We start from the raw sequence: 576,716 nt of genomic DNA, 5'->3' as shown, positions 1-576,716 counted from the left end.
AGAAGTTGCGACAATACTTAGTCACATCTTTACACTGTGGTTCGTTGATAGAATACTAGGGGAATCCAGTAATTCTACAAAGGAGACTGTATACAAAACACTCATTCGATCCACCCTAAAATAGCGCTCAAGTATGTGGCACCCATATCACAAAGGACTAAGAGGGGATGTTGAACGGATACAAAGTAGAGTAGCATGAATGGTCACAGGCTTCTTGATCAATGCCAGAGTGTCACGAAAATGTTGAAACAACTGAACCAACAGACACGTAGATATAGACGCAAACTGTATGATCAAACAATTTCTGGATTGCAGGACGTTTTCGTTCAGTGCATTCTACGATATTTCAACTGAGCACCAGCCGGTCATCCTCAGGCGCGGCATCGAAGCATGACGCAGGCGTCCTCCGTCCCGAACTGCTAGTATTCCACGCATGCGTCAAAATCAAGATGACAGACGTACTCACTATCCGGCGGCGGCGCCCTCGCTGGTGCAACCGCGGATTACTGCTCACTGCTTCGATCGCAGCAAATCGTGAAGATGATGAGCCCTCCCGCACTGTCCAACTGGTATCCGCTTTCTCGGCACATCAGATTTTCTGCCAGGCGTATTTCCGAGGATTCTTCAATAATGGAGTCCGAAAAAGGTGTTCCTGTGGTCAGAATCATCGTTTTATCATAATTCATTAAATGTCCAGTGGAAATACTGTGTTTGGCAGTAATGGACTTGCTTAATTGCACGAGGCGAGTACAGTGTTGATCTTCTCTCGCTCTCTCTCTCTCTCTCTCTCTCTCTCCTACTGAGTCTATCTGGTAAGGGTCTCACACTGATGAGCAATACACAAGAATCGCCCTTACAAGTGTTTCATAAACTATTGTGTTGATGGATTAAATTTAATTTCTTAGGGATTCCCCAAAGAAACTCGGCCTAACATCTGGTTTTCCTGAGTTAGATTTGTGTTATCGTTCCACTGTGTGTCGCTCCAGACGGCTATTCCTCCGTATTTTATGGTTGTTAATGTTTCCAGTGTTTTATTGCCATCAAACAGTAATGGTTCTCTTCGGCCTCGTTATGAGTAATGAGTTACATTTGTTTTCTTTTTAGGGTCAACTGTTAGTCACTGGACCAATCATCGATCCTTTCCAGGTCTTCTCACATTTCGTGTTGTAGCTTTCATATAGACAACAGCGTCGCCTGCGAACTGTGTCACTGAGCTCTCGACGTATCCACCAGATGGATGTGTATAGCCGGCCGCTGTGACCGAGCTGTTCTAGGTTCTTCAGTCCGGAATCGCGCCGCTGCTACGGTCGCAGGTTCGAATCCTGCCTCGGGCATGGATGTGTGTGATGTCCTTAGGTTACTTAGTTTAAATAGTTCTAAGTCTAGGGTACCGCTGACCTCAGATGTTAAGTCCCATAGTGCTCAGAGCCATTTGAACCATTTTTGATAACACCTCATATTGCACGAGTACGGAACTAGATGTCCATATCAGTGTTGTACAGACTAGAGTGGAATTTACTGCCAAAAGTACTTGCTTGAAATTCAAACGACGCTTGTACTATGTAAACAATAACGGAGTCGTAATACTCTCTTTAAAAACTCCTGAAGCTACTTTGCATCTGTCGATTTTTTCCCCTTGAAAATTACGAGTTGAGCTCTACTTGCTAGGATGTCAAGAATCCAGTCACAAATCTAGAACTATATTTGCTGCAAACATATTGTATTGACCCAGCGACAGCCCCAAACTGTATCGAAGGCCTTCCTCAAGTCAATGAACTCTGATCAACATGGACGTCGTTGTCTACGCCGGTCTGGATATCAGGACGAAGAGAGCGAGCTTAGTTTCTCCCCCACAGATCAATTTTTATGAAGAAGTTTCTCGCTTTCCAGAAACGAAATAATTGTATAGCAGGAAACGTAACTGTACAAGATATTTCTATCAGTGATACAGGTCTGTAATTAAGTGCATGTGTCTAGCGAATCTTCTTGAAAACGCGAATGACCAATGCTGTTTTCGTATCGCTTGTACCTTTCGTTGCTATAAACTACTGCTGTTGTTCTCTCCGTTACCGTGTGGTGCAACGAACAGTAATTGAAATATACACGTTGCATTAACAACTGTTTGTTTATTAATCATGAACTAAACTCAATACAGTTTCTGAGTACCATCATCTACAAAGCTTGATCACAGCTGAAATGTCAATCCTCCACGATATCTACAAGATCATCACTACAGCGAAGACCATGAACATCGTTGTGGCAGGGAGGTGTCGAAGAAGAGTAACGACACGGCCTCACGCCGCCATGGCTCGTGGGTAGTCCAGACGCAGGTCCAGCGAAGGGGAGCCTTCGGGAACGGCTGATGGACGTCCAGCGGCTCGTGCTCAAAGCAAGGGCGCAGTTCCACTGTCCGACGGGTAGCAGCAGCGCCGGGCGTTGTGTCCGAATCGGAGACTCCCGGGCGGCCGACGCTCGATAAGCAGCCCGGAGCGTAACTGGAGTCGAGTGGCGGAGGGATATTAATGCAGCATCACGTGGATACGCATTGCGTTTAGTTGGTACCTATGATTACAGCGCTGTTTCCACACACCGGCGCGTCTCGAATTCCCTGTCGCTGTTTCAGCTGCGGGACGTTTTAAGGAAAACAGCCCGGCGATTTCTGTATTTACAAGTGATCTACCGAAGTCAAGGAGGAGCCGTACCTGGCCCGTGAAACACGTGCGTAAATTTTGGCGGACGGATATGCAGAGCCGTAATCCTGCATACACCACAAGCACACTACACAACAAAATTAAAAAATCACATTTTCGAAACCCTGTAACTGTCTTCCATTCCGATGCGTAAATTTTAAATTTGACTCACAGATGCCTGGAACCACCCTCTGTAATGGTGCTAAGGCTTGGCAACCTGCGGGCCCACCCTGGGGCTCAGAAACGCTTCAAATAACAAGGTGTAAACAAATGCGAAAAAATGCCACAGCCTTAAGGTGGGTTAACGATGTCACATTGGCACCAAATTTGACCACAATTCTTCCCAACTCGGGCGTGTCGCACGATGGGAAGGTAGTAGGTAAAATCAACGTAATGCTTGTCGAAGAGGTTGCATAATCCTCAGGCGTCAGAGCAAACGTGAGACTAAATAGAGTAGGTCTCGAAGTTTCCGACCGGTACATTTTTAAATTGCATAATGAAGGTGCTTGGGTGCCCCGAGTGTGTTGCCGAATTGGGGTGTCTTAGAGGGACCATTTGCCGTTTTAATCACGTACATCATAATATAGCACCCCTGTGGTCACGCCACAGGAGGGCACGAAACAGAACCTCCAAAAAGCGTAAAACGTTTCTTCAACTTCGGACCACGTTCAAATTTCGTCAAATGATTTTGAAAGGAGAGCAATAATTGCCGTAGCAATACATTCCAAAGGGAGCAAAACACTTTCAGTAGGGTTGCAGCCCGACGAAGTCTTTAGCGTAAGGTTGAAACGCCCAGAGGGAGGTAGCAGTATCGAATTTTGTCAACAATGTCATGCTGTTGCACTCTGCACTACAAACCGTCGTTTCCGACTGCGTAGTGTCTGGGAATCAGCACCCCAAGTGAAAGTGTGGTTTCAATTGTCACCCATTATGCCAGCCCTGTGATACATTTTCATATCGCGGCTGTCCGTGTATAAAGTTTCCTTTGGTCGTCAGTAAGTTAACGGCATGATTTCAACTCTTGGTGTCGCAGTTCTGACTTTCAAATCACAGGCGGAAAAAGGGTGAAATGCGGACACACCTACGGCAGCGTTGAACAGAACTGGTGCCAACGTGACATCATTAATGTACCTCACAGCTCACACATGACTTTCTGAGCTGCGGCCTTTGTTTTATATGTGTCAACACCTTGCTGTTTGTAGTGTCGCATAGCCTCAGGATGATGTTGCAGGGGCACCATACTTTAACCTTCCATTACAGTGGAAGGTTATAGTCGTCTCTGAGCCAAATTTCAAACTTACATCGGAATGGTAAACATTTACGAGATTCCCAATAATTTATCCTTTAATTTGTTGCGAAGGGTAATAACTTATTTTCCATAAACTCTACCGAGTCTCACTGGTACTTCATTCAGTCCATATGACGTTCCAGTGTTGAGCGATTTTCGTTTATATTCTATACCTCGATCACTTAGTATCTGCAGTTTCGGCGTTCGCGTGATGGCTGAAAGGAGGAATGAATTACGATCTTCAGTAGTGAAACAATATCGAGGGATCGAACCAGTGTTTCGGGGTTCTGTCTGTCATCTCCCGATTGGATACCGGTACGGTCACAGAACGACTGAGAAGATGATTTAGATTCAGATTTTTATGAAGACCAAACGTAACGTAGGGATTTTGACTGAGTCACCCGGCAGATTTTTCTAGAATTCTCTGGCGCCCATCCGGGTCACGCCCTAAATTTGTTTCCATCTGTAGTTTGTTTTTGATGATTGCTACGCTGATCGGCTCGCCCCCCCCCCCCTCCCCCGCTACCACAACCCATAACTGTACACCTGTCGCTGCCAGTGCAAGCCGCCACGCTAGCAATGATGGAAACGGCAACGCATAGCTGCGAACTACGGTCTAGTTCTTCTCTCTGTCGCTGTCTGGTGCGAACCTTACAGCATGGGAACTCCTTGGTTTTTCTTGTGTTAATGTAAGGCTCCGCACCTGACTCAGTTTAGGTCACTATCTTTGCCAATTAGGCCACTAACGGCCTAGTCATTCTCAAAATCCCAGGTGGAGGAAAACTGCCCAGGTTACTTAATTTGTTGCAATCGATGGTACCGCTCATTTTTATAATGTGGTCGGCCACGGCTGATTTGGTGATCTAGCATAATTCAGTGCCGTGTGTGTGTTCACGACAACGCTTTTTCTACCGTGTGTACAGCTTGCTCAACGTATGCCTTGCCGCATTGGAGGGGTATTGGGTAGAAAACTGGCTTTAGACGGCCTTGATCATCCTTTACAGAACCTAGCAGTGTCAAGGTTTCAGGAAGTGGGTGAAATTAATATTTGACAATGTGACTCTCCAAGATTCTGCCGATACTTCTGGAGTTATTGCCGAATAACAGGATGCAAGTTAGTGATTTGTGCTCCTCAGCTTCTGCCTGCTGTTACCTGGGTATGGCATGTCCAAACGCACGTTTTATCTGCCTGTTGCTTCTAATTTCTTTTGAACATTGACTTCAGCACCATTTCTAATGATCGCCCGTAAACGAGACGTTAAACTCTAATCAACCTTCCTTGCCTTCAGGTGTTTCAATTTTGATAGATGTCTTGGTCGCAGATGGACCGTGTTCTCTCAACAAATGTGCATGGAACGTCTTCACGCTGGGGGTTTTGGTGACTACTAGAGGCGTGTAGATACAGATCAGCGTATGTACGTTTTCTGTGTACGCCGTATACGAACTTGTCATCCGGTTTGTGTTTCGCCAAGACGTCAGGAAACGACAGAACGCCACACTATTCCACAGCCATGATAATCATATGCTGGAATTTAGCGAGTTCAGGTGATATGGTTTTACTTGGGCTTGCTTCAGGTCCATCTCCTCGAAATCTTCCATGAAGAAATTCGCCACAACCAACGATAGTGAAAAGACGTCTGTTCATAATAATCTCCATCGAACAGGAAGTCAGTTGACCTGAGCAGCAACTCAAAGATTCTCGTCAGGTTGGCCTCAAGTTTCTTGCTTATCAATTCCATGGATACAATTGGTGATGCCTTGGTGAAGAGGGACACTACGTAAAAACTCACCAACAGCTCTCTGTCGCTGAGATGAAATTCTTGTAGATGTTGTACAAAACGAATGGAATAGGTGTGTGATGCTGTCATTTCCAAACAGATGCCAGAATTTTATCTAACGTTTCTCCATTGCACTCCTTTCACCAATTTTGGCTTTGTACATCTTTTGTTTATGAACCAGGCTTTGAAAGTCTTTGACGTAGCTCTCTTTGCTTTGATAGCAACTTACTACCACAACAGGCCCTTCGTCCCTCTCGCAACTTTGATTGATCTAAGGAGTGATGTACACGATTTTTTGAAGTTATCGGTTTGTACTCTACGTCTATATCCTCAATGCTAAATGTACGAGTCGGGTCATACAGTTTCAATTAGCATCGATCCCACAATGTGACACATTTTTCTGAATGGTGAGTGACTCGGTGGAGAATTTCACTGCAGAAGTCAGCATTTTGGCTGTTCAAGAAAAGTTCATTTTGAATATCATCATCATTCTGAAAATGCCTGTCACGAAATTTTTCCTTCATCCGATGAGAGAGGAAAAAGTCACTGGGTGCCAGGCCATAAACACACAGGAGCTGAGATAAAATTTGATACCCCACAGGAGCAGCAAGTATGACTGCAACCTGTTCACAATAAGCTGGACTGTTGCCATCAAAAATACCCGTTTTGATTGCTCCCCGCAGAGTTTCTTCTTGGCAGCTATCTGTAACCTCATCAGGAGAATTCAGAAGTGTGTTCCTGTGAAGCGTTGACCCCTTACGAGCATAATTCATTACCACCACACAATGACAGCCTGAGCAAGCATTTTGCATAATCTTGCCCGATGGTCGTTGGGCGTTCGCCTTTTCTGTTGAAGGTGAATATACAGGTTTACACTTGTTATTTTGATGTTTGACATTTTTCTAGCAATCTTATAGACACACCAGCAATCGACCATGCTGATTAGGCGGCTAGAGAAGTTATAAGGATTGGGTGGCACAGATGACTCGGTTCACTGGGATTTCTGAATATGTGTGATTAGTCGCGAAGCCCAGCGAGCGGTGACTTGTGCTACGCTCTAATTGTTATGTAAAATATGTAAAATGTTGACAAGTAAACTATGAGAGTTTTCCACTTTTTCCACTATAGCCAAAGATTGTGATAGGTGATATGTAATCAGCGTGTTCAGCATTTCTCTCGAAATTCACGGTTATAGAGGGATGGCCTGTTACTTCGTTCTTCAGTCTTCCAAGATTTTTGACTGCAGTGGAAGAGTCAGCGCTATCACACTACGTCATTTGATCGTGTACTGTTTACGTACCAACTCAGCATGGGTTGTTGCACTGTTCCTTCCTTTCCAATTCCGAAAAGCTATTATTGCACGGTACTCCGTAATATCAATGCACTCTGCAACTTTATTTTGGTTCCTCTAGCGGCGTGCTACAGTACTGTGGCGCAGGTATTTCAATGAGTAGTATGACTTCATTCATATAGGGCCTACCTGCAAACACGTAAAAAATTAATTACTTGCCTTTATATCTCGAGGTGATAATCGTAACTTTAAGATTATCCTTCTTACATGTTGAGCACTTATATATTGCACCGTTTGTTTGTATTCACTTTTCTTTGCAATACCGGAGATGATTCGCACAATAACGGCCTTATGATCGCTATTAACTTTTTCGATGAGTTCGTAATCACTAGGAGCTCAACACGCTGACCTAACGAGACAGTACTCTACATGTTAGATGCAATTTTCATACTATAGTTGGAACAATGTTTAGCGAGTTTTAAGCGTATGGCTCCCATTTTACACCTGGCTGATTGAAGTCTACTACTAGATTTATTGCTTAGTAAAACGTCCACGGTCCTGAGTTGAAACCCCGTCACCACTTAAATTTTGAATAAAAATCAACATTGGAATAATAATCTGCATTGTCGGCAGAAGACATCCGGCATAGGAAGTCGTCCTCATTCTGCTAACTGCCCTGTTAAAGCGCGGGAAGGTGCGGACAGAGGTTCAGGGTAGTCTCTTGCCCGTGGGGTGGGAAACAGCCCATAAAGACGGAAGAATCAGCAGTGACCAACGGCATGAGGATGCAGGAGGCAATGGAAACTCCAGCATTAAAGACACCTAATGTGTATCAACAGGGTGTGTTACCGATAGTTAAAAAGTGTCATGATGATCCCTCTATTGGCAAAATATTCCGAAATAGTCCCGCATTCGGATCTCTGGGAGGGGACTCCCAAGCTAGAGGAGACCATGAGAAAACGACTGAATAACCAACGAATGCATAACGTTCTACGAATCGGGCTGTGGAAGCTAGTAAATACAAAGGGAAACGCAAAGGCTCAATCTAGACATAACAGGGGGCAGTGAAGTGAAATGGAAAGAAGACAAGGATTTCTGGTCTGGTGACAATAGGATAAAATCAAGAGAAGCAGAAAATGGTACAAGGGGAGTAGGACTCGTTATGAACACGAAGTAAGGGTACAGACTGAGTTACCGTGAACAGTTCAGTGATGGGGTTGTTCTCATCAGAACTGACCGCAATCCAACACCGACAACGATATTTCGGGTATACATGCTGAATGGACAGAAAAATTATATGACGATACTTAACGGATAATTGAGTACGTAGAGGAAGAGGAAAACGTAATAGTCATAGTCATGGAGGAGTGGAATGTAGATGTAGGGGAAGGAGTAGAAGAAATGGTTACGGGAGAATAAAGACTAATTGAATTCTGTAACATATTTCAGCTACTAATTGTGAATACTCTGTTCAATAATCACAAGAGGAGGAAGTTTACTTGGAAAAGGCTAGATGATACGGAAAGATTTCAGTTAGATTATATCATGTTCAAACAGAAATTCGGAAATCAGATACTGGATTGTAAGGCGTACCCAGGAGCAGATGTAGATCACAATGTAGTAGTGATGAAGAGTAGGCTGAAGTTTAAGAGAATAGTCCGGAAGAATCAGTGCACAAAGAAGTGGGATACGGAAGTACTAAGGAATGACAAGACACGCTTGAAGTTCTCTAAGGCTATAGATACAGCAATAAGGAACAGCTCAGTAGACATTACAGCTGAAGAGGAATGGACATCCCTAAAGAGGGTCATCACAAAATATGGGAAGGAAAACATAGATACAAAGAAGGTAACTGCAAAGAAACCATGGGCAACAGAAAAAATTCTTCAGTTGATCGTTGAAAGAAGGATGGACAGAAACGTTCAGGGAAATTCAGGAATACGGAAATTAAGCCGCAGAGGAATGAAAGAAACAAGAAGTGCAGGGAAGCTAAGACGAAATGACTACATGAAAAATGTGAAGAAATCCAAAAAGAAACGATCGCCGGACGATCTGACACAGTATACAGTAAAGTCAAAAAAGCCTTCGGTAAAATTGAAAGCAAGTGTGGTAACATTGTGAGTGTAATGGAGGCTCCACTGTTAAATGCAGAGGAGAGAGCAGATAGGTAGGAAGAGTACATTGAAGGCCTTTATGAGGGGGAAGATTCGTCGGATGTGATAGAAGGAGAGACAGGAGTAGATTTAGAAGAGAATGGGGATCAAGTATTAGAATCAGAATTTAAAATAACTTTGTAAAACTTAAGATCAAATGAGATAGAAGGGATAGATAACATTCCATCAGAGTTTCTAATATAGTTGGGGAAGCGGCAACAAAACGGCTACTCACGCTAGTGTGTAGCATGTATGAGTCTGGTGACATAAAATCTCACTTTCGGAAAAATATCATCCAAACAATACCGAATACTGTAAGATCTGACAAATGCGAGAATTATCGCACAATCAGCTTAATAGCTTATGCATCCAAGTTTCTGAGAAGAATAACGTAGAGAAGAATGGAAAATAAAACGAAAACTGAGGATTTGTTAGATGACGATGAATTTGGTATTAGAATATGCAAAGAGGCACCGGAGAGGCGATTCTGACGTTGGGTTGGTAATGGAAGCAAGACTAAAGAAAAATCGGACACGATCATAGGATCTATCGACACTGAAAAAGAGTGAGACAGTGTCAAATGATGCAATATATCCGAAATTCTGAGGAAAATCGGCTTAAGATCTTGTGAGAGACGAGTAACATAAATTATGTACAAGAAGCAAGACGGAACAATAAGAGTGGAAGACCTAAATCTATGTGCTCGGTTTAAGAAGGATGTAAGATAGGAATGTGATCTGTCGAACCTATAGTCCAATCTCTATAACGAAGAAGTAATGATGCAAATAAAAAACGGTTGAGGAGTGGGGTTAGATGTCAAGGTGAAAAGATATTAGTGATACTATTCGCTGATGACATTGCGATGCTCAGTGAAAGTGAATAAGAGTTACAGGATCTGTGAATGAAAAGTCTAATGTGTACAGATATGAACTGATAGTAAATAGAAGAAAGACGGAAATAACGAGAAGTAGGGGGAATAACAACAGCAATAAATATAACATCGGGATTGGTGATCACAAAGTAGATGAAGTTACGAAATTCTACTACCTAGACAGAAAAATAACCATGGACAGACGGAGAACGGAGCACATCAAAATCAGAGTAACACTGGCAAGTCGAGGAAGAAATTTCTGAGAATGTACTGTTGGAGCACAGAATTGTATGGCAGTGAGACACGTACTGAGGAGGAGAATGGAAGCATTTGGGATGTGGTGCTACAGATGAATGTTAAAAATCAGCGGGACTGATAAGGTAAGGAACGAGGAGGTTCTGCGGAGAATCGGAAAGGAATGTATGAGCAACATTGACAAGAAAAGAGACAGGATGATCAGGCATCTGTTAAGGAACCAGAGAACAACTTTCTTGGTACGAAAGAGAGTTGTAGAGGCTAAAAATTGTAGAGGAAGACAGAGATTGGAATATATCCGTAAATTATAGATGAAGTTGGTTGCAAGTGCTACTCTGAGATGAAGAGGTTGATACAGGAGAGAAATTCGTGACGGGCCCCATCAAACCAATCGAAGACGAAGACAAAAAAATAAAAAAAAAAAAAAAAATATTCCTTTCCACATCGGTACTGCGAACGACTCCCTAACTGCTTATCATTCCATTCAGTTTTCACCATTCTTCTATAACATTACATTCAAAATATTTCGAGTCTATTTTATGTCTTTTCCTCACAGCCCATGATGCCCTTCCATGCAGTTCTGTGGTCCACACGTTAATTCTCAGAAAATTCTTCCGCAAACCCGGTGTTTCAGCATTTTAATTTGTAATTTGTCAATATGCTGGTCTTATTTTAGCTGTCGTACTTACCAGATGCATCCAGATATGGTTCACCGATCCATTTTGCCTACCATTGTAGATATATTTGGACACGGAAGTCTTTATTCATAGATGGTGATCGATATCCCTATTGTTTATATGTCAGGGTGCCTTTAGTGGCGTACGGAAACGATAGGTAAAATAAGAAAATGTCTACATATTGATTGAATTATTAGTGAGGATGACCCTAAAGTCGATGTTTACTGACTAAGCCATATACCGTTTCCAAGTCATAATACTGAATACATTTACACCCATTGTTTGAGCCGCTGTTCAGTGACATTTACATGGTTTAATTGCTGAGGACAATGAATTCCAAGATCTACAACGACCCAATTATGATAAATTAATTTTATACTGTTATGAAGATGGTGATTAAAGAAATCAGTCGCCCCTGCTGCTTTTGACATAGTATTTCTCACGTGTTGGCAACAGAGAAACCTCATGTGCATCAGTCTTTGGTATTCAGTACTGAAAGTACGTAATACGTCATCATTTCCGTATGTACAGTTACATTGTCTACTGCCTATATTCAGGCGTAAAAGGGTAAGCCAAATAGATAGATTTAGATAATAGATTAGAAGAACGTTTTTTAGGTGAAACATATACTACGTGGAATATGTGAATGGTTGAAACTGAGCATATTTAATTTAGTTAGAAACATGGATGTTTTGTTGCACGATACTTAATTAAGTATTTTCTACGAGACAGGATAGTCTGGCGGTGTGATGACCTCCAGGACAATAGTTTTACTTCGCAGATATAATGCAGATGTTAAGGTAGATGTAAACAGTAGCACAGCGCTGACAGAGTAGAACCTGGTCTGTCACAACAGTATCCAATAGTTAAAACTTTGTGTCTTTACCAAAAGGTTACTGCGTCCCTCGAAACAAGTCTGTGGCATCGGAGAACTCTTACTGAACGAAGTGGCGCAGTCAGTCGAACGCTGGACTCGCTATAGGGAGCACGATTGTTCAAAACTGTGTCCGGCCATTTATATCTAGGGTCTCCGTGATATCCCTAAGTTGCTCCAGGCAAATGCTGGGGTGATTCGTTTGAATAGGAATGGTCAATTTCCTTCTCCATCCTTGAAATAATCCGAGCTTGAGCTCCGTCTCTAACGATCTCCATATCGACGGGGCGTTAAGACGTAATCTCCTTTCCTTCGGAGAGCTTTTGAAAGAAGGGGCCCCTGAAACACTTAGAGTCCTTCGGGGTGAGGAGTAACTGTGACTTGAGGCACTGAAGTTTATCACGAAAATAATGAGGATTTACTATGGAAGATGACGTGTGTTTATTGATGTATTGTGAGGGTGAAGTCTGTACTATCACGATGATTCATTGACTCATAGATTTTTTTCGCGGCCAGTTCTACTAAGAATGCTACAATAGCAATGTTACTGACGGCTTTCTTTTGTAAATACTTTTTTCTCATTTTTTAGATAAGGCAACAGGGTAGTCTGCATGTATATTAGCTAAGTGAGTTTGTAGAGGTCAAGAAGTGTCTGCTTTTTGATTTCGATTGCATAATATTGTTTGTGTAAGTTCCCGCAGAGCTAAACATTACGTATGAGAATTATATCGAGTTTTCATGATTACTTTTTAGAGGTATGTGACGTATAAAATATGAGAAAGTGTGAAATGTAAATTTTAGTAAACATTATTAAGTGGGAAGTCTAAAGAGATTACGGCGATAGGACACCCTCCTGATTCTCATTCCCTTCACGCAATGCAGAACGACGCAACTGCCAGTGAAAGTTGACTTGAGAATATCACGAAACAAGGACCTAGAAATGTATGTTTATGAGGTAGTGTACATGGTATAATACACAAAAGAGAAGAAGGGCTCACAAAAGTGAAACGGTATAAAGCTATGCAAGAAATGTTTGAATTCATGCAGGATAATATAAAATATAGGATAAGTGGTACGTGTACTAGTGTCCCTATTGAAGCTAGACTCTCAAATAGCAATCCAGTGGTCCGGATTTACCTACGGAGTAAAGAAACTCCTGAGCTCCCAGTTGGTGCACATCGACAGCGCAGAAAGATACGTATATAGCTTCTTTTCTGTGTTTACTTCGTAGATTCCTACTTAAATTGCGTGTTAGTTTCGTATAGGAGGTGTAATTTCGAGTTTTAGTTACTGTAATCGTAAATTCAGGCAGATTGTAGCGCAGTCGTTAGGCATTTGTACAGGTTAGTTCATACATTCTTTGCGTGTTTCCCTTGCGTTATCTAGGCAGGACTCGCGTTTCAGTAACTGTTGTTTAACATCGATTAGAATGGACCGGGACTGTGATTGCTGTGTTCGGATGAGGGCTGAGTTGGCATCCCTTCGCTCACAGCTGCAGGCGGCGCTGATTTCGGTGCGCAGCTTGAGGCTGTTGCCAAATGGTTCAAATGGCTCTGAGTGCACACTGGATTTCTTCCCCTCCTTAGCCGCCATATCCCTAAGGGGCTCCATTACGCGCCTAACATTGGAGCTCCCAACTCCCCTAGAACTTAGAACTACTTAAACGTAACTAACCTAAGGACATCACACAACACCCAGTCATCACGAGGTAGAGAAAATCCCTGACCCCGCCTGGAATCGAACCCGGGAACCCGGACGTGGGAGAGGCTGTTGCCAATAGGCACCACTGTGGGGAGCCGGACTTGGGTATCACAGGGATGTCAACCTCGTCCCGTCTGTTCCCAGATCGGTCTGCCGCTGTGGTTACCCCGGTTGCTGCCCGCAGTGGGGCTGAGCCCTCACCTGTGGTTGATTGGGAGGTCGTTCCAAGGCGTGGAAGGCAGTGAAAGACGTCCCCGGAGGCTGATCAGAAAGCCTCCGCGGTGCGTCCGATAAACAGGTTTCAGGTACTGTCTCTGGCTGAGCCAGATGCAGCTGCCTGTCCTGTTTCAGAGGATGATTCTCAGCCTTCAAGGTTCGGGCAATCGCAGAGGATGGGCTTATTGGTAGTTGGGAGCTCCAATGTTAGGCGCGTAATGGAGCCCCTTAGGGATATGGCGGATAAGGAGGGGAAGAAATCCAGTGTGCACTCAGTATGCATTCCGGGCGGAGTCATTCCTGACGTGGAAGGCGTCCTTCCCGATGCCATGAAGAGCACAGGGTGCAGCCAGCTGCAGGAGGTGGCACATGTCTGCACTAATGACGTGTGTTTCTTTGGATCTGAGGAAACTCTCTCTGGATTCCAGCGGCTATCTGGTTTGGTGAAGGCTGCCGGTCTTGCTTACGAGATGAAGGCAGAGCTCACCATCTGCAGCATCGTTGACAGAACCGACTGCGGACCTTTGGTGCAGAGCCGGGTGGAGGGTCGGAATCAGAGGCTCAGACGGCTTTGCGACCATGTTGGCTGCAGATTCCTTGACTTGCCCCATAGGGTGGTGGGGTTTCGGGCTCCGCTGAATAGGTCAGGAGTTCACTACACTCAGTTGGCGGCTACACGGGTAGCGGAGGCTGTGTGGCGTGGACTGGGCTGTTTTTTAGGTTAGAAGGCCTCGGGAAAGTACGGGGTGGGCTGCAATCTCAAAGGGTGCATGGCAAATACAGGACATGCTTGGATCAAGGAACAGTCGGAATTTTAATTGTAAATTGTTGTAGTTGTGCTGGAAAGTCCCTGAGCTTCAAGCGCTAATAGAAAGCACAGAAGCTGAAATCGTTATAGGTACAGAAAGCTGGATGAAGCCTGAAATAAGTTCTGCAGAAATTTTTACGAAGTCTCAGACGGTGTTCAGGAAAGATAGATTAGGCAGAATTGGTGGTGGAGTGTTTGTGCCTGTCAGTAGTGGTTTATCTTGTAGTGAAGTCGAAGTAGATACTCCGTGCAAATTGGTATGGGTGGAGGTTATACTTAACAGTCATACTAAGTTAATAATTGGCTCCTTCTACCGACCCCCAGACTCCGATGATATAGTTGCTGAACAGTTCAGAGAAAATTTGAGTCTCGTAACAAATAAATACCCCACTCATACGGTTATAGTTGGTGGGGACTTCAACCTTCCCTCGATATGTTGGCAAAAATACTTGTTCAAAACCGGTGATAGGCAGAAAACATCTCCCGAGACTGTCCTAAATGCTTGCTCCGAAAATTATTTCTAGCAGTTAGTCCACGAACCCACGCGAATTGTAAATGGTTGCGAAAACACACCTCTTAGCCACAAAAAATCCAGAGCTAATAAAGAGCATCATGACTGATACAGGGATTAGTGATCACAAGGTCGTTGTAGCTAGGCTCAATACCGTCTCTTCCAAATCCATCAGAAACAAACGCAAAATAATTTTATTTAAAAGAGCGGATAAAGCGTCACTAGAAGCCTTCCTAAGAGACAATCTCCATTCCTTCCGAACTGACTATGCAAATGTAGACGAGATGTGGCTCAAATTCAAAGATATAGTAGCAACAGCAATTGAGAGATTCATACCTCATAAATTGGTAAGAGATGGAACTGATCCCCCATGGTACACAAAACAGGTCCGAACGCTGTTGCAGACGCAACGGAAAAAGCATGCAAAGTTCAGTAGAACGCGAAATCCCGAAGAGTGGCTAAAATTTACAGACGCGCGAAATTTGGCACGGACTTCAATGCGAGATGTCTTTAATAGGTTCCACAACGAAACATTGTCTCGAAATTTGGTAGAAAATCCGAAGAAATTCTGGTCCTATGTAAAGTACACAAGCGGCAAGACGCAGTCAATACCTTCGCTGCGCAGTGCCGATGGTACTGTTACCGACGACTGTGCCGCTAAAGCGGAGTTATTGAACGCAGTTTTCCGAAATTCCTTCACCAGGGAAGACGAATGGAATATTCCAGACTTTGAAACACGAACAGCTGCTAGCATGAGTTTCTTAGAAGTAGATACTTTAGGGGTTGCGAAGCAACTCAAATCGCTTGATATGGGCAAGTCTTCAGGTCCAGATTGTATACCGATTAGGTTCCTTTCAGATTACGCTGATACAATAGCTCCCTACTTAGCAATCATATACAACCGCTCGCTCACCGATGGATCTGTTGCTACAGATTGGAAAATTGTGAATGTCGCACCAGTGTTTTAGAAGGGTAGTAGGAGTAATCCATCGAACTACAGACCGATATAATTGACGTCGGTTTGCAGTAGGGTTTTGGAGCATATATTGTATTCAAACATTGTGAATCACCTCGATGGAAACGATCTATTGATACGTAATCAGCATGGTTTCAGAAAACATCGTTCTTGTGCAACGCAGCTAGCTCTTTATTCGCACGAAGTAATGGCCGCTATCGGCAAGGGATCTCAAGTTGATTTCGTATTTCTAGATTTCCAGAAAGCTTTTGACACCGTTCCTGACAAGCGACTTCTCATCAAGCTTCGGGCCTATGGGGTATCGTCTCAGTTGTGTGACAGGATTCTTGATTTCCCGTCAGGAAGGTCGCAGTTCATAGTAATAGACGGCAAATCATCGAGTAAAATTGAAGTGATATCAGGTGTTCCCCAGGGAAGCGCCCTGGAACCTCTGCTGTTCCTGATCTATATAAATGACCTGGGTGACAATCTGAGCAGTTCTCTTAGGTTGTTCGCAGACAATGCTGTAATTTTCCGTCTGGTAAGGTCATCCGAAGACCAGTATCAGTTGCATAGCGATTTAGAAAAGTTTGCTGTATGATGTGGCAGGTGGCAGTTGACGCTAAATAACGAAAAGTGTGAGGTGATCCACATGAGTTTCAAAAGAAATCCATTGGAATTCGATTACTCGATAAATAGTACAATTTTCAAGGCTGTCAATTCAACTAAGTACCTGGGTGTTAAAATTACGAACAACTTTAGTTTGAAGGACCACATAGATAATTTTGTGGGGAAGGCGAGCCGAAGGTTGCGTTTCATTGGCAGAACACTTAGAAGATGCAACAAGTCCACTAAAGAGGCAGCTTACACTACACTCGTTCGTCCTCTGTTAGAATATTGCTGCGCGGTGTGGGGTCCTTACCAGGTAGGATTGACGGAGGACATCGAAAGGGTGCAAAAAAGGGCAGCTCGTTTTGTGTTATCACGTAATAGGGGAGAAAGTGTGACCGATATGTTACGCAAGTTGGAAGTCATTAAAGCAAAGACGTTTTTCGTCGCGGCGAGATCTATTTACGAAATTTCAGTCACCAACTTTCTCTTATGAATGCGAAAATATTTTGTTGAGCTAAATCAGAGCTCGAACAGAAAGGTTTGATGTTCGTTTCTCCCGCGCGCTGTTCGGGAATGGAATGGTAGAGAGATAGTATGATTGTGGTTCGATGAACCCTCTGCCAAGCAATGAAATGTGAATTGCGGAGTAATCATGTAGATGTAGATGTAGATGTAGAAACTTAACGACATAAGATCCGCCACAGTCCAGAGGCGTAACCAGGCACCAGCCACCGACAGCAGCCACGGACGACGCCCCGTCCACACAGAAAACCTTTGCTGTTGAGCCACTTTCACGTCTATCTCCTTCCACGGGACAGTACCTGATCCTAGAAGACTGGCCCCGTTTGAACAGAAACACGCCAGACATCTAATTGTAACTGACGGAGCCAGCCTTTCATCATCGGCACAGCTGTGTCGTGACAGCCAGTCTGAGTCGAACGAAACCTTGCAGTCTCTTCCGTAACTATGACAGTTTCCACCGCTGTCATCAGGGCACGAACCATCGATCACTGCCTGACCGTTCAGCCCCCTTGGTAGCCATCTCCACCGCCCCGCTCGCTGACGTACCTGCCGCCACCTTTTATCTGAAGCATGAACGGACGACCACCAAGCTCCGACACATTCTGACGCAGTGTCGCAGCCTGCAGACCAGGATTCATCTACTTGGACAGCACTGCGTGTTGTCACGTCACTAGGTCACCGCCGGCTACAGTGTAAGAAGCTTCTGCTGCCCTGCCACCGGCTGCCTACTTCGGCGTGAGGTCCGTAATCGTCACTGCCGACTCAGCACCCAGAATGTCAACACGGTTCCTCTAGGACAGCATGTGTATGCTGTAGGCTGTTAAATTAGTCTACCCTGCTTGCTGTGCAGAGAAAAAACATTACGCGGCAACGCTAAAACCACGCCTGAGACGAGGGTGCACACACGTAAGTGTCCAAAAGAGATGGAATAGTAAATATTGGAATACACTGTCCCACTTTGGCAGATGACTTTGTTATGTTTACTGAAAGTATGACATCTGCTGTAGCACAAATTAATCTTTCAGATAAAATAGACAGGAAACCAGCTTAAGAATTTCTGCAGAAAAAAATCATACCTTTTACAAACTTCAAAAATGTACAGAATACGTCGGGTAAATAATCCAAGAAAATGATTTGCAAAAAGGTGCTACAGGGGAACGGAAACGTAAATTGGTAAGTACACTTTATTACAAAAGACTTTTGCAACGAATAATGTCGGTCTAAAATTGCAAAGCTAACGAATTACAATACTGTAATGAAGTAAGAATACCTATTTGCAAGCGACTGTCTATCTCTAAGCCGTAACTTAGATAAATTAGAAAGAAATGCTAGAAAGGTGAATCATTAGGAAAACATTAGGCCCACGAAAGGTATGGAAGGTTGGAAATTACGTAGAAATGATGGCATATCAGAAACAAAGAGACAAAGAAGAGTGGTATCATTTGGACATTTATCTCGAATATATGACAGTAGATTAACCTAAAAGATGTTCAGGTATTTGTTGGGTAAGAATTCGACGACAAGTTGGGTTAATAAAGTAAGAAAAGATTTAGAAACAAATTTATAAAAGCTGGAGAAACAACTGACAGAGAAGTGTTTCGGGAAAAAGTATCCATTATATTGAATATCGAAGCGTTTCAAGATTGGAGAGTGAAAAACCATTGGTCTGAAGTGGTCAGAAGCCATGAAGAAAAAGCTTGGGAAGAGATGAAAGAGTACTGTAAGAAAAGAACAGAACAAAGGGTAAGGAACTGAATGTGGCACTTTGTCATTAGTTGACCCATCAAAGAAGAACACAAAAAGAATTGGTTCGTTCAACGTTTGTTTATCTGCAGCCTGCTGCTGTCTCCCTCGCCATCATCCGAAACCAGGACGTCTCCAAGTGCGAGTCGAGCACATTCTGACATACAACATGGCGGCTGTCATCTCCAAGTGGTGGTGACTGCACAACCTGCCCTTTAGAATGGTGATAACCACTCACCAAAGGTCATCATTATTGGGATTTTCAGTGATACGCGACCACATTTAATGAGCTGAAAACAGAGACCATGTTTGACAAATATTTTAAGAATATGCATTTTCCTTTATCTGTATATCCAATAGATCCGTTCCATGGAAGGTGTGTTGTGGTACCAGATCATCTGATAACGTTGGATGCCAAACTATTCTGCACTCATCGCTGTTCTACTTGATCGAGGACGTCATCATAATGATTCATGTGGCAAATGACTTTCCTTTGGCGCGAACTGCCTTCGAATAATGTATTTTCCTGAAACTTCCTGGCAGATTAAAACTGTGTGCCGGACCGAGACTCGAACTCGGGATCTTTGCCTTTAGCGGGCAAGTGCTCTACCATCTGAGCTACCCAAGCACGACTCACACCCCGTCCTCACTGCTTTACCTCTGCCAGTACCTCGTCTCCTACCTTCCAAACTTTACAGAAGCTCTCCTGTGAAGGAGAGCTTCTGTAAAGGGGAGGTACTGGCAGAAGTAAAGCTGTCAGGACGGGGCGTGAGTCGTGCTTGGGTAGCTCAGTTGGTAGAGGACTTGCCGACGAAAGGTAAAGGTAACGAGTTCGAGTCTCGGTCGGCACACAGTTTTACTCTGCCAGGAAGTTTCATATCAGTGCACACTGGAATGTATTTTCCTTTTTCTTGTGCCTTTGTTCCTCATTGGAGCAGGGTCAGCATGCCTATTAACGGATTTATCACGATTAATTTTAAGGGGTGATACCCTTCCTGTCGCCATCCCATTACCCCTCGGGACGGAATATCGCTGCGTGGTGTGTTGTTCGTGCAAAGGTGCGTCCATACTACTCGTGTGGCTCGTGTACTTGTGAGACTTGCGAGCTTTACAGGTAATGTGGACGGAGGTAGGCTCTGAGGGCTCGCCCGAGCATACGGCTTGTCTGGCTCCGGCCGTTGTCGCTACATCAGAGGGATGCGCGGCGAGCAGCGCGAGTGGTGAGGACGGCAACAAGCATACACCAGTTAGCTCGCTGCACTCGTACAGTTTGGTCTTGGTATTATTCTTTTTCTGTGTCGTGGACATCGGATTTTCTTTTCAAATGAAGTGGACCGACAATTTTGCTATTAAATTCATAAATAATTATGAACTGTGTCATGTGCTGTGGGATACAACAAACTCATAATATAAAATAATATTAAAAGTGAAGCGTGAGATTCCATCGCGACAGAACTCCGCGTGGATGTGGCCAAATTAAAAAAAAAGTAATGACCAGCTTATTAGCCACTTACAGGAAAGTCCGACAGAAGAAAAATGTGCACAGGAAGTCTGGCGCTGGCGTTGAGGAAGTGAAAGCATCAAAATGGTTCGCTTTCAAACCGTTTGAATTTATGCACTGCAAAAATCAGCCGCGAAAGACAATCAACATAGATGTAAGTAAAAAATATTTGTTTTTGCAAATGTATAGAAACCCACTAACCGATTTAATGGGGTTCGATGCCTTTTTGGTTCTGTCTCCACATATACTTAAGTTATTGTCTTTCACAGCTTACAGTTCGGTCCCTGCTCATTCGTTATTTTTAAATTTTTTGATGTTATTCCCTTATATACTATTAATCATGTATTTTATCTTAAGATATTTTTTTCATATTTATTTAGCTTACTACCATTTCTATTATTAATATACCTAGCAATTGCTTATAGTTTTCAAATTTAAAAATTTAAAAAAAGTTCTAACTGTGATAAAATTATACTGTTTATGGTAAAATGAGCTTTGATTGTCACAGAGGGGAATGGCGGAAATGGACCAACAGGATTGGAACACATACAGGGGCATCGCTGGGTTCTCAGCTGGTAATAAATAAATAATAATAAATCATATTTATTTTTCTAACAGAATATATTTAAACACATTTACATTTATATGTATTTTATGTTATCTGAGGAAATGTGTGCAGTCAGGCAGTCACTAGTACGAACGCAGCTAGTAACTGAAAAATATTCTTTAATAAGTTACTGGTAATCATCTTGCCATGACAATCTTCCCTCTTCGGAAATGAAATAAGCAGCGAATTCATCTCTAATGTCTTGGGCACTTTGCATTGAACGTCGTGGAATGTTCGCTAATCGTGTAAACGTTGTAGCAGGAGTGATCTCATTTCTCCAAGTTCCTGGCCTTAATTGCAAGTTCTCCTCATGATCCACTGCTCCTACAGGGGTATACATTTGTCTGGAAGCAGAACTTTTTCGCAAGAAATTATGTATATACAAGTGATTATAACACTTTGTGCTTTCTCATGCTTCAGTAATATACGCTTTCTTAGTATCCGGAATACGGAAGAAAGTAATCCGAACGCATTTTCCACAATCCGCCGTGTTCTTGAAAGTCTGTAGTTAAAAAATTCCCTTGAAACGTCCCCTTTGAACAATTATACAAGACTGTGCTTAAACTGACACACAATATTTTTAGCGCAACGCAATCTGACGTTCAATAATCCCTACAAATGAATGGCCCTGACTAACATTAACCTATACCTTTCACAAATCACTTACCTCACAAAAATCTTCGTTACTCGAACTACTGCAACACAGCGAGCGCCACTACTGCCAGCTAAATAAAATATTCTAACTACTGAAGGCACTAACTACTGATAGGCATAGTTTGCAAATGAAAGATTTTGATAGAGAACAAACAATGTATTTACCTTAATAGTCATAATATATATAGCACTTCATGATATCCAGTATTACAAATTTCAAAACTCCGTCATCTCTCTCCCCACATCCACCACTGCTGGCGGCTCACCTCCAACTGCGCAACGCTACGCGCTGTTCACATCCAGCTGCCCAACACTACAATGGCAGACAACAATGCAAACTAGCCACGGACTGCACACAGCACAGCCAGTGATTTTCATACAGAGCGCTACGTAACGTTGCCAATAAGAAAACATAAACAGTCTTCTTACACCTTTCGTTGACCTCCGAGGTTGTTGTCCACTATATGCCTTCATGATATGATTGTTGAGGGGAAACGACTCATCTGCTACAATAACAAAGGGTACTTTTTTCAGGTTACCTGGAAGGATACGATCGTCCAGAAAGACGATAGTACCATTACTCAAATTCTTAAAAAAGATATATTTCGAATAACACCACCGTCTGAAATTCGACCTTGGCAGCCGACATCAGCATACAAAAAACAATAGTCGGCATCCACTAGACCAAAAAGAGCAATACTGAAAAACGTCTTATAATTGAGAAAATCGCTTCCAGAATTAACTGGGCTTTGGACAGCGCAATGGTTGCCATCCATTGCACCGAGGCAATGAGGAAAGTTCCATTTTCTCTCACATGCCTCTGCTACAAGCAACCACTCTTGTTGTGTCCGTGGCATCTACAAAGAACTAAATAGAAACTAATAACTCCTAATAATGTACATAATTATTAATAGCATTGATAATAATGGACATTCTAAAAATTATGAACATTAATAATAATTAAAACCAACAAAATGGCGTAATAATATGTAGGTAATCATTATAAGGAATATTCTGCATTACACTTATCAACTTGACATTGTTCCCAGTGTTTTACGATTATTATCGTATATCCCCCTCTTTCTACATCCAAATTACACCTGCACCGTATGCCTTCAGTGTAGAATGTGAGAAGTGATTTATTCGACGCCCTTCCAGGAGGTTCCCTTCCGTACTGGACGCGTGTGCGGCGTATCACAAAAATCATAATATCCGGAGGCTGTTAAATGTATCCAATAACTTTAGATTTAGAAAACAAGTCCTCAAAAACTTCGCAATGGCCGTTAGACTGAAGAGAAATATCAAGTGATTTTGTTAATAATTCTGAATTGATTAATTTAAGTAAGGCATTGCATTTAATGGGGACTGATAACAATTAAACTACTGAATTAACGTACTACATTTGGAATATAGTCGTCTGATATCATTAGTGAATCATCGTAATGAATGTAGGAGATGTAGGGACAAAACTACTAGATCCAGTAATATTGGGTGCAGAGTTCCATTTGCATTTGAACAAGCCCGACGTTACGCTAATGAATCCACCACAGCTTAACAATTGTATGTGCTTCAGCAGTTGCAAACATCGTACATTCAATTAAATATCGGTTGAGGACACAAATATGAACTGATGTACAGCTTACATAGCAAGTCACCTGTTATCCTGCTGTGACTAACCCGAACTGGCCACTATTTGGGACTCATTTTCAAAGTTCCAGCTGAAGGTCTTCTATTACGTCCTCTGTCAGTTCTCTGTAATAGTGTCCAAAACTAAAGCTAAATCAAAACTAGAGGGAGATTTCTGCTGTGTACCGTCCAGGCATCGCAGTGAGGCTGATGGTTCTTTTTATGTTGAGGCTGAAGCGCTTTTGAGGACACAAACCCTTTTCTCTCATTTATATAAGCGCAGCTAGATTAATGAGCCTAAAAGAAAAAAACATTTCGTTTTGCATTTCTAGAACGATGCTGTTAATGGGTTTTAATGCCTGTGCAAGGTGGGTCTTGCGATTATTTTATGTTTACTCTTAAAATTTAAATTATCAGATTTTTTAAAATCAAGCGATACACATGAGACAAGATGACGATGCTAGGATTCCTGAATGTATTCACCCATCATTACATCGTTTTTCCTCCGAACGATGGATAACTTGACAGATACGTTGGTTGTGAAACTCTGCATTTTGGTTTGACTGGAAACGTTCCTAACTAATAATAACATCGTCTTCTGGAAACGTTTGTCAGTATTTCTCCAGTGGATATGGAAGACGGTCACGGAATGCCACGTCAGGGTCATGAGAATACAGTGGATGAGGCTAAAATTAATAGCCAAAGAAGCGGAATCTGTAACTGTGTCATGTACAGAATGACCTCGGACGTTGTTGTGGATCAAATACACTGAAGAGCCAAAGAAACTGGTACAAATGCCTAATATGCTGTACGGCCTCCGCGAGCACGTAGAAGTGCCGCAACACGGCATGGACTCGACTAATTTCTGAAGTAGTGCTGGACGGAAGTGATACTATGAATCCTGGAGGGCTGTCCATAAATCCGTAAGAGTATGAACAGGACACTGCAAGGCATCCCACATATGCTCAATAATGTTCACTTCTGGGGAGTTTGTTCGCCAGCGGAGGTTTTTAAACACACAAGAGTGATCCTAGAGCCACTCTATAGCAATTCTGGACGTGTGGGGCGTCGCATTGTCCTGCTGGAATTCCCCAAGTCAGTTGGAATGCACAATGGACATGAATGGATACAAGTGATCAGACAGGATGCTTACGTACGCGCCACGTCTCCGAGTCGTATCTAGACGTACTTGACGTATAAGGGTCCCGTAATGCTCCAGCTTCACATGTTCCACATCATTACAGAGTCTCCACCAGCTTATGCAGTCCCTGGTGACATGCAGGGTCCATGGATTCATGAGATTGTCTCCATACCCATACACGTCCATCCGCTCGATAAAATTTGAAACGAGACTTGTCCGACAAGGCCGACCAAGCAACATGTTTCCCGTCATCAACAGTCCAATGACAATGCTGACGGGCCCAGGCGAAGCGTAAAGCTTTGTGCCGTGCAGTCATCAAGGGTACACGAGTGGGTCTTCGGCTCCGGAAGCCCATATAGATGATGTTTCGTTGAATGGTTCGCAGTAATTTCCGGAAGTGTTGCACCTGTGTCACGTTGAACGATTCTCTTCAGTCGTCGTTAGTCCTGTTCTTGAAGGATCTTTTTCGGGTCGCTGCGATGTCGGAGATTTGATGTTTTACTGGATTCGTGATATTCACGGTACACTCGTGAAACGGTCGTACGGAAAAATCCCCACCTCACCGCTATCTCAGAGATGCTGTGTCCCATCGCTAATGCGCCGATAAAAACATCATGTGCAAACTCACTTAAATCTTGGTAACCTTCCATTGTAGAAGCAGTAACTGATCTAACAGCTGGGCCGGACACTTGTCTTATACTGACTTTATCGACCCCAGCGCCGTAGTCTGCCTGCTACATATCTCTGTATTTGAACAGCATGCCTATGCCAGTTTCTTTGGCGGTTCAGTGTACAACTCGCTAGACACTTTGCCACTATGTGTCCTTTTGACAGCCTCCCTTAACATCGTCAGGATATTTCTGTAGTATGCTCGCGTGACGATTACTCCTTACGAGCATAAACTATTAACACTACTTCAGTTCCAAGACACTCCCAGCATCGGCTTGTCCAGCAACGGTTGGATGCCCATCATTTTCAGTAGTGGTGAATCCACATGTGCCAGTGCTTGCTCTGCTCCTTTGTCTCGGAGGTCATAACACAACACTCATCCACGGTGATTAAATCTCTAAAGAAGTAATCTAAATTTCCCCTACACAGCTCCAACATTTTCACCGCTGCCCTGATTCAGCTGACGTTTTGAATGGGAATGAGCAGTCGCGAAACCCAGTGGACGGCAGCTTCAGCCATTTGCAGACGGCCGTGCAATATGTTGAAAACTGATCCATGAACGATTTTCATTTTCTTCCATTATCGCCTATACTGTAATATGCTGGTCTTCGACCACCAAGACCTCCACTTCTCTTGCGATTTGCACTTATTAACAGAGAGATGGACTGCCGCTTTGTTCTATTTTGTTTTGGCTCCTCTACGTGCTACGGTTCTGTAGTGCGGGGATTTCGGCGTACATCAGAATGTACTATGTCGGAAATACAGGGCAGCACACTAAATCCCTAGTCCTGAGCGGTAGCAGCCTGGAGACTTCGTGCCTTAGTGATCGACATATGTTCGTTGCCAACTGTGCAGCATACCATTAGCCGGTGTTGAATACATTGTCACCTGCTACGCTGCTGAGCTATGCCGTTCGCTGACTGTGTTTTGTTGCACTACTTTCATTGCGACTTTTTCGAAAAAAGTGCTGATGCCGTTGCTGACCCACCGCGTGTTGCCTTCTACACAAATTCGGAAAAGGAAGTCGTTTACTAGAAGCCCAAGGAAGCCCGAAACGTACGTTTCTGTTGTCTGTACTGCGTATTTATAGTACATGGAGGTGGAGATCGTTCCTCGCCCCTCCCATGTCTCACGCATCATACCTATATGTTTTCCCAGCTCCCTGAAGCCCTGATCGCCAGATACCAAGTTATTCAGGAGTAGTATCTGCAAACAAATAAAATTGAATTGATTTTTTCGAGGTAATAATTATAGTATTATAGCTACTTCTCATCTCAAGGGGTGTTAAATGTTATTATGGAGCACATACATCCTGCTTCACGTCCCTTCAATCTTATGGCGAATAAAGTAATTATTTGTTGTCATAATTTGAATGATTATTGTCATTTGGCTGGACATTAAAGAAATACATATGTATATAAAATTTCTCCTGAAGTGGACCTCTCTGAAGCAGTGGATCCCAGACTTGAAACATATTTGTGTGTAGGTCTGGTGACAGACACGGCGAGCTCTTTTGTGGTGTGTTTGCGCTTGGTTGGTCTTCTATCAGCATACGACTTTGTCTCGGAATTGCAACGAACCCCTTGAGATAACACCCGGTAACACTGAGATTACGTTGTTTACCTGACCAGCTTGAAGTTTTATGATGAGCCTGCCTGAAATGTAGTGTCCAAAAGGCGTCTGTGTCGGTTTTGTATTATAAATTGTGCTACTTACGTGTATTTTGCTTCAAACAAAAGGAGACATATGACTTAGGCCGTATGGACAAAATGCATTGAGTATCGTAATCTTTGGGTTACGTGTCTATTCGAAGAGAGTATTCCTTTTCAATGCAGATGATACTATACCAATCGCTTGAAATCGGACTGGATTGGATTGATGGGGTTAAAGGGACCAGGTCATCAGCCCTTCCGTCCTATTCGTGTCAAGCCAAGTAGAGTCCTCAGGGAGGAAGGACACAGAAGACAAATCCTGATTGTAATCGAGAATCAATAAAGGAGAGACAGTATCCGGTAGATGTGAAAGAGAGATAAGGAGGTGAAGATGGGGGAACAGCTCCGCCCAGTAACAGGACATTTTATGCAATGGGAGATGCACCCTCTGCATCTGACTGAAGTTTCCTCACTTTCCATAACCATAAGAAAATTAGCAACATATACAGGTTAACAGAAACTCAGAAAAGAAAACCATGTTGGCGAGCCAGTAAATCAATGAGAGATTCAATTTAAGAAGAAGAGTCAAAAAGTGTGAAGTACAGAAGCCAGGCCAGACTGCTGAGCAAGCAGCCATGGGCCTCATGGGTCAAAGGAGGCGACAGAGCACCTCTCCAATCCTTCAGGTGGTCAAAAAAACCAATGTGCACACGCTCACAGGGAGGAGCAAAAACAACCTTCTCGAGTAAAATGTAGAACCAGATCAGCCTCTTTGGTGTCACCTGCTGGCACCAGATGCTGCAGCGTGTCGGCAAGTTTAAGATTTCGATGGCCAAATTAGGGCAGCCCAGAAGCATGTGGGCCACCGTCAGTTGGGTACCACACTGACTGAGGGGCGAATCTTCACGTCTAGTGTGAGGTCATGGGTCAACCAAATTTGGCCAATGCGAAGCCATCAGTGAATGGTAGATTGCTTGTGTGAAACACATGGTCATGGTCCTCTTTATTGCTCACAGTTTGATTACAGAATCAAGCTCACACGAATGTGTGTTTTAAACATCAAACAATAGATGGCAGAGACTCGAACAAAGGTCTGGTTCTGGTATCCCCATTCCAAAGTCGGCATCCTGGTAGCCAACACGGGCAGTTGGTCAGCATGTTCACTCTGTGGGTTCCTAACGTGACCTGAGGTCCAGACAAAGAAAAATAACTGTCCAGCTTGATGAAGGTCAGAAAGGAGTCTTGGATAATCATGACCAATGTTTATTGAGGACAGCACTGGTCGTTAGCCTGCATACTACTTGGGGAGTCACAGCCAGTTGAGAACATCTCGGTAGAGTAAGAACGAATGTGACTGAGGGCTCTAGCGATGGCCACCTATCCTGGAGTGAATGTACTGCATCCATTCAGCAGCGAGCGTAGTTTATCGCACCTTGGACGTGTGTAGGCAAAACTAGTTGGTCTGCCGATTGGAGAGCCATCAGTTTTGACCACTTCCCAATGCTGAAATGTATGAAGGACGGCGAGGAACAAGCATCAAAAAACCATGGGACAACAGAGTCTTTCGGTCCAAAGGATAGGTCGAGACATATCTGAGGACTGGGTACACACCTGTGGGATGTACATGATGGTCCCTGACAAGATGCGACAGTGGAGATAGTTGCAGTTCAGAACAGAGACACCGTAAGTGAACTGCAATCGTGAGTCCAGTCTTGGATCGCTATTGTGGGAGGTAGATCGCCCTACCAGGAAAAAGGGCATGATATTTGAGATGCTCAGGGTAGCAGCGAATGTGAATCACTTAACTGAGCAGAGAGTTGTTGGTGATTTATCTGTGTTGGAGGCGAGTAAGCTATTCACATGGCTCGATCCAAAGGCACCTGTTGCAAGTTGGACTCCACAATGGCATACCAAGTCCAGCATCTACAATGCTTAAGGTGATGCTGAGCCGTATGTCAGACTCCCATAATCAAGACAGGATGGGATCAGAGCTTTGGGAAGAGTATTAAAGTGTGACCAGCACACTGTTTAAGCTGGCGAAGACAAGGAACCTAGATGATAATTCTCAGGCATAATGCAGGGGAAAATGTTCAGCAACAGCATCTCGTCAGTGTAGACAATACCGTTCAAACAGACATAAAGCACTTCTGTTGAGTAATGGCATCTTTAGATGAGTCAATCCACTGCCAAAATGTGTGAAGGAGGGGTTCATGGTCCAATCATAGTAACATACCATTCCCAGCATTCTTATTCCTATCATTTTACTAGGTGGTGGACTTGGAACCACTTAAATGCAATGAGATGCCCAATTCATGGATGTCATATGGAGCAGTGAAGAGACCATCTGCCGTCTTAATGGCTTTGTCAGTTTTTGAAGTTCGCCAAGGTACTTTCCTGAGAAATAGGGGATCACTAAGTCTATTGCCATTGGAACGGCTGTGGTAGTGCTCCTCTAGAAGGGTAGTGACATAGGCAAAGGGATTCCAATCACCATTGTTGAGAACTCATCTGGATGGAGGCCTAGGGTAGTGATGTCGAGGGAGGGACAGGTCACCTGGCGTCACAACAAAAGATACATGCCCAACTAACTTGCATTTTAAGCATCACGTGGGAGGGGGACATACAGTTTCACATTGCAGTGATACCCTATCACGTTGACTCTTCCAGGCAACAAGTCGCCTTTAGAGGCCAAGATGAAGGTGCCCGTTTCGACCCTATTGTCCTTTGATCCCGATTGGCAGAAAGGACAAAGTGCACACCCCATCTTCCTAAATTGGCGCATTGAGCCTTGGCGTCTCAGTTTGCTGGCCTAACTACCTCCTGTGACTTATCTTTGGTTTTTATGGTTGAGTCGTGGAGGCTCGTCGCGGAGGTGGTGAGCTGTGAACGGCACATGACACAAGGAGGGGGGCTGGAGCAGCAGCGATGTTTGATTGGGTGGATTTGGGTTTGAGAACGCATGTACGCAGCCGGCTCGGCGAGCGACTTGTCGAATGTTGGGCAGCTTCTAAAGAAGGTAACGAAGGTCGTGCTCTGGAGCTCTGGCGACGGGAGCCTCCTTCTGTTATTTTAAAAGGAGTTAAAAGGATAATTGACGGTGGGGAGAGTGCACCGTAACATTCTGTCTATTGACGTTCTGGCCCTGTGGTTTTATTGTTTAAAGGAAAACTGGCGCAACATTATTGTGTCTTGTTCAGTGAATGATATGTATTTGTTTGTTCTGCAGTGTGCCTTGGCTTGAAAGCGGTCAATAATTGTTAGTGCGTCTTCCTTGAAGTCACTTTATTCTGTTAATTTGTAAGCCGCTTGGGGTGCGATCTTATGAATTGAAGTGGTAACACCGGTGAGTGGCACTGTACCCGGTGGCAAAGTCATGGTACTTTATCAGGTACTGGGTATGAATTTGAAGTCTAATTGTGATTTAGTAAAGTGAATTTATTCTAACCTACGTTGTTGTGTCTTAGTCATAATTGAATTACGTGGGGTTACTACTGAGTGAAATTTTCTGCTTTTTTTTAAGCTCACTTTAACTATTGTTTCTTGAGACTAGTAAGCAATACTTATTCATGCCTCAGGGGATTTAACTGCAACTGCTCTGTTTGTACCTGCACCTTGTCAGTTACTTGTACTCGCTTATCTTTTTACCTAGACAGTGACGTATGTATTTCTTATGTACGACAAAATCCATTCTAATTATCTTTGTCAATATTAAGTTTTGTTTTATCTGAGGTTAAGATTTGTATTTATCTTGCTAAAGCGAGTCCGATAATTTGTTAGTGTGTATTCTGTTATTGTTTGAGGGTACTGCCTCGCGTGTGATTTATGTTCACAGTTGATTGCTAAACAAGCGAGTCTACTTGGTGTTTGCAGCCGTGGCTTCTGGGCCGCTATCTTGGCGGCATGCTACCCAACACCAGAGGTTTAAGTTATTGCCGCGAGAACGCTTTGCCGCATTGTCTGTCATACCTAGCAAAAGTTGAGTAGTTGTCTTGTTCCTTGGAGCTGTACCTGGTCCGAGCGACTGCCGCCAGGGTTGTAGGCTGCAGATTTTAGCGGAATTAACTCATGAACGTTTGTGATATGTGTTTATTGAATGTTGTTTCCTTTTGCTGATATTGGTAAATTTCAGTAGTTTGTCACTTTATATATCACTGTTACTCTGGTTTTCATGTTGTTATTAATCTGGAATTCAATCGATCAGTATGTTTTTTTTAATAAATGTTAATTTGGTGAAAACGACAAACTATCTGATGGGTCTCCCTTCCACTTGTTGATGTTTGATCCTTTCCTATCCTGAAGCTGCAAACCTGGGTTTCACACATAACTCGTCGATGGTCTGTGAAAGAAAGTCTCAGTGGGACGTGATATCCTCTACCATATTAAGACTTTTATGGGATTGAGAGTTACAGGTACATCTCACAGGTGACTAGCACCCATGACTAAACAGGGGATGCCATTTTAATCAGAAGTGAAACACTTTTTATTTTCTACATCTTTGCTACTTCTCCAGATCTGTACTTTAACAAAGAATAAGAGCTTTGTGGTCATAAAGGAATCAGAACAAACGAAGTGTTGTGGTGAGTATGTCTCTCCTTGTCTCTTAATCTTACGTTTCTCCCACGGCTTAGCCAGGGAAGGAATCGTTGTGGTGTTTGATCCGCTTCATAAGTGAGTCACCTGCCATAGTTTCACCCGCTCTGAAACAGTGCTCTGCCCATGGGCGCTACCCAGCCACAGGAATGGCAGCCTGGTTGATTAGCCGTTGTAGAGACTCGCTGTACCGCAGTGGTGATGGGCATATACTCCTTGGCATACACAGGGACCTTCCATTTCAGACACCGACAGTGCGAGCACAGATTGGTCAGAGAGCTACCACCATGCAGGTACTTGACTACACCCGTGCCACCCACAACAGAATACCTACCGCGCTGGGTCTGTGTGTGTATTATTGTTGCCAGAAAGGAGGGGTGCTAAAATAGTAAAGTACAAAGGTGGAATGTACACTACATTAAGCGACGTTTCCCACACGTTACACACGTTTATAAAAATTTGAAGAGGAAGAGTATGTCCAACCCTAGGATGGAGTCCATATAGCTAAGAATGAAGAATTGAAGAAAGGTGTCAGAAGAATGAGAAAAGAGTGTCAAAAATTTAGTCACTGAATGGTATCAGTGATAGCGTTTTATTGTAGCAGATACGCTTTCGTTGTTCAGCTTAATATCAGTGAAAGCGATTGCCAGATCAGTTAACTATAAAGGTTAAACTCTGATTGAAGCAACATTTTTTTTACTGAAATAAAATTCCAGAGGAACCACGCAGAACGCATTTAACACTGCGATGATGCGTAAATTAGTGTATTTATGTATTATAATCACTTTAATTTGACAAATTGACAGTAATTTACCATACTACTTGAATAATTGTCATATACAGTTATAGTGTAGTAAGATGTTGTAAATTTCAACTGACACAAGAATTTATTCGTCAAGCCTTCTATAGCATCTGTGGAAACATGGATGTAGTGGACCCCTTTATGTATGTTGTACACATTGATATCAGAGATCCACTTACAGTAATTTCACTTGAAGAAACTTCAAGTGATTGGGAGGAGAAAATCTCCATTGGGTCCCACATCGCGACAATGCGCTTCTATGTCGATAAGTGAAGAATATCTTGTATACACTCCAACAGAAAAAAGATGACTTACATACAGTGTATGTTTACAAAAAACGACGTGACCATCGGCTGTAATATCTTCATAATTCGTACGAGCGATGTCAATCTAACAGGAAGCCACTCAGTGTTTGAAGATATAAATAGAATCCTGCACGTTACCATACATACATGACTACTGCAGGGCGCGTTACCCTGTGCTGTACTCAGTGTATTGTTCATAAAAGTCGGTATCAAATTTTGTCTCTGTATTTATTCTGTTCTTATGTGCCCAAACTATAAAATTTGCGCTTATCCTCTCCGATGCTCAGTAGTCCTGCTCACAAGCTTACGGTAATGTCTACCACATTTGAAACAGAGTTTATGCGCTCCTTGTTCTCTGTTTTAGACCGAGGCCTCACACGTCACTATGTAATCTTTTTCCTTCTCTGCTACAACGACAAGCACTGTGTTAGTTGAAATACCTCTCACGATGGCTTTTACTTAACGACCGCGAGCAGCGGCTTTTGCATAGACTGCTCAGTGCTAGTAGACAAGCAGCACTGCTTGAAATAACCACAGAAATAAATGTTGGATGTACGACGAATGTATGTGTTAGGACAGTGTGCCGAAATGTGTTGTTAAAGGGATATGGCAGCAGACCACCGACACAAGTGCCTTTACTATCAGCACTATATCGCCTGCAGCGCCTCTCTTGGGTTCGTGACCGAATCCGTTGGACTCTAGACGTCTGGAAAACCGTGGCAAGGTTAAATGAGCTCCGATTTTAGGTGGCAAGAACTGATGCTAAGGTTCTAGCGTGGTGTAGAGCCCACGAAGCCATATACCTAAATTAAAAAAGGCTCTGTGCAAGCTAGTCGTGGCTCCACAACTGTGTGAGGTATGTTTACATGGAATGAACTGGGTTCTCTCTTCCATCTGTACAGACCAATGACTGTAAATGGTTACGATCGGCTACTTGGAGACCATTTTCAGCCATTCATGGACGTTATGTTCGCGATGAACGACGAAATTACACTACTGGCCATTAAAATTGCTTCACCACGAAGTTGACGTGCTACAGATGCGAAATTTAACCGACAGCAAGAAAATGCTGTGATATGCAGATGATAGCTTTTCAGAGCATTCACGCAGGGTTGGCGCCGGTGGCGACACCTACAACGTGCTGACATGAGGAACGTTTACAACCGATTTCTCATACACAAACAGCGATTGAAAGGCGTTGCCTGGTGAAACGTTGTTGTCATGCCTCGTGTAAGTAAGAGAAATGCATACCATCACGTTCCCGACTTTGATAAAGGTCGGATTGTAGCCTACCGCGATTGCGTTTTATCGTATCGCGACATTGCTGCTCGCGTTGGTCGAGATCCAATGACTGTTAGCAGAATATGGAATCGGTGGGTTCAGGAGGGTAATACGGAACGCCTTGCTGGATCCCAACGGCCTCGTATCACTAGCAGTCGAGATGACAGGCATCTTATTCGCATGGCTGTAACGGATCGTGCAGCCACGTCTCGATCCCTGAGTCAACAGATGGGGACGTTTGCAAGACAACAACCATCTGCACGAACAGTTCGACGACGTTTGCAGCAGCATGGACTATCAGCTCTGAGACCATGGCGCTGCATCACTGACAGGAGCGCCTGCTATGGTGTACTCAATGACGAACCTAGGTGCACGAATGGCAAAACGTCATTTTTTCGGATTAATCCAGGTTCTGTTTGCAGCATCATGATGGTCGCATCCGTGTTTGGTGACATCGCGGTGAACGCACATTGGAAGCATTTATTCGTCATCACCATACTGGCGTATCACCCGGCTTGATGGTACGGGGGGGCCATTGGTTACACGTATCGGTCACCTCTTGTTCGTATTGACGGCACTTTGAACAGTGGGCGTTACATTTCAGATGTGTTACGACCCGTGGCTCTACCCTTCATTCGACCTCTGCGAAACTCTACATTTCAGCAGCATAATGCACGAGCGCATGTTGCAGGTCCTGCACGGGTCTTTCTGGATAAAGAAAACGTTCGAATGCTGCTCTGGCCATCACATTCTCCAGATCTCTCACCAACTGAAAACGTCTGGTCAATGGTGGCCGAGCAACTGGCTCGTCACAATACGCCAGTCACTACTATTGATGAACTGTGGTATCGTGTTGACGCTGCATGGGCAGCTGTACCTGTACACGCCATCCAAACTCTGTTTGACTCAATGCCCAGGCGTATCAAGGCCGTTATTACGGCCAGAGGTGGTTGTTATGGGTACTGATTTCTCAAGATCTGTGCACCCAAACTGCGTGAAAATGTAATCACATGTCAGTTATAGTATAATATATTTGTCCAATGAATACCCGTTTATTATCTGAATTTCTTCTTGGTGTTGCAATGCTAATGGTCAGTCGTGTAGAAGAGACAAACGCTTGGAGAGAGAACTATCGACATTAACAACAAATTATCTACAGACCATTTGTTTCTTAAAAAACAAAAAAAACAAAAAAAAAATGTGCCATTCAACACACACGTGGGAATCGGCTAATATCACAGTATCATCGAAGCATAAAACGTGTTTACCAATGAGGCAACGTTCTCTAAAGAGGTAATATTAGAACTGCAGTATGCAGTCTGTGCACATAGATAATTCTGAATGATTTGTTCCATAACTGAAAATGCAGACGATGCTTGAACCTACAATGATGTTCAATCGTTCTCAGTCTGCAGCCCCTGTGCTGTACACTGAAACGGAAACCAGACGGGATAAGGGCAACGCAATAAATAACTGCGTTACGACCCTCAGAAGAGCCGGCTTAAAGTGAGGTTAAAAAAGTCTACGGCGTCGTCAATTGCAGACAGTCTTCGCTAGATGTGATCCTCCGTCCTAATGGCCACCATCTTTAAAACGACCGTATTGTTACACTCCCCTACTATCGACCGGAACGAGTTCAATAAAATGGAATTGTTTCCCGTTACAGAAATGTATTTGAGTACCCTTATGGACAATATATATGTTTCTTCTTTGTCTGGTGTATTCGGACTGATCGTAAGAGCAGAAAAAACACACGTAAAGATAATGTTTAAAAACCTGAATCAACTTCCTCGGTCTCAGTTTTGCTAGGCTGTTCTTCAGACCAAAATGAGTGATATACTAATTCTCGTCCTGTAAATTGTGAGGTGCAGCTTAGGTTCGTAGTTAACAGTTTCAAAATAATATTGCTATAATTCATTTTACTAATAAAATGCCCCATTAGGACCTCATTCACCTCATAAGTTGCAACTTCGACGTTAGCTTAATGCAAAACTTCTAATCGTAGTGAGGTGAAACTCAGCCATCAAGATGTGATTATCCGGTAAGCGCAGGTGGCAATGGAAAACACTGCAAGTAGTTATTGGAGGCAAGGCAAGATGAACGAAAAATTATCATCTGCTTGAAGTAATTTGCGTGTTCGTGTATACAGAATATTTTAGTCACGATACAAGTTTAATGCAGCGTGTCCTACGGAAAATGACCTTTACGTGTTCTCAAGAGACTTCAGGAGGATGGCTACAAACTGAACTCGTCGCCGGGGTCCTGGTAGGGATAATGAACAAAGAGATGACGTCATTCGACTTAACTGTTTCTTTCGTAAAATTCATAAGGAGATAGCACTCTACGATTATCAGTCTGTAGTCACTTTTTGCTGTAAATGATGCATGTTGTATATTGGTGCGCAATATACAAATAATTGTACTAGATATTTGGTGAAGGGAATCATTTACAGTTGCGTTCTATGGACTTCCAAAGTTTATACTCTGAACGCATCACTTTACTCTATCGGAATTTTCTACGTTGCTGACGCCTAACAAAAATAATTGTTTTGTGGTGATTAATTTCAGTATTACAATTTGAAACCACTTTTGTGTCAAGAATATTATTGCATGCTGTGTATTCCAGTACAACGGGAAGAGCAGACTAATCTTGCTTCCTTGCAGTAAATCTACACTCCTGGAAATGGAAAAAAGAACACATTGACACCGTTATGTCAGACCCACCATACTTGCTCCGGACACTGCGAGAGGGCTGTACAAGCAATGATCACATGCACGGCACAGCGGACACACCAGGAACCGCGGTGTTGGCCGTCGAATGGCGCTAGCTGCGCAGCATTTGTGCACCGCCGCCGTCAGTGTCAGCCAGTTTGCCGTGGCATACGGAGCTCCATCGCAGTCTTTAACACTGGTAGCATGCCGCGACAGCGTGGACGTGAACCGTATGTGCAGTTGACGGACTTTGAGCGAGGGCGTATAGTGGGCATGCGGGAGGCCGGGTGGACGTACCGCCGAATTGCTCAACACGTGGGGCGTGAGGTCTCCACAGTACATCGATGTTGTCGCCAGTGGTCGGCGGAAGGTGCACGTGCCCGTCGACCTGGGACCGGACCGCAGCGACGCACGGATGCACGCCAAGACCGTAGGATCCTACGCAGTGCCGTAGGGGACCGCACCGCCACTTCCCAGCAAATTGGGGACACTGTTGCTCCTGGGGTATCGGCGAGGACCATTCGCAACCGTCTCCATGAAGCTGGGCTACGGTCCCGCACACCGTTAGGCCGTCTTCCGCTCACGCCCCAACATCGTGCAGCCCGCCTCCAGTGGTGTCGCGACAGGCGTGAATGGAGGGACGAATGGAGACGTGTCGTCTTCAGCGATGAGAGTCGCTTCTGCCTTGGTGCCAATGATGGTCGTATGCGTGTTTGGCGCCGTGCAGGTGAGCGCCACAATCAGGACTGCATACGACCGAGGCACACAGGGCCAACACCCGGCATCATGGTGTGGGGAGCGATCTCCTACACTGGCCGTACACCACTGGTGATCGTCGAGGGGACACTGAATAGTGCACGGTACATCCAAACCGTCATCGAACCCATCGTTCTACCATTCCTAGACCGGCAAGGGAACTTGCTGTTCCAACAGGACAATGCACGTCCGCATGTATCCCGTGCCACCCAACGTGCTCTAGAAAGTGTAAGTCAACTACCCTGGCCAGCAAGATCTCCGGATCTGTCCCCCATTGAGCATGTTTGGGACTGGATGGAGCGTCGTCTCACGCGGTCTGCACGTCCAGCACGAATGCCGGTCCAACTGAGGCGCCAGGTGGAAATGGCATGGCAAGCCGTTCCACAGGACTACATCCAGCATCTCTACGATCGTATCCATGGGAGAATAGCAGCCTGCATTGCTGCGAAAGGTGGATATACACTGCACTAGTGCCGACATTGTGCATGCTCTGTTGCCTGTGTCTATGTGCCTGTGGTTCTGTCAGTGTGATCATGTGATGTATCTGACCCCAGGAATGTGTCAATAAAGTTTCCCCTTCCAGGGACAATGAATTCACGGTGTTCTTATTTCAATTTCCAGGAGTGTATTATGCTCGTCTCAGACGGAGTAAGATTCTCTGCACGTTTGCTAGATAGCACGTATGGTTACCGGCTCGCAGGCGGGGGTGACGGATAACTCGCATGCTGAACCTCTTACACGGTATGTGATTCGGCGCGGGAGCTAACTGCTTGACTCCGTGAACGGTAGGGCGCGCAGCCGAGCGAGCTGCATTCAGTCTTAAATGATTGTAAAGAAAGTATTCGGTAAGAAAAAATTTATTCGCGTGCAACTTATAGCTTCATTCGTCAGCTCCATGGTCAACTTGCTATTTTGTTAATGGTCATAGTTTCTGTGGTGCCTTAGGATTAACTAAACTACTGCAAGAATTTTGGGAAGTTCGCGGTGGAAAATAGAGATCGCTATGAATTTGGCTTTGGTGAGTGTTAATTCATATGTTGCTGCATATGAAATGTAGCTAAATATTGAATTTTTCGTTAAACGTTGAAGGCTATCGCTATCTATCACCAATCTTGAGAAAATGGACTGAACGTAAAGCACTTCATCCCGAGCTGGAGCGCCAGCTAAAAAACCAGACTGAAATGTCCACAAGATTCCCCGTACCTAGTAAAAGGTTTCAGATATTGCAAAAAGATTTTGGCAAATGACAGTGTGCAAAGAGAAGATTATTTCAGCATATGATTAATAGGTGAAAATTCCATATCTATCACGATATTCAAGTGACTACAGATTTTTTCAGCGAAATGTTTGTAATATTTGATCCCCATTGATAGTTGGTGAAACCAACGGCCGGCCGGTGTGCCTGCCAGTTCTAGGCGCTTCAGTCTGGAACCGCGAGACCGCTACGGTCGCAGGTTCGAATGCTGCCTCGGGCATGGATGTGTGTGGTGTCTTTAGGTTAGTTAGGTTTTAAGCAGTTCTACGTTCTAGGGGACTGATGACCACAGATGTTAAGTCCCGTAGTGCTCAGAGCCATTTGAACCATATGAAACCAACGGCCTTGCCATAGTGGTAACACCGAAGTTAAGCGCTGTCGGGCTTGCCTATCCGTTAGATGGGTCACCATCCGTGTCTACCGAGTGCTGTGACAAGTGAGATGCACTGAGCCCTTGTGAGGCCAGTTTAGGAGCTACTTGATTGAGAGGCAGCGACACAATTCATGAAAACTGACAACAGCCGAGAGAGCATTGTGGTGACCACATGGCTCTCTGTATTCACGTCCGGTGGCGCCTAAGGGCTGAGGATGATGACACAGTGGCCGCTTGGTATCGTCGCGTCTTCAAGATTATTTCGTTTTTTTTTTTTTTTTTTTTTTTTTTTTTTTTTTTTTTTTCCGAAACGAGATTAGAGAATACAGTCTATTTTTCATACCGAGAATGGGTATTTTCACGAACTATTGACATGTCTTGGCATTGTTTGTTGTTTTATGATTCTGCCGCAATTTCAACGACCTTAGAATGTTAGTGAGATGAATGTTTATAAAGTCAGCTGAATTTTGGCGAAAGAAACCGATTAATATGCCAACAGGGAGTCTTACATGTTACTCAAACCTAGTGACTTATAACGTTTCTCTGAAGAAATAGAAGTTGGTAAATCAGAGGAAAGTAAATCACTACTTCTGTTGAAATATCTACAAAATCCTATATCCCAGAGCATTTTTAATAACGAATAATATAGACTGAAACTGGGAAACGCATTTTATTTCTGTATCTCAATAATTTAAAAAATATGAATACAGTTAAAAGCACGTAGCATGGGTCACCATTAGTGTGCAGAATGAGGGATTGTATTTTTCACCATAAATATCTTTTAATTTGTCAAAGTAATTGGTAATCTGTTCAAGCTTGATAGTTAGTTGACTGGACTTTGCCAGTTTAAATATATTCATATTTCTCAGATCATGAGATATAGAAATGAAATTCTTTGGCCAGTGTCAATACACATCATTTATTATGAAACACAAACTGGGTATAGTATTTCATTAAAATTTCAACAGAATTATCGATTTATTTTCAAAAAGGGGTTCAAATGGCTCTGAGCACTATGGGACTTAACATCTGAGGTCATCGGTCCCCTAGAACGTAGAACTACTTAAACCTAACTAACCTAGGGACATCACACACATCCATGCCCGAGGCAGGATTCGATCCTGCGACCGTAGCGGTCTCGCGATTCCAGACTGTAGCTCCTAGAACCGCTCGGCCACAACGGCCTGTGATTTGTTTTCGCCAAACTTCTTATTTCCATCAATTTTCTTCATAGGGACGGTGGGTTTTGAGAAATACGTGAAGTTGTCTTGTTGCCACGACCATATCTGCTTCTTTCGCCAAAACACAGCGTTCTAATGCAATTGCAATTGCGACAAAATCATAGAACAGCAAATGATGTAAAGACCTGTCAACAGTTTATGAAAACGCCCACTCTCCGTATGAAAATAAACTGTAACTTCGTCACATATATTGTTCCAGACCCACAATAATTCTCGTTTCACCAACTATCGATGACGTCGAATTACATCATTTCACTGAAAAACTCTGTAGTCGCTTGAATGTCGCGGTAGATATGGAAATGTCACATATTGATCATATGGTGAAATACTCTCGTCTTTGCACACTGTCATTTGCCAAAATTTTGTTCCGATGTCTGAAACCATTTGCGAAATATAAGGAACTTGGTGGATGTTTCATTCTGGTATCACAGAAAATATGACCAAGAAGTTGACGGCTTGTGCTATAAGATGTGCGAGGGTCCAATTTTCTTTGCGGAATAGTTTCTTTACAACTGTTTCAGACAATGACAGGTTGGTCGACGGGCACGTTACTTTCTATTTGGTCTCGAGGCTTAGTTAGCACTGTCTCAGAGTTCCCGCCCTGTAGGCCCTAACCCCTGTTGCCAAACATAATTCCGATTGGCCAGTGCAGTTAACATGCAGGGAACCCGACTAGGCTTCACAAGAAAAATAGCACCGCACCTATCATGCGAAACATACAGTCTCCCTGCAGATATCTGGTCAGCAGACGACAGCTCTCAAAGGAGCCGCCGTATTAGCCGGTAAGTAAGATTGCAACGAACCTTACTCCGTGTTAAGGTGGACTCAATGGTTACTTTGCGATGGAGTAAGAGAGTATGCGCCGCTAGTTATTAGTCATCCAATGGAGTACTTTCAGAGGCACTTCATTAAATTGTTCTAAATAACAGCCCCAGCCTGACAACATGAGATATACCTGGGCACACGCTGGTAGCATTCGATACGTAAACGTTCATTAGTACAGACAAGTATTATCGAAAAATAACTTAAATAAGTATCAAATTACAAGATAAAGTGCATCAATTAGGGTAAGGTAGCGGGAACGGTTATAACAGCAATACGTTAACATGACACTTATTTAGCTTTCATTTCGAGTTCACAGTGTTCTAAACATACCTAGAATTAGGAAAAATAGAATAGATGTGGAGCTACGTGTGAACTAAAGACGATCTAATGACTTGGGAAATGTTGGAGCACTTGAAATATTTTTCTTCTTTTTCTTGAGTTTAATAGTGGCGAAAAAGCAGGGAGGAAGCATTGATGCGTTTGTACTTCTTACGAGAAGAATGCCACTGCAACAAAAATGGCAGGATTTGGTTTTGTTATTTTACAAAGACTTTCTCCGATGTGGACTATTCGTCATGTTCAGGCATTTGATAAAATCTGAACACTCCAGTCCAGGACGAGCAATGCCGTCAGAGCAGCGATTTGGCAAAGAGGAAGAACTGTGTCAAGCGGAAAATTTTATGTATACCTTTCACTTCACAAAGAAGAGGGCTATAGTTATTTATATTAGTTAGTTACATGTTCCCTAGATCAGTTCAACGACGTTTTATCGAAATGATGTGGAACGAATCAGTTTACAAGGCATGAACACATGCTAAGTGTCAACATTATAAACGTACAATGTTTTTTAAACCTGCGTAGCCAACTACACTTTAAAGCTTGTTTTCTCTTTTTTATTTCATTTTATTTTTATTTTTTTAGAATTGATTTTAGGTTAGATTTAAAACTTGCTTTGCTGCTTGGCAGACGTTATATGCTGGGCAGATAACTAAAAATTTTTGTTGCTGCGTACTGAACAGCTTTAATAATGGGCAATAAAGGTCAATTTTTTCTCTCGCTGTAGATGTGGACATTATTATTCTTCTCCAATTGCAATCTATAATTTGCGACGAATTTCATTAGCGAGTATATGTAATGATTGTGTAGTTAAAATGCTTAACTCTCTGAAGAGGTACCTATATGACGACCATAGATGATCACCGTATACTAAGTCGGAAATTTGTACAAGGCTGCAAGATTGAGTGAAGGGAGTTTGATAAAACAGGTACTGTATTCCGGATATTCCCTATGTCCTGTTTCAAAGCAGCTGTGATTAGGTATGTTTATAATTACAACTGTTTCATTCTAAATTCAAGTTACAAATCCTAAAATAAATTTTCACCCTGCAGCAGACAGTAGAACTTGCTGTGAACAGTACAGCCATCTCCAATATGAGTGAAGATCACTACATGTTCATTGCTTAATGGAAAGTGTACATCTAATACACCCAGTACACTCACTCATCCACTCACACACACACACACACACACACACACACAGGCTCACACACGCAAAAAAACATAAAAATAGTAGTGATATTCTACAACATAAAACATTGGCATTAATTATGTTAAGCACCAGCACTACAGACACTTATATATCTGACATTTAATTGTCCAACCACATTATTTGTAGCCTTCTTATGCGACTGTATTATATCTTATACTGATTATATTTAAATTTATTGTTTACCTACTGTAAAACAATTCTGTGAAAGCTGTGTTTTGAAAAATCTGTGGAAGATGATGTATCCTGGTGGAAAATAAGCTTCGTATTTCGAACGTTGCCTTCACGAGACTGGGGAAGTACTAATGGTTTCGGCGGGTCAAGACATAGGGCGCAGCAAGAGAAAATAGTCATTGTCCAGTTATCGTCGAAGTCAGTCAGCTTCAATTGGTTATAGTGGAACAATGAAGTTGAAAAGCGTACACTGGATTTAATACGATGCGAATATTCGAAAAACACCGAACAGTCATGTTAAGCTGGGGCTTTGGATTATCAAAGTGTGCCACATCTACTAACTGGAGGTGCATATCATTCTTCAACTATAATGCGTCAAAATCATTCATCATTAACTTTCTCTCCTTTTTGCTTCTCATGTTGAAAAAGGACAATACACGCGTTTCTTACAATCTTACATGTGTGTCTGAAATAACTGAGAATTGAATTTTCCATGTGATCAATCTCTCTTCCGTTCTAGCTATGTTCTGTTTAACAATAACGTACTTCGTGAGGAAGTATTGCAATGATTCGTCTAATGTGTTAGTGGAACTGTAATGCTTGAACGTGACTAATTCTAAAGTCTCAAAAATCAGCTTTATTGCTTTCTTTATTGTTACGTTTATATTACGAGTGCCACGTGAATGACGGAACGTTAAACGCTAATCTTCCTTCCTTATTTTGGTAATCAACAATTTGTGTAGAAAATCTTGTACTGGATCATTCTACTAATACACGCAAGTTTAACTAAATTTTCTATTGAAAAAAGCCATTTGGTGCTGAGATGAAAAAAAGTAAGTTACTTCTTGTCTCGCCATCTTTGTCTTCAGAAGATCAGAAAAAATGGCTCTGAGCACTATGGGACTTAACATCTGAGGTCATAAGTCCCCTAGAACTTAGAACTACTTAAACATAACCAACCTAAGGACATCACACACATCCATGCCCGAGGCAGGATTCGAACCTGCGACCGTAGCAGTCGCGCGGTTCCGGACTGAAGCGCCTAGAACCGCTCAGCCACACCGGCCGGCGAAGATCAGTAAAGTTTCTCGACATAAAATATAGTTACTATGTTGGTTAAAGCGTAAAATTTATAAATGCCATATTGAGACTGGCGACTGATTTTAAGCACAACAGACCCACGCGTGAAAATTCTAAATGGTTGGTCGAACTAGTCCCAGTATTAGATTCAAATACAAATATTACATTTCTGAGAATAACCATTGCACAGATAAGCAGAGCAAGTATCACAGATGATGTACTTTAGAAAAGGCTGTGCAACTCTGAATTAGTTCGTTTGGAATTTGGTAGCCTAAGTAGTGCCAAATTTGCTTTTCCATACTACTGTTAATCTAAGTTTGTTTACTTAGCCAACATCATTTTGAATTTGCTATACAGTGTGTCATATTGGGTGACAAAGTGTTTCTCTAAAGAGGTTATCCACTTAGCATCGTAACTTAAGTGCTTGTTCAACTGAACGGTGCGTGAGTTCGAACTATATTTAACTCTGGCAGCAGGTAATTCGTAACCGTTAGGTTAGAAATCCAGATTGAAGCTTAACCAGAAGACACGATATAACAAGAAGCAGTAAAACGACATAAAAAATAAGCAATAAAACTAAAAATAAAATCCAAGGACCTTTTAAGCTCAACACATTTCTTTTGGGACACAATTCTTCCACGTAACAAAATGAAAGATTGAGAGAGTACTGCAATTATGTGCTCATGAAAACCGCATTCCTGTACGTCGAATAATCTATGAAGCTTGTAATCATTTGCAAAAATTGTATCCTGGTATAACGTTTTTACTTCTTTATTATTTTCCAAATGCTGTGTGGAACTGGTACAGAGCTCTGTTGGCTTTCCTGTTATTTCCACGCATCTGGCAGAGCTAGAATCAGACGCTTACACTGGAATGTTTCTGCCTCACTGAAAATATTATTCCTGGAACGTCTCTTAACTGTATTCGCAGAAGAGGCGGGGGGAAACGGCTGCACCTCAGCGCTTGTAACGTAAGTTAATTAGGGAAGTTAACGCCGGTCCCCTGGTGTGATGGGCGTCCGTGTAACAACGTTAGTCGTAAGCGGCGCCAGAGCGACGAAGATAAAGCGCGACCAGGCGCTACAGACGAGACGCCGTGCGCCCCGTGGCTCTTGTCTGCTGTCCGGAATACCAGCCTGCCGCTGCCCACTTATTCACTTTCGTACAGCCAACAGCCGTGCCTGCAGAGTTTTAACTCCACCTTCATGTTCCTAAACTTGATTCACGCCTCTCTTTCCACTGATTTAACACTGTTTCGTCTCTTGCGAGGGCCAATTAGAAAATAATTCTCTATGTGCACTCCTGGTCACTTAAGTAACACCACGAAAGCCGTAAAGTGATGTTAGCTGTTTCTCAGACCGTGTTAAACTACGTGAAAGAGTGAGTGCCGAAATTTGACACTGATACCCTCATGACCAATTAAGACTGTGCTTAAAGCTCTGCGATATCACTGCAAGCGCTGATAGATAACCCACGACTGACATTGGAACATGGACTCGGTACGATCAGGAGGGCCATACTCAACGTCATGCAGGATCTCAACGGTCCCAAGCGACTAGCGCTCGAGAGGGCAGTCATATTGTTCACTCAAATATTCAAGACGGCACAGCCTCGATTCGGGAAACGGGCTTGTTTGCAACACGTCGTAAGTCCCCAAAGACAGTGTAACGACGTCAAGGACACGAAGTGTCAGCACGGCTGCCATTGTTGGGACTTTCCTTGGCGTCAAGGGAGTCAAGGAGACAATGGTGCGCAAATGACAGCACTGGACGGAGCAGTAGCACAACGTCGTCCTTTCGGACAAGCCTGAGCTCCGCCGGCATAACAATGGATGTAAACATGTGTGGAGGCTCGAAGGAGAATGAATATTACAGACCACTGATATACACGAGCACAGCAACTGGCATTATGGTACGCGATGTCACTGGGTACACAACACCACTCCTCCCGGTTCAGATATCCGGGAAATTTGACAGCACGGCAGCATGTTGGTGTGGGGAATCCACTGATTGCTTTTAACTTGTCCGGGCCTGGCGTAATGCCTTCTGGCGTTATGACATTTCATAAAAATTTGATTTGTCGCCACCCAAACTCAGATTTGCTCAAATAAAAGGTAACTCCAGCTTCATCGAATCTATCTGATGTGTCTCCTATAATTTCGATGTCGTCTTCCCACACGCCACCGCCAGGTCATCGACGTAGACAACAATCAACCTAGCAAATCTTCGCCTATTGCTCGATCAAGCTTCCATACAAATGCAGCAGTGGATACCTTTAGTCTGAAAGACTACACTCGTTACGGGTAACATCTTCTGCTGTAAAAAATAAAAAAAAACAGTTTAGAATAGCACATGTGATGCGTCTTTGTTTCATAATAAAAAGGTCGTCGGTCCCGCGTTTGAAACACGACGCCGCATAAATTTTCATTAATAATCAGCATTGGCGGCCGAAGACTTCAGCAGAAGATGTCACTCATTCTGCCAACGGCCTTGGCAAGATTGAATGTGATACGGAAGCTAGGAACCTGTGAAATGGAGAGAAAACAAGAATTTATTATCAGTTGAGTATAGAGTAATATCAACAGCAGCAGAAAATGGTATAAAAGCAGTAGGATTCGTTATGAATAGGAATGTAGGACAGAGATTGCGTTACCGTGAACTGTTCAGTGCTAGGGTAATTCTTATCAGAATCTACAGCAAACCAACACCGAAGATGATAGTTCAGGTATACATGCCGACGTCGCAAGATGAAGAGACAGAGAAAGTATATGAGGACACTGAAAGGGTAATACAATACACAAAGCGAGCTGAAAATCTAAGGGTCATGGGGGACTGGAATGCACTTGTAGGAGAACGAGTAGAAGATTATAGGAGAATGTGGGATTGGGATAAGGAATCAGAGAAGAGAAAGACTAAGTGTCCAGTAGACAGTACCGTTGAAGAGAACTGGACATCTCTAAAACGGACAATCACAGAAGCTGGAAAGAAAACATAGGTACAAAGAAGTTAACAGCTAAGAAACCATGGGTAACAGAAGAAATACTTCAACTGATCGATGAAGGAAGGAAGTACAAAAATGTTCAGAGAAATACAGGAATACGGAAATACAAGTCGCTCAGGAACGAAATAAATAGGAAGTGCAGGGAAGGTAAGACGAAACAGCTGCATGAGAAATGTGAAGAAACTGGAAAAAAAACGATAGTCGGAAGGACTGAGTCAGCACATGGGTAAGTCGAAACAACCTTCGGTGGAATTTAAAGCAAGGGTGGAGCAAACGGAATTCCATTGTTAAATGCATAGGAGGGAGTGGTTAGGTGGAAAGAGTAGGTTTAAGGTCTCTGTGAGGGGAGAGATTTGTCTGATGTGATAGAGGAAGAAAAAGTGGTCTATTTAGAGGAGATAGGGTATCCAGTATTAGAATCAGAATGTAAGAGAGAATTGAAGGACTTAAGATGAAATAAGGCAGAAGGGAGCGATCACGTTCCATCAGAATTTTTAAAATCATTAGGGGAAGTGGCAATAAAACTATTCACGTTGGTGTGTAGAATGTATGATTGTGTCAATATACCATCTGACTTTTGCAAAAAGACCGCAAGAGCCGACAAGTGCGAGAATTATCGCACAGTCAGCTTCACAGCTCATGCATCCAAGTTGCTTACAAGAATAATATACAGAAGAATGGAAAAGAAAATTGACGATCAGTTTGGCTTTAGGAAAGGTAAAGGCACCACAGAGGCTATTCTGATGTTGCAATTAATACTGGAAGCAAGACTAAGGAAAACTCAAGACACATTCATAGGATCTGTCGAGCCAGAAAAAGCGTTCGACAATTTAAATGGTGCAGGATGTTCTAAATTCTGAGAAGAAGGGGAGTAAGTTATAGGGACAGACGGATAATATACAATATGTGCAAGAACCATGAGGGAATAATAAGAATCGATGACCAAGAAATGCTCGGATTAAAAGGGGTGTAAGACGGGAATGTACCCTTTCGCCCCTTCTGTTCGATCTGTACATCGAAGAAGCAATGGTGGAAATAAAAGAATGGTTCAGGAGTGGAATTAAAATTCAAGGTGAAGAGGTATCACTAACACGATTCGCTGATGAAGTGGTTATCCTGACTGAAAATGAAGAAGAATTGCATGATATGCTGAATGGAATGGACAGTCTAATGAGTACAGAATATGAATTGCGAGTAAATCGAAGTAAAACAAAAGTGATGAGATGTAGCAGAAATGAGAACTGTGAGGAACTTAACGTCAGGACTGATGGTCACTAAGCAGATGAAGGAATTCAACTACGTACGCAGCAAAATAACCAATGGCGGATGGAGCAAGGAGGACATCAAAAGCAAATTAGCAACGGCAAAAAGGGAATTTCCGGCCAAGAGCAGTCTACTAGTCTCAAACGTAGGCCTTAATTTGAGGAAGAAATTTCTGAGAATATACGTTTGGAGCACAGCATTGTATGGTACTGAAACATGGACTGTGGGAAAGCGGAACAGAAGTGTTGAGTGGTACTTAAGATAGGTAAATAAATTAGTGAAATCAATGTGAAGTAGAAATTAGAAAATAAATGAAAAACTTAGTTTAGTTTAGAAGAATTACACACTGGCAAACAGCAGGCAGAACAGCAGTGGCAACCGCCGGCACTTGCAAGTCAGCACGTCCAGGAGAAGCCATCGCCCTCCCCACATAAGCGGAAGCTGTCGATTCAGCCGTCAGGGCATCACCCAACCGGCTCACGTGTTTCTCAATTGTCACATGTGATCAAAGGCCCTCGCTTACATTCCAAGAGCCAATGACCGACGTTAAGAAGATTCTTCGAGAAGCTCTTCAACGTAACAGAAGTCGTTCACCTCCAGTGAACTGAAGTAAATAAATACGTGAGACGCAGTGGGCCTGACAGAGTTGTTTTTCAGTTCATTTTCGGTGCTGCAGACCGTCATGCAGGAAGAGACTACATCGTACACAGAAGCACCAAGTCCGCCGCTGTAATGGAATAGCAAGCAGCAGCCTCGCCGCCAGAAGACAGAAGTTAGAAGGTATTTGAAGACTGATTTTTACGTACCCGGGTGACTCGTGAGGACGGGAAGGAGACGGCCTCACATCAGCAGTTACCTGTGAACTGGTGATGAAGATCTGACAGCCGAAGACTGGCAAGCTGCAGTCCGTTGTTGGAGTCCAGGACACTGGCCTTCCCCCGCCGCACCGCTCCGCTGGCCGACGCACAACATTGACAAACGCTGCCGTATAGGGAAGAGAAACACAGTAACCCCACATCCAAGGTATCACCATCCGATTCACGACTTCGTTATCAATAATTAAACGGGCCACTTCGCGAGGCGCGTCTCCAGTCAACTGGGTGAAACAGTGACACGAGATATACACCGCCAGGCGTAATCAGACGCCGCCGCTCTTGCAACAAGGCTTCGCAAACGACACAGCATCCGCTCTCCCAGCCAGAACAATCCAGTAAGGAAACCATCCTACAAATCTTCAATGAAAGTTATCTTATGTTAAATGCTGTTTCATTCTACCTCACACCCGAGTGTTTTTCACTCTGACATAATGCTTTAGAATCAAATGCCCTTTGCAGTAATGCTCATCCTGACAATTGACTAGCATCAAAAGAGAGAACCCAGTTACAGAAGAGAATCGAAGCATCAGATATGTGGTGCTACAAAGGAATATTGAAAATTAGGTGGACTGATAAGGTAAGGAATGAAAGAAGAGAGGAATGAGAGAAGAAAGGAATATGTGGAAAACACTGACAAGGAGAAGGGGCACCATGATACATCTGTTAAGACATCAGTGTTGAGCCGGCCGCGGTGGCCGTGCGGTTCTGGCGCTGCAGTCCGGAACCGCGGGACTGCTACGGTCGCAGGTTCGAATCCTGCCTCGGGCATGGGTGTGTGTGATGTCCTTAGGTTAGTTAGGTTTAAGTAGTTCTAAGTTCTAGGGGACTTATGACCTAAGATGTTGAGTCCCATAGTGCTCAGAGCCATTTGAACCATTTTTGAACATCAGTGTTGACATCCATGGTACTAGAGGGAGCTGTAGAGGGAAAAAACTGAACAATAAGACAGAGATTGGAATACACCCAGCAGATAATTGAGGACACAGGTTGCGAGTGTTACTCTGAGATGAAGAGGTTGGAACCGGAGAGAAATTCGTGGAGGGTCGCATCAAACCAGTCAGAAGACTGATCACTGAGATTTAGGGAAGTAACGGAAAAGCGAAATCAGGATGGCAAGAAGCCGGATTGAACCGTCGTCCTTCAAAATGCGAGTCCAGTTAATGGTTATCACCATCGGACTGGCTTTTCGCATAAGACGTACATCTCCGTTTTTCTTAAATACTACCAATAAAAACACGTTTCTAGTCACAGGACATCAGCATCTATTACTCATCGTCAAGAATAAAATTCTCCACAGTTGTAAGAAATTATTTATTTCTAAAAAGGAAAGCACTACCCCGTTTCAGGAATTATTTCCCGTCTTCAGGTGCATCAGAAAATTTTTTAAAAGAAAAATAATACCTACCCACCATGCTAAGATAACCAAAGTTTTACAGAACAAACAGAAATTCTCAGAAAAAGAGAAAAAAGCGCTATACGTACATTAAAATGCGAGTTCATTAAGGATGAATAACTAATGTTAGAATAAGATAAAGTAAGTTGAAACATTGCATCCCCATACGCAAGTGAGTATCCTCTTCAATCCAATGTCCGTCAGAAAATCTCTCGCAGAGGGGGACCAACATAAAAAATAAATGTCGGCATTTCAGCTTTGGGCTGTGTATTGTACTGGCATGAAGAGAGTCTGTGAAGCACTGGTTAGTCGCAAACTGTACTCAGGGGGTTACATTGTTTTCCTCACATACCTGTAGGTGTGCAGTCTGTATAACCCCTTTTTTGGACGATTCAGTATTCGAAATCTGTTGATTACGCGGATGCATGTGCGACGAGCCCCAAAGCCTGGACGGTTGTAAGTTTTGTAAATGGAGATTTTGGATGTCAAGAAGTTCGTTCTTTATATATTTTATTCCACTTAACGGTGACTTCCACTCTTCTAACTGGGGACCTTTGTCGTTTTACGTAGGCCTCCTCCGTGAGGAGCTTTCTGACAGACATAAGGTAGAAGAGGAAATACTCTTACGTGAATCATATACCAGGGATTCACTATTTTAATACATTTTAACCTATCTTATACTTAGTTATACAGCCTTGGTGGACTTGCATTTTAATGTAGGTACAAGATAGTCTGCTTCTAAGAATTTCTGTTGGATCTGTTCAGCTTTAATTATCTTAACCATGTGGACAGGTACTATAACTCTTTTAAAAATTTACTAATGCACCTGAAGATAGGACAAACATTATGTGATCAAAAGTATCCGGACACTTGGCTGGAAATGACTTACTAGTTGTTGGCGCCCTCCATCAGCAATGCTGGTATTCAGTATGGTGTTGGCCCACCCTTAGGAATGATGATAGCTCCCATTCTCGCAGGCATACGTTCAGTGATGTGCTGGAAGGTTTCTTGGGGAATGGCAGCCCATTTTTCACGGGGTGCTGCACTGAGGAGAGGTATTGACGTCGGTTGGTGAGGTCTGGCATGAAGTCGGCGTTCCAAAACATCACAAAGGTGTTCTATAGGTTTTAGGTAAGCAATCTGTGAAGGCTAGTTGATTACAGGGATGATATTTTTGTGTAATCACTCTGCCACAGGAAGTGCATTACGAACGGGTGCTCGACGGTGTTGAAAGATGCAATCGACATCCCCGAATTGCTCTTCAACAGTGGGAAGCAGGAAGGTGCTTGAAATGTCAATGTAGGCCTGTGCTGTGATAGTGCCGCGCAAAACAACAAAGGGTGCAAGCCCCCTCCATGAAAAAGAAGACCACACCATAACACCACCACCTCCGAATTTTACTGTTGGCGCTACACACGTTGGCAGATGACGTTCACCCGGCATTCTCCATACCCACACCCTGTCACCGGATCGCCACATTCTGTAGCGTGATTCGTCACTCCACACAACTTTTTTCCACTGTTCAATAGTCCAATGTTTACGCTCCTTACACCAAGCGAGGCGTCGCTTGGCATTTACCGGCGTGATGTGTGGTTTATGAGCAGCCGCTCGACCATGAAATCCAAGTTTTCTCACCTCCCGCGTATCTGTCATAGTACATGCAGTGGATCCTGATGTAGTTTGGAATTCCTGTGTGTTGGTCTGGATAGATGTTTGCTTATTACAAATTACGACCCTCTTCAACTGTCGGTGATTTCTGTCAGTTAACAGACGAGGTCGGCCTGTACCCTTTTGTGCTGTACGTGTCCCTTCACGTTTCAACTTCACTATCACATCGAAAAGAGTGGACCTAGGGACGTTTAGGAGTGTGGAAATCTCGCGTACAGACGTATGACACAAGTGACACCCAATCCCCTCACCACGTTCGAAATCCGTGAGTTCCGTGGAGCGCCCATTCTGCTCTCTCACGATGTCTAATGAATACTGAGATCGCTGATATGGAGTACCTGGCAGCAGATGGCAGCACAATGCACCTAATATGAAAAACGTTTGTTTCTGGGGGTGCCAGGATACTTTTGATCGTGTAGTGTATATCCTGAAAACAGGTAGCGCTTTTAGCAATAAATAATTTTGCAGCTGTTTCGGATTTTTCATTGACAGCAAATGAATAGTATTTTAATGGCTTTGTGCTCATATGATTATGTTCGCATCCACACTTATTTTCATTTCTCTTTCGATTGCTGGTCGTTTTGCTCGGCGTAGACGACGCTGTTTAACAAAGAACGCTTTGTGAAGTTGCCTCATTTTTTTGGAATTTGGTCCTTGATAGCTCTTGGTTTCTTAGAGAAAATATTTTCATATCTCCTAAATACCTTCTTCAATCGATGATGTAGTGTTTGATCCCGATCTGTTTTTCTTATTTTCCTATCAGTTTCTTCTTGGCAATTTTCTTCCTTTTCCCTCTCAACACCACGTTAACGGTCTTGTTCTTCACCATGTATCAATTGCTCTTCCGCTGTCGACAGCCTACTGATCCTTGCGTTCACCCTTTCACAGCCTCCCATTGATCTTTCTTTGCATTATATTATGAGGTGAAAAATGAAATGATAGTATGGCATCGTTGGTTGGGAGGCCCCATCCAGGGAAGTTCGGCCGCCAAGTGCAAGTCTTCTTTCAGTCGATGCCACATGGGCGACTTGATGAGTATGAAATGACGATGAGGACAACACAACAGCCAGTCCACGAGTGGAGAAAATCTCCTACCCGTCCGGGAATCGAACCCGGGTCCGCTTGAATGGGAGGCGAGCACGTTACCACCCAGTTAATCAGGCAGACATTATAAGGTGTTCTCCTCCTTTCAGAATTCGTACTCCTCCTTTTGCGAAATCTAATTCCATTTTCTGCTCTACCATCCAGTCTGGGAAGATCATAAATTCTTCCATTAAACTGGATACCACTAATGCTACTACTACATACTTCTTTTCATTGATTAAGGTGTCCAGTCACACCTGGCACACACAGCTTTGCTACTCCCACCAACCACTCCACTGACCTTAAATCTGCTTGTTGACAAACTAGGTATGTTGGACCCTTTTCTCAGTAGGTTGTCATACAATTTCTTGGCGATCACGCAGGCCACACTTTGCGAATCCTATAAAACCCTATGTTTATGTCCGCTGTTCTTACATCCATAATGGGTGACATCTGCTCTCTTCCTAGTCACTTTCTTTCCTATATGAATTTCTATTACTCGTCTCCCAATCCTACAGTTATGATGATGGCTCTCTTCATATTTGTTTTGGAAAGTGCCATTGTTGAGACGGCATCTACAGATCTGTTTTCCACTGGTGGCACCCTCCCGTCTTCCGTAAGCACACCTGTCATTTTTTCGAAAAATGTTGCAAGATCGTTAATGGTACAGCATTAGAAGCACTTATCTTTGATGTGCGTGGATCAGCTTGTTCTTCTGAATCCCGTCTTCCGTATTTACACCTGCCACTATTTCGAATAATGTTGCAAGATATCTCAATGACACAACATTAGAAGCCCTTATCTTTGATGTGCATGGATCAGCTTCTTCTCCTGAATCAGTCATAATGTTTTCGTTAACTATAATAACTTCCTCAGCTGATCGGAGTCTATTACCACCAACAGCGTTTTCATGTACTTCAACCACAGTATTGTCAGTTTGTTGCTTATATTCATCAAATGGCTCTTTGCCATTACCCCTACTACCGACTAATTCTTGAGCTTTCTTTTTCTGATCGTCTTTCATTTCTACATTTTGTCTTCCGTCCTTTATAACAGTGAATGGCACGTTTTGACCCTAAGTGCGAGTATTGGTTCCAGGACGGGGCCAAACAGAAACTAATTTATCATATGAATGTGTACTGTCTGTTCTTTTGGACATGTCCCAAGGAACAGGCACCACACAGAATCCGCAGCTGTGGTACATATTACGTAAATTGAAGGTGAAAGGGGTGGGGGGGGGGGGGGGGGGAGGAGGAAAGGAAGAAAAGGGAGGGAACTATTGATGTCAGCTGCATGAGGAGTTAACGCGGAATGACCTTCGACAGGTGAAAATGTGTGCGGGATTGGGATTCGAACTAGCGATCTTCTACTTACTGAACGGTTGCATTAACCACTGCGCCATCCAGACACAATGTTTACTGCAATTGCGTGGGCTACGTCGGCCCGTCTCTCCGACCCACGTCCCTACCTAGCGCCACCTATCCACAACCCCTGTCAATGTCCTCCATACTCGCTACATTGAGATTCCTGCAGGAGGTCGAACGTATTGTGCATATGCTCTGTTGATCTAAATCCCGGGTTCGAATCCCAGTACGGCACACATTTTTCACTCGTCGCCTCTGATTTTACAGGTCCCGATGCAGATGATATCAATATTTTCTCCACATTCCTGCAAACTAATTTATGTTTCCTTAGTTCCCCTAACGCGAATTCTTTACAGACGAATGGAAAAAACTGGTAGAAGCCGACCTCGGGGAAGATCAGTTTGGATTCCGTAGAAACGTTGGAACACGTGAGGCAATACTGACCTTACGACTTATCTTAGAAGAAAGATTAAGGAAAGGCAAACCTAAGTTTCTACCATTTGTAGACTTAGAGAAAGCTTTTGATAATGTTGACTGGAATACTCTCTTTCAAATTCTAAAGGTGACAGGGGTAAAATACAGGGAGCGAAAGGCTATTTACAATTTGTACAGAAACCAGATGGCAGTTATAAGAGTCGAGGGGCACGAAAGGGAAGCAGTGGTTGGGAAGGGAGTGAGACAGGGTTGTAGCCTGTCCCCGATGTTATTCAATCTGTATATTGAGCAAGCAGTGAAGGAAGCAAAAGAAAAATTTGGAGTAGGTATTAAAATCCAAGGAGAAGAAATGAAAACTTTGAGGTTCGCCGATGACATTGTAATTCTGTCAGAGACAGCAAAGGACTTGGAAGAGCAGTTGAACGGAATGGACAGTGTCTTCAAAGGAGGATATAAGATGAACATCAACCAAAGCAAAACAAGGATAATGGAATGTACTCGAATTAAATCGGGTGATGCTGAGGGAATTAGATCAGGAAATGAGACACTTAAAGTAGCAAAGGAGTTTTGCTATTTGGGGAGCAAAATAACTGATGATGGTCGAAGTAGAGAGGATATAAAATGTAGACTGGCAATGGTAAGGAAAGCGTTTCTGAAGAAGAGAAATTTGCTAACATCGAGTATAGATTTAAGTGTAAGGAAGTCGTTTCTGAAAGTATTTGTATGGAGTGTAGCCTTGTATGGAAGTGAAACAGGGACGATAAATAGTTTGGACAAGAAGAGAAGAGAATCTTTCGAGATGTGGTGCCACAGAAGAATGTTGAATATTAGGTGAGTAGATCACGTAACTAGTGAGGAGGTATTGAATAGGATTGGGGAGAAGAGGAGTTTGTGGCACAACTTGACTAGAAGAACGGATCGATTGGTAGGACATGTTCTGAGGCATCAAGGAATCAAAATTTAGCATTGGAGGGCAGCGTGGAGGGCAAAAATCGTAGAGGGAGACCAAGAGATGAATACACTAAGCAGATTCAGAAGGAAGTAGGCTGCAGTAGGTACTGGGAGATGAAGGAGCTTGCACAGGATTGAGTATCATGGAGAGCTGCATCAAACCAGTCTCAGGACTGAAGACCACAACAACAACAATAGTTCCCATTCATCTCTCTGCAGTTTTTATGCCACTGCTCATTGTGTGTAAAACGTCCCCACTGCCAACCCCCCCCCCCCCCCCCCCAGTACTCACTACTCACGGCATTCTTCGTAACTTGTTTCATCTGTCTGCTACTTGGGCGGGCGAAACCCTGCTCCAGAGTTGCTGTATCCTTCGAAACCCTCCCTCGCGTAGCCGCCTCTGCCTTCCCGCCGTCTGTCACTGCACCCTTCTCGCGGGCTGTTAGTCTCGTGTCTCTGGGGCGTTGCCTGTTCGCCTCTGTGTCCGCGACTTCAAAACTTTGGGCCTCCATTACCTTATTACTATCACGGCCTTCACGCTGTGCTCTTTATTCTACGCGTTGTAAACTCAGTTTTGCTTGCACTTCTTTCTCGATCATAGCACCGTAAAATGTATCTCCGTATCGCGCCTGCACAGTGTTCATTACCTATCATATTATGTTTTTTCTATCACTGGTATGCCGAGATATCTGTTTTATTCCAGTAACTTTTCCTACTGTCTGTCTAAAAAAAATGGCTCTGAGGACTATGGGACTCAACATCTTAGGTCATAAGTCCCCTAGAACTTAGAACTACTTAAACCTAACTAACCTAAGGACATCACACACACCCATGAGCGAGGCAGGATTCGAACCTGCGACCGCAGCAGTCCCGCGGTTCCGGACTGCAGCGCCAGAACCGCACGGCCACCGCGGCCGGCACTGTCTGTCTAATTTGTGTTCGTAATGTTAGTTCACCCTTGACCTTTTCTTGCATTTTATCTGACCAATATTTCCCTAGCAAACCTTTTTCAAACTCTTCGTACGTCCGTAGGTCTGAATTATGCAACTTGCCCTTCTTTTACTCAGTTCACTGCCAAATCAATGTTTTTACTGCCCATTTCTCGGATATAGCTCTTTCACGCAACGCAAAAATGCCATTGTGTAGAGTCTGCCCCCCGACCCGCCAGGATAGCCGAGAGCGCTAATGTGCTGCTTCCTGGACTGTGGTAGACGCGCCGGCCGTGGATCGAATCCGCCTGCCAGTTTAACGACGAGGGCCGATGCGCCGGCCAACCTGGATGTGGTTTTTAGACGGTTTTCCAAATCCCTATAGGTGAACTCTGGGCTGGTCCCCACGTCCCGCCTCAGTTACACGACTCACAGACATTTGAAACACATCCGCACTTGTCCGTGATTTACATTAGATAGGTGGGGTACTCTGATTCTGTCTCGGGGGGTATGGGGTAGCAGCAGGAAAGGCATCCATTCACCCTTCACTTTAACATGCCAAATCCGATTTAACCACGCCAACCCCGCGCACAATGCGGGACAAAGGCGCAAGCGATAGAATGATATAGTCTTCCTCTCAGTAGAAATCTTTTGCAAACTTTATCGAAAGTGTTGTGTATAGGAATCCTGCAACAAGACAAGTACAAATACTTCGAACTGAGAATTCTTGTAGTCTTTTGTACATGATCATCCACAAGCAAAGGACGATATACAAAATAATCAGTCTTCTTCAGAATAGACGAACAAGTAACAGTTCTGGTCCTAGCGACCGCTTCTAACAAAAGTCTGTCATCTGAACTGCAGTGACTGCTGATCTCTAACTGTGCTACATAGAGATTGCTAATGAAGAGGCTGCGATGTGTCGATAAAGAACTGGCTAACGTTGAAGCTTCTATTGATGTGGGCCGCCACCAGTCTAGCGCAGCGCTTATGTCGTCTTCACCTAGGGGCCACTGCTGTCGCGTTGTTGTCCTGGAGGGAGGGCGTTCAGCGTGCGATTAGCTAACCTCTTGTCACAGCCTTTTCTTCTTTGTCGTTCCCGACTGGCGTGCCGGCGCTGACTTTGAACCATAACAGAAAGCTTGTACTTCTTCCAAACTAGTTAATACTACGCTATTTGCTGCTTTATCGAGGTTTCAAATGTCCTTCCATGAAACATCTATTACGATGTTACGCAAATCATTACCGTCAGTTGTAATGTTAGTAACCGTTGTTAAGTTACTCTTGTCCTTGGCGATTTCTGCTTCATCTCTTTCACTAATCTCGAAATCTCGGTTACCCCGTTTTACTACATCTTTTGCTTCGCCTTGTGAAGAGATTAGCTGTGTGCTCAGCTGTCTATTATTCTCAGAGAAACCCTTCGCAACTGCTTCAACCTGCAGGATTTTTAATTCAGCACCCGACTAAAAAAAAAAAAATTAAAAAAAAATGTTCAAATGTGTGTGAAATCTTATGGGACTTAACTGTTAAGGTCATCAGTCCCTAAGCTTACGCACTACTTAACCTAAATTATCCTAAGGACAAACACACACACCCATGCCCGAGGAAGGACTCGAACCTCCGCCGGGAACAGCCGCACAGTCCATGGCTGCAGCGCCAGAGACCGCTCGGCTAATCCCGCGCGGCCGTATCCGACTCAATTCCTCGCATTGTCCGATCCGCTCATTCCACTCAGTCACGAATTCTGTTTGCTGGGCTTTTACCTGTCTCATTTAAGCCGCATTTTCTTCTCTTTATCAAGATGTCTAGTATTTCAGCTACCTTTTTCTCCATTTTGGTTGCGTTTTCATCTATTTTATTCATTAATGTTGCCAGGAGCGTCTGCATCTCTAAACTCCCATGGGCTCCAATTCTTGTCTGTTTAGGTTTTTGTTTCTTCACATTTCTTTTATTTTGCGAATCTGCTTGTCGCAGACGCGAAATTGGTCTACAAAGTACTACTGTCTTTCACTTACCCTGTATCATCCATTCATACGATTCTGTTGCACTAGTTTCTGACATTCCTGCGAATTCTGTGTCTATATCTACCTTTCTCTGAGTCACGACTATTTTGGTTCCCTGTATATGTAACTTAAAAATACTTTTGCTACCCGCCTCGGTATTCTCCCCTATGACTTCTTCCACTTCAGGTTTCTTTAAAATGGTCCTCACTTTTTGACATAGCGAATTATTTTATTTACAGCATACCAAAAATGCACTTTTTGACATACTGAATTATTTTATTTACAGCATACCAAAAATGCACTTCTACACAAAATGCCTACGGCAGCAATGCCACATACACCTTTGTACATTAGTAAAAAATTTTTGCTGAACTTACACGTTTTATTGCTTGAGAACGTAGCCTGCTGCATTGCTGTCATTGAGGTGTTGTAATTTGACGTCTGGTACCACTGTAATGCGTCTTCTTTCCTTCTTGATGATGATGTTAAATGTTTCACAGTTACAATACTTCTCCTGCACTTGTTAATAATCACCGCTGTCACGTGTGCGGTATGTATGCTATTACTGCCTTACATAGTTCAGTACATTTCCTTTCCGTGCTTATTAAATCTGAAAATTGTGTCTTGCCACTCTTAACACTTATAAGCTGTCCGACAGTAGTTTTATACACTGAAGCGACAAAGAAACTGGTATAGTCATGCAAACAGGCAGAATATGGTGCTGTGGTCGGCAACGCCTATATAAGAAGGGAAGTGTCTGGCGCGGTTGTTAGATCAGTTACTGCTGCTACAATGGCAGGTTATCAAGATTTAAGTGAGTTTGAATGTGGTGCTACAGTTGGTGCATGAGCGATGGGACACAGCATCTCCGAGGTAGCGCTGAAGCAGTGATTTTCCCGTACGACCATTTCAGGAGTGTACCGTGAATACCAGGTATCCGGTAAAACATCAAATCTCCGACATCGAGAAAGAGCCTACAAGAACGGGGCCAACGAGAACTGAAGACAATCGTTCAACGTGACACAGGCGCAACCCTTCCGGACTGCTGCGAACCATTCAACGAAACATCATCCATATGGGCTTTCGAAGCCGTAGGCCCACTCGTGTACCCTTGATGACTGCGGGACACAATGCTTTACACCTCGCCTGGACCAGTCAGCACTGTCATTGGACTGCTGATTATTGGAAACATGTTGCCTGGTCGGAGCAGTCTAGTTCCAAATTGTATCGAGTGGATGGAGCCGTAAGGGTATAGAGACAACCTCATGAATCCATGAAACCTTCATGTCAGCAGGGGACTGTTCAAGCTGGTGGAGGCTCTGTAATGGTGTGGGGCGTGTGCAGTTGTACTGTATGGGATCCTGGATACGTCTACATACGGCTCTGACAGATGACACTTAAGTAAGCATAATGTCTGATCACCTGCATCCATTCCTGTCCATTGTGCATTCCGACGGACATGGGAAGTTCCAGCAGGATAATGCGACACCCCACACGTCCAGAATTGCTACAGAGTGGCTCTAGGAACAGTATTCCGAGTTTAAACACTTTCGCTGGCCACGAAACTCCCCAGACATGAACATTATTGATCTGCCATGCTTTGCAACGTGCTGTTCAGAAGAGATCTCCCACTTCCCCCCCCCCCCCCCCCTTCGTTCTCTTACGTGTTTATGGACAATCTTGCAGGATTCATGGTGTCGACTCTCTCCAGAACTATTTCAGACATTAGTCGAGTCCATGCCACGTCCTGTAGCTGCAATTCTGCGTGCTCGCGAAGGCCCTACACAGGCAGGTGTACCAGTTTCTTGAGCTGTTGAGTGTATATACGACCGTGACCCTAATTACGATATTGCAGTGCCTGTGTTATCAAGAATTACGATGCAATGTTCTTTCGCATATCCATGCTTGCGGCTATAAGCGTCATGAAATACATGAAGTGTATTCGCAGTTGCGAGTACGGGCAACCGTCAGCTGCATAATGGAATGAAGACAAGGAAAATTTGTGCCGGAACGAGCGTTCGTCTTAACCAGACTGGCTGTCCGCATAGGACTCACGACCAGACCAAAACTTCCATACGTCATCGTTTGTGCATCACAACCTCCACTATCACACATTATGTAATTTCCGTCCAGGGGGAGGACATTTTAACTGAAAGTCACTGTCAGATAATGGCGGATAAATACGATATTGCAGTCCCTGTCTTGTTAAGAGGTATGATGCATGTTACCGTCTGACATGCATGCATGTAGGTAAGTACAATGCCTCATACTTCTTATCATCACAGGCACCAGCTAGCTAAGCGTGCAGAGCTAGGCTTGGCAGAGGCAGGGCGGCCCCATTGAGGCATGGATAGGTGTATTTACAGTGGCTGAGAGATCTTGAGAGCGTGCAAACCTGGGCAACAGTCAAACACCCTCTTCATTGAGGGAAGTCAGGACAGCACAGGCAATAGGCGACTTTGCATTACCTTGCTGAAAATTAACATTCGAGAAACTTCGATAATAGATCAAAGCCAGTGACCTTCCCACGTTTGAAAAGCTCTTTGTATCGTCGGTTCGTAGACGAGCAAACTCTAAACTATGAGGCATTAAATGGAATACTGAAGAAAAAATATTTCAAGGTTTAATTAAAGAAACTATCACCAGCTAGTATTTTTCGTTATCTTTCGAAGGTGTTTCATTGTGTAGATCACGTTACACTTCTACAAAAATTCAAGTTTAATGGAAATGTTGACTTTAAGCACTCTAGTTTTATAGTACTTAGTAAATAGAATGCAAAAAATGTGCTGAATAAATGAAACAGTGTTTGAACGGTAGAAAATTTGAGTGACTGGGGAGAAGTCACAAAGTGAGTCCCACAGTATCCAATTTTGAGTCTGCTACTATTGCTTACATATATGAATGACGTTCCACTTAGAACAGTAGAATAGGTACATACTGCGAATGATAGTATTTTTTTAAATTTTTCTTTTAGTTGTCAGTCTTCTGACTGGTTTTATGCGGCCCGCCACGGACTCCGCAGCTTTTCATTTCAGAGTTGCGCTTGCAACCCACGTCATCGATTATTTGCTGGATGTATCCCTATCTCTGTCAATCTCTACAGTTTTTACCCACTACGGGTCCATATAGTATCGTGGAAGTTATTCCCCGATGTCTTAACGGATGTCGTATCATCCAGTCCCTTCTTATTGTCAGTGTTTTCCATGTATTCCTTTGCTCGCTGATTCTACGGAGAACCTCCTCACTCCTTACCTTATCAGTCCACCTGCAACGGTATTTTCGCGTTCTCGTCAATAAAGTACCAGAAAATTTACGTTCTACCACTGTAAAGACGGAAGATCCACGATTCGGAATGTCAGAACTGTGCAGTAAGTAGCGGCAGGAACACCACCACAAAATCACGCAGCACTCACTCCAAACCATCGACTCTAGGAGAGAGATTTTAACTGTGTTCAACCCAATGGTAATGTATCGAACTATTTTTCTCCGAATCGTACAGTTTGGGGAAAAGCAGCGAGAAACCTTTTATCAGACAAAGCCTGTTATAACAATAAACTGTTTGGCTTAATAAAACGGCCGCCAGCCCAAATCGGGCTCAGTGTCTACACAAAAAGATGAAGTCAATTTTCAACACTGAATAAATAACTACTTTCACTTACTACTGTCACTTGGCAGTAAGTACTATTGATCCCACTTTCTGTTGCTTATGGAGTTTATCACTATACTTCAGTAATTATTTAAAGAAGGCACACATATGTTTCAACAAGGATACAAAAAAATATTAAACTTATAGCTATCATTCATATGACTAAAATATTATTTAACACGACTAAATTTCATTTCTTTAGGACTGTTATTTGTTAACGTTTTACTAACACCAATTTTTGTCTGGCATTCTTTGACATGGATAAGCAACACGAACAATTACTGTTAAGATTGTTGCAGTTAAACAATTATGTTACTTTACTTTCAGAAATGCTATTGAAAACTTATTTTCATGGTCACGCAAAGCGGTGGCCCTTAAACTGATACATGCAAACTGTATTATTTAATAATGATTTTCAGAATTTACTACCAAAACAGTACTCTCGCCAGTAATTTACTACTGTTCAAGCTTCGATAAACATCAGGATACTCGGAATAAATTGGTAAATGACATAGGAAAATCACGGTTAAACACAAAGGTACATTTAACACTCATATTCCACTGATTGAAGATGGATGGTTCATACTGGGATATACTTCTAAATAAAGTAATTTGCCTGTTACTGATGTGAAGGTGGCGTGAGGCGGTGCTGCGTAGTAACATTGCGCAGGTACGGCTCTTGATGTACATAGATCTGTCTTCCTCTTGGTGGCGATGTTAAAATTGCAAATTTCTGAGCTATTAATTTATTGCCGTAGTGCGCCAATCATGTAGAACACGTCCGAGGCCAAAACCTCCGTCTTGCAGTTAAATTCGGGGCCTCTAGTGCTTGACCAACGTAATGCGTGTTCACCACCTGCAGTGCAGCTACCGACTGTATCAGCCACTTGCGCGAAGAAATCTCACTCGCGCGCCCCACAACCTTTTCTATTCCACCACAGGACGGAGTTCTGTTCTACCTATGATCCCTACACCTTTTCAACTTACACTTCTGTTTACAAAAACCCTAAGTATGAACCATCGAAAATTGCATGACAGCATATCCATACAAAATTGAACTAATTAATTACAGTTGTACTTGAAATATTACATAGTTATTTACAAAATATGTTTTAATACATTTATTCCACCTACGTGAAAGAGGTTATTTTAAGCAGATAAACTACACTTAACAAAAGCTTACTCTCGTTATAGCTTTTTCTTAATTTTTCAAAATTATTATGGGACAAAAATAAATTTTTAAATATACAGATTAATGGCAATATTATATTTACAATAGCATTACACACCTAACTTTCAACATTCTTCTGTAGCATCGAAACTCAGACGCTTCTATTCTCTTCTGTTCCTGCTTTTTCACAGTTATTGCCTCCTTGACATACAAAGCTGTGCTCCAAACGTACATTCGTCGAAGTTCCTTACTCAGCTTAAGAAGTATGTTTAATTCTCTTGGCCAGGAATGCCATTTTTTCAGATGCTAATCTGCTTTCCATGTCCTTGCTCCGTCCATCATAATACATCCCGTTAGAGAGAAAACAATAGAAGAGATTTTAATGTTTTTCAAAGAATTATTAAATCTTTATCTGAAAATGGCCTATGGTTGAACTCTGTGGAACAAGTAGAGTGATAACAGCAATTGATGCAGCATGGGAACAAGAATCATTAAACAGAGTAGACTCCTTCAACCTTTTGGGTGTACACACTGATGAAAACCTGAACTGGAAGAAACATATTAGCGAGATTCTAAAAGGTAAGTTGAGCTACTTTTGCTGTTCATGTACTTGCTAGTCATGGAAACAAACGAGTTATCCTCCTGACATATTTTGCATATTTACATTCCACATGGAATCAGTAAATTGGATGAAATGCTCTAAATTTTTGGTGAACGGGTTCAAATGGTTCAAATGGCTCTGAGCACTATGGGACTTAACATCTATGGTCATCAGTCCCCTAGAACTTAGAACTACTTAAACCTAACTAACCTAAGGACATCACGAGGCAGAGAAAATCCCTGACCCCGCCGGGAATCGAACCCGGGAACCCGGGCGCGGGAAGCGAGAACGCTACCGCACGACCACGAACTGCGGACACGTGAACGGGAAGAAACATATTACTGACCTCTAGCTTCTAGGGAACTGATGAAATCAGATGTTAAGTCCCATAGTGCTCAGAGCCATTTGAGCCATTTGAACTGCTACAGGTTATTATTTGCAGCTAATTCGCTGTGGGACACGAAAGCTCGATCCTATGACTACATCTAGCTATTCTTTTTAAACAGAGCCGTGCATAGCCCAAGTACCTAAGGTACGAGCGATATCAAACAAAGTCGCAACTGATTTGCTCGCATGGGATGCTGTCTGGAAGAGCAACTCAGCAACAGTAACCTTTAGGTACCACAGCACAGGTCAGGCAGGCACGTTTCGGTACATCTTCTAGGAGCTAGGCATTTTAACTGCACCTTCACAGTACATATATTCCCTAATGAAATTCGTTGTAAAGAATCCGTCACAATTTGAGAGGAACCGAAATTTTCATACCTACGACACTACGGAAATAGACCTTTAGTGTTGACGTTTATTATCCATTAGCAAAGAAGTCAGTGGTGAGATTGATATTCGGGGCACGAGCGGTAAGACACAGCATCTCCCAGGTAGCGATGGAGGGGGATTTTCCCGTACGACCATTCACAAGTGTACCTGAATATCAGGAATAAGGTAAAACATCATATCTTCGATGTCGCTGCGGCCGGGAAAAGATCCTGTAAGAACGGGAGCAACGACGACTGAAGCGAATCATTCAACGTGACAGAAGTGATACCCTTCCGCATATTGCTGCAGATTTCGGTGCTGGGCCATCAACAAGTGTCAGCGTGCGAACCATTCAACGATACATCATCGATATGGGCTCTCGGAGCTGGAGACCCACTCGTGTAACCTTGATGACTGCACGACACAAAGCTTTACGCCTCGCCTGAGCCCGTTAACACCGACATTGGACTACTGACGACTGGAAACACGTTGCCTGGTCGGACGAGTCTCGTTTCCAATTGTATCGCGTGGATAGACATTTATGGAACTGGAAACAACGTCATGAATCCATGAACCCTGCATGTCAGCAGGGGACTGTTCAAGCTGATGGAGGCTCTGTGATGGTGTGCGGCGTGTGCAATTCTACAATTGTGGGATATGTGGGACCCTGGGTATGTCTAAATACTGCTCTGACAGATGACATGTACGTAAGCACCCAGTCTGATCACCTGCATCCATTTATGTCTTTTGTACATTGCGATGGACTTAGGAATTTTCAGCAGGACAATGCGACACGCCACAACGCCCAGAATTGCTACAGAATGGCTCGAGAAACACTCTTCTGAGTTTAAACACTTCCGCTGGCTATCAAACAACCCAGACATGCTAAATATTATTGAGCATATCTGGAATGCCTTGCAACTTGCTGTTCAGAAGAGATCTACACCCTCTCTCACTCTTACGGATTTATGGACAGCCCCGCAGAATTCATCGGGTCAGTTCCCTCCAGCATTACTTCAGATATTAGTCGAGTCCATGCCGCGTCGTGCGTGTTACGCGGGGCCCTACACGATATTAGGTAGGCGTACCTGTTTCTTTGGCTCGTCAGTGTAAGAATCATTTAAAACATGTATAGAACATGTAACTAACTATCCCACATGATTTGTTACAATTTCGAGTCCCATACCTTAAGAGAGGGCAAAAGTCCGAGCTATGAGCGGAAACGTGGATACTGACACAGTTCAAAGGGATATCTCAGATTAGGAAGGATATTCAGTTCTCATAGATGTTTAACAGTTGTGGAGCACTACTGGATTCTCTAGTCTGCGCTAACATTACAACTTTATAAATGAATTCAACTGGAAACATATACCTAAAAGTGAAGGTTTGTTACGGTATGATCAGTGCTTCCTAGTAACAATCTAATATGTTCGTTACGTCTCTCGGCGTAAACGGTATTGCTGCGCTCGCGTCTCGCATGTCACACAACACTGAGGCCAGGGGAATCGATGCGTAGCGGAAACCGGACACTGCCGCAGCTTGGGCTGGAAGCCGAGAGTGCTTGGGACGTAAGAGGTCCCAGCGGATCGGTTACGGCGTCGCGTCAGTCGGTGGGCTGCCACGCTGCGGCTCGTGCTCTGCGCAAGTGATTTAGTGTCGGCCGATTACAGCGTAGCGCACCTGACACCGCCCAGCGAGTCCCCTGCGCTCCCCGTGTGTGAGAACATCTTGCGGCCCACTACACTTCGAACTGATATAACACCTGACGAAAAGCTAGACCTGAAGCGTGATTTTTTAATCATTTTCGTACCATCAAGGTTTACAAATCACAAACAGCAGCACGGAGGTTTGTCATATACTAGTAATTTGACTTTCTCCCTCCTTTGTCTTTCTCTGTATCATTTCGTTGAGATGATAATACGGTGTCTAGTGAAGCGTTGCCTGAAAGATTCAAGAGTTTTCCGTTAACATTTCTGTAATTTATAACTCGTTTTTCTTTCGAATGACGCGGTGATGATTTCATTATTGGAAGTAAACTACTTGTTTGCTTTCAATTTGTTTGCAACATTTGTAAGTGCTGTGGATGCGACTAATGGTTTTGGGAACTGTCCACCACCGAACTTTCGCTTGTGGGTTCTGATTTCAGCAGCTTAATTCCGTATGGGAGAATCATTTTCCTGATACTTGTTAGTGAAACCAAGTTGATAGGTACTCAGAGAGCGCACAGAATAAGGTTATGATTGTGGATGGGGCCTAAAGTGAGTTGCACAATCAAACACACAACTTAATTTTCCTAAGAACCACTCAATACACATTGCTTTAAAGATCACAACTAAGAGGTACTCAAGGTACGCTCCGCCACACACCGTCAGGTGGCTTGCAGAGTATGGCTGTAGATAGAACAATAACACTGAAGGCCTAGTTAAAGAACTTGAGTTGCTTTGTGGACTGAATGCCAGGCTTAGAAATAAAGAAGAAATTAAAAATAGAAGGTAAATTTTTTTCCTTAAAAAAACAAGAAAAAGTACGAGCAGCCCTTAGCGGCTCGCCATCTCACAAGTGTTCACGACGTCGCCTTTCCGGCTTAGATCTTTTTTAATATGTGACTTGTAAGTACTGCATCTTTTCGAGTCAGTACAAACTTTAATTTTATTAATGTACTATATACCTAATGTTTTAGTACAGTTGGGACCGATGACCGTAGCAGTCTGGTCCCTTTAATCTCACAAACCAACCAACCTTTTAGTACAGTTAGTCTAATTCTGAAGACGACGCTCATAGTAGCGTCGAAACCAGGTCAATTTTGACTTAATATTTGTGCCCGAGAGCTTATTTGTTACAATACAAGAAGTTTCTTTTTAAATTTACAACAGAACGGCCGAAAGCCTAATTCAAGAAATATTAATTTATTGAACGGCTGAAGGCCACAAACAAATTTGAAACAACAGCTGAAGGCCTGTAACCAAGTCAGACAAACAATTTAAAATAAACACCTTCCTTCTTATAAAAAATTTCCCTTTAAAGAATACACATGGCTGAAGGCCTTATTTAAAGAGGTTCATATAAATTCTCGGCTGAAGGCCACACTCAACACATCGAATAACTAACGGCTTAGGGCCTGGATTACAAAGAATTGCCGGCCGTGGTGGTCTCGCGGTTCTAGGCGCGCAGTCCGGAACCGTGCGACTGCTACGGTCGCAGGTTCGAATCCTGCCTCGGGCATGGATGTGTGTGATGTCCTTAGGTTAGTTAGGTTTAAGTAGTTTTAAGTTCTAGGGGACTGATGACCACAGCAGTTGAGTCCCATAGTACTCAGAGCCATCTTTTTTTTGAACAAACAATTTCAGACAGAACTAATTTTAAGGAAAAAATTGATTTCTTTTTTAAAATAAAATCAAACTTCAAAATTTTAATTTAACACAGCTGAAGGCCTTTATGCAAAATTTAAAAGAACTGACTTAATACACAGCCGAAGGCCTCGCACAACACTTCAAACTAAAATGAAAATCACAGTCTAAAAGAAGAAGAACAAGTGGTGCTCCGAAATATTCCAAGGGTCAGCCTGAGAAGGAAGCTCAAACATAAGGTGAGGTGAGACAGGCAGCCAAGAGTTGAAGTTAAATAATCGGATGGCAAGCCAAACCAGGGACGGCCCAAGGACTGACCAACGATTTAACCAATTCCCTTCCGTCCAACCTACGGCATAACGATGGCAAATATCGGCCGAGGACGAGGATACGAACAGCAGTATGTCTTCAGAAATTGGCGTTTAAAAACAGCCAAGGGAACAATAACCACTCTAAGCAAATATGAACCAAACAACTTAAAGGGCTGTCGAACTACACGCCGTGCTGGACAGCATCAACACAACGAGAACAGGCACACTGCCAGAACACTACACTAACGACCAGGGAAGGTAACTGGGGTGTTAACGGCCACAGGGCAGAAAATACTGCTGGTGCACTTCACTGGTAAGTAACAGTAAATTTAATAATTAATCACAATATAGGAAGACGGCTGCAAGATTTCGCTGACTCCAACACATCATACGTTGCTGCTAGCCGGAACGGCCCAGGGAGCAACAACCTGCAAATGAACGAAGAGATGTCACAATAATTGAGGTTTCGTAACAAGTTAACTGATTACTCAACTTCAGCATCCAGGTTCGGTGGGAAACGAACTTCGTCGCTCTCGCAGCTAGCGCCTCACGATCCGACAGCGCGTGCACGCCGCCAGCAGTCCCGGCCTGGCCTTGCGCCGCGGAGACTTCCTCGCTGCTCCGTCCCAACCGACTGACTACCACACACACCACCACCACCCGGAAATACACTCCTGGAAATTGAAATAAGAACACCGTGAATTCATTGTCCCAGGAAGGGGAAACTTTATTGACACATTCCTGGGGTCAGATACATCACATGATCACACTGACAGAACCACAGGCACATAGACACAGGCAACAGAGCATGCACAATGTCGGCACTAGTACAGTGTATATCCACCTTTCGCAGCAATGCAGGCTGCTATTCTCCCATGGAGACGATCGTAGAGATGCTGGATGTAGTCCTGTGGAACGGCTTGCCATGCCATTTCCACCTGGCGCCTCAGTTGGACCAGCGTTCGTGCTGGACGTGCAGACCGCGTGAGACGACGCTTCATCCAGTCCCAAACATGCTCAATGGGGGACAGATCTGGAGATTTTGCTGGCCAGGGTAGTTGACTTACACCTTCTAGAGCACGTTGGGTGGCACGGGATACATGCGGACGTGCATTGTCCTGTTGGAACAGCAAGTTCCCTTGCCGGTCTAGGAATGGTAGAACGATGGGTTCGATGACGGTTTGGATGTACCGTGCACTATTCAGTGTCCCCTCGACGATCACCAGTGGTGTACGGCCAGTGTAGGAGATCGCTCCCCACACCATGATGCCGGGTGTTGGCCCTGTGTGCCTCGGTCGTATGCAGTCCTGATTGTGGCGCTCACCTGCACGGCGCCAAACACGCATACGACCATCATTGGCACCAAGGCAGAAGCGACTCTCATCGCTGAAGACGACACGTCTCCATTCGTCCCTCCATTCACGCCTGTCGCGACACCACTGGAGGCGGGCTGCACGATGTTGGGGCGTGAGCGGAAGACGGCCTAACGGTGTGCGGGACCGTAGCCCAGCTTCATGGAGACGGTTGCGAATGGTCCTCGCCGATACCCCAGGAGCAACAGTGTCCCTAATTTGCTGGGAAGTGGCGGTGCGGTCCCCTACGGCACTGCGTAGGATCCTACGGTCTTGGCGTGCATCCGTGCGTCGCTGCGGTCCGGTCCCAGGTCGACGGGCACGTGCATCTTCCGCCGACCACTGGCGACAACATCGATGTACTGTGGAAACCTCACGCCCCACGTGTTGAGCAATTCGGCGGTACGTCCACCCGGCCTCCCGCATGCCCATTATACGCCCTCGCTCAAAGTCCGTCAACTGCACATACGGTTCACGTCCACGCTGTCGCGGCATGCTACCAGTGTTAAAGACTGCGATGGAGCTCCGTATGCCACGGCAAACTGGCTGACACTGACGGCGGTGGTGCACAAATGCTGCGCAGCTAGCGCCATTCGACGGCCAACACCGCGGTTCCTGGTGTGTCCGCTGTGCCGTGCGTGTGATCATTGCTTGTACAGCCCTCTCGCAGTGTCCAGAGCAAGTATGGTGGGTCTGACACGTCTGTGTCAATGTGTTCTTTTTTCCATTTCCAGGAGTGTACAAGCGGTCACAGCAAAGATAGTACCACAGTACTAGTATCGATAAGCGCTGCTGCTTCCACTCAAGGAGGCAAGCCGGCAAGTAAGAAAGAAACAAGACCCCACTCAATGTGACAAACTGTCAAAGAACAAACAGCATGAACGCGAACCGCACATGACTCAGTTAGTTATTCTCCCCGTCTTTCCAATTTTATGGATTTTATTTGTCACAATCACCGAGCGAGGTGGCGCAGTGGCTAGCACACTGGACTCGCATTCGGGAGGACGACGGTTCAATCCCGTCTCCAGCCATCCTGGTTTAGGTTTTCCGCGCTTTCCCTAAATCGTTTGTCGGCCGAAGTGGCCGTACGGTTCTAGGCGCTGCAGTCTGGAACCGCGGGACCGCTACGGTCGCAGGTTCGAATCCTGCCTCGGGCATGGATGTGTGTGATGTCCTTAGGTTAGTTAGGTTTAACTAGTTCTAAGTTCTAGGAGACCAATGACCTCAGAAGTCGAATCCCATAGTGCTCAGAGCCATTTGAACCATTTGAACCTAAATCGTTTCAGGCAAATGCCGTGATGGTTCCTTTGAAAGGGCACGGCCGATTTCCTTCCCCATCCTTCCCTAACCTGAGCTTGTGCTCCGTCTCTAATGACGTCGTTGTCGACGGGACTTTAAAAACACTAACCTAACCTAACCTTTGTCACAATCTAAATTGGAGTCTCAACAGGAAAAGGAGCAATTGCTTAAACTATTCACACAGAATACTGGTGATGTACGTGTGATTCAGTCTTCATACGTTGGTTGGCAGGAAAAGTTTCCCCCACAGGTGTAATCTTGAGGTTTCTCCTGACACAGCGACAGAGCTTTCTTCTCTCTTACTAATGGCATACGCTACTTTCGCCACTCGAAAGTGTTGCATCGTAACGACACATATGGTCTCCGTAGTTGTACGAACATTGCAGAACAAAAATATCACTTTGCACTGTAGTCAAGTGTGTCTGTGTTTGCATCTAAAATCCGAATGATGCACGTACAAATTTTGCCATTAACTGACTATTAACTTCAGACCAATTAAAATCTCTTGCAAGAGAAAGGAATCGAATCGCAAATTTGTCTGGGCGACAGTTCCACTTCAAACCTTGTTTAATTAAACTGTACAGTAAGACAGATGTTCGAAAGGCTATACAAATGACCACTGGTCGGGGATAGACCGAAAACATTTTACCTCATGTTTGTCATTCGAACAGGAACTGCGCACTAAGGCACGAACGCCCCTCCCCCCTCCCCCCCCCCCCACTCCCCTACCCAGCCGTGCTTGCGGCCCGCGATCTTTTCATACATGTTTGTTGCAGCGCTTCCACGCTGTAACGAGTAAACTGAGCGCGAAAAAACTGAAAGATGAGGAAGGGATTTCGGATTTAGAAAATTAAAGGGTGACCTTGGTGTGAAGAAGAGTGACTGTGATGGAGCGGGAGACGTTATGTTTCAGAGAGTGGAAGACACTGCCTCTGGTTTCGACAGAATGCAACTCACGATACGCGGTGGCTGTCACGTGAATTGGCACGTTGCAAATGCAGTGTGATATGCTGGGTTAGCCGCCCTGGCGTGACGCTGTGTGCCTGACAGCTGCCCCATCCCTTGCTCCCCTCTTCCCCTAGCGCCGGCGCTGCAGTGCACGTTCCGGACGATTTCTCAGCAGCGCCTGGCCTCTCGCCGTCCCATCCCTCCGGCAATCAGCGCCCGCTGCCTGCTGACAAATCCCAGCGCTCCGTCACCGCCAGCCGCCCAGCTACCGCCGCTGCCTCCCTGCGGTTCAGCGGCTGACGCCTCGGTACCTGCTGACAGTTTATCGTTTCAATGAAAGAGCAGGTGTTTGCTCGCAGGAATTTTATTTGCGTGCTACGATCAACGCATTACAGATATTACTGCTGCTATCTAGGTATGGTGGACAGTCACTTATACAACATACTGCTCTTCGGCGAAAAGTTTTTAAAAATGTCAACAGAGACGAAACAAATTAGCGTTTATTGGTTATGTCTCACAGCCTTGAATAATATTAGAAATGGCATTTTGTAACACTCGAAGCTGCTACATAAGTTAGTTTTAATTGTGCGACTGATTTCGGTCATTTTACAGTACAATTGTTGTTAATATGAAACAAATGTCAAAAGATAATATTGATAAATACTGGCTCTGAACAGCAGCTGAACGGAATGACCAGTGTTTTGAAAGGACGATCGCCAAGGGTCCATAGGCCTTAATATGTGACATAAATTTCAACCTGAGAACGAGTAGCCGTTCTTGAGAAAAGGGGTTCTGACAAGTCGGACAGACAGAAGGATAACAAAGTTATCCTATAAGAGTTCCGTTTTTACCGACTGAGATACAGAATACTAAAAAGGTAAATGTCCATACTTGAGCGGTTCAGTCGTTTTAATACTGCAGAATGTATTCAGAAGAACTTGGTTAATTTTGCAGCCTTACCAACTGAAACGTTCCTCTGTCATTGGATTTGTATTTTATAGGTGGGCATTAATAACGTGTTGATTAGTCGTTCATGCATGCATCAGGAAATTCCATAGGAAACATTAAATATCGTCGTTGTATTATACAGAAGAATGGACAGTTCACCTTTCTTCTTTCTCTGGGGCACGTAGCATAACAGCAACCAATTCGGAAGCGCGTGTCGAAAGTGTTAGGCTGCGAAACGGTATTGCGGCACTAGCAACTGTGTATCCTTGAAGGTGTGGTGATGAAGGGTATGGGCGGGTGCGGATGACTTATATTCATAGTTCCAATGTATAAGTGTTCCGCTTTCTTTTCATTTCCACTGTCGCTGATTAATATATGGTTCAAATGGCTCTGAGCACTATGAGACTTAACATCTGAGGTCATCAGTCCTCTAGAACTTAGAACTTGTAACCTCCCCACAAAAATTGTAATTCACAGTGTAACCTCAAAATAGAATTCTTTCACATTTAACCTCCCCACAAAATAAAATTAATAATATGAATAATATTCCCCATCAAAATTCGTTCCAATTTGTCACTCACTTATAACTTTTCAATAATTGACTGTGAATTTAACCTGGTAAATTTTGGACGTCAGCAGTGCTGCGTCATGGCCCTGAAAGATCATTCTGAATAAAAAAAAAAAAAGAAAATTCTTACCTCAATGAAGTCGCCGGATAACGCACATATATCTACTCTTAAAATAATGTTTTCTGATACAGCCCTGTGCAATGCTGGCCGATAGATTTGTCATTTATGAAAGGAAGCAACTGATTTTTCTTTTACAACAATCGGGATGATCATGGATTGGAGAAATTAGTAAGTTCTTTAAATTGAAATGAATGGTTGTTAAAAGTTACTTTTTATGAGAAAGATTATTATTACGAGATTTTTAAAACACTTACATGGGACTTGAGATGACATTACTACATATGCGCGAGGCTGCTTTTTACCTTATACAATAATACTCAGGCTCCGACATCGCTGCACCGCGACCGGCCACCTAACACGATACACCAGACCAGACCAGACCAGAGCAGACTGCAGACTAGCAACAACTTACTGCTACAGCTACACAGTTACTACTGCAGTCAACACTGCTCTCTGGTCAGAGATTCTCTTATACCTTGCATATCGCAGGCAGCGCATGAGCAATACATCGAAATTACATATGCTCGGACCTCTTACATAAAATTACATCTGCTCGAACCTCTTACATAACCCTCCACTGGTGGGGCAAATATTTGGCAGCGATGGTGAGTCAATTGGACTTGCCATGAGCAACAAATTTTTCTGTAATCTACTTAATTAACTAAGTCTACAGTCACAGAGTATATACACATATATAAGCGCAGAACATGAAATGAAATAGAGTGCACATGCACTAAGTACAGAACATATCAAGAAATCACAAAATGTATACGCAATGAGTACAAAACATATTAAGAAATGACATAAAGTGCACATGCACTGTATATATTTCTACCATTTTAAAAGAACTAGGAAAAGAATGGGAAGTATTGCATCATGGTTGTAGCACAGTAGGTTGCACGTAGCTGCACTGAAAGTCCATATCTTTCTACAGAAGCACAACACCAAGTGAGACAATCTGAAGTTCTCTTCCCTGAAGTATTAATCAGTGTAGCCAAGACACTGAAATGTCGTTTTAATATTCTATGTTATCATTTTGGTAGTACATTAGGTACACCAAACAGTAGGACCATAATAACATCTCCATCGTTCAAGGTGGTGGACAGCATTTCTATACGGTGCATTGCGATAAGAGTTGAAATGGTGTGTTTTCTGTACGTACTGATTTCCTTGTTGCTGTGCGTTACTATTTGGCAGAGCCGACGCTATACGTGTAGGCGGCGAAACATTAAAGCTTGGTTGACCTTGCACATTACATTGTTGGTGGCCGAGCGGTTTAGGCGCTTCAGTTTGGAACCGCGTGACCGCTACGGTCGCAGGTTCGAATCCTGCCTCGGGCATGGATGTGTGTGATGTCCTTAGGTTAGTTAGGTTTAAGTAGTTCTAAGTTCTAGGGGACTGATGACCTCAGATGTTAAGTCCCATAGTGCTCAGAGCCATTTTTTTTTTTTTTTTTTTGTTAACCGGCTGGTTTTGATGCTGTTGCGGAGAAAAACCTGTATTGTTACCAAAATGTGTTTGCGACTGCTGAAAATTTTGTACATACTAATGATTAAAATTTTGTTTGGTATTAAAATTACGCTTGTAGTTCTTGCCATTTCGGTAGTGTCTAATGAAAAACTGTCCCTTTCGGTAAAACTTGTAGTATCGGGTTTTCTTTACTCATTCTTAATCTTAGATAGATTGATAGTTGAAGAGTTGTTTTGATAGATATAAAGGATAGTAAAAGAGAAGGCAGCAGTGCAGAAAACTAAAGATGAAATAGCACTACTACGGCTTGGGGCCCTGTGCACGCTACGGCACATATTCATCGAAGCGTAATGAATCTCCTGAGGTCTATTACGCGCTGCAAATAAATTTCGGTTTCTGTGTTACAGGTAATGCCGGTGAAAATTCAAAAGCATGTTGTTGTATCCAGTCCAATTCTAGTTTCTGCATTACAGGCCAAGCTGGTAAAAATACCAAAGCAAACTGTCGTATCCAGTCCAAACGATGTATTTGTGTGCTGTCATTTATAAATACCTTAGATGTTTTTAAGGATAAAAATTGCTTATAATCAACGTTATCGTCTCTGAATGTGTGAACAGGTTCAGGATTGAATGAGAATCTATTTGTCTGTGTCTGTTCGGATTCTAAGTCACGTAGTCTCTGTAAATTACCTAAGTTACACTGGCTGTGTGAGTGTTACAAATGTTTGGAACGTGGCGTATGCTGTGACGTGTTAGTGACTGAAATATTTTTCATTTCTGTCACTTTAAAACGTTCGTCAATTTGGCTGATCTGTTGTTCAAATTTCTTATCGACTTCCGTATCCAGAGTGCGTGAAACATCTGCTGACATTGATTTAAACTCGTCGCGTATATGTGTTGCGTTTTCTGAACATTGATCAGTGACTGCACTACTTTCATCTCTAAGTAATTTCGTTGTGGCTACACGTGTATCACGTAACTCTTCGCTACTATTCCTAGCACAAGCCTTAATTTCCTCACGTAATTGTTCTTTAGTATCATGTCGATGTACGGCAACGGCTGCAATCTCTTCACTAAGTTGTTTGTCCTGTTCATTGAGGTTGTCGTGTTTTTCATTCGACTGTTTGAAATTTTCATTAAGCCGTTCGTTCGATTCATTAAATTGTTTATAATTGTTGTCTTGATTTTCATTAAGTTGTTTGAAATTGTTGTTTGGTTTTTCATTCCACGGTTTGAGATTTTCATTACGTTGTTTGTACGATTCATTAATTCGTTTGAGATTTTCATTAAGTTGTTTGTGCTCATTCTCTAGTTTTTCATTGATTTGTAGTAATAATGCCATAACTTCATCCCAGTCAAAATTAGCGGCTCTATTTTATGTGCTGTTTGATGGTGTATCTGCATTTGTCACGTTTTGTGTAATCATTTGGTCATTCTCTGATTCTTGAAAAGGTTTGCCAATTGGATGTACACTATTCAAATGGTTCAAATGGCTCTGAGCACTACGGGACTTAACATCTATGGTCATCAGTCCCCTAGAACTTAGAACTACTTAAACCTAACTAACCTAAGGACACCACACAACACCCAGTCATCACGAGGCAGAGTGTACACTATTAGTTACTACATCGGAATTAAACAAATTGATGTATTCTGACTACATTGTTCATCTTCGTGGGAAAAATTCATCTGTTCACTACGTAAATTTTGCAAATCGGGTGTGTCAAGCGGGGCAGCGTTCATTGTAACGGAACGTGCCGCGTCATCATTTGCCGTTAAATTAGGTGTGGACATAAATGAATTTGTTTCCTCATCATCTGGAATAAAATCATTACTAGTGATCGGCACGCACTGATTATCTGTAATTAGGCGACTATCATCATTACACTGAGTGTCGCAAGTATTATCGGTCAAATTATTCGAGTCGGCTATTTCACTCATTGCACATCGCGATGTACTGTTAACAGTTTTTCGCGGCATTTTTTACAAATCAAAATTAAGCACAAAAATGAAACAAAGACGAAGCAAAAATGGAACAAACACAATTACAACAAAGAGCAATAAATTGCCGATGATCTGTGAAAGAAAGAGCGACAAATTAATAAATGCGTTGCGCCAGATGCAAACTACATTTAAGTAAATAAGAGCAGATATATGACTACTTCTCAGAAATACACAAAGAAAATACGATCCAGGCCGGTTGTCGCCAAGTGTATCCTCCCCAAAAAATAAAATAAATAATATGAATATGATTCTAATTTAGTGTAACCTCAAAACAGATAATTCATTGACATGTAACCTCCCCACAAAATTCTTTCTGATTTAACCTACCCACAAAATTCTTTTCACATTAACCTCCACACAAAATTCATTCACATTTAGTGTAACCTCAAAACAGAAAAATTCCTAAACCTCTCAACAGTAAAAATTATAATTATGTCGTTCAAATTCAGTGTAACGTCCCAACAAAATAATTTCTGTGACCTGGTAATAATACAATGTAACTAAACTCTCAATTAAATTGTCGCTCACTTATGACTTTTCAATAATTGACTGTGAATTTAACCTGGTAAATTTTGGACGTCAGCAGTGCTGCGTCAAGGCCCTGAAAGATCATTCTGAATAAAAAAAAAAGGAAATTCTTACCTCAATGAAGTCGCCGGATAACGCAAATATATCTGCTCTTAAAATAATGTTTTCTGATACAGCCCTGTGCAATGCTGGCCGATAGTTTTGTCATTAATGAAACGAAGCAACTGATTTTTCTTTTGCAACAATCGGGATGATCATGGATTGGATAAATTAGTAAATTCTTTAAATTGAAATGAATGGTTGTTAAATGTTACTTTTTATGAGAAAGATTATTATTACGAGATTTTTAAAACACTTACATGGGACTTGAGTGACGTTACTATATATGAGCGAGGCTGCTTTTTCTCTTATGCAATAATACTCAGGCTCCGACATCGCTGCACCACGACCGGTCACCCAACACGATACACCAGACCAGACCAGACCAGAGCAGACTGCAGACTAGCAACAACTTACTGCTACAGCTACACAGTTACTACTGCAGTCAACACTGCTCTCTGGTCAGAGATTCTCTTATACCTTGCATATCGCAGGCAGCGCATGAGCAATACATCGAAATTACATCTGCTCGGACCTCTTACATAAAATTACATCTGCTCGGACCTCTTACAAACTACTTAAACCTAACTAACCTAAGGACATCACAGACATCCATGCCCGAGGCAGAATTCGAGCCTGCGACCCTAGCAATCGCGCGGTTCCAGACTGTAGCGCCTAGAACCGCTCGGCCATCTCGGCCGGCTCTGATTAATATACATTGTGTTTAATGTGCGTTGTTCGGAAACAGCGTTCTGAATACTCTCTAAGAGTTTGATACTGTGTAAATTAGTTTGACAGTATTTAGGGGAAGATTTGTTTTGTATTTTGATAGCGCCATTGTTGCAAGCGCTGTGTCCGATGGTACTATCACTAATCTCGTCTATACAACTCCAGTTGCCATTACATTAACACACTGGGGCCGACCATTATGTTGGAATTACGATTTATACCCCGTCTATGCACTGCCATTACCTCAATATAGACACGGTGTGCGACAAAAGCGGTTCACGTTAGGGCGAATATGCTAGTATGGGTGTACAGACAACCGCGTTCGTAATAATAATTAGATGAGCGATCTGCTGTGTCACTTTATATTTACGGCTCACGGTGGCAAATTGATTTAAACTCACTTACAAAGAATAATTTAGTTAAATAGCTGCTTCCTTTTATTAACTATACCAACAGATGGTATGTCACTCAATGATGATGAAACTTCATGGGAAATTAAAATTGTGTGACGCACCGAGTTACGAACGTTGCCTATGGTGAGCAATTGTCGTATCAGCCGAGCTATTCGGGCAAGACTTACCTTCACAGCTTCACTTCTGTCGGTAGCTGTGTCCTGTCTTACAAAGGCGTAGTTCCGGGTCCGAGTCCTGATTCGGCACCCAGTTTTAATCTGCAAGCAGTTTTGAAACACTGCACGCTTCACTGTACGTGAAAGACCCATTCTGGATTCATTGATGCTGCTGTTATTATTCTATAACCATCTGATCAAACGTCCCTGTAGCAACCAATTATAACTTCTCTGATTAAAAATTAGAGCAAGTTGAATGCCCGAAGATTAGTCATTTTTGGTAAGTCTTTGCATTAACAGCGCAATTAGCGAGCAGAGATGACGTGTTGAAGGATCCCAACACTATTCGTTAGGAACAGCGTTTAGTTCAGTACATTTACAGTGAATAATCTACTGATCAAAGAAGAACTAAATTACCTACAAACGGAACGTGTGTAGTGGATACCGCCAATAAAAACCATCATTGCGCTTGAAAACAACGGCTCGATCACGATTTTATATTACACAGCACGTACTGATCTGTTACTATGCATACGGTTTCAAAAGTTATGTCGCTGTTCAAAATGCTTCAAATGGCTCTGAGCGCTATGGGACTTAACATCTATGGTCATCAGTCCTTTAGAACTTAGAACTACTTAAACCTAACTAACCTAAGGACATCACACAACACCCAGTCATCACGAGGCAGAGAAAATCCCTGATATGTCGCTGTCCTCTATTGCAATTTACTTCTTCTGCAAATTACCGTGCCGTATTTGAACTGGGGAATAGGAAGGGAGGGATTAGACGTACAGGTGAAACCGAATGTAGAACAACGTATTAGTTAGTATTGTACGTGTTTGTCCAGCACAAGCCCCAAAGACACAGGGAAGAATGTGTCATGGCGACAGTTCTTGACCGATTTACTTCAGATTCATACACTATAATAAACACACACACACACACACACACACACACACACACACACACACGCAGGATGTCCCAGCTATCTTGTCCACCCAAAATATCTCTGGAACAATAACAGCTATTGGAAAAAGACTTTTACCGGTATCAATGTAGGGCTGGGGCCCATGAATGTACATGTTTGAAAAGATTCTGAAACGAAAGCATATGTGTTTTTTAACACAGACTTATGTTTTTTTATATGGACCTCCTATATTTTTTCTTCAGCAATCCATAGCATGACAAAGCACATACACAATGGCGTTGATTGCATCGCAATATTCCCATTACATCCCGAGATATTGAGACGCGAAGTTGACGCTTGAAACACCCGACATGCGCTGCTAGCGCACGTCCTGGGGCTCAGGCGTGAACCCCATGCTGCCTGTAATCGCGATGTGATTGACATTCGTTTCGGACCTCTTCATAAGTATGGAGGTGTGATTACACATGCCAATCACATCGCGATTTAAAAAAAAAAAAAGTTTGTGTTAAAAAACACATATGCTTTCGTTTTAGAATGTTTCCAAATATGTACATTCATGGGCCCCAGTCCTACATTGATACCGGTGAAAGTCGTTTTCCAATAGCTGTTATTGTTCCAGAGATATTTTGGGTGGACAAGATAGCTGGGACACCCTGTATATATATATATATATATATATATATATATATATATATATATATATATATAACGTCGTTACCAAAAACCTAGAAAAGCTTGTGACCTATTTAGATCAAATTTTTACTGATACTCAAATAAACTGTCGGACATATGATATGAAATTGTAGCTTAACGTCGTTACCAAAAACTCGAAAAGTTCGTGACCTATTTACCTCAAACTTTTTACAGTATACTCCAACAAACGTTCGGACGGACACAGGCTACACATTTGTTTAATGTGCACGATACATTAATATATGTGTACTATATAAATGGGAAACGTTTTCACTAAAAATTTCGAGGAGTTCTTGACCTGTTTACCTCATATTTTTCACGGTACTCAAATAAATGTTCAGACAGAAAGACATAGGTTACATATTTTTTAAATGTATGTAATACATAAAAGGGATACTTCGTTAGCTAGGATCTCCAAACTTCATGAACATTTTACTTCAAAACCTTACACGATACTCTACTAATATTCTGACGGATTTTTTAAACAACATTGACCAGATTTTCTGTCAAAAGCGACTGTGAGGTAAAAAATGATCTGCTTTGAAAATGTGCCGTTTATTTTCCCTTCTCGCAGTGAGTTTAACTTAGATATCTGAGCACTAAACCATTAGTGTAGTTGTTTCTTTCACATACATTCTTTCTCCTTATAAACAGGTCGTCAGAAACAATCTGAAAAGTTTGTAGGCGTGTTGCTGAGTAGGGTATGCTTAGAGATAACCGATAAGAGATTGGTTCGATACGTTTCCCAGTTTCAGAGTTAACTAGCATTCAAATTAGACAATCAGGCAACTGTGCGCGCAAATTCAAGCAGCCCACCAGAGACGGTGTCGCAAAACGTGTTCATCGTTTGGCTTCCTAAACCCGGACAGGAGAGCGATATAAAAATTGGACATGATACGGTTGCAAGGATCTAATCCGAGCCAAAGGCTGAATAGTCTCGCGTGATGTATATGCTACGAGAACAATTGACAATAATTATTTCTGTCGGGCAGCTTGAATTTGTGGGCACAATAGCATGATTGACTAATTTAAACGCTAATTAACTCTGAAACGACGTGGCGTATCGATTTCTTTTAACAATGATTTCGAAGCACCCTGCAATACCCTTAATAGCTTTTCAGGTGGCTTCTGACGACGTTGTATAATTATTAAACGGAAATTGAGTACATATCAGGGTGTTGTTTTGTTTTCCTCTTTGCAGAAAATTTTAAGAGGAAAATTGTATTTACTGCTCATCGATTTATGATTACAATAATACTGTGGAATCTATGCAGTCCTAAAGCATCGATTGCACACAAATCAGCGCCGCACCACGAAACGGCATCAAGAAGGCGATGACCCGTGCACCAGCAGAAAGAGTCGGCAACGCCACACCTTCAGGAAGACACAGTTCAGCGCCCCCTGTCAACGCTGATTTAACCAGCCGCTCATTGATGGATGGCACAAATTCGTTCACAGTCTTCGAGAGCATCAGTACTAAGAAATAGGAAGACATTACTTTGCCTTTGATCTGCGAGTGGTAGTAGATTCTCAACTACTTACATGTAAGAGATACAACAAGTTATGTTCCTTTTAGAAATAAAGTGCCCCAATTAGAAAGTGTTTTGTAGAGATCAGTTTGGATTTCTGCTATCGACCATCGCAACTTCTCTTTTTACTTGTTTGTGTCGGTGCTGACTCTCACAGTAACACACACAACAGAATCTGAATCCTCGAAGACTTTGCAATCCTGCCTCTCCTCAATTTAAAATTATGAGAAATTTTCTCATTTGAAGCTGCTATTGTTACAGATTCAGCAACTAGTGAGATCTCTCTCGTACCCCTCACATTAATGATCGCGCTAGATTTATCCATTCATTTTAAGTGACTTCACTTTCCTATCAAGGTTTCGCTTGCAAGCACCAATGATCTAGGGTTAGCGTCTTTGGTACATAATCATAACATCCTCGATCCCGAGTTTGAAACCCGCCACCGCTTAAAATTTAGTTAATAATCAACACTGGCGGTCGAATACATCGGCATAAGAAACCACCCTCATACTGCCAACGGCATTGTCAAAAGAGGGTGGAGGAGTTGACAGAGGTTCAGGGCACTCTCTTGTCCTTGGGGTGGGAAACTGCCCCTAACGGCGGAAGAATCTGTAATGACCAACTGCCTGAGGAGGCAGAAGGCAATGGAATCCACTGCACTAAAGACACCTAACGAGTACCCACAAGACATGTGATTGTAATTGAAAAAGTGTCATGATGATCTCTCCAATGGCAAAAGATCCTGGAGTAGTCCCCTAGTCGGATCTCCGGGAGGGGACTACAAAGGGGGAGGTGACAATAAGAAAAAAGGTTAAATAATTAACGAAAGGATAACGTTCTTCGAGTCGGAGTTTTTAAAGTCAGAAGCTTGAATGTGTTAGGGAAGGTAGAAAATATGAAAAGTGAAATACAATAGCTCACTCACGATACAGTACGCTTCAATGAAGTGAAAGGGAAAGAAGACTCATCTGACCAGATGAGTAAAGAGTAATATCAAAATCAGCAGAAAATGGTATAACGGGAGTAGGATTCGTTATGATTAGGAATCTAGGGCAGAGAATGTGTTACTGTGAACACTTCAGTGATAGAGTTGTTCTTATCAGAATAGACAGCAAACCAACACCGACAACGTTATTTCAGGTATAAATTGCCGACGTCGCAAGCTGAAGATGAAGAGATAGAGACAGTATATGAGGCTATTTAAAGGGTAATACAAAATAATACACGAAGGGAGATGAAAATGTAATAGTCATGGGGGACTGTAGGGAAGGAGTAGAGGAAAAGGTTACAGGAGAAAATGTGTTGGGCAACGAATGAGAGACGAAAAAGACTAATTGAGTCCTGTAATAAAATTAGACTAGAATCACAAAAGGAGGAGGTATGCTTGGAAAAGGCCGGGCGACACGGGAAGATTTCAGTTAGATTACACCACGGTCAGGCAGAGATTCCGAAATCAGTTTCGGGATTGTAAGGCGTACCCAGGAGCAGATATAAACTGAGATCACAATGTAATAGTTATGAAGAGTAGGGTGAAGTCTAAGTGATTAGTCAGGAAGAATCAAGAGGTGCAAGGGAACTAAGAGGAAATGGCTACATGAAAAATGTGAAGACATCGAAAAAAAAAAAAATTACTTCTGAATATATTATGGGAGTGACAGTGATCAATGTGTTAAAAATATTTACTATAAAAAATATTCGAAAAAGAAATGATAGTCGGAAGAACTGACTCCGCATATAGGAAAGTAAAAAAAGACAACCTTCGGTGAAATTAAAAGCAAAGGTTGTAACATTAAGAGTGCAACCGAAATACTATCGTTAAATGCAGAGGAGAGAGCGGATAGGTGGAAAGAGTACACTGAAGGCCTCTATGTGAGGGAAGATTTATCTGATGTGGTAGAAGACGAATCAGCAGTCGATTTAGAAGAGATAGGGGATCCAGTATTAGATTCAGAATATAAAAGAACTTTGGAGTATTTAAGATCAAATAAGGCAGAAGGGATCGATAACATTCCACCAGAATTTCTAAAATCATTAGGGGAAGTGGCAACAAAACGACTATTGACGTGGTGTGTAGAATGTATGAGTCTGGCGATATATCATCTGACTTTCGCAAAAATATCATCCACACAATTCCCAAGTCTGCAAGAACTGACACGTGCGAGAATTACCGCACGATAAGCTTAACAGCTTATGTATCCAAGTTGCTGAGAAGAATAATATACAGATAACTGGAAAAGAAAATTGAGGATGCGTTAGGTAACGATCAGTTTGGCTTTAGGAAAGGTAATGGCACCAGAGGGAATTCTGACGTTGAGGTTGATAATGAAAGCAGGACTAAAGGAAAATCAAGACACGTTCATAGAACTTGTCGCCCTAGAAAAAGCGTTTGACAGTATAAAATTGTGCACGATGTTCGAAATGAATAATTCACATTCAGAAAAGCAATTATAAACCACCGTTACCCTAAATAATTTCCTCCAGCTAACGCATTTCATTATTTAATAATATTCATTACAAAATTTTTACTCAGGTGAATTATTATTAGAATCATTCTGATTGCAGTTTGCTTGAGTTAACTTCATTACATATAAGTAATGAATGTAATTAACTGAAATTAATTCCCCAAGCTGTATATAATTTCAAATCTAGCAACGCGTAAATAGCTTTCCAAGAGAAGCGCTAACAAAGGACACTACTTTAAACAGCCAATGACTCAAAGCCTAGTAGTGTCCATTCTGTCCTGCGAACGCACTCAACTATGCCTCACTGTGTTTGGGTTTATTTTCATGTTGTAATAGACTTTAACATTTAGCTATCAGTCACTGACTGATTTGTGGTCAGCTCTTGTAAATATGACTTCCTCTTTCAGCTCTTCCATATGAACGAAATTGTGATAATAGCTTGAGTTTCAAGTAGTAAACACATAAAAGCTAAACTACAGATCGTTTGTAAAAGATTCACCTCATCTCATTAGACAGTATCTTCTGCGCGAATGAGGATGCGATCTTGGGATGGATTTTTAATTACATCTGTGACTGAAAAGCTGTTACTTTATGAAGACTCATCCGGTTAAAAGTTTATAGCTATTAAAAACTTGAATTCACAGTAACAATATTCCACAATAATATTTATTTATATACTTCATGACGAACTGGCTTCTGGCTTACTACGCCATCTTCAGATAATATTAAACAGATAGTTTACACAACTTTTGTGAGAGTTCATAGATGTATAAAGATTGTTGTACGAAGATATGTGACATTTACGACTATTTCGATACAAAACACTAGCGTAATGTGATGCTCAAAGAGACTCTGATCAAATAGGTGCTATGTTACAGATTTTTATAGATGAAAAATGTGTAATGTATAAGCCAAATATGCTGTACAAGTGTATAACGATTCAGGCTACTATGTTATATAGGCAAACTGGTGAACGTGATGAACTGGCCGAAGAAAGGGGGGTTAGGGGGAGGGGCTGATGGGAGAAAGGAGTCAATGTAATGTGGGTGTGCAACAATTGTAACTAGCATATTAACAAATAATGAGGGAAATATTAACAAGCTGCTGCTACTTTAGGTGAGTAAAGGAACTATGCTTGGTCATTAAGGATTAGACGAGGATTGTATGTTTTTGTTTATCAGTGGTCAGAATTCCGAGTAATGTTAGTTTTCTACCTTTAGTTCCTCTATAGTGGACATCACATTTAATACCACATAAATGACATTCATTCACGGCATGTTCAACAAAGGTGGAAACTTTCCTTTTCAGTCTTCAGTTCTTGGTCAGTCGCTCTAGTAGTTGGAGCCCTACCTAACTGACATACATATAATGTGGCATACAGATTTCAGGAGATTCTGTAAATTCTGCATTGTTTTAAAGGCGAAAACTTATCTTTACTGTTGAAAAGTACTCCTAGTATAAAAAGATGGAGTATGCTTTCTTGATTTTAGTTTCCTGACAAGAACCTGTGAAGTCCTGCCTACATATAGCATGGGAGCCCATTTGTTATCATCGTGGTTCTGTGCTTTCTGAAGCGGATAAAGGATTTCTGTTATACTCTGTCTCTTCATTTTGCTGAGTACATTGTGAATTAGGCTAGTACTGTACATGTTGCTGTATGATATTTCTTTAATTAGTATGACTCATTTTCAAAATATGTTTGTGGTATGGAATATAATTATTAATCTAAGAAATGACGGAGTATTTCATAAATGTTTTATGAAAATGCACATACTACCTTGGAGATATGTCTCAGAGTTACTTTTAGGATTAAAAAACATTTACATCCCCGAAATGTTAAATGTGCCCTGCAACAGAAGCGAGACAAACATTCAGACGACAGACTCGTTCCATATTTCTGCGATCATGCCTGGAACTAATGCATCCACTCGTGTTGCTATGCGGCATCGCAGTTCGCATGATGTTGATGCAAGGGGAGACACATAAGAATCGCATACCACGGGATAAAGCGACCTTAGAGGGCAGCGTGGCACAGCAAGATCCGTACTGCTGGCCGGAGTGGCCGAGCGGTTCTAGGCGCTACAGTCTGGAATCGCGCTACCGCTACGGTGTCAGGTTCAAATGTGCGTGATGTCCTTAGGTTAGTTAGGTTTAAGTAGTTCTAAGTTCCAGGGGACTGATGACCTCAGAAGTTAAGTCCCACAGTGCTCAGAACCATTTGAGCCAAGATCCGTACTCCCATTGCGGTTTAGGATGTACTGCACCTTTCTTTCGACGAAAATCACGTAACACACTAGTGACCGAATTTCAGTACCGAACGGAGAACACAATCGCCTTTTGTTTCTGCGTTATTGCCATCGCGGCTCGTCGCACATTGAGTAATGAGTGAATGAGCTGATCGCAGCAGCATCCTCTTGAACTGGAAATTTAAAAACTTGAGGAATGTAAACTCTTATAATCGTTGCAGACGGGCATTATCTTGCTGAAATGTAAGCTCAGGATGGCTTGCCATGATGGGCAACAAAACAGGGCATGGAATATTGTCGACATATCACTGTGTTGTAAGGGTTCCACAGATGAAACCAACGGTGTCCTGCTATGAAAAGAAATTGTTCCAAAGACTGTCACTACTGGTTTTCAGACTGTACAGCACGATATCTCTCTGGAGGGCATCCGACAGCTCTCAATCAATGCCAATCCGAATAATTCCTTGCATAAGAGCCACAGTTGGACCAAAGTGTTATTGACTTGCTCAATTCGTGAAGCTCTTTCTCTTGAATGAATCATCCACTTTTCTGAATTTGTAATCATTTTTTTTTTGTTCTTGTACAGCACGTCTTACGATTTCCGTCACATTCGGATTATTCCTTCATGGTGTGTCTTTTCTTTGTCTTAGCTGTATATTCATCTTAAGAATCCATATCTGACCTGATACCCATTGAGAATGAGTGTGCCCGAGTGTGTATCGATAGATCTACAACGTCTTTGGTACACCATTCATGCAAGAGGCCCCCCTGCAGTTCTGGGGGTTAGAATAGGATCGAGGTATTCCTGCCTGTCGTAAGAGTCGACTAAAAGGAGTCTCCCTCTTTTCGGCCCCTTTCAGGGTTTTACCTACACATGTTTCAAAACTATCCGACGTGTGGGCCATTTGGGTATAGACGCTTTACGTGATGCGCCATATATATAGTGTGCATTAGACCTTCTTCACCTCATATTGTTCTGGATCTACCAATCCACTTCCAGTCCAGTTATCTGGGCAACGATGTCTTTTGGGTACATAATCTACTTCCATAGTCCGCTGTCCTCTTTCGCCCTAAGACAGTATTGGATTTCTCGGCACCCAACATCCAGCACGACAGTCAGACCGTTGTGTTGGTGGTAGCCTACTGACAACACAGGGATTGCACTGCTGATGCCAGAGCTGCAAACTCCCCACGTATGCCAAGGAGTAGATGCCTTTCTTCTTGGGGCATCAGGACTCCTGGCAACAGCCATCATGCCAAGTGGCTTTTGAAATGGCTGGGTGGGCCTATGGGGAGAGTCCTTGATTGAGTGGGTGGCATCAAGGCGGGTGACCTGCAATGAAGCAAGTACTTTTTTGCTGGCCGAACGGCCCCAGCAGTCTCTAAGAAAGGCAATGTTGATTGCAATGCTGACAGGTATGACCCTAAATCGTTCCCCTCCCTAGCAACACCATGGTAGGAACGCAGAACGTGGAGATCCATATTCTCCTCATTACTTAGCATGCAGCAGAACCGATGGGAACTCCTTTCTGGATACAAAGCCTCTGTTTTTTGTTGTGTACCTGGAGAATAAGTCTGGGGAAGAGACAGCACTGTCCGAAATGCACGATAGGTCTGTTTTGATACAGACGGGATCCCCAACCCAGCCCCGGGCGTTACTCGCCTGTGCCATGTTGGGTGATATTTCTGTTTCAGCTGAGTTAAGTCAGCTTTAAAACATTACATTTGCTTTTTCGTTGTCCTTCAGGAAACCTGGTTTCCCAGAATGCAGACCCCCGCTCTCTGTGGCTATCGGGCGGTAATACAAAAGTTGTACGCCTGTGACAGACTGTCAGGTGGAGTTTGTATCTACATATGCCCTTACCTCTGTCTGTAGCGAACGCCTTTAGAAGCTGTGGCTATCAGGGTGAGGACAACGCAAGAAAGCTGTAACATCTACATCCCTCCAGATGATGAAGCACTGCCCCATGTATTGGCTGCACTAATTTCCCTACACCTCCAACATGTTCTACTTCTGTGTGATTTTAGAGCCCATAACCCATTCTGGGAGGGAACTAAAGTTACTGGCCATGGTAAAGATGTTGAGGACCAACTAACTCAACTCGACCTTTGCCTCCTAAATGCAGGTGTGGCATATGGCACTTACCTGGCCATTGATCTATCAGTTTGCAGTTCTGACCTTCTCCCATCCATCCACTGGAGAGGTCATGACGACTTGTGTGGTACTTACCATTTTTCACTCTTCCTGTCCATACCCCAGCGTCCTTCATCTGGATATTTGCACAGATGAGTTCTTCCCAAGGCTGACGGGGACGCTTTCATCTTTACTACCACTGTTGATTCTCCATTTCATGCCACCATCGATGAGGTGATCCACACAAGCACTACTACCATTATTGCCTCAGCTGAATCAGCAGTCCCTTGTTATTCCAGTTGGCCCCAGTGGAAGTCGTTGCCTTGGTGGTCGCCAGAAATCGCTGCATTTATTAGAGATCATAGGTAGGCCCTCCAATGTCATAAGTGCCACCTATCCCTGGAGAACCTCGTTGCCTTCAAACGGCTCTGTGCCCAGATCTGCCTACTCATCAAACGATGGGGAACGCTATGTATCCACCATTGGAACATTACCCTCCCCTTCCCAGGTTTGGACCTAGTTCCAACGACTTTACAGCTATCAGATCCTGCAGGTGTACCCTGATGGATATGATAGCTGTAAGGTTGTTGGAACTGGAAGTGTATCTGACGATCCTCAAATAATCGTAGTGTGTGTTGCTGAGCATTATGCTCACACCCCTGTGTTTGAGAATTACCACCCTGCCTTTCATCTCTTCAAACAAAGAGTGGAACGACAACACCTCTCTTTTGCTCCATACCACCGTGACACATATAACGCTCCCTTCAGTGTGTGGGAATATCTCAGAGTTGTTGCCGACTGTTCTGACTCATCCCTTGGCCCAGACTGCATCCATTCCCAAATGCCTGAACATCTGTCAAAAGAGTGCCAAAGCCACATCTATGCCATCTTCAACTGCATCTGGAGCGATGGCGAATTCCCATCGCAATGGCAGGACAGTATCATCATCACAGTGCTAAAGCCTGGGAGGAGCCCACTAAATGTAGATAGCTACTGTCCCAGCAGCCTCAATGTTCTGTGCAAGCTGCTCGAACATATGGTGAGCCAGCAGCTGTGTTGCCTCTTTGAGTCTTGGGGCCATCTGGCTCTGTCCCAGGGCGGTTTTCAGCAACGGCGCTCCACCATTGACAACTTGGTCCACCTGGAGTCTGCCATTCGATTGGCCTTTTCTGCACAAAAACACCTTATTGTCGTTTTTTTCGACCTGATGAAGGCCTATGATACCACTTGGCGACACCGCATCCTCGCTCCTCTGCATGATTGGGGTATCTGGGATTTGCTCCCAATTTTTATACAGAACTTTTTGTCACTCTGCACTTTCAGAGTTCACGTCAGTGCGTCCCTCTATGCATCCCACATACAAGAGAATGGGGTCCCACAGGACTCTGTCCTGAGTGTCCCCTCTTTTTAATTGCTGTCAATGGCCTCACATTAGCAGTAGGGTCCTCAGCTTCTCCCCTCCTTTATGCTGACGATTTTCGTATTTCCCTCTGCTCCTTTTCTATTGGTATGGCTGAACGCCAGCTGCAGGAAGCTATGCAGAAGTTGCAGTCATGGGCCCTCACTCATGGCTTTCAGTTTTCGGCCGCCAAGACTTGTGTCAAGCACTTCTGTCGTTATCGTACTGTCCACCCCAATCCAGAACTTTATCTCGATAACCGACTACTTGATGTAGTGGAGACTTACCGCATTTTGGTAGTGGTCTTCGATGCCCAGTTAACTTGGCTTCCCCATCTTCGGCAGCTTAAGGGTAAGTGGTGGGGGCATCTTAATACACTCCTGGAAATGGAAAAAAGAACACATTGACACCGGTGCGTCAGGCCCACCATACTTGCTCCGGACGCTGTGAGAGGGCTGTACAAGCAATGATCACACGGACGGCACAGCGGACACACCAGGAACCGCGGTGTTGGCCGTCGAATGGCGCTAGCTGCGCAGCATTTGTGCACCGCCGCCGTCAGTGTCAGCCAGTTTGCCGTGGCATACGGAGCTCCATCGAAGTCTTTAACACTGGTAGCATGCCGCGACAGCGTGGACGTGAACCGTATGTGCAGTTGACGGACTTTGAGCGAGGGCGTATAGTGGGCATGCGGGAGGCCGGGTGGACGTACCGCCGAATTGCTCAACACGTGGGGCGTGAGGTCTCCACAGTACATCGATGTTGTCGCCAGTGGTCGGCGGAAGGTGCACGTGCCCGTCGACCTGGGACCGGACCGCAGCGACGCACGGATGCACGCCAAGACCGTAGGATCCTACGCAGTGCCGTAGGGGACCGCACCGCCACTTCCCAGCAAATTAGGGACACTGTTGCTCCTGGGGTATCGGCGAGGACCATTCGCAACCGTCTCCATGAAGCTGGGCTACGGTCCCGCACACCGTTAGGCCGTCTTCCGCTCACGCCCCAACATCGTGCAGCCCGCCTCCAGTGGTGTCGCGACAGGCGTGAATGGAGGGACGAATGGAGACGTGTCGTCTTCAGCGATGAGAGTCGCTTCTGCCTTAGTGCCAATGATGGTCGTATGCGTGTTTGGCGCCGTGCAGGTGAGCGCCACAATCAGGACTGCATACGACCGAGGCACACAGGGCCAACACCCGGCATCATGGTGTGGGGAGCGATCTCCTACACTGGCCGTACACCACTAGTGATCGTCGAGGGGACACTGAATAGTGCACGGTACATCCAAACCGTCATCGAACCCATCGTTCTACCATTCCTAGACCGGCAAGGGAACTTGCTGTTCCAACAGGACAATGCACGTCCGCATGTATCCCGTGCCACCCAACGTGCTCTAGAAGGTGTAAGTCAACTACCCTGTTGAGTGCTGAAAATTAGCCATACCCGCCACGTAATAATACAGAAAAAACTAAAAATAATAAACAAAACCGAAAAACAATAAAAAGTGAGAGATAGGCAAATGAAAGAAGTATGGGGATGAGAACGAAAGAGCCCAACAAATAAGTTTTGACCTTTCACAAATCGTGATTAATAAGATCTGACGACGATCATTAAGTGACCTAAAACTTGTTTGCGACACTCTTCAACTAAAACTGTTAAAATTACAACTTTTTGAAAGATGGGAATTTACAAGTACTAGAAATTTGTACAGTAATCTTAAATAACACCAGTGGCTAGGATATTTTACTTCCAGTTCCCTTTTCGTGTAGATTTTAGGAGTCACGAAGACATGAAACCTGGTATACTGGCTTCCCCATTTCTTTACCCATATGATCAGGTGAAGTACTGAAGATACGGTCTTTGCAAACTTCACTTCAGATCCGGAGATAGCTCAAGTTTGGAAACGCAGGCAAGCTGACGGCCTACTAAATCTTTTCCACTTCATTTTCATCCTGAAATCGAGTCATTACCCTTCCATTAGGCACATCACATTCCTCTGCCTTTGGCGTCAAATAGTTGGTTAGCATTTTCTATTTTGGCTGTCTGGGAGAAGGCTGAAGACTTTTCATTCAAGATGCGAAATTTCTGCTTTGCTCAGTAGGTGGGAATGCCCTGTAACCATAGCCTCCATTCTACCAACAGGACTCATAAATTGGACATTCCAATAGAATGTGGTCACATGTACCTGTGACTCGACAACCACAACAAGGTTCCTCTTCCTTCTATAATTTATTTTGGAGTCGCCAGTTTTCTGGCTGATGTGATGCGGCCGCCCAGAATTTCCTCTCCTGTGGCAACCCCTGCGTCTCAGAGTAGCACTAGCAACCTACGTCACCAATAATTTGCTGTATGTATTCCAGTATGTCTTCCTCCAGTTTTTGCCCTGTACTTCTTCCTCTACTTCCATGGAAGTCATTCCCTGATATCTTAATGGATGTCCTGTAATCCTGTCCCTTCTCCTCGTCAGTGTTTCCCACGTATTCTTTTCCACTACGATTATGTGCTTAGCCTCTTATTCCTTACCTTATCAGTTAACCTAATTTTCAACATTCGTCTGTAGCACCACATCTCAAATGCTTCGATTCTCTTCTGTTCCGGTTTTATCACAGTCTATGTTTCACTACCGTACAATGCTGTACTCAAGACATACCGTCAAAGAAATTTCTTCCTCAAATTACGGCCAATATTTGATAGTAGTAGCCTTCTCTTGGTCAGGAATGCCTCTTTGTCATAGATAGTCTTCTTTTGATGTCTTCCTTGTTCTGTCAGTCACTGACTATTTTACTGCCTAGGTAACAGCATTCCTTAACTTCATCTACTTCCTGATCATCAATCGTGATGTTAAGTTTGTCACTGTTATCACGTTTGCTACATCTCATTACTATCGCCTTTGTTCTATTTACTCTCAGTCCATATTCTGTACTCACTGTACTGTTGATTCCATTCAGCAATTCATATAATTCGTCTTCACTTTCACTCAGAGTAGCAATGTCATCAGCGAATCGATCGTTGGTAGCCTTACACCTTGAATTTTTATTCCACTCCTGAACCTTTATTTTATTTTCTTCTTTGCTTCTTCAATGTCCAGATCATATGAAACATTAGAATCTACATCTACGTATATACTCCGCTAGCCACCAAGCGGTGTGTGGCGAGGGGCAAAATCCGCGCCGAAGTCATATTCCCTCCCCCCCTCTGTTCCGCTCGCGGATCGCGAGAGGGAAAAACGACTGTCTGAACGCCTCAGTACGAGATCTTATTTCCTTTATCTTTGAATTATGATCATTACGTGATTTGGAAGTTGGTGGTAATAATATATGCTCTATATCCTCGGTGAAGATTGGATTTCGGAATTTAGTGAGCAGCCTCTTCTGTTTAGCTCGTCGTCTGTCTGCAAGTGTGTCCCACTTCAAACTTTATATGAGATTTGTAACGCTCTCGCGATGGCTAAATGTACTACTCACAGATCTTGCCGCTCTTCTTTGGACCTTCTCAATCTCTTGAATCAGACCCAACTGGTAAGGGTCCCATACAGATGAACAATACTCTAAGACTGGACGAATTAACGTATTGTAAGCTAGTACCTTTGTTGAAGGACTACATCGTTTCAGGATTCTACCAATAAACCGCAATCTACAGTTCTCCTTGCCCGTTACTTGTGTAATCTAATCATACCATTTGAGATAATTTCGAATAGTCACACCCAGATACTTGACTGATGTTACCGCTTCCAAAGACTGGTCATTTATTTTGTACTCATAGATTAATGGGGATTTTCGCCTTGTTATATGCAGTAGGTTACACTTACTAATATTGAGAGATAACTGCCAGTCATTACACTACGCATTTATTTTCTGTAAATCCTCATTGATTTGTTCACAATTTTCGTGTGATACTACTTTCCTGTGGACTACAGCATCATCGGCAAACAGTCTAATGCCGCTGTCAATACCATCAACCAGATCGTTTACGTAAATCGTGAAAAGCGGAGGACCTATTACGCTGCCCTGCGGCTCATCTGAAGTTACTCTTGTTTCTGTTGAAGTTACCCCGTTCAGGACGACATACTGCTCCCTGTTTGTTAGAAAACTTTCTATCCAACCGGATATGTCATTGGATAGACCGTAAGCGCGCACTTTTTGTGGCAAGCAACAGTGCGGAACTGAGTCGAACGTTTTTCGAAAGTCGAGAAATATGGTATCTACCTGGGAGCCGGTATCTAGTGCCTGTTGAATATCATGCACAAAAAGGGTCAGCTGTCTCTCGCATGACCGCTGTTTCCTAAAACCATTCTGGTTTCTGCAGATGAGCTTCTCTGAGTCTAGAAAGGTCATTATGTCTGAACACAAAATATGTTCCATGATTCTGCAACAAATCGACGTCAGTGAAATTGGCCGGTAATTGTGTGCATCCGATTTTCTACCCTTTTTATAGATTGCTATGACCTGGGCCTTCTTCCAGTCTCGTGGAACTTTACGACATTCCAATAATCTCTGATAGATGATGGATAAGAATGGTGCGATATTTGTAGCATAGTCAACATAAAATCTTACGTGGATACCGTCTGGGCCAGATGCCTTCCTGGTGTCTAAGGATCTTAACTGTTTTACGATCCCAGATACGTTAAACACTATGTCAGCCATCCTTTCGTTTGTTCGATAACTGAAAGGGGGAATGGTGCTGCAGTCCTCTATCGTAAACGAGTTTTTGAAAGCTAGGTTCAGAATTTCGGCCTTCTGTTTATCATCATTAGTTACATTACTCGTACTGTCAGCAAGAGACGGTACTGAATTATTTGTAGCGTCCAACTCTATTAATAACTGTGGTAAAAATTGAGATAATTAACTATAAAAATTGAGGTTTTTCTAAACATGAAGTTTAAAATGTAACAGCTCATTCAGATTTTCATAAATTAAATAATTTCTAGAGTTTCATATACCTCTGAGTATGGTTTGTATGCTGTGCAGAATTCGTCGAAGAGTCTCTCTTACTTACGAAGGAAAGTGTACCTATATCAACAAATGCAGCCAATCGTAAGTGAAAAAATGATGAATTTTCTTATGTTAAAGAAATTATTTTGTTATGTTTTTGAACGTCCATTGCTACGAGTGTGAATCCTGAATCCTCCCTGGCCATGCTGACAAAGTTTTGTGAATTTATATGTGAAAGCACATACAGAGGAAATTAAAATATCTTGTGGTGCCACTCCTGCTCCAAGTCGGCCCGTTTGACGTCCTACCCCTCTTAAGCTGATTGTGGGATACTTCTCGCACTTGTCAGCTCTTGCAGTATTCGGAACTATGTGGATGATATTTTTCCGAAAGTCAGATGGTATGTCGCCAGACTGAAACATTCTACACACCAACGTGAATAGTTTTGTTACCACTTCCCTCAATGATTTGTTATCTATACCTTCTGCCTTGCTGGATCTTAAGTCCTCCAAAGATTTCTAAATCGACTACTGCTTCTTCTTCTATCACATCTGACAAATCTTTCACCTCATAGAGGCCTTCAGTATACTCTTTCGTCCTATCCGCTCTCTCCTCTTCATTTTCAATGAAATTCTCCTTGCATTTTAATGTTACCACCCATACTTTTAATTTCACATACGGTTATTTTGACTTTCCTATAAGCTGTGTCAGTCCTTCCAACAATCACTTCTTTTTCGATTTCTTCAAATTTTTCATGCGTCTATTTCATCTTAATTTCCCTACACATCCTATTTATTTCACTTCTCAGCGACTTGTATTTCTGTATTCCTCAATTTATCTGAACATTTTTGTACTTCTTTCTTTCATCGATCAACTGAAGTAGTTCATCTGTTATCCATGGTTTCTTCGCAGTTACCTTCTTTGTACCTATCTTTTCCTTCCAACATCTGTGACTGCCCGTTTTAGAGATTCCCATTCTTCTTCAGCTGTACTGCCCACTGAGCTATTCCTTACTGCTGTTACCTATAGCTTTAGAGAACTTATTCCTTAGTATTGTCGTAACCCTCTTCTTTGCGTATTGACTCTTCCTGACTCATCTATGAAGATTCAGCCTACTATTCATCATTACTACATTGTGATCTGAAGCTATATCTGCTCCTCGGTACACCTTTCTATCCAATATCTGATTTCGGAATCTCTGACTGACCATGAAGTAATCTATCTGAAATCTTGCCGTATCAGGCGGCCTTTTCCATGTATATCTCCTTCTCTTGTGTTTCTTGTACAGAGTATTCGTTATTTCTTGCTGAAATTTATTACAGAACTCAATTTTACTCCTCTCTCATTCCTTGTCCCAAGCCCATATACTTCTGTAACCTTCTCTTTTATTTCTTCCCCTCCAACAGCATTCAAGTCCCTCATAAATATTAGATTTTCATCTCCCTTTATGTATTGTATTACCCTTTCAATGTCCCCATACACTTTTTCTATCTCTTCACCTTTAGCTTGCGACGTCGCCATGTATACCTGAAATATTATGTTGATGTTGGTTGCCGTCGATTCTGATAAGAACAACTGTGTGACTGAAATGTTCACAGTAACACACTCCCTGCCCTACCTTCCTATTCATTACGAATCCTACCCCCGTTATACCATTTTCTGCTGCTTTTGATATAACTCTACAGTCATTTGACCAGAAATCCTTGTCTTCTTTTTATTTCAATTCACTGACCTCTACTATATCTCGATTGAGCCTTTACATTTCCCTTTTTAGTTTTTCTAGCTTCCCTAACACGTTCAAGCTTCTGACATTCCACGCCCCGACTTGCAGAAAGTTATCCTGTCGTTAATTATTCAATAATTAATCAATCTTTTTCTCATGGTCACTTCCCCCTTGGCAGTCCCCTACCGGAGATCCGAATAGGGGACTATTCCATCTTTGGCCAATGGAAAGATCATCATGGCACTTTTTCGGTTACAGGCCACATGTCCTTTGGATGCACCTTAGTGTCTTTAAGGCAGTGGTTTCCATCGCCTTCTGTATCCTCATGCCGTTGATCATTGCTGAGCCTTCCTCCTTTAGGGGCAGTTTCCGACCCCAAGGGCAAGAGAGTGCCCTGACCTCTGTCAGCTCCTCTGCCCTCTTTTGACAAGGCCTTTGGCAGAATGAGTGTGGCTTCTTATGCTGGTAGTCTTCGGCAGACAATGCTGATTATTATTCGGAGTTGATGCGGTTTCGAACGTGGGAGCGAGGACCTTTCGATTACTAATCAAACACACTACCCCTAGACCTGGAATTTATGTAGAGACTATGAGTGAGGACCACGTCCTGTCAGACAGTGTAAACGACCAGAGGTTGGTCGAACGCGTCTCATTTGGAATCTTTGGAAGATGTGGTATGTCCGCTTCCATGTGTCAGAAGAATCCAATCTCAAATGTCAGAAACTCGTAATACACTCTCTGAGATACGGTTGCCTTCATGAGCCATAGTATTTCATTTACTTCAAGTGACTTGTTTCCCTTCATCCAGCACCTGGCAGCTCTTTCGCCAATATGTAGATTTACAGACAGGAATCCCAACGTTACTTGCAATGCATAACTTGATGCTGAGCCAAATATACACTATGAAGAAGCAGTATTGCACGCTGCATCTGCACCACAGCCAGTTTGTCAGTCACCAACCTCAGTCTATGCGCTGTACAACCGAGGCCACTAATATCGCAGTACCGCTAATATTTTTTTCAATTTCAGCATTGCTAACTGTAGTAGAGACTTTTTGAAATCCATCTATAAAATTTAGCATCATATGGAAGCTAGTCATATTTTCCATACTTCCGTAGAAATTTTTTCATCTGAATGAGTTGGAACAAGTCAGTTTACAGGATATCTACATATGATTACTTTTTATGTTTAAGAACATATTATTCACTCCTACTAATGCACCTACACAAAATGCACCTAAAACTTTGTGTTATTACTTTTTTAATGGCTACCAGCTTTCAAATAAAAGTTTGCCTACGACATATATCGAGTCGTTCGGAAGAAAGATTTTAGGTTTGATTTAAAACTACCTGTCAGATATTTTATGTTATGGGGCAAATGATGAAAAAGATTCGTTGACGCTAATTCAACTCCACTGGGAGTCTAGAAATGGATAATACAGTTAACCTTTTATGACAAATTTCAGCAGCGGAGGTGCAGTTAAAAACTTTTAAGACGTACCTACAAATTGAGTGCAGGTGAACACAACATATTTATCTTACCGTTCGTTTTTTTGCAGTCAATATTTTATTTCTAGGTGGTGACTTACGCCATAAAATTATTCCATAAGACGTTAATGAACAGAAATGTGCAAAACATTTCAGGAGGGTAACTCGTTTGGTCCATAACTAGCAATTACACGAAGAGCGAAAGTAGTAGAACTTGTTTGAGGAGCACAGTAATCTGCTTCATTCAGTTAACGTTTAAATTTTCACAATACGTACACCAAAAAATTCTGACCATTGTACCATGTTTTCTGACTCCTGTTCAGGTCGTACATCAGTATTTGGTATGTATTTTGTTGTACTGAACTGAATATAGTGTGTATTTTCAAAATTTAGGGATTATCAGTTTTCAGAAAACCACTTACAAACTGTTTGAAAAATATAATTAACAATTTCTTCTATTGCTGTCTCTCCAATTGCATTTATTGCAACACTAGTATCGTTTCTGAAAGTGGAATGTTAAGTGGAAGGTCATTCAAAAACAGAAGGAATACGACTAAACACAAAATTACAATCTTTGGCACTTGATCATTGTGATTTCTCCACACTCACTAAAATTTTCTCTTCTTCCAAAATTGTTTAAATTATTCAGCACCACTTTTTTTATCCTATTGGGTAAATGTGATTCCAACCAGCTGGTCTTAAGGCCAGCAATTCCATAAAGCCTAAGTTTCTGTGTGAGAATAACGCAATCAACACAAACGCCTTGACATTTTCATAAAACAACACCAAATGGTGTTATTTTATTATTCAAGTCTTGTAATACAGGGTGTCCCATATAAAACCGGTACGCCTAACGTGCCGGTTGGTCGTCTCTAGTCGAATTGCATGTAAAGTGGCAGCACTGTCTCGAAAGTTGGCCACACTGCATTTTATCGGAATGTTGAGTGCAGCTGTGTGTTTGTCGGTCAGTTGTTGTGACAAGCTCGTATTGTTGAGCTGTTAAGGAACCGGGGTAGTTTGAATCAGAAAAGGGAACTGATATTGTAGAGTATTACATAAACACAGGCTCCATCAAGGAATGTAAAGAAATATTTCAAGCGTAGTGTCGTGGTAGGAAACTCCCCACGACCAGCTCTATTCAAGATCGGTACAAGAAATTGCGGGCTGCAGGACCCGTGCAGAATGTGCAGAGGAAGAGGCGGTCGACAGTGAGGACCCCTAAAAACTATACAGGGTGGTCCACTGATCGTGACCGGGCCAAATATCTCACGAAATAGGCGTCAAACGAAAAAACTACAAAGACGAAACTTGTCTATCTTGAAGGGGGAAACCAGATGGCGCTATGGTTGGCCCACTAGATGGCGCTGCCATAGGTCAAACGGATATCAACTGCGTTTTTTAAATAGGAACCCCCATTTTTATTACATATTCCTGTAGTACGTAAAGAAATATGAATGTTTTACTTGGACCACTTTTTTCGCTTGTGATAGATGGTGCTGTAATAGTCACGAACATATGGCTCACAGTTTTAGACGAACAGTTGGTAACAGGTAGGTTTTTTAAATTAAAATTCAGAACGTAGGTATGTTTCAACATTTTATTACGGTTGTTCCAATGTGACACATGCACCTTTGTGAACTTATCATTTCCGAGAACGCATGCTGTTACAGCGTGATTTCCTGTAAATACTACATTAATGCAATAAATGCTCAAAATGATGTTCGTCAACCTCAATGCATTTGGCAATACGTGTAACGACATTCCTCTGAACAGCGAGTAGTTCGCCTTCAGTAATGTTCTCACATGCATTGAGAATGCGCTGACGCATGTTGTCAGGCGTTGTCGGTGGATCACGATAGCAAATATCCTTCAACTTTCCCCACAGAAAGAAATCCTGGTACGTGAGCTCCGGTGAACGTGCGGGCCATGGTATGGCGCTTCGACGATCAATCCACCTGTGATGAAGTATGCTATTCAACATCGCTTCAACTGCACGCGAGCTATATGCCGGACATCCATCACGTTGGAAGTACATCGCCATTCTGTCATGCAGTGAAACGTCTTGTAGTAACATCGGTAGAACATTACGTAGGAAATCAGCATACATTACACCATTTAGATTGCCATCGATAAAATGAGGGCCAAATATCCTTCTTCCCATAACGCCGCACCATACATTATCCCACCAAGATCACTGATGTTCCATTTGTCGCAGCCATCGCGGATTTTCCGTTGCCCAGTAGTGCATATTATGTCGATTTACGTTACCGATGTTGTTCAATGACGCTTCGCCGCTAAATAGAGAGCGTGCAAAGAATCTGTCATCGCCCCGTAATTTCTCTTGTGCCCAGTGGCAGAACTGTACACGTCGCTCAAAGTCGTCGCCATGCAATTCCTGGTGCATAGAAATATGGTACAGGTGCAATCGATGTTGATGTAGCATTCTCAACCCCGACATTTTTGAGATACCCGATTATCGCGCAATTTGTCTGCTACTGATGTGCGGATTAGCCGCGACAGCAGCTCAAACACCTACTTGGGCATCATCATTTGTTGCAGGTCGTGGTTGACGTTTCACATGTGGCTGAACACTTCCTGTTTCCTTAAAGAACGTAACTATCCGGAGAACGGTCCGGACACTTGGATGATGTCATCCAGGATACCGAGCAGCACACATAGCACACGCCTACTGGGCATTTTGATCACAATAGCCATACATCAACACGATATCGGCCTGTTCCGCAGTTGGTAAACGGTCCATTTTAACACGGGTAATGTATCACGAAGCAAATATCGTCCGGACTAGCGAAATGTTACGTGATACCGCGTACTTATACGTTTGTGACTATTACGGCGCCATCTATCACAAAGCGAAAAACGTGGTCCAACTAAAACGTTCACATTTCTTTACCTACTACACGAATATGTAATAAAAATGGGGGTTCCTATTTTAAAAAACGCAGTTGATATCCGTTTGACCTATGGCAGCGCCATCTAAAAAAATGGTTCAAATGGCTCTGAGCACTATGGGACTTAACATATTAGGTCATCAGTCCGCTAGAACTTAGAACTACTTAAACCTAACCAACCTAAGGACATCACACACATCCATGCCCGAGGCCGGATTCGAACCTGCGACCGTAGCAGTCCCGCGGTTCCGGACTGCAGCGCCATCTAGCGGGCCAACCATAGCGCCATCTGGTTGCCCCCTTCAAGGTAGACGAGTTTCGTTCTTTTTATGTTTTTCGTTTGATGCTTATTTCGTGAAATATTTGGCCCTGTCACTATCAATGGACCACCCTGTAGACAGAATTCGTTTGGACATTACGAGAAGTTATCGCAAAAGATTGGTGTACATCGTACATTGTGTCATCGTGTACGAAAAGATATGAAATGAAAAGCCTATCGTGTGAGTGTGGTGCAAGAGCTGAAATCTGAAGTTCAGGAGAAAAAGAGTTCATTATTGTAACTGTCTGTCAGCATCAACTGCTAACTGTTACTGGGATGCCTTGCTTTACTTCATGTCATGTGAGACCTGGTTTCATTTGTAAAGTAACGTAAGCTCCCAGAATGGCAGCTTCTGCTTGCAGGAAAACCCACATATTCTGTATGAAGAAACTCTCCGCTCAGAGAAGATATACGTTTGGTGAGCGTTGTCCGGCATGCGTATTATTGGCACCAAAGTTTTCACTTTCACCTCAAACAGTGACAGATATTTAGTAAACCTTCGCACTCTCTACGCACAATTAACAGATGCGGAGAAGTTGTACGCAGTATTCCAGCAAGGTGGAGCAACCGCTCATACATCCACCCAAAGTATGATCCATATGAGCAACGTGTTCTCTAAAGACAAACTTGTCATAAGAGACATCTGACCCCCAAAATCTCCGGCCTTAAGGTCGTGTGAGTTTTATTTATGGACACGTAAAAGTCAAAATGTGTGCTGACAATTCTCCCACAACAGACGATCATATACGGAACATTACCAGAGAACTTAACATCATGCCTGAGGAATTTATAGCATATTTCTGGTAACCTCGCCACACGAGATCAGCGATACCTGGATGCCCATGGCCACCTCTCCCAGCATCTCTTATAGACAGGTAGGTACATGTTTTTTTCATCTTGTAGTTAGTTCATTGATGCTTGAATCTCGGGCGTGAGGCGTACCAGTTTTATGTGTATCACACTGTATTATGTGAATGAATGTATAAACAGTATTTTAAATTGAGCAACTCTTCTGCATTTCAAAACTTGATGTGGTAAGCACATTGTTTCTATTTACACTACTGGCCATTAAAATGGCTACACCACGAAGATGATGTGCTACAGACGGGAAATTTAACCGACAGGAAGAAGACGCTGTGATATGCAAATGATTAGCTTTCCAGAACTTTCACACAAGGCTGACGCCGGTGGCGACACCTACAACGTGCTGAAATGAGGAAAGTTTCCAACCGGTCTCTCAAACACAAACAGCAATTGACCGGCGTTACCTGGTGAAACGTTGTTGTGATGCCTCGTGGAAGGAGAAGAAATGCGTACCATCACGTTTCCTACTTTGATAGAGGTCGGATTGTAGCCTCTCGCGATTGCGGTTTATCGCATCGCGACACTGCTGCTCGCTTTGGTCGAGATCCAATGACTGTTAGCAGAATAGGGAATCGGTGGGTTCAGGAGAGTAATGTGGAACGCCGTGCTGGATCCCAACGGCCTCAAGTCACTAGCAGTCGAGATGACAGGCATCTTATCCTCATGGCTGTAACGGATCGTGCAGCCACGTCTCAATCCCTGAGTCAACAAATGGGGGCGTTTGCAAGACAACAATCATCTGCACGAACAGTTCGACGACGTTTGCAGCAGCATGGACCATCAGCTCGGAGACCATGGCAGCGGTTACCCATGACACTGCATCACAGACAGTAGCGCTTGCGATGGTGTACTCAACGACGCACCTGGGTGGACGAATGGCAAAATGTCATTTTCTCGGAAGAATCGAGGTTCTGTTTACAGCATCATCGTGGTCTCGTCCGTGTTTGTCGACAGTGCGGTGAACGCACATTGGAAGCGTGTATTCGTCATCGCCATACTGGCGCATCACCTGGCGTGATAGTATGGGCTGCCATTGGTTACACGTCTCGGTCACCTTTTGTTCGCATTGACGGCACTTTGAACAGTGGACGTTACATTTCAGATGTGTTACGACCCGTGGCTCTACCCTTCATTCGATCCCTGCGAAACCCTACATTTCAGCAGGATAATGGACGACCGCATGTTGCAGGTCCTGTACGGGCGTTTCTGGATACAGAAAATGTTCGACTGCTGCCCTGGCCAGCACATTCTCCAGATCTCTCACCAATTGAAAACGTCTGGTCATGGTGGCCGAGCAACTGGCTCGTCACAATACGCCAGTCACTACTGTTGATAAACTATGGTATCGTGTTGAAGCTGCATGGACAGCTGTACCTGCACACCCCATCCAAGCTCTGTTTCATTCAATGCCCAGGTATATCAAGGCCGTTATTACGGCCAGCGGTGTTTGTTCTGGGCACTGATTTCTCAGGATCTATGCACGCAAATTGCGTGAAAATATAATCACATGTCAATTCTAGTATAATATATTTGTCTAATGAATACCTGATTATCATCTGCATTTCTTCTTGGTGTAGCAATTTTAATGACCAGTAGTGTAATTGTGATACTAATTTGGAGTAGATTTTTGGTAAAAGATGTCAGCCTATATTAAAGTAGCCGCTATAACTCCGGAAGAGATGAAAGAGGAAGACGGTTCCCTTCGGCAGCAGTTCGTGACTGAAGCCCACCCAGATACTGCGAGGCAGCCACCGCAGCAGCGGCGCCCCAACACCTCCGGCAGAGCCGCACAGGAGGGCGAGAATTAACGCTCGGTGTTCCAGACAGCAGCGCCGGCCGCCCCCAGGACACTCTATGAGGCCTCTTCATGAATAAAGATGTCGGCCAACTAGCGACGCCGGCACACGAATCAGACATGGAAATTTTCCAGCTGAATGCATAATGCAACATTCTTCTTCAGTTTCGAAACAAGGTAGCGGCAGAAGTGAAGTTATTTGTTTTCTCGCCGCTCATCTCTCCGACACACAAGGTCTCTCAATTAAGGCCTGACGGGCGCAAAAGGAACCACCAACAACTAATGAACATCCGTGTACGTCACAGCTATGTATTTACTAAGATAAAAACTTCCGTTTTAATGCCTGGAATCTAAGATTAAGCAGTACAGGAAATAGTGATTGAAAAGCAGTGAGAGAATAACAACTTACCTATTCACGTCTAACAATTGTTACCAGTTGTAGATACGTCCGCCTCCTTAAACTGCTTTTTTAGCACGAATCCGTACATATAAACTGATATACACTACTCGCCATTAAAGTTGTTACACCAAGAAGAAATGTAGATGATAAACGGTTATACATTGGACATATTATACTAGAACTGACATGTCATTATATTTTCACGCAATTTGGGTGCATAGATCCTGAGAAATCAGTGCCCAGAACAAACACCTCTGGCCGTAATAACGGCCTTGATATACCTGGGCATTGAGCCAAACAGAGCTTGGATGGCGTGTACAGGTACAGCTGCCCATGCAGCTTCAACACGATACCACAGTCCATCAACAGTAGTGACTGGCGTATTGTGACGAGGCAGTTGCTCGGCCACCATGACCAGACGTTTTCAATTGGTGAGAGATCTGGAGAATGTGCTGGTTGGGGCAGCAGTCGAACATTTTCTGTATCCAGAAAGGCCCGTACAGAACCTGCAACATGCGGTCGTGCATTATCCTGCTGAAATGTGGGGTTTCGCAGGGATCGAATGAAGGGTAGAGCCACGGGTCGTAACACATCTGAAATGTAATGACCACTGTTCAAAGTGCCGTCAATGCGAACAAGAGGTGACCGAGACGTGTAACCAATGGCACCCCATACTATCACGCCGGGTGATACGCCAGTATGGCGATGACGAATACACGCTTCCAACGTGCGTTCACCGCGGTGTCACCAAACACGGATGCGACCATCATGATGCTGTAAATAGAACCTGGATTCATCCGAAAAAATGTCATTTTGCTATTCGTGGACCCAGGTTCGTCGCTGGGTACACCATCGCAGGTGCTCCTGTCTCTGATGCAGCGTCATGGGTAACCGCAGCCATGGTCTCCGAGCTGATGGTCCATGCTGCTGCAAACGTCGTCGAACTGTCCGTGCAGATGGTTGTTGTCCTGTAAACGTCCCCATCTGTTGACTCAAGGATAGAGACGTGGCTGCACGATCCGTTACAGCCATCCGGATAAGAAGGCTGTCATCTCGACTGCTAGTGATACGAGGCCGTTGGGATCCAGCACGGCGTTCCGTATTACCCTCCTGAACCCACCGATTCCATATTCTGCTAACAGTCATTGAATCTCGACTAACGTGAGCAGCAGTGTCGCGATATGATAAACCGCAATCGTTATAGGCTACAATCCGACCTTTATCAAAGTCGGAAACGTGATGGTACGCATTTCTCCTCCTTACGCGAGGCATCACAACGACCTTTCACCAGGCAACGCCGGTCAACTGCTGTTTGTGTATGAGAAATCGGTTGGAAACTTTCCTCATTTCAGCACGTTGTAGGTGTCGCCACCGGCGCCAACCTTGTATGAATGCTCTGAAAAGCTAATCATTTGCATATCGCAGCATCTTCTTCCTGTCGGTTAAATTTGGCGTCTGTAGCACGTCATCTTCGTGGTGTAGCGACATTTAATGGCCAGTAGTGTACATATACGTATATATGTGTGTTCCATATATCCTCACAAACCACCGCAACGATATCATCCAAAATTGGTGCACGTAACACCTACTGTTTGGAAAGAATTGCTGTGGGGGTAAGAACCTCCTACCTATCAAAGGGGTGGGAGTGGAGAAGCAGGGTAGCCCATGACACGCGAATAGCCATACTTCAGTCATCCACTGTTTGAGAACAGCGTCATATAGTGACTTGCAACAAACTTTATACATAATTTAAAACCTTTACAAAACGTTACGTCGCTGACAACCAATACAAAATGAAGAAAGCAAAAAGGTTAATCCCTTCCTACACATTTAATGTCCGTGCAGTAAAACTGTCACGCGAAGCATGTCGTTTTAATTTATTACTTCTGTAATCCTGCTATAAATGTATTTGAGGCGCATTCATGAATGTACCAGAAAAATTATAGGTCAGGAAATGTGACGTCATAAAAACTGAGATGTGTGAAAAACTGCCGCATCATACATGACGTTTCAGTTTGTTACTTCTTTACTACTGATACTGTTCGCAGCACACTTTGCAGACAATATCAAGAAATGTCGCTGAATCTACGTACAGAAATATATCGTTTTACCACACACAGTTCAGGAGATATGAAATACTATAATCTGTGAAAAACTGTGGAATCATGTACGACGTTTTAATTTATTGCTACTTTATTACTAACAGTACTCACAATTCCTTTTTCCGACAGTATCCACATACGCCACTGAATGTACAGTCATGCTCAAAAGTATCCGAACGACCTGAATTGCATTTCGCCTGATTCGCATGCAACCCACATAACGCAGCTGTCTAGCAGGTCCTCTTATCGCTCCTTCGTACAGTCGTTTGACTATTGAAAATGGTTCCAACAAGTCACCACTAGAAAACACTGTTCTGTATCACAATAACACAAGATGTAAAGTAATACCACGATACTACATATATCACGGAACACCTTATCACAGATAAGACTGTACTTAAGGCTTTTAAGCTCACATTTATTACAATAAATGACATATCTGAAATGTTACCACTCTCATTATTACGTCAGATAAATAATGCACGTAGTTAGTTCGTCGTATTCATGATTTCCTCTTCAAAGTAACATACCGTACTTATTATTTAACACAAAATGAGATTATAAATTTAAGTTATTCACGAGCAGATAGTTGAGAATATGTATGAACATCAAATGACACGACGAACCGTCTCGTTCTGCATATGGATTCAAACCCAGGTCATGCAGACTAAGCAAAGATTTCGTGACTGACGGAAACTAGCAGTAATTCCTGATTAGGCATACAGAGAGTGATATACTCTGATTTTAGACAGTATCGGTTAGCAAATACCAACTTTAAATTACTTAACGCAAGCATTTATAACGCGAATTCCTACCCAGCACCTATTGTCCCTGTTAACGTACTACGAGAGATGTTAAATTTGCCTCTTAACAAGTAACTTACTTGAATTGCCGTGAGGTAAAGTTTGTGTTGGACAGGGATTCGAACCCGGAGCGTAATCGGATAGATATCGACGCACAATCAACTGTGACATTTCGGATTTTTTCGGGAGTAGCTAGATGTCTTAACTGAAATGACGAGTCGAAACATTAATTGTTTTCCTTCCCAGGACTCCAACCCGGCACCTATCGCTGTTATAAACGAACGTTAAATATGGGTTTGTTGCACCAGCAGCGACATGTGAGCATGTTTGTACTAGAAATAATATGACGAAGACTTCAGTGCCGACTGGGAATAGAGCTCCACACATATCGTTTTTGACTACACACAAAGAGACGTCAGCTACCGAAGTTTTCTCCAGCTCGGACTAACATCTTGAACTTACAGTGACCTCGCAAATAGTTCTGTGTCTCACTGGGAGTCAAAAACGTCACATATCGTTAGTGTTGATAACGAATGAAAATACATTAAAAATCAAAAATATTATCCACCAGCTGATAGGTGTTCTCATGCTAGAGCTTGATAATACATAATGAAATCGATAGTGCCGGGCCAGGATTCGAACCCATTCACGCGCAGTATGTGGAGATGTTGAGGAATCTGCAGTTTTGAACAAACAACAAATTGTAGCCGAGCTGCATTGTCACGAAGGGATCAAATTCAGCGTTAAGGACGGTCTGAGTTGTATTCCCAGTTCAGAACCAGTTTTATCGACATACAGAAGCTCAGAGAAAAGATGGACTAAATGTCCTGTGAGCCTACATAGCGTTTGTTTCGTCACTAGAAATTAATAACTAGTATAAGAAAGGTTACTGGTGATAGAGTTTCTACATGTCGCCACTCCAGACTTTATTGTGGTTCAACCTACCGTCTAGTTGGTAGAGAAGGAATATCATTTTTAATGTTAATTTTAGACCACAATGCCATTATATCTTCTTCACTTGTTGTAGACAGCAGAGAATGGAATCTGTCTCTCACTATCTAAAGTCATTGACAGAAGTTGGAATCGAACCCAGACCATAGATATACAAACATATCATGGGTCCAACACACCACCAAACACTCTTCTCTGTGGCTCATTTTTCTATCGTAACGCCGTTGCACCACACTGGTTGAGAATTCTGACACACAGGCTCCCTGTAGTAATTTGCAGCATGTTCAGTAAATTCATTTACTTGGTTGACCGAATCACCATGAAGTAGCTGCCTCGGCTACCCAGTGCATACATTCGACTTTATTTTGTAATCACCGAAATAAAATCACATAACTGCCACCTACACAGAACTGCCAACTGTGTATGATGCAGAAATTTAAATAGGAAGTGTTTCTTTCCACTTGAGCTACTCTATTGCGCTATTCTTTGTTGAAAACGTCGTGCAGTGCAAATGTGGCATTTCATAAATAAAGTTTTGTATTCCTAGAAACCCAAAATTTGCTTGTCATCGGCAGGAAGAGGAGATACCTGTTGCGCAGAATTCTAAGTTTTTCATCATTGCACTATGAGCCGAAAGTATTTTCTTGCGATTTCCTTATCTATGTTTGATCTGACTGCTTGTAGCTCTTTCACAGAAGGATAAAAACAGTAGAGTCAGTGAGACTGGAACAGCGAACCATAACAGACGCTTTTTCACGAGGTCAGCAAACTACCACAGAGCTAGCGAAGAAGTACGTGTCTTAGCTTCCTCTTACGAGATCAATAGTGTCTAGAACTCGTAAACCGCTATATAAAGGACGAGATTAGTTGCGATTTCCACGTGCAACAACTTTCCCGGGCTGGAAACCGTAAATTTACAATCTTTTGTTACACCTCAAGCGATAATAACTCAGATTTTTCAATGGAAATGGCGGGTAAAATCAAGTGAACTTTGAGGCTTAATTCCGTGCACACCAAGAAGTAACTCGTCGATCACAGAGTTGCCAAACATACGTTGCCTTGTTGCCAAATCTCAGTTACAGTACCAGCAGGAAGAAGACGAACCGATGTGATTGTACAGCGGCATGGGAAGTGGCCATAGCTGGTGTCTCCAAGTCTCGGCTGCTACGGCCTGGAATACGTAATGCGTCTGATTCGCATTTCTGTAACTAGGTTTAGGGACTGGAGCGTAGTTACTAATAATACTCAGAACTGACTGCAAACTAAGCATCATAAATCGGTAACTCTCATAGTTGTTTTTATATTTATTTTCCCGGGTTCGATTCCCGGCGGGGTCAGGGATTTTCTCTGCCTCGTGATGGCTGGGTGTTGTGTGCTGTCCTTAGGTTAGGTAGGTTTAAGTAGTTCTAAGTTCTAGGGGACTGATGACCATAGATGTTAAGTCCCATAGTGCTCAGAGCCATTTGAACCATTTATATTTCTTTCGTAAGTGTACTCAAAACTAAGAAACTCATTCACAGACGTTTTCGTGCCTCGCCGACGGTCGAGCACAACAAACAAATAAAAAAAAAGGCTATGTGTATGTGTGTGTGTGTGTGTGTTTGTGTGTGTGTGTGTGTGTGTGTGTGTGTGTCATAGAGAGAGAGAAAGAGAGAGAGAAAGAGAGAGAGAGAGAAATCAAAAAGAATGAGAGAGAGAGAGAGAGAGAGAGTAAAAAATTGTTGTAAAGAAATTGAATCATGGTATGTAAAGAAGTAATGTAATCTAATCATATCATATTGATGACTAGCCATGAAGAGTCATGAATTACCGAAATTTTTGCCAATGCCAGTAATCAAATCTAAACTTGAAAATAAAAGACGACAATTTTTGTAATAAACCGGGACTTCTATCAAGACCCTTTCGTCCCTGTTAACTAACCACGAAAGATGTCTGATATACCTCTATTCTGAAGTAACAAAGTGTGCATGCATTTAAAGATGAAGTGGATGATGTGAAGTTCTGTGACGGAGATACGAACCCAACACGTTATCGTATTGTTAACTAAGTAAAATCAAATGTTACGTATCGGTTTTTCTTACCAGCTGCTAGGTGATTGAATCCAAAGTAAAGATGCAAACTTTTGTGCCTAAGCGACAATCGAACTGCATACCTACCGTGCATCCACGAATATAGCTTAAATATCAGTTGCTTACTCACCAACGGTAAGATGTGTGCGTCTTTGACCAGAAATAACGACACCTATTGCGATTGTTGGCAACACATGAACAGACACTAAAAATGCACGTTAATTTTCACTAGCGGGACGGTGTGCACGTGATGGGGCTTGAATTGAAATTACGAATATTTTCGTATTGGATCAGGATTCGGACCCACGTACTTACCTTTGGAGGAGACCTAGAGAAGATTGCAGTCTTGGGAAAAGTACAATTAAAATAAGAGCCCTGTTCCTGTAAATGGCTATCGTTTCAGCAAATAAAATAAAATTTTCTAATGTAAGTAAGTTTACTGGCGACTGTATTTCTGTTTACCATGACTTCTGCTATGTCATTTCCCAACGTAAACCGGTTCTGCCCAGTTGGTAATGAAGGAACGTGATGTTTAATGCGGATTCTGGATTTCAATGTCTTTCTCTTGAAGTTACCAGAGGTAAAGTAAATCAGTTTGTGCCTCTTAAAAGTAAATGCCTGAACCCACGCATTGCATCCGTGATAGTTCGTTCCACCAGACCATTGTGACCACATTTCCCAGCCCCAGGAGTGTGCTGTAACGGATGATGTGCTTATCTTACAAAAGTAGTCACGGTGGAAAAAACACGAGTCTATTAAATGGTTAAGTAGAAGCAAGCTTCTGACGCGGAGATTATGCTATTCTCATGTCAGCAGAATGTAAAGACTCATCTAGGCATCATGGGCTCGATGTGAAGCCATTTTGAAATTCTCACAAATTCAGCAAATTTCTTAGTTCGAGAAGATCCACTGGGAAGTGTGATGTTACCGGATAATTCGATTATTACCGTAATTATTACTATCATTTTCTTCATATCGCTGCTGGAACACTGTACTTGAAGATCAGTTGATGCCTTTTGGTCACTATGGAAGTAGTTTCCTAAGAACGGGTTCTTTCCTTGTCTACGAAATTCTTTTCATGTTAATATCAAACATCAGCAATTACTCATAGAGTACATTAAAACTAAAGTAATTGATGAAGACGTTACTTGATAACAAAAACGCGCTCCCTTTCTTCTTTTACTTGCGCCTAGAAATGGCTATCGAGTAATGCCAAACCAAAAGGCAAGAGATCTTACTGCCTGCCGCTATACGTCGCTGTCAGTTCTTCCATATGGTTTGGTCGACGTGACCTGTTTCAAGTTGTGTATGACAGAGAATGTTTTAGAAAATCAATTGTTTTCCTTTGCATTAAACAGAAAGATTTTCATTCAAAGCTATCCAAGTTCAAAATTTTCGCAACATTAGTTCAAATTTAATATTCGCTTCTATAATGTAGGAAAGTATTTCGCAGTTGCAAAACTCGCATCCGATTCACTGACCTTACACTTAGTCGTTGACCATAAATTCTAGCTCAGAGTGACACCAGATTAAGTAACCTAATGTAGCGAAGACTGTTTGCCAGTGCTCTTTCTCACCGGAAAATACGAAGTTCACTCATTTGGCTCAATAAGTACACTGTAACAGTAATTTCTGTGTGTATGCAATGCATACGGATTGTAGAATTTAGTGGTGCTCTCTCTTCCGCTTCTGTATACAATATTACTGACCTAAACGGGCCCTTTATCGTTACAGGCCCTGGGCAGTGCTACATCATTCTGACAACAGTAATGTTCTTATACTGACAACCTGACTGTTCGTTTTACCTGATTTTGTAATCATTTAAATAAAACAACATGACCTTCCAGTGGGAGACATTTCGTCTCCCTCTTCCTTCTCTGAAATTTGTCCGTAAGCTATTTGCCTTCCAACCAGCGAAATGCGGCAGAATACGGCCGGTAAACGATTCACAACCCACGATTTAGTGCCGTTAAGACGATTTCTTTAAACATCACAAGACTGCACATAGTTGCAATCGATTTCTAGGTGCAAAGTGTTTGTTATCTTACTTTGGTTACAGGTGGGCATAAGTGATTTCCAAAAACTTTTTATTGTACTGAAATAATCTTTTTTCAGAAAGTAACAAGGTAAGTGTTTTTTTCGTATATATTTTGTAGGAGACTGTAATCGAGATGGAAGGTTATACACCCTAATGTTTGACACAACTGGTAGGAGAAAACGCTGCATATTAACCAGACCCCGCGCGTCCTCTCCATATCCTCCTATGACACGAGCACGGGATTCTCCTCTCATACCGCTACAGAGCTGTTCCTTGCACACCTGAGATTTGGCAACATCGTCACAAACATTAGGCAACACTGTGACAGTGCAATCACTCCCGCCTATGGTACTGATTTGACTCGCTAAATTCACTTGATATTCCCTTTCCATTTGAATGACTCATGCTATATAATCCTCATGTAAACTAAGACACTGAGGTAGAAAATTCAAATTTTTGGCTAAAGAAATGCTGTTCTTCACATAAGTGACAACTTTTATTATCTTTCACGATGCGTTATGAGGCTGAGCGACCAATACCGTGATGAGAGTGGTGTACAGGTAGCAGTGTGTCTGTAACCCGGTGGTACCGCCTGTGTCTCGTGTCAGAACGGCTCAATCAGTCGTCAGTCCCAACTGTGGTAGGGGCCATCGTGTGCGAGCTTTTTTTTTATGGAACTGCGAATTTCCAGAAAAAATTCTGTATCGAAATCGGAAGAAAACCTTTACACATCAAATCCTCTTGGTAGCTCGACTCAGTAAGTTGTGTAAATAGTCATAGATATTGGCTTTCTGACTGCCAAGCTGCTTCGCAATACCAGCGTCTCTGAAGCAATTCGAATCGACCATCAGCGATACGAATTTCAATATTGTTCTTCACTTAAGACTCACATGCCAGGGTGATTGAGTGTGAAGGAAATGAACCTCTTGATTACTTTAGGGCCTCTATGCTAAATTTCCACAGTAGCATTAGGAAGTCCCTGCAGACATTTGCTAACAGCGGCTCTAGAAACTTACTTTTTATCTGGGTAGGTAGCTTCAAATATGGGCAGTTTTGTCGCCTTAAATCCAATTGAATGTTTTAAATATCACTTGTGAACAGCGTTCACTTCTCCATTAATTAATGTATGGACCTGAAAACAAGAAATTTGCCTGAGTAGCTATAGAGCAGGTTCTGATAGGTATTGACACAATCTTTTGCATCCATTTACCATAGAAAATCAAAGAAAGAAACCAAACACATTACATTGCATTTACTCTCTGTGCCTTGAGTAACACATATGAATCCATGACAATAATAAATTATTTGAAGAATCTCCTGTACAGGGAAAAAGAACAGAATGTGACGCTTTAATTATAGTGCACTGGATCAGAAACAATGAAATTAATTCTGTCACACATTGATGTATTGCATTCTAACGTAATAAAATAATCATCAAATAAAAACGGTTTTGTGCCTCCTTTGCTATCAAGAGTGAAACAGAAATTGTAGACAGATTTTATGTGTAACTACTCAACAACATTAAAGCATTTTACATGGTCGAGAGTGTGGAGTGGAGCAGATGTTGTCGGCAGAAGGCGAGACAACGCAGTGCCTCAGCCCCCCCCCTCGCCCCCTCGGTAGGCAGTAAACGGGTCCCAGAGAACTCAGACGCATGCGGTGTTCAGAGTAGAGATGGGGGATCTGCTCCTGAACTGATTCATAGAGTTGAATCTTTCAAAGGAGTGAACAATCAGTGATTCAGAAAAAAGAATGGTAGCTCCAAACGTTTCCCACAGCAGAGAGAGAGAGAGAGAGAGAGAGACGGAGCATATCAGCAGCGCCTCTGCTGGTCAGAGCACACTGCACGCCACACAACACAGCCAGCGCCGGCCTCTGCACTGCTTCTACCTTGGCTGCCTGCATTGTGCAGTGCCCCATTGGATTTTCTGTTTCACATATGCCGTGCCGTCTCTGTGCCTCCTCTGCCGCGTGCAGTATCTGGCGCAGCTTAACTTAGCATCGCACTCCGTCGGCTATCGTTTCAGTCGCACGTCCTGCCCTCTGGGCAGTTGATGCGAGCAACAGGACAGAGAGCCTCCTAGCGGAGAACATAAGAATTGCTTGCAACAACCTGCTCGCAAGAGAACGGACGATTTGTCTCGGAGCGGGTGACTGGACTGGTGGCCGTTCACCGCTCCCCCCACCCTCGGAACTCGCCCGCTCAACGCTCATCCCACCGTTCTCGACTCTAGCCAGAGCGTTGAGCAAAGCAACTCAGGTGTCACTCTGGTCTCTGCGGTCTTAGCTCACGCAGTAATACAGCTCGCGGCTCGACCTGCTTGACTCAGCGCCTCTGCAACGGAGTTCGTCTCTACTGGATATTGTTCTTCGTAGTAATACCGCTACGTATATTACATTATTATGTTATGTATACATCATTTGTTTTTGTTTTATTTTTATTTATTTAAACTGATCAGATTAGATTCCTGAGACTCCTCTTACTAGAGGATTTTTAATATGGACACTACAATTTATGCTTTCATTACGAGCAAACCGATAAACGTATCGCAAAATGTGATACACCAATATTTTCCTTGTTTTATTCTGCGTAAGGCTATATGCAGCACTTTAGTCTTACAGTCAAATTTATATATTTTTTTCTTATTCTGGTACGGATTTTGCGATTTTAGGTGTCTTCGGAAGGAAACGTTCACTTTAAAAATATATGGCTTGCGATGTATTTGTACGAGGTTAATGAAATTTTAATACATTATAGCCAAATATATTGTTAATGTAAATCTCAAGTTACAACGTTTTCCGATCACCCAGAAAACCACGATGGTGCAAAATAAATCAATAATCAAAAACTTTGTCATATCGTGGAAATTTCAATAAACAATACAAAATTCTTACTCATTATCTGTTTTACTTCAAAATAGGATCAAATAAGATCAAAATACAGGTATAGTACTGGAATAAACCAAGTTTTAAGGGCAATGTGCCTTCCATTTATTTTCTATTGTGAATGAGTGGTGAGTCATGGAAAAGAGCTAGCTCATTTCGGGGAGTGAACGGTTCTGATCCGATCTCTGAAAAGAACAGTTTTGCCCATTTCTAGTTCAGAGGCAGATGATCGGCAAAGAAATCTTTCGCTAAAACATTGTTGAACCAAACTATTATTACCAGTGCGACAGAAAGCGAAATATATTGTAGATTCGCTTGAATTACACTCATAGCTTCAGCACCGAGAGGAAAGGGGCGATAAAAATTTTGCCGATGTGTGCTTTCGGTCGCCAGACGTCATATTACCTAGTCACTCGTTTTACCTCAAGACTACGGTCTTCTTCAAGAATAATGTACTAAGATTGACCCCAAGACTTCCTCTGGGAAATACCACAGTCTACAATGTTGCTATATCGAGTATATTGCTGGACATAGGATTCTGACAGGAGCACGACTGTATTGTCCACCTTATGTGAACGATTCGGCGGTCAATTTTTTGCTCTAAGGCTGTACCTACAACACATATTGCACGCTGAAGACCCATAAGAATGAAAAAAACAAAAGTAGTTTATGAGAGCAACGTTAACTATAGCGTCAGAAGTATTCATAATATTGCATTTGCGTGTGCAAACGCCTTCCAATGCCCACTCAAGGAGGACAAGGTTACAAAGTCTAGCTTCAATAGTATAAATTCGTCACAGTCTGCGGATGAACTCAGACTTAGGTTGATAATCAGTTTGAATAATTAGCAATACTGTACCCATTGGTGTTAAACTCGTTATCAACCAATGATTCCCACAGCTTCAGGAACATTACTTGTGATACCTCTTAGGCAAAATAATTACGCAGTGCTATCAGACGAAAATATCAACCTGACACAAACTGTGGGAAGTTTATTTTACAAACGTCGTACCTGGATACTGAGATTTTTCGTGTTTGGGATGTCTGTGAACGTTGAAGCTTGAGACGATTTAAGACGAAACTAAATTCCTTCAGCAACGACGATGTTTAAAGAAAGCGTCTTAACGGCACTAAATCGTGGTTTGTGAATCGTTTACTGGCCGTATTCTGCCGCATTTCGCTGGTTGGAAGGCAAATAGCTTACGGACAAATTTCAGAGAAGGAAGAGGGAGACGAAATGTCTCCCACTGGAAGGTCATGTTGTTTTATTTAAATGATTACAAAATCAGGTAAAACGAACAGTCAGGTTGTCAGTATAAGAACATTACTGTTGTCAGAATGATGTAGCACTGCCCAGGGCCTGTAACGATAAAGGGCCCGTTTAGGTCAGTAATATTGTATACAGAAGCGGAAGAGAGAGCACCACTAAATTCTACAATCCATATGCATTGCATACACACAGAAATTATTGTTACAGTGTACTTATGGAGCCAAATGAGTGAACTGCGTATTTTCCGGTGAGAAAGAGCACTGGCAGACAGTCTTCGGTACATTAGGTTACTTAATCTGGTGTCACTCTGAGCCAGAATTTATGGTGAGCGATTAAGTGTAAGGTCAGTGAGTCGGATGCGAGTTTTGCAACTGCAAAATACTTTCCTACATTATAGAAGCGAATATTAAATTTGAACTAATGTTGCGAAAATTTTGAACTTGGATAGCTTTGAATGAAAATCTTTCTGTTTATTGCAAAGGAAAACAATTGATTTGCTAAAACATTCTCTGTCATACACAACTTGAAACAGGTCACGTCGACCAAATAATATGGAAGAACTGACAGCGACGTATAGCGGCAGGCAGTAAGATCTCTTGCCTTTTGGTTTGGCATTACTCGATAGCCATTTCTAGGCGCAAGTAAAAGAAGAAAGGGAGCGCGTTTTTGTTATCAAGTAACGTCTTCATCAATTACTTTAGTTTTAATGTAATCTATGAGTAATTGCTGATGTTTGATATTAACATGAAAAGAATTCCGTAGACAGGGAAAGAACCTGTTCTTGGGAAACTACTTCCATAGTGACCAAAAGGCATCAACTGATCTTCAAGTACAGTGTTCCAGCAGCGGTATGAAGAAAATGATAGTAATAATGACGGTAATAATCGAATTATCCGGTAACTTCACACTTCCCAGTGGATCTTCTCGAACTAAGAAATTTGCTGAATTTGTGAAAATTTCAAAATGGCTTCACATCGAGCCCATGATGCCTACATGAGATTTTACATTCTGGTGACGTGGGAATAGCATAATCTCCGCGTCAGACGCTTGCTTCTACTTAACCATTTAATAGACTCGTGTTTTTTCCACCGTGACTACTTTTGTAAGATAAGCACATCATCCGTTACAGCACACTCCTGGGGCTGGGAAATGTGGCCAGTATGGTCTGGTGGAACGAACTATCACAGGTGCAATGCGTGGGTTCAGGTACTTACTTTTAAGAGGCACAAACAGATTTACTTTACCTCTGGTAACCTCAAGAGAAAGATGTTATAATCCAGAATCTGCATTAAACATCACGTTCCTTCATTACCAACTAGGCAGAACCGGTTTACGTTGGGAAATGACATAGCGGAAGTCATGGTAAACAGAAATACAGTCGCCAGTAAACTTACTTACATTAGAAAATTTTATTTGATGAAACGATAGCCATTTAAAGGAACAGGGCTCTTATTTTAATTGTACTTTTCCCAAGACTGCAATCTTCTCTAGGTCTCCTCCAAAGGTAAGTACGTGGGTCCGAATCCTGATCCAATACGAAAATATTCGTAGTTTCATTTCAAGACCTATCACGTGCACACCGTCCCGCTAGTGAAAATTAACGTCCATTTTTAGTGTCTGTTCATGTGTTACCAACAATCGCAATAGGTGTCGTTATTTCTGGTCAAAGACGCACACATCTTACCGTTGGTGAGTAAGCAACTGATATTTAAGCTATATTCGTGGATGCACGGTAGGTGTGCAGTTCGATTGTCGCTTAGGCACAAAAGTTTGCATCTTTACTTTGGATTCAATCACCTAGCAGCTGGTAAGAAAAACCGATACGTAACATTTGATTTTACTCAGTTAACAATACGATAACGTGTTGGGTTCGTATCTCCGTCACAGAACTTCACATCATGCACTTCATCTTTAAATGCATGCACACTTTGTTACTTCAGAATAGAGGTATATCAGACATCTTTCGTGGTTAGTTAACAGGGACGAAAGGGTCTTGATAGAAGTCCCGGTTTATTACAAAAATTGTCGTCTTTTATTTTCAAGTTTAGATTTGATTACTGGCATTGGCAAAAATTTCGGTAATTCATGACTCTTCATGGCTAGTCATCAATATGATATGATTAGATTACATTACTTCTTTACATACCATGATTCAATTTCTTTACAACAATTTTTTACTCTCTCTCTCTCTCTCTCTCTCTCATTCTTTTTGATTTCTCTCTCTCTCACTCTCTCTTTCTCTTATTAGTAACTACGCTCCAGTCCCTAAACCTAGTTACAAAAATGCGAATCAGACGCATTACGTATTCCAGGCCGTAGCAGCCGAGACTTGGAGGCACCAGCTATGGCCACTTCCCATGCCGCTGTACAATCACATCGGTTCGTCTTCTTCCTGCTGGTACTGTAACTGAGATTTGGCAACAAGGCAACGTATGTTTGGCAACTCTGTGATCGACGAGTTACTTCTTGGTGTGCACGGAATTAAGCCTCAAAGTTCACTTGATTTTACCCGCCATTTCCATTGAAAAATCTGAGTTATTATCGCTTGAGGTGTAACAAAAGATTGTAAATTTACGGTTTCCAGCCCGGGAAAGTTGTTGCACGTGGAAATCGCAACTAATCTCGTCCTTTATATAGCGGTTTACGAGTTCTAGACACTATTGATCTCGTAAGAGGAAGCTAAGACACGTACTTCTTCGCTAGCTCTGTGGTAGTGTGCTGACCTGTTAAAAAGCGTCTGTTATGGTTCGCTGTTCCAGTCTCACTGACTCTACTGTTTTTATCCTTCTGTGAAAGAGCTACAAGCAGTCAGATCAAACATAGATAAGGAAATCGCAAGAAAATACTTTCGGCTCATAGTGCAATGATGAAAAACTTAGAATTCTGCGCAACAGGTATCTCCTCTTCCTGCCGATGACAAGCAAATTTTGGGTTTCTAGGAATACAAAACTTTATTTATGAAATGCCACATTTGCACTGCACGACGTTTTCAACAAAGAATAGCGCAATAGAGTAGCTCAAGTGGAAAGAAACACTTCCTATTTAAATTTCTGCATCATACACAGTTGGCAGTTCTGTGTAGGTGGCAGTTATGTGATTTTATTTCGGTGATTACAAAATAAAGTCGAATGTATGCACTGGGTAGCCGAGGCAGCTACTTCATGGTGATTCGGTCAACCAAGTAAATGAATTTACTGAACATGCTGCAAATTACTACAGGGAGCCTGTGTGTCAGAATTCTCAACCAGTGTGGTGCAACGGCGTTACGATAGAAAAATGAGCCACAGAGAAGAGTGTTTGGTGGTGTGTTGGACCCATGATATGTTTGTATATCTATGGTCTGGGTTCGATTCCAACTTCTGTCAATGACTTTAGATAGTGAGAGACAGATTCCATTCTCTGCTGTCTACACCAAGTGAAGAAGATACAATGGCATTGTGGTCTAAAATTAACATTAAAAATGATATTCCTTCTCTACCAACTAGACTGTTATCAAGCTCTAGCATGAGAACACCTATCAGCTGGTGGATCATATTTTTGATTTTTAATGTATTTTCATTCGTTATCAACACTAACGATATGTGACGTTTTTGACTCCCAGTGAGACACAGAATTATTTGCGAGATCACTGTAAGTTCAAGATGTTAGTTCGAGTTGTTGTTGTTGTTGTTGTTGTGGTCTTCAGTCCTGAGACTGGTTTGATGCAGCTCTCCATGCTACTCTATCCTGTGCAAGCTTCTTCATCTCCCAGTACCTACTGCAACCTACATCCTTCTGAATCTGCTTAGTGTATTCATCTCTTGGTCTCCCCCTACGATTTTTACCTTCCACGCTGCCCTCCAATACTAAATTGGTGATCCCTTGATGCCTCGGAAACATGTCCTACCAACCGATCCCTTCGTCTGGTCAAGTTGTGTTACAAACTCCTCTTCTCCCCAATCCTATTCAGTACCTCCTCATTAGTTATGTGATCTACCCATCTAATCTTCAGCATTCTTCTGTAGCACCACATTTCGAAAGCTTCTATTCTCTTCTTGTCCAAACTATTTACCGTCCATGTTTCACTTCCATACATGGCTACACTCCATACAAATACTTTCAGAAACGACTTCCTGACATTTAAATCAATACTCGATGTTAACAAATTTCTCTTCTTCAGAAACGCTTTCCTTGCCATTGCCAGTCTACATTTTATATCCTCTCTACTTCGACCATCATCAGTTATTTTGCTCCCCAAATAGCAAAACTCCTTTACGACTTGAAGTGTCTCATTTCCTAATCTAATACTCTCAACATCACCCGACTTAATTCGACTACATTCCATTATCCTCGTTTTGCTTTTGTTGATGTTCATCTTATATTCTCCCTTCAAGACACCATCCATTCCGTTCAACTGCTCTTCCAAGTCCTTTGCTGTCTCTGACAGAATTACAATGTCATCGGCGAACCTCAAAGTTTTTATTTCTTCTCCATGGATTTTAATACCTACTCCAAATTTTTCTTTTGTTTCCTTCACTGCTTGCTCAATGTACAGATTGAATAACATCGGGGATAGGCTACAACCCTGTCTCACTCCCTTCCCAATCACTGCTTCCCTTTCATGTCCCTCGACTCTTATAACTGCCATCTGGTTTCTGTACAAATTGTAAATAGCCCTTCGCTCCCTATATTTTACCCCTGCCACCTTTAGAATTTGAAAGAGAGTGTTCCAGTCAACATTGTCAAAAGCTTTCTCTAAGTCTACAAATGCTAGAAACGTAGGTTTGCCTTTCCTTAATCTTTGTTCTAAGATAAGTCGTAAGGTCAGTATTGCCTCCCGTGTTCCAGTACTTCTACGGAATCCAAACTGATCTTCCCCGAGGTCGGCTTCTACTAGTTTTTCCATTCGTCTGTAGAGAATTCGTGTTAGAATTTTGCAGCTGTGGCTTATTAAACTGATTGTTCGATAATTCTCACATCTGTCAACACCTGCTTTCTTTGGGATTGGAATTATTATATTCTTCTTGAAGTCTGAGGGTATTTCGCCTGTTTCATGCATCTTGCTCACCAGATGGTAGAGTTTTGTCATGACTGGCTCTCCCAAGGCCGTCAGTAGTTCCAATGAAATGTTGTCTACTCCGGGAACCTTATTTCGACTCAGGTCTTTCAGTGCTCTGTCAAACTCTTCACGCAGTATCGTATCTCCCATTTCATCTTCATCTTCATCTACATCCTCTTCCATTTCCATAATATTGTCCTCAAGTACATCGCCCTTGTATAGACCCTCTATATACTCCTTCCACGTTTCTGCTTTCCCTTCTTTGCTTAGAACTGGGTTTCCATCTGAGCTCTTGATGTTCATACAAGTGGTTCTCTTATCTCCAAAGATCTCTTTAATTTTCCTGTAGGCAGTATCTATCTTACCCTTAGTGAGATAAGCCTGTACATCCTTACATTTGTCCTCTAGCCATCTCTGCTTAGCCATTTTGCACTTCCTGTCGATCTCATTTTTGAGACGTTTGTATTCCTTTTTGCCTGCTTCATTTACTGCATTTTTATATTTTCTCCTTTCATCTATTAAATTCAATATTTCTTCTGTTACCCAAGGATTTCTACTAGCCCTCGTCTTTTTACCTACTTGATCCTCTGCTGCCTTCACTACTTCATCCCTCAAAGCTACCCATTCTTCTTCTACTGTATTTCTTTCCACCATTCCTGTCAATTGTTCCCTTATGCTCTCCCTGAAACTCTGTACAACCTCTGGTTCTTTCAGTTTATCCAGGTCCCATCTCCTTAAATTCCCACCTTTTTGCAGTTTCTTCAGTTTTAATCTACAGGTCATAACCAATAGATTGTGGTCAGAGTCCGCATCTGCCCCTGGAAATGTCTTACAATTTAAAACCTGGTTCCTAAATCTCTGTCTTACCATTATATAATCTATCTGATACCTTTTAGTATCTCCAGGGTTCTTCCATGTATACAACCTTCTATCATGATTCTTAAACCAAGTGTTACCTGTGATTAAGTTGTGCTCTGTGCAAAATTCTACCAGGCGGCTTCCTCTTTCATTTCTTAGTCCGAGCTGGAGAAAAATTCGGTAGCTGACGTCTCTTTGTGTGTAGTCAGAAACGATATGTGTGGAGCTTTATTCCCAGTCAGCACTGAAGTCTTCGTCATATTATTTCTAGTTCAAACATGCTCACATGTCGCTGCTGGTGCAACAAACCCATATTTAACGTTCGTTTATAACAGCGATAGGTGCCGGGTTGGAGTTCTGGGAAGGAAAAAAATTAATGTTTCGTCTCGTCATTTCAGTTAAGACATCTAGCTACTCCCGAGAAAATCCGAAATGTCACAGTTGATTGTGCGTCGATATCTATCCGATTAGGCTCTGGCTTCGAATCCCTGTCCAACACAAAGCTTTACCTCACGGCAATTCAAGTAAGTTACTTGTTAAGAAGCAAATTTAACATCTCTCGTAGTACGTTAACAGGGACAATAGGTGCTGGGTAGGAATTCGCGTTATAAATGCTTGCGTTATGTAATTTAAAGTTGGTATTTGCTAACTGATACTGTGTAAAATCAGGGGATATCACTCTCTGTATGCCTAATCAGGAATTGCTGTTAGTTTCCGTCAGTCACGAAATCTTTGCTTAGTCTGCATGACCTGGGTTTGAATCCATATGCAGAACGAGACGGTTCGTCGTGTCATTTGATGTTCATACATATTCTCAACTATCTGCTCGTGAATAACTTAAATTTATAATCTCATTTTGTGTTAAATAATAAGTACGGTATGTTACTTTGAAGAGGAAATCATGAATACGACGAACTTACTACGTGCATTACCTATCTGACGTAATAATGAGAGTGGTAACATTTCATATATGTCATTTATTGTAATAAATGTGAGCTTAAAAGCCTTAAGGACAGTCTTATCTGTGATAAGGTGTTCCCTGGTATATGTAGTATTGTAGTATTACTTTACATCTTGAGTTATTGCGATATAGAACAGTGTTTTCTAGTGGTGACTTGTTGGAACCATTTTCAATAGTCAAAAGACTGTACCAAGGAGCGATAAGAGGACCTGCTAGACAGCTGCGTTATGTGGGTTGCATGCGAATCAGGTGAAATGCAATTCACGTCGTTCGGATACTTTTGAGCATGACTATACCTAGAAGAATATATCGTTGTAAGAAATATAATTGAGAAGATGTGCCGGCCGCTGTGGCCGAGTGGTTCTAGACACTTCAGTCCGGAACCGCGCCGCTGCTACTGTCGCAGGTTCGAATCCTGCCTCAGACATGGATGTGTGTATGTCCTTAGGTTAGTTTGGTTTGAGTAGTTCTAAGTCTAGGGGACTGATGACCTCAGATGTTAAGTCCCATAGTGCTTAGAGCCATTTGAACCATTTGAATCAGAAGATGTGACTAATAAACAGTGAAATTCATGAAAAACTGCCTCAACTAGCCACCTTCTAACCGACACACGGCCGTCATTGGTGCTGATGCAGAAGCAGCTTTCATCAGGAAACACAACATACTTCCACCCTGCCCTCCAGAGGACGTCTTACTTGACACCACGGAAACTGCAACTGACGATGGTTTGGGGGCAATGGAAAGCACGCTCCAGGGCGTCTGGCTCGGAGCGGTCCTTGAAGTAACCGATTTGGAAGAGTTCGTTGTGTCATATCGCTGCTGCAGATGCAGTACGATGTGCCGGAGTTATGTGTCGAAAGCAATGGATATTAGCGCCACTTTGCCGTCCGGATTTTGATCTTCTTGCGGCCGTACTGTCATGTGACCACCACGGCTATCAATCATGTTCAGTGGCTACATTCCTGCCAAGCATTTCTGCAATATTGCAGGAGGAACATTCAGCTTCTTATAGTCTTATCACACTACCTCGTTCAAACTCAGTGAGTTGTTGATAATTACGTATTTGTCGCCTTAATGGAATTCTTTGCTAAGATCGGTTCATCAGGTCCAATCTCAAAGGTAACTAACGCTCACGGCCGTAACAGTGTATATTTAAAGAGAACCTGATTTGCATTCTCGTAGTGAAGCTAGAAAAGTCGCTCTTATGTGAATGGCGCGATTTTTAAATAGATATCTTCATTCTGACGTACAAAAACTCTTACGAATTTCATGCCTCCCAATAGCTTCTTGGAGTTGCGATGTTTTTCAGTCAGTGCATATGTTCTGTTTATACCAGTCTTTGCCTTCTCTACAAGGAAGTCATGACACATATTCAACAATCCTACGCTATCTTCCAGTCTGTGCTTTCCATAAAGTAATTCCCTCCACGATTAGGTGGAGTTCACTAAATTCTAATCATCCTTCTATGACACCACATCCGAACACTGTAACTCTGTTCTGTTCTGGTTTTTCTCACTGTCCATAGTTCGCATCTATACATATATGTGCTCCACAAGTACAATTTCTGAAATTTCGTTCATGTTTGTCACTAGTAAAGTAAAGTGTTCCAGAGGTACACTGCCAGAATTGTTGTTGCCAAATTAAGGCGAATGTTTGATGCAGACTTCTTTTGGTGAGGAGAGCTCTCTTTTCTTGTGCTAGTGTAATTTTTTGCCCTTGATTAATGCAAACAACTACAATATCACGTTCGAAAGCTATTAGAATTCCTTCATCCACTACGAGAGTCCAAATTTTGTCGCTAAAATACTTTTTGGTGCTTTTCTATGGTTTTTTTTTCTTTGCTGTGATAATAGATACCCGTGACTGTGACATGCTCAGAATTGGTTCATTGCAGTCAACATTATTAGAGAAGAGCATTGTATCAAGCAGTCTTGTCAATGATTCCCTTTCACCACACATTTCCTTAATTGATTCTCGGATATACTGGTTGGAGAATGGGGGCATTAAGCTATCTATGTTATTGCTGGTGTTGTTGTTGTGCTACTGCTGCTGGTGGTGTTAATCCTCATGACTAATTTGATGCAGCTCGCCATGGTAATCTATCGTGTGTGAACCTCTGTATCTCCGAATATGTACTGCAACCTATATCGATTTTAACCTTCACACTGTGTTCGTACCTTGGTGTCCCTCTAAAATTTTTACATCGCACATTTCCCTCCATTACCGCAATGACAATTTTTTGAACCCTCTGGATGTGGCCTATGAGTCTATCCCTTCTTTGAATCAAATTGTGCCATAAATTGCTTTTCTCCCCAGTTGGATTCAGTATCTTTTCATTAGCTACTCGCTCTACCCATCTCATCTTCAGCATTCTTCCGTACCATCACATTTCAAAAGCTTCCAGACAAATACCTTCAGAATATGTAGCAGCGATCCTTATTTACAAGGACCACCGTACGCATGTTTCTGCGTCTTACTGTTTTGCCAAAGTAAGGATTCTCTCTGGAAATCTGGAATTTCTCTGACTCACAGATAGGATGCGGACATCATGTGCCGATACTGAGAATGAAGATCTCCGTAAGTCCTATGACGTGACGTCAAATGCATTTCTGATAGTTTGCCGTCAACATTAGGTGTCTTTGGTGGAAAGACACTCCGGTTTGAGTGGTAAGAATAAGTGGCCGCAGCCAGCATCGAGTGGAGTTAGAAGCACTTACACACATCAAAAAAAGGTTTGCATCACCCCGGTTCCCAGGTTCCTGAAGCTGGACGTTGACTGTGAATATTGTATCACAGGCACAAATCCCTTTGACTGTTGAAAGATGTCACTAAACCCGCTCAAAGATGTAAACAAACATGCATCAGCAGCGCCTATTAGACGGAGGAGACCGACAGCCGATCACTTCCACTCATTCCAGCAGGAAGGAGGTACACAGATCCGGTCGTCTGTAGTTCACCCATGCCTAGAAGATCAATACCGCGGTTCGATCGCGGCCGCATAGTTACTTTGTGGCAGAAAGGGCTCTCAACATGGGAAGTGTCCAGGAGTCTCGGGGTGAACCAAAGCGATGTTGTGCGGGGACGGAGAAGATACAGAGAGGAATGAAATGTCGATGACATGCCTTGCTCAGGCCGCCCAAGGACTACTACTGCAGTGGATGACCGCTACCTACGGATTATGTCTCGGAGGAACCCTGACAGAAAACGCAACCATGTTGAATAATGCTTTTCGTGGGGCCACAGGACGTCGTGTTACGACTCAAACTGTGAGGAATAGGCTGCCTGTTGTGCAACTTCACTCCCGACGCCCATGGCGAGGTCCATCTTTGCAAACACGAAACCATGCAGCACGGTACAGATGGGCCCAACAACATGCCGAATGGACCGGTCTGGATTGGCATCACGTTCTCTTCACCGATGAGTGTCGCATATGTCTTCAACCAGACAATCGTCGGAGACGTGTTTGGAGGCAACCCGTTCAGGCTGAACGCCTTAGACACAATGTCCAGCAAGTGCAGCAAGGTGGAAGTTCCCTGCTGTTCTGGGGTGGCATTATGTGGGGCCGACGTACGCCGCTGGTGGTCATGGAGGGTGCCGTAAGGGCTGGACGATACGTGAATGCCATCCTCCGACCGATAGTGCAACCATACTGGCATACTGGCGAAGCATTCACCGTCACGGACGACAATTCGCGCCCCATCGTGCACATCTTGTGAATGACTTCCTTTGGGACAACGACATCGCTCGACTAGAGTGGCCAGCATGTTCTCCAGACAAGAACCCTATCGCAAATGCCGGATGGATTGGAAAGGGCTGTTTATGGACGACGTGGCCCACCCACCACTCTGAGGGATCTACGCTGCAACGCCGTTGAGGAGTGGGACAATCTGGACCAACGGTGCCTTGATGAACTTGTGGATACTATGCCAAGACGAGTACAGGTATGCATCAATGCAAGAGGACGTGTTACTGGGTATTAGGGGTACTTGTGTGTACAGCAATCTGGACCACCACCTCTGAATGTCTCGCTGTATGGTGGTACAAAATGCAATGTGTGAATGTGAATGTGCAATGTGTTTCTCATTCTGGAAACATCCCCCAGGATGAGGCTAAGCCCTGTCCCCGCAATATCCTTTCTGCCAGGAGTGCTAGTTCTACAAGGTTAGCAGATGATCTTCTGTGGAGTTTGGTAGGTAGGAGACGAGGTACTGGCGGAATTAAAGTTGTGAGGACGGGTCGTAAGTCGTGCTTGAGCAGCTCTAGTTGCGCTTGGAACGCGACAGCGACTGGACGTGCCGGTACTTCCGCGTAGTCGTAGCAAAAATGGCTCTGGGCACTACGGGACTTAACATCTATGGTCATCATTCCCCTAGAACTTAGAACTACTTAAACCTAACTAGCCTAAGGACATCACACAACACCCAGTCATCACGAGGCAGAGAAAATCCCTGACCCCGCCGGGAATCGATCCCGGGAACCCGGACGCGGGAAGGGGAACGATACCGCGCGACCACGAGCTGCGGACGTAGTCGTATCGCCCCAAGCCGTATTTATAGAAATTCTTGTATTGTGACCGGTGATATTCTCCGTGCCTCTTCATTAGCGTCGTGCACACGCTTATTAATTAACTCACAGCGGTCTCGGCCGCTCATATAGAGCAGTTATGGCTTCCAATATACCTCGTAAGAATACCCTGTGTTTTGCATTTGAGAAATCTTTCAGGAATGTGCATCCGAGTTCTCCAGAAATCCATGACTGGATAGTAGATATTACTGGCATCACGTCCGACCAGGTCCACACAGCATATTATGACATGGCGGAATACTGTTTCTTTGTAAAGTTTTTAAATCAGATACAACTGGAGAAAATTTCGGTGAATGCTGGTGGGAAAGAAGAATTCCGACATCGTGAAAAGTCGGTGAGTGCAGTTTCAATTACTAACGCTGACATCGAATATAAACAAGTGCGAGTGTTCAATTTGCCACCTTAGATTGAGAATTATTTTCATAGAGATGTCCTTGCCAAATACGGTGACATCTGACAGATTAGAAACGAAAAATGGTCGAGCCGTCACAAACTCCAATGTTTTAGTGGGGTTCGCTCAGGTTGACATGGCCATTAAAGTCAATGTCCCATCCTATATAATGGTTTGCGGCTATAAAGCTTACGTCATTTACGATGAACATGTAGGCACTTGTTTTATCTGTAACACGAGTGGCCATTTACGAGGTGATTGCCCACATCGCGTTTTAGTACTTCGAAACAATCTGCAACAACAACAGAGATGAACATTGGCTGATGTCCTAACTCAATATCAGACGCTTTCTGTGATTGACTCCCAACCAAGTGAGTCTTTGTCAGAGGACAACGATCTCGCTAAAGGCATCAATCCACCCTTACCTCAGAAAACCGTTGTCAGTCACCCCTCAGCCCTCGGTGTTGCATTATCTGCTGTCGGTAACAAACGACGCTGTACTAGTGTCGGTAGTGGCTCCGGTGACCAGGTTGTAAAAAATCAGACCGATGACGCGGAGACACGGGCCTCCATACATGACACGCATATGTCGGACGGTTCAGTCACGACCCGCCAAATTCACATTGAAACTCCCATCGCAAAAACTGTCAATACTAGTGCAGTTGAGTGTTTACAGAAATCCGTTGCGATGTCGCTTTTCGACTCGCCACAGACGGTCAACATACAAGAGGTGGAAGTCAGTCAACTGATAAACACAGAGGATGTTGCACGCGGTGTAGAGCATGACATAAACACCCGCCAACTCGGAACTGCTTCATAACAACGCGAGGAACCGGAAAGCTGTATACAAACAGCCAGTGCGGCTCCAAACAAAGACACTGAGCCTAATGAAGACGCGTCTTCGGACTTGCCGTCACCCGTTCCGATGTGAGGACTTTCGCATACTGCTTACAGCCATGACTCGCCAACTCCCCCGTCTTCTATGACACTTAGGACTTCTGTACGACGGCAGAATAAAGTAAACCAAATGACTCCGTGGCTAGAAGTAAGTCAAAATGTAAAGTCAGCGCAAAAACTGGCACAAAACCTGCAGATGTAGGTTCGAAATCCGACAGTGAGATGGCCAGGGCTTCCAACGCTTCCCAACACCTACACGTCTCTGACGATCATGAGTCAAGCTTGTAAGTTTTCTTCCCTGAACATTAATAGAGTTAGGACAGATTTAAAAGCCGGCCGTGGTGGCCGTGCGGTTCTGGCGCTGCAGTCTGGAACCGCGGGACTGCTACGGTCGCAGGTTCGAATCCTGCCTCGGGCATGGATGTGTGTGATGTTATTAGGTTAGTTAGGTTTAAGTAGTTCTAAGTTCTAGGGGACTGATGACCTATGATGTTAAGTCCCATAGTGCTCAGAGCCATTTGAACCCTTTGAACAGATTTAAAATTAGCAATGCTACGGCAGTTTATCTAGAGATTCCGAAGCTGATATAGCTCTGTTACAGAAAGTGTCTATCTTAAGTTTTCATGTTTCAGGATTTGCAACAATCGTAAACATCGCGGCGGACGAGGATACAGATATGGCCATTCTGTCACGAGACGGAATCCCAGTGAGCAATATCGAAATTTTGGACTCCGGTAGAGGCATAGCTTGCCAAACATTTGACGTCACCGTCGTCAATATATATGCTCCATCTGGAACGACTCTAATATCAGAAAGAGATAACTTCTTTAAACAAGACATCATCTACTTTTCACGCCGCAACCCAACCCAGTTGATAATTAGTGGTGATTTTAACTGTTTGATCCACAGGAAAGATCAATCACCAAACTGAAATTACTGTAGGGAATTACATGATCTGGTGTGTCATATGTAGCTGAAGGATGCGTGGGAGCTAAAATTTCCTACCCTAGTCAAGTGCACGTACCTGACCTCCACCGCATTTAGCCGTCTAGACCGTTTGTACCTCTCTGAGAACATTTGGCAACATTTTCTGGACGCCGATGTCGTTTTTTCTAGTTTCTCCGACCACTGCGCCCTCTGTATCACAATAAATCTGGCCAAACAGCTTACTAAATCGCATAGGATTCCGTGGAGCCTAAATGTTTCTATTCTCGCCGATGCCGCACTACGAGATGTCATCTCCACTACATGGGCGGATTGTCTCAAACAATGCTGCAGATATCCGATCAAGATAGCCTAGTGGAATGTTGTGGTCAAAAGGAATATGCGATTATCATTAAAAACCTAAAGTTGCAACGGGCGCAAGATTTCAAACGCACTATTGATTTTTACCAGACAGTTCTGCGAGAGTTGTATGCCACTATATCACCAACCAACACGTAGCTGGCGACCATCGAACAAATAAGGCGAAGCTTATAGGCATAAAAAGAACTCAGCTTGGACTGAAGATCAGATCTAAAGCAAAATCGCTTCAAGTGGACGAAACTGCATAGCTGTATCACCTCATAAAACATAGGGCCAATTTCAAGCGATTTTTTATCGGGGAGATGGATGAGACGCCCGCTAAACCCGCTCGGCAGAACACGTGATCAGGACTGTGGAAGGTGCTAAATAAGGTTGGTATCAGTTTCACTTTAAAATTATAGTTTATTATAATTTAATAACACCTTTAAACCAAAACGGCACATAGCCGAACCTTTAGAACAACGAGTTTCAAAAAGGCAATTATTTCACGGCTGAGGGCCAATAAACAAGAAATCATAGAAGTAAACAAATAAAAATGCAGTTAAAATAGCAAATAAAAAAATTAAAATATATATGGTATACCAGCCAGGCTGGAAAACCTCAAGACCAAAGTAGATAGAACAAACATATGCAAGGTGCAATACAAGCGGCTGAGGGCCACTATTAAATTTTAAAATTTGAAAATATATTACCATAATCTTTTAAGGCCGAAGGCCGCAATGTTTTTGCTTAAAGGGTAATTTCAAGAATAAGGTTTTAAGCGGCTTAAAAATACATAATGTCCAGCAAAAACAAGAATCTTTAAATTATTGGCTATGATAGATCATAAACAGACAATTAAACACCGGTGAGAAGAAGAATGAAAAATAAAACGGCTCTCAGAAGCCTCCAGGAAGGTCGGTCTGCCCTCGTTCACTTAGATGAGACAGGTGGTGAGCCCAACTACACTTGATCCTTCAGAACCGAACCAGGGGACAGCCACAGACCGACCGACACAACGACTTGCTTTCACCGATCAGTACATGAGAACTCAAACACAAAAGGTTACAAACGTGATTATCCACAATGAAATATGTATTAGCTGTCAAAACTACACACCATATTGGACAGCAACAACAGATGAGGAAAGGACGCTGCCCGAAATGACGGGCCGGCCGGTGTGGCCGTGCGGTTCTAGGCGCTTCAGTTTGGAACCGCGTGACCGCTAGGGTCGCAGGTTCGAATCCTGCCTCGGGCATGGATGTGTGTGATGTCCTTAGGTTAGTTAGGTTTAAGTAGTTCTAAGTTCTAGGGGACTGATGACCACAGATGTTAAGTCCCATAGTGCTCAGAGCCATTTTTTTTTTTTTTTAATTACGTTGCCGCGCGGGATTAGCCGAGCGGTCTCAGGCGCTGCAGTCATGGACTGTGCGGCTGGTCCCGGCGGAGGTTCGAGTCCTCCCTCGGGCATGGGTGTGTGTGTTTGTTCTTAGGGTAAGTTAGGTTAAGTAGTATGTAAGCTTAGGGACTGATGACTTTAGCAGTTAAGTCCCATAAAATTTCACACACATTTGATTTTTTTTTAAATTACGTTAGTGGCCATGACAGGTAACCGGAACACTAACGGCCACAAGGCAGAAAATTCCGCTGGTACACTTGAATTTGAAATACGGTAATATAGTTGACTACACCCGAAAGGAACACTGCCTAAATCTACATCAGTAGCCAGGGCAGGTAACCAGAACAGTAGCGGCCACAAGGCAGAAAATTTCGCAGGTGCACTCGAATTGTAGTCAACCAATATAATTAATTGCATCGCATGGTAGCTAAATTTCAGCAGTAGAAACACTCGGTGTTGCTCACAGGAATACCTCCCCAACAGCGAACCACTGAAACGAACCACACAACATGAATGGACGTGGCTTGGATAGTTGAAACTCCTGCTCAACTTTGACGTCCCGGGGCGGTGAACCACGAAGCTCGTAGGGATTGGACAGCTTCACACCTGCTCCGACACTGCGCAGGGACCGCCAGCGGATCCAGCAGACACTTGCACGAAGACGGAACGATACCCAACAATAAGCACGCACGAAGACAAATCGGGAGTCGATGCAAACACACACACACACACACACACACACAGCTAACTCATGAACGATCGGCGAGCCAAAATGCGTTGTCCGGCAGAACAACCGACCGACGATCCACCAAGACCGTGGCCCAGCTCAAGTGATGCGTGGCGGCAGTGGTCGGGCGAGCCATGTCGACGCAGACCTCACTGCTGCTACAACCCGACTGCACTAGTGCAGCATTACAACTCCCCGACTGGTAGGTCCGGACTGTGCTCCAGACGCGTTCCAACTGACTGGCAGGCCCGAACTCGCGAGCGGGACTCGCGACGCGAACTCCCTATGACAGACAACGACGGGGAAGTAACAGCAGTGGAGCAAAGATACTACGAGAGGGGATATATCGATACGCGCTGCTAACGACGCTCACGGTCAGGCAAAGCAACAATTCAGTGACAGTAGTAATTTAAATTAATGTAGTGAGGTAGAAGTACGTTGAAAACAGGGTGTAAAATACATGTTGGCGGGAAAACGAGCAACTCACGGTTCACCGGACCCAGACGATAGGCTCCGTTTGACATGACAGAGTGATATTTTTACTGCAGTTTACCCCTACTTCACGGATCTGTACTCGTAATGCGATACACATGGTGATGACGGCGGCGAGACCGTGCGCGCTCTGTCCCCGTAATCGCGCCTGCGGAGAAGTCGGCTGTCGTACATGATTTTGCTCCGGACGAAGTCCTTGAACTGATTTCTGGCTCACCATCGAATAAATCCCGTGGCCCTGATGGATTGCCACGGGAATTTTATATGCGTTTCTGGCCCATAATCGGACGCTCATTTACAAATGTTCTCAATGAAGTGATACGGGGGAGTGACGTGCCGGTCGAAACGAAGGAAGGTCGAATTCTATTGATACCAAAAAGCAAACACCGAAAAACCTTACATAACTTCCGACCGATTACAATACCCAATTTTGATTACAAAACGTTTACCAGAGCACTCCACAGCAGATTGTCTCCATTAATGAAGCAAGTGATTAACAACCATCAATCATGCTTTCCTGGTAGCACTATTAGGACGCGCCTTTCGGAATATAGAGCTGTAATAGCCTTAGTGTCAGTCACTGACGTGATCCTCGCTTTGCAAGGCATTTGATCGCGTCCGCCACGAATACCTCCTACAGCTACTGCAGTGGTGTGGTTTTGATCAACGGTTTATTAACGGGCTGTCGATCGCAGGGACGTCCTTCGTGGTTCATTCTTGCGCCGACGACGTCGGAGTGTTACTGCGCAACGACGGAGACGTATCAACCTTCAAGACCGCGTTAGACGAGTACTGTCGTGTTTCTGGTACTAAAATCAACGCCGATAAATGCACCTTTGTCAACATTCGGGGATTCGACGCAGTTATTGTACCTTGGGTGAAGCGTGTCGAAGCCCACAACACTCTGGGGATGATTATCGATAAATGCCAGCTAAAAATGAATGCAAAAAATTAGAAGCACGTCACCAATAAAATGCAAGTAGCCAAATATGAAAACAATTGGCGGTCAGTTGATATTCTCCAACGCATACAACAGCAGTTATATATTCAGTAAAGCGTACTATACGGCCCAAATATCTCCAGTCCCCTAGATGCAGGACCAACACGTGATGAAAATCTCTAATAGATTTATCTGGCAATGGCATCTGTTTAAAGTGAAATACACCACGCTGACGTCTTCCACACAGGCCGGCGGACTCAAAATGCCTGACATTAACCGGAAGTGTACAGCGTTATATATTAAACGAATCACCTACTTGATGGACAAGGAACCTCTCAGAGTAACCAGTTGGCTCTTCCGAACCTTACAACCCACCGATATGCACCCACCCATTGATGTAGGTAAAATGCATTACAAACTACGACATGTCAAGCAGTTTTTTCTTGAGTAAGCTATATAGATGGAAACTATCTCACGCAGGATTAACCGATGACGCACCTGTTACTAAAAAGATGGACATCTCCAATAGTCCAGAATCCCATTGAGCTTGAATACCCGAGTGTTCATTGGAAAGCAGTTTGACAGTGCATACTGCTGAGGTGGCATACACATAGTATGAAGTGGTAAACTAGGTTATACCCACTAATGAAAGGTTGCAGGACGCTGTTTGGTAACATGTTAGACATAATTTTTGAAAAACAAAGCGTAGGGTAATTCTCGATGCCGGTATGGGCACAAATCACATGCACGGCGATGTAGCGGACAAAATCCACAACAAATAAGGGGTTACGCTTGTTCCCAGGCCTGCTCCTAACTTCTGAACGGTGTTTATTAACTTCAGTATGACGATTTTCTTAATTTATTTTGCCTGTGCGTGTCTTTGTTATTAGTTTGTATGCTTCAAATGACTTTCTGTGCAGAATTTGGACGGTTGTGAATCAATTGACGGAAATGCAATTCTAGTTAAGGCAGTCAATTATATTTTTTGGTAATTCTCTTTAATTTGGTTGCGTTTTAGTTCTATGTCTCTGTCTGGAATGAAGATGCTATTGTCAGTTTGAAATTTTTGTTATAAGCTTAGAAATGACACTAAGTATATTGAAATGCATTCTTCAGTCTATTGTAGGAGATAATTTGTGTTGAAACAGTTCCAGTACTCCATTGTTTTGTTTTTGTGCATATGTTCTTCATATGATTGTTAAATAAAAGGAAAAGTAGCTCAGTTGGTAGAGCACTTGCCCGCGAAAGGCAAAGGTCCCGATTGCGAGCCTCAGTTCGGCTTACAGTTTTTTTTCTACTAGGAAGATGCAATGTGTGGTTTTTATGAGCAATAAAAAGGGCGGAAATGATGTTTATGTTGATCTCTATTTCAATTTCCTGTACAGCTTCCGAAGCTCACTGAACCGAGTTATGCAAAACTTCTTTTGATGTGTGTAGTTGGAGCTTTGATAATTTTTTTCCATTAGTTTTTCTCTTTTGACTGTCAGCCTTGTGGCTGGATGGTTGCGGTCCGTCTCGACTTCTTCTCCATTGTCAGCTTCTTCATCTAACAGTGGCGCTTTCATTCAACATCCTCAGTTATATATTGGGTTTATTCCTATTTCTGTCTTCCCCACAGTTTTTATTTTCTACAGCTCCCCTAGTTATCACAAAAGTTATTCCTTGTGGCCATAACAGTAATCCTGTCATTTCGCCACATTTTCGTACCAACGTTTTACATATTCTCCTCTCCTAGTCGATTCTGCAGAGAATCTCATTTGTTATTAGTCCATTTAGTTTTCAACATCTATCTGTAGCACCACGTCTGAAACGCTTCGATTTTCTTCCGTTCTGGTTTTGTGACAGTCTATGAGTCACTTCAACAATAAGCATTATCAGAAAATAATACTTCAAATTAAGTTCAAAGCTTGTTACTCAAATTTCTCTTCGCAAGGAGTGGAATTCCTTCAGTTTGATTTTAATTTTATCGTTAATCTCGTTTCTACTACCTCTCATCACTTTCGTATTTCTTCAATTTACTCTCTTTTGCATTCAGCAAACGTACTTGGCGTCAAATATATAAACGCGGCAGGTGGAGAATCCCCTACCACAGAAATAGTCGCTGGTATGAGGAGACCTGCATGCACCAATTTTGCAGTTTCGTCACGGAACCGAATAGGCTTAGGCAACAGCTATGGAAAAAATAGATGGCAAAACAGCTTTTACTGACAAAAATTTGCAACATACACTAGTTGAGACACTGTCCTGATACTGTATTACGACTGTCTTCAGGTACTACTCGCTGAGTGGTGCCGTTGTCTGGTTATATTCTCGTTTGTGGATGGATGTCTCCATGGGAACTATTTGTGTGACGTAACTCGGTGGCGTAATATAGTCCGTGTGCAGACTCTCTGGAGTCCAACCTTAACTATGTTGCGCCTCAATTGTAGGTAGCTCGGTGCTATTCTGTGTAGGCTGTGCCTCCCACCTTCTACATCTACATCTACATCCATACTCCGCAAGCCACCTGACGGTGTGTGGCGGAGGGTACCTTGAGTACCTCTATCGGTTCTCCCTTCTATTCCATTCTCGTATTGTTCGTGGAAAGAAGGATTGTCGGTATGCCTTTGTGTGGGCTCTAATCTCTCTGATTTTATCCTCATGGTCTCTTCGCGAGATATACGTAGGAGGGAGCAATATACTGCTTGACTCTTCGGTGAAGGTATGTTCTCGAAACTTTGACAAAAGCCCGTACCGAGCTACTGAGCGTCTCTCCTGCAGAGTCTTCCACTGGAGTTTATCTATCATCTCCGTAACGCTTTTGCGATTACTAAATGATCCTGTAACGAAGCGCGCTGCTCTCCGTTGGATCTTCTCTATATCTTCTATCAACCCTATCTGGTACGGATCCCACACTGCTGAGCAGTATTCAAGCAGTGGGCGAACAAACGTCCTGTAACCTACTTCCTTTGTTTTCGGATTGCATTTCCTTAGGATTCTTCCAATGAATCTCAGTCTGGCATCTGCTTTACCGACGATCAACATTATATGATCATTACATTTTAAATCACTCCTAATGCGTACTCCCAGATAATTTATGGTATTAACTGCTTCCAGTTGCTGACCTGCTATTTTGTAGCTAAATGATAAAGGATCTATCTTTCTGTGTATTCACAGCACATTACACTTGTCTACATTGAGATTCAATTGCCATGCTGGAGAACACAGCACTATCAGTCCAAAGAGCATGCTCATAAAACTCCTCATTCCATTTAGGAGATCCTGCATTTCTTTCTCAATTTTAATTGGGGATAACAATACAATAAGCGAATCTTATCACTGATGTTCTCTCATCCTGTATTTTAATTCCACCCAAAACTTGTCTGTTATTTCTATCATTGGAACTTCAACATACTCTAGGGGCAGAGGACTATATCCTATCCTATGGCTTTTATAATCTGAACACTATGTTCTTGGTTCTTCCATAACAACACTTCCTTTTGGTTCTTGTAGATTTTGCATATTATGTTTTTTTTATCTATAATTTACATCTATTTTCTGAGGATTTTGAGTCTCTCACACTACTTTACATGACCGAAAATTGTTTCTAGATAAACACATTCTACGAACGTGTGTTAATTATTCCTATGTCTTGCTTCCGTTTTCAACGGTAACATTAGAAATGCCTATCTGGTGCAATTCTCTTCTCTGAAGTGAAACTGACCGGTGTCTAACAGTCGTGACTCTTCTTTTCTGTTCTTCTGTGTATTATTCTCGTGACCAACATGAATGCATGAATGATTATTTAAATAACACAAAACTGGCCCAGTTATGTTTCTTCACGCACAGCACAAAACGTTTCAGGATTTTATTCCCATTTTCAAGTGCATGTATTTATTGCTACAGTATGTGATGTCTGCGTAAATGATGTTCTGATTTTCTTTCCAATGCAGTCGTATTTTTATGATTCTATTGCAATTGAAAAATCGATGAATACAGATCTTGGAATTTCGTTGATAGTAATGTTAGAAAATAATATTTTTCGTGTTTCTACTTACACATATTAGGCCTCCCTTACTACAACGTGAGTTCAAGTTCTGACTATTGGTATGTTTCCATTTCATTGGTAATCCAGTCTTTTCTCATGCTGACCCTCCTCTCGGCCAGGAAGTTAGACAGTCCGGAACATTTTGCCAATGTAGGGAAAAAACTAGACACTGTTTCAATTACAGGCCACATGTACTGCTGATAAACATTACGTGTCTTCAATGCAGCCGTTTCCATTTCCTCCTACATCCTTATTCCGTTGTTCATTGGCGATTCTTTCATCTGTTAGTGGCTGTTTCCTACCCCAAAGGTAAGACGATCCCTCGAATATTCTGTCCGTTTCCCTGCCACCTTTGACAAGGTTTTTGGCAGAACGAGGGTAGCTCCTTACACTGGAAGTCTGCGACGACCATTGCTGATGGTTCCTATTCGGCACCTAAACAGCAGAAAAATATTTTGTAAAAGTTACTCAAATTAATATTTTTAACTATTTAATCATTTTTGATGCTAAGATGTCAGAAGTCGATAGCCACTAGGGGGAAAATTGCGAGTATAGATTAAAGCAAATAATTTTTTCTGATTGTGTTGGTCATTGTTCCAACCGACAGTATGCCTGTAATAAGTAACTTTTTCTGTGATATGACACTCATGACATAGAGTGCGGCCTTAAAATATAGGTAGTCCCTTACCGCCGACTTTACAAAGAAGTGACTGATATGAAAAGGAAGGGATGACTTTAAACCTATAAATAAGTTCAACCGTCGCCAAGCGGAGCGTCTTTGACTAGTAATTAAAACTTCGTTGATCCCGGGTTTGGTATTAGCCAATGCTTCAATTCTGAATAAAAATCTTCTAACATGCCTTCCGAAGACTTCCAGTACAAGGAGTCACTGTCATTCTGGCACCAGCCTTGCCAAAAAAGAAAGGGGAGCGGACACAGTTTCAAGGAATTCTGTTATCCTTGGAATGGAAAATGTCCCTAAAAGGTGGAAGAATCGTCAATAATCAACGGCATGGAGACGAAGAAGGCAATGGAAATAACTGCACTGAAGACATTGTGTATGCACGGGATATGTGGCTTGTAATAGAAAATATGTCACGACGATCCCTCTATAGGAAAAATATTTCGGCTTAGTTTCCTATTCGAATCTTCGGAATGGGCTGCCAGCAAGGAGGTAACCACGAGGAAACGATACAGTAACGAAAGGGTAACGTTCTACGAGTCGACAAGTGGAATGGAGAAAATCTGTGGTAGAGAAGCTAGAAAATCTGAAAATGGAACTGCAAAGGCTCAGTATACAACAGCGGGCGTCAGTGAAGTTAAATGGAAAGAACACAAGGATTTCTGGTGAGATGAATACAGAGTAATATCATAACAGCAGCAGAAAATGGTGCAATGGGAGTAGGATACGTTATGAACAGGAGCGAGAGATTTACTGTGTTCAGTTCAGTGAACGGGTTGGTGTCATTAGAGTCAAAGGCAAACCAACGCCAAAAACAATATGTCGACGTCAAAAGTAGAAGATGACGAGACAGAGAAAGAATATTCAGTTTATGAAAGGAGACGATAAACTAATAATCACGGCAGATTGGATCGCTCTTATAGAGGAATTAACGAAAGTCTGAGTTCCGGGAGAATATGGACTTGGGAGTAGAAATGAGAGAGCAGGTGACGAATAGAGGTCTGCATTAAATTTCGGCTTGTAGTAGTGGATAAACTGTTCAAAATTCACAAGAGGAGGTGGTTTATCTGGAAATGACGTGGGGCTTGGGAAGGTTCATGATCAGGCAGAGGTTCAGAAATCTATTTCTCTATTTTAAGGGATACCCAGGAGCAGATATATAGACTCAGATCGCAATTTAATGATGATGAAGAGCAGAAGGTAGTTTGAGATAATCATCTGAAAGAAACACTATGGAAAACGTGGCATATTTATAATTATTGAGAAATGATGATAAGCGTGTGAAATTCTTTGTGACTGCGATAGTGGATACCACAGTTCGCAGTTCAGCTGAAAAGTAAATGACTTCTCTAAAAAGTAACCTCACATAAGTTGGAGGGACAAAGATAAGACTAAGGAAGCGTACGAGTAAGAAATTTTCGCTAACGAACCAAGTAATTCAACTGATCGACGAAAGAAGGATGTAGAAGAATGTTCAAGGAAAGGCAGGTATCCAGCAGTATAAGTCTGGAATGAAATAAATGGGAATTACTGGGAAGCGAAGGTGGGGTGGCAGCAGGAAAAATGTGAAGAAATCGAAAAGGAATTAGTTGTGGATAGGAATGATTCAGCTTATAGGAAAGTCAAATCACCTCCCATTGAAGGGCGGCAATGTTAAGAGTGAGACAGGAATACCACTGTTCAACGCAGATGAGAGAGCTGATAGGTTGAATGCCTCTATGAGTGCGAGGAACCGTTTGTTATAAACCATTCACATGATAACTTTGCCGGCACTGTGATCTGGTTTTATCTCCTGATTCTATTCTTATGGCTTTCTTACGTTAGGACACGTTTTAAACAGATCTGATGACGGTCACCACTGACCGAAATCAGTAGTCTAAGAACTAAATTTTTGTGGTCGTACAATGGAATGAAAGAAACATTCTGTTTGGAGTTACTACATGACAAGTCTAAAATTTGTGACAATAACATGAATTGAACTGAACTGAATTTTCCTTCAACCACCTTCCGTAGATCCTCATGACAGTAATATGCGAGCAGCCAACAAGCTTCACCATTTACGGGGTAGTCGTTCCCAGGCGCCTAGGCATAGGGGTCTGCTCATTGTCAAAGTCTCTTACGTCAGTGCACTATCCCATTTGCAGTCCGTATCGTCGCTGGATGATTACCATTCGTCCAAGCCCCACTTGTGTTTTATTGCAGCGTCACGTGCTCGAAACCCCACCAGGTGGCAGCGGATGTCCCGGAGGGCAGTGGTTATAATATGTGGCTCGTCATTGTACAATCATCATAAAAAGGTTTTTTCGGTCTTTTAGTTTCCAATAAACTTTGTCACTTTTCCAATTTTTTATTTCTTATCACTTCTTGTGAAGTTGCACTACCTTCCTCATCCCATCTGGGCAGATATAGATTAATCCTCTGAACTAGCTGACAGTTGAGTTTTTGATCCACTTCAAACAGTTGTCCACCAAGACGTTCTTTAAGTGCAAGAAGAGGTAATAGGCTATCGGAAAAGGCTGGGACTGTAGAATGGGTGACGAAAAGGTTTTCAACGGAAATACTAAGCAATATCTTTGATGCGGTAAGTGGTGTGCGGACTCTAGTGCTTATGAAGAAGGACTACCCTGGAGGACATTTACCTGTCTGTCGATTATGGATGGCAAGTCTCTTTTTGAAGAACATTTCACAAATCACGTCAGATCGACCAAGGTGGGACAGTGGTCAGCAAACTGCACTTTCAGTCGGTAGGACGACGGTTTAAATCCTCATCCGGTCATCCAGATTTAGGTTTGTGGTGATTTCTCTAAGTCGTTCCAGGCAAATGCTGGCACTGATCCTTTCCCATCCTTCTATAAATCGGCCTGGGCTCCGTCTCTAATGACCGCTCTGGCGGAGGAATGATAAACTCTGATTTTCCTTTTCAGGGCACTGTAACTCAGTCGACATCAACGGAACCCTCATAGAATCACATAGGTTTCCGACAATCTGCTGTACGTCTGTCTGACTATTAAGACTTCTTTTTCCCAGGATAGGGTCGACTCCTGGGGAGGTGGTTGTGTTTATTTTCTTATCTATTAACTAGTACTACACATTGATCTTGCCAAAAGCCGAGAAGCAATTCTTCTTGGTGTTTTAGGTCTCTGGGGCACTCTGGGATGCTCTCTGGTGCACTCTGGGATGCTCTCTGGGGCACTCTGGGATGCTCTCTTTATCTTATTTATATGCTTTCTGTTGATTGTGCTTATGGAGAAGGACTATCCTGGAGGACATTTACCCGTCTGTCGATTATGGATGGCAAGTCTCTTTTTGAAGAACATTTCACAAAACACGTCAGATCGACCAAGGTGGGACAGTGGTCAGCAAACTGCACTTTCAGTCGGTAGGACGACGGTTTAAATCCTCATCCGGCCATCCAGATTTAGGTTTGTGGCAATTCCTCTAAGTCGTTCCAGGAAAATGCTGGCACTGATACTTTCTCATCCTTCTATAAATCGGCCTGGGCTCCGTCTCTAATGACCGCTCTGGCGGAGGAATGATAAACTCTGATTTTCCTTTTCAGGGCACTGTATCTCAGTCGACATCAACGGAACCCTCATAGAATCACATAGGTTTCCGACAATCTGCTGTACGTCTGTCTGACTATTAAGACTTCTTTTTCCCAGGATAGGGTCGACGTATCACGTTGCAATGTACACTAAAATGACAAAAGTCATGGCATACCCATTTGCACAATACAGATGACGGTAGTATCGCGTACATGAGTTATAAAAGGGCAGTGTACTGGCGTATCTGTCTTTTGTACTCTGGGGATTCATGTGCAAAGAAAGGTTTCCGAGTGAATAGAATTAAAGAAAGTTAATGCGGAATGGTTGTTGGAGGTAGGCCCATGGGACGTTCCATTTCAGAAATACAAGGGGAATCCAATATTGCGAGATTCACAGTTTTGTGTGTGTGCCGAGAATACAAAATTTCAGGCGTTACCTCACACCACGACAAAGCAGTGGCCGAAGGCTTTCACTAAACGAACGGTGGCAGTGTTTCCATAGAGTTGTTGGCGCTAACAGACAAGCAACACTTCTAGAAATAACCGCAGATGTCAACGTAACACGTACAGTGAACGTATCCGTTAGAAAAGTGCCCCGTAATTTGGCATTAGTGGGCTGTGTCAACAGACGACCGAAGTGACTGACTTTGCTAACAGCACGACATCGCCTGCAGTACCTCTCGTGGGCTTCTAACCACATCGGCTGGACCCTAGACGACTGGAGAAACGTTGTTTGGTCAGATAAGTGCCGATTTCACTTGGTAAGAGCTCATGATAGGATTCCAGTGTGGCGCATAACCCTCGAAGAAATGGACCCAAGTTGTCATCAAGGCACATGAAACTCTTGGTGGCTTCACAATGGGGTGATCTGTGTTTTACATCTAACACAGTGGGTCCTGTAGTCCAACTGAACCGATCATTGACTGGAAATGGCTATATTCGGCTACCTTGAGACCAGTTGCAGCCATTAGTGGACTTCATGTCAACAAACAACGATGGGATTTGTATGGATGAGAATGTTGCATGTCACCGGGCAACAATTAGTTCGAGATTAATTTGAAGAACATTCTGGACAGTTCGACCGACTTATTTGGCCACCAATTGAACACTTTTGGCACATAATCGGAAGGTCAGGTCGTGCGTAAAATTCTGTACCAGCAACACTTTCGCAATTATGGACGGCTACAGGGGCAGCATGGCTCAGTATGTCTGCAAGTGACTCCCAGGGGAGTTGTTGAGTCCATACCGCGTCGAACTGCAGTACTACTCCTGCCAAAAGGTGATTCGACACGGTATTTGACACCTCACTGTATCATGTAAAGGTCTCCGGTAACTTGGCGGTGTCTCCAATGTAAGATTCCACGTCAATGCAGTAAACAGACACGGTCATTTTGTGATACTCGCGAACTTACTCAACACAACCTATGCAGTACTGCCCGTTGCCCTCGACTCGTGGAATTTGGTAAGAAGCAGGGTTTCGCTGGACAAGTACAGGAATCATCTGAATACTTTTAATTTGGGCGTCTATCACGTGACAAAGATATTGTTTGTCATTACAGACGTACACGGCATTTGTAACAATAATCTCAGAAGTTGCTGTAGGGATTTTGATCCAGTTTTCAATGGTAGGATGACTAACCCCAGGAAGCTTTGTGTATACAACGGATAGATGTTTCGTGCTAACTGGCTGAGTTGCGATGAAGTGATGTGATCGGCCGCAGTGCAAACGATGCGTTTGGATTCTGGTGATGAAAGGCGTCCGACTTGCACGTCACGCGGGCTCATTCTAATTACAAACATGTTTTCCCTGACAGTTCACGTCTACTTCACGTACTGCATCTGTGTTGTTTCAGAGCAGATTAATGCCCATGTTTGGTCTACGACTGCACATACATTGTTTGGAATACTGTTTCCGAAACGTCATGAACTATAAATGGCAGTTGTCACAAGCTATGTGCGCTGTGAAAACGACCTCTTGCCCATCAGGCGCTCCGTGGGTATATAGGTTAAACTGGTGCTGAATCTATGATAGATTATCCACATGGATCTAATGGGTTATTTGAAGAAAAAAAAGTCAACTGCCGCGCACGTCGGAAAACGTTATTTGATAAGTTCCAGGACTCGTTATGGACGTCACCTACTGCTTTTCGTTCGAGGACCTGGGCATTTCGGTAGAATAATTTACTTCAGTGGTTGATTTTGATCTGGTAAAATAATATTTATTCAAACAGTGTGTAAAAGTCACTCAGGACACATAAATGTCGAGGTCATAACACAGTTTTAGAATGAATTTACGCAATTAAAATAGAACATTGATGTGGAAATGGTTTGTTGTGAGTCGGCTCCAGCATGATACTGGACAATTAGGACTGAGATGGTACCGAGACCCATAAAGGACACAAATTATTTTTTCAACCGTGACTGCAAAATTATGTAATTACACAGAGAAGGTATGAATTCTAACAGAAACACACAACAGATCAACGAATAAAGCAAGAATCAGAAAGAAACGGCACTAGGCGGGTGAGCTCCAATGAGTTAACTCGATTACGAAATGAAACATGAGTATAAGGAAATAATTTCCTTTGAAGCAAGAATCAGATCGCAGCAAAACTTACAGATCGGTGTGTGAAACGCGTAGATCAAGTTAGGAATACTAACAGGAATGAAATGCTCTTCCCTCAATATATCGCGATTTCCGAAGGAGGGGTGTGCATTGCAATGACGATGTAACCCTTCTGCCATTGAGATGGTTGTAGAAAAGTAGGGGCGCGTCAAACTGCGTCCGCTGCTAACTATTGCAAGGCTGAGTGAGAATGATGAGACTACGAATCGCAGCTCTCATCATCTTCCTGATTAATCACCGTAAGTGGGCTTAAGTTCAAAGTGAAACTTCGAAGACTTGGCAGAGAGCCTAAATCGAGAAAAAACAATGTGAGCGTGGATTGCAGTGTAGCAACACCAAGTAGAAGTTCGAATCAGAGGACCCGTATCAATCCGAATAGGAATACGAACCCCTCTCCCAACTTTTGGTAGCCTTCCTTCAGATTTCGGAAAGACACCCAGCACAATCTTATCCAGCCATTTCCAGAAAGTGCCTAAGTGCCCCTCCAATCATAGATCTGGAATCCGTTGTCTAGTTTCCTCCACAAAGCTATAGACGTATCCGCGAACGAGGTACGTGCCTAAGGAAATGGAAAACGGGTGTCGCCCCATTCCCACGCACAGAATTATTTCTTGGTAATTCTAGAGACCCGCTCGGGTTTCGCACAGAGTTTCCAAGGGTTGAGAAAAATTTGGAAACTAGCAGAAGCGCGAGTGGCTATTTATTTTGCTTGAAGAAATATGTCTAGAGACCATACACAGCAGGGTAACGTCAGGTGGAAACTAATGTAGGAAGTTGTGTGCAAATCGACACCGAATGTGGTAACCGATCACTGTACAGTCAAATAATATCAACTGGACTATCATTTTTGGTCGCCTATCGACAGGGGTTGTAGCCTTACCCAATGTCATTCAATCTGTACACTGAGCAAACGTTAAAGGAAACCAAAGAAAAATTTGGTTAAGAAATTGAGGTTGAGGGAGAGGAAATAAAAACTTTTATGTTTGCACCGAGGACATTGAAATTTTGTCTCAGACAGTAAAGGATTTGGAAGAGCAGTTGAACAGAATAGACAGTATCTTGAAAAGTTGGTATAAGATCAACATCATCAAAAGCAAAATAACGGAATGTAGTCGAATTAAATCAGGTGATGCTGAAGGAATTAGATTAGAGAACTGTACACTAAAGATATTACATCAGTTTTGCTATTTGGGCCGTAAAGTAACTGATGATGGCAGAAATACAATATGTTCAAATGTGTGTGAATTTCTAAGGGACACAAAAATCGAATTACAACACGCACTTCGCACCTGGCAGGTGTTATTGTTGTTTCCCTACAGCCATAGTGAAACTACTACCGAATTAAAGCAACGATTTCTGTTGCTTCATAAACAATAGATAATACTGCAAGCCTGTAACTTAGTTCAGTGCTGTAACCGACAGGAAGGAGATGCTGTGATATGCAAATGATTAGCTTTTCAGGGCATTCACACAAGGTTGGCGCCGGTGGCGACACCTACAACGGGCTGACATGAGGAAAGTTTCCAACCGATTTGTCATACACAAACAGCAGTTGACCGGCTTTGCCTGGTGAAACGTTGTTGTGATGCCTCGTGTAAGGAGGAGAAACGCGTATCATCACGTTTCCGACTTTGATAGAGGTCGGATTGTAGCCTATCGCGATTGCGGTTTATCGTATCGCGACACTGCTGCTCGCGTTGGTCGAGATCAAATGACTGTTAGCAGAATATGGAATCCGTGGGTTCAGGAGGCTGGATCCCAACGGCCTCGTATCAGTAGCAGTCGAGATGACAGGCATCTTATCCGCATGGCTGTAACGGATCATGGAGCCACGTCTCGATCCCTGAGTCAACAGATGGGGACGTTTGCAAGACAACAACCATCTGGACGAACAGTTCGACGACATTTGCAGCAGCATGGACTATAAGCTCGGAGACCACGGCTGCGGTTACCCTTGACGCTGCATCACAGACAGTAGCGCCTGCGAAGGTGTACTCAACGACGAACCTGGATGCACGAATGGCGAAACGTTATTTTTCGGATTAATCCAGGTTCTGTTTACAGCATCATGATGGTCGCATCCTTGTTTGGCGACATCGCGGTGAACGCACATTGGAAGGGTGTATTCGTCATCGCCATAGTGGCGTATCGCCCGGCGTGATGGTATGGGGTGCCATTGGTTACACGTCTCGGTCACCTCTTGTTCGCACTGACGGCACTTAAAAAAGTGGACGTTACATTTCAGATGTGTGTACGACCCGTGACTGTACCCTTCATTCGATCCCTGCGAAACCCTACATTTCAGTAGGTCCTGTACGGGTCTTTCTGGACACAGAAAATGTTCGACTGCTGTCCTGGCCAGCACATTCTCCAGATCTATCACCAATTGAAAACGTCTGGTCAATGGTGGCCGAGCAACTGGCTCGTCACAATACGCCAGTCACTACTCTCGATGAACTGTGGTGTCGTGTTGAAGCTGCTTGGGCAGCTGTACCTGTACACGCCATCCAAGCTCTGTTTGACCCAATACCCAGGCGTATCAAGGCCGTTATTACGGCCAGAGGTTGTTCTGGGTATTGATTTCTCAGGATATATTCACCCAAATTGCGTGGAAATGTAATCACATGCCAGTTCTAGTATAATACATTTGTCCGATGGATACCCGTTTATCATCTGCATTTATTCTTGGTGTAGCAATTTTAATGGCGAGTAGTGTATAATCAAACGTCCCCAACTTTTTGGGTATGCAGAGCACTTCACAAGCATATTTCGTCTTCCTGTCTTATAAAAACCGCAGTAATTACATTTTTTACATGGGTTTTGCGGTTTTTTAGTAAATTATGTTTAGTAAATGCAGTGTTTAAATGTACTGTTATGGCCAGCCGTCGTTCCTTCGAGACTCTGCGGCACTAATGGAGTCGGCAATTACCTGAGGTGGATGTTGCACCGCGGACCGGCTCGCCGGCTTCAGGCCTGGACGGCTGTGCGCGGCGACCTGACCCGGAGGGAGCGCGGTCAGGCTACCTGCCCTGCCCTGCCCTTCCCTGGCCGCCCTTCGCGGCCCTTCCAGTCCCTTCTCCCCGGCGGCCCTTCTCTTCCCACGCGCGACCTGGCGGCCCAGATTACCCAGCGGAATTACTGCCCGCCCCACAATTAGCCGGCCACGCTTGTGCCCCGTAAACACACGCCAGACAAGTGAGAATCCTCCTCAGCTGGACTGGCGCTCGCTCCCGCCCAGTCCGGCGGCTGAGTCCCTACTTATCGCTGAGTAACAGGTGTAAAACTCGGCTGCACTTTGTACGATTGTATTCTACACGAACACAGAGTCTGAAGATATGAGTCTGTAGATATGTTTGGTATCTTTTATTACTACTTCTTGTTAATCAAATAGCATTGAAAGTAGAGTTATTTATAGACACTCAGGAACACACCTATTTAATAACTTTCCAGCGGTCATGAAAGTTTAAGTTACCACAAAGTTCAGTTTAAGAAGAGCCTAACGGATTTATTAGCACCCAGCGCTTTCTATATTATTAGCAAATTTCTTAGTAGGAGCTCTGATTTGTATACAACATTAATAATATGAAATAATGTGGACGTTACGTAAAATCTGACCTGGACATCTTCACTGCAGTAATGTAATCAATGTAAATGAGTATTATCAACTGGTTATCCCTTTCATGATGCATAGCTGCAACTGCCTAAAGATACAACCTCAGCGTACTTTTCATTTACGCGCTTTCTGACAAGTGAAAATATATTAGAACGAAATTATTAAGCAGCCTGACAACATCAACAGAGAAGATGGCTACAAACTCCCGGCGTCCTGGCTGAAGGCCATCCCAGTCCAATCGTTGACGACATTGGTATCCACGTATAGCCTCTTTCCTTCCATCTTCCCTTAGTCATGACTTGCCAATCATATTAGAGGTCCAATTAAAGTTTTACAACACTGACGTAAGACATCGATAGTCTGTAATAAATAGAAGCACCTACCCCCATGCAAAACCAGTCGTGCCCTGAGGAAGGCCGTTGCAATTCAGACGAAACATCGGTTTTAGTTTATTATTGTTGTTAGTTTTTAACAATGACGCGGCATAATACCCAGAAGAATTTTAATCACTAAGTGAAAATATGTTTGAGATTTTTTGACTTATTTCACATCAGTAAGACGATTTGGAGCTGTGGAAGATACAGGATGATAACTATTGAACTGTATAAAGAAAAACAACGTAAATTAGTTAGAAATTACGGCATGCACCCACTCTGTTCAATATATAAATGCCACTATAGATATTCGTATTTAAGTTATGACACGTTCGATATGCCTGCCATCATTGGCGATGATGTGGCACAGATGAATAGCAAAATTGTGCGTTACCCTTGAAGTGTCGGGACATCGATGCTGTCGATGACCTCCTGAATGGCTGTTTTCTGCTCAGCGATAGTTCAGGGGCTACTGCTGTACACCTTGTCCTTACTATAGCTCCACAAAAAGGAGTCGTATGTGTTCAGATTCGCAGAATTTGGCGGCCAATCGAGGCCAATGCCAACGGCCTCTGCATACAGCAGAGCCAGAACGCGGTCCCCAAAGTGCTCCTCCAGGACATCACTCTTCTGCTTCGATGGGGTCTAGCTTCGTCTTGCATGAACCACATCTTGTCTAAATCAGGGTCACTTTGGATAATGGGGATGAAATAATCTTCCAAAACCTTCACGTACCATTCGGTAGTCACCGTTCCATCAAGGAATATCGCACCGATTATTCTGTGACTGGACATTGCACACCTCATAGTCACCCGTTAAGGTTGAAGAGACTTCTCGATTGCGAAATGCGAATTCTCAGTCCCCCAAAATGCCCTAATTTTACTTATATTGACAAATACATCCAAATGAAAGTGGGCTTCGTCGCTAAATTCCCGTTATCCCCCGCGGCCAACCGTGCAGTTTGAACGTCCTTACGCATACCGTTCAGAAGTTATGACGATTTTATTTCATGTAGTTCAATAATTATCGCTCTGTACATTGACGTGTCCCTTTTCTCTTCGTAAGTATATGTGGCGTAGTTTCTTTGTATGACATGTTCTAAATCCTCGAGTATCTACTCACAATGGATCTAAGGGAAGAAAAATTACATCTAAGCTAATCTAATCAAATAAATGCAGATTCACTCATCAATTAGTATTTGCAATACGTGTGGTGCAGTGCATAGCAAGCTTCAGAGGGGAAAGCGATGTGGGAAAATTCTACAAAATGTTCAAATAACTCCTTTAAGATGAATATTTCTGCATCATGAATGCACAGACACTGCCAGTTATCCGATTCATTTCAATCACAGTTGTAACGTTTCGATACTGAGACAGCTAAAAGCCAATGAGTAGTAACTTAACTAAATATCGTTGCTCCTTCGCTACGTATGCACGAATAATGTATTCTAAGATAGTAAAAGAAATAAAAAAAAGTTAAAAATAAATTAAAGAATAAAAAATACAACCTACGACGAAGGAATTATCCTAATGGGATGCGTACGTACAGACAAAGAAATGACTACAATTTCAGAAAAAATGGATGATTTCTTCAAGAGAAATAGCTTCAGAAATTGAGCAAGTCAGTAATGCGTTGGTCCACCTCTGGCCTTTATGCAAGCAGTTATTCGACTTGGCATTGATTCAAATGGTTCAAATGGCTCTGAGCACTATGGGACTTAACATCTGTGGTCATCAGTCCCCTAGAACTTAGAACTACTTAAACCTAACTAACCTAAGGATATCACACACATCCATGCCCGAGGCAGGATTCGAACCTGCGACCGTAGCAGTCGTGCGGTTCCGGACTGAGCGCCTGAACCGCTAGACCACTGGCATTGATTGGTAAGAGTTGGATGTCCTCCTGAGGGATATCATTATAAATTCGAGTCGTTCATCATTCTAGTCCAGTCAATGAGATTTCAGGCCGAAGACATCTCTAGACTCGCCCTAGTCTCTGACTGTCGCTCACCACACCGCCAGACGACCAGGAATGGTGGTATGTGGTGCATCCTCTTTTCAACCACAGGTTGTCAACCTCGTCACTCTTATACCACAGCGGTACAATGACGATATTCTGCGCCCCGTTTTGCTGCCCTTCGTAGCAAGACAATCTCAGCTTATATTTCTTCAAGATAAAGGCCGGCCGCACGCGGAGAAAGTTTCTACTGCCCGACTTAGTGCGTGCAAAACCTAATCTTTGCCAGCAAGATTGCCGGATCTATCTCCAGTTTAGAACGTTTGGAGCATGATGGGCACGGCCCTTCAACCAGCTCGGTATTCTGACGACTGAATGAGCCAAATGCACAGAATTGCACACGCTATCCTGCATGAGGACATCCAACAAATATATCAGTCAGTGCCAATCCGTTTAACTGCTTGCATAAGAACCAGCGGTGGACCAAGGCGTGACTGAGTTGCTCCATTTATGAAGCTCTTTCTCTTGAATAAATCGTACAATTTTTCTGAAAATTGCAATCGTTTGTTTGTCTGTATATTTTCACTATATCTACCAATTTCCGACCTACTGGGGTAATTCCTCCGTGCTGTATCATTTTTTTCCTTACACTGTATTTAATTTTTTTCTTATACTGTGTACTTTCTTGTATTCGATTCCTTATACTGCATTCGTATGATTGTATAAATTGCATAAAATCAACGATCTTCTGCACTGAATAAGTAAACTTCGGTTTTTAAGCTCATTTTACAGTGCACAACAGATTCCAAATATGGAACCCAGGTAAAGATGAACAACCTATCACTTATCAACTTTAACCATGAGAATTTTATCTGATAATAAATTTAATTTTGAAACAATTTCACTTACACTGAACATCCTCACCAACTTCATGAGTATTACATTATATCTAGCACTAGGCATTCACTCGAGCAGGACTATGTGCCCACGAATCACAGTGTTGCTTATTTAAATGAGTATTGGTGTAAATACCTGTTTTTGAGTGATGACCCCAAGTTTCTAAAACTGTTATCAGCTTCCTCTTATGCAGAAATAACATTATGTAAAAGGGGACGAATAGTTGCGCTGAGTCTGCCCAGTCAGTAATATATGTGGTGATCAACACATCTGTTCGTTAACTTCTAATATTGATAAGATAGTCTACTTTTCACACTTTACCGTTTATGTGTAGTACTTCTCTTACGTGTTTTTGCTTGTGATCCAAGAAATGTCCAGCAAAGGCTGAATCTGCCTTCTTGATACGCCAGATACTGTAGCATTCTTTGAACCTGATACAGTCGCAGTATGTCCTTTATAGCAAAACTGACAATCTTAGCATATGATGTTATAAGTCACAGTTTTCGTGATGACAGAGTGTTTATTCTTTGAATTAAAAGAACATCTACTGAATGTTTGTGGGACACATAAAAACATGGAGAAATTCTTTACCTTTAAAATGTTATTTTTCTTCTACAAATTTTATGTATAGAAGGCAAGCTGCACCATTTCCTTTATGGTGTATCTGTGTTGTCCACTGTGTAAGTTATGCTTCCGACTTTCTTCTACAATTTTTTTTCTTTTACTGAGAATGTTATCAACGGTGTTGTATTTTAATTAACTATTTGTAGCTACATTTTTATTGCGTTAACTTTCTGTTAATAGTTTTCTTGTGGGATGAGGATGAGAAGGAGATAAAGGATCATGCTGTGGGATGCTGCATTTTTGTCATCTGTCAGACATAGAAAGTAAGCTGGGATGAATGTGTGAATAAAGGAATCTTTACAGTAAACTTTAGATTTTTGGTTATATTTGTGTCTGTAAGCTGGTATCAACATGATTAATGGTGTAGTACCTTCATTCCATACTTACCCGTATGTTGGTGTGTCAGTGGTTCATATCCTCCAAGATCTTCTGGAGTTACCTTGTGAAACCTTTAAACATACAAAGCGTATCACCAACATATCTATAGCAATATCCAAATGTTATATAAGTGGTTTACTCTTAGGCAGTTCGGTCTCCCACTGGCAGATGAGATTTCTGGTAGTGATGGGGATAATGGTGAGCCTATTTCTATACCATCTGATTGCCTGCAACAGTTCTTTTGAAAGCATAAATCATTACATTTTAGGTATCTCTCTACTGTAATGACTAAGCTCAGTTGTTCTTCTGAATTAATGCTGCTTGTATACAATGAGTGAGGCAAAATATCATCTATTCATCATTTCACAGACATATTTGAAAACAGGCTGTGTATATCAAAAGAAACTAATTTGGTATTTTTTGGAATCTCAAGATCTGTTAACTCGTTTTTGCTAAACTGCTGTTGATGCTGATCAGTATTTTTCCTCATGATAGTAGTATTGATTATCCTGATAGTACTGTGTGCTGGTGCCAGTATTGCAAATACAGTACAGTCGCATTAATCCGAACTAATTGGGACCGGACCTTGTTCGGATTACCGATTTGTTCGGACTAGCCGGAATTGCGGTGACGAGTTTCTAGATTGAAGTATGCCAAGCAGATAAGTAGGTACATCATGGTAACAAATAGCAACAAGTGAGGGAACAATAACTCACTCTGACTCCCTGCCCTCGTTGTTGTGCATTATTGAGACCTTTGTAGTGTCTGAAGTCAGTGCACTGCCAGTTGGCTCGCAAAGCGCTTGATTATGTTACACATCGATCGCTGGCACGCATAACAGTTGTATTGTATTCGTTCGTGTGTAGTGGTATATGAAATATCGTCATGAGCAAACGGAAACATTCAACGTTGACTCTCAAAGAAAAACTGAATACTTTGAATGGTGAGAATGTCTCTAAACTAGCAAAGGAGCTGGGTATTGGTAAAGGGGAAAAACACTCGAAATTCGGCAGACTTTGAAACAATCCCAGTACGATAAAGGGGATGAAGGTCTTTTGTTTTCGTTTATGAAACAAAGAGAAAGGGGAAATGGTTCAGGGGAAAGCTGTTTACCTGAAAAAGTTAATGAAAGGTGACGAGTCTTTTAGTGCTTGTACGGGTTGGTTGGACAGATTCAAAGAGTCATGGAATCCATCAGCTAACAATTACTGGAGAGAATCTTTCTTCTGACCGTGATGCAGCGAAGGAGTACTTGACTGAGTTTGAAAAAATTATAAGAGAGGGTAAGTATTCTCCCCAACAAATTTATAACGCTGAAGAGACTGACCTTAATTTTAGAGCATTGCCAACAAGAAGCCTGGCATCAAAAGCAGAAGATCATGCTCCTGGTTTTAAAATGTGCAAAGAACGCGTGACTTTATTAGCGTGCAGCAACGCTGCTGGTAATCATAAGCTGCGTTGAATGCTGATCGGCAAATCTGCTGGACCCAGAGCTTTTAAAAACTGCAACATGAAGTCCCTGCCCGTATATTATCGCAACCAGAAAAAAGCATGGATGGATGGGAAGCTGTTCAAAGAATGCTTTCACGGCCAGTTTGTTCCCTCTGTTCGACGGTTTTCTAAGGAAAATCATTTGTCTCTCCGTGCAATCCTTCTGATTCATAACGTGCCATCTCACCCCAGCACTGAGGAATTGTGCGATGGAGAAATTGTGGCGAAGTTTTTGCCGCCGAATGGTACACCACTTGTACAGCAGATGGACCAGGGCGCACTGCAAACGTCAAAACTGGTATACTGAAAACAATTTTTAAGAATGCTGATCCAAGATGACAGCATTCCTTTAGTGGACAAAATAAAAAAGACCAATGTAAGGGATGTTGATTATTGGGCCGCTGAGGCATGGCAGAATATTTCAGAAAATATTCTGAGAAAATCGTGGAGAAAACTGTGGATATCTCCTGAATTTTTTTGACAACCTATTTGAAAATGAAGAGGAAAATCTGCTAGAAATGATACAGACAATCCCTGGATGTGAAGAGGTTAGTGAAGGAGACGTAAATGAGTGGATGGCAGGGGATGGGCCATGTGTGGAGAACCTTACTGACGCTGATTTGGTTGTTGCTGTGACTCAAGACCAGGAAGAAGTGGACTGTTGTGACGGAAGTCACAATGAGCCCGAAAGCGACAAAGGAGAACTGGTGCCACAGTGACGCAGCAGAAGCCCTTGACCTCGCGCTACGTTATTTGGAGCAACAACCCACAGCTACACCTGCTGATTTGATGTTTATGAGACGATGGCGCAACTACGCGTCATATAACAAACTGTCTTCATTACGCCAAAAAACAATGACTGAGTTTTTGTCATTTAAGAAATAGGGATAAGATGTCCGCTGTATTTTAGTAAGTTATACAGCTTTTCTTTCATTGTTATGCGTTTTTAAACCTAATGCTTTCTTGACAATTTTTTAATACATTTTTACTGTACTGTGTAAATTAATATAGTGAGCATGTACAGCAGTTTACTGCAGTTTTCCATACTTAGACTAACATTTTTCATGTTCGGATTAACCGAACGTTCGGATTACAGGGGTTCGGATTAGCTGCACTCTGCCGTATGACTAATCACATCGGAATTTCTGATTCGTGGAGTTTGTGCAAGACATATCTATCGCAGGAGAAAATTTAGAGATAGTTAAAATTTACCTAATAACGCAGGAGATACTGACGAGAAATAAATGAAAATAGGTATGGATATAGCTTGTTATATGATAATCATTTGTATAAAACAACGAGATCAGATGATTTAGCCAGCTAAACCATATAATGAATATTCCAGCCACGAAAAGTCACACATGCATATCCAGGACCTCCCGCCTTTACCTCTGGGCATTCACAGAACTAGTGCCAAACTCATCTAGCGGTACGTTGGAATCGTGTATGTACCCTGTCCAAAATAGCACACCTCCACCACCATACATGTCCCTTTCCCTGATGTTGCAGCAATGGTATCGCGTCCCATATTCCCTCCGTATAAAGACTCGCCAAGAGTAAAGTTTTAGAATGAATGAGGACTCCTCTGTGAAGAGAATGAAACGCCCTGCTTAAGTCCGCAGGACAGAACAGGTAGTTGGAATCGTGGAAAGGGGTCAAAAGAAGGCTGTCAGTTACACTCAACCTCATTTTACTTTACTTAATTGTCCAAACAATACAGGAAAAATTTTTGAACTCAGTTATCGGCTCAATATCACACACTATCTTACGCCTTAAGGGCACAACCACTTAAATTTAAAAAAGGCTGAAAGCCATTAACTTAAAATTCAGACTCAAAACAGAATATTAAGAAGGCTAAAGGCCCCACGTAAGTAAGTTCTGTAACTTGGATGGGGGCCCAACAAATCTAACACTTGTAAAGCAAACAAGTTTAATTTAAAGACAGCTCAAGGCCCATGATTTAAGACTACAGGTATAATTAATTTAAAAAAAAAACACAAGGCACAAGGCCTTATCTTCGATTAGGCTGAGGGCCCCACACAATCTAATACTTGAAAGACAAGAACTTTAATTTAAAAACGGCTGAAGGCCGATTACTTAAAACAACTAAAATAATTTTTGTAGGCAGAAGGCCCAAAGCTTTACCTTTAAACAGTATTTTACACAGGCTGAAGGCCCAAAAAATCCAAGATTTAACAAGTAAGGAATTTAAATTTTAAAGCTGCTGAAGACCCATTATTGGAAAACGCAACTACAATAAATACTCAAAAGGTAGAAGGCCCAAAGCTATATATATATATATATATATATATATATATATATATATATATATATATTGAAAGGGTACAGTACCGCCCGACATTGAAAATAGGTACAACATACTTCATTATTTTTGTCAGAACAACACATTTTCTTCTAATAATAACTCAATTTCAATTCATACAGCGAAGCCGGATACCAGTGTGGGAAAGAATGACAATTTATTTCTTTAATTGATCGCATGTGCACTCCCACAAAATAAATCCCTACATCCAGTTTGGTGAGATCTGTGAAATGAATGAATGTATGGTCGTCTGCTAACCGCAGATAGCGAATGTGAATATATGATCATCTTTGAGACGATCCTTTGGCCACCTTTGGTGGGACCAAAGAGATGAAATTTACCTGAGCTTTGAGCGCCTGAAATGTGGCTGACCAATACGGTAGCAAGGTGCTCCCTCACTTCGACAGAGGTGCGAGAGAACCTGAAGAACGGCCATGTTTCAGCACTCTGCCGCTGGATCTTGTGCTGTTAAGACCTGTCTAGGTTGTGCTCCTCAAAGACAAAAGAGTGGAGACATGGTATGCATGTGGAATATTTAAGAGTAGTTTGAAATAATAATTTCTCTATTTCAGGAACTTTTGTGGGGAGAATTAAATGTCAGGCAGGTAATATTAATGGAATCGTAGTAATCTTCGGGAGTGACCAATGGTCACAATGAAAGCACGTCTAGCAATAAGTTGAAATACTTCTGTGTGCTTAAGTTAAGCTGAATTACTAGCGTGTGTACTATAAGTTGAAATATTTAAGAAATAGCGTGTGCAGGACTTGAAATTAGAGGCGAGTACTTCCACGTGGTGAGTACTCTGTGAGTCTCAATCTGTGTATGAGACAAAGGATAAAGAGAAGTACTCGTCCATGGTATCAGTTGAGGACTCGTGTGTGTGATGAATATGTTCTTAATATTACTTTGCGAGATATGTTTCCGTGTGACGCTTGATTCAAACTATAATACTCTGAGAAAGAAGCAAGGTGAGTCAGCCGTCTATCCAGCAACGCCAGTTGGCTTGCATTGCACAGGAAGATGTGCGTATATCTCCAGAGTTCATAGTAGGAAAGTAGAATTACAAAGTGGGGCAGTGTCGTGTGAAACTGGGATAAATACTAATTGAAGTGGGAAAGCTGAAAGTGATAGTGTTGTGACTATTTATTGTATTGTATTCCATGTTGTAGTGTGGTGAATGTCATGTAATTTGGGTATGTGTGGTTTGCATGGGAGAAGAGCAAGGTAGTTTCAAAAGATTAGTGGGTTATGCTTGTTCCTTCTGTACCGCTCGATCTGGAGGAAAGTTTCGTGATGATAGTCGTGGGAGTCGAAGTGTGAGATATACCAAAAAGATCCACTATCCTATCCAGAAAGTGCACTGTAGCGTTAAATAATTACGAGACCATAAGGTAGAGAATCACCAATGTAAAGCCATGCCCACTGGGCGGAATTTCTCATGTGTTATTGTTGTAGGTTATATAGAATTTGTGTGTTTAGGTTATAGAATTTATCGGAATAAATAAGATAGTGAAAAGAAAAAGATTGGTGGCCTTATCCTTCGAATTGTATGTTGTCATGATATCCAGAATTTATAATGTGTGCGCCATTCATATTCAGTGCGATGGCCACGTGTTGATAAAAGCCGTTAAATAAAAAAAAATGTGGTATTGCCAGTGCGTAGTGAACAGTCAGAGTTCTGTAAATTAATGACAGTCAGATGTGCGTTTCCGTTGCGTATTATTCATATAGGAGGATAATTTGTAACTTAGTTGTGAGTACGAGAGTCCATGTTACTCGATAAATAAGAATGAATCCACTCGCATAGCAGACCACTCATCTTGCAGGCCTATATATATATATATATATATCAATTTTAAAGCTGCTGAAGGCCCATTATTTAAAACCCAAGTGAAAGCATACAAATTCAAACCATCGTCTATAAGTCATTAAAATACACAATCTACACCAATAAGAAAAGGTAGTACAGCCAGCGGCGCTCAGAAGTTTTGCGGGGGTCGGTCTGCACTTGAAATATTAACGTTCGCTTAGGGGAGACAGGTAATCGGACCAACTATATCCGATCCGCCGTCAACGCAACTAAGAGGCAGTTAACGGACCCACCGACAAGACGACTTGCTTTCCATCCGACCAGTGCACAAGGAGCTCCAAAGCCAAAACGTAAAAGGCGTAGCCACCCATAACCAAGTATGCATAAGCTGTCAAAACTACACACATGTTGGACAGCGACAACACGGTGAGGAAAGGAAACTACCTGAATTTTACGTCAGCGGCCAGGGTAGGTAACAGGAAAGCTATCGGCTACAAGGCAGAAAATCCCGCTGGTACACTTGGACTTCAAATAACCAAAATACACTCGAACAGTCCACGGGTATACTGCCGGTTCATAGTGTACAGCGGGCACAACTGTTTCGGCGATCAGACATGTCGCTATCGTCAGGTGCGCTAACTAACTGAACTCCTGAGGGCGGGCGGCCGATTTAAATCCCCTCCCCTTCGGACCGCTCTCTTCGCCGTCCGCGCTCCCTCGCCGGTGGTCGCGAAGACGTGGGCGTCGGAATCTGTCGTAGCGTCGATGTGCTTGCTACGTCCGCCCTGGTCGCCAGTTCGTTCTTCTTGCTGAGAGTCTTCTTAATTACACTCAATGCCGGGTCCCAAGCTTTGCTGAGAATGTAACCGCGATCTCGGTTGACAAGATCTTCCCTGGTGCGAATTTCGATAGCCTCCCTTATAACGCTGTCCCAATATTTAGAGGTCTGAGCCAGGCTCTTGGTACGCTCATAATCCATCTCGTGTTTCTCGGATAAACAGTGCTCTGCTACCGACGACTTATGTGGATATTTGAGTCGAGTGTGCCTTTGATGTTCTCGGTAACGATCTTCGATGGTGCGTACTGTTTGTCCGATATAAGTCTTCCCACACTCACAGGGAATTTGGTATATGCCGACCTTCCTCAAACCGAAGTCATCTCTCACAATTCCCAGTAATGCCCGCGTTTTATTGGGCGGGCAAAAGACGGTTTTAACTCTGTGTTTCTTTAATATACGGCCGATTTTCCCCGGTAGTGCGTCGTTTTACGGAATAAAGGCAGTGGCTACCTCTTCTTCCGTGACTTCATCCGTCTCCACAGGTTGTGCTGTGCTGGTGGGACGGAGAGCGCGTCTAATCTGCCTTCCGAGAACCCGTTCTTCCGGAAGACGGTCTTGAGGTGTTCCAGTTTATGGGGCAAATTCTCTACGTCTGAGATGCTGCGCGCTCTGTGTACTAGCGTTTTTAGTACTCCATTCCTCTGAGAAGGGTGGTGGCCGCTGTCTGCATGCAGGTATAGGTCAGTGTGCGTTTACTTCCCGTACACACCGTGGCTCAGGGTACCATCAGCTCTTCTCTTGACCATGACGTCCAGGAATGGTAATGTTCCTTCTGCTTCAGTCTCCATAGTGAATTTTATGTTTGGATGTATGGAGTTTAGATGTGTAAGGAAATCCAGGAGCCTGTCCCTACCATGGGGCCATATGACGAATGTGTCATCGACATAACGGAAGAGACAAGTAGGTTTCCAATTGGATGACGCCAAGGCTTCCTCCTCGAAGTACTCCATGTACAAATTCGCGACCACTGGCGAGAGTGGGCTGTCCATTGCGACTCTATCCGTTTGTTCATAGTATTCCCCATTAAACAGAAAATACGTTGAGGTCAAGACATGCCTAAAGAGTTCGGTGGTCTTCTCGTCAAATTTCTGCCCAATAAGCTCGACTGACTCTCGTAGAGGCACCCTGGTGAATAGTGAAACCACGTCGAAGCTCACTAGGATATCAGTGTCTGTCAGTCTCAAGTTGTCGTGAAGTTTCACGAAATCCACGGAATTACGGATATGGTGAGGGCATTTACCTACATAGGGGCTAAGTAATTCAGCCAGATATTTTGCCAGCAAGTAAGTAGGTGCCCTAATGTTGCTGACAATCGGGCGCATCTTTGTGGACCTTAGGGAGTCCATAAAGTCTTGGTGGTACAGGTCCTTGAGGTGACAATTTCTTGGCGCCCCCCTCTGGTAGATTCGCGTCCTTGAGTAGAGCCCTGGTCTTGTTCTCCACCTTCTTCGTGGGGTCAGCGTTGACCTTCCTATAGGAGTCGTCATCTAGCAGGCGCTGCATCTTCTCAATGTAGTCCTTACGGGAAAGAACAACAGTGGCATTGCTTTTGTCAGCAGGTAAGATAACAATCTCGGAGCACTCTCTTAGGTCTCGAATGGCCGCCCTCTCTCTACTGGTAATGTTAGTCTTCGTAGGTTTAGTTCTGGTCAGAGCCCGGCAGGTTTCCCAACGTACTTCTTCTGCTGCTTCAGGTGGTAATCGCGCTGCAACCTGTTCCACTGCACTGACGATGTCCGAAACCGGCGTGCACCTAGCGGTGGGAGCAACCTAGGGGTGGGAGCAAAGATGAGTCTCTTCACCAGAACCGAAACCACCGCATGAGACAGCTCCGTGTCAGTGACATTGATGATCGTCTTGCATGGTGCTTCCAGCGATGGTTTATCCGAGAGACGTGAGAATTTTGAAATCTGACGTCCAGTGGACTTTTTATGTGCAGAATCGGCTGTCGTCCAGGTAACACCAACCACCCAGTCCCAGGTCCACGAATTAAACTGATTTGCCAGTTTAAGATGAAGTTTAAATTGTATTGTTGTATCCAAGACTGCGCGAGTAAAGTGCACCTTTTCACGTACCAAGGCAAGGCTGGCCCGTCTCTTAATTCTCTCGGCTGTTTCAGAATCAATGTGATGCGTGACCTTAGCAAAGTTCGGCACAATCTGCTCGGTACGACATCTCTTCAGCAATGCAAGAGCACTCAGCAAACGGCATCTTCGGTGGCGCAGCTTGTCGAGTTTCTTCATGCTGCGATACATCTCCTCCCCGTAAAGGTATATGACGTGATTCTTCGGTTTTTCCCGGCGTATTTGTTGCCCGAACAGTCCACGGGAATACTGCCGGTTCATAGTGTCCAACGGGCACAATATTTCGGCGATCAGACATGTCGACATCGTCAGGTGCGCTGACGAACTGAGCTCCTGAGCCGCTGCAGAATATATTGGGGCATCTAGGATTGCCCAGTCTGAAAATAGAAGTTAAAGCCATCCGGCTACGCCTTCAATAATAAAAATTGACATTAAAACAATAGCTTTTTGGTTGTGTATGATAATTTGTTAATTTTTTATTATTTTTATTCTTTATTTTCTTTTTTATATGTTTTTTATTTTACTTTTTTTAATCATTTTTTAATTTTTTTCTTTTTTCTTTTTCTTTTTTCATTTTTTTCTCCCATTCGCTCACACATTCACACGATATATACATTGTACACACTCATACGTATTACAGTTGACACATTCTCACACTCATTCATACACCTTTTTTTAAATATATATATAAAATAATAATAATAAATAATAAATACAATAAAATAAGATTTAAAATATAATTAAAATAAAATAAAATTGAAACTAAGATAAAATTAAAATTATATAAAAATATATACACAAGATGTGTTGTCTTGTTATTCGCGTAGATCATCGGGCCATCTGGTGGAGGCCAGGTAGTGCACCCTGTGTCCATGTCGTCGTACAAGTTCGTTATCTGACTGTTGTGTGTTTTCATAAAAGGTTTTGGCAGTGGTTCTGAATCGGTCTTTCAAATAGGGTACCTCTGCGAGTTGGTGAAGATCATTCGTTGGGAACCGGTATGGCAGATGGAGTACCCTTTTCAGAGCACGATTCTGAATTCTTTGTAGCCGTTGTATGTGGGTTGGAGCAGCATTGCCCCACACAACAGTGGCGTAGTCTAAGATAGTTCGCACCGGTGTAAGGTACAATATCACCCCCAGTCTTGATGGTAGTGTTGATGCTGGATTTAATAATGGGTAGAGCTGTACCATTCTTCTCCTGGCTTTCTCACGAATATTTCCTATATGAGGTTGCCATGTCAATCGCCTATCAAGGGTCACACCCAAGTATTTTGCTGTTTTTGACCACGGGACTGGGATGCCTCTTATCTCAATGGGCTGGATGTTAGGCGGAAGTGGTCTTGTACAAATTGCTATTTACTGCGTCTTTGTGGTGTTGAAAGACAGTCGCCATTTCGTCGCCCATTCACTCAGATTATTACATGCTTGTTGCAGTCTTGCCTGGAGGTGTGCAGCATTCATACTTAGTGAGTAGATGGCTGTATCATCGGCATATAAAGATAGGTGTGTTCTGGCCGTCAATGGTAGGTCGGATGTATACAAGATGTATAACAGTGGTCCCAGTGGTCCCAGTACACTGCCCTGAGGTACTCCTGCTTTGATTGGTCTGGTGGACGATGTACCATCTTGAGTGCGGACATGAAATGTCCGGTTTTCTAGATAGCTCTTCAGGAGTGTAGCGTGTGACACGGGGACCCCTATATCCGCGAGTTTATATAGGAATCCCTCGTGTCACATGCAATCAAAGGCACGAGGGACATCCAGGAATACAGCCCCGAAGAATTCTTTCCTTTCCATGGCGCCGAATACTTCCTCAACTAGGCGTAGTAGCTGCTGGGTGGTGAAAGGCCTCGGCGAAAGCCGAACTGGACGTCTGGTATCAGGTGCTCTGCTTCCACATACTGTTGAAGTCTCTTTATATATAACCGTTCAAAAAGTTTCGATATGGCAGGTGAAAGATTGATTGGTTTGTAGCTAGCAGGTGATCGAGAGTACTTTCCTGCCTTCGGTATGGCGACGATCTCGGCATGTTTCCATGTGAGGGAGAAGTCGCCAGTTGCCAGGATCTCGTTGAAGGCGGCCGCTATTAATGGTACTGCGGTCGGTGGTAGTTGCTTCAACAGCTCATTGGTTAGAAGCCATTTTTCCATTTAGTTCTTCGAGCTGTTCTGTAACTTCCGCTGTCGTGATCTGTTGAATGTGGTCATCTACGGCTCGATGGGCGAGGAATATACACCACGAAGATTACGTGCTACAGATGCGAAATTTAACCGACAGGAAGAAGATGCTATGAAATGCAAATGGTTAGCTTTTCAGAGCATTCACACAAGGCTGGAGCCGGTGGCGACACCTGCAACGTGCTGACATGAGGAAAGTTTCCAACTGATTTCTCATACACAAACAGCAGTTGACCGGCGTTGCCTGGTGAATGTCTCGTGTAAGGAAGAGAAATGCGTACCATCACGACTTTGATAAAGCTCGGATTGTAGCCTATCGCAATTGCAATTTATCGTATCGCGACATTGCCGCTCGTGTTAGTCGAAATGGTTCAAATGGCTCTGAGCACTATGTGACTTAACATCTCAGTCTCCTAGAACTTAGAACTACTTATACCTAACCAACCTAAGGAAATCACATACATCCATGCCCGAGGCAGGATTCGAACCTGCGATCGTAGCGGTCGGGCGGTTCCGGACTGAAGCGCCTAGAACCGCTCGACCACCACCGGTCGGCGTGTTGGTCGAGATCCAATGACTGTTAGCACAATATGGAACCGGTGGGTTCAACAGGGTAATACGGAACGCCGTGCTGGATCCCAACGGCCTCGTATCACTAGCAGTCGAGATGACAGGCATATTATCCGCATGACTGTAACGGATCGTGCAGCCACGTCTAGATCCCTGAATCAACAGATAGGGACGTTTGCAAGACAACAACCATCTGCACGAACAGTTCGACGACGTTTGCAGCAGCATGGACTATCAGCTCGGAGACCATAGCTGCGGTTCCCCTCGACGCTGCATCACAGACAGGAGGGCCTTCGATGGTGTACTCAACGGCGAACCTGGGTGCACGAATGGCAAAACGTCATTTTTGCGGATAAATCCAGGTTCTGTTTACAGCATGATGATGGTCGCATCCGCGTTTAGCGACATCGTGGTGAACGCACATTGGAAGCGTGTATTCGTCATCGTCATACTGGCGTATCACCAAGCGTGATGGTATGGGGTGCCATTGGTTACACGTCTCAGTCAGCTCTTGTTCGCATTGACGGCACTTTGAACAGTGGAAGTTACATTTCAGATGTGTAACGACCCGTGGCTCTACTCTTCATTCGATCCCTGCGAAACCCTACATTTCAGCAGGATAATGCACGACCGCATGTTGCAGGTCCTGTACGGGCGTTTCTGGATACAGAAAATGTTCGACTGCTGCCCTGGCCAGCACATTCTCCAGATCTCTCACCAATTGAAAACGTCTGGTCAATGGTGGCCGAGCAACTGGCTCGTCACAATACGCCAGTCACTACTCTTGATGAACTGTGGTATCATGTTGAAGCTGCATGGACAGCTGCACCTGTACATGCCATCCAAGCCCTGTTTGACTCAATGCCCAGGCGTATCAAGGCCGCTATTACGGCCAGAGGTGGTTGTTCTGGGTACTGATTTCTCAGGATCTATGGACCGAAATTGCGTGAAAATGTAATCACATGTCAGTTCTAGTGTAATATATTTGTCATCTACATTTCTTCTTGTCATCTACTTTTCTTCTTGGTGTAGCAATTTCAATGGCCAGTAGTGTATTACCGAATTTATAAATTGACTGTAGTGTAAACCTTAAGAATACTTAGAGGGAAAATAGCCTATGCCATAGTCCTGTGCAGGATTTCACAGCAAGTAACGATACTTTAGCGATGTGAAAACGTGTGTATTGTCCGATTACTTCAGCCTTCGAAAATAGCTCGTATAAACGGGATTAATCTTCGTTTTGCGTGAGAAATTCTAGGTGTTTGGTCAACATCATCCCTGCCTCGGATTGGGTAAAGTAGGCTTTTTAAACTGGATGGTCTACGTCGGCGTGCAATTTTTTAGAATTACTGAATACGTCCGAGGTGCTGCTGCCTGTTCCGCAGTGCACCGCGGCTGTCTGCAGCGGCGGTCAAGAGGTGCCGACAACCGGATTAGCTCAGCCTGTGAGGGCTCCAGAGAATATTCCGACCTGTCTGATATTTCCCACAGCAGCGATGGCTGGCGAAGTGACCAGTGTGCTGCTTTTCTTTCAAAGCAATAAAATGGGTAGCTTTAAAATATAATGATCATTTCGAAATAATAAAGTTACATAATTTACTTTTTCTTGTTGGTAGTTTCCTGCATGCAGTTCACAGTACCGTGTTACGCCTCTAGACGGATTATAACAAACCGGTGCAGCCCATTGATCATATGATGTAGCGTGTGATAATTCGTTTTCTGTATCTGAAGGGAACATCGCAGCAGTAATCTGTAATAAGGTGTTAGAATTCTACAGCAACAATACATCATCAAATGACACAGTGGCTAGGTGGGTCAGGCGCTTCCAATTGTGTTCAGACGAGTCTGTATGACGAAGGATTTGAAATCACAAGATAGATGGAGGCACTGTTGCTAGAACCCTGTCATATCACAACGTAAGCAATAGCGAAATTAGTAAAATTCGATATTGGATTATTTTCATCATCTTGCACCATATTTTAAATATGGATGGTCGCCACCCGCTGGGTTCCATGACTACTCACACCAATTCAAAAAGCTCGCCGAATCGAAGCAGCGGCGGTAAAGTTGCAGCTACGTCAGGCTAACAAATAACTCCGGAACATTCGTAATTTCGCACCAATGGCATGTTGGAGCGAAATGTGGTTAGCATTCCTACGCATGCCTGTGTTTATTGTATAACTGCTGAAAGTTTCATCGATGTACGCCTGTCAATGCCGTAGTGAGCAGTACGTTGTATCGCACATACGTTCGCGAATTTCGAGATGGCAGAGTTAGAGGAGCAACGCTTCTGAATTAAATTTTGCGTGAAACACGGGAAAACCTTTACCGAGACACACCAAATGATGCAGGAAGCCTACGATGATGAGTTCTTAAGTCGTAATCTGTGTTACGAATGGTTCAGACGGCTTAAAGATGGCCGACGCTCATGTCAGGAACGTAAATGAAATTGGGCGTCCCAATCGAAGACTGACTGTCCGAGAGACTGCAGAAGAATGTAACTTTTCAGTTGGTTCATGACAAATTCTGACAGCATCTTGGAATGCGTCGTGTTGCCGCCAAGTACACCCCCTGCTAATGAGTCAAGACCAAAAAGACGTGCGCCACGCGAACTTTGAAGATCTTTTGGATCGCGCAAATGAGAACGAGATGCTTCTTAAGAGAATCATAACTAGTGACGGGACGCGGGTCTACAGTTATGATGTTAAGACCAAGGTTTAACTTACACAAGCCCAAAAAAAGCTCATCAGGTCAGATGTCAGAGCCATGCAGACAGTTTTCTTTGGCTCTGAAGGATTAGTTCATCATGAATTCGTGGTACAGGGACATGCAGTTAATCGATGGTACTATCGGGACGTGTTGCGACGCTTGTGAGAAAATCTGCGAAGGACACGGCCTGAAATGTGGTGTGACAATTCATGGCTCTAGCTAGCATCCCAGTAACGCACCCGCACATTCATCGCTGTTGATGCGTGACTATTACACGTGGAACAAAATCACTCTCCAGACATGCCCCGTGAGGTCATTTTTTATTTTCCGAAGTTGAAAAAGTTGAAAAGCTGAAGATTTGCAACGATAAACGAGAACGAGAAAAAAGAAAATTCTCAGACGGTGTTTCGCAAGATCCAGAGAGAGATGTACCAGGTCTACTTCCGGAAGTGGAAACTGCTTTGGGGGCGCGATTGTGGATGAGAGACCATGAACAATAAGTAACAGGCAAACGTATGAAAATTTTGTGGACAATTTTCCGGAATTTTTTGTACTAATGTATTTGAGAGATCTAATGATCGTCGACGTGTTTTGAGTCTGTTATTGCGACTCCTAGAAAAGAAGCAAACCAAGAAATGGAAATGTGAGTTCACGACCACCGAGAAACGGAGAGGACTCTATCCTCATGTGGAATCATGTTGCTGTTTCTTGTGTCTGCTACGGTGTGGTGACAACAGATTATGGTGCTGAGGTGCAATGCATCACACGAGCATGCTATCGACAACTTCTTATGAGCTTAGGTGAGTATGTTAAGACGATTCATCGTGGGAACCTGAGCGATGGGTTATTTTTGCTTCACGCCAACGTACCAGCTCATTCTGCACATATATTGCAAGTTATGTATCTCTGACGAAGCTGCGAGCTATTGCTCCAACTGGTAAACAATATCGCTGCACTCGTCTGAAAACAAACGAACGGTGGTTCAGACGTCAGCTGATGACATGATTTAGATGAAACTATTCTTAACAGTCTTGCAGTCGCTAGCAGAACCTTGTGAGTAATAGAAAAATGTTTAAGATAATGGATGAATTTATAGGTGACAGGTAGTCATATTAGATTTGTATCTTTTAAGTGTATACGTGTGTATACTGTATTTTTTAAATATCTGCGTCCTTATTGTATTTACAACTATTTTATTTAGATGTTGCAAGTGGTAAAAATTATGTAGTTGAAGCTAATGTAATGTATCTGCTGTATACAATGATGAGCCAGCCGTTCCGGGAGCGTCTCTGCCTATCGATGTCAGAGAAGTCTTGCTGCAAGTGCTGTTTAGCTGAGGTTATCTGCGGCCAAGGAGGAAGAGAAGCAGCATCGGCTAGTTCGCCTAGAAACGGGGAAGTGAACAGAGTGCCTGCTGGGGTAGGATGACGAGCAGCAAGTTCGTGTGGATGCAGTCGTCGATGTGCGACCGCTGAGCGACGATCATAGTAACGACCTACAGGCAACGAGTGCAGGCTGTCTGTCTGTCTGGCTTTCTCGCCGCCGTGTACACGGTATGGCCCCTGGTAGATGCTTTGCTTGTCATGTACCGATAAGGATGGAAGTGGAAATCTGACGGGATTATATTTGGGTGGTACTCAGCGAAGTCTGCAAATGGATGAATAGCCACAACACCAGAGACCGCCAGCAGTTGGTTATCATCCATTTGCAGTGCTTCGGTACGTGTTCTGTTTCAGTAGAGGCTATAAGAAATCTGTTTTCCTCTTTACTGCTGACGGATGGTACAACTATGTGATGGGTATTTGAGCGACGTTGTTTGGCAGATATTATCGTTGATAGGAAGTCTCTTGGCAGATGTTGTGGTTGATCAATGTGTGAGCGACTTTGTTTTGCAGCTACTGTAGTTCGTAACGACGTTGTCCTTCAATTTGTGTCTCTTCCTTCATGTTCGTGTCGTTCATTGGGTTGAGTTAATGTTGCCTCCTCGCGTGACCTTCTGTTCTTGTTGAACTGTGTATGTTAGTGCACTGGTCTCTGAAATCAGTGAGGGGCTTTTTTTGAATGTCAAGATTCTTTTTCATTTGTTCCCAGCTTAAAATTACTATTAAGTTTGTTTTGTGTCTTGCTCGCGCATGTCTGTAACGGTGTGTCTTTTAAATGATGCAATGGACTGCGGTATTTTATGGAGATATTAATTAATTCCTGACGCTCGCGACCATTTGATTGCTTTCAAGTACTTACTGTACTCGCAGCGCCGAGAAAGTAACAGGTGGTTCTACATATTTTGTAGACCAAGCTTCCATCAAGAGTTCAAAGTATGTCATGCTAAGTGATCTTTATTTGTTTTGTATATTTTTGGAAAGTTTTGTGTAAAAGACATTTTTAGTATATAAATTGCTAACTACCTGTAAATGCCTTTTGCGGTTCTTAAAAGAGGAAGTACCATTGGTTTCGAAGTTGTTATTACTATAACTTCAAATACTTGTCGTAACGTTCTTACTTTTGAAACGGGTTATCGGCATTTTGTATTGTTATTAGTTTTCTACATCTACATGGATACTCTGCACATCACATTAAGTGCCTGGCAGAGGGTTCATCGAACCACCTTCACAATTCTCTATTATTCCAGTCTCGTATAGCGCGTGGAAAGAATGAACACCTATATCTTTCCGTACGAGCTGTGATTTCCCTTATTTTATCGTGGTATCGTTCCGTCCTATGTAGATCGGTGTCAACAAAATATTTTCGCATTCGGAGGAGAACGATGATGATTGGAATTTCGTGAGAAGATTGCGTCGCAACGAAAAACGCCCTTCTTTTAATGATTTCCAGCCCATATCCTGTATCATTTCTGTGACACTCTCTCCCCTATTTCGCGATAATACAAAACGTGCTGCCTTTCTTTGAACTTTTTCGATGTACTCCGTCAGTACTCCCTGGTAAGGATTCTACACCGCGCGGCAGTATTCTACAAGAGGACGGAAGTTTTAGTGAACGATTGTGCCTTAAGAGTAGGTGTAAGGCTGAAAGTTGTGTGTTTTTTTTTCAATGTACCTGAAACATTACAGCAAATTACACTCTAAGCAACAATATTTAAAAAAAAGCAAAGAAAATACCATGAAAATACACTCCTGGAAATTGAAATAAGAACACCGTGAATTCATTGTCCCAGGAAGGGGAAACTTTATTGACACATTCCTGGGGTCAGATACATCACATGATCACACTGACAGAACCACAGGCACATAGACACAGGCAACAGAGCATGCACAATGTCGGCACTAGTACAGTGTATATCCACCTTTCGCAGCAATGCAGGCTGCTATTCTCCCATGGAGACGATCGTAGAGATGCTGGATGTAGTCCTGTGGAACGGCTTGCCATGCCATTTCCACCTGGCGCCTCAGTTGGACCAGCGTTCGTGCTGGACGTGCAGACCGCGTGAGACGACGCCTCATCCTGTCCCAAACATGCTCAATGGGGGACAGATCCGGAGATCTTGCTGGCCAGGGTAGTTGACGTACACCTTCTAGAGCACGTTGGGTGGCACGGGATACATGCGGACGTGCATTGTCCTGTTGGAACAGCAAGTTCCCTTGCCGGTCTAGGAATGGTAGAACGATGGGTTCGATGACGGTTTGGATGTACCGTGCACTATTCAGTGTCCCCTCGACGATCACCAGTGGTGTACGGCCAGTGTAGGAGATCGCTCCCCACACCATGATGCCGGGTGTTGGCCCTGTGTGCCTCGGTCGTATGCAGTCCTGATTGTGGCGCTCACCTGCACGGCGCCAAACACGCATACGGCCATCATTGGCACCAAGGAGAAGCGACTCTCATCGCTGAAGACGACACGTCTCCATTCGTCCCTCCATTCACGCCTGTCGCGACACCACCGGAGGCGGGCTGCACGATGTTGGGGCGTGAGCGGAAGACGGCCTAACGGTGAGCGGGACCGTATCCCAGCTTCATGGAGACGGTTGCGAATGGTCCTCGCCGATACCCCAGGAGCAACAGTGTCCCTAATTTGCTGGGAAGTGGCGGTGCGGTCCCCTACGGCACTGCGTAGGATCCTACGGTCTTGGCGTGCATCCGTGCGTCGCTGCGGTCCGGTCCCAGATCGACGGGCACGTGCACCTTTCGCCGACCACTGGCGACAACATCGATGTACTGTGGAGACCTCACGCCCCACGTGTTGAGCAATTCGGCGGTACGTCCACCCGGCCTCCCGCATGCCCACTATACGCCCTCGCTCAAAGTCCGTCAACTGCACATACGGTTCACGTCCACGCTGTCGCGGCATGCTACCAGTGTTAAAGACTGCGATGGAGCTCCGTATGCCACGGCAAACTGGCTGACACTGACGGCGGCGGTGCACAAATGCTGCGCAGCTAGCGCCATTCGACGGCCAACACCGCGGTTCCTGGTGTGTCCGCTGTGCCGTGCGTGTGATCATTGATTGTACAGCCCTCTCGCAGTGTCCGGAGCAAGTATGGTGGGTCTGACACACCGGTGTCAATGTGTTCTTTTTTCCATTTCCAGGAGTGTATTATGCACATATTATGCACATATTGGTCACAAATTGACATTTCTACAAGTACCTACAGAAAACGCAAACTTATAAACTTTGGCGGACTATGGATGAATATGTGAGCTATTTCACTACGCTGGTGGTACGGATACTAATGGTACTGGGCATAAAATCTTAGCGAATTTCATTCAGTTTACTCAGCTGATCAGTAACTATGACTCTCAGCCAAGCACGAGAACAATATGCAGTGCGAATAAAAATTCGCGCATTCGGACTTCACATACTACCAGTACAAAAGTGTCACTCACAAAATTTCGTCCCGTGCATATTTCCGGCAGTAAATGGACGTTAAAGATTGGCAATCTGGCAACACTGTAATCGCATGTACGGTAACTACCTCTGTCATCGTATAGGAGTAGTGCTAGGTCGTCGGTACTGTGGACAGTGTTTTGGGTTAGCATTGCAGGAGGCCGAGGGTTGGATTCTGAGTCGAGGTGAATGTGTTTTTATTTGATTAATATAGTGTGCTTGGTATGGTATGACTGGTTCAAATGGCTCTGAGCACTATGGGACTTAACATCTGTGGTCATCAGTCCCCTATAACTTAGAACTACTTAAACCTAACTAACCTAAGGACATCACACACATCCACGCCCGAGGCCGGATTCGAACCTGCGACCGTAGTGGTCACGCGGTTCCAGACTGAAGCGCCTAGAACCGCACGGCCACACCGGCCGGCTGGTATGGTATATGGTGTCTTAATCGTCATACAGCGATCTTCTACAAAACATTTGCGCTTACATGCTACGAACACAGAAATGGATGTACAATTGTTTTCACTGGTCAGCTTTTAATGAAGCCTTTGCACGTCGTTGACGCGAATTGTTTCACACCTCTGGATTTACTAGATTCAATCGTCCTATCGATTAGTACCACCTATTATTCGTGCCACGTTCGGGTCCATTACATTCTTTGCAACGTTACTTCACAAGTAAGGCCAGCAACGTGCTTTGCAAATAATTCTGTGCCGCTGGTCCCGACGGAGGTTCGAGTCCTCCCTCGGGCATGGGTGTGTGTGTTTGACCTTAGGATAATTTAGTTTAAGTAGTGAGTAAGCTTAGGGACTGATGACCTTAGCAGTTAAGTCCCATAAGATTTTACACACATTTTAACATTTTTTTTTGCAAATAATTTCCAAACATGTACTGTGTAAATGTTGGAAAAATGTGTGTTAAGAATCGGTGTATACGGCAATACCAAATAGCAGAATGAAACTGTCAAATAAAAACACATGCGCCTCATTCCAGAATCTTACCCTCCACCTCCTGCATGCTTACGTAAAACTCTATCCACTGCACCAACTGCACAGCAGTTCTGCTGTAAGCTCACAGAGTTAGTTACCATTTTTTTTTTGTCATCAGTCTACTGCCTGGTTTGATGCGGCCCGTCACGAATTCCTTTCCTGTGCTAACCTCTTCATCTCAGAGTACCACTTGCAACCTACGTCCTCAATTATTTTCTTGACGTATTCCAATCTCTGCCTTCCTCTACAGTTTTTGCCCTCTACAGCTCCCTCTAGTACCATGGAAGTCATTCCCTCATGTCTTAGCAGATGTCCTATCATCCTGTCCCTTCTCCTTATCAGTGTTTTCCACATATTCCTTTCCTCTCCGATTCTGCGTAGAACCTCCTCGTTCCTTACCTTATCAGTCCACCTAATTTTCAACATTCGTCTATAGCACCACATCTCAAATGCTTCGATTCTCTTCTGTTCCGGTTTTCCCACAGTCCATGTTTCACTACCATACAATGCTGTACTCCAGACGTACATCCTCAGAAATTTCTTCCTCAAATTAAGCCCGGTATTTGATATTAGTTACCATAGATATGATTATTGTGTTGCCAGACTGACAATCTTTAACGTACATTTACCGCCGAAAATATGCACAGGACGAAATTTTGTGGGAGACATTTTTGTATTGCTAGCATTTGAGGAACCGCGCTGCGAAGCCTGAGTGCTCGAATTTTTCTTCACCCTGTTTACAGATGTCGGCATTTGAGAGAGGACGCGTAGTGAGCTGAAAGAAGCTGGTTGGAGCAATGGCAAATCACTTAACATTAGAACAGGAGCGTTGTCACTATTCGACGATGTTGGGAGGAATAGGTGAACCATGGCCGAGCACAGCATCAGGAAGGAAACATTAGACCTAGAGGCGACACAACCAGAGGATCGAGCATCAGCGAGGTACTCACAGCCCCGCATTCAGCATTATCATCGATCCAACGTTCAACTAGTGCTTCAGTGATCACAAAGACAAATAGTAGGTGGCTGAGAAAAAAGGGGCGCCAACTACTATTTACCTCTATACACCAGTTAGAGTGGTGTCGGGCAATTCGGCTTGGAATCTCATTAACTGAAATAGATTTGTGGTATCACATACCGATACCACCCCATAGACCAGTGCACCGATGACCACGAGGACCATCGATATGTGGCTCAGAAGAAAGGGGCGCCGGCTACAATTTACCTCTGTACACGAACAAGCTCATTTAGAGTGGTGTCGTGAACATTCGGATTGGAATTTCATTAACTGAAGTATATTTATGGTCTCACACATCGGTACCACCCCACAGGTGTTAGCAGGGGAATCGGAAGTTTCCTTGAGACACAGAAAGCAGTGGTATGGGATCCAGTGGACCCTATGGAGCATGTCCGCTCAGCCACACATCTGCCAGCTTGATACCTCAAGCACCCTCTGCCATCGTAATATACGAGGATCGGCGGGGGCGACTCAACTCACTTGAGCTCTGAACCACGTCGCTACACAAAAGTACATAGATGACACCTAGTTGTGGTTCCGTTGTAACAGCTGGACTTCGTTGCTGTATTACTTATAATGAGTCTTTGTACGTTTGGAGAAATGAAAGTTAAGCAAAGCTTGTGTGCATTGTGTTAACTCGTTCGTTAATTATTCTGCTCCTATCTAGCTTTTCACTTTATAGTCCACCTCTCCTCACCATTTGTATGAAATAGTACGCAACGGAATTGTCTTCAGTGGCGAGTCTCGCTTCGAACTGAGGCTCGCTAACCAGCGAAGATGTGTCAGGAGACGATCCAGAATGCGGTTGGATACCGAATTGACTGTAACTCGTTGTATGGCCCGACAACAAGGAGTGATGGTCAGGGGGGGCTATTTCAATTTCTAGCAGGAACCCTTTAGTTGTCCTCCAAGGCACCTTTTCTTTTTATTTTCATTTTTGTGTCATCTATCTTCTGACTGGTTTGATTCGGCCCGCCACGAATTCCTCTCCTGTGCCAACCTCTTCATCTCAAAGTAGCACTTGCAACCTACGTCCTCAATTAATTGTTGGATGCATTCCAAACTCTTGTAAGTAGGCTGTTTAGGTTTTTATATTGGTAACGACATGTAGCGCTCTAAATGAAAATCACTGGCTATGCTGTGTGCAGTCTGTGGCTGGTTTTCATTGTTGTTAGCTATTGTAGTGTTGGCCAGCTGGATGTTAACAGCGCGTAGCGTTGCACAGTTGGAGGTGAGCCGCCAGCAGTGGTGGATGTGGGGAGAGAAATGGCTGAGTTTTGAGAGCGGATGATCTGGACGTGTGTCCATCAGAGACAGTAAATTTGTAAGACTGGATGTCATATACTGCTATATATATTATGACTTTTGAACACTATTAAGGTAAATACATTGTTTGTTCTCTATCAAAATCTTTCATTTGCTAACTATGCCTATCAGTAGTTAGTGCCTTCAGTAGTTTGAATCTTTTATTTGGCTGGCAGCAGTGGCGCTCGCTGTATTGCAGTAGTTAGAGTAACGAAGATTTTTGTGAGGTAAGTGATTCATGAAAGGTATAGTTAGCTTAGAGCGATCACAAATCGCTCTAAGCTTGTTGACACCAGTGCCTACCAATTTAAATTGTATATTAAAGCACTGACGATGGTCTCTAAGTGACCGAAAATCGATTTTGCGGTTAATAAAACAACAAAATACGACCAATTCTGTCTCTCCTTCCAAGTACATATTTCGTAAATAATGATTATAACAGCTTTTGGTGGTTTCATGATGTCGTTATTTAAACACATTGAAGCTGTACCTTACTGTTTACAGATTATATTTTTAATATGGTAATCAGTTGTGAATTATTGTAAGATATATAGCATGCAACGTCCCCAGTTCTCCCATTCCCTATCTCTTCGGTCTCAAAGGACGAACACGTTACCAAGTTTGAACAGACTATCCGCCAGATTAAAAAAAGTGTATGGGAACGGGACTCCAAGCCGGGACCTTTGCCTTTCGTGGGAAAGATCTTTGCCGACTGAGCTAGCGATGTAGCACTAAAGACCTGCCTACACAACGAGGAGGGGAAGGATTAGCGGAAATGAACTCGCGTATGGATGCGCAGTCGGTGGAACACTTGCTTGGGAAAGACATAGGTCCAAGGTTAGTGTCCCTGCCCGGCACACAGTTTTACGGCTGTAATCATCGTGTGCTGTTGCGGTTCTTCTTATTTCCGTGGTTATTAAGAAAATTGGATGAGGAATTAGGCGTTATGCAAGACACCTTTAGAGTTTTGTTTTACCCAGACGTGTTTCAGTACTTCTTGTGCTACGAGGGTAATCCCAAAAGTAAGGTCTCCTATTTTTTTATAAGTACAGAACTCTGTTTGTGTGGCAGTTGGTCACACTGTTACGAAGAGTGCTTCACGCGCTGTGTATAAACATGCGCACGCCGCGCTGAGGCGCTCAGTCTTGGCTTGGCAGCCGTTGAGATTGGAGCTCCCATTGGATGTTACCACCAAGTGCGAATTGCGCGCAGTTATTCGGTTTTTGAACGCAAAGAGGCACTGCGCCGATTCAAATCCATCGCCGGTTGACGGAAGTGTATGGTGAGTCGTGCATGGATGTCAAAAATGTTCGTAAGTGGTGTAGAGAGTTTGCAGCTGGTCGGACCGAAATTCACGACGAACAAAGGAGCGGGAGACCGTCAATTTCTGAGGAGACAGTGTTGAAGGTTGAGCAAAGCATGCGTGAAGATCTGCAGCTCACCCTGGATGATCTTTGCACGTTGTTTCTGAGGTTTACCGAAGCACCGCTCACAGAATTTAATCCTTTCACTGCTCCAGACGTAACTACACGCTATTCGTTTCAGTGCTCCATACGTATATATACTATTTGCTGTAAAAAATACTTGTAGCGTTTCCCTGCTACAGTCGTATAGTTACGTATAACGCCGACAATCGGCCAGCGAGTCGGAGGTAATTGTTGCGCAAGTATGCAGTTTAATTGTTGGAATACTAGGAAATACCTGAACGACTATTGAATGCTGAATTCTCTTTCTGCTGAGTTCATTCGTATCGCTATATTACCTAGTTTGTGTGCGGCCGTTTCCGCGTTACCGAATAAAATGACGCGACGTTAGCGTCCGTTTACAGACGATGAGCTGCTGAGTATTCTAAACCAAAGTGACGACGAGGACATCATCATGCCCAATCCAGCTGATTATGGGTGGACAGATAATGACGACGACGAGCTGGCAGATAAATCTGTCACCACAAATATAAAAAAATATTTGTGAACCAACAAACGTTGAACCAGTAAATGCAGATCCAGATTTTGATGTTACTGTCGATTCTTTCTCCGATTCCGAAGAAGAGCCTGAGCGTATGCCTGAAAAATCTCCTAAGAGACAGAAAACAGTTGATTTTAGATGGAAAGACTCTGATTTGGACCCTAAAGAGTATAATTGTGAGCTACATAGCTGAGCAACGTAATTTATATTATGAACACCTTTGCAATGATGTCGTTGGAAAAACACAAACAGTGACGAAGTTTACTGTTTCCTTGCTGTAAATTTTCTGATGGCTCAAGTGAGAAAAAATGAAATAAACAGTTATTGGATCAGTTACTGTCTACTCCAGTGTTTGCGGAAATCATGTTACATTTTGCTGATAACAGTAAGGATCCTGGAGATGACAAAATCTGAAAATTACGTCGAATTGTGAATCACTTAAGAAAATTATTTCCAAGTGCTTTCTATCCTTTTAAAAGTTTGTTCCTCGACGAAAGTTTAGTTCTCTTCAGATGTCGTGTCTTCTTCAAGCAGTACAATTCCATCCAAACGCCACAGATCTGGTGTAAAATTTTTTGTGTTATGTGATTGTGAAACAGGCTATATTCTTGACTTTATTATTTATGTGGGTGCAGCAACAGACGTCAAAAAAGAAACTGACTTTGGTATAAATGTTGGAATACCTGGAAGCATTGTTCTCACTTTACTTGAACGTTACCTTGGTAAATGTCACATACTATATGTTGACAATTAGTACACTAGCCCAACGATATTTTCTTATTTGCATGACAGAGTGACTAAAGCCTGTGGAACTGTGAGAACAAACCGAAAAGGCATGCCTGCTTTATGAAAAAACTTAGAAAAGGCGAGATCGAGGTTATGTCAACAGATAAACTTCTTGCTCTGAAGTGGCAGGACAAACGGGAAGTGAGGATGCTTTCAACTCTTCATACAAGCGAAATTGCAGTAACTGGCAAAATTGACAGAACCTCAAATGAACCAAAAACAAAACCAGCTTGCATCGTAAGCTACACTGAAAATATGGGGGCCGTCGACAGGAGTGACATGATGCTAAGTTCAGTAGAATGTGTACGAAAAACTGTAAAATGGTATAAAAAAGTATTTCTTTCATTTGGTGGATGTGTCTCTGCTCAATGCGCGTGCATTATATAAAACTCAAACGGGACGAAATATTTCAGCATCTGATTTTCAACAGAAACTTATCTAGGAGATCCAAGAGATTCACCACCAACCGCAAACAGAGGGAAGTCGTGGAAGGAGATCGGCTGATGGAGACAATCCCTTACGCCTAACCGAGCACCACTTTATCTCGTTAATCACAGGCCTTCCAGAGAAGGTGTATTGTATGTCCAAAACAGCATAAACGAAGTGACACAAGTTACAGTTTTGTAAAAGATAATGTTCCTTTATGTTTGAATTTTTGTTTCGAGAGATATCACACTTTGAAGTATTACTAATGTAATAAATATGTTTTGTATTTTTTCTCCTAGTAAAGAACCTTTCTTGAACAAAATAAGACTTTCTGATCAAATATGTAAAAAAGGAAACGATTTACACCGACAATACTGGATTTTGCGTCTCATTTTTATCTCAATAATAACGGTACACTGCTACAGTCGTATATATGCGCACCGGGTGAAAATAACGCGCACAGGGCGGGAGCCGCTGAGAGTAAATGCGCAGTGAAAGGGTTAACGGAAACATTGAACCACCGGAAGGTGTGCGCAAGATGGGTGCCACGCAGCCTGACTGAGGACCACATGCGGCAACGAATTGATGCTTCCCGCGCATTTCTTCACTGCCTTGCAGCCGAAAAGGACAACTTTCTGGATTCAATTGTCACGGGTGATGAAACCTGGGCATACCACTGTACACCTGAGACCAAGCAACAATTACCCCAGTGGCGCCATCCGTCTTCGCCAAGGCCGTGGAAATTCAAACAAACACAGTCTGCCGGTAAAGTCATGACAACCGTTTTCGGGATCGGAAAGGGGTATTGTTGGTCGATTTTATGCCCACTGGGACCACAATTAACGCTGACAGGTACTGTGAGACTCTGAAAAAACTCTAACTGGCAATTCAGACCCGGAGAAGAGGAATGTAGAGCAAGGGCATACACATTCTCCATGAAAACGCTCGCCCACGTATCGCTCGGCAAACCGTTGCTCTCCTGCAACATTTTCAGTGGAACGTATCACCAACCCACCCTATAGTCCTGACTTGGCGCCAAGTGACTATCACCTGTTCCCTAAGTTAAAAGAACATTTGGTCGGAAAGCGATTCAGCTCCGACGACGAGGTGAAAGAAGAGGTTCATAAGTTTCTGAACAGCATGGCGGCGAGCTGGTATGACATGGTCATACAAAAACTGCCACAGCGTCTAAAAAATGCAACGATAGAAATGGTGATTATGTCGAAAAATAGCTAAATGTTCAAGCTGTAAACTGATGTAAAAATAAACAGGTCTACGTTCAAACGGCTCTGAGCACTATGCGACTTAACTTCTGAAGTCATCAGTCGCCTAGAACTTAGAACTAATTAAACCTAACCTAAGGACATCACACACATCCATGCCCGAGGCAGGATTCGAACCTGCGACCGTAGCGGTCGTCCGGTTCCAGAGTGTAGCGCCTAGAACCGCAGGGCCACTCCGGCCGGCAACAGGTCTACGTCCTTATAAAAAAATAGGAGACCTTACTTTTGGGATTACCCCCGCATCTTCAGTGGGTTACTTTATTTCCTTTCTGTGAAATTGTTATTGCTTTTTGACGTTTAGAGAAAGAATTTGGTACAAAAAATTTACATTTGTGAATGAATGATTGTTGTCAAATACTACACATGGTTTGTTTACAGTTGACAGTTGGGACTCGTAATACTGGGCTGATGCATTGTATGTTGTTTATCACAATATGTCTAAAGTTCTGGTTTTATAGCTTATTTGGAAAAAAAGGTGGATGTATGCATTAGTTTACGTCCCTTACATGAAGCTGCTGGATGCTACAGAATCTACAACTTGTTATCTGCAAACAGCAAAGCGTATTTTTTCTTTTTGTTTACTATGCATTTCCGAATGAAAATTAGTATGTATCGCTTTATTTTACATGTTACTTAGGGCTTTGGTGTTGTGGTGCCTGTCTTGTTTGTGCAACAAAACTCCAAAGGACTCTCGCAAAAGGCGGAATCTCCCACCCAGTTTTAAGTTGCAAAAGGGTTTCAAATTACCGCATATTCCGCAGCAATATGAAAGTTTATTTCTTAACAGAGTTCTTGGACAACAGTTCTTTTCCTTCGCGAGTTGACAGTTAGAATTTGATGATTGGCCCCCGTATTTCTGCGCCAGCCTTTAAGCGCTGAACTCTGTTATAGCGAGATGGGGGTGGGAGTACTCTGCGTGACGGGACAGAAGTCGCGCGCCTCGGCAGGGAAGTTGGCACAGTGCGACTGCGGCGCCGCTGGCGGCCAGGTGTCCTCATTACGTGGGCGGCGGCGCTCATCACCGCTCAGAGCAGGTGATCTGCGATGCTCAGCGGTTTGCTGCCTCTAATTGCCGCTCCACTGGCGGTCGCCTAACCGCGCCACGCCGCGCCGCGCCGCGAGCAGACCGACAACGACCGCAGCTGCAGCTGGAAGCGGAGCCTCCACTATATTACGGCAATTAGAACGCCTCGCGGAACCAGCAGAATATGCACTGCTAATTGGATCTACGTCACCAGTCAAAGGCCCATCATCGTGCGAGGTATGTGAAGCCGCTGCAGGAATCACGACATGACGCTCCTGTGGCCAGAAAATCTGGCTGCTTTGCTTGCTCCTCTGTAAATCGGTGATTAGCATGTTGATGGAAGACTCCAGAGGTCAGCGGAGACTGCCATTGTTGGTTCATCACGTGGTGGAGCTGATCTAACCCAGAATATTACAGGGCGCCCGAGACAAAACGCACTAATTTAAAAGCCTTGAAACGCCCCTTAGAAAAATTATTGAATTTTTCTAAGGGGACGTTTCATTTTATTTAGCTGGCAGTAGTGGCGCTCGTCGTATTGCAGTAGTTCGAGTAACTAAGATTTTTGTGAGGTAAGTGATTTGTGAAACGTATAGGTTAATTTAGTCAGGGCCATTCTCTTGTAGGGATTATTGAAAGTCAGATTGCGTTGCGCTAAAAATATTGTGTGTCAGTTTAGTGTTGATCAGAAAAGGTAACGAGCGAAATGTCTGAGTACGTTCAGTTCTGCTCAGCTGTTTGAAAATCAAATAACGTAAGGGATTTATCAGCACAGTAATTCAATAATTTTTCTAAGGGGACATTTCATATGGGGACGTTTCAGCCTTATACGAACATAACAAACAATCTGGACAGTTTTGTTAGGTGTTATAAGTCTAGCTGTGGAACTTTTAATTTATAATGTTATATCAAGTTCATTTTTATTTTAATTTCTTTTTTTTTTCAGGATTCCGAACCCCAGTCGTAAACACGAAAATCCTGTCCGTCTGTTAAGCTTCTAAGTTAATACAGTCGAATGATACCACCATTACGGGGAGGTTTACTATCTTTTGGTTAAAAAATATATTTTTGTAAATTACATTTTTGGATCCAAAAAAGTGTTTAGAATCCACCCCTGAAACGATTTTCCCGAACACAGAACGGAAATGTTTGTTATTCGCAGTTGAAATCGCCCTTTTTCACGCACCAGTTTTTTTTTCGATATATTGTACCGGTGCTTCTACATCTACATCTACATCTACATTGATACTCCGCAAGCCACCCAACGGTGTGTGGCGGAGGGCACTTTACGTGCCACTGTCATTACCTCCCTTTCCTGTTCCAGTCGCTTATGGGTCGCGGGAAGAACGACTGTCTGAAAGCCTCCGTGCGCGCTCTAATCTCTCTAATTTTACATTCGTGATCTCCTCGGGAGGTATAAGTAGGGGGAAGCAATATATTCGATACCTCATCCAGAAATGCACCCTCTCGAAACCTGGCGAGCAAGCTACACCGCGATGCAGAGCGCCTCTCTTGCAGAGTCTGCCACTTGAGTTTATTAAACATCTCCGAAACGCTATCACGGTTACCAAATAACCCTGTGACGAAACGCGCCGCTCTTCTTTGGATCTTCTCTATCTCCTCCGTCAGACCGGTCTGGTACGGATCCCACACTGATGAGCAATACTCAAGGGAGGAAACACACAAAATTCAAATGAAAGTTTGAAAGGTTGTGCTTGGAAGTTGGCCCCCAAGCATTTTTATTCTGGTGCGGAGATTGCGACTTTCCTGGCAGTGAGCAGCTTCAATTATGAAGACCATGACAACGATGGACTCCATTCGTCGCAGTTCGCCAAGCATTCGGACGACAACCGGATTCAAGCGGCAGAAAACCGCTTGTCACCGGTCGTACGAGCGGCTCTGGAGCAGCGCAGGATAGCCCAGATCGAGCAGAATGGCCTCTCTGAGGAAGAGGAAGGACTAGTTTATGCACCTGGAATAGCATATTGAACGTAAGTTGCATAATATTGCATATACATGTAGTCAAAACTTCAAACGCATTTTTCTCGAAATTACTTTTTTTTTATCGCGCGGTATGGTAACTTCAAAGCTACTGAACTGATTGGCATGATTCTTTCTTTCCGACGAAGCTAACAAAATTTTATAGGTGTTGACTACTTTTATACCGATCCATCAACTATAAATATTCTTACTTGGCCGACGAAGTCGAAAAATCAATGAAAAAAAACGCTATTTTTTTCAAATGGCAGCCATTTTGCTTCCTATGGCCAAATAACTTAAGCAAGGTACAACTCCTAATCAATCTTATATGCTTCGCTAACGTCAACTCAATTTTGATTTCAGACGAGTAGGCCGACCTGTAACATACCGCGCGTGGAGGTCTACATCGAAATTTTTTTCCGTTCCGATGACACTTCCGACTTTGCTCTTCGACATTTCCGGTCGAAAAAAATCCCAGTTTGTAGAGGAAATATAAGTAAACATTTTGACCAAGTTTGACATTGATATCTATAACACAACCGGAGAAAAAGTTCTCATTCTCGGGGCAAAATTAGTAAACCTCCCCTTAATGCCACATATTTTCATACTCCCAAACGCACTCATAAAACCCTGCAGGGTACTTCATGAAATTTGGCAGGTAGCAAGGTTTCCCAGTAAAATTAAAGGAAAAATCTGGAAATTGTTAATTTATAATTATATCACACATAAATATATTTTACGTCATTTCTTGTGTGTCTGTCCGCCCGTTAAGACCCCTTTTTCTCAGGGACGGGTGAGGGTATCAGATTAAAACTCATGTCGAGTACTGAGGTTGAGGGTCCCTCGGACACGTAAAATTTTAAGCCTCTAGGTCAATACAATCATCAAAAGATACGGCCATTTATGTCACATATTTTGATACTCGCAAAATCACTCATTAAAATCTATAAATGAACTATATGTATATATAAACGGAACCCTCAGAGCACGAAGGCTTACGGTTTTACGAGAAACAATCGATGAAATTGAAACATTTTCACAAAAGAAAGAACAAGAATTTATTATTGGAGTTCAACGGCGCCCTTTGTAGAGTACCACAGAAACTCTCACGATGCCAAGGAAAACAAGGTTAGGAAAGCAACGTTACTAGAGACAGGATTTGTTTCTAAGAGGAATGTTGGTGGACCATCAAGTATATCAGACGAGACTGTCATCACATTTCAGATACGTTTGCAAGAAGTCCTAAGAAATACGTTCGAATGGCTTGACGTGACATTGGTGTTCGAAGATCAATTGTCCACGATGCGCTACACAAGTGCGTGAAGCTTTATGAATCAAACCAAAATTGTGACTTCAGGTGAATTCCGACGATAATCCAAACACTCAACGTTTTCCGGAGACATTATTCAGCGTATCGACACAGAGGACAACTGCTCTCCCGATGAAGCAACATTCCACCTCAGTGGAAAGGCCAACATGCACACAGTTCGAATTTGTGGTAGTGCATCTCCTCGTGAGACCGTAAGGTGTCAGGCCAAATGTCAACGTTTCGTATTGCGTAATGGAGAATGAAATTATTTGCCTATTTTTGTTTTCAGAGAAAGCTATCACTGGTCACTCGTACCTTGACAAGCAAGTTAATTTTGTGTTTCGTCCGATAAAACATACACACCCAAACATCCATCAGGATGGAGAACCTCCACACTGGCATGTAGAAGTTGGTAATGCACTGAGTGGCGAAATCTTACAACGATGGATTGGGAGAGGTGGTCAAGTACCATGGCCACCCCAATCGCCTGACATTACTTCCCTACAAAAGTGGCAAACCTGGTACAGCTTCGAGTGACGATTAGAGTTACGAGTGTGACAGTTACGTCACAGATACTAAAGGATACGTGGGGGAGAAATCAAGTATCGATAGACATCCTCCCTACCACTTGTGGGACACATGTAGAAACGTGTGACAGAAAAAACTAAGCTTGAAAACGTTGTATATTTATTGTTGTAAGAATCTTCTTTATTCATCGAAGACATGATGTATAACAGACATCAAACAAACGAAGCTTGAGAACATTGTGTTCTTCATGTATCGAATACGTTGCATTACAGACGTTTTAAATTAGTACGTTTCGTCTAGGACATCCGTATCGAAAGACAGCATGTAGGGCCAGACTAAATCGTCATCTATGACGACGTCATTAGTACGCGTAGTTATTTCTCGCACAACTAGGACGTACAGGCTGAATACGGGGAATACTGCAAGAGGTGATTCTTGACAGTAAGAAAGGTTGAACACGTGTCCAGACAGTGAGTCTGCAATAAGGTAATTACTACTACTTCGAATAGGTCTTCCAGGGATCACTACCAGTCACAAGTTCTTGTTAATTTACTAAACGTTTTTAATAAACAACATGATTGGAGGTATAAACCTCATCATCTCCAGGCTACAGTGCCAATAAAAGAGCAGTTAACAAAAGTTCTTTTTTTTTTTTTTTGGTCATCAGTCTACTGACTGGTTTGATGCGGCCCGCCACGAATTCCTTTCCTGTGCTAACCTCTTCATCTCAGAGTAGCACTTGCAACCTACGTCCTCAATTATTTGCTTGACGTATTCCAATCTCTGTCTTCCTCTACAGTTTTTTCCCTCTACAGCTCCCTCTAGTACCATGGAAGTCATTCCCTCATGTCTTAGCAGATGTCCTATCATTCTGCCCCTTCTCCTTATCAGTGTTTTCCACATATTCCTTTCCTCTCCGATTCTGCGTAGAACCTCCTCATTCCTTACCTTACCAGAGCACCTAATTTTCAACATTCGTCTATAGCACAACATCTCAAATGCTTCGATTCTCTTCTGTTCCGGTTTTCCCACAGTCCATGTTTCACTACCATACAATGCTGTATTCCAGACGTACATCCTCAGAAATTTCTTCCTCATATTAAGGCCGGTATTTGATATTAGTAGACTTCTCTTGGCCAGAAATGCCTTTTTTGCCATAGCGAGTCTGCTTTTGATGTCCTCCTTGCTCCGTCCGTCATTGGTTATTTTACTGCCTAGGTAGCAGAATTCCTTAACTTCATTGACTTCGTGACCATCAATCCTGATGTTAAGATTCTCGCTGTTCTCATTTCTACTACTTCTCATTACCTTCGTCTTTCTCCGATTTACTCTCAAACCATACTGTGTACTCATTAGACTGTTCATTCCGTTCAGCAGATCATTTAATTCTTCTTCACTTTCACTCAGGATAGCAATGTCATCAGCGAATCGTATCATTGATATTCTTTCACCTTGTATTTTAATTCCACTCCTGAACCTTTCTTTTATTTCCATCATTGCTTCCTCGATGTACAGATTGAAGAGTAGGGGCGAAAGGCTACAGCCTTGTCTTACACCCTTCTTAATGCGAGCACTTCGTTCTTGATCGTCCACTCTTATTATTCCTTCTTGGTTGTTGTACATATTGTAGATGACCCGTCTCTCCCTATAGCTTACCGCTACTTTTTTCAGAATCTCGAACAGCTTGCACCATTTTATATTGTTGAACGCTTTTTCCAGGTCGAAAAATCTTATGAAAGTATCTTGATTTTTCTTTGGCCTTGCTTCCATTATTAGCCGTAACGTCAGAATTGCCTCTCTCGTCCCTTTACTTTTCCTAAAGCCAAACTGATCGTCACCTAGCGCATTCTCAATTTTCTTTTCCATTCTTCTGTATATTATTCTTGTAAGCAGCTTCGATGCATGAGCTGTTAAGCTGATTGTGCGATAATTCTCGCACTTGTCAGCTCTTGCCGTCTTCGGAATTGTGTGGATGATGCTTTTCCGAAAGTCAGATGGTATATCGCCAGACTCATATATTCTACACACCAAGGTGAATAGTCGTTTTGTTGCCACTTCCCCCAATGATTTTAGAAATTCTGATGGAATATTATCTATCCCGTCTGCCTTATTTGACCGTAAGTCCTCCAAAGCTTTTTTAAATTCCGATTCTAATACTGGATCCCCTATCTCTTCTAAATCGACTCCTGTTTCTTCTTGTATCACATCAGACAAATCTTCACCCACATAGAGGCTTTCAATGTATTCTTTACATCTATCTGCTCTCTCCTCTGCATTTAAAAGTGGAATTCCCGTTGCACTCTTAATGTTACCACCGTTGCTTTTAATGTCACCAAAGGTTGTTTTGATTTTCCTGTATGCTGAGTCTGTCCTACCGACAATCATATCTTTTTCGATGTCTTCACATTTTTCCTGCAGCCATTTCGTCTTAGCTTCCCTGCACTTCCTATTTATTTCATTCCTCAGCGACTTGTATTTCTGTATTTCTGTATTCCTGATTTTCCCGGAACATGTTTGTACTTCCTCCTTTCATCAATCAACTGAAGTATTTCTTCTGTTAGCCATGGTTTCTTCGCAGCTACCTTCTTTGTACCTATGTTTTCCTTCCCAACTTCTGTGATGGCCCTTTTTAGAGATGTCCATTCCTCTTCAACTGTACTGCCTACTGCGCTATTCCTTTTTGCTGTATCTATAGCGTTAGAGAACTTCAGATGTATCTCGTCATTCCTTAGTACTTCCGTATCCCACTTCTTTGCGTATTGATTCATCCTGACTAATGTCTTGAACATCAGCCTACTCTTCATCACTACTGTATTGTGATCTGAGTCTATATCTGCTCCTGGGTACGCCTTACAATCCAGTATCTGATTTCGGAATCTCTGTCTGAGCGTGATGTAATCTAATTGAAATCTTCCCGTATCTCCCGGCCTTTTCCAAGTATACCTCCTCCTCTTGTGATTCTTGAACAGGGTATTCGCTATTACTAGCTGAAACTTGTTACAGAACTCAATTAGTCTTTCTCCTCTTTCATTCCTTGTCCCAAGGCCATATTCTCCTGTAACCTTTTCCTCTACTCCTTCCCCTACAACTGCATTCCAGTCGCCCATGACTATTAGATTTTCGTCCCCCTTTACATACTGCATTACCCTTTCAATATCATCATACACTTTCTCTATCTGTTCATCTTCAGCTTGCGACGTCGGCATGTATACCTGAACTATCGTTGTCGGTGTTGGTCTGCTGTCGATTCTGATTAGAACAACCCGGTCACTGAACTGTTAACAGTAACACACCCTTTGCCCTACCTTCCTATTCATAACGAATCCTACACCTGTTATACCATTTTCTGCTGCTGTTGATATTACCCGATACTCATCTGACCAGAAATCCTTGTCTTCCTTCCACTTCACTTCACTGACCCCTACTATATCTAGATTGAGCCTTTGCATTTCCCTTTTCAGATTTTCTAGGTTCCCTACCACATTCAAGCTTCTGACATACCACGCCCCGACTCGTAGAACGTTATCCTTTCGTTGATTATTCAATCTTTTTCTCACGGTAACCTCCCCCTTGGCAGTCCCCTCCCAGAGATCCGAATGGGGGACTATTCTGGAATCTTTTGCCAATGGAGAGATCATCATGACACGTCTTCAATTACAGGCCACATGTCCTGTGGATACACGTTACGTGTCTTTAATGCAGTGGTTTCCATTGCCTTCTGCATCCTCATGTCGTTGATCATTGCTGATTCTTCCGCCTTTAGGGGCAATTTCCCACCCCTAGGACAAGAGAGTGCCCTGAACCTCTATCCGCTCCTCCGCCCTCTTTGACAAAGCCGTTGGCAGAATGAGGCTGACTTCTTACGCCTGAAGTCTTCGGCCGCCAATGCTGATTATTTATCAAAATTTAGGCAGTGTCGGGGATCGAACCCGGGACAGAAGACGTTTTGATTATGAATCAAAGACGCTACCCCTAGACCACGGGTACTTACAACAAACAAAAGTTCACAAGTGTATTAAATTTGTTTTGTTATAAACAGAAGTTCACATGTGTATTAAATTTGTTTTGTTATATATGCACCATTGGATCACATAAATTTTACTAACTAGGTACTTAACTTCGATCTACTGAATATAATACACAAAGGTAGCCAGATGTATTCTGTTTTGAAATCACATAAAATATAGATTCAGAAACCATTATTATGGAACATGACAGCGATCCCATACCTGAGTGAATTCAGTATATTACGTAATTCGTGCAACTGAGATCGTAGATGGTACAGTCGCTTTAATCAGCCATACAAGCTTCGTCGTAAAATCTAAAACTTCTTCTGAGTACCATGGATAATGTACGCCAGACACATTGATATGAAAGACGAAAGATTCCCAAGCAGAGACGAGTGACGCTTTTGCACTCTGGCATGTTAGATGACGCTGTTGCACGTCACTTTATCTGACCTCAAAGAAATGTTATTTTAATTAATTGTTCAAAAACTTTTCGACAGAATTTAGTGTAAATAAATCTCAAAACACAGATTACTGTGCTCATCCGTTATTTTATAAAATGTAATAAGGAAAGAGGCTTGTTTAAAAAAACTAGCTGCCTTACAAAATTACGTAGCAATATTATACAATGCAATCGATCATAGAACAAAATACCCCCGACCCCCCAATTCTATAAGTCCCTCCAGATCCTTGAGCGCCATGCACTCCACCTTGTCTTCCATATACGCCTCCCATCCCCCACACGGATCCTCTATGACCTGATTCCCTTCACCCATCTGCTCCTTTTCCTCGAAGATATGTACATTCTCTACACCTCCTGCCACCTTGATCCCCATCATCCCGTGGTTGCCCCCTGCTGTGCCTTCACCACTGGTTCCCCCCTATTCCCCACCTTTACACCTTTCATCTCCTTTCCCACGGTGGCTTCCGTCGACTCCCCCTCCTGGATGATGGCCTCTCTCCCTCCATTTATCCCTCCTGTCAACTCTGATCCTCATCTCCACCTCCCTTCCTCTGTCCATTCCCCAGGCTCCCTCTGCCCCCCTTCCATCCTGTTTCTTTCCTACCTACCCTCTCTCTGCCTCCCTTCTCTCCCCGAAGTCCTTTTTGCTCTCCCTTCCACTGGCTTCCCACTCATTCTCATGTCCACCCAGCCCCCTCCCTCCATCGGCTCCCCCCTTTGTTCTTTCCATCTGCTACTCCCATTTTCCCTCCCATCAGTCCAGGTCCTCCCCCCCCCCCCACCTCCCATCCGCTGCTGTGTCGCTTGTATAGTGTTGTTTTAAGTGGGTGTTCAGTGTTGTGCAGCCGCTGTCAGTGTTGCGAACAGCCACCATACTGTCAATAGTTGTGTTTTTGTATCTCGTGCAAACAGAAACCAGACTGTCTTTGTGTTTTTTAATTATTCCTGTCTATTTCCTATGTGTTTTAATCAGCAACGCCGACCGTTTCGTTTGTATCTTTTCTTCATATCTTTTTATGCATGTTTCAGTTTTTTTAACAGCCACTGTTTCATCGCCTGCTTTGTTTGTTTTTCATATCTCCTGATTCTGTTTTTTAACTTTTCTGTAGGCTGCAGAGCGGCGTATTGTGTTGTTGCCAGCCCAGACCCTCTGCGGGACGACTCGAAATGCAATAAAGAAAAAAAAAATTGAACAAAATCTGCAGCTTGCTAATGAAAACAGATGATAATAACCCTTCCTCCAAGCGCACACTTCGCAGCCACGCAATTCATCAACTAAACGTTATACTGAAGACCAGATCTGAAACCAACAAAATGTCATTCTGTGCTTGTTGCCCCCAGCATTTCCTCATGAGCTGCAGTTGAAGCAAACTGTAAATGATTTATAGGAATACTATACTATGTTATAAGATATATGTAGATCCATTGCACCTTGCATATGAATCATTAAAATAGGTGTGCAAGTCACCAATTACGCAGAATATAAGGTTTTTTTATTGGACAGACTGTGTCTACACAGTCCACCACCACTGGGGAACACATAATCCAGTTCAGTTATATACAAGGAAAGAAATATGATTTTGGACATAATAAACGTATTTGCTACACTTAATGTTTACTTCACATGAATTAATGATGAATTAATAAATTACGCTGAGGGAGGAGACTTTACTAAAATACAATACTAGCTGCGTTATGTAATGAACAGTGCTGTTGTACAATACAATACGTAATGAAACCACAAGCTCAATAGGTTATTAGTGAAGTCATTGGAGTAGCTGGTGTGTAAGGGAGAGGGGGCAGCGCCATGACACTAGGCAGCATAGATGGGGGGCGGGAGGGAGTGCGGTAGGTAGCGGCCAAGCTGGATAATCCTGCCTAAATGGTCATTAGATCAGATAGCTGTATTGTCATAGTGCATACAAGGTAATTGGACTAAAGGAAGAGGTTCAAATACGAGAAGAATTTACTGAAACAAATCTACCGTAGACAATGATTATTTGTTTCCCAAAGAATATCTTCTTTAGCGGCAGCAGTAACTGATGAGAGCGTTAGTAGTATGTTTTTCCGATTGATAGCAGCAGTGGCTGTAGTATAGATAGACGAAGCTTAGGTATCCGAGAAATGAGGGAATTAGTGCTGCGGCCACTACTGTTTCTTATTTATATAAATGATATGCCTTCTAGTATTACAGGTGATTCAAAAATATTTCTGTTTGCTGATGACACCAGCTTGGTAGTGAAGGATCTTGTGTGTAATATTGAAACAGTATCAAAAATGTAGTTCATGAAATAAGTTCTGGCTTGTGGAAAATAATTTGATGCTAAATCACAGTAAGACTCAGTTTTTACAGTTTCTAACTCACAATTCAACAAGAACCGATATTTTGATCAGACAGAATGGGCATATCATAATATCATAAGCGAGACGGAACAATTCGAGTTCCTAGGCGTTCGGATAGATAGTAAGCTGTTGTGGAAAGCCCATGTTCACGATCTTGTTCAGAAACTAAATTCTGCTTTATTTGCCATTAGAACAGTATCTGAAATAAGTGACAGTTCAACACGAAAAGTAGTCTACTTTACATATTTTCATACGCTTATGTCGTATGGTATTATTTTTTGGATAGATTCGTCTGATTGAAGAAGGGTACTTCTGGCTCAAAAACGGGCTGTTCGAGCTATATATGGCGTAAGTTCGAGAACCTCTTGTGGACCCCCATTCAATAGTCTGGGAATTCTGACATTGCCCTCACAGTATATACACTCCTGGAAATTGAAATAAGAACACCGTGAATTCATTGTCCCAGGAAGGGGAAACTTTATTGACACATTCCTGGGGTCAGATACATCACATGATCACACTGACAGAACCACAGGCAGATAGACACAGGCAACAGAGCATGCACAATGTCGGCACTAGTACAGTGTATATCCACCTTTCGCAGCAATGCAGGCTGCTATTCTCCCATGGAGACGATCGTAGAGATGCTGGATGTAGTCCTGTGGAACGGCTTGCCATGCTATTTCCACCTGGCGCCTCAGTTGGACCAGCGTTCGTGCTGGACGTGCAGACCGCGTGAGACGACGCTTCATCCAGTCCCAAACATGCTCAATGGGGGACAGATCCGGAGATCTTGCTGGCCAGGGTAGTTGACTTACACCTTCTAGAGCACGTTGGGTGGGACGGGATACATGCGGACGTGCATTGTCCTGTTGGAACAGCAAGTTCCCTTGCCGGTCTAGGAATGGTAGAACGATGGGTTCGATGACGGTTCGGATGTACCGTGCACTATTCAGTGTCCCCTCGACGATCACCAGTGGTGTACGGCCAGTGTAGGAGATCGCTCCCCACACCATGATGCCGGGTGTTGGCCCTGTGTGCCCCGGTCGTACGCAGTCCTGATTGTGGCGCTCACCTGCACGGCGCCAAACACGCATACGACCATCATTGGCACCAAGGCAGAAGCGACTCTCATCGCTGAAGACGACACGTCTCCATTCGTCCCTCCATTCACGCCTGTCGCGACACCACTGGAGGCGGGCTGCACGATGTTGGGGCGTGAGCGGAAGACGGCCTAACGGTGTGCGGGACCATAGCCCAGCTTCATGGAGACGGTTGCGAATGGTCCTCGCCGATACCCCAGGAGCAACAGTGTCCCTAATTTGCTGGGAAGTGGCGGTGCGGTCCCCTTCGGCACTGCGTAGGATCCTACGGTCTTGGCGTGCATCCGTGCGTCGCTGCGGTCCGGTCCCAGGTCGACGGGCACGTGCACCTTCCGCCGATCACTGGCGACAACATCGATGTACTGTGGAGACCTCACGCCCCACGTGTTGAGCAATTCGGCGGTACGTCCACCCGGCCTCCCGCATGCCCACTATACGCCCTTGCTCAAAGTCCGTCAACTGCACATACGGTTCACGTCCACGCTGTCACGGCATGCTACCAGTGTTAAAGACTGCGATGGAGCTCCGTATGCCACGGCAAACTGGCTGACACTGACGGCGGCGGTGCACAAATGCTGCGCAGCTAGCGCCATTCGACGGCCAACACCGCGGTTCCTGGTGTGTCCGCTGTGCCGTGCGTGTGATCATTGCTTGTACAGCCCTCTCGCAGTGTCCGGAGCAAGTATGGTGGGTCTGACACACCGGTGTCAATGTGTTCTTTTTTCCATTTCCAGGAGTGTATTTTCTTTTTTCATCAAAATATACAAGGTATTAGAGATAGTTAGTGAACTGTTTATACGAGGGCAGGTCAATAAGTAATGCAACACTTTTTTTTTCTGAAACAGGGGTTGTTTTATTCAGCATTGAAATACACCAGGTTATTCCCCAATCTTTTAGCTACACAACACTATTTTTCAACGTAATCCCCATTCAATGCTACGGCCTTACGCCACCTTGAAATGAAGGCTTGTATGCCTGCACGGTACCATTCCACTGGTCGATGTCGGAGCCAACGTCGTACTGCATCAATAACTTCTTCATCATCCGCGTTGTGCCTCCCACGGATTGCGTCCTTCATTGGGCCAAACATATGGAAATCCGACGGTGCGAGATCGGGGCTGTAGGGTGCATGAGGAAGAAGAGTCCACTGAAGTTTTGTGAGCTCCTCTCGGGTGCGAAGACTTGTGTGAGGTCTTGCGTTGTCATGAAGAAGGAGAAGTTCGTTCAGATTTTTGTGCCTACGAACACGCTGAAGTCGTTTCTTCAATTTCTGAAGAGTAGCACAATACACTTCAGAGTTGATCGTTTGACCATGGGGAAGGACATCGAACAGAATAACCCCTTCAGTGTCCCAGAAGACTGTAACCATGACTTTACCGGCTGAGGGTATGGCTTTAAACTTTTTCTTGGTAGGGGAGTGGGTGTGGCGCCACTCCATTGATTGCCGTTTTGTTTCAGGTTCGAAGTGATGAACCCATGTTTCATCGCCTGTAACAATCTTTGACAAGAAATTGTCACCCTCAGCCACATGACGAGCAAGCAATTCCGCACAGATGGTTCTCCTTTGCTCTTTATGGTGTTCAGTTAGACGACGAGGGACCCAGCGGGAACAAACCTTTGAATATCTCAACTGGTGAACAATTGTGACAGCACTACCAACAGAGATGTCAAGTTCAGTACTGAATTGTTTGATGGTGATCCGTCCATCATCTCGAACGAGTGTGTTCGCACGCTCCGCCATTGCAGGAGTCACAGCTGTGCACGGCCGGCCCGCACGCGGGAGATCAGACAGTCTTGCTTGACCTTGCGGCGATGATGACACACGCTTTGCCCAACGACTCACCGTGCTTTTGTCCACTGCCAGATCACCGTAGACATTCTGCAAGCGCCTATGAATATCTGAGATGCCCTGATTTTCCGGCAAAAGAAACTCGATCACTGCCCGTTGTTTGCAACGCACATCCGTTACAGACGCCATTTTAACAGCTCCGTACAGCGCTGCAACCTGTCGGAAGTCAATGAAACTATACGAGACGTAGCGGGAATGTTTGAAAATATTCCACAAGAAATTTCCGGTTTTTTCAACCAAAAGTGGCCGAGAAAAAAAATGTGTTGCATTACTTATTGAACTGCCCTCGTAGATGTTGACTCTCAAATTATTGGTATATCTGAACACTTCTTAAATAAGGAGATAATTCAGAGGCTTCCTTTACCAGGAAACAGGTTGGCTGGCAGCTTTTCTAGGAGCTCTTTGCGGTGTGGGGGAGTATCCATATATGTGAAGAACGGCATCCCATTTGAGTCAATTGATGTTTCAAAATACTGCACTGAAAAGGTGTTTGAATGTTGTGTAGGTGTGGTTAAATTTAGTGGAGCTAATCTTCTAACTGTTGTTATTTATAGATCCCCAGACTCCAATTTCACAACACTTTTGCTAAAACTAGAGGAGGTTCTTGGTTCACTTTATAGGAAATACAAAAACTTAGTTATATGTGGTGACTTCAATATCAATTGTATAAGTGATTGTGCAAGGAAAAGGATTCTGGTGACCTCCTTAATTCATATAATCTTATGCAAACCGAATTCTTTCTGACGAGAATCCAAGGGAACAGTAGAAGAACCATAGACAACATTTTTGTTCATTCCTCATTACTAGAAGCGCATTCTGTTAGCAAAAATGTAAATGGCCTTTCAGATCATGATGCAATAATTTTAACTCTAAAAGATTTTTGTGCTGCAACACATGTTAAATATAGCTATCAACCTTTCAGGAAAGCTGATCCAGTTTTGTAGAGACCTTTGTAAACCTTATCAAGGAACAAGAGTGGCAAGATGTTTATAGTGCTGATACAGTAGACAATAAACATAATCCTTTCCTCAAGACTTTTCTCGTGCTCTTTGAAAGTTGCTTCCGTTAGAACGATCAAAACAGGGTACTAGCACAAACAGGCAGCCTTGGTGGCTGACTAGAGGGATAAGAATATCTTGTAGAACAAAGTGGCAATTATATCAAAACAGTTAAAAACAGTCAAAATTTAAAAGCAGCAGCCCATTACAAACAGTATTTTAAGGTGCTTAAAAATGTTATTAGGAAGGCAAAAAGTATGTGGTATACAGATAGAATAGCTAAGTCTCATGATAAAATTAAAACCATATGGTCAGTTGTAAAGGAAGTGGCTGGTCTGCAGAGACTGGTCGAGGATATAGAATCAGTGCGTAGTGGGAATGTCCGTGTTACTGATAAGGCGCATATATGGACATTATTTAATAATCACTTTCTGAATATAACAGGTGAGCTAAATAGAAACCGAGTCCCAACAGGGAATCATATAACACTCTTAGAAAAAAGTGTTCTGAGACTGTTACCTGAAATGCTCCTCCATGATTTTGACAAGAGGGATATTGAGTTAATAATTAAATCATTATAGACCAAGAACTCTCATGGGTATGACGGGGTATCTAGCAGAATACTGAAGTATTGTTCTATGTCTGTTAGCCCAGTACTTAGCTGTATCTATAACTTTTCCTTTAGCAGTGGTCGGTTTTCTGACCGATTAAAGTACTCAGTAGTGAAGCCACTTTACAAAAATGGAGACAGGGATAATGTTGACAATTTTAGACCTATTTCTATAACATTGGTGTTTGCTAAAGTTATCGAGAAGGTTGTATATGCAAGGTTACTGGAGCCTTTTAATTCACATAATTTGTTGTCAAATGTACAGTTTGGTTTTAGAAATGGTTTAACAACTGAAAATGCTATATTCTCTTTTCTCTGTGAGGTTTTGGACGGATTAAATAAAAGGTTGCGAACGTTAGGTGTTTTCTTTCATTTAACGAAGGCTTTTGACTGTGTTGACCACAAAATATTACTGCAGAAGTTGGACCACTATGGAGTAAGGGAAGTAGCTTACAATTGGTGCGCCTCTTACTTTAAGAACAGAAAGCAGAGGGTAATTCTCCGCAATATTGAGAGTGGTAGTGATGTTCCGTCCCAGTGGGGCACTGTTAAGTGGGGTGTTCCCCAATGGTCAGTGCTGGGGCCACTGCTGTTTCTTATTTATATAAATGATATGCCTTCTAGTATTACAGATGATGACACCAGCTTGGTAGTGAAGGATCTTGTGTGTAATATTGAAACAGTATCAAAAATGTAGTTCATGAAATAAGTTCTGGCTTGTGGAAAATAATTTGATGCTAAATCACAGTAAGACTCAGTTTTTACAGTTTCTAACTCACAATTCAACAAGAACCGATATTTTGATCAGACAGAATGGGCATATCATAATATCATAAGCGAGACGGAACAATTCGAGTTCCTAGGCGTTCGGATAGATAGTAAGCTGTTGTGGAAAGCCCATGTTCACGATCTTGTTCAGAAACTAAATTCTGCTTTATTTGCCATTAGAACAGTATCTGAAATAAGTGACAGTTCAACACGAAAAGTAGTCTACTTTATATATTTTCATACGCTTATGTCGTATGGTATTATTTTTTGGATAGATTCGTCTGATTGAAGAAGGGTACTTTTGGCTCAAAAACGGGCTGTTCAAGCTATATATGGTGTATGTTCGAGAACCTCTTGTGGACCCCTATTCAATAGTCTGGAAATTCTGACATTGCCCTCACAGTATATATTTTCTTTAATGTCCTTTCTTGTTAGCAATATTAGCTTATTCCCAAGAGTTAGCAGCTTTCACTCAGTTAATACTAGGCAGAAATCAAATCTGCATGTGGAATGCACTTCCTTGACTCTTGTGCAGAAAGGAGTGCAGTAGTCCGCTGCCTCCATTTTCAATAAGCTACCACAAGAACTCAAAAACCTTAGCAGTAGCCCAAAGACTTTTAAGTCTAAACTGAAGAGTTCCCTCATGGCTCACTCCTTATATTCTGTCGAGGAGCTCCTGGAAGAGCTGAAAAATTAAGCAAATTCCAGTGTTACATTGTTGATTTTCTTTATTTAAAGTTACGACTTGTCGCCTGAATATGTTTCTTATATTTAATTTCATCTGTTTCTACTATCGTGTTATAATTTCATGTATTGACTCAGTCTATTACCATGAAGACTTCTCCAAAATTTGGTCCGACAGAATAATAAATAAATAAATAAATAAAAATAAATATTTGTTAGTTCGTATATTGTACACCAGAGGCTCTGTTCTAGTCCGTTTGTTACAGTGAAAAATTGTTTGGTTTACTCCTTAGTTTTCATCTAGACAGGTAGTGGCGGCGCCAGGGGTGGGCCAGGATGGGCTGGGGTCCACCCAAAATTTTCTTGGCCAATCCCTGGCCACTAAAATAAGGCGATTTCAGCTCAAAGCCGAAAATAAAACTTTATTTTACAGAATTAAAATAACAAGTAAACAGTTATAGACATATGGGAAACCAGTCTGTTAATTTGTTAACCATTTTTGTGTTGTCCCATATTAAAGTCGCAAAATAAATGAAATAGATTGTAAGTGGATTTTATGATGATAAAGTTAACGTCGAACTATCCGTTGATCCATATCTGTTGAAAACTAGTGAACCAAGTAGTCGAGCGAGTTATTAAACGAAGGTTCTTCCCAATGGCTGTCTTGTGCCTGTCCGTATGTTCTATATCTTGCATTAGCGGTGAACAATAGAAGCATCTTTGGTTTCATTGTGGTCTCTTTTTTGTTTTTGGTCGCTAATTGTACGTGTAAAGTGAACGTAGTAACATGTAAAATCAGCTTACCATAACAGTCGCCAAGAAAAAGTAATTAAACCAAATGATGACATTACAACATCTCCCTCTGTAATTGCGGAGGCTTGTTTCCACGATGCAGGAAGTGGCGTAGGAGAAATTGTGTTTGATGGTGATGAAGAAATGGAACTAGGAAAAGAATTAAAAGTGTTGGAAAATGAAAACCGTAGGTAAAATAAAGGTAAGGATTTAGTTTCTATTCCAGCAGTAGCACCACCAGCATTAATCGTCTGCGACAATTTGTGATATGTCTGTGAATCCTTCTAACGAACCAAAATATCCTGTTTTAAGGCATTACCCTTTTCGCATGTTTGGAGACAGAAAAAGAAATTTGGAGCGAGATTGGTACAAAATTCATCCATGGCAAGGATATATAATTGGACACGATGCTCCGTACTGTTTTGTCTTTTGATTTTAACGTCCCCAAACCCGATGCTCCGTACTGTTTTGTCTTTTGAATTTTAACGTCCCCAAACCCAAGGCACAAAGAGAGAATTGCTTCGTTTTGTAAGTGACGGTTCCACTAATTGGAAAAGAACATCAGAGTCTAATTCTGGCTTTAAAAAGCTTGAGAATAGAGTCACCCACAACGAACTAAACCATTCAAAAACCTGCTCTGACATAAAACGTTTGCTCTAGAAGTTCAAGAAAACAGAGGATTCGTAGAAACTATTGCCCACGTACTTCTATGCACAGCCCTTCGAGGAATAGGTCAAAGATGTCATAATGAATCGAAAGATGGTGTAAATAAGAGGAAATCTCCTCTGGTTATGGAACTTAAAGAGAAGAAAGATCAGAGTGTTGCGAAAAAACTTGAATCTAAAACGGAAAAGACACACATCGTGATATACAAAAAGAATTCTTAGCATCATGAGCAATATACTGCTAGAACATATCGCAGATGAAGTGAAAAATACCCAGTATTTTGCTGTAGTGATTGATGAGTCAAAACATCGTTCACAAACTGAGCAACTAGCTGTTGTCTAGTTAGATGGTAGCATATACGAAAGTTTTCTAGGCTTTGAACCTGCATAAAATTAGCTACTTCTTTGTTAGACTGCATTAAAAAAAAAAACAGCAATCTGTAAAATTAATTTAAAATACTGTATCACTCACATATATCTTGAGGCTTCAATTATGAGTGGTTTTTGTGCAGATGTAGAAGAGCTTTTAAATAGGGAAGTCCCACAAGCCATCTACACACACTGTATGAAACAGAAGTTGCATTTCGTCGTAGTAGCAACACGGATCAAGTCGGCTACAGATTCTTTCATGACATTGTAGTGACTCATATTTTTATGAGTGAGCCGATGTTGCATCAAATGTTTATTGATGAACAAATAAAAATGAAGATGGAAGAAGTGGCGTTAAGAAAGTAAGTGACACATGTGGATATGCTTATGTCTAGCTGTGTAGAAGACAAGTGAAGCAATTGTTGCAGCCAAAGTAAAAATTCAAGCAGAAAATTCAGAACGAACAGCAGAAACTACAGGATTCAATGCAAGTTGTTTTTTCTTTTATTTTCGTTTATGACTGTTCATATGACTGCTACGAAAGTGCAAATCACTATCCGATTTTCGTCAGGGCAAAGACTATGATATTGATGGTGCAATTACCTTAGTGGAAGCTATAGTGAATTGGTTCAATAAAATGGGTGAATCAGACTCAGATTTCATTTATGTATGGAAGAAAAGCGTAGATGTGGCTTTCCCACAGACTCGTCTTTTCTTTGTAGAATTCGAAACTTGCCAGAAAATCTTGGAAAATATGTTTGCAATTTGCCAAATAGAGATAGTGTCTATATAAACAACTGATTCCAAGTCTTCAATAAAAAGCACCGTGACAAAGACCAGTGAGTTGCGAAGAGTGGTTGATGATTTCACCGTCAATCACAACAACAGAAGGATTAATCTGTTTTAAAAGTACGTACACACCCTATTTTGGATTTCACAATTTTTGCCTTTTTTCTCAGTAGCATCAACTTTTCTGTTTTCCAACTGAATATAGAATGAATGTTTTCTCGAAAACGCTTGTTTTTAGGCATAATTTGTTTTTGTTGTGTGTTTTGTCGAGAAAGGTGTGTCACTCGTATCGGAGAATGTTGTATATGGACACCACATCGTGGTAGTTTTAGGCAGAGGGTGTTTTTGTCTATGGCTCCAAAAGATACCGCCAGAGGTCGGCCCTGAACTCCGCTTTTACTATACGGCCAAGATGAGCAAAAAATTGGTCTGTAGTTGTTGGCGAATGTTTTGTGTACTCCGCTTTGCTCCGTGTTGTGTGTTGATTGTTATTATTTGGGAATTATGTTTTACTCGAGACAACGTAACTGATGTCGTGCAAAAGGGCCGGACATTATTCAGCCAGTATTTGAGAATGACAGCACGCAGGGACTGTCGACAAACTTTATACGTAACTTCAAACTTTTTTGAAACTTTTTCTAGCTGACACAAAATGATTTAAGGAAAAAGTTTATCGCTTATTACATTTCTACTGTCAATGAAGTAAAACGGCTGCATCAGCTATGACGTTTTTAATTTATTACTTCTTTGCTACCAATACTGTTAGCAACACACTTTTCAGGCAGTATCTACACTGATGTCCAAAATTAAAGCAACGAATCACTATTTCTCTGTCTTGTGTCTAATTCACCATATAATCATAAAAACTATCAATAAGTGTCCGTACATTCGTCTTCTGCCCCGGAAATGGCATTCCGGACAAAAGACAACCACATCACCGATGACGTCAGGGCACCTATCATACGGGGTAGTGTATGACGGATAGGCACATATCCACAATCGCTGTGTATACAGTCACCGACGCTGCTGTATATCACAAAGAAGACGCCTACCAGTCTCTCTCCGATGGAGGGCCATAAGAAGACTGGAAGTAGGTAAGTCGCGAATTGTTGAGGCCCGATGACTTAATGTGAATCATTCTGTTGTTTCTCGGATGTGGCAATAAATTATAGTGACCGAAACAGTACCCCAAAGACCAGGGCTGGGACGACCACCTATGATATCAGAAAGAGAGGACCTTTATTTCGATGTATGGGCAGAATGGTACAGGCTTAGAACTGCACGGCAATTGGCATCTGACCTCGCAGCATCCACTGGAAGTGTTACATCGAGACAAACGTTGTACAGAAGGCTTCGGCAGAGTGGCATTTATTGTTGGAGATCTGCTGTATGTGTGCCTCTGATGCGTCTCGACAGAAAGGAAAGTCTTATGTTTAGTAGTCAACTAGCCACCTGGGTGGTCGAACAGTTGGCCAACGTTCTTTTCACAGATGAGTCCCGATTTGGTCTGCAGAGTGATTGCCGGCCCTTGTGGCCGAGAGGTTCTAGGCGCTCCAGTCTGGAACCGTTCGCCCGCTACGGTCGCAGGTTTGAATCCTGCCTCGGGCGTGGCTGACTGTGATGTCCTTAGGATAGTTAGGTAGTTCTAAATTCTAGGGGACTGATGACCTCAGATGTTAAGTCCCATAGTGCTCAGAGCCATTTTCAGAGTGATTCTCGACGCATTCACACCTGCAGAGAACGTGAAACACGATTTCGGGACCTAAACATTATCGAAAGAGATTATTATTGAGGAAGATCCCTAACGTTATGGGGAGGTATTACGTTGATCACAGGAACACCTCTTCATGAAACTGTATGGATGAATCGGCAAGGTTTAGCTCCTGTCAGGTATCGTGACGAGGTCTTGCGACCTCATGTGCGGTTGTTGAGAGGTGATGCGGGTCCAGACTTCGTATTGATGGATGATAATGATCGAACTTACAGAGCAAGAGCGGATGAGTTTTCTTAGAAGTGGAACGTATTGCGCGCATGGCATGACCTGCACGCTCTTCCATAGAGCATGTCTGTGGTGCACTATGGAGGCGGATTGCAACATCCACCAACCACTCTCCAGGAATTTCAAGCAGCCCTTCAGGAAGAATGGTTTTTTTGCTTGAACACGAGATAGATGGTATCATCCACAGCATGCCCAGTCGTTGTTAGGAACGTATTGATGGCAAAGGCGGTCACACCCCATACTGAGCACATAAACCAGTTGTCGTAATGTGCGTGTAAATCCGTTAAGTTGGAAAAAAATGAAGACACTTTTGTCTACCGTTATGCATATTGCAGGTGCTTCCGTTGAGTATTCTTTACCTTGATTCTACTTTACTATCACCTGTTTATACTGCTTTGTGGCAAAATAAACACAACCTTGCAAAATTTCCGTTTGTTGCTTCAATTTTGGACACCAGTGTACATGTATCACTATATCTGCAAACTTATATGATTATACGACACACGTTCAGGAGACATGACGTCATATACATTTAGAAATTTGAAGAACTACCATTTCATTAAAATATCATCATGCATGAGCAGAAAACTGGTCTGTAGTTGTTGGCGAATGTTTTGTGTACTCTGCTTTGCTCTGTGTTGTGTGTTGATCGTTATTATTTGGAAATTATTCTATTCGCAACACACTTTGCAGAAGGTATCCACATAAACCACGGAATGTACCTGCAAATTATATCATGGTACGACACATACAGTTCAGGAGATATGACGTGAACAATGAGATGAGTGAAAGCCCGCTTTTGCTTCAAACGTGGTGCAGACTACCCAGATTGTATACATCCAAAATTTAATAATGAGAGTACTTGACGACTTCCAGCAAATTGTAGACATATTTTGAAACCGTTCCTAAACTTCTTCTATTCTACCTGATCGATGTCAAATATTTAACAAATCAACTGAGTTGTTCAGTAAACAGACGTTTGAAGCTGTTTTATACATGGGAGTTTGATTCTTTCACTCGTTTTTACGAGAACTTTAGTTGTTACGGCCACTGTACACAGAACTCAATATTGCTTGCTGTTTCTTAAGGAAAAATAACACTAGCATGAGATATAAGTTAGTGAAAGGCAACGAGATAGAATTTTCGAGGAGGCGTGATAAACTAGATGATGGCCTTCACTACAGAATAAATGGGAAACAGAAGTTCAGTACGGTGCAGGTACTTACAGCCACTCAATGAAATTTTATCTCGTTGATGCAGATACATAAATTCACACATTAACTGCAAGTATACAGTGAGTATAAATACACACTATACACATATAAATTTAATCTTTACTACAACCGAATAATGCAATTTATGATCATTGTTATGATGAATTTACTGGCGAATTATGTAGGATCAATAAATTAATGTTTTAAATAACATTTAGTCCCTCATATTTATTCATTGAATCCAAGGCTAGCCCCCTCCCCCCATTTTATAATCTGGAGCACCCTTGGTCCACCCATGTGACCCATGCTGTAGCCGCCACTGGATACATGTAACATCAAAGGATACAGCTTGTTAATAAGCGATTTGTTTTCAAATTTCACACTTTTTCAAACGTTCTCCATAGTCAGTTTAACGTTTTATAAGGTATACCATACACACAAGTCGATTTAAAAATTTTTTCGACATAACTTGCAAAAGCGGGCTACTTGTGCTCACTTTTTGTCATGTGACTTGGGTTCAAGTGACGCTGAAACACTTTTCTAACCTTCAAATGCGATATTATTATTGGCTCAAGTTGTCCATAAAATATATTCGTTTGCAAAACAAGTTAGCTCTTTCTAAAATGTTGAACCCCAAAATCGCCAGCCGTGAATCAAGAGAAAGTCTTCAAAAGGACAGAGTATCGGTAAAAAAAGCATGAAGCAGTGGCTAAAGAAACCAAAAAAATTGGGTTGAATGCCAATCAGAATGTTTCATATAATTATATTTCGGGCCACTGGGAAGATGACATCAGCACAAGCAGATAAAATTTTTCGAACTGTTGCATCTACTGACGATGTACGATCCCGTTCTTCGAACACTTTTTTACTTACTTATATGTACTCAGATTATCAAAACGAATTTATTGACACTTTAGGGAATCTAGCTTGCACAATAAATTGTAGGAGAGGTTTAAACGGCCGCGTATTATTCCATGATTATCGACAGTACCCGGATATTTCCCACAAAGATCAGACAAGCCAAGTTTTATGATACGTGATGATTGAGAGTCGGGAAATATGAGTAGTGGAAGCCTTTGTAGATTTCACTGAAGCAAAAAACAAAAGAGCCTAACGTATTTGTGAGATGATACTACGTAAGCTCGACGCTGATGGGCCCGACGCTATGAGTTATAGGGAGGTGCTACAAATGTTGGAAGACAGAAAGGTTTGCTGCACCGAATGTCGATGTTAATGCAGAATTTGAGTCCTGCTCAAAACATTTATTACTAGTTTGCTTGTTACTTGCTTGCGGCGTCGATGGAGGGAACTTCAGTGACGCATTTCGACACACTGGGACGTTGTTTTGTTTTCTTTTCAATGTTCACCCACTGATTGGAGATTCTGACTGCTGCTGCAGATATAAGTTTGAAGAGGATTCATGACACACGCTGAAGTGCAAGAGGCAGTGCAATAAAAACGATACAAAGAAATTACAAAGACAATCAGAGAACGCTAGAGAAGCTTGAACACACGAACGGACACAGGAAGTTTGTCAGTCGCGGTGCAGTCATTTTTGTTTCTGTGTTTCTTGGGTCTCGGGCAACCGGCGGTGCTTGAAGTGAATAGTGCCAAAACTCATTTGCAAACGGAGCGACGTAACATATATCAGTGTATACAGAAAATGAGCGCCTGAGAAGCGAGAGGAATCTGCAGACGAGCCTTTAAGTTACGTTAAAAGGTAGTGTCAGGAGCTTGACATTTCTAATCAACCTCCAAGACGAATTAGAAAGAGGCACTTTCCTGGTGATGAAAGTAGAGATGCCGATCTACACCACGAAGACAACTTAAAACGAGAAATGTTTTCTTCGTTAGACTAACTGCTAAAATTCGAGAAACCTTCGATCATAACCAGCATTTGGCCGAAAAATACGTCATCTTAAGGCTTGAAATAATACTGGGCGTCGATAATGAGAAAAGCAACCACGACCAAGCTCCTCAAGACATTGACAGATTAGAGTTTAATCTTTAACGCGTGCGTCTACGAGCTTCTGCAGCTACAAAACACTGTGAGAAATACCTTATTGATTCTGGACTGTAAGAAACAGCTTATTGATTCCGGCCCACTGAGTTTATTAAGATTTATTTTTGAGGCGAAACTGGTAGAAGGGCTACATAATATATTGATGATGCTGAGAATATTCCTCACAAGTGCCATAAGTAAAGCCAGGTGGAGAGAAGCTTTTCAAAAGTGAAACATCAAAATTATTTAAGATCAACAGCATCTCCACGTTAAGATTAAGGAATGTAGCTATTTTTGGTAATCGAACAAGAGGTACCAACGAATGTATTAACCAGTTTGCGTTGCAAAAAGCACACAGAATAAAATTTTAATCTAAAATGACGTTTTATTTGGAATCAGTTTTTAAATCCTGAATCTTTAGGAGTAATTACTGTATTTCAGTTTCATTTGTGAATACTTTCTGGGGTTTAAAAAGTGAGGTATTACATTATACTTTCTAGGGTTTACAAAGCGTGGTATTACATTAGCATGTCAAGCATCTTTTCTTTACGGGGAAACAAAAAACCACTTATAGATTTGCCAGGAATTTAAGAGGTGCGATTATAAAGCTTCATTCAGTTAAAAATGTGTTCAAGCTCCCCTTAATTTTATTGTTGTTCTTTGTGTAAAAAATTCCTACTTCTGGATAAATAAATCAAATCGAAATCAGATCGCGTAGTATTCACTCCTGAGTCAAAAGTTTATGTAGAAAGGGGAATATTTTTAGGTCATTTTCGCTGAGGCCGTATCAGTTATGTACTTGGTTTATTTCAAAAAGGAGCAGGTGGCATTCAGGCTTTAAAACGTATTTGCGAAATACAGACTGGGAAGATTTATATAATATACCTGGTGACAATGAAAAATGTAATGTATCTGTAAGACAGCCTACGGCTCCCTATAAAAGCGTTCCAAAATTTCATTCCATTTAAAAATCTTGAACATGGATGTCAACGGCAACTGTAAAGCGATATACAATTTTTATTTTGGCTGGAGCCACATTCATAGTAAATTTTTTTGAATGATGCTGCCACCATTTGAGTGTAATACTTTTTTATTTTATTATTATACAATCCAGATTTCAGTCTTGGGCCATTTACAAGTACAAAAACTCATTTATATGTCAAAAGAAATCAAACTGGTTAGCAGTTTCATGAAAAGGTACGTTAGAAAAGCTGTTTGGCCCTTGTCAAATAAAAGTTCACCCCAAAAGCAATAAAGTAACAACTCATGGTCATCAGGTTAAACAAAATCAACTTTACTGATAAAAGTTGCCAACTGACTAACATAAGAAGCTTGTAAGCTAAGGTAGGCACATGGGCGGTACACATGAAATCGTGTGTAATGCGCAAGCAATGTGTAAACCAGCATGATATGCGGCTTACATAAAATAAACCGACAAAAACTGCTCGTGGTTGGGCGTGAATAATCTTGCTGAACAACGTTTATCTAATAACAGAGAAAAATAGTGCATTCATAGCCTACTTAAAGCCTATATTTATCATGTACTGTAGTACGTGAAATATTTTACATATTATATGATGATTATAAAATTATTTAATAAGCCCTGTTGTAAAATTTACAATAATAGAAAATTATATGAAAAGCATGGCTTCGTTAGAATAATTACAGGCACAATGAATAAGTCTTCCTTCTCCAGGAACAAAGACTGTTGCTTCAAGTAGACGAAGTTTAATAGATAAAAAATATTTATATTTTAAATAAAAACTCTGACGATTTTAAATAAAACATGACTTCTTAAAATAGCCATGTGTATTGGATTTCTTTCACTGCGGTATGACAGCTGAACCGTACTCTAAAAATTTAGTGCTGCATGAATGACACGGAAGTATATTTGAGGAAAATGACACAGCACGCGCTGCCAGTAAATAGCCGTTTATCTGCCGCGACGGAGAACTTAAAACCGTCGAGGAAATTCTAAGGAAATACTAAGCTGCAGTCTCCGAAAGATAAAGACCTGCATGTGTTAACATTAATCACTGACCCCGAGAAACAGAGCTGCAAAGAAAATTGAACCATCTGTTCTCCGTACCCTGTAGGCTGTCTACGAGTGCTCTACAGTCCGCATGGGTTTCTTTTCTTGTTAGGTGATCTAAATCTCTAGTCTGGAGTACATTTATTGCAGATCAAACATTTCAGCCATCAAGTGCTGTAGTAACAGATTGACTGGCTTCCACCCCAAAACAGGCATTCCCATTGGCTCATTATACTCTTCCGTTAATAGTACTCTTCTCCCCGCTGTTAACACTTTCCTCCTCGGTGTCGCTTCCTAGCATAAATGCTCGTTACTGTTATGTTAATCCTAATGTTAGCGAAAAGATTATAAGTAAATCTTGTAAGCTCCTATGAGTGGTGGAATTTTTCTGAACCCAAGAAAGTCTGGTTTAACTGAATTATGACAGAGAAGTGCTGTCTGGAAGAGTGTGCAGGGACTAGAATGCCAACAGGTGCAGCATTGGTAGGTTGTGGTTCAGGGAAGTGGGGAAAAAGGGAGCATAGAGGAGAGGAGTGGATAAAGATGGGTGGGTGTGGTGACAGTGGGCGGCAAACAAAGAAGTTGGGAGGCGAGAATGGGAAGGGGGGGGTGAGATGATAGGACAGAGGGGGTGGAAACTGTTGCATGGAGGGTGTGGGGACACTATGTTACTGAAGGTTGAGATCGGGATAGTTACAGGTTAAGGTGTCGTAAGGATAACTCCCATCTGTGCTGCTGCTGACTAATGGTAGGATCCAGATAGGTCAAGTTGTGAAGCAGCCACTGAAACCCCGTCCCCTACCCCCACCATCCCGCTCCATGGATTACTGCTTCTATCCCAAGTGATAGCTATATACTAGTCCGAGCTCCTGGAGTTGGTGTTCAGGTGTGTGTGAGATATGCTTGCTTGTGTGCCTCAATGGTCTACATTTCTCCTTTGCTGATGAAGGCTGTCTGAAGGCTTTGAGTAAGTGGCTTTTAATTGTGCCTGTCTGCAACTTAATGTGTCTGCTTTACGGAAAGCAGAAATCTGTCTTTTCGCACATTGTTAGTATTGCTACCTGGATTTTCCATTGCTTGGTATTTTGTGTATCATTAAGCTTGTCTTTTGTAGGTTTATTTAAGGGAATAGTTAGTGTATTTTGTGTTGCCATCTACGATGGCCCCCCATGAACCATGGACCTTGCCGTTGGTGGGGAGGCTTGCGTGCCTCAACAATACAGATAGCCGTACCGTAGGTGCAACCACAACGGAGGGGTATCTGTTGAGAGGCCAGACAAACGTGTGGTTCCTGAAGAGGGGCAGCAGCCTTTTCAGTAGTTGCAGGGGCAACAGTCTGGATGATTGACTGATCTGGCCTTGTAACACTAACCAAAACGGCCTTGCTGTTGTGGTGCTGCGAACGGCTGAAATCAAGGGGAAACTACAGCCATAGTTTTTCCCGAGGGCATGCAGCTTTACTGTAGAGAGCTGCATCAAACCAGTCTCAGGACTGAGGACCACAACAACAATAACATCCACGATGCCAAAATTTATTACTTAAATAATAAATTAATATCGTGTAAGATGTAATGTAATGTATCCACACTAATTTCTTCTTTTTACATCCGTACTTTCCAGTATTGGTCTCGCAACACGCGACCATGTGGGACTGGATGCGGCTTATAACATTCCAATGCCTGCTCCGACGCAAGAGCCTCCGTTCGGATATTGAGGTGAGCGCCGTTTACCACACAATGCGGACTGGTGCCTGTTGATGGACCTCATATGTGTCGCAAAGTGACGCTCTTTCATAATAAATCTAGGGCGTACGAGTATAAATGCTAATCATCCAAACCCAGCAGCATCTGTTATCGACTATGCCAACACCGAGAAGTACTCCATGCTAGCCATGTGGATCATCCAATCACAAGTGCGACGCTGCCTACATCAGCCGCTGGTCTGACGGCCACACCTAGTACTGTTGCTCCTGGGACCTGAGATTAAGCGCCTTCCAAATGGGGGCCTAGGGTCGGCTGCCATCAAGCGACTCGGGTTTTTCTTGTAGTGTTTCACAGCGAGCTGCTGGCTGATCGCTGCATTTTCACCTAACTTGTACTGGAGTTTACTGCAATCACCGTTCCTGGCGTCTACCAGCATGATGCAGCTCCATGTCAACAGAGGTACATACTTCACTTCTTAGAGTGTGCCTACCTGTCTCGCACACGTTCTTGCACTAGCGCCTGTCTTCACTGATCCTTGCTCAGCTAAACAAGCATCGCCACGCTGGGTCATCCCATGTCGCTCGGACGCATACTTCTGCTGTCTAAATTCTTCTGAATAAATCTTGTTGTCATGACTTCTGCCTATGTGACTCACGGTGGCCGGGAAACTAGTTTTTAGTATCTTGCATCCAGACTACAGTCCTGCAACATCATGTAGACTGATTACGAAGTCATTTCTGCTCAGACCTTTCTCACCTGCAGTACTTTCTTTCAGACTTATTATCCACGTCTGGACGTATGTTGATCCGAAATCTTTTGTTCCTTTCCCAATAATATTTTAAGTGGGTATCTTTATGTGCAAACCGCAAATTCCAGATTTCCATGTTTTCGCGATAGTCCTGAAGTGCAAAGACTGCTTGTAAAACAGCCTGTTTGAAAGTGAAATACACGTAATATATTACTGATTAGTTCCACTGCAGCAGGTTCATGTTGCGGTTAGCATCGTTTTCCTAAAATAAACATTTATCTGAAGGTAATCATGATATATGAGTGTAAGTTATTTCTTTTAAGATGGCGCAAAAGTGTATAGAATTTTCTTCGCGAACAGGTTGCACAAAATAGATTAAAGTAAGAGATTCCTTATCAGCAACATATTCTATTTCATTGTCCCCAGCAGTCAGACAATAGTAAATTGGCATTTCCACTACACAGCTGTACAAGTCTATAGATTTGTAGTTAATGAGTTCGAAGAGCTTTTTCGTTCGGAAAGGAATTTTCTTGAACGTTCCCCCACAGGGAGAGCAAAACTTAAATCTTTGAGGCTGTGATATCAGGAAAATTAATTTAGTAAGGAACTGTAGCTCACCCAAGCTTATGGAGAGTTTCGTTTGTCAACTTAAGAGATTTCAAGAAAGTGTTATCTGTCAGCAGCAGGAGTTTAGGCAGTCTTCTCGTTTTTCTGAGTTTCGTGCTCAAGAAGGCGATAATGTTAACCGTGATTGGAAAGCAGTTCATAGTGCGTAATAATCTCTCTGTGGTGCTAGGTGGCAGGTATCAACTTTGTGTGGGAGCATACCAGCTTTTGAATGGGAGAACTCTGTTCCGATGCTCAGCCATTTATTTCTTTTTCTTAAACTAACACAAAGGCACTATGTCTCATCCTGTCTCACCTGTATCGGTTGTAGAACCTTCATTTTACTTAAGAAGCACTGTACAATGTTCAAGCCAAAATGCAGGTAAGGAGCCTCATTGACGTTTGTTGGCAGTCGCACGAATTTTCGTAGTGGCAGTTCATCTCTTTCAAACATTAATAGCTGCATTTAGGTGAAATACCATGGGTTAAACTATTTAAAAGAGCTTCATCATAACCCATCATTACTGAACATGTAACACGTCAGCCGTAGTTGTAAATAGAAACAAAACTTTACCCAGGTTTCAGCCAAAATAATTTGGCTTTCTTCAGAAGCTTCCGAAGAAGGCCAAATTATTTTGGCTGACACCTGGACAATGTTTGGTTTCTATTTGCAACAAAGGCTGACGTGTTACATGTTCAGTTATCACAGTTGCTGACAGGGCTGCACGATGTTAAAAATTCCCACCGTTACTCCTGAAACCAGAAAATCGTTCACTGTGAATTTTACCTCCAACGCTCTTCTCGTGCACGACACAATTGTTTCAAACTGCTTTCGCTGCCTTTATTCTTCTAGTAAAGCCAAGAAGTGCAGCTTGTCGAAAATTTCGACATCGTCTCCTTACGTCTCCATCATTTAACGTTCATAACCTTCAAGAATGAGATTTTCACTCTGCAGCGGAGTGTGCGCTGATATGAAACTTCGTGGCAGATTAAAACTGTGTGCCCGACCGAGGCTCGAACTCGGGACCTTTGCCTTTGCGGGCAAGTGCTCTACCAACTTTTTTTTTTTTTTTTTTTTTTTAAATCTCATTTTGTTCATTGCATCTGCTCGGGGCGGACGTCGTAAGACATCCGTTTAAGTTCGTTGTTGATCGATTAACTCAGTTTTTTTATTACAGAGGGCAGTTAACTCTCTGACCGAACACGCTGAGCTACCGTGCCGGCTGACTGAGCTACCGAAGCACGACTCACGCTGGGTACTCACAGCTTTACTTCTGCCAGTACCTCGTCTCCTACCTTCCAAGCTTTACAGAAGCTCTCCTGCGAACCTTGCAGAACTAGCACTCCTGAGAGAAAGGATATTGGTTCGCAGCGGCTTCGGTAGCTCAGATGGTAGAGCACTTGCCCGCGAAAGGCAAAGGTCCCGAGTTCGAGTCTCGGTCGGGCACACAGTTTTAATCTGCCAGGAAGTTTCATATCAGCGCACACTCCGCTGCAGAGTGAAAATCTCATTCTGGAAACATCCCCCAGGCTGTGGCTAAGCCATGTCTCCGCTGTATCCATTCTTTCAGGAGTGCTAGTTCTGCAAGGTTCGCAGGAGAACTTCTGTAAAGTTTGGAAGGTAAGAGACGAGATACTGGCAGAAGTAAAGCTGTGAGTACCGGGCGTGAGTCGTGCTTCGGAAGCTCAGATGGTAGAGCACTTGCCCGCGAAAGGCAAAGGTCCCGAGTTCGAGTCTCGGTCGGGCACACAGTTTTAATCTGCCACGAAGTTTCATATCAGCGCACACTCCGCTGCAGAGTGAAAATCTCATTCTGGCAAGTTCCGGTTGTGTTAGACCGACTCAGCAGCCATCGTGTACTCACACCATTATTCTTCGGCGTAAATGGCTTTTTTCTATAGTGATAGTAAGTTCACAGAAGGATGAAATTTAATCAACATATCCCACAACTATGGGAAAACCGGAATATCACTGCAGTAACATTCGGGATGGGTTTTCATGCCATACTATTTTCCATTTCTGTTAGCGTAGGTTGTGTAATCGACTGATAGTCCTTATCAGACTGTCCTGGCGAGGGGTTAAACATAGTGTTTACAGCTCTGACAATACTCCACTATGAAAGGAACTGGAGAGAAATATTCCAGTGGTTTCCAGTGGACGCTATTGGTCGTACACTGCTTGAAAAAATGCAACACCATCAATAAATGTGTTCCATGGTACGAGGGTATAAAATGTGCATACTGAAGGGCTGCAATACTTGAGCTTCATTTGTCATGGTATTCGACTATCAAATGGCGTTTAGGGGGCCTGTCAGTGCGCACTGTGTTTTGACTGCAGACAGCAAGTGTGCTGAGTTTAGACGTCAACAGTGTGTGCAACACTCATTCTTGGGTATAGCCATACCCTACTGACGAATACGTACTCTACGACGGACTGCTGCACGTGTTGAGCGTATCGGTGGTGTGCCGCCGCTTTCAGATGCAGTCTGTGGAACGTTACCACACACGCTGACCGATTCTGGAGGTCTGCGTAGCACAGACACACGTCAAGATCGACGCATTTTGCGAACAGCATTGGCCGATTGGACACCATCCAGGGACGAAATTCGGACACTCGTTGCACCTCTTGTGTCACCAGCGACCATTGGGAACTGACGGCTTGCAGCAGGATTAAGATCACGTGTGCCTCTGGCCTGCTCACCACTGACAACACGACAGCGACAGGCACGTCCATCCTGGTGTCGTGAAAATGTTGACCGGAGAGTGGAATGGTGCCCTGTTGTCGACGGTAATGAGACTAGGTTCTGTCTGTATGCGTCGTAGACCTCTTGAGCTGCCTTTGCTATACTGCATTCGCCCACGAAACGCGGATCCCATCCGCGTTTTCATGGATCCGAGGCTTCATGGTGTGGAGGACCATCATCAAAAAAATGGTTCAAATGGCTCTGAGCACTATGGGACTTAACTTCTGAGGTCATCAGTCCCCTAGAACTTAGAACTACTTAAACCTAACTAACCTAAGGACATGAAACACATCCATGCCCGAGGCAGGATTCGAACCTGCGACCGTAGCGGTCGCGCGGCTCCAGACTGTAGCGCCTAGAACCGTTCGGCCACTACGGCCGGCCAACTCGCTTTCACATTGTGTGTTTCTGCATGGTAAAGTACCCCTACATTGCAGAGGATGATATCCCGTGATACTGCCCCTCTTCTACGGGAAGGTGATATTCTGTTTCAGCAGGACAATGCACGTCCATATTCGGCTGCTGCGACACAACGAGGTCTTCGTCGTGCCCTGGCCAGCAAGGTCACCATATCTCTCACGAACTGAACACATATGGGACATGACGAAGTGGGAACTCACTCGTTCTCCAAGACCTCCAAGAACTATTACCAAATTGCAACGATAGGCACAAGATGTTTAGGATAATCTATTGTAAGATTCCATTCGACATCTCTATGGTCGTTGCAATGCGAGTAAACTCGCCAGGGTAGACGGCAAGGGCGTTTCCACTGTGTGTTGATGCGGCTGTTTGGGTAACCTTTACTGCGAGAAGTGTGTTTCATTTAGTCTGAATTTGTTACTACAGATGCCTACAGTGCTGTATTACCTGCCACCTCACTGTCAATAAAATGGCCTTGTCCTTGAAGACTCTGTAAAGACGCTACAGGGCGTCACAGGGCGTCAAAGTTACAGGCGCTGGCGCCTGTAAATACATGTAAACAGGGTGATTACGTGATGGTGTTACAAACTTTCTAGGACGATAGATAAATGTACCACATTGAGGTAATGGTCCCTGTACCGGAAACGAACGAACATTCTAGGATGAATGATAAATGTACCACTTTGAGGTAACGGTCTCTGTACCGGAAACGAACGAACTTTCTAGGATGAAAGATAAATGTACCACTTTGAGGTAACGGTCCCTCTACCGGAAACGAACGAGTCGAATGTTACAGGCGACAACCGTTTTTATATCTCAGACAGTGGAATTCATGTACTGGTACTGTTATTGTTGAGATTGTAGGGTAAGCAACTTTCAGAGATGGTAGTGTGGAACTAAACAAGAAAAAAGTGTTTGTTAAACTAGGACTCTAAAATACGTATCTCAAGAGGTACGGGTACTTGTTCAATAGAGATCTGTTCCCACAGTAGCGAAGATGAACAAGTGCTCATAGCTCCGCAGGTAAGCATTTTAAAACCCATGTTTACTGGTCATTTTTTCCTTGTTTTGATCCATACTAACACCTCTGAAAGTTACCCACCCTACAATATTAGCAACAACAGTACCAATATTACACTGTCAGAAGAATCAGAACGGTTTTCGCTCATAACTTTCAATTCATTCGTTTCCTGCGCAGGGACATTTACCTCATCTTGATACATTTCTCCTTCTCCAAAATCCTAGAGAGTTTGTAGCATCATCAAGGAATTACTATTCATATAAATACATTTAAAGGTGTTACACTGTCAGAAGAATCAGAACGGTTTTCGCTCATACCTTTCAACTCATTCTTTTCCTGTGCAGAGACATTTACCTCATCTTGATATATTTCTCCTTCTCCAGAATCCTAGAAAGTTTGTAACATCATCAACGAATCACTATTCATGTAAATACATTTAAAGGTGTCAGTGTCAGTAACTCTGACGCTCTCTAGCATCGTTTGATGCAGTTTCTGAACTTAGAACTTAATCTACTAAGTGCTCTCTACAACGTCTAGAAGTGTATAACATGAATTGCGAAACAACCTGTATACTTCCGGGACAGGTCGCTGCGATACAGAGTTATGTGAAGAATAAAGAGATGCGTGGCTCGAAGGATGCTACAGAAACGGTAATGGTTGAAATGTAGGGACCTGCGTTCGAGAACCTCCTCACATACATCGCAAAAGGGCGCATCTAGAAAAATCTCTGCATAATACTGTTACAGTTCGCCTTAAAATACTGCCCTAGTTCACTGTCCTGTTATCTATTCCCTAAGATAAATGTCGTATCTAAGCATGAAACAATTTTGCAGTTTATCATCTACTTTGAGCTCAGTTGTACCCGAAGAAATCAAGAAGATCTTCAGTTTTTACAAGACACCGTACGAATCTCCGCATACGAAAAGAACAAAAAGAGATGGCGGGCACTTTATCAAGGAGATAGATTACTCTCTCCAGGCATATTTTAAATCTGAATTATTTAGCATATATTGCAAAGGGATAAGCGTTTTCCAATACTCTCTTCTTTTCAGACGAGTGGCAACAGAATTCCGTGTTATTCACATTCACTGTGTCAAGACGTATTCACGTGTATGTTTTGTCCCATGTTCTATGTGTCTCGTGAAATAAGGTCACAAAAACACACACTCACTCACACACACACACACACACACACACACAGAGAGAGAGAGAGAGAGAGAGAGAGAGAGAAATGCACTATATCTTGTGCTTTATTTTAAGAGTTTTGACTACTTTATTACGCTTAACACTGAACACTGTCTGTAACTACTTATAAGAATCTGCGTTTTGTTCCTCTTTCATTCTGGCTGTCAGCACTACGAGAGACTTTCATATCAAACTGTAAACTGAGTCGGTGTGATCATTTCAGTTCACATCCCTACAAGTTGTCGAAACTAGATATGTTTTGTAGTGTATGCAATTTTACATTTTACATGTTTAAAGTAGGTCTTATCCCAGTTTCATCTATTTTCCTATGTTTACTACGTTCCCTATTATATTTTTAGTTTTACCAAGAGGAGACGACATTCCTTCAGTCATCCTAGGAAGAACCAACCATGACGAAACTGATATCCCTAATATGCAAGATAAATGAGAGGTGAAATATCGCCAGATCTCAAGAAGAATGTAGTAACAAAAATTTCAAAGATAGTGGTTCTGACCTATGTCAATGTTACCCAGCGTAAAAATATCCTATCTAGCATTAAATTTATGGCTTATCTGAGAAGAGGTACTGGAACAAGGCGACGTTCGTTTAATGCATTTGTAGATTTAGAGAAATGTTTAGACAGCATCGTCTGGAACATGTTCCTTGAAATTCTGAACGTAGTAGGGATAAAATAAATGAAGCGAGAGGTTACACACAAGAGCGCAGAAACCAGATAGTAGTTGTAAGAGTGTAAGGACATGAAACAAAAGTGGAGGTTAAGAAAGGACTGAGACTGGATTACAATCCATTCTCGATGTTATTAAGTAAAGGAAACCGAAGAAAAATTTGGAAAAGGATTTAAGTTTCAGAGACAAGAAATAAAAGCTTTGAGACTTCCCAATGATACTATAATTTTGTCATAGACGGAAAAATACTCGGAAGAGCAACTGAACAGAAAAGATAACGTTTTGAAAAAGGGTCATGAGACGAATGTAAATAAAAATAAAACAAGGATGAAAGGATACATAAAAATTAAAATTAGAAACTGAGACACTAAAAGCAGCAGATAAGTTCTGATTTCTGGGGAGGATAATACTAACGATGGCGGAAGTAGAGAGGTTGTACGATACAGACTCTATCTAACGAGAAAAGGACTTACGAAAAAGAGTAAATCTATAACATAAATTTAAGTATTAGCAAGTCTTTTGTAAAGATACGGTACACTATGTGATCAAAAGTGTCTGTACACTTGGCTGAAAATGACTTCCACTCTCGCTGGCATACTTTCAATCAGGTTGTAAGAGTTCCATGACGAAGGAATTTATTGCTAGCGCACTTGAGCAGATGTAACTTCGATGGATTGCTCACGCGCTGCCTGCGATACGTAACCTACAATACAGTCACAGACCAGAGAGCAGTGTTGGCAGCAGTAGTGGTAGTAGCTCGCATTCGTGCGGTTTGGTCAGGTCGCTCTTAGAGAGCAGTTGTCTAGTTGTATAGATCACAGAGAACACTTGTGTACTGTACTTTCACATCCCGTGAAAGTGAACGCGGTACGCAGGTCTTGGAGTCACTCACGTCCATCTGGAAAGTATTTACTGAGGCTAACGAAGGCTATGTTGGCCTGACGTACTCGACGATGCCCCTTAGCTACACTGTTTAATGGATAGTCCTAAGAAATACCAAATTAAGATCAGCGGCCTGAATAAGGTGAAGCGTGTAGTTGATAAATGAAAAAAACTAAAATTGCAACCGAGACTGTTTACAACTAATATTGACTGTGGGTATTGTATCACAGATACAGTCCCTTTGACTGTTCAGAGATGTCACTAAACCCGCCCAAAGATGTAAACAACCATGCATCAGCAGCGCATATTAGACGGATGGGTCCGAAAGCCGATCAGTTCCAGTCATTCCACCAGGAAGGAGGTACACAGCTCGTGTTATCTGTAGTTCAACCAAACCTAGACGGTTAATTCCAAGGTTCGATCGCGTCTTCATTGTTACATTGTGTCAGGAAGGGCTCTCAACAAGTGTCCAGGCGTCTCGCATTGAACCAAAGCGATGTTGTTCGGACATGGAGGAGATACAGAGAGACAGGAAATGTCGATGATATGCCTGGCTCAGGCCGCCCAAGGCCTACTACTGCACTGGATGACCCCTACCTACGGATTATGGCTCGGAGGAAACCCTGACAACAAGGCCACCATGTTGAATAATGCTTTTCTTGCAGCCACAGGACGTCGTGTTACGACTCAAACTGTGCGTCATAGGCTGCATGTCACGCAGCTTCACTCCCGAAGTCCATGGCGAGGTCCATCTTTGCAACCACGACACCATGCAGCGCGGTACAGATGGGCCCAATAACATGCCGAATGGACTGCTGAGGATTGGCATCACGTTCTCTTCACCGATGAGTATCGCATATGCCTCCAACGAGACATTCGACGGATATGTGTGGAGGCAACCCGGTCAGGCTGAACGCCTTAGAATCACTGTACAGCGAGTGCACCAAGGTGAAGGTTTACTGCTGTTTTGGGGTGACATTATCTGAGGCCGACGTACGCCGCTGGTGAACATGGAAGGCACCGTAACGGCCGTACGATGCGTGAATGCTATCCTCCGACCGATAGTGCAACCATAGCGACAGCATGCAGGAGAGGCATTCGTCTTCACTGACGACAATTCACGCCCCCATCGTGCACAGCTTGTGAATGACTTCCTTCAGGATAACGACATCACTCGATTAGAGTGGCCAGCATGTTCTTCAGACATAAACCCTATCGGACATGCCTAGGATAGATTGAAGAGGGATGTTTATGGACGACGTGACCCACCAACCACTCCGAGGGATCTACACCGAATCGCCGTTAAGGAGTGGGACAATCTGGACCAACAGTGCCTTGATGAACTTGTGGATATGTCACGACAAATACTGGCATGCATCAAGTCAAGAGAACGTGCTACTGGGTATTAGGGGTACCGGTGTGTACATCAATTTGGACCACCACCTCTGATGGTGTCGCTGTATGGTGGTACAACATGTCATGTGAGGCTTCCATGAGTAATTAAAAGGGCGGAAATTATGTTTATGTTGATCTCTATTACAATTTTTTTACTGGTTCCGGAACTGTCGGAACGAAGGTGATGCAAAACTTGTTTTGATGTGTGTAATAGTAATAAATCATTCATAACAGGAAATATTAGAATATTGTTCTCTGCCTTTTACGAGAGCCTGAAAACTATTTTTGTGGTCAGCCAGAAAGCGACGGAGAACATACTGACCATAGTTTCCAGTCTGCAAGTCCACATTCTTGTCCAGCCTATGGAAAGAACTGTTTCTATTCTCTGTTTACTCAGGAGGATCAGGAACTATGATTATTAATGAATATTTTGAATTCTAATTGATAGATATACAGGGTGTTTCAAAAATGACCGGTATATTTGAAACGGAAATAAAAACTAAACGAGCAGCGATAGAAATACACCGTTTGTTGCAATATGCTTGGGACAACAGTTCATTTTCAGGCGGACAAACTTTCGAAATTACAGTAGTTACAATTTTCAACAACAGATGGCGCTGCAAGTGATGTGAAAGATATAGAAGACAACGCAGTCTGTGGGTGCGCCATTCTGTACGTCGTCTTTCTGCTGTAAGCGTGTGCTGTTCACAACGTGCAAGTGTGCTGTAGACAACATGGTTTATTCCTTAGAACAGAGGATTTTCTGGTGTTGGAATTCCACCGCCTAGAACACAGTGTTGTTGCAACAAGACGAAGTTTTCAACGGAGGTTTAATGTAACCAAAGGACCGAAAAGCGATACAATAAAGGATCTGTTTGAAAAATTTCAACGGACTGGGAACGTGACGGATGAACGTGCTGGAAAGGTAGGGCTACCGCATACGGCAACCACAGAGGGCAACGCGCAGCTAGTGCAGCAGGTGATCCAACAGCGGCCTCGGGTTTCCGTTCGCCGTGTTGCAGCTGCGGTCCAAATGACGCCAACGTCCACGTATCGTCTCATGCGCCAGAGTTTACACCTCTATCCATACAAAATTCAAACGCGGCAACCCCTCAGCGCCGCTACCATTGCTGCACGAGAGACATTCGCTAACGATATAGTGCACAGGATTGATGACGGCGATATGCATGTGGGCAGCATTTGGTTTACTGACGAAGCTTATTTTTACCTGGACGGCTTCGTCAATAAACAGAACTGGCGCATATGGGGAACCGAAAAGCCCCATGTTGCAGTCCCATCGTCCCTGCATCCTCAAAAAGTACTGGTCTGGGCCGCCATTTCTTCCAAAGGAATCATTGGCCCATTTTTCAGATCCGAAACGATTACTGCATCACGCTATCTGGACATTCTTCGTGAATTTGTGGCGGTACAAACTGCCTTAGACGACACTGCGAACACCTCGTGGTTTATGCAAGATGGTGCCCGGCCACATCGCACGGCCGACGTCTTTAATTTCCTGAATGAATATTTCGATGATCGTGTGATTGCTTTGGGCTATCCGAAACATACAGGAGGCGGCGTGGATTGGCCTCCCTATTCGCCAGACATGAACCCCTGTGACTTCTTTCTGTGGGGACACTTGAAAGACCAGGTGTACCGCCAGACTCCTGAAACAATTGAACAGCTGAAGCAGTACATCTCATCTGTATGTGAAGCCATTCCGCCAGACACGTTGTCAAAGGTTTCGGGTAATTTCATTCAGAGACTACGCCATATTATTGCTACGCATACTATAGAGTATCCCAGACCGCAGCGCCATCTGTTGTTGAAAATTGTAACTACTGTAATTTCGAAAGTTTGTCTGCCTGAAAATGTACTGTTGTCCCAAGCATATTGCAACAAACGGTGTATTTCTATCGCTGCTCGTTTAGTTTTTATTGCCGTTTCAAATATACCGGTCATTTTTGAAACACCCTGTATTTGATAAATTTTCACACGCACAACCTCGTAATATTCATGATGTTAACACTAATAATAAATCTCTCGAAGCTAAACAGTACTATGAGCAGTTCAGAGGCGACCTCTACGGCAAGTTCCCATTTGCTTTGACTTCAGATAATCAAAATAATTGCTAGCCACAAAAGTGGAAAATAATTTCATCAATTGCCACGCGGATTTGATAACATTGCGAGCGGGGCACTAACAGTTGCTTTCGCTAAATCTAAGTGATCGAGGACGGTGTATGGTCCTCGCTAGTTCACTTCCGATTTGTACCGAAAACGGGAGTTAAGTTGCAGTCTGGCTGTGACGTCACCCGAGGCAGCGCGTACTCTGTTGTTTGACTGACGCGAATAGTACGACGGCTGGGTGCAAAGTGAAGTCTTTTCCAGAAATCTAAACGATCCAGGACGGTGTACAGTCCTCGCGAGTTCACTATTATTACTGAAAATATGCGTTCAGTAACAGCGTGTCTGTGATGTCATCAGAGGCAGCGCGTACTCCAGCGTTTGACTGACGTGGATCGTATGGTAGCTTGGTGCCAAGTGAAGTGATGTCTTGCCTCTCGGGCCTTATTTATATACGAGCGCTGTTATCCGTTCTATGCCTCCGGTAGTAGCCTCTAAATGGCCGCTTTATCGGACACACAATATTTTATAACACTTTTGTGTATTAATTTAGAATCTTGGTAATTTCTGTATGAATATAGGTAGGTTGGATAAAATCAGAGAAAAAGTTTTAGCTCGCCTGCAATTAAATTTTGCCCTCTAGAATTTTTAGAACGAAACTGGCAGTAGAACATAACCTCTGAACTTCAACTTAGAGACCTTGTGTTTGTTATTATTTACATCCAGGCCTTGAAACTTGTTACAGGTGTATTATTTAATAGGTTTCATCACGTGGTGCAATCAGAACTTTCTATCATTAATATAACAGATACTTGATCTCCTACAATAAGGACTCTTTGTTCTAAATTTAGTTTTTAGTAAATTACACGAAAACTATTAGAGGCAGCTCAGTGGCGTCAGGTAGTTACTACTTTTATGATGAAGTGAAGTTTCATACAATTTTTCATATTTCTAAGTCTAATATTTAGCGCCTTCAATTTTTCTTAAAAACGTGAATTCTGACCTAAGTATTGCTTTAATCACGTTGAGACCTGCACCAGTTAATTTTACAAACATCTGCACTTTATGACCAATTTTTGGCTTCCTAATTTTATTATTTAGCGCCACTTATTTTTTCTTAAAACCATGTATTTAGGGAAAGATGTTGATCTCATCAGTCTGAGACAGTTTAAACATTAATATACTAAACTACATGCTGACAAAATTATGAGAAGCAACTTGAACTTTTAATCTCATCCTTCAATTATGGTGCAATACTTGTGCGCTATGCGCACGCGTTGTGGTGACGTGGCGCTACTAGCAGTCAACTGGTGTAAGCCACGGCACACTCGCTCGCCTCTGCATCTCTCAAATGATACAGCGCTTGTTTCGTCACAACCTGGTTTCTGTATGTGATGGCTCAGGTCAGAATCTAAAGATTTTGCCTTGAAATCCAGCTCCAAAATGATAGCGCTAATTCGAATTGTAAATTAGTTTGATAGTACACTAAGTTACTATTATATGCGCAACAGAATGTACGCAAAGATCTTTTGTAAGACGTAAGTATATGGAAAATGTTTCCTATTTGCACACGTAACTATCTAAATGAATGTTCTCCGTGCAACAGAACTAAAGTATCAGTTTTCTAGAAAACCGGGTAACTGTTTCTAGATGCGAAGCATACGTTTGAGATGTGGTCCAAAGGTGTCCGCAAACTTCCTCTGTAATGGTGTAAAAGCGTTGCACCTGCGACGTTAGCATCAGGCCCGACGGTGCTTCAAATATCAATGTCCCCATCAAACTAATTTAGAGTCCTTTAATTCAATTCCGTAATATATATTAAAGTCCCTAAGACTGGTCGGAAACAAAATCCAGAAAGATGCCTCGTAGTGACTCAAATTAACAAATGAGAAGGTGCGTGGGTGTGGCCTTGGCGCACAAACGTTCATTAAACCCGGCTCGCAGTCAATGACTCCGCCGGCGACTGTGAACTGCTTCTGAGAACTAACCTTATCAGATGAAAAGTAGTTATTTAAAAAGGAAATGCTTGCCTTTACCAGTACCTTACATATGATGGATCGGTCCGTTGTTCTGATGAGAACGTGGTGATCAGCATTTTAGAAGTGAAGCCTCGTCTTGAACACAAAAAGTTGATACTGTTTTGCTCATGGCTGTTACATTAAATGAATTGCAAGATAGAGGTTGCTATCACGAAAGGAGTTCCGGCCAGAATTAACTTCGTATGTACAATAACTGTACATATGTTTTCCTCCAACAACTGAAAGATCACATTGATTTCAGATAACTATTTGACATTGCACAACATAAGAAATTTGGGAAATGAGAATCTAAGCCTCCCAGATTTAACCTTTAAACAGCAAGTGGGATCTGTTAATAACCTGAGACATATTTACTCTATTCACGGTAAATGATAACAGACAAACAGTTGCAGGATAAAGATTTATTAAACTCTTTGACCACGGTTTCGGTACATCTAAATAAACCCTCATCAGAAGTAAAATACACTAAAATCACATCCTGCAGTGGAGATACATAAAACAATCGTGCCAAAGGCGTCGTCAGTGTTTGGCTGTTATCATTTACCGTGAAGAATTTTAACAGTTGCTGTTTCAGCCATGTTTAAAATCTTGATTTATTCAATTATTTTACCTACCATTTAATCTAGATCACGAAATTCTGCCTTGAAAAAAGCCGAAATTCACTCTCCTTCAAGCAATGTGTGAGCGAACAGATCGCTTCCTCATAGGCCTGTAACACGACCATAGCGTGGGTGTGATCTCTCAACTCCATTCAGGAAGAGACAGATATAAGCCAGTGCCCGATGCTTTGAAAAAGCGGGTAATGGTTGGTACTATGAAGAACAGTTATTGTTATGGAGTCACTGAAAGCACTATTTAATGTCGAGGACAATATGCAGCAAGTACTATGAAACATTCGCAGTTAATATTGTGCTTGCCGCTGTACGGCTTCTATATTACGCACTGAAATTCCGAAATGAAATAACGCGGCACGAATAGCCACATACCAAACAGATTAACAACTCTCACAGTACAGTGCCGGCCCCTTACGTATTCTCAACCCGACTGCGTAGCTCAAGCAACACTGCAGACTTACAACTGCCACCCAATACTGGTGCTCAGCAACAATAGTCAGACTTTACTCAAAAACATTTTCAGTGGGCAGCGATTACTTCAGAATTATGCCTTGGCGAAATCAGAGAAAGCTGCTCCATAGTCACTGCGATTTTCAATAAATTCACTCTCAAGTGATTGAGTTGTGGTGGTATAGAATCCTCACACCTACAAAGAACTCAAGGAAATGTTATGAAAACTAAAATCTCACTCCTACAGGAAACTGTCGGAAGGATTACGAGTTCTTGCAGTTTACCGTCACTTAACGCAAAGAGTACGGTGCAAAATCTCCGATATTATGCAAAGCGAACATATTTGCTGCCTACACAAAGACTGACGTAACGTCTTGGAGATAAAATCCTCGATCGATTATTTTGAAACAGACTTATTACCAGTCGTGATTGCATTAACTCTTTCCTATTTTTAAATGACTTGTTTCGGATCAACATGAGCCACCCTCAGATCTAATTGTATCGATTATAAGACCAACCAGTCCAACTAAAGCAAAAGTTACATGTTGTGTCGCTTTATGAAATTTGTTATGTGACGCAGCATGTATATTTTGCTGCTAGTTGGAAGGCGACAATCTTGTAACCGAGACAATTAGATCTGAAGATGGTTCATGTTAAACCGAAATCAGTGATAGAAAACTGAAAAAAGGAATACAAACATACACATAATAAACCTATTCTAACCCGATTTGACTGGAAGGTAAAGCAGATTGTTGAACGCCACACTTCTGGTTTTTATTCCCACTCACTCAATTAAATTAGATCAACGTTATATCATTCCGCCCTTCAGCCAAAAGCTTTAAAAAAGTAAACGAAGGCAAAACAAATATTAATAAAAGGCGAAAAGGCTACAGATGCCTTTAAAAACTGTAGAAAATGGTGAATTTTTTTGGCATTTATACGGGGTGATTCAAAAAGAATACCACAACTTTAGGAATTTAAAACTCTGCAACGACAAAAGGCAGAGCTAAGCACTTTCTGTCGGCGAATTAAGGGAGCTATAAAGTTTCATTTAGTTGTACATTTGTTCGCTTGAGGCGCTGTTGACTAGGCGTCAGCGTCAGTTGATGCTAAGATGGCGACCGCTCAACAGAAAGCTTTTTGTGTTATTGAGTACAGCAGAAGTGAATCGACGACAGTTGTTCAGCGTGCATTTCGAACGAAGTATGGTGTTAAACCTCCTGATATGTGGTGTATTAAACGTTGGTATAAACAGTTTACAGAGAATGGGTGTTTGTGCAAAGGGAAAAGTTCTGGACGGCCGAGAACGAGTGATGAAAATGTAGCACGCATCCAGCAAGCATTTGTTCGCAGCCCAGGAAAATGACTCGCAGAGCTAGCAGAGAGCTGCAAATTCCACAATCAACTGTATGGAGAGCCCTACGAAAAAGATTAGTTATGAAACCTGAACGTCAACTACCCGAGGCGATGGATCGGCCGCCAGGCAGCCCGTGACAGAGCACTTCATCACTGGCCTCCAAGAAGCCCTGATCTTACCCCCTGCGATTTTTTCTTATGGGGGTATGTTAAGGATATGGTGTTTCGGCCACCTCTCCCAGCCACCATTGATGATTTGAAACGAGAAATAACAGCAGCTATCCAAACTGTTACGCCTGATATGCTACAGAGAGTGTGGAACGAGTTGGAGTATCGGGTTGACATTGCTCGAGTGTCTGGAGGGGGCCATATTGAACATCTCTGAACTTGTTTTTGAGTGAAAAAAAACCTTTTTAAATACTCTTTGTAATGATGTATAACAGAAGGTTGTATTATGTTTCTTTCATTAAATACACATTTTTAAAGTTGTGGTATTCTTTTTGAATCACCCTGTATAATACGTTGAGGCTGTCTATTTTACCTGGCTGATACTTCCCGTCGTCTCCAAAACATTTGACCTTTCCCGAGTTCATTCACGGAACACGGATCACTGTAGAAGTTGGTCGTGTAGCTAAAGAATGCAACTCGTTTCTTATTTCATTGACTTTCCTTTTAATTTCACCATTTTCAATTTTAATGCCAGATTCTACCTGATCCTTTGTTTTATCTACTTCTTTCTCCCGTTTCCCTCTTCGAACGGATAAGTTGCTAATAGCCTCCGTCGTCTCAGCCATTAGACCATTTTGGCTACTCATACAATTTCTTACGTTGCCTCCCAGATTTGCCTGCAACTTCTCCGACTTATCACTGAAATTTTTCTCGGCTTGATCTACCTTAGAGACCACAGAGTACATCAGAAATTTTGCCCATTTTATTCCGAATGATTTTTAATTTTCTGTCTGTCAGTTCCTCGATTCCACTAGCAATTTTATCTACTTCGTCTTTCACAACCGAAGCTATTTCGGATTGAACCGAACCAATTTTTAAATTTACGTCACCCATATCGGTATTAACAGAATCAATTTTGGATCCTATATCGGTTTTAACACATTCAATTTTGGATCCCAACCCTCTTATCATTTGCATTAATTGCGACATCATGTCTCCCCAAAATTCATCTCAACTACAGAATCATACATAATCTCGCTATCAGCGGAGGTACTTAGCTTTGTCGTGCTGGATCCTTCTGCCATCGTATTACTGCCGATGTTGCAGCTGAAGCCGATGCTGAATACCTCATAGCCTCTGCTGTGGAGCCTCTGCTGTGAGGAAGTCATGGGAAATTGGATGATTATAATGGATAAAGATGGTGACAGGTAACAGTTGGGGCATTAAAGAATGGAATAAGAATATAGTGTTCAGTCCACACACCCACATACACACAGAGGGAGAGGGAGGGGAGAGAGGGTAGGGGTCGACAGAGAGACAGAGAGAGATATATAGATAGAGAGAGAGAGAGAGAGAGAGAGAGAGAGACTGAGATTCCCCTTTCCATTCCCCTGTCCTATCTCTCTCTCTCTCTCTCTCTCTCTCTCTCTCTCTCTCTCTCTCATAGTGGTCGATAACATCTCTCCCTCTGCCAAGGGAAGAGGATTATCTGTGTGGTGGAGAATATAGGGAGAGGTTCGTATATTGTGACGGGATTGGAAGAACGTTTCGTGAAAGAGGTGTTCAAAAGGGTATACGTGAAAACGTGCACGCCGGCTGAAAGGGGCCAGAAGAGTGATTGTTACCAGTCTACACAGATACAGAAAATGGGTGATTTATAACTATCGATCAAGCACTAGTGTATGTTCAAGACAGTTTTGTAAGTAGCACGGGCGATGAAGGATTCCATCCACTGTATGCCGACTTCTCAATCACTGAGTGTGTCACACTATCACGAAAACTATGGCTTGTTGCTGACTGGCTGATTCGAAAATTCGCCCGAATGGGGCTTGCAAAGATGCCATGGCTTGACCTCACTACAGAGAAGTTCACATTCGCACGAGTATCGATATTAAACGTTTGTCTATATCTCGCAACAATAAGTAACTGAATTTGACTAGAACCTTTGTGACGTATGTATTGAATGGTGAGTGTTACCGGAACGTACACCTTTCAGGTTCGCTTTGTTCGAGTTTCTGAGGTTTTACAGTAGACAGATGTCAACGAAATGCACAAAAGTGTCGAAGTAGTATTTCAGACAGTGGCACTTGCATGTACCATGTTTGGCTCTTCGCCATTCAGAGGGTGTCTGAATTTTCTGTCGCCCGTAAGCAGAGCTGCGCTCTACTAAAACTACGGTTCGGTAATTTTGGTACAGCACATAAATGACGCCGTAAATGGTAGGATTACCGTTAGTACTGGTAGCATTCGTAGGGAATAAAAAATAAAGTTTGACGGAGGAACTGGGAACCGACGACTTGTCCTTGTTTTCTGTTTGTTTGTTCTGCGCATAATTAGAACGCACGTCGTTCAGTGGCAGTCCATTGTCTACTTTATATACACACAAAATATAAATTCCATTTTATATGTAATAAAATAAGTTGGTCGCTTATCTCCTGCGCTTTTATGTAAGAAAAGCAATTACTTTTGATGGAAGTGCGGTTCCCATACTCAACCATAAAAAAGATCTATATAATTATTGTTGTCGTTCTTTTGTACTCAATAGAACGTACTTCATCACAATCAAAGGCAAGAGTTTCCAGTTACTGTTTGTAAGTGTCAAATTTGTTTAAGAATAACAGAATATTTTTTCTATAATCTCGATGAAGCACTGGAACGATATCTGAGATGTTTTTGTTTCACTGTTTTTAAATTTTACTTTTTTTTTTGAGGAAATTGCTTTTTCTAGCACTACTTCATAAATCTGTATTTGTTTTTTATTTTTACTTCAACATCCCTTTCTTTCATGATACAAATCAACAATTTTCTTATAAAACCCGAACTAAACATTTCAGTTTCGCCGTAAATACGGTTTATTTTTAAGTAACGGAAGTTAGGTAACTATGTAGAACAAAAATGTTCCGCAGGTTATGTGGCCAATTATATATCCTTACTCAGTGTCTAGACGATTCATCACCTCAGGTTTGTAGGGGAATGTAGTAAGACACAGATCACATATGTGAACAAAGAGATCGAATTTTGCTACCGCCCTATAGGTATGCAACACACCTAACATACAGGTAAGGCGATTTCGACCTTAACTCACCAAGGCTACTACGGAAACTATCGTAGCCTATGCTTAGTTATGGTAGTCTACGATAGCCTAGGGTAGCCTCAGAACTCTACCCTTGACGCATTCCTACTATAACTGCAATGTAAGCCAACAGTACTGTAGCCGTGCTGAACTGAGCGGATTAGTTTGGTGGCCATGCCGAATTTGCGAGTGGACCGTACTGGGGGCGGGGGCGGAGGCGGAGCCGGGGGCGGCGGATGACGACAGCGTGGCCGATGTCAGCAGCAGCCGGCCACCGCATCTTAATTAATCCGCCGACCGTGCAAGGCCGCTCCAGGCGAACACGCCCGCCTCACCACTTGCCAACTTGGCCGTCTGGAAGCCGGAGGCAGGGCACCAAGGGACTAGTTAGCCCCCACGTCGGAGCTGCAGCAATCCGTTGTTCAGTTGCTGACATTCGACGGAACTGGAACAGTCAACAGTCGAAACAGTCGTAATGAATTTCGCGTTCAAGAAATCATTCACTCAGGATAATAGCAATAAGCATCCCTGGTGTAGAGAAACAGCTGAAAGATTTGAAAGAAAATAAGTCACCAGGTCCGAACAGAATCCCAGTTCGATTTTGCAAAGAGTACTCCACGGCATTGGCCCCTGACCTAGCTCGAATTTACCGCATATCTCTCGCCTGGTAGGAAGTGTCAAGCGAGTGGAAAAAACGGCAGGTGACACATGAATATAATAAGTTTAAAAGAACGGACCCGCAAAATATCCCTAACTTCGATTTTCTGCAGAATCCTTGAACACATTCTCAGTTCGAATATAATAAACTTTCTTGTGACTGAGAAGCTTATAAACATTTTTGGAAGATGACTGCCAACAGACACTAAGTAATGTATAAAATGCCTATTTGATCCATCATCTGCTATTATTTTAAACCCATAATCTACCGGTTTCTGTCTTGAACCATCTTCACCGACGAAGTGTTAAATGCTTTAAGCCACCATATTGCATTAGTCAGAACTTTAAATGAGTAGTGCATGCCAGGAATGTAAATATATGAGACAGGACTTCTGAATTCTAAATGTATACAGAGCAGTGTGTGTATGCACACGGTTCGTCGTACATAGTTGGAAATGGAGCTCCGACGTAGACCACCCATACGTGTTCACATGTTGACCCAACGCCATCGTCAGTTACGACTGCAGTGGTTGTGGAATCGTCGGGATTCGACTGTCAATCAACGAAATATGTCGGTTCTTCGGGTGAATGACATGTTTGCAATATTGGGTCGAAAGTCGTCTCCATGAACGTAGATATCGAGGTGAACGGTACCTCGAAACATGAAGCGCACCACAGACGCAAGCTGGACGGAGCAGTATTATGCTATTGCAGACATTCTCCTGCGCTTGCATGGGACCTGTGGTAGTAATCGAAGACGCCGGACGCGGTGGCCGTGCGGTTCTAGGCGCTTCAGTCCGGAACCGCACGACTGCTACATTCGCAGGTTAGAATCCTGCCTCTGGCATTATGTCCTTAGGTTAGTCAGGATCTGGGTTGCTACCAGGCGCCATCACGCCGTACGCAAATCAGCAGCCCGTTATTTCCGCGAATTAAATGACCTGTATGTAGACATCTAAGGCCAAATATATCCTCAAAACTACCAAAAAACTGTCAGATTGTTGATAAGCAGAATCAGTGACGTATTTAGTTCCAAACACGGGCAAACAAGCTATTAAGTTGGTGGTCATAATCTTTTGGCTTATCGGTGTATGCCATACTCTAGCCAGCGAGGCGAGAGCGCCGCAAGGACAGTACCACCCACTGAGAAAGACACTACGGTTTTGTGGAGGGCCACAGATAAAGCAGGTTTAGCTTTTGCTCTGGAGGTATACCGTCAATACCATTAATTTAAATTGGATTAGTATTTTGAAAGGGTCCTATAGTTCCCTTTCATTATCTTTGTATTTGGTTCCTAGTGCGCTTTTTCCCGGGTTCGATTTCCGGCGGGGTCAGGGATTTTCTCTGCCTCGTGATGGCTGGGTGTTGTGTGCTGTCCTTAGGTTAGTTAGGTTTAAGTAGTTCTAAGTTCTAGGGGACTTATGACCACAGCAGTTGAGTGCCATAGTGCTCAGAGCCATTTGAACCATTTGAACCTAGTGCGCTTTGCATCCTACAGAACTATTCAGGTGTTTTCATTGCTAAATTTCGTACTACAGAAGACTAAGCTATGATTCAATCTAGCCGCAGCCTATTTCTTTCTAAGATTGCCAAGCACCATGTGGCTGTTATGTCGTTTCTTTTCAGACTTGCAAATGCGTCTATAAAGCCATTATAAGTCTTCCATGTTTTTATATGTAACCCAACTCACGACTGTGATTCCATAAAATGTTAATCCTTTGTTCTCCTACTCCAAAACTATCTGCCATGTGTGAATGAATGAGTGTGGATGTGTTTCATTCTGCTGTACGGTAGTTTAGTCTGCTGCAGAGAATCAGCGGTAGTCTTACAGAATGGCCAACCCTTGTGGTTTTCAGGTAGGCAAAGAGGTTTGTTCCTTTTGTGTGAAAGTTACCGGTGTTAGGTTGGTGGCAGAAGCCTCATCTCTGCGTTTTCCTGGCCACGGGGTCGTGTGGGAGAAGTTTTAGTGTAAGATGGTCAGTCTGCTTCCAGCTCTCTGAGGGTCTGCAGCCGAGGTCTCTTCGAACAAGGGCTAGTTGATTTAACCGCGTGGAGCTTTGTCTCACAGCGAAAGGGGAGCTTTTTGTAATTCAGTCTCACTGAACTTGCACCTTACGCAGCTTTTGGCCTCGCGTTTTGTCTTATAAAGATTGTTTTGCTGGGCCGCAGCAAGGAATACAAGGCTTCTGCAGACATTCAGTTTGATTCCTAATGCAGACTTTGATCCGTAAGAAGAACGTAGCACAAACGCGTTGCATATGTTGAAGCGATCTCACATAGGAAGTGCGCCCTCGGTTCAGAGTGAATGTTTGTGTGCCTCGGACTACTTGTGTATAAATTCTAGTCTTTTCCGAACCGTGATAAGTTTTGCCTCTTTGTGGATTTTCTTTGTTTCATTACTAAGTGTCCGCTGCAAAACGAAACACGTGGGCTAATACTAGAGTTTGTTGGCCCTCTGCCATTACCCTTGTTCTATTCAAATGTGTCCTCTGTAAAACGTTAATTGTTCGCGCTGCGTGGTTTACTGTTCCTAAAATTTGGCCACGGTACGTAGAAATTGTGTTTCCGCGAACCACGTGGCCACAGGAGTTAAGTGTGGGCCTCACTTTCCCGTGGCCCCCTGCCTCTATCCTAGAGTTTACTTATTCCTTTGATTTTGGAATATTAAATATATCGTGTGCGGATTGTTCAATTGTATTTGTGGTTTGCGATTTCATGTTAAGCACGTAAGCGTGCATATGTGACCCTAGTTCAGGCTGTTTCTCCAAACCGAGGTTCAACTTTGAATGCAACCGTGATATTCAGATTTACGTTTTTATTTAATCTTTTCTCAACACAGTGGAACAAACCTCCTAGCTTCGTTGCATGTTGGTGTTGGGGGCGTCCTTGCTGTTCTTTGAGTGAATGTGGGTCTGAATTCGAGTATTAAACCTTTCCCGTTTCCCTCTAACTACGACCGCGATTGTAAATTAAGAGATTCTGTTGTGAATCGTATAGCGTTCCACAAGCTATCGTATGTAGTTACCTGGCAACAGCAGTTATATGGATTCCTTATATCAATGTCTTAAGAAATAAATAATTTTGTTTCAAGTCTTATCCAGTGTACCGATGTTGCGTCTCCTTTACCTACGCCATTTTCCTTGTTAGCCCACCCGTAGCATTTCAATGTGCACAGGTCCAATAATTAGTGTTCCCTTTTTATTTAAAGCAAATTCTTTAGAATAGATCTTGTTTTCAGGAATGTTGCTGCACGCTGCTCTTATTCAGTGTTCACACACCATTTACTTTATTTTAATATTTCATTTATGTGAAAAATCCCAAGGATCATATTAATAATTATAACCCATTTTTTATGAGTGATATTACAATGAATGTTCTTTTATAAGTTTTTTCTGATGACTAAATTAATTAATTTTCCAACTCAGTCGAACCTCTTGTTTGTCGTGAGGCTATAGTTGATGGCGACCCAATATTTTACTTTGATTTTAATGTCAGATAGCATTTCCATTTGCGTGTGGCTCTTTTAGCCATCAGGATGTGAACTCAGGCCTCCATTCGTTTCATAAACACCACTTAGAAGCACGTTACTTACAATTTTTTCGGAAAATTTTTAAGCATAGGTCGGGTTTAGTCGTGATTCAACTACCAACAGACCAATCTGCAAGCACATACCCGATGCAAAGAACTCACGCCGGCTAGCCCCAGTCGTCACAGCCATGACACTACAGTACAATTGTTAAGTACCACTGAGCTCCTCCATGCTAGGGAGGTCATTTGGAAATACTCAAGGTAATTTCTTTCAGTTAAGTATTTTTCTTTTCTCTTCAAGGTATGCACAATTTCGTTAACATCTGTTAAGCGCATTCATTGTTATTCGGGAAGGACAGTTTCTCCTGTGAACAAAAACTGGGAAATCCTTTGCTTTCTACTTCCTTCTTTTCCATATTCAAACACATGTCAAATAATTCAATTAATTTCTTTCTTGTTTATCTAATAGAGTTTATGGACCATATTTAATGTGATCAGCAGTTGCTGAAATCATGACCAATGTCTATTTATATGTGGTAAAGAACAAATGGTATTAATTGAACGTAAAATCTTGGTTCAAGTAGTGGCGCCATTCATCCCTGAAATTCACTTAACTCAGATGCATTGTGATTGACGTGTGAGTGCTATTCTGTCATTCTGCACAACGAACTAATCTGAGATGTACCCATTACCGTGTGGCTCCTGCAAGATGCAATTTCCACCCCCACACTACTACATAAGTCAGACAGACGCTCCTAACGTTCTAAAGAGAAATACCTGAAAAACTTTCAGCAATAAATATCCTCTGGAGCTGTCTGCTGTAAGGAAATGACACAAAAATTGACAAAATTTCTTGCGTAACTAGTGGGATACTTAGGTATTGGAGTAGTGCTAGTTAGTGTAAGAAAAACATGAAACCAACGAAAATTATTATTTATTTTGCAAAATTCTGAGAAATCGCAATGGCACTTTTAGTTCTGAACAGAACAAGTTATTTCCGGGTTCTTTTCAGAATGTGAAGTTACCTCTTAAGGATAGGATTCGCTAATGAAATTTCTATACAAAGCTTAATATTGTTATTGACTTGGCAGAATGGCTGACAGCCACGCCTACATAACTTGAATAATTATCCGTTACAATGTTTCTATGTACGGTTGAGGCTGTCGCATGTGAAATGCAGTGAAGTGTACTGTTGTGGACAAAATATGGGGCTCGCTAGAGGTGTAGCGCACAATACCGTAAGCTGCAATGACTGCTGTCTGCGCCGTTCGCTGCTGACACATAAGATAACTTTCGTTTTATCTGGATTGACCTTCGCCAATCAAAGTCTCCCTACGCCTTGATGAAGTCAAGGACTCCTATTCGCCCCTAGTCTAACTATTGGCGTGGTACACCGGTCAGATAACCAGTCCACCGTGATTCCACTCAAAAATTCGCTCACAGGCGTTTAACTATAACTCTGTCCTTTCACACCGCACAATAAGTGTGGCAGCCAACACAGTGAACAACGCTTAATCACAAGGACACAATATAGAGTCGCATTCCGATTCGCTCTTGACAGAGGTGCTCTCCCAGTGAAGTACTGATGAGAGACTTGTTCCTCACTCTTTGAGTACACATACGAGCGCACACGCTCTCGTTACGTGTTCTCGCTCCAAGAGCGACAACAGTACGGGCCCTCTCCATGCCAGACGTGAAGGGGTATATCTTTCGGTCTCTTCCATTACCCCTTCAGCTCAAGGCATCAGGAATATCGTCTGCCAATCAGCATTGCTCTTCTAAAAGGGGGAATGACGTTTCGTTTAAGGCGACCAATCCAGAAATCTGTAGCATCGGCGTTTGGCGTTTGCTGTCTCCCTGTGAAAACCTCTGAAACTGTGTGCTATGTTTGTAAAGAATACATAGGCTGGGCGCTCCACACAATGTAGTGGAATTTGCTTTTAAGCCGAACATGGGGTCGTTCTTACTTTCACTCGGGCAAACGTTGGCTCAAATGGCGCTGAGCACTATGGGACTCAACTGCTGTGGTCATAAGTCCCCTAGAACTTAGAACTACTTAAACCTAACTAACCTAAGGACAGCACACAACACCCAGCCATCACGAGGGAGAGAAAATCCCTGACCCCGCCGGGAATTGAACGGCAAACGTTGTCTGCTCTATGGGCGGTCGCTGGCCAATGTAGATAGGCTGACTTGTCCTCTGAAGGAACCAGCCTCTTGGCGTGCGGTCTGTCCGCCCCTGCGACCGTTGTGACTTGGATGTGTGTGTGTATGCCAGCCTCGAGTATTTCAGTCTCAATGCGCACTTGCAATTTACTAGTTATTTGCATATCGTCTACATGAATTCATACAACACTGACTGTATCTTATCGAGTTTGGGTTCGAATGAAGCGTCTTTATGTGTGGAATATGATTGTGAGGGCGGAATATGTAAGCAATGAAGGTCAAGAGACCGTGATGCCTTACATAGCTCCCTCCTTCTGACAAAATTTTTGTCTTGGGTTTGTCAATGCTGAGAAAAACATTGACAAAGTCAGGCAAAAGTCGTTCTTTTAGATTGTCTAATAGACGTTTCTCGTCCATTCTTAACAATTTTGTTCTAATGATCTCCTTATAGTTATTGTTTCTATTTTTTAATTCTACAATTCATGTTTTGTTGTTAGGTTCAAATGGTTCAAATGGCTCTGAGCACTATGGGACTCAACTGCTGAGGTCATTAGTCCCCTAGAACTTAGAACTAGTTAAACCTAACTAACCTAAGGACATCACAAACATCCATGCCCGAGGCAGGATTCGAACCTGCGACCGTAGCGGTCTTGCGGTTCCAGACTGCAGCGCCTTTAACCGCACGGCCACTTCGGCCGGCTGTTAGGCAAATATAGACTTTACAAAGGATGTTATTCTTTGTCGTTGCCAGTACATGTCTCTGTTCTTCTTTTTCATTTCCAAGAATTGTTTTTACAATATTAATTTTTCTAAACTCGTTAGTGTACAGTGTATCATGTTTTAGTGTGGTTATATCTTTTCTTTAGTTAATCTTCGCGTGAATGTTCGCAAAAGCTCTGTTGTTGACTGTTTTATTTGTTTAGGCATTATTTGTGTAATTGTTTTAAGAGTGAAGAAGTGTTTTTTCTTTATTCTATCCTCTTTCAATCTATGATTACCCAAAACCTTTTTTATATAAAAAACTAACTTGGCTTTACAGGGATTTTTTCAGATTATCTACTTATACCAATTAATTTTCTTTACATAATATTTTAAGGTCTTTATCACATATGGGATTTACATATATGATAAAATAATTACCTTTACAAAAAGGGAAAAAAATATGTTTACAAATATACCATTTTCTTAACTCTACATTTGTATTTTATCAGTCTTTTCGTTTTGTGCTGCGTCGGTCTCTGTGCTCAACGATCCCCACATAAATACTGGTAGGTGTCGACTCATTTGTATGGGTGTCACAAATCATAAGAGAAGCTCTCTAGCATGCGATGTTGGGTCTTACTTGTTGACATTCTCAGTCAAATCAACCTGCATTTCCAGTGGTACTTTTAACCGATGATGATGACTTTGGTTTACTGCATAAACAATGATGTCTTGGTACTCTTTTGCTATCACACCTGGGACGGTATGGCAATTCGATTATTGTAGTTGACTACCGATGACCGTCACCCAATATTGTGCTGTGATGTCATGGTACTTCACACCTGGTTCGGTATGGCAATTTGATGATGTGGTAGGGAGAATACTGTTCAGTTTGCTGAATCTGTTTCTAGATAATGTTGGTTGGTACCACTTAATATTCCGTTTGCCATTCGCTTGTATTTGTTTGACGATTCAAGGTTTATTTTTGGAGAGGTGGTTGTAGTAGCTGCCATGCCTCAAAGTTCATGGAAAGACGTTTGTAGCAATTTGCTTTGTAGGATAGGAGAGAAAGGTATCTTGCTGTCTTTTGCCCTTCTTCGTGTTGCATCTTCAGTCCTTTCTTGCGTTCTTCTGTTCTTCTTGGGCTAGGAATATGTGAATTTTAGTGTAGGAGAGGTATAGGATTTGTACGGTCTGACTGCCTTTCCAAATGTTACTTGATGAGTTTGTAGATCTTATTAATTTTTTGTACCTTCATTGTCATCTCGTCGTATTATGATTCTCCCCACGCTCTTCTGTTGTGTAGCAGTGTCGTGACATATGAAATGTCCATGCTGTGCATTGTCCTCCTGAAGTCCAACGTGGTTGCAACCTGCATTTCCAGTGTGGCATTGGTCTTCATGTTGTTGTTATTGCCCTAAGTGCTTTCTAAACATGTCTGTACCCTCTCTGTCGCTATCTCGAAGCATCTGGTGTTAAGGGAGCTGGTGATTGGTGTTGGTGGCGATGACCCTATTTTCGTGTAGAGAAATTTTTTAAAATGTTTTGTTTTATACAAATAACAAGAGATTTTGATTCTACACAATGCATTGTTTATAAAGATGAAGAAAATTATTATTTATTTCTCATATGATAATTTAATTAAAGCATATATCTATTATTTTTTTAGCGTACCACTTCTTCATTCTTTTAATTGTTGCGTACTATTTGTTGTTTGTGTGCATGTTGTAGTGTACTTGATACTACAAGAGATTGTTAGTGTGTATTGTGTCTCTTTTTCTTTTAATTAATGTGTTATTTTGTTGATTCTTAATTTATTTTTTGATTTAGTGGTTAGTATAAGATAGGGTGGTCATTAGTTTGTCTAACCTCTTCCGCATTTTTCAATTCAATCTTTACGTTTTGCAGTGTTCGGTGGCCTAACTTATTTATCTGCTTTCTCTTTGCTGTGTTGTTCTTGTCTCTGTGGACCATAATGTCCTTGGTAATTATTCGCGCCCTGGTGTCGCCAGTTGCTGTTTCTAACATCGTGACCTCTTTCAAAGTACCCTTGACCGTTGGCATTTTGATTCCTAAACCCATATCCGCCACTGTATGAGTGTCCATTACCGTTCCTATTTCGGTACCAATTATTCTGATTATCGTTTCTATGCCAATTGTCTCCATTGTGCCACTGACCTTGTCTGTTAAATTGCCTGAAATTATTGGTATTAGGATTACGATTATTATTCTTGGAATATTCGTTCCTAGTCCTCTCCTTTTGCTGTTCCCTTTGCTTTCTTTATTCTTTCACCTCGCCTTCCATAAACATAAATTCAAGTTCCCTTGAAACCTCTTTGAGTTCTTAGGTATTTTCATATTTTCCTACTGTCGCCTGTTGATACTTTACCGCTAATTTCATTCTACATAGACGTATCAGCTCTCCGTTACTGTATGGTTTGTCTAGGCATTGATTCTTTTTGTCCATTGTCTCAAAGAATTTTACCACGCTTTTCTCTCCTGAGTTTTCATATGGTGTCATCTGAAGTAACTCGTATTTAATTTTGTTTTGGGCCTCCTTAGATAAATATCTTTCAAGAAATGCTGTTCTGAACTGTAGGTAAGACGTACAGGTAGCCGCGATCTTTTGCATCACCTCTGCTACTGTCCCTGATATGTGTGCACAAATGAAGTCAAGTTTGTGAGCTACGCTCTAGTGGTTTGGTAAGCCTACTTGAAACTGGTCGATGAATGTGCTTGCATGCAAGCTACCGCCTTCTTCCTCGAAATGTTGAAATTTTCTAACTGTAAGGATGTGGTCTGTGTCATATCTACTCATAAATCCGGTTTGTGGCTGATTCATGGACTCAAATAATCTGCCACTGCTTGTTTCGTAGTGTTTATTCTCTGGTTATCTACTGCCTGTCTGCCTATTCTAAATTTCCTGATTCATATCCGCGTCACATCGTATCACTGGTGAACAAAAGTGTTGTTCGTGTCTTTCTACTCTCGTCGTTTGCGGTATAGTACCTGTGCTACTATTATGTTGTGTCACTGGATTTACTGGTACAGTTGGTTGTCTTTCTATTGGTATCGGCTGAATGTATGTGTTCCGTTTTTCTAGATACTGTGCCTGGTCCTGTGGCATGTCATGTATTACTTTAATCGGCGTTTTCTGTTTCGATTCCTGCGCGAGTGTTACGTCTAGCCTTGGTTCTACTTGAACTACACTCCTGGAAATTGAAATAAGAACACCGTGAATTCATTGTCCCAGGAAGGGGAAACTTTATTGACACATTCCTGGGGTCAGATACATCACATGATCACACTGACAGAACCACAGGCACATAGACACAGGCAACAGAGCATGCACAATGTCGGCACTAGTACAGTGTATATCCACCTTTCGCAGCAATGCAGGCTGCTATTCTCCCATGGAGACGATCGTAGAGATGCTGGATGTAGTCCTGTGGAACGGCTTGCCGTGCCATTTCCACCTGGCGCCTCAGTTGGACCAGCGTTCGTGCTGGACGTGCAGACCGCGTGAGACGACGCTTCATCCAGTCCCAAACATGCTCAATGGGGGACAGATCCGGAGATCTTGCTGGCCAGGGTAGTTGACTTACACCTTCTAGAGCACGTTGGGTGGCACGGGATACATGCGGACGTGCATTGTCCTGTTGGAACAGCAAGTTCCCTTGCCGGTCTAGGAATGGTAGAACGGTGGGTTCGATGACGGTTTGGATGTACCGTGCACTATTCAGTGTCCCCTCGACGATCACCAGTGGTGTACGGTCAGTGTAGGAGATCGCTCCCCACACCATGATGCCGGGTGTTGGCCCTGTGTGCCTCAGTCGTATGCAGTCCTGATTGTGGCGCTCACCTGCACGGCGCCAAACACGCATACGACCATCATTGGCACCAAGGCAGAAGCGACTCTCATCGCTGAAGACGACACGTCTCCATTCGTCCCTCCATTCACGCCTGTCGCGACACCACTGGAGGCGGGCTGCACGATGTTGGGGCGTGAGCGGAAGACGGCCTAACTGTGTGCGGGACCGTAGCCCAGCTTCATGGAGACGGTTGCGAATGGTCCTCGCCGATACCCCAGGAGCAACAGTGTCCCTAATTTGCTGGGAAGTGGCGGTGCGGTCCCCTACGGCACTGCGTAGGATCCTACGGTCTTGGCGTGCATCCGTGCGTCGCTGCGGTCCGGTCCCAGGTCGACGGGCACGTGCACCTTCCGCCGACCACTGGCGACAACATCGATGTACTGTGGAGACCTCACGCCCCACGTGTTGAGTAATTCGGCGGTACGTCCACCTGGCCTCCCGCATGCCCACTATACGCCCTCGCTCAAAGTCCGTCAACTGCACATACGGTTCACGTCCACGCTGTCGCGGCATGCTACCAGTGTTAAAGACTGCGATGGAGCTCCGTATGCCACGGCAAACTGGCTGACACTGACGGCGGCGGTGCACAAATGCTGCGCAGCTAGCGCCATTCGACGGCCAACACCGCGGTTCCTGGTGTGTCCGCTGTGCCGTGCGTGTGATCATTGCTTGTACAGCCCTCTCGCAGTGTCCGGAGCAAGTATGGTGGGTCTGACACACCGGTGTCAATGTGTTCTTTTTTCCATTTCCAGGAGTGTATTTTAGACGGCGCGTGTTCGTGTACTGCGTTAATGCTTGACGTGTCAGTTGTTTCGCTACAGGTGTAATCGGTCTCGATCTTTCCTTCGATAGTTTGTATCAACTCTGTTCGAAGCTTTTCAAACTGATCTTTGTTTTTAAGTTCTATTTTATTGAACCGCTGATAATATTTTTTCAGTGCAACCTTTGCGACCTTGCTTTGAATTGCTTGTTCTTCCGAAATTTGTATTGCTGTTCGAGTGGCTTTTTTTTGTAAAACGTTCCACCTTTTTGTCAACGTTTATGATGTCCAGTTGGATCTTGCCACGTCAGTGCGTAATTGCTGCTGACCTTGTGTGAGTACCAGAATTATTTCTCTAGATTCTTTCGCGTCTTTTTTTATCTGAGTGATGTGACTATTAATTCTAGCGATCCCTTCTTCCATCTGGATTTTAACCTGTTGAATCTGTGTCTTTATCTCTTGTCTCAAGTTCTGATTATCGTGTTTCAATTCCTGACTATCCTGTTTCAATTCCTGATACTATTTTGTCATCTGTGTATTCTGTTTCGTTATCTGTGCATTAATATCCTGATTCTGTTTCGTCATACTAGCGTTCATTTTTTGTAACATCTCCATGATCGAGTCCTGTCCTGTAACACTCCCTTCTGCTGAACTATGTATTCTGGATCTATTGTTTTCTACTCGGGCAGTTTCGTCGTTTGCTGGGCTATGTTGTGGCGTTTCTAAGTTTGATAACTGTAATAAAAATGGCTCTGAGCACTATGGGACTTAACATCTATGGTCATCAGTCCCCTAGAACTTAGAACTTAGAACTACTTAAACCTAACTAACCTAAGGACAGCACACAACACCCAGCCATCACGAGGCAGAGAAAATCCCTGACCCCGCCGGGAGTCGAACCTGGGAACCCGGGCGTGGGAAGCGAGAACGCTACCGCACGACCACGAGATGCGGGCTAACTGTAATAACCCCTGCTGTCTGTGTTAAGGACTAGCTGCGTTTGTCATTGAACCATTACGTGGCGCAAACAACTCCGCATTCTACCTTCTCTGTTGTGTATGTCTTGTGTTTGCAGGTACAGTTACGTCTGTTACAGAACCTTTTCGTGGCACTCGTAACTCCGCAAAATTGTGTGTCTGTTGTTGGGGCATATTTAGAATGTGTACGATAAGTTCGACGTATTCTAAATGTTCCTCCTCTTTCTCACTGACTGCTTCTCTTTGAACGTTAGCTAACTGCCGGTTCATTGACTGTATTGACGCGTATTCTGTCCCTGAATATGCGGCAAAAAAAACGCGTTTCCTGTGCTCGTTTCGCTTCTAATCTTTGCCATTTACTACGTGGGCTATCTATTTCTGGCTCAGAATGTGCTTTACCTGGAATTTCAATTTCTGGAAATTCGATGTTCTCGTCCCTTCGATTACCATGTGTCTGATCTGTCTCAATTTTATCCCAGTCTTACTGAGCATGCTGATTCTGTGGCTCCCCGACTGTCCTATTCTCTATTTCACCGTCTGTCCTATTCTCACATTCACCTTCTGCCCTACTCTCAATAAGCTCGTTTACTTGCTGTCTATCTGGTTGATTATCCTACATCTTGTCTACTTGCTGTCTCTCATGTAACCATTTGGCTTGTGCTCTCATTAACACGGGAATTCTTTCAACACACCACAACACTGTCTACAAAACTGTATGACCACTTACCAGTTGGTTGAACCAACAAGAACAACGTCGTGACTTCTCGGCTGTTCTGTCCGCTCTCCTACAGTCTCCAATCTCCACCTGTGGGCTTGCAAAGGGAGAAAAATGTTATTTCTTAATTCGAACTTATATGATTCTGCGTCACACTGCGTCTCTGCGTCACTCTGCGTCTGTGCCTATCACCTGAAAATCCTATGCCTTAACAGCTACACAAAAATGGTAAAAGAATGCAGAATTTTCCAACACAATAACACACGCCCTTTTCCCTACAATTCTGCTTTCTTCACTACCTGTATCTATTCTGATCCCAATCTTTGCAAATAGCTGTTTAATACAGGAAAGAAAGTTCTTCAAAGTGCTACTGTTGCGACCTTCTGTACCTAACGATAATGACATTTTCCTACCCTGGTAGCTTACCTATTTTACCTATCCTGTTAGGGCCGCCATTTTCTGCGAGTGACAGGGTGCTATTCTGTCATTCTACGCAGCGGATTAATCTGAGATGTACCCTTTACCCTGTGGCTCCTGCAAGAGGCAATTTCCACCCCCACACTACTACATAAGTCAGACAGACGCTCCTAACGTTTTAAAGAGAAACACCTGAAAACTTTCAACAATAAATATCTTCTGGAGTCGTCCGCTGTAAGGAAATGACACAAAAATTGACAAAATTTCTTACCTAACTAGTGGGATACTTGGGTACTGGAGTAGTGCTAGTTAGTGTAAGAAAAACATGAAACCAACGAAAATTATTATTTATTTTGCAAAATTCTGAGAAATCACAATGGCACTTTTAGTTCTGAACAGAACAAGTTATTTCCGGGTTCTTTTCAGAATGTGAAGTTACCTCTTAAGGATAGGATTCGCTAATGAAATTTCTATACAAAGCTTAATATTGTTATTGACTTGGCAGAATGGCTGACAGCCACGCCTACATAACTTGAATAATTATCCGTTACAATGTTTCTATGTACGGTTGAGGCTGTCGCATGTGAAATGCAGTGAAGTGTACTGTTGTGGACAAAATATGGGGCTCGCTAGAGGTGTAGCGCACAATACCATAAGCTGCAATGACTGCTGTCTGCGCCGTTCGCTGCTGACACATAAGATAACTTTCGTTTTATCTGGATTGACCTTCGCCAATCAAAGTCTCCCTACGCCTTGATGAAGTCAAGGACTCCTATTCGCCCCTAGTCTAACTATTGGCGTGGTACACCGGTCAGATAACCAGTCCACCGTGATTCCACTCAAAAATTCGCTCACAGGCGTTTAACTATAACTCTGTCCTTTCACACCGCACAATAAGTGTGGCAGCCAACACAGTGAACAACGCTTAATCACAAGGACACAATATAGAGTCGCATTCCGATTCGCTCTTGACAGAGGTGCTCTCCCAGTGAAGTACTGATGAGAGACTTGTTCCTCACTCTTTGAGTACACATACGAGCGCACACGCTCTCGTTACGTGTTCTCGCTCCAAGAGCGACAACAGTACGGGCCCTCTCCATGCCAGACGTGAAGGGGTATATCTTTCGGTCTCTTCCATTACCCCTTCAGCTCAAGGCATCAGGAATATCGTCTCCCAATCAGCATTGCTCTTCTAAAAGGGGGAATGACGTTTCGTTTAAGGCGACCAATCCAGAAATCTGTAGCATCGGCGTTTGGCGTTCGCTGTCTCCCTGTGAAAACCTCTGAAACTGCGTGCTATGTTTGTAAAGAATGCATAGGCTGGGCGCTCCCACACAATGTAGCGGAATTTGCTTTTAAGCCGAACATGGGGTCGTTCTTACTTTCACTTGGGCAAACGTTGTCAGCTCTATGGGTGGTCGCTGGCCAACGTAGATAGGCTGACTTGTCCTCTGAAGGAGCTGGCCTCCCAGCATCCGATCTGCCTCTCCTGAACTTAAAACCCCTACGAGCGTCGTGTCTTGAATGTGTGTGTGTGTACGCCGGCCTCGAGTATTTCAATCTCGGCGCGCACTTGCGATTTAATAGTTATTTGCATATCGTTTACATGAATTCATACAACATTGACTTTATCTTATCGAGTTTGGGTTTGAATGAAGAGTCTTGATGTGCATAATATGATTGTGAGGGTGGAGTATTAAAGCAATGAAGGTCAAGAGACCACGACTTCTTACAGCGTTATTAGGAAGCATCAGATTAAATTCGTGTAAGTCAGATGCATTATTACAAATAGGAACAGGAGTAATCTGTGCTAACTGCTGGCCCTTAATCTGAAGCCACAGGTTCAAATTCATTCCTTTAGATGCGGCTTGCGGATCCTTCCGTGGATTTGTCGGACATTCAGTCACACATGCACGCACAAATCAGGTCAGTTAATAAAATAATCACTGTGAGCAGTAATTCACAACATAAATACTTATGTAATGTTATTCAGTACACCATCGTCAATCATCAACAGAAATATTCGCACTTATATCCATCACATTGCGTATATAGTTACGAATTATCAGGGTGTGGACTAAGTTGCGTGTCATCTTCCAGCAAGTAAACGTGAGTCACGTGCGTAATAGTGTGTTCTAAACAAAAATACTGAATTTATGAGTAACAGAATTCATCAGGCTTCATTTTAATTTGTTTTCCAAAAGTCTTCCAACTATGCACAGATAATTTGCGAACCAGACAATCCACATGTAGTTACTAGGAAGCTTGTTGTGGATGGTTGTTTTAAATTATAAGATTCATTCTGATACATATATTATCCATTTAGTTCACCACAAATTCTGGCATAAAATAGTATTGCAATGGACTGGATCTCATTAGGCAGCAGACCGTGGTGAAGACTTAGGAGAGATGGGAAAATGGAGTAAGATGCCACTTTCTCTGTTCTCTTCAAGACAAGAACGACATATGTAATGCACATAAATTGTTATTCGGGAAGGACAATTTGTATCATGAATGAGACACCTACATGGTGAAAACTAGGCTAGATGGAACCATGTAGGGGCACTGTATGCACATGCGTGTGTATGTGTGTGCATTTGCTCTAGGTCATCAAAGGATAGCACCGAAAATTAACAAACTTTCTTTCTTTTGTGTATGGTTGTCGACAATTCTGTCACAGAGAAAAAATTGCAAAACCAAAAAATAGTTAGAGTAATGACATTTCTGGAACACATATACCTAAGTAACATATTTAAGTTATTAACATAGAAAGACCACAGCTTAATGTCAATGCGAAATAAGCCACTGCAAATATGAAATACTGGAACATGAATAACCAGTCTGACAGCCAGAATTTTGAATGCAACCATGCGAACGTGCATGCATTGTGTTGTACACGTGCCGGATGTCAGTTTTGGGATGAAGCTCCATGACTGTTGCACTTGGTCGGTCAATACATGGACAGTAAATGTTGTCTGTGGATGACGCTCGAGCTGTCATCCGATGATGTCGTATATGTGCTTCATTGGAGACAGATCTGGTAATCGAGCAAGCCCAGACAATATGTCGACAATCTATAGAGTATGTTGGGTTACAGCAGCGGTACGTGGACCATCTTTACCCTGTTGGAAACCCCACTCCCCCTGGAATGCTGATAATGAATGGCCACACAACAGGTCGAACCACCAGAAGGGAAGTGTGGAATAGTCACAAGAGTACTCCTGCTCTCGTACGATATCGCACCACAGACCATACCTCCACATGTAGGTTCAATGTATTTACCAAGCAGACAGGTTGGATGTAGGCCCTCAACACTCGGCTATCACTGGCACCGACGCAGTGCCAGCTTTTATGAGAACACGCAACATACCTTCACTTTGTCCTCAGATGAGCTTTAGCTTGACCCAACTGAAGTCGCAAATGACGCTGGTTTGGGGTCAGTGGAATGCACCATACAGGGCGTCAGGCTCAGAGCTGTCCTTGAAGTCTGCTTGTGACCGTACATTTTCGTGACCACCGTTGCCAGCAATGGTTTACAGTGGAAAATGGCCTAAGGACATCACACACACCCATGCCCGAGGCAGGATTCGAACCTGCGACCGTAGCAGTCCCGCGGTTCCGGACTGCAGCGCCAGAACCGCTGGACCACCGCGGCCGGCGGTTTACAGTGGCTACATTCCTGCCAAGTCTTTCTGCGACATAACAGAAGGCACATACAGTTTCTCATAGCCCTGTTGCAAGACCGTATTCAACATCAATGAGGTGTTGATAATGGTGTCTTTGTCAATCTAAAGGAATTATTGAGTAATTAATTTTAATTTTAATAATCAACAGCCTCAATTGCACCGTTTACCTAGAATTTACCTAGGGTTCAGTCAGTATAACTCAACCTTCTTCGCCGGCCGAAGTGGCCGAGCGGTTAAAGGCGCTACAGTCTGGAACCGCACGACCGCGACGGTCGCAGGTTCGAATCCTGCCTCGGGCATGGATGTGTGTGATGTCCTTAGGTTAGTTAGGTTTAAGTAGTTCTAAGTTCTAGGGGACTTATGACCACAGCAGTTGAGTCCCATAGTGCTCAGAGCCATTTTTTTCAACCTTCTTCAGAATAACAGTAAGTACCCTTTGTCAATAGTGGTCGTAATCAAGCTAAAACTACAAATCAATAAATTATCGTCAGACTGTAAAAACTTATCGGAAACTGCCTCGGCCCCACTTTGCGACCGCGATGCGGCAGCCACGGGTGCTGTACTGGAACTGACTCCTTAGACTTACTCCTTAGACTTTTTATCCGAACTTTTGTTGGTGGACCTGGTCCTGCTACATCTACGCTCTCGCTTAGACCCGTGGTACAGGATGAAAACAGTTTCTTCCTCTATACCCCTATACAGTGCCCTGAAGCCATCTCACTTCAAAGGCTCCCGGGTCCGACCACTGGATTGAACAACAAACACTGCAATCGGTCACCACACCATCACAAGCCGGTTTCTCCCAGCTCCTCTGCAAATGGGGCAACACAGGAACACAGCCTGAGGTCAAAGAGGGTAAGGGTGTAACGAGAACTCCACACTTTAAATTCCTATTGAAGCAAAACACAGTCAATTTTCTTCTGATATCCCTACCAAATTTCACTTCGTTCGTCAGACAAAGTCTCCAGCTAGCCCGTTGCTCCACGCTCTGTTAGGCTTTACGTCAAATGCAAATGTAGTTCTAACTGAAATACGTTGTTGTATATTTAGATCCAGACTTATTAATACAAAAGTTGCTTAATACATTTGTCATACACTGCTGTCATCACTGTTAGCTGTTATACTTGTAACTTGTAGTCAGAGACTAATGTACGGAATTGAAAATAACGAGTGATGTACTTCCGGTAATATTCATGGTGTAGTTTAAAATATTTGTGTGAAATGAGCACAAATCTATTTAAGGTATCTACAAAATATATTTGTAATAAAATAAACCCATTACATATTATAAACATAATGAAATGGAATTTAAACTATCGTGAGCTGAAGTTCTTCCAGTCTTTACGTGTAGCTTCGATGATGCTGCACGAGTCTTTGACTGCTTCTCTTCTCAAGTTGCACTCAGCTCTAAGGTTCTGTCCCACCTCTATCATTTGTTAATTATGGCGATAAAATAGCAGTCAAGTACGAAGAACGACGTCATGGCTATTCCGATGAAATTTTTTATACAACAACGTACTATGTGGGGCCATGTTATAATACTGGTAGCTGAACGAGAATGTATTATATTATCAAACTTGCTATTTCTTGTAATGCGTGTACAACCTGGAGATGATGCAAGATCTAAATACGTCGGGGAAATAAAGAATACTTCCAATAGCAGCAATGGTGATTACATGTGTGTAAAACGATAGATACATCACAGGAAAAGTAAAATTATGCGAGTTCAAACATTTTAAGTGAAGGAAACTAAATAAAAATCAGGATATGAGGCGGAACAGGAGACAAACTCACTTATAAAGGAAGTGAAGACTAAGATGGTGTATTAGTGTGTATTTGTCTCCGGAACAGTATTTTACAAAAAAAAAAAAAAAAAAAAAAAAGTGGCTCTGAGCACTGTGGGACTTAACTTCTGAGGTCATCAGTCGCCTAGAACTTAGAACTAATTAAACCTAACTAACCTAAGGACATCACACACATCCATGCCCGAGGCAGGATTCGAAACTGCGACAGTAGCGGTCGCTCGGCTCCAGACTGTAGCGCCTAGAACCGCACGGCCACTCCGGCCGGCACAGTATTTTACAGACTCTTTGCAACAACATTTAACAGGACCGCAAGGCATGTAACGTTACCATCCACAGCCGCCCGAAGTGGCCGTGCGGTTAAAGGCGCTGCAGTCTGGAACCGCAAGGCCACTACGGTCGCAGGTTCGAATCCTGCCTCGGGCATGGATGTTTGTGATGTCCTTAGGTTAGTTAGGTTTAACTAGTTCTAAGTTCTAGGGGACTAATGACCTCAGCAGTTGAGTCCCATAGTGATCAGAGCCATTTTTGTTACCATCCACAAATGATTCAAATGGCACTGAGCACTATGGGACTTAACGTCTGACGTCATCAGTCCCTTAGAACCTGGAACTACTTAAACTTAACTAACCTAAGAACATCACAGACATCCATTCCCGTGGCAGGATTCAAACCTTCGACCGTAGAAGATACAATGTAATTGGCGATTCCGGACCTACCGCCATATAACAAGAGGAGGGAACACGTAATGCACCCAGGAGCATTGTCGAACATAATCTCTTTGATGGCCCAGGTGTTATGTTGGGTAGAGTATAACGTTATATGGGCATATGACTTCCAAATATTTGAACACGATATCTTCACCAATCAAAGTTATAGTGACAAAGCACACAAGCCCCGTGTGCAAATTTTCAGGGGTGCATTCGGCCCTGACTTCAATTTGGAATGACAATGCACAACAACATCGAACAACGTAGTTCGAGGAGCTCTAGGATCGAGAATATTTTCGGCGAATGGATTGGCTTGCCCATAGACCATCGAGCACGTGTGGGATGCGTTGTTGAGACGTATTGAACTGGGTCCAGATGTACTACAAACCATCCAGCAGTTATCGACAACGCTGGCACAGGAGTGGGACGCCCTGTCACAAGACCCTTGTGACCAGCGTGGAAACATGTTGCTGGGGAATGGCTGCAGAAATACAAAGGGCAGAGGAAAGGATGGAGAGTTCTGAGATTGTTGCAAGGAGCCTGGTTCGTTGTTTGATAGAAGGAAGAGAACTGAGACATGCAGACAGGGAGGAATATCGAAGAAAACAGGTAAAGCTCCAGTCTCGTCTCCAATCTAGAGAGGTTCTGAATAACTCTCGGGTTAGTGGTTAATTTTGGTCCGCCACGGTAGCTAAGTAATCTGCGTCGCTGACTGCCATGTGGAGGACCCGCGTTCGATTCCCGGTATTGTCAGGGATTTCTTCCTCTATGGTGGGCTGGTGCCGCATTCATCCTAATGAGGCCTATTGAAGAGATACTCAACAGATCAGTAAAGGTTCCAACGTCAAAGAGCCAACGACCAGGAGAGCGGTTTGTTAATATGTCCCTCAATACTGAATCCAATGACGACAGTGGCAAAGTATGACACAGAGCTCGGTCGTGTGCGACTGGACCGACTAAGAACAGAGGGCGGAACAGGTAGCTTTTCCAGGTTAATGCAACTGAATCGAGAATAATATGGGGAAAGGTTTTGTGTTACGAAAAGCTTCAGCCAAAATGCTGGACGTATTAGATATTGAACTGCAGTTGCAGAATGATGATAGATATTTGTTACGTGAGAACTGGTTGCAACAAACACTATAATATAGAAAGTCTGTCACGCTAGACATAATATTTCCTTTGTGTTTTTCAATGTTGTTCTTTAATTACCAGTGCAAATATTTTCATTGTTTCCTTGTCAGTGGTAATTAAGTGTAATATTATGAAATAACATTCGTATAAGCTATTGAGAACAATTTTATAAACGTTGTAAGTAGACCCACTTGCACTGTCAGGGATCTTGTTTTTCATAAAAGCAGAGATATAGTATGAATGTTAACAGCACCTGTGGCGACCAAGAGAGATCTAGGAAGAGTGGGGAGTTAGCTGTGATAAAGAGTGGACGCTATGTGACTGTGAGGAAAGAGTGTACAAATGAGATGATTTCGACGACGTGTTAGCATTATATGTAGCAAGGCTTTGTTGATCTGCTTGCAGTTTGTGGGACAATGTACAACAGTGTGTTAAAGAAGAGGATTCAAGAGAATTATTAAAGCAAAAAGCTGTGTGGTTAGATTAGATTAAAAGTTATCCAGAAATGGAAGAAGAGCTTTGGCTTAGTGATTATTGCCACCAAATCTTATGCAGAGCCGGCAGAATCACTTCAGCTAAGACTGTGCTAAATCAGGCAATTACAACTGTAGAAGACTTGTCAGGTCACAGAGCAATTCTCTGGACAACATATACTGCGTGTGTAGAACTTTTATTCTAATTTTATATTAGTATTCATAATTAATCTTTTTCTTTCCTTTTTTAGCGTTCTGACCCTAGGCGACCGCTGTGTCGCCCTCTGTCATTGTCATCATTGGACGTGGTATGAAGAGCATTTGGTCAGCACACCGCTCTCTCCGTAATTGTCAGGTTTCTTGACATAGGAAGCGGTACTAATCAGTGGAGTAGTTCCTCAGTTGGACTCCCGACGCTGCGTGCATCTCGTTCCAGTCCTCCCACCAAGGAAAAATCCCTGGAAACACCGGGAATCGAACCTGGGTCCTTTATATGGCAGTCGGCGCGCTGACCACTCAGCTGTGAACGCTAAAGACGTTCATTATTTACCCAAGTCATTATTGCAAGAAGCAAGATTTTTACCTATTATAATACCAACAGAGTATCACGTTTATGAAAGACTTTGCTTAAAAATAGTAAGTGTGCCTCAAAGAAAAACATACTCTTTTATCTCTACCATTGAAGAAGTTAATTTCGGTGGTTAACTAAAACTATTGCATCAGTTTTGTATTACGACAACACTAATTATCTTTTTGAAAAAGGAAGTAATTAAGTGACAAAATCATTAATTCTGGCAAACTGTACAAAATTTTATACTCTGATTCTGTAATATTATGTACTGATATGGGCTATCGCATTTCAGCATGGTTTAGCACATTGCTTTTGTTTCTGATGTCACTCTTGTTTAAATATTGTGTTTTCGGCAACGAAACGCATATTACGTACTCAATATTGTTCCACCAAGAAGAGACGGAAAAATCAGTTGACGTGATGAATTCTGTTTATTTGAAAGAAGTGGTTAGTTAAAATTCAGGAGAACTATTGTGAAATCCCCCTCCTTAATCGTTATTAAGTCAGTCAATTATAATTACAAAAGACTGAAAGTTGTTGATTGTTGTATATTAATAATCACTCACTATTTAAAATTTATAATAGCTAGCAAATTCAAATGAGCTCCAGCCTGTATAATGACCATTGTCGCACAAGTACGTATCATCAAGTGTTACGTAATTTCGAATTCAATCCAACATAGTCAGTATCTCAACTATTGTGCACTTCAGGACTGAAAACCGTATTATTACACAATGTGATTAGGTTTTCACTGAACTGTAGTTTCATAATTTGTGACAAATTTGCCTACCAAAATTAGTCTTCATAATTACACGTTTGTACTTGAGCATAATTAGGGCAATATATTTTTGTGTCATGGTAACGGTCAGTTGTATGCTTTTCTGCATTCCTCCTTTTCATATCCTTTCGAACTGTTGCCATTTCCGATAATTATCTACACTTAATCACTGTCGATTGCTAACATATTGAAGGATGCAAGTAGGTTACAATGTATTGAAGAAACCACTGACTAAGAAACTGTGTACTGAATCTTATGGGAACTATATTTACACTGGCTGCACACTAATCGAGCTTCATTTTATCGTGTTTCGGTGACGAATATACATAATGATTTCCGTGCGAGTGTATACAATTGCTTTAACTTAAGACTTGAAGCTGTTCTACTTTTACAGAATATTTGTTGCTCAATATACGCAATGTTTCACACCATCAATCAACAATCCTATCACCTCCTTCATGTCAAGCACATGCCTCGTTTGTGACGTATAACTGTTCTGAATGATGTTATATATGACTTAAGAGGAAATAATTAACCAATACTTATGGACGCTTCGTGGAAAACTGATTCACACTCTGATTATATTGCCTCTTAGTTTCGCCACATATGCAGCTAAACAATAGTTGATGATTGGAAGGGTTGCCTCATCTGAGGGCAGGTACGTGCCTGGAAGGTGCTTTCGCCTTGTGTGACGGACAGTCGGAGATGGAATTTCATATGCTGGATGACCGGTAGGTTGGCTGCACAGGATCAGAGATTTACTGTTTCACAATCAGAGGATGGCGTTAGTCGAACTTTTATACGTGTGTACGGATGTTACTGTAGACAGTTTCCACAGTTTGAGTAACCTGGCTGATGTTCCAATCGCCAACGGCCTAGAGCCGAGTTTTAGTGCTCAGTTAACAACTGCTTAAAGCTAGAAATTTTACGTCCGTTCATGTCATTTATAGTCCGATTCACGAACTGTGGCGGGTCACGTATGTCGAGGTACAGATGGGGATTACGTTGTTGCCGTTCCAAGCGACAGTTACGCTATGTGCATACACTTGCCTTGGGCTTGAAGAAAGCATTTTTCTTGAAAATAATGTCTGTCGCTTGCTTCTGTAGCAGTTGTCGCTTACCACCAACTCCAGCGATGACAAATCGCTAGAAATGAAATACACATTCACTAAATAACTTGCTATTGTCATGTTTATGGCCGCATTGGCTATGACATTCACAGAAGAAAGCCCAAGACCACTACAAAACGCTCGTAGGCTGTAGGGGAAGGCGTGACGTACCTTCGCAGAACAAGCCTAAATGATGGTTAAGTACAACACTGTTAACTTCCCTCACGTGTCTGCCTGTTGAGGTAAGCACAGCTAGTGACGTGCATCTCCTGCCTCCTGCCGAGGGGTGTACTCATAGGCCGTGGTCATAAGTGTGCATTTATGGATCGTGCTACTGAAGTCCTTATATATTATTATAATAATTTTTTAACACGGTTTATATTCTTTGATAACTAATTGCACTAGAATCGGTTCAGTGGCGTAGTCGTGAAAATGTCGCCGACAAAGTTACTTTCGCATTGATAATATCAGTATGGATTACAGGCTTCGCAAGATAATCGAAGAAGCTGACGGACATTATGCGAGAATTCGTGGTAGTTCCTTGAGAGAAGGGTTCTCGCAACACCTTGCAGTAATTCAACATACTTTTCAAACTTTATTTAAGCGTATGTGCAAAACTAATTTCGATCTTTCGATAATATAAGTTAAGCTATGCGACGATTTTAATTAATTTTTTGCTGCTGTGAGTGAAGTGATACCAGAAATGCACCTTCGCGTGAGTGTGTTATTCCTGTCACAAAAATTCGATTAGATTATGACGAAACAGTAATTTTATTTGTAGATGGTAAAATTAATACTCGCTGTCGCAAAAGATATTCCATAATTAAAATTTGTTTCTATAATTATTTGATTGTAATTAAAGAGAAACGCAAGTGGAGAAAGTTTCATAAAACAAGTTACATCAAACGTGTGACGAAAAAGCTCAGCGATGGATTTGCTTTATTACTGCAAGACGCTTATGAGCTAAAATTTTTGGTTGAACTTCATTAATTATATCTCACAAAATAGTGACAGAATGGCAGTGCTGTACTTTATTAACGTAAAACTGATAATACAAATAACCTGTGGCTAAGCAAATAAATAAATAAAGTATTTACCTCTGTTAGCTGCGCAATAAGAGGTCTATTCCGAAAACAGGATAGCTGCAACACGTATGTTTCGATGTTACTTTCAGTACTCTGTCCATCCGAGGCATTCCCTTCATACGGGGATACTGTAAGGAAGAAACTCATTGAGAAAGAAAAGTTGGATACCAAGCTGTGAATTTCATGAGCAACTAAATAAAGCTGTCAGACTGATAATGAGCTGAAAAAATTCCACCTACAGTAGTCAACTGTGAGTTCTGAACAGGAGGTGCTTTGAAGAAATCTAGTGAAAGCAGATCTTTACTATCGTCATGCAAGATCTGGGTTGAAATTGCTAATAAATTTCCCCTAGATAAAGAAACTAATTAGCAGGCTGATAGAAATGCTTTTTTAATTAGTGTTAGGTCAACAAGTCGAAATAAGGCACTTGAAAGATTAAAGTCAGTTTTACGCAGAATGATAAAGTCGATGACGAGCATAACATGGCTAAGGTGAAGAACAGACGTAATAGCATGTACTTTCAGTACCAAATGATGCAGTGAAGACGATTTGCTTGGAAAAAAACTAAAATAGTTCTTTGCCTAGAACATTAGGAAACGTATAACATTTCGTATAACAACAGAGAACAGCGGCGTTTTCATAGAGTTGATTATGCTAACAGACAAGTAGCACTGTGTGAAACAACCGCACGCGTACGTATCCTTTTGAAAAGTGCGGCGAAGTTTGGCGTTAATGCACTATGGCAGCAAACGACTGACGTGTGTGTCTTTGCTACCAACACGACATCGCCTGAAACGCCTCTCTTGGACTCATGACCGTATCAGTTGCATCCTCGATTGGAAAACCGTGCCCTGGTCAGATGAGTCCCGATTTCAGTTACTAAGAGCTGATGGCAGGGGCCCAACTGAACCGATCTTTGACTGGAAGTGGTTACGTTAGGCTACTTGGAGGGCATCTGCAGCCATTCATAGACCTCATGTTCCCAAACAACGATAGAATTTTTATGGATGACAGTGTGCCACGATTGCTCGCGATTGGTTAGAAGAACGTTCTGGACAATTTAAGTGAAAGATTTTGCCACTCAGATCATCCGAAATAAATCCCATCAAACATTTATGGGACATAATCGAGAAGCCAGTTGACGCGTAAACACTTGCAGCGGAAAAACATTCGCAGCTATGGATGTCTATACAGTCAGCATGGCGTAATATTCTTGCTGGGACTTCCAACGAGTTATCGAGTCCATGCTAAGTCGAGTTGCTGCACTACACCGGTGAAAAAGGAAGTCCGACACGATATTATGGGGTATCTCACGGCGTCCGTCACTTCAGTGCACGTCTCACGTCTATGCGCTTGACGAAAGGTCTGTTCCTAAAGAGTGGAAAGTAGCACAGGTTACACCAATATTCAAGAAAGGAAATAGGAGTAACCCATCGAATTACAGACCCATATCACTGACCTCAATTTGCCGTAGTATTTTGGAGCTTATACTGTACTCGCACATTATGAATCACCTAGGAGAAAATGACTTATTGATACATAACCAACACGGATTCAGAAAATATCGTTCTTGTGCAACACAGCTAGCTCTTTATTCCCATGAAGTAATGAGTGCTATCGACAAGGTGTCTCAGCTCGATACCATATTCCTAGATTTCCAGAAGGCTTTTGACACCGTTCCTCACAAGCGACTGTTAATCAAATTGCATGCATATGGAGTATCGTCTCCGTTGTGTGACTGGATTCGTGATTTCCTGTCAGAGAGGTCACAGTTCGTGGTGATGGACGTAAATCATCGAGTAGAACAGAAGTGATATCTGGCGTTCCGCAAGGTAGTGTCATAGGCCCTCTGCTGTTCCTGATTTACATAAATGATCTAGGTGATAATCTGAGCAGCCCCCTTAGACTGTTTGCAGATGATGCTGTAATTTACCGTCAAGTAAAATCATCAGACGATCAATTACAATTACAAAATTATCTAGAGAGAATTTCTGTATGGTGCGAAAAGTGGCAATTAGCACTAAACAAAGAAAAGTGCGGGGTCATCCACATGGTTACTAAAAGAAATCCGATGCATTTTGGGTATACGACAAATCGCACAAATCTGAGGACTGTCAATTCGACTAAATACCTAGGAATTACAATTGCGAGCAACTTAAATTGGAAAGACCACATAGATAAGATTGTGGGGAAGGCGAAACAAAGACTGCGCTTTGTTGGCAGAACACTTAGAAGATGCGACAAATTCTATAAGAGACCGTCTACATTACACTTGTCTGTCCTCTGCTGGAATATTGCTGCGCGGTATCGGACCCTTACCAGCTAGGATTGACGGAGGACATCGAAAGGGTGCAAAGAGGGGCAGCCCGTTTCGTGTTATCACACAATAGGGGTGAGACTGTCACTGATATGATACACGAGTTGGGGTGGCAGTCGCTGAAACAAAGGTGGTTTTCTTTGCAGCGAGATCTATTTACGAAATTTCAATCACTAACTTTCTCTTCCGAATGCGAAAATATTTTGTTGACACCCACCTACGTAGGGAGAAATGATCATCATAACAAAATAAGAGAAATCAGAGGTCGAACGGAGAGATTTAGGTGTTCCCTTTTCCCATGCGCTATTCGAGAGTGGAATGGTAGAGAAGTAGTATGAAAATGGTTCAATGAACCCTCTGCCAGGCACTTAAGTGTGAATTGCAGAGTAACCATGTATATGTAGAGGTACTTATGTACTCTACAAATAGTGTACAGTAATAGCTGTAAACTTTCACGGGCACAAATGTTACGCTAAACTTAAATACTCCAGGCTATCATTCTGTAACTGAATGACAAGCTCAGAAAATTTATAAACGTTGGTGTAAAAGTAACATGTACCGTACAGTATTAACAATTTTCTGTCGTATTTCATTCGTGTATTGAACGGGGATGAATGATGGTCTATAAGGCTCCGAACATACCCTATCCTGTCTTACATTTTACTCATTATCAGCAAGCAAGATGTAGGATGCTGACAACAAAATGACTGCGCAGACATCTATAAATTTATACAGCAGAGTCCACAGAATCTACATCCACCTTTCCAGGGATTTCCATTTAAGCTCGTCGAGTATGTCTTTTATATTTCCCGGTTAGTGAATGTATGTAGTCATGCCTACTTGGTAAGAACTCCAAACGCTGGAGCAATTGTCTAGAACCGATTGCACTGACGTCATGTATGCAGTTTCCTTTATAGATGCAGCGCACTTTTCCAGAACCCTTCCAGCAAATCTAAGTGTTCTATTCGCCTTCCCTAACAACGATCTTCCGTGTTCGTCCCATTTGAAATCGCTTCTAAGAGCTGGTATTACCCCTGAAAACTTATATATTGTGAAGTGTGTCGACGGTAGTGTTAATGGGCTCAGATTTGTTTTCTATATCACGGGAACTTCGAAATCCATGGCCATGTATCTCGTATTGTAGAAGCGAAGTATTTTGTTAATAAAATCGTTTAGGAAATTATATTAAATAAAAACTGCCGTTTTCTGGTACAAATTTTACTTCTATAATGAAAAACTGAATTGAATGATTGATTTTTTATTGTGTTTAATTTGGTGTCTGTTTACTAATGGTAGGTTTATCTCTTCAGAGAGGCAACTTAGAACTGTCAGTATGATAATGCCGCTGACTCTGAGAGTAGGAGTTTGACACAGTAGAGAAAGTCATCGAGGGAAGCATCAGACCATTTGGGCAAATAAATAAAATTAAATAAAAGTACGAGGGGCGTTCGATAAGTAATGCAGCACATTTTTCTCTCCGCCAATTTCGCTTGAAAAAATTCGGAATTTATTTTTTCGGATATTCTCACTTCAGTCCTTATTGTTTCATGAAATTCTGAAAGGTAGTGGCGCTGTAGGTAGCCTTCAAAATGGCGTCTGTAACACATACACGTTCCAAGGAGAAACCTGCCACTGACTTTCTTTTAGCAGAAAACCAGAGCATCGCAGTTATTCTTAGGCGCTTGCAGAATATGTACAGAAATCTGGATGTGAACAAAAGCACGGGTGGTCGTTGGGCGTGGCGTCTGTCATCGTAACAACAAGATCATGTAAACTCGTTCGATCTCCGGCGTGTGGACACTCTCATTCGAGGTGATCGACGGACCACAATTACAACACTTCACTGCTCAACTGGACGCCTCTCTTGGTAGTGCTGATACACTCGTTCACCAACTGGGGTACTCAAAAGTGAGTGTGCCCGCTGGGTTCCTCACCGCTTAACACACTGTAAAGAGCGGGGAAGGATCATCTGTGCGGAGTTGCTTGCGCTTCACAAGGCTGATCGTGGAAAAGTTTCGTTGAACATCGTCACAGGCGAAGAAAAGTTCTTTCATCACTTCGAACTGGAAACAAAATGGCAATCCATGGAGTGGCGCAACGCCATCTCTCCTCTGAATAAAATGTTCAGATCCGCACAATCAGTCGGTAAAGTTATAGTGACGGTCTCCTGGAACTCTGAAGGGGTTATTCTGTTAAATGTCCTCCCCCGTGATGCAAATATCGACTGTGAAAGTGTTATGCTATCCTCAGGAACTTGAAGAAACCACTTCTGATTGTTCGTCTCCACAAAAATACGAAGGAACTTCTTCTTCTCCATGACAACGTAATGCCTCACACAAACTTACGCACCCGAGATTAGGTCACAAATGTTCATTGGATTGTTCTTCCTCATCCATCCCACAACCCGGACGTCGCACGTTCCGACTTCCATCTGTCTGGTCCAGCGAAGGATTCATTCCACAGGAGGGAGTGCGTTGATGGTGGGAGGTTACTGATGCAACAGGGTATTGGCTCCGGAATGTCGACCAGTAGAGTAGTACCACGCGGGCACACAGATCCTCCAGTAAGGTGGCGTAACGGCGTCGCATTGAACGCTGTCGCACTGTGATGAAAAATAGGTTTATGTAGCCAAAAGGGTGGAGAATAATATCATATGATGTACTGAAAACCTGAATAAATCCAACTTGCTTTCGGAAAATATTTGTTGCACTATTAATTGAACGCCCCTCCTATAAAAGGCTTAAGTACTTCATAATTTAATTCGAATACTTATTCGACTTGACAAAAGGTAAGGAAGTGTTTACCTTACAACGGAAAAACATTTGAAATCATTGGTCTTTCGTCAACAGAACTTTACATTGATCGGACACAACCACTTAATTCTCACAAAAATGCTTTCCACATTTTCTTCCGCGGCAATCGAATATCACACAAAAAGTAATGAAAGATGAAGTTTCACATCGAACAGTTCTGACATACTTCCGTGAGTCTTTTTTGTCGAATGGATATAAATTTTTGTACACATTTACACATTCGCAGCAGCAAATGTCGGCTCTAGACGGAACACGGTGACGTAGAGTAGAATTATGTACAGAATTTCTCGTATGTGGGCAGTATGACAGCTCACATAACTCTCATGTGACTTGCTTTCCGTAAAATCCGATTAGCTTGACGGGATAAATGTCAAATTCAGATATTCGCAAATAGCGTGAATGTCTCTGGAGGTGTGTATCCCTTCAGGGATTTATACGATAGCTGAATGAATGGAAACCTGCTCATTCGTTTTTGCTCCTTTCTTCTTTATTCAACATTGGCAGTGGTTGAGAAACGGATGAATTTGTTATTTACCGAAAACTGTTTTACTCTCTGCTATTACATGAAGATATAAACTTATCACTAGATAAGAGCAAACATAACACGCCTCATCAACATGATGTTTCGAAGTATGATAATGCACAGTAACTACATGTTTGTCATACATTTGAGGTAAACGCATTCCGTGGAATGGATATGAGTCTGAGAAGACGCTATGAAACTAATATTCAATGTGGCTCCAATGGAAGAGAAACTAAGGATCAAATGGGAAATTCAGACCGAAAGTAACGCATCGAAACCTCATATAGAATTTTTGTAACTTCCAGACGTCGGAGACATAACTAAGAAACAGAAGGCAAGAAACTAATGTCAAAATCTTTAGAAAGGACATCTAAAGCAGAATCGGCTTGGCAGTACAAACAAGGAAAAGTTGCTAACAATTCCTCATTTCACTAGTCATACCATGAAAACACAAATTTATACAATAATAACTGTGTTATAAACAAGAAAACATCAATAATAAAGCTGTTTCATATCATGACGGTTTACTTTCTCTGAAAGAAAATGACCTGCGCAGCAATTATGTCAGATAACAAAGATAACGTGCTTAATTGAGCATAAAGCCGCCTGTATTGCATAATATGTTCCTTTGTTTGTAGTGTCATTCCAGCCATCGCGCTAGTGCCAAGCTTAGGCACTCGTTTTATTGATACTAAAAATGAACGTTGTTTTACAAGTTTTAAGTTATGATCCGACGAGAAGAGTGGAAGAAACTGCGTAATGAAGTAAGAGATATATTTAGCAATCTAGATAGCTGTGTTCACATCATCAACATTGATTTCAGCTAAATTCGGGAACTTTATTCCCTTTATTAGTAAGTTCTATTGTTATTTGGCTCTGAGCACTATGGGACTCAACTGCTGAGGTCATTAGTCCCCTAGAACTTAGAACTAGTTAAACCTAACTAACCTAAGGACATCACAAACATCCATGCCCGAGGCAGGATTCGAACCTGCGACCGTAGCGGTCTTGCGGTTCCAGACTGCAGCGCCTTTAACCGCACGGCCACTTCGGCCGGCCTATTGTTATTAACTACTATCCATAGTACTGTATTATTGGAGCTACTAACTGAAGAAATACCATGATGTAAAAAATACAAAATGTACTGAATCTGTTGTATGATGGGCTTTTATGACTGGAGTATATAACAATATAAATAATACAGGGTGTTTCAAAAATGACCGGTATATTTGAAACGGCAATAAAAACTAAACGAGCAGCGATAGAAATACACCGTTTGTTGCAATATGCTTGGGACAACATTACATTTTCAGGCGGACAAACTTTCGAAATTACAGTTGTTACAATTTTCAACAACAGATGGCGCTGCAAGTGATGTGAAAGATATAGAAGACAACGCAGTCTGTGGGTGCGCCATTCTGTACGTCGTCTTTCTGCTGCAAGCGTGTGCTGTTCACAACGTGTAAGTGTGCTGTAGACAACATGGTTTATTCCTTAGAACAGAGGATTTTTCTGGTGTTGGAATTCCACCGCCTAGAACACAGTGTTGTTGCAACAAGACGAAGTTTTCAACGGAGGTTTAATGTAACCAACGGACCGAAAAGCGATACAATAAAGGATCTGTTTGAAAAATTTCAACGGAGTGGGAACGTGACGGATGAACGTGCTGGAAAGGTAGGGCGACCGCGTGCGGCAACCACAGAGGGCAACGCGCAGCTAGTGCAGCAGGTGAACCAACAGCGGCCTCGGGTTTCCATTCGCCGTGTTGCAGCTGCGGTCCAAATGACGCCAACGTCCACGTATCGTCTCATGCGCCAGAGTTTACACCTCTATCCATACAAAATTCAAACGCGGCAACCCCTCAGCGCCGCTACCATTGCTGCACGAGAGACATTCGCTAACGATATAGTGCACAAGACTGATGACGGCGATATGCATGTGGGCAGCATTTAGTTTACTGACGAAGCTTATTTTTACCCGGACGGCTTCGTCAATAAACAGAACTGGCACATATGGGGAACCGAAAAGCCCCATGTTGCAGTCCCATCGTCCCTGCATCCTCAAAAAGTACTGGTCTGGGCCGCCATTTCTTCCAAAGGAATCATCGGCCCATTTTTCAGATCCGAAACGATTACTGCATCACGCTATCTGGACATTCTTCGTGAATTTGTGGCGGTACAAACTGCCTTAGACGACACTGCGAACACCTCGTGGTTTATGCAAGATGGTGCCCGGCCACATCGCACGGCCGACGTCTTTAATTTCCTGAATGAATATTTTGATGATCGTGTGATTGCTTTGGGCTATCCGAAACATACAGGAGGCGGCGTGGATTGGCCTCCCTATTCGCCAGACATAAACCCCTGTGACTTCTTTCTGTGGGGACACTTGAAAGACCAGGTGTACCGCCAGAATTCAGAAACAATTGAACAGCTGAAGCAGTATATTTCATCTGCATGTGAAGCCATTCCGCCAGACACGTTGTCAAAGGTTTCGGGTAATTTCATTCAGAGACTACGCCATATTATTGCTACGCATGGTGGATATGTGGAAAATATCGAACTATAGAGTTTCCCAGACTGCAGCGCCATCTGTTGTTGAAAATTGCAACTACTGTAATTTCGAAAGTTTGTCTGCCTGAAAATGTACTGTTGTCCCAAGCATATTGCAACAAACGGTGTATTTCTATCGCTGCTCGTTTAGTTTTTATTGCCGTTTCAAATATACCGGTCATTTTTGAAACACCCTGTAGATACTGTAAGTTGATTATCTCAACCTACCTCCAGACGATTTCAGTTTCATTGTTTGATAAAATACCTCTTCTTACAAAGGTAGGAATTATGTCTAAAGTCTACTGGCAAATGACATCTATCAATTCTTGCATTTGCTCACCAAATATGTTGACAATCTTATGCGTAACTATAACTTTTTACTATAGCTGCCGACACAAAAATATGCACCTCAAGGTCATGTCACGTCTTACAGTACTGCCAACTAGTGATGATTTCAAATGTTTGTAAAAATTCCTGGAAAATATTAGTCATCTCTAGTCTTAGTCCAGAATACGGTGGCATAATTTCCAAAAGAAAATTCTTGCCAGCAGCAAGGACAAAATAAATAAGTAAATGGAAACAAATTTTTTATTTCAACCTCTGGAAAAAAACAGGATCACTGACGTATTTGGACTGAAAAAAGTGAATATCTTTAAGGTCTATAGATGAAAGTAATACACATTTTATAGTGGAAACATAAAAGTATTCTGAGATGAAAAATAAAATACAAGAGTAAGTCAATTATTATCAGCGAAGTAGTTATGAAATTTTATTGTAATCAAATAGGGAACTTACAAGGACGTCATTTTTCGACATAGTCTCCTTGGGTTTCAACGCACTTGTTGTACAAGCTTCCTGATGCTCTCATAAAAGAAGGTTCTCGGTTGAGCTGCGAGCCAGGAATGCACCGCTTCTTTCACTGCTTTGTCTGGGGAAAATCGACGGCCCCTTAATGCCTGTTTGAGTGGACCAAAGAAGTGATAGTCAGAAGGAGCAAGATCGGGGACTATATGAAAGATGATCCAGTACTTCAAATTTGAGTTTCTGGAGCGTTCCAGCAGAGTGGGCAGCATTAAGCGGACGGCCGTTGTCGTGCAACAACGCAACACCTTTTGACAGAAATCCTCAGCGTTTGTTTCGAATTGCAGGCTTTAGCCTGGCAGTAAGTATTTCACTGTAACGTCCATTGTTTATTGTACCCCTTTTCCTATAATGTTCCACTACTGGACCTTGTGCGTCCCAAAAATCTGTAAGCAACATTTTTCCTGCGGACGGGTAGGTCTTGAACATTTTCTTGCACGGCGAAATTGGATGTTTTCATTCCATACTCTGCCGTTTACTCTGCGGCTCGTAATGATGGATCAATGTTTCGTCACCAGTAATGATTCTGTGTAAGAAATTGTCACATTCGTTATCATAGCGATGTCCAAGCGTGTTTGTTTACACAACTGTGTGAGCTGTTTTGGGACCCGTCTTGCACATACTTTATCAAACTCAAATCTGTTGTGGATGTTTTCGTAGGCAGAACCGTGACTAATTTGCAGACGACGTGCCACCTCGTCAATAGTTCATCGTCTGTCTAAGAGAACCATTTCACGTGAACGCTCAATGATTTCTTCATTTGTGGCGGTAAACGGTCGTCCGGCTCCTTCACCGTGCATAACTCTTGTGCGACCATTTCGGAATTTTACAATCCATTCGTAGATACTCTGTTGTGGCAAAACACTGTTCCCGTACTGTACCGAAAGTCTTCGACGAATTTCGCTTCCTGATACGCCTTCCGACCACAAAAAACGGATCACTGAACGTTGCTCTTCTTTGGTGCAAATTGTAAGTAGGCTGTTTAGGTTTTTTTATTGGTAACGCCACCTCTGTATGAAAATCACTGGCTGTGCTGTGTGCAGTCCGTGGCTGCTTTGCATTGTTGTAATACTCGCCATTGTAGTGTTAGGCAGCTGGCTGTGAACAGCGCGTAGCGTTGCGCAGTTGGAGGTGAGCCGCCAGCAGTGGTGGATGTGGGGAGAGAGATGGCGGAGTTTTGAAATTTGTCATGAACTGCTATATTTATATATGATGATATCAAGGTAAATACATTGTTTGTTCTCTATTAATATCTTTCATTTGCTAACTATCCCTATCAGTAGTTAGTGCCTTCCATAGTTTGAATCTTTTATTTAGCTGGCAGTAGTGGCGCTCGCTTTATTGCAGTAGCTTGAGCAGCGAAGATTTTTGTGAGGTAAGTGATTTGTGAAAGGTGTAGTTTAATGTTAGTCAGGGCCATTCTTTTGCAGGGAATTTTGAAAGTCAGATTGCGTTGCGCTAACAAAATATTGTGTGTCAGTTTAAGGACAGTCGTGTAAGAATTGTTCAAAGGGGACGTTTCAAAATAGACAGGGGAGCAGCCATGATTAACGGCACGGCAGCGATAACGAAACTAACCTAGCAGCTTGAAAATTTCAAAGACATAACAATAAATAAACAAAGCATGCGTCATCAACGTAAAACGACAGTACTACCAAAATAAACAAAAATATAACTAAATTGCAGATAATAATTGACTTACCCTCGTACCATAAGAAGTATTAAGCCATTCCCCCCTGTGTAACGAAAAATGTTGTCAGCGACGAATTTAAATTCTGTTCCACTTTGTACAAACTTCCAGCGAAAAAGTTTCTAAGAAAACTACGTCATTAATTCTGATAACATCTGAGACATATTTATGCATCGTGTCACCGACAAAGGCCATTTATTTACGAGCGTGCGAGTACTAGTATGGCGTTGCCAGGATTTTAATTCCATTGGCTCGCCTCGTCTTAATACGACCAAATTATTCACTGTCTCCCAAAAATTTGTTATTTTCAGCTCTTGCTGAACTTTTGCCACTGCACCCATCAACCGCATCATCGATATATGTTATACAAAAGTAACTGTTTTTACTTTTAGACCTGTATTTCGGTTGGAGCTAAATATACATATTTGGTCATATCCTTTGGAAAACCCTGGTTGAGGGAAGTATAGCAGCATGCAGTAAGTTCACTGTACACAAAATTTCGTTCCTGCTCCTACAGTGACTCTACTTTCCATTAAAAATTTTCGCCCATCAATAACTTTCTGAATCGGAGACCAAGAGCGGAGAAGACGAAGGATGGAAAACTCTGATACAGAACAACTGATTGTTTCACTGAAATCCTACTGCATTTTTTGAGCCGTGGGGTATTCTCCTATGTCTTAATAACCAAACATAGACCTACGCATTATTCTGAAAATTTCCGTTTTGGTTTATATCTCTTTCATAGCAAAATGTAAACGTAAGTTCACATCCGGAGTTTCTGCCTATTTTAACGACCTGCTAACACGGCCTACAGTCTACTGGGAAATACCACACGCTTTTACTGTCACTTTACGAATCTGCCAAATTTGTATTATTTCTGGCTTCCTCACTGTTGGCCAGGTCACTAAAAAGCTTCAGTACATTCGATACGACAATTTTAGATTTATTTCATATCTATTTCGCCCTTTAAACGCACTCCAACCAGAGGAGCACTACACGCAGACCCTTGCTGCTGCATTTCACTCACTGCTAAACACAAATCAATTATCTTTCAACGAAAGACTGAAACCACCTGTGAATGCATGATATCAAATAGAAACACTGAAATATCAGTCGGCGATGACGTACTGCACTATTAACCGAGTATACGTGGCAACAGAGCTACGAAGCCGGCGAATCACACCGTTGAGGATGTGCAGACTGCAGGCAGTAAGTGTGACTTTGAGGTGTCTGATTTGGTGAAGATCACTCTAGGTGACTGAATGTGGTGGGTAGAAAGAGTAACAAGCGCCGTATACTGCTGCCACGCAGAAGAGAGAATATCAGTCGGTTTCAAAGCTGTAATCAGTTTCTAGCGACACGGGGCTGCTATTGCTAAAAAAATCAGTGGACCGTATACCTAGTGGTCGGTGAAATGTGTTAAAAGTAACAACGCATAAAGTAATTCTATTAATCACACCTTTCTTGAACTTGTTTTGAAAATGAAACCTCAGGAGCTGAACGACGTGGTTTTTAGTTTAAGATTAAAGATTGTAGAGCCACGTCATCATGGTTCAGTGCCAGGCAAGGTACAAGGCTGCCCCAGGGAGAGCGGTAATTTCGTTTTGGCATTTGCCGTGTATTAAATTTTTGAAAATGTTTGTAAGCTTACAAGTTTTTTTTCACACTACTAGGAAAAATTATCAAAACGACAGACAAGAGAAAATCATCAACGGAACACGAAATGAATTGTGCACTCCACAATGCTATTAAAAATTGAAACCCATAGATGGAAACTGTAAGAATGTACTGAATACATTTTTCTACTTTAAGATATAGGTTAACAAGAGGAGACAGTTCTAAAGTGAGCTTAGGCAAAAAGCTTACATTTTCTAAAGAGCAGGAAGAAGACGTAGCTGAGCATGTGTTATTGTTGAAAAAAAATTTTCATTGTTAGCAGAGATATTTTTCTAAATACCTTCTGAGGAATTGATAATGCGGAATTGCGTATGCAGAGGAAAATGGTATTCAGTATATTTTTAACTAATTATCCAAGATGGCTGGGCAGGATTGGCATATTGGTGTCTTATTAGAAATCTGTCTGTCAGCGACCGGAAACATGAAGCTACGAATCGTAATTAGATGTCTACGTTCAATGTAAGCGAAGTTTAACTTCTTTCCTTTGACCTCTTCCCTGTGGTAGCGTGGTAAGAGCGTTACAGTATTCTGTAGAGTGAGTGATTCTCATATTTATTTTCCCATGGCATAATATGACCCCTGCAATACAAAGAGTGGGAACACCAAACTAAATACATAACTGTAGTAAGACTGGCTGGATGACTGAGGATCTCTTTCCAAAGTGGCTCATGCAGTTTGCTAACTTTACCATGGTATCCAAGAGCCATAATATTCTTTTGATTGTAGACAGTCAAACTAGCCATGTCTATCTAGAAGCATACAACTTTAGCAAAGACTAAGGGATAGTAATCGTTATCTTACCATCTCACTGCTCTCACACGCTACAGCCTTTAGATGTAACGGTTTTCAGCAGCTTAAAGACTTCATTTACTGAAGAATGTGACAAATTTATGACGTTTAATATCAACCAGAAAACAGCACCCTACAAAAAAATTTGCCCTACTTTTAGTAAAGCCTTTATGAGGGCTACAAATATAGGAAAGAATGTTTCTGGCTTCACTAAAACAGGAATTTTCCGCCTAGAACCAACCAGATTTAGTAACGACGACTTCGTGCTCCTGCATACAGAAGAGGAGACAGCTTCTGTTGTTGAGAATGACGGCTCAAAAAATGATGAAAATAATGAGAAATTTGAGACTTGTATTACAAAAACAGCGACTGATATTCCAGGGGATGTAGACAGAGATTTACGAATGCAGCAGTCGTATTACAATTCGAAGATATATCTCCTTTACCAGTTACTCTCAGATTGAAGAAAAGTGCGAGATAATAGTAGCATTCCTCAATCTTTCCTTCTACCACTAACAAAGTTATTTTTTGAAAAGCTACAGAGATTGAAGAAGGCCTCAGCAATCTCAGATTAAGAAATATGGTCGGAAAATCTTTTGTGTATCCACCAGGTGAGATGGATGACACTGACCCTAATAATTTCGGAGGAACGTCTGTCATAGAAGATGGCGAACATTGGTGATAATGATTTCGTTTGCTTCGTCTGTATAGAGTTTGGGAAAAACAAAGAATTGTGGTTTAGATACTTGTTTTGTAGTGTTTGGGTCCATTATGAGTATGGAGGGTGCCATACTGCTAAAAAATATGTTTGTGACTATTTCTGTTTACAAAAAGCCGTAAATGTTAGCCGAGGAAACTTGAGTCAATTTTGTTCACGTTTCAATTTCCCTAGTAAAAGAATTCTTAATTGTTTGGTCTCTACCTGACGTTTAAAAAGTAATTACATTACACATTTTGGTGTCATAAATAAAATCTTAAATTCTTATTTGTCCAACTTCTTGGCTAAAGGCCAGTTTTTGCCGTTTTATATAATACATTGTATTACCCCTCATATGTACATTGGCAGCACGGCATTGCATGGTAGTGAAACATGGACTGTGGGAAAACCCGAACAGAAGAGAATCAGAGTACCTGAGATGTGGTGTTACACACGAATGTGGAAAATTCTCTGGACTAATAAGGTAAGGAATGAGGAGGTGTACCACAGACTCGAAGAGGAAAGGAATATATGGATAACACTAACAAGAAGAGGGGATAGGATATCGGGGTAAGACGTCAAGGAATAACTTCCATGGTAGTAGAGGGAGTTGTAGTAAAAGCTGTAGAGGAAGATGGAGATTGGAATATATCCAACAAGTAACTCAGGACGGAGGGTGATGTGCTGGTCAGAAAAAGGAATGAACAAAAAGTCCTTAGAGTGTACAGTATAACTCCAGAGCATGGGGCAGTACCGTATGAGGTAACATTTTTGTAGAATAACTGTAGATACGTAAACACATTTAGCATTCCAAATATCAAACCAAAAAGATGTAGATAATTAATTGGTTGACAAAAGAAGATGACTCACCATTTTATTTGAGTCACAAAATAAGAATTATTTAACAAACAGCTTAAAATAATGGTATTATTCCCTCTCCTATAAATTATCCGTCTTTGTGTATGTACAAGAGATGGTTAATTGAAAATTAATTATACTACCAAAATAAATTTCAGAAAATGATTTCTCCAATAAGAAATAAAATAATAAATAAACATCATACTGCCGCAAATATTTTGGTAGCAAACCTAACTATCTGCACAGGACTTGCAACCGTAACGTAGAAGTACTTATCTACTACATACTACTACCCTGAAACAGCACTACCGAGGAAATCTGACTTTATTTATTTCATAGGTTATCAGCGAAGAACCTTATGGTGAAAGTCTACAAATCCTATCCCCTGATTTTAATCGTTTTGACCTGATTCAACTATTACAAAGGTAGCATATGAGCTCAAATTGCTCACAAATTCACTGTTTCATAGATGAAAGTAGTATAGGTATTTCTTACGCACATACTACATAAAATTATTATTTTGGAAATATATTGATTGCTGATATGCCATCATATTAGACTCGAGTTATAATATTATAAAATGCGTGGGTATTCGTTAGTTACTGTCGACTGTGATGGAACTATTTTATTCGGTATTTTTTCTAATTTCCATAATTTTGATTTGGTTATTGAACATGAGGCATTCTTTTCTTCTACTCTACATGAATATTCGTGTAACGACACTACAAAAACTAGAATACGTATTCATTATACTTCCCTCTGCTATGGTCCATTGCGAGGATTAAACATCATTGATATGTGACATAACCTGCAAAAGTTTCGTTTGTAAGTGAAATGCGTGACACAGGAAATGGGGCGAGAAGCACGTGGCTGAGAAGTTGTTTGGGTGTTATCCCGCTATCCATCAAATAATAATGTACTGCAAATTAATAACACAGCTTTCACAAAGACAAATGAATTTAATTACCTTGGTACAATAGTAACCTCTGACAACTCCATAAAAATTGAAATAGAATCACGAATTCAGAAGGCTAACAAATGCTACTATAGTCTCTTGACAGTTTTCAAAAGCAAGTTAATTTCTAGGAACACCAAACTACAAGTATACAAATCATTGATTATACCAGTACTCACCTATGGATCTGAAACCTGGACTCTCACAAAAAAAGAGGAAAACAGATTAAGAGTATTTGAACGAAAAATTTTGAGAAAAATATTTGGACCCATAAGAGATAGGATCTCAGAAAACTAGGACATGACAGACAGTGGCAAATTACTTGTAAAGACAGAGCAAAGTGGTTCAACATTGTCCATTCTGCAGCAAAAAGCCTTCATGGATTGTAATGCTTAATAATAATAATAATAATAATAATTTATATATCAGAAAAGATAATGAGTTATGTACAATTGGCAATAAAATAAGTTACGCCATCAGGGTCCAGTACGCCTCGAAAATTTCCACACTGAAACGTATTTCCCAAAACAACATTAGACCTTGCACCAGCTTCGCCTTTCTGACATTAGAAGAACTGGCACAGATAAAACGAACACAGACACAGTAGACTTCACATCGATGTTCCTGCTGAACACGACTCGTGCACCACTCTTCAGCGCCGTTCAAGAGCACACACCATGTTCACCCCTTTTATGTCTTGCCACTACCCCGTTTCCCGTATCAAAGATGACAGACACTGTCTGCTTCCCCCGAGAAGGGACCTGTGTCTCGTGTTTATGACAAGTCAATGCTAGCTCAGAGCCAGACACAACCAGGCTGCCCCTACTCCTGGCCACACTAACTTGCCGCACCATCTTTACAGCTGGCCCCGTCTCAGCTGCTCGATGACTCTCCATAGACTCCCTGTGTCCTTTAGCTTTCAGTCCCCATGATGACAGCACACACAGGACTACTTTCACCAGCTGTCAGCATCCAAACTGCCAACCATCATCCCAGGCACCACTGCTCGCCGGCTAGCTCCTTCAAGCAGCCTATACACGATGTACGGAGGACCGGACACCACGCCTTCCATGGTCCAGCAAACCACTCAAAACCTTATCCTCTCTCTGCCGCCCACGGCGCCCATCACTTGCTCCAAGTTGTTACTTCTCATTTCCCTTGCACCAGACACCTCTCCACTGTCACTCATGACTGCTCTACCTTTGCTGTGGTGCTGCACATGCCTTTTTTTGCAGTTTAGGAAGTGCTCCACCTTGGAGGGTGCCGACAACCAACACTTGTACCAAGGGGCAAATGGGACAGGACTTCAAAACCACCAGGTATCTCTTTCTCTACATGAAAACTTCAGGTAATCAACTGATCAGCATGTGATTTCTAGAAAGTTGGTGCTCAGAATAATAAGTCAAGTATGTTCCTCAAAGTATTTATCGCTTTATGTAATGTGAGAATGCCTTGAACACTTATACAGAAATCAACCATACTAGTCTTAAACAAGCTGGATCCACATATACATTTAGATATATTCCATTTCAATCACATATGGAATACAAGAACAGTGTCTGCTTAAACACCTATATGCAAGCCCTAAATATTCTAGCGCTTCCTCTGGAATCCGTCAGAAGTGGCGTGTATTTGACTGAAGTGTATTCCAATTTTTCTCAATACTGGTTCTTGAAACTTTGAAAGTAGGCTGTCATGTGTAATTGGTGTTTGTCTTTAGGTGACTGCCATTTCAGGCTTTTCAGCATTTTCATGAAGATCTTCTGTGGGTCAAATAAACTTGCGAACAATCGTGATCTCTTTGTTTATTGTATTCATGAACCTTTAAAACAAGTTGACAATCTTAGTACAACTTTGAAATGTTCTCATTATCTGGCTGGTTATTTTTACCACTTTTGTTCATATAATAAATCATTGTAGATAACTGTTCAACTTGTAAAAATTTGAGGTTACTATTAATATTGCTTACTAGATCATTAATGTACAACACGAACCCAAATGTTCCAGTACATTTCCCAGAGACATACGTGAAGTTATTTTTTCATCAGTCATCTTTCTTCGTCAGTGATAACATACTGCATCCCCCCTGTCAAGAGCTCCTCATTCCAGTCACAATATTCGTTTGATACACCATATGACCGTTGTACTGAGTCATTTGTTTTTGGAAGTCAAGAAGTACTTCATCCTCTTGATTATCTTGATCCGTTAGTTTCAGGATATTACACGAGAGAAGTATGTGGTGGATTTTGTGTGATGGATGTTTTCAGAGTGGATGTTGGTTGGCTAGGAGGTGGTTATATTTGAATTCAGAATCCGTTCGTAGATTCTACAACACATGGATGTCCATGAGGTAGGGTTGTAATTTAGTACATCACCCTATCAGCATATCGTGCAGATGGCTGTAGCCTCACGTTTCTTCCAATCACTGGGCATCTATGGTTAACGTAAGAGATTTATAACGCATATCTGCAAGAGGTTCCTAAAATTCTCATCTCCTATGCTGTCACTGAAGATGTGCTGACTGCCGAAGCTCGAGAAATTATTTGGAAATTTGTGGTAAGTTCTCTGGAACCAAACTGCGAAGATCATCGGTCTCTAGGCTTACACATTACTTAATCTAACTTAAACTAACTTACGCTAACGACAACACACAGACACACACATTCCCAAGGGGAGAGCCACGCGAACCGTGGCAAAGCGCTTGAGACCGTATGGCTACCCTGCGCGGCACTCGAAATTATTTTGAAACTTGAAACATCCTGTGTGGTGATTTCTGATAGTCAAAGTTTTCAGTCGAGACTTGTAGCAGAGATAATTTCACGTTATGACATCAGTCACATGATGACAACTGCACGCCATACATATACTAACGGCCTGTCACGACATATTAATAAGACATTGGCAAGTATGCTCCCGAAGTTCGTCTATTCCGAACCGATAGTATGGGACAAATTATTGTCTGATGCGACATTCGCATACAATTCAGCGAAGCAAATGGTTCAAATGGCTCTGAGCACTATGGGACTTAACATTTGTGGTCATCAATCCCCTAGAACTTAGAACTACTTAAACCTAACTAACGTAAGGACATCACACACACCCATGCCCGCGGCACGATTCGAACCTGCGACCGTAGCAGCCGCGCGGTTCCGGACTGCGCGCCTAGAACCGCTAGACCACCGCGGCCGGCTCAGCGAAGCAACGCACCACAGGTTTCACACCGTTCTTTCTGCTCCACGGCTGCGAGACCGGAATGACAACTGACACACTGCTCCAATTTCAGCTGGATCATCCTGACGGTGATCAACTTAAACTACTCATCACCAGGACCGAAGAATCAAAGCAGCGGCTGGTATATGGGGCCTGGACACCCGGGAGAAAGGCCATCTCAGTACTACAATGCCGAACGCCAGCCAGTGAGATACAACCTGGGAGACTTGGTATGGATTTCTACACCCGTGTGGGAAGTTGGGCTAACGTAAAACTTTCTAAAGCGCTGCTATGCGGAGTATCGTCTCCTTCGCTGCTTGTCAGATGTCGTGTATCAAGTCGAAGATTGTGACCCGTCATCAAGGACAGAAAAGCACAGATACATTGCCAGTGTCCTCCATTTGAAGCTCTACTACAGTCATTACGAGCAGATCGACGATGGGATGTTCAAGTGAACTGAAAGAACCAGTCGGCGATCGACGCTGCAATATAGAGGACCTCTGTTAACGTGTAGATCCAGGGTGCTGTAGACGACTCCAATTATTACTTCTGAAATAGAGGGTCGCATTTTCTGCAGGAGAGGGAGGAGTGCCCTATGTAAACGTGTAAGGAAAGTGGCGTAGTGGTTAGTGTCGCTGGTTGCAATGCCTCAGGCAACCTGTTCACACTTTGCCATCATCATTTACTTGCTGTTTCATATTTATCATTTCTGGAAGATTCTCGAAAAATCTTAGGCGTGTAATGCTTGCACAGTGTGGGATATTTGGTTTTTGTACAAATATCAGCATTCTGCAATGTTCGATATTTGTATAAATAGCAGCATACACGTTAGGGAATTCAGTTCTGTTCTGGTGCTCGCAATAAAAGTGCTTTCGCTGCCAAATGTTATACTTCGTTGGCACCCTGCTTGCGGACCTTGAATTGAGTGCGGTTTCGAAGTGACGATAAACATCTCACTGTCTAGAGGAAAGGTACAACTTCGTCTAGAACTGAAATATCCAGTAAAAATTTAAAAAAAAATAGACAATAATTTACTCTTGTCAGACGTAAAATGTGTACTGTGCAATATTTTCAATAAGAAAGTTCTTATGTGAGAAAAACTGTACAAGGTTCAATTAATAACTGACCCATATTGGACCACTGTCACTCAGTAGACATACTGTCACACAAGTTTGTTTACAAAGATCGTTCTAATATTTGGTATTAGACAAAAAATAAAACTGGCAGTTGTCAACAGAACGTCTGAAACCTAAATAACTATTGGGAAGGTGCTCCATCCAAACTGGTACGTGTACTCAAGCACGAAACGATAGTTAAGACTTGCATCTTCGACTTTCCACAGACAACACAACTAGAAACAAAGCTACAACGTTCGAAGAACATAAAATTAATGTGGAAGCATAATAATGTAAATTAAAGAAATTCTACAAATACAAACATGGTTTCTAGTCTAAAAAGAATTGAGACATTTGCAAAACCATGGGTGAACATAGCAGTCATTGAGATTTTGTGAGCAATGTAGCCGTGGTCTAGGGGTATCGTTTTTGATCCATAATCAAAACGTCTTCGGTCCCGGGTTCGATCCCCGCCACTGCCTAAATTTTGATAAATAATCAGCATTGGCGGCCGAAGACTTCCGGCATAAGAAGTCAGCCTCATTCTGCCAACGGCCTTGTCAAAGAGGGTGGAGGAGCGGATAGAGGTTCAGGGCACTCTCTTGTCCTAGGGGTGGGAAATTGCCCCTAAAGGCGGAAGAATCAGCAATGATCAACGACATGAGGATGCAGAAGGCAATGGAAACCACTGCATTAAAGACACGTAACGTGTATCCACAGGACATGTGGCCTGTAATTGAAGAAGTGTCATGATGATCTCTCCATTGGCAAAAGATTCCGGAAAAGTCCCCCATTCGGATCTCCGGGAAGGGACTGCCAAGGGAGAGGTTACCATGAGAAAAAGATTGAATAATCAACGAAAGGATAACGTTCTACGAGTCGGGGCGTGGAATGTCAGAAGCTTGAACGTGGTAGGGAAACTAGAAAATCTGAAATGGGAAATGCAAAGGCTCAATATAGATATAGTAGGGGTCAGTGAAGTGAAGTGGAAGGAAGACAAGGATTTCTGATCAGATGAGTATCGGGTAATATCAACAGCAGCAGAAAATGGAATAACAGGTGTAGGATTCGTTATGAATAGGAAGGTAGGGCAGAGGGTCTGTTACTGTGAACAGTTCAGTGACCGGGTTGTTCTAATCAGAATCGACAGCAGACCAACACCGACAACGATAGTTCAGGTATACATGCCGACGTCGCAAGCTGAAGATGAACAGATAGAGAAAGTGTATGAGGATATTGAAAGGGTAATGCAGTATGTAAAGGGGGACGAAAATCTAATAGTCATGGGCGACTGGAATGCAGTTGTAGGGGAAGGAGTAGAGGAAAAGGTTACAGGAGAATATGGCCTTGGGACAAGGAATGAAAGAGGAGAAAGACTAATTGAGTTCTGTAACAAGTTTCAGCTAGTAATAGCGAATACCCTGTTCAAGAATCACAAGAGGAGGAGGTATACTTGGAAAAGGCCGGGAGATACGGGAAGATTTCAATTAGATTACATCATGGTCAGACAGAGATTCCGAAATCAGATACTGGATTGTAAGGCGTACCCAGGAGCAGATATAGACTCAGATCACAATATAGTAGTGATGAAGAGTAGGCTGAAGTACAAGACATTAGTCAGGAAGAATCATTACGCAAGTACCAAGGAATGACGAGATACGTCTGAAGTTCTCTAACGCTATAGATACAGCAATAAGGAATAGCGCAGTGGGCAGTACAGTTGAAGAGGAATGGACATCTCTAAAAAGGACCATCACAGAAGTTGGGAAGGAAAACATGGGTACAAAGAAGGTAGCTGCGAAGAAACCATGGGTAACAGAAGAAATACTTCAGCTGATTGATGAAAGGAGGAAGTACAAACATGTTCCTGGAAAATCAGGAATACAGAAATACAAGTCGCTGAGGAATGAAATAAATAGGAAATGCAGGGAAGCTAAGACGAAATGGCTGCAGGAAAAATGTGAAGACATCGAAAAAGATATGATTGTCGGAAGGACAGACTCAGCATACAGGAAAGTCAAAACAACCATTGGTGACATTAAAAGCAACGGTGGTAACATTAAGAGTACAACGGGAATTCCACTGTTAAACGCAGAGGAGGGAGCCGATAGGTGGAAGGAATACATTGAAAGCCTCTATGAGGGTGATGATTTGTCTGACGTGATAAAAGAAGAAACAGGAGTCGATTTAGAAGAGATAGGGGATCCAGTATTAGAATCGGAATTTAAAAGAGCTTTGGAGGACTTACGGTCAAATAAGGCAGAAGGGATAGATAACATTCCATCAGAATTTCTAAAATCATTGGCGGAAGTGGCAACAAAACGACTATTCACGTTGGTGTGTGGAATATATGAGTCTGGCGATATACGGTCTGAGTTTCGGAAAAGCATCATCCACACAATTCCGAAGACGGCAAGAGCTGACAAGTGCGAGAATTATCACTCAATCTGCTTAACAGCTCATGCATCGAAGCAGCTTAGAAGAATAATATACAGAAGAATGGAAAAGAAAATTGAGAATGCGCTAGGTGAAGATGTTTGGCTTTAGGAAAAGTAAAGGGACGAGAGAGGCAATTCTGACGTTACGGCTAATAATGGAAGCAAGGCTAAAGAAAAATCAAGACACTTTCATAGGATTTGTCGACCTGGAAAAAGCGTTCGACAATATAAAATGGTGCAAGCTGTTCGAGATTCTGAAAAAAGTAGGGGTAAGCTATAGGGAGAGACGGGTCATGTGCAATATGTACAACAACCAAGAGGGAACAATAAGAGTGGACGATCAAGAACGAAGTGCTCGTATAAGGAAGGGTGTAAGACAAGGCTGTAGCCTTTCGCCCCTACTCTTCAATCTGTACATCGAGGAAGCAATGATGGAAATAAAAGAAAGGTTCAGGAGTGGAATTAAAATACAAGGTGAAAGGATGTCAATGATACGATTCGCTGATGACATTGCTATCCTGAGTGAAAGTGAAGAAGAATTAAATGATCTGCTGAACGGAATGAACAGTCTAATGAGTACACAGTATGGTTTGAGAATAAATCGGAGAAAGACGAAGGTAATGAGAAGTAGTAGAAATGAGAACAGCGAGAAACTTAACATCAGGATTGATGGTCACGAAGTCAATGAAGTTAAGGAATTCTGCTACCTAGGCAGTAAAATAACCAATGACGGACGGAGCAAGGAGGACATCAAAAGCAGACTCGCTATGGCAAAAAAGGCATTTCTAGCCAAGAGAAGTCTACTAATATCAAATACCGGCCTTAATTTGCGGAAGAAATTTCTGAGGATGTACGTCTGGAGTACAGCATTGTATGGTAGTGAAACATGGACTGTGGGAAAACCGGAACACAAGAGAATCGATGCATTTGAGATGTGGTGCTATAGACGAATGTTGAAAATTAGGTGGACTGATAAGGTAAGGAATGAGGAGGTTCTACGCAGAATCGGAGAGGAAAGGAATATGTGGAAAACACTGATAAGGAGAAGGGACAGGATGATAGGACATCTGCTAAGACATGAGGGAATGACTTCCATGGTACTAGAGGGAGCTGTAGAGGGCAAAAACTGTAGAGGAAGACAGAGATTGGAATACGTCAAGCAAACAGTTGAGGACGTAGGTTGCAAGTGCTACTCTGAGATGAAAAGGTTAGCACAGGAAAGGAATACGTGGCGGGCCGCATTAAACCAGTCAGTAGACTGATGACCAAAAAAAAAAAAAAAAAAAAAAAAAAAGAGATTTTGTGATGAATTTCTTATATCGTGGTACAATTTGATTCCTTCATTCACAGCTGGTGACTAGAGTTGATGCAAAAGCTACACACAGTCTGTTTGGAGTCCAGGGAGTCCAGGCGGGAAGTACATACAGCAATAATACTCGCGGCATCTGAAGATGACGGCTGTATCGACCGTCGAAATATCGTGCGCAAAGGTAAATACAAATTCGTTTGAACACCCGGAAGTACATCAGCGATCAACCACAACGAGAAAATGTGGGAGATTGCAATCTCATTTTTGGTTTTAGATAATAAGCGAAACACCGTGATTAATGTCTAAAATCGCAAATTGTTGTAGGAAGGATGAACTGGAATGGAACAGTTAGAAAGAAACGAGTTGAGTAAGGATCAACAACTGATGAAAAGTACGTCAGTAGAATAATCCTATAGTATTCTGCGGTTACTGTCGGATTTCACGTAGCTCTGTATGCTGAATATCACACAAAGACTGCATGTATTAGTTGGAGAATATATGAATTTATGTTGATATTTTTATATCATTCAGATAATTTTAAGCTTATTGGATCAAACATGGATTATTAACAAGGCTGAAGTTATTTCCTTCAAGTATTAAAGTAAACGTACGCATAAGTTTTCTATTATTACCAAGATATCTGTTACTGTAAACGATGAAAAATGCTCGTCCCTTTTACAGATTTTTAGGAAATTTATAACATAATTCAAGAAGCTGCAAATTGAAAAGAGAAGTATTTGATTGTACGTAGATGTAAAAAATTAAGACACAATATTCTAAATATGGAATCAAAATCTTGAGATGAGAATTTTTCGGAGATTTGTGAAGTAGTTTTCCAGTGGTATAACAAGTGGCTTTTTCATTTCTCTGACTGTTTAACACAGATTCCTGTAACCCACGAATGAGCATCACAACTTCCATAAAGAGTGCTCATTTATACACATTTCAGCATTTTATCCGCAAAAAATTGCCTCTTTAAGATTCATTTGAGACACTCTTAATTTTTCTGTAGCTGAAACACAGACTTAACCCCCGAAGTTCCAGACTTCTTGCCACTGCTCGAGCATTAATTAGCGAAAAATCCAATTAGTCAGCAAACTTGAGGCATTCTCTGAGAAGCAAAACAATTACCAAGATGAATTCAGCAGCCTCTTATCCCGGGACAACTCTTTTAGTGGGATAACTTTCATCTCGGCTGTTGAGAGTAAATACACGGATGAGTACGCCTCCGCTCACAGGGAAGCAACCTCTTGCTCTGTTCCTTTGCTGACATAACGACAGCTGCTCTGTAGTCTTTATTTCAGCAGACGGAGAGGAAACAATTGTCTGTGAAGTCGCGACGAACAGATTAAAAAAAAGTGTTAGCAGCGGGGGCTATTGTTTCTTCATTCAACGGACACCGCTTTTATAGCGCCTTCCTATGAAACAAAGACTCTACGCAGAAACATAACTATTGTACAGTTACCACAGCACCAACCTGCGTTTCCACGTAGTTGTTAATTAATTCTGAACTTTTCGAAGGTCTGTTACGCTATATTTGGTTTCTTACCGCTTATGCAAGGTGGTATTGAGAACAGAGTACATACGGTTTACTTTTATTGGAGTCCATCAGTGTGCATGCATCTACAGTTAAGTGACACTCTTTTTTGACTTCTAATGCTATGTAACTTGGGTGTAACAGGAAATACCTTCGCTACGTGAAGGAAGACTTCCGCCCCCCTCTGTGCCCTCCAGAAGATTCAGAACATGTTCCCACTGGCTGCTAAATGTAAACTTGTGAAATCATTTTGCCGTATCTCCACCACTACGATGTAATATAACATGCCACAAGAAGTGAAAACTCTAATTAGAATTAGACACGAATGTTTTTACGCGTGAAATCCTCAAAATTTGTGGATTTGACCATGTCAGTGTAGAACCGAAGTTTTCTCCACTATTAATAAAACACCATGTACTTAAGTAAGTGATAAACGACATATGTAGTGTTATTGTATGTAATTTGTACAGCATTTTGTTTTGCTATAAATACATTCAATGGATTCTGCAAATAGGCCTGTGTTATCATGTTCTATGTGTTATGTCCCTTGGAGAGTGAATTCAATAAATCGTACATAACGTGTGGAAAAATAGACATTAAAAGTTAACAAACACTGATGTAGGGATATTTTGTGTAATTATGTCAGATATTAATTATATGAAAGACAATCAAAGAGATATAGATGCAGGCATATATGTAAGAATCGCTGCTATTATAAATAGTGTAAAATAGCAAGTCACAATTAGCATCTCTCTCTGTTTATCTTAATTGTTCGTTTGGCTTTGATCTTGTTGCTCGTAGGTCGTATCGAACTACTTTTGTTTTATTTGTTATAAGAGCGATATTTCTTATCTGGACATACAGGTCGGTATTGTGGTAACTGTATTATGTTTTTTCATACATTGTAAAGCAACACTGAGCGTACATGTTTTCATTTATTAGAAAACAAATTCCATTTGCCCCTTATTTCAGATTTTCCACCAATTTAACACAGCTGCCACGGAGGCGAAAAGTATTATCTCTGACCGCCATTTGGTCCGCCATTACGCGAACTTTTTAAATTTCAGCATATTTAAAGCCATCAGTGCACTCTAAGGAGCAACACATACTTAAAATATGGAACGAACGACCCTTCAATAAGGTAACTATCCGGCGAAAGGTCCGGACACTCGGACGATGCTGTGCAGGATACCGAGCAGCATATATAGCACAAGCCCGATGGGCATTTTGATCACAATAGCCATACATCAACACGATATCGACCTCTTCGGCAATTGGTAAACGCTCCATTTTAACACCGGTAATGTATCACGAAGAAAATACCGTCCGCACTGGTGGAATGTTACGTGATACCACGTACTTACACGTTTGTGACTATTACAGCGCCATCTATCGCAAAACGAAAAAAGTGGTCCTACTGAAACGTTCATATTTCTTTACGTACTACACGAATATGTAATACAAATGGGGGTTGCTATTTAAAAAAAAACGCTGTTGATATCAGTTTGACCTAAGGCGCCGTTCGGAGTGGCCGAGCGGTTCTAGGCGCTACAGTCTGGAACCGCGCGACCGCTACGGTCACAGGTTCGAATCCTGCCTCGGGCATGCATGTGTGTGATGTCCTTAGGCTAGTTAGGCTTAAGTAGTTGTAAGTTCCAGGGGCTGATGATCTCAGCAGTTAAGTCCCATAGCGCTCAGAGCCATCTGAAGCATTTTTTGACCTATGGCAGCGCCATCTAGCGGGTCAACCATAGCGCCATCTGGTTTCCCCCTTCACGCCGGACGAGTTTGATTCTTTGTAGTTTTTTTCGTTTGATGCTTATTTCGTGAGATATTTGGCCTGGTCACTATCAATGCTTCTTAATGAACACGACATTTAAGGGAGTCTGTTCTTTCGGACATGTCCGAAAGAACAGATAGCACGCCTTCATATAACTGATCCGCGTCGATGGGCAACGAATCCATATTGTTCAGTGCGGATGAACGGTTATGTCTGACCTCCTGTGGGAGCCTCCAGGTAGCGGACGTGGAGGACATGGGCAGGGACTGTGGATGCATGCCTTCGGTGAGAGTATGAGTCTGTCGACAGGCGTGCCTAGGTAGTCCACGTAATTGCCATAAGCACTATGTGTCCGTGTGGCGCAGTGGTTAAGGCATCTGCTTGGTACGCAGCACACATTTTCACTCGTCGTGGCTGATTCCGCGTCAAGTCCCGAGGCAGCTGACGTCAATAGTCCTTTTCCTTTCCTTGCTCCTCCCTCCCCCCCACTTTCAGTTTACAGGTAATATATCACAGCTGCAGATCCCACGTGGTGTCTGTCCTTTCAGACGTGTATGAAAGAATAGACACCGCGCCTTCATATAAAATACCTATCTTATTTATTGTAGTGAACTTAATCGTATCAATCAAGCTCTGTTTCCGTTAACCGATGTAGGCATGAACTGATAAGAACTGACATCTTTTACGAAGCTGAACTGCAATATTACTAACTACAGTTGACGTGCAAAATAAAACTTCCTTTGACAGTGTGTTATCTACTAATTACGATTTCACAGTCCGCTTTAAATAGTCGGATAACACACTTAACTGCTAGAAAACTCAGCGCCTATGTGTAAACATTAATATTTTTTGATTTATCGCTATTCTTATTCTGAAATACTGCCTCTGTCTTTAATATCTTCTACGCTTCTTAGCCTCTAGTTGATGCCCGATTGCAAAGTCCGATTCAATACTTACTGATACGCCGAAAATAACGTCCTCCGCCGGAGATGTAACACTGTGATCTCTCCTGGGTTTACCTGAGATGACAGCCACTGGAGCCATAGTGTGTCTTATATTCTTGATGAATCGGAACGACGCAGATATATTCATAAGTCATCTCCATCATCTCGAATAGTCTGCGAATGTCTTTTTTTTTTTTTTTACATACAACTGGTAACGCCATAGTCACTTGCGGCAATCGCCGCTGAGTAAATTAAAAAACGCGTTATACGAGCAATAAAGTCATTCCTTGTCTGATGTTTGACTTTTACCATTGCGACCGAGTAGGCCTGAAAGCAGAACTATTGATTATTAGCATAACGGTCGCCTGCGTCCTGTATGACTTCATCTCACATTTATGTTATGTAAAATTAGTTGCTAAAAAGTTAAACGGCCAATACTGCGGCTTCCGCGCATCTTCCTGTTAATGAAACCTTCTAACGAAATATTTTAATTTTATGAGGTCACACTATTTAGACCATCACATTTTAGAGTAGAACGTGCTTTGGTCCTCACGTGAAATACTGTTTGACACTAATCTACCGAGTTACTGCCCATATTCTTAAACACCGATGATGGATAGCAGTCTGAAACTGTCTGATGTCATCTGCCAACTTCCACATATTATATTTTACGTGATTAATACTCAGGAGCAATCTTCACTGTAACATCAGTACTCACTGAACCATTTTTTCGCATACTTTTCGCTGCGTCTGCTATGCTGAACTACTTTCCTTGAGCTCTTTGAGGCGAGAATGGCCTTGACAAACGAGAATTGAGGGCAGTGGGACGTCACATGGCTTTCAAGTTTTGAAGGAGGATAAAACTTTTTCCTTCAGGTCCACTTCATTTGGGTTGTTCCACAGTGAAGGTGTGATTTTGATGATGTGTGATGTGTTTTACTTTAGAGTGAGGTTGCATTGAATTATACTAAGAAGAATGGAGAGTGACATGTAAAAGAAGCTTATGTTCTGTATTCATAAAGTGGTATAGAGACTCGTACACAATATTTTTCTATACAGGACTGCAGAACACATGGTAATTAGTTTCTTTATTTTATGACTTGGCGAACCATATTGAAAAAATAAAATCCCATGGTTACTAAAGCATGATGAATAACAGAGCCGTATTCTTAATTACGATTAATGTGGGAAAATACATGCTGTACAGGTTCGTAATCAAGTTTATTATGTCTGTGTTTCATTCATTAAATGACGTTCTCGCACTCGTTTAACCCACGATTATTCAGAAGAATAGGTCAATGTACGTTAGCGGAGCGTGTGGCACGTGGCTCATGTAAAGCTGATTTTACTGTGCTCTGAAGAAACACTTGCATCATTGGTACCTAATGATCAGAAATCAACAGAAAATCTCATGGTTTTATTTCCATTTCATTCCTTTCAACAATTTAATGACATGCGATATAATTTTTCAAGACAGTATTGAGAAACCATGACGCATTGGACTAATGCCTTGACTAAGAATAACAAGATATCGATTTTACGCCATCAGCTTACTCATTACTTCAATGATAACCATTTTCCACACTGTACGAATTGCATGGCTCAGGGACGGTTTCTATTACTTTCATAATTTGGTTCCAGACTCCAGAAGATGTGTTTACCTCGAGAATTCCAGAGTAGCTGTTTTTCGTTGAATAGCTAGTACGTTTGGTGTCGACGGTGCATTAGCAGCTATAGTCAACGGTTTCAGAATGTAACTGAATCCACGATATAGAACATCTCTTGGTACTAGATGTAATCAGTATTATTCTTGTGTAATAAAAGATTAGATTCACTAACGAAAATTCTCACAGTTGACGATAGTATATCATTCCAGCTGTGAAAGAACATTCTTTGCGTTAAGTACCAGCGTTTGTGCCAAATAATAACTGAAGAACAAACAGATCACATAATAATATTATCTTTTCGGCTTTGCTCACTTAATAAATAATGATTGTTCAGTCAGGGAAATTTTATGTGGTGCTCAAGATCACAGCTACAAAAGTACACATATGTTGCAGATACAAGTAAGTTTTTATAACACAACCACCTTGACTGCTCTACATGATAATCTCTATCAAGTCAAAATAAAGACGATACCTATACTGTACATGAACTCAGTGCTGAATACAGGGTGGTCCATTGATCGTGACCAGGCCAAATATCTCACGAAATAAGCGTCAAACGAAAAAACTACAAAGAACAAAACTTGTCTAGCTTGAAGGGGGAAACCAGATGACGTTATGGTTGGCCCGCTAGATGGCTGTGCCATACGTCAAAAGGATATCAACTGCGTTTTTTTAAAAATAGGAACCATCATTTTTATTACATATTTGTGTAGTACGTAAAGAAATATGAATATTTTAGTTGGACCACTTTTTTCGCTTTGTTATAGATGGCGCTGTAATAGTCACAAACGTATAAGTACGTGGTATCAAGTAACATTCTGCCAGTGCGGACGGTATTTGCTTCGTGATACATTACCCTTGTTAAAATGGACCGTTTACCAATTGCGGAAAAGGTCGATATCGTGTTGATGTATGGCTATTGTGTACAGCTCTGCCACTGGGCGCAAGAGAAATTACGGCACGATGACAGATTTTTTGCACGCGTTCTACTTAGCGATGAAGCTTCGTTCGCCAACAGCGGTAACGTGAACAGGCATACTATGCACTATTGGGCAACGGAAAATCCACGATGACTGCTACAAGTGGAACATCAGCGACCTTGGCGGGTTAATGTATGGTGCGGCATTATGGGAGGAAGGATAATTGGCCCCCATTTTATCGATGGCAATCTAAATGGTGCAATGTATGCTGATTTCCTACGTAATGTCCTACCGATTTTACTACAAGATGTTTCACTGCATAACAGAATGGCGATGTACTTCCCACATGATGGATTTCCGGCACATAGCTCGCGTGCGGTTGAAGCGGTATTGAATAACATATTTCATGACAGGTGGATTGGTCGTCGAAGCACCATACCATGGCCCGCAGCTGAAGGATATTTGCTATCGTGATCCACCTACAACGACTGAAAACGTGCGTCAGCGCATTGTCAATGCATCTGCGAACATTACAAAAGGCGAACTACTCGCTGTTGAGAGGAATGTCGTTACACGTATTGCCAAATGCATTGAGGTTGACGGACATAATTTTGAGAATTTATTGCATTAATGTTGTATTTACAGGTAATCACGCTGTAACGGCAGGCGTTCTCAGAAATGATATGTTCACAAAGGTATATGTATCACATTGAAACAACCGAAATAAAATGTTCAAACATACCTACGTTTTGTATTTCAGTTTAAAAACCTACCTGTTACCAACTGTTCGTCTAAAATTGTGAGCCATATGTTTGTGACTATTACATCGCCATCTATCACAAAGCGAGAAAAGTGGTCCAACTAAAACGTTCATATTTATTTACGTTCTAATCGAATATGTAATAAAAATGGGGTTCCTATTTTTAAAAAAACGTTGTTGATATCCGTTTGACGTATGGCACCGCCATCTAGCGGGTCAACCATAGCGCCACCTGGTTTCCCCCTTTGAAGCTAGACAATTTCGTCCTTTGTAGTTTTTTCATTTGACGCTTATTTCGTGAGATATTTGGCCCGGTCACGATCAGTGGACCACACTGTATATCAAGTTTTTCAATAACTATGTTATAAGACTAAACAGTTTTAAACAAAGTTAATCTAATCCGAATATTTAAAATGTTATGAAAAGGGATCAGTGTAAATGCACCTTAGTCTCTTCTACAAAATTTCCACATCTGCCTTATTACCACCACGACGACTACGACTACGACTACGACGACATGTCTCTAGTTCATACACCACAGCATATTTCCTCCCTGCCTCCCTCCCTCCCTCTCTCTCTCTCTATCTATCTATCTATCTATCTGTCTTTGTAACGCTTACTTTGATGAGGAAACAACATATGTTACAGTGTGAGTTAAGCAAATAGAGTTTTTTCTAGTAGCTGAACCCCCCCCCCCCCCAACCCCTACGCCCCTGCAGCTGATACCAGCTGTACTACGGGAACAATTCTCGAGTAGGTAAGTCTCAACTTGCCGACTTCCAACGTATGCTTGGTGGAACAGGTCGCAAGTTCATTTGTCGATGTCACTATGAGACTTGCTGACCTCTAAGCATGCACATTGACTTTCTCTCCGATCATGTCAAATTTGGCCAAGCTGAGATAAATTCACATCCACGGTAATGATAGTCACATTGTCAACTGATCGCCATTGTTCCCACAGAGTAGTATATGGGGTAATGGCAGTCACCCCGAGTTAATTTGAAACATGACTATGTAACTTGTCTGAACTTGTCAGAAGTAGTCAGAACTACTCAGAAACATTCATAACTGTTCGGAATATCCTAAATGAAGTAGGGAAGGCCATGCTAAGATGTGTATGTATTCTTATCCAGGTAAATGGTTGTCACTCTGCAGAAAACTACTACAGTTGTCTGTGTCATCTACCACTGCCTTGCCTGCTTAATCGAGATCGAGAAGTTAAATATCAGCAAGTATATAGTAGCATCACTATCCTGTAGACTTAACATGGGACGAGATAACTGTAGCTTTGTACTACAAGATAAGATTAACACCACAACATTGATTCGCTGTGATGTTTGGTTTACTTTGAAAGCATAACAGCCCATGTTTGTCACCTACATGAATGTGTATTACTGCTGATCAGTGCGATATTTCATCAAATTGTAATGTAGTTTCCACTTTTAAGTTTTCTGTACTAGTGGCGTCATATGTGACAAATGTGGATGTTGTCGCAGGTCAAATGGCATGAGAGGGACATGTGGTGGTGTTTAACTAGCGAGAATATAGTGGGGAAACTAAAAAAGCGTCAGATGAGGCTCTTCAATGGCGCTGTAGATTATGAAGTAGAGACAAGAAAAGCGTAGATCAGCGAAAAAAAAAAAAAATTGTGCCCTCCAGGCAGAATTGAAAATTGCATATTTTGAATGAGATACGTTGAATGGTGAAAGAGACAATGGAATCTGGAAGAAGGTGACAAATAAAATTGCAGTTAGCAATCAGTTTGACTTGTTACCTGAAGTAGGACAAGGTCCTGAAACAGTTTTTGAGCTTATCATATCGCAGCAGACTCACGGAAAGGCCAGGTCGGTGGAAGCGGCAAGTAGAAATAATGGAGTTTTGCGACTAGGTAGCGGTAACAGGAGAGTGCGGCTAGGGTGCAGTCACAGGATACAGGATATGCTAGGTGTAGAATACCAGGTCGCAATCATCATGAAACCTAGTGCCAGCCTTGGGCAGGTGACAGATAACACGGGGGCTTTGTGTGGCGAATTTAATGGAGAGTATAAGGTATTTATAGTAGAAGAAGCTATAAAAACAGTCAGGCTATCAGCTTAGAATATATTGTTAAGAATGATATAGGAACAGCAACAATATACGTTCATGTGGGGCTTCTGGAGGTTTCGCAGCGACATGACAAGCCCTGGGATAACACTGCTGTTAGCTATATGAACATACAGCTGAGTGAACTGCTTTTGAATAAAACAAAGTCTCATACCTGTGGTGTGCCTGTTGCCACGATAGGAAGATAGGGAGAAAATAACCATGGCCTCCAACGAACTGGGAAGTGGAACTAAAGATTAGTTGGGTTGGGGTTGGGTTGTTTTGGGTGAAGGAGACCAGACAGCGAGGTCATCGGTCTCATCGGATTAGGAAAGGATGGGGAAAGAAGTCGGCCGTGCCCTTTCAAAGGAACCATCCCGGCATTGCCTGGAGCGATTTTTAGGGAAATCACGGAAAACCTAAATCAGGATGGCCGGACGCGGGATTGAACCGTCGTCCTCCCGAATGCGAATCCAGTGTCTTACCACTGCGCCACCTCGCTCGCTAAAAGATTAGTTATCCTGCAGGAAGTGAAGAGGGGCCGAAAGGAATCAAGACAAAATATTTGTGATTACTGGAGTTAATGGAGCGCAACTCTTAGGTTAGAATCAGAATACTAACAGATAGTAATGAAAGAAATTACAGCAGAACAGGACCATAATACATGTAACAGACCTGGGAGAAACGAATTTCATTTTGTCACTACATTAAGAGCTATAAATAAGATAGATGAGCTTATTGTATGTTTAGAAAATGTGAAAGTTTTGAATCATTAGATGGTCTCTGAACACCACCTAACCACAAGGATAGAGAAGTTAAATATTAGGGATTAGAGACTAGCATCTCTTTCGTGTGGAGATTACTTGGAAAAGGGGGAGTTGCAACAGTTATAAATCGGACACGAAGTCAAAATTATTGAAACAAAAAGATTTTTTTGTGAATGAGAACCAAGAAACATCTACTACTCAGTCTTTATTGTAGAGTACTTCACTGATAATTGTAACAGCCTAAATATTTCTTCCAGGAAACTTTCAGCTATTTATGAGATGTCTAGGCACATTATTAAGCTAAATGTCAGACAACATGAGACAGTTAGCAGCTCGTGGAGATTTCAGTGTAAATTTCTTTAAATATATGGACAGGAAAAATGAACTAGATACGTTATTTATGTGTTTCAATCAAATTGGTGCAGGAAATTTTCCAACTATTGTGCATCAGGATAATAGAACACATATTGATTATATTTTCATGATAGTGCTCAATCTGAAACAATTAACGTTTACTTAGTTGCTGATGGTATATCACATCATGATGCATTGAAATAAACAACATGCTACATTAATAAACTGAGACAGATTCGTTCATAGCAGTGAGGCTTAATAACGGATACAAGATAAAGTGTTTTAAGATTAAGGTAAATGGGATTGTGACGGACGATGTAAATATCGAAAGACACGCTAAGGTCAAATTCAATTAATTCCACAGTAAAATAGTGTCTACATTTGACAGTTGCTGTCTTGAATATTATCGAGAAAAACTATTAAAGAAAAGTAAGTTGTGGGTAACTAAGAGAATTAAAATCGCATTAAAGAGGAAAAGGGAAATTTATATAAGTGCCAGAGTGAGAATTCGACATTACTAGCATACAACACAAATACTGCATTATTTAAGGAAAGTAATTGAAATGGCCAGAAATGTGCATGTCCTGTCAGAAATAAATAATGCAGACGTTAAGATTAAAACTATATGGGATATTGTCAAACGGATGACATGACCACCAGTCAGTGTACAACATATAACAACAATTAAACCAAGTGACAATGTGGTAACTGACAATTCACAAGTTGCAGCTACTTTTAACAACCACTTTCTAAATGGACAGCTGGTGCAGCTGAAGAAACAAGAGAATGTATTGAACATGTCATTCCACAAAACTTTAAGCAACCAAAAGTGTCTTTAAGCAACCAAAAGTGTCACCAACATCCTTCACTGAAGTTAAACAAAATCTTATATGATGTTGATGGAATTACAAACAGAATTCTGAAAAATTGTTCCAGCTTAACAAGTAATTTGCTTAGTGATACGTACAATGCATCACTGGCAAAGAGAATTCTTCCACACAGATTACAATCTGCTGTTGTTTAAACCTCTTCCTAAGAAAGGTGACAAGACACAATTAAAAAGTTGTCGTCCCTTTTCCCTAATGACATGAATAATGTTTTGAAGAAGTAAACAGTTATGGCTACAAGAAAGGATTTATTATTTTATATTTTCCAGTAACGTGATTAAGGCATCTTCAGATCGGTTGGCGCAACAGGTGCTAGACACATAGGTTGCTGTTCACGGAAATCTCTCAGCAATCAAACACCATTGCCAATATTTTAAGAACATTGCGTGGTGCCCTGGTATAAAACAGTGATGAACACACTGGAAATCAGGTTTAAAATACACAAAAGACCACAGCAGGCGGCAGCACCTGTCGATTTTTAAGATGTGGTTGAGTACAATGCATTATAACATCCACGATATATATATATATATATATATATATATATATATATATATATATGTATATATGTATATATATATTCCACAAAATGTGTATATATATATATATATATATATATATATATATATATATATATATATATATATAGCATAGGTCAGTGTTGTGTGTGGGTGGTATTCTGTGGTTCCCTTTCATGATTAATTTGCTAAAAATAATTAAATCTATCGAAGACGAAAAAATTATAAAAGCTCTGATGTACGATATGTAATTTTAGTGATATGAACACAGCTTACAGTCAACATTATTATACTATGTCAGGTGGAATTCTTGTGCAATTAGAACAAAATAATTATCCAGGAGAAGTTGTAGTTTGCATAATACACTCCTGGAAATTGAAATAAGAACACCGTGAATCCATTGTCCCAGGAAGGGGAAACTTTATTGACACATTCCTGGGGTCAGATACATCACATGATCACACTGACAGAACCACAGGCACATAGACACAGGCAACAGAGCATGCACAATGTCGGCACTAGTACAGTGTATATCCACCTTTCACAGCAATGCAGGCTGCTATTCTCCCATGAAGACGACCGTAGAGATGCTGGATGTAGTCCTGTGGAACGGCGTGCCATGCCATTTCCACCTGGCGCCTCAGTTGGACCAGCGTTCGTGCTGGACGTCCAGACCGCGTGAGACAACGCTTCATCCAGTCCCAAACATGCTCAATGGGGGACAGATCCGGAGATCTTGCTGGCCAGGGTAGTTGACTTACACCTTCTAGAGCACGTTGGGTGGCACGGGATACATGCGGACGTGCATAGTCCTGTTGGAACAGCAAGTTCCCTTTCCGGTCTAGGAATGGTAGAACGATGGGTTCGATGACGGTTTGGATGTACCGTGCACTATTCAGTGTCCCCTCGACGATCACCAGTGGTGTACGGCCAGTGTAGGAGATCGCTCCCCACACCATGATGCCGGGTGTTGGCCCTGTGTGCCTCGGTCGTATGCAGTCCTGATTGTGGCGCTCACCTGCACGGCGCCAAACACGCATACGACCATCATTGGCACCAAGGCAGAAGCGACTCTCATCACTGAAGACGACACGTCTCCATTCGTCCCTCCATTCACGCCTGTCGCGACACCACTGGAGGCGGGCTGCACGATGTTGGGGCGTGAGCGGAAGACGGCCTAACGGTGTGCGGGACCGTAGCCCAGCTTCATGGAGACGGTTGCGAATGGTCCTCGCCGATACCCCAGGAGCAACAGTGTCCCTAATTTGCTGGGAAGTGGCGGTGCGGTCCCCTACGGCACTGCGTGGGATCCTACGGTCTTGGCGTGCATCCGTGCGTCGCTGCGGTCTGGTCCCAGGTCGACGGGCACGTGCACCTTCCGCCGACCACTGGCGACAACATCGATGTACTGTGGAGATCTCACGCCCCACGTGTTGAGCAATTCGGCGGTACGTCCACCCGGCCTCCCGCATGCCCACTATACGCCCTGGGTCAAAGTCCGTCAACTGCACATACGGTTCACGTCCACGCTGTCGCGGCATGCTACCAATGTTAAAGACTGCGATGGAGCTCCGTATGCCACGGCAAACTGGCTGACACTGACGGCGGCGGTGCACAAATGCTGCGCAGCTAGCGCCATTCGACGGCCAACACCGCGGTTCCTGGTGTGTCCGCTGTGCCGTGCGTGTGATCATTGTTTGTACAGCCCTCTCGCAGTGTCCGGAGCAAGTATGGTGGGTCTGACACACCGGTGTCAATGTGTTCTTTTTTCCATTTCCAGGAGTGTACATTATACATGTGCATAATATTGTCAGTATCATTTACAAAATCAAATCAATGCAAAAACTGCTAAAAAAAAAAACAGAGTGAATTCAAACCGCAGAATACCATAGAGTATCGTATCATCCATATTTATTGCACTTGTCGATGTTGACGATACACAAAAACCGCCACAGCATACCAAAAACTGGATCAAACCTACAGAAATGCATTACAAATGTAGTAATCATATAAGATATGCCGTTGTACATGTTTACAAAAAAATGGTTCAAATGGCTCTGAGCTCTATGGGACTTAACATCTGTGGTCATCAGTCCCCTGGAACTTAGAACTACTTAAACCTAACTAACCTAAGGACTTCACAGACATCCATGCCCGAGGCAGGATTCGAACCTGCGACCGTAGCGGTCACGCGGTTCCAGACTGAAGCGCCTAGAACCGCACGGCCACTCCGGGCGGCAGTGGATAGCATCTAAGACATTTTTTGCGAGTCTCAAGAGATCTCAGACCTAGCTCCTGCTCTGAAGTATTGGCTTAATTTTGCAGCGGCGCTGTAACCGAGCAACGCGGCCGCTCCCGCCGTATCTCTAGTTAACTGCACACGACATGACCACAACAGCATACATTACATACATTTATTTTAAAGTACAAGCTGCTACAGCATTAACGTCACTGTATTAATGGAGAGCTAGATTACTGAGCTAGCCTTGCATGTCTCTCGACTAGCCTTTACGGCTTCTCTTCAGCCAGTATTGCTCTCCGAGTTTCTAAACCGCGCATTTAATGCTAGCACTCTTCTATGAACGGATCCTGAGAAGAAATGACATCTTCAGGATGAATATTTTACCATGCAACTGAACGAAGTCACCTTGAAAATTGCTGGCAGATAAAAACTAGGGACTGGCTCCGGACTCAAGTTTACAGGTTCGAGTTCCCGTCCCTCAAACTGTTTCAGTATCCCAGTATGCTTTAAAACAGCGCGAACTTCAGCAGAGAGTGAAGAGGTTCGACCGTCTATTGTTTATATGACAGGCGACCATTCCTTGGAAAATACGACAAAGGTAAAATTACTAAGAGTGCGTGCGGAGTCACCATATAACGTTGTACGACAAGCAAATTGCTAGACTGAAATTCATGAGAATAAACCAGAGGGATAAATCATCCACGAGCGGTTTAGCTAACAAAAACCTCGTATGACCGGTCCTTGAAGTTACTCATCAGTCCTTCACCTTTTTACAGGCAGAGTTAACAGGGGCGAACGAGAAAATTCTAACAAGTACAGCACGTTTTGTGACGAGTTTGTTTTGTAAGGGTAACGCCTCACGAAAATGCTTATCTAAGTCCTTAGGCTACAAATGAGTCTTTTTATATGTTGGACAGATTTACCGCTACAATTAAAAGAAGAGTTACGCGACAAATTACATCATCCATTCAACGTCAGGCACACATAGGTGAGTTATTCGGCTACCTAGAACTGGTAGGAAATGAATCCGCTTGAGCACCTGAATTCTAGCCAGCAGACTCAGGGCACAGGGTGTGGCATGTGTGGGCCAGCCGAAGTGTCCGTTGATGGTCTGCTCAGGCACAAGGGCTGCCGGCATGGCAGGAAATGAATAAAATCCGGAGCATGTGAACTGCAGTCGCTAGGTTAGACAGTGTGTGGAGGATGCACCAGAAATGGCGGACTGCAACAGTCTGAAATATGGCTACTTAGAGCTGCTAGTAATTCTATAATAAATCATCATTAAATAACAAATCTGAATGCATGTGTGATCTCAGAGTAGTGAGGCACCTCCAATGACACACTAATATTTTTCATAACCTGAAAACGGCAGAAGTTAATATTTTACAGTGACTAAATATTTTTAGTGAATTTTACAATGAATAACTTTTAAACTCTTCATGAGATTTTGATAAACAGTATCACATATGGTAGCATTGCGCTATAGCTATCATCCCTTGAAGCTTCATATCTGCAACTATTTTATATGTTGATCTATTAAGTTTAATATCTTTCAGATTTTGCAAACGTTTTGTAAGTATGCTGTTTAGGTTTTCTTATTGGTAACGCCACGTAGCGCTCTGTATGAAAATCACTGGCTGTGCTGTGTGCAGTCTATGGTTAGTTTGCATTGTTGTCTGCCATTGTAGTGTTGAGCAGCTGGATGTTAACAGCACGTAGTGTTGCGCAGTTGGAGGTGAGCCGCCAGCAGTGATGGATGTGGGGAGTGAGATGGCGGACTTTTGGACGGAGACAGTAAATTTGTAAGACTGGATGCCATGAACTGATATATATATATATATATATATATATATATATATATAATGATTCCTGAACACTATTGAGGTAAATACATTGTTGTTCTCTATCAAAATCTTTCATTTGCTAACTATGCCTATCAGTAGTTAGTGCCTTCAGTAGTTTTGAATCTTTTATTTAGCTGGCAGTAGTGGCGCTCGCCGTATTTCAATAGTTCGAGTAACGAAGATTTTTGTGAGGTAAGTGATTTGTGAAAGGTATAGGTTAATATTAGTCAGGTCCATCCTCTTGTAGGGATTATTAAAAGTCAGACTGCGTTGCGCTAAAAATATTGTGTGTCAGTTTAAGCACAGTCATGTATAGTTGTTCAAACGGGCGTTTCATATGTCGACCCTTAGCCGAGGATACCTCACTGGAATCTTCTGATTTTTTTCTTGTAGTCTGTGTAATTACTGTAGCCTTTGTTTATTGCTAGCACGTAATTGTAGAGAGTATCTCGTTTGTAGTTGCAGTCTTTCATTGTTGTACAGTAAAGCAGTTGTGGCATGCATGTAGATTTGCACCAAGTATTTCGCAGCTGCGCTTGCGATTAACTAGATATTATTTTCAGTCCTATATTAATGTGTTTTCTTATTTTGCTCTTCAAATTGTGCTTTTCTATGTTATCGTGTGAAATATTGAGACAATTATGGCGTGTGAAAAACGTAATACTAGGCTGCAAAGTAAACAGAGAAATGACAGTGAAGATGAAAGCAGTGTGTTAGCGCCACCGTGTAATGAATTAACTAATGTTCAACATAGTAATTTGGTAATTGTGCATAGGGAAACGGAGCAGGCGGCAAACAATGGTGTAGACAGTGAAACAATTAGTGAACAGGGGAGCATTATCGATCGATCGGTCGGCAACAGCCCGCCTCAGGAATCGGGAATGACAGGACACAATCTTGCAAATACTGCAGATTCAGGTTTTGGGTCCTCACCGTTTTCTCAAATAAGTCAAGAAACATTTTCTGCTTGTCAATATGTGAATGTTGCCGGTGCAACTTCACTGCCGAAAAGCACTGAGGAACATGTTTCACACACCAGTGCATTGTTATTACAGTTAATGCAACAAATGGGACAAAGGCTACAAAAGTTAGACACAACGCTTGAACAAAATCAGAAACAAATGGGGCAAAATCTTCAAAAGTTAGACACAATGGGACAACACCAGAGACAAACACAGCAACAGTTGGACGCAATGGAGCAAAAGCTTCAAAAGTTAGACTCAGTGGGACATACGCTTGAACAAACACATGAACATTTAACTACTGAGTTACATAAAATCGAATCGAAATGTCAAAAAGTCTGTAATGACGTAAAAACACAAATTTGTGAGCATTTACAACCTATTTTTTCGCGGCATAAAAATACATTACAGAATCACGAAGCAGCCATAAAAGAACTGCAAACTATCGTTCATGAAAATCATGAGACCTTGCAAGCTAAAATTGACTCAGTTGCATCTACCGATTCGGTTACACAACTTGCAAAAACTCAGGAAAACTTAAAGGACACAGTAGATGCGATTTCAACACAAATGGACACTCTGAAACTTGGTTCAGAAAAACACACTGAGGAAATAAGTACACTATCGGAGAAAGTAGCCGAACTTTCGGATCAGTTCACTAAGTTATCTGCAAAGGTAGATGATGATCTGAATAACACAAGACCTGTAGCCATCACTGACACAGAAGAGTATGAACAAATTAAGAAATTCAAACAAAATCAGAATCAAATTAATACGCAACACAAAAGAGAAATCCGGGAAGTACAAGGTCAGTTGGCACAAGTAATACAAGAATTACGTATTTCAGAGGACACTCGCGCTACAATGCGGGAAGAGGGACTTAGAAATACAGAAAAGCCACAAAATAATAACACAGGCCATTTTGGAAATTATGAAAGAAATTGGCAAGGTGCACCTAGTTTTGAGATGGAACCGCCGACACGACGTAACAATGACCGATATGCTACTCGCCGACACGATGATTTTGACTATAAGCTGTTCACTACCACACGTAAATTCAAAACATTTAAGAATTCTGGCAACGACATTCATCCACAAGTGTGGCTCCATCAATTCTCTCATTGTTTTCCTCCCAACTTGTCATTAGAGCACAGATTAGAATTTATGTTTGGCTACTTAGAGAATGAACCAGCTGAAAGAATGCGATCTGTCAATCACGATTATCACAGTGAAGGAGAATTTTATCATGCCTTCCTCTCAGCATATTGGTCTCAAGCTACACAAGACCGAGTAAAACATAGCATCATAATGATGAAACATTTCGAACAATCTGAATTCTCCAGTCTTGTGAAATATTTTGAAGACATGTTGCACAAGAATCAGTACCTGTCAAACCCTTACAGCCCCTCAGAACTCATCCGCATTTGCTAAATCAAATTACCTGAACATTTATGACATATTATTTTGGCAGGACGTTGCAAAGACGACATTGAAGCTTTTCAGGAACTCTTACAAGAATTAGAAATTGACACTGACAATCGCGGAACGCGAAAACAGGAACACAACAATTACAGGTCACATCCGTCACAATTCCGCGATGAAAGAAATAATAACTGGACACGACAAGGCTATTCTCACAACACAAATCGTGACCAAAACAGACATCACCCGTATGACAACCGCTGGCAGAGTAGTAATAATTACAGGGAAAGATTACCTCTCCATGGTAGTGACTATCACAGATACAATCAGAGAAACAGACAATATGGGAACCAAAATAATTATTATCAAGGGAGACAGAATAGACGCAACGGTCCAGCGTGCAGTTACGATTCAGGGAGAAATTCTCCACCACGTGACCGACAAGAAAGAAACTATGGAATCTACCGACATGACGACAGACGATATGATTGTAACGACAGACCTGAATTGCATCAGAACTAGCGGGATTCAAACAGGGCAGGGCCCTCTCGACAAGGTGAATTTGTAGATGTTAGGTCTGGCAGCCACAAAACGTACTTATGAAACTGACGACGCAGCTGCCGTAGCTAGTAATTACGTAAAAATGGAAGACATTAGGGACATCTTACCCCAGGAAGACGATATAAAACATAACAACATTGCATATCCTGTGATTCACATTACAGTATATGACGTAAAATTTACGGCATTACTTGACTCTGGCAGTCCCATTTTAGTAATTAGTGAAACAGCCTTATATGTGGACGATATTCTGATAGCAGAAGCCTCATGGGAACAACACAATCGCATCCTCAACAGCGTGTTACATATTTATGCAGAATCTGGAATTAGAGTTAACTTGGAAAAGTCTGAATTCGGTAGGACAAAGGTGAAGTTTTTGGGACATATTATTTCTTTGAAGGCATTCAGCCGGATCCTGAAAATTTAGAAGCAACCAGAGCCATTCCAGTTCCATCCACAAAAAAACAAGTCCGCAGTTTTCTAGGTCTCGTAAATTTTTACCGTCGTTTTCTGAATATGCAAATTCTAGTTACACCAAAACTTTGTTCTCTCGCTGGAAAAAATACTATTTGGAACTGGGACGAACAAGCACAGTTGGAATTCAATTCTTTGAAAGAAACGTTACCTAACGCGCCAATTCTAGCTCATCCAGATCTGTCACACGATTTCTGCCTTAGCACTGATTCTTGTAAAGTCGGTCTTGGTGCCCATTTATTTCAAGAAGCCATAGAAAATGACACTACTGTTCAGAAAACCATTGCTTTTGCTAGCCGAGTGCTAACAAAATCTGAAAAAAAATTATTCCGTTACTGAATTAGAAGCTTTAGCTATCGTTTGGGCATTTAACAAATTCCGTTTCTTTCTTTCTGGTAAGCACGTAAAAGTATACAGTGATCATCTTACATTACAATTTCTTATGTCTTCAAAATTAAATCATGACAGGTTAAAACGTTGGGCATTGTTTCTGCAAGAATTACGCTTCACAATAGTCTACATTCCCGGCAAGGAGAACATTGTTGCGAACGCACTGTCACGCGCACCGGCTGGGCTTGAGAAAAGTAACACAGAAGGCAACCTCGAGAAAAATTTCAATATTCTTTACATTCAGAAAGTTGCCTTTGAAAACTTCATCATCACATCTTTAAAGGACATTGCTCATGAACATGATAAAGATCCGATTTGGAAAGACATCAAAAGTAAATGGCATGATAAGGCACACAGATAGATTCGGCATTATTATCTGGTTAGAAACAACACACTGTTCAAATGCTGCACTGTTGATGACAAGCTATGGGTACTTTGCATTCCTGACGATTTTGTTAATAAGCTCATTTGGTACATTCATTTCAGCTATGCACATTTTGGTCCACGAAAATGTTATCATATTCTTCGGTCGACTTGTTATGTTAACAATATGGAAAAGAGAATTCGAAGAGTCTTGTCTATTTGTAAACTTTGTCAAAAGGCTAAACCATCTACTATCTCAGATCGTGCTCCGTTGTTTCCTATCATTCCTTCTAAATTAAAAGAATTTGCTGCTGTTGATCTCTTGGGACCCCTTGTCAGAACATCAAATGGATTTTCGTACATTCTAGTCGCTGTTGAACTTACTTCAAAATTTGTTTCTTTCACTCCGTTACGTAAAGCCACTGGACGGTCTGTATCCAACGCCTTTGTTAAAAATTTCTTACGTGAAGTTGGCCACGTTGCTAAAGTCATTTCAGATAACGGACCGCAATTCAGATCTGCTGTTTGGTCACGCATGCTTCAGAACCATAAAATCAAACCTGTTTTTACATCATTGTACTCTCCACATTGTAATCCGTCTGAACGGATTATGAAAGAAATCAATAAACTTTGCAGACTTTATTGTCACAGAAAGCATCAGTATTGGGACAGATATTTACACTTATTTGGCTATTAAAATATAAAATCTGCAGCAGACAAAAGGAGAAAACTACACGGTAAAACAAATGCAAAGAAATTATACATTGGTCAGAAAGTTCTCATTAAACCTCATTCATTGTCACATAAGAAGAAACACTTGAGTCACAAATTCTTTCTAGTTTACAATGGACCTTACAGAATCCGACATATACCACATGATAATTGTGTTGAAGTTGAAACTCTGCGTACTAGGAAGAGTAAAGGTTTACACCACATTTCACATGTAAAACCGTTTATTGAAATATAATCTGCAATGTTTGAAGTTAAATATCCAGTCAACAACCAAGAGAACTTATTTAAACAGAAATTACGAATGCATTGTTATAGTGAGCAGACGACACAGTGTTGTTATTTGTACTTTCTTGCTTGTTAACTCCACGATCACGTAACGACTATAAGGATCACATACTTAGAACATATACCGGCACCGCTAATGAGATTTTCATGCAACATTTTGGTTTACTTGAAAAGACATTCTTTATTTGAAGTACTTTCTGTGGGATTAAAGATGACTTAGCATTTGGTTTCTTTGACAGCTACACGATTATATCACGACGCCACTAATGTGTGACACAATTTACATTGTTGCTTTTGTGCTGTATCTGCTTTATATTGCGCAGTTTTTCTGAATTCTTCTGGAAAGATGTTTTAGTAGTATCTTTGTGGTATAGCTACAATAAGACAGCTTTTTTTTGTAGCACAACAATACGTTACAGTGTAGTACTTTCTTGATCACGGTACTGTACGTAATAACTACGATATCTATACGCATAGCATTTCGCTTTTGTTTATTACGAGGTAAGTACATTGACTTCCACAGAATTACGGACGACGATAATTACGACACTTGGCACATTTTTTACCCTTAAGTAATGACAGAGATTATGTTACAACAAGACGCACAATTTAGCGCTACAGGACACGCATTTGAGTGATTAATTTTGTACTTAAAACATTAATTTTTAAAGATTTTTGAATTACAAAGAAAGTTTTCCGTGATACATTTCACTACATTGCTGTAATCTGTAACACCCGAGGGTACAATTACATTAATCCTCAGGGGGGTACACGCTTACTTTGTGTACCATGTGTGTAGCAAGCACAAGGAGCCCTAGCTAATGTGGTATTTGCTTATACAACTTTACACATCGGTACCATATTTCTCTAACACATAAATTACACAGCTATCTGACCATTTAACTGAGAGACACAAACATTTATTTTACTGCATCAGTGACAGATGATTACATAATTGCGCGGTTGGATAACTTCACACTTACGAGATTGTATTTTGTCTGTACTTTGTGAACTGTTCATATTTTTTCGGAACCATTGTGATATTATGAGAGCTTTGAATGATATATTTGGTATGTGATCATGATTTATAAAGTACGTTTGAGGTAGGTGACATTATTGAAATGAGCAGAGAATTTTTTTTAGGTTTTGACATTATTGCAGAAAGCTACAAGATTTTTGAAATTTGATTGAGGTGCTATGATGTTATTGTTACGATGACTACGTGTATTATGCTGTTGTGGTATGTTTATGATCAATAAGCTGATGCTATATGAGGAATTTGATTATTCTATGAATTTATTATGATGAAATATGGAAGAAGTGTCAATGAACATTTATATGTGTAACAAGGTAATGAATAATAGGTAGTGGTTAGGGACTCTGACTTGTCAGAAAGGATGTTGGAAACCAAGAATCGTACTTTAAGAGTTATGAAATGTGTGTAAATGCGTGAATGTACCACAGTGCAGCCGGAAATTTTTTGGACACTGTTATATTTACAGGATTTTGTTTCTACACATTTGTAATGCAAATTCTCGACCTGTGAAATTTTTATATGAAACTGTCACTGTAGCGGAAACTGATGTCGTAAATATTTCGGTAAGGAAGGTAGGTCACCTTGACGTAATGCGTTTTGGGCGCCCAGCTGAGAGATAGTCGTCTGACAAAAGAAAGCCATTATTTGGAGAAAAAAAAAAGAGGCCATTATCCTCGCTATTGACATTTCTTTGTCGAAAGCATCGCAAATACGACACGCTCGAACTTGAAAACATATGATTACACTGTGGAGCTCTTAATTTATGATATTTACTAAAATGTGTAATGAAATGATGAGAAACATTTTACATCTATTGTCTTTATAGTTGAGAGATTGCTCATTTTGTTTTTTATCAGGTTTCCAGCGGTGTTTCGAAGCATTGGTTTTATAAAATAAAATTAAGTGCATTTGCTAATGTGAACACTTTCTGCCAACAGATCTATTAAATAATAAATTTATGATCCATATTCTTCGAAAAAGGGGCACTTGGAATGGAAAGTACAATAAGAAGGAATTAATAACAGTAACTGCATACATAATTTTCTTTTCAACTACTTGGTAATTGTTTTGGTAGAGTAAGTTATCGTAATGCATCTCTCTAGTATTCAGATGTGACATAGGTATTAAACATGATCATTTTTACTGTAATATTTTTCCTGCTTTAGCTATGTAATGTTTAGGTATAAGTTATTGCATTTGCTGGTGCTGTTTACACAGGCATAGTGCTACTGAATTTCACTTTGTATTACTCTGTTAAGCCAGTTTTACTATTGATTTATTTTTCTTGTTGCTGCACATTGCCTTATATTAGTTGCATTATTGCAATTGCTTAGCTAATTTATATTTTTTTGCTGCTTGCTTTGACAATTTCCATTTTTTTTCATTGCTGTTTTTATTAATTGTTTTGTGCTGCTGCATTGCCTCGTCCCTTAGTTTAGCATCTGAGTTCAGTAGATTTAAGTTAGCTTAAGAGGGGGTAGACTGTATAAGAGAGTGAGTTATGATGAATTGGAAGAAATGCATTGAGAAGATATAAGAAAATGGTGTGGCCAAAAAAGTGGTGTACAGTGGAGAAAAACTATTTTTGAAAGAGGATGTGAACAGAATACAGAAAGCGTGCTTGAATAGGATTTTTTTTGGTGGAAACAAATGTTGAAATAAGAGGAAAGATCTACAGAATGAAGTTTTGGGTTGGACTGCAGTACCAAATGTCACATTGAAAACAAACCCTGCCTTTCCTTTTGTATTATTCCGCTATGTGTTTATGTACCCTTGTGTATTTGTGTTTTTCCTGTATTTAAGTGTTTAGCTAATAAGATTTATGTTGTAGAATTTTTCAAATACTATGTTATTTACTTTGTAAAGATGTTTAGACATTAATTCTCTTCTGTTTCAATGCTCATGTGTGAAATTAATGTTTCGAAAACTATTCTCATTATTTTATATATTTACTTACTTCATAATTCCTGTAACAATGATAGATATGTTTATTTCTATTCTTTTGTAAAGTCTGTGTTACTACAGATGTTATCTGTACTGTTATGTTCTTTAATGATGTATTTTGTACCTTTGTTATTGTATTCTTATGTTATAAAATTGTAATTGACACCAATTCATCAAATTAAGTAACTTATAAGTTTCATTTCACTGCACACATTTCTGTTGGTCATAGTATATGGACAATATGTGAGAAATAGGGCCTGTTAGTGTTTGCACGTGTGTTAATAATTCAGCAATGGACTGGATAATAACATTGCTGGTTCTAAGGGAAATTCCAAAAACTTTGTGAGTGCACAAGTGGTGGTTTATGGACTTGCTATATTGTCCACAAGACTCTTCAATGGTGATTGTGCACCTGCACAGTTGCAACAATTGGCTGCTGGCTGTCTCTACAAGGACTACAGTGGGTCTGAATCTTTGATGGCCCACCAATACCATTATTTCTACAATGACTACACTGGGGCTGCGCGTTTGATGGCCCACCAATACCATTATCTCTACAAGGCCTTACTACAGTGGGTCTGCTCTGTGACGACCTACCTACCAATATGCTTCAAAACTTCGACAGACTCTGCTGTGGGTTTGCTCTGCTGTGGACCAATACCTGTCTGCATGTCAAGAGCCAGCACTGTCTTTCTGTGGGATGGACAACATTACTTCTTCAAGACTGCATTGAAATCCACTACTTCCGTGTGCATTGTCTTTTAATGCTCAGACTTTGGGAAAAAAAAAGAAACTGCATGATGAAACTGCATGAAACTGTGATGAATGATCAGGACTGTCTTTATGGACTGTAAGAAGATTTTAGATTTTCACCAACATTTTATCAATAAGTGTGTGCATATGATTTCTTTGTTATTGTAATTGTGAAAAAGTTTTTAACAAATATGTATTGGCCAGTGCCCAAATCAATTTGTGGGGAGCATGGGGGCTATGTAAGTAGGCTGTTTAGGTTTTCTTATTGGTAACGCCACGTAGCGCTCTGTATGAAAATCACTGGCTGTGCTGTGTGCAGTCTATGGTTAGTTTGCATTGTTGTCTGCCATTGTAGTGTTGGGCAGCTGGATCTTAACAGCGCGTAGTGCAGCGCAGTTGGAGGTGAGCCGCCAGCAGTGGTGGATGTGGGGAGTGAGATGGCGGACTTTTGGACAGAGACAGTAAATTTGTAAGACTGGGTGCGATGAACTGATATATATATATATATATATATATATATATATATATATATATATATATATAATGACTTTTGAACACTATTGAGATAAATACATTGTTGTTCTCTATCAAAATCTTTCATTTGCTAACTATGCCTATCAGTAGTTAGTGCCTTCAGTAGTTTGAATCCTTTATTTAGCTGGCAGTAGTGGCGCTCGCCGTATTGCAGTAGTTCGAGTAATGAAGATTTTTGTAAGGTAAGTGATTTGTGAAAGGTATAGGTTAATATTAGTCAGGGCCATCCTCTTGTAGGGATTATTAAAAGTCAGATTGCGTTGCGTTAAAAAATATTGTGTGTCAGTTTAAGCTCAGTCATGTATAATTGTTCAAAGGGGACGTTTCAGTTTGTCAGAACATGGTACCCTCCACAATAACACAGCAACTGAATGCAGCGCAACTATGTCATATGTTGCCACACTTGTACAATTATTTAATTAATATTTTACTATTTTTGCCAGTAACTTATTTGCATATAGTGACAATCTATATTAAAAAGACCAGTGTAATTTCAATGTGGCCAGTCGTATATGTAAGCTGACACCACTACTGTCAACCAATCATAAACAATTGTTTAAGTCATATTTAACGACATTTTGTGGTCGTTTAACGTAAGAGGAGCACATTTGCACAAGATCTCTATCTCCATTATTTGTGAACGTACCCTTCTTTATACTTATTGTGCCGGCAGGAGTGGCCGTTCTAGGCGACTGATGACCTAAGAAGTTAAGTCGCATAGTGCTCAGAGCCATTTGAACCATTTATGCTTATTATAAATGGTCTAAGTGTGACAGAATTTCCATAACGTTTGTTTATTGAATATTGGTATAATACACTATTCTAGCCTGCAAAGTGGTCACGTTGAGTGACAATAATGTGTACACGACGCAAGAACGATGTATTTTTCGTGGGAATGGCCTTCACCCAATGAGAAGACAGTGACGGGACAGAGCTTTTGACTGGTGATGACGATGTTTGGTTTGTGTTATTAGAGCCTGTACAAATTCCCAACCGCTGCTCAGTCCAACCCCACCACTGATGAATGATGATGAAATGATGAGGACAACACAAACACCCAGTCATTTCGAGGCAGGTGAAAATCGCTGACCCCAGCGGGAATCGAAATCGGAACCCTGTGCTGAGGAAGCGAGGACACGACCGCGAAACCACGAGCTGCGGACTGGTGCCGTAAGGGATCTATTCAGGGCTCTTTTACTTTAAAGCTGGCAGAAGGAAAACCTGCCTAAGGGAACGTGTAAATTTCGATCATGTGGGTGAATGATTCTTCGCTGAGAACAGCTGCTGAAATACTTTAACTTTCGAACGGACTCTAACGTTCAGGAGGTCTGAATGAGCTCCAGTGCAGAAATTAAACTTTTCCAATTGCATTATGGAAATGAGAATAGACTGAGTATGTTGTAGCATAATTTGTCATACTGACCTCCGAATTATTTTCAGCTGGGGAATATTTCGTGTACTTTGATCACGAAACTGATTTCACTTCCTGCGCATCTTGGATTACTATTTACCTTGGGGATTCCGCTACCACTCTCGTAACGCAATGAACGGGACTTTACCGTATTTTCGAAGGTTATCTCTCTGCCTGTTATAAATGTTCTCACAGAACCAATTTCCATTTGTTTAAGAATACTTTCTTTCCTCTGGTATCATCTACATCACTTACATACATAAGAATAGACATATTTTTTTAATCACTCATTTACACTCAGAAGTCAAAACATTATGACGACTGCCTACCGCGACGTGGGTTGCTTCCTGGTCGCCGCGGTAACAAAAGTATGTCAATGGAGCAGAAACGGTCAGGGGATCACCCTAGCGAAGATATGGGCAGCAAATGATTGATATAAGCGACTTTGACAAAGGGCAGATAATTATTACGCAGAGCCAGTGAACGATTATCTGGAAAACTGTGAAGCTGGTCGAATGTTCACGTGAAACGTCCCCTTAGAAAAATTAATGAATTACTGTGCTGGTAAACCCCTTACACTATTTGATTTTCAAACAGCTGAGCAGAACTGAACGTACTCAGACATTTCCCTCTTTACCTATTCTGATCAACACTAAACTGACAACAATGTTTTTAGCGCAACGCAATCTGACTTTCAATAATGCCTACAAAAGAATGGCCCTGACTAACAATAACCTATACTTTTCATAAATCACATACCTCACAAAAATCTTCGTTACTCGAACTACTGCAATACAGCGAGCGCCACTACTGCCAGCTAAATATAAAATTCTAACTACTGAAGTCACTAACTACTGATAGGCATAGTTAGCAAATGAAAGATTTTGATAGAGAACAATCAATGTATTTACCTTAATAGTGTTCAAAGGTCATAATATATATAGCAGTTCATGACATCCATTCTTACAAATGTACGTCCAGATCATTCTGCTCTCAAAGCTCCGTCATTTCTCTCCCCACATCCACCACTACTGGCGGCTCACCTCCAACTGCGCAACGCTACGTGCTGTTAACAGCCAACACCCCAACACTACAATAGCGAATATTACAACAATGCCACCTAGCCACAGACTGCACGCAGCGCAGCCAGTGATTTTCATACAGAGCGCTACGTGGCGTTACCAATATAAAAACCTAAACAGCCTACTTACATAGCCCCCATGCTCCCCACAAAAAAATTTTACAAATTTTTTTGGGCAGTGGCCAATACATATTTGAATAATTTTTTCATAATTACAATAACAAAGAAATAAAATCCATACACATATTGATGCACTGTTGGTCAAAAGCTAAAATTTTCTCACAGCCCATAAAGACAGTCCTAATCGTTCATCACAGTAAAATTTCAATGTTTTTCTCAAAGTCTGAGCAGTACAAGAAAATGCGCATGGAAGTAGTGGATTTCCATGCAGTCTTGAAGAAGTAGTGTTGTCATTCCAAAGGAAAGACAGTGCTGACTTTTGACATGCAGACAGGTACTGGGCCACAATAGAGTAAACCCAAAGCAGAGTCAGTCGAAGTTTTGAAGAATACTGGTAGTTAGGTCATCACACAGCAGACCCACTGTAGTCCTGGTAGAGATTGTGATATTGGTGGGCCACCAGAGGTGCAGACTCACTGCAGTCCTTGTATAAATAATGGTACTGGTGAGTCAGCAAAGGTGTAGACCCACTGTTGTCCTTGTATAAACAATGGTATTGGTGGGTCAACAAAGATGCAGAGCCGCTGTAGTCCTTGTAGAGATGGCCAGCAGTCATCTGTGGTGACTGTGTGGGTGCACAAGCACCATTGAAGAGTCTTGCAGATAATATAGCAAGTCCATAACCACCACTTGTGCACTCACAAAGTTTTTGGAATTGTCCTTAGAACCAGCAATGCTGTTAACGAGTCCCTTGCAGAATTATTAACACATGTGGAAGCACTAACAGTCCCAACTTCTCACATACTGTGTATATATTATGACCAACAGAAACGTGCGCACTGAAATGAAATCTAATTTGAAGAACTGGTGTCTATACAATTATAAATTTACAACATAAGAATACAATTACAATGGTACAAAATACATCATTAAAGAATATAACAGTACAGATAACATTTGTAGTAACACAGGCTTTACAAAAGAATCGAAATAACATATACATCAGTGTTACAGGAATTATGGCGTAAGTACATACATAAAAGATCAGAATAGCTTTTGAAACATCAACTCCACACATGAGCATTAAAACAAAATAGAATAAATAATGTCTAAACATCTCTGCAAACTAAATAACATATTATTAGAAAAATTCTACAATGTAACTCTTATCAGCTAAACACATAAAGACAGGAAGAACACAAATACGCAAGGGTACACAAACACATAGTGGAATCACACAAAAGGAAAGGACAGGGTTTGTTTTACTGCAGTATTTTGCAAACAAGACTTTCTTTACTTCTTGGAGATCTCTCTTCGTCCATCATTTTTCCCAAAAAGTCCTATCTATACCTGCTTTCTGTACTTTTTTGGAATATCTTCTCAATTCATTTCTTGCAACTCATCGCAACTCATTCTCTTATATAGGTTACCCCCTCTTAAGCTAAGTTAAATCTACTGTTTTCATATATATATATATATATATATATATATATATATATATATATATATATATATATATATATATATATTAAGGGACGAGACAATGCAGCAGCACATAAATTAACACAAACAGCAATGACAAAAAAATGCAAATCGGCAAAGCAAGCAGCAAATAATATCAATTAGCAAAGTAAATACAACATTATAACTAATATGAGCCAATGTGCAGCAACAAGAAAAACTGGCTTAACAGATTAATACAAAGCGATATTTAGTAGCATTATGCCTGGCAAACAGCAGCAGCAAATGCAATAACATATATCTAAACATGACAAAGCTCGTGCAGAAAAAATATTACAGTAAAGATAGCCATGTCTAATACCAGTGTCACATCTTAACACTAGAGTGATGCTTCACCACAACTTACTCTAGCAGGCAAGTTACCAAGTCACTGACAAAAATTAGGTATGCAATTCCTTTGAAGTGGAAATGTCTTTTTGTGCTCCCTCGTTTCTTTGGAAGTAGATCATAAAATTATTATTTACTGGATCTGTAGGCATAAAATATCTATATTAGTACATCTATTAAATTTTATTTTAACCAATGCTCCAGTGCAACTAGAAACTAGATACTAGACGAAATGAGCAAATATATATATATAAAGCAGCATATCAAACGTCATTCACTAGGCAAATGGCGTCTCCAAACGCAAAAAAATCTCTCAGCTAGAAAGACAATAAATGTAAAATGTTCCTCATGATTTCATTAGGTAATTTAGTAAATATCATAAATTAAGAGCTCCACAGTGTAATCATAAGTTTTCATGTTTGGGCGTGTCGTATTTGCGATGCTTTCTACAAAGAAATGTCAATAGCGAGGATAATGGCCCTTTTTTTTCTCCACCTGTGCCTCTGAAAGGCACACATTAATGGCTTTTTTGCAGGTGACTGTCGCACAGCTAGGTGCTTACAGTTCATTACGTCAAGGTGACCTACCTTCCTTACTGAAATATCTACAACATCAGGTTCCGCTACAGAAACATTCTGATACAAATAAAATTTCATAGGTCGAAATATTTGCGTTACAAATCTGTAGAAACAAAAATCTTATAAATATAACAGTGTCCAAAAAATTTTCGCCGACATTGTGATACATTCATGCATTTACACACATTTCATAGCTCTTAAAGTACGATTCTTCGTTTCCAACATCCTTTTTCACAAGTCCCTAACCACTACTCATTATTCCTTACGTTATTACTCATATACATATTCGTCGACACTTCTTCAATATTTCATCATAATAAATGCATAGCATAATCAAATTCCTCATATAGCATCAGCTTATTGATCATAAGCATACCTCAACAGCACAATACACATTGTCATCGTAATAATAACATCATAAAAACTCAGCCAAATCTCAAAAACGTTGTAGCTTTCTGCAATAATTTCAAAACCTAAAAAAATTCTCAGTTCATTTCAATAGTGTCATCTACCTCAATCGTACTTTAAAAATCGTGATCCCATACCAAATATATCATTCAAAGCTCTCATAGTATCACAATGGTTCCGAAAAAAAATATGAACAGTTCACAAAGTACAGACAAAATACAGTTTCATAAGTGTGAAGTTATCCAACTGTGTAATTCCGTAAACATGTGTCACTGACGTAGTAAAAAAAGAATGTTAGTTTCTCTGTTAAATAATCAGATAGCTGTGTAATTCTGTGTTAGACAAATATGGTACTGGTGTGTAAAGTTGTACAAGCAAATACCATATTAACTAGGGCTCCTTGTGCTTGCCAAACACATGGTACACAAAGTAAGCGTGTACCCCCCTGAGGATTAATGTAATTATACCCTCAGGTGTTACAGATTACAGCAATGTAGTGAAATGTATCACAGAAAACTTTCTTCGTAATTCAAAAATCATTAAAAATAAATGTTTTAAGTACAAAATTAATCACTCAAATACGTGCACTGCAGCGCTAAACTGACTTTCAATAATCCCTACAAAAGAATGGCCCTGACTAACAATAACCTATACTTTTCATAAATCACTTACCTCACAAAAATCTTCGTTACTCGAACTACTGCAAAACAGCGAGCGCCACTACTGCCAGCTAAATAAAAGAGTCTAACTACTGAAGTCACTAACTACTGATAGGCATAGTTAGCAAATGAAAAATTTTGATAGAGAAAAAACAATGTATTTACCTTAATAGTGTTCAAAGGTCATAATATATATATAGCAGTTCATGACATCCATTCTTACAAATGTACTCTTTCTGATGGACACGCATCCAGATCGTCCGCTCTCAAAACTCCGCCATTTCTCTCCCCACATTCACCACTCCTTGCGGGTCACCTCCAACTGCGCAACGCTATGTGCTGTTAACAGCCAACAGCCCAACACAACAATAGCCACAGACTGCACACAGCACAGCCAGTGATTTTCATAGAGAGCGCTACGTGGCGTTACCAATATAAAAACCTAAACAGGCTACTTACACACTTGCTTCTGTTGTGAGCATGTATGGAAAGAGGTACTACAGTGAAATTACCACTGGGCGCTACATGATTGGACGCCTACGACTCCTCACAGAACGTGGGGCTCGGAGGCTTGTCTGCTCTGTAAACTAAGATAGATGGTGATCTGTGGCATCTTTGCCGAAAGAACACAATGATGGTCCACGTAAAAGTTTTTCGGACCACACCGTTTATCGCGCATTGTTGGACATGTAGCTCCGCCACAGACCAGCCATACGTGTTCACATGCTGACCCAACGACATCGACAATTACGATCGCACTGGGCATGGGGTCATGGGGATTCGATCGTCAATCAGTGGTAACGTGTCGGCTCTTTGGGTGAATCACAAACGCCATCAATACAGGTGATCGGCAGCTTGAAACGTGCAACACCCCACTGACGCTGGCTAGCGGAAGCAATATTATGTTATGGGAGACATTCCCCCGCACTTCCATGAAGACACACTGACACCTGCAGACCCCCTTCATTTTTTCACGCCTTAAGTCTTCTTCGATAACGACGTCGTCTTTCAGCAGTATAACTCTCCGTGCCTCGAAGCCAAAACTGTAATACAGCATTATAGTGAACTCACGTTGATATCTCGGCGACCAAATCCGCCTGATGTGAAGCCTATGGAACACATCTGGGACGCTACAGGACGCCATCACCGCGTACGCAAAACAGCGGCCCGTTATTTACGCGATTTACCGCACTTTTGCCTAAATATCTAATGCAACGTACCTTCACAAACTTACCAGCGAGCTATCGGATCCTTCATATGCAGAGTCAGTCATGTACTTCGTTCCAAAGACGGACAAACGAGCTATTAAGCGGGTGGTCATAGTTATTTGGCTCATCAGTGTAGTTTTTATTTAATATTTCTGTTTATTCTATTAAATCGCAATTCGGACCAATGCACAGGATGTTTGACAGCAGGATCACAGCTATAGGTTATTAACAGCAGCGAGTTAGCTGCTGTGGCTGAACCCTACAACTGAATTGAGCCATTATATTTAAACAGACTACCTAAGGTACAAGTAACCATAGGTAAAGTGAAGCTACTCAGAAAAATAACCCCAAGAGGTAATGTCATATCCAAAGATAGTACAAACACTGTTAATGATGGTAAAATGGTGTACGTTTGAGCTCCAACCAAAGTTTACCAAATTGGAATGGATTGGGAAAAGAGGAAAATGATAATGCTACACCTTCCACATTCCAACACAGCTATAAGATGACTTTTAAAGTATAGATTTAGACGTAGACATTACATTGCGTTGATAGTTAATTTGAATTTAGGTGATGGTTCTGATGTCTAGTTGCTGCAGATGATTCACTGACAGCTGCCTTTCAACATTTGAGAAACAAGATGATGAACGAAATGTTATTTTCTAGAGTAATACAGTCAAGAGTACATACTAGGCGAACAAGGGCACTTCGACTCCATTCTATTTGTCGTACTGTCCTCACTGAAGGAAGTGTTTGATCAGAAAGAACCATTCGTGCGGATTTACAGTTTACAGATGCGTGAAATTGGAAATTAGCTCTTTCATTTTCAAAAGCAGGGAGAAATACGTTTCTGAGCTTGCAGTGAAATTGGACGGAAGGAGGTGCAAGTCCTATGAACAGCGAATGAACCGACAATTGTAAGCTTTCTATAAAATATTTTTCTATATGTGTGATAATCGAGTAATTTGTTTTCCAAAATTTACTTCTCGTGTAACGCATACTTTGGATATTGTATTCAGGTGATGAGCAGTACTCACTGTTGGTTGGTCCTTTGTTGACATGTGAACACTGTCGTGAAACAAAACTCCAAACTTAATGAAATGCAGAATTTGAAATAATGAAAATGAATCTAATTAACTGCCAAAAGAAACAAACTGTGTTCAATGAAAACTATATAGATGGTACTCAGTACTTAAGTGCATTATGAAAGTTGCGTGATACGATGTACTACTTTGACTTGTAATAACCAAAAATCAATTATTGCTGTACCCAGAAAAGAAATTACTGTACGGAATTACAAACACTGCTCACTGAAAAATAATCTGTTTGCTTAGCATGACAACTGATAATTCTGACTACATAATGTTTCCTCATAAGAATGCAAGACGAAACATGTATTGAAATAAAAGTGTCTTACCTCTTGCTCAGCTTGCTATTTTGTGTCTGATGCACTGTCGTTCTCGAAAACAGATACGAATCAGCAGATGCAGTAGCTACAGAAAAGTAATCTACTCTAATTTTTTTACTACTCAGAAACAATCTTTTGCTGCGTGTAGCCTAAGGTGCAATTCACATAAGACAAAATATTCAAAACTATAAATAAAAATTAAACTCCGATTATTGACAAAAAGAACTGTACAACTTTAGAAGACTCCAACAAGTGTGAAATTCTCTCGTTACAAAAATTACATACAATTCAGTCAATTGCGTAACTTGTGACATGATGAAATGAAAGAGCTCTAATTGACACTTGACATAAATATTATTAGTTATCTGAGGGACAAAAATTTCCTTCAATTAAAAGTTTAGACGAACATACATCTTATTCTTGCGCCTGTGTAGGTTACCTTTAAAAATTCCTCCAAATATGTTTGACATTAATACAAAGAATGAAACAGCTTTATAAAAAAATTTTCGTCTCCATAATAAAGTATTCCTGATAGTATCTTCTGGATTCACACATAACAGATCCTATTCCCTGAAAATCTCAACAGGTCGCTACTGTGCCTCAGATAAGCCTGCTCCGGCACTGCACAACTGACTGACTAGGAAGTGAACCACAGATAAAACTTAACACAGAGTCAAAGATCTTATTTATTACTCGTGCAGTGCGCTCTTTCAATTTTGTCCCAATGAAGTAAGGATGAATTATTTACAGTACCAGAAACCATATGAAAACCTTTCACAACGTGCATTGCATTCGATCCTCTGACACTACAGTTTCACTACGACCGTATCATTACTTCGCTATTTTATATACACAGGCAACAGAAATTCAGAAACAAGAAAACTACTTTCACTTAAAAGAAAAAAGGCTTGAAATTAGAAAAAGAGGGCAGACAGCTCTTTAAAAGAGCTGTTGTGTACTGATTTACTTCGTGGTGAAATAGGAAGAGGTTTAAATATTGAAGAACAACAATTTGTTTAAAATAATTCTGAGGTCAGAGTCTGTTTTTCAAGATGAATTGGTCTTTACATAACAGGTGTGGTTATAGCTGCCACTTGAGAATGACGTAACAGACTGAAATGGCGATTGTGAATAAATGCATTTAATAGCAGTCCCGGTAGAAAGTGTCATATCTAAAGCAAATAGCGTTAAAGTCTACAGGCATACATGTCCAATAACATTTATCGGTGCAAGCCATCTTCAGCAATGGTCTGCTGACGTGACACGTTGCGCGGCTATGAATAAACAATTCGGCAGTTTCATTTAGCTGAGGAAGTACATTGTGTACTTATTCGCTGTTTCAAACAGTTTGTCACTGAGAATCAAATGTTTACATTTCCATTGTCTCTGAAGTGGTGGGGGACAATACGCTCTGGAACGTTAAGTGAATATATAAGTTTCTCTTCGCAGCTTAATTTCTAGAAAAACGACACCATGATGGATGCCCCGAAATAACTGGGTAAATTAAGAGTCGTAAACTATTCACCGTGAGAAATCCTCACCTCAGTAATTTTAGCTCAATAACAGGGTGGATAAATCGCTAACTCACTTATAACAGAAACTAACAGAGAGCATGTCAACTAAGAGTGTTTTTCCTTACACTGGTTTCGAGTAAGTTGATGACCCACTGACTAACCAGCAACACCTTTTGTCACCGATTGCGCATAATAGCATGAACAAAATATACTGTCGCTGGTTTTTATCTGTTGAGCATCTTACAGACAGGGAGGATCCGCTTGTATGAACTCGCTGAGAGGTAAAGACGACAAGAACATGGATGCTTACTTTGCTTGAGAAGCGGAACTTTCAGCAAGCAGAAATAGCTGTACAAAACTAACATAACTCGACAATAAGTAGCTGTACCATACTCCGCGACTGAGGTTTCCGCAGTCTATTCGCGTGATAAACTGTTTAAGCATTAAGACGTCGTCGGTCGCTCGTTGAAAGTAATGTACCGTATCGCAGCGACACTGAAGGCAGCGGCACAATGGCGGCATGAATAATGGTGCTGTAAAGTTTGTGGGGTTCAGAGAAACAAAGAAGACGCCAAGTTTCTCCGAAAGTAGGTGTGTGTGTGTTTGTATGTGTGGCTTGCATAGTAATAGCCTCATTTTGGAAGATCGACGGATACGGAAGACGTGGGTGGAGAAGGTAGATTCAGCATCTAAGAAACTGCCTTGTCGGAATGGTTTATGCATAATAAACAATGTGGTGCGGGTACCTTTTTCGCAGCTACGCTCAGAGACAAGTACGCAGGGAGTGAAAGTTGAATCCAATTTGCTAAGTTAACAGCTCCCACAACTTTACTGGGACCTCCGACGGGGGAATTCTGTTCTACTGAGATTAATTTTCCGCGTTGCTTATAGGCGTCGATTTCGCAGACACGACTATTACTAAAATTGACATTTGCTTCTCATATGCAAGTCTGGTAGACACGTTCCTCTTTCTTAGCGTAGTGGTGTGCTGTTTAAGAAATTTGCTACCTGAAGAAGAATTGCCTTGTGATCCACAAAGCTCACCAAAGCGGGCTAACACAGCAAAGTAAGCACACATCGCTTATCATTTAAACATTTAGAAATAGATTGTAGTTTCAAAATTCTGGATCATCAAAGATGAAAAGCCATAATCAATGGACAGAATAATGCTTTATATCAATGTCTGACGCAGCCGAAGTTAGTCTAGGGTTACAGTTTACGGTTTATTTATGCAGACTGTTATTCATCAGGCATTAGTACCGTATGTCGTTCAGACTTTGACATGCTGTGGTGTGCTTGCGCTCAGTATATTGACTTGATTTGAGACAGGCATTCCATATGCGGAAGTCTTGTAAGCCCTGAGACTGTGTGTGTTGTTCGTGGATAGTCAAAATAAATCGTTTTCCACCTGTCCCACTAATACAAAAAAACACTCCATATCCATGAATGAACTTTATATTTCATACGTTCGGTACTCACCTCAGTCATGAAGTTCTTCCATTCCATTTCCACTGTCGACAACGAAAGTGCTGTACAAATGGCCGTAGAATGTCATTCCCATACAGGTGGGCAATGAACGTCTCTCGACTAGGTATGAAAAGTGTATTTAGATAACGCCACTACATCCAAAACAATGCGGCTCTCGAATGTCCTAGTATTGGCACTATGCCCTTTATGTCACGACACCCTTTGCCGTCATGTGTTTACCGCAAGCGATATCCTTGTTTCACACGGAAGCACGACATTAGAACAGCGGCTGAATATCTAATGCCTCAATTAAGACACTAAATGGTCACGTTCTTCTCTCCACATAATGGCGATGCTCCAGCGGCAGACGACCAATGAAGGACCATTGTTGGAAACTATGCACCAAACTGCATACAGTTTGTGCAGACACATGGACTACGGTAGTACTGAGACGGTCATGACGTAATTTGTGGGCAGTCAGTGTTGGTTACCCCTGAACTGCTACACGGCTACATCAGTTCTGACGTGCCACTGTCATCCTCGATCCTCCTAACCTTGGCCAGTCAGACCCAACACTGGTTTGACGTTACCTCTTCCACGACTCTGACGCTGCACTCTGAATAAACCGTACGTTGTAATAATTCATCCGTTTTCCCAATTAGAATCAAAAATATGGCTAGGGAAAACAGGAAAGTACGTATTGCTCTGAAGATCGTAATGAACTCTAAGTACTGTTACCTGGCTCTGCTCAAAACTACACAAGCCTCAGCATCCCGTTGCGCAATCTTTTCTCATTTACAGACTATGTAGAAGGAATTATTCCTAGGTACTATGTACAGCTGTGCTGAAAAGCTAATAATTTGCTTACATAGGCATACAGTAAAATTGATGCTGTTTTCACGGTTTTTGCACGCCGCTTTCATGGTTTTGCCGTTTTAATGGGCAGAAGAGTATTGATGGGAAAATCATAAGCATTGTCGCAATCAAAAATACAAAAATGGTGTGGGTGAGTGTGCGTAAAACACGCAAGATTTCTTCTAACCATGAAATATAACTGAATCCGTGCCAGCATACGAGTATGTAGTCATCAGGCCAAGTATCTCCTCAACTACATTGTCGAATTTTAACTTGCAGTGATCATCCCATGAAATAGGTTATGTTCAAATCCTAAAATATCTATTCTGAAACACCAATATGGGCTTGTGGGTCCGCCTCGATGCAAAACACTTTTGTTATTTATTCATTTACTCTCCCAAACTACTTTCAGCGACAAATATCACCATCATCAGTGGGTCCTTTGATTCGTATTTATTATACGTCACCAGCATATTTTCTGCGTCTTTTTTCCGTATTTCTCGGCATGCATCATGTCATCTGCAAGTTCCGTGGTCGGCTTGCAGTTGATTTTAAAGCTGCAAGCCGTCCACCGAACTTGCACATTGCATGATATATCCCGAGAAAAACGAAAAAAAGGCACAGAAAACATGCCGAAAACATATGCAACAATTGTAAAATCGTGCTGGTGACTTATGGCAAATAAGAATCAAAGAACCCATTGATGACGGTGATATTTGTCGCTGAAACTAGTTTGGGGGAATAAGTAAATAACAAAAGTGTTTTGTAAGCAAACACGGACGAATGGAAGAGTTTCAGGATATAATTATGTTTATTCTGTGCTTTACAAATCTATAACAGAATGTTTAGTGCTCTTCGTACGGCTTTTGAGGACTATTGAGCAAGTAAAATGACTTTAGATGTTTAAGCAAATTCGGAAGATTCTGAAAAAAACAAGGATTTGGAATCATGGATTCAAAAAAGAACGTATAGATCTCGACAGGCAAAAGTTGTTAGAAATTCGTCGCGCGCCTACGAAAAGTTAAATGCATGAAGCATACAACAACTTCCACTGTCACCTGTTAGTGATAATCTTGACAAGAGTCTTAGAACATTCGGGTACCGAGCGTGGTGGCGCAGTGGCTACCACACTGGACTCGCATTCTGAAGGACGTCGTTTCAAACCCCTCTGCCGGCCATCCTGATTTACGTTTTCCGTGCTTTCCCTAAATCGCTTCACGCAAATGACGGGATGATTCCTTTGAAAGGGCACGGTCGACTTCCTTCCCTATCCTTCCCTAACCGGGTGGGACCGATTACCTCGCTGTTTGGTCCCCTCCTCCCTTATCAACCAACCAAAATTCTGCTCGCGCATAAAGTCGCGGAGCGGGTCGAACGATTCTATTCAGTCATTCGTCACCCAGCCCTATTTGACAACACAAGTCATCAAAAGAAAAGTCGTAGTTTTGATTTCCGCGTTTAAGAAACGTAACCTTGAAGAAGATGGTTGGTTGGTTGTGTTGGGGAAGGAGACCAGACAGCGAGGTCATCGGTCTCATCGGATTAGGGAAGGACAGGGAAGAAAGTCGGCCGTGCCCTTTGAAAGGAACCATCCCGGCATTTGCCTGGAGCGATTTAGGGAAATCACGGAAAACCTAAATCAGGATGGCCGGACGCGGGATTGAACCGTCGTCCTCCCGAATGCGAGTCCAGTGTCTAACCACTGCGCCACCTCGCTCGGTGTTGCAGAAGAGCTTCTGTGAAGTTTGGAAGGTAGGAGACGAGGTACTGGCAGAATTGAAGCTGTGAGGAAGGGCCGTGCGTCCTGCTTGGGTAGCTCAGTTGGTAGTGCACTTGCCCGTGAAAGGCAAAGGTTCCCAGTTCGAGTCTCGGTCTGGCACACAGTTTTAATCTGCCAGGAAGTTTCATGTCAGTGTACAGTCCGCTGCAGAGTGAAAATCTCATTCTGAAATCCCCATTTTTCGATGAAATCCGAATTCAGTTACAAACAGTATTCTGGTCCCACATCGTTATTAACGTGCACTTATCTTGAATCAGTTACTCACAGGAAAGTCCCAAGCGAATAGAAAATGTGCAGGTGATGTTATATATAATAAGGATAAAAGTTTCAGACAAATACCCTTAATTATTTTGTGGTCGGTGCTCTTTCTTTGTCCGCGTTTGCTTCCTAATATGTAAAAACGAAATTTGTTTCTGCCTCGAGGAAAACAACTTTTTCTTGTTTCACTACATATATTCGTTTCGGAGAAACATCTCCATCTCCAGTGAGTTTTATTTATTATCTGTTGAACGATATACAAAGAATTTATGCATGATGATATTTTACCGGTTTGTGAAATTGTAGTATTTACATCACTATAAGTATTGACAGAATCATTAATATGAAGAAAATATATAACAATGACTATAATTACACTTTCCCTATTTAACACGTTATAACACGGAAAGTAATTACCGTACGAGTACCAAACTTGGTACCATTAATGTCCAGAGTATGGGATGCATGATTTCCATGCGCCATGCGGCACAGCGCCGCGGTCCAATTCCAACTATGGTCACCAGGTGAGTGGTCAGTCATCGTGATTCATAGTCTCACACACCTGGCCAGTCGCAGCGCACTTTTTGACGTGTCAGCATGAGCTTGCACAAAAGGAGTAAGGCACTATTGGTGAGGCTCTGTTATTAAAACTACAGTAATGCTGTAGCTGCACTTCGAGATATCGCCGGCTGAAAGAATTACGGAAGGGCCACTTCCTCCAAATGCTGTGCCGAGCATGATGAAGAAGCTGGAGAACTGGGCGTGTCTCTGGGAACAGGATGACGACCGGTTACACCGCAGGTGGTTTATGAAATCTCTGTTCCTATGACAGACAACGCTGCTTGCAATTCCCGATCGTCAGGCAGTACATGCGCCGTGTCACGAAACTTGAACATTCCGTGGGCCACTGCGTGGAAGACGATGCTTCGAACCATTCTCAGATGGTATCAGTACAAGTTCAATATCGTATAGTAGCTTGCACCACAGGGCGCACGGGCATGGGTGTGTGTATTGCTCTTAGCATAAGTTAGTTTAAGTAGCGTGTAAATCTAGGGACCGATGACCTGAGCCGTTTGGTCCCTTAGAAATTCACACACATTTGAACATTTGAACAGGACGCACAGCGAGGTGTTGACGCCGCTCTCTACTTTCTCACTAGGGTTGAAGTCGACGCGGGATTGTCCTGGACCATCCTAGGGACAGACGAAGCTCATTTTCCTGCGACGGGTGAGGTGAACACGCAGAACTGCCAAGTGTGGGGATCTTCTCATCTAGTTCCTCTGTATGGTGAACGTGTCACCGTATGGTGTGGCTTCAAGGCTACGTTCATCACTGGCCCATTCTTTTTTTGAGCAGTTTGACGCTGAAGGACCAAAGATGTGCGGTCTGATTGACCAGCGATACTGCGATATGCTTCGCCAGCATGTCATACCCGCCCTACGGGAGAGAGACTCATTGAAGTCGACGTTTTCATGGAGGTTGGGGCACCACCGCACATCGTATGTGAAGTTCACTTAATTTCCTGAAACACTTTTGGAAACGATCGAATTATCAGCCGATCGTTTCCAAATGCTTGTCCGGCACGATCACTTGATTTCACTCCCTGTGATTTCCGGTTGTGGGGCTACCTGAAGGGCAGGGTTTACCAGGGGACATTCGCACGTGTGCAGATCTGAAGCGCAGGATATCAACAGAGGTTGCCAGAATACCTACGGACATGCTTCGTTCTGCTGTGCAGAATGCAATGTTGCGCTTTCAGACTCTTCTGGAAACTGATGGGCCCCTTTTCTAGCAGTAATGGCACTAGTATGTAATGGTGTGATGTACCGTAGCAGCACATTAAAAATGTTTCAGTAGGATTGATTCTGCATTATTTCTCTTCCCCATGTCCTTGATATTATTGCTATCAAGTTTGGTCCTCGTACGGTAGTTAATTTCCATGTTATAAAGTATTAAATAGGGAAAATTTAACTATAACCACCCGGTGTATATAACGAAATAATTAGCAATCAGTCGCATAAAATAAATTTAATTTCCTTGCCGGTTTCGGACACTTTGTGCTCTTCTTCCGAAGGTTATGCCTATCGAATTATTTGCGAGTGGCGACAATAATGCATACAGCAAAATGCCATCGTCCTTATAGTGTCTGTAGAAAAGGGCTCTAAGTGCCCAAAACCGGCAAAGAAATTGTTGTTGTTGTTGTGGTCTTCAGTCCTGAGACTGGTTGGATGCAGCTCTCCATGCTACTCTATCCTGTGCAAGCTTTTTCATCTCCCAGTACCTACTGCAACCTACATCCTTCTGAATCTGCTTAGTGTATTCATCTCTTGGTCTCCCTCTACGATTTTTACCCTCCACGCTGCCCTCCAATACTAAATTGGTGATCCCTTGATGCCTCAGAACATGTCCTACCAACCGATCCCTTCTTCTGGTCAAGTTGTGCCACAAACTTCTCTTCTCCCCAATCCTATTCAATACTTCCTCATTAGTTATGTGATCTACCCATCTAATCTTCAGCATTCTTCTGTAGCACCACATTTCGAAAGCTTCTATTCTCTTCTTGTCCAAACTATTTATCGTCCATGTTTCACTTCCATACATGGCTACACTCCATACGAATACTTTCAGAAATGACATCCTGACACTTAAATCTATACTGGATGTTAACAAATTTCTCTTCTTCAGAAACGCTTTCCTTGCCATTGCCAGCCTACATTTTATATCCTCTCTACTTCGACCATCATCAGTTATTTTGCTCCCCAAATAGCAAAACTCCTTTACTACTTCAAGCGTCTCATTTCCTAATCTAATTCCCTCAGCATCACCCGACTTAATTAGACTACATTTCATTATCCTTGTTTTGTTTTTGTTGATGTTCATCTTATATCCTCCTTTCAAGACACTGTCCATTCCATTCAACTGCTCTTCCAAGTCCTTTGCTGTCTCTGACAGAATTACAATGTCATCGGCAAACCTCAAAGTTTTTATTTCTTCTCCATGAATTTTAATACCTACTCCGAATTTTTCTTTTGTTTCCTTTACTGCTTGCTCAATATACAGATTGAACAACATCGGGGAGAGGCTACAACCCTGTCTTACTCCCTTCCCAACCACTGCTTCCCTTTCATGTCCCTCGACTCTTATAACTGCCATCTGGTTTCTGTACAAATTGTAAATAGCCTTTCGCTCCCTGTATTTTACCCCTGCCACCTTTAGAATTTGAAAGAGAGTATTCCAGTCAACATTGTCAAAAGCTTTCTCTAAGTCTACAAATGCTAGAAACGTAGGTTTGCCTTTCCTTAATCTTTCTTCTAAGATAAGTCGTAAGGTCAGTATTGCCTCACGTGTTCCAGTGTTTCTACGGAATCCAAACTGATCTTCCCCGAGGTTGGCTTCTACTAGTTTTTCCATTCGTCTGTAAAGAATTCGTGTTAGTATTTTGCAGCTGTGACTTATTAAGCTGATAGTTCGGTAATTTTCACATCTGTCAACACCTGCTTTCTTTGGGATTGGAATTATTATATTCTTCTTGAAGTCTGAGGGTATTTCGCCTGTTTCATACATCTTGCTCACCAGATGGTAGAGTTTTGTCAGGACTGGCTCTCCCACAGCCGCCAGTAGTTCCAATGGAATATTGTCTACTCCGGGGGCCTTGTTTCGACTCAGGTCTTTCAGTGCTCTGTCAAACTCTTCACGCAGTATCATATCTCCCATTTCATCTTCATCTACATCATCTTCCATTTCCATAATATTGTCCTCAAGTACATCGCCCTTGTATAGACCCTCTATATACTCCTTCCACCTTTCTGCTTTCCCTTCTTTGCTTAGAACTGGGTTTCCATCTGAGCTCTTGATATTCATACAAGCCATTCTCTTATCTCCAAAGGTCTCTTTAATTTTCCTGTAGGCGGTATCTATCTTACCCCTAGTGAGATAGGCCTCTACATCCTTACATTTGTCCTCTAGCCATCCCTGCTTAGCCATTTTGCACTTCCTGTCGATCTCATTTTTGAGACGTTTGTATTCCTTTTTGCCTGTTTCACTTACTGCATTTTTATATTTTCTCCTTTCATCAATTAAATTCAATATTTCTTCTGTTACCCAAGGATTTCTACTAGCCCTTGTCTTTTTACCTACTTGATCCTCTGCTGCCTTCACTACTTCATCCCTCAAAGCTACCCATTCTTCTTCTACTGTATTTATTTCCCCCATTCCTGTCAATTGCTCCCTTATGCTCTCCCTGAATCTCTGTACAACCTCTGGTTCTTTTAGTTTATCGAGGTCCCATCTCCTTAAATTCCCACCTTTTTGCAATTTCTTCAGTTTTAATCTACAGGTCATAACCAATAGATTGTGGTCAGAGTCCACATCTGCCCCTGGAAATGTCTTACAATTTAAAACCTGGTTCCTAAATCTCTGTCTTACCATTATATAATCTATCTGATACCTTTTAGTATCTCCAGGGTTCTTCCATGTATACAACCTTCTTTCATGATTCTTAAACCAAGTGTTAGTTATGATTATGTTGTGCTCTGTGCAAAATTCGACCAGGCGGCTTCCTCTTTCATTTCTGTCCCCCAATCCATATTCACCTACTATGTTTCCTTCTCTCCCTTTTCCTACACTCGAATTCCAGTCACCCATGACTATTAAATTTTCGTCTCCCTTCACAATCTGAATAATTTCTTTTATTTCATCATACATTTCTTCAATTTCTTCGTCATCTGCAGAGCTAGTTGGCATATAAACTTGTACTACTGTAGTAGGCGTGGGCTTCGTATCTATCTTGGCCACAATAATGCGTTCACTATGCTGTTTGTAGTAGCTTACCCGCATTCCTATTTTCCTATTCATTATTAAACCTACTCCTGCATTACCCCTATTTGATTTTGTGTTTATAACCCTGTAGTCACCTGACCAGAAGTCTTGTTCCTCCTGCCACCGAACTTCACTAATTCCCACTATATCTAACTTCAACCTATCCATTTCCCTTTTTAAATTTTCTAACCTACCTGCCCGATTAAGGGATCTGACATTCCACGCTCCGATCCGTAGAACGCCAGTTTTCTTTCTCCTGATAACGACATCCTCTTGAGCAGTCCCCGCCCGGAGATCCGAATGGGGGACTATTTTACCTCCGGAATATTTTACCCAAGAGGACGCCATCATCATGTAATCATACAGTAAAGCTGCATGCCCTCGGGAAAAATTACGGCTGTAGTTTCCCCTTGCTTTCAGCCGTTCGCAGTACCAGCACAGCAAGGCCGTTTTGAATATTGTTACAAGGCCAGATCAGTCAATCATCCAGACTGTTGCCCTTGCAACTACTGAAAAGGCTGCTGCCCCTCTTCAGGAACCACACGTTTGTCTGGTCTCTCAACAGATACCCCTCCGTTGTGGTTGCACCTACGGTACGGCTATCTGTATCGCTGAGGCACGCAAGCCTCCCCACCAACGGCAAGGTCCATGGTTCATTAAATGTCTTTAATGCAACTGGTTGCTTATTATTCCATTATATACAACTACAATTGCTTGCAATGGACAAAGCGCTAAGATATATGCCTTATTATTACACATTGATGTTCACAAGTCCGTTTTGTATTCGCAACACAGCTATAATTATTGGTTTCCAGTAAGTCATCTGCAATTGTTACATAATTTCTCAAATTTTATGCTTAACATTATATTATCGATTTTTCCCTATAGCACAACTATCATTATATCATATTGCTTTGTAAACATATATTCGCTATTTTACTCTTTGAATAGCGATTTTTAGGCTAAAATACTACTTTCCGACAAATGTTTTGAAGTGTGTGCTGAATGTGATTCGGCTTTGTGAAATGTTGATTGGAGAGGGACAGCAGACTAAGTATGTAAATGTGCATACTTATTATCTGAATATCTCGTGTATTCGTGCTTCCCAGAATGTTTGAGTAGAGTTCCTTAACACACTGTGTCACTTTTTGTGTGACGTTCACTTGTTCCTTCATCTTGTTCTGGGTGTTCTGGCGTTGCAAGTCCCCTGTAGAAATATTGAGCCTTGGTGCCTCTATAGCCGTCCATAGCTGCGGAAGTGTTGCCCATGCACGATTTTGTGCACCAACTGACCTTTAGATTATGTCCCATAAATGTTTAATGGGATTCTTGTCGGGTGATCAGGGTGGCCAATGTACTTAATGCTCTTCTTATCAATCGCAAACAGCTGCTACTCGGTGACATGGCGTATTGTCAGCCATAATAATTCTGTCGTCGAATGGCTGCAAATGGCCTCCAAGAAACTAGAAGAAGTTACTTCCTGTCATAGATCGGTTCAGTTGGACCAGAGGATCGAGTTCATTCCATGTAAACACTGCCCACGTCATTATGGAGCCACCACATGCTTGCTCAGTGCCTTGTTGACAACTTGCGACCATGGCTTCATGGGGTATACGCCACGTTAGAACCCTACCATTAGCTCTTACCAACTGAAATCGGGGCTCATCTGACCAGACCGCGGTTTTCCAGCTCAGGAGAGTCCAGAAGGAACGCTGCAGGCGGTGTCGTGCTGTTAGCAAAGGCACTCGCGTCGGTCGTCTGCTGCCATGACCCATTAACGTCAAATTTCGCCGCACTGTCCTAACGGATACTTTCGTCGTACATCCCACATTGAATTCTGCCAACATTTCACGCAGTGGTGCTTGTCTGTTAGCCGCTCTCGGTCATCAAGTGAAGGCCACCGTATTGTCTGTGGTGGGAGGTATTGCTTGTAATTTGATGTTTCCGGCCCAAACTCGACACTATGGATCTCGGAATGTTGAACTCCCAAATATTTCCCAAATGGAATGTCTCATGCGTCTAGCTCCGTCTATCATTCCGAATTCAAAGTCTGTTAATACCAGTCGTGCGTTCGAGAGGACGACGGTTCAATCCCGCGTGCGGCCATCCTGATTTAGGTTTTCCGTGATTTCCCTAAATCCCTCCATGCAAGTGCCGCGATAGATCCTTAATTTAATTCCCTGAGTATTTTTATGCTGCTAATATGACAAGCGAAAACCTTTGTCTGTTTCGCTGCCACTGCAACAGCAGTTTTAGATTGTAAACAGTGACAGATTAATGCAACATCGTAACGAGTATATTATCCGATCAAAAGAGTCTGGACCACCGGTAGGTAATGTGAAAGTGAGCTCTAGATTTCACTGGAAGGGGAACGGGCACTACAACTTGGGAGGGAAGTACTGCGTAGTCAGTAAAGAAGCAGTAACGGCAGAATGTGCCTATAATGACAGCTCAGTGAAAGCCTAAGTGGAATAGTCATTGGGTGCCAGACATATCAGAGACGTGCCAACCCTTTTAAAGCTGCCCAAGTCGACAGTTGGTGAAGTGATTTCGAAGTGGAAACGTGATGGAACAACGACAGGCAACAAAGACCAGGCAGACAGGCAGACATGTACTGACGAACAGGAATCATCGAACATAACGGAGGGTGAGAGTAAAAGATCGCATGAAATTAGTGCATGCAATCACTCTTGTGTTGCAAAGTGCTACTGCAGTACATCTAGAAGAATGACTGTGCATAGTGAGTTAAAAATTATGAGATACGGTGGTCAAGCAGCTCCTCAAGAGGCACACTCTTCTGTGGTCACTGCTAAGGCAGTGGATGAGTGGAAATGATTGACTTTTTGTAATGAATCACGCTATAGCTTGTGGCAATGCGATGGAAGTGTCTGGCTTTGTTAAATGTCTGGAGAATATTACTTGGCGTCCGATACAGTGCCAACAGTGAAGAGGTGGTGGTACGGCATGGGGGTGTTTTTCGTGGGGGGTAGGTCGTGCTCTCCATATTGCTATTTAGGCCGGTATTAAACTATCAGATCTCCTTTGACAAGAAAATACGATCAAGTATTTATTGTATTCTTTCTTACGTGGTGCAAATAGGGTTATTACATTGTCATTAAATTTATTTGAACAATATCTTTGAGTTGTAGCTCCTCTCGAGTGGCCTACGAAGACTTATTACTGTGAACTGCAGTTGCTTGTACCACAGCAACATTGTATTTACATTTGGAGGACGAGCAGAAGAAAAGAAAAATGAAACGTGTTTGGGGGAATCCGTAGGTTTCACGACGAGATGCTGAAAGCTTCCAACAAAATCAATTATTGGGGCTGCAAGTCGATGATGTAGTGTCGTACAAAAATTGCTTGCGAATGGACAAGAGTACATTTCAGTACGTGCTCAAGAAAGTAGTTCCTCGTATTACGATGTTAAATGTCTGGAGAACCTACCTCAGAATATTTACAAAAGACAGACTTACCGCAACTCTGCGATTTTTTTGCAGCAGGAGAAAACTACTCTAGTTTAAGGTATAGCACTCGATTAGCACAGTGCAGATTGACGGAAATAATACCAGCTATTTATAAACTACTGAAGGAGGAATGTCTGAATGCAAATAGCTGTTTGGTTCACACTATATCTGTTGTTGTGGGCCGCGCAGGATTAGCCGAGCGGTCTGAGGCGCTGCAGTCATGGACTGTGCGGCTGGTCCCGGCGGAGGTTCGAGTCCTCCCTCGGGTATGGGTGTGTGTGTTTGTCCTTAGGATAATTTAGGTTAAGTAGTGTGTAAGCTTAGGAACTGATGACCTTAGCAGTTAAGTCCCATAAGATTTCACACACATTTGAACATTTTTGTTGTTGTGGTCTTCAGTCCAGATACTGGTTTGATGCAGCTCTCCATGCTACTCTATCCTATGTAAGCTTCTTCATCTCCCAGTACCTACTGCAACCTACATCCTTCTGAATCTGTTTAGTGTGTTCATCTTTTGGTCTCCCTTTACGATTTTTACCCACCACGTTGCCCTCCAATACTAAATTGATGATCCCTTGATGCCTCAGAATATGCTCTACCAACCGATCCCTTCTTCTAGTCAAGTTGTGCCACAAATTTCTCTTCTCTCCAATTCTATTCAGTACCTCCTCATTGGTTATGTGATCTACCCATCTAATCTTCAGCATTCTTCTGTAGCACCACATTTCGAAAGCTTCTGTTCTCTTCTTGTCCAAACTATTGATCGTCCACTCCATACAAATACTTTCGGAAACGACCTCCTGACACTTAAATCTATACTCGATATTAACAAATTTCTGTTCTTCAGAAGCGCTTTCCTTGCCATTGAATGTTTACATTTTATATCCTCTCTACTTCGACCATCATTAGTTATTTTGCTCCCCAAATAGCAAATCTCATTTACTACTTTAAGTGTTTCAGTTCCTAATCTAATTCCGTCAGCATCACCCGACTTAATTCGACTACGTTCCATAATCCTCGTTTTGCTTTTGTTGATATTTGTCTTATATCCTCCTTTCAAGACACTGTCCATTCCGTTCAGCTGCTCTTCCAGGTCCTTTGCTGACTCTGACAGTATTACAATGTCATCGGCGAACCTCAAAGTTTTTATTTCTTCTCGATGGGTTTTAATTCCTACTCCGAATTTTTCTTTTGTTTTCTTTACTGCTTGCTCAATATACAGATTGAATAACATCAGGGATAGGCTATAACCCTGCCTCACTCCCTTCACAACCACTGTTTCCCTTTCATGCCCCTTGACTCTCATAACTGCCATCTGGTTTCTGTACAAATTGTAAATAGCCTTTCGCTCCCTGTATTTTACACCTGCCACCTTCAGAATTTGAAAGAGAGTATTCCAGTCAACATTATCAAAAGGTTTCTCTAAATCTATATCTATTAAGAAATATTTTTATTTCTGCTAAAGTTATAGATATTCCCTTTCATATCTTCGTGGGTAGAGCCTGGCCACTGGCCATACTTCATCGATAAAGGGCACAGCAGATTTTTTTTTTTTTGTTAGCACTTGCTTCTTATTATTCTTTTATATTCGGATTGCCACAAGCTGTACAGTGCTTCATCTCTCTGTACACTTTTATCAGTTTCGTTGTAGATGCGAAGCACTATGCAAATTTCGAAGATATGTTGATAAACATTAGATGTCAGTCTGCTGCAGCGAAGCTAGCGTGCCAAGCGGTTACAATTCTCGATACAGTACATAGAAGATGGGCGCTTTCTTTGATTAGATCTAAGGCGAGGCACTAGATATGATCATAGCAAGTTTGACCAAGTCCTAACTTTGATCAAGTTCCTTATTACACTATCAAAAATCTTTGTCAAAGAAAATTTGATAGAGTAATACTGGCCTTAAGAAAACGGTAAATGCGGAAGGATACGAACACATTTTCCAACATTGTGTATTACGTACAGTACAGGAACAATTCGGAGATGATGACAGTATTAGCATTACAAAGCACCTGTCATAAATCGGCACCTTTGAGGCAACGGTTTGTGGAGAATAACATTACAGAAATGGGCAGAATCACGACCTGAACTCAATGGAACACATTTATGGTGAGTTAGAACGTTGACTTCGCCTCCAGTGCCTCCCCCTTCCCCACATACATGATTACATTCCCTGGTTTCGGGTCTTGAGCAAGAATGGGCAGCCATTCCTCCAGACACATTCAGACACATCGTCGAAAGTGTCTCCAACAGAAAAGTAGCTGTTATCCAGGCAACGAGTTGACACATCATATTGATGCCACTAATAGGTCTTTTGTTACGGCCACATTTAGTAAGCATTGCTTCACACAGTGGAGAATGGCAAAACAGAGGCACGCTAGCGACCAAGGCATTCTGAGGTAGGCAGGCACAGAAAGCCTTGCTGACAGCAGCAGTCTACCAACAGACTGATGCAAGGATGCACACAGACCGAGCGCCGAGCGAAGCCTGGATAGTGCTGAGTAAGGGCAAGTGAGGCCAACACGCTAAGTTACACTGAAATATACTACGAGAGTAATAACAAAAAGCTACCACCGATGGTGAAAAACGTCCTCCTGTCAGATATAAATAGTGGAGAGCAGGCAGCAACAGACAGAAGCCATTAGGAAGCAGTTCAGATCTGAGGACGGTCGTGGTCCGTGTCCGAATGTTCAATCTTCGTAGGTGACGATTCCGGAAGTTTGTTCCAACTCGCAGGAGTCATCCGTTCGCTGTCAGATGTCAACTTCAGCTCTGGAGCACGGCCTGAGTTCGGTCGGCACTATGGCTGACTAACTACAGAAAGAACTTCCAGCAGGACCGGCTGCAGCGCGGTCTTGGTTACAGGCGCCGCCGGTGACTGAGGCCAGGACTTTGCGGCAACATGGCCCAACGGCGCGTGGTCCATCCGTGACAGGACCTCTCGGACATCGCGACTGACGGCTTCCCAGCCACAGGTGCAACAGGCGTCGGCAGCTGACCTCACGGCGATGCGGCTCCGTGGGTGTGCCCTTACTGGGGGCGCCGAGCGGCAACGAGTTCATCTCAACCACAGGGCATCCTGGCTTCAGCGGGGCACTGGTGACCTGAGGCTCCCGAGTGCGATCAGCGGCGGGCGTTGCGCACTTTGTCGGAGAATCTACACAGCAGCAGCCAGGCCGAGGGATCCGCAGGGCTGGGCAGCGACGACAAGGGAGAAATTCTAAAGAAAGTTCAATAAATAATTGTAAAACACCACGCCGCCTCAGTCTTTGGCGCAACCACTGTGTCTGCTGCTAACACTTTTGATCTGTTAGTGGGCAGACGCGACATACAGGTGTGAAAGCTGTTACTGTCTGGCAGTTGAGGCGACACTATAGCCCCATTGGGCCATAAAGACAGCCACCCCTTAATGTCAAACATGCTGTGAGAATATGGAATGTTCTCAATTTATTTCCAACCTAATTTACGAAAATATTATGTTTTTGATCCTGAACCGTTAGAAAAATATAAAGAGATATGCCGATTCTATAAATAATGTAAACGGAATGAAATGACGGAAACATAATGTATTCATGAAGAAGTACAATGGGGTGACAAAAGTCATGGGATAGCGATATGCGTATACATAGATACAGTAGTATCGGCTACGCAAGATATGAAAGAGCAGCACAGTGGCGGAGCTGTCATTTATACTCAGATGACTCTAGTGAAAAAATTTTCAGTGTGAGTATGGCCACATGATGAGAATTAAAAGACTTTCAAAGCGGAACGGTAGTTGGAGATAGATAGATGGGACATTCCAAAAAAAAATTGCTCTCAGCACTATGAGACTCAACTGCTGAGGTCATTAGTCCCCTAGAACTTAGAACTAGTTAAACCTAACTAACCTAAGAACATCACAAACATCCATGCCCGAGGCAGGATTCGAACCTGCGACCGTAGCGGTCTTGCGGTTCCCGACTGCAGCGCCTTTAACCGCACGGCCACTTCGGCCGGCTGGGATATTCCAGTTTGGAAATTGTCAGGGAATTCGATATTCCGAGATGCATTGTGTCGATAGTGTGGCGAGAATACAGCATTTCAGGCATTACCTCTCACCACGGTCAACACAGTGTCGATGGCCAACACTTAAAGACTGAGAGAGGTAGCGATTGCGTAGAGGTGTTGGAACCTACAATTATGGATAAAGGGATATAAGGCACCATGCACCAACATGTGTTATTTCCTGTTACTACTTTATTGTCGTACATACCTCTGAAACAGGTAGGTCTTTGGCAATCACAATTTCCGTTAATTACAACACAGATTGAGCAAGATATCAAATCTCAATAATAGGACAATAAAAACATGTAGGCCATGATTAATACGATTTTCTGCTGAACCAAATTATGACATTTCTCTTAACTGAATTGAAAGGAAACTTACAGGCCTTCTTTAATAACAGCTTCTGTTAAGTGAAATTACCAAATTGAAAAGAAGCAGGCCTTCATAAATAGCTTAAGTGGGACTACCAAACGGAAAACAGGTAGGCCTTCTTGAATAACTGCTTCAATTAAGTAAACGGGAGTTCGAATTGCCTCCTTACATGGGATGCACCAGAACGCTTAGGTGGAAGGAGCACAAGACCACACAGAATAGGGAGGCGAAGAAAAATTACTACAAGGGGACCGGGTTTCCAAGGCCCTTTTCGTTGGATGTAAACAGGCAAAAGAAATATCAACACAGCAAGGTTACGTAAGTGAAAGCAACGATGGCTATCCAAACGTTACACCTAGTTCACTGCAAGATACCGCCTCTGCAACGACGGCGAAATGCCCGAAAGAAAACTAGGCTGCCAAACCCAATTACGTAGCCTCAGCAATTGCAAATTTTGAGGCGTAGGCACCTATTAATATAATTTACAGAGCGATGACTTCTGCAGTTCCCGAAGGTGTCTCGAAACCTTTACCCGGACGTGTTACAAGAGAAAGGTACTTATCTGGTGTTCGAAGACATTTGGTAGGGAGGTCTGCTAAAATCCAACCACCTAGGTAGTGCGTGAGGATGGAGGGGGGGGGGGGGGGAGTCCGGACTCAACATGGAAGAAACACGTTATCGAAATACCATCGGTTTACACAATTTAAGATATCTTATCAACCAACAACCAAGAGCAATATAGACTCAGTGAAAGCAAACAACCACGCGGTGTATGGCGCCTTGTCACGGTCCGCGCGGCTCCCCCGGTCGGAGGTTCAGGTCTTCCCTCGGTCAAGGCTGTGTGTGTTGCCCTTAGCGTAAGTTAGTTTAAGTTAGATTCAGTAGTGTGTAAGCTTAGGGACCGATGAACTTACCAGTTTGCTCCTGTAGGATCTTACCACAAATTTCCAAAAAGAGAACAGCCACAATTCAAGGAATAAAAAATGTTCAAATGTGTGTGAAATCTTATGAGACTTAACTGCTAAGATCATGAGTCCCTAAGCTTACACACTACTTAACCTAACTTATTCTAAGGACAAACACATACACCCATACCTGAGGGAGGACTCGAACCTCCGTCGGGGCCAGCCGCACGGTCCAGGACCACAGCGCCTGAGACCGTTCGGCTAATCCCGCGCGGCTCAAGGAACCAAATGGTGATGAAATACATCAGCAAAGAAGTCGCAGCGATTTCAACAGACCTATAGGTATCAGTAAGAAAATAACAGCGAAGACATCAAAATCCAAAACTTAACTGAAGTTCAAGAATGGAAACTGAAGCTTGCCAATTCCAGAGGGGGCCCAAAATACGACACAGCGAACCTGGCTTTAACTCTCTCATCGGCTTGCCACGTCTCAGAGCTGGCTGGCCAGGCTACGCACGAAGACGGCACTCGAAGTCACCCACGGATTAAAATCGGTCCACGAATATGCCCAGCAATCACTTACCGGATTCCGTGCCCAAGACGCTTGCGCAAGTACTCCCCTTACTCGCCAGGGGCGGACCTCGCTCCATTACCGCTCCCCAACTCGCCACGCCACAACACGCACCATCCCCATCAGCAAAATGTGTGTGAAATCTTTTGGGACTTAACTGCTAAGGTCATCAGCATCGAAGCTTACACACTACTTAACTTTTTCTAAGGACAAACACATACGCCCATACCTGAGGGAGGACTCGAACCTCCGCCGGGATCAGCCCCCCCCCCCCCCCCCATCAGCAACCTCGAGAAAATATCTTAGGGACCTCAAACCAGTGGTACATTACACGACAGATCGGGCTAGTAACGGCAGGAATACGATAGGCAACGGCAGCAACCTAGCCACAGCTCAAGTTGTCAGTGAAAACAGACGATCAGTACTACGTGATATAATCGCAGCAATCAATGTGGGAAATACGGTGGACGTATCCGTTAGGACAGTGTGGTAAAATTTGGAGTTAATGGGCTATGGCATCGGACGACCGATTCAAGTGCCTTTTCTGACAGCAAGACATTGATTGCAGCGTCGCTTCTGGACTCGTGACCATATCGGTGTGGCTCTAGATGACTGGAAAACCTTGGCCTGGTGAGATGAGTCCTGATTTCAGTTCGTAAGAGGTGGTGGTAGGTATAAACCCTACCTGTCAACAACTCACTGTGCAAGCTGCTGGAGCTCTGTGATGTTGTGGGTTCTGTTTACGTGGTATTGGCTGAGTTCTCTGATGCAACTGAATCTATCATTGACAGGAAATGGTTAAATGGATGACAAAGCGCCATATCGCCGGTTCACAATTGTTCTCATTAGTTTGAAGAACATGCTGGACAATTCAGGTGAATGATTTGGCCACCTATATCACCCGACATCAATCCCATCGAACATTTATGCGACATAATCGAGAGGTTAGCGCATAAAATCCTGCATGGGCAACACTTTCACAATTATAGACAGGTATGGAGGCAGTATGGCTCATTATTTCTGTAAGGGACCAAAACGGCTTGTTTAGTTCATTCCACGATAATGTGCTGCACTATGGCAGGCAAAAGGAGGTCCTACACGATATTAGGAGCTACCACGTGAGTTTTGGCACCACAGTGTACTTTGAAATACATATTCGTCTTTCTTTCGAATACCAAGTTTCCCCTTCAAATACAATATCATAGTTGGACAGGACAGCAAACCGAGAACATCATTTTTTACATGTCTGGAATCAGTACTTTTTTTTTACAAATATGCTTACTTTTCTTTACTCGAGTTCTAAAACATTTCTGCAGCTGTCTATTCTTATTACGAGAGGCACTATCCTCGTCACATTGTAACTTAATGTGGAGTTCAATTATTGGTCATTATTACGCTTCAGTTGATTTGCCAAACTTACGAACAATTTTATTTAATCAAATCACTTTATCTTTAAAAGAAATCGGTCTTGAAGATCCTGATGTTTGTGAGTTTGAAATTTCTGTCTCTGATCTAGTAAAAATTTAGAATTCGTTGCTTCTGTCATAAGAAACAATTATATTATCTAAATTTTTAAATTTTGCCCTCAAATTGAGTGTTCAAATAAATGTAGGGCTTGCAGCCGGTCGTCGTCAGCTACATACCAAGATATTTCAACTGAGCACCTGGGACGTCTTCGTCAGTTTTAGATAGCTCACCTGAGAATGACTAGAATATGTACAGTTGAAATATTGTGTAGTTTACAACGACCAGCTGCAAGCCCATGATTTCTTTGGGCCGATTTTTATTATTATCACGGCTGTGTGGTAGTTTTCTCTTCAGTGACCTTTAGGCGTGGTATATTTGGCAAATTTAATAACGTAACTACTGCATTGCACACGAGACTTCCGTGTTCGAAAATTGATTTGGTTGGAACGAACAAAAATTCCCGCTATAGTGTAATTTTTCGAACTCTTTCTACCTCTTCTGCCATTTCGTGCTCCTTAAGGGTATACGGAATGAGTTTTTCGATGAAAAAATCGATTTTTGGGTAAATGCATTTTCGAAAAATTTAGACTCTCCCGTTTAATACCATGTATAAAATATTTGGATGACGTGAATAGAACTATTTTAAATAATTTTTTAAAATAATTTCGACACATGATGTTCCGCACCTTGTATATGAGACGCGATATATACCTGATACAGACAGCCTTGCCAGAGATATAATTGAGCACAAGAGAGTTAGCTTTTCTGTTGGCTACACTGCTAGATAGTTGTCAATAGATTCTGATCCATTTGTATTGTTTCCTTTGTGAGTACTACCATGTCATTGTTGTGAAAGTCGTATGTGGAGAAGTCATTGAGTTTTCTTTCCTTCAACATGCCAAGACCTAGTCTGAAGGTATTTAGAAAGCGTGTACATCGGTGCAAGAAAGTAGAGTGAACTAAAAATTCGTCTGATTCATATCCATCAGTATCTGATGTCCCTGTAGCGACTAACCTCAACACTGGTAGTGATACATTGAGTAATGCTGCTGCCACTATACCGGAAAGTGCTCCAAGAAGAAAACTAGCTGTAATTGAAGAAGAATACAAGAAACTAAATGCTGGGACTACAAAATATGAGGTAATTATCGTCTCTTTATTATCAGACGCTTTGGAGATCAATGTGTGCTGCAAACAATGTGGAAAATGTGGTGTTTCATTGAAAACAAACTTACATGTAGGACTTGCTTGTGAATTAGAGTTGATGTGCAGTTATTGCAAACACAGTGTTGTTGTTGTTGTTGTGGTCTTCAGTCCTGAGACTGGTTTGATGCAGCTCTCCATGCTACTCTATCCTTTGCAAGCTTCTTCATCTCCCAGTACCTACTGCAACCTACATCCATCTGAATCTGCTTAGTGTATTCATCTCTTGGTCTCCCTCTACGATTTTTACCCTCCATCCTGCCCTCCAATGCTAAATTTGTGATCCCTTGATGCCTCAAAACATGTCCTACCAACCGATCCCTTCTTCTAGTCAAGTTGTGCCACAAACTTCTCTTCTCTCCAATCCTATTCAATACCTCCTCATTAGTTACGTGATCTACCCACCTTATCTTCAGCATTCTTCTGTAGCACCACATTTCGAAAGCTTCTATTCTCTTCTTGTCCAAACTAGTTATCGTCCATGTTTCACTTCCATACATGGCTACACTCCATACAAATACGTTCAGAAACGACTTCCTGATACTTAAATCTATACCTGATGTTAACAAATTTCTCTTCTTCAGAAACGATTTCCTTTCCATTGCCAGTCTACATTTTATATCCTCTCTACATCGACCATCATCGGTTATTTTACTCCCTAAAAAGCAAAACTCCTTTACTACTTTAAGTGCCTCATTTCCTAATCTAATTCCCTCAGCATCACCCGATATAATTTGACTACATTCCATTATCCTCGTTTTGCTTTTGTTGATGTTCATCTTATATCCTCCTTTCAAGACACTGTCCATTCCGTTCAACTGCTCTTCCAAGTCCTTTGCTGTCTCTGACAGAATTACAATGTCATCGGCGAATCTCAAAGCTTTTACTTCTTCTCCATGAATTTTAATACCCACTCCGAATTTTTCTTTTGTTTCCTTTACTGCTTGCTCAATATACAGATTGAATAACATCGGGGAGAGGCTACAGCCCCGTCTCACTAATTTCCCAACCACTGCTTCCCTTTCATGGCCCTCGACTCTTATAACTGCAATCTGATTTCTGTACAAATTGTAAATAGCCTTTCGCTCCCTGTATTTTATACCTGCCACCTTCAGAATTTGAAAGAGAGTATTCCAGTTAACATTGTCAAAAGCTTTCTCTAAGTCTACAAATGCTAGAAACGTAGGTTTGCTTTTTCTTAATCTTTCTTCTAAGATAAGTTGTAAGATTAGTATTGCCTCACGTGTTCCAACATTTCTACGGAATGCAAACTGATCTTCCCCGAGGTCCGCTTCTACCAGTTTTTCCATTCGTCTGCAAAGAATTCGCGCTAGTATTTTGCAGCTGTGACTTATTAAACTGATAGTTCGGTAATTTTCACATCTGTCAACACCTGCTTTCTTTGGGATTGGAATTATTATATTCTTCTTGAAGTCTGAGGGTATTTCGCCTGTCTCATACATCTTGCTCACTAGATGGTAGAGTTTTGTCATGACTGGCTCTCCCAAGGCCATCAGTAGTTCTAATGGAATGTTGTCTACTCCCGGGGCCTTGTTTCGACTCAGGTCTTTCAGTGCTCTGTCAAACTCTTCACGCAGTATCTTATCTCCCATTTCGTCTTCGTCTACATCCTCTTCCATTTCCATAATATTGTCCTCAAGTACATCGCCCTTGTGTAAACCCTCTATATACTCCTTCCACCTTTCTGCCTTCCCTTCTTTGCTTAGAACTGGGTTGCCATCTGAGCTCTTGATATTCATACAAGTGATTCTCTTCTCTCCAAAGGTCTCTTTAATTTTCCTGTAGGCAGTGTCTATCTTACCCCTAGTGAGACAAGCCTCTATATCCTTACATTTGTCCTCTAGCCATCCCTGCTTAGCCATTTTGCACTTCCTGTCGATCTCATTTTTGAGACGATTGTATTCCTTTTTGCCTGCTTCCTTTACTGCATTTTTATATTTTCTCCTTTCATCAATTAACTTCAATATTTCTTCTGTTACCCAAGGATTTCTATTAGCCCTCGCCTTTTTACCTACTTGATCGTCTGCTGCCTTCACTACTTCATCTCTCAGAGCTACCCATTCTTCTTCTACTGTATTTCTTTCCCCAATTCCTGTCAATTGTTCCCTTATGCTCTCCCTAAAACTCTCTACAACATCTGGTTCCTTCAGTTTATCCAGGTCCCATCTCCTTACAGTCCCACTTTTTTGCAGTTTCTTGAGTTTCAATCTGCAGTTCATAACCAATAGATTGTGGTCAGAATCCACATCTGCCCCTGGAAATGTCTTACAATTTAAAACCTGGTTTCTAAATCTCTGTCTTGCCATTATATAATCTATCTGATACCATTTAGTCTCTAGGATTCTTCCAGGTATACAACCTTCTTTTATGATTCTTGAACCAAGTGTTAGCTATGATTAAGTTATGCTATGTGCAAAATTCTACAAGGCGGCTTCCTCTTTCATTTCTTCTCCCCAATCCATATTCACCTACTATGCTTCCTTCTCTCCCTTTTCCTACTGACGAATTCCAGTCACCCATGACTATTAAATTTTCGTCTCCCTTCACTACCTGAATAATTTCTTTTATCTCGTCATACATTTCATCTGTTTCTTCATCATCTGCAGAGCTAGTTGGCATATAAACTTGTACTACTGTAGTAGGCATGGGCTTTGTGTCTATTTTGGCCACAATGATGCATTCACTATGCTGTTTGTAGTAGCTAACCCGCACTCCTATTTTTTTATTCATTATTAAACCTACTCCTGCATTACCCCTATTTGATTTTGTATTTATAACCCTGTACTCACCTGACCAAAAGTCTTGTTCCTCCTGCCACCGAACTTCACTAATTCCCACTATATCTAACTTTAACGTATCCATTCCCCTTTTTAAATTTTCTAACCTACCTGCCCGATTAAGGGATCTGACATTCCACGCGCCGATCCGTAGAACGCCAGTTTTCTTTCTCCTGATAACGACATCCTCCTGAGTAGTCCCTGCCCAGAGATCCGAATGGGGGACTATTTTACCTCTGGAATATTTTACCCAAGAGGACACCATCATCATTTAATCATACAGTAAAGCTGCATGTCCTCGGGAAAAATTACGGCTGTAGTTTCCCCTTGCTTTCAGCCATTCGCAGTACCAGCACAGCAAGGCCGTTTCGGTTAATGTTACAAGGCCAGATCGGTCAATCATCCAGACTGTTGCCCCTGCAACTACTGAAAAGGCTGCTGCCCCTCTTCAGGAACCACATATTTGTCTGGCCTCGCAACAGATACTCCTCCGTTGTGGTTGCACCTACGGTACGGCCATCTGTATCACTGAGGCATGCAAGCCTCCCCACCAACGGCAAGGTCCATGGTTCATGGGGGGAAAACACAGTGTTACTTTGTTCAATTCCTCACATGTTACTGCAGATACAGGTAAACTATACGATATAAACATTAGACTGGTTTATGGATTACGGTGTATAGGAAAGGGCAAGGTTGCAGGTGCCATGTTATGTGGTGTGATGAACCTCCCTCCTCCACCTTCAAAATTTAACAAACACGTAATTGCAATAGGCTCTGCTGTAGAAGATGTGGCACAGGAAAACATGAAAGATGCTGTTGAGGAAGCAGTTGTTGAAAATAATAATAGCAGAGACTTGTCCACAGCATTTGATGGAAGCTGGCAGAAGAGAGGCCACACATCTCTGAATGGTATAGTAACAGCTACAAGTGTGGACAATGGTAAGGTAGTTGATGTGGCAATACTTTCCAAGCATTGCAGATGCAGGGAGAAAATGAAAAATAAACATGAAGAGGAGTACATGGCAAATTACTATGGGTCAAGTGGTGGTATGGAAGTTGTTGGTGTAAGAAGTATTTATCAACGCTGAGTAAAATGATACAACGTTAGATATATAAATTATCTTGGAGATGGTGACTCAAAGGCTTTCAAAGAAGTTGAGGGACTGAGACCCTGTGGTAACGATGTGAAAATTTCCAAACTGGAGTGTGTTGGCCATGTTCAGAAAAGGATGGGATCAAGACTTCGACGGCTCAAGGCTAGCATGAAAGACAAGAAATTGAGCGATGGAAAAACTTTAGATAGGAAAAATAGACTGACAGATGCTACAATACATCATATTCAGAAGTGCTATGGTCTAGCAATAAGACAGAATACAGCAGATGCAGAATTAATGAGAAGAGCAGTCTGGGCTCTGTTTTTTCATACAGCTTCAAACAATGAGAATCCCCAACATGGGCTATGTCCAAAAGGAGAGGATAGTTGGTGCAAGTACAACAGAGGCAAGGTAACTAAGAAACAGTACAATCACCCTCATCACCAGCCACCTGCCATAATGGATGAAATAAAACCGATATTCCAAGACCTCGCAGATATTGGTCTACTAAAGAAATGTCTTCATGGCCGGACTCAAAATCCAAATGAGCGTGTGAACCATGTGATATGGAATAGACTACCTAAAACTGTGTTTGTAGGTATAAACACACTTCACTTTGGCGTTTATGATGCTGTTTCATCATTCAATCAGGGCAACATAACAAAGTGCAAAGTTCTGCAGAAGTTGGGGCTCTGTGTAGGACTACGAACTGCCGCAGCTATGCTTTGTTAGGACAAGGCTCAGGTCTTCAGATAATGCCATAAAAGTATATTCAAAGATGGCTAGACAGCATAGCAGAGCCATCAAGAGGAAGCTGCTGGACGATTCTGATGATACAAGCTATGGAGTAGGCTTGTAAGGAAGTAAAAACTTTGAAGCTAATTTCCTGTAACTTTAGTTTTTTTGTGTATAAGGTGCATTTTCTCAGGGCCTATTTATAGTAGAAAGATGAAATTATCTGTAGTTATTCCTTAAGACCTTCTAATATATCTGAATTAAAAGATATGTGGAATTATTTTGTATTAATGGATGTAAATTTTAAATACTTGTTAAAATGTATAACTTTTTTTAACATTTACAAAAAATAAAATATCTGAAAAAGTATACATTATTTTTTCGAAATTAATAATTCAGCATAAAAGCAGAACATATATCTGCGTTGTGTGAAAAAATCAAGAGTATAGTACAAATAACAAATGAGAAAATGTTCCTAACTTTTAGCTCAATTTAACATTGTAAGCATAGGGCGTTCAAATGGTTCAAATGGCTCTGAGCACTATGGGACTCAACTGCTGAGGTCATTAGTCCCCTAGAACTTAGAACTAGTTAAACCTAACTAACCTAAGGACATCACACACATCCATGCCCGAGGCAGGATTCGAACCTGCGACCGTAGCGGTCTCGCGGTTCCAGACTGCAGCGCCAGAACCGCGCGGCCACTTCGGCCGGCGATAGGGCGTTCCTTATACCCTTAAGACAACTATTAATTTTTGCTAAATTTATGTACATTATAGTATTATTGTAACTTATCAGTCCTGCAATAACAGATGTGGTGTTTACCCTTGTGTTATGGCTGCAATTTTTCCGTTACATTGATTCCTTCTGTAGAAAACATATTTCAGATCAATATAATAATTACAATTCCTTGTTAATGAATGTCGTATATAACAGTATAACTTACTGATTGCTTGTATAATAAAAACCCATGTGAGCCTCGCAAGTGTATGTGTTAGTGTTAAAACCATGTGCAGATCCAAAACTCAGACATCTGCCATCTGCGATAATTGCTTTTCTGATTTATCGACAGGTTAGACGAGTCCAGCAGCTATTGCCCACAATGATAGCATTTGGTTTCCTAGGCCGAACTCGTAATATAAATGCTAGGTTTTGTGGACCCATAATATGCCGTAGCATACAGGAAAGTCAAAACAACCTTCGGCGACATTAAAAGCAATGGTAATAACATTAAGAGTGCAACTAGAATTCCACGGTTAAATGCAGATGAAAGAGCGGACAGGTGAAAAGAATACATTGAAAGCGTCTATAAGGGGAAGATTTGTCTGATGTGATAGAAGAAGAAACAGGAGTCGATTTAGAAGAGATACGGGATCCAGTATATGAATCAGAATTTAGAAGAGCTTTGGAAGACTTAAGATCAAATAAGGCAGAAGGGATAGGTAACATTCCATCAGAATTCTAAAATCATTGGGGTAAGTAGCAACAAAACGACTATTCACGTTCGTGTGCAGAATGTATGAGTCTGGCGACATACTGTCTCACTTTCGGGAAAGCGTCAACCACACAATTCCGAAGTCGGCAAGAGTTGACAAGTGCGAGAATCAACGCACAATCAGCTTAACAGCTCACGCATCCAAGTTGCTGACAAGAATAATATACAGAAGAGTGGAAAAGAAAATTGAGGATGCGCTAGACGACGATCAGTTTGGCTTTAGGAAAGGTAAAAGCACGAGAGAGGCAATTCTGACGCTGCGGTTAATAATGCAAGCGCGACTAAAGAAAAATCATGACATATTTATAGGATTTGTCGATCTGGAAAAAGCGTTTGACAATGTAAAATGGCGCGAGATGTTCGAAATTCTGAGAAAAATAGGGGTAAAATACAATATGAACAATAACAAAGACGGAATAATAATAGTGAATGACCAAGAACGAAATGCTCGTGTTAAAAAGGGTGTAAGACAAGAACGTACCCTCTCGCCCCTGCTGTTCAATCTGTACATCGAGGAAGCAATTATGGAAATAAAAGAAAGGTTCAGGAATGGAATTAAAATTAAAGGTGAAAGGGTATCAATGATACGATTCACTGATGACATTTCTATCATGAGTGAAAGTGAAGAAGAATTGCATGATCTGTTGAACAGAATGAACAGTCGAATGAGTACAGAATATGGATTGAGAGTAAATCAAACAAAGACGAAGATTATGATAGATGAGAACATCGAGAAACTTAATATCAGGATTGATGGTCACGTAGGCAGTAAAATAACCAATGACGGACGGAGCAAGGAGGACATCAAAAGCAGACTAGCAATGAGAAAAGGGCATTCCTGGTCAAGAAAGGTCTACTAATATCAAATATCGGCCTTAACTTGAGGAAGAAATTTCTCAGAATGTGCGTCTGGAGTACAGAATTGTACGGTAGTGGAACATGGACGGTGGAAAATCCGGAACAGAAGAGAATCTAAGCGTTTGAGGTGTGGTGCTACAGACGAATGTTGAAAATTAGGTGTACTGACGTAGAATGAGGAGGTTCTGCGCTGAATCGAAGAGGAAAGGAATATGTGGAAAATACTGATAAAGAGAAGGGACAGCATGAAGAGACATCTGTTAAGACACGAGGGAATGAGTTCCATAGTACTAGAGGGAGCTGTAGAGGGGAAAAACTGTAGAGGAAGACAAGATTGGAATACATCCAGCAAATAATTGACGACGTGCAAGTGCTAGTCTGAGATGAAGAGGTTGGCACAGGAGACTAAATCGTGGCGGGCCGCATCAAACCAGTCAGAAGACTGACGACAAAAAAGGACTATGCCATATTTCAAGAACACATCTCTCCCTTGGCTCATTCCCTAAACTTTGAACGACTGTCTGAGGCTGCCGGGTACACAAAATTCACTTCCCAACCAAACAAGTGAAAGACCCCGAAGGAGAGGAGGAAAAAAATTAAAAGTTCATGGATTGAGAGGGTGTGTGACGTAACTTCGGTGATTACAAAACTGAGTCGAATTTAAAAAGAACTAGGCAGCATTAGCCCACTTACCGATATGACACTGCAATCCCTCTGTACTGGATGCCTCTACTGGTTCGTTTTAGAGATGGGCAGTCCACTCCTGAATTGTTCAAAGAGCCGTATCCATGGACGGAGTGGGTGATCCGTGTTTCAAAGAAACATGAATAGTACCTTATCTGATTTCAAAATCCATCTCTGGTGGGTGTAATGAGCGGAATGAAAATTCTACAAAAGGCTGCTGCAATGGCACCCCACGCCACATCCTTAAGGAAACGCTTCCCAAGCCATAAAAAATGTGTAACAGTCCATGTGCACATGTCGGTTTGTGTACCTCATTAGTATGTGAATCTTTTTTTCATTCATGAAAACAACAGAAAATAAAGCAAGCTCCATTTTTTTTCAGTTTATTCGTAATTGGACAATACCCATTCAGCCATCTCAACAGTAATACCGATTATGATGATACAGAAGTAAGTACAATACAACAACCAGTCGCCGAGTGGAAAAAAAATTCTTTGAGGTAGCTGGGAATCGAACTGTACTGACCATTCGGCTGTTGAGACAAATGAGAAATGAATTCTTTAGAATGGTACGTTAATACCGAAAACACTTCCAGCATCACGTTTCTCCTCTTGATCTGAAAGGAATAACTCAGATTTCAGAAGCTCAGTAAACGTTTATACATGCTTTTGAATGAATTGTTATTTCTTATCCTTTGACTTATCATCGCACTCTGAATGTGTTGTCAAGCGGTCATATCATCCTCAGCCACTGCGTGGTCGGAGCATATCGCAAAGCGACCCAGGCATCGCTCCCCTCTCAACAGCTCAGTGCTCCTGCCAATCTCACTGATTGGGCTGTAAGACATCTCACTAGCTCACTGCTACCCACCATTCTCAGCGATCGGGTTGCAACGTAAATCACTAGCTCACTGCTCCCACCACTCTTATGGATGGAATTACAAGGTAACTCACTGCTCTCTGCCACCTTCATGGATGAGATCGCATGAAGCAGATCACACAGTAACTTGAGGTGTCACTCTGTTCTCTGCACTCTAGGCACAGTGATAAAGCTCGCAACTCTCTGTCCTGATTGATGGTGGTGATTAGTGTTAACGTCCCGTCGACAACGAGGTCATTAGAGACGGAGCGCAAGCTCGGGTTACGGAAGGATGCGGAAGGAAATCGCCCGTGCCCTTTCAAAGGAACCATCTCGGCATTTGGCTGAAACGATTTAGGGAAATCACGGAAAACCTAAATCAGGATGGTGAAACGCGTACGTTTCATATGTATTCATTACCAGCGATGGCGAGGCATGACAGAATCTCTGTCCAGAGAGTTATTTATCGTTGCTAGTCTGCGCTTGACCGCACGAGAGTTCAGTTGCGAGCTGGCAGAGCGAGTAGACAGTTGCGTGTAGGGAGTCGCGAGTGGCAGTTGTGAGTTGGACTCAGTCGGTAGTTGTGTGTGAGGAGTCGGCGGGCGTCGACATGGGTCTCTGGTCACAGTTCTGGACGAGGTATATTGTTATCGAAGGTAATGAAGCAGCATTGCGCTCAGCTAATGACATATGTTAATTGTAATTAATTTGTTCAAGAACTGCCCCAATAATAATTTTCTTTTAAAGTAACCTTTTTAAAGAAAAAGATTCATTTCAAGTTAAATAATATTTCCTATGCATTCCCTCCAAGAATCAAAATTAAACATGGCCAGCATTGCACAGAGCTGTGCCGAAAAATAAGAGCAGATATAGATGCAGTTTACTGAGGTAAGAATTTTGGTTTTTGTGTTCACGTTTAATTATTGCACAGGGCCGAAGGTCAGCGTAGCTGCCCTTATAAAATTTGTCAGGTTCATCTTAACGTTAATTTTGTGGGGACTTAACATTTTTGCACATTTTTATTATTCAGTTTTGTGGGAAGACAACATTTCACTTAGTATTGACGTTCGTATTCTTGCTGGGAGGTTACAATTTCACTGTTATTGACTTTTTATTCTCACGGGGAGGTTACACTTGGCGACATCCGGACCAGGATCGTATTTCTTTGAGAATCTTCTGAGAAGTAGTCAGATATCTACTCTTATTTACTTAATATAATTAGCATTTGGCGCAACGCTTTTACTAATTTTGTGACTTTCTTTCCTCAGATCATCGGCAATTCGTTGCTCTTTGTTGTATTTGTATTTGTTGGATTTTGCATTGTCTTTGTCTCATTTGTGAATAATTGTGACTAGTGTAAAAATGCCGCGAAAGACTATTAATAGTGCGTCGCGAGGTATAATGAGTGAAATAACCGAATTAAACAACTTGACCGATAGTAATTGTGACACGCAATGTAATGATGACAATCCTCAATTTAGTGACAATCGGTGTGTACCGACCACCAATGTTGATTTTGATCTTAGTGATGAACAGACGAATTCAATTGTGTCCTCTGTTAATTTGATGGCAATTGATGACGCGTGGCGTTGCGTTGCAATGAGCGCTGCCCAGCTTAACACAACCGGTTTGCAAAATTTACGTAACGAACAGATGAATTTTTCTAATGAAAATGGACAGTATGATCAGAGTACGACAGATTTATTTAATTCCGAGGTAGTGTCTAACAGTACACATCGGATAAGCAAACCTTTTTATGAATCACAGAATGACCAAATGGTCACACAAAACGTGACAATTGCAGGTACACCACTAAACAGCACAGAGGATAGAAATGCTAATTCTGACTTGGAACAAATTATGGCAAGATTGCTACAACAATAAAGTGAGAATCTCAAACAACAACTTCATAAAATTAATGAAAAACTAGACAACAATGATGAAAATTTCAAACAACTTAGTGAGCAGAACAAACAGTTCAATGAAAAATTAGACAACAATTTCAGACAGCTTAGTGAACAGATCAAACAGCTTAATGAAAAACATGACAGCCTTAATGAAAAATTAGACGACAATTCCAGACAGCTTAGCGAGCAGATTACAGCCGTTGCCGCGCAGTGTCATGATACTAAGGAACGATTACGTGAAGAAATTGAGACGTGCGCTGGGAAAAGTAGTGAAGAAATTAGGTCTGATGCTCAAGAATTAAGGGATATGCAAACTGCTGCAACAGAATCACTCAGAGACGAAATTAGTACAGTCGGTAAACAATGCTCTGAAAAAGCTACACAATTACGCGACTTGTTTAAACTAATGACAGCAGAACTTTTGCGCACAATGGATGCAAAGATAGACGCCAAATTCCACCAACAGAACACTCAAATTTACGAACGTTTTAATCACCACATACAAAACAGTGATTCGCGTTTCCGCAAATTTATACAGGATCAAAATAAAGTAAAACGTCAAGTCATGGAAACAATCACTGCACAGAGACAAGAAGACAAACGTAAAATGTTTGCGAAGGCAAAAACATACGTAGACAACAATATTGCTACAGTGTCTGACGAAATTAATACCATCAAACAGTTGAACATAGAATTACGTGATGAAATTTCTGATCTTAAATCAAAAACAGATACACACACAGCAGATATTCAGACAGTGGCAGACAGATTCGAACAATTAGAACTAACACAGGATTCCGATGTCGTCAAAGCTGAAGTTAAAAAATTGAACGAAACCACACGTAAATTACAAAAACAGATTAATGCTTCTGAAAGTAAAAACGATGATCAGGCAAAAATACTGACTGAAAAATATGATGAATTGGCCAGTCGTATTGATGTTATCGAAAGTAATAATGACAACAAATCATACGATACTGCACCGATTTCCTTTAACCAAATACCTGAATTCCAAAATTTACAGCAGACGATCAATGAGATCGATTCATCTAATAATACATTACGTAGAAAGTTGTCAAGTTTACAGCAAGAAGTAACAGAGATGAAAAATATTTCAGTTAGTAACACATCACAGCAGACGCCACTTTGCAAACATTTGTCAGACTCTCGTAGCACGTATAATTTGGGTAATCTACAGAGAGTACGCGACTTAGATTCCGAACAGACACAGACAAATAGATTCTCTTGCAATCCTGAACCTGTTCCGTTATACAGAGACGATAATTTTGATTACAAACATTTTCTATCTGTGAGAAAATTTAAAGTGTTTAAAAATGACAGAACACAGATTCACCCACTGGATTGGATACAACAATTTAGCTTTGCTTTTCCACTGACTTGGCCCATAACACATAAACTTGAATTTATTTGCAGTTTTTTGGAAGGCGAACCGGCAACTCGTATGAGACCGATCACGAGACAATGTTATTCAGTAGAAGAATTTCAGAATGCTTTTCTGTCAGTGTATTGGTCGAAGACGACACAGCATGGAATTAAAGATCAATTAATTAGTTTACCAAATTATGAGAACTCAAATTTTTCTACTGTCACGCAATTTTTTGAGCACATGGTCCAACAAAACCAGTACCTAAGTGAACCTTACAGTGAATCTGCACTTATTCAATTATGTATTTCTAAATTACCATGGTCATTAAGAGTGTCACTTTTAACGGGCCAGCAGAAGGAAAACATTTCGGCATTCAGAGATCTGTTACAGCTTTTGGAAGTACAGCAATCGGATTATTCTTTTATTAACAAAAAATTTTCTTATAATAACCAAGGTCAACAAACGTACAGCAATTACGATCAACCATGTAATTTCAATGGCAAAGGTAACAGACGCGTTAGGAACGACAACCACCAGAACTTTAATAACAGACAAAATTTTAATTATCAAGGTCGTCAAAATTATCAGCAACAGGAACCACATTTTGGTAATAATAGACGTTTTTCACCACAACAGCATGAAAGCCAGCCAGTTAGTATACTTGACCAACAATGCAGTGTGCAAGGTCAGCCAGGCTTTAATGTTTTGCCGCGTGCACGTATAGTCCCACCTACAACAAATAGTAACGCACGCCACCAAGGAAATAACTATGTACAGAAAACTCAATATTTCAATTCCTATCGCAATGCACCGTATAGGAATGACTATCACGACAGATGTAAAAACAATGAGCACAATTATCAGCGCACGTGTAATAAAAGTCGGTCTTACTAGCAGCAAAATGATCAGCAACAACATATTCTCATGAATGAACCCGACTGTAGGTATCATCCAGAACGTAATACGTCTGGAAGAAATAACAGAACAGTTCAAATAGTCGAAATGCCACAGAATCCTCCTGAAAATAATAACACGTCAGATAGAATCTGACTAGATACTGTACAGGTCGCATCTTCCAATAACACAAGCACTACCTTTAACACACAGAATGTTGTTCATGAAAATGTTATTACTTTTGACGACATCCGAGACACTCCTTTACAGGAAAGACAAGTTGTTCAAAAAACCATTTCACACCCTGTCATCGAAATTAAAATTGGTTCATCGAAATTTTCAGCAGTAATCGATTCCGGATCACCTACGTCGGTAATAAATTAAGAAACTTTCAACGAGTGTAATAAAGAGAATACCTATCCTACATTACCATTAGGCAAAACGAAAGTGAAGGAGCAGTATCGAGTAAAGGAGTAGACGTTAAATTGCAGACACATTTATCATTTTGCATTGCAGGTCACACATTTCACTCAAATGTTTGGATTGTTCCTTTATTGACAATAGACGTTATTTTAGGTACGAATTTTCTGGTACAACACGACGCAGTTATTGATTTTCAAAATTCATATTTAATTTTGAAGGATGAAAATGTGCGATTGGCTTTAGAATTTCAGCATTCTTTATCTGCGGAAGAACAAATAATTAATTGTACAGAGGTCATTTCCGTATCACGCAACATAGACTGTAATTCCACTTTGTTCACGAATACGTACGTACATAACTATAATACTCCAGACGAAGCTGACTACGACGTAATGCAGATGATTTCTGATAAGGTTAAACAGAGCAGTGCAAATACAGACGACGAACGGACGAAACTACACAAAATTCTTTTACAGCAAGCTCCAGTTTTCGACAACATTCCTGGTACTATGTCCGGTTTTATGTATGAATTTCAAGTCAAACAGAACGACACATTTAAAGCAAAGCATTATCCCATTCCATATATCCACAGAGAACAAGTTAAAAAAGTATTGCAAGATATGCTCGACCAAGGAATTATTGAACCGGCAGTTAGTCCGTACATAAACCCGCTACATATTGTTAAGAAAAAAGATGGCTCACTACGCCTCGTACTTGATTCACGTCACATCAATGACATAATTATTAATGAAACAGATCGACCACAGACACTAGAGAAACTACTACAGAAATTTCACGGTACTGCTATTTATTCTACATTAGATCTAAAATCGGGATTTTGGCAAATTCAGCTCAATCCGAACTGCAGAAAGTACACAGCATTTCTCTGTTTTGGCGACTGTTATCAATTTTGCAAATTACCATTCGGTTTAACTATTTCCTCTGCAGATTTTATTCGCGGTTTGAATAAAATACTTCCGACAGAACTTAAAGACAGTATCACGACGTACGTAGATGACATTCTTATTGCAGAAGCTAACTGGACTGAACACAATCTGATTCTTGAAGAACTGTTGCAAACTTTTCGTGCACAAGGACTCACAATTAATCTCAGTAAATCGCATTTTGGCAAAACATCTATAAAATTTCTTGGACATGTAATTTCAGCAGAAGGCATTGCGCCTGATCCGGAAAAACTTCAAGCTCTACGTGACATTACTGTTCCTACGACAAAAAAACAATTACGCAGCTTTTTGGGATTGATTAACTTTTTCCGTAAATTTATTCATCACTCTGCTTTAGACACACCTAGATTATGTCAATTGACAGGTAAAAACACTATTTGGTCCTGGGATAAGCAAGCACATTCTGAATTTATGAACCTGAAACATGCTTTGTTGAATGCTCCACTTTTATCGCACCCAGATCTTACCGAAAATTTTTCCATTGCCACCGACAGTTCCAACACCGCTTTAGGAGTACATATTTTTCAGGAAATTGAAGGAGATGGCTCTACAGTAATTAAAAACATCGCATTTGCAAGTCGCATTCTGTCACCTGCTGAACGAAATTATTCCGTTACAGAACTGGAAACATTATGTGTTGTATGGGCATTTACGAGATTTAGGCACTTTCTTTATGGCAGATATACCACCGTATATACAGATCACAGAGCGATACAATTTTTACTTTCAGCTAAATTTACTCACGACAGGTTAAGCAGATGGAAACTTTATTTACAAGAATTTAATTTTACAATAGTTCACATTCCAGGCACCCAAAATATTGTAGCAGACGCACTATCTCGTTCTCTTAGCAACAATCAGCAAGACATCGGAACCAACGTCTGCAAAGCAAATTTCAGCGTCATGTACATTCAGCAAGTTGCATTTGAAAATTTTATTTCATCGTCATTACAGGACATAGCACAAGAGCAAAATAAAGACAACGTGTGGAAAGAGATTAAACACCTCTGGCAAGATAGGAATAATGTTAGGATTAGAAACCATTACACTGTACGCAATGACATTCTATTTCGCCGCTCTCATCCTGACAGCAACAATTGGTTATTATGCATTCCTGAGGAGCTTGGTAACAAATTAATCTGGTATACTCATTTAAGTTACGCACATTACGGAGCTAGAAAATGTTTTCTTATACTGAAACAGAACTGTTATTTCGTCAACATGGAGAAACGTATACGACGAGTTTTAGCGTCATGTAAAATCTGCCAGAAAGCTAAGTCAGACACAACTTCACATATTCCTCAATTATATCCAATTGTACCTGTTAAATTAAGACATATGGCCGCTGTAGACATTTTTGGTCCAATTCCCAGAACTAGTAGAGGTTTTTGCTACATTTTTGTCGCTGTTGAACTCACTTCAAAATTTGTTACCTTCACTCCGTTATGCAAAGCTACAGCTAAAACTGTTTCGAAAGCATTTGTAAAACATTTTCTATTTCATGTAAGGCATGTGATGAAAGTAATTTCCGACAATGGACCACAATTTCGATCTGCTATATGGACACGTATGTTACGAGCTAGAAACATTTCTCTGATCTATATATCCAGGTACCATGCTTCTTCGAACCCTTGTGAACGATTAATGAAAGAAATTGGTAAACTGTGTAGAATATACTGCCATAACAGACATATTGATTGGGACACACACATACTCTCATTCCAGGATGTAATTAATTCTATACCAAATGAATCCACTATGCTATCTCCGTCTGTTATACTGAAAAACGTTGAACCACCTAACAAAATTAAAGAATTAATAACATTTCCTACATCTCGTCGACTACGACACCATGAAATAATTGACATTGCGCTAAACAACATCAAACGTGCCGCAGGGCGCCGGAGAAGACAACAAAAACAGGTTTGTATACGCCGTGACTTTCACATTGGACAGAAGATATTAGTACGTACACACCATTTATCTAATAAAGGAAAAGGTAGGTGCAGTAAATTTGAACTTCTATACGCAGGACCATATCGGATTCGCAGTATTCCTCACCCTACTGTTGTACACGTCGAAACTTTGAGAACCAGAAAATCGAAAGGAAACTATCACTGGTCAAACATCAAACCTTTTATTGAATGAAGATACTTTATGATTTAACACGCTGTAATGCCATTTGCTAATTTTATGACCATTTATGCAATTATATTTATGTGATTACTTACTGATGACTGTCGTATTTTCTCTTGGCAAGTGCCCGGCAAGGTAAGGTTAGCAAGTCGCTCTTCTTGTCGCTACATATCAGACTGTGTACATTTTTCCAGATAAAATTACGTAAGGTCACATTTCTTGTCATCATTTTTTTTACGTATGTACGATTGTTTTCATATTTTGTTTGTATGCACTACGAAATAGTTAAGATATAGCAAACACCAGTTAACTTGGACATTTTTGCCCTATGATATCTTAACATCGTGACTGTTTTACATTTTTTACTGCTGCATTGTGATATTCTGTGTACATTTTTGCATTTGAACACTGTCTATTTTTTTGACATATTACGTTTTCTGTCATGTTATGCTGTATGATTAATTATGTTACCATAAACCAATCATTATTTAGTGAGTATATGATGTAAATGCAAGACATTAATCTTTGTTCATCAATTTCAGAAAGAAATGATGCGTAAAAGAAATAAATTAAACAGAAATGGGAATTTCACCTTCGGAATGAACGAAAGAAGATGCAAACCTCGTGAGGAAGAGTAAATGGATCAGGATTAACAAGCATTAACAAGAATATGCTATACACATCGTAGAATAGCAGTCTTAACAAATTTTTTTCTTTCCAAATACGAGGCGATTGATGCAGGCTGTCAGACAGAACTACACATCTTAGTTTTAGTGATAAAATATGATAGAAATAAGGAGTAATTGTATAATGACTAATGAAGTGATTTTTTGCAGATGATAATGAATGCTGATGAATAATGATGAAGAACATGCTACTATGGATAATGAAGTTTTTCTTTACAGGTGATGATAATAATGGAGTTATGATAATATAGATAATGAAGTGATGGATAATGAAGTTTTTTCTTTACGGATGAGGATAATGTTGAAGTTATGTATTTATGCTATGTAGTTATTTAAGTATTTGTTGCAGTTCGTTTTGACAGTATGTGTTATATTGCATAGTAGGATGAATGAAGGTTTTGGAAGGGACAGCTATGGAACACATTTTTATACACATTTCACTGCCTGTTAATTCGAGGTCACTACTTTTCAGCATAAAATGCGTTTCTTCCTTCAGATTAATAATCCATTTTTTGTATATTTTGCAGGAGAAATTATTTATGAAATTAATGTGCTGTAAGCAGTTGTTCATTTATGAATGTGATCACATATACTCGACTTGTTTCATAACCTTGCTACAGGTGACTCATGACGAATGACGTTACACATCTTCATTTGCAGCAATAAGTCAAATGCAAATATTATTATCCCCCAGCAATTAGTTATCGATCTCAACGCAATGCATTGCTAGCAAATAATAATAAATATAATAATACCTTGTAATTAGGAAATGAGTGCCTATGTTCTCTGTAAATCATTATATGAATATTATTATATAATGACTTCTGATGATTTGTAATTAGGAAATTATATGAATATTATCATGTAATGACTTCTGATGATTTGTAATTCGGAAATGAGTCCCAATATTCTCTGTAAAGCACCACATGAATGTAATGACTTCTGATGATTTGTAATTCGGAAATGAGTACCAATGTTCTCCGTAAAGCACCACATGAATATAATGACTTCTGATGATTTGTAATTAGGAAATGAGTACCAATGTTCTCTGTAAAGCACCACATGAATATAATGACTTCTGATGATTTGTAATTAGGAAATGAGTACCAATGTTCTCTGTAAAACACCACATGAATATTATGACTTCTGATGACTTATAATTAGGAAATGAGTGCCAGTGTTCTCTGTAAAGCACCACATGAATATAATGACTTCTGATGACTTGTAATTAGGAAATGAGTGCCAATGTTCTCTGAAAAACACCATATGAATATTTTGACTTCTGATGATTTATAATTAGGGAATGAGTGCCAATGTTCTGTGTAAAACGTCAATTTATGAACATTATTCTGTAATACTACATACATGGTACAGAAATGTTCAATAACTGGGTAATGAATGCCGCAAACTACTAATGTAATTCTCAGTGAAGACTAGTATGTGACTTAATGTCCTTCACCTTCTGGCCTAACTACCATGAATTACTGCAATATCCGTTTATCCTGTATATCCTCTTGATCATGGAGCACTATATTTGGTTTTTGCACGAATCCTACGTTGGTGTACCTTACAAGAACGTGGTGTTGACACGACATGCTGTCCACCACCCTGAGCGATGGAGACGTTATTATGGTCCCACTGTTTGGTGTACCTAATGTACTGCTAAAATGATAACATGGAATATTACTACGACAGTTTAGTGTCTTGGCTACGCTGATAAATACTTCTGAGAGAAGAACTTCAGATTGTTCCACTTGGTGTTGTGCTACAGTAGAAAGATATGGACTTTCAGTGCAGCGGTGTGCAACCTAAAGTGCTACAACCATGATGCAATCCTTCCCTTTCCTATCCTAATTCTTGTAACATAGTGAAAATCATCTTTTGCTAATATGATTTGTATTCATGACCAATACATTTTTTTGGATTTGCTGATATATTCTGAATTATAGTGCGTGTGCACTTTTGTCATTTTTCTAACATGATTTCTACTCTTTGTATGTACATTTTTTTCATTTGCTGATATGTTCTGAACTACAGTGCGTGTGCGCTTATGTCATTTGTTAATATGTTTTGTACTCACATTTTGTTATTGCCTAATATGTTTTGTACTCGGTGCATGTGCACCATATTTACTTCATGTTCTACATCTGTTTGTAAAGTTAATCAGTTAAGAAAAAATTTGTTGCTCATGGCAAGTCCAAATGACTCACCGTCGCTGCCAAATTTTTGCCCCCCCCCCCCCCCCCCCCCCCCAGTGGAGGGTTATGAAACGCGTACGTTTCATATGTATTCATTACCAGCGATGGCGAGGCATGACAGAATCTCTGACCAGAGAGTTATTTATCGTTGCTAGTCTGCGCTTGACCGCGCGAGAGTTCAGTTGCGAGCCGGCAGAGCGAGAAGACAGTTGCGTGTAGGGAGTCGCGAGTGGCAGTTGTGAGTCGGACTCAGTAGGTAGTTGTGTGTGAGGAGTCGGCGGGCGTCGACATGGGTCTCTGGTCACAGTTCTGGACGAGGTATATTGTTATCGAAGGTAATGAAGCAGCATTGCGCTCAGCTAATGACATATGTTAATTGTATTTAATTTGTTCAAGAATTGCCCCAATAATAATTTTCTTTTAAAGTAACCTTTTTAAAGAAAAAGATTCATTTCAAGTTAAATAATATTTCCTATGCATTCCCTCCAAGAATCAAAATTAAACATGGCCAGCATTGCACAGAGCTGTGCCGAAAAATAAGAGCAGATATAGATGCAGTTTACTGAGGTAAGAATTTTGGTTTTTGTGTTCAGGTTTAATTATTGCACAGGGCCGAAGGTGAGCGTAGCTGCCCTTATAAAATTTTTCAGGTTCATCTTAACGTTAATTTTGTGGGGACTTAACATTTTTGCACATTTTTATTATGCTACGTAGCATGTGAAAGTTGCTGAATTGGACGGGTTACTCCTGTAACTTAAATATCAGATCTGAAGATGGTTCTGAATGAACCGAAACCGGTCATATGAATAATAAAAAAAATTTGCAATCAAGACGGATTTTAAGTAACATTAACATTTTTGCACATTTTTATTATTCAGTTTTGTGGGAAGACAACATTTCACTTAGTATTGACTTTCATATTCTTGCTGGGAGGTTACAATTTCACTGTTATTGACTTTTTATTCTCACGGGGAGGTTACAATGGCCGGAGACGGGATTGAACCGTCGTACTCCCGAATGCGAGTCCAGTGTGCTAACCACTGCGCCACCTCGCTCGGTGTCCTGATTGAGCACCTCTCCATCCCAGTTTAGGTCTGTGGTGTCTAGGTAGGCTGGTTACTCAATTCCTAGGCAAACATTCAAACAAATCATATTAATGAGCTTTTCTCTTTTTTACAAAAAGTGAAGTTACAATACTTAACTTTTGCATTTACACAGATGTATTGCAAGCAAAGGGCGACATACCAAATAATAAATCTCCTTCAGTGTAAACAATACCAAGTCTGTGCTACATAGAAGGTACAAGTAAATGATCTAGCGTTGACGCTTCTCTCCAAGTCACTAGCCTTGAAGCTGCTTCTGAACTGGGGCGTTACCAGTCGGTCGCAGCGTTTATGTCCTCTTCACATTGGGGCCTCTGCTGTCACGTTATCGTCCTGGAGAGGCGTCGGTCTGTGTGCGATTGCCTGACGTCTTCTCACAGCCATGTCATCTCCATCGTTCCCTACTGGCGTGCCGGAGCTTGACTTTACGCCGTAACAAGGTCTTTATAAAAATAACGGCTACATGGGTAGCAGGCGCTCTGTGGCGTGGACTGGGTGGTTTTTTGGGTTAGAGGGTCTCTGGGTAATACAAAAAGAGTTACGGTCTCAAAGGGTGCGGTCGAACATAGGAAGAACGTAGATATAGGAACCATTGGTATAACAATTGTAAATTATCGTAGCTGTGTAGGGGAAGTACCTCAACTCCAGGCGCTAATAGAAAGCACTGATGCTCAAATAGTTATGGGCACTGAAAGCTGGCTGTAGCAGGAGATAAGTTCAGCCAAATTTTTTGCGAAGAACCTAAAGCTGTTTTACAAGTAGTTTATCTTGTAGGGATATTGAACAAGATAGTTCCTGTGAGTTAGTATGGTCAGCGGTCATTACTGGTAACCGGAATAAAATAATAACTGGATCCTTTTACCGATCTGTCAACTCAGATGATACAATTGCTGAAAGGTTCAAACAAAACTTGTGTTTAATTTCAAATACGTACCCGGCTCATAAAATTATAGTTGGTGGTGAATTTAATTTACCCTCGAATTGTTGACGAAAATACATGTTTAAAATCCGGAGGTATGCATAAAACATCATCCGAAATTAAATTGTGCTAAACGCATTTTCTAGTAATCATTTCGAGCAGTAGTTCATGAGACCACGTGAATAGTAAACGGTTGTTAAAACACATTTGACCTCTTACAACAAATAATCCTAAGCAAACAACGAGCACCAAAGCGAATTAGTGAATGCAGGGTTGTCGTAGAGAGATCGTAACCCCCAAATACTCCAAAATAAACGAAAAGTATAACTATTCAAAAAGCTAGATAAAAATTAATTTGATGCCTTCCTGAGAGACAATCTCCACTCCTTCCAAATTAACAACCTAAGTGTAGACCAGATATGGCTCGAAATCAGAGAAATAGTATCAACAACAACTAAGAGACTTGTACCAAATAAATTATCACTCGACCGAGTTAATCCCCTTGGTACGCAAAACAGGTCAGAACTGCTGCACAAACAACGAAAAAAGCACGCCAAATTTAAATGAACGAGAAATCACCAAGATGCGCCATTTTTTACAGAAGCTTGAAATTTAGCGTGAACATCAAAGCGAGACGATTGTAACAATTTTCACAACGAAACTTTATCTCGAAACATGACAGAAAATCCAAAGAAATTCTGGTCGTATGTAAAGCATGCTAGCGACATATCTCACTCAATGTCTTCTCTGCGCTATAACAATGGAAATACTATCGACGATAGAGGTGTGAAAGCAGCGTTACTAAACACATCTTTCGAAATTCCTTCACCAAAGAAGACGATGTAAATATTCCAGAATACGAATCAAGAACATGAGTAACTTACAACCAGATATCATCGGAGTAGTGAATCAGCTTAAACCATTGAATGAATGCAAGTCTTCTGGTCCAGACAGTATACCAATTAGGTTCCTTTCAGAGTAAGCCGCTGTAACAGTTCCATGCTTAACAATCATATACAACCGCTCTCTTGACGAAAGATCCGTACCCAAAGACTGGAAAGTTGCACAAGTCAAACCAGTATTCAAGAAAATAGGTAGTAGGAGTAATCCACTAAAGTACAGGGCCGTGTCATTAACGTCGATATGCAGCAGGATTTTGGAACTTACATTGTGTACGAAATTTATGAATTACATCGAAGAGAACGATCTATTGACACCTAGTCAACGCAGATTTAGAAAACATAATTCTTGTGAAACACGACTAGCTCTTTACACTCACGAAATGTTGAGTGCTATTGACAAAGGATTCTAAATTGATTCGGTATTTCTAGATTTCAAAAAGCCTTTGACACTTTACCATGCAAGCGGCTCGTAGTGAAATTGCGTGCTCATGGAATATCGTCTGGGTCATGTGAGTGGATTCGTTATTTCCTGTCAGAGAGGTCACAGTTCGCAGTAATCGTCGGAAAGTGATCAACTAAAACAGAAGTGATTTCTGGCATTCCCCAAAGTATTGTTATAGGCCCATTGTTGTTCCTTATCTATATAAAAGGTGTAGGAGAAAATCTGAGCAGCTTTTTGAGGTTGTTTGCATATGACGCTGTAGTTTATCCCCCAGTAAACTCATCATAAAATCTAAACAAATGGAAAAACGATTTAGATATCTAAATTGTGCAAAACTAGGAAACTGTCCCTAAATAATGTTACGTGTGGGGTCATTCCCATGAGTGATAAAAGAAATAAGCTAGACTTCGGTTACACAATAAATCAGTCTAATCTAAAGGCCATAAAATCAACTAAATACCTAGGAATTTCAATTACGAACAACTTAAATGGGAAAGAATATGTTATGGGGAAGGGAAACCAAAGCCTGCGTTTTATTGGTAGAACCCTTAGAAAATGCAACAGATGTACTAAAGAGACTGCCTACGCCACGCTTGTACGTTCGGTCTGGGATTAACGGAGTAAACCGAGAAAGTGCAAAGAAGAGCAGCACGTTTTGTAGTATCGCTAAATGATACAGTATTTTGAATGGACACCATTGAAACAAAGGCGTTTTTCCGGAATCTTCTCAAGAAACTTCAGTCACAACTTTCTCCTGCGAACGCGAAAATCTTTCCAGAATGAGATTTTCACTCTGCAGCGGAGTGTGCGCTGATATGAAACTTCCTGGCAGATTAAAACTGTGTGCCCGACCGAGACTCGAACTCGGGACCTTTGCCTTTCGCGGGCAAGTGCTCTACCAACTGAGCTACCGAAGCACGACTCACGCCCGGTACTCACAGCTTTACTTCTGCCAGTACCTCGTCTCCTACCTTCCAAACTTTACAGAAGCTCTCCTGCGAACCTTGCAGAACTAGCACTCCTGAAAGAAAGGATATTGCGGAGACATGGCTTAGCCACAGCCTGGGGGATGTTTCCAGAATGAGATTTTCACTCTGCAGCGGAGTGTGCGCTGATATGAAACTTCCTGGCAGATTAAAACTGTGTGCCCGACCGAGACTCGAACTCGGGACCTTTGCCTTTCGCGGGCAAGTGCTCTACCAACTGAGCTACCGAAGCACGACTCACGCCCGGTAGTCACAGCTTTACTTCTGCCAGTACCTCGTCTCCTACCTTCCAAACTTTACAGAAGCTCTCCTGCGAACCTTGCAGAACTAGCACTCCTGAAAGAAAGGATATTGCGGAGACATGGCTTAGCCACAACCTGGGGGATGTTTCCAGAATGAGATTTTCACTCTGCAGCGGAGTGTGCGCTGATATGAAACTTCCTGGCAGATTAAAACTGTGTGCCCGACCGAGACTCGAACTCGGGACCTTTGCCTTTCGCGGGCAAGTGCTCTACCAACTGAGCTACCGAAGCACGACTCACGCCCGGCACTCACAGCTTTACTTCTGCCAGTACCTCGTCTCCTACCTTCCAAACTTTACAGAAGCTCTCCTGCGAACCTTGCAGAACTAGCACTCCTGAAAGAAAGGAGAGCTTCTGTAAAGTTTGGAAGGTAGGAGACGAGGTACTGGCAGAAGTAAAGCTGTGAGTACCAGGCGTGAGTCGTGCTTCGGTAGCTCAGTTGGTAGAGCACTTGCCCGCGAAAGGCAAAGGTCCCGAGTTCGAGTCTCGGTCGGGCACACAGTTTTAATCTGCCAGGAAGTTTCATATCAGCGAAAATCTTTGTTGACGCAGACCTACATACGGAGATGCTATCATCATAATAAAATAATTGAAATCAGAGCTCGCACGGAAGGATATAAGTGTTCCTTTTTTCTTCGCGCTGTTCGAGAGTGTCTTTCAAGTTCTGGAATGGAATCGAAGTCGTCTCCCAAATTAACTCTTGTGCCTCCGCTGCAAGTTCAGGTACAATGTTACACTTAACGTCTCTGTATGTTATCACTTGCAGTTCATTCCTAGGATACTTTAGAGAGCGAGTCATGACTACGATGCTGTGAGCTGATATTCCAGGTACGAATTTCTTTGCTTTGCTTGTGGAATTCGTGGCAAATATATGTATGAGAGTGTGACTATAGGCTGCATTAGGGGTAGGTGCAAGCTGAAATACTGTTACATTTGAAGAAGAAATTACAAACTAGAAATTCACAGAGAAAGGGGAAAATATTTTTGTGTTACAAGCATTGCTTATACGCTCCTAAGTCGACTCGAACTTTGAAAGGTCCGTTATGAAACAAGCTATCCCGCCTACTTTCGGAGGACTGCAGAGGATGAAGATTAGGCGAATATTGTTAAGGGATTTGATACTTAGGAACATATATTTGACTTGTTTTCTTCATTAAGGTTGGATGTGAGTATGCCCTTACTACACATCCTCAACTGTTACTTCTGTGGTGTCTTAGGACAGTGGAGTCTATATTTACTGAACTAGAGAGCTTGCTTGGCTTGAGCCAAGTGTCCACGTTCGTTAGAAGAAAGACATGGTTGTTGATATTCTGAAATATACGTCAGTGTTCGTCGAAATGAATTGAAACTAATGGCCAACTATGTTCTACAGAAACAATACAGACACACTGCCAAAACTAGTGGCTACATGAGTAGACAAGTTCGTAGAACTTAAACCACATACTTTAGTCCTCAACTAATATGTGTAATATTTCTACGTAACTAACATGCTGCCTTCAAGCAGACCTCGGAAGTTTATATCAGATAAATATAAGCTATCGTTGCTGAAAACTATTTTACTGTTTTACTCTAATTATAATTTACCAAGTCGAAAAATGTTGTGAAATTCCCTAACGGCCAGACCGTATCATGAGTCATTACATGAAATAAAAATTGATTTGGCCGCCTCAAAGGCAGCCTGCCTTATCTCTGATGATGGACGAGTATAAATAATATTAATTTCTGTGCTCATACTGCACATTTCATAAATGAGGAGAGTGAACTAGTCATACAATTCAGGTGCTCACAATTCGACGACAGACGCACTGCAGAAAACATCTAAGGCTGGGTCAAGTCTGCTATTGGCAAACATAAGATCAGTTTTAAAATCGCTTTCATAATATCAGAAAATGCGTCAAATTTGAATTTTACTGCCATGTTTCTGAAACTTCCACATATCCCACACTTTGTACATTCTTTAAACATCACTGTTCAACACGCTGTTCAGAAGTCCATACAGAAAATAGTTGATGAGGTTAACGGGGTTGTTATGTATTTGTTTTAAGGAGAGACCCTTTGCTTTAAGCAAACTTGCTGCAATGTAAAAAAATTTAAAAAGAAAGGAACATCTGGGACTGAAACAAGATGTACGAACCTGACGGAACTCTACTTACGAAATGTTGCAAGGATTTACTTTAAATAAAGATCCCATAATTTCTTGTCTCGTTAGTTTAGGCGGAAAATCGATCATCTTAAAATATACAGTTTGGAAGATAATGCTACAGGCTTTACAAATTTTGATAATTTTCGATGAGGTAGCCAAAGCGACGTCCTGAGAGAAAACTGTCTCACTTTCAAAAATGAAGATGTGGCCAAGTTTAATAGAAGAACAAGTAATCTCTTAAAGATAAAAATAAAGAAGATCCTCAAGAAATAGAGTCATTGGTTGATAATTTGCTTAAAGGTTATCAGAGCGGTTTGGGGTTATCTCCAGCAACGAATTGATTAGTCTGGCAACGTTACCGCACTCCCGATTCAAAAGGCGAGGCTTTTCAGACGAAAAAGCATTTCAAGGACTGCTGTCTGAAGGCCATTGCAGAAATGAAAGCGTTGTTTGCTCAACAAGAAAAAACAAAGCTCATTTCTCAATCAGTTACCACCGTAAATCATGAGACTTCTTCAACCTGGGAAGAGTTCGATATACTATCAGTTAGCTTCAAGCAAGTCACGACCCGAAAAATGCGGCAATTATCGAACTGCACAAATATTTGGCACAGGGATATTGACCCAGAAACAACGATTCCTTAAAGTGATGGATAAAAGAAGACTGCTGTGGCCAACGCTGTATTAATTGGTTCTAAAAGTAAAATTGAAACAAATTTTTTAGTCTTAAGAACCAGGTTTCAACTCGTCCCAGTCTGGTTGACATGGAACAGTGTCCGTCGATCGCGACGACTCAGATCTGTAACAGTTAAAAAGAAACTCCTCGCTTGGTTGATTAGTTTCAGACACTATCTCACCCAGACTGATATCAGCGTATCGATGGAGCAGCACGGCTGATTGTGTATGCATCGCTTGTTTAAAATTGAAGCACTGGTGTTCGAAGTCTGTCGGTCTTCTTTACTTCGAACCCACAGTGACTGCACCACTCGGTACCACAGCAACTCCCTTGATCTGAAACAATTAACCAAATAATCTTCGCGTGTTCGCGACAGGCTGATAAGCTTACGCGAACTTGATAACTGTAATTCTTATGCTCAGTTTGCGATTGAGTGTTCAAACGCAGGTAATAGGATATCTTGAATTATAAAGTCCATCACTCAAGCCGATACAACATCATAGTTTTGCGAAGATGTTGATTTATTAATTGATATAGCGTCGTCAAGGCTTCGCTACGGTGTTAATTCGACAACTAATGCGACGTAATTCCAGAGATAAAATACTCTTCTGACTACGTACAGAAAGCGACGTATTACGGTGTTCACTGTTAATAAAATCACTAAATCACCTTTAACTACTGTGTTCTCTCAAGAAATAGTTAATTTTCACAATTAGACAGTAAATTTCCATTAAATGACGTAGCCGACATGAAGCATTAACGTTATATTGGAGTTTATTGAACTTCATAATTATTTAAACCTGCACTGAAAACACACCGATCTGTCACTCAGGGTCTTGAAACTATTTGCACCAGCGATTCTGAACATTGACTACAGCTTCCGACAACAAGTTCTCCGTGATCGCGTGTAGCTGTTTCCTACTCAAGGCTAATAATAGAGTTTATAGCGGCGGTTGGTATATTGCTGTGTCCTTTGATGTTCGTGACATCACAGATCACGAAGGCTAAGTCCAAGCGTTAATCAAGTATCACACGATATACTTTTCTTTCACATATAGTAACTGCACCGTTGTCTGCCGAAACCGTAAATGTTACTTCACTTCAGTTAGAAATTCTGACTAGTAAGTCAAGTCGATACTGAAAAACTTTTAAAGTTTCAGGTCAGTTTGAAACAATCTAGTAGCGTTCAATAGGCTAACTACTATTGTGACGTCTACAAGAGAGACTGAATTAACATCTCCAATGCAGTGTTACATTGTAGTCGCAGCGAACTTACAGCTCGATGCGACTACAGCTCTCTTCTTGGATAAATGTTATCTCTGATCTATTTATGGTCTGGGCTTTAACTTTCGTAAAGAATATATTTTGAATTATTTATTTAAAGTTTCAGGGTTCGTATCATCAGATAGTCTTTCATTTAGTCCTTTCTTTATGGTTCAAATGGCTCTGAGAACTATGGGACTCAACATCTTAGGTCATAAGTCCCCTAGAACTTAGAACTACTTAAACCTAACTAACCTAAGGACATCACACACACCCATGCCCGAGGCAGGATTCGAACCTGCGACCGTAGCAGTCCCGCGGTTCCGGTTTGCAGCGCCAGAACCGCACGGCCACCGCGGCCGACCCTTTCTTTATATTAACGGTTATTAGCTATATAGTATTCCTGTTAACCAAACTTGCAATAGTGTTAAGTTTGTTGTCAGTAGCTCCCGTCAATGTCAGAATAACTAATTTTACTATTTCTTTTACTATCAAAGCGCTTTCATTAGGGGGTCCATATTTGGGGTGTTACACTGTACAGCCACAGGTTGCAACCTTTGGACGTACATGTATCAGCAGCCCTTAGAGGCTCCTCTTCACTCATCCCTTTTAAATACTTAGTGACTAAAGCCCTTCTGGTCTGTTATTTATTTTATACATTGACATATAAGTACTGTCTCTGTCTTGTATTGTTAGTCAGTACTTACATTTTTGTTATATAAATGTTTTTTTCTTCCCATAAATTTGTGATTATGTTACAGACCCCTTTAAATGTCTAAATTCTGATGAGGGCACTCTTAGAAGTGTTGAAACCTAGTGAATATGACTAAAAAATTGTGATCGAGGGGCTCATTTGTTTCAATTTTAATTTATAAACGGTCACTGAACCAAGTAGGTATGGTGAAGACTTTGCGATTCCTAAAGCGTTATGTTCCACAGCAACATTAGTGCCTTGTGAACCAATATTTTCAGAAGCTAGCCCAACATGCATTGAGATGACAAACAGACTCCCATCGACTAAAAGAGGTCAATTTATAAATGAAAATGAGAAAATTGATTAATTTTTTCCTCTTTGGGTACATATATACCGTAAATGACGACTGCTGATTCATTACAGTTATGTTACAATTCTTATGTAGAATTTTTCCGGTAAAAGTATCAAAATACAACAAGAATCAGTCTTCATTCTTACAATTTTTCCACTTTATAAAAAATATTTATGATTTTGTTGTAATATACATAATTTTTGCCGGCCAGGGTGGCCGAGCGGTTCTAACCGCTACAGTCTGGAACTGCGCGACCGCTACGGTCACAGGTTCGAATCCTGCCTCGGGAATGGATGTGTGTGATGTTCTTAGGTTAGTTAGGTTTAATTAGTTCTAGGTTCTAGGGGACTGATGACCTCAGAAGTTAAGTCCCATAGTTCTCAGAGCCATTTGAGCCAGCCATAATTTTTACAGCAGTCGACATTTAAAACTTATATTTCAAAATTACTAGGGACGCAACACAAAATTACTACTCCATTTTATATGTTCTCTCAAAATATGACAAAATCTGATAAAAAAACAGGTTTAATGACCTGGATAAAAAAGGCAATGTGTCTTCCTTTTACTTATTTTTGTGAGTAAATGATGAGTATTTAGTCGTGGAAAAGAGTTAGTTCATTCCCGTGAGTGAAATATCTGAAGAGAACGACTTTGCCCATCTCTAGCTCATTTGGGAAGGAAGGGTGCCATAAAGTCACTGCTGTATGGGAGTGATATTTGTTTTCTTGCAAAGAGGGATACAAGCAAAGCACGGGCAGTCTGCCTAATCTCTGGAAGTGAAGACGATGATGGTGATGATGTCCGCAGGGGGCAGATGGTGAGAGATTGATAAGTGAGGGGTGCAACTAATTAACACGAATTGTAAATAGAACGGTGGAACTACAGCTAGAAGGTAACGTGACGGGAACATGGAACACAAAAAGAAGTACTGACCCTAAGGTTTAGAAGATAGGTTGAAGCCAAAGTTATATTTATAGCAGTCATGTATTTAGAAGATACTGACTGGAATAAGCTCACTGGAATACTGAAGCTAGTAGGGATAAGATACTGGCAGTGGAGGATTATCTCAAACTCGTACAGAAACAATGCAGCCGTTAAAGAAGTAAAGAACGGTTCGGTAGGTATTAACTGGGAAGTGGAAGGAACAGGCTTGCAATTCATCACTCTTGTTAGTTATACTGTACTTTGAGAGAGCACCAAAGCCAATCAAGGATAATTTTGGAAGAAGTGAAAATTAAAACTTTATGGTTTGTCCATTACATCGTAATTCTGTCACAGGCTATAAGGGACTTGGGAAGCTTATATAAACAGTGACTTGAAAGAAGTTTGTAAGAAGATCCTGATATTGGTGGATAAACTAAAATCGTACATCAGTTTAAAATATCTCTTTTTTCACTTTCCCTTTCGCTGCAGAATTTCGTTGGAAGCTGTATCGCTTTGGCTCGTTTGATAGCACCACAAAGGCGAGGAAAGCGAAATGCGGCCCTTTGTGCTCCCGCGGGCGGGCTCCGCTGTGGAGAGATCAACTGGTTATCATTAACGGAAGCAGCAGTGCAGCGCCTCCGCGCGCGGCAGAAACTTGGTCGGTGGGAACGCCGGCTTCGTTGGCCGAGTCAAACTTTGCCCACTCGCATGCCAGTCGGTTCGCGGATGAGTCCTGTACTGACGGGCTGGGAACGTGGAGTGGTGCAGATTCAGCGGAGTTCTGAGTTTCAGAAACTGTCGGCAGAACTTTTACATGGATGACTAGAAACTAGCGGCAGTGTGGAAAATTTTGTGTTTCATTGATAATTACTTTGATATGTAGACAGTTGGAGAAAATTCTGTGCTTTCGCCAAATTATTTTGTAGGAATTTATGCTGTTGGACAAAAATGTGGGAACACTGCGGAAAATTCTTCCTGGAACATAATTACCGATATTAGCGAAGCTTGCAGGTTGTGTTGCTATATTTTCCACGAATGGTACACGTGCAATAACTTTAATACATTGAAAGTTTCATTCGTGGCAATAACAGTGTTCTGCGTACTTGTGAGCACATTATGTCGAAAGTAAATGAATTCGAATGTGGGAAAATTGTTGGTGCTCGTGAGGTGCGCACTTCTGTAACCAAGGAGGCGAAAGTGTTTGGCGTTTCAAAAGACACCGTATCGAGTATCTGTAACAGTTACAGGGAAAGCGGGAAAACATCATCTAAGTCGCAAAGCGGACGAGAGTGTATGTGATCGTGACAAATGGTCATTGACTAGAAAAATGGCTCTGAGTACTATGCGCCTTAACGTCTATGGCCATCAGTTCCCTAGAACTTAGAACTACTTAAACATAACCAACCTAAGGACATCACACAACACCCAGTCATCACGAGGCAGAGAAAATCCCTGACCCCGCCGGAAATCGAACCCGGGAACCCGGGCGCGGGAAGCGAGAACGCTACCGCACGACCACGAGCTGCGAACAATTGGCTAGAACTGAGAAGAAAAATAAGAGAACTACAGCTGCAAGAGGCACTGTAGAACTGAATGCCACACTCGTGTACCCTCTCAGCACCAGAACGGCACGAATGGAGGTCCATGAGGCGGGAATGCAAGGCGATTCGGAATGCCAAAGGCAATCATCCGTTATGCAAATGTCTGTAGCAGCAAAATGTCGTGCAAAAGCCTTAAAATCAGGACAATTGAGCAATCGGAGAAAGTCATTTGGTCAGATGAGTTTCCAACTCCCGGACGAGTTTAGGTCCGAAGAGTGACCCGTTGCGGGGTTAAGGTGACGACTGAGGCATGCACATTAAGGTATTCCAAGGGTCCCATGGTACACCCTGCCAAGGGTTATGAGACCAGTTTGGCTGATCAGGCCCGTTCCGTGATGCAATGCACCCCTGCCAACAACAGTCACCAGATCTAAATAATGTTGAGGCTTTTTTTCTAGGCCGAGAGAGGGCGGTCGTGATCGCTAGCCATCTTCCTCATCATTACCTGAAATTACTACTATTTTGCAGGAACAATGGTACAAGATTACCTTGAAAATCATACATGACCTTTATCTACCATTCTAACTGAAAGCTGCTTTGAATGACAACGGTTTCCTATACCGTATTAGGCATGGTAAAGTGCTGTGTTTTTGGTGTTTCAATCTTTTTGGCTAACCCCTGTGCATTAAGACAACTACACTGCTAAATGTTGTATACCAGTAGAGGTTTCAAATTATAGTTCTAAGGAGTGACGTTACCTATCGAAAAAGACCAAGTGTACCCTCCGGACTAAGGGTAGCGTCTTTGATCGCTAATCAATACATCCTCGGTCCCGGGTTCGAATTCTGCTACTGCTTAAATTTCGAACAAAAATTAGCATTGGAAGCCGAGGACTTCCGGCATAAGAAGTCACCTTTAACTGCCCCGTCAAAGAGGGCAGAGGAGCGGACAGAGGTTCAGGACACTGTCTCTCCCATAGGGAGAAAAACTGTCCCTACAACCTGTAGAATCAGCAATGCTCACCGGCATGAAGATGCAGAAGGCAATGGAAAGCGTTGCGTTAAAGACACATAACGTGTGTCCACAGGGCCTGTAATTGAAGAAGTATCATTATGATGTCTTCATTGGCAAAATATTCGGCAATAGTCCCCCATTCGGATCTCCAGAAAGGTAATCCCTTTGTTATCTTTGTTAATATTTATCTTTTGGGAGGTCCGCCTAATGCCTTGGACTTTAATTCCCCTGATGAAATTTGTCTAGCACTGTTTCAATTATTTTAACTGGCTGGTTTATTTAAAATTGCTTGATTTGAACTTTTTTAAGAAAGCCAATATTGTTAAGGTCTCATTTCTTCAATTTGTTTGAGGTTATTATTACGGTGATTTAACGGCCGTCTTACTCACCATTTTGAACGCCCGTAACGGCAAATTAACTTCAACTTTTGTATCTGTTTTACAGAGGGGACCACGTATTAAAGAAAATGTAAAAAATAATGTTGTTGTTGTTCCACAATAAATGATGTCAGTTCAAGTGGTCTAGTCCTTCCACATCATTTCCTTTTTCCTGGAAATTCCCGATATCATTGGGGCCATTAAAAGCAAGGGTGGTAGCATTAAGAGTGCAACGGGAATTCCACTGTTGAATGCAGAGGATAGAGCGGTTATATGGAAAGAGTGCATTGAAGGTCTCTATGAGGGGCAGATTTATGTGATGTGATGTGAGCAGAAACAGGCACATATTGAGAATAGATAGGGGTTCCAGTACTACTATCAGAATTTAATTGAGCTTTGAAAGATACACGATGAAATAAGGCAGGAGGTTCAAAAAAATGGCTCTGAGCACTATGGGACTTAACATCGATGGTCATCAGTCCCCTAGAACTTATAACTACTTAAACCTAACTAACCTAAGGACATCACACAACACCCAGTCATCACGAGGCAGAGAAAATCCCTGACCCCGCCGGGAATCGAACCCGGGAACCCGTGCATGGGAAGCGAGAACGCTACCGCACGACCACGAGCTGCGGACTAAGGCAGAAGGGATAGATAACATTCCATCAGAATTTCTAAAATCATTGGGGAAAGTGGCAATAAAACAACTATTCACGATGGCATACAGAATGTGTGAGTCTGGCGATACGCCATCGATATTTCAGAAAAATGTGATGCACACAATTCTGAAGACTGCAGGAGCTGTCAAGTGCGAGATTTATCGCACAAGCAACGTAACAGCTGATGCATTTAAGTTTCTAACAGGAATAGTACATCGAGGAATGGGAAGGAGAATTGAGGATGTGTTAGATAGGGGTAAGCTATAGGCAGAGACGGGTAACATAAACAAAGAGCCAAGAAGGAATAATAATAGGGGAAGAACAAGAACGAAGTGCTGGGATTAAAAAAGGTGTAAGACAGGGATGTAGTCTTTCGCCCCTATCGTTCAATCTATACATCGAAGAAGCAATGATGGAAGTAAAAGGAATTTCAGGATTGGAATTAAAATTCAAGGTGAAAGGATATCATTGGACTATTCGCTAACCACATGCTGTTCTGAATGGAATGAACAGTGTAATGAGTAAAGAAGATGAAATGAGAGTAAGTCGAAGAAAGACAAAAGTAATGAGAATTAGCAGAAATGAGAACAGCGAGAAACTTAATTTCAGGATTGACGGTCACAAAGTAGATGAAGTTAAGGAATTATACTACCCAGGCAGAAAATAACCAATAACGGATGGACCAGGGACGACATTCAAAGCAGACTAGCACAGGCAAAAACGTCATTCGTGGCCAAGAGATGTCTATTACTGTCAAACGTCGGCCGTAATTTGAGGAAGAAATTCCTTGGGATGTACGTTTAGAGCACGGCATTGTTTGGTAGTGAAACAGGGACGGTGCGGAAGCTGGGACAGAAGAGAATCTAAGCATTTGAGACTTGGTGCTACAGAGGAATGTTGAAAATTAGGTGCATTGAAATGGCGAGGAATGAGGAGGTTCTGCGCAGAATTGGAGAGGACAGGAATATTTGGAAAACACTGACGAGAAGAAGGAACAGGGTGATAGCAGATCTGTTAAGACATCAAGGAATAATTTACATGGTACTATAGGGAACTGTACAGGCTAATAACTGTAGAGGAAGACAGAGACTGGAATCTATCCAGCGAGTGATGGGTGATGTTGGTTGCCAGTGGTACTCTCACATCCCATCTTTCCGCAAATTTATGAACAAAGAAATTATTTCTCAGCACATAAAGAAAATGCAGTCTGTCAGACATGGTTAAATACTACGAAGGTCAGCTGAACGGGATGCATAGTGATTTGCAAAGAGGTTATAAAATTAACTTCAATATAAGAAAAACAAAAGTAATGGAATTATATCGATGTATATCTGCGATTCTGAGGGAATTAGGAAATGAGTCACAAAAAATATTAGGTAAGTTTCGCTGTTTCAGCAGAGAAAAGTATATGACAATGGCCGAAATAGAGGCGATAGAAACTGGAAGTGCGCTATAGCAGGAGAAGTGTTTATACAATGGAGAAAATTTTTACCTAATATTTATTTAAGTGTAAAAAAGTCTTCTACGAAGAAATCTGTCAGGAGAGTAGCCTCGCATGAAAGTAAACGAGGACGATAAATAGTTCAGACAAGAACAGAACAAACGCTTTTGAAGTGAGGTGCTACTGAAGGACCCTGGGAATTTGATCGATAGATCTGGTAACTAACAAAAAGATGTTAAATCAAATCGGTAAGAAAATAAATTTGTGGCATACCTTCACTAAAGGATAAGACCAATTTATAGCGCGTATCTTGATGCGCCATGGAATTCTCACTTTAGTAATGAAGACAAATTTGATGGGAAGAACGTTATAGAGACAGATCAAGTACTGAGTACGGTTAGCAGGTTAAAATGGATCCAGGCTTCGGTAGTTTTCCTGAGATGAAGTGTGCTGCATAGGATGGATTGGCGTGGAGACAAACATCAAACCAGTCGTTGGAGTGATGAGGACTACAACAGGTTGAAACATATGGGAGTGGTCGAATGAGCAACATTTTAATTGAGCTGGAAACCACTGTCATTGATTGGTCTGAAAATAATTTATGGTCCCCCACAGTTACACAGATTTTCAATGAAATAACAGTTTTCGACCATCTTCCAGTTACACAGACTTCAAACTAAATGACATGTTTCGACCGCCATCTGCCTTCCTCGTATGCTGAAGTACGTGCTGTGGTTCAATCCCACCACTGAGAGAAAGAGCTATATCATTTCATAACCTGAGAAACCAAGGAATAGTCACTTTGTTAATAAAGACAGATTTAACCAATACAGACTATGAGATGATAAAATATATCCCTATGTTCAGTCCTGCCACTGCGGAAAACTTGTTGCCAACTGACAGCGTGGTGTCCGCTGTGGTGGAATTGAACGACAGTATGTATTTTAAGATCTGAGATTGGCCTATGCCGGCCTAAACTGATTATTTGGTTTGAAAATTGTTTGTGCCGGACAATATATTGTATTCGGTAAGGATTTTTTGTTGGTTAATTCATTTGCATTTCGTTATTTTCATATTTTATATTGGTCTTAACTTATGCATAGGTGAATGAAGAAGGGAACATGACCAACATTACGTTGTTTTTTCCTCTGTAAAGCTTAATAGTTGACAATCTGTGGCAATTTGACGACAGAGTACAATGCTCTTGCAGGTACAACTGTATCGGAGCACACGGACCTGAACTAATTAGTGAAAACGCGGCTCCGCAGAAGACGTAAACTACAGGTTCCCTTGTTTATCCAAGAACATTGTCAGTTACAGTGTATATGGGATCATAGATCAGCGGGAAAAGTCCGCAGCTCGTGGTTGTGCGGTAGCGTTCTCGCTTCCCGCGCCCGGGTTCCCGGGTTCGATTCCCGGCGGGGTCAGGGATTTTCTCTGCCTCATGATGACTGGGTGTTGTGTGATGTCCTTAGGTTGGTTAGGTTTAAGTAGTTTTAAGTTCTAGGGGACTGATGACCATAGTGCTCAGAGCCATTTGAACCATTTTTTTTCAGCGGAAAACTGTTGCCTGGTCGAATGAATGCGTATCTTGTACAGAACCTCGATGATAATGTCCGGATACGACATGGTTCAGGTGAATCAATCCTTGAAACATTTACAGCGTCATGGACATGGAACGGTCGGTGTCGTGTTAAGGAGTGACGTGCATTAAAAAAGAGTTCCATGTGATCTGTGGTAGTAAATAAATACAGCATGACAGAGGCGGATAACGTGATCGTTATGGTGGAACACTTGCATCCTTTCAATCTTGATGTCTTCTTCAACGTCGATTTTATCTTACAGCATGTTAATTATCCGTGTCACAGGGCCAGAACTATGCTTCAGTGCTTTGTGGGACAAACGGTTCAAGAGAAAAGAAAATGTATCACCACCGTTCCTCTTCTGAAATTAAGAAAATTACCCCTCTCAAAAACAAAAGCTAGCTTGACTGGTTGTGATGGTCTTTCCAATAGAGTTCGAAAGATCTGTTCCCATATAATAAACCCAGTCTTACCTAGAATACGAAATGCATCACGAAATCATGGCATTTTCCCAGAGGGACTGAAATATGCCATGTCAAACATCTATTTAAGAAAGGTAAAAGGGCAGATGTGAATAACTACCTACCAGTTTCATTGCTGACATTTTCCAAAATTTTTGAGAAGTTGGTGGATTCTAGAATAGCATCTCACGTTGTTTGAGTCATCAGTCTTCTGACTGGTTTGATGCGGCCCACCACGAATTCCTTTCCAGTGCCAAGCGCTTCGTATCAGGGTAGCACTTACAACCTACGTCCACAGTTATATGTTGGAAATCTTCCAACATCTATCTTCCTCTACAGTTCTTACGCTCCACAGCTCTCTATAGTTCCATGGATGCTATTAGGTGGTGTCTTAACACATGTCCTACCATTCTGTCCCTTCTTCCTGTCGGTGTTTTCCATACTTTCCTTTCCTCGCCGATCCTGCGGAAAACCTCGTCATTGTATAGCTTATGAGTCCACCTAATTTTCAGCATTCATTTTAAAGTATCACTGACTTGTTTTCTGCGAATGGTCTCACCCTCAATTTTAAAAAGACACAACGTATTCATTTCAGCACATCTAGGGGTACTACACCACTGGGTTAACATACGTTGCGCATATAATAAATACGATGGAAACCTCAAAATTGTTAGGTGTCCGCCATTATGAGAATTTAAACTGGAAAAAGCACATTTTGGAACTCCCAAAACAACTTAGTTAAGCCATATTTGCACTTGGAATCATTAGAGACCTTGGGGAGGGACAAATTAGTAACTTGACACATTTCAAGTACTTTCATTCAACAGTGTCATATGAAATAATGTTCTGGGGTAATTCGTCTTTAAAAATGAAAGTCGTCATTGCTTCAACGCTTCGCAGAATCGCTGCTGTATTGTCCAAGGTTCCAAGGGTGGAACAGCGCTCTAATGATCAGGTGGTCATAATGGTTTTTGCTTATCAATGTATGGAGATGTTGTATGTTTACATGCCTCGTAGTCGGTGTAGAAGTGACCCACCGTTGCAATTAATGGACTCTGGCTTCACTGGAAAACGTTACAAGATTGCAGCTGCTAGGTGAAAGATGAAGCCTCGCCTGGAAATGATGGGTAGTTGCTCAATATCACATGTTTGGTAATCACTCTCAATAAAGCGAAAAAAATACATGAACGTTGCTTAAAAGGCCGTGACAAGGCGTTTTGCCACATTTAGCTATGTCTTATGAAGATGAACAGGAAAGCGACAAGTAGCTAAATATGGGAACTAGTACGTACGGGTGTTTGGGTAGGACGGCTCTCACGTCGTATTGGGTTTAGGTGCTCCGTTGGCGAGGACACAACAGGAACATCACAGCTATTTCAGCTTCCGATAGCCGACGTGATGCTTCGTCTGTTACACAGTAAATATGAGGGCGCTGAAGACCTTGCTGTCGTGCGCCCACAAAACCCCTCTACTACAAAATAAATATGATTATCACTTCGTTTGCCAGTAAAATCCATCAAAAACGAAAAATTATCGTTAGTAAATGTTCTCTTATTAAGACAAGTAAGTACATAGTTTTATTAAAATTAGCTTTACACATTAACAGTTAGATGCGATATCATCCGCACACTTAATGGATGACGTACATTGTGCTGTTACTACCACTTTTCTCCCACACTACCACACATCATGCAGTGTGCGAGTTTATTTGTCCCTGTTACGAGACCACAGCTGATTTTGCAGTAATACAAGAACATTACTTACCACAAGGCTCTATCACTGACAGAAAAATTCGATTGACTTAGATGAAATACGTTTATTACATTAAGATTACTGCACATTTAATTACAGTAACTACATAACTAGAGGGCCAGTTATACTAACGTGACCACCGAGCATATTCGATCTCAACTTGCAGTAACCACAAACAGAGGGTAGGTGACAGGACTACCAGATTCCGGGGGACGCGGAGAAACAATGCAGTCGTTGCCGGATTGCGGAAACGGATAGATTATCCGACTTCGAAAAGGGCGTCGTCATTGGGTTTCAGGTGAAGGGTCGACTTGTTTCCGGAACGAATAAGTGTGTAAACTGTTTGCGTTCCCGCCATGATTAAAATATACTATGCATGGCAAAACGGCGTACTCCAAAACCGGTGCCGAGGCAACTGTTTTGCACCTCATGCCATGGATAACAGGGCTAAATGACGACAGCGCATTTGTGTAAGTGCAACTGTAGGGCAACTGATCACCCAAATGAACCAAGTGGGTACCAATGGTGTCTCCTCGAGGTCAACCGTTCAGCGATCGTTTCTGCATATCAGCCTCTGCAGCAAACGCGTGGTTCATACACGCGTTCTAACTGCTGTTCATCGGCGACGATGGCTGGGATTTGCACGCGAGGACCACAAATGGATGTCCAATGATTGGCGACAATTGGCCTTGGAACGTTTTTGCTTAACACCTGCTTTGTTTAACCTTTAAATCTAAAGGCAGTGGAAGGGCTGACCCAATAAAGTGAACATTTCTATTCTAATGTGTTTATTAAGTACCAAAAACAATCTCACATAAAAACTGACAGACGTCACTCAAGCAAGATTATTTACGAAACACTCATTACATAAATTCTATCTATCTATCTATCTATCGCTTGAGCCTTGTCCCGCAGTTACGCAGCGTCAGCCATTGTTAATCGGATTTGGCATGTTAATGGTTAATGGGTGGATGGATGCCCGTCCTGCTGCCACGCCGTACCCCCTGGGACGGAATTAGTGTACCCAACTGTCTGCGTCGAGTGGAATCCATTGAATAGTGCGAATGTGTTCAGATGTCTGCGAACATGGGGACCAGCCCGGTATTCACCTAGTGGGATGTGGAAAACCGCCTAAAAACCACATGCAGTCTGGCCAGCACATCAGTCCTCGTCGTTAATCCGCCAGGCGGATTCGATCCGGGTCCGGCGCGCCTACCCGAGTCCAGGAAGTAGCGCGTTAGCGCTCTCGGCTACCCTGGCGGGTCAAAGACTCAATTCATAAAATCATAAGCAAATTAATAAATCATTAGCCAACGATCTCCCATAAACTTTGAGAAACGCCAGTCAGGCAAAATATTTAAGTGGCCCCTTTAATACGACCTTGCACAATCCATACCTCAAATATTATCAGGACGCGAAACGGGATGGCGCATCATGGCTGGTAGTCATACTTTGATTTATACATACTTAATTTATTAACATAAGGTGCCTTCAGGTAATTCTCCACAATCTTCAGTACAATGCAGCAGTTACTTAGTATAAGTTCTTATTGAAACAAGACTGTTATCAGAAACCAACAAGTATAGCCATAAAATGAATATGAAAGCAGTGTTGCCGTTGCTTCGCCACACTTAACAAAAGCTTACAACAGACAGTACAGTTCCTATCAGAGTGGGCCAGCTACTTAATTGCATTTGATTACTACACTGCCCAAACAACACTTAAAACTCACGTGGTTAACCACAATTCACTAGAACATGGATATGTAACATAAGCAAGAAAGATTGCCATGAAACAAACGCGGATTACACTTTACGTGACTACAGACTGTGACTGAAATAGAGATGTGACATCGACTCAACAAGCACTGTGGACTGTCTATTGCTACAGGTACAGATAGTTGCAATTAGCCCAAAATTACATGACAATCGATAGAGAGAATTTAATTACTTTACACCTGCTCTATTTGCTAACGTTTACTTAGCTTTAGGTCTATCTTTATGTAACCTCAAAAAAGAAATTGTTTAAACTTCAGAAAATCACAATCAAATTACAAAACGCGTTTTACCCGCCTTGGCAGAAAGGTTCAAATGGCTCTGAGCACTATCGGACTTAACTTCTGACGTCATCAGTCCCCTAGAACTTAGAACTACTTAAACTTAAGTAACCTAAGGATATCACACACATCCATGCCCGAGGCAGGATTTGAACCTGCGACCGTACCAGTCACGCGGTTCCAGACTGTAGCGCCTAGAACCGATCGGCCACCCCGGCCGGCTTGGCGGAAAGGAAATATATTCTAAACTTTTGGTACGGGGTCTTCACACAAAGCAATCCACTCGTGGCAGGGTTACGTAAACACAGCAGGACTTAGGCTGCGAGTTACATCTCACTCCCCGCCAGGGCGTTGTCACTTACAGCAGCTTTTGACGAATACAGGACAATTGCAACCCTCTGAAACTCATACAAAGATATAGGGCAGAATCCTTGCACCAGACATACGTGCATGAGACTACAAGATGTTCCGCCCACAGCAATCACTGACGTTTAAATTGAAACCATTTAAGGACGGTTCACCGATAATAGTAATATCACTTAGGTGCAGTTTCCAATCACTTAATACCCTTAATGATCAATTAGAGAACACCCAGTGCAGTTATAACTAAGACTTCACTGCGCATCCAATATTTAACCAGCTTACACGGAGCTAACCTGCATACTTTTCGACTAACGGCTGTGTAAGTTCCACAATCATCTAGGGAGTAAAACGCCCCATAACACGTCCCCAGTCAAATACACTAACAGCCAACTTACTAGATGCTTGCACACAGCACAACTCAGTGGCTCATGCAGCTTAACCACTTTACTTCAGGGACCTTTCACTTGATAGAAATCACGAAACTTGGATCTCCGACCTGCCCTAAAACACAGACTTGCCGACCAATACAACTCCGCGGCATATCATACTGATAGGGCACACCCGATCGCAGTCGACACTCCTTTCTCCGGAGACGTCTCAAATTTCTCAATGTTTTTTTTTCTTTTTTTTTTTCGAAAGCTGACGGCCGACCCTTGAATCCCGCCAACCTGCAAGAAAGCCACATGATACCCAAAGATCACTTACATCCTCCAAAATCGATCGCAGCGATATAACGAGCGTAGCCGGTGCTGGCACCAGTCCGCCACGGCTCAAAACTCTCTCACTGCATAAAATCATTAATAAACTAATAAACCATTAGCAAAGATCTCATATAAAATTGACAGAAGCCACTAAGGCTGAATCTGACCATAACGTTAACAAAACACGTTATTTAAGACCCTTTCAATTCCAATACTTTAACATTACACGTAAAATAACGGTGGACAAAAAGATCGGTTTTTAGGACATAGAAAGTTACAACTTTGTACAGTCATAAATGTGTAACAACAGAAGTAAGGCCCAAGCTTGTAAGGCCGAAGAGCGAGCAAGAACGATGTGCTATGCACCAAGAGGCACTACAAAAAGGTTTCAATCTGCAGTATTTCATTTCTTAACAGCTTTTCTAATGTGCTATTCAGATGCTAAACGAAACATCAGTTCTGTGTTACAGTGCAGCTTCTTTCCACTACCGTAATCCCTTTAAAATTACATTATGGTCAGCAGATACAAAGGAAGTAGTTGGATGAGCCTCGCGATATAGCAACGCCACGCAGTCAGCCAATCCGTGAGAGGTGTAGCCGCACCAAGCATTTAACGTGGCCAGACCCTCACCCCTCCACAACGTTTCCCGCTTGCAGAGTATTGCATAGAAATAGGATGGATCTATTCCTTTTGAGATTGTTCTTCTTATTGAACTGTTTCGAGGAACGAATTCGAATGAACTACATAGTTCGTTTTCAGTGTCACAGTACCAATAAATAAGAGTACTTAGAGAAACGAACTAATAAGTTAGGAAGCTAAGTTTTATAATTTTGTTGCCTACAAACGTTGAATGACATTGAGGAACAAACCAGTTCTCATGTTTCTATGACATTTTTCGTGCAATCTTTATGTCACAAAGGGCTGAGCGCTTTCAGTTTTAACCCAAGTCATAACTTGGCAAACTAATAAGTAGGAGGAAGCACTAAAGATTAAGTTATTGTCATTGTTACGAAGAGTGTTTATATTCTTCCTAGTTAGTTTTTATGTGAAAAGGTCTGGAAAAAGTAAAAACCAATTCTTATTTAACAGTTAGCAAAAATTCTTAAGATAGGGAAGAAATACATTGACAGAAAAGAAATTACATCACATAAAATAATTAATGTAGAGTTATGAAATTTTGGGAATACATTCGTCTGGGTAATATATTTCAGTGATTACCATTGCTATATCACTCGTTAATGCAACCGCGATATAAGCCATTGCAAACATTAATAACTGATGTAGCCTTTCAATTGGCAAAAGATTCCGGAACAGTCACCCGTTCGGAACTCCAGAATGGGATCCAAATGGGAGGTAACCATGAGGAAAAGATTGAATAACCAAAGAAAAGATAATATTCTATGAATCGAGGCGTGGAATGTCAGAAGCTTGAACGTGATAGGGAACCTAGAAAATCTGAAACGGCAAATGCAAGGGCTTGATCTAGATATAGCAGGGGTTAGTGAAGCGAAATGGAAAAAGACAAGGAATTCTAGTCATATGAGTATAGGGTAATATCAACATTAGCAGAAAAGTATGTAAGGGGAGTAGGATTCGTTGTGAATAGGAAGGCAGTGCAGAGTGAGTTACTGTGAGCAGTTCAGTGATAAGGTTGTTCTTATCAGAATCGACAGCAAAATCGACAGCAAATCAAGACCGACAACGATGGTTTAGATATACATGCCGACGTCGCAAGCTGAAGATGAAAAGACAAAGAAAGTATAGGAGGATATTCAAAGGGAGATGAAAATCTAATAGTCATGGGGGACTGGAATGTAGCTGTAGGGGAAGGAGTAGGAGAAAAGGTTGCAGGAGAACATGGGTTTGGGACAAGGAATGAGGGAAGAGTTATATTAACTGAGTTCTGTGATAAAATTCAGCTCGTAATAGCGAATACTCCGTTCAAGAATCAGAGAAGGAGTGATATTGTAAGATTTCAATTAGATTACATCATGGTCAGACAGAGTTTCCGAAATCAAAAACTGGGTTGTAAGGCGTACCCAGGAGCAGTAATAGACTCAGGTGAAGAGTAAGCTAAAGCTTAAGAGGTCAAAAAGAATCAGTACGCAAAGAATTTGGAACGGAAGTACTAAGAAATGAAGAGATGCACTTAAAGTTATCTGAGGCTGTAGACACCGCGACAAGGAATAGTCCAGTAGGTAGTTCAGTTGAATAGAAATGGACATGTCTAAAAAGGGCAATCACAGAAGTCGCAGAGTAAAAAACAGGCACAAAGAACGTGACTGGGAAAAACAATGGGTAACGGAAGAAATTCTTCAGTTGATCGATCAAAGAAGGAGGTGCAAAGCTGTTCCGGGAAATTAAGGGACACAGAAATTCAGGACACTGGGCTGCGAAATAATCAGGAAGTGTAGGCAAGCCAAGATGAAATATACTACGTGATCCAAAGTATCCGGGCACCCCCCAAAAAATGTGTTTTTCATATAAAGTGCTTTGTGCTGCCACCTACTGCTACGTACTCCATATCAGTGATCTCAGTAGTCATTAGACATCGTGAGAGAGCAGAACAGGGTGCTCCGCAGAACTCACGGACTTGGAACGTGGTCAGGTGATTGGGTGTCACTTGCGCCATACGTCTGGACACGAGATTTCCATACTCCTAAACATCCATAGGTCCACTGTTTCCGATGTGACAGTGAAGTGGAAACGTGAAGGGGCACGTACAGCACAAAAGCTTACAGTCCGACCTCGTCTGTTGACTGACAGAGACCGGCGACAGTTGAAGAGGGTCGTAATGAGTAATAAGCAGACATCTATCCAGACCATCACACAGGAATTCCAGACTGCATCAGAATCCACTGCAAGTACAATGACAATTACACGGCAGGTGAGAAAACTTGGGTTTCATGGTCGAGCGGCTGATCATAAGCCATACATCATGCCGGTAAATGCCAAAGGACACCTCGCTTGGTGTAAAGCGCTTAATTGTTGGACGAGTGAACAGTAGAAAAACGGTGAGTGACGAATCACGATACACAAGGTAGCGATCCGATGGCAGGATGTGGGTATGGCGAATGCCCAGTGAACGTCATCTGCCAGCGTATGTAGTGACAACAGTAAAATTTGGAGGCGGTGGTGTGGTGTGGTCGTGGTTTCATGGGGAGGGCTTGCACCCTTTGTTGTTATGCGTGGCACTACCATAGCACAAGCCTACATTAATGTTTTAAGCATCTTCAAAATGGTTCAAATGGCTCTGAGCACTATGGGACTTAACTTTTGAGGTCATCAGTCCCCTGGAACTTAGAAGTACTTAAACCTGACTAACCTAAGGACATCACACACATCCATGCCCGAGGCAGGATTCGAACCTGCGACCGTAGCGGTCGCGCGGTTCCAGACAGCAGTGCCTAGAACCGCTCGGCCACTCCATCCGGCAACCATCTTCTTGCTTCCCACTGTTGAAGAGTAATTCGGGGATGGCGACTGCATCTTTCAATACGATAGAGCACCTCTTCATAATGCACGGCCTGTGGCGGAGTGGTTGTACGATAATAAACACCCCTGCAATGGACTGGCTTGCACAGAGTCCTGACCTGAATCCTATAGAACACCTTTGGGATATTTTGGAACGCCGACTTAGTGACAGGCCTCACCGACCGACATCGATACCTCTCTTCAGTGGAGCACTCCGTGAAGAACGGGCTGCTATTCCCCACCCTCGAGCACCTGATTGAACGTATGCCTGCTAGAAGGGAAGCTGCCATCAAGAGTAAGGGTGGGCCAAAACCATATTGAATTCCAGCATTGCCGATGGAGGGCGCCATGAACTTGTAAGACATTTTCAGCCTGGTGTCAGGATGCTTTTGATCACATAGTGTAGCTGCAAGAAAAATGTGAAGAAATCGAAAAATAAATGATTGTCGGAAGGACTGACGCAGCATACAGGAAAGTCTAAACACCCATCTGTGAAATTAAAAGCAAGGGTGGTAACATTAAGAGTGCAATGGGAATTCCTCTGTTAAATGTAGAGGTGACAGCTGACACGTGGACAGAGTACAGTGAAGGCGTCTATGAGGAGAAGGATCTGTCTGATGTGATAGAAAAAGGAACAGGGGTCGATTTAGAAGGGATAGGGACTCCAGTAATAGAACCAGAATATAAAAGAGCTTTGGAATACTTAAGATCAAATAAGGCAGAAGGGATAGATAACATTCCATCAGAATATCTAAAAACATTGGGGGAAATGGCAACAAAATGACTATTCACGTTGGTATGTACAATGTATGAATCTGGTGACATACCATCTTTCTTTCGGAGGAATATCATCCACACCGTTCCGAGGACTGCTAGAGCTGACACGTGCGAGAATTATCGCACAGTCAGCTTCACAGCTCATGTATCCAAGTTTTTCACAAGAATAATATACAGATGAATGGAAAAGAAAAGTGATGATATGTTAGATGACGATTGGTTTGGCTTTAGGAAAGGTATAGGGACGAAAGAGGCGATTCTGAAGTGACGATTGATAATCGAGGAAAGACTAACAAAAAAGCAAGACACATTCATGCAATATGTCGACCTGGAAAAAGCATTCGACAACGTAAAATTGTGTAAAGCGTTCGAAATTCTGAGAAAAATAGGCGTAGGCTATAGAGAGACGGGTAATATACAATTTGTACAAGAGACAATAACTAATAATAAGAATGAACGACTAAGAACGAAGTGCTCGGATTAAAAAGTGTGTGAAACAGGGATGTAGTCTTTTACTGTTACAGTAACTGTAAATCTTACAGTAACTGTAAATCTCACAGTAACTGTAAACCTTACAGTTACTGTAAATCAAAGACGCAATGATGGAAATAAAGAAAGGTTCAAGAGTGGAATTAAAATTCAATGTGAAAGGATGTTAGTGATGCGATTGGCTGATTACATTGCTATCCTGAATAAAAATGGATTTGCTGCATGGAATCAACAATATAACGAGTACAGAAAATGGACTGAGAGGAAATCGAAGAAAGACGAAAGTAATGAGAATTATCAGAAATGAGATGAGCGAGGAACTTTACATCAGGATAGACGGTCATAGATGAAGTTAAGAAGTTCTGCTAACTAGGCAGCACAATAATCAATAACAGACGGAGGAAGGAGGCTATCAAATCCACACTGTCAGAGGCCAAAAGGGTATTACTGGCGAAGAGAAGTCTATTAGTATCAAAGACATGCTCTAATTTGAGGAAAAAATTTCTGAGAATGTACGTTTGGAGCATAGCATTGTACGGTAGTCGAAGGATGGACTGTGGGAAAACCGGATCAGAAGAGAATCGGAGCATTTGAGATATGGCACTACAGGCGAAAACTACATGGACTAATAGCATAAGGAATGAGGAGGATCTGTGCAGAATCAGACATAAAAGGGATATGGGGAAAACAATGACAGGGGGGAGGGACAGGATGATGGGACATCTGTTAACACATCAGGGGCAGCTTTAGAGGGCAAAAACTGTAGAGGAAGACAGAGACTGGAATACATCCAGCAGATAATTGAGGACGTAATATGGAAATGCTACTCTAAGATGAAGAGGTTGGCACAAGAGAGGATTTTGTGATGGGCCACATCAAACCAGTCAGGAGACGGATGACTCAAAAAAGAAAAAAAAATTACTACTGTGTGGAATGCAAGCATGTAAATTTTCATTTATTGTGTTGTATAGGTGCCGGTTGTTACTTAATGGGATCGTGCTCTATGCCTGTTGCGCTTGGTCGGTCAATACAGGGACCGTTAGTGCTGTTTGTGGATGTCGTTGGCGTTGTCTTCCGATGATTTACCATATGTGCTCGACTGGTGACATATTTCTTGATCGAGCTGATCAAGGTACCACGTCGAATTTCTGTGGAGCATGTCGGGTTACAATAGCGGTAAGTGGGCGAGCTTATCTTGTTCGAAAACAGCCTCTGGTATGGTAGCGTATAGGTTGAATCACCAGACGGGTAAACAAATCTGCAGTCAGGGTGCGTGGGATAGCTGCGAGAGTGCTGTGTCACCTGGCCACCAAGAGATGCTGCAGGACGATTGATTCAAGGAACCAGTTATATGGCTCCTCCCATGTATAGCGATTTTTACGACTATGACGAGTGGGGCCTGAAGATGGCATCAATTTGATGCCGAAACTGGTAGCAGCACATAGAAGTTCATAAAATAAAATAAAATAAACTTCTACAAATCACACGGCTGTTGGTAAATTATTTCATCAAGAAAAACACATAACTTGAGTGGGGACTAGCGTGGTTGGATGTTCGGTCGGTCGTCTCATCGGAAGACCGCTTGGAGACTCCGTGTATGGCGACTTGTGATTTCTCCTTGTTGTTCCACAGCGATTGGTTTTAGGATTGTCGAAGTTCTTGGTGTAAATGTTTACGTGGAACTGTGTGTAGCTTCTGTGATTTGCACTGAGCAGTTATGAATACTGTCTGCGTACGGGAGTAGGCAATCGGTCGGTTGGGACAGAGCAGCGAGGAAGTCTTCGCGGCGAGGTCATTAGCATAGTGTTCCACAGTGTGTTTTTCCTCGCCGTGTTGGTGCTGTCCATACCGCGTGTCGTTCGACAGCCTTTGGTGCTGTCCACATTTTTGAGTGGTTATTGTGCCTTGGCTCTATTTAAACGCTAATTTTGAAGACATAGTGCTGCTGGGATCCTCGTCCTCGCTGATATTTTCCGTTGTCGTGCCGGTCCTTCAGCCGGCCTTGGGTCGGGTTGTCGTCCGATTATTTAATCTTACTTTGGCTGCCTGTCTCACCTAAACTGCTGTTACAGTTTCCTCCCCAGGCCGACCTCTGGAACACTTCTGAGCACCACTCTTCTGTTGTTTGTAATTGTGATTTTTTTTTGTCGCAAGTTCTGTGCCAGGCCTTTAGCCGTGTATTAATTTTGTCTGTTCTATGTTTGGTATATAGCCTTCAGCCGAACGTTATATGAAGTAAATGTGATTTGAGACTTTCTCGGCGTATTCCATTCGTGAAATCTTCTCGGGTGATCAGCCGAGTAAAGGCGTCGTCTTCTCGCAACGTTTCGAAGGGTTTCGTACCCATCATCTTCAAGCGAAGATGATGGGTACGAAACCCTTCGAAACGTTGCGAGAAGACGACGCCTTTACTCGGCTGATCACCCGAGAAGATTTCACGAGTTATATGAAGTATCTTAAGATCAAGCCTTCAGCCGGGTTCTATTTAAAATTCTTGTTTGCTCTGTATTTAGGCCTTCAGCCGCGTTTCTTTTAAAATTTGTGGCTTTCAGCCGTAATGTGTAAATTCCTGTCTGTAAGGTTTCTCTTTAATCATCTTGAATTCTAAGGTTTGTCTTTAATAAATCTGAATAATTGTTTGGGTCTACAGCCGTGAAAATATTTCGTTTTCTTAAGATGGTTTCCTGTTGCACTGTGTAAATGCTGGTCTTCAGGGGTTGCCTTTTATTATGTTGAAATATTATTGGCCTTTCAGCCGAGGAATTAATCTAAATTTTCCTTAATATGGCTTATAGCCGAAATTTGTAAATGCTTGCCTTTTAAAGAATTTCCTTTGCTGATCTGAAATATTATTTGAGCCTTTGGCCGAGAAGATCTTTTAATTTTACTTAAGTGAGGCCTTCAGCCGTTTGTCTAAATCTATATCTGTATCTACCTCTACATGGTTACTCTGCAATTCACACTTAAGTGTCTGGCAGAGGGTTCATCGAAACATTTTCATACTACCTTTCTACCATTCCACTCTCGAATGGCGCGTGGGAAAAAGAAACACCTAAATCTTTCCGTTCGAGCTCTGATTTCTCTTATTTTATTATGATGATCATTTCTCCCTACGTAGGTGGGTGTCAACAAAATATTTTCGCATTCGGAAGAGAAAGTTGGTGGTTGAAATTTCGTAAACGGATCTTGCCGCAAAGAAAACCGCCTTTGTTTCAGTGACTGCCACTCCAGTTCGCGTATCACATCAGTGATACTCTCACCCCTATTGTGCGATAACACGAAACGAGCTGCCCTTCTCTGCACTTTTTCGATGTCCTCCGTCAATCCTACCTGGTAAGGATTCCATACCGCGCAGCAGTATTCCAGCAGAGTACGGACAAGTGTAATGTGCGTTTGTCGCATCTTCTAAGTGTTCTGCCAACAAAGCGCAGTCTTTGTTACGCCTCCCCCACAATATTATCTATATGGTATTTCCAATTTAAGTTGCTCGTAATTGTAATTCCTAGGTATTTAGTCGAATTGACAACTCTTAGATTTGTGCGATTTATCGTACACCCAAAATTTATCGGATTTCTTTTAGTACCCACGTGGATGACATAGCACTTTTCTTTGTTTAGTGCTAATTGCCACTTTTCGCACCATACAGAAATTCTCTCTAGATCATTTTGTAATTGGAATTGATCGTCTGATGATTTCCAGAAGGCTTTTGATACCGTTCCTCACAAGCGACTATTAATCAAATTGCGTGCATATGGAATTGATCGTCTGATGATTTTACTAGATGGTAAATTACAGCGTCATCCGCAAACAGTCTAAGGGGGCTGTTCAGATTATCACCTAGATCATTTATATAAATCAGGAACAGCAGAGGGCCGATGACACTACCTTGCGGAACGCCAGCTATCACCTCTGTTCTACTCGATGATTTACCGTCTGTCACCACCAACTGTGAGCTCTCTGAGAGGAAATCACGAATCTAGTCACACATCTGAGACGATATTCCATATGCACGCAATTTGATTAATAGTCGCTTGTGAGGAACGTTATCAAAGGCCTTCTGGAAATTTAGGAATATGGAATCGAACTGAGATCCTTGTCGACAGCACTTATTACTTCATGGGAATAAAGAGCAAGCTGTGTTGCACAAGAACGATATTTTCTGAATTCGTGTTGGTTATGTATCAATAAGTCATTTTCTTCAAGGTGATTCATAATGTTCGAGTACAGTCTATGCTCCAAAATCCTACTGCAAATTTAAGGTCAGTGATGTGGGTCTGAAATTCAATGGGCTACTCCTATTTCCTTTCTTGAATATTGGTGTAACCTGTGCTACTATACAGTCTTTAGGAACAGACCTTTCATCAAGTGAGCGGTTGTATACGATTGCTAAGAAAGGCACTATTGTGTCTGCATGCTCCAAAAGGCAACTGATTGGTATAACATCTTCACGGGAAGATTTGCCTTTCTTAAGTGATTTGGGCTGTTTCGCAACACCTAAGATATCCAAATTTATGTCACTCATGCTAACAGCTGTTCTGGTTACGAATTCTGGAATATTTACTTCGTTTTCTTTCGTGAAGGAATTACGGAAAGCTGTATTTAGTAACTTCGCTTTAGTGGCGCCATCATCGGTAACATTTCCATCGCTATGGCGCAGTGACGGTATCGACTGTTTTTGCCACTGGTGTACTTTACATACGACCAGAATCTCTTTGGGGTTTCTACCATATTTTGGGAGAATATTTCATTGTGGAAACTTTTAAAAGCAACTCGCATTGACGTCCGCACTAAATTTCGAGCTTCCGTGAAACTTAGCCAGTCTTGGGCATTTAGCGCTCTTCTGAATTTGGAATGCTTTTCTCGTTGCTTCTGCAACAGTGTTCTGGCGTGTTTTGTGTACCATGGTGGATTAGTCCCGTCTCTTATTAACTTATGCGGTATGATTCTGTCTATTGCTGTCGATGCTGCATCTTTGAATTTGAGCCATATCTGGTCTACACTTACATAATTCGCTTGGACAGAATGGAGACTCTCTCTTAGAAAGGCATCAAATGAATTTTTATCTGCTGTTTCCAACAGATATATTTTGCGTTTATTTTTGTGGTTTTAGTTGATATGGTTTTGAACCACGCTACAATGACCTTGTGTTCACTAATCCCTGTACCCTGTCATGATGCTCTCTATTAGATCAGGATTATTTGTGGCTACGAGGTCAAGTATGTTCTCGCAACCATTTACAATTCGTGTGGGCTCATTAACTAATTGTTCAAAGTAATTCTCAGAGAAAACATTTAGTGCAATTTCGGAAGATTTTTTCTGTCTACCACCGTTTTTGAACACGTACTTTCGCCAACAAATCGAGGGTAGATTGAAGTCTCCACCAATTATAACTGTATGAGTGGGGTACTTATTTGTAATGAGATTCAAGTTTTCCTTGAAGCGTTCAACTATCATATCATTAGAGTCGGGGGGTCGGTAGAAGGAGCCAATTATTATTTTTACGGCTGTTGAGTATAGCCTCTACTCGTAGTAATTCGCAGGAACTATCTATTTCAACTTCACTACAAGATAAACTACTACCAACAGACACAAACACATCACCATCTACTTTATTTAACGTCCGCCCCCGGCAGCTGAGTGGTCAGCGCGACAGACTGTTAATGCTAAGGGCCCGGGTTCGATTCACGGCTGGGTCGGCGACTTTCTCCGCTCAGGGACTGGGTGTTGTGTTGTCCTAATCATCATCATTTCATCCCCATCGACGCGCACGTCGACGAAGTGGCGTCAAATCGAGAGACTTGCACCAGGCGAGCAGTCTACCCGACGGGAGGCCCCCGTCACACTCCATTATTATTATACTTTATTTAATTTATCCTTTCTGAACACGGTTTGCGCCTCTGTAAGAATTTTGAGAGAATTTATCTCTTGGCTTTAGCCAGCTTTCTGTTCCTATAACGACTTCAGCTTCAGTGCTTTCTATCAGCGCTTGAAGCTCTGGTTATTTTCCAGCACAGCTACGACAATTTACAACTACAATACCGACTGTTGCTTGGTCGATTCTCGTTATTTCTTTGCCCTGTACCCTTTGAGACTGGAGCCCTTTTTGATCTTTTCCAATACTGTCTAACCTAAAAAACCGCCCAGACCCCGACACACAGCCCCTGCTACCCGTGTAGCCGCCTCCTGTGTGTAGTGGACACCTCACATATTTAGCGGAACCGCAAACCCCACCACCCATTGGCGCAAGTCGAGGAATCTGCAGCCTACACGGTCGAGAACCGTCTGAGCCTCTGATTCAGAGCCTCTGTACCAGAGGTCCGCAGTCGGTCCTGTCGACGATGCTGCAGATGGTGAGCTCCGCCTTCATCTCGCTAGCAAGACTGGCAGTCTTCAAAAATGGCTCTGAACGCTATGGGACTTAACTTCTGAGGTCATCAGTCCCCTAGAACTTAGAACTACTTAAACCTAACTAACCTAAGGACATCACACACATCGAAGCCCGAGGCAGGATTCGAACCTGCGACCGTAGCGGCCGCGCTGCTCCAGACTGTAGCGCCTAGAACCGCTCGGCCACAAAGGCCGGCCTGACTGGCAGATAGCCGCCGCAAACCAGAGATAATCTCTTCCGATCCATAGCGACACACATCATTAGTGCCGACATGAGCCACCACCTGCAGTTGGCTGCACCCTGTACCCTTCATGGCATCCGGAAGGACCCTTTCCACATCTTGAATGACTCCCCCCGGTATCCTTGTGTTTTAAAAGGCATTATTTAAACTTTATTACTAAGAAGTTACTTGGGCCCTCAGCCGTGAATTGATCCTTGTTGTTTTAAAGATAAAACTGTGCATTGTGTTTTGGAGGGATGAAGTTGTGTATTCTTGTGTAACTAACAGTAACTGATCTTGGCCCCTTTCCACGACCTTATTCTGATCCGCTCTGTACTGCGAAAGCAGCTTTCAGCTCTGTCATGCTTTGGTCGTGGGCAGGGGTTGTCATTTAGCTGCTCAGGAACATTGCGAGTGCTGCTGCAGAGTGGACGTGTTCTTTGTTTTCAAAATTTGTTATTTAGACGTTCTGCCCTATTTCTCCATCGGAAGATCAGTGAAACCACGGGCTAAACGGGATTTGATGACATTGGCGTTGCAGAACTGTTCAAAGGTCATTGTTACGAATTGGGGTCCGCAGAAAAATAGATTTGAGAGTGGAACCAACTTCTTTAGTATGAAATATGTCTCTGGGGAAGCCGAGGAAAGGAAGGGCAACCACTGAAAGCGTCATGAGAAACCTAAAAAGCGACGAAGTGCTGTTTCAGCCACTACAAACACGTGTCCCAGTCTTCTTTGGTGTCGTTAAAAGGCGGAAACAGGGGTAGGAGGGACTCCGCCTAGAAAGTGATCCCAGCTTGAATGGGTTGTGGACCCTAAAACTGTAAGAGTTCTGACAAAAGCTGAATTTCCTTGCGTAACACGTCAATTTGCTACTGCAACTGCTGTTAGAACTGCTGTTGAAGTAGCTTCTGTATGAGCAGCTATTGGTGTTGGACTGTTCCATAAATTGCACGAGTTTCGCGTCCCTAAGACATTGTTAATTTTTTTTTTCCTCGTCGTCAATTACAGTCACCGTAATTGGACGTGACCAAGAGATACAGGTCGACTGGCCGATGGCGTGAGTCACCTTAAAACGCAGAAAGACAACAACTGTTATGAACGAACAGCGAAGACAACACGACAGAATGACAAGTCGGGAGAGTGAACCAAAGCGAGAACGTAGACGTAGCAGTATCAGGAACAAAGCACAGCCATGTGCAATAGACTAGAGCACAATTCGAACATGACAGGTCTGTGCCACTGCTCTGCTGTCGTTATAGCGCAGCCGTGGGAACGATTGGCTGGCCCCTATCAAGCACTGAGGAGGCGACAGAAGCGCTCGAAAATACACATTTCAAATAACTTTTGCGTCACACCGGTTGAAGATAGAGGTTGACTATGGATATTATATCACAGACACAGTCCATTTGGCTGTTCAGAGATGTGACTAAACCCACCCAAAGACGTTGACAACCATGCATGAGCAGCGCCTATTAGACGGAGGGAGTCCGACAGCCGATCAGTTCCAGCACCCCACCAGGAAGGAAGTTCACGGCTCGTGTCGTCTGTAGTTCAACCACGCCTACACGGTCAATACCGCGGTTCGATCGCGTCCGCATTGATACTTTGTGCCAGGAAGGGCTCTTAACATGGGAAGTAATCTAGGCGTCTCGGAGCATATTGGCGAGGGTTTCGTCTTCATGGAAGACAATTCGCGCCCCCATCGTGTACATCTTGGGAATGACTCCCTTCAGCATAGCGACATCGCTCGACTAGAGTGCCCAGCATGTTCTCCAGACATGAACCCAATCGAACATATCTGCGATAGATTGAAAAGGGCTGTTTATGGACGACATGACCCATCAACCTCTGAGGGATCTTCGCCGTTGAAGAGGTGGACAAACTGGAGCAACAGTGCCTTGATGAACTTGTGGATATTATGCCACGACGAATACGGGCATGCACCAATGCAAGAGGATGTGCTATTGGGTATCAGAGGTACCGGTATGCACAGCAATCTGGACCACCACATCTGAAGGTCTCACTATATGGTGGTACAACATGTAACGTGTGGTTTTGATGAGCAATAAAAAGGGCGGAATGATGTTTATGTTGATCTCTATTACAATTTTCTCTACAGGTTCCGGAACTCTCGAAACCGAGGTGATGCAAAACTTTTTTCGATGTGTGTATCAGGAGCGCTGCCTAGCGGCTGTCGACTAGGTCCATGCGTTCTGGCGGACTTTCGAACTCATATGGCCGGGATACCAGATTTTCCACATCCCATTAGGTGAACACCAAGCTGGTACCGACATGCTGCCTCAAATACTCACTATGCAAACAGAAAGGCATCTCTTCCTCACTCTTTCACACAGAATTTAGATCGAGACAGATGTGTTTCTTTGATTTCATCATGGGTGTGAATAGCATACTGATGATGTTTGGTGTCCTTAAACCCATTGTCAGCAGCGGCAAGTACGGCTGCGTCGCCTATGAGATAAGGAAGAAGGGCAGAATGACTGGAAAACGCCCATGGGCAACACGAAAGGAGTCTTTGCGACAAATCTTTGCGCCAAACATCAGACGATGTCGTGGCAAGTGGGCATTGACAGCTGTTCATGCTGTAGCATCAGCACCGACTGACATCCTCCCAACAAACTGCTGGAACTTCTTCTACCGCAAGGATACAATACAACGGACAAAATAACACCGTACGCGAAATACATTCACAGTTGTGAATACAAACTACCATCAGCTGCATGAAGGAATGACGACAATGAAAATGTGTGCCGGACTGTGTGTATAACCTGGATTATCCTCTTTACGCGAGCGGTCGCCATAAGCGCTCCGGCTATCCATGGACAACTTATGGCCAGAAGCAAACTTCCACAAGTCGTCATTACGTCATGACAACCCGTATTCATACGCACATTATCTAATACCCATACATGGGTGCATTCAAAGTCGCAGCTCAGCATCAGGGGCTAAATACGATATTACAGTGTCTGTGTTGTTATAGGAATTACATAATGGGTGTACGAGTACAGATTATGAAGCAGAAACGACGACATATGGAAGTTTGGTTTTGGAAGTGTGTCGTTCGCCGATAGCGAAAGTGGTTAAGGGGCCTCTCGCGTAAAGTTGGAAGTCCGGGCTCAAGTCCCGCTCCAGCACAAATTTTCATGGTCGCTATTCGTTATATAGCTGAAGGCTGATCGTATTTGCAACTGCGAACGCATGACATGTATTTCATAACGGCCGTAGTCGCCGCAATAGCAGCAGAGACACTGCAGTATCGTTAAATGATATTGGTAAGGAAAATATTTAATACATCTTGATGCAGGGAATCAGACATCATCTAAACCTGGAGGAATGTAAGTTGGGTTGCCTGTCTTAATGTACACGAAGTATTTCCTGGGCCACTTTTATTCTGCCCACCCCGTACCAAGGACGGCTTTTCTATAGCCCACTGTTGGCAGTCAGATATATGCCTTTATCATTCTTTCAATATCTTGCTATTATTAGCTGTCGTGCTACTGAATATCTTGCATTGATAATGGGTCAGAATCCGTATGAGAGAATAAAATTTACGGAAAAAATTAGTGAACATAGAAAATGATACGAATGTCGGAAGGACCGACTCAGCATACAGAAAAGACAAAAAAAAAAAAAAAACTTTGGCGAAATTATACACAAGGGCTGAAACATTAAGAGTGAAATGGGACTTACACTGTTAAATGCAGAGGAGAGAGGGGACGGGTGGTAAGAGTACACTGAGGGCTTCTATGAGGGGAGGACTTACCTGATGATGTGAAGAAGAAGAAACAGGAACAGACAGGGAAGAAATGTACAATCCAGTATTAGAAGCATAATTTAGAAGCGCTTTGGAAGACTTAAAATCAAATAAGACAGAATGGGTGCATAACATCCCATCAGAATTTCTGAAATTATTGAAGAAGTGGCAACAAAGTTATTCACCTGGGTGTGTAGAATGTTTGAGACTGACGATATACCGTCAGATTTTCGGAGAAATATTATCAGTATCTCCCTAGTGAGAGAATTATTGCACAATCTAGGATACCGATATAAAGACATTGCTGGCCATTAAAACTGTTACACCAAGAAGAAATGCAGATGATAAATGGGTATTCATTGGACCAATACATTATACTAGAATTGAAATTTGATTACATTTTCACGCAGTTTGGGTGCATGGATCCTGAGAAATCAGTACCCAGAACAACCACCTCTGGCCGTAACAACGGCCTTAATACGCCTGGGCATTGAGTCAAACAGAGCTTAGATGGCGTGTACAGGTACAGCTGCCCATGCAGCTTCAACACGAAACCACCATAAAGAGAAGTACTGGCGTATTGTGACGAGCCAGTTGCTCGGCCACCATTGACCAGACGTTTTTAGTTGGTGGGAGATTTGGAGAATGTGCTGGCCATGGCAGCAGTCGAACATTTTTTGTATCAAGAAAGACCCATACAGGACCTGCAACATGCAGTTGTGCATTATCCTGCTGAAATGTAGGGTTTTTTCAGGGATCGAATGAAGGGTAGAGCCACGGGTCGTAACACATCTGAAATGTAACGTCCACTGTTCAGAGTGCCGTCAGTGCGAACAAGAGGTGACCGAGACGGGTAACCAATGGCACCCCATACCATCACGCTGGGTGATACGCCAGTATGGCGTTAACGAATACACACTTCCAATGTGCGTTCACCGCGATGTCGCCAAACACGGATGTGACCATCATGATGCTGGAAACAGAACCTGGATTCATCCGAAAAAATGAGGTTTTCCCATTCGTGCACCCAGGTTCGTCGTTGAGCACACCATCGCAAGCACTCCTGTCTGTGATGCAGCGTCAAGGGTAACCGCAGCCATGGTCTCCGAGCCGAAAATCCATGCTGCTGCAAACGTCGTGGAACTGTTCGTGCAGATAGTTGTTGTCTTGCAAAGATCCACAACTGTTGACTCAGGGATCGAGACGTGGCTGCACGATCCGTTACAGCCATATGTATAAGATGCCTGTCATCTCGACAGCTAGTGATACGAGGCCGTTGGGATCCAGCACTGATTCCATATTCTGCTAACAGTCATTGGATCTCGACCAACGTGAGCAGCAATGTCGCGATACGATAAACCGCAATCGCGATAGGCTACAATCCGAACTTTATCAAAGTCGGAATCGTGATGGTATGCATTTCTCTTCCTTACACGAGGCATCACAACAACGCTTCACAAGGCAACGCCGGTCAACTGCTGTTTGTGTATGAGAAATCGGTTGGAAACTTTCCTCATGTCATCGCGTTGTAGGTGTCGCCACAGGCGCCAACCTTTTGTGAATGCACTGAGAAGCTAATTATTTGCACATCACAGCATCTTCTTCATGCCGCTTAAATTTCGCGTCTGTGGCACGTCATCTTCTTGGTGTAGCAATTTTAGTGGCCAGTAGTGTAATATACAGAATAATGGAAAATAAATCTGGAGCTCTGTTAGCTGGCCATCAAGTAAAGGCACGCATTTCCGCCGTATAACAATACCAAAGAAGATTGGGACTTGTATGCTTTTATTATTCTTTCAATAGCTAGATATTATTTGTTGCATACCTTTCATTAATAATGGGCTAGAATTAGTTTAAGAGAATAATATTTACGAAACAAATAAGTTCATGCACAAAGTGATACGAATGACGTTGCGGTTGATAATTGAAGCAAGACTGCAGAAATATCGGGATACGTTCGTAGGATTCATCGATCTGGAAAAAGAAGTGTAAGAAGTTCAAAATAAAAAAAAATTGAGGTAACCTATAGGAAACGACGTGTAATATTCAATATTTAGAGGAACTAGGAGAGAATAATAACAGTAGAAGACCAAGAACAAAGTTTACGGATTGAAAAGGGTGTAAGGGAAGGTTGTAGACTTTCGCACCTGCTGTTAAGTCTATACATCGGAGAAAGTTTAAAGAGTGGAATTACAATTCGAGGTGAAAGATATCAGTCTAAGAATCGCTGACGACATTGCTGTGGTCAATGAAAGTGAAGAAGAATTACAGGATCTCCTGAATGAAGTGAACAGCCTAATGAATACAGAAAATGTATTGAGAGTAATGTGAAGAAAGGTGAAAGTAATGAGAACAGCGGAAAACTTAACATCATAATCAGAGGATCAAGAAGTAGGTGAAATAAAGGAATTTTACTACCTAGGCAGCAAAAAACCCATGACAGACGAAGCAAGGAGGACACAAAAAGCAGACTAGCACCGTAAAACATAGGTCTTAATTTGAGGAAGAAATTTCTGAGAATGTACGTTACGCGCACAGCACTGTATGGCAGTGAGACATGAACTATTGGAATACAGGAAAAGAAGCGAATAGAAGCATTTGATATGTGGTGCCACAGAAGAATGTAGAAAATTAGGTTGACTGATAAGGTAACGAATAAAGAGGTTCTCCTAATGAGGACGTTTAGAGAGAGAAAGCGTGTATGGAAAACATTGACAAGAAGAAGGGAAATGATGTTAGGGCATCTGATAAGACATCCGGGAATAACTTCTATGGTACTAGACAAAGCTGTATAGTGTAAAAACTATAGAGGAAGCCAGAAATTGGAACATACCCAGCAAATAATTAAGGAGGTATGTAGCAAGTGCTCTCTGAGCTGAAGGTTGCAACAAGAAAGGAATCTGTAGTGGGCTGCAAAAAATCAGTCAGAAGAATGATGATTTAAAGAAAACAAAAACAAAACAAAAAAATGCACGTTAGTGAACATGACCCTGACAGATGGAAGCAGAACCGCAGCTGTAGAGTAGATATTCCAATACATAATTAACGACTGAAAATAATACTAACGGATTTCGGGGAAAGGACCTCACTTTGCGTATCCCAAGAACCATTGATGGCACGGAGGACAAGGGGGTGAGGAAATAGCTGGGCAACGAGTTAAGACAAACGGAGATTTTTCGAGAGCACCTCCACACTACCAATATTCACGGCGGCCGTGAGCAGAGTGCATGTCATGAGGTGCAACATGGGTGCAGATTAGTGGGTTGGGCGAGCGGGTTGGTGAGAGAGAGATTGCGCGAGGTGGAAGGATGGTCGATTCGGGGGGGAAGGGGGGGCGGTTGGGGACTATGCGCAGCCGTCTGTGCAGTGAAGTGCTTTCGTGGTCTGCCTGGCGACGCTCATTTGCAACGCAGATACGCTGCTGTAAGGAGACTCTCGTAAGCTGTGCCCACACTAATTCTGGGCTTCAGTGCTCTGTTCCCCGCAATCCAGCACTGTTTCTGGTTGTTCGCCATACGTCGCAGAACTGCGGGAGAGCGCCTGTCGAGTCTCGGTACTGTCTCAGAGAGAAACTAAAAGCCACGCTACAAGCTAAAGTCACATTATGTTTTTCTATCATTTTTGTGGAACTTCTATTATACTGTACCTACAATTGTGGGGACTGCTTAATTTTTCCACAGCTTCATTTACGAGTAGAACACAAAAGATAATATCTAGCCGTCGTATGAAGTACCTTGCGCCACGAGCATCACAGTGGGTTGCGGAGAATCTGCATAAATATACAGGGCGTTTTTCCAATGCGAATGGGGAAAGAAACCTATGATGAATTTTAACGCAAATACCGAAAATAGAAGTGTGCTCTGGTGCCTTTCGTCGGTTTGCGTGGTTGAGGGCTGGAATCTCCGTGGTACATCTAGCTTGTTCGTACGCTCCTTCTGTACCCAAATAGAATATCGATGATGATAATACAGCAATAAACGCGTTTCACGCCAGAGTTCTATCTACATTCACGTAGCCTTCTTAAATCAGATGAATCTTTTCGAGTCACCCTGTACATTATATGATCTATAATTTGGGTTAATTTTTATTTTTGTGGTGCTTGGAATTGTATGACTTCGGTAAAGTAGACGATAAAATCCATGTGCTACCTTCATACCAGCTTATTACTCAACGTACGTTTACAAGTATAACCCTGTTTACAGGCAGTCATTTGGCCATAGAAGGAGTCCCACTGTCACGTAAACATAAGAGAAACATTTGTGAGAGATTGAAGTCAACTTTAACGTTGTAAATACGCAAAAAAGACTGTAGAACACGTAATATATATATATGCCTTCACAATAAGCTGTAAACTATTTTGATACTGTTGTATAGGCAAATAAATCGACTTTGCAATTAATCTACAAATCAAATGTATTTAGTTAGTGACATTGTCAGTGTAGAGACAGTGACCAATATATGAGACTTTTATAAAGAAGCAATATCAATGTACATGGTAACTATATAAAAATGATAAACAGAAATAGTAAGTGGCAATCGGCAAGAAGCTGCTGACGGCTGAAATCTATATTAAGAAAGGCACATATTCACTTCATTTCTGTGGCCTTAACCTTTTGCTCTTTTATACACTCCTGGAAATGGAAAAAAGAACACATTGACACCGGTGTGCAAACCCACCATACTTGCGCGGGACACTGCGAGAGGGCTGTACAAGCAATGATCACACGCACGGCACAGCGGACACACCAGGAACCGCGGTGTTGGCCGTCGAATGGCGCTAGCTGCACAGCATTTGTGCACCGCCGCCGTCAGTGTCAGCCAGTTTGCCGTGGCACACGGAGCTCCATCGCAGTCTTTAACACTGGTAGCATGCCGCGACAGCGTGGACGTGAACCGTATGTGCAGTTGACGGACTTTGAGCGAGGGCGTATGGTGGGCATGCGGGAGGCCGGGTGGACGTACCGCCGAATTGCTCAACACGTGGGGCGTGAGGTCTCCATAGTACATCGATGTTGTCGCCAGTGGTCGGCGGAAGGTGCACGTGCCCGTCGACCTGGGACCGGACCGCAGCGACGCACGAATGCACGCCAAGACCGTAGGATCCTACGCAGTGCCGTAGGGGACCGCACCGCCACTTCCCAGCAAATTAGGGACACTGTTGCTCCTGGGGTATCGGCGAGGACCATTCGCAACCGTCTCCATGAAGCTGGGTTACGGTCCCGCACACCGTTAGGCCGTCTTCCGCTCACGCCCCAACATCGTGCAGCCCGCCTCCAATGGTGTCGCGACAGGCGTGAATGGAGGGACGAATGGAGACGTGTCGTCTTCAGCGATGAGAGCAGGTGAGCGCCACAATCAGGACTGCATACGACCGAGGCACACAGGGCCAACACCCGGCATCATGGTGTGGGGAGCGATCTCCTACACTGGCCGTACACCACTGGTGATCGTCGAGGGGACACTGAATAGTGCACAGTACATCGAAACCGTCATCGAACCCATCGTTCTACCAATCCTAGACCGGCAAGGGAACTTGCTGTTTCAACAGGACAATGCACGTCCGCATGTATCCCGTGCCACCCAACGTGCTCTAGAAGGTGTAAGTCAACTACCCTGGTCAGCAAGATCTCCGGATCTGTCCCCCATTGAGCATGTTTGCGACTTGATGAAACGTCGTCTCACGCGGTCTGCACGTCCAGCACGAACGCTGGTCCAACTGAGGCGCCAGGTGGAAATGGCATGGCAAGCTGTTCCACAGGACTACATCCAGCATCTCTACGATCGTCTCCATGAGAGAATAGCAGCCTGCATTGCTGCGAAAGGTGGATATACACTGTACTAGTGCCGACATTGTGCATGCTCTGTTGCCTGTGTCTATGTGCCTGTGGTTCTGTCAGTGTGATCATGTGATGTATCTGACCCCAGGAATGTGTCAATAAAGTTTCCCCTTCCTGGGACAATGAATTCACGGTGCTCTTATTTCAATTTCCAGGAGTGTATATCAGACATCAATTATATGTGATTGCTTCCCTTTAGTCCATTGTAAATGGTTCAATGCAAAAAATGTCCTAAGGTAAAATGAGATAATAATAATAATAATCACCCAGTGGAGGCCCAGGATAAGAATAGGCCGCCGGTATGTTCTGCCAGTCGTAAAAGGCGACGGAAAGAACAAACCACTAATAGGGGTAACTCCCATTTTAGTGTGATTAGTTGGTTCAGGACAGAACTAATGAAGCCTAGGACGAGCGCTGTCATGGTCGAGGACGAAGCCTGAACCCTATGCCCGTCCACAATGTTAACAACACTGCTAGCCACATGGAAAATGATTTAAATCCAAATAGAGGTGTTTTGCAGGATATGCTTCCTGCAACCACCCTAGAAGGAAAACAAAGACAGAGGATTAGATGATCAGATGAAGTTAACCGACACCTCATGTTCTGCTATTACCAAGCAACAAACTTAGGAACCAACACAACTGGATACAGATCACAAGTATACACAACATTTATTACCAGATACCCAGAATTAAAATTTTTAACAGAACAAGGACTGGCTGATCAGATCCGTGTAGTAATAAAAAATAACAGGATACCCCAGTCAGAATTAGAAAACATCAAACAACAAGCACAACAAATACTGGAACAAAATGATGTGCAATCAGAAGAAGAAGAATATACAGTAATGGACTCAAACATCCCAGAGCAAACAAACAAAGAACAACACGCATCAATTAAAGAATCAGAGGAAAACAAAATCTTAAGACACCCACCAGAACAAGCACAAATAGAACACCAAGTGACACACATATTAGATATAGAAGAAATATTCAGGCGATATATATAGAATACAAAGACACAAAAACAGACATTAGACCATTCTTGCATAGACCACCAAATAAACCCACAAGTCGAAACAACAATAACAACTATCAAAACAATCATACAAAACAAAATAAATGAAAATACAACTATGGAAAAGTTACAACTACTGATTTATATAGGAGCACTCACTACACTAAATATACACATTAGGCAGAGAGCAGAACCAACCAACACACAGAAGAAACCCCCAAAACCAGCATGGCAATACAGGCTACAGATCAGAACAGAACAACTTAGAAAAGACACCAGGCAGCTAACACAATTTATAAGAAATGAAATATCAGACAAAAAAAGGAAGGTTAGGTAAAATCTCACAACAAGAAGCGATAGAGCAATTAGATGAAAAGAAGCAGAAATTACAAGCATTGGTCAAACGACTTAGAAGATACAAAAAAAGTGAAAATAAAAGGAAACAAAACCAAACGTTCAACACAAACCGAAAGAAATTTTACCAGACAATAGATAACACACACATTAAAATAGACAATCCACCAAAGATAACAGACACGGAACACTTCTGGAGCAACATATGGTCAAACCCGGTACACCATAGCAGACATGCACAGTGGATACAAGCAGAAACAGACACATACATGATGATACCACAAATGCCTGAAGTGATAATTTTGTAACATGAAGTCACCCGAGCAATTAATTCTACGCACAATTCGAAAGCCCCTGGAAAAGATAAAATAGCAAATTTCTGGCTAAAGAAATTCACCTCAACACATTCACATCTAACTAAATTATTTAAGAGTTACATTGCAGACCCATACACAGTCCCTGATACCCTTACACAAGGAATAACGTATCTGAAACTTAAAGATCAAGCAGACACAGCAAAACTAGCAAAATATCGCCCCATAACATGCCTACCAACAATATACAAAATATTAACTTCAGTCATTACACAGAAATTAATGACACATACAACACAGAACAAAATTATAATTGAAGAACAAAAAGGCTGCTGCAAAGGAGCACGAGGATATAAAGAGCAACTGATTATAGATGCAGATGTGACATATCAAGCTAAAACTAAACGAAGGTCGCTACACTACACATACATTGATTACCAAAAAGCTTTTGGTAGTGTACCCCACTCATGGTCACTACAGATATTGGAAATATACAAAGTAGATCCTAAATTGATACAATTCCTAAACACAGTAATGAAAAATTGGAGAACCACACTTAATATCCAAACAAATTCAAATAATATCACATCACAGCCAATACAGATTAAGTGTGGAATATACCAAGGAGACTCATTAAGTCCTTTCTGGTTCTGCCTTGCTCTGAACCCACTATCCAACATGCTAAATAATACAAATAATGGATATAATATTACTGGAACAAATCCACACAAAATCACACATTTGCTATACATGGATGATCTAAAACCGCTGGCAGCAACAAATCAACAACTCTACCAATTACTAAAGATAACAGAAGTATTCAGCAATGATATAAATATGGCTTCTGGAACAGACAAATGTAAGAAAAATAGCATAGTCAAGGGAAAACACACTAAACAAGAGGATTACATATTGGATACCAACAGCTACTGCTTAGAAGCGATGAAAAAACAGATGCCTATAAATATCTGGGATACAGACAAAAAATAGGAATAGATAATACAAATATTAAAGAAGAACTAAAAGAAAAATATAGACAAAGACTAACAAAAATACTGAAAACGGAATTGACAGCAAGAAACAAGACGAAAGCTGTAAATACTTATGCTATACCAATATTGACCTATTCATTTGGAGTAGTGAAATGGAGTAACACTGAACTAGAAGCGCTCAATACACTTACACGATCACAATGCCACAAATATAGAATACATCACATACATTCAGCAACAGAAAGATTCACATTAAGCAGAAAGGAAGGAGGAAGGGGATTTATCGACATAAAAAACCTCCATTATGGACAGGTAGACAATCTAAGATAATTCTTTATAGAACGTGCAGAAACTAGCAAAATACACAAAGCAATCACTCATATAAATACATCGGCTACACTATTGCAATTTCATAACCACCTCTACAACCCTTTAGATCACATAACATCAACAGATACAAAGAAAGTAAATTGGAAAAAGAAAACACTACATGGGAAGCACCCGTATCATCTAACACAGTTACACATCGATCAAGACGCATCCAGCACATGGCTAAGGAAAGGCAATATATACAGTGAGACGGAAGGATTCATGATTGCAATACAGGATCAAACAATAAACACCAGATATTACAGCAAGCATATTATTAAAGATCCCAATACCACAACAGATAAATGCAGACTTTGCAAACAACAAATAGAAACAGTAGATCACATCACAAGCGGATATACAATACTAGCAAATACAGAATACCCCAGAAGACATGACAATGCAGCAAAAATAATACATCAACAACTTGCCATACAACATAAACTAATAAAACAACACGTTCCCACATACAAGTATGCACCACAAAATGTACTGGAGAATGATGAAAAAAAATAAAATAAAATAAGAAAATAAAAAAACACAAAAAATAAAAAAGTTGTTGAAGCAATCCTGCCAGATTAAAACTGTGTGCCCGACCGAGACTCGAACTCGGGGCCTTTGCCTTTCGCGGGCACGTGCTCTACCATCTGAGCTACCGAAGCACGACTCACGCCCGGTACTCACAGCTTTACTTCTGCCAGTATCTCGTCTCCTACCTTCCAAACTTTACAGAAGCTCTCCTGCGAAACTTGCAGAACTAGCACTCCTGAAAGAAATGATATTGCGGAGACATGACTTAGCCACAGCCTGGGGGATGTTTCCAGAACGAGATTTTCACTCTGCAGCGGAGTGTACGCTGATATGAAACTTCCTGGCAATACAAGAATACTGAACGGGTAATGCAGTACGTAAAGGAAAATGAAAATGTAATAGTCATCGGAGACTGGAATGCGTTTGTATGGGAAGGAATAGAAGAAAGGTTAACGATAGGATGTGGTTTTGGTACTATGAACGAGAGAGGAGAAAAACTGTTTGAGATCTTTAATAAACTTCAGGTAATAGTAGCGAATACTCTGCTCAGGACTCACAAAAGGTGGAGGCATATTGGAAAAGGCTGGGAGATACGGGAAGATTTCAGTTAGATTACATCCTGCTCAGACACAGATTCCGAAATCAGATACTGGATTGTAAGGCGTTCGCAGGAGCAGATAGAGACTGATATCAACTTTTAATAGTGGTGAAGAATGGGGGATTATTCAGGAAGAATTAATACGCTAGGAAGGGGTGGGGGTGGGGGGCGGAAGTACTAAGGAATTACAACATACGCCTGAAGTTCTCTAAGGCTATAAATACTGCGATATGAATATCTTAGCAGGCAGTATAGTTGAACAGAAATGGAATCTCTAAACAGGACAATCACAGAAGCTAGATGAAAAATATAGGCACAAAGAAGATAGCTGCGAAGAAACCTGGCGCAACAGGAGAAATACTTGGCTTTATAGATGAAAGAAGGACGTACAAAAATGTTCATGGAAATTGAGGAATACAGAAATACAAGTCGCTGTCAAATGATATAAATGGGAAATGCAGGGAAGCTAATACGAAATCGTTGCATGAAAAATGTGGAGAAATCGAAAAAATAAATGTTTCACGGAAGGAATGGCTCAGCATATAGAAACGTCAAAACAACCTTCGGTGAAATTAAAGGCGATGCTGGTAAAATTAAGAGTGCAACGGCAATTCCACTGTTAAATGAAGAGGAGAGAGAGCGAATAGGTGGAAAGAGTACATTGAAGGCCCCTATGAAGGAGAAAAATTGTCTGATGTGAGGTCGGCAAAGAAGAGATAAGGGGTTAAGATGAAATAAGGCAGAAGGGGTAGATAACATTTCATGAGAATTTCTAAAATCATTGGCGGAAGTGGCAGCAGAACGACTATTCACGTTGCGTTTAGAATGTATGAGACTGGCGATATAGCATCTAACTTTCGGGGAAATATCGTGCTCACAATTCTGAGAACTGAAAAATGCGAGAATTATCGCACAATTAGCTTAGCAACTAATGCATCCAAGTTACTGGCATGAATAATATACATAAAAAAGGGAAAGAAAATTGAGAGGTAGATGACGATTATTTTGGCTTTAGGAAAGTTAAAGGCACCAGAGAGGCAATTCTGACGTCGCGGTAGATAATGGAAGCACGATTAAAGAAGAATCAAGACATGTTCGTAGGATTTTTCGACCTGGAGAAAGCGTCCGACAATGTCAAATGCTGCACGATGTTCGAAATTCTGAGGAAAGTAGGAGTAAGCTGCAGGGAGTGACGGGTAATATACAACATGTAAAATGGCCAACAGAGAATAATAAGTGTGGAAGACGAAGAGCGAGGTGCTAGGATTATAAAGGTTAGTCTTTGATAGCCACTAGGAAGTGGAGAATTTGTCCATGGGTACTGTTGATGTGGAGGTATGCGTCCAGCAAAATATCCTGGTCAGGCGCATAGACCAGCACAATATCCCTTACGAGACAGGAAGCATACAACGGCGGCACTGACCGCTGGAACAAGAAAACCTTCAGTGACGCTGACCGTGGAACAAGAAAACTTATAGTTGTGGGAGGGGCCTTGAACAAAAGCGATCCATTCCTAGTCGGTTTCTGAGGCTAGCTAGGAAACCTGTGACGGCTTGCATTGACGTAGATCCGAGAGTCAGTAGATTCGGCGAGGCAAGCCTTCAAGGTGGCTTATGAGAGAGCATCTGACTCTTTTTTAGGAATGAAGCTGCTTGCTGAGCTGAAATACCAACAGGATAGCATTATCTAATAGAAAGGCGCCGGGCTGCCTACTACCCGTCACTTCATAGAGGCAGGAACGATCGAGGCTTTCGATGTTGCAGTTCCAGGGTTAAATCATCCGGCCGAAGGGCATCTGAAGGATGTTGTGCACTGATGAGTCAGTCTGAATGAGGTGGCCTGAGACAAGATGGGCGAACTGACTGATGGCCTCCAGCCATGCCACCAGCATCGAGCTGGTTTGCTGCATCTGCTGGAAAAGGACAAGAATTGGGGGCCTGAAGTCCTCGGTTTCTGCTGCATTTCACATGGAAAACATAGCAACAGACGACTGCTTCCCGGAACAAGACACATCTGTCACCGGCTTTTACCTCGTCACCAATGAAAACTGAGAAGAGGGAGCACTGTCACTTAATACGTTTATTAACATGCGATGTGAAAGGTCTTTGAACAAAATTGATCTGATGCATGAATCTTTAAGGGAAACAAAATTATTCTGAATGTTCAACAAAAGGTTAATATCATTTTGAAATTTCCAGGTCCAAAGACCAAGATTTGTCAGTTCCAAACAGGAACCTGAAGCAATAATTGGAACAAAAACAGCCGGCCGGTGGGGCCGAGCGGTTCTAGGCCCTACAGTCTGGAACCGCGCGACCGCTACGGTCGCAAGTTCGAATCCTGCCTCGGGCATGGATGTGTGTGACGTCCTTAGGTTAGTTAGGTTTAAGTAGTTCTAAGTTCTAGGGGACTGATGACCTCAGAAGTTAAGTCCCATAGTGCTCAGAGCCATTTGAACCATTTTTTGGAACAAAAACAGGACAAGCCACTACTGTGGCACGTAATATATCCTGCCTTGGTTCTGGGCTGTGGTCCGCGTCCGCCATGGGATATGAGAATTCGTTTACTTTCAATAGTCACCACTGAAGACTTCTCCAAGTCCGAAAGTGTTGTACTGAGAAGGACCCGTCCCCAGAAGCGCGACGTCGAAGGCAAAAGGCAGAGACGGTGAGTGTTGGGCGGGGTAGCAGCAGCGGTCAGAGCGCGAGCTTAAACCTTGACCTCACGGGTGATTACAACTTTCTTATTGGCTGGTTCCCTTGTTGGTAGTAGTCCTATCGGCGCACCCAGCTGGCTGCTGCGAGCGTCGATTGTTGGCTTGGTGTGGCCTATACTGTCACCACTCACGGCCAGCTGGCCAACTTGTTGCTGTGGTCCGAAGATCGGTTGCTGGTAGTGCGGAGTCGAGGGAGTTTAAATGCTGCGGCTCGTAGACGGTCGGCGGTTGGCGCATCATGGTGGGCTCGCCACATCAGTACCCCTCCTGAAACATTGCTCCCCAAATTTTAGCAAAGACTTGTCGAATACAAACCGCATAGACTACTGCTGTGCTGCGTTCCAAAGGTGGTCAAACAAGCTGTTAACCGAGTGGTCATATTGTTTTGGCTCATCATTGTACATACACAAACAGTGTAAGACAAGTAACATATTTTCGCTGCTCCCTCCTGCTCCACAGCCAGTCCCAACCAGGTTTTCTCCCCCTAGTCAGGATCTGTCTCTTCACTAGCACTCTCTACATGTACGTAAAATAGTTATAAATAAGCAGCTGTTACACACTGAGGTGACAAGTCACGGGATGGCTGCCGTGCTGCGTGCACAAAGAATAAAAAGGTCACTGCATTTCCGGAGCTGTTTTTTGTACTCAGGTGATTATGTCCATATGATGGGAGTTAACAGACTTTGAATGCAGAACGATAGTTGGGGCTAAGCGCGTGGGACATTCCAGTTTGGAAATGATTAGGGAATTCAATATCCCGAGATCCACAGTGTCAAGAGTGTGCCGTGGATACCAAATTTCAGTGGCCCATGGCCTTAAGACCGAGAGCAGAGGCGTTTGCATAGGGTTATCAGTGCTAACAGATAAGCAGCACTGCATGGAATAACTGCAGGAATCAATGTGGGACGTAAGGCGAAAGAATCCGTTAGGACAGTGTGGCGAAATTTGGCGTCAGTGGACTATGTCAGCAGACGACTGACGCCACTGTCTCTGGTAACAGCAAGTCATCACCTGCAGCGCCTCTTCTGCATTCATGACCGCATCGGTTGGACCTTACAGGACTGTAAAACCGTGGTGTGGTCAGTTGGGTTCCGATTACGGTTCATATGAGCTAATGGTAGGATTCGAGTGTGGTACAGACCTCACGAAGCCATGGACCCAAGTTGTCAACAAAACATTGTCCAAGCTGATGCTGACTCCAAATAGGTATGGGCTGTACTTATATGGAATGTACTGGATTCTGAGGTTATGTTCGGCTACTACGAGACCATTGGCAGCCATTCATGGACTTCATATTACCAAACAACGATGGAAGTTTTATAGATGACAATGCACTATGCCACTGAGCCACAAATTTTCGCGATTGCTTTGAAGAACAATTTGAACAATGATTTGGCCACCAAGAAAGCCTGACGTGAATCCCATCGAACATTTATAGGACGTAATGGAGAGGTCGTCTCATGCACAAAATTCTGCAGTGACAGCACTTTCTCAATGATGGACGGCTATGATCGGCATGGCTCAGTATTTCTGCAGGGTACTTCCAACGACTTGTTGCATTCATCCACTTCAAGTTGCCGGGGAAAAGCAAGTCTTACCTGATAGGAGCTACAAATAACGTATGTCACGTCAGTGTATCATCGCAGTTTATGCCATTAATCATTTTTGGCACAATCGATGGGCCTGCCTCTTTATTTCTTTTGCTGAAAATGTTTCCTTTGAGGACCTTCTTTGTGAGGCTGTGATGCTAATTTAAAGTTTCTTTTTACTGTACGTATTAAACAACAATTTTTTTGAATAATTTCGTTCAGTAGATGGTCACTGGACTTACTATCTAATCAAAAAGTCTTTGTGCATTTTTCATTTCTCACACCTTGATACTGTCAAAAATCCGACGCTGTTCATGATGAATTTTGAGGGCTATCAAGCATTCATTACATACATGGGCACCTACTATCAAACCTCGCATGTAATAGACTACATCTAAAGGGACGTCCTCAGACGAAAATGTCGTCTTGGACTCAACGTAAGTGAACATACCCCTTTATTTTGGGACCACGTACCAGGAATAAGTCGAGAACCGGTAGCAAACGCTTTCATACCAGTTGGAAATAATTCAGTTACTCTTAGCGATTCTGTGACTGTAAACAATGAACTTCAGCAGAGTAGTCACGATCTAGTCATTTTAAGTGAACAAGCATTTCCTTCTTTGGATCCATGTGGAAAGATAGCGATTTAGAACCGGGGAATATAGATCCATTACGTAACTTTCAAGGCGAGGCTAATAGTTGAGCCGTGGTAAAATTTGCTGTTTTGAAGAGCGCGCCGCAGCGCGTAGTGTGTAGAAGCCGCCCTCCGTTTCTGGTGGTGGCGCCGCTGTGGCAATCGCAGCTTTGGTGTCTCCATCTGGTGGAAAAGGGGAAAAGTTGCCTGTTCAAGTGCATTTAAGGGGCGCTATAAGCTCGCCAGTGGCGGCTGGTCAGTCGGAGTGAGGCTGGGTCAGTCTCGTGTCACCCATTACTAGTCTGTCTCTCGTTCGCATTTGTGCGGCAGTTAGTTGTCTGTGTGTCGTCAGAGTGCTAGTATGTCTGTCGTTTGGATCAAACTTTAAAGCCAGAAAGTGAGAGACTTGCCACCCCGCCAGTAACAGAACTCAGCCCGGTGGGGGCCGAGTTCCTGCATCTGAGTCTGCGCGTTAGGCCGCCAGTCTGCTCGAGTTGCTTGGCCAACGGTCATTGGCGGTTGGATCGATCGGTTGATCGGTCGCGCACTGAGACGCAAGATGACTTGTCCGTCTTGAGCGTCGGCGCATGTGAGGTTCCCACGTTGAGTCCAGTGGGCCGTGCCGCATAGAAATGGGTAGTAGCTTCGCGGTCGACACAACAGGAGTCAAACCACGACATCAGGCTGACCGGTGTGAGCTGCGACGCCGTGAGACGGGAGATCGGCGCGCCTTCCTGCCGCGTCCATTGAAGCGGTTGGCAGCGGACGATTCGGGAGAGCGTTGGGGGTGCTGCGCCAGGTCTTCGCCAGAAATCGCAGTTTATTAGAAGTTAACTGACTGGAGATATGTTGCTTCATTTACTTGTTAAATTCTACTTGTTTTCTTGGTGAGGTCACCAGCCGCTTTATTTTGGGGTCGTCCCACCATTCTTCTCTGTTTTCCCACCCGCGGGAAATAGGTTACTTATGAGTTGGGTGGTCCGTTTTTCCCTTGTGGAGTAGGGGCGGGTTAGAGCAGTCTGCGGTTCGGATTGTTCTGTAATCCCCCTATCAATCTAGCCGGCCGGGGTGGCTGAGCGGTTCTAGGCACTACAGTCTGGAACCGCGCGACCGCTACGGTCGCAGGTTCGAATCCGCCCGCGGGCATGGATGTGTGTGATGTCCTTAGGTTAGTTAGGTTTAAGTGGTTCTAAGTTACAGTGGACTGATGACCTCAGCAGTTAAGTCCCATAGTGCTCAGAGCCATTTGAACCATTTGAACCCCTGTCAATCTGCTATGAGTTAATAGCTGCCTCTGTCATGTTTGTCGGATTCGGTGTTAACGAATTTATTGCTTAAGGTGTAAAGGCCGAATTCCTGAAATATGTTTTTATCTTACCTATCATCTTGAGAGGCGGTATATATGTAATGTAGAGCATGTTTGTATATTTTATGTAAGACTGCATTTCATGGGTTTCTATTTAAATGGTCATTTTAGTGTATAAGGTGCCAACCCTTCTATCGTAAGAGTTTTGTTTTAAAAACACGTTTCACATTCAGTGGCAAGTAATTTTTTTTAATGTGAGTATTTTGTACCATTTCCATCCCTCCTATGGGGTGCATGGTTTACGTGTTTGTGTGAGTTGTTAAAATTTTTAGTTTAAAGTAATCTGGTGTGTTACAGATTTGCACCAGTGTAGTGTTTCAGAGGTTGTTGTGAGCGGTCATGACTACGGCCGCGTTAAAAGGGAGCGGCAAGGTTCTCAGCCTGAAAGCTCATACTGTGTTAATGTTCTTGATGAATCGCCAGTGAATAAAGTAAATTCTTTAAGAAAAGATTTTGAAAGTAAATACACGGGTTCATTACTAACAGTGTAGCTGAAATGATGGCGCCGCTGATACTAGCAATGTTGAGGAAACGAACGGTAAATAACCTGACTGTAAGAGCCACATTGCAATCGCAGTCCGTCAGTTTCCAAAAGACAGTTTAGAGATGTCCGTGATGGAAGTCGGGTCATGTGATGGGCAAGGCTCTGGAGACACGTCTTGGAAGGCGATCGATGATACATCCAGCGAAACTGTCTGCGGACTCATCATCTGAAACAACGGAACAATTACACACGGACACAGCTGAGTCTTCAAGTACACAATCTGCAGACTCAGTGTCCGAAACATCGGAGCAGTTTTTCACAGATAAAGCTGAGTCTTCCATTATACAAAAGACAAGTCAATTTCGACGGTAGAATCTATGAGGAAAATTTCTGCAAGCAGTGCCGAAGTGGGACAAAGTGATGTAAATACTGACTCCTCAGTAACTTCAAGTTGGGCCCACGGGGAAAGTGAAACTGAAGACATAAAGATGTCTAATTCTCAAGAGATCTTCTATGCCAAACACCAGTTTGCTGTAGAAAAGGGAAAGAAAATAGAGGGGGATTGTTGAGTCAGCGAGAAACATTCGGAAATGAAGGAAAAGAGGCATGTAGCATAATCCCAACCAAAAACCCCAATATGATTTAAGATCAGGAACAGGTATAAATATTGGAACTGGAAAGAAGCAGCTTAGAACTAGAACAGACGATGCTGACAATCCAAAATAATACAGTTTATACTTTTAATAAATCTAATTTCAGTTAAGCTAAAACTGACATACCTTTACCGTATTTTTGCACGCAGCTTGTACCGACAACCGTTAGTGCAGGAAACTGAAACTAACAATCTGGATAAACTGCAGGCTACAGTTTAATCCTCAACACATCCGAAAGTTGTAGCACTGTGAAATTATCGGTACATTTTCGCAAAGTACGGAAGAACGTGCTATCTTTGCAGCCGAGATATTAAAACCAGTACGAACGTAATTGAAAGGTTTTGTTCTTTACTTTTTATATCTAAGGTTCGTACTTTTATTCACTATGTTTACTGCATCTTAACCTACTTAACGTAGGTTATGGTTGTATAACAAGACACAATTTTTTACAGTCATCGAGAATAAGTTTACAAAGCAAGAGATTGTATTCTGTCAAAGCATCATAATTTCTTGTATTCAGCAAGACCCATAGTTTATAATATTTAGAAAGAAGCGGGGCATAAACGATTTTTAATATGATAAATTTCTGTTAATTTTACTAGTGAGAACGTAACAGTCATAAAGAGTCATATTTTACTTTATTATTTACTTTCAACTTGAAAATGAAACTATCTAAAATTGGCAACAGTCAATTATTTTCATTTCACCTCGAAAAAAGAACCTTTCATGGAAAACATAGAAACAGTGAGTCAGTATAACTAATTTTCTCGTTGCGTCAGAAGATATATTGCATTAAAAAGGAGAGCTCAGATAAGCACTTATTCGCAAAAGGGAAGGGTTCGAATGTCGGTCTGGCACACAGTTTTAATCTACTAAGATGTCCCAAGAGTTTCAAATTAGCGCAAATTTCGATACAGAGCGAAAATTAATTTTAGAAAGAAGACAGCATAACGACTTCCTTCCCCGGTTGCCCCCTTTTCTATTTCATTATTATTAAAGAAAATACGAAATACAGAAAATTAGTAATACGACACTAAAATAGTAAACTAATACAATGCATCCAATTTCAGTAAAATTGTGTTGAATATTTCCATAACGCAACTTACCTACTACAGAAATATTACCTTTTTCTGTTGGTACCCAATTCGAAATAGTTGTTACGATCGGCTTCACATGAGAAATAGACCACTGTTGTCACTGTAACACCTCAGATCGTGCTGGCAACGTTACCACTGTGTGAAGTTATACAGGTGGGACGGATGAGCCGCTTTGCAACTCCTGAGCCAATATTGCTATCCCTCTACAGCGGATTCACCGAGTTGGCCACAGGGCTCTCCCTCTCGCTCCAGCAGGATCCTAAAGTCCAAACTCTCCTCCCTACCTCCGTCCACCCCTCTCCGAACTTGCAAAGCTGTCGACAGCACGCCCTGATCACTTAGCGACATTAATAATCTCGGAAGTTGCCGGCATTTCAGAGCTGAGAAGTTTTTAATTGTGAGGCTAACACGGACTACTCTTTTAAGTTTCTATACTTTTAAACTTTTAAGCTTCCGACACTTTATCTTCGCTGCTGATACTTGATTATTATCACCAGACACTGTAGCGGCAAATAAGATGACATACATTTGGTCTGAAACCGAACTATCGTTGAGACCTTGACTGTCACTGAAGTGTTTGCGTAGGAGACAATGGAAAAATATTTATTATAAACAATAAAAAGCACCTAAACACCAAACGTTAGACGTGTATCTGCTTCAGCAATAAATTATTAAATAATAACCTTAGCTTGATTGAAAGTGAGGCAGTGAAAATAAGCAGAGAAAATGAAAGAAACAAATAATGAAGGAAGTAAGTTTCAAATAAGTAAATGCAAAGAAGCAGATGCTTTCAACTAACTAGGAAGTAAATTAACCAAGAAAGTAAACAAATACGACAAAGTTCCGAAAAAGTGTGATATTCTATATCGGACGTAATTAGAAATTGCAAAATACCTGCCAAAGCAAAGTTACGACATACAAGTCATATTGTCCGACAGTTTTGACCAATAGATCAAAATTTTGGAGTTGGACAATGAAAGATCTGAGCAATATACAAGCAACGGAGATCCTAGGTAACACGAGGAGGGATACTTTAACGATTTCAAGAATGTTGTACTGGGCTCGTGGGGAGCGTGGACACTTTGATCTTAATTTAACTTTTCTTTGTTTTCTTGAAAAACGCTCTTAAACACAAGTTATAGACGAACAGTAATGGCCAAGTTAAGCCTGTTACTTATTAACAATTAAGAAAGTAACAAACCAAAACGATTAAAGTGGTATCAAAGAACTCTCTTATTAGTTGGCCAACCACGACATGGACGTCTAATGAACTTTTTAGTACTAAACAAAATAGTTTTACACCAAGTAATTATTAAAAATAAAAATATTAATTGAATAAGCCGAAAAAGAAATTAACTCAGGTACCAATGTGCCGAAGCCAATGATGATATTCGAAAACATCAAAATGTACTTTACCGAAAAAAATTAAGTTTTCTTAGACTAAGCACTAAATATCGGCCACCAACACTGGCATCACCAATTGGGTTTCGTAATGTTAGAACTTCACTTGCTCATAAATCACAATGCGTGGGTTCGAGTCCTCCCTCGGGCATGGGTGTGTGTGTTTGTCCTTAGGATAATTTAGTGTGTAAGCTTAAGGACTAATGACCTTCGCAGTTAAGTCCCATAAGTTTCACACACATTTGAACATTTTTGAACAAAATGTGGAAAGGCATACATTCACCTTCTGAATCATTACAATATCCATAAATCAGAAATTTGCAGTGAAACTGCTTCCAAGCTTCCATGAACATCTTTCTCTCGATACAAGACATTGTACCTTCCCAATAACAAATGCCCTGTGCATTCATAAACGGGCTCACTCGCCATTGGTGACCGATGCATAACTAGATGTGGCCACACCGTCATCCTCATATGAAAAACATGGTAATATTGGTAGGTCAACATGAAAAATCCTTCTACTGCTGTGTGTGCAATGCTGCTCGTCCAGTCTGCGAAACGACCTCCGACGCCTTGCGGCCGCAAGACTCGCAGAGCGGGAATTCAAATCCGTGGGTGCCGGTGACGGAAATGAACTTCACAGATAGGATAAGGAATGAAACAATACGAATGACCATGCAGATTAAGCCCCTGGGTATGGGACTCAACTGCCCGTCGTTGGATTCGAACGTGGGTTGTCTGATGGGCACGAGGAAGAGGATCATTCAAATGGCTCTGAGCACTATGGGACTTCTGAGGTCATCACTCCCCTAGAACAGGGCCGGCCAAACGCTGCACAGTGTGCAGACGTGCGGAAGTGCTGCACATGTGAGCACGTGTGCGACAGCGACATCTGTTATTAGACATGTGTCCTAAATGAACGGCGGCGGCTCCACTTCCCTGTGGTACAAGCAAGAGCGCAACATATCCACCAACGAGCGAGGTGGCGCAGTGGTTAGCACACTGGACTCGCATTCGGGAGGACGACGGTTGAATCCCACGTCCGGCCATCCTGCTTTAGGTTTTCCGTGATTTCCCTAAATCACTATAGGCCAATGCCGGGATGGTTCCTTTGAAAGGGCACGGCCGACTTCCTTCCGCGTTCTTCCCTAATCCGATGAGACCGATGACCTCGCTGTTTGGTCTCTTCCCCTAAACAATCCAATCCAACGCAACATATCCAGTCTCGTTTACCTCTGGTGACCGTAACCTTAACAGAGAAGTACTGAGAAATGGCGGGGCGGGAGATTTATGTTCTCAGTCGTTTAAAAATGACTGGGAACTGCAATTCTTTTTTGTAGTCGTTGGTGAACACTCACAGTGTTTGCTGTGCCGCCGAATAATAGGCGGCCAGCGTAAGTTATCAATTGAAAGACAGTACAATACATATCACAAAGACGGGTGTAGTATACTCAACAGTGAAGAACGGCAAGCAAAATTAAATGTCCTTAAGAAAATGGATGAGACACATCAAATTGATTTTACTGTACATCAAAGTAACTGATACTTCTTGAACTCTTAGTTTCTTGTGTTACATTTATGTCTGTGTTACTGTACGCTGTACAATGTACTGCTTGCAATTTTTCAGAATGACAACCACACTAAATCTTCACTGCGAGCAAGTTTTAAATTCGCATTAAGAATTGCACAATCTGGGAAACCCTTATCCGAAGGGAAGTTTGTGAAAGGGTATCTGATTGATATTGCGGAACTTGTGTGTCCCACGAACGTTTGCAGGTTTCAAGATATCAGTCTATCCAAACAAACAGTGACAAGACGTATCAGTGCTATGGCCGGCGATGTGCACAGGCAGCTAATAAATAAGCCTTAAATACTTTGTTGCTTTCTCTGTTGCACTCGATGAAGCAACAAATCTTACAGATACAGCCCAGGTTGTGATATACATACGAGGTATCGATAACGCATTGTGTGTAACAGAGGAGCTACATCTGTACGTAGAAACATGCACTACATGAACGCTGACGGCTGCAGCGTGCACGCTGTGACCCGGAAGTTGCACATCTGCAAGAGCACAGCACGCGTGCAGAATTTCTGGCCGGCCCTGCCCTAGAACTTAGAACTACTTAAACCTAACTAACCTAAGGACATCACACACATCCATGCCCGAGGCAGGATTCGAACCTGCGACCGTAGCGATAGCGCGGTTCCAGACTAGAACCGCTCGGCCACCCCAGCCGGCAGGAAGAGGATGGCGGTGGTGTGCTCACGGATGGTTCCTGATGACAGAGTAACTACATTTATTGATTAACTTATAACACCCCCGTCTGCTACTGCTGTACCATAATCTTAAGGCTGGAAGCAGGTTGCCTAATCAAACGATTTTATTAAAGCAATTGTGGCACAACGCAACAGAGCCGTGTCACCCTCTGAGAGGAATTTTGTTATGTTGACCGTGTTGTACCTAATGGAGGTGGCTTATCGGAAAATGAAAGTCAGAATTACGTAAAAATGTGATCAGTACAAACAATACTTTTGCTTAGCTATACTGTTTATAAAGAATAAGGAAAATGGTCGCCAGCCTAATTAGGCAAGAGAAAGATTAATGTTCTCGTTCAAGAAAGTACATATGAGTAACTTCAACGGACAAACACACCCTAGACTTGGCTACACGCGAGTGCAATGAACTGTGACACGTACATATGTTTACAGTAAGATTGAAGCTAGCATCTAGAGCAGCGCAAACTATTTGCAACATTATAACAGATACCGAAACACACTATTACTTTCAGGGCTTACACAAACTGAATGGTCTTTATAACGTCATTATTACTATTCACTGCAGAATCATTAATTGGATATAGGTTAAGTCTCTCTCAGTTAAATACTTTAATATTTAAAATGAAAGTTAATTGTAATCCACTAACAGGTTGCTTCTCACTATCATTTAAATAAAGAAATTATGGTTTTCCTAATTAGTGATCTTTCCGTTACTTGTTACCGAGCATTAACACAATAGACAAACTGTGAATCCTGTTATACTATTAATATGCACTTCTAATACACAAGAGAGACAAACACTTAGCAAACATGAGTATATAACGTTTCACAACTGCAGTTTTCCACTTTTACTACAGTGAGAGACAAAATTAACATATATGTACGACACTGACTCACCTTCTGCCATTTACAACAGTCAGTAATGTGATCATTTACTAAGCAAAACTTTATAAGCGTCAGACCTAAGAACTTTTAATTTGAAGTTGGCAACAACACATTAATAAGCAGTTTTACTAGGAAAATTATTTTCAGCAAGCATCATTAACTTTAACTCACTCTCTTGCCACATTAACTTTAACTTTCTTTTTACTATGTTCAAGAGGCATCAGTTAGCAAAACACTGGGCTTTAATGTTCTTTCAGTAAGGGCACTCGGAAATCACTTTAGTTCAAACGGAGAGGAACCTTAGAGGTGTTATGATAAGAAGAAAAATCAAGGTAGGTACATAAATTCAGTTATAAATTACCTTATATTTGTGCACACTAACACCTCCATTAAGCTGATCCTTCACTGTACATCATTGTAGCATTCCGATGCAATGAACTGTGATGGCAACTGCATGTTGGTAGGTGGAATTGCAGGTAGAATTGCTGGACTCTGTCATTTCTTGGTGGCGATGATAGATACAAATTCCAGAATAGTTCGAGCTATTTATCCATCCATCCGAGGCATTGGAAAGTAGCAGAAAAAGCCTCTCTCGGAACCAGCACAATATGCATCTTTTACATGGCAGTGCACAGTTTGGTAGCTCGTCCCCGACTCGTAGCTCGTCCCCGACTGACTCTTGTTCCACCTTTCCCACCTAGGCCAACCACAATTTGCGCACGCTACACAGTTACGTTCGCGAGGGGAACCATTACACTTTTTACATACACACTAACTAAGAACCCTAAGTGAGGATCAGCAGTTTACATAACAGCAACCAAATGCATTAAATAAAACAGAACATTTGCACATATTGACATTTCTACAAAAAAATTATTCACACAGAAATTACAATTATATATAGTAAGTTTTGTTCCCTCCAAATGGGACAAAGAATTTAAATGACAGATACACTACATTTCATAGAATCAAATCATGACATCAAAGTTCTTACAGAGAAAGGAGTATACAGTTTTGTGTTATTGATTCAAACAAACACATTTACAGAAGCTCAGCGATGTAACATTAAATGAAACAAAAGCAAAATAAATCAGTACAGCATTAAAGCTATGGTGTTACAAACTGCAATACATTGGTTGTTGGCATTTGAATGAGGTTTGTTTCCGATTGTGACATTCTCGGCGGCGACGAAGGTGGCCCGCGGATGCTCCCACGTGCGCCTGCTCAGTGACTGTAGCTATGGTGGCTTAACTGGAATGTGCTGCTGCCTCTGCAGCAGCGCCACAGCCTTGCTGAGTCGCACCACGGCGGCTGGAAACACGTGCCGTGGGCCTCTGTTGTGATGGATGGATGATGGATGGATGGAGGGGGTTGTATGGGCGCACGACGGCAAGGTCTTCAGCGCCCGATCAGTAACAGATTGAGACTGGTGTCAAGAAAATACTCAGAACAGTAAGATAAAACAGAACGGAAAACAGAGGTAACAAGCTTGGAAAAATATGTGCCTACCCACACCGATGAGTGGGACGAAGCATACCGTCAGCAGCAAAACGTGGACAACACAGGAAGAAAGTGGTAGAGGGAGCTAAAACAATATAGCAGAAGGAAGTGGCCGGCTGACCGCAAGGAAAAAAAGGGAGGAGCCAGACACTTTGCAATAAACTAAAACCTCCAGCCTAAAAGTTTAGGCCAGAGTCTAGACACACCACAAAACTTTAAAACCCTAGACACACACGTCTCATTATTAGACAAAACACAGGGCAGATCCCCATCAACTTGTGCTTCTGCCTTTGTATCACGGTATAAAATGCAGTCTGTTAAAATGTGGCGTACAGAGATGTGGACACCACAAGCATCACAAAACTGGGGATCCTCCCGCCGTAATAGAAAGCTATGTGTGAGAGGACAGTGCCCAATCCGGAGACGCGTGAGGGTCACTTCTTCCCGCCTGAGCAACCGGCAGGAGGAACGCCACGGCCGAGTTGTTGACTTCACCGACTCCAGTTAATTGGCCGTCACCGCCAACCATTCTTCCTCCAACAGCTCCATGCACTTCTTGTGGAGTGCAGAAATGACAGACTGCTCTCTGCAGGCCTCGTTGGCAGCCCGATCGGCCTGTTCATTGCCCAATATTCCTACATGACCAGGCACCCAGCAGAATTACACTTCCTTACCCCGCCGTAGGAGCGAGCACAGTTGGTCATATATCAGCTGGACCATCTCCTCAGTTGGGTACAGATTCTGCAATGATTGTAACGCACTAAGAGAATCGGAACAGAGGAGAAATCGATTGCCCCAAACAAGATTCATCCGCTCTAGTTCCTTCAGGATCGCGTGGAGCTCCGCTGCGAAAACGGTATATTCATCAGAGAGGCGAATCCGGGTAACAGGATCAGGGAACACTACAGAACAGCCAACGACATTCTCCTGTTTGGAGCCATCAGTGTAAACGATGGTAAAACAGTGATGCACATCTAAAATGTTAAAAAACTGTGATCGCGACTGGTGGGAAGGGGGAGGGGGGGGGGGGGGGAGTGCTGCGGCGGCGATAGTGGGACAGTTCAATGTCAGTCTCAGCGACCATCCCTGTTGGCAGCTGTTTGGCGTCGGCGTTCAAGGGTCCCTTGGCGACAGTTCGTTACCACAAAGCACCCCAGGCGGTGGGTCCCATTACTGGCAGCTGCCTGCTGACGGTCTCTGACGATGACTGCAGCGGCGGCACCGCTTTGGAGCCTCGTTGGCGACGACCTGCTGTAGGGAAGCAGCCTACTCACACTGTAGTAAATTCACATCAGTTTCCATTGTGTGTCGGCCAGTCTGCTGTAACTAGCTCTGACGTCATAAATGTTGCGCAATACCTTAAAAATCAAGCAAATGACCTAAAACTTTTCTAGCATGTCAGGAATAATACTAAATTAATGTGTGTTGAATATCAGTTCGATAACTTAAGTCATTTTCGAAATTTGGACGTTTTTCTAAAAAAATCATTGGCGCAACAGAAAAGAGCTAGAGACTTCAAAATTTATATTTAGATTCATCTTTCAGAATGATTTAATAAAAACAGTACTTTGGATTTCACAAATTAAGATTTTAGTGGAAATTCATGATTTTGCGGTTTTCGTCTCAAAACTGAAGGAAGCAAGATGGATTAAGTAGGCTAGTAAATAAGGCTAGGATGTTTAGATTTAAATAGGTTGGAGGTCCGCTATGACTATGAAGATGTGAAAAGTTTCTTTTGAATACCTATAAAATTATAGCGATAGCGGATCTCAAAAGGGCCAGTTCAGAGCTCATCTACTGCGTGCAGTGTAATTAAATTAATTCTCTCGCCCAAAATATTTAACTTAGCCACGTCAAAATTTTATTACCGATACTTACCTGCGTGCTGAATGCACGTTTAAATTAAGAGCTTCATCGGCCATCAGCAAAAGAAGCTATAAATTATTATGTAACTTGAAGTGGTGCGTTACTAGCCCAGCGGCTAGTCGGGAGAGCCGATTTGATCAGGCGTTCCCTTAGCCGTCCGCACCGCGGCTTTATATATAAGAACGCTGCGCGAGGAAGCAAGGCCCCAGTTCTCTCCAGACACTGAATGACACGCCATCTGTGTCGGGAGTCGCTTCGCATTGGTATCACTGCTACAAACAGCCTCGGGTGCCGTATTAAGTTACTAGAGATACGCGGAACCATGAAATCATTTCAAGTGAATTGTTAATCAAGGGATGATTTTCATTATCTAGCTTCAGTTTGCGTATTGTCGTATTTTCACGTGCCGTCGCGGGACAGACATTCTACCAATTATTTAGCGTGGCGTTTGATGAAATACTCTCATCAAATTATGGCGAGCATTCTTTTTTAACATTTAATTCGGACATTTATAGTTGCATCAGCGCATTACACTCTGAACTGCTCTGTTAGTTAGGTTGTAGGGATACTGGTGTTTTTTATTAGTGAATTTCAGAATATACTCAACTATTTTGGAAAACCGTTTTTGATTAGAAAATCCCGGACAATCTCCTAATTCCTCAGAGCTATAAGCTGCAGCTATAATGGTATTCTCAGATGAAGTGGGCACTAGGAATTCTATTTACAGGCTTCACGTTTTGTTAAATCACTTTCGGGGTGCTAAAAAAGTAAATAGAGAGCCAGTGTTGAGAACGGCGAAAGACAGCATTAACAACATTCTAAAAGCCAGAAACTGATTCAACATGCAAGCATTTATACAGCAAACGATTAATTTTCAAATCAAACCGCCGCCCCACATATGGTGCATCGGCGGGGAAATCAACTAAGTGAAAGTGATTTTTTAACTATTCGGATTCGCGAGTGAAATGCGACACGCAACTGAGTATAGAACAGTGAATGTGTTACGTGTGCATGTGGACAACGCAATTGGATTAACAACACATCTGGATTGACGGAGCTGGCACTGAGTCTAGCGGTGCTGTCGGCATCGCGAGAAGCCAGTCTCGCCGCACCGCAGTCGTCCGCTGGAGCAGGCGGCGCAGCGTCTGCAATTGCGGGCCACGCAAACACACAACAGCCGTCGGAGAGCCGTCTGCAGTTCAACGTGCCACTTCGCATCAGGAATCCTGGTACGCCGCGCCGGCAACGCCGTACGTCGTGCAGAAGGAACTAAGTTAAGTGAAAAGCTGTTAAAAATTTTACTAACCTGCACTAAAAGACTGATGGCGATGGAACCGCCAAAAGAAACGGAGTTTAAACTTAAATTAGAACCTATGTCTGTTGAGGGAACTGTAAATTCAGACAACGTTTCAAGTGTAAATATGCATGGAAGTAGTAGTGTTAAGGTGAAACATGAAGTATTGTCTCCTGACAGTAGTATGGGAAGGGGCAATGATTCAATAATAGAGACCCCTGTAGTAAAGCAGAAAGTAGAAATTGTAAATTTATTGGATGATAGTTTCTGTGATGAATTAAAAATGGAACAGTCATCAGAGATGGTAGAGTTTAAGAAGGAGCAGTTACATATGACTAATCAATCAGAAGTTTCATTTAGTTTTGATGATTCTGGTGTTGGAGCTAGTTTTTCGTCACATGAGTGTGATAAAAAGCCAGCTAATGAGCAACCCAAAGATGCTGGGGCTGTTGATCTAAATGTTATATTACAAGCAATAGCTGCCAGTCAAACAAATTTTAATATGCGGTTTGAGGCAATGGACAATAAATTAGAATCCAATAATGCTGAATTAAAGTCTGAAATAAGTGAACAGGTCAAAAGTAGTAATGCTGAATTAAAGTCTGAAATAACTCAGGTCAAAAGCAGTTATGCAAAAATGTCAGCTAGAATGAATGCTGAATTAAAGAATGAAATTGTGGCCAGCCAAATAAATTTTAATAAACCATTGGAGGTAATGGACGATACCTTCAAGGCTGGTTGCATAAGTTGAAAGAGGATCTAGACAGTTTGAATTGTAAAATTGATCACAATCATGAGGATATTAAGAAAAAGGTTGCTCAACAATTTTCTGAAATGTATAAGACAATAAAATCCGAAGTCGCTGAGGTTCGCGAAGACTTCCAAATGGAAGATGTGAAGCTGGAGCACAAGTTAACAGAAAAGATCGAAGCGGAATCTGAACTGTGCTCAGATTGATTTAAAGATGTTAATATAAAAGTAAACATATATCAAGCAGAAGTAGAAGCAATCAAAACTGACACTACTCATATTGTACAAAGAGTAGATAATGTTGAAATGAAAGTAGAAAATATCAGTACTAACATTGCTAACATTGAGAGTAAAGTAGCTTCAGTAACTTCTGGTAATGGTAGTATACAACAAGTTGTAGCTGCAAACGCCGCTTTTATCGGGTGTCGGCAGTTCTTGCGGTTTGATCCAGATAAAAATATCCACCCGCTAGATTTCTGGAACGATTTTGAAGATGTGATTCCACCAACTTGGTCTGAACGAGAGAAAATCTCATTTATTAGAAGCCATTTAGCAGGTGACGCCATGCGTTGGTCAGCTGATGTTATGTTAAAGTGTAAAACATTAGCGGAATTTAAAACAGCTTTTATTAATGAGTATTGGTCTAGCAATAAGCAAAATGAAGTGTTGAGAGAATTTTGGAGTGGAAAACGCTTCAATGCAGGCAAGGAATCAATTAAAGAGTTTGCTAGGTCCTGGATTTCACGTTTGTCACATTTGGCGGAAAAGCTAAAACCAGAAATGATTATACTAGGTCTTGAAGCCAAACTGCCATGGTATTGGCAAACTAGAATTATATCTGCCCCTAGAGACAATCTGGATCGTTTCATTGAATATCTGGAACGTGTAGAACGTGTTGCTGCCAATGAGGAGCTAGCACGTAATAACAGAAATGCTAATAACATTAGTAGTAATTTTAGGAACGAGCAAAATGGCAATGTAAACATCAGAACAGTAGGTGTTCGACATCCTAAGAGAGGTAGGAATTGGGGAAATAATTATCAGAACCAACAATGGCGTCAAAGGGATAATAATTTTGTTCCAAACAGAAATATGCATGTAAACAACAGTACAGAAAGTAATGCTGTGCCAGTCAACTATAATGAAACTAAAGGAAATAGCAGTAGGCCGAGGCAGGAAAACTAGTTCCCGTCTATGAGGACACTGGCGCTCACCAGGCGGTTACTTTTCCTATGCCAGTAGTTAAGGGAATTGGTAAGACAGATCAGAATACTCAAACTGAACATGTGGATGAAGAGTCGGTAGCAACTAAGGATACCACAGAAATATTAGATCACTCACAGTATTTGATAGATACCGTGTTAGAGACGCTATCTAAGTGGGAAGAAAAAGAGAAGGCGCAGCAGTGTAACGATAGGGAGGAGCTACAAAATACTGAATTGTCAGGTGAAGAAGCAGAAGAAATTCATGCTTATATTTACGATGAAGATGATGTGCTCTTATCTAAAGTTCCTGTGCAGGATGTTGATAATGTACTAATAGATTTAGGACAGGAGATAAGTGAGAATGTAGAGGGTAGGCTGTTGAGGGTCGATGAACCCGGTAGCTGTGCCAGTTGTCACTTGAGAAGGAAACCGACGATAATGGTAAAAGTGGTTTAGCTGTAACTAGTGTTATGCCCGGTCTGGAGACGCAGAATCGCTCAGACTACAGTAATTTGGGTTATGTTCAGCAAACTAAATGTAAGGAAGTCGTGCGGTGTTTCGATTTAAAATTAATAGACCGACTGGAAAAGGCAGCTGAAAATGTAATTCAGGAAACCCCTACACACTGTGACCTAAATGTAATGAAGACAGATGTCGATCACTTTAGTTGGAGACAAATCCAAAAGGAACTATTGGATGAGTTTGAGGAACCACCTGTACAAACTGGAATAAGCCACCCTATAATAATAGTGAATATGTTGGGTATCAATGTACGTTGTCTCTTAGACAGTGGAAGTGAGGTGAGTGCGATATCTCAGTCCTTCTTTGATGCATTACCTGGTAAAGACAAGCTTACAGTAATGAGGGTATCAGGACTAAGAGTAATTGGTGCTACTGGCAAAGTGTCAAAAACGATAAAGCAAGAAGCTTTGCTGCCCTTTAACATTAATGGTAATTTAATTGATCATCCATGTTTAATTGTAAATAATCTCAGTATTGAGGTTTTAATTGGCATAGATTTCTTGTCAAAATATCGGAGTGTTGTTGACTTTGAAAGAAGCCAGTTAAAAATGGTCTTGCCAATAACCAGAGTAATTATAGTACCTTTTAGTGATAAACATGTAGTAACTGATCATGAAACTTGGGAGCTGCCTATACGAGTTCTGAAAAATAGGAGGTATCGGGACGAAGGTGTTAATCTTAGTAACAGTAAGCTGAACACAGAAGAACAAGAAGAAGCAATTATTGTGGACAAAATAGAAGCTAAATTGCAGGAAATCGATAAGATTTCAGACAATCAAAAGGAAGAACTGAGACAGGTTCTAAAAAGGCATCATAAGGTATTTTCAGATCGACGTGGCGTGGTCAAACGTTATGAATGACTGCTGTAGGGAGGAGGTTGTTCTGTAACCTCTACACAGTGTGGCAGCTGTGCAGTCCCAGCTGTGTGAGATCTTCTTTCCCTTTCAGGTCTCACTCACTCTTCATCTTTCCTGTCCTCGAAAATTTTCGACCTTTTCTTTCCAAATACTAAAATTTTCCGTTATGACTATCAAGCCAGCATTAAGCTAATGAAAGCTGTAGGGAGGAGGTTGTTCTGTAACCTCTACACAGTGTGGCAGCTGTGCAGTCCCAGCAGTGTGAGATCTTCTTTCCATTTCAGGTCTCACTCATTCTTCATCTTTCCTATCCACAAAAATTTCGACCTCTTCTTTCGAGACATGAAAATTTTCTGTCATGGCTATCAAGCCATGAGTTATGTAACTATTCTATCTACCGATTAGTGAAGAAAAATACCTAATGTGACAAACCTAATAGTGACAAACAATAGAGAAGTATGACGTAATTAAGATATAAAATGTATTTGAGTAACAAGTATGTATAGAACCCAGGTAATATAGTAACTACAAAGTGTTGTTTTATTGGAAATGGTCCACCAACAGTAATTTAAAAAGATATATGAATTCATGTACAAGCAGGATCTGAAGTGGTAGTGAAACCTAGTGTATGCATTAGAGCTAACTAAGAAATAGTAAAAGAGATTGCTTAGTGTTAGGAAAAATATGCACATAAGCTGTAAGATTAAACTCACCTGGTGTAGCAAGGAAAGGCAGTGTAGTAGAATTGAGCAGTGTTTGTGGTTGAGACGTGAAGGACACGTCCCTGAGGTATTTATAAGGTTGGAGCTGGCCATTATTTTAGTGTAGTGTGTGACAGGATACACCTACACGTATTGAGGTTATGAGTTGGAGGCGTGAATGCGACCGTAGGTACCCTTATGTTAGATGAGACAGAGTAGCTCATGGTGTCCTATAGGTTTAAGGAATTTAGCATTACGCTCGTCCATAATTACTTGATGCGCTTTAGTGGTAGGTCTGAGAGAGACTACCTGAGGTTTCAGCGTCCGATCGAGTGGAAATGGATTGCCACGTGAGCAAACTAATCAGTTGCAATACACTATCAATATGAAATAAATGTGCTATCCTATGCTTTAAATATTAATAGAGTGAGTGTTAAATAAGTACATACACTAGCAAAATAAATAAATAACATACTGATAGACGTGAAACATTAATTTTAGCTCAGCTTAAATACACTTCAAAGTAAGTAAGTACCTAATTGCAGATGTGGAACTGACAACAGCAGAGGACCAATAAGTGGATTTAGTAGTCAACTAAACGTAGTGTGTTTTGAACACTCACCACTGTACTATTACCAAAAGTTACTCACATGTACAAAGAAGCTGAGAAAACAACCACTAATCATACTCATACTATCTCTAAGAATAAGGTAATCAAAGATGAGTCAGTCAAGTGCTTAAAATACAAATGTATCAGGAATGTACCGAGCATTGGTTCAGTGTTCCGGCCCAGAAATGATAAATTCAGATTATATAAGATTTATGATTGTATGCCTTAGGAGCATAAAATTTCACTGATACATGACTAAAGGCGTTTTGAGCCATTTGTTTAACGATTTTATGACAGTTAAGTAACCGCGAGAGTAATACTGAAAAAGCTCTATTAACTTTGTTCCAGGAAAATATTGGAGGATAAAATGTATATATCCCCATTTCATTGTGACCCACCCATAGATATTAAGTGAACAGAGTCTGAGGCACTCTTTTTGTTTGTTCTACAGGACAAACCAGATAATGGCAGCCTGGTAGCTGCGTGAAATCGTGGAGTGACTTGGATACAACTCACAGTGACCCCTCCACTTTCCCCCATGTAATTTAGAGAGAACGTGAAGGACGCACACCATAGCAACTTCCCCTCCTCTACCCTTGTGAATGGAAGTGTAGGACGCCAGCCAAAGCGGCTACAACCACGTGTGTAAAAATTATTTGTGAACTTTTCTTTCAGGTTTAGAAAAGACTGCTAAGAGATAATCATCTGTTTATGTATCATGTTATTTTCTTTGAATTTGTGTATGTAAAAATGTATTTAATGTATTTAATGGATCTAAGATTTTCATAATTTTTCAATTTGTATGTGTTTGTTTGTCTAAGGCAATACGTATGTCAAAATATTTTATTGACCTTGCTTAAAATTTTGAGTAATGACATTGTTTAAAAGGCAGTGAACATGCCTACAATTTAAATAATTAATGTAGGTAATCAGTTTTCTTTAATGTTTCTACAGGTTATATTTCAATTTTGATTTTTCATAGGGAGTTAAACTGTACTCTTGCTTCCCTTTTGTAATGAAATTTTTTTTCTCATTCATTAACATTTATAAACAAAAAAAATTTAAGTAGAGGGTGATGTAGGGAAGCAGCCTACTCACGCTGTAGTAAATTCACATCAGTTTCCATTGTGTGTCGGCCAGTCTGCTGTAACTAGCTCTGACGTCATAAATGTTGCGCAATACCTTAAAAATCAAGCAAATGACCTAAAACTTTTCTAGCATGTCAGGAATAATACTAAATTAATGTGTGTTGAATATCAGTTCGATAACTTAAGTCATTTTCGAAATTTGGACGTTTTTCTAAAAAAATCATTGGCGCAACAGAAAAGAGCTAGAGACTTCAAAATTTATATTTAGATTCATCTTTCAGAATGATTTAATAAAAACAGTACTTTGGATTTCACAAATTAAGATTTTAGTGGAAATTCATGATTTTGCGGTTTTCGTCTCAAAACTGAAGGAAGCAAGATGGATTAAGTAGGCTAGTAAATAAGGCTAGGATGTTTAGATTTAAATAGGTTGGAGGTCCGCTATGACTATGAAGATGTGAAAAGTTTCTTTTGAATACCTATAAAATTATAGCGATAGCGGATCTCAAAAGGGCCAGTTCAGAGCTCATCTACTGCGTGCAGTGTAATTAAATTAATTCTCTCGCCCAAAATATTTAACTTAGCCACGTCAAAATTTTATTATCGATACTTACCTGCGTGCTGAATGCACGTTTAAATTAAGAGCTTCATCGGCCATCAGCAAAAGAAGCTATAAATTATTATGTAACTTGAAGTGGTGCGTTACTAGCCCAGCGGCTAGTCGGGAGAGCCGATTTGATCAGGCGTTCCCTTAGCCGTCCGCACCGCGGCTTTATATATAAGAACGCTGCGCGAGGAAGCAAGGCCCCAGTTCTCTCCAGACACTGAATGACACGCCATCTGTGTCGGGAGTCGCGTCGCATTGGTATCACTGCTACAAACAGCCTCGGGTGCCGTATTAAGTTACTAGAGATACGCGGAACCATGAAATCATTTCAAGTGAATTGTTAATCAAGGAATGATTTTCATTATCTAGCTTCAGTTTGCATATTGTCGTATTTTCACGTGCCGTCGCGGGACAGACATTCTATCAATTATTTAGCGTGGTGTTTGATGAAATACTCTCATCAAATTATGGCGAGCATTCTTTTTTAACATTTAATTCGGACATTTATAGTTGCATCAGCGCATTAGACTCTGAACTGCTCTGTTAGTTAGGTTGTAGGGATACTGGCGTTTTTTATCAGTGAATTTCAGAATATACTCAACTATTTTGGAAAACCGTTTTTGATTAGAAAATCCCGGACAATCTCCTAATTCCTCAGAGCTATAAGCTGCAGCTATAATGGTATTCTCAGATGAAGTGGGCACTAGGAATTCTATTTACAGGCTTCACGTTTTGTGAAATCACTTTCTGGGCGCTAAAAATATAAATAGAGAGCCAGTGTTGAGAACGGCGAAAGACAGCATTAACAACATTCTAAAAGCCAGAAACTGATTCAACATGCAAGCATTTATACAGCAATTAGATTTTTTTTACAACTTAGTCGCTGCCCCACACTGCCCTTTTCAACGGTGGCTGTTACGATGACTGCGATGACAATGGCGACTCTAATCTGATGGCGACGCTCAGTGAAACAGACTCTGCCTCAGTCCAATGCCTCAAGACAGTCGATGGTGGCGACTTGTGTGCTGGTCTTTAAACGTGGCTTTCTGCCACTAATGTATGGGGTTCTTCCTCCACAGCAGGTCGGTGAAATATTTTGGTGTTGCTCCGCTGGTGTAACTGATCCGATTACTGCCCTCAGTGTTGACATACTGGCACGGAGCGAGCTGCTTCTTGTCATGTCATCCGCAGGTCAGTGACACAGTATTTGCCTTCGTGTCACTTAACTTGGCGTTTGGCTGACCAACTTGCATCACGGTACCCTACCACTGAGCTGCACAACAGAATGTAATACGCATAAATCTGGCTCCCATATTCCTTCACATTTTAACTAACTACTGTGCAACTCCTACCTTTAAATAACCTAATCGCTCTAATCATTCTACCCTCTGAACTTAACAAAACTACGGAGACTAATAGATTTAAATGGTTTGGCGACATTAAAGGAATAGTATAAAATAAATAAAATAAAATAAAATAAAATATTAATTATGTATTATTGTATGATAGTGATTGGTTGTAATTAATATTTACGTGACGTTTAATTATTCGGTATCAGACGCTTGACAATGGCTTTTTCGTAAATGTAATGTTATTCGTAGTTGACCGTGAAATAAGACTCAAATAATCGGACTTCATATTTGAATCGTTTCCAAAGACTGCTGCGGTAGGTGCGGACTCAAATCTAAATCTCAATATTAGAATAATTTGCCAGCCATGTCAATACGTCGTACAGAGGTGACTGTCTACTAAACATAAAAAGTTTACACAGTTAGTTAAATCAGATATATTCAACGAATAAGCCTACAGTTAAATAACTCTACTTACTTTCATAAATATAAATTCTTTACAGATTCGAGTGCCTAGTAAGATTGCAACTCACAGTAATCTTATATAACATTAAATATGGCGGTGTGCCAGTCAATAAAATATACGTGCTTCCCGCACCACTTATCCAAGTCCTCTCCCCTTAATCAAACATAAGAGTATTGTAATTGTGTTTTTGTTTTATCAGCGACACAGCGCTGCAGTTCTGTGCCATAGGCTTTATTTATTTCTCACAGATTAATTATTTAATTAAGATTTCGCGTTTCCGAGGAAACTCACGCACGGCATGCAAATGTGCCTTTATATTGCCCCCTGAATTGCGAGGCGAAAGGACACACCTGCAGGCGAGCAATTCACCTAAAGGCACAAGAAAATCTAAGTTATCTACAACTATTTACATGACTTACATTACACATTATACACATTATATACAAAATTTGAATGACGTGGGTGCGCCGTAAAAGTTCTTATGTTGGCAGATAGAGTGCGCGCATGCGCAGAAGCGTCTGTGTAACTACGGCACTGCCGTTATTTCGTAAATTTAGATCACGCGGCACAGTATTGCAGTTCATATTGTTCGTGTGCGCGCGCATTTCTTAGTCGTTGCACAAAGAAAATATTCCACCAAGATTACATATGAAGACTACATTCTATGACAGGTAACTTAGTTTTAAAATTACAATATTTGTTATAATACAATACAACTTTAGATTGTTGAATGTTCTTAGTTACATAGCATTGCAATGAAATGCTTCAACGAAAAATGTTCTGTTGTTTCAGGTGCGTTGACCTATACACATCGTGTCGTTATTACAGTTTATATTCATTTACTGCACAGTACTGTTTCACAGGTTAGTGTCGTCGTGGTAAAGTTTTTTGATCACAGTAACATCGCTGTATAACAACGTGATTGATACATAAGCATGTCCATTTCCTATTTCCATTATAGTCGTAGTGATGCAGTTCGTTGTGACAAAAAGCATTGTTTATTACAGATCAGACGTGACCCGTCGAGTAATTAGTCCATATGCAGTTCGTTTTCGATATTCCGTGGAAGCTTGGTTGCAGAACCTCGGACGGCACATAGCTGGCGTCGATCCTTGGACAGTCCAGGTAATTGTGTCCGTCACATTTCGAGAACATTCCATTCCCTGAAGTTCCAACCAAAATTCTTCCACTCGTCGTGTTGTTTTCTGGACAGGCACGTTGTGACCATTTAGTCCAGTTAACATCTTGAAGTTAGGTACTGTAGTAATGTCACTAGACGATGCACCAATTGTGCACTTCACATTTTCAGTTTTTCTTTTAAAATATAGCTCACCTAAATGTTCGTAGTTACTCATCGCGTTTACAAAGGTACGATGCATCATGAATGTCATTAACAGTTTCTTTCACATAGGTTTCTGCGTAGTTGCAGACTTAGTAATGTACGTTAATGTCCGTGAACAGTGGTTCACTACGCATTTTTTTTTTTTTAAAAAAAAGTTTTTCACATTTTGGCACTCGTCATCGTTCAAATTTTCACACAGTAACAGTTACATTATACATCAGTTAAAAAAAAACATAAGTAATCATACATATACACGTCACATATTTTCTTAGCATAAACATAATACAGTTACACATAAACATGTTTTCATCATTATTACATAGCTATAAATTATTACATTGCGTCACATTTGATTACATGGATTGCAGATATTTACGTCCTCTTTAACGGTTTGGCTGAGATTTTATCGATGTTTTTTGTGATGTCATCTGAAATTAAGATAGGTTAGACACAACATTCATTACATCAGTAGGCAAGACCAGGCGTTTTCACTACTCAATAAATATTCAAAATAATAAGAGACGGAAAGCTGTTAGATTCCTCGCGTTTTGTGCGTGTGTGTATAGTGTCTGTGTGGCCTTGGCTACTGGTAGATGCTTTTCTTACTGAGAGATGTGCGTCTAATCTATTTCTCGAAGTAAAAGATCGCTTCACAGATGACGTCTGTCGGTTCGTCAGGTGTCATACCAAGTCACTGGTACCTACAGTCACAAATGTTCCGTGAAAAATTTATATATCATTCACTGCTACGTAATCATAAATTTTACTTTCATATTCAGTCTTCACGGTGGTGCCGCGGCGTTGAAAGAAAAGTTCTTCTGTCTTCAACTGCGTCACTGGAACCGCTGAAATGAAAATTTCTATACTGCTTATTATCTGTGTTGTAGCAAACAGAGTTTTGCGAGTTGCTTAGCAATGTTTTCATGGGTATGACTTTGACATTATTTGGCATGAAATGCTCTAAGATCTCGGTGTGCGTATAGCCCAATAATTTTGTTAGTTCTAGGATGTTGTAACAGATACGCACCAGGATGCGGTATGTTAACAATTATATAAGGTCCTTCATATAGCAGACGCCACTTAGCGTTGCGTCGTTTGAGTGCTACAGATTTATGATGAGTACGAAGTAGTACAAGCATTCCTACCTTGAATTTTTGTTTTCTTTTTATTATGTTTGTGTGATGTTTGTTTCGTATCTGTGCGTGATGTGTCAATATAGTCAATACTTCTTTTATTTTCTGTTCAGGTGTGATTTCCTTGTCTGACAACTTAGGTAATGGTTCTATCCACTGATCGTTCTGTTTGCAATTGAACATGATCTCGTTAGGTGTGTAATTCGTATCGTAAATATTTAAGTTATTGTGTACGTCTTCGAAAAGACTTAGGTAGGACACCCAATTAGTATGTTTTGATGAAATATAGGTCCTCATGAATCGGTTTAGTTCTCGGAAAAGTCTCTCAGTCGCGTTACATTGTGGACTAAACTTTGAAATAAATATACTTTTAATGTTATTGTCCTTCAAGAAATTTCTCCATTTGTACCCAGAGTAGTATGCTGCATTATCTGACAGAATTGCTTTAGGTTTTCCCACGTGCGTCAGGTAATCACTTGAGAATCTTCGTATTATAGCATTTGCAGAGGCGGATTTTAAAGCATAAAGTTTTACATGTTTAGAAAATATATCGTAAAAAGCTAAGATATGTTTGACGCCTCCAGAGCTTGCTGGATGCGGTCCACTGATGTCAGTACACAGAATTTCCAGGGGTTTACTAGGTAAAATAGAATGTAAATCTGTTTTTGTGGATAAATTCTGAGGTTTTGATTTTTGACATATGACACATGTTTTTAGTTCCCTGTAAATTTTTCTTCTCATATTGCTAAAATAACAGTATGTACTGAGCTTTGCCAAACACTTTTTCGTCCCATAATGACCCCAAACTAAGTGTGTGTGCCAAATTAGATTACGTTCAGACTCTTTGGGAATGCATACACACCAGTTAGTAGCATTTGGATGTCGGCGGTAAAACAACACATCATTGTGTAACTTGTAATACTTAGTCAAAGGATGGTTGTGTTTTTCTACCAGTAATGTTATTATCTTATACCAGTGAGGATCAGATTTTTTGTAATTCAGCCATGTTTCTGCACATATCAATATAATATTGGTGATACTGCTTGTCTTGCATTAAGAGAATCCTGTAGTCATTTATATTTTCTAAGTCACTGTTGGTATCATTCATACCTTGTGGAAGTCTAGACAAAGTGTCTGCAATGGTGTTGTCCTTACCTCTTATGTACTTAATTTCAAAACAGTAGTTCTGAAGTGTAACTGCCCATCGTGATAGTCTAGGATGTACAAGTTTACAAGTTAACAAAAATGTCAGGGCCTGGTGATCGGTGTAAATTACCGTATGTTTTCCAAATAAATAATAATTGAATTTCTTGAATGCCCATACTATGGAAAGTGTTTCTAACTCAGTAGTGGAGTATGTACGCTCACATTCAGTTAGAGTGCGACTCGCAAACCTAATAATTCTTATCTGTTCCTCCTCTTTATTCTTTACAACTTGAAATAAGCAACAGCCCAAGCCAGTACGTGAAGCGTCACAAGTCATACAAAAATCTAAATTGAAATCTGGATGGCTCAAAATGTTAGCATTCACTAAAGCATGTTTAATTGTATTAAAGTCATTCTGGCACTGTTCCGACCAGATCCAAACTTGATTCTTTCTGAGTAGATTTAGCAGATGTTTACTGTTCAAAAGTGGTTGTGGCAAAAAACGTCTGAAAAATGAACATAGCCCAAGGAATGATTTTAACTGCTTTTTAGTTCGAGGGCTAGGAAAGTTTCTGATAGCATTTAATTTACTGGGATCCGGACGTATGCCCTGTGAATTAATGATATGTCCTAAATACTTTATCTCACTGCAACCAAATTTTGATTTTCTTAGGTTGGCTGTGACTCCAGCTTGTGCAAATTTTTTTTAAAATTCTTTGAAGAGTGTCAACGTGTTCATTCCAAGATTGTGTAGCTATCAGTATATCATCTACATAGTGTGTGACTGTCTCAACTAAATCGTCGCCAAGCACGGTATCCAGGGCTGTGATGAATACCCCAGAGCTGACATTCAGTCCGAAGGGTAGAACACGAAACTGATAGGTTCGCCCCCAGAAACATAAATGCAGTATATTTCCAAGAATCAGGAGTGATACCCACCTGCCAAAACGAATTAGCGAGATCTATTGTGGAAAAATATTTTGCATCTAGAAATTTCTGTACTTGCTCTTCTAAATTTTCAGGTTTTGTGTGAACCGGTAAAATTATTTCATTAATAGCTCGTGCGTCTAACACTAACCTAATGCTTCCATTTGATTTTTTGACGACAAGTAGAGGACTACAATAAGGTGAGGTGGATGGTTCAATGACCTTCCAGTCTAACATTTGTTTTAATTCTTGCCACACAGCAGGCCGTTGAGATAACGGTACGTTATATGTCTTATGGTAGAAGATCTTGTGAGGCTTAACTTCAATCTTGTACACATACGTGTTGATAACACCTAATCGTTTGGTAAAAACTTGTAAATATTTGGATAACACTTCCTGTAGTTTTATACGTTCATGTACACTGAGAGCTGTAGCTTCACTTATCTTATGATCAAGCAATGTTTTCAAGTCCATTAGCTCTGTGTCAGATGAGTGTGTTTGCATGTCTTGAATGTCTTTGTCAAGTACTAACTGAACCTTGTACCCTGTACAGTGTTTGTCATGCTTTAGAGTTCTCCTGTCCAAATCAATAATAATTACACTGCCTTTATCATTTAAAATACATTTACCTTTGGAGAAGTCTATAATGCAGTCCTTCTCGCTCATAATATGTATTCCTAATATGCAATTTGTCACAAGGTTTTGTACAACCAGGAATGGCCATTGTACGGTTCCATTACCTATTTTAACGTTTACAAAAACTTGCTTCGTAACCCTACATGACTTATTACCTAGTGCAGTAGTTATTTTACAGTTTTGGGCAGGAAACTCAGGCACAGGTTCCAATTCACACATCTTTTTATAGAAATTAAAAGACAAAACGCTCACAGCTGCACCTGTATCTAAGATAATAGTAGTTGGAATCCCACCTACTACACCAGTAGTAGATGCTAAAACAATTTCATTTGTGTTTAAACGACATTGTGTACTGTCTTGTAAAAGTTCATCTGATATATTGTCATTGTGGTTGTATCTTATAAATAAAACAGGTAGCTTTTGTTTAGAATTATTAGGCACATCAATATTTTGTTGTTCAATTGTGGTGTCAAATAACTGATTAACATTGAAGTCGCCCCCCAAGAATTCTTCAGCCACGACCTGGGGCAAAGTAGTGACTGTTTCTAGATTGTTGGATTATCATTTGTACTAGGTACTGACACAGATTGGGGTTGTGCATCAGGTGTCATTTCTATTATATTCACATTCGGATATTGCCTATTATGATCTCCAAACTTTTGCGGTTGTTGTTGCTGTTGCGCATTATAACTTACCTGTCGGTCGTAAGGTATGCTCCAATTTTGTCCTGGTGGCTGCTGTGGTAAAGCAGTATTTGAATGAAAGTTTTGATCGCTACGAGTCCAGCCTTGATGCTGTCTTGGCTCGTAGTTACTATTATTTCTATTTCTGTTTGTGTTTTTGTTGTTACATTTGTATCCGTTGTTACCGTTGTTGTTACTACCGCGGTGCCTTTTGTATGGATTGCCGCATGAAGTGTTATTACTGTTGTAATTGTTGTTTGTATTGGAATACGCATGTTGATTTTGATTTCCGTATTGAGACGGCATGTGAGTTTGCTGTTTTTGCTGTACCGCGTATCCAACTGTGGGCGCGCCAGAATTGTGTTGGCAAGCCTGCATGTTTTGCATACCACTAGTGTAAACATTGTGGCTGCTGTTTTGCCGCGCGAAGCGCTGATCTTCAAGTAACATGTCAACCGAATCTAAAGCTGTTAAAAAATAATCTGAATCGTCATCCGGGATATGTAGAAGTTTTTCCTTAATGTTGAAAGGCAATTTGGCCTTCAACGCTCGGAGTATATCACGCGTTGCGACTGGTTCTTCTAAAAAATGTCCCATGTTCAAGTATTTTTCAAAATATCTGCGTAAGTTACCATTTTTACTGTTAAAAGTTTCAGGTTCTACAATTTGTCTTCTGAGTCGCTCCTGGACGGATTGCGACCAGAATTTGTTCAGAAAAGCACGCTCAAACTCACTGTACGTGGTACATACGTCAGCTTGACTGTATGCCCAGACAGCTGCATCGCCTTGGATGTAACCGACAATATATGAAATCTTTTTCCGGTCACTCCAAGTGCGTGGAAATGCGTTACTAAAAGATTTCAGAAAAATCACCGGATGAATGGTTCGTTTTTCTGGGATAAAAGCCTGAAATTGCCTGTGTTTTATTAAGCTTTCTTCTTCCTTTGCATTATGATATGGATTTGTTCCACTGTAATTACTCCAATGCTCAGCTGGCGAGTAATTACGATAATGTTGCTGTAGTTTACCATGATAATAGCTTGTGTTTGTGTTTGCACGTTGTGGTATGTGTTGTTGTCGTGGTGTGTTTTATTCTTGTGTGTATGTTGTGTGCGGTATGTGTGCGTCACACTCGTATGTATATTGGTTTCTGAACTGTACATTTTGACTGATATTTTCGTTACATTCAGACTGTGGTTGATCGGTGAATTGTCTCATGGGTGCAGTGACGGATTGTACTGCGTCACTAATCAGCTGTTTGTTATTAGTGATGTATTCCGCTACGGAGTCGTGCACAATTGTTGGTACATTTTCACGTATGCATCTATCAAAATGTTTGTCTTTGTTCTCTACCCAATCATGAAATTCTTTATTAATATTTTGAAAATGAGCTGTGGCATCAGATTGTAAGATGTCAGTCAGGTGTTGTTCAACATCGTCAAATTTATTCTGCACGTCAGTAATTCGTTTTTCAAGGTTGTCGTGTACTGAAGGATATGTTTGAATTTGTTCAGTAAGAGCTTCACACGTGACATTAAGGTTTTTTAATTGTGTCTGTAAAAGTGCTACGTCATTTGTAGTCTTTTCTTGTCTCGTATTAAGCTTGGAAAATTTCGTACTGAGTTCAGTCATCTGTTTGGTCAGTGTGGCGTCTATAAGTTCCACACGTTTACACAAAGTGTCATTACATGCCTTGATTGTTATGAGGTCAGATTTAATTTCGTCATTTTGTGTCTTTAAGGTTGCCATGTTTTCCGCGTTCTGTTTCATTAGCATTTGTAACATGTTGGCAATGTTTACTGTTTGCAAGGTCTCTGCCCCCGCCGCGTCATTAGACGTGACGTCATGTATTAACATGGGCTCTGACTGAGACTTTGAAATTTTTGTGGTGGACGGCCTATTGTCAAAACTTCCGTTAACACTTGCGTCAATATTTGATGAATCGTCACTACCGGTTGCTGTCGTAAAGTCATTTTCTAACACTTGTCTCTCGTCCGAGTCGGATTGCGTCTGAATAGTATGTCTTTGCTGTTCCATCTTTGCGTATTGTTTTCTAGTTATGACCATGCCACACGTGATATATATTTCAAGAAATTAATGTTTGACACTGGTTTTAAAATAAAATGCAGTTGAGCATGAATCGCTCGTAGCAACAATGGCTGTTTGTTAATTTAAAAATGTAAACTGAATATGGGATTATTGTTAATGGCTGCTGTCCATGTTACAACGTACCGTACAGAAGTCGGCCATATTGTACACTCGTGTATTGGTATTGTTGCAGAAGTTATTGTTTAAGGAAAAATACTGAGAATGAAATTTATCACTGAAAACTGCTACGCGCGAAAGAAATACTACAGAATCTACTGAAGAGCTAATACACTGAATTATGCGTCTGGTCAAGCCTGCCAATGCAAAGATGCTGCGTCTTACCTTATTTTGCTGGAAGCTTCATTGCGTCTTCCCGCAAAATTTTATAATTGGCAAATATCTTCAGATCTTTGTTATTTCTCGTACATTCACGTCCAGGTTTTCATATGAAACAAAGAGAACAATGTAACAAATGACAAAATAACAAGTCCGACACGCAGTCGCCAATATAAAATAAATAAAATAAAATAAAATAAAATATTAATTATGTATTATTGTATGATAGTGATTGGTTGTAATTAATATTTACGTGACGTTTAATTATTCGGTATCAGACGCTTGACAATGGCTTTTTCGTAAATGTAATGTTATTCGTAGTTGACCGTGAAATAAGACTCAAATAATCGGACTTCGTATTTGAATCGTTTCCAAAGACTGCTGCGGTAGGTGCGGACTCAAATCTAAATCTCAATATTAGAATAATTTGCCAGCCATGTCAATACGTCGTACAGAGGTGACTGTCTACTAAACATAAAAAGTTTACACAGTTAGTTAAATCAGATATATTCAACGAATAAGCCTACAGTTAAATAATTCTACTTACTTTCATAAATATAAATTCTTGACAGATTCGAGTGCCTAGTAAGATTGCAACTCGCAGTGATCTTATATAACATTAAATATGGCGGTGTGCCAGTCAATAAAATATACGTGCTTCCCGCACCACTTATCCAAGTCCTCTCCCCTTAATCAAACATAAGAGTATCGTAATTGTGTTTTTGTTTTATCAGCGACACAGCGCTGCAGTTCTGTGCCATAGGCTTTATTTATTTCTCACAGATTAATTATTTAATTAAGATTTCGCGTTTCCGAGGAAACTCACGCACGGCATGCAAATGTGCCTTTATAACAGGACCATAAAGACTAGCAAGAAAAAAAAAATGGTTCAAATGGCTCTGAGCACTATGGGACATTACATCTGAGATCATCAGTCCCCTAGAACTTAGAACTACTAACTAACCTAAGGACATCACACACATCCATGCCCGAGGCAGGATTCGAACCTGCGACCGTAGCAGTCACGCGGTTCCGGACTGAAGCGCCTAGAACCGCTCGGCCACCGCGGCCGGATCTTGCAAGAAGAGACCTGGAATGGACAGAATCTGGACAAAGACCAATTGTAAGACTACGAATGAGATAAAGAGATCAGGTGAAGGATGATGGGAAACGAAGAGGATTGCAATGGGAGGAGATGCTAAATGAAAGAGCGTAGGAGAAAAGAGAAACATGGAAGAGGTTCCGTGAACGACCTGCATAAGCAAAAACGTTTCAGGAAGAATAAGAAGTCACAAACACATCCGCTATCGCTGTCAATAGAACAAGGTAGAATATGATAAAATTATTGAAAAATATTTATAAACATATAGCATATTTCACTATCGGCTTCGAAAGGTATAAAACAGGGATATCGCCTGAGATCTTAGCGGATGCCCAAGGATTCGGCAACTTAACGGGCGGGAGGAATGTGCTGGCTGAGTTTACGGAAGGCCCTTTGTTGCTTCACAATAGTTGGTAATCCTTTATTAACGAGTACTCTTAAAACATCAATAACATATAAATCAACACTAACTGTCACATTGTTTTCAGGACGGCCAACCAAAAGGACGAAACTTACAATATTTTCCTTCTTTTTCAGGACAAGTAATATCTTTTTAAAATAACTAGTTTTACATTTGTAAAAACACAGCCTTTAGGCATCCGTAACATTGCAAACAGACAAATCTGACTTCACTACTATTATAGAAAGAGCATTACCAAAGCAATTTGAAAACCACTCATTAGATAGTTAATTTTAAGCAAGCAAGGAGGCCCTTGTTTAGAAAAATATTACAAGTTCAGGATTACAATTAAAATAACTTGATGGCGCTTTTGCAACTGTTCAAGCAGGAAGGTAACAATGTTCAATATTTTATAAGATCAGCATTTGACAATATTTTAAAATTTACAGGTGCAGGATTACAACGAAGATTTGGAACGCCCTTTGGGCACTAACATTCTTGGAACAGAGTATAATAATGATTTAAAATTTACAGGAACCCACAATTAAGTGTTGAAAGATCTTCAAATCAAGAAACAATACATGACAAAGCTGGGCTGGAGGAGGCAATACTTGGCTAGGATGGCTAGAGGTAGTGGACACCTTGATTGAAACTTAGTTCTCAATGACGTAAGATTAAGAACTTCACTTATAGAGGGATGACGTGGTAAGCGAGAAGGCCGCGAAGCCTCAGTAGCTACCGCAAGACAGGAGGCAGAACACCACGCCGCAAACACGTATTGGTAGGGACTGGATAACATGCCAGGGCTAACGACTCCCATGCTTCGATCAACTCAAGAAGCTAAGGGCAAAAAAACAGTCATATAATTCATGAACGACTGGGCACCTAGTAAGTAAATTCCCAAGGCCCAACATAAGAATACCAAATTCAAACCCCGTCACAGACACCAACCAAAATAAGTGTTACAATGACTGGATAATTAAAACAAAGGTGATCCGGTTAATTGTGGGGCCGCTGGCATTTGCTTATCACGACTCTGCCCAATGTTACAAATCATGCACAAATCCACCAAGCAAGAACTTAACACCGTAAGTGTCAGGTCGATATTGGACCTCAATGGTCACTAATGGGTAATAAGGCCTAGAATACCTTACAAGCATATTTAAAAAAAGCTTCAAATATGCGTGAATTCCTAAGGGACCAAATTGCTGAGGTCGTAGGTCGCTAGACTTACACACTACTTTAAGTAACTTATGCTAAAAACAACATGCACACGCATGCCCGAGGGAGGACTCGAACCTCCGGCGGGAGGAGCCGCGCAATCCGTGACCTGACCTGCCGTGACCTGCACGGCCACTCCGTGCGGCCAATAAAATTAATTCCACACCCAAATAATAATAACAAGATCATCGAAATGCTGAACAAATTGCAATAAAAGGAAAAAAGTTTAAAAAATCATGCATGAGGGGAGTTCACGCAGAGAGGGGGAGGGCGAATTGAGTGGCTTGAGTAGGGATTGACGGAGAACTGTGGGCAACCGAGGCTACTGGGAGCAGGTCCAGCAAAGTGGTAACGGTACCAAAATCCTAATGCAGAAGTACCCTACCCAGAAAATAAGGCCGGCCGAAGTGGCCGTGCGGTTAAAGGCGCTGCAGTCTGGAACCGCAAGACCGCTACGGTCGCAGGTTCGAATCCTGCCTCGGGCATGGATGTTTGTGATGTCCTTAGGTTAGTTAGGTTTAACTAGTTCTAAGTTCTAGGGGACTAATGACCTCAGCAGTTGAGTCCCATAGTGCTCAGAGCCATTTTTAGCCAGAAAATAAGGTTGGACGGGCAGTTACCAGGGAAAATCACCGCGATCACGACGTCCACGAGGTTCACTCGCAAACCCTGGTAGTCAATTGGGCGCAACAGCGTACAGCCCAACACTCCACACCAACACGGCCCCGTACAAATAGCCGCCCACTTGGATGAGCGACCACCGATCCGGTCCCGTAACTGCACGCTCAGAGTTCATCACCCTTTCCTCTCTCTCACTATCAACCCGCCTCCTACTTCCTCTGACCAAACAGCCAACCACAAAAAGACCGAAGAACCACCCGGTAGCATTACAGGAAAACGGATTACGCCAGCAAGCAACGGTATAAAAGCTTTGAAAACGAGCCGACACGGCTCACAGGCTCTCGCCTCTACTACTCCATCTATATATCGAAGAAGCAATGATGGAAGTGAGAGAAAGATTTAGGAGTGGAATTAAATTCAAGGTGACATGATATCAATGATAATATTCGCTGATGACATTACTATCCAGAGTGAAAATGCAGAGGAGTTACGTGATCTGCTGAATGGAATGAACAGAATAATGAGTACAGAATAGGGATAGAGAATTAATCGAAGAAAGACGAAAGTAATGAGAAGTAACAGAAATGAGAAGGGCGTGAAACTTAACATCAGGACTGATGGTCACGAAGTAGACGAAGTTAAGGACTTCTACTACCTAGGCAGCAGAATAACCAAAGAGATACGGAGCAAGGAGGGCATGACAAGCAGACTAGCCTGGTGAAAAGGGCATTCCTCGCCAAAAGAAGTCTTCTAATACCAAACATAGGTCTTAATTTGAGCATCAAATTTCTGACAATATACGTTTGGAGCACAGCAGTGAATGTTAGTGAAATGTGGACAGAAGAGAATCGAAGCATTTGGCCTGTGGCGCTACGGACGAATGTTGAAAATTAGATGGATTGATAAGGACTGAGGAGATTCTGCGCAGAATCGGAGAGGAAATGAGGTATATGGAAAACAATGGCAAAAAGAAGGGACAAAATGGTAGCACATGTGTTGAGACTTCCATGGTACTAGAGGGAGCTGTAGAGGGTAAAAACTGTGGAGCAAGGCAGAGACTGGAATATATACTGCAAGTAACTCAGGACGTAGGTTGCAAGCGCTACTCTCAGATGAAGTTGTTGGCACAGGAGAGAGAAGAGAAATTAGTAGCAGGGACCGAATCTAATGTCAGAAGACTCATGACTAAAGAAAAAAAAAACTTTCCGTGCGTCTGTCATCATCAGATAACGATGCAACCATGAGGTAACAGAATGTCTCAGGAAAAGTGAAAAGTGTAGGATTAGGCTTCGGCGTCCGTCTACTGTTATCATAACATGAACTGACGATAGATGTAGCTCTGCTGCAGCAAATATACATTGCACGTAATGAGACCCGAGTTGAATTGTTTATCCAAGCTCTTACGCAAAGTTGGGAAATGTCTTGGCATCTGTATCGGTGTATAGAGACCAGATTTAAATAGCTCTTTAAACATTCTGAAAGCTGCAGTTTTTCAAATAATAAAGATTCCAAATCCCAGTTAATGATCACAAACACCAAACTGCTTTGGGAGATGGTTCTTGAGCAGTGTGCGGCTCGCGTTGATGCCGCTCATAGCTGGGCGTCTTATAATAGCGATAGTGACGTCTCGTTTTCGTAGTGTGTTCACTGGCGCCACTACGTTTGCTCGTCTGTCAGTGAGTGGCAGCAGCAGCGCTTATCGATCGCGCGTGCTGTGGTACCATCTTTGGAACGGCCTCTAGTATTTCCGGGTCATTGTGTGTCGAGTTGGGACGGAGCAGCAGTGAGGTCCCGACATCCAGTACCCGCCCGACCGCTGGCGACACACATGCGCTGTCCGACGGAAGGATGTGGTCGCGAGAGTGCACGACCACGTCAAGGACCGGTTTCAGCGAGTTTTAGTTGAATGGACCGCGATATTCGAGTAGTGCAACTTTCACCTGTGTGTATGTTTGTGTTTGTGTGTGTGTGTGTGTGTGTGTGTGTGTGTGTCTGCCCGTCGAAATGCCCTCATGGCAATAAGGTGTCAGCCGACGATTTATACTGGGATCTTTCCCGTGCCTGACTTGAGTGGGGACGACCGTTCTTTGGTCGTTCGGTCGGTCGTCGGAGCGGACGACGTGCATTTTTTCTTCCTACCGCTTCAGGCTTCTCTATTTTTTGTGCCGACTTATAATTCGTCAGTGTTGTTCCACACTAACTGGTTTTAGTATTGTGAGTTTTTGGTGGAATTGTTTCCCCGTGTCCGTGTGTATCTTATGAATGAACAAGTATTTTAATGCTGTCTGCTTACTGTATTTGGAGAGAGTTGCGAGCGGACATCAGGTCGCTTGGGGGCGCAGCAGGGAGCAGATCTCTGCAGCGCAAGGGCAAGCTACATAGGTAGGAATGATCATCAAAATAAAGTAAGATAAATCAGAGCTCGAACAGAAAGGTTTAGGTGTTCGTTTTTCCCGCGCGCTGTTCGGGAGTGGAATGGTAGAGAGATAGTATGATTGTGGTTCGATGAACCCTCTGCCAAGCACTTAAATGTGAATTGCAGAGTAGTCATGCAGATGGGGCCGCTGGCGGCGCGGTGCCACTGCCGGATCGAGGAGGGGTAGCTGCGAGAGTGACGACTTCGTTGCACACCGAACCCTGGACGTTTAAGCTGAGTGAAGAGTTAACTGCTAATGCATCTAGACTATTCTGAGATCTCGGCAATGAGTTAACTGGTTTGACACGGTGTAAGATTGCAGCCGTATTTCTCTATTTGTTATTCATCATTGAATTTAGTGTTATTCTTATTGGTGAAGTGCAACCAGCTTTTTTTAAAGCAATTTGTTTTAAAAGCATGGTATTTGTTGAGATGTGTGCTATTTGGAATTGTTTTCCTGACTTCTAATTCAGGCCTTCAGCCGTTTGTTGTTTGAAATTGTTTGTGGCCATCAGCCAAGCAATAATTTCACTTCATTGCTGATAAGGCCTTCAGACGTGTTACAGTTTGTTTTAAAACGAAGTATTTATCTTAATATGTGGTATTTGGAATTGTTCTTCTGACTTCTACATCAGGTCTTCAGCCGTTTATTGTTTGAGGCTATTGTTGGTGGCCTTTGGCCCTAAAATTGTGGAATTTGTTGTGATAGGGCCTTCAGCAGTCATACAGCCAATTGTGTTTTTTTTGAGAGATTGTTTTAAAGTTTTAATTTATTTAAATAGAGTTTACGTATTTGTTGTGCAACCGAGAGTAACTGATTACGGCCCCATCCACAATTGTAACCTTATCCTGCCCCTTCCTGAGGAACCAGCTCTCAATTCTTGAATTGAGGGGGGGGGGGGGGGGGGAAGACTGCAGCTGGCCCGATTCTCATTTTAATTATTCACATCAATCAGAATCCCTTGCGCGAAAGAATATTTGATCGTTCATGTAGCTTCATACATTCTTGACGATACATCGTTTTTCACATTGCCATTTAATGCTTATTAAGGGAAAAGTGCAGAGATAGGTACCTAAACAGCATTTTCCGATTGTAAAGTAACATTGTATGGTAAATTTCAACGTACAAATTGACTTAAGAGAAAGTGTACGGTGAAAGAATAACTTCAAAAAATAACTGGTGCAATGAAAGCTAGTAATAGTAACATCGGACTCGTTCATCAAGAAAATAGTATCTCACTCATTGGTGATCTGTCTCTCTTTCCTCTCCACATAGATATTTCGCACCTGCCCAGGGGCATTAAAGTAAAATATTACGGAGAGGTTGAAAATATTGCTTCAGTTGTAAGGCTCTTTTAATTTTTCAGTGCTTAAACTCCGAGCGGCTTCAGGCTCCTACATGCCCATCATCAGGTGTGATACTACAAATAAATAGCTTAAGCTAATAATAATTTTTACTCGCAGTAGTACGTATGAGAAAACAAAAAACAAGTTCCATATAACATTTTAGAAAACTGAGATCGGGCTAGGTGCGGTAAAACCTAAGTCAATGCCAAAGCAACACCAGACAGTACAATAGATGACTGGCTGGGTAAAGAAATATATAATGAACACTAGGACGCTTACACTTGTTTTGTGACTCCAGGAGAAGCAATGGACGATTATAGGGCGCTTCCTCCTTTGTGTTCGCCACTCCGTGCTTTGTTCTCGCTGGTGGTATACCGCGTCATACATTCGTGCATCGTTTCACAAAATCTATAAACATAACCGTTTTAATGTTCCAAAAACTTATGTCTTCCATAAATTTGTTTTACGTCCTTTAGCGAGTGAAACGGTCTAATAAAACAGCTCATATTTACCTAGTGTATGATGTGTCATCTGAGTATTCAAGAGGTGCTTCGTAATACATAGGACTTTTGTGCTTAACTACTGCATTTACCTTGAGACTGCCCCCCCAAGAGGCACAACATTTTCACTATTGGAGTATTGTGTTGTACGCATTGCTCTTGACACTAGATTGCTCCTTTCTGTTCACCGTTTCTCATCATCAGTAGTCAGTGACACGCAACCCTCTATAAGTATCTAGATTGGCGTTAATGACACCTTAATTGGCGGCATGAGAAATAAACAAGTACCTTGTTACTATCGTTTGCTTCCAGTACTCTTGACACTACATAGTAGTCTCAAGAATAAGTTTCTTCGATTTCCTGTTCTCTGACTGATTACAAAATGAAGGACGAAATAGCGGCAAGTGAAACAACTTACAAGGACGTTTGCTTGTCACAAATATTTGACCTTTTCTTCGAATACGTAGCGACATTCAAGGTTACAGTAGGACGGTGGCATTTATATTCCTTGCATGTCACAAATATTTGGCTCTTGATTTCGGAATATGTTGCTGCTTTCGAGACTGTGGTTATGCAGGAAAAGAAGAGGACAGTTTGAATTGCTGGGAGCGCACACGTTTAGCTGCAGTGTCTGTTATTTCCGAGAGGCCAGTCACCCACGGGAAAATTTGGTGTCAATTTCACGCTCATCTTGATCGAAGTGTAGTGTTGGCACATATACGTTATTTTGACGTCATTTCTGATTAACCTGGGCGCGTGAATAGCTTTTCCTTTTCCAAAGAAGGATAAAGTGGCCCGCGCAGCGACAGTATTCCGTCTAATCTAGTATTCCATCTGTATGGTGGACAAACACACGCCAGCTTTGACGCACGTCAGCTTTCACCCTGTTGACAGCTTACTCTGTGGAATCGGTTTCGGAATGGTGTTTGGCTCTGGTTGGTATTCTCATAGTGCTACGACTGACTTTCAATTGTTTCACTGACTTGTAGTGTTTCATAGTGCTAATTCCTTGCGGAGCCATAAGCCATCCAGTAGTGTTCTGTGCTTCGAACCTTCCACTTGTACAGAACTTGTAAACAGCTTCTGTAATCAAATAAATCCACAATAACACTCTTCGTAAATCAACAACAAAGTATTTCCCATTACGACTCACTTTTCAGAGACTTTATGACACTGCCCAATTACCGCAAATCGTCTTGTATTCTGTAAGACTATTCGGATTCGTCAGAACGTTTGCGTATCGTTTCATGTGAAGAAGCTCTTCTAGGCATTATGTTTTGCATCGATAAACTGCACTGTAGTGGTTGTAAAACGATGTTATGGGCATTAGCAGAGAAAGCACGGAGCATTAAAGACTCAGTTCCCTGCGAGGGACATAGCTCTGTGCAAACTCATTGACTAGGAATACACGAGGGATGAAGGTGGCTTTCATTTAAATGAAGCAATCAGCAAGCGAAACTACCGCTAATTCATTCATAAATTCGGACGGTATTATAACAGAGGCTACCTAAGCGTTTTATTAGAAGCCTGCTTCTCAAACATCGTGCTGTCCCTCATTGTCCTAGGAAATGAAACGTTCTGTACCACTTGACATTCGTAGCTAAGGCTATCCGATCATTCCCGCGCCGTAGCAACGCAGTATTATTCCCCCGGTGTGTGACTGATAAGAATGCTTCCATTTATAAGTCATCTGATCTATTTACACAACCAATTCGGAAAAAACCTGGCTAATTTTATTTTTTAGTTTCTTTATCAACAAAAATATACACATGTAGAGCGTACGAGACACATACTGATGGGTTAAGTTACGATGCCGTGGTGTGACAGGTCACAAATTTTGTGGTACAAATAAGTTTAGTGTTTACACTGAGCAAACACGGACTTTTGAAAGGCGAAAAATCAGTAATAACATTCCGAAGAGTGTGGAAAGGAAAAGCACAAGTTCCATTCGAAACTGCCGGCCTGAGTGGCCGAGCGGTTCTAGGTGCTACAGTCTGAATACGCGCTGCCGCTACAGTCGCAGGTTCGAATCCTGCCTCGGGCATGGATGTGGGTGATGTCCTTAGGTTAGCTAGGTTTAAGTAGTTCTAAGTTCTTGGGGACTGATGATCTCAGCAGTTAAGTCCCATAGTGCTCAGAGACATTTTTGAACCATTCGAAACTACAATTCTGTCGAAATGGAAATGAAAGTGTTTCGAAGTTCCTTGTTTCGTAACGACAACAACAACAACAACAACAACAACTATGGAAAGGCACGCGTCGTCTTCGGAGATATATTGCTCTTAGAGTCTGTGGTATTCCACGAGTTATACGTACCTTGCAAACTATCTCGATGTGAAGTATCGTAGGGACAGTGGTCAGCCGTGACTAGATAGAGAGCGGCGAGATGGCCAAATTACTTCTCTTTGTCATCTCTTTAAGCTCTGAAATTCTGCCCAATAAGTGTTACTTTGGAGAGGACTTCCATTCCAGCGTCTTCCATACAAGGAAAAAAATAAATAAATAAAAGCACTTGCTGGAACAACACTGCCACGATCGAGAATAAGTTACCGTAGCGTGTGGGAGTGAGACAGAGGATTAAAAGGGTGACTCGTAGAACGTGCGTGGGGTGGATAGCTGCTAAACGGTACATCGTTGCCCCTGACGTCGGTTAGTTGCCCCTGACGTCGGTTAGAACTCTAAGTTTCACAGTAACTTAGTATAGCTGATCGTATTGAGAGATTTCTTAGTGTTTTCTTGATCGTTTAGAACAGAAAGCGCCCTAAAACCGTCTTTTGTTTGTTTCGCGGCCGTTAGCCACTAGTCACTTGAATCAGCAGTTGTCTTGTGACAGGCAGAGCGAGAACACCAGCAGCAGCGAGTACTGTTTGTATAAAGCGTTTATTTTGCATTTTGTTTACGACCTTCCACTAAGGAAGGGATTCTATTTGTGTTTATCTGCTCTGCATAGTAACTAACAGTTCTTGATAAAACTTTACGTAGTTTTCGTGTTAGATTTCTTAGTGTTTTCTTGATCGTTTAGAACAGAAAGCGCCCTAAAACCGTCTTTTGTTTGTTTCGCGGCCGTTAGCCACTAGTCACTTGAATCAGCAGTTGTCTTGTGACAGCCAGAGCGAGAGCACCAGCAGCAGCGAGTACTGTTTGTATAAATCGTTTATTTTGCATTTTGTTTACGACCTTCCACTAAGGAAGGGATTCTATTTGTGTTTATCTGCTCTGCATAGTAACTAACAGTTCTTGATAAAACTTTACGTAGTTTTCGTGTTAGATTTCTTAGTGTTTTCTGGATCGTTTAGAACAGAAAGCGCCCTAAAACCGTCTTTTGTTTGTTTCGCGGCCGTTAGCCACTAGTCACTTGAATCAGCAGTTGTCTTGTGACAGGCAGAGCGAGAACACCAGCAGCAGCGAGTACTGTTTGTATAAAGCGTTTATTTTGCATTTTGTTTACGACCTTCCACTAAGGAAGGGATTCTATTTGTGTTTATCTGCTCTGCATAGTAACTAACAGTTCTTGATAAAACTTTACGTAGTTTTCGTGTTAGATTTCTTAGTGTTTTCTTGATCGTTTAGAACAGAAAGCGCCCTAAAACCGTCTTTTGTTTGTTTCGCGGCCGTTAGCCACTAGTCACTTGAATCAGCAGTTGTCTTGAGACAGCCAGAGCGAGAGCACCAGCAGCAGCAAGTACTGTTTGTATAAAGCGTTTTTGTACTTATTTGCTGCGCTTAGCTTTTAAATAGTTTTTCTGGGAAAACCTAGCGTAGTTTTCGCGTCTCGTATTTCAGTGAGTGTTTCTTGATTATCAGAGTAGCTCATCAGAAGATTATCTTGGGAATTTGTCACCGTATAGAGTAGGGTAAACATAGTCATGTGTAGGGACTGTGGTTGTTGTGAGGGGACGCAAGGAGAATTGGCCACTCATCGGGGGCAGGTGGAGGCTTTGTCTGTTAGGCTCATCGAGCTCGAGGTGCAGGCGTCGGCTCGTAGTGGCGTTGGGGCAACTGTGGTGAGACCTATGCCTACTTCGGTGGCCTTGGAATCACATGGAACCCCTGATGTCGCTGCGTCTTCCGGCAGTGAGCATCTTACCGGTCAGCCATCACTCCAGGGTGAATGGCGGACAGTGGTGGGCTCGCGCGTGCCTGGCCGAAAGGCGAAGGTGGGATCTGGCCGCGTGGCAGCTGCCTTACCCCTTTCCAACAGGTACGGGGTGGTTCCTAGTGGTGATGACATCGTTTCCGAGCCACCACAGGATGCCTCGCCTGTTGGGCCAGTGGCCGATTCTCCGGCAAGGTCCCGACAGTCACAGAGGGCGGGCCTATTAGTTATAGGGAGCTCCAACGTTAGGCGGGTTATGGAGCCCCTCAGGAAAATAGCGGGTAGGTCGGGGAAGAATGCCAGTGTGCACTCGGTGTGCTTGCCGGGGGGTCTCGTCCGTAATGTGGAGGAGGCCCTTCCGGCAGCTATTGAACGCACTGGGTGTGACCGGCTGCAGATAGTAGCACATGTCGGAACGAATGACGCCTGCCGCTTGGGTTCTGAGGCCATCCTTGGTTCCTTCCGGCGGCTGGCTGATTTGGTGAAGACAACCAGCATCGCACGCGGAGTGCAAGCTGAGCTTAATATCTGCAGCATAGTGCCCAGAGTCGATCGCGGTCCTCTGGTTTGGAGCCGTGTGGAGGGTCTAAATCAGAGGCTCAGACGACTCTGCGACTATAATGGTTGCAAATTCATCGACCTCCGTTATTGGGTGGAGAACTGTAGGGCCCCCCTAGACAGGTCAGGCGTGCACTACACACCGGAAGCAGCTACTAGGGTAGCAGAGTACGTGTGGCGTGCACACGGGGGTTTTTTAGGTTAGAGGGACCCCCCCTTGGGCGAAACGATAAAATACCTGACGGCTTACCAGAGAGGACATTATCATCGTTGATAAAGAACGTCCGTCCTCAGAGACCAAAAACAGGAAAAGTTAACGTAATATTGGTAAACTGCAGGAGTATCCAGGGCAAGGTTCCTGAATTAGTATCTCTTATTGAAGGAAATAGTGCGCATATAGTATTAGGAACGGAAAGTTGGTTAAAACCGGAAGTGAACAGTAACGAAATCCTAGACACAGAATGGAATATATACCGCAAGGATAGGATAAACGCCAATGGTGGAGGAGTATTTATAGCAGTAAAGAATTCAATAATATCCAGTGAAGTTATTAGCGAATGCGAATGTGAAATAATCTGGGTTAAGTTAAGTATCAAAGGTGGGTCAGATATGATAGTCGGATGCTTCTATAGACCACCTGCATCAGCAACCGTAGTAGTTGAGCGCCTCAGAGAGAACCTGCAGAACGTCGTGAAGAAGTTTCGTGATCATACTATTGTAATAGGGGGAGACTTCAATCTACCAGGTATAGAATGGGATAGTCACACAATCAGAACTGGAGCCAGGGACAGAGACTCTTGTGACATTATCCTGACTGCCTTGTCCGAGAATTACTTCGAGCAGATAGTTAGAGAACCAACTCGTGAAGCTAACGTTTTAGACCTCATAGCAACAAATAGACCGGAACTTTTCGACTCCGTGAATGTAGAAGAGGGTATCAGTGATCATAAGTCAGTGGTTGCATCAATGACTACAAGTGTAATAAGAAATGCCAAGAAAGGAAGGAAAATATATTTGCTTAACAAGAGTGATAGGGCACAAATCGCAGAATATCTGAGTGATCACCATCAAACGTTCATTTCTGAGGAAGAGGATGTGGAACAAAAATGGAAAAAATTCAGAAACATCGTCCAGTACGCCTTAGATAAGTTCGTACCGACTAAGGTCCAAAGCGAGGGGAAAGATCCACCGTGGTATAACAATCATGTACGAAAGGTACTACGGAAACAAAGAAAGCTTCATCATAGGTTTAAGAGTAGTCGAATCATAGCTGATAAGGAAAAGCTGAACGAAGCGAAAAAGAGCGTAAAGAGAGCAATGAGAGAAGCATTCAACGAATTCGAACATAAAACATTGGCAAACAATCTAAACAAGAACCCTAAAAAGTTTTGGTCATGTGTAAAGTCGGTAAGCGGATCTAAATCCCCTATTCAGTCACTCGTTGACCACGATGGCACCGAAACAGAGGACGACCGAAGAAAGGCAGAAATACTGAATTCAGTGTTCCGAAACTGTTTCACTGCGGAAAATCGTAACACGGTCCCTGACTTCAGCCGTCGCACGGACGCCAAAATGGAAAATATTGAAATAAACGATATCGGAATTGAAAAACAACTGCTATCACTTAGTAGCGGAAAAGCATCCGGACCAGACGAGATACCCTTAAGATTCTACAGTGATTATGCTAAAGAACTTGCCCCCTTTCTATCAGCAATTTATCGTAGATCGCTGGAAGAACGTAAAGTACCTAGCGACTGGAAGAAAGCGCAAGTCGTTCCCATTTTCAAGAAGGGTCATAAATCAGATGCGAATAATTATAGGCCTATTTCGCTTACGTCAATCTGTTGTAGAATAATGGAACATGTTTTGTGTTCTCGTATTATGACGTTCTTAGATAATACAAATCTCCTTCATCATAACCAACACGGATTCCGCAAACAGAGATCATGTGAAACTCAGCTCGCCCTATTTGCCCAAGAAATTCACAGTGCCGTAGACACTGGCGAGCAGATTGATGCCGTATTCCTGGACTTCAGGAAGGCATTTGATACGGTTCCGCACTTACGTTTAGTGAAAAAAATACGAGCTTACGGAATATCGGACCAGGTTTGTGATTGGATTCAGGATTTCCTAGAAGAAAGAACACAACATGTCATTCTTAACGGTTCAAAATCTGCAGATGTAGAGGTAATTTCGGGAGTACCGCAGGGAAGCGTGATAGGACCTTTATTGTTTACAATATACATAAATGACTTAGTTGACAACATCGGTAGCTCCGTGAGGCTATTTGCAGATGACACGGTTGTCTACAAGAAAGTAGCAACATCAGAAGACTCGTACGTACTCCAGGAGGACCTGCAGAGGATTAATGCATGGTGCGACAGCTGGCAGCTTTCCCTAAACGTAGATAAATGTAATATAATGCGCATACATAGGGGCAGAAATCCATTCCAGTACGATTATGCCCTAGGTGGTAAATCATTGGAAGCGGTAACGACCGTAAAATACTTAGGAGTTACTATCCGGAGCGATCTGAAGTGGAATGATCACATAAAACAAATAGTGGGAAAAGCAGGCGCCAGGTTGAGATTCATAGGAAGAATTCTAAGAAAATGTGACTCATCGACGAAAGAAGTAGCTTACAAAACGCTTGTTCGTCCGATTCTTGAGTATTGCTCATCAGTATGGGACCCTTACCAGGTTGGATTAATAGAAGAGATAGACATGATCCAGCGAAAAGCAGCGCGATTCGTCATGGGGACATTTAGTCAGCGCGAGAGCGTTACAGAGATGCTGAACAAGCTCCAGTGGCGGACACTTCAAGAAAGGCGTCACGCAATACGGAGAGGTTTATTATCGAAATTACGAGAGAGCACATTCGGGGAAGAGATGGGCAACATATTACTACCGCCCACATATATCTCGCGTAATGATCACAACGAAAAGATCCGAGAAATTAGAGCAAATACGGAGACTTACAAGCAGTCGTTCTTCCCACGCACAATTCGTGAATGGAACAGGGAAGGGGGGATCAGATAGTGGTACAATAAGTACCCTCCGCCACACACCGTAAGGTGGCTCGCGGAGTATAGATGTAGATGTAGATGTAGAACCATTACAAAAGCAGCGAACTGATGTGATTAATGAACTGTTGAGGTGGAAAAATTAATAAGAGCTTTAGTCTTTGGCAATACCTATGCACACAGTGGAAATGCAGAAATAGAAAAGATCAACTGTTTCATCCGTATCAATTTAGCTTCTGAAGGATGGCTACACGTTTTGCACGAAACTCTCTTTAATGAAAGTAGTACTACCACAAATTAATAAGAGTTTTAGTCTTTGGCAATACCTACGCACACAGTGGAAATGCAGAAATAGAAAGGATCAACTGTTTCATCCGTATCAATTTAGCTTCTGAAGGATGGTTACATGTTTTGCACGAAACTCTCTTTAATGAAAGTAGTACTACAACAGTTACACTTAAAATGTCTTCTGAAATAGCTGACGAAACAGTATTGGAAAGTGTAACACCATGGACACCAGTCCGACATTTATTAAATTTGTTGGTCATCACACAACGGGCATTAGATGACTAAATTTTGATCTCATTCGAAGCGGATGTACGTCATCATCACCAGTGTAAGATGTCGCCCCCGTGGGTGCGAATACTCTTTATGATTTGTTGTGGCTTCTCCAGATGTTATCTTCGGAGATATCTTACTGTGCCTGATACATGCGCTGTAGAGGTGTAGGTATGTTACTGGCTGGAGTCTAGTGTAAAAGTATACGTTTCCCTACCGCATCCCATATGGGTAACAAATCAATAGAAATCAAGAGATCGCAAGAGATCGAGCAGGCAGTGAAAGATAAGAACATTTTCCAAGGCGCCTGTGGTGTGAACTACAATGTGGAGTCTTGAATTGTTTTTCCATGGTACTAGAGGGAGCTCTAGAGGGCAAAAACTGTAGAGGGAGACAGAGATTGGAATACGTCAAGCAAATAATTGAGGACGTGGGTTGCAAGTGCTGCTCTGAGATGAAGAGGTTAGCACAGGAAAGGAATTCGTGGCGGGCCGCATCAAACCAGTCAGTAGACTGATGACCAAAAAAAGAATATGTAATTTGGTACTTTGGTAATGATGGGTATACTTGCCAGTATTCAACTGCCCAGCAACATTTACCAAAGCTGTACACTTATCCAATAACTCGGCGCGCCATGATTTGCACAAGTTGTAGAGGTATGGGTCTCGAGAATCAATGCTTCTGTGAGATTTCACCAGGCCGTCTATAGGGACGTTGCTTCGATATAACAGCCACAAACAAATGTGGTATTCATCGCTGAATTACATAGGTTCTTAACCAGTTCCCCAGCTGATGTTGACTCTACATCATGCAAACCTCTGTTGTCTATAGCATGAAGTCAGTGGTAAATGACTTACGGAAAGTCGATATCTCAATCCAGCTTCCAGTAAACTGTTCGTGACGGTTCATTGTGACACTATAACCTTCAGCCGGATTTCAGCTATTGACATCCATCCATTCGTCAGAGCCAGTCGAACATTCCTACGACCTTCGCGTGGTGTAGTCCTTCTGCAAGGACCCGTGACTAGCATGACAGCTGCTCTTACTGTCGAACAAACTTGTTAGTTCCAAGTAGTTACAGATATGCCAGAACGATGTCGCTATTGTACAGAATATGAAATCCCATGCAGCCAAAACAACATATTTAGAAAACTAAAAATTATGTTCTACAAATATTATCTCTTTCGTTAATTGCTGCTGATTAAATATTATTAGATTTTCTTGTGAACGCAGGTAGGATTCAGAAGTAATATGACAGATGAATATTTTTTATGTCTATGAACTGTGTGTTTGGTACCGTGAGAATTATATCTGGACAGCGAGGGTGATTTATAGACTAATGGGAAATTTTGTACAGCGTAATTCGCCATTCTATTAGAGATGGGCAAACTCGTTCATCTTTGGGAACTAGTTCAGTGGTGATCGTTCCTTTTTGGGAACTGTTCATTCGCCGTTCCTTTTTTATACAATTATGAGCCACATGGATTTTAGATAAATGTTCTGAAAGAAAGAGGTATTCACATGTATTACTTCTGATTAATAAATTCAATGATTACACGATGTAGTCAGGTTGTTTACTTCGATATTTTTAGCAGAATGTGCTCTCAGAATGCATACGTTAGTCGGATGATGTGACAGACCAATGAACACAAGCCAGTCGGAGAGAGTCCAGAATGGAAGTACGAAATGTGGAACCTGTTTACGGCCCATTGCGGACAATCCCAATCGTCATCCCCCTCCGAGGGAAGATTTTAGTTGTGACAAGTACAATGTCTTGGTTCTCAGTTCTTTTACAGGAAAATTATATACATTTGTGTGGATAACTCTAAAATGACGTAATGAAGTAAACTATCGTCTGTCTAACCAAATTTAATACTTCTCGTTTACAATTTACGAGTGTGTAAATTAACTACGCATCAAAGTGTCTTACTCTGTGGGAAATGAAGATTTATTTGGAGAATTAGTGCCTTCAGACATAGGAGCTGAGAAACTGCGTACTAAAATTAGAAGGTTGGTGCCAACGAAGGTAGCAACTACATAAATATGCTGGAAGATCGTTGAAACTTAACAGGTGAAAAGAAACAGGAGCTTTTTGTGAAATACATGGTGAATTAGCACACGTCATTGCTTTAAAGATATTTACAATCTAAAACATAACCAGTTTTTTGATCAGTCAGCAGCAGAAAAGTGTCTTAAGGTTCATGCATGGAACCAATCATCACTCATTTGAGAAAGAAAACTTATGAGCGAGCTTAGGCAGCCATTAACAGACGAGGTGAAACGGATACGAACCTCAAAAAATCAGTCAATCACGTATTAACGTACCTAAACAAGTTTTGCATACAAATGTATTTGAAAATAAAAGAAACTAAGCATTCACTGCTAATTTAATGATTGTAATTTTATGCATATTTCGGTCGTTTAGCTCACCATAGAAAGGGCAGGAACAAGTTGTCCATTAAACTTGCACTGAATGAATCTTTTGTTACATCATTAGTCTGTTACAACGACATAAAATACGATGCCTTTTAAAGGGTCGTGTGTTTTGTCTGGAAATATTTTGGAAAAATATCACTTGTATTCATCTTGTAGGCATACGATATAGGAGACGATTATATTCATAGTTTCTAAATTGACTGAGAATTATCTTCTTGAAGAACCACCTCATGAAGTACCTTTCCGCGCTAGGAAGGAATGTATCAGGCAAGGTGGGTGGTGACAATCATTTATGTATTAGAAAACCTTATGTTCGTTGATAAAGCTGAATTACGATCACAAGAACAGACCAGTCTGCTCTATTTGCAATTTAATTACCGCTATGTATGTCGAAGCATGATCCTGTGATGCTTGAGGAGCAAATTTTCCGTAATTAGATTCCATAATTCTTTCAGAACTTCATATGTACATATCAGGATGTCACTAGTGATAACTCACGCGTGGCTTTACAAAAACTGAAATTTCATTTATGCTTTCTGTTCGTTGTTCTGTCGCTTTAATCTTCGGAATCAGAATTTAAAGCAGTCACTACACTGAATAGTGAAGCGGAACCCATAGATGAAGGTACATTAAGATTAAAGTAGAAATTAATAAAATCCCAACAATTATGACTAATGGGATTCAACTTCTCTTTTCTAAGAAAGTAAGAATGTATTTAAACAATCTGATTTGACTGACATGTTCCTCAAAACAGGTTCTTCGCAGTGACATATAAATGAGCTTGTCAAAGCTTTCACCTACTTACTAAACCACGCGCTGTAAATTTTCCGACAGGTTTTTTTTTTTTTTTTTTTTTTTTTTTTTTTTTTAATGAAGGACAAACACCAGGATCTATATATACTCCAGTTTGAGTACCCGCTTAAGATTCCAGGTCGAAAAAAAGAAAACTCTTCACTGAAGAATAATAAGTACAAATAAAGGAAAATTTGATTTTATTGTCCTACTTGCTTCATATGCTTAGTAAATAATGGAGTTACGTGTTGTGTTATTAAACTTAAGGCATTAAGATGAAAGCAATAACGTTTTTTGCCAAACACTCTTATTGAGATAAAAGGTAAATACGACATTATGTCATTCTAATTGTTCCTTAATTCTTTTAATTTTGGAAGAAATGTGTAAATTGGAATTTTTGAGTAAACTATATCATAAGGAAATTTTTTGAAATTATCTTAAAAACTAGTTTATCAATCAAGCACAAGAAACCTAAAAAATCGAAAAATAACAAAGAAACAAAACTGCCTTCTGATAAATATGTTTTCTCTAGTTGACTAAAACAACGAAGAAATATAGATTTCTTTGTCTGCTGTATGAAAAAATGAATGTATCGTATAGAAATTAATTTTTACACAATTATATAAAAGTTGAAATGGAACATGGAATTTGTGATTGCCTGAAAAATAACGAGGTGGAGACGGGAAGAAGACAGGCTGCGACCGTTCCTGGAATGAGGGCTGGACGCGACAGATCCAGGAATGCGGTCTGATCATTCTGGGAACAAGGACAGACCGTTCTGGGGACGACCATTCTGGGAACGGTAACTGTCCACTACCGTTCTGGGAAAGCTAACTGGCCAGTACTCTTTCACGAACGATAACTGGCCGCTACTGTTTCAGGAACAATAACTGGCCGCCACTGTTTCGGCAACGATAACTGGCCGCCACTGTTTCTGGCCGCTACCGTTCTGGGAACGATAATTGACCGCTACTTTTTCGGGAACGATAACAGGCCGAGCTGTTTCGGGAATGATAACTGGCTGCTACTGTTTCGGGAACGGTAACTGGTGGCCACTACTGTTTTGGGAAAGATAACTGGCTGCCACTGTTCTGGGAGTGATAACTGGCCTCTACCGTTCCGGGAACGGTGACTGGCCGCTATTGTCCTGGGAATTATAACTGTCCATTACCATACTGGGAATTGTAACTGTCCGCTACCATTCCGGGAACGACGAACAGTTGCGATCGTTCTGACTATATGTGAAATGAACTAAGTGAAGGGTCGTTGGAAATTGTTCCTTGGTCCTTCCAATTAACTTCTGTGAATCATTCCTTTGGATCCGCCCTTTCGCGAATGACCCACCCCTACACAATAAGATACCGGTGAAACAGGAAAAATACTGGGATAATTTATTTAGTTAAGGAAGGGGATATTCTGATAATTTTTTACTTTGATTGATCGCTCTGAAATGGTATATTGTGACTGGTAAATACTGGAAGACGTAGGACAGCGCGTTTTAACAATCACAGCTCAATGGTTATCATTCTAAGCCAATGGGAACAGAGCAGAACAATTGCTTTGAGAACTCTACATTAATCCGGACCTCAGTCACCATGGCGATAGGACACATGTATTAGGAGCTGCAAAATAGGTATAATATAGATGTAACATTTTTCATAAATTATGAGTTAAACTTTACCGTGGAGTGCCGCATTATGTTTTATCAGACATACAGAAAACAAAACATATTTCACTGCTGACGAGTGTGCACAACTCTCGCCACTTGCTGACAAAACCAATAAAATCCATTTAATAATTATACATGTTCGCCACTACGCCACTAGGCTGCAGCACTCTCCAAGAAAGTAGAAGATAATGGACAATTTACCCGCCATATAACGGTTATCATCATACTACCAGACTGCTTTACGAATTATTAGCTAGCATTTATGGACTTGACAAGAAATTGCTGATTCATAAAAGCTTTAAATCACCGTTTTTAGTGATTTTTCGCATCTCTAAGTATATGACTACCATTACATTGAAATTTACACTTCTCTTAGTTATTGACATATGAAAATAACGTATGAAGTTTTGCTTCATTTGAGGTATGGTAATTGTTGCATTTAATTTTGCAATACCATATGTAATATTTGCCAAAGGCCTTGCCACAATGGTAACACCAGTTCCCGTCAGATCACCGAAGTTAAGCGCTGTCGGGCTGAGCTAGCACTTAGATGGATGACCATCCGGTCTGCCGAGCTCTGTTGGCAAGCGGGGTGCACTCAGCCCTTGTGGGGCAAACTGAGGAGCTACTTGATTGAGAAGTAGCGATTCCAGTCTCGTAAACTGACATACGGCCGTGAGAGCGGTGTGCTGACCTCATGCCCCTCCATATCCACATCCAGTGACGCCTGTAGCCTGAGGATGAGACAGCGGTCGGTCGGTACCGTTGGGCCTTCCAAGGCCTGTTCGGACGAAGTTTAGGTTATAGTTTTATATGCGATAATTCTTCGCCTGTATGGTAGTGACACCTCTTGGCCGGAACCGCAGACTGTTGCCATACAGCTGGTTCACATGAACATCTGGCATGGAGAGATAGCAGAAAGTGTTATGTGACGGAATGAGATAGAAACAAGTAATTTATCTCCAATGTGGAGTAATCCAGTGGTATGTGGAAGACGCTCTTTCCTAGTGGCCGTCTTTCACTGAAATCGCTTTACGCCTGTTCGAGGATGACTGCATTTGAACTGACGCAGCGTATTTAATTCCCATGTCGAATATTTCGAGCTTGTACACCATCTACTATGGCCCCGTTGACATGTGGAGGCTAAATCTTACTCTTCTTCTTTTCCATATCAAAGTGATATCCCATCTCTCTCCATTCTCCTTTCCTTTCCGATGACAGAGATAAGGAATAAAATTTGTATGTAAGACCATGTATTTGGAGAAATTTATTCAAATTCAACCTCATCGTCATACTACAAGAAATATATCCAATAATGTTATCCGCACCTGGTTCAGAGTAGATTATGACCGAAATAACAATAATCGGTCAGTATTCAGAAGTACTGCCAAGCATCCACTAAATTTGTCAGTACCACAGAGTTCTTGTATATCTGCATAAGTGACAAATACAAATATCTCAATGTCCTGTATGTATAGGCTTCAATGTAGGAGGGGTTGAATAAAACAAGGCAGAAAAAACGTTTCCTGCTTTCGAAATTTCGGGTCCATCATCATATGATGATTTCGGTCATTTTGTTAATTGTATACTGCGTTAAGGTGAAACCTGTAGGCTTTATAACTTTTTGTACTACTTGAAAGATAAGTGTCGTCTTCATTTATTTAACCAGTCAAACCGAAAAAAACGAAATTTGAACTACTTGTAAATATTGATAGCGTTTTTTGCCAACAAGCCCTAACGAAGACGCATCTAACCGTGATTTATGTGATAATAACAGTTAACTTTTATTGCCCCAATGTAAAACAGAGCGTCAGAAGGAAAAGATTAGTTATTACTATAGTAAGCGATAAATGAAACTAATGTTATGGGGGGACGGGATGTACAGTTTGTGAAATCTTAGGCGTGGTTCTCACAGAGGCGATATATGCCATGACACTTCACAAAAAAGTCACGTGACACGACGGTTATCCTTGTAAATCTCATGTTTCCACATGAGCTATACGACAAGCAATAAGACACATCACTCCGAAATAGCCTTGCATGTTGTGCGTCGTTGCCAGCCTCGTTATGGACTACTTCCAAATATGTCATGTTATTTACTCCAGTCTGGGAAGAGGTATGGCCCTCCTTCCAGCATTAAAAACAAATTGGATACGCTAGTTACAATATACCTCCACATGTATGGCATGATACAGTTGTGTGGAGCAAACAACACTCTGTTACCGGCTTATACGACACGGAACTGCATTACTGATGTTTCACTATCGTCCCGGCGTGAATCAGTGAAGTCATTTCAATTGAGTTTCTACGCGCTGAGACATTAGCTCAACGTTGTTACGTCGCAGTCTGTTTATGGGGATCCTACACAATGGCAGCTTACATACTCATGGTGCGGAGTATACCTTACGCAACCTTCTTCCAAGAGATCCCTCCCAACTACATATATATCCAAAGATAAGTAATATTACTATTTAGACATGTTCATTCCGCTTTAGCCGTCGAATTGAGGACACTGAATGATACTCCGCAACCTTCTTCCAAGAGATCCCTCCCAACTAAATATATATCCAAAGATAAGTAATATTACTATTTAGACATGTTCATTCCGCTTTAGCCGTCGAATTGAGGACACTGAATGATGTTAATACGTCAAAAACGTTTCTTCCAAATGTAATTACGTGAACAGAACTATAGATTACCTCCATTAGTTTGTTTCGGCATACGTACCGATCATTGATTTTCTGTTAACACCTAGATCAGGTAGGCAGCTACCTCCGGCTGGCGTGTTGGGAAATTCTCCAACTTAGTAAACTATTATTTACGAACTTTGTAATCACTTTAGTCATTTCCTTAATGTTAGAACTGAACACTTTTCATTGGTAGCGTCTGTCAGCTCCCGAAGCTTTGAAAATATTCAAGACTTCATTGTTACAAGTTTTCACCATTTTGTTAAGTCAGACATTAAACAGTACTTTTCCTTGATTTCGTACTATCATTCAAATTTTCATTCAGGGAAAAATCATTCTTATTCACATCTTCAAATCCTAGTGTTAATAAAATGGACTCAGTATTTTCCATAATAATATATTCCAAAAATAATTTTGTGTTTTTCACCAGAGACACCATCCGTTTTATTTCGTAAAACGAATACAGACTAGTGCTACATAAATGATTTTACGTACATGAATTAGTGAATATAGCTGTCAGAGAACTGAAGAAATAGCGCTATTTCATATCTGGGATTTTAAAACGCATTTACATTGAATAATATAGGTCGTGGCATCTGAGGGAATCTTCCCACTTCATATTCTTGCACGCAGCTGTCGGGACCCTGGAAACTCCAACGACGACGCCAACATTCTGGGCAAGTTGGCAGATCCCTTCGGCTGCCGCTTAGTTACTGTGTCCCCCATGAGAGACAAGAAAGTAATCAAATATACACATCTGTAAAATCTTCTCAGGCCTTTAGCCGCATCAGGTAGTTAAAATCTCACGAGCCTTCGACCGAGCTGTCCTCGTCTGTTGTCAAGCGGGAAATGACTGGCGAGTCGCCGTGATCACGCCGTTCCATAGCTGCACTGCTGGCTGTGACACCAATGGTGCTCTCCTCCACGCCGAATGTGGTAAAGTTTTTTTCCCGCATCACTTGCTCCGGGTTCAGACTCATGATGGCCCGTTCCCAGGCTGTGCAGAGCTGCAAACCGCCGTCCTCATTGACGGTTTTTCATATGTTTTCATTTCTACTGCTTCCTTTATCACGCTGTCTCAAAATCCTTTCGCCCTCATGACAGATGTTTATCTGAATAGCAGTAGGCCTCGATTCTTCAATACAGCACAGGTGTAAGCACCTCTCGTGTTCCGTCTGACGTTGCTCCACGGTGCGTACTGTTTGGCTGACGTAGTAGCAGCCATAATTAAATGGCATCTTGTGCACTCCAGGCATTCTAAGCCCTAGATACCCTTCCACGGGGTTGATGTGCTGCTGTATTTTTAGTGGCAACCTAAACAGTGATGAGATGTTACGTCTCTCCAGGAGCTGGATAATGTTTTCCGACACTGTGTTACAGAAAGACAAAAACACAAATTGCTTCTTCCATTCATCGGTGGTGTTTTACCTGTGTGTCTCACCGGCAATAGCCTGCTATACCTGGTGGTGATTGTCGGTGTTTTCCCAGAAGACTTTACGGATGGTGTTTATTTCTAGCGAAAGATTTTAAGTGTCTGAGCGGCCTTAGCACAGTGGACGAGGGTATTTAGTACGCCACGTTTCTGAACCGGATGGTGGTGGCTTAGAGGATGCAAATACCGATCTCTATTCTCCCAGATGTTTACGTCCGTGGATTCAAAAATGGCTCTGAGCACTATGGGACTTAACATCTACGGTCATCAGTCCCCTAGAACTTAGAACGACTTAAACCTAAATAACCTAAGGACAGCACACAACACCCAGTCATCACGAGGCAGAGAAAATCACTGACCCCGCCGGGAATCGAACCCGGGAATCCGGGCGTGGGAAGCGAGAACGCTACCTCACGACCACGAGCTGCGGTTACGTCCGTAGGGCCAGATGATTAAAGTGTCGGCTACGTAACGATGAAAGCAACTTGGCTTATCTGGAGTCTCGTATAAAGTGATGTCTTCAAACATCTCCATAAACGGGTTGGCTGTGGAGGAGCTAATGGACTTCCTGTCACCACGCCGTCAAACTTCTCAAACTACTGGCTGCCATATCCGAAGTAAAATGATGTCAACGTGTGTTTAAACAATCCAACAATTATACTTGTTATTCAGTGGTATAATTGTGGGAGTGTTTAAGCACACGTTGACATCATATTTCCTTTATAAAATTATTTAAAGGCAGTCTTGATTGCAGTTGATATTAACATCGTCTGTGATCAAGACTGCTTTTAAATAATTTTATCACAATAAGATCGCTGTTCTCCGATAACCTTATATAAAATTATGGTGGCCAGTATTTCGATTGTTTGGACGGCGTGGCGATGGGAAGTGTATTAGCTCCACGCACAACCAATCTTTTTATGGAGAAATTTGAAGACATCACACTGGACGTGGCTCCAGATAAGCCAAGTTGCTTTTATCGTTACGGCGACGACGCTTTTACTCTTGGCCCCACGGACGTGAAAATCTGAAAGACTCTTAGAACACCTGAGCGGTATTAACGACCACATTGGGTTCACGATGAGAGTAGAGATAAATGGTGCATTGCCCTTCCTTAACGTCCTCGCTCGCCGGATACCAACGGACTCATCGATCGATACCTTCACGCCCTTAGCCAGCACCATCCGGCGCAAAAATGTGGCGTACTGGACATCCCCGTCCACCATCCTAAAATCGTCTCAGACGCTGAAAATCTGCCACTAGAACTAAGGCAACTCCGAAACGTCTTCCGGAAAAACGGCTGTCATCTCTAGGTGTCATAGGCTATATATAATGAGATATGCAGGAAAACAGCACCGAAGGATAGAAGAGAAAACGTTCGTTTTTGACTTTCTGCAGCAGTGTCGGGAAAGATTAGCCAGCTCCTGAAGGGACACATCATATCATCTATGTTCAGGCTCACAGCAAAAATACGACAGCTAATGAGCCCTGTAAAGGGTGACCTAGGGCCTGGAACACCTGGAGTGTACAAATACCACGCCAATATGGTTGCTACTACTTCGGCAAAACTGTAAGCACTGGGGAGCAACGCCGGATGGAACAGGGAGGTGCTTACGTCTACGGTATCCTGAAAAATCAGTCATGGCAGAGAGCGTTTTAGGAAATCGACACCGAATACTATTTGACGAAACATTTGTCATTATGTGGACGAAGGCATTTGGGGACAGCATCGTAAAAGAAGAAGTAGAAATGAGAATATCTGAAAACACCGTCATCAAGGATGGCTGTTTGAAGCTCAGCACAGCCTGGAACCCGGCCATCGTGAAGTTGAGGCGCGCTTGGCGGACACGGCACAAAAACATTAGAAAATTTTGCAAGGAAGAGATTGCAAGTGACGTCACAGCCAGCAGCGCTGCAATATAACGGCGAGGTCACGTCGACTCGGTAGACATCTATCCTCTGGCAACGGCAGAGGAGAGCCCAGGCGAAAGCTCGCGACATTTTAAACCGCCTGATATGGAGAACATTTTATTAATTCATATCGCTGCCAGACCATGCATTCACACACACGAATCTGTAGTTTATAAAATTGACATCATTAGTATAAGCAGTGTCTTTGTTACATAATATTTACAATTAATAAACTGAGGTCGACACTTACCACATGTTGTTACTGCGATAACAGATACAGTAAACAAAATGTACACCACATCAGGCCACCCTCAACACAACGACTTACGATTGTATCCATTTTAGATCCGTACTAAACACTAATATTACTAATGTGAAAACAGTTTTTATTTCCCCTTGGGCAAAGGCTTGTGTGTGTTCAAAAATGTTTAGGACACAATACCTTTCATTATATCTGCACAACATTACTTATCTTTGATTGATTCTTATTTACAATTTTAGTCATATTTTTTAAGTTGTAAACTTTACCATTTCAGCTAGTACTTCAGTAGCTTTGTACTATTTCTTTTTATTGGACTTAGTGCGAACATTCTTAATCTCATGCCCTCTGAATAACCGTAGCAAAAACGATTAAATATATCTACGTACACACAGTGAGACGAACTGAAATTAAATGAAAGGCAAATTTATCCCATGTTGTCTCATTGTATCTAAGTTAAGCAGGTTGCTCTTACCTGTCTTTCTTTACATTAGAGTAATTACTTTGTTTGTGGTACTTTAAACTACCTGTTTTTATGGCCCAGAGAAATTAAATTAAACTCTGTAAGTATTATCCCTTCGTATAATCATTCTGGCGCTCTGATCTACATTCATCACACGCTCAAATTTCAACTGCAAGAAACCTGTAATTTGCTAAACACGTCTTGGCCTTTGGTTTGTCACATATGACGATATCTTCTTTAATTGCACAGATCACTGCCCTTGTGTTTCTTTTGCAATCGCTTTCCTACTACCGTTCACAAAGACATATATTACTATCTAATAATAAAGTATCAAGTATAATTTGTTTCGCAACTCTATCACGAACTGGATACCAGGCTTTTGACGAATAAGGAACGTATACTGCTGAATGTGTGATGCCTTATTAAAGAAGTTAGCTTTATACTGTTAACTTACTTCTGAAACTAGATTTTTCCTCGTAACATTTATAATCGAACAATTTGGTTTCTAGAAAATCGTTGCAAGAAACCTATGGTCTCACCGGTGTTAAATAATGTGTTTCTGTTGTAGCACTTCTGTTAGCTTTTTGCGGGACTAACGGAGTGCGACATTGACAATTCTTAATTTATCTGTAGGCGGGATAACTACAGTAACCGTTTGGTTAATGAACCTCGATATCTTCTCCTTAATGACAACTAATGCTTGCGTTTTTCTATTTTAATGGATAACACATATATCTTCCCTTGACTCTCGTCGGATTTATCTACCTATGATACAGGTTCATACTAACATTAAGTTATCACATAGAATTGCTCTAGGGCCACTTATTTGACCACTACTCAGACACGCTCTTCAAGAAAATTCTGAACAGAATGAGAAACGTTTTCTCCATTTAGCCACTAAAACACAAACACTCTTACTGAAAGGGCCGGATTTAAATCACTTTTCTGCATATCTGTACCTCAGGCTTATTCTTTTTGCCGATTTGATTTACAAATTAACCAAACATAACCATTTATTCTGATTTAACTATTGCTGCAAATCCACGACTAGGTTGGAGATCGGACGTACTCATAATGCGCATTATCATTAACGTGGGTATTCGCCAACGAGAGAAACCATAAAGTCTTTCCGGCATCTGAATTATTGTTTACCCTTGTTGAGGCAACTTTCTTACATTCCTTCTTTGTGAGGGTGGTCTTAGCCAACAAATGCCACAATCTGCCTGATTCATCCAGTACCTTTACCTCCATAACCGGCGCTGTTAGTTTTTTCTCATGTTTTCTAAAAACCTGGGACCCCTTTTAACTGCCCTCTTTTTTTCTAATCTGAAATTCCTGATACCATGTCACCCATCTCTTTCTTTTGGGTTTCTGAAACCCAAGATACCTTACTATATACTTTTTCCTTCTCTTACCATAATGGAATTGGTACTTAAGTAGATATTTTTCTTTTATATAGGATGCCTCGTATTTTATGATACTTCCATTCTTTATTCTCACATGGGCTGCATGACCTTTGGCAACATCTGTTTCTTTTTTGTTGTATGAAATACTTCAAACTGTCTTATATTCGTTTCCCACTCTCTGTCAAAAATGTTCAAATGTATGTGAATTCTTAAGGAGCCAAACTGCTGAGGTCTTCGATCCATACACTTACACACTACTTAAACTAACTTATGTTAAGAAGAACACACACCCATGCCCGAGGTAGGACTCGAACCTGCGGCGGGAGCGGCCGCGCAATCCGTGGCATAGCGCCTCAAACCACGCGGCCACACCGCGCGGCTCTTTATCATGAAACCTCTGATAAACAACTACACGCTTAATGTTTGACTGGGATGTTTTCGTATCAACTAGCGAACTGCCTGCCTGAATTAATAACATTATTCTTTTGCCTATATTTAACAAGATATGTTTCAGCAAGTACAAGAAGGAAAGGAAGACGACATGGACGTGCTTGTTATCTTCCCTATGATATTCCTTAGTAGCTGTAACACTAGGAGGACGTAAGGTAATTGAAACAACTATCTCTTTAGTATTATGTGATGAGGATCGTTATCTACACAACACATGTACACCAACAGCTCTACATTCTGCGAAGTCTAACGGTTCTTTCTGACTTGTACCTAGAGAGTACTCAATTCTGATGTCTACGGGAGATGATAGTTTAACCGTATCAGTTACTACATTATCTATTTATTCTAGCATAGTTGTTAGTACTCCCTTCTGTTAAAGACCAGCACCATCCTTTCCCAATAACGTTAACACAAACATACTAATTACTGGGTTCTCTATTTCTACTGACTCATACATCAGTTCTTCCTCCTTACACCCGTTACTACTGTTACCTGCTGATAACAGTGTTATTACCGTATCTATTAGTGGTCCTTTTGCAATTTATAACATAACTATCGGTCTTTTCTCCTTACAGCAAATGACACTACTCTCCACCGTCAACAAATGAATGACTGTATCGTCCATCATTTCCTCTAGGCTTTGTGACACAAACATTTGTCTCTCCCCGTGGTAACAACTAATACGGTTGTCCTCGGGAAACGATGAGATAACCGTGTCTATTACCTCGGCGTCACGTATTGGATTCCCCTAATCAAAGAAACTTAATATATCACGCGCGCCTTCTGGATCAATAGCAGGGATAACCCTGCTGACTGGTGAGTGCCTTTACGTTCTTTGTTTTTATTGCTGGCAGTGAGCTGCACTAGAAACTCAGATTCATTAAGAGGAGTTGCTGCGAGCCCTCCCCCCCCCCCCCCCCCCCTCAAGTGAACCATAACTTCACAATATTTCCTACTGCAGAACTCCTCTTAAGATTTCCTTTTCTACGACGAAAATTTACTAGCTCTCTGGGAGGCTGTATACTACCTTCTTCTGTACTATCTAAATGGCTTAAGTGACTTACAACATCATTAAGTTTGTAAAATCTTTCTAAAGCCAAGATCGCACAAATATTTCTTTATTTACATACAACCGGTTCTGACAGACTTTGATGCCATCTTCAGGTCTTCGGCAAAGTCCGTCGAAACCGGCTGCTTGCAAATAAAGAATTATTTATGCAATCTTGAATTTCTTCTTTCCTTTCGAACTTTTCCCCACATAGACGGGCGGTAGGCTTTTTAATACTTTAATAATTCTCATCTACGGATCATCTAACCATTTAGTCCCATTTAAATACCATTCAAAGAAACTTTCATATTCTCCCAACTCTATCAAATTTCTCTTCCCAGTACACATGCATGGCAATTTACTTGTGTTCACACTCATATCAAAATGTTTCTCTAAATAATCTAGAAAACGTTTTTTCAGTTAGTAAACTTCTACTTCAGACACATTCCTCATTACTTAGCTCCTCTGCCTAAGTGTGACATAACAAATTCAGTCTTTATCTCATTCCAAGAACAGAGAAATGTATCCTCTGATTACTTTAAAAATATTGTCATATCTATTTCTGTATTAGTGTTACCATTAAAACGTAGTTGTTTCCACAAATTATTACCCGTTTCACGTATCGTTAGGTAGTAAGACTAACACAAACATTTACGTGCTATGTTTTTATTGCCTATTTGATTACTATTATTGGTTAAATTGTCTAATTTTCTTAAGGCCTGTCTCTCCTTTACCATTATTTGCAGCTATACGATTATTCATTTCTTTCTAAATGTTCACCAGTATCTCCTTTGTGGCAGATAGGTGATTATTCATTTCTTTAAAACCTGTGTTTATATAATTACTTACTCCTTGCAAACCTTCATCTATTTTATTTTTAGCTGCAGCCAAACATTTTTTTTATTTCTTGCAAACGGTTATCTAGTGTCTCCTAGCTAGCAGCGAACATCTCCTTAAGCGCCTTCACCGTACAGGGATAGTCTGATGTCGATGCTTTAGTTTCCACGTTGACTTATTATGTTCACTAAATCCTATATGAAATTTACTATCCTCCAAACAATTATCTACTAATCATAAATTAACAGTTAATTTTGCCAGTGACGGTTTAAATAATCAGTTAATTGAATTTGTCCTAAATAGCAAATTAAACAATGTTACCATAGTCACTTGCACGTTATGAAGAACATTAATGAACGTTCCCGCTATTAATCTGACTTACGGCATCTATTTGTTGTCTATGGCAGAATGTGTCGTTACAGGAGCGTCGATTAGCAACTGCATCTAGGTGGTGTTGTGCCTCGACTGCCTCGCTGAACTTTATCAGCCGCAAGTTGCTCTGCGTCCACAGTCGCCATCGTGATGTTGTCTCAGGACGGTCACGTCGCGACATCTTTATAGGGATTCTGTGGAATAGTAGCTTACGTGATGTCGTGGCCGAGCTTGTCCAACGAAACTCGTTTTGTAATACCAAGTTCCACTGCCTTCTTTCCAGGCATCGTGCCTAACCACACATACATACACTGAAGAGCCAAAACATTATGACCACCTACTTAATAGTTTGTGTCCGTCTCTGGAACTAATTACATGATTCATTCTGCGTGTCAGGGATGCGGCATTTTGTTGATAGGTTTGGGGAGGTAAGTGGCATTAGAGCTCTACGCACGGGTCATATAATTCTCATTAACAACGGGCCTCTGACTGCGTACGCGGTGATGGCAGCTGATAGCAACTAAGACGGGTTAGACAGGATTTACGTCGGGGGAATTTGGTCACCGAGACATCAACGTGAGTTCTCTCTGATGCTCCTCAAACCACCATGGCACGGTTCTGGCTCCAAGACATGGACAGTTATGCTGCTGAAACATGGCGTCGCCGTTGAGGAAGACCTGAAGCATGAAGGGATGCAGGTGGTTCGCATCTGTCACCCTGTCTTGGGTTATTACCACAGCGCAGGAGAATGTCCCATGCATAATACTGCTCCCACCAACCTACGTCCGTGATGCACTGTACGTTTCGAGCCACCGTTCATCTCGATGATGGCGTTTATGGAGACGACCATTGACCTATTATAGCAAAAATGCAATTTACTCGAAGAGCCGACTCGTTTTCAGTGACCCAAGGTCGAATGCCAATGGTCCCGTCCCCAGTGCACGAGAGTGCGTAGAGGCGGTCTGCTGTGGAGCTCCCTGTTCAACAATGTACGATGAAAGGTTTGCTCCGAAACACTTGTGCGAGCACCAACGTTGTGCAGAGGTGGCACAGATCACCATCTACCCTGCTTTACAGAGCAGGCAAACCTCCGAACCCTACGTTCTGTGAAGAGTCGGTGACGTCCAACTGTTTAGCGACTAGTAGTAGTTTCACTGTCCTATCTCTTTCCGTAGATGCTCACGACAGTAGCATGTGAACATACGACCAGTTTTGGCGTTTTCGAAATAGCTGTTCATAGGCTCTGCGTAATGGCAGTCTGCCCATGTCAGCGTCGCTTATCTCAATGGATTTCCTCATTTGCAGCCCATAACTTCGCCCGCCCATGCCTCTCCGCTGACGTACTTTTGTTGCCGCGCCACGTGCGAGCAACGCCACCAGGCGGCATCCTACGGCGCGGTGTGCAGTGGTCATAATGTTTTGCCTTTGTCAGTGTATAACCGATTGGTAGTATTCTTATTTAGACAGGTCCATTCCTCTCTAGCGGTCGAATTGCGGGCACTGACTGGCATTAATACTCCAAAAAATTATCTTGCGAATGTAATTAAATGAGTTGAATGATCGTCAATTTACTTCGGTTACTATGTCGACTACTGATTAATATTAATACCTTGGTCACTGATTACAGCTATCTCTGTTTGGCGTACATGAAAATTCCTAAGCCTAGTAAATTATTATTTACAAAATTTGTAACCATTTTCGTCCCTTCTGAATAATGAAACCGACAACTTTTCACTGATAACGTCTGTCATGCTCCTAAACTTCGAAAATATTCAAGACTTCACAGTTATAACAAACTTTCATGATTTCGCTAAGTTAGACTTTATAAGGCGCAACAGGTCTACCAAAGAGACTGCTTACACTACGCTTATCCACCCTATTCTGGAGTACTGCTGTGCGGTCTGGGATCCGCATCAGGTGGGACTGACGGATGACATCGAAAAAGTACAAAGAAGGGCAGCTCGTTTTGTATTATCGCGAAATGAGGGTGATAGTGTCACAGACATGATACGTGAATTGGAGTGGCAGTCATTAAAGCAAAGGCGTTTTTCGTTGCGACGGGATCTTCTCATAAAATTTCAATTACCAGTTTTCTCCTCCGATTGCAAAAACATTCTGTTGGCACCCACCTACATAGGGAGAAATGATCATCACGATAAAGTAGGAGAAATCAGGGCTCCACGTAAAAATTTAAGTGCTCGTTTTTCCCGCGTGCCGTTCGAGAGTGGAACGGTAGAGAGACAGCTTGAAAGTGGTTCATTGAACCCTCTGCCAGGCACTTTAATGTGAATAACAGAGTAATCACGTAGATGTAGATGTAAATAGCACTTTCCCTCGAGTTAGTATTACAATCTAATTTCTGTTCATAAAAAAATAACTCTTATTCAGATCTCGAAACGCAGAAATCTGATCCAGAATTTTCCCATATAATAAAATCTCGTCATTTCTTTCTGTCTTCCACCTTTCCCTTAGTTGGTCTAAATTCGTGCGGGTATGTACTGTCTATGCAACTGAACGAAGGCAGTTTGTTTATTGCCAAACACGTTTCGCTTATTTTATTTTGGGAAGCATCATCAGTGGCCTGAAATACATGTTTCCATTTATACATGCAATAAACGTATCATGTGGTAGACATAACATGCTGTTATATTACATTTTGACGTGTTTTTCTCTTGTTTTTTTTAGGATAGAATCAGCTTTTATAGCATCAATTCCGTAAATCCTATACAGGCTTTTATCTTCTTGTCCAAAGAAACAATTCTTTTTTTTGTTCGTCACACTAATAGACAATACTGACACAAGTAGTTTGAAGGTGGCTATCAGAAAACTGAACACATATTATTTAATTTTTGGTCTATAAACGCTATCTGTCTGAGTTGGACACTGTCTTGGCTCGGTGTACACGTGTTCTCAGTTCCCGTTCTTCTGCGTCGCATGTTGCCAATTGTCAGCCTGTTGACATAAGTCGGTGTGTGTTGGTTTGGGGCTACCCATCGCCACTCCCTCAGTCTGTGAACATGTGAAGTACTTCGATGTTAAAATATGTTTCAAAAGTAATGTTTCCGTGAGGTGAGTTTCAATGGCCGTAAAGAATTTTATAAAATGCATTTTAACCATCAGCTATTTAGCTTCCCCGTAACGAACCTCATACAACACGGGCCGTAATTAACGGGATCGAATCTCTAATGGAGACCGAGGCGGCAACTACTGCCTCAGGAGAAAACTGTAGCGCTCACTGACAGGGGAAGGAACATCAACCATCCGAAACCTCACGCACCACATATCCCAGGAGCAGACGCAGTACAGAACTCCAGACGGGGGCCCCCGAGGCGAGAGACTGCTGCAGCGTCCAGGGACAGAATATTCAGTTCCCACAGCAGCCTGATTCGGCAGGCAGCACACCTTGTAAGGGCGTACCGAACTCACAAAGCCAAGAGAATGACAGGGGCACGACAGAAAGCCGGGGCGGTCCCCATCAGCATGAAAGGTTCTAACGTGTCGATAGTGCTGGGAAGGCACCTGGCGGATGTGCACCTAGTAGGGAACGCCTTGGTATCGCCGCCACCCGGGAGACGAATAACACAACCAAGTGACAACCAAGAAAACGAGCCGAAAAGAGAAGAAAACGAATACACTGTGATTCACCTAAGCAGGAACAGCAGGCTCTGCTGACTTGCATCGGCCGTGTCTTTTTTTTTTTTTTTTTTTGTTTTTTTGTTTGTGGTTTTAGGGCGCAAAACTTCTATGGTCATTAGCGCCCAGCCCGTGACGTAGAAAACAGGAAAAAAACGAAATTTAAAATCAGCAGCAATGGAAACATAGTCAGAAAATTGGAGAAACTAAAGGCAGAAGGAATGCTTAAAAGTCCACTATAGAAAGGGGTTGGTTGTCCACAAAAAAAAAGCTTCAAATGACTGACGTCATTTCACTGTCACTAATAAACTGTAGAACGGGGTCAGCTGAGCGCGTGTCATCTGCTAAAATCGACGATAGATCAGGCGATAGCTGTAGACGGGAGCGTAACGGATTAAAATAGGGGCATTCAATTAAAAGGTGTCTGACCGTCCACAGCTGAGAGCAGTGGGGACAGAGTGGGGGAGGATCACCGCTTAAAAGATGTCGATGACTAAAAAGACAGTGCCCTATCCGGAGTCGAGCTAAAATTACCTCCTCCCGACGACGCGTTCGGGAGGAAGAGGTCCAAGCGCAAGGAACGGCTTTCACTTCCCGCAATTTATTGTGGGGAAGTGTTGACCAATGCGCATGCCATAAATGAGTAACTTTGCGACATAAACCGCTCCGTAGATCGGTAAACGGAAGAGACTGAAGAGCTGGCCGAGGAAGAGAGACTGCAGCCTTGGCCGCTATATCGGCCGCCTCATTTCCACAGATACCAGCGTGTCCCGGGAGCCAGAGGAACGCCACTGAGACGCCCCCCAGGTGGAGCAAGCGCAGACAGTCCTGAATCCGGTGGACCAGAGGGTGCACAGGGTAAAGAGCTTGGAGACTTAGGAGAGAGCTGAGAGAATCTGAGCAGATTACGTACTGTATTCGCTGATGGCGGCGGATGTAGTGGACAGCCTGGAGAACAGCGTAAAGCTCTGCAGTATAAACCGAACACTGGTCGGGAAGCCGAAAGTGATTTGGGGTGTCGCCAACAATATAGGCACTCCCTACACCTAACGATGTTTTCGAGCCATCGGTGTAAATAAATGTGGCTTCCGTCATTTGTGCACATAGAGCAGCAAATGCCCGACGGTAAACAAGTGTAGGGGTACCATCTTTGGGAAATTGACATAGGTCTCTGAGCAAGTCGATCCGGGGACGGTGCCAAGGCGGTGCTGTACCCCAAGTTGTCAAGAAGGTTTTAGGAAAGCGGAAGGAAAGAGAATGGAGCAGTTGACGGAAGCGGACTCCCGGGGGTAGTAGGGAGGAGGAGCGGCCTGCATACCCGACATCAAAGGAGGCATCGAAAAAAAGGTTATGGGCTGGATTAGCAGGCATGGAAGACAGATGGCTAGCATAACGACTCAGAAGGACTGCCCGCCGATTGGACAGCGGAGGTTCAGCAGTCTCAGCATAAAGGCTTTCCACAGGGCTGGTGTAAAAAGCTCCAGACACTAAACGTAATCCACGGTGGTGGATAGAGTCGAGACGCCGAAGAATAGACGGCCGAGCAGAGGAGTAGACTATGCTTCCATAATCCAATTTCGAGCGCACTAAGGCGCGATAGAGGCGGAGAAGGACCACCCGGTCCGCTCCCCAAGAGGTACCATTCAGGACACGGAGGGTGTTAAGGGAACGCAGACAGCGAGCCGAAAGATAGGAAACGTGGGAGGAGCAGCACAGTTTTCTGTCAAACATAAGACCCAAGAATTTAGCGACGTCGGAAAACGGAAGGTTGACAGGACCTAGATGTAAGGAGGGCGGAAGAAACTCCTTACGTCGCCAAAAATTAACACAAACGGTCTTACTGGGTGAGAAACGGAAGCCGGTTTCGATGCTCCACGAGTAGAGGCGATCGAGACATCCTTGAAGACGTCTTTCAAGAAGGCTGGTCCTTTGAGAACTGTAGTAGATCGCAAAATCGTCCACAAAGAGGGAGCCCGAGACATCAGGAAGGAGACAATCCATAATTGGATTAATGGCGATGGCAAACAGTACAACACTCAGCACGGAGCCCTGGGGTACCCCGTTTTCTTGGGAGAAAGTACGGGAGAGAGTAGTGTTCACCCGCACCCTAAATGTGCGCTCTGCCATAAATTCGCGAAGAAAAAGGGGCAGCCGGCCTCGAAAGCCCCAAGATCACAGTGTGCGGAGGATGCCTGTCCTCCAACAGGTATCGTACGCTCTCTCCAGATCAAAAAATATTGCTACCGTTTGGCGTTTCCGGAGAAAATTGTTCATGATATAAGTGGAGAGAGCAACAAGATGGTCAACAGCAGAACGATGCTTTCGGAATCCGCATTGGGCTGGTGTTAAAAGACTGCGGGACTCCAGCCACCAAGCTAAACGGTAATTCACCATACGCTCCAAAACCTTACAGACACTACTCGTGAGAGAAATGGGGCGATAGCTAGAGGGGAGATGTTTGTCCTTTCCAGGTTTCGGAACGGGAACGACAATAGCTTCCCGCCATCGCCTGGGAAAGGTACTGTCGGTCCAAATTCGATTATAAAGGCGAAGGAGGTGACGCAGGCTATGGGTTGATAAATGCAGCAACATTTGGACATGGATACCATCCGGTCCTGGGGCGGAGGAGCGAGAAGTAGAGAGTGCATGTTGGAGTTCGCGCATGGAGAAAACAGTATTGTAGCTTTCGCGATTTTGAGAGGAGAAAGCAAGATGCCGCACTTCTGCTGCACGTTTCTTCGGGAGAAACGCTGGCGGGTAATTTGAAGAGCTCGAAATCTCAGCAAAGTGCTGACCCAATGAGTTAGAAATTGCGACGGGGTCCACTAAGGTATCATGCGCGACAGTGAGCCCAGAGACCGGGGAGAAACTAGGCGCGCCTGAGAACCGTCGAAGCCGACTCCAAACTTCCGAGGAGGGAGTGAAGTTGTTAAATGAGCTAGTAAAGAATTTCCAGCTTGCCTTCTTGCTATCGCGGATGACGCGACGGCATCGCGCACGGAGCTGCTTATATCGGATACAGTTGGCCAAAGTTGGATGGTGACGGAAAATGCGAAGAGCACGTCGCCGCTCACGTATTGCGTCACGGCAGGCCTCGTTCCACCAAGGAACTGGAGGGCGCCGGGGCAATTTGGAGGTGCGTGGTATTGAACGTTCCGCAGCTGTGAGAATAACGTCGGTAAAATGTGTGACCTCATCGTCGACGCTGGGAAAGCGACGGTCATCGAATGTCGCTAGAGACGAAAAAAGTGTCCAATCGGCTTGGGCAAACTTCCAGCGTCGCGAGCGCATATATGGCAGTTGAGGCTGCAGTCGAAGAACACATGGAAAGTGGTCACTCGAGTGTGTATCATCAAGGGCGAACCATTCGAAGCGCCGAGCTAGCGGAACAGTACCGACCGCAAGGTCCAAATGGGATAAATTTGCCGTGGAGGCAGACAAAAATGTAGGGACCCCAGTGTTGAGGCAGACTAGATCCGCTTGGTGGAAGACGTCTAGCAATAGTGAGCCACGTGGACAAGGATGTGGAGATCCCCAAAGCGGGTGGTGGGCATTGAAGTCCCCAACCAGCAAATAGGGGGGTGGAAGCTGATCAAGAAGATGAAGGAGATCAGCTCGTGCCATTGGTGTAGACGATGGAATGTATACCGTACAAAGAGAGAACGTGTATCCAGAAAGGGAAAGACGGACGGCGACAGCTTGGAAGGAAGTGTTTAAGGGGATTGGGTGATAATGGAGAGTATCATGGAGCAGAATCATGAGTCCTCCATGGGCTGGAGTGCCTTCAACTGAGGGGAGGTCATATCGGACGGACTGAAAATGAGGGAGAACAAAGCGGTCATGGGGACGCAGGTTTGTTTCCTGAAGACAGAAGATGACCGGCGAGTAGGATCGTAAGAGGATCGACAATTCCTCCCGATTGGCGCGAATGCCGCGGATATTCCAGTGGATAATGGACATAGGGTGAACAGAAAATGGAGGAACGGCACCAAGGGTGCTGTCAACTCAACGACTGCTCAGAGCTTGCGACCGACAGCATGGAATGGCATTCAGTCGAAGGCAGAAGATCCTGATCCATAGGTTGGTCAGGAGCAGCTCCTGCCACCAACGATCGGCCAGTTGACCGGCCACCAACAGTGCGCCTCGGCGACACAGAAGATGGCCGAGGGCGATTTCCGCCAGGTGGTGCTGTAGATGGGACACGCCTTGGCGGAGAAGGAGAGGAACTGTGTTTCTTCGTAGCCTTCTTGGAGGTATGTTTAGATGAAGGAGGAACCGATGGTTGTGAAGTTGCAGTACGTAAAAACTCTTCACGAGAATGCTCTTTTTTTGTAGACTTGGCGTCTGACTTTTGGGCTCGAGATTTAGCAGAACCCGACGAAGGGTGAGCCATAGAGTGGGCAGGCGAAAGAGGTGAGGTTGAACGGGCGATCTTTGCGCTGGCCGATCTGACGACCGTGGTACTAAATGTGAGGTCGCAAGTCTGCGTGGCCGCCTCCTTTGTTGGCCGAGAAGAAGCAAGGACAGCGCTGTATTTTCCTTTCTGAGGCACGGTGGGCTGTCGACTGGCGAGTAACTTTCGAGCAGCAAAGGTCGACACCTTTTCCTTCACTCTTATTTCCTGGATCAGCTTTTCGTCCTTAAAAACAGGGCAATCTCGAGAGGAAGCAGCGTGGTCACCCATACAGTTGATGCAGCGAGGGGATGGAGGTGGACAAGCACCCTCATGGGCATCCCTGCCACACGTAACACATTTGGCCGGATTGGAACAGGACTGGCTGGTGTGATTAAACCGCTGACATCGATAGCAACGCGTAGGGTTTGGGACATAAGGGCGAACGGAAATTATCTCATAGCCTGCTTTGATTTTTGATGGGAGTTGAACTTTGTCAAAAGTCAAGAAGACAGTGCGGGTTGGAATGATGTTCGAGTCAACCCTTTTCATAACCCGATGAACAGCGGTGACGCCCTGGTCAGACAGGTAGTGCTGAATTTCTTCGTCAGACAATCCATCGAGGGAGCGTGTATAAACGACTCCACGCGAGGAATTTAAGGTACGGTGCGGTTCCACCCGGACAGGGAAGGTGTGGAGCAGAGAAGTACGCAGCAATTTTTGAGCCTGGAGGGCACTGTGTGTTTCTAACAACAGGGTACCATTCCGTAATCTGGAACAAGACTTTACAGGACCCGCAATTGCGTCGACACCTTTCTGAATAATGAAAGGGTTGACCGTGGAAAAGTCGTGACCTTCGTCAGACCGAGAAACAACAAGGAACTGTGGCAACGATGGAAGAACCGTCTGTGGCTGAGACTCAGTGAACTTACGTTTGTGAGCAGACATAGTGGAAGGTGAGGAAACCATTGCGGAAGAATCCCCCATGATTACCGGCGTCTCCGATGGCGCGCTCCTCCCTTGTGGGGGCCCTCACCGAGGGCACACCCGCCTTAGGTGATTGTTCACACCTCAGGTCACACCTCCCGACATACGGATGGAGGGACCAATCGGCACTTTCGGAAGGTATCAGCTCGGGTAATCACCCCTCCCTGGGCCTGGCCTTTACCAGGGGGTACGTACGTGTCCTACCTGTCTACCCGGGGCGGGGAATTACGCGTTACCCCGTCACCGGCTACGCATGGAAGTGCGTGGGTCGGCCTTCAGACACGCACAGGGAGGAAGAAAGAGAAAGGGAAAGGAAAGAAGAGGGGGTCTCAAACGCCGCAGCGGAGAAAAGGGTAAAGAGAAGAGGTAAGGAAAGGAGATGGACAAAGGAAGGAAGAAGACATACAAGCAAGGAAGAAGAAGAATGCGGTACATTTACAAGCGTCCGTCTCCGGACGTAGGCGCAAACCATACTCCCAGAGGGGGAGAAAGTGAAGGAAAGAGCAAGAGGTGAGGGGGGGGGGGGGGTGAAGACAGGGGATGGGGAAGGATGCGGAAAGGGAAGGTATGCAGCCCGGAAAGGAAGGAAGGCCACATTAGCTCGGGGCCCCGTGCTCGCTACGCACGTATCCACAAAAGAGTTGTGGATCCCCTGGGGGGGTCGGCCGTGTCTGGACTGCACGCGTGTCGAGACTGTATGTCTGTCAGTTTGTCTGGCCCAAGTGGGCGCGGCCGGCATACGGAACACCAGCCAACGCACAGTTATATACTACTGGCCATTAAAATTGCTACACCAAGAAGAACAGCAGATGATAAACGCGTATTCATTGGACGAATATACTATACTACACCTGAAATGCGATTACATTTTCACGTAATTGGGGTGCATAGATCCTGCGAAATCAGTACCCAGAACAACCACCTCTGGCCGTAATAACGGCCTTGATACGCTTGGGCATTGAGTCAAACAGAGCTTCGATGGCGTGTACGGGTACAGCTGCCAATGCAGCTTCAACACCATACCACAGTTCATCCAGAGTGGTGACTAACGTATTGTGACGAGCCAGTTGCTCGGCCACCATTGACCACACGTTTTCAAATGGTGAGGGATCTGGAAAATGTGCTGATCAGGGCAGCAGTCGAAAATTTTCTGTATCCAGAAAGGCTCGTACAGGATCTGCAGCATGCGGTGGTGCATTATCCTGGTGAAATGTAGGGCTTCGCAGGGATCAAATGAAGGGTAGAGCCACGGGTCGTGACACATCTGAAATGTAACGTCCACTGTTGAAAGTGCCCTCAATGCGAACAAGAGGTGACCGAGACGTGTAACCAATGGCACCCCATACCATCACGCCGGGTGATACGCCAGTATGGTGATGACGAATACACGCTTCCAATGTGCGTTCACTGTGATGTCGCCAAACACAGATGCGACCATCATGATGCTGTAAACAGAACTTGGATTAATCTTATTTTTCTTTATTGTGATTTTAAAACCTGTAGAACAGGCAGGCTGGCAGCAGCACTATACGCCGCTCTTCAGCCAAAGATAGTAGAATGATATAAACAGAGAAGATACATGACTTGGAAAAACGGCGGGAAAAAACAGTAGACACATGAACAGAAAAAAACATGTAGCCGTTCACACTCGATGACAATCCACACTACAAACTGTTGACACGAAGCACAAACACTGAAGATGACGATGGCACTGGTGAACGATGGAGTGTGACGGTGAACACTGAACACTAAACACGACGGCACACACGAGACACTGATGGCGATGATCTCCGGCGCGCGAAAGTCCACTGAGCGTGTGCGAGTCCGGGGACCTGCCAAGAGGGGAATAAGGGTGAGGTGGGGGAGAGGGGAGATGAAGGATGCCAATGGCTGAGGAGATGGGGGAGGAGTAGGGGGACAGGGGAGGGGAAGCCCAGGGGAGGAGTGGGGAGAAATGGAGGAGGGAGGGAAGAGGGAGAGGAGGGTGCCCAGAGGAGGAAACACGGGATGAGGGTGGGAGGATCAAAGTTGGTAGGAGGGGTAGATGGAGGGGAGGAGGACATCATCAGGGAGAGGGAGCTGGCGGAAGCCACCTAGGGAGAGTGTAAGGAGGATGGAGACCGGGTGGGACGTGGAAATACAGGTGCGGCAGCAGCCAGGGGTGGGAGAGGATGGTTGAGGCAAGCAGTTGAGGAGGATCGAGTTTGCGGGGGGTGTACACGATCCGTATCCTTTCAAGGAAAAGAAGGAGGTGGGGGAAGGGGATGAGATCATACAGGATCCACGTGGGGGAGGGTAGACGGATGCGATAGGCGAGGTAGAGAGCACGGCGTTCAAGGATTTGGAGCGATTTATAAAAGGTAGGAGGGGCAGAGATCCAGGCCTAATGGGCATAACAAAGGATAGGGCGGATGAGGGATGTGTGGAGGATGGTGGAGGGGTCCAGACCCCACATAAGGCCGGAAAGGAGCGTGAGGAGACGGAGTCGGGAGTGTGCCTAGGCTTGGATTGTCCGGAGATGGGGAGTCCAGGAGAGGCGACGGTCGAGGGTGACGCCAAGGTACTTAAGGGTGGGAGTGAGGGCGATAGGACGGCCATAGATGGTGAGATAGAAATCAAGGAGGCGGAAGGAAGGGGTGGTTTTGCCTACAATGATTGCCTGGGTTTTGGAGGGATTGACCTTGAGCAACCACTGGTTGCACCAAACGGTGAACCGGTCAAGATGGGATTGGAGAAGGTGTTGGGAGCGCTGCAGGGTGGGGGCAAGGGCAAGGAAGGCGGTGTCATTGGCAAACTGGAGGAGGTGGACGGGGGGTGACGGCGGCGGCATGTCCGCTGTATACAAAAGGTACAGAAGGGGGGAGAGGACGGAGCCTTGGGGCACACTGGCGGAGGGGAAAAAGTGTAGTAGTCGGAGTTATGGATGGTGACATAGGAAGGATGGTGGGAGAGAAAGGAGCCGATCAGACGGTCGTAGTTAATGGGAAGGGCGAAGGTTTGGAGCTTGAAGAGGAGATCAGAATGCCATACATGGTCATAAGCTCGTTCGAGGTCCAGGGAGAGGAAGATTGCAGAGCGACGGGAATTAAGCTGGTCGGAAAGGAGATGAATGAGGTGAAGTGGAAGATCGTCGGAAGAGAAGGATGGCTGAAAGCCACACTGAGTAACGGGAAGGAGGCTGTGCTGGCGGAGAAGCAGGTGGATGTGGCGGGTGAGGATAGATTCCAGGACCTTACTGAAGACCGAGGTAAGGCTGATGGGATGGTAGGAGGAGACAACGGATGGCGGTTTGCCAGGTTTAAGGAACATCAGGATACGGGAGGTTTTCCACAGGTCAGGGTAGTAAACGGAGGACAGGACTACATTGTAGAGGCGGGGCAGGATGGAGAGGAAAGAGACAGGAGCTTCACGATGGTGACGGTATGTGACACGATCATGACCAGGAGCGGTGTTGCGTTTCGTGCGGAGTGTAGCAATGAGATCCTGTGTAGTGATAGGGGCATTGAGTTCCGTGTGTGCAATGTTGTCCAAGTACTGGAAACCAGGAGCGAGGGGAGGGACAGAGTAGTCAGTTCAATCGCGGACATCCGGGAAGAGGGAGTAATCGAACTGGGGATCATTGGGGATGGAAAAGACATCGGAGAGGTAAGAGGCAAAGTGATTGGCCTTACTAAGGGAGTCAGGGAAGCGGTGATCATCGAGGAGAAGAGGATAGTAGAGGGAGGGTTTAGTTCCAGTAAGGCGACGGAAGGCTGACCAGAACTGGGACGAGTTGATAGGTACGGTATCATTTAAACGGGTGCATGACTGTCGCCAGTCCCGGCGTTTCTTAGCTGCAAGCAAATTACGAATGTGTCGCTGGAGTTGCCGGTGGTGTCGTAGAGTGTCCAGGTCACATGTGCGGAGGAAGGCACGGTAGAGACGGCGCGATTCACGGAGGAGGAGGACGGCCTGTGGGGGTAAGGTAGGACGGTGGGGCTGGACGGCGACAGTAGGGACAGGGGCCTCCACGGCCTCAGACAAGGTCTGCTGGAGAAAGGAGGTGGCATGGGTTACATCGCCAGGGTGGTGGTAGGTGAAGGGGTGGCTATCGACCTGGGTGGAAAGGGTATCCCGGTAGGTATTCTAGTTGGCACGTGAATAGTCATGGATGTACTTAGGGGGAGGGTCATGAAGAGGGTCATGACGGGGGCGACGACTGTCTGAAACGGTGAGGAGGACAGGGAGATGGTCGCTACCAATAGGACATCCACCGCTATGCGGCCAAGGAGGTTGGGGGAGGAAAGGATAACATCGGGAGTGGAGTTGGATTCAGGACGGGTGTGCTGGGGGATGGGGATGAGGTTGTCTTGAAGGGAGGAGAGGAACCGATGCCACCGCCGTAACTGGGCGGCGGAACGACTATGGATGTTGAGGTCTGTGGCGATCACGTAGGAGGAGAAGGTGTGGTCAATGTCGGAGAGGAAGTCGAAGGGAATAGGGGGCATTGGGGCAGACATAGATGGTGGCGCAGGTAACGGTAAGGCCGGGGAAGAAGAGACTAAGGATCAGGTGTTCAGTGGGGTCGGGAAGGAGAGGTTGGAGCCGAACGGGGATCTGGCGGTGGTGACCAATGGCAACTCTGCCATGGGCAGTCGGGAGAGGATTATCGGAGCGGTGGAGGAGATTGGGCGAAGCGTGGACGGTGTGGTGGGGTTGGAGGAAGGTTTCATTGAGGAGGAAGGCATCCACGTGGTGGGTGGCAAAGGTGTGCAGGAAGAGGTTCTTGTTGGCAGGAAGGGAGCGGATATTGTTGAAAAGGATACAGTGCTGTCGCACCATGTCAGGGATTTAGACAAGGGTGTCAAGACGGGAGAAGGTGAAATGGGCCTGGTTGTTGGGGTAGGTGGCGTACATTGTGAGTTGGAAAATGGAACAGGCGGCGAGGGATATCTGTTGGAGAGTGTGGGGGCGCTGAAGAGGATGAACATTGTGAAGGACGATGGTGAGGAATCTGATGACGTCCCCAGCGGTAGGGGGTGGGCGAAGGGAATTGCTGGGAGGGGTGGGGGCGTCCAGAGGACAGACAGGGACGGTGAGTTCAGGAGTGGTCGGAGGGGGTCGGGGTTTACACTTTTGGGAGTAGGTGGGATGGGTGAGATTGCAGGTATTGCAGGAGGGAGGGGATTGAAGGTTAGGGCACTGCCAGAGTAAGTGCGCCTGCCTACAACGCGGGCAGGTGGGGGCCTCGTGGCACTCGGCTGTTGGGTGTGCATTATAGCGCAGACACTTCTGGCAGCGCAGGGATTGAGGAGGGGAATGGGAGGGGTCGACCTTGTAGCGCTGGTTGAAGAGGAGGGCACCCTCCTTCAGGAGAGGGTCAATGGAGGGGGCAACCTGCATAAGGCGGGTGGGGCCTGCCGAGTTGAAAATGCGGCGGACCGCCCTCACCTCCAGCGTGGGATGCGCCTTGAGCTCCGCCAACACCTCCTCCTCCATGATCGTCGGACTAAGCTGAGTGATCACGGCAGTGAGGGTCGGCGGGCGATGCGGGGGTTGGGGTTGGCGGGTATGGGACGGAGAAGGAGCAGGGATGAGGGAGGTTTTGGGGCCAAAACAGGTGATGGGGAGGCGGGAGAGGATGTCAGTATGGAGGGTTGGGCTGGGGGAGGAGATGAGAACGGAATCCCGTCTGGGAGTGAGGAGAGAGATGGGGGCACTAGGGAAGTGTTGGCAGAGGAGGAGGGAGAGATTCCAGGCCTCGAGAAGGGATGGATCGAGACGGGGGAGGAGGTATTTATATAAAGAGGGGGGAGGAGGAGGAGTAAGAGGAGGAGGAGGCGGAGGGAGTGGGGCCAGGCGGGGAGACATCCGTGGCATTCTGGGGGGGGGAGAAGGAGGACGGGGCTGGGCCTTTTTGTGAGCGGAGGAGGTGGTGGTGCCACTAGGGCGTTTAACGGCGGCAGAAGGGTGGGTGGTTATATGAGGGACGGGAGCTATAGGGAGGTGATGGGAAGGGGCAGGTCCCGGCGTGGACGCAGCAGTTGGCGACGGCGACGGCGACGGCGACGGCGACGGCGACGGCGACGGCGACGGCGACGGCGACGGCGACGGCGACGGCGACGGCGACGGCGACGGCGACGGCGACGGCGACGGCGACGGCGACGGCGACGGCGACGGCGACGGCGACGGCGACGGCGACGGCGATGGGGAGAGCTGGGCATGGGCAGTGGCCCGATGGGCCACCACCCTAGCTGGAGCGGCAGTGACAGGCCGGGGGAGGGTGGGGGGAGAGTCAGAGGGAGAGGAGCGGGAGGAAGAAACTGGAGACGGGGCGACAAAGAATGAGGGCGAAGGGAGATTGAGAAGAGGTGGGATGGAAAGAGGGGTGTGTGACTGGGCACACCATGTTATGGTGGTGGGGCTGGCGGAGGGGGAAGTATAAACGATGGCTGTGGTGGTAGTGGTGGTGGGGGCGGACATGACGACAGGGAGAAACAAAAACGCACACGACGAAAAAGAAAGGACAAAAACTGGGGACAGACGAAGACGGAGGAAGATGAAGACGGAGGAAGACGAAGACGGACGAAGACCAGAGTCCCACGCTGCTGGCGCTGACGGCGACGGCGACGGCGACGGCGACGGCGACGGCGACGGCGACGGCGACGGCGACGGCGACGGCGACGGCGACGGCGACGGCGACGGGGAGAGCTGGGCATGGGCAGTGGCCCGATGGGCCACCACCCTAGCTGGAGCGGCAGTGACAGGCCGGGGGAGGGTGGGGGGAGGATCAGAGGGAGAGGAGCGGGAGGAAGAAACTGGAGACGGGGCGACAAAGAATGAGGGCGAAGGGAGATTGAGAAGAGGTGGGATGGAAAGAGGGGTGTGTGACTGGGCACACCATGTTATGGTGGTGGGGCTGGCGGAGGGGGAAGTATAAACGATGGCTGTGGTGGTAGTGGTGGTGGGGGCGGACATGACGACAGGGAGAAACAAAAACGCACACGACGAAAAAGAAAGGACAAAAACTGGGGACAGACGAAGACGGAGGAAGACGAAGACGGACGAAGACCAGAGTCCCACGCTGCTGGCGCTGACGGCGACGGCGACGGCGACGGCGACGGCGACGGCGACGGCGACGGCGACGGCGACGGCGACGGCGACGGCGACGGCGACGGCGACGGCGACGGCGGGTGGCAGGAACGCCGCAGCTGCTGCTGCTGCCGCGGACGGGGCCGGGGCTGCTGCTGCTGCTGCTGCTGCTGCTGGGCTGGCTGGCTGGCTGCACTGCCGCTGCTGCTGCTGCTGCAGGAGGACTGGCCGGCTGCTGCCGGCTGGACCGCTGCTGCTGGCCGGGACCGGGACAGCTGCTGCTGCTGCTGCTGCTGCTCAGCTGGCTGGCTGGCACCTGAAAAACCTAGCACTTCGATTAGTGCTGGAATGGCACAATCGAAGGGCGGTAACCTTGCGGACTACCGCTGGAGATGCTTGGATTTATCCGCAAAAATGACGTTTTGCCATTCGTGCACCCAGGTTTGTCGTTGAGTACACCATCGCAGGCGCTCCTGTCTGTGATGCAGCGCCGAGGGTAACCGCAGCCATGGTGTCTGAGCTGATAGTCCATGCTGCTGCAAACGTCCCCATGCTGCTGCATACGTCCCCATCTGTTGAATCAGGGATCGAGACATGGCTGCTCGATCCGTTACAGCCATGCAGATAAGATGCCTGTCATCTCAACTGCTAGTGATACGAGGCCGTTGGGATCCAGCACGGCGTTCCGTATTACCCTCCTGAACTCATCGATTCCATATTCTGCTAACAGTCATTGGATCTCGACCAACGTGAGCACCAATGTCGCGATACGATAAACCCCAATCGCGATAGGCTACAATCCGACCTTTATCAAAGTTGGAAACGTGATGGTTCTAGTACCTTCCGCCGCGGAAGTAGAACACGTGGCAGAACAAATGGACGTGGTCAGCCCATAGAGGGCTCCGCCTCCGCGGCGGCTGTTCCGCGCAGCGGCTCTCGAGCAGCGAGGGCGCCACCGCTAAGCCACGTGCAGACAGCGGCCAATAGCCGCTCCCTCCAGTTTCGTATATAGGGACCCGCTCTGCCCTAGTCCAGCCAGTCTGGTACTCGCTGTGGATTTCGTTTCTATCTCGGCGGTACTGCGTTCTGGTCGTTAATCGTTGTTGACTTATGCCTGGCTCAGGTTCCGAGTAGATTTACGTTTGGTGTTTGGTGTAGTGGTTTCCACAAGCCTCTGTTGTTTATCTCTTCCTCGTTGTGTCGCTTATAGTCGGTCGTGGTCGGTTGTTGTCAGTTGTCGTTGGTCTGTCGTCCGACTCGTCCTGTGTTTACCCGGTGGTGCGCGCTCCACCGCCGGCGGCTTCCCCGCCTGGCGGCTCCGATCTGCAGCCCAAGGCGTTCCCGCTGTTAGTTGTGGTTACTACAATCGCATTCCTCCTCCTTCACACGAGGCATCACAACAACGTTTCACCAGGCAACGTCGGTCAACTGCTGTTTGTGTATGAGAAATCGGTTGGAAACTTTCCTCATGTCAGCGGGTTGTAGGTGTCGCCACCGGCGCCAACCTTGTGTGACTGCTCTGAAAAGCTAATCATTTGCATATCACAGCATCTTCTTCCTGTCGTATAAATTTCGCGTCTGTAGCACGTCGTGTTTGTGGTGTAGTAATTTTAATGGCCAGTAGTGTAAGTAGGGAACACGGTTAGCTTGTCGACCTGTCGCAGGAAACAGCTGATGATGACTCCAAGTTACGACGTCGAAAATTGTGTCAGAAGACGCAGGCCGCCGACAGTACACCCGATTCCACGAGAAGACATGTACAGGGCTATTGAAAAAGAAAGAACAGATGTCAAACATTTATTGCTTCCAAACTATAAAAAATAGAAACTACATCCAATGTTCCTTGTAAGAGAAAAGTTCACATTTTTATGCATTCAATGTGAGCACCATGTGTTACACCAAAAATGTCACACCGGGGGCTCTTATTTACCATACACGAAGCAGCTGGTCTCTCGTTACCACATTCACAGCTTCAGCAGAGCGATATTGCAGACATAAGAGGCAGGCATAGTGGGGGCTAAAAACGCGGTTCCCTACGTAACCCCGTAGATAAAAGTCACAACGTGTGAGGTCTGAAGACCTGGGAGGCCACCTGCGATGAAATTCGTCTTCTGCTCCTTCTCTTAATACAACGTCCTGGAATGGTGTCATTCGGGTAACGTCGGACGTGCTTACAAAATTTCTCTAAGCACGTCTGACGTTACCTGAATGACACCAAAAGTGTACTGACACCAAAAGGCTAAGACATCGCACTGCTTCAGCTGTGAATTCGATAACGAGAGGCCAACTGCTTCGTGTATGGCAGGAAATGAGCCACCGTTTTGATATTTTCCGTGTAACACATGTTACTCACATTGAATGCATAAAAATTTGAACTTTGGTCTTTCCAGGAACGTTAGAATTGTATTTCTATCTTTTGTAGTTTGGCTGTAATAAAGGAGAGCTATTCCTTCTTTTCGATTCAGCCTGAATTATGAGCTTTTACGCTTGCGTACCTAGTCTTCAAAGGTAGGAATGATATTTTAAGTCATTGGGAAGTATAGAGCGTTGATCTTGTTCCTGTCTACTACGACAGCGGTTACATATTAAAGGATAGTTGCATATTGGTATACGCGCACATAGGGTGCTGGGTAGAATTACTACGATAGGTGTAGAAATTTAAAACAGAAAAGCGCAGAAATCAACTGGTCGTGATATAAACGACACTGTCTGTATAACAGCCAAGGTGGAAAATGCAATTTTGTTTTATTTGTCCGAAGCGTAAATTCGTGTGTGACTGAGAAGTCTACGATAAGCAGTTTTGAAATGAAGATATCGGAGACTTATGAAGGGTGATTCTATAGAAGAATGCCGAAGATTCGAGGGATTGGATAACGACTGAAGCGTTACTTAATTGGATTGGGGAGAAAAGAAGTTAATGTCGTACGTTCAGTAAATGAAGGGATCGGTTGATGGAAGACATCTTGAGGCATCAAGGAATTGTCAATTTGTTTATGGAGGCAAATTTGGTGCGTAAAAATAGGAGAATGAGATGAAGACTTGACTACGCCAAACAGGTTCAATTGGGTTTGGCTGCAGTAGTTGTCAGCAGGTGAAGAATCCTGAACACCACAGACTGGAATGCATGGAATGCTGCGTCACACCTGTTCAAGATCACAACAAGAAGATGTTTCTCAAATATTTCACTCGATGCTCAGTAACTTTCTTTCTGTTACTAAAACAAATAATTTTAATAAATAAAATAAATAAAGAACAGAATTTTCACATGGACTGTTACTGGCAAAAATTTTAAGCGTAGCGAAAGAAGACTTCCTATTAATTACATAATCTAGAGTCTGAACTTTCACAGCGAAATTAAGAGTGGTAAATGTGCAAATGTGATGTCGACAGTTAGGAAAACTGTAACTAGTCATTTGAGGAAAACTATTTGTCCGAATTTTCAAAACCAAACTAAAGGTGAAAAATGGACGAATGGGGTGTCAGATTGACCTACATGACGCCTAGTTTTGCTAAAATGTACCTTGTTGCCTGGAAGTTGTCAGGATGATTAAGAAAAACTTACTTAGTGATTTGAGGGAAAACAGAAATATATGTTGAGGAGTTGCTGCCAACTATATAAATGAACTGTCAAAAAGTTCGTATTTTCAAGACATAGCTATTTCAAGTATAAACAACTCCATTATTGTGATGCTTTGAAGTCAAGAAGGCTTCCTTCGTATTAAATACTGGATTTCGAATATTTCGAGGACAGCAGGCGCTAGGAAACCGAATGAAGTGTCTAAAACTGACAAAAACTTGAAGGAGGGAAAAATAACTACCTAACATTTTGTGAAATGATTTTTCTAAAAATAAGAAATAAAAGAGATTTGAGAAACGTTTAACATGTTTCTCGAATGCTGCTCGAATTTGTGTACCGCAAATGATGTGCTGGTTGAGAGTTCAAAGTTCAATGTTTAACTCATAATTGGCGGATATTTATCCGGTGGAATATACAGTCTGAGGTTATGTGGGATTGACATGAACTCCTGGAAATGGAAAAAAGAACACATTGACACCGGTGTGTCAGACCCACCATACTTGCTCCGGACACTGCGAGAGGGCTGTACAAGCAATGATCACACGCACGGCACAGCGGACACACTAGGAACCGCGGTGTTGGCCGTCGAATAGCGCTAGCTGCGCAGCATTTGTGCACCGCCGCCGTCAGTGTCAGCCAGTTTGCCGTGGCATACGGAGCTCCATCGCAGTCTTTAACACTGGTAGCATGCCGCGACAGCGTGGACGTGAACCGTATGTGCAGTTGACGGACTTTGAGCGAGGGCGTATAGTGGGCATGCGGGAGGCCGGGTGGACGTACCGCCGAATTGCTCAACACGTGGGGCGTGAGGTCTCCACAGTACATCGATGTTGTCGTCAGTGGTCGGCGGAAGGTGCACGTGCCCGTCGACCTGGGACCGGACCGCAGCGACGCACGGATGCACGCCAAGACCGTAGGATCCTACGCAGTGCCGTAGGGGACCGCACCGCCACTTCCCAGCAAATTAGGGACACTGTTGCTCCTGGGGTATCGGCGAAGACCATTCGCAGCCGTCTCCATGAAGCTGGGCTACGGTCCCGCACACCGTTAGGCCGTCTTCCGCTCACGCCCCAACATCGTGCAGCCCGCCTCCAGTGGTGTCGCGACAGGCGTGAATGGAGGGACGAATGGAGACGTGTCGTCTTCAGCGATGAGAGTCGCTTGTGACTTTGTGCCAATGATGGTCGTATACGTGTTTGGCGCCGTGCAGGTGAGCGCCACAATCAGGACTGCATACGACCGAGGCACACAGGGCCAACACCCGGCATCATGGTGTGGGGAGCGATCTCCTACACTGGCCGTACACCACTGGTGATCGTCGAGGGGACACTGAATAGTGCTCGGTACATCCAAACCGTCATCGAACCCATCGTTCTACCATTCCTAGACCGGCAAGGGAACTTGCTGTTCCAACAGGACAATGCACGTCCGCATGTATCCCGTGCCACCCAACGTGTTCTAGAAGGTGTAGGTCAATTACCCTGGCCAGCAAGATCTCCGGATCTGTCCCCCATTGAGCATGTTTGGGACTGGATGAAGCGTCGTCTCACGCGGTCTGCACGTCCAGCACGAACGCTGGTCCAACTGAGGCGCCAGGTGGAAATGGCATGGCAAGCCGTTCCACAGGACTACATCCAGCGTCTCTACGATCGTCTCCATGGGAGAATAGCAGCCTGCATTGCTGCGAAAGGTGGATATACACTGTACTAGTGCCGACATTGTGCATGCTCTGTTGCCTGTGTCTATGTGCCTGTGGTTCTGTCAGTGTGATCATGTGATGTATCTGACCCCAGGAATGTGTCAATAAAGTTTCCCCTTCCTGGGACAATGAATTCACAGTGTTCTTATTTCAATTTCCAGGAGTGTATTTTAATTATCTATGCCTAATGGTGTAGAAAAGTTCTTTCAACTTGTCAGTCTCAAAAATTTCTTCATTGTAGTCCCCTTCAAAAATCAGGAAAAGGAAAACGCCTTTTCATTCGGCACATTTGCAATGCAATGCAATTTAGAGCATCATTCGAAGGTGATTCAAATTTCTCTCTAATTTATTTTCTTTCTTATTTTCACACAAGTCGTTCAGAAGGCACTTCACCGTCTTTTGTTGAAAAAATTAATTAAATGTAATTATTCACCACGAGTTTGATATAAATAATAAAACCTGTATGTACAGTTCCAGCTACTTGTGTCTCTGTTACAAATGTTACTTTTATTAAAATACATTAAGTATTTGTAATGCTGGATTTTTGCTTTTAGAGGAGACTGGAGACGCTGTAATTATTTTTAACTAAGTTTCCGCGAAAGTGACTAGTAGTGATCCATGGTCAAAATACAAGTGGGACTACTGTCCTATATACCGGTTTACACGAATTGTGAAACACGAATCGTTTTTAATACAGTGATAATTTGAATGCCACGGTACTGAAACAGTACTTCAGTGGAACAGTTCGCATACTATGGGTAGTGAATGAGAAGCGGGAAGTCAGAACCCGCTCTAATAATTTGCCCCAATAATTAGTCTTGCGCTACGGGAACTACAGATACGTCTAATTAACGAGCGTTTAGCCGCAGTCAGAATAGACGTAGTCATTTCAATAGAATCAATACTGGTATAAGTGGGCATACTAAGCGTGCAATATGGTAATTAAGAGCCACCAACATGGGAATTCGTCCCCCATCAGCTAACTAACTCTAAACTTCTGAGTGACTGAACAGAATTTTCTCCTTCCACAGTCTACTGCCACAAGGTTTGAAGAACGCATTGGGTTTCTGTTGAACAAATCTTTGTGCGTACGGAGTATCTTTTCTGTTCGCATTCTGTCTATTGGTGCCTCAGGTCGGCAGCGCCGCTGGTGGTTGCAATGAAACGAGTGGTGGATTCGCCAGCAGAGGGAAGGTCGCATGGTGTGACATGCGATTTCAGGACAGCTGATATCAGTGGTCTCAGGTATTTCCGGGCAGGTATTGAGCTGCAAGGATGTTGTTTTCTTGGCTGGGGATAGGCTTGGGCAGTAGCTGCGTTTGAACAGCACAGTGAATATCTCGCGGAGGGAGACTTGTTCCCGACGTGATGGTTGGTCAGTTGCTAGTGCTCTGGAGTTGAACATCTGCAGCAACCCCGTGTCAGCTTTGGTGGTGTGCTCCCTACCTGTCTGTCATTTCCGATCATTGGTCGTAAGGGCTGCCAATAGACCACGGCCTCTTGGTCCTATTTGGGGCTTCTGTTGGTTTCCTCAGAGATTCTCAGAAATGGCGGTGAGCATTTTGTTTCATGATTGTTAAGTGATTTGGCCGTACCTGTGGTCGCCATCCTAGTTACCCGAAAATTTGTCAGGAGCACAATAGAGTGGGTGAACCAGTTATGTCTGCTCGGCTACGAAGTTTTAACCTACCAGTACCATGTTTTAGTCTTACGGTACCAGTGGAGCACCTAGGTGAAGTCGGGGAAGGTCAAGTGTGGGTCCAGTTCAAATGGCAAAGCTGTATGCAATTTAAGTCACTTCTGTGACGTGATAGTTAAACTTTGTTTATTGTGCCTTATTCTACGTGTGGCCAAGCTGTCCCTTACTTTCAAGGTGGTTTGTTCTATGTATGTATAGAGTGCAAAAATGTATTGTTCATCTATGTTTCCTGTGTTACAGAAAGGTGAAATCTTGTAATTCTGTCTGTTCGTTTTGCGTGCATATGGTTCCCGTAACCCGGGGAGAGCATACTGTAATTTGTAACAGTAAATCTGGTGGGCAGTTACTGTTTAAGAAATTATGTCCCCAGTTGCATTCTGTAAGCTGTAACTGTGAGTCTGATGGTCACTTCTTGTTTAATTCATTGGATCATTTTATTAAATTCTGCCACCAGCTAATTTCAATAAACGCAACGGTAATTATGGTGTGTAGTTACTGTTTAACTCATTGGATGATTTTACGAAATTCTCCTGCCACTTGATTTCAATAAATGTGACAGTAAATCTGGTGGGCGGTTCTGTTTAATTTATTGGATCATTTTATTAAATTCTAAGACGAGTTGTTTCCAGTAAGTGCAATGTTAAATTTGGTCGACCAGCATTGGATAATTTCGTTAAATTCTGCCACAAGTATCACTTTGTAAAAGATATGTTGCTTAATTATGGTGGCATATGATGTTCTAATCAAATTTTATGATTCTTTAAATAAAGGGTTTGCTTAAATTTGTATAAATCTGGTACAGCACATTACCGCTCACACCATCTCCCTAACGATATCAATTTTGACTTGGCATATTCCTTGGTGTTACTACGCAGTTACCATCTTGTCTGATTTACCTATTTTTTACGACTGTGTAAAACTTTATTTGTCTGCAGCTCGTGGTCTTGCGGTAGCGTTCTCGCTTTCCGCGCACGGGGTCCTGGGTTCAACTCCCGGCGGGGTCAGGGATTTTCCCTGCCTCAAGATGATTGGGTGTTGTGTCGTCTTCATCATCATCATTCATTCCCATTGCGGTCGAAGGAAGGCAATGGCAAATCATCTCCGCTAAGACCTTGCCTGGTCGGCGGTGCAGGTGTCCCGCATCGTGCCCTACGCTCCTCGGAGAATGGGACTTCATCATCATCATCATCATCATCATGTAAAAGTATCAGCAGCCCAACGAGCATAGTATATGTGCATTTACCGTTATATTCTTTCTATATAGTGTTTTCACATACTGAATTCTTAAATATTCACGTGCACATTGCATCGATTTCAAGCATTTTGGACGATGCTCTTTTATGGGTATGGGTATTCAATTCATAATCTATGTGTCATAATCCTACATACAAATGCAATATGCTAGGCCTTCTTAGTGTCCGCCACTAGCTAGGTTGAATCTGGCCAGTTAGTGGAAAGTTCAAACACTGGAATCTGACTGCTCCTTAATGGCAGTATTGTTTGTTTATGTATTAGACTCGTTATGTGCCAGATGGCAGTTATAAGAGTTGAGGGACATGAAAGGAAAGCAGTAGTTGGGAAGGGAGTGAGACAGGGTTGTAGTCTCTTCCCGATGTTAGTCAATCTGTATATTGAGCAAGCAGTAAAGGAAACAAAAGAAATATTCGGAGTAGGTATTAAAATCCATGGAGAAGAAATAAAAACTTTAAGATTCGCCGACGACATTGTAATTCTGTCAGAGACAGCGACGGACTTGGAAGAGCAATTGAACGGAATGGACAGTGTCTTGAAGGGAGGATATAAGATGAACATCAACAAAAGCAAAACGAGGATAATGCAATGTAGTCGAATTAAGTCGGGTGATGTTGAGAGAATTGGATTGGGAAATGAAACACTTAAAGTAGTAAAGGAGTTTTGCTATTTGGGGAGCAAAACAACTGATGATGGTCGAAGTAGAGAGGGTATAAAATGTAGACAGGCAATGGCGAGGAAAGCGTTTCTGAAGAAGAGAAATTTGTTAACATCGAGTATAGGTTTAAGCGTCAGGAAGTCGTTTCTTAAAGTATTTGTATAGAGTGTAGCCATGTATGGAAGTGAAACATGGCCGATAAATAGTTTGGACATGAAGAGAATAGAAGCTTTCGAAATGTGGTGCTACAGAAGAATGCTGAAGATTAGATGGTTGGATCACATAACTAATGAGGAAGTATTGAACAGGATTGGGGAGAAGAAGAGTTTGTGGCACAACTTGAGTAGAAGAAGGGATCGGTTGGTAGGACATCTTTTGAGGCATCAAGAGATCACCAATTTAGTATTGGAGGGCAGCGTGGAGGGTAAAAATCGTAGAGGGAGACTAAGAGATGAATACACTAAGCGTATTCAGAAGGATGTAGGTTGCAGTAAGTACTGGGAGATGAAGAAGCTTGCACAGGATGGGGTAGCATGGAGAGCTGCATGAAACCAGTCTCAGGACTGAAGACCACAACAACAACAATGTGCCCGTGTTTCAGAGTCGATGGGTAAATTTGTACCACTGTTGAGTTAATATAGAAAGTCATTTCAACACAAATTCCGAAAGCTATTATTTTACTTTCCTAATTAACATTATTTTGCTTAACTTATTATTACTGCCATAGGGTCCCATAGGGACTCCGATTGCAAGGAACAGGCTTTTCGGTCCCAAGAACAGTTGTGTTGATTGTTGAGCTGTTTTGTTTATTTTTTCGTACATAGTCTATAGTAATAAACGTAAATAAAGTGAGATGTGATTATAATTGATACGTATCTGATTGTTGCTATGAACGTTACTACACAATAGAACTACCCAAATATGATGAGATCTAAGAAACAGGGGAGGATGCTGCGACATCCATAGGGATCTCTGTACTTGCATTCGGTGACTCCACCTTTCACACATGGTTAATGAACTGAATAAGTGATTAAGATACCCGACACTGCCTGATAAGGTTTTGAAGCCACCGCTCCCAAACGTCGACGTAGTAAAGCAGAAAACTATGCATTTCTCCATTTGTCATGAGGAGCACACCTTTTGTTAGGGATAAAGTGTTCGCCGATGCTTGCCAGCGATACAATACGCCTTTTTACTGAATTCGCCGGTACTGGGGAGACGAGATTTCACCGAAACAGCAGGTCTTATACTAAACTGATTTTCGAAATCTGCCTACTACTGCGGCGCGGTGGGTTAGGAATGCGTCGTCTTTGTTTGTTCACTGTCTCTCGTCGTGCTGTTCACTACAAAAGTTCCACCTACCACAGTACGGCGTCAGATATCTTATAACACAATTTTCGGGTGGAGGGCGATTGCTTCATCTCTTTAGAAAAATGAAAAAATTCTGCAGCGAGTTCTTTTATTTCTTTAGGTTCAAAATTAAGCACTTTCCACAAGCCCGAATTTAATTAACGAATAAAAACACTGTCCTCAGCTCACAGTTCATGCAACCCAGGACACAACCTAGGTAGCCAGAAATGTACTTAAGGCCAACTCGAATTGTTAAGCGATCTACAGTCATTACTCTGCTACAATATGAGTTTCACTTTCAGTGGATTTCTGTTAACAGAAATTGCTCGCCAACTATGACATAAACGGGTATGAAACATGCCACGCGGAATTCTACATAGGCCGAAAGTTAACATACGTTTATCTTTCCAACAGATCACTTCACAAAGCTAAGATTTTCACAATCTATCCGTAAATGCAATTGATTTCACGGCAGTTCAATCCGGTCTCGAGAAACCAGTAACTTCTTCATTTTACTCACAATGTAGACGGACACGTCCAACATGAACTGTACGTCCGATAGCTATCCAGCGACTGACTCCCTACCATTCCTTCCAGGGCCTACAACTACTTGAAAGTGTGCGGGAATTGCTTAACGCTGATTGGTTGTTCAAAATGACCAGCCAATCAAAACAATCCTTCGAGTTCTTTCTCGCGCTAAAACTGTCTTACGCCAAACAACATTCGCAAATGCATTTACGCCACTTCAACATGCAAATATAAATAAAATAAGTAGCAAAACCGAACGACAAGAAAACTAATCTTGAAATAACTTTAGAAAACTATTACTCTGCAAATGGCGATTCTGGCTGCCTTCTTACCAAAGCAAGTACCGTTCAATATACGTCATCAGCACGGTGTGGAAATTACATTTTTCATTGCAACTTGCTTGCTTAACACTTTCCCATGACATAGTTACATTATGTTTAACATGAGATAATATTCTCATTTACTCACAAAACAACACATTAAATATATACTGATCTTCTTTGAAATTCAAACAAATTTAGCTAACATTTTGTTATGTTCAGTAATGATTCCAAAAGACACTAAAAGGCAAACTGTTATCAATCCTAATTGACTTTAATCTTACAAGCGTCGGTTTGGGGTGTTTTAGGTAATTTTCCCTAACTCTGATAGTATGTCAGCTAGATAGCTGAGATTTTTGCACAATCTTCTTTTTAATAACAAAGGGCAGAATATTGACTTTTAACTAAATTGAATAATATTTAATGTAGATTATTTGGATTGTTAGGGGCTTGAATAATCTGTCGCTCGAATTGACACAGGTACCGCTTCCCACGGCTAGGCTAGCGACAGGTGCGAATCAGTCACGCTGAGATACAAGTGGCTGTTTCTATCACGGTCAACGGCTCCAAAGCTATGAGCCGTACTGCAAAGTAGTGCAATAAATGCTATGGCGTATTGACTCGCGACGTTACACAACCTACCTCAGGAAAATAGTAAAGTGATTTTCAACAGTTAAAACTTAACAATGAGTAGCTCTAAGAGGAGAAAGATAGTTTTGCCATTTCACACAGAGCAGATGATTGATTGTATGCAACACAGTCTGGAAACGCCTGACTCGGAGGGCCTACTCCTTGCCACCTCTCAGAGATGAAGTTAATAATGAAAGGTGTGCTCGAGGTCGTCAGAAAGCGTCAGCGAACATATTACGTTTCAAACAACAATATTTACCCATGACGTAATCTGTTCCGTAACATAGAAACTATGCCAAGTATAGTGGGAGATACTCGAACACACGCCCTATAGTCCCGCTCTCTCCCCATTCGATTATCACGTTTTCGGTCGGTTAAGAAAGGCCAACGATTCCTGTCGGACAAGGGTGTGCAGCAGATAGCTACGGACTTCTTAGCGGAGCAGGACAAGGCATTTTACGTCGGTGGGATGATTGCGCTCAGTACTCACGGCAATTTTGCCTGATTGGCATGCCGACTCTGAAGTGTATCGCCTTCGAACTGAAACTTTCTTCTCTCCCCTTACGCGGGATGTAAGTAGTATACGTACAGTATAGTATATTTCCACTGGTGACTGAGGATTGTGCACTGAACCACAGTCATCAGTATTTCAATCATTGCAGATCAATACACTACTGGCCATTAAAGTAGCTACACCACGAAGATGACGCGCTACTGACGTGACATTTAACCGACAGCACTAACATGCTGTGACATACAAATTATTAGCTTTTCAGAGCATTCACACAGGTTGGCGCCGGTGGCGACATCTACAAGGAGCTGACATGAGGAAAGTTCCCAACCGGTTTCTCATACACAAAGAGCCGTTGACCGCCATTGCCTGATGAAACGTTGTTGTGATGCCTCGTGTAACGAGGAGAAATGGGTACCATCACGTTTCCGACTTTGATGAAGGTCGGATTGTAGCCTATCGCGATTGTGGTTTATCGTATCGCGACATTGCTGCTCGCGTTGGTCGAGATCCAATGACTGTTAGCAGAATACGGAATCGGTGGGTTCAGGAGGGTAATACGGAACACCGTGCTGGATCCCAACGACCTCGTATCACTAGCAGTCGAGATGACAGCCATCTTATCCGCATGGCTGTAACGGATCGTGGAGCCACGTCTCGTTCCCTGAGTCAACAGATGGGGACAGAATGAGATTTTCACTCTGCAGCGGAGTGTGCGCTGAAATGAAACTTCCTGGCAGATTAAAACTGTGCGCCGGACCGAGACTCGAACTCGGGACCTTTGCCTTTCGCGGGCAAGTGCTCTTTCAACAGATGGGGACGTTTGCAAGACAACAACCAGCTGCACGAACAGTTCGACGACGTTTGCAGCAGCATGGACTATCAGCTCGGAAACCATGGCTGCGGTTACCCTTGACGCTGCAACACAGACAGGAGCGCCTGCGATGGTGTACTCAACGACGAACCTGGGTCCACGAATGGCAAAACGTCATTTTTTTCGGATGCATCCAGGTTCTTTTTACAGCATCATGATGGTCGCATCCGTGTTTGGCGACACGGCGGTGAACGCACATTGGAAGTGTGTATTCGTGATGGCCAGACTGGCGTATCACCCGGGTTGATGGTATGGGGTGCCATTGGTTACACGTCTCGGTCACCTCTTGTTCGCACTGACGGCTCTTTGAACAGTGGACGTTACATTTCAGATGTGTTACGACCCGTGGCTCTACCCTTCATTCGATCCCTGAGAAGCCCTACATTTCAAAAGGATAATGCACGACCGCATGTTGCAGGTCCTGTACGGACGTTTCTGGATACAGAAAATGTTCAACTGCTGCCCTGGCCAGCACATTCTCCAGATCTCTCACCAACTGAAAACGTTTGGTCAATGGTGGCCGAGCAACTGCCTCGTGGCAATACGTCAGTCACTACTCCTGATGAACTGTGGTATCGAGTTGAAGCTACAGGGGTAGCTGTACCTGTACACGCCATCCAAGCTCTGTTTGACTCAATGCCCAGGCGTATAAAGGCCGTTATTACGGCCAGAGGTGGTTGTTCTGGGTACCGGTTTTTCAGGATCTATGCATCCAAATTGCGTGCAAATGTAATCACATGTCAGTTCTAGTATAATATATTTGTCCAATGAATATCCGTTTATCATTTGCATTTCTTCTTGGTGTAGCAATTTTAATGGCCAGTAGTGTAATTACAGCAATTAAAGTCGTATGTTTTTAGTTCGGTTAGTACCTCGAAGCATATGTGGACGCGTGGATGTGAAACCGTTGGTCTGTACTGACAAGCGTAGTCCACTTAGTCATGCAGTGCAACTGTGTAGAATACATCAAGTCGTAAAGTTTGTGAAGTGTTTTGCAAAGACTGTTAGACGCAGAACAAAACAACAAATACACTACTTTGTTTGCATATTAGGGTACCGCATAAAAATATTTGCATTTATACCCGTTACACCCTGCATATTGCTGACGACGTTCATATAATTGTTTAGTTAGCTCTACAGTTCTGTTCGGGTCACTATGACCCAAAACGCTTATAAATTTCGTTCCCGTTATTTAAATATCAAGATAACCTTGTAAATTTGGTTAATTTGTCTGAAAATCCTTAGGAAACACGTGTGTGAGAATGCTTTAAAATATTTTAGGTTGTTTGGTCAAAAACCTTAATAGTGAGATATGTGTCGTTCAGGTCATAATGATAGGATATAAATATGATTAATGTTAAATATTTGTTAGTTTTCCGTTCTTTATCATACAAGGGCACAGTTAAAAGTAATCCCTCAGAAATTTTTATGTGAAAACACTTAAACCTTTTAAAGAAAAGAAACGTTACTAACATTATTCATTTTTATTCTTCATGTCTATATACACTCCTGGAAATGGAAAAAAGAACACATTGACACCGGTGTGTCAGACCCACCATACTTGCTCCGGACACTGCGAGAGGGCTGTACAAGCAATGATCACACGCACGGCACAGCGGACACACCAGGAACCGCGGTGTTGGCCGTCGAATGGCGCTAGCTGCGCAGCATTTGTGCACCGCCGCCGTCAGTGTCAGCCAGTTTGCCGTGGCATACGGAGCTCCATCGCAGTCTTTAACACTGGTAGCATGCCGCGACAGCGTGGACGTGAACCGTATGTGCAGTTGACGGACTTTGAGCGAGGACGTATAGTGGGCATGCGGGAGGCCGGGTGGACGTACCGCCGAATTGCTCAACACGTGGGGCGTGAGGTCTCCACAGTACACCGATGTTGTCGCCAGTGGTCGGCGGAAGGTGCACGTGCCCGTCGACCTGGGACCGGACCGCAGCGACGCACGGATGCACGCCAAGACCGTAGGATCCTACGCAGTGCCGTAGGGGACTGCACCGCCACTTCCCAGCAAATTAGGGACACTGTTGCTCCTGGGGTATCGGCGAGGACCATTCGCAACCGTCTCCATGAAGCTGGGCTACGGTCCCGCACACCGTTAGGCCGTCTTCCGCTCACGCCCCAACATCGTGCAGCCCGCCTCCAGTGGTGTCGCGACAGGCGTGAATGGAGGGACGAATGGAGACGTGTCGTCTTCAGCGATGAGAGTCGCTTCTGCCTTGGTGCCAATGATGGTCGTATGCGTGTTTGGCGCCGTTCAGGTGAGCGCCACAATCAGGACTGCATACGACCGAGGCACACAGGGCCAACACCCGGCATCATGGTGTGGGGAGCGATCTCCTACACTGGTCGTACACCACTGGTGATCGTCGAGGGGACACTGAATAGTGCACGGTACATCCAAACCGTCATCGAACCCATCGTTCTACCATTCCTAGACCGGCAAGGGAACTTGCTGTTCCAACAGGACAATGCACGTCCGCATGTATCCCGTGCCACCCAACGTGCTCTAGAAGGTGTAAGTCAACTACCCTGGCCAGCGAGATCTCCGGATCTGTCCCCCATTGAGCATGTTTGGGACTGGATGAAGCGTCGTCTCACGCGGTCTGCACGTCCAGCACGAACGCTGGTCCAACTGAGGCGCCAGGTGGAAATGACATGGCAAGCCGTTCCACAGGACTACATCCAGCATCTCTACGATCGTCTCCATGGGAGAATAGCAGCCTGCATTGCTGCGAAAGGTGGATATACACTGTACTAGTGCCGACATTGTGCATGCTCTGTTGCCTGTGTCTATGTGCCTGTGGTTCTGTCAGTGTGATCATGTGATGTATCTGACCCCAGGAATGTGTCAATAAAGTTTCCCCTTCCTGGGACAATGAATTCACGGTGTTCTTATTTCAATTTCCAGGAGTGTATTTATTTCCCAATGTCATCACGCTGGTGATGAACACATTTCTTCCAACGAGACACCCGTTTGTTGGTACCGTCACTGTAGAATGTTTGACTTTGTTGACGGAGCCACAACTGCACTTCTGCTTGCACCGCTTCATAACTATCAAAATGAAATCGTTGAATGTGTTCTTTAAATTTCGGAAACGAATGAAAATCGAATAAAGCCAACCCGGGACTGTGTGGAGCGTGATCATTGACAGTAAACAGATGACACAGGATTGCTGTAGTTGACACAGGATTGCTGCAGACTAGGAGCGCTCGTGTGTGGTTAGGCGTTGTTGTGCTGAACCAGAGGGTGCTCCATGTGTGGGCCAACTCTTCGAATACGAAACTCTATTACAGCACACTGTTCCTCACGCACCGACATAGTTACGTTACACACTGTCAAGTTAGACACAACAATTCGGAGCTCTCTAGCGGCAGAGGGCTACAAATATATAAACATGGTGAATAAAGATGTATAGTGTATAGATTTAAGTGGTAGGAAGTCGTTTCTGAAAGTATATGTATGGAGTGTAGCCATGTATGGAAGTGAAACATGGACGATAAGTAGTTTGGACAAGAAGAAAATAGAAGCTTTCGAAATGTGGAGTTGCAGAAGAATGCTGAAGGTTAGATGGGTAGATCACATAACTAATGAGGAGGTATTGAATAGAATTGCGGAGAAAGGAGTTTGTGGCTCAACTTGACTAGAAGAAGGGATCGGTTGGCAGGACTGTTCTGAGGCATCAATGGATCACCAATTTAGTGTTGGAGGGCAGCGTGGAGGGTAAAAATCGTAGAGGGAGACCAAGAGATGAATACACTAAGCAGATTCAGAAGGATGTAGGATGCAGTACGTAATGGGAGATGAAGCAGCTTGCAAGGAATAGAGTAGCGAGGAGAGCTGCATCAAACCAGTCTCAGAACTGAAGACCACAACAACAATGTTAACAATTAGGAGTTTGCATATAAAAAATTCGGAGGCATTGCCACTCAGCACACCCTCGTAATAATGATCTTCGTCTTTCCAACTTATTCTGAAAAATCAGTAAAGACTGTGTGTTTACAATAACACGATTTCATCTTACTTTTCTAAAGAAACTGGTTAATGCTTCACAGTTATTTGAATCTTTATTGTTCTTGCTCGGTTCGATTTGTAACACTAGCTGCCTGAATGATTTTCAGTTGGAAGAAGCAGTAAAATACTCAACAGATGAAGTGACATTTTCCGAGTTTGAAGACCGTGTCAGTAACGCATCTAAAAGCATGTGTTCTAATGACAGTGATTACGATCCACAGCCTGTGCAAAATAGTATAAGCCTACAGCCCTTTCGTTCTAAAAATAAGAGTATACAGTTGAAGTTACACCCAGTGACTCAAAATGGTCGCTCATTAGCTTCGAATGTCATGAAGAGTATTCCAGCAGTTACCTGGTAAGCAAGTAGCTGAATAACTGACGTCAAAATTTCATTTGAAGTTGTGTGTTTGTAAGGTGCTTCAAGATGAAATACCAGAGATATCAATTACTGAGGCGTTGCGAATTGATCATCTACAACTACAGTAGATAAATATTGAGTATTCTGTTTTCACATGTACTTAGAACTTATTACTTACCGGCATATCACTGACGTGGGGAATCTACAAAAAATTTCGTGTGATTGGGATACTTGCGGGACATATTTCGACAACCATGTCGGATCAAACATTCTGTATTACGTATCCCGTGAGCTGATAAGAAATCCATTAGAAAAGAAAGGTGATGTACTGATAAACTTGCTGCAACTCTGGGAGAAGTAGATTGAACGATGTTATCACTGTTTCCAATAACATACTGGAAGACAAATATGCCAAAACTGTGAGAGTAATGTTTCTGGACGTTATTTTTGCAATAAATTAATGTCGGGTCATACTGACTAGAACAGTTTCCAAGAGGGCCAGAGACAGAGAGAATGTATGGTATTAACCTTAAGGCTGGTTTGCTTCGACACTGTGGATCGTTATAGGAAAGCCACTGAGCTAGCCTCAGAATTTTTTTTAACATCAAAGCAAACAGTACATACATTGGTACTTGAGTAATACAGGAAAATACATATACAATTAAAAACATTTTGTTCCCAATAGCAACAACATTGTTAATTTCAGAAAACAGTTACAATTAAATCTCTGGTGTTGGGAAATACAAACAGTTTTACTAAGTCTGTACTTGCATTACATTTCTTGTCACGAGGAAGTTCAAAGTTCAGAACAGTTACTCTTTTCTCAAAAAGCACTAATTCCAGAGAGCAGTTTCAATTATATCTCCACATATACATACCAATTTATTTTCGTTAAACTTTTTACGTATCCCAAACAGCCATGACTGACAAACGGAAAAATTAGCAAGATAAATTTAAGGTAGTTATCAATAGACAAGATTGCCAGGACCAAGTCAGAGACAAATAGAGAAATCAAGTTGGTTGCAAAACACCAAAATTTCACTCAGCCTAATGAGAGCAAAGGACGGAACCGTTAAAACATCAATTTCTTCAGAAAATGAGCGTGAACCGAAATATTTTTTAAACAGGCCACTAATTTCAGCAGAAAACTAGGCGTAATTTTCCGCTGTGGCTAACTGGCTGTATCAGTACACAAACATGCAAATTTTCATTTAGCAAGGACGGCCATTACTGACCAATATAAGAGGTTAACTTAAATACGAGGGTTGGTACTTTAATAATGGTAACTATTTATTTACAGCTCGTACAAAATAGATATGTGTTTCAGGGTCTTACTGACCTTCAAAATAGTCACCAACATTGTGTATAACTCGTTGCTAGTTATGTGGAAGTCGTAGAACTCTTAGCAGTGCCAGTTGTGTTGACAGTTCGAGCGGCGCGGTCTATTGCCCGACGAATCTGTAGCAGTTCTGAAGCGAATGCCGTGAAGTGTTTCCTTCAGTTTAGAAATCCAGTTGAGCTCACAAGGGCTTAAGTCAGGGGAGTGCAGTAGGTGGCACAGCACTTAGCAGCCCCATCAGTCGAACAAGTCAGTAACAGCTTGCACTGTACGTGCTTGATGCATTGTCCTGCAAAAAGATAGTGAGATCCTGCAGAAAGTGTCATCACTTCTGTCTCTATGCTGTTCACCTTTGGAACACAACCTACGACCAGCTTGGGCTATCAGCTCGGAGACCATGGCAGCGGTTACCCTTGACGCTGCGTCGCAGACAGGAGCGCCTGCGATGGTGTGCTCAACGACGTACGAATGGCAAAACGTCATTTTTTCGACTGAATGCAGGTTCTGTTTACAGCATCATGATGGACGCATCCGTGTTTGGCGACATCGCGGTGAACGCACATTGGAAGCGTGTATTCGTCATCGCCATACTGGCGTATCACCCGGCGTGATGGTATTGGGTGCCATTAGTTACACGTCTCGGTCACCTCGTGTTCGCATTGACGGCACTTTGAACAGTGGACGTTACATTTCAGATGTGTTACGACCCTGGCTCTACCCTTCATTCGATCCCTGCGAAACCCTACATTTCACCAGGATAATGCACGACCGCATGTTGCAGGTCCTGTACGGGCCTTTCTGGATGCAGAAAATGTTCGACTGCTGCCCTGGCCAGCACATTCTCCAGATCTCTCACCAATTGAAAACGTCTGGTTAATGATGGCCTAGTAACTGGCTCGTGACAATACGCCAGTCACTACTCTTGATGAACTGTGGTATCGTGTTGAAGCTGCATGGGCAGCTGTACGTATACACGCTATCCAAGATATGTTTGACTCAATACCCAGGCGTATCAAAGCCGTTATTACGGCCAGAGGTGGTCGTTCTGGGTACTGATTTCTCAGGATCTATGCACCCAAATTGGGTGAAAATGTAATCACATGTCAGTTCTAGTGTAATATATTTGTCCAATGAATAACCGTTTATCATCTGCATTTCTTCTCGGTTTAGCAATTTTAATGGCCAGTAGTGTATTAAAGTTAAAGCCTTTACACTACCTGCGCTAAGAACGCCAGTGATATATCAAAGGAACCCTGCACCATTTAAAAATCATATTTTTTCAAGAACACAGCTTTGACTGGCCAGCGGAAAACGAGCAGTAACACAAGAACAAATACGAACAACTTAAATTAGAACCATCACATAGACAGTGTAGTGGGTAGAGCAAAGCAAAGACAGATTTGATAGCAAAACATTTAGAAAGTGCTACAGAGCTACTAAAGATTGCTTACACCACGCTTGTCCGCCCTCTTGTGGAGTATTGCTACGCGCTGTGGGGTCCGAACTCAGATAGGACTGACGGAGGACATCGAAAAAGTTCAAGAGCTCGATTTTCACTATCGTGAAATAGAGGACAGAGTGCCACTGACGTAATACGTGAATTGGGGTGGCAAAAATTAAAATAAAGGCCTTTTTAGTTGCGCCAGTATCTCTTCGTTACATTCCAATCACCAATTTTCTTGTCCGATTGAGAAAACGTTCTTTTGCTGCCCATCTACAAATGGAGAAACGATCATCGTCATAAAACAGGAGATATCAGAGTACGCACAGACATATTTAAGCTCTCGTTACTCACACACGCCGTTCGAGAGTGAAATTGCAGAGAAATAGCTTGAAGGTAGTTCGATAAACTCTCGCCAGGCACTTAATTGTGAACTGCAGAGTAATCATGTAGATGCAAATGTAGTTAAAGAGAATTCAGAGCCTTCTTGTAGAAGCAAGCAACAATGAATTAATAATAAAGAACAAACTGATGTAAAGGCATACGAGCTTTTCGTACAGTTACAGAACGGTACTCATACATGGCACACCAAACTTCCAGTCACCTGACACACACTGAATGGCGACGTTTTAGCGTACACTTTCTCAACTGCCAGTGCATCAGCACACTGTACAAGGTAATTCCAGGAGATGCCGAAACCACACAGAACACTATAACAGACAGAGAAATGCAATTAGGCAGAGCATAAATTACGTAGCACGATCGCCACAATAGGATCTTCACGACGATAGTCGGTACACAGCTGCGTCTGACTTGGAAACGCCTTCAAATCAATGCCTTGCATAATTTTAACAGTTAACTGAAACGTCAGAAAACAGAGCACACATTCACCTTCGCGCTGGCCCTCATAGCCCAAAGCACAGGAAGTCTACGAGGTGCATTCAAGTTCTAAGGCCTCCGATTTTTTTCTCCGGACTGGAAAGAGATAGAAACATGCGCATTGTTTTAAAATGAGGCCGCGTTCATTGTCAGTACGTCCCGGAGATGGCAGCACCGTACGGCAGATGGAATTTTACCGCCAGCGACGAGAATGAGAACTGTTTCAAATACTTAAAATGGCGACGTTTTCCTTACTTGAACAGCGCGCAATCATTCGTTTTCTGAATTTGCCTGGTGTGAAACCAATTGAAATTCATCGACAGTTGAAGGAGACATGTGGTGATGGAGTTATGGATGTGTCGAAAGTGCGTTCGTGGGTGCGACAGTTTAATGAAGGCAGAACATCGTGTGACAACAAACCGAAACAAACTCGGGCTCGCACAAGCTGGTCTGACGACATGATCGAGAAAGTGAATTGTTTTTGGGGATCGCCGAATGACTGTTGAACAGATCGCCTCCAGAGTTGGCATATCTGTGGGTTCTGTGCACATAATCCTGCAAGACGACCTGAAAATGCGAAAAGTGTCATCCAGGTGGGTGCCACGAATGCTGACGGACGACCACATGGCTGCCCGTGTGGCATGTTGCCAAGGAATGTTGACGCGCAACGACAGCATGAATGGGACTTTTTTTCGTCGGTTGTGACAATGGATGAGACGTGGATGCCAATTTTCAATCCAGAAACAAAGCGCCAGTCAGCTCAATGGAAGCACACGAGACTCACCACCACCAAAAAAATTTCGGGTAACCGCCAGTGCTGAAAAAATGATGATGTCCATGTTCTGGGACAGCGAGGGCGTAATCCTTACCCATTGCGTTCCAAAGGGCACTACGGTAACAGGTGCATCCTACGAAAATGTTTTGAAGAACAAATTCCTTCCTGCACTGCAACAAAAGCGTCCGGGAAGGGCTGCGCGTGTGCTGTTTCACCAAGACAAAGCACCCGCACATCGAGCTGACGTTATGCAACAGTTTCTTCGTGATAACTTTTAAGTGATTCCTCATGCTCCCCACTCACCTGACCTGGCTCCTAGTGACTTTTGGCTTTTTCCGACAATGAAAGACACTCTCCGTGGCCGCACATTCACCAGCCGTGCTGCTATCGCCTCAGCGATTTTCCAGTGGTCAAAACAGACACCTAAAGAAGCCTTCGCCGCTGCCATGGAATCATGGCGTCAGCGTTGTGAAAAATGTGTACGTCTGCAGGGTGATTACGTCGAGAAGTAACGCCAGTTTCATCGATTTCGGGTGAGTAGTTAATTATAAAAAGAAATCGGAGGCCTTAGAACTTGAATGCACCTCGTAAACGAAAGAGAAACGGAGAAAATGAAGGAACTTGTTTACAAAGTTCGGGAATGCTCACCACAGTTGCACAGGCAGGGCGTAATTGGAGCCAGATCGCAGCCCTCATCACACCCACGCACCAAAGGCGGCGCCGCGACCACAGGCCCGGCACCAACAGGCCGCCACGCTCCGCCGCATACGCCCCCGCTGACGGCTGACGGCGGCCACCCGCCCACGCTCGCACCGCGCTGCCGCTACGGACTCGCAAGCAAAATGCGTGGTCCCAACAACGGCCCCTCGCTCCGTGCGCTCCGCTGACAACGCCAGCCACCTCTCTCCACGCAGCTCGCGCGCACTCTCTCGCCAAATCCCCACCTACGCCGTGGTCCGCGCCCCCCGCCCCAGCACCGTACGTCAGTATCCTTGCATGTCCGAATAGATCACTGAGTGGATTACATGGGCTCGCATTATATACATTTATAATACTTCTGTATAACAGCGCTGTATGTACAGTCGGTGACAGAATTCGCGAGATCGCTCGCCTATTCATTACGCTCAACCGCAAGGCTTTGCTGTCCGGTTCACAGCATAACGGACTAGGAGACACAACGCTACCAACGTCGTCAGTTACATGGGTACCTAGTGTATGTTTCACGATACAAAAGTTGAGAAGAAAACAGCTATCTCCGAGCGTCACAGACGGTATTAACAATATGCACGCTTTTTAATGAGACATGAGGTAGGTCGGACAGACAGATTTTAAAAACTGCACTGACCTTTTCCAAAACCTTTTTAAACTATTCAAAACCGACACATTCCTTTCTCCATCCCTTTCCTCGTAACTTAGTGAACGAGACCTGCAATAAGAATTGTGATGTTACAGTTGGAGGCACATTATTGAGGAATATCCGTACCATTCGACCAGAGAAGATGCTTGCATAACAATGGGCTAACATGATACGGATGACAGGAAGCAAATTATAGACAATATCTAATATTTAAAGTAACCTTGATCACAAAAAATCGAGTCGACCGACGTCCAATGGGTGCTTTACTGGCACACTTGTTGCACTCATGCTAACAATACTTGTTCGCTGGCGGGACGGACAAAATGCGTCCTGTTTTACAACGTTTGTTACGGATCACTAGGGGCCACGGTGCACCACGATGTTAAGTTTCCACCGACCCGTCCTGTCAGGCGCTAGATTGGCGGCAACTGTTTGGCGTGGAGGATCGCTGGTAGTTTTCTCGAGAGATTTCAACACTTTCGGTTGATGTTGCAATGAAAATGATAACGTAAATTTAACAAATATTAGCTGGTTGTGTTGTTTCTAATACAATTCCTTCTATAGAAAAATTACGAATATATTGTACAGGATGGGACGTATGGGCAGGCGGTGGGCGTTATGGAATGAAAAGGATAATTTTTAGATAAAGGCCATTTATTGGCGAAAGCATGATGAAAAGGGGTCACATGGGCCTAGGGAGGTGAGGGTGAGCCAGAGCGTAGAGTTTGGCGAAACATAGTTCGCGAAGCTAACGAAAGTTGTTGTCTGCCAAAACTAAGTCCACAGTGCCACAGCACCGGGAGAAGCGGGAAGTCCTACACTGCTACAGGCCGTGCGTCCGACTCGCGGGTGAGCAAGAATACAAGAGAGCGGGCGCGGCAACGGGCGGCCGGGTAAGCCTATATTCGACGAACCACGCGGCTTCCTCCGCCCTGATTGGTCGAGATGGAGAAAACCGTGTGGGCGGCACGGAATTTTCCAGAGAACCGCCTGCTAAGCGACGCCTGGGGCGGTGTTACCTCGTCAGCACGTGAGGGAGGTGCGTGGCCTAGGTGACCTTCCTCATTGCTGACTTCCTGTCGCTAAACCGTTGGCCGAAAGAATTTACAGGCGGTCGACACTGCCAGCCGAGGCTTGGCTGTAACAAGAAAAATGAAGTTACCGTTTGAGAGCTCATACAATAAAGTAAAATCCCCTATCGTCTAGCTCATCCTTTACACTATAAGCTACCGAGCATGTTGCCTCGATCTCGAAATAAGAGTTCTAACGGTATCCAAACAACAGTAAAACTTCGAGGAGCAGAGTACAGTGATTCTTAATTTTATTAATGACGTTTAATACACAGTAACAGGAAAACGAATTTTGTAATTTCTCGCGTAAGAATAGCAAATGCACTCAAAACTACGAATCGGGAACCATCATAGCTGGGGCTAATTGTTCCAAAGTCGGTAGCTTTTTAAGTAGGCTGTTTAGGTTCTTATGTTGGTAACGCCAGGTAGCACTCTGTATGAAAATCACTGACTGTGCTGTGTGCAGTCCGTGGATGATTTGCATTGTTGGAATATTGTTATTGTAATGTTGGACAGTTAGATGTGAACAGCGCATAGCGTTGCGCAGTTGGAGCTGAGCTGAGCCGCCAGCAGTGGTGGATGTGGGGAGAGAGATTGCAAAATCTTGAGAGCGGACGGTCTGGACGTGTGTACATCAGAAGGAGTAAATTTATAATATATATACATGATGACTTTTGAACATTATAAAGGTAAATACATTTTTTGTTCTCTATTAAAATCTTTCATTTGCTAACTATGCCTATCAGTAGTTAGTGACTTCAGTAGTTAGAATCTTTTATTTAGCTGGCAGTATTGGCGCTCGCTGTATTGCAGTAGTTTGAGTAATGAAGATTTTTGTGAGGTAAGTGATTCATGAAAGGTATAGGTTATTGTTAGTCAGGGCCATTCTTTTGCAGGGATTGTGAAAGACAGATTGTGCAGCGCAAAAAATTTTGTGTGCCAGTTTAGTGTTGATCAGAATAAGTAAACAGAGAAATGTCTGAGTATGTTCAGTTTTGCTCAGCTGTTTGAAAATCAAATAACGTAAGAGGTTTACCAGCACTGTCATATACAAAATTTTTCTAAGGGGATGTTTCAGCTTATTAAAATCATATACGGCACCAAAATATACTGGGATCTAATACTAACCCATACGATAATTTCAAATAAAAGAACCGATCTTTGCTAAAAGATAAGCTTATTTATTAAATCTTAAATCATCGGTCACCAGCGATGGTCCGAGTGCTGTCTTTGTCCCATTTTCTTTCATGTTGGGTTATTTCTCATTATTTTTTCGTGACACAGAAACAAACGCAAATAAAACTTTAATAATAATGAGTTTCGTAAACATTATGACGAAATTATTGTTGTAATTCACAGTCTGGTTCCAAAATCAGGAAAAAATCTGGACACTAAGGAAATAAAATTTGAATTTCTGGAAGCCATTGTGTTTAAACACATAATCTCTTCGTGACATAATTACGCTTTTATTCCGTATTTTTCAATAACGACAAAAAATCTACATTTTGAATCTAAGCAATATTAAGAATTGTAAATGGGCACGACATCCACCTCTTTCATACTTCATTCTAATCCGATTTCGTGCCAGTCGGCAGCGGGAGGACATCAAGAGTGACTAGAACTCCGAGTAACACATGGATCACCTTTTACTGAACTCGGACATAGTTCCCAAGGAGCAGGCCTTAATTTCATACTGTGTACAGCGAAGCTGAACATGCTGAGTAACTTGTAATAAGTAAAAATTCGAGCCTGAGATTCGAATTTTTGAGTTTATTCTTCGAAAGTCGTCCTGTGTCAAAACAAGGAGAAAAACTGAAGAAGTGCGACTAAGACTTGTGCTCTGACTGTGTCATACAGACTTAATTATATACATTGGTAACAGTATGTAATAATTTCTTGTTGTTCAATGGCTTGATGGTTGCCTCTCTATTGGATGCCACTCCGGCGACTTGCATGTTCCTACGATATGCTAGTTACCCAACTGGGGAAAAGGTACCTATTGTATACAAAACACCTGTTGCTTCTGACAACTCTTCTCATTGTTGAGAGGTGAGGGGTAGGTTAAAACTAAGACTAAAAAATTCCGTGGGTCGAGAAAGATTCATTCTAGCGACCTCTCGAATTCCATACACGCCCTTTACCGCTAGACCACGAGGACCGAGGTATCATCAGGTAGATAGTCTGTAGGTTTTGAAAGGTTAGTTTGACAGTGTCAATACATGTGACATATTTGGTCGTATGTCTCTATTACAATGCCTTAGAAACTTGAATAATTTACCTCGCCAAGGGACAGTAGACCTCAATATTGGATATAAATCTTAATTATATACATCTATCCGTTCCTAAGAAAAAGATGTCGTAACAGACGAAAAGATAGACTGACCATAAATCGCAAAAAATGTTTGTTGTGCGATATGATTTCAAATTAACGGTTTTCGCACTTTTTCCTTTACTTGTACTGTGAAACATTACATCTCATTAAATTTCTTGAGTCTAGGCCACTGGGCAGTATCCAATAGGTAGTGATTGAGTTAGAGAGTATCTAAATACGTGACATAAATGGACCAATAATATTTTGACAGCATTGACTTAAAAGCTTAATTTTCTCAGACCGCCAAGGGACCGTAGACCTCGCTACATCAAATAAATTCCAAGGTGTTACCTTTACCTGTTGCTGAAGGAAAGGGGTCTTAAGAATCGGTCAGACATACAGACAGGCAGGCAGAAGCAGGAAGAAGGACAACAAAATGAGGCTACAAGCAATCCGTTTGTACCGACTCATTTGAAAAATCCTAAAAATGAGGAAATATGAGAGGGTTAAACGATTCCTACTATGAACTTTTGAATATAGAAGCCGACATTAATTCTACTATGAGCGCATATGAAGTAGGAGAGCGTTATCCTGCGGTGAGACTCAGTTACTAGCTAGGAATCAAAACTACGGCGCCCTGTCTGTGATGAAAGGGTGTTTGTTTCCGGATGGCGTCCGTCACTTCTTCATAAATACTATGTCCTTGCAAAAGATTGAGAGTAAGTAATACTTTTCTTCTTACAGAGAAGGGTAGAAAGTTTCCTCACCCACTCGATCCATTTTATAAGACAAGTTCATGACCTAGACTAAAAATAGACAGAAGCATAAAATACCATTAATGGCCAATCTCTAGAAAATCACTTTCAAAGTTATCAATGCTGTTCGTAATACGTAATATATTCAGAATATATTTGGGGATTGATGGCGCAGGTGTTAACACGCTGACGCGTAAAGCGAGGTCCTAGGATCGAGCCGCTACCCAGCAGGTTTATTTTTTTAATGTGCAGCCTTGTGCGTCACGAAATTTGCTATCAGTATAGTTGGTTTTCAGAAATACGTAAGATATGTGTCCAATAACCATTTTTTTAAGAGAATATGATATCTAAAAATCTGAACTCTCCAATCAAATCTTTCATATGATGACTCACATAATCACAGAAAGAACCATTGAACGACTAACCAAAATATTTTTTCATCCGCTGGATAAGATTGTGTTCTTCCTTCTCCCCCCCCCCCCCCCACTGCCAATGGAAAATCTGATTGTGTGCAGATGTTATGAGGAGATCATCACTGTCACCGAGAAAAAGTAACAGAGATACTTCGAATCATAATGTGAATCTGTTCTATGGGCACTTCATACTTCTACGTAAAGAATGTCCTTGAACACAGTCCTTATGGGACGTATAGTATTCATTTATTAATAACAAGCACGATAGTGAATATAATGTACTAGATCAAATAAGTGCATACTGAAGAAGCTACCTGATGTGAACTCAAAACGTCGACATTCCATGCACAGACAGAATGCTGATCACTGAGCTCCTACTGCTACAGAACGAAAAGCATTTGTCCCTATTGGACGTCACAAAAAAAAAAGTTCAAATGACTCTAAGCACTATGTTACTTAACACCTGAGGTCACCAGCTCCCTAGACTTAGAACTACTTAAACCTAACTAACCTAAGTACATCACACACACAGCCATGTTCGATGCAGAATTCGAACCTGCGACCGTAGCAGCTGCGCGGTTCTGGACTGAAGCGCCTAGAACCGCTCGGCCTCAACGGCCGACTGGACGTTACAGTCATGTACTTTACATATGTTGAATGACGGCTGGATAGTTGAAGGAAAGTTCGCATACCTTCGCACCTCTCCCTACTAATGAAAATTCACTGAGTGAAAAGCTCATGGTGCAATGTCCGCTGACTGAAGCGTTGGAAATGTGTTCCAGGGGCCCCTTACATTTGGAGCTTCAACCAATTAATTGTGGAAATACTGTGTATGGAGACATCTGTCTCTTTAAATTCATAAAAATAGAAATATTCGGCCGTGTCTTCAAACGCCGAATCTGCGAAACCGAGAGGCATCTAAATGTATAACGTGCACTTGTTTCTCATCGTATTCTGTCTCGTTAATGAAAATAACTCTGTATTACATTTCCTCTGACTGCAGTGACACTGAGAGACCTATTTACTCATAAAAATAAATCTTTTACGTTCACAAAGACATACTAATGTATTACGATAGCATGAGTTATCATTTTGCAACTTTACACTTTCACGTTACCAGTACACCTAACACAAGAAACATTAGTAAAACGTCTGACGTATACTGAAGACCATTCCATGAATTTTAGCTGCAGAAGATTGCCGTATAAGACGGAAATCCTGTTTATGCCCGTTTTCCGCGTTGTTGCATGTCTCAATTTGTTCTTAAGGGCCACCTCCTACCTACGCAAGTGTCAAAGCGACATAAGGAGGGGGGGGGGGGGGGGGGGGGGAGGGGGTTGTTTGGCTGTGTGTCGGCTGCACGATAACTACTAGAGTCAACCAACTGTTTTTGTAAAACAGCGTCCATAAATCTTAGAATATTGTAACTCAAGAATAAGGCAACAAAATTAGCCTTAATTGGGCAAGTAAGGCGATAAAGGAATTTTGTGCATGAAATTTTCAAAGGTAGAAATCTTCATGGAGATTTTCATAATTATTTATATAAGTAGCTACGAAGGTCGCTAGACAAATTATTCGAATTTATGGTGATGAACAGAGACACTTTCCACTAATTATTTATATAAGTAGCTACGAAGGTCGCTAGACAAATTATTCGAATTTATGGTGATGAACAGAGACAATTTCGACTGTCTCATCAATAAATTAAAGTACTTTTGTATTGTATTGTATGTCTACCAGGGACCTAGAAACGACGGAGAGGCTCCGTCCCCGCTGCAGCCGCAGTGGTCCACAACCCCACGACGACTACCGCAGTCCACTTCACCCCTCCGCCACCCCACACCGAACCCAGGGTTATTGTGCGGTTCGGCCCCCGGTGAACGTCTCACACCAGACGAGTGTAACCCCCATGATTGCGTGGTAGAGTAATGGTGGTGTACGCGTACGTGGAGAACTTATTTGCGCAGTATCGCCGACATAGTGTAACTGAGGCGGAATGAAGGGAACCAGCCCGCATTCGCCGAGGCAGATGGAAAACCGCCTAAAAACGATCCACGGGCTGGCCGGTTCACCGGACGTCGACTCAAAAACGCCGGGTGGATTCGTGGCGGGGACCAGGCGCTCCTTCCCGCCCGGAAAATAAAGTACTTGGTCAGGTAAGAAACACTCGTCTGTAATTTATTGCCGGCCGGAGTGGCCGAACGGTTCTAGGCGCTACAGTCTGTGATGTGTTGGTAAATGTGCCAACACCTTGTAGATAGAGGCGGCCTAAATGCACGCTATCTAACGCAGACGGGCGTGAATTCTGGAACAGGACAAGTAGTGAATTCTAATAAGAAAAGTATGCAGCTCCTCGAATACTTATCTTTATTCCATCCTTGTGGTACATCGCTCTTGATAATACAAATAAGACTATCTTCAGATACGGTTAATGGCGCCTTGCTAGGTCGTAGCCATGGACTTAGCTGAAGGCTATTCTAACTGTCTCTCGGCAAATGAGAGAAAGGCTTCGTCAGTGTAGTCGCTAGCAAAGTCGTCGTACAACTGGTGCGAGTGCTAGTCCGTATCTCGAGACCTGCCTTGTGGTGGCGCTCCGTCTGCGATCACACAGTGGCGATACGCGGGTCCGACATGTACTAAATGGACCGCGGCCGATTTAAGCTACCACCTAGCAAGTGTGGTGTCTGGCGGTGACACCACAGTCTGGAACCGCGCGACTGCTACGGTCGCAGGTTCGAAACCTGCCTCGTGCATGGATGAGTGTGATGTCCTAAGGTTAGTTAGGTTTAAGTAGTTCTAAGTTCAAGGGGACTGATGACCACAGCAGTTAAGGCCCATAGTGCTCAGAACCATTTGAAACATTTGTAATTTATTGACGGGACAGTTGAACACATCTCTGCTCATCCCCGTGTATTCGTATAATAAGCAACGCTGTAACCAATTGTAAGTATGGCGAAATATGCACTAAAATTCAACGCTGTTAAATGTGTAACTCAACGAATTCGGAAGTTGCATCTACTCGCAGTCATATCTTAATCGTGAATCATTATGAAACAATAACTTAATTGTGACATGTAGATCACATTTTGGCTTCAACATATGACTTTTGCTGCTCGAATTGTTTTTTATTTCGTTACTTTAGCTGCAGATAAACAATATAAATGTCTGGAAGCTAGTACTGAAACAAATTGTGATATAGAATGGACCCAAATTACAACATGCTTCGAACTACTTGTCGCAATAGCTGCCAAGTGGTCCAGATATGCATATTACATACGAATTCAAATAGAATCTGAATGTAACCTTATTAAAGGCCCATGATAACAAGATCAGAATTGGTGACGACTAAAATTTTTACTGTTACTAGACAGGATGTGTTATGCTTATCTATCAGTGTAAAGGGCTCCGCAGCCAGTTCCCAGAAAACATACTTTGAAACATTCAGAACTTTCCCTACGTTACACGGTACAATTTTTGAAATAAAACCTGGCCGGTGGTCGGCCGCTGCAGAGTCTAAGCCCACGCCGATCGCGCGATGGGACAATAAACTGGCTGCACTGATAATTCAGGTCTGGCTGTCTATACAGTCTTGCAACACTGTGAGAGGCTGCGATATTTAATGGAGGAAGTCTAGTCTTCAATTCGAGTTTGTCGTGTTGTCTACACCCATGATAAAACGCGTGACATGTGAATACGACATCATAGATTCGAAACCACTCCGTGCTTACATTTTTTGTTCAGCGCAGTTCGTCTGAATGCTGATGTCATGAGAGTAATGATAGAGCAGCTACAATGCATTTCGCTTTCCAACATACCAGTAATAACAGTTCCACCGAAAAACATTTTTGGGACACATTTCTTGGCAGTCTGTCTGCCTCTGAACACCACAGCTATGCAGGACCAATTTACGGTCTCCCGTCAGCAACTGCTACTCTGAGTCTAATAGAATTGTCATTAGCTATTACAGAAATTTAGCACAGAGTAAGCATATTAATCAATAAGTTTACTTCATATCTATTCCCCTAGCATATGGGTACTATGTGACTAATGAAACTCAAATTCGTATCGTTGACGGTCGATTCGGGCTTCTTCAGGGAAGTCTGTGTAATCATGCAGCTTGATATCCCCAGGACGGACATACATGGCCATTAAAATAGCTTAGTGAGTTGAGAGTGTGAGAAGATTTTCTTCAGATTTCATTGAGGACTTCATTCAAGCAATTTTTGTTTCCATTAAGTGAAGCGGAAAAAAAGAACTCTTAGTGCCCTGACACCCACAGCGACTAGAACCAACAACCCAGACTGCCTCATTCATTGGGTTGGATTGGGTTGGGTTGTTTGGAGCAAGAGACCAAACAGCGAGGTCATCGGTCTCATTGGATTTGGCAACGACGGGGAAGAAAGTCGGCCGCGCCCTTTCAGAGGAACCATCCCGACATTTGCATGGAGCGATTTTGGGAAATCACGGAAAAACAAAATCAGGATGACCCAACGCGGGATTCAACCGTCGTCCTCTCGAATGCGAGTCCAGTGTGTTAACTACTGCGTCACCTCGCTCGGTCCTGGACTGCCGTCGGTCGGGAACAACCATGCTGAACCACTTTTTTCCATTTTGTTCGTTATTGTGTTTCTTGTTTCTTCTGGGCGTACGTAAACTGATACCTCCTTCAGCTGACCGATAAATGCTTCACTCAGCTCTTTTCATTTCACAGAGCAGTGAAACCTCTGACCGAACACGCTGACTACCATGCTGGCATCACTGAGCTAACGAAACGCTGCTACCAGTGGGTCTCTCACATCGCATAATTGGTCATTGAGCCTCATGGCGCACCGTTAAACGTAAGTACAGTTGTTACATATATAAAGGACGTGCGCAACCCTGAAGCATCGACTGCACACTGATCAGCGCAGCGCTGAAAATGACATGAAGAAGGCGCTTGCCCACGCGCCAATCTAAGGCGCCCCGATCTTTTTGGATTTCTGTCATCGACCATTACAAATTCTCTCCTTCCTTGTTTGTGTCGGTGCTGACTCCCACGGTAGCCGACACACGATCTGGCGACGAGGATTGCAGAACCAACGCTGCCTTTGGTCTTCACTATTCCATCACAGCGCCTTACTAATTGTAGAATGAAGGCTTTCACGACCGGGTGACATGGCTGTTGATATACTTTCCGGGATGTGAGGTCGTGGTCCAAGAACTTTTCTGCTCCTTACGTTTCGTCCAGAACTGCGCTGGACTTCCTCAGAGGCGCTGCTCCGCTGAGTCTTGCCGACGGCCTTACTAATATTTCTCTCTTTTCTTTCAGAGGCGCATTCCTACTAATTGTGTGCTCCTCTCATTAAAATGGCTTCTAACCCGCCTCCTACAACACGTGCGCCTAACTCTCCGGCTGCTGTTGGCTTTGATCTAGTGCAGTTTACTCCAGAACCAACAAATGTCGCAGTTGATGACGACTCTCCAGCAACTCATTAATGGGAAAGCCGCCGCCGCATCAGCTCCGCCATAACAGTCAGACACGTCTACGACACCGCCTCCGTGCTTTCCACCGTTCCGAGATTTCAGTGAACAACAAGAGGAATGAAACGAGCACTACATTCAGTTCGATGCTCAATGTGCTGCACATCAAGTCAACGGCGGGCACAGGAGTTTACCACTTCGCTCAGAAGTTATTCCCGACTAGTAGGTCAGATTTGCTTCCTTTTGAAGATTTAGTTTCTTCCCTCACTCAGTATTATGATCAGGCACAGGTTTCTGCAGCTCGTCACAAGGTCTTTACAATACGTACCCTCAGCGGGTCACTATTTCGGTGTTTGACATGACAGCGTAGCTTTCATTGTAGCTATGGACAGTACTATAGCGACGCAATGATTCGTGATACAATTATGGAATGTGTCAGATTGTAGGATTCGTGAACAAATTCTTAAACATTTTGATCCTACTTTCAAACAAGTGTGACTCATGTGATAGTGCCGTGGAAAACTTTGAGGAAGCTCCCATTCTATTTGCAATGTAATAACCCAAAGTGACAAACAGGTACGACCTTGAGACCGATTGCAGCCGCGTGGTCTGAGGCAGGCGCCTTGCCACGTTTCGCCCCCCCCCCTCCCCTCCCCCGGTTCGAGTCATCTCTCGGGCATGACGTGTGTATTTTCAAAAATTGAGACCGACCGCCGCAGGCAAACAGGCCACAGTGCCGTAGTCAGAGTAAATAAGGGTCAATGCGTGTGTCTGCTGTGAAGTCGTGTCTGCACTGCTTTTCCACGCATGAAAGACAACGTTGCCTTTCACGGCAAGCGACTTGCTTTGCCTGCGGAAACCAGCTTATGTATAGTCTGTGTGCTTGCAACAGAAAAAGATCTACCCAAGTTCGCTCTAGTAATCGGAGAGTGCTTTTTGACTCTGTGAATCTACTTTTTTTCTAAACTAGTATGGACCGAATCACTCCGCCCAAGTGCTGTGCAACGACAGTTTTTAAAAAAAAACTAGGTGCCACTTCAGTTAGACACTGGCGCTTCCGATACACTGCTTAATCGTGCCACTTATGAACAGTTGGGTTCGCCACAGTTGACAAAAATCTTGCACGCAACTTACTGCGAACAAGGGCCAGGGCATTACAGTCCTTGGTACGTGAAGTTTGGCAGCCATATTCCAGTCTCACACAGAACAACGACATTTACGATTGTGAAAATATTATTGAATTAGATTAATTTGATTTGTTTGATCTTCATTTTCAGGGCAACGCACATTCTGTTTCTGCTTCTAATCCAAAAGACAGTCTTACTCACTTGACTGAGGAATTTCCTGATTTATTTTCTGAAGCTGTTAACAGAGCAAATAATTTCGTGGTGTGCATTTAAAAAAAAAAAAAAAAAAAAAAAAAAAAAAAAAAAAAAAAAAAAAAATCAATGCGCAACGTAATTTATTTTGGGCGCGTCCCGTCCGTCATGCAATTAGAGACAAAGCTGCAAGTGAACTTACAGAATGGCAACACAATGGTGTTACGGCTTCTGTTCAGGCTAGTCAATGGGCTTCCCCTTAGTCATCTTACCAAAACCTCCTGGAAGACTTTAAATCCATTGTGAATCGACAAACAGTAGCTGATACTTGCCCTTTGCCTCGCCCTGAGTAATTAATGGACAGGTTAGGTGCAGGCTACTAAAATGCAGGCCACTATTTTAAAAAAAATTGACTTAGACAATGCATATTTGCAAATTCCTTTAGATGATGAGCCTCAGAAAGTGTCTGTGGTCAACACACACTTAGGGTTGTTCAAATTTTTTTCGCTTACCCTTTGACAGCGCTTACGCGCCTGCCATATTCCAAACCTACTTAGAAAAGCTTGCCGCATAAGTTCCTTTCTGTTCAAATTACTTGGACGATAACCTCCGTACTTCTTTTAAATGTTTTCAGCTGCATGTTTGAAGTGTTTCCTGGACAAATGTGCCTTTTTATAGACTGAAGTTCAGTACTTAGGTCGTGTCCTTAACAGTAAACGTGTTCATCCCTTTCAGTGAAATTTCCTGGCTATCCGGGACATTCCTGCCCAGCGGAACGTGACGGAATTGCAGTCAGTTGTTGGGTAGATGAACTATTTTATCCGGTTTATACCCAACGCAGTCCTGATCTAGCTTCGATGCATCGTTTGTGCCGGAAGAATGTGCTTCCTGTTTGCACCAAAGAGTGTCAGCGTACATTCCAGAAACTGAAAAATTGCCTTTTTGAGTGACAGGTAGCTGGCCGCTGTGGCCGAGCGGTTCTAGGCGCTACAGTCCGGAACCGTGCTGCTGCTACGTTCGCAGGTTAGAATCCTGCCTCGTGCATGGATGTGTGTGATGTCCTTAGGTTAGCTAGGTTTAAGTAGTTCTAAGTCTAGGGGACTGATGACCTCAGATGTTAAGTCTCATAGTGCATAGAGCCGTTTGAACCATTTGAGTGACAGGTGTCTTTTTTCGTTTCGATCCGCGAAGCCTGTGGTTTTGGTAGTGGACGCTTCTTCATACGGAATCGGAGCAGTCCTGTCGCACAGATCTGGTTTACATTATAGGCCGACTGCTTTCCCTTCTAAGTTATTGACCAAGACTCATTGTAACTACTCTCATATCGAGAAGGAAGCGCTCGCAATTATATAAGTACTGACACAGTTTCACTATTATCTGTTTGTTCGGGAGTTTTACCTCGTGACGGACCATAAACCACTCCAGTCTTTGTTTCATCCATCTAAACCTGTTCCACTACGCATGGTTAAGAAGCTGGAATGCTGGGATGCTGGGATTTGTTACAGTCATGGTAGCAGTATGAAATATTGTACCGGTCCACATCGAAGCAAGCGACTGCTGACGCCATTTCTCTCCTACCTGTTGGTGCTGATCCTGAATTCGATGCTACTGCCGCACATTGTTATCAGGTCGATGGGCAGGACACTGAACTTTCACAGTCTTTTCCGCTGAACTACAGGAAAATTGCACAGGCCACAGACCCTCACTTGAACTTTCTGTTGCACTATTTCGGTACTGCTTGGACTAGTTCAGTGAAAAACATTCATAAATCCTGTGCACCGATATTTTGCTCGTTCGCATAGCCTCTCCATCCAGCACCATGTGATTTTATTACCAAACGACTCTGGACATTCGCTCGTGCTTATTCCTAAAGTGTTGCTAAGAGATGTGATGCGATTGCTATACCGAGGCCATTGGGCAACTGTATACACAAACCTTTTACCGCGTCGACACTCTACTTGACCGGGCATGGATGCCCACATTAAACGGCATTAAACGGATGACGTCACAGTGTCGCGCTCGAGCTGAGTATCTATCGGCCCCGCCGCAAACGTTTTCAGCTTGGCCGTAGTCTCCATCGCTGTGGCAGCGAGAGCATATTGACTGTGCTGGCCCCTTTTGGAGCGCTCGTTGCCTTATTGTAGTCGATTCTTTTAGCAGATATCCGTTTGCAGCGCCCATGAACTCGACTACGTCGCGTAGTTTATCCTGACAACGGACTACAGTTTACGGCTTAGAACTTTGAACAGTTTTTTGCTGCCAGTTGTGTCGCTCACCCTACCACTGCTCTGTTTCATCCTCAGTCGCACGGAGAAGCTGAACGGTTGTGCATGCGTTCAAGCAACAAATGAACAAACTATGCACCTCCCACACACGGAAGCAAGCGCTGCTGATCTGCCTCATAACGTACCGCTGCCAGCCTCACAACGGTCCGTCACAGGCGGAGCTTCTACATGGTCAGTGCCGCCGCACGCTGCTCCAGTTGCTGCATCAACCGCAGCGCACGGCGCGTTTTGCTCCTAAAGTTCTATTCTGTTCTTTTCAGAGCTTTTGATCACACCAGGCGCTGAGAGAGAGGAAGGATTCTTCGAAACTTGGGCGCTTGCATGTATTTAATTCACGGCCTTACTAGGTTGCTGTGCCGCCATTAGAACAAGATTCACGTTTGCCGATTGCGAGATTCTCCGCAGATTTTCTCTGCCCAGGTCCGCATTCTATCGGGATCTTGCAGCCGGCTCGACCGCCGCCCCCCCCCCCCCCCCACCCCGGGAGCCACTTCTGCACCATCTGTGTAACAGGTGAAGCTGGACCATCGCCTTCCTCAATGCAGCAGCTCAGTCTCCTGGCGCTCGTCCCGGCGTCCACCATCGACATGGCACGGTCATCAGTCTGACCGGCTGAGGAACAGGGTGGGTACCTTTCCGGGGGTTTTCCGACCAACGTTCCTCTCGGAGTACACAGAGCGCAAGACGGATGTGGGGAGTCGGGCGGGAGCTCGGCGTGAGTCCCAATTGCGGCTCCAGCTTCCTGCCCCTCTGCCCCTGCCCCCCCCCCCAATACCCCCTCCCAAAGCTGTCGCTAGATGGCTCCCTACATGACAGCGGTGCTGCATTTTGTGGAGGAGGAGTGTGCAGTCCTAAAGCATCACTTGCACACCGGCCAGCGTAGCGCCGCCAAACGGCATAAAAAAGACGCTGACCCGCGCAACAGTGGAAAGAGTGGGCAGCGCCACACCTCCAGGAAGACAGAATTCAGCCCCTCCTGTCAACACTGATGTAAGGAGCAGCCCATCGCTGGTCGGCCCATTCTGGTTGCAACTTCGACAGCATCAATACTGAGTAATAGAAAGACGTTACCTAGCCTGCGTTCTTCGACAAGTAATAGCGAGTATGCACTTGTATGCAAGAGGCACAGGAACCACAGTGTGCCGTGGCGGCGGTATTCCCGATCGATTCTCGATCGTTGGGCCTCCGAGTGGTGTTTCTTTCTCTGTTGCGGGGCACCTCCCGGCGGCGGGTGGCGCCGTCTCTGCTCGGTGGCGTGTGCGCAGGCTGTGAAGTTTGGGCGCGAGCGGCGTGAACATTGCCTTTTGCGTCGGACGGTGGGTCCCTCCGCACTGTCGCTGGCCGGGGCTGGTGTTACTCGCTGCTCCCCGGGTCGGTGGTTGGAGTCGTCGCCTCATTACCAGCTTTCCTGCCCTGTCTGACTGCGCCTTGCTGAGGTCTGGGTAACGATACTCGTGCTGGATCATGTTTCTCGCGGCGACTTCCCTGGACCGCGCCTTGGCAGGAACTTGTGGCTGTGCTGCTCCCAGATATAGTTTACAGGTGAGTACTTTTCTGTCCTCGGAAGTTCGGTGCTGTTTGTGTGTTTCGGCGTGCTATGGCTAAGAAGATTATCTTCTTTGTTATGACAGTGTCGGAATCGTGGGCAAACCTCAGTGTTCGTGTTTCTCGGCATTCTGTGGGGTGACGTACCTTACTTAGTGTGTTTTTCTTGGCGTTGCAGAACTTCGTTTAACTTTTTCCCTCCTTACTCTTCCGCAGAGTGCCTTTGGATCCTGTGGCCTGTAATTACGCTTGTGCCAAGTTCCAGGGTTTTGGGGGATAATTCATTAAATTATGTTTTGGAATTTATGGGATTCTGTGTGTTTGTCTGGGATTTTTGCTGGCCCGTGCCCGTACGATTTCCTGTTTCCTCGCTCGGGCGTCGTACGTAAAGATAAGGCGAGTGAACTTTGGTAGTTCCCGTCCAGTGGTTCGGCGGGCCCCGTAACGAATTATTTTTTTTTTCTTGCACCCTGCCTGTCGTATCTCCCTGGCTTAAGGTTGGCTCCTCTGGGCCCGTGCGCGAGTGTATATGTGGGCAACGGTGATCGTTTCCTGACTTGTTTACCGTTTCTTGCCGACTTCTCTGCATAGACTGCCGAATCTGTAATTTGGTCTATGCCATGTTATAGTTGCTTCAAGTTGGTTCGCACACTCCCCTAGGTAATGACATCTGCACACCTATGAGACTGAATAATGTTTTGAGCTATCGTAAGCTGGCGATTGTCGCCGTGTGTATTACATTTTAATTTCTATTTGAGTTTTGGTGTAATTGTATTTTGTCAACTGAGTTAATTTGACCTTGCCTACTGCTGCGATGTCAGAAATGTTAAAATGTAGCCTTGAGCACCTTGTGAATTTTTATGTTGATAACTGATGCAGCATTTTAGCGTAATGATTTATCTTTTACGTTTTGGGGAAATTTTATCTTGTAAAATCCTTGGGGTTAAATTTTGCAACGTGTGCCTATGATCTATGGAAATGTTGGGGTGAATTGCACTTTCTCGTTAGGCCTGTCACTTAATGTTTTACTAACGGCATTAAGGGATATTTGTTGAACGTTTAAAAAAATAGTTAACTATCATAAATTTAACCCTACCTCTGAAACCATACTTGTGGAGAGTTCTTATTATATTTCATTGTCTACTGTTCAATCCAATAAAGCCACCCTGTTATAGAAAAAATTTTGGTGCTACCATTTGTTTCCCCCTTGTTCCCCAACCAACGGCTCACACAGGATTCAAAAGAAGCTTATTTTCTTTTTAGAAATATCACTTTGTATTCCTGACATTGGTCATTGTAACTTCTCACCTTCCTTGTTTGTGTCAGTGCTGACTCCCACAGTAGCTGACACAACAGTGCTGAATACCTGTAGTCCAGAAATGAAATATTGCTTCTCAGTGTCTCATCGTACACGAAGATTATACAGCGTAAGTCATCGAAGTGGAAGGTGAATGTCAAGTGAATTTAGCAGATCTATTTAGGGCCATACGCGGAAGCATAGGCACTCCCACAGTGTTTTAAAATATTTACGTCAGTGTTGGAAATTCTAACGTGTGCTAGAAACAGCAGCGTAGCGAGGTGCCTGACGCGCTCGTCTTATGCGGGCTCTAAGAGAGGCGGCGCAAGTGCGTTTGAATATACGCAGCGTTATCCTCTGACACTTTTGACGTCGCCTTTTAGGCTATCTATTTTTAAGTCAATCAATTAGATTTAATCCAGAATTTCTCATTCTCTAATCTTTCCGGCGTGAAAGGGAACTGTTGTGCTCAGCGTTATATTGTATCCATGTAGGGATATCAAAGCCGATGATGTAATTTTTAAAGCATTCCCGGCGAGGTTTTGTCATGTTGATCAATCGGGTTTCTTCCTGTTATTCCTGGCTTTCCTGCACGATATTTCAACTGCGTGACTCGCAGTCTTCTTCAGGAGCTGTGTGATACTGATTCCAGTGTGGAACGAGTCTGGTATTTATGCCTACGTTGTGCTAGGCGTCCGCTCTGCGGTCCGCGCCGTGTCTGGCGCTCTGTCTGTGGTGTGCGCCGACCTATAGCAACGGCTGTAGCTTTCCTTCTAGCTGCGGCTGTTCCGAACGCTGTGCGCGTACTTTGTGGTTATTATCCGTTAACAGTATAGCTTAATTAAGTTCTGAATGGCGTCCAAGCTGTGCTTGACGTTTTATCTTCCGATTGTCGTCATTTGAGCCCTTCTGTGAGTTAGTATGTTCTGTCACCTTGCTGTGTAGTGTTAGGCGTTCCGTCCGAAGATCTTGGCCCCCAGGAGCGGCTGCAGTGTTATTTTCATACGGATTGGGTTCAGATTGTTTCTCCAGACTCGGAAGAACGTCCTCAGATACTGTGTCTGTTGTTTGAACTACCCTTTCACGTACATCCTTTGTTCCATATACTCTGCTATTATCTCCAATTCCATCTTTATACTTGTGTCCATTGAGGTCTGGATGTTGTGCACATTGCGTCTTCAGAAGATCGAGTGGTGGGTTCCAAGCCAAGCTCAGCTGGAAACCGGTGTCCCGGTTACTGAGATTCTCCACAACCTTAATCTCAACAGATTCTTTGATGAAGCTGCCCCAGTATCTCGATGTTTGTGTTAAATTCTTGGCATCATTATACTTGATAGAATGATTGAGTTCCGAACAATGCTCGGCAATCGCTGACTTGGTTGCCTCACTCAGTCTGGTATGCCTCTGGTGCTCTTTGCACGTGACGTCAATGGTCCTGGTCGTCTGGTCGATGTATGCCACACCACATTCACATGGTACGTGGTAAACGGCCGGTTTCTGTAGACGCAGATCGTCCTTCTTAATCCATAATAGAGCCTATCGGCCGAGCATATGGCAAATGTGCAACCTATTGCTTTTCTTCTTTCATATCTTCAGGAACCCCACGTGTGGAAACGGCGCAGCCCCTTTTGAACATCTCGGGAAAAGTACCCATTTTTGTAGAATACGGATTGTAGATGTTCTATCTCCGTCCACAAGTTGTCCGGATCTGACGGGGTTCGTGCCCGGTGAACCAGTGTTCTGAATACATCATTTTTCTGTGCCGTGTGGTGGCAACTGCTGCCTTGCAGGTACAATTTCGTGTGAGTGGGTTTTTCGGTACACGCCTAACTAGTACATCTACGAAAGGGAGTAGTCCATCGTTCTCCATTTCCATGGTAAATTTAATGTTAGGGAATAAATACCAGACTCGTTCCACACTGGAATCAGTATCAGATAGCAGCTGAAGAAGACCGCGAGTCACGCAGTTGAAATATCGTGCAGGAAAGCCGTGAATGACCGGCAGGAACCCGATGGATCAACATTACAAAGCTGGTGATGTTAGTTCCGCTTATGCAGGATCTAACACTACGATTACAAACGAATAAAACATTTACATTATTAGTTTATAACGAAGCTTATTTCAGTGGAATAAAAACTATCTGGATATCAACATTTCCACACATATCACGAAACAGAGAGATACCAAATACTTTGCAGCTTGAAATCTACCGTCTGTGTGCACTCTTGTATGTTCTTTGGGATGGAAGCAAGAAGAAATATAGCTAACTAATTATTCGATGCCATGCAGTAATCAACTCATCTATATACTAAATAGTCTGTTCATTGCTTTCTTAATATTTCCCACCGTGTTTGGTCCGCAAATGATAAAAAGTATCCAAATCCAAGTCACTGATGGTTTCTTCGAGTCGTCGTAGCGACGTTGATGGTTGGCGTTCGGAAGTAGAACACCACACCAGCTCCAACTTATTGCGCCAACATGATTGGAAGACTTACTAACTGACTTAGAAAACGAATGTCACAGGTGACATAAGCACAGGATTATGTGGAATTTAAATAATACTTTGCATAGATGCGCAAAGAAGGAGCTCTTATTTATGCACTGCCGTTACTCATTCGAATAGCATCACAACAAGATTGTCAAACACAGTTTTGCCTTCAGAGTTATTACACCATCATCAGTAGCTGAGCCAAGGGTATACCACGGTCATGGTCACAAATTCCCAGGTATCCGTAGCAGTTACAGAGTCCATACTACATATTCGATTGTCGAGTAATACACTGTGATGGGAATGTATCTGTCATCACGGTGAGAAATGAACAAAAATTGTTGCAGAGCCCTGCCTGCGTCGTCGGTTGTCGTTTATTCTCATTGGGTTTTCCTTATTGCCCAGAACACAAGACGCCAAGCTGCATGAGTATATTCTGCGTGTGGAAACATCCAACATTCCATTCTTCCAGAACCACTGGTAATGTGCATCGGCACGCGTCTGAGAAGAAGGTTGATGATTAAAAATAAAAACAGGCTGATCGTTCAGTTGGCGCAAAGAGAAACTGTTCTTGTCATTTTGTCACTGTATACCGTTCTTGATATATGCGGCCAAAAAAACAGCAACTGATCTGATACGTATCGGTAGTGTAACGAGATCTGAACTAGACATTAGTCTTACGTTAGATCACAGGACGAACATGGTGCCTTGGGGGTTAACATGACGCTAATGCTTTCCGATTCTTTTACTACTCTGGTGGTAGTTAATATCGGCAGGTCAGAACGGAATTAAAGATTGACGTGCAATGTAAGCGTGTAGTGACCTTCCTGGAGGGATTTAAAACAATTCTCATCTATTCTTCGACAGCTGCCGCACATTTTTGAAGACTGTGAAACAGACTGAAGAATACATAACATTTGTTTTAAATATCGATACAGTTGCTATTCTCTCTCGCTGTTTATATCGGCGATAGTGACTAATCAGGTTACTTTATCAATAAGGAAAGAATATTGCGGGAATTTAGCAGAATCAGCAAAAATCTCGAAATAAGAGAACGATCATAGAAACGCCAAACATCGTCAGCAGTAATGCTAGTGCCATAGTCATGAGAAGAACTTCATGGAGAACTAGCAATGTCCTGACTGCTACCCGTAGCCTGCTTCTGGCTGTCCTCAGGAGAGCTGCGCTACCATACGCAGGTCTAAGACTCACTGTGCATATCGTGGGAAAAGCTTTCCATTAGATCGTTCTGACTATTGGGTTATGGATATCACATAGAACATAACGGGAATTATATCAAAATATTGGAAGTACTCACAATCGAGCAGCAGTAGCCCATTAGAAAGAGTATTTTAAGGTGGTTTAAAATGTTATTAGGGAGGCAAAGCGTATGTAGTACGCAAATAGCAGATAATACATAGTATAAAATTAAAACAATATGGCCAATCTGAAGGAAGTGTCTGGTCAGCAGCACAAGGTTGACGATAAAAAGTCAGTTCGTAGTAATAATGTTTCTGATACTGAAGTCAGATATATGTACAGTATTTAACACTTTCTCAGCATTGCTGCTGAATTAAACAAAAACTTAGTTTCTGTAGCGAACCATATAACTCTCTTGGAAAATGCCTTTCCCAGACTGATGTCAGAAATACTCCTCTGTGTTACTAACAAGGGGGAGACTGAGTCAATAATTAAATCACTAAGGACTCCCATGGATATAATGGGGTACCGAGGAGAATGTTAAAGCGCTGTGCTCAACATGTTAGGTCTGTACTTAGGCATAATTGTAATTTTTGCTTTAAGAATGGTCAGTTTCCTGAACGATTAAAGTACTCGGTAGTTAAACCGCTTCATAAAAAGGAAGAAAAGGGTAATTAAGACAATTTTAGACCTATTTCCATGCCATAACTGTTCGCTAAAGTTATTGAAATGGCGGTGTATGTAAAGACAATTGATTTTATTTCATATAATTTGCTATGATGTGTACAGTTCCGTTTTGAAACTGCTGAAAATGCTATATTCTCTTTTGTCTGTCAGGTACTGGATGGATTAAACAAGAGGACTCGAACGTTGGGCATCTTTTTCGATTTAACTAAGATGTTTGATTGTGTTGATCACAAGATATTGCTCCAGAAGTTGGACCATTACGGAATACAGGGATTAGCTCACAATTGGCTCATCTCTTGCTTTAGCAACAGACAGCAAAAGGTCATTCTCCACAGTGTTGTGAATGTATATGATGTAGGGTCTGAGTGGGGCACAATTAAATGAGAGGGTGCCCCTGGGATCAGTGCTGGGGCCACTCCTGTTCCTTATTTATATAAATGATATGCCCTCTAGTATTATAGGTGATTCTAAAATATTTCTGTTTGCTGATGACACTAGCTTGTTAGTAAAGGACGTTGTGTGCAATGTTGACACTGTTTCAAATAGTGCAGTTCAAGACATAAGTTCATATCTTGTAGACAATAAGCTAACGGTAATCACAGCACGACTCAGTTTTTACAATTTCTGACAAACAATTCAACATAACCTGACATTTTAATTTCACAGAATGGGTATATGAATTTTGGGACTGAACAATTCAAATTCTTATGTATTCAAGTAGTAAATTATAGTGGAAAGCCCACGATCAGGATTTTGTTCAAAGACTTCATGCTGCCATTTTTACTCTTCGAACGGTGTCTGAAGCAAATGATAGTTCGACGCGAAATTACTCTCTTTTGTTTATTTTTCTTCGCTTATGACGTACAGTATTACATTTTGGGGTAGCAATTCCCATTCTCAAAGGATATTTTTGGTTCAGAAACGGGCGGTTCGGTCAGTAAGTTCGCGAAACTCTTGTTGACCACTGTTCATTAGTCGGTGTATTCTGACATTGGCTTCTCGAGATATATATTTACTGCAGTTTCTTGTTAAAAATATCTGATTATACCCAAGAATTAGCAGCTTTCTCTCAGTTAATATTACACAGAAATGCAATCTGCATTTGGATCGCACTTCCTTGACTCTTGTGCAGAAAGGCATCCTTTTCCTATAAGCTACCACAAGAATTCAAAAATCTTAGCTGTAATCCACGCTCTTTCAGATCGAAACTAAAGAGTTTTCTCATGGATCACTCATATCCTGTCAAGGAGTTCCTTGAAAAATTTTGTCGATTTCTGTGTTATATTGTTGATTGCGCTTACATGAACTTACGGCTTGCCTCTTTTTGGTTCATAAACATTTTATTTCATCTGCTATTACTTTTACGCTGTAATTTCATGCACTAACACGTTCCATAACATGGGAGATTTGCTCCTCAATTTGATCCTATGGAAATAGAAGTGTAAAATAAAAAGTGAAAAAGCTGAGTTCCCGACTGGCAGTGAAGTTCAAACAGGGCAGTCATGCCTCCAAGAAGAAAGACCAAGAAAGCTAGAAGACCTGACGAATGGATGTCCTGGCGCGTTTGTATGTTGAGCTGGTCTACGGGACGGCTGAAAATCGCCAGCAGATTACACTATTTACAAATACAAATGAATTGCGCTCTTAGGCTATTCGGTTTGCGGTGGAACCTTATTTTAACATACCTAAAATTGAGTGCAAGACTACTTTGTCCAGACTATCAAGAAACCTTAAGATAGCTCGTAGTGTTGCTGTATTATGTACAGTCATGAATCCTATACAACTAGACTTCAGGAATACGACTAAAATGTGGAGATATTTCGGGTAAAAGACTAATATAATGGTATGACCGGGAAATAAATCAAATTGTGAATTCACGAAAAAAATGAGTATCACTCTTGACGCAAAAAAGAAGCAGACGTTGATAAATATGCAGTTTTGCACTCTCTTGCTTTCTTCGCCACCAAATCTACCATAGATAATCGATGTAACAAGCTTGTGCAGAGCTGAGCTTGCTTAGTTTTTCCTGTACCGATTGATACTGAGATGAACGAAGTAAAGATTGTGGAGATATGATTTCATAAACACTGAGATGCGTAATAAACTGATGAGGAAGGCAGGACGTTCTGTTTCTTTTTTTTTTACTTTTTCGCTATTAAAGCTGTTCCCAAAACCTCTTTACAAATGTATTAAAAAGTATCTAGAACCACACATGTGTTCCAGTGCAACGTTGCGTAAAAATTTCAAATCAATCAGTCGAGAACTTCCCGAGATTTGCTGCTGTGAAAATGTTCGGCTCTGCTTTCTTTCTCGCAGACCTGATAGCACAATGTTTGGCTTCTGCAAATTTCCGTACTGTACTATTTGACTTCTAATTCTGACCACTTGCGGAAAATGCTTATCGTGACTAGTCCTACTTTCAAACATTCGCTGACGCAGAAAACCTAGGCATGATGGACTCACTGAAAGCAATTAGTTGGTATTACAGAAAGCTTTTGGGTCCCCTGGGAACCTGTATTTACTATTTGCATTCAGACAGTTATATTATTCCTGTTAATGTCATTAGTGAGAAGAAAAATAAAGAAACTATTAAAATGTTCCTGAACTCTATACCGTGCATTAAAATTCTATGCTGCTATGCTACTGCATTGGTTATTATATTCTTCATATACAACATGGTATCCAAGGATGACAAAAATTTCAGAAAAACTCAGAACGGGAAAAAGTGGCATATCGTCTATGGCTTCTCACCATCAAGAATATTCTTACCAACTGTGTCTTCTATTATTTATTTGACCATCACTCTTTGCAGATCATCCTGCTCTTATCACGTCTTTTTCGACTTACTTCATCTATATAATAATTACAGATTTTTTCAACAAATAAACCGTTAAAGAGTGTATTCCTTAAATTAAAAACTTCCGTTAAATTACTATATTTTGAAACTTATTACTTTATCTTTCATTGAAATAACACGTAATAATGAAGTTTTGGATTAGAATGTTGAAACGTCCCCTTTTGATCAAGTATACATGACTGTGCTTAACCTGACACACAATATTTTTTAGCGCAACGCAATCTGACTTTCAAAAAATCCCTACGAAAGAATGGCCCTGACTAACATTAACCTATACGTTTCACAAATCACTTACCTCACAAAAATCTTCGCTGCTCAAGCTACTGCAATACAGCGAGCGCCACTACTGCCAGCTAAATAAAAGATTCAAACTATGGAAGGCACTAACTACTGATAGGCACAGTTAGCAAATGAAAGATATTAATAGAGAACAAACAATGTATTTACCTTGATATCATCATATATAAATATAGCAGTTCATGACAAATTGCAAAACTCCGCCATCTCTCTCCCCACTTCCACCACTGCTGGCGGCTCACCTCCAACTGCGCAACGCTACGCGCTGTTCACAGCCAGCTGCCTAACACTACAATGGCGAGTAAACAATTAACACAAGCAGCAATGACAAAAAATACAGATTGGCAAAGCTAGCAGCAGCAAATGTAATAACTTATATCAAAACATGACATAGCTCAAGCAGAAAAAAATATTACACTAAAAATGGCCATGTCTAATACCTATGTCACATCTTAACACTAGAGTGATGCATCACAATTTATTCTACAAAAGAAATTACCAAGTACTTGAAAAGAAAATTATGAATGCAGTTCCTGTGAAGGTAAATGTCGCTTTGTGCTCCCTCATTTTTTTGAAAAAAATTATTATATACTCGATCTGTAGACAGAAAATATTTATATTAGTACATCTATAAAATTTTATTTTAACCAATGCTGCAGTGCAGCTAGAAACTAGATATCAAATGAAATAAGCAACTATGCACAAAGCAAAGCGTAAGAACATCGTTCAATAGTCATGTGGCATTTCATAAGTAGTAAAAAAAAAATCTCTCATCTAGAAAGACAGTAGTCATAGTCAGGTGTGTAGACAAACTATTTCTTGTCATTTCATTAGGCATTTCAGTAAATATCAGAAAGTACGATATGTTTCCAAGTAATTAGCGTGTCGGATTTGCGATGCTTTCTCTAAAGGAATGACAATGGCCAGGATAATGGCCTCCCTTTTTTTTTTTTTTCTGTGCTCTGAAAGGCACGCGCCAATGGCCCTCTCTCCAGGCGTCCGACACAGCTGGGTGCCCACGACGCATTACGTGCAGGTGGTCACTTAACTTTCTTACGGAAATATTTACGACAGCAGTTTCCGCTACAGTGACACTCACATAAAAATATTTCACAGGTCAAGAATTAGCGTTGCAAATCTGTAGAAAGAAAATCCTATAAATATAAGTGTCCAAATAAAATATTCGTCAGCATTGTGATACAGTCACGCATTTACGCACATTTCATAACTCTTTAAAGTACGAATCTTGGTTTCCAACAACCTTTTTCACAAACCAGAGTCCCTAAACACTACTCATTATTCCTTACCATATTCGTCGACACTTCTTCAATATTTCATCATAACAGCTACGTGGCTTAATCAAATAACTCATATAGCATCAGCTTATTAATCATAAACATACCTCAGCAGCATAATACACATCGTCGTCGTAATAATAACATCATAACACCTCAGTCAAATCTCAAAATCGTCATAGCTTCCTCCAATAATTTCAAAACCTAAAAAATTTCTCTGCTCATGTCAAAAGTGTCATCTGCCTCAAACGTACTTTAAAAATCATGATCTCATACCAAATACATCATTCAAAGCTCTCATAGTATCACAATGGGTCCGAAAAACTATGAAGAGTTCACACAGTACAGACAAAATACAATTTCATAAGTGTGAAGTTATCCAACTGTGTAATTGCGTAAACATCTGTCACTGATGTAATAAAAAAAGTTTATCTCTCAGTTACATGATCAGATAGCTGTGTAATTTGTGTGTTAGAGAAATATGGTACCGATGTGTAAAGTTGTATAAGCAAATACCATATTAGCTAGGGTTCCTTGTGGTTGCCACATACATGGTACACAAAGTAAATGTGTACCCCCCTGAGGATTAATGTAATTATACCCTCAGGTGTTACAGATTACAGCAATGGAATGAAATGTATCACGGAAAACTTTCTTTGTAATTCAAAAAATCTTTAAAAATAAATGTTTTAAGTACAAAATTAATCACTCAAATACGTGTACTGTAGCGCTAAATGTGCGTCTTGTTGCAACATAATCTGTGTGGAAGTGTCGTAGTTATCGTCCTCCGAAAGCTAAGTTCTGCAGAAGTCAATGTACTTACCTCATAATACACAAAAGTGAAATGCTTTGCGTATAGATATCTTAGTTATTACGCTTATTGCCGTGATGAAGAAAGTACTGTACTGTAACGTATTGTTGTGCTACAGAAAAGGCAGTCTCATTGTAGCTATGCTACAAAAGTTACTATTAAAACCTGTTTTACTTTCCAGAATAAAACAGAAAACTGTGCAGATATAAAACAGAAACACTGCAAAAGGAACATTGTAAATTTTCACTCATTAGTAGCGTCGTGATAAAACCGTGTAGTTGTCACATAAACTAACCACTGTGTCGTCTGGTATCTCACAGAAAATACTTTAAACCCAGAATGTATTTTCAAGTAAACCAAAATGTTGCATTAAAATCTCATTAGCAGTACTGGTAAATGTTCTAAGTATGTGAGCCTTATAGTCGTTACGTAATCGTGCAACTAACAAGCAAGAATGTACACACACAATAACACTGTGACGTCTGTTCACTATAACAATGCATTCGTCATTTCTGTTTAAATAAGTTCTCTTGGTTCTTGATTGGATATTTAACTTCAAACATTGTTGTATGTTAACAGATTCTAAGTCTGACAAATCATACTAGAAATGTGAAGTGAAAAGTTTTATGGCAAAGACGAAGTTAAAATGCAGATTATCTTTCAATAAACGGTTTTACATGTGAAATGTGGTGTAAACCTTTACTCTTCCTACTGCACAGAGTTTCAACTTCAAAGCAATTATGTTGTATACATCGGTAAAGAATACTGGAATTTTTCTCAAGGTTGGCGTCTGTTATTTTTCTCTGAGCCAGCCGGCGCACGCGGATGCCTGCGGTGCGAGTCATTGTCTGTTCCTTTGTTGGCGTGCGTCGTTATTGGGATTAGGAGACCTAACTTCTACAAATTCACCTTGCCGAGAGGGCCCAGCTCTGTTAGAATCCCGCCAGTTCTGATGAAATTCACGTCTGTCGTTTTGTCGGTACTTTACATACACTCCTGGAAATTGAAATAAGAACACCGTGAATTCATTGTCCCAGGAAGGGGAAACTTTATTGACACATTCCTGGGGTCAGATACATCACATTATCACACTGACAGAACCACAGGCACATAGACACAGGCAACAGAGCATGCACAATGTCGGCACTAGTACAGTGTATATCCTCCTTTCGCAGCAATGCAGGCTACTATTCTCCCATGGAGACGATCGTAGAGATGCTGGATGTAATCCTGTGGAACGGCTTGCCATGCCATTTCCACCTGGCGCCTTAGTTGGACCAGCGTTCGTGCTGGACGTGCAGACTGCGTGAGACGACGCTTCATCCAGTCCCAAACATGCTCAATGGGGGACAGATCCGGAGATCTTGCTGGCCAGGGTAGTTGACTTACACCTTCTAGAGCACGTTGGGTGGCACGGGATACATGCGGACGTGTATTGTCCTGTTGGAACAGCAAGTTCCCTTGCCGGTCTAGGAATGGTAGAACGATGGGTTCGATGACGGTTTGGATGTACCGTGCACTATTCAGTGTCCCCTCGACGATCACCAGTGGTGTACGGCCAGTGTAGGAGATCGCTCCCCACACCATGATGCCGGGTGTTGGCCCTGTGTGCCTCGGTCGTATGCAGTCCTGATTGAGGCGCTCACCTGCACGGCGCCAAACATGCATACGACCATCATTGGCACCAAGGCAGAAGCGACTCTCATCGCTGAAGACGACACGTCTCCATTCGTCCCTCCATTCACGCCTGTCGCGACACCACTGGAGGCGGGCTGCACGATGTTGGGGCGTAAGCGGAAGACGGCCTAACGGTGTGCGGGACCGTAGCCCAGCTTCATGGAGACGGTTGCGAATGGTCCTCGCCGATACCCCAGGAGCAACAGTGTCCCTGATTTGCTGGGAAGTGGCGGTGCGGTCCCCTAAGGCACTGCGTAGGATCCTACGGTCTTGGCGTGCATCCGTGCGTCGCTGCGGTCCGGTCCCAGGTCGACGAGCACGTGCACCTTCCGCCGACCACTGGCGACAACATCGATGTACTGTGGAGACCTCACGCCCCACGTGTTGAGCAATTCGGCGGTACGTCCACCCGGCCTCCCGCATGCCCACTATACGCCCTCGCTCAAAGTCCGTCAACTGCACATACGGTTCACGTCCACGCTGTCGCAGCATGCTACCAGTGTTAAAGACTGCGATGGAGCTCCGTATCCCACGGCAAACTGGCTGACACTGACGGCGGCGATGCACAAATGCTGCGCAGCTAGCGCCATTCGACGGCCAACACCGCGGTTCCTGGTGTGTCCGCTGTGCCGTGCGTGTGATCATTGCTTGTACAGCCCTCTCGCAGTGTCCGGAGCAAGTATGGTGGGTCTGACACACCGGTGTCAATGTGTTCTTTTTTCCATTTCCAGGAGTGTAGTTTCTTGTTTGTCGGTCATGTGGTGGAGAATTTCTCCCTGAATCGTAACTCTGCGCCGAACTGTTGCGTCTGAAGTTATTCTGCCTTCCTTGATAGTATTTATTTTGGTTCCCATATTGTCTGGTTCTCTTATTGTCTCTGTGATAGTCATTACCACGGAGAGGTGATCTTTCCCTGTAGTTATTACTACTCTGCCAACGGTTGTCATATGGGTGGTGTCTGTTTTGGTCACGATTTGTGTTGTGATAATAGCCTTGTCGCGTCCAGTTATCATTTCTGTCGTCACGGAATTGTGACGGATGTGACCTGTAGTGATTGTTTTCCTGTTTTCGCATCCCGCGACGGTATGTGTCAATTTCCAGTTCTTGTAACAGTCCCTGAAATGCTTCAATGTCGTCTTTGCAACGTCCTGCTAAAATAATATGTCGTAAATGTTCAGGCAATTTGAGTAAGCAAATGCGGATGAGTTCTGAGGGGCTGTATGGGTTTGAAAGATATTGATTCTCATGCAACATGTCTTCAAAATATTTGACAAGACTGGAAAATTCAGATTGTTCAAAGTGTTTCATCATCATGATGCTATGTTTTACACGGTCTTGTGTAGCTTGGGACCAATATGCTGAGAGGAAGGCATGGTAAAACTCTCCTTCACTGTGGCAATCGTGAATTACCGATCGCATTCTTACAGCTGGTTCATTCTCTAAGTAGCCACACATAAATTCTAATCTGTGTTCCAACGACCAGTTGGGAGGAAAACAATGAGAGAATTGATGGAGCCATGCTTGTGGATGAATGTCGTTGCCAGAATTCTTAAATGTTTTGAATTTACGTGTAGTAATGAACAGCTTATAGTCAAAATCATCATGTCGGCGAGTCGCATATCGGTCATTGTTAGGTCGTGTCGGCCGTTCCATCTCAAAATTCGGTGCACATTGCCAATTTCTTTCATAACTTCTGAAATGCCCTGTGTTATTATTTTGCGGCTTTTCCGTATTTCTAAGTCCCTCTTCCCGTGTTGGAGCGCGAGTGTCCTCTGAAATACGTAATTCTTGTATTACCTGCGTCAACTGATCTTGCACTTCCCGGATTTCTCTTTGGTACTGTGTATTGATTTGATTTTGATTTTGTTTGAATTTTCTTATTTGTTCATACTCTTCTGTGTCAGTGAAGGCTACGGGTCTTGTGTCATTCAGATCATCATCTACCTTTGTAGATAAGTTAGTGACCTGATCCGAAAGTTCGGCTACTTTCTCCGATAGTGTACTTATTTCCTCCATGTGTCTTTCTGAACCAATTTTCAGGGTATCTACTGTGTCCTTTAAGTTCTCCTGAGTTCTTGCAAGTTGCGTAACCGTATCGGTAGATGCAACTGAGTCAATTTTAGCTTGCAAGGTCTCATGATTTTCATGAACAATAGTTTGCAGTTCTTTTATGGCTGCTTCGTGATTCTGTAATACATTTTCATGACGCGAAAAAATAGGTTGGAAATGCTCATAAATTTGTGTTTTTACGTCATTACAGACCTTTTGACATTTCGATTCGATGTTATGTAACTCAGTGGTTAAATCTTCACGTGTTTGTTCAAGTGTAGTGTCTAACTTTTTGAGATTTTGTTCCACTGTGTCTAACTTTTTAAGATTTTGTCCCATTTGTCTCTGATTTTGTTCAATATGTTGCATTAATTGCAATAATAATGTATTAGTGTCTGGAATCTGTTTCTCTACGCTTTTCGGCAGTGCATTTGCACCGGCAACATTCACATTTTGACAAGCAGAAAATGCGTCTTGACTTATTTGAGAATACGGTGATAACCCAAAACCTGAATCTTCAGTATTTGCGAAATTGTGTCCTGTCATTTCGGATTCCTGAGGCGAGCTGTTGCCGACCGATCGATCGATAATGCTTCCCTGTTCACTACCTGTTTCACTGTCTACACCATTGTTTGCAGCCCGCTCCATTTCCCTATGCACAATTACCAAATTACTACTTTGAATATCAGTTAATTCATTACTCGGTGGCGCTAACACACTGCTTTCATTTTCACTGTCATTTCTCAGTTTACTTTGGAGCCTAGTATTACGTTTTTCACACGCCATTATTGTCACAATATTTCACACGACACACAGAAAAGCACAATTTGAAGACCAAAAATAAGAGAACACATTAACATAACACTGAAAATAATATCTAGTTAATTGCAGCTGCGAAATACTTGGTGCAAATCTACATGCATGCCACAACTGTTTTACTGTACAACAATGAAAGACTGCAACTACAAAGGAGATTCTCTCTACAATTACGCGCTAGCAATAAACAATAGCTACACTAATTACACAAACTACAACAAAAAATCAGAAGATTCCAGTGAGGTATCCTCGGCTAAGGGTCGACATATGAAACGTCCCCTTTTGATCAAGTATGCATGACTGTGCTTAACCTGACACACAATATTTTTTAGCGCAACGCAATCTGACTTTCAAAAAATCCCTACGAAAGAATGGCCCTGACTAACATTAACCTATACGTTTCACAAATCACTTACCTCACAAAAATCTTCGCTGCTCAAGCTACTGCAATACAGCGAGCGCCACTACTGCCAGCTAAATAAAAGATTCAAACTATGGAAGGCACTAACTACTGATAGGCACAGTTAGCAAATGAAAGATATTAATAGAGAACAAACAATGTACACTCCTGGAAATTGAAATACGAACACCGTGAATTCATTGTCCCAGGAAGGGGAAACTTTATTGACACATTCCTGGGGTCAGATACATCACATGATCACACTCACAGAACCACAGGCACATAGACACAGGCAACAGAGCATGCACAATGTCGGCACTAGTACAGTGTATATCCACCTTTCGCATTAATGCAGGCTGCTATTCTCCCATGGAGACGATCGTAGAGATGCTGGATGTAGTCCTGTGGAACGGCTTGCCATGCCATTTCCACCTGGCGCCTCAGTTGGACCAGTGTTCGTGCTGGACGTGCAGACCGCGTGAGACGACGCTTCATCCAGTCCCAAACATGCTCAATGGGGGACAGATCCGGAGATCTTGCTGGCCAGGGTAGTTGACTTACACCTTCTAGAGCACGTTGGGTGGCACGGGATACATGCGGACGTGCATTGTCCTGTTGGAACAGCAAGTTCCCTTGCCGGTCTAGGAATGGTAGAACGATGGGTTCGATGACGGTTTGGATGTACCGTGCACTATTCAGTGTCCCCTAGACGATCACCAGTGGTGTACGGCCAGTGTAGGAGATCGCTCCGCACACCATGATGCCGGGTGTTGGCCCTGTGTGCCTCGGTCGTATGCAGTCCTGATTGTGGCGCTCACCTGCACGGTGCCAAACACGCATACGACCATCATTGGCACCAAGGTAGAAGCGACTCTCATCACTGAAGACGACATGTCTCCATTCGTCCCTCCATTCACGCCTGTCGCGACACCACTGGAGGCGGGCTGCACGATGTTGGGGCGTGAGCGGAAGACGGCCTAACGGTGTGCGGGACCGTAGCCCAGCTTCATGGAGACGGTTGCGAATGGTCCTCGCCGATACCCCAGGAGCAACAGTGTCCCTAATTTGCTGGGAAGTGGCGGTGCGGTCCCCTACGGCACTGCGTAGGATCCTACGGTCTTGGCGTGCATCCGTGCGTCGCTGCGGTCCGGTCCCAGGTCGACGGGCACGTGCACCTTCCGCCGACCACTGGCGACAACATCGATGTACTGTGGAGACCTCACGCCCCACGTGTTGAGCAATTCGGCGGTACGTCCACCCGGCCTCCCGCATGCCCACTATACGCCCTCGCTCAAAGTCCGTCAACTGCACATACGGTTCACGTCCACGCTGTCGCGGCATGGTACCAGTGTTAAAGACTGCGATGGAGCTCCGTATGCCACGGCAAACTGGCTGACACTGACGGCGGCGGTGCACAAATGCTGCGCAGCTAGCGCCATTCGACGGCCAACACCGCGGTTCCTGGTGTGTCCGCTGTGCCGTGCGTGTGATCATTGCTTGTACAGCCCTCTCGCAGTGTCCGGAGCAAGTATGGTGGGTCTGACACACCGGTGTCAATGTGTTCTTTTTTCCATTTCCAGGAGTGTATTTACCTTGATATCATCATATATAAATATAGCAGTTCATGACAAATTGCAAAACTCCGCCATCTCTCTCCCCACATCCACCACTGCTGGCGGCTCACCTCCAACTGCGCAACGCTACGCGCTGTTCACAGCCAGCTGCCTAACACTACAATGGCGAGTATTACAACAATGCAAAGCAGCCACAGACTGCACACAGCACAGCCAGTGATTTTCATACAGAGGTGGCGTTACCAATAAAAAAACCTAAACAGCCTACTTACAATGTCAAAGCAAACTGCTAACGCTTTCAATAAATTAAGCTAAAAATCATTTCATTTTCTTTTGAATAACTTATTAATTTTCCAGAGAAGCTCTGTACCTCTCAAAATGTTGGACACGGTTGTTGTGTTGACAGTGACTCTTAACTCTATTGCGTATTTTGCTTTCTTTTTTTCCGGTCCTCCTTACCTCCCGGTCCTGCCCGATTTTCGACCTCCAATTACGCCTCCAGCGGTGAGCTTCTCCGCTAGTATATTTTTTGCGATGGCATGAATATAGAAAATGAGCACTTCTCTTGACGAATTAAATATTACACATCCCGTTGAAAATTAATTTGTTAGTCCAATTTAAACTTGTAACTTTTCCTTAAGATGACATGAACTACTTTTTCACAAAAAATAGAGATCTTTTGAATGTGGTTGGTTGACAAAAAATAACGTATCTGCTAATGCTGCTCATTATCCGGTACAGCCGCCTACTGTTTCCACGACGGCCCGAAGTCTGTTGGGCATTGATACCACAACTCTAGCCACATAATTTAGACATTCATAAGTAACTTGTTCCAAGCGTCATTAATCGTATATGAAATGTATCGGCGGGTAGAAATTGAAAGTCCCTTTTCGTTTATAATTCTAACCATTTCTGCCAAAATATTCTGAGTGGCCGTGCGGTTCTAGGCGCTACAGTCTGGAACCGAGCGACCGCTACGGTCACAGGTTCGAATCCTGCCTCGGGCATGGATGTGTGTGATGTCCTTAGGTTAGTTAGGTTTAAGTAGTTCTAAGTCCTAGGCGACTGATGACCTCAGAAGTTAAGTCGCATAGTGCTCAGAGCTATTTGAACCAAAATATTCTCAACTGGATTCATGTCAATCCTTTACATGGCCATTCAATAACAAAATTATTTTTGTGGTCGTCGAACCACCTGTTAACCACACGTGGTGTACGAACGGACCATCGATCATGCTAGAACAGGATCTGATCGTTGGGAAATCTGTCGGCCGCAGAAGGCAACATGACATTCTCCAGAATGGAAATATACTGTAGTTGCGCGCTTCGAGTTTTCGTTCAAGTTCCCAAAGGAGCCCAAATCCGTGGGTCGATATACATCCCCATACCGTTACTGATTCCCTACCACTTCTTCGGAAACTGTAAATATATCTTGGATCATCAACAGCATATTTTGTCCGGTGAACAAGTACTCTTCGTGTCGAGGCCGTACAGAAAACTTTTTCGTTTGTAAAATTCATCCACCTCCAACAATGGACAGTTCTAAGGACATTTGCAGCAGCAAAAGCAAGGAAATTAAAATGAAATGGCTCTGAGCACTATGGGACTTAACTGCTGTGGTCATCAGTATAGTAGAACTTAGAACTACTTAAACCTAACGAACCTAAGGACATCACACACATCCATGCCCGCGGCAGGATTCGAACCCGCGACCGTAGCGGTCACGCGGTTCCAGACTGTAGTGCCTAGAACCGCACGGCCACACCGGCCGGCCCAGCAAAAGCAAGGCAGTCTTTTCTGTGGGAAATAGATAATGTCTCTTTCTGGCCAGCGATTCTCGCTCGCAGTCCACCTTGTGGACGAAGAATGACGGTTCTGTTGCTAATAGCGAGGCTCAAAGCTTGCTGAATTCGTTGTGCGTTAACGAGTGGATCGTTTTTACTGAAACGGCTATCTGCCGATCCTGAGCTACTGCTGTTTTGCAGCGAGTATCAGTATGAGGCCGTTTGTTCACGTTACAGTCTTCTCCCACTCGTCTGCTGCATCTCGCAACCGTCGCCTTGTGAAGACCCATAATCCTTGTCTTGTAGCCATTCGGAAAAAAAAAAAATACTTGTTCATGTACTGCTGTTACAGCACCCCTGTCTGCCTGAGGCAAATGATACATTTAGCACTGGCTGAATCCTCCGTTGCGTATTAGGGGAAGGCGGGGCAAAATGGGGAAGCTAACTTTAAACCCTTACAAAAGGGAAAAAAATAAACAAATTCAATAATGTTCGATTATCGTTTGTTTAACCAGTGAATTACAATAGCATGCAAAGAAACCTGCAAACTTGTTGCATTTAGTTAGAAATATCTCGATTTGAAACATAATCTACCAATTCCCCGTCTTGCCCCATATGAGGGGTAAGATGGGGAACTAGCATGAATTCATCTCTAAAGCTTAAATAAGGACTGGAATATCGAAGTCATGTGACGATAAGGTTTCGAAACATGGTTCTGCGAATTGTAGAATCAGGTATTACGTTTTATTTAATCCTCTTACTTTCACATAGTACACAAGTGTGGACAGCCTCGTCATCATCACTTTCTATCCCTGCACAAGTGTCGTGGGCCCAGCGTCCGCAGCTAATACACCGTATCCAGCCTCCTTCAGAGACGTCACAGCAGTATAAACATTCTTCACTCTCTTCCTCGTTGTCATTCGACCTCAGTTTATTATCCCTTGAGCATGAAGGGGTGGGTAAGACGTCAGTAACGTTCCTCACTTTTTCGTTGTCATTATGTCCTTTTGGTGGTATCCCAGGTTTATTAAACGTCTTTGAGAGGAGTTTTCGTTTACATGCAGCACATTTGGGGACTCCTTTTCGTTTAATTTCTTCAGATAGTTCACTCCTATAAGGATATTCGGTTAAAACAACGGGTTTTCCACACCTGTTACATGGTTTCCTTTTAGTTTTTTTATCCACCTTTGGAATAGCTAACACCATTTCAGGGCTGGTAACCTGAAAGTTAGACGAAACGGAGGCTTGATCGTCAGTTGTTAATTGTTCAGGTGTTTCACATCTTGACAATATCTCTGGCATTTGGTCTTCCGTTTCTGTAAAATTCGGGACTAATTTTCGTAAAGGAGGGGGATGTGTAGTGTCGCGCAATAGTAAAGAGTTGGAAACGTGGAATATTGTCAGTTTCGTTGCCTATGCCGAGAGCCAGAGGCAGTAGGTTAGCCAAGAGGTAAGTGGCTTGCTCATATATCGGAACCGAGCGAGGTGGCGCAGTGGTTAGCACACTGGACTCGCATTCGGGAGGACGACGGTTCAATCCCGTCTCCGGCCATCCTGATTTAGGTTTTCCGTGATTTCCCTAAATCGTTTCAGGCAAATGCCTGGATGGGTCCTTTGAAAGGGCACGGCCGATTTCCTTCCCAATCCTTCCCTAACCTGAGCTTGGGCTCCGTCTCTAATGACCACGTTGTCGACGGGACGTTAAACACTAACCACCACCACCACCACCACCATATATCGGAATGTGTCGCCACGCACGGGCAATGGCCTGGTTACACACACAACAGGCGAGAGAGAATTAGTGTTAGACGGAGACTTTCGTAGAGTGCAAGACAGAGGTATAGCGTCAGCTGTACTGCATTTCACAACTTCGTGTAAGTCTGCCGTAACAACACGTAACTCTGTCGCAAGAACACCTAAGGGGCGAGTACAACTGATGAATCAGCAGTGCAAGTGGAATGAATGCGTTCAATACAAACGAGCATGACGTCAGGACGTCGCTCGTGCTTCCTTTAAATACGCTTGCTTTGATAGCAACAAGGCACTCTGAGTTAGACTTGCAGTTAGACGTGTACTTGGTCTCTGCATAGCGCTCAGCTGGGTGATTGACATGTTAATCTTTATTAAGGAGATGTTGCAGTAAGGGCGGCCCATCCAGCAGCTGACGTGAGGAGACAGTACCAGCTCTGGTCCTCTCTGCTGCCGCTGTCAATCATCAACCCAGGATTAGCAGACATCGCGGCAGACTCGCTCACCGCCAATGCTGACCACGTCAGTGAGCCATCGTTGAGATCGTGCGGGGTCTAGGCCCTGTGCATCCGACTTCACAACCGGGTGACCCGACGATGCTGGGGGACTGAAGCCCGTTCCGCCCGTCCACCCCGGACGAGCCACCAGGAGGAACAGGGAAGAAGACGGGGTGGGGTAGAGTAGACTCCGCACTGCGAGAACGCCTCCCGTGCTGACAGCGTTGGGACGCCAACCCAGAGCGTCCTACGCGCAGCAGCTTGCTGTCCGCAGCCGAACCGGTCGCCCAGCCGGGCGCCGCCAGTCACGCGCGGCCGAAGTAAGGACATTCCTCCGCTACGTCACAGCATGCGGCGCTGCCCTAGCAAGACTGTGCGGCCCAGATCTGGTGTCATCGCTACGAGTCAGCGAGGACTCGGGGAAGGTCGTTGATATCACCAAGCCACATTGTACTCGGCAGGAATAAAGGTACTATGAATTAATAATGTTTCTTTGGCGTTTCTGACGCTTCTGCAGCCATTTCCTAGCATCCTGACAACTGGAGAGGTCACTGCTCGGCCATCCAGTCCACTGTAGGCGACCGGGACCACCAGGGCGCCTACAGTATTAAATGAATTGAATAACCAAACATCAGCCACTGGGAAATTTTTTGACCTCTCAAAGGCTTTTGACTGTGTGAAACCCAAAATTCTTGTAGATAAGCTTAATTATTGTGGTATGAGTGGGACAGTGCACATATGGTTTAATCCATACTTAATTGTATGAATGCAGAAGATTGAAATTAACAGTACAGGTAGATTGCAAAAATTACCAGAGTCCTCTAATGGGGAGGTATCAAGAATGGTGTCCCACAGGGTTCAGTCTTGGGTCCCTCATTGTTCTTAATATATATTAACGATATGTCACTCTGTATTCATGAAGGTGCGAAGTTACTTCTTCTTGGTGATGATACAAGTATAGTAATCACATCCAACAAGCAAGAATCAGCTGAGGAAATTGTAAATAATGTATTTCACAAAATTATTAAGTAGTTCTCTGCAAATGGACTCTCACTAAATTTTGAGAAAACACAGTTTATACAATTCTGTACAGTAAATGGCATAACACTATTGATAGATATAGACTATGAGCAGAAGTGTGTTGCTAAGGCAGAATACTCAAAATTTCTGGGTGTATGCATCGATGAGAAATTGAATTGGAAGAAACACATCGATGATCTGACGAAACGGTTAGGTTCAACTACTTATCGTATTAGGGTTATTGCTACTTTTGGTGATAAACATATCAGTAAATTAGCCAACGGTGCCTATTTTCATTCACTGCTTACATATGGCATCGTATTTTGGGGCAATTCGTCACTAAGAGAGAAAGTATTCATTACAAAAAAGTGAGTAATCAGAATAATAAGTGGGGTCTACCCAAGATCACCTTGCAGACATTTATTTAAGGAACTCTGGATACTGACAGTACCTTCTCAATACATATATTCACTTATGAAACTGGTGATTTATAGCCCATCCCAATGCAAAAATAACAGAGAAGTGCATAGCTACAACACTAGAAGGAATGATCTTCACTATTCTGGATTAAATCTCACTTTAGCACAGAAGGGGGTGAATTATGCTGTCACAAAAAAGTCTTTGGCCATTTGCCAAATAATATTAAAAGGCTGACTTATAGACAACCAACATTTAAAAGCAAATTAAAAGAATTTCTAAATAACAACACCTTCTACTCAACAGATGAGTTGTTAGATATGAAGTAGTAACTGTAAAAAATAAATAAAAAAATTATTATTTTGTGTAAGGAAAACTTATATGAAAGTGACACGTTCCACATCATTATGAAATGTATTCATGATCTATAGAACAAGGATTAATGTATGTGTTATGCACATAAAAATATAGAAACTTCGTCCACAGTGCTTTGTAGAATGTGCTTTGCTTGGGAAGCATGTGATGCACCTTAAAAGAACGCTGGACCAAACAAACCACATAACATCGACTCTGCCAACTAAAAGATTCTACATAGTTTTGAGTATCTACAATAGAATTTGTCATCAATTACCTTAGTATCCCATTCCACTTACGTTCACCATCACCACCAGCCTACTGGCGTGGGAACGGGTCATCACATATCCTCGCTGTGCTGCTAAATTGGGGAAGAAAGAGTTAGCTAGGTTTGATCCCAGGTCGTTCCAAGACGGTTCCGAGATTTAAAGTTGGTTTTCTACACTCATTTAGGCGAATGGTGCCATAAGCGATTTCAAAATTCCTATTGCAACGCTAAAATAAAGAGACATTTCAATACACATTCATAGACTATTCTAAATAATAACAAGCTGCATTTACTGTGTGAATCATGGGCGTTTACACCAATAAAATCAAATTGTAATATCACCAAAACAACTTATTTTCTTGTCTCGCAGAAGGCATGAAAGGATAACTCCAATTACTTTTATTAAATATATTTTCATTATTTTGGTAATATGGTAATTTGAATGAATAGTTATTTTTAAAATCGTTGCAATATCTTCAGTTCCAGAATGTATCGATTACATTCACGCTTATCAGTCAGAGGACTTAAATAGTGTGTATCATACAGAAAATTCTGACTTATTGAAGGTATAGTTTCTCGAAACTGACTGCGAAATCTTTGGCACCTCTTATATCAGAATAACATCTCCAGTTTACGAAGGTAAACTGTAATTGCTAGCTACTGTGACATTTAGATCGCGGAACATTTACAAGATTATATTCCTCTTCTGTCCGATGTTTTATGCGATATCCCCTTCTGAACACGCTAAAAAATCATCTGCAATAAGCAGTTCTGAAGACGCTGGCGGATACGGCGATGGTATAACAATTAGTTCCAGTCTTATTATTTTCGGTTTATACGTCATACTTTCTTTCAGTCTTACTTCCGAGCACTTACGTCTCTTGTTTACCGATGTAACTACTCAATTGACAAATAATAAAACGGGCAAGTAACCTCGACGTTCAAAAAGTATGTAAGTGACGTGAGTTAATTAACAAATAGTTTCCTTTTCAATTGTTGCTTCTCTGCCTCGTGATGACTGGGTGTTGTGTGATTTCCTTAGGTTAGTTAGGTTTAAGTAGTTCTAAGTTCTAGGGGACTGAAGACCAAAGATGTTAAGTCGCATAGTGCTCAGAGCCATTTGAACCATTTTTTTAATTAATTAATTTTTTTTAGAGTTGCTACTGGCCGCAGCTGTCAGGTTTACCGTATTCCGTATTCAACAAAATATAACTTAAGTGCACTACACAGTATGTTCTTAAAGCCTAACGACTTGCTTCTTACGTTACCAAGTCAAACATGTTATTCAAAACGTGTCGTTTAGCAACGAAAGAATTATCGCGAAATATGGCAAGTAAGAAGAGGGCTATAGCAACTACCTCTATAAAAAAGGAAATTTCCAAACACTTCACTGAAAAATCGAAGAAATGCGATGCATTCTCTAGTCTACTCAATCACAGCCCATGTCGCGTCGTCGAACCGGTGCATACGGTCAGCGAGAGTTCTGCATCACAATAAACTGTGAAATTAGACAACACGGTGAGCGAAAATGAAGAACATTTGATTCATACACGGCAATCTACTGCAGCTAAAATTCATAGAATGAACTTCAGTTTGTCTTAGACGTTTACGTTAGAAGCACCAGTAATATAAAACTGTTATATGATGGCTCAGAGTGAGATAATAACTGAAAAAGGTTCTGTGATAACACATATCGTTTATAAATAAATAGTTCTCGTGTTGTCATTACAGTCGGAGGAAATAGAATACCTGGTGCCAGTACAATAAACATCTCCACGTACCAAGATCTTACTTGTAGGTGTGTTGAAACCAGACTGGTCTGTAGGATAAAGGATTTCTTGTCCTTCGCTTTCCATAATATTACTCTGCCGTTAATGCAAGTACCTTTCGAATAAAGATAAATTTTCAATCACAAGACAGAATACCTTGAAAACATGCCAATATTAAAAATTGATATTCGTAACTTGTATATTCGGCCTTGGTTAATAAAGCTGAATAATTCCATCTTTATGAACGAGTGCACATAAAAAAATAAACCTATGACATGGACTTGATCCTACGACCTGATTTTACGCATCGGTGGGCTACCCATCAGCTAATAGAGTCTGAAAATATTATGTATTCCACAGCATCGACAACTTTTTAATCCAATTTTCTCGAGATTGGTGCAGAATTGCATTAACTTGAGTTATGTCGAAAATGGATCGAATGGGTGAGAAAACGTCCCTCCACCCGCTTGTAAGAAGAGAGCATTTTCGCATAGTAGGATTTCCTCTCCAAAGAAGAAGTTGAAAATCCGAATCTTTCTTACGCACTTTTACTTCTTACAATTTACCGTGCATGTTTAATTTTACAGTTCACAATATCAAATTAATGCTTTCCTCTTGGGAATGATGTCAGAGGGCAGTATAAGACAACTGTTGAGAAGTCCGCTTTCTGGAGATTCTGTGTGTGTGTGTGTGTGTGTGTGTGTGTGTGTGTGTGTGTGTGTGTTTTATGGGGATGGAGGTCTTACGGGTTTGTGTTTGGTATAGCAAAGTTCCTGCATTCAGTACTCTCCACCAACAAGAATTTTAGCTCACATCAAAAGGCCTCCTTCGCTTCTGGCAGTGGCAGGTGAAGAACTCTCGGCTCTGCCGGCATTCGGAATTCTCGTCAAATGTGATGTCCTCGTCCAACCACCAAATGGAGCGCAATCGGCTTATAAGGGGTCACCGATACTGAAAATAAAATGACACGTGTTTGACACTCCTGAATTATTGAAAAAAAAATCAAGGTCAAAGTTGATGATGGGAAATCACATTTTCATGCTGTAGCTTTCGTACACGTAAGTCTATGCGTCTAGCCAAGCGAGGTCGGCAGTCGAGGCATTAGAGCACCAAATCGCTGGTTCGTGTTCGACTTTTGATCGTAGCTTTCTTTCGTTCCATATTTTTTTTCTGTCCGTCTGCTAATATTTTAATGACCGAAAGACCCTTATTTGCCTCTCTGCATCGGGCGGTGCATTTAGAACCTGGATCACACATGTTTTCCACGAGCAATGCGGCGATAATTCGTTCGTGTGTTGCGTATGTTTTGTCTGTTTCTACGATAAGTGTCACCCTACTCACAGTGAAAACGTCCGCAAATAGACAATCAGCTGGAATTACGAAGTAATTTACTTACTGTGTATTTTTCTTCTACGTACAGGGTGTAACAGAAATGTTCGACGCAAATTGCAGGCCACATTCCTCACATGCAGACGAATAAATTATATGTACATGGGTCTGGAAACACTTCGGTCCCATGTTACAACTCATTTCCTCCAACTCATTAATCATGGGAAACACACAAGAACAGAACGTTAGAATCATGGGGAATATGCACTCCTGTTGACGTCTGATCACTTTGTGCGCCGGAATTGTTCTGTTTTACATGATTTAATTGCCATTCGACGCATGTCGTTGCTTGTTTACAGGTAACGTCAACTGTTCCAGCGAGTAGTACGAGAGTTGCAAGCACACGAGTTATTATGTATAGTTATTCACGGAGTTCGGTAGTGCAGTGGCAGTGTTCACAAACGCAGGTAGGGCACGTGCCCATTCGAAGTACGGATTATCTGACGGCAATGGCTCTTGCGCTCAACATTTCTACCGAGAGAGATTTCCAGGACGAAGGTGCCCCTACAGGAAAAGCGTTTGAACCCGTTGATGACGTGGGACATTTAAGCCTGATACCCGCGACCGAGAGCCAACTAGAAGGACGGGGACATTGCTAGGGGAGGAGGCAATTCGTCATGCAGTTGACGACGATCCTAGAGTCAGTAAAAGACATTGTAGCTGCAACAATGAATGCTGACCACATGACTGTCTGGCGGGTGTTGCACGACAGCAAGCAGTGTCCATACCATTTACTACGTGTGCAGGCACTATCAGCCGCTGACGGTCCTGCTCGGGTACTCTTCTGTGCTCACGAAAGTGTCAACACTAATTTTAGTATAATGGTGCTGTTCACAGATGAGGCATCATTACAATGACATCAGCTGTTCATGCATGGGCATGCGTCAATCCTGACGCAACTGCTGAAGCAAGTCATCAACAAAGGTTTTCTATCAATGGTTGGGTCGGCATTGATTGTGACTATGAGGCTGGGCGTCATTTTCTTCCACCCAGGCTCAACGGACAACGTTATCATAATTTCGTAGGGAATGTTCTACCTGATTTATTAGAAGATGTGCCTTTAACTGTGCGACAAAACACGTACCGGTACTTCATGCGCTATAGAACACTTCATTTGAGTGTTAATGCCGGTAGCTTCGAAATAACAGATTCGTTGACAGAATATTAGGTAGACACTGTGTAAGTAGGCTGTTTATGTTTTCTCTATGTAAGTAGGCTGTTTATGTTTTCTTATTGGCAACGTTATGTAGCGCTCAATATGAAAATCACTGGCTGTGCGGTGTGCAGTCTGTGGCTGCTTTGCATTGTTGTGATACTCGCCATTGTAGTGTTAGGCAGCTGGCTGTGAACAGCGCGTAGCGTTGCGCAGTTGGAGGTGAGCCGCCAGCAGTGGTGGATGTGGGGAGAGAGATGGCGGAGATTTGTAATTTGTCATGAACTGCTATATTTATATATGATGATATCAAGGTAAATACATTGTTTGTTCTCTACTAATATCTTTCATTTGCTAACTATCCCTATCAGTAGTTAGTGCCTTCCATAGTTTGAATCTTTTATTTAGCTGGCAGTAGTGGCGCTCGCTGTATTGCAGTAGCTTGAGTAGCGAAGATTTTTGTGAGGTAAGTGATTTGTGAAAGGTATAGTTTAATGTTACTCAGGGCCATTCTTTTGCAGGGATTTTTGAAAGTCAGATTGCGTTGCGCTAAAAATATTGTGTGTCAGGTTAAGCACAGTCGTGTATAATTGTTCAAAGGGGACGTTTCAACTGACCAGTAGCCTGTTTTCATGCTCTCTGGACCTAAGCGCATTGGAATTTTATTTGTTGGGGCTTTTGAAAGCTCTTGTGTACTGGAACACGAGTACTAGATGTTCAGAGTCTCCGTGCCCGTATTATGGAAGGCTGCTAAACCATAAGCAATACTCCAGGGATACATCAGCGCATCCGAGATTCAACACGACGGCGGGTCGCTATATGTATCAGTGTCCACGAATTGAAATATCGACTATTTCTTATGAGAAAGAGATGCGTGTGATATACTGATGCATTCTGTTCGTGTATATTTTCCATGATTAATGAGTTGGAGAAAATGAGTCGTAACATGGGCACAAATAGTTTCCCGAGCCTTGTTCATGTAACAATTTTTTCGTCTACGTGTGAAGAATATGTCCTGCAATTTGTGCCGTTCACTTTTGTTACACCCTGTATACACTAAAAATAACCTTAAAAATGTATACTTTTTTGGTTATTTATCACAGCTCCAGATGTTTTACTTCCACAAAAGCCAAAGAAAAGTACTCCGGTTACACAGGAAAAACTGTCAAGTAAAAGTGTGCAAGGATAAAAAATCAGACACGTACCTGCAGTCTAACATCTCGGTCCTCATCCCCCCCCCCCTTTTGTTTTTGCAATTCGTCGGGGCGGACTTCATATGACACGTGGTTCAGTTTTTCACTGAATAAACTGCTGGCCATTAAAATTGCTACACCAATAAGAAATGCAGATGAGAAACGGTTATTCATTGGACAAATATATTTTACTAGAACTGACATGTGGTTACATTTTTATGCAATTTGGGTGCATATATCCTGAGAAATCAGTACCCAAAACAACCACCTCTGGCCGTATTAACGGCCTTGATACTCTTGGGCATTGCGTCAAACAGAGCTTGGGTGGTGTGTACAGGTACAGCTGACCATGCACCTTCACCACGACACCACAGTTCATCATGAGTAGTGACTGGGGTATTGTGACGAACCAGCTGCTCGGCCACCATTGACCAGACGTTTCCAGTTGGTGAGAGATCTGGAGAATGTGCTGGCCAGTGCAGCAGTCGAACATTTTCTGTATCCAGAAAGGCCTGTACAGGACCTGCAACATGAGGTCGTGCATTAACCTGCTGAAATGTAGGGTTTCGCAGGGATCGAATGAAGGGTAGAGCCAGGGTCGTAACACATCTGAAATGTAACGTCCACTGTTCAAAGAGCCGTCAGTGCGAACAAGAGGTGACCGAGACGTGTAACCAATGGCACCCCATACCATCACACCGGGTGATACGCCAGTATGGGGATGACAAATACACGCTTCCAATGTGCGTTCACCGCTATGTCGCCAAACACGGATGTGACCATCATTATGCTGTAAACAGAACCTGGGTTAATCGGAAAAAATGTTTTCACACTCGTGCACCCAGGTTCGTCGTTGAGTACACCATCGCATGCCCTCCTGTCTGTGATGCAGCGTCAAGGGTAACCGCAGCCATGGCCACCGAGCTGATAGTCCATGCTGCTGCAAATGTCGCTGAACTGCTCCTGCAGATGGTTGCTGTCTTGCAAACGTCCCCTTCTGTTGACTCGGGGATCGAGACGTGGCTGCACAATCCGTTACAGCCACGCGGATAAGATGCCTGTCGTCTCGACTGCTAGTGATAGGAGGCTGTTGGGATCCAGCACAACGTTAGGTATTACCCTCCTGAACCCACCGATTCCATATTCTGCTAACAGTCATTGGAGCTCTACCAACGCGAGCAGCAATGCCGCGATACGATAAACCGCAATCGCGATAGGCCAGAATCTCCTCCACATTTGTCCTCCTTACACGAGGCATCACAACAAAGTTACACCAGGCAACGCCTGTCAACTACTGTTTGTGTATGAGAAATCGGTTGGAAACTTTCCTCATGTCAGCACGTTGGAGGTGTCGCCACCGGCGCCAACCATGTGTGAATGCTCTGGAAAGCTATTCACTTGCATATCACAGCACCTTCTTCCTGTCTGTTAAATTTCGCGTCTGTAGCGCGTCAACTTCATGGTGTAGCAATTTTAATGGCCTGCAGTGTATTTCACTCAGGGTCTTTTTTTTCCTTTTTCTTACGGAGGGCAGCCCCCCCCCCCCCCCCCCCCATGAACCATGGAATTTGCCGTTGGTGGGGAGGCTTGAGTGCCTCAACGACAGCCGTACCGTAGGTGCAACCACAATGGAGGGGTATCTGTTGAGAGGCCAGACAAACGTGTGGTTCCTGAAGAGGGGCAGCAGCCTTTTCAGTGGTTGCAGGGGCAAAAGTCTGGATTAACTGATCTGGCCTTGGAACACTAACCAAAATGGCCTTGCTGTTTGGGTATTGCGAACGGCTGAAAGCAAGGGGAAACTACAGCCGTAATTTTTACCGAGGGCATGCAGCTTTACTGTATGACTAAATGATGATGGCGTCCTCTTGGGTAATATATTCCGGAGGTAAAAATAGTCCCCCATTTGGATATCCGGGCGGGTATTACTCATGAGGACGTCGTTGTCGGGAGAAAGAAAAACTGGCGCTCTACGGATCGGAGGGTGGAATGTCAGATCCCTTAATCAGGCAGGTAGGTTAGAAAATTTAAAAAGGGAAATGGATAGGTTAAAGTTAGATATAGTGGAATTAGTGAAGTTCGGTGGCAGGAGGAACAAGAATTTTGGTCAGGTGAATACAGTGTTATAAATACAAAATCAAATAGGGGTAATGCAGGAGTAGGTTTAATAATGAATAAAAAAAATAGGAGTATGGGCAACCTTCTACAAACAGCATGGAGAACGCATTATTGTGGCAAGATAGTCACGAAGTCCACGCCTGCTACAGTAGTACAAGTTTATATGCCAACTAGCTCTGCAGATGACGAAGAAATTGATGAAATGTATGATGAGAAAAGAAATTATTCAGGTAGTGAAGGGAGACGAAAATTTAATAGTCATGGGTGTCTGGAATTCGTCAGTAGGAAAAGGGAGAGAGGGAAACATAGTAGGTGAATATGGATTGGGGCTAAGAAATGAAAGAGGAAGTCGCCTGGTAGAATTTTGCACAGAGCGCAACTTAATCATAGCTAACACTTGGTTCAAGAATCATAAAAGAAGGTTGTATACATGGAAGAACCCTCGTGATACTAGAAGTAGTCAGATACATTATATAATGGTAAGAAAGAAATTTAGGAACCAGGTTTTAAATTGTAAGACACTTCTAGGGGCATATGTGGACTCGGACCACAATCTATTGGTAGATTAAAACTGAAGAAACTGCAAAAAAGGTGGGAATTTAAGGAGATGGGACCTGGATAAACTGAATGAACCAGAGGTTGTACATGGTTTCAGGGAGAGCATAAGAGAACAATTGACAGCAATGGGGGAAATAAATACAGTAGAAGAAGAATGGGAAGCTTTGAGGGATGAAATAAAGAAGGCAGCAGAGGATCAAGTAGGTAAAAAGACGAGGGTTAGTAGAAACCCATGGGTAACAGATATATTGAATTTTATTGATGAAAGGAGGAAATATAAAAACGCAGTAAATGAAGCAGGCAAAAGGGAATACAAACGTCTCAAGAATAAGATCGACAGAAAGTGCAAAATAGCTAAGCAGGGATGGCTAGAGGACTAACGTAAGGACGTAGAGGCTTATCTCACTAGGGGTAAGACAGATACTGCCTACAGGAAAATTAAAGAGACCTTCGGAGAGAGGAGAACCACTTGCATGAATATCAAGAGCTTTGACGGAAACCCAGTTCTAAGCATAGAAGGGAAAGCAGAAAGGTGGAAGGAGTATATAGAGGGTCTATACAAGGGCGATGCCACAGGACATCGTGTTACGACTCAAACTGTGCGCAATAGGCTGAAAGATACGAAGCTGCACTCCCGACGTCCATGGCAAGGTCCATCTTTGCAACCACGACACCACGCAGCTCGACAGAGATGAGCTCAACAACATGGCGATGGACCGCTCAGGACTGGCATCACGTTCTTTTCACCGATGAGTGTCACGTATGCCTTCAACCAGAAAATCTTCGGAGACGTGTTTGGAGGCAACCCTGTCTAGCTGAACGTCTTAGACACATTTATAAGCGAGTGTAGCAAGGTGTAGGTTCCCTGCTGTTTTTGGGTTGCATTATGTGGGGGCGACGTACGCCGCTGGTGGTAATGGAAGGCGCCGTAACAGCTGTACGATACGTGAATGCTATCCTGCAACCGATAGTGCAACCATATCGGCAGCATATTGGCGAGGCATTCACGCCCCCATCGTGCACATCTTGTGAATGGCTTCCTTCGGGATAACGACATCGCTGGACTATAGTGGGCAGCATGTTCTTCAGACATGAACCCTAACAATCATGACTGCTATAGATTGAAAAGGGCTGTTTATGGGCGACGTGATCCAACGACCTCTGAGATATCTACGCCGAAACGCCGTTGAGGAGTGGGACAATCTGGAACAACAGTGCCTTAATAAACTTGTGAATAGTATCCTACGACGAATACAGGCATGCGTCAATGCAAGAGGACGTGCTACTGGGTATTAGAGGTACCAGTATGTACAGCAATCTGGACCACCACCTCTGAAGGTCTCGCTGTATGGTGGTACAAAATGCAGTGTGTAGTTTGTTGAGCAATAAAAAGGGCGGAAATGATGATTATGTTGATCTCTATTCCAATTTTCTGTACTCTCGAAACGGAGGTGATGCTAAAGTTTTTTTGATGATTGTATTAATTACGTATCTATAGAGGAAACTGTCGCGTGTCCTAACACAGCTTATTTATATCTGTTAGTTTCACACTAGTATTTTAGTTGCAGCATCAATAGAATAAGTTGAAACCAGTCGACGAGAGCATTTGAATTAAATTTCCACTCTAGCGAAAACTACCAGCGATCCGCTACGCTGACAGTTGTCTCCATTCTATCGACCGGTAATGCTGGTGGGCGGAAACCATCGCACGTCCTGTCGGAACATTGTGGTGCAGTGCAACCTCTAGTGATCCGTAACAAAGGGTGTAGAGAAAGATATCCTTCCTCTGTCCTGTCAACGAATAAGTATCATTAGCGTGGTTCCAGCATGTGGGCCCGTGAGGCTCTCACCAAACGTTTGTCGAGTCGATATGGTGTAATCAAGGTTGCTTTAAGTGATATATAATTCCTTTCCGTCCGCTAATTCAAGGATTTTCGTGTTGTGTAACCAACTTTTCCAGTCTAGTGCGTCAGAAATGTCAATCACGTTGCCCAACTAAAACTACGACAAAAGGGATGGATAAAAGAATGTCTCATTCGTGACGGGCTTAGCGTGTAACACCGAGATGACACGAGCAAGACAGTGAGCGATAACCATTGCTGAAAGAAATGGGTGAATTGGTTTTCTGGCTGTGATTGTCTTAGATAACTGTTTTCCTCCCAGCTTTCGTCTCGTTGTGAGATTTACTAGTTGTAACGTGTAATGTTATGTACCAGACAGCAAAGGTTTGCAGTTGAACATAACGGATAGAGAAGGGGTTGCGCGAATTCTGTCACCGACTGTATGAAACAAATGTAGAAATAGCAGAAATGTATAGCTCCAGCTGTGACGAAATATTTTCTTAGAAATGTTGATTACGTATTGCGCCCCATAGGGGCTGAATTTCCAGAAAAACTGAACGCGTATTTTTTTAAATTTCTAACCGAGAAGTCAAATACCATTTGTCATCTATATACCGTTAAAAATCCGTTAGTAGTTCTTCAGTAATTATTTTTTTTCAGAAAAACTTTCATCCAGTGTTTACCCCCTTAGTGGCAGAATTGCCAACAATGTTTAAAGACTTCTTTTTTTATTTTCTCGCAGAGAAACGAAACACCAATTTTCGTAGTTGTATCTTCAAAATTCCAATTATAGTGACATACTTTCAGAGAGCCTTTCATCCCCTATTCCATCCCCTTAGGAGTGGAAGTTTGGACAATTCCTTCTTAAAGGATGCCTATAGTATAAGATCCAAATCCTCTGCAAACTTCAAATTTCTATCCTTAGCTGCTTGGCCTGGGCGATGATAAGTCAGTGAACCAGTGTGACCCTACTTCCACTCCCCCCCCCCCCCTTAGGGATTGAATTTAAAAAAACAGGGAAACGCATATTTCTTCATCTATAATCGAGAAGCCGAACACCGATGTTCAAATATTTAGCTTTAAAAATGCTTTCGCAATGAAATAGTTTCATAAAACGTTTCACCCTCTGTCTCACCTCCTTAGGGGTTATATTTCCAAAAACAGCGACATTCGTATGTTCCATTTCTAACAGAAAAGCCAGATACAAATTTTCGTAGATTTCGCTTCAAAATGCTTGCACAGTGAAATATTTCCGTAAAATCTCTCATCCCTCCCCCCCCCCCAACCCGGTTTCCCACATAGGGGTTTTATTTATTTCTAACTGAGAAGCCAAATCTAAATTTTCATAGAGTTAGCTTTGAAAATGTTTTCATGATAAAATAATTTCGTAATAAATCTTGTCAACTAGTTCACCCGCATAGGGGTTCAATTTCCAAAAACAGCGAACCACGTATTTTTTTATTTGCTACCGAGAAGTCAAATACCAGTGTTAAAGGATGTAGCTTTAAAAATACTTTCTAGCTCTTTTACAATGATATACTTTTTAAAAAGCTTTCACCCATTATTTCGCCCCATAGTGTTAAATTTCCTACGCAATACCAGTTTTCGTAGTTCTAGCTAAATATTAGGGACATCTTTAAACATAGGGTTGATTGGAAAAATCTCTTCTTAGTCGACGCCTACAGTATAAGATACACACTTCTCCAAATTTCAAATTTCTATCCTTCGCGGTTTGGGCTGAACGGTGATCAGTCATCCAGTCAGTCAAGACATTGCCTTTTATGTATAGAGAGCTACCCGTGCGATAATTTGTTTCCCACATTTGTGGCTGATTAACGCTACAACATTCTGTACCGAGTTGGTGGGGGTGTGGATAATAACGCACCAGCCTTTTACTCAGTAGATAGTTGGCGCAGCTGCTTCCAGTGTAGTCAGCAATGTGTGAATCGTGGGGAAACTGGAAATCGGTCAAAATTCTTTCAACAACCTGCTCGCGTTTTGAACTTTGCAAACGTCGGTGCCCCTTGTGTTTGGTAACTGCTCACACCTACTAAAAAAGCCCGCCGAGAGGAAGCAGTAATACAAATGTTATCGCTGTGTCATACCAGTACAGATAGTGTCTTTAGCCGCCTCATCACCACGGCAGAGTGTTTCGTAAATCACTAAAATTCCGAACGAAACAATCAGCGAAAAGCTGTTGATTCACCACAGCCGAAAAAGGGGAAGATCCACCGATCGCTGGACAAGTTGGTGTTGAATGATTTTTGGGACTGCGGTGCTAACATATACACGTATGGGGTAAAAAGTTCCGGGAGTATTACTGAACTCTCCTCACAAAGCTGCCTAACGAAGAATCGGGAGAAACTGTCCAGACTGATGACCAAAGATGTTAAGTCCCATAGTGCTCAGAGCCATTTGAAACTGTCCAATTGGGCACCTTAAATCCACGACCAATTTCAAGCTGAACATTGTCATCACACAGACACACATGCTGCTTTCGTACACACTGTATCTTTAGGTTACCATATTTTGCCTCAGTCTCTCCCTCCTGACCCCACCCTCCCGTATTCTCCTGACGTATCACCTACTGACTTCTACCTGTTTCGTTGAATAAATAATCCGTTGCTTGACAGATACTTTCAGAACAACGTGATTTACGATATGTAGCGTTATCAGAACAATCAGAATGCAAACTTCTACAGCCAAGTTCTCTGTCGAGGCATAAATCGTTGGTAAAAATGTGTCGTAATGAAAAGCGAATTGGTAGAAAATGGGCTAATACTCTCTCACATTTATGGAAGTAGTTTGATTTGTTCCGAGGTGATAATTAAAACTTAATGACTGAACATCAGATATCTACCACTGGCTACGCCTTAAATCCAAAATCTGCTTTAGAGTTCTTTGTCTCACTACTATGTAATCCAGGCGGTATTTTCCTGTGTCTCCCGCTCTTTTCACCTCCTCTTACAATTGATGAGACGCGTGTTCGCTGTTACTAGTTGAAATATATTGCACACTCCCCTCTCGTTTCTACTACCTAGTCGCTATTAGTCCGTACATCACTGTTCCATCCTTTCCCCTATAACAGCGTTCAAATTCCCCTTAGTTATCGGACCACATACTGACGTACCCGTGTAATGAAGTTGGGCTATTCGAAAAAGAGGCAAAGTATGCGAAGTATAAGACCACAACAAAGAAACATTCAACTCGACGAGATTCAATTAGTTTGTGTAAAGCATCTCATACGTCCTCTCGAAACGCGTAGCTGTGAATGAACACTGCTTTATTACGTGTTGTATGTTACAAAAATGCCACAAAGGGGTATGAGCAGCATTCTCTCCTCTTTTGTACTTCATCTACTCTTCCAAGAATCGACATTTTGAGCGGAGAGGTAATTACGTAGTTACAAAGCACTTCTCAGAAATCTAGAGCTTGGACGTGCAAAGCGCTGTTTTCAGTCGGAGACACCTTTATCACCGACAGTGACCTCCTACAGAGGTAATTATGCTGAGGGACGGCAACAAAACAGGACGGAGGAGACTAGTAGTTGGCAATTTGGAAAGGGCTTTCGACAATGTTGCTTACGAATTTTTATCAACACTTCTGCACATACAAAGCTTCGTCTGTTTGCCAGTTTGCCTGCCTAAAGATATTAGTATAAGTCTTTCTGCCTGATTTTGGTCCTCCTTATGTTTCTTCAGACCTTTGTTTAAATGTTCAAATGTGTGTGAAATCTTATGGGACTTAAATGCTAAGGTCATCAGTCCCTAAGCTTACACACTACTTAACCTAAACTAAGAAACACACACACACACACACACACACACACACACACACACACACACACACACACACGCACACACGCCCGACAGAGGACTTGAACCTTCGCCGGGACCAGCCGTCAGACCTTTGGTTTGTGTTTCAAAAATGACTAAGCACTGTGGGTCTTAACATCCGAGGCCATCAGTCCCCTAGACATAGAACTACTTAAACCTAACTAAGCTAAGGACATTACACACATCCGTGCCCGAGGCAGCATTCGAACCTGCGGCCGTAGCAGCAGTTTGTGTTTCAAATTATTAGTTGACAGACAACTTCCATCCTCTCTCCACAAACTTCTAAATTCTTCCACCTCTTCATTTAGAGACAATTATTATTCTGTTTTTTTCTCTGTGAGGGATAAAATACAACGAGCCTAAGGTTATCTACAACATATACAAAAGGGCGTGGAAGCGAGGAAATAGGTAGGAAGCGAATGGGATAGACTTGTAGCGAATCCCACATAATACTAAATTTCTCCATGGAACAAGCAGTATGGGGAACTAAGGAGAACTATGGAAACTGAAGTAAAGCTCAGGGAACTCAAAAGAAAATTTTCAGTTTTACCAACAATAATTCTATCAGTGGGCAGAGAGTGAAAGGCAAAATATTTGGAAGATCAGCTGAACAGAACAAATGGTCCTGAACCATGTTTATGAGATGAAATTCAATAATCTGAAAATGGGGTGAAGAAGGGTAGTTAAATTTAATCAACTTAAGTCAGGGGAGGTAGATCAATTAATGAGATTCTAAAAGTAGTTCACGAGTTTTTTCCATCTGGACAGTGAAATAAATGCTGAAGGTAAAAATAAATGGCATATAAAAATAACCTTACAACACTGCAATACAGTACTTCATTATTATCACATTACTTATTTTTGCGTTTTCGATGTTATTTTTAGGTCATAAACGTACGTACTTTTTTATTTTATTGAAGGATTGTAAATGAAACTTATCAAAAGTAATTTAAAAACAACGTTGTGAGAAGTGTAGGAGACATACTAATAAAGTCACGGACTTTACAACGTATAACAACAATCTTTAACAAAAGATATTGTCGGCAAGGCACTAGCACCATTGGTACGTGAGAGCCCACACAGAACGAGATGCAAGTTGACAGTATGAAGTAGGACGCGAGTAACTGTGAAAGCGCGCAAATTGTATGTGTGAACCCACGTGGTGATCAAATAAGCAAGGCATTGTTAAGATAGCAAGCAGTCAGTGGTGTGGGCCGCAGTACAGTGTTTATTTGGGAAGATTTTCAAGAGTATTAAGGAAAGACGTGTGCTGTGTGGTCAAATATAACAAATTTTGCTCGTCATGGAAGAAGAGCCTTTTGTGTAGGAATTGTTTTTGTCTAAACCTTATGTTCCACATGCAACAGTGCTGCTTGAAAGTAATACTGTTCGATTTCGAAATTTGGAAACGTAAAATACTTCTGAGCGAAGTAGAATCCGTTACTGATATTTTACAGTTTTTGTCAACTTTAATTCTTACTCACTGTCAATACTTTTCCTACGTCATTAGCACCAACATTCGTATTCTATTCCTATCATTATACAACCTGTAAGTAGGCTGTTTAGGTTTTCTTATTGGTAACGCCACGTAGTGCTCTGTATGAAAATCACTGGCTGTGCTGTGTGCAGTCTGTGGCTAGTTTGCATTCTTGTCTGCCATTGTAGTGTTGGGCAGCTGGATGTGAATAGCGTGTAGCGTTGCGCAGTTGGAGGTGAGCCGCCAGCAGTGGTGGATGTGGGGAGAGAACTGGCGGAATTCTGAGAGCGGATGATCTGGACGTGTGTCTATCACAAACAGTACATTTGTAAGAATGGATGCCATGAGCTGCTATATATATTATGGCTTTTGAGCACTTTTAAGGTAAATACATTGTCTGTTCTCTATCAAAATCTCATTTGCTAACTATGCCTATCAGTAGTTAGTGCCTTCAGTAGTTTGAATCTTTTATTTAGCTAGCAGTATTGGCGCTCGCTGTATTGCAGTAGTTTGAGTAACGAAGATTTTTGCGAGGTAAGTGATTCGCGAAACGGATAGGTTAATTTAGTCAGGGCCATTCTCTTGTAGGGATTATTGAAAGTCAAATTGCGTTGCACTAAAAAATATTGTGTGTCAGTTTAAGCACAGTCATGTATAATTTTTCTAAGGGGACGTTTCAAACCTTACGTTACTAGATTTGAAACAGAGGTGAAGTTTAATATGAAAATATTCATTATACCAGAAGTTAAACCGTAAATTTTGCTATTTCAGTGAAAAGAGAAAGTTTATGATACTTGAAAGTATTATTTAAATTTTTGAAAATTAACTATATTTTTTCAGAAATAAGCATATTAATGATCAATTATAATTTCCCTGCCAAAGTAATAATGCATATGTAATTCAGTAGTGTTACATAGCTTTAGGTATTTATTTTTGAACTATGTAGTTCTGGCTTTGTACTTTAGGCGTCGCCTCTTCTGATTGCTGTTAACTGTAACATATTTAGTGTTCAGGTGTTAAATTTCTTGAAAGAAATGGTTAGTGAAACCTGAACACAATGAAGATTATAGGAAAGTATCGTTTTTCTATTAGTACCATGTTACGTGTTGCAGTTAGTAAATTACTTATTGAATTGTTGAGAAGTGTTCAGTGTCATGTTAATGAGCTTTACATATTTTGTTATACCTTGCATTTTCAATAGATTTCTCGCGCGTACATTGACCCTTGTCGCTTAGATGAATTTTGGTGACCCTTTCGCAAATTTAAAATTCAAATCGACATGTTTGATAACTTTTTCTCTCAAGCGAACTGGTGACCGCATTAATTCAAAATCAAATTACAGTTTTGCTAGATTTCAAGTTCTCAGTTTATAACTTGCGTTCTAATTACAATCCATCAATACAATGCAAGCACTGCAAGTGCAATATGTTTCGTTTGCACTATAAGCTCCAGTAGTACGCTTATATGCATTCTGTCAATAGAAGTTCTTCGGAATTGATATCTTTTCTGAAAATTACGAAACATTAAGTACACGTATCGTCAATTACCGGGGAGTGCCGGTAGCCTACAGCCTGACAATAGCAAGGAAAGCGTTTTTGAAAACAAACCGAATATATCGAATACAAACTGACGTGCTAGGGTGGTGCTTCTGATTGTCTTAGTCTGGATTCTAGCGTTACCTGCAGGTAAAACGTGAATGATGAACAGCAAGGGTAAGACGTGATTAGGAGCTACTCAAATGTGCTGCAACAGAACAGTGCTGAAGATTACGGAGGCAGGTCGAAAAGTAATTAATCGGTATGAAATCGAAACGGGGCGAATAGAAATTTAAGAAAATAGTAGTCTGTTGACAAATTTAGCCTGATTCATTTGGAAATGGAGGAATGCGTCTCTGTGTGTGTGTGTGTGTGTGTGTGTGTGTGTGTGTGTGTGTGTGTGTGTGTGTGTGTGTGTGTGTGTGTGGAGAGGAGGATATGTAGGCAGGACTGCAGTAACCACGTTCAACTGGATTTAGTTGAAGTAGTCATGTGGAAGTGAAAACAGTTGCACACGATAGGTAAACATGCATCTACATCATCTAACCTGCCCTAGGACTGAACGCTACCACAGCAGATGGAGCAACATCCCCATACAGAACCTGACTCTCTGGTCCCAGATCTGCGTTTTCATGAGATATAAAGCAAAATTAGCGAAAATCTCATTGAAGGAGGCTTGCTGTAACTCTTGCAAAATGTACAGCCGAGGGGGCCATTGCCTGCTAGGTTCGTCCACAATGACGTCTTATTGAACGTTCAGCGTTCATACTTGAACTCTCTGATCAAAAGTATCCGGACACCTATTAATGGAACCTAATATCGGGTTTCTCTGTCCATTCATAATGGCTTTAAATCTGCTGGCGATAATTTCAGTGAGGTCTCTGAATGTCTGTGGAAGTAACAGTAGCCCTTTCTTCATCAAGAGCCGTATCCTTAGAAGGTACAGATGCTGGTCTAGGAAGTATACATCGAAGTCAGTTTTCTAACTGATCTCAAAGGTGTTCCATTGGGCTCAGGTCGGGACTCTGGCCAGGCCTGTCCATTTCAGGTATCTCATTGTCTACAAACCATTTTTTTAATGTAGCACAGAACCCCTCCTCGCCAACACCGGCATTATGGGCAACACGTAGGTCTACTGCCATCTGTGCATAGCGGTTAGTTTTCACTAAGTGAGGCCTTCGCAGAATGTGGGTTCTACGATGTCTGCGTACGTCTTGTTACAACCATTCATACTCGCTCCCCTGGAGATAGATTTGGTGGGAAGTTGAACGAAGGGTAGCGGTTTAAAGGGCAGGGAGAAAAAAGTGCCAAGGCAAGAGCCATGGGAAGGAAACATTTGCAGTAGTCGTATCGGGCAGTAAGGACAATAGCGGAGTGCTTGGTATCTGTGACAGAGCACGCAGTAAGTTAGTGGTGGGTCGATATCTTTGACGTTGCGAGGCGTTGTCACTGAGGCTGCAGCTGGGTACCGGCGGTGTCCCCTCGGCCAGCTTCAGCGCACCTGTAACAGTTGAGTTAATCATCGGTTAGCTTTCAATAGTCCATATACCGGATGCAGAGTGTAAGGTAGTGTTGGCAGTTTGTTTGTGCGTCGGTGGGCGAGTTTTTTTTTTTTTTTTTTTTTTTTGTTTTTTTGTTTGTGGTTTTAGGGCGCAAAACTTCTATGGTCATTAGCGCCCAGCCCGTGACATAGAAAACAGGAAAAAAACGAAATTTAAAATCAGCAGCAATGGGAACAAAGTCACAAAATTTGAGAAACTAAAGGCAGAAGGAATGCTTAAAAATCCACTATAGAAAGGGGTTGGTTGCCCCCCCCCCCCCAAAAAAAAAAAAAATCAAATGACTGACGTCATTTCACTGTCACTAATAAACTGTAGAACGCGGTCAGCTGAGCGCGTGTCATCTGCTAAAATCAACGATAGATCAGGCGATAGCTGTAGACGGGAGCGTAACGGATTAAAATAGGGGCATTCAATTAAAAGGTGTCTGACCGTCCACAGCTGAGAGCAGTGGGGACAGAGTGGGGGAGGATCACCGCTTAAAAGATGTCGATGGCTAAAAAGACAGTGCCCTATCCGTAGTCTAGCTAAAATTACCTCCTCCCGACGACGCGTTCGGGAGGAAGAGGTCCAAGCGCAAGGAAGGGCTTTCACTTCCCGCAATTTATTATGCGGAAGTGTTGACCAATGCGCATGCCATAAATGAGCAACTTGGCGACATAAACCGCTCTGTAGATCGGTAAACGGAAGAGACTGAATAGCTGGCCGAGGAAGAGAGACTGCAGCCTTGGCCGCTATATCGGCCGCCTCATTCCCACAGATACTAGCGTGTCCCGGGAGCCAGAGGAACGCCACTGAGACGCCCCCCCAGGTGGAGCAAGCGCAGACAGTCCTGAATCCGGTGGACCAGAGGGTGCACAGGGTAAAGAGCTTTGAGACTTAGGAGAGAGCTGAGAGAATCTGAGCAGATTACGTACTGTATCCGCTGATGGTGGCGGATGTAGTGGACAGCCTGGAGAACAGCGTAAAGCTCCGCAATATAAACCGAACACTGGTCGGGAAGCCGAAAGTGATTTGGGGTGTCGCCAACAATATAGGCACTCCCTACACTTAACGATGTTTTCGAGCCGTCGGTGTAAATAAATGTGGCTTCCGTCATTTGTGCACATAGAGCAGCAAATGCCCGACGGTAGACAAGTGTAGGGGTACCATCCTTGGGAAATTGATATAGGTCTCTGAGCAAGTCGATCCGGGGACGGAGCCAAGGCGGTGCTGTACCCCAAGTTGTCAAGGTGGTTTTAGGAAAGCGGAAGGAGAGAGAATGGAGCAGTTGACGGAAGCGGACTCCCGGGGGTAGTAGGGAGGAGGAGCGGCCTGCATACCCGACATGAAAGGAGGTGTCGAAAAAAAGGTCATGGGCTGGGTTAGCAGGCATGGAAGACAGATGGCTAGCATAACGACTCAGAAGGACTGTCCGCCGATTGGACAGCGGAGGTTCAGCAGTCTCAGCATAAAGGCTTTCCACAGGACTGGTGTAAAAAGCTCCAGACACTAAACGTAGTCCACGGTGGTGGATAGAGTCGAGACGCCGAAGAATAGACGGCCGAGCAGAGGAGTAGACTATGCTTCCATAATCCAATTTCGAGCGCACTAAGGCGCGATAGAGGCGGAGAAGGACCACTCGGTCCGCTCCCCAGGAGGTACCATTCAGGACACGGAGGGTGTTAAGGGAACGCAGACAGCGAGCCGAAAGATAGGAAACGTGGGAGGACCAGCACAGTTTTCTGTCAAACATAAGACCCAAGAATTTAGCGACGTCGGAAAACGGAAGGTTGACAGGACCTAGATGTAAGGAGGGCGGAAGAAACGCCTTACGTCGCCAAAAATTAACACAAACAGTCTTACTGGGTGAGAAACGGAAGCCGGTTTCGATACTCCACGAGTGGAGGCGATCGAGACATCCTTCAAGACGTCTTTCAAGCAGGCTGGTCCGTTGAGAGCTGTAGTAGGTCGCAAAATCGTCCACAAAGAGGGAGCCCGAGACATCAGGAAGGAGACAATCCATAATTGGATTAATGGCGATGGCAAACAGTACAACACTCAGCACGGAGCCCTGGGGTACCCCGTTTTCTTGGGAGAAAGTACGGGAGAGAGTAGTGTTCACCCGCACCCTAAATGTGCGCTCTGCCATAAATTCGCGAAGAAAAAGGGGCAGCCGGCCTCGAAAGCCCCAAGAGAACAGTGTGCGGAGGATGCCTGTCCTCCAACAGGTATCGTATGCTCTCTCCAGATCAAAAAATATTGCTACCGTTTGGCGTTTCCGGAGAAAATTGTTCATGATATAAGTGGAGAGAGCAACAAGATGGTCAACGGCAGAACGATGCTTTCGGAATCCGCATTGGGCTGGTGTTAAAAGACTGCGGGATTCCAGCCACCAAGCTAAACGGTAATTCACCATACGCTCCAAAACCTTACAGACACTACTCGTGAGAGAAATGGGGCGATAGCTAGAGGGGAGATGTTTGTCCTTTCCAGGTTTCGGAACGGGAACGACAATAGCTTCCCGCCATCGCCTGGGAAAGGTACTGTCGGTCCAAATTCGATTGTAAAGGCGAAGGAGGTAACGCAGGCTATGGGTTGATAAATGCAGCAACATTTGGACATGGATACCATCCGGTCCTGGGGCGGAGGAGCGAGAAGAAGAGAGGGCATGTTGGAGTTCCCGCAAGGAGAAAACAGTATTGTAGCTTTCGCGATTTTGAGAGGAGAAAGCAAGGTGTCGCACTTCCGCTGCACGTTTCTTCGGGAGAAACGCTGGCGGGTAATTTGAAGAGCTCGAAATCTCAGCAAAGTGCTGACCCAATGAGTTAGAAATTGCGACGGGGTCCACTAAGGTATCATGCGCGACAGTGAGCCCAGAGACCGGGGAAAAACTAGGCGCGCCTGAGAACCGTCGAAGCCGACTCCAAACTTCCGAGGAGGGAGTGAAGGTGTTAAATGAGGTAATAAAGAATTTCCAGCTTGCCTTCTTGCTATCGCGGATGACGCGACGGCATCGCGCACGGAGCTGCTTATATCGGATACAGTTTGCCAAAGTTGGATGGTGACGGAAAATGTGAAGAGCACGCCGCCGCTCACGTATTGCGTCACGGCATGCCTCGTTCCACCAAGGAACTGGGGGGCGCCGGGGCAATTCGGAGGTGCGTGGTATTGAACGTTCCGCAGCTGTGAGAATAACGTCGGTAATATGTGTGACCTCATCGGCGACGCTGGGAAAGCGACGGTCATCGAATGTCGCTAGAGACGAAAAAAGTGTCCAATCGGCTTGGGCAAACTTCCAGCGTCGCGAGCGCATATATGGCAGTTGAGGCTGCAGTCTAAGAACACATGGAAAGTGGTCACTCGAGTGTGTATCATCTAGGGCGAACCATTCGAAGCGCCGAGCTACCGGAACAGTACCGACCGCAAGGTCCAAATGAGATAAATTTGTCGTGAAGGCAGACAAAAATGTGGGGACCCCAGTGTTGAGGCAGACTAGATCCGCTTGGTGGAATACGTCTAGCAATAGTGAGCCACGTGGACAAGGATGTGGAGATCCCCAAAGCGGGTGGTGGGCATTGAAGTCCCCAACCAGCAAACAGGGGGGTGGAAGCTGACCAAGAAGATGAAGGAGATCAGCTCGTGCCATTGGTGTGGACGATGGAATGTATACCGTACAAAGAGAGAACGTGTATCCAGAAAGGGAAAGACGGACGGCGACAGCTTGGAAGGAACTGTTTAAGGGGATTGGGTGATAATGGAGAGTATCGTGGAGCAGAATCATGAGTCCTCCATGGGCTGGAGTGCCTTCAACAGAGGGGAGGTCATATCGGACGGACTGAAAATGAGGGAGAACAAAGCGGTCATGAGGACGCAGCTTTGTTTCCTGAAGACAGAAGATGACCGGCGAGTAGGATCGTAAAAGGATCGACAATTCATCCCGATTGGCTCGAATACCGCGGATATTCCAGTGGATAATGGACATAGGGTGAACAGAAAATGGAGGAACGTGACCAAGGGTGCTGTCAACTCAACGACTGCTCAGAGCTTGCGACCGACAGCATGGAATGGCATTCAGTCGAAGGCAGAAGATCCTGATCCATAGGTGGCAGGAGCTGCTCCTGACCAACCAACGATCGGCCAGTTGACCGGCCACCAGCAGTGCGCCTCGGCGACACAGAAGACGGCCGAGGGCGATTTCCGCCAGGTGGTGCTGTAGATGGGACACGCCTTGGCGGAGAAGGAGAGGAACTGTGTTTCTTCGTAGCCTTCTTGGAAGTATGATGTTTAGATGAAGGAGGAACCGATGGTTGTGAAGTTGCGGTACGTAAAAACTCTTCACGAGAATGCTCTTTTTTCGAAGACTTGGCGTCTGACTTTTGGGCTCGAGATTTAGCAGAACCCGACGAAGGGTGAGCCATTGAGTGGGCAGGCGAAAGTGGTGAGGTTGAACGGGCAATCTTTGCGCTGGCCGATCTGACGACCGTGGTACTAAAGGTGAGGTCGCAAGTCTGTGTGGCCGCCTCCTTTGTTGGCCAAGGAGAAGCAAGGACAGTGCTGTATTTTCCTTTCTGAGGCACAGTGGGCTGTCGACTGGCGAGTAACTTTCGAGCAGCAAAGGTCGACACCTTTTCCTTCACTCTTATTTCCTGGATGAGTTTTTCGTCCTTAAAAACGGGGCAATCTCGGGAGGAAGCAGCGTGGTCACCCATACAGTTGATGCAGCGAGGGGATGGAGGTGGACAAGCACCCTCATGGGCATCCTTGCCAAACGTAACCCATTTGGCCGGATTGGAACAGGACTGGCTGGTGTGATTGAACCGCTGACATCGATAGCAACGCGTAGGGTTTGGGACATAAGGGCGAACGGAAATTATCTCATAGCCTGCTTTGATTTTTGATGGGAGTTGAACTTTGTCAAATGTCAAGAAGACAGTGCGGGTTGGAATGATGTTCGAGTCAACCCTTTTCATAACCCGATGAACAGCTGTGACGCCCTGGTCAGACAGGTAGTGCTGAATTTCTTCGTCAGACAATCCATCGAGGGAGCGTGTATAAACGACTCCACGCGAGGAATTTAAGGTACGGTGCGGTTCCACCTGGACAGGGAAGGTGTGGAGCAGAGAAGTACGCAGCAATTTTTTAGCCTGGAGGGCACTGTGTGTTTCCAACAACAGGGTGCCATTCCGTAATCTGGAACAAGACTTTACAGGACCCGCAATTGCGTCGACACCTTTCTGAATAATGAAAGGGTTGACCGTGGAAAAGTCGTGACCTTCGTCAGACCGAGAAACAACAAGGAACTGTGGCAACGATGGAAGAACCGTCTGTGGCTGAGACTCAGTGAACTTACGTTTGTGAGCAGACATAGTGGAAGGTGAGGAAACCATTGCGGAAGAATCCCCCATGATTACCGGCGTCTCCGATGGCGCGCTCCTTCCTTGTGGGGGCCCTCACCGAGGGCACACCCGCCTTAGGTGATTGTTCACACCTCAGGTCACACCTCCCGACAAACGGACGGAGGGACCAATCGGCACTTTCTGAAGGTATCAGCTCGGGTAATCACCCCTCCCTGGGCCTGGCCGTTACCAGGGGGTACGTACGTGTCCTACCTGTCTACCCGGGGCGGGGAATTACGCGTTACCCCGTCACCGGCTACGCATGGAAGTGCGTGGGTCGGCCTTCAGACACGCACAGGGAGGAAGAAAGAGACAGGGAAAGGAAAGAAGAGAGGTCTCAAACGCCACAGCGGAGAAAAGGGTAAAGAGAAGAGGTAAGGAAAAGAGAAGGACGAAGAAAGATGAAGACATACAAGCAAGGAAGGCGAAGAGTGCGGTACATTTACAAGCGTCCGTCTCCGGACGTAGGCACAAACCATACTCCCAGAGGGGGAGAAAGGGAAGGAAAGAGCCAGAGGTGAGGGGGGGGGGCGAAGATGGGGGATGGGGAAGGATACGGAAAGGGGGGGTATGCAGCCCGGAAAAGGAAGGAAGGCCACATTAGCTCAGGGTCCCGTGCTCACTACACACGTATCCACAAAAGAGTTGTGGATCCCCTGGGGGGGGGGGTGGGCGAGTTTATCGGCTACCCTGCTGCTGCCTGTTGGTCGGCTGTGGTAGCAACTGGCATATCAAATAAGTATTCTAATAGTTCATATACCGGATGCTCAGTGTAAGTTAGAGTTGGCGATCTGTTTGTGCGTTGGTGTGCCAGTTTATTGGCTTCCCTACTGTTGCCTGTTGGTTGGCTGTGATAGCAGCTGGCATGTCCAGTAAGTATTTTAATGTGTAGGAGTTTCCCGATGTTGTCGCCTGTGAGTGTGTGTTAGCTCGCCATAGGTGGGTATGCCCTAGCTTGCCGTGTCTGATCGCTTATGCTTCCACCTATGGTACTCGTCATAGTTCCACAGAGTAAGAATGAAAGGACTGTTAGAGTGTCTCGAGTTCCTATGTAGTCGTGTGGCGTGTATTTTGAATACTTTCTTGAGGTTATTTATTGCGAAGACCTACGATGGGAGTGTAGGGTGGGGCGTTGCAAATGCTACGTACCATTTTGTTCTGTACAACCTGCAGGGCTTCTGTGGCCGAGCGGGTCTAGGCGCTTCAGTCCGAAACCGCGCTGCCTCGGGCATGGAAGTGTGTGATGTCCTTAAGTTAGGTTTAAGTAGTTCTAAGCCTAGGGGACTCATGACCTCAGATGTTAAGTCCCATAGTGCTTGGAGTCATTTGAGCCAACCTGCAGAAGGCGCAGGTGTGTAGGAGCTGCAGTACCCAAGATGAGAGCTGCGTATGTCATCACAGGTCTGAGCAGTGTCATGTACATGGACCTCGATACCCTCCTATTTACTTTCCCTGTTGAGCGTTGGGTAGAGTGGTTTGAGCCTCGTGTGCACTGTGTTGACGTGTTCTATGCACGAAATTTTAAATTCTCCTGGCGGATAAATGTTAGAAGAGAATTCGGGATTTCAACAGGTCATCGTAAACTTCACACCACAATATTTCAACTAGACACCTGCCAGTCATCTTTAGGTGAGCCTTCGGAGACTCTTCAATGGCTCAGCTATAGATGACTGGCAGGTGTAGATTTTAAATATCGTGGACTGAAATTTACGACGACCGGCTGCAATCCCGAAATCTCTTCGATCGCCTTTCTGTGGTCCTCACATTTAAGTTTCTCTCGAAAACATAGCGCTTGCCTCTTGTGTCACCTGTCGACAGTGTTGATGTTTGCGCAGTTGTTTCGGTCAGCGTGTGAATGGAAATGCTTCGCACTTGGCTCACACATACTGCTTTATAACGGGACGGATTATCTTATCGGTAAAAACAACCATCGTCTCCGAACCGTCCCCGTACTGTACGCAGTGCACAATCGTGCCAAATGTGTTCACATCCTGCCATATTTAGCTTTTTCTTAAGTGCCATAAGAGGCTCAAACCAGGAACACGAAAAATACCGTAACATCTCCGTAATTCGCTGTTGGCACTACCCATGGTGGCAGACACCGTTGTCGAAGCATTCGCCGAACCCTAATCCTTCCATCATATTGCCACTGGATGTAGCGTGATTCATCAACCACGTCATTCGATTGCAGTTATCCCCCCGCTCAAGTGCGCCGCTCCTCATATCATGTAAAGCGTCGCTTGGGATTCACTACAAAAATGTGTGGCTTACAAGGAGCTGCTCGTCTATTGCACCCATACTTTTCAACTCTCTGCGCACAATCATTGTGCTTATTGGGCTTTTAGTAGCACTTCGAAACTTAGATACCTTTCGCTGGAGATCATAGGAATATTTCCAATCATCCTAGGCAACGCTCGTCGGTTCCAGTCCGTAAGTACTTAAGGTATGGCTTGTGTTGGCTGTTCACAATCACCTCGCTGTCGCCTTGGGCGTCATTAGAAGGCTTAAAATATCCCTGAAAGATTTGTTACTCTTGACATCCAATGACTAGTCCGCCTTCGAAGCCGCTGGGCTCTCCTCACCATCCTATTCTGCTATTACTGACAACACAATACTCTTCGTCAACTTTTATGCTGGCTTGTCCACCTTCAGTGACATCTAGTGCCGAATTCCGCATTACATAGGATACTTTTGTTCTGTTAGTGTACTTACGTAACCAGTGATTCTCGACGTGGTCATGTGCCGTCCTCCCAGTCTGCCTCTAGTGACTCCGCTCTTGAGCTGTTTCTATCCTCTTTCATTCAATCTCCATCCGTCGTAGCTCTCCTATTTGCTCCACCCATCGCATTCTCGGTTTGTCGATTGACGTTTACCTTCAGGTTTTCACACCACCACTGCTTTACCCAAAAGGAGTTCAGGCGTACGAACAACATGTAGAGTGGAAATGCAAAACTATCGAAACGACATTTTTTTCCGAGAACACTTTTTCAGTGCTGTTGTGTCCCCAGATTTAACCAAGTGTCAAAACAGAGAGAAAATGTCTCAAACATTCATTACTAGATGACGTATGGAGCAAGTGACAAGCAATGCATCTCAATCGAGTTTCAAGTGCCCTGAGTCAACGTCTCTTCCATTTCTTCTGGGATGGTTCAAATGGCTCCAAGCACTATGGGACTTAATATCTGAGGTCATCCGTCCCCTATACTTAGAACTACTTAATCCTAACTAACCTAAGGACATCATACACATCCATTCCCAAGGCAGGATTCGAACCTGCGACTGTAGCAGCAGCGCGGTTCCGGACTCAAGCGCCTAGAACCGTTTGGCCACAGCGGCCGACTATTGTGGGATGGTTTTAAGTGGTAACACAGACGTTTTTGCTGAGAAGGCACAAAGATTTGAGCTACGACAAAAATTTTGCAATCATAGAGAAACAAAGAAAAGTAGGCGAGGCCTTTGTTCCGCAATATTTACACGGGATTGCTGCGTTAGCTAAAGATATGGACCCATTATATGTCATTCCAATGTAAACAACTGACTTCTCTTATATTAAAGACGCTACGGAAACATTATTATCAAAGCAGGCGTGTAAGATCGCCAAATGCAGTATGGTTTAGGTATTTCATGTTCATCTAAAATAGCTATTAAATATTCCTGCTCTGAAAAAGAAGGATGGAAGAAGGTCACAATATTCGAACGACAAAAATCGTGGCAGTTATATACCATGATATAGCTTGTCTGAAAGATCATCAATATTTGTTGTTGTGGTCTTCTGTCCTGAGATTGGTTTAATGCAGCTCTCCACGCTACTCTATCCTGTGCAAGCTGCTTCATCTCCCAGTACCTACTGCAGCTTACATCCTTCTCAATCTGCTTAGTGTATTCATCTCTTTGTCTCCCTCTACGATTTTTACCCTCCACGCTGCCCTCCAGTACTAAACTGGTGATCCCTTGATGCCTCAGAACATGTCCTACCAACCGATCCCTTCTGGTCAAGTTGTGCCACAAACTCCTCTTCTCCACAATTCTCTTCAATACCTCATTAGTTATATGACCTACCCATCTAATCTTCAGCATTCTTCTGTAGCACAACATTTCGAAAGTTTCTATTCTCTTCTTGTCTAAACTATTAATCGTCCACGTTTCACTTCCATACATGGCTACACTCCATAGAAATACTTTCAGAAACGACTTCCTAACACTTAAATCAATACTCTATGTTAACAAATTTCTCCTCTTCAGAAACGCTTTCCTTCCCACTGCCAGTCTACATTTTATATCCTACTTCGACCATCGTCAGTTATTTTGCTCCCCAAATAGCAAAACTCCTTTACTACTTTAAGTGTCTAATTCCCTCAGCGTCACCCGACTTAATTCTACCACATTCCATTATCCACGTTTTGCTTTTGTTGATGTTCACCTTATACCCTCCTTTCAATAGGCTGCCTATTCCGTTCAACTGCTCCTTTGCTGTCTGACAGAATTACAATGTCACCGGCGAACTTCAAAGTTTTTATTTCTTCTCCATGGATTTAAATACCTACTCCGAATTTTTTTTCTTTTACTGCTTGCTCAATATAAAGATTGAATAGCATCGGGGATAGGCTACAGCCCTGTCTCACTCTCTTCCTGACCACTGCTAAACTTTTCATACGCATCGACTCTAACTGCCATCTGGTTTCTGCGCAAAATATAAATATCCTTTCGCTCCGTGTATTTTACCCCTGCCACCTTCAGAAGTTTAAAGAGTATTCCAATCAACATTGTCAAAAGCTTTCTCTAAGTCTACAAATGCTAGAAACGTAGGTTTACCTTTCCTTAATCTTTCTTCTAAGGTAAGTTGTAGGATCAGTATTGCCTCGCGTGTTCCAAACTAATCTTACCCGAGGTCGGCTTCTATCAGTTTTTCCATTCATCTGTAAAGAATTCGTGTTAGTATTTTGCAGCTGTGACTTATTAATCTGATAGTTCGGTAATTTTCACATCTGTCAACACTTGCTTTCCTTGGGATTGCAATTATATTCTTTTTGAAGTCAGAGAGCTTCGCCTGTCTCATACATCTTGTTCACCAGAAGGTAGAGGTTTGGCAGGACTGGCTCTCCCAAGGCTGTCAGTAGTTCTAATGGAATGTTGTCTACTCCCGGGTCCTTGTTTCGACTTAGGTCTTTCGGTGCTCTGTCAAACTCTTCACGCAGTATCGTATCTCCAATTTCATCTTCATCTGACTCCTCTTCCATTTCCATAATATTGTCCTCAAGAACATCGCCCTTGTATAGACCCTCCATATACTCATCCACCTTTCCGGTTTCCCTTCTTTGCTTAGAACTAGGTTGCCATCTGAGCTCTTGATATCCATGCAAGTGGCTCTCTTTTCTGCAAAGGTCTAATTTTCCTGTAGGCGGTATCTTACCCCTCTTGAGATAAGCCTCTACATCCTTACATTGTCCTCTAGCCATCCCTGCTTGGCCATTTGGCACTTCCTGTCGATCTCATTTTAGAGACGTTTGTATTCCTTTTTGCCTGCTTCATTTTTGTATTTTCTCCTTTCATCAATGAAATTCAGTATCTCTTCTGTTACCCAAGGATTTGTACTAGCCCTCGTCTTTTTACCTACTTGATCCTCTGCTGCCTTCACTATTTCATTCCTCAAAGCGACTCATTCTTCTTCTACTGTATTTCTTTCCCCTATTCCTCTCAATTGTTCCCTTATGCTCTCCCAGAAACTCTGTAGAACCTCTGGTTCTTTCAGTTTATCCAGGTCCCATCTCCTTAAATTCCCACCTTTTTCCAGTTTCTTCAGTTTTAATCTACAGTTCATAACCAATAGATTGTGGTCAGAGTCCACATCTGCACCTGGAAATGTCTTACAATTTAAAACCTGGTTCCTAAACCATTATATAATCTATCTGAAGCCTGTCAGTATCTCCAGGCTTCTTCCATGTATACAACCTTCTTTTATGATTCTTGAACCAAGTGTTAACTATAATTAAGTTATGCTCTGTGCAAAATTCTACCAGGCAGCTTCCTCTTGCATTTCATAGCCCCAATCCATACTCAACTACTACGTTTCCTTCTCTTCCTTTTTCTACTGTTGAATTCCGGTCACCCATGACTAAAATTTTCGTCTCCCTACACTATCTGAGTAATTTCTTTTATCTCATCATACATTTCATCAATTTCTTCATCATCTGCAGAGCAAGTGGGCATATGAACTTGCACTACTGCAGTAGGCGTGGGCTTCGTGTCTATCTTGGCCACAACAATGCGTTCGCTATGCTGTTTGTAGTAGCTTACCCGCACTCCTATTTTTTATTCATTATTAAACCAACTCCTGCATTACCCTTATTTGATTTTTTATTTATAACCCTGTAATCACCTGACCAAAAGTCTTGTTCTTTCTGCCACCGAGCTTCACTAATTCCCACTATGTCTAACTTTAACCTATTCATTTCCCTTTTTAAATTTTCTAACCTACCTGCCCGATTAAGCGATCGGGCATTCCACGCTGCGATCTATAGAATGCCAGTTTTGGAGTTTCTGTACGTTTCCATTTTTTCTGACGTATGCACAAGACCCCCACCTTATGTATTAGTTCATGAATTTACATCTGTGCTGAAAATCAGATATGCTTACGCTGTACCCTCACTAAAACTTGTGCTAACTGTACTGTTCCTTGTTAAATATTTGCTTGTAGGCACGCTTATTTTATTTCGTCACTCTCTCAATCAGAAGATGTATTCTCGTAGGCCTTAGTTCTTTTGAGGCAAACATTTCCTGGTGATGCATTTTTCTCTTCTCAGAATAAGATTTACTCTCTAAAGTGGAGTGTGCGCTAACATGAAACTTTGACAGACTAAAGCTCTGGGCTGCCCCGAGACTCGAACTCGGGACCTTTGCTTTTCGCGACCAAGCGCTCTACTGAATGATCTACCAACCAAAGCAAGACTCAGGACTTCCCCTCCCCTCCCCTCCCCTCCCCTCCCCTCCCCTCCCCCCCCCCACCCCCCACCCTGCCCATCACAACTTTACTTTTCTGTCAGCATCTGAAATAGATCGAACGATGTTCATGTTCACACTGCACACGACAGCCAATTCCTTCACAGTAAACATTTAACTCCAAACACAAAGTGGCGTTCTTGTAAATCATTAAACTCAAGTAATATGCCTACCAACATTGTCACAACTACAATAGAAATGAGGCGCTTAGACCCATAAGGGCCTAAAGCATACCGCCGTCGACCCCACGT

The sequence above is a fragment of the Schistocerca serialis genome, chromosome 2 (assembly GCF_023864345.2).
Source record: "Schistocerca serialis cubense isolate TAMUIC-IGC-003099 chromosome 2, iqSchSeri2.2, whole genome shotgun sequence".
Classification (NCBI taxonomy): domain Eukaryota; kingdom Metazoa; phylum Arthropoda; class Insecta; order Orthoptera; family Acrididae; genus Schistocerca; species Schistocerca serialis.
Note: the sequence above shows the minus strand (reverse complement) of the source record.